Below are 561,834 nucleotides of genomic sequence, written 5' to 3' on the forward strand. Positions count from 1 at the left end.
TGGGGAATGGGGCAGGAGCAAACAGACAAGCAAAACCCCATAGCCTGACCACAGTCTGGGATCAGAAAACACAGGCTGGTGGTTCAGGAATCCTCTAAGGCAGGAATCACTGAAGGTGGGGAAGAATATCCCAGGGTAGTGGTGCTGTTATACAGGCTCTTCCTCTACACTTCCCAAGGCATTTCCTGTGGGCCACCACGAGAGAGCTCAGAGGCAATAGCTGAGCCAGGGTGACTCTTATGTCCTCAGCAATTTCCTCCTGTGTACAGTCATGCCAGGATTAAAACACAGACCAGCCTCTCACCCTCTCCCACAGCACCAAAACAGCCAGGAGACATCACCAATGCACCAGCACAACACCAACATTCAGCCCAGTTCCTGTGACAGGTGTCCCTGGGCCCTCGTTTGCCATAGCCCTAGGTTGTGCAGAGGTCAGGGAATCATTCCCTCTTTGGGAGGCACCTCCCCACCTCGCCCTCAGGAGAACCCTGAGCTTCCAAATCGATCCCATCCCCTGCACCAGGAAGGGAGGGAAGGGGCCATGTTTGTGAATAATTAACTGTGTCACACCATCCCTCCCTCTGACACTTAGCCCTGGCCCTGATCCCAGCCATGGGTGTTCCTGGTGCTGTTTCATCTGACCTGACCAAGAGGAATCCTGGGTGCTCATTTTGGGGAAAGCAATGAGGAAAGAATGGAAGTAAAGGACAGAATACCTGGGGTAACACTGGTGTCTATAGCTAGTGAAGATTTTAGATGGCAAACTACCCAGATAGTCATGAGCAGGTGACCATAAAGGCTGCAGCTGGCACAGCCATGTCAGAGGTGAGAGGAGGGACAGATCTGTCCCTGCTCATCCAGTTGTGCAATTCACTGTATGAGAAAGTGAAATCCATGCTAAGGAACTGGCAGCTCCTTCCCTTTGGAATGGGCTGCCCAGGGAAGTGGTGGATTCTCCGTCCCTGGAGGTTTTTAAAAAGAGACTGGATGTGGCATCAGTGCCATGGACTGGGAACCACAGCGGGGTTGGATCAAGGGTTGGACTTGATGATCTCAAAGGTCCCTTCCAACCCAGCTGATTCTGTGATTCTATGATTCTATTCCTGCTGTCAGCTGCTGCCAGCACACCCCCTCCCTTCACCAGCTCCCAGCCAATGCCCAAGACCAGCTCCAGATCCTGCACCTAGAATATAAAGTAATTAATAAAATCAATTATATTAGAGACAGAGTCATTCAGAGCCACAGAATAAAACCTGTCTCTGAGGAGCAAGGCCCCCACACTGCTGAGACACCTCCTGACCCAGCCTGGAATGGGCTGTGTAGGGCTGGTGGTCACAGGGTATGGCTTAAATCAGAGTAGGAAAACTCACTGCCAGTCCCCACCCTTGTCTGCCCTGTTCCTGTGTAGGAATTGTCCAGATTGGCATCTGGGTTGGGTTTTCTGGCCTCCATAAAGGAGGCATTTGGGAGGGAGTGTCTCTGCCTCGTGGGACAGTCAGAGGGGCCCTACACTTCTGGAAGAAGCCAAATCTAAAGGCAGGGTGAGCACACAGGACTGAGGATGGATGTGTGAAACGGAATGAATTTGCACTCAGAAGAGGAGGAGATGAACCCAGGTACTGAAATAATGAAGTCTTGGTGAAGCATTGTGCCCTCGGTGATGAAATCTGACTGTTTCACTCTCACTTTACACGTGCCCTCAGCAATCCTCCCACCCACACGAGTGTCCTGTGAGCTGGGGATGAGGAGGGGCCAGTGCCTTAGTCAGCACCTCACTAAGATCCATGCAGCACCCTGCCATTGCCAGTCTGAGTGCTGGGAAATGTGCACAGAAATCCCAGGTCAGCCCAAACCTGGCACAGACAGGTGGCTATAGCAGACAGGCACAGGGTTATGGCTGTCACATTTTCAGGACTTCACTGATAGAAGTGAATGTGCACACATTGTTTGTCCAGTGCTTCTGAGAAAGGACAGAAAGCAAGAGTTGCAGAGTTGCACATTCAAGGAAGTTTCATCCAAATTCCTGGAGAAGCCCCAGACCCACAGTGCAGCCACAGAGGCTGTAACACAGAGACACAGCACATCCAGCATTTTCTGAAGGTATCATATCCACTGAGCACATGGGTTGCAGCCAAAGTCTGTGCCCTGGGGCCATGACAGCATGACCAGGCACAGAGAAATCCTAGGGAAACATTAACACTTCTCATGCTGCATGTAGAACTGATCTCCAGCTGGAAAAAAGAATGCATTCAATTAATCTATGGTGGCCCCTTGGGCTTGACATTACTGTTTAGTCAGACTAAATCAAATGCATTTCCCAAGAAATGCATTTCTAGGTGTGCAACTCCACCAGCTTCTGTAGGACTGGAGGACTTCTTGTCAGTGCAGCAACTCTGGGAGGGCACACTGAGGGAAACTGAGGCACACTCAGCCCCAAGTGCCAACCGTGTGGTCCTGCTGCCATGATCCCCTTTAACAGAATCACAGAATCATGGAATCATTCAGGTTGGAAAACACCTCCAAGATCATCGAGTCCAACCTGTGACCAATCCCCATCTTGTCAACCAGCCCAGAGCACTGAGTGCCACATCCAGTCGTTCCTGGGACACCTCCTTGGACAGTGACTCCACCACCTCCCTGGGCAGTCCCTTCCAGTGCCTGACAACCCTTTCTGTGGAGAAATTCCTTCTGATGTCCATCCTGAACTTTCCCTGACACAGCTTGAGGCCGTGATGCCACACGAGACACCCACTGCACCCCAGGAGTGGAGCTGAGGCAGTGCCAGGACAGGCTGCAGCTGCCCAAGTGCCTCTGTGGAACAAAGTAACACCAAAACATGGTTTTCTCACTAAAGTCTGACAGATACTTGGTGCAGTGGAGTAGTCTCAGTAAATCCAGAGAAGCAGGATAACACTGTTTTCAGAGCTGAGGGACAGGTCAAAAATCCATTTCCCACTGGCTGTTAACACAAATCAGAGCAGGTAGTGAGTACAGCAGATAAACATGTGAAAACCTCAGCTGAAGCTGGACCAGGGCACACTGTAACACTGCAGCCCAGCCTAATCTCTGATTTTATTTGTCAGCTAAGTTGAGAAGAATGCTCACTGCACTCACAGAGTGATACCATCTGCACTTCTACTTTGGCAAGGGGTCTGACCCATCTCCTGTCATGGTGCTGTAACATTTCTAAAGGAGACTAAAATCTCACAGTGTGACTGTACCACTGGCAGTCCAGGGTTTGCCCCACTGCTGAACTGCACTGGCAGAATTGAAAGGACAGTTGGAGCAGTGTGAGTGTTATTTCAGGTCAGAGCATTTGAAAAGCATAAATCAAATCTTTCAAAGTCCTATAACTAGTTTAAAAATAATGAGATTTAAAAGAAAAAAATCCATGTGGGCACTTATTTTCCATGCATTATACAGCTTAGGTTAAACTTTGCTCACAGGTTGAAGACTTCCTTAGTAATTCACAACAACAGAACCAAATGTATTGTTTTGAATGAACACATGAAATTCTCACAGGTGTCCTGGTGCCTAGAATGGGAGGCTTTGAGAAAGAAGAAAAAGAGAACACTGAAATATTTGCAAGACAATAGCAACATGTGGAAGAATTAAATTCAGTTCGGCCTATTTCCTTTTTTAACCTACAGGAAGGGGATTCCCAAATCTGGGTTTGCAAAGATCCTGTCAGTCATGTGGTGCTGATATTTTTTTTCCAACTGAGAAAAGCACAGCAGGTGATAAAAAAAGGGGGGGAAAAGGATCATCTGACTGCCCTATTTTTCTCAAATAAAAAAGAACAAAAGAAACTAAAATATGGTAACTGTTTTCCTCTTTCATCTTTCATTAGTATTTACAGTGATGGCTCATGGTCACTGCAGCTGCAATCCCTCCAGTCTGGGCATGAACACCTACAGTGCCAGGACAAGGTGGGATGTTTTTAAACTAAAAGAGAAGAGATTTAGATTAGATGTTGGGAAGAAATTCTTCCCTGTGAGGGTGCTGAAGCCCTGGCACAGGCTGCCCAGAGAAGCTGTGGCTGCCCCATCCCTGGAAGTGTCCAAGACCAGGTTGGACGGGGCTTGGAGCAACCTGGGCTAGTGGAAGGTGTCCCCCCCATGGCAGGGGGGTGGAATGAGATGAGCTTTAAGGCCCCTTCCAACCCAAACCATTCCATGGTTCTATGCTTTTAGTTCTGTCTCAGACAACCAGGACTATCCTGGTCTTCTTTACAGAACTGCTCCACTAAGGAGATGGTCAGAGCTAAAGGCACTTTGCAGCCAAGGTCATGCCCCAGTGAAGTTAGGCCAAGCAACTAGTATAAAACAAATCAGGAAAAAAACCCAGAAAGATGAGTTCTGTCAGGTCTCAGAGCTGACTGAAGCACAGGGAGAGGTTAGCTGGAAGAGGCTGGGGGTTATTAGAAGTTGAATATTGATTGAATCCTTCAAATATGTACCAGCACTAAGCAAAGAGCTTGGGCTTGTTGAGGATTAGGTTACGAAAAAGCAGAGAAGACTTATCTTTCAAAAACCAATTGCACAGCTGTACACTCTCCCCTGATGTCCACCACCCAGCTCATGGGGCAAAAGCAGATTTGTTTCACACTCACAGTGCTTATTGAGGAGAATGAACTGGAGCCTGCTTATTCCTTGACACAGGTACTCATATGTGTGATCACTCCCTGGCTTGGGGACAGTTAAATACAGACAGTGTAGTGCTCTCTTATATCCCACACATTTTTGTCACTCATTACACTTGGCATTGTTCTTTTGGAAGAACAATTGTATCAATATTATCTGGGGGATTTTTCACCTTCCTCCACCTCTGTCCTTCTCTCTTGATCCTCTGATCCTTGCTTTCCAGAGTGTTTTTGCCCTTCTTTTCTTTCAGGGTGCACCCACGCAGGTTTCACTCCACACTCTGGGCTGAAATGATCACAGTGGGGTTGATAACAGCAGTAGAAGCATCCTCAGCAGGCATCAGTTCCCTGCCCTTTGGATCAGCCAGAGAGATGGGGTTCATCCCTTCCCACCACTAGTTCCAGCCAAGTACAGACCCAGCCTGACACAATTTCATCACACTCACATCAAAAGTATCACCTTTGGCCAGGCTGCTCTCAGGAGTGGAGATCCACACATGAAGAGAAAAAATGATCTACTTTGTTATTGTTTAAAATTGTTTCACATTCCTCTCAGGCCACAGAAGCTCAGCTCAGCAAGGGAAGAAGCAATTTCCTGGAAGGGATGCTGGTGCTGAGCCCCTGAAGGATGGACAGAACTCCAGGTACCAAAGATCAGACCCACACACGCAAAAGCTGCTTTTACCCAGGGAGTGGGTTTGGCAATCTCAGTAATATTTCTGTTAATATAACCATTAGGACATACTACAGAGGTTTTACACTTCCCACCTAAACACCCAACTTAAACTGGGGCATTTAAACGCCAAAGGCGATTTTAGTAGCCAAAGGTGATTTTAGTAGCATCTACGTGGCTCTCCAGATCTGGCCCTTTGTCTTTGAGTCTTTTCCACTGTGTGACTCTTAATCCCAGTGGCACTTGCCACAGGCACTGTTATGGAGCTGCCTCCAGGCTCCTCGTAGAGGGGTTTGCCCATATCTCACTCTTTCACCCCCAGAGACAGCACTGCAGGACCGGGGGCCTCTGGGTGCCCACCCAGCAGGGTTGGGGCTCTCAGGGTGTCTCCAGGCAACTTCTGGGCGTACGGACAGCGATCCCAGCCCGGGACAACCATTCCAGCCCAGGGACAGTGATTCCAGCCCCAGGACAGCGAACCCAGCTCAGGACAATGATCCCTGCTCACGGACAGCGATCCCAGCCCTAGAACAGTCGTCCCAGCCCGGGACAGCGATCCCAGCCCTAGGACAGTGATCCCACCTCAGGGACAGCCATTCCAGTCCAGGGACAGCCATTCCAGCTCAGGGACAGCGGTCCCACCTCGGGGACAGCGATCCCATCCTGGATTCGCGCGCGAGCCTGAGGAGGGTGGCTCCGGCCTTCGTTGGCGGGAAGACTAAACCCCGCCCCCTCCCCGCCCCTGGTTACGAATCCACCAATAGCTCTCGTAGAAAGATGACAGACACCCTTGCCACCCAATGGGGCCCAGCTGAGCGCACGCCGCGCTAATGAGCGCAGTGCAGACAGTCCATCGCCCCGCCCCGCCCTATATAACGGTGAGCCCGGGCAGGGCTCCCGCTGTCGCGGTGCTGCTCAGACACGTTGCGCGTCTGTCCCGGCGCTCCCGAGCCATGGTGAGCGCGGGGTGGGGGGCGCAGGGGGGTCCCGTGCGCTGCGGGAAAGAGGGGGAGGGGGGCGGGACGCGCGGGTCCGCCCTGGCGGCAGGGCGAAATGGGCTGGCGGGGTTGCCCCCGGCGGGCTCCGAGCCTTGTCTCGCCCCGGAATGTCGTTCCCGTGTCGCTCCCGCCGTCTCGTCCCAAAATGGTGGCGACCCCGCCGAGAACATGGCGGCCCGCGGGACCCTCAGCCCCGGGCACGGCCATCCCCCGTGGTCGCAGGTCCCTGCGGGAGCTGCCGGGGACCCGCTGGGTGTGACCACGGGGAAGCTCCGGGGAGACCCGCAGAGGAGCTCCTCTGTTCCCCGCCCCGGCTGTTCCCCAGGTGCCGCTCGCTGCCGGCGCCCGCTCTGGTGTGAGGCGTTGGGAGCGCCGGGAATGAGCTGGTGTGGAGAATTCCTGGAGGACTGGCGGGGGTGAATGACCTGGCAGGTTGTGGGTCACCTTGAAGGGGGATCGGGAAGGTGTTGACCAGACGTCCCACAGGACAAGGTTCAGGTGCTGAGCTGGGCAGCACGGCCGGAGTCCGGGGATGGGCGTGCGGCCCTTCCCCGTGGGGGTGTTGGCCTTCTACATCTCCCTGGAAAGAGACCGTCAGAAGGTTACATGAGCTTAAGAAAATGTAGCAAGACTGCTTCTGTAGGCTTGTGAATGCGTGGGAAATATGTATTGAACTGGAAATGGTTACAAGTTAGAGTATCGATGGGGTGTGTTGATGTCCTTGCCCTTGCACTTCCCTGGGGAGCTGTTTCTGGTCACGCTTTTTAAATAAAGTCAAACCAGGAGTCTGCATACAGCCCCTGGTCTCTGCCAAGGATACAGGTTCCCTGGAGTCCCATCCCAGGGAAACCACGTTCCTCTGTATGATGTGCTGTTGAGCTTGGTCTGAGCTGGCACCGCCTTTCTCAGGAAATCTGGCTTTCCATCAACCTCACACAGGTTGAGCTGGACCTTAAATACTCTGCTGGGGAGTGCAGGGGACCTACAGCCTGACCCAGTGGTGTGACGGAGGGAGCTGGGGGGCTTTAACCCAGCAATGAGTGCAGGGGGCTGGGTCTGCAGCTGCTGGAAGGGCAGTGACAGAGGACAGGACAGTGACCTTCAGCTGGAGCCACATCCCATAGGGAAAGGAGGCAGAGATAGGGACTGGGCTGGAGAAATTCTTCCTGAATTTTCACTGAAACTGTTTCTGTGCTTGCAAATAATGTATGTAAGTGTAGGGAGAGCATTACTTCAGTAAAAAAAAAAGCATTCTGTGTTATGGCTTGAATGCAGCACTTACCAGCACTGTCTGTAGTACACACTTAAACTGTACTAATTACAAAGCTCCCCTCAGTGATATGTGAAGGCCCTGAGCTGTAGTGGGTGTGACAGCTCTCTTGCCTGTCATTGCAACTTGGAGATGATATTTTCAAGGCTTGGATTTTGTTCTGTTTTTTAGTATTCTTGATGCTGAAAAGGCCATGCAGAGCAAAATGGGCAGAGGGTATTTTAGTGTCTGACAAAGATTTGTGTTTAATTAAATAGCTACATACTACTTAGAAGTCCTTGATAGAGTTGCAGGGAAGCAGTTGAAGGAACTCTTGAAGCAGGATGAACAGTAGCAGCAGGCCAGGCTTTGTGACTGACCTTGTCTAGACAAGTTTTGAAAACCTCCAAGGATGGAGCTCCCTTTCCACCTCTCTGGTGACCCGTTCCAGGGCCACACTGCTTGTGAGGCTTTTCCTAACATGAACCTAAACCTCACAGCAGCCTCTGAGCATCCAACCTGGACCCACCTGCAGTGCAGAGGGAAGGCTTCTCCTGCACTTCTCCTTTTATAGCCTGGCAAATGGTTTGCCTTACCATGATTTGAGGATGAGAATGCCCTGTGGGACATCCAGGCTGGTTTTTGTGGTGATCCCCAGGATCTTTGCAGCAGGGCTGATTCTCAGTTATTGCTGTTTGTACTGGTGCAGGGAATCACTGCCTCATGTGCTGAACTTTAAACCTTGGCATGTTTACTTTGACAAAGTACAATGTCCCATCTGTAGCACCTGGTCTGTGCCTGTGTTGCCAAGTTGTACTTTCAGACATGCATTTTCTTTGGAACACAAGTCATTGCTGTTGCTTTGTGTAGTCTTAATGTAGTGCTCGTTCCTGTGATGCTGGAAAGCTTGTGTGTAGTCTGACATTTACCTGGCTTGGGCATGCTAGTCACGGAATCATGGAATCCTCTGAGTTGGAAGGGACCCACAAGGGCCATTGAATCCAACCCCTGACACTGCACAGGAAACCCCAATAATCCCACCCTGTCCCTGAGAGTGTTGTTCAAACACTCCTTGAGCTCTGGCAGCCTTGGGGCCGTGCCCACTGCCCTGGGGAGCCTGTTCAGTGCCCAGCCACCCTCTGGGGGAAGAACCTTTTCCTAATATCCAACCTGACCCTCTCCTGACACAGCTTCATGCCATTCCCTTGGGTCCTGTCCCTGGTCAGCAGAGAACCCTCTGCTTCCTCTTATGAGGAAGATATAGACCATGATCAAATCTCTCCTCTTCTCCAGGCCAAACAAGCCAAGTGACCTCAGCTGCTCCTCATATCCTTCTCCTTTACACCCTTCACCATCTCCACCATCTCTGTGGTGTGGTGTAGTCCTTACACACCCTTTCAGTGACCTTCCCCAGCTGCTTAGGAGCTCCACCAGCAAGACTTAGGCCACTGGTAGGACCTCAGTCAAAAGAGGATCTGTGGTGGTCTATGTTCTCCTCCTCCTGTAGAAGAGTTTCAGGCTGTCCTGCTCTCCTGAAGGGATGATTCCTCATTCATTGCCATGGCCTGGCCTCTCTGTGGCACTGCAGCTGGTTTTCTTGTCACCTGTTTTACACTGTGTAGGTGGGCTGTGTGTCCTCTGCCATCACAGCACCTTACCAGCCCAGTGCTTCAGCCTGGGAGGTGATGGCCTCAAAGAGGAGTAATGTGGCAGCAGCTCTGAGTAAGGCTGGTCACAGAGAGGATGTGGACTGGATATCTGAATATACAGCTTGGATGGATGGGAGCTTAAAAACAGCAGTTCAGCTGTACAGTGCTGTGGTTGAGAACAGGTGATTTTTTTTTTTGTTTTGTTTTGCGAATACAGATTTTAATGTTGTGGGGTTCCCAATGAATTTGAAAGGACCATACTCCTGCTTTTCTGCATTAACTATGGATGTGGACTAGATCTCCCTGGAGCCTTCTATTCTCCAGGCTGAGCACCCCCAGCTTTCCCAGCCTGGCTCCAGAGCAGAGGGACTCCAGCCCTTGGAGCATCTCTGTGACCTTCTCTGGACTCGTTCCAGCAGCTCCACGTCCTTCTGATGTTGGCACCCCAGTGCTGGAGGCAGCTCTGCAGGGGGGTCTCACCTGAGGGGGCAGAATCCCACCCTCCCCTGCTGCCCCTGCTGTGGGATCACCCCAGGGCATGGGGGGTTTGTGGGTCCCAGCACACAGGGCTGGGGCATGTCCAGCCTGTTATCCACCAGCACCCCAAGTCCTTCCCCTCAGGGCTGCTCTCAGTCCATTCTCTGCCTGGCCTGTACTCCTGCTTATCCTGGAATTCCAGGGGACAAAACTGCCTTGCCCAGTCATAGGGTCTGAACATAACTTTGGGTAACAGTCACATTGAACTGCCCTATATGCAGGCTCTTCTAGAACATGTTCAACTGTCACTCAAAAACAGAAGTTGAATGTAAAATGCCCCAGATGGACCAGGAGTTTGGAGATGTTTCCAATGTGGTTTGTTTTTTACCATTCAAAGCCCTATGATGAACTATTAAAGAAGCTGGGATTATGCTCTGGACACCAAAGGGAACCTGGGGATCTGTAAATGGGTAGGAATAGATCCTCTTGCTGCCATGGCTTCCATGAGGTAATTTTGTGTGCTGTTAAGGAATTGAGCACTTTGTGTGCAGCAGTGTGGTGTGAGACCTGACAGTCTTTATTAGTGGAGGGGTTTGTTAGGCAAAGACTTTCTTACAGAGTGGCAAAGCTTCCTAAAGGGATCAGGAGAATATTGTTCTGATTTTATGTGCATTAAATGAGGTGACCCTGGATCTTGGGGAGAGTTTTGCTGCCTCTGGTGGCTGTGCTCCTGGGGCTGGAGTCTGGGCTGTGCTGTTCTGGACACTTAGGCCAGTGACAGGTGCAATCACCAGCTTTTCTGCATATTCAGTGGCTGAAGGATTTGAAAGAGTCGATCAGACTCTTCCTGTCTGATTGAAGAACAACAAGGAGGAACGAGCTTGTAAAAATGATAATGTCCAAAAATGATAATGTCCAAAAGGGTCTGTCTGGGTGGAGCTGTTGATGACTGAAGGGGGCTTTTGTGTTCTGTCGTGCTTTGTGCCAAATACCCCCCAACACCAAGACAATAAGGCCGATGTTTCAATGGCTTTGCAGGCTGGGAGTTGGGGGTGGGTGTGCAGGAGGTTTGCTAAACAAGGGCAGTGCTGTTTGTGCTGAGCGATGCGTTTCTGTCCCGCAGCGCGAGTGCATCTCCATCCACGTGGGCCAGGCGGGCGTGCAGATCGGCAATGCCTGCTGGGAGCTGTACTGCCTGGAGCACGGCATCCAGCCCGACGGCACCATGCCCAGCGACAAGACCATCGGAGGGGGGGGACGACTCCTTCAACACCTTCTTCAGCGAGACCGGCGCGGGGAAGCACGTCCCTCGGGCTGTGTTTGTGGACCTTGAACCTGCAGTCATAGGTAAGAGTGTCCTACAGTCCCTTGCACATCTTTTGACTAAGGAACTGTGTCCAGCTCTGGGCCCCTCAGCTCAGGAAGGACATTGAGGGGCTGGAGCAGGTCCAGAGGAGGGCAACGAGGCTGGTGAAGGGACTCAAGCACAAGTGCTGTGAGGAGAGGCTGAGGGAGCTGGGGCTGTTCAGCCTGGAGAAGAGGAGGCTCAGGGGAGACCTCCTCACTCTCTACAACTCCCTGACAGGAGGGGGGAGCCGGGGGGGGTTGGTCTCTTTTCCCAGGCAACGATCAGCAAGACAAGAGGGCTCGGTCTCAAGCTGTGCCAGGGGAGGTTTAGGTTGGATATTAGAAAGAATTTCTTTCCAGAGAGGGTAGTCAGCCATTGGAATGGGCTGCCCAGGGAAGTGGTGGATTCTCTGTCCCTGGAGATTTTTAAAAAGAGACTGGATGTGGCACTTAGTGCTATGGCCTAGTAACCACAGCAGGGTTGGATCAAGGGTTGGACTTGATGATCTCAGAGGTCCCTTCCAACCCAGCTGCTTCTATGATTCTATGAATTAATTTCTCTAGCCCTGAAAAAATGCTTTGGGGCTGCAAAATTTTTACTTGCCTGCACCTTCCTAGTGGTGGAAGAGGCTTGGCTTTGTGTCCATTGCGATGCAAATGTGCACTATGAGCTCTCAAGAATTTCAGTATTATCTTCTGCCAGGCTGTGGAGTTAAAAGGGTCTTGGGAACACGCTGCATACTTTTGCTATGGAACAGTATGGCATAATGTGTGCTGCAGAACCTCTTTAAAAGATGTGAAAGTATCGTTAAGCAGATTTCTTATTGTCCATGGTGCTTTCCCAAAGCAATCTTCTGCTCTTTGTACCTTTAGTAGAGCTTGCAGAAATGGGTCTTCATCACTAGCCTAAATTCAGGGACTTCTGAGTATGCACTTCAGCTTCCTATTACCTTATCCTTGAATAACAATCCACTCTTGAAAATCAGTTGTATTCCAAACTCTGACAACACTGGCTCTTGGTGTTCAGGTGTCATCCCACACATCAGCCACTGCCAGTCTCCCATCCTCGGGCAGTAGCTGCACTGCCAGCTCAATGTGAGCTTCCAGTTCACAAGACCCTTATTCCTTGGGTCACAAATCCTGGTTTTGCTCTTGCCAGTGTGTGCTGGAACTAATTCTGCTGGAGCTGGTTTATGGCTGCCTTGCCTAGAGTAACGACTTGAGGCTCTCATAGCAGGGATCTGTGTTGGCTGTGCTTGTGCAGTTGCTGTGTTTATCATTCTGCAATACAGAGTTGGGGGAAATGTGTGCATGTGCTCAGGCTGTTCCTGTGTACTCAAACTGTGGATCTCCTGTAGCTTCTGTTCAGTGTAACACACTGTGGCTAACACAGTAGAAGGAACCTGTGAGGGGAGCAGAGGGCTGTGGGGCTGGTCAAAGGTGGGAGTGCTAGGCTGGAACTTTGAAATGAGCCCAAGCACCCTCGGCTATACACTAATATTCCCAGGAGCTGTTGCCTTGTGGCTGTTGTCTCCTCTGCTGCTGGCCAGGTGGTGGCTCTGAGCAACCAGGAACAGCTGAGTCATGAGGTGAGGGAGGGCAGGTAGCAAAGCTCTCACCTGGCCTTGGGGGAAGGGGAGCTGGTGAGTCTTGGGACAAATTAAAGGTAGTGAGTGTTCAGTGCTTGTTAATGATGCAGGTGTAGTATGGGGAGAGGAACAAGAGGCTGCCTTAAAGCTTGGTAATACTCAAGGTTACATCATGTGCCTTTCTGGGGGGTAGCTGCCCTTCTTTATTCCTACCTGGCTAATGTGAAAATTACTGCTCCAGTTTCCTGGGCAGGGCTAGGATGAGACTCCCCATTCATGCAGCAAGTCCCTCTGCACTGAGTTTATGAAAACCCATCTCCTGTGCATGCAGCAGCTCTGCAGCTGCCACATGTGTGCACAAGGGATTTCTGTCCTCCCAGAGCAGTGTGCCTCTTGCAGAAAGCAGCAGGATGCTGGACATGTTCACCATCAAACTTTCCACCACAAAATAGGGCAGTGACATCTGGGAATTCAACACAAGTGTCCTGAAAAGTCTAACCCAGCTAGACTTAAAAAGATGAAGCACAGCATGTCTGGTTTAGCTGTTCCCTCAACTCCAAATTCTTTGTTCCAGCACACTTTCATAGTCCAGTGACTGATCCTCTGAACTCTACTAGTTTTGTTACTTCCCCAGGACCATCCTGACTCATACTGCACCTATCAGCTGCCTTTTTCTTTATTTCTATGTTTTCCCTTATTACCCATATTTATCCTTTATAATTTGGAATGGTAATGCAGGAAGTCCTGGACACATGAGTATTTGGGATGGTAAACTTCTCCAAATTGTTTGTTTTGATGCAGTCTTAGAAATACTTTAGAATATTGGATTGTAGACTGCAGTGGGAGCTGCTCAGCCTAAACTGGTTTGAATAGTATTTTTGCATCTTGAATTTTACTTATCTTTGTCTTGCTAGCTCTTTTTCAGATTAATGAATATAGGCAAACAGGCAACTTCAGCTGTAGTTCATAAAGCTCTCTGCTGTCCACCTGATTTTAATTAAAGGATGCAATACTGCATTAGCACATGACTCAAGAATGGCTTGAGCTAAACCAGAGACAAAGCTCTGCTGAGTGTCTTTGTACCTCTTAGGACAGAGCTTTAGCCTGCTAGATATAAGTGTGTATTTCTGGGACTAGTGGAGATGGTAACTCTGAATCAGTCTCCAAATGTGGAACTGCTGGGGGATGCTGTGTGTGCACCTGCACTGTTTCTTTAACAGAGCTGTGTGTGGTGGAGCTACAGCTCAGGGTTTGGATGATTGCAGAACTCTCCAAGATCATCTCCTGTTTCTTTTGAACCCTTCTCTACCTCTGGCAGAAAGTACAGTGAAGGGAAAGGAGAAGACAAGCAAGCAGTGTTGGCTCTGCCTGCCCACAGCTGCAGAAGCAACAAGGCAGCATCATGAAGAGCTTGGGAAGTGAGGGGGGAAAAGCAGGATTTCAGCTGCTGAGCTGCAAAATGGGCCTTGAGTTGTCTTAACTGGAAGAATGATTCTGCTGCCACAGTCCAGTTTTAAATTGCTCTGGCAGGCCAATTTAAACTCAGGTGTAAAATGGAACAGTTTCTTAAGGAGTAACTTAACTTTTCTTAGTGATTCAACATTCAGGCTGTAGAAAGTATTGTCACCTACTGATTGGTAGATATCAGGTTGCTTTTTATCTCTAAGGGTTTAGGTACCTTATTCTGGACACCCTCAGAAGTCTGAAAAACCTGGTGGACTTAGAAAATTAATTTTAAATAGTATTTCTATATTATGCAGTAATAATTATCTTGTCTCTCCCCAGATGAAGTTAGGAATGGGACATACAGGCAACTCTTTCATCCTGAACAACTGATATCTGGTAAAGAAGATGCTGCAAATAACTATGCTCGGGGTCATTACACAGTTGGGAAAGAGATAATCGATCTAGTTCTAGAGCGTATCAGGAAACTGGTAAGATTCTTCTTTACTGAAAGCTCTTAAACATCTTTTTTACCCTATTTTACAGGATTTGGAAATTAGGTTATTCAGTACATAGTTATTCAATACACAAGCTGTGCTTTATATTTTTTGTGGTAGGAGAATCTGTGGACTCAGTCTACATCTGGTTTTATTCTTAGCCAGCTGAGAGTGGCTGGATTATTTCTGTCAGATACAGCTTTCAAGTGGCCTAAAATGCTGATGAGGCACCTAAAACTTCATGTGTAGTTTCTTTTTCAACCTCAGAAAGCCAGGACAAAAATTACGATTCGCATAGTTCCTGCTGGAAAAGGGTTGGTCTCTGACTGTGGCTCTTTCAAGGAAGTTTAAATAGGAGTGTTTCCTTCCATGGTTTAGACTGTTTCCATTTCCTGCTGTTATGATTTCTGGGTTAATTTTATGGTAATAACAGTAGAAAAGAAACAAATATCAGTAAGTGGGGATGTTTCAGACTCCCCAGTACTTTGATCATGTGGCAGACTTAGGCAGATGGCAGCTTAGGAGGTCTGAGTTCCCTTTTTAGGGCTGCTAAGCATGTACATTACCCAATCTGTGTCACAAAGGTGGGAATTCTCATTGCACAAAACAACCCAGGTATACCTCTGGTGCTTTGATACGGAATGCTACGTGTGTCTTTGTGAAAAGTTCACCTTTTGCAGATCACAACTGGAATTATTCTCAGCACTTGGCTGCCACAGTCTCAAATTAAGGCAAAGATAAGTTTGCAGCAGGCTGTACTTTGACCTGAAAAACATGGTTGTAATTTCTTTTTACAAGCTGTTGGGAGTCCCTGTCAGTCCTGGGAATTGAGCTGAGCATCGTGTGGCACCTCTTTGTGAGGACAGAGCTGTCTCATTTTGTCATCTGCCAAGCCTGAACTGGGCTGGCTCTGTAATACACTGTGACAGCTCACTCCCCTGAAGAGATACATGCTTGGCACTTGTGCAGGTTTAGAACCAGGAGCTCTGGGATGGGGATTGCTCCACTTCTGTGCAGGTGGAGAATGTCAAATCAGTGTAAGGGGTAGATGGTGTGTAGGTCTTTCAACATTCTTGCTCTTCTTGGTTATTGTTAGTGGCCTTGGCTGAGAATTGGGAGTAAAGGGGATTTTGAGGTAGCAATTTGAAGAGGTTTAAAACAGCCAAGAATACAGTGTTTTTCATGGGTTACTTTCTCGATTATTGGTGGATAAATCAAATTCAGTACTTCTGAAGCTTGAACAGTTGGTATGTGTTAGAATTCAGAGCTGTCTTTCTTGAGCTTGATTTGGGATGCTTAATGTCCACACAGCGACTCGAACACCTGTATTTTCTCTTTCAGTCAGATCAGTGCACTGGCTTGCAGGGTTTCCTGATTTTCCACAGCTTTGGGGGAGGCACTGGATCTGGTTTCACCTCTCTGCTGATGGAGCGGCTCTCGGTTGACTATGGGAAAAAATCCAAACTGGAATTCGCCATCTACCCCGCACCTCAGGTCTCGACAGCTGTTGTGGAGCCGTACAACTCCATCCTGACCACCCACACCACGCTGGAACACTCCGACTGTGCCTTCATGGTTGACAATGAGGCCATTTATGACATTTGCCGTAGAAACCTGGACATTGAACGCCCAACCTACACCAATCTCAATCGCCTCATTGGTCAGATAGTGTCGTCCATCACTGCTTCCCTCAGGTTTGATGGTGCCTTAAATGTGGATCTTACTGAGTTTCAGACTAACTTGGTGCCTTACCCTCGGATCCACTTCCCGCTGGTGACGTACTCACCGATTATCTCAGCAGAGAAGGCCTATCACGAGCAGCTCTCTGTGTCAGAGATCACCAACGCCTGCTTTGAGCCCTCCAACCAGATGGTGAAGTGTGACCCCCGCCACGGCAAGTACATGGCCTGTTGCATGTTGTACCGCGGGGACGTCGTTCCCAAGGACGTCAACGCCGCCATCGCCGCCATCAAAACCAAGCGCACCATCCAGTTCGTGGACTGGTGTCCTACTGGTTTTAAGGCAAGTCTCAGTCCTGTCGTGGTTTTTCAGGCTTCTCATTCGCTGTCCCGGGCCCATGGAGTGTGTTTGCTCATTGAGCTGTTCTGTAGGTACCTGGGTTGTATTTTAGGAAATGGAGGTTTGGGCTCTCATACAGAGCAGCTTTGTGAGTGACGCATTTTATTCAGCTCTTGTTGTCTGACTTTGATTATAGTCTCTGTCAAACACCACAAAGAAACTCATGGTCTCTTCTGCATCTCCTGTAGGTTGGCATCAATTACCAGCCCCCTACAGTGGTTCCTGGGGGAGACCTGGCCAAAGTCCAGCGGGCAGTCTGCATGCTGAGCAACACCACGGCCATTGCCGAGGCCTGGGCTCGCCTGGACCACAAGTTTGACCTGATGTATGCCAAACGAGCCTTTGTCCACTGGTATGTTGGAGAAGGGATGGAGGAGGGGGAGTTCTCAGAGGCCCGGGAAGATTTGGCTGCTCTTGAGAAAGATTATGAAGAAGTGGGCACAGACTCGATGGATGGAGAAGATGCAGGTGAAGAGTATTAAATCCAACAGTGAATTGCAAGTCTTTGCCATTTTACTGCCTCTTTAGTAGCAATGTAAATCATGTCAACTGATTGGAATAAACTTCTTTAATCAAGAACTTTGGTAGTGTCCAAGCACTGTGTATACTCATTAACTGTATGCAGTCAGCAGTCCAGGAGATGGAATTTCTTTTTAAGGAAGGTAGCTGAATAAAATAACCATGCTGTAGTTCAATGAGTTCTTGTCCTTAAGACATTGCTATTTGAAGACATATTAGTGTCTTATCCTCCAGAATGAGACTAAAATGAGCTGGAGCTTTTGCTGGAAGATGGGTTAGATCAGTTAGTTCTGAGACTCCAAAGCTGGTGTCACAAGAGGCAACAGGTACTAACCTTGTTTTACCTGTAAAAAATGCAACACCTTCAAAACCAAAGGCTATTTGGGTTAGTTTTCTTCTATTTTTAGATTTAATGGGGGCCAGTAACTTAGAGATGCAGTAACCTGGATGGGGAGGAGATGCCCAGGAAAGATGTGCCATAGCATGGGGAACCTGGAAGGGAAAGATGCCCAGGAAGGGTGTGTCACAGCACGAGGAAAGTCCCACCTCAGCCAGAACCTGTGTGGTGGTTGCCCTTGTGTTGCTGTGCCCTCCCACAGAAGGAACTGGAATCCCTGTCTGCAGCTCTTAGGAATCAACTTTTGCCTGAAGCAAAGTCTCAGGGTTACCTGGCCAGGGTTAAACACTAGTTTTCCCTAAATCTGATTGTTTTGTAGAAGTAATTAGTCCACGGGTTCAGATATGAACGTTGCCATCCTTCTGTGTAAGCTGATGGAACAGGAGGGGATTTGGCTAATCAGGTTTATCTTCAGATGTGGACAGCTTCTGTCTGAAACCTTCTGCATGGACTGAGTGGGGGCCTGGGCACACAGGGAACCACAAACCAAAGAACTTCACTGCTGCAGAGTTGGATGACTGAGGAATCTCCCCCAAAGGTGGAATAGTCAAATGTCAAGATGATGATTGAATACTGAATGTGATTACAGGATACCAAAGATGAGATTTGGGCTGGAGAATTCCCTGCTGTCCTATTTCAACCTTATTTATATTGCTTCTGATTTAATAGCAGAATGTGATTGAAGCCAAGCCTTGCAGCATGTTAGCTGCAGATGTGCACACCTGCTTGGAGGGAGTCTCAGCTGGGGTATATGAAATTCCTGAACTCCCTTCTGCTTGGAAGCCTCAGTGCTCAGGTAATGCTGCAGTATCTGACATCTCCTCACAAAGTCCCTGGTCCCAGTTGGGTGGACTTGTTCTAGACCGGGGGTATCACCTCTAATTTAGAGTAACAGGCTGCTGCTGTTCATGGAACAGCCTGGTCTGTGAGGGCTGACCAGGAATTCCTTGGGCTGAAAACCTGTTGTCCTGTCTCTCTGTTGGTTTTTGCAGCCATTGGGTTGAGTCAATCTGATTTGAACTTCTTGGAACTGGAAGCTGCCAGTTTTACATAGATAGGGAGAGCAGTCTTAGGGCTCTGCCACTTCAGTGAGTGGCTCAGTGTCAGCCACATTCCTGTGCAGGATGTGTGTCAGTCATACCTCCTGCCATTCAGCACAGCTGAGTGTGGCCAATGTTTCAGCGAGTTTCTAGTTTTGCTTTTCCTTGTGGTTTTATGTTTCAGGGTAGAAATAACCATCAAGAATTTAAAGTCCTGTTGATTAACTTATTTTCCTGCTTACTGGTTGATTAAGCAAATGTTTGGCAGGGGACAAGCACATTCCTTCCAGTCAGAACAGCTCCATTTCAGCACACATTCAGGTTTTAGTGGGATGGCAGTGCCCATGAGAGGAGTGTGCAAAGGGCTGTTTCATGCCTTGCAGGTGTCAGGTTTTCACACTGAAGATCCTGTATGGCCAGCAGATGATGGAGAGGGCTCTGTGCCACAAGTGCCAGCACCATGATTTCCTCTGGAAGTTCAGTGTTTCAGGGTTGTGGATTTCTGAACTGGCCTTCATTGTAATCTCTTAGTAGTGATTTGGCTCTTCTGTGAGGAATTGGGTTTCACTGAGGCTTGGCCTGCTCTGTCTCCTGCAGAAGTGTCTGGGTTTTACTGCACATGTGGATTACCCATATTTAGGACACTGCCAATGCAGTGGGAATTGGCTTGTGGTGTGTCTGTGTGTTTTATCCAGGCATGGACAGTGATGAGTCTGTGCAGGGCAGGGCACTCAGCAGCTGTGTGAAACCCTTGTGCATATGGAATGCTGGGAATCTTGCTTTGTGTAGGCAGATGAGATGCATTATGCTTTTAATTTTTAAAAGTAACATGCAATGCTACTTAGAGAAGATGTAATCTGAAACACCACTGGAGAAGGTTTCACAAGAGATGCTTTGTCACATGGTAGCCATTGGACTGATGCTGCAAACATATTCTACATTTTCAGCCTATATCATGCTTGAAATTTCTTTATATTAGTATTAAGAAACACTGTTGCTTTAGCCAGTGGGCAGCTGATCTCAGTGTAGGCATGTGTATGCTGAGCTAAGATAAGATAGGGTTTTTCTCAGATATGAAGCCAAGAAAATTGCAGCAGGAAAATCCTGCTGAAACTGCTCTTGCTTCAGCGAGCTGCAGAAATCCTTAAACATGTTCTAATTACGGGCTCTGTGGTTGAATGAACAAATGTGTGGTTCATCTGTTTCCTGAAATGTAGAGGAGATCTTGCACTGAATTAAAATTTGAGTTTAAGAGTGTGTACCTGGGACTTGCAGAGGCTCATATCAGCTGCCCCTTTAAGGAAACTGCTTGCTTTGCACTCTGAAAGCCTTTCTCTAATTCTACCCTTTAAATGTTGTTTTCTTTGATAAGAAATGCCCACAGTCATGTGCCTGTTTGCACTGGCAGAACTGCAGGCATTATCTGGTGGTAACTAAATATATCTTTACCTGTGTGGTGACACAGCTTTCTCCAGTATTGAGATTGGCAATTAATAGCTCTCAGCTGATGGAATCACTTGTGTGAGTCATGAAGTGAAGGAGGAGGAAGTGGGCTGGAGCCCATGGGGGTCACTGTGAACTTTGTAAATTCTGGTGTTATCTGTAAGATCTGTTCTAGGACAGTTCTGGTGCCGTGCCAGGGGAATGCAATGCAGCAGAATCTGATTTCCACCTACTCTGCCCTCTGAAAAAGCAATCTGAGTCCCCTTTAATGTGCTAATATCTGTATTATATATATATATTTATGTACATTGATAATTTCTATAGTGAGCATGCCACAGTGTAATTGTAAGAAAAATCTCATTTGGGCAGCAGAGCCCACAGCTACACATGGTGACACCTCTTGTCTACAGAGCAAACTGTTCTCAAATAAAATCAGAAAGGGCTTCTGTGCCTCTGATAGGTCAAGTTCTGTCACACAGGCAACATTCACCCATTCAGCCTTTTGTTGCAAAGCAGCAACTTATCGAAGGGAGCTCTTTGGAGTTGGAATTGGTGAGATTTTAAAGTGAGTAAGTCCAGAAACAATAGGGTGACTCCAGTATTGCGCTGGGAAAAGGGAAGAGATTGCAAATGACACTGCTTTTGGCAGTGTTTTTGGAAAATATAAAGCATTATCTGAAAAAAATAGGTAGTGTAAGTTGGGAGTAAAGATTCTCTGGCTTTACCTTCTTCCTTTCTCCACAGGGCAATGGTGAAGAGTTGGACAATGATGGTTCCTGGGCAGTTTAGGGTGACTTCTTGAGGAACTGGTGGGAAAGCCAAGGGAATAGCAGTGTCAATCCATTACTTTCTGCTCACTTAGAGCAGCCATAGTTATGTTGCCATAGTTCTTGGCTGTCTTGTCCCAGGCATTCAGCCTTGCTAGGCCTGCTGTTGGCATCCTGCTCCCACTCTGGCAAATTCCCCAAGACAAGCCAGGCCAGCATCCTTCTGAGCTCACCTCTGCTTTTCAGTCAAATCTGTGTGAATGTTGTAACAGCAGAGACCTGGTGCTGCTGATGTGCTGCCCTGTGCCATTCACCTCTGTGTTCTGCCAAATAAACCTGTTTGCCTTTGCACCAGGCCATGGTTTCCTGTATGTAGGAGATGCTGCACAGAAGCAAAGCTGCAGTGGTCACTATTTATAGTGCAGAGCTATTTCAGTGTAACGGGGTGGATTTTTCACAGGCCTTGCTGAAGTTTTGTAGCAATGGAAGATTCCAGTTATTTTGCAGATTTTTGTCAATCACAGACTGTTTTGGGTTGGAAGGGACCTTAAAGCTCATCCAGTTCCACCCCCTCCCATAGGCAGGGACACCTCCCACTGTCCCAGGTTGCTCCAAGCCCCCTCCAGCCTGGCCTTGGACACTTCCAGGGATGGGGCAGCCACAGCTTCTCTGGGCAACCTGTGCCAGGGCCTCCCCACCTTCACAGTACCTTTGAAGTCACATTTCTTCTATAAGTCATAAAAGTTTAGGAAGAAAAATCAACCTGGTATTAAATGTGAAGATGCCATATCCTCTATAGAAGCTGTGAACTACCATGGCCAAGAAAGGACAGAGGCTTCTGTCAGGAAAAGGATAGTGCATTAGGTGACTCCTGATCTTAGTTTTGTCATGTTTATAAGGATTACTTAAAATAAAGCATTTTCATTTGAACTCTGAAAACAAGGACTGGGTTTATAAGCAAATTTAGCAGTAAAGACCTGAAGAACAATTTTCCATCATACTGCAGGACTCCCTGGAAGGGCTGTAGGGGTTTCTGTGTGTGTTGGGGAGGGGATAATGATTAATCCCTTCCTTCTATCTGGATCTGAACTGGAGGGAGGACTAACAGTGTTACTTCCAGGCTGTGCAAAGACTTTGATCTACAGATTTCTCCTAAAAGCTGGGCAAGCGGATTAAAGATGTGGCGTCTCAACTGGGGAGAGGAACTGAGAGCGTGATGAGGTGGGAGAAATTACATTGCTCTGAAGGTATTGTAGGTGTTGGCTGATGAGACACTGAGAAATACCAGGACACTAAATACAAAAATAAATTATAAAACCCAAACCCAAAAACAACAAAAAGAGGAAAAGGGCAAGAGTCACATGGGGAGTGGTGCCTCATGTGGAGCTTTTCAGTGAATTGAGTCTGTTAAACCCTGGTCTCCACCTTTCTTCCATATTCTTCTCCATCTTCTGCCATATCCCTGTTTCTTGGCTTTCTGCAGACTTTCCTTTGTGTGGCCAGCTTCATGTGGCATAAAACATGTCCAGTTGTTTATTCTCAGATCTTGTGATACTGCCCTGTTTCCTCAACCTTCCAGGCATCGTTCAGGAGCGTGTTTCCCACTTTCTCTGCGGCACAATTTTGGTTTCCCTGGTCTGTGTCAAGAGCTTGGAGTACTTGGGCACAAAAAAGTTATTCTTCTCCTCAAATGTTTACTAGAAAACAATAGCTGTAAATACTAAGTTTGAGGGCCTAGAAAACATCCCAGAAACACTTAGGAATTGCTTTTTTTCTAATACTGAACAGTTTATTAAAAATGCAGGGAGACTTGAGAAGTCTTAAGTGAATTGCTCTTTATGAGAAAGAAAGGAGGTGGATCTGACTCCCTGTAAAATGAAGTACTCCAGCAGACTGGATGTGCTCAACTTGGCTTTAAGAACTACTCCAGGTTTCTGTGTGACACCAGTAAGTGTGCAAGGGGTCTCAATTTTGGCCCAATATGTGCAGCTGTGATTGTGTTACATCAGCTGCAAAGCTGAGGGAGGAACAAGGGTTTAAACCTTTCTTTTGGGGGTTTCAAAAAAGTGGGAAGAGAGGCCTGATCTTAAGCAAGAATATTGAAATTCACTTTATAAGTTTGGGACTGGAGATCAGATGGTCAGGGAGAAATTGAAAAAAAAAAGTTCAAGCTGCCTTTACAGGCTGGGTTTGTGTCCATATGGATGTGATTGGTGCTCCAGAAAGGCTGCCCCAAATGTGTTGCATTAGGCTTTTCTCCCCCTTCAGCTCTGTTCCCTTTGGGAGGTGATGGGTGATGTTGAACTGCCATCACACTGTGGTGAGGGCCTGTTTGTGGCTTCCTCAAGAGCTGCAGTTCTTTTATCTCTAAATAGTTTAGGATTGAAATGGTGAGATGCTGTTGCTGGGCTCTGTCTGCAGATTTATCTCTGTCTGCTACTTGCACACCAGTCAGCTCTGCTACTCGGGCAGTTCATCAAACAGATCAGAGGAGGAGATATTTGGGCAGTCCATAACTCTCCCAAACTGTGCCTTATGTTTGGTGGGCAAGATTCACTTTTCCAAACATATCTGTTTAGTTACCTGTAGCCCGAGTGAGGTGTGCTGGCATCCTTTTGCAATATCAAGGGGATTAGGGGAAAGAAGATAAAGGGGAGCAGGGTTTTTTCTGTCCATTCTAAAGTTAGATTTTTCTAAGTGCCTGTTGAAAGCCAAATGTGTCAAGTCCAGAACTTGCATTTTACTCCAAAAGGCTTAAATTGGGACAAATTATTCTGTCCAAAATGGCTCAAACTTACTGAGACTTTGCTCAGGAGTGACTCAGGGAGCTGGGGGGTCTCAGCCTGGAGAAGAGGAGGCTCAGGGGGGACCTTTTTGCTCCTTCCAAATCCCTGACAGGAGGGTGGAGCCTGGGGGGGTCCAGCTCTGCTCCCAGGGAACAAGAGACAGGAAACAGCCTCAAGTTGCACCAGGGGAGATTTAAGCTGAATAGTAGGGAAAATTTATTAATGGAAAGGGTTGTCAAACACTGGAAGGGGCTGCTCAGGGCAGTGGTGGAGTCACCATTCCTGGAAGTGCTCAAAAAACACGTGGATGTGACTCTTGGGGACATGGTTTAGTCCTGGGAATGGTTGGACTCGATCTTAAAGGGCTTTTCCAACCTCAGTGATTGCGATTCTTACCCTGAGGTTTTTATCTGTCATTTCTGTGACTTTCTCAAGACAGTAACCTTTGAGGTTACTGGCTGTCAAGTGTTCCAGTTCCTGTTTCAGAGATGGCTGCAGTGAGGGGCTTGTTGCAGTGCTTCAGATTAGGGAGGAACTCTTCAAGAAGGCTGCCAAGACCTTCAGCATCTTCACGTTACTTTTCCTTTTGTTAGGGCTCTATGGCTGCAACTGTCAAAGGCATTTCATGGTCTTACATCACCACCACTTGCAAAAGCTGCACTTCAGTCATTCTGCTGATTGTGGGGATCTTTGTGGCTTTTCAGTTATTTCAAAACCCCTTTGTGGAACTTGGCCTGGGTGACTGCTGCTGGTGTGCAGTGTTTCCAAGAGATGCTGGTGTTCCATTTTGAGCCTGGTGGTGTTTCCCAGCAGTTCTATTGTTGATTCTGTGCAATTCTACACAAGTTGTCACAGGAGTGCCCCATGCTGAGTTTTATATCTGTATATATTATGTGTATATATATATTTTAGATCTTACCTGCTGACTATTGCTGTCCCTGTCCTCCCTCTTGTCTTGCCCATGCAATCATACTCTTACACTGCCTCTGGCACTAAGTTTTATGTTAAACTGGCAAAGAAAAAAATCTCTTTCTGCAAGAAGGGCACAGTTTTCTTTTGCTCTCATGAACTCTCTGTAAGATTAACTGGGTGCTGAGCAGGGAGGGAACTGTGGGATACCAGGGGTCAGCTACAGCTGCTGTGAAGCCATAGGCTCCACTGTTCTCTGCTGACTGGGACAGGGTGGTTTCTGCCTTTGTTCTTCACAACTTCCATGGTGTGTTTAAGTGGAAGGCAGAGCCTGTGCATGCATGGAAGTGTCCCAGTCACGTCGACAGTAAGTTATAGAACAGTTTCTGCCATTGTCCACAAATGCTTTTGAATCTGGTGTTAATGCTTTGCAGGGAGCACATATGGTACCCAGAGATGGAGGTTCCTGTTCCCTGACTTCCCTCATAATTCCAGCAAAAGTTACTGCCCCTTCCATGCAGAGTACTCCTGTTTCTGTGCAGAGTGCTCCTGTTTCTTGTTTTACTTTTTGCCGTGTTTAGTGTTTATCTTCCTCTCTCTGTTTTCAAGTTCTGTGCCTGTTTTTTTTGCTTGTTCACTGCTGTTGCAGATCCAACAGAGTGTTTTGGCTCCAGCTTTGTCTATTAGAGCATATGTGCACTGGCTTCCTTGTTATCACTGCCTCCAAGTATTTAATGTGTGGTGTGTGTGTTGAAGCTGCATGTGTTGGATCTGCCTGATGAGGCTGGGGGGGGGGGGCAGCTTGACCCCATATTAACTTAGACCATGTTTACTTTGGATTGGATGTATTAAACACTCATATGTGGTTAGTGCAGACACCTGTGTGCTGATACACCCTTTTTTTTTGCTAATTGTAGGTGGTGGCAGAACAAGAGCTTTCCTCACTGTTGTACTTGTGGTCACTAAAGGCTTTTCTTGTTTAGTCTTGCACTTCCTTGCGAAAGGTGCTCTGAAACATGTTGGAGACTTTGAAATTTTTACATCATCTTCCTCAGATGTGTGGGATTCCAGGTATGAAGGCAATAAGCCAGGCTTCCTTTGCCAAACTCCCTCAGAACCTGGTGCATTTGGAGGCCTGATTTTTTTGACTGTAGAGCTTCTGAACTCTTTCCGTTGCCAGGTTGTTTAATCCCATCCTTTCCCCTTTGAACGCCTTCCAGCTCCCCAGCTGGTTTTAGCCCATGTGCCATCTCCCTCATTCAGCATGTCTGCCTTGGTATGATTCATGCAGGTTCTTGCCACCTTTACTGACTTTGTCACCTTTGTCATCAGTATTGACTGAAATGTCTTCTCTGCCTTAATTCACGTTCGCCAGTGTACCTGAGTGATCTACAGCTATTTCTGCACCTTTAAATCCCTTTCAGAAGCAGTTTTTCTATGGTTCTTCACCAGTGAATGAGTGGTTTAAACCCTAAACTTATGTCCTGACTCCTTGTCAGCTTCAGACTGTAAATTTTTAGTGTATTTTAAGTGATCCACAGGGACTTAGATGGCTTTGTGTGTACTTGCTGTTTGAAACCAGGCTACTAGCTAGGTGGGAGAGTTTGAGAGTGTAAATCCCTCTGGAATGCAGGTGTCCAGGAACAAGGATGCCCCAAATCCTGTGCTGTTGCACAAGGTAATGAGGTCTCCTCACTGCCTTAGTAATGTCACCTTTGGTGTGTCTGGAAGCAAGTGAGTCCTGGAGCATGTCTGGGTAACCAAGGGGGATTTTTGGCTGTAGCAGAGGCAGGAAGCCTGACTAGGAACAAGATTTGCTAATTAAACACTTTCTGCAGAAACAGCTTCTTTCCTTGCCCAGGCCTAGGGGTGTCACAGCATCAAGGGAGAGGACAGGGGCTTATCTGAGGTGGCATAGTGTGGTGGCTCACGGTGACAGTGGGCTGTGCAGGGCTAGCACAGGGCACAGTCTCCTGGGTTGTGGGGGTTTTACTGCTGCCTCTGCTCTCTCTCTGCAGAAACCACAGCTGAGTTCAGATCCTGCTAGGAGACCAGTCATGATGGCACTTTTTGTTTCATTGCAGCCAAGGGGTTGGAGCAGAGAAGCTGTGTTCTCATGTCTGAAATGGTGTTTTTCTAAGAAAAAAGATAATGCTCTGTGGTTTTATGCATCGTGGCAAATTGTGTTTCCCAAGTTGCTCTGTTGTTGCCAGGGCTTCACTTTCTCAAGCATCAAGGCCTGAGGCTGAGCCAGTCACCCCAGGCTCCCTGTACAGTCAGTGCAGAGCAGCAAGGGGGGTTTAGGGTGAGGTTACTCTGACCTATTTTAGGCACCTGCCTTAAGATAATAAACTTCAAAGCCTTACCGTCACTGACTGTCAGTGCTCCATTGATGACAGGTCTGTTGTCAGCCTCCACACTTGGAGAAAATCCCACCCACTGCATGTCTTGCCTGGAAGCAGGTTTTGTCCCACACTGCTGCCACTTGCATGCTGAAGCACAGGAAGGTAAAACCCAAATTTGTTGAGTGTGAGTCAGCAGCTGCCCAAGAGTGAGGTGAGGCGTGTGAAACAGCACCTCAGCTCTGCCTTTTCCAGTGCTTCCCACAGCTGTGGTTTGCTTATCCTTGTTCTTAGGGTAGTCTGGGCAAGGATTTGGAGTAAGGCTTTACTTAGCTTTAATAGCAGCTAATGATAGGGTAAGGGACTTGTAGAATTTTATTAATAAAAGCAATGCCGAAGGCAGTTGCACAACTGCAGAGGAGTTTCATATTGGAGCAGAGGTATTTTATGCCTCCATGTGCTCACCAGCTGTTCTTACCTGGTGTTGACAGTCCCCCCTGGAGCTGTGTGCAGCTGGGGCGCTTCCGTCCTCGGCCGCTCTGTTCCAGCCCACAGCTCAGGTTTCCTGCCTGCCCCCTCAGCACGGCCCCTCCACAGGGCTTCCTGTGCCTGACATCTCTTGCCTCAGGAGTTCAGGGCTGGTGGGGCTTTTCAGGTCCCCCAGAGCGCAGAAGAGGTCACAGACAGGGAGCAGGGGCTGAGCCAGCACAGAGAGGGGCAGGGGCATGGAGTGCAGCTTCTAGAGGAAGGGCAGAAATATATTGAAACCAGAGGTTCTCTTCTAGCAAAGTTGCCAGCAGAGTACCTAATTCTCCATCAAATGCTGCTGCTGCTGAGACTCACTTCACCAAGGCACGGTGTGAGACAGGCAGTTCTGGTATGTGGCACCAGAGCGAGAGCCAGAGTGGTGTCTATGAGCTGGGAGATTTGCTATAAATGTCCATAGCCTGGTATATCCAGAATACTCCATAATTTTTACCAGGATCCTGAGATTTTTCAGTACCTTGACATTAATAGTCCTGTTTCTCAAGGACTGACACGCATCACCATCTCTGGAAGCAGCTGGAAAATGTAAAACCCTTCTCAAGCCTTGATGATGACACTTGGACTGCTTTGCAGGTTCATACAGGCTGCTGGTTTGCCCAGGAAAACTGGTTTGGTTTGATCTGTCAGAGATTCTGCTTACTAAATCTGTTTGTTCCCAGGAACCTATTTTCTTAAAGAGCAGAGAGGCTCAGCACATCTCCCTCCCTGCCCTGTGCTCCTCTAAACATGTAGTACTTTAATTAGGCCAAACTCTGCTGATGAAATGAGGGCTTTGGCTTCAGTAGAGTTTCAACTCCATATGTGGTGCTGATTGTCTCTGGACATGGCAGGATCTCCTCCAGCTTGGTTCTGGGTTATTCTGGAGTGCAGTTTGTGTAATATTAGCATGTTTCCCTAAGTTTTGTTCACTGGGGAGCCTGTGGGAGCTGCTTGCTTGGCTTGTGCAGTGACCAAAGTGGAGATATCTTCTGTCTGCTCAGAAGTCCAGGGTATGGTGTTTCCTAAAGCTCTTTTCAGTGTCCTGTTGTCCTAGGCCAATGGTACCAGCACTGCGTGGTTGCTGGAGGAACTGGCTGCAGTACATGTTTGTGCTGTGGTGCAGGATTAAACTGGACAGACCCAGGCTGCTGGGCTGGAAGGTGCTGGGTGAAGGGAGTGGTACCCAGCTGTTGTCTGAAGAGGAGAGGTGGTCTGGGATGGCAAGGGCAGGTATATAAAAGGGGAAAGATTAGTCTGCCCCTCTACTCTCCTCTTGTGGGACCCCACCTGCAGAGCTGCCTCCAGCTCTGGGATCCCCAGCACGTGAAGGACATGGACCTGTTGGAGGGAGTCCAAAGGACACCAATAAGCAGATTAGTGGGAAGGAGCTTCTCTGCTGTGAGGAAAGGCTGAGGGAACTGGGATTGTTCAATATGAAGAAGAAAAGCTCTGGGGAGACCTAAGTGTACCCTCCCAGTACCTGAGGGGAGCTGACAGGAAACATGGAGAGAGACTACTTACAAGGGATGGAGTGACAGGACAAGTGGGAATGGCTTCCCACTGACACACAGGGTGCCCAGAGAAGCTGTGGCTGCCCCACCTCTGGAAGTGTCCAAGGCCAGGTTGGATGGGGCTTGGAGCAACCTGGGCTAGTGGAAGGTGTCCCTGCCCATGGCAGGGATGGAATGAGATGATCTTTAAGGTCCCTTCCAACCCAAACCATTCCATGATTCTATGATCTTTTTTGCAGTGTCTAAGTCAGATACATAAATGCAAACAAGTCAGTATAGGCTGTGGGAATAATGTGCTCCAGGCAGGTGATGGCTGGTGCAGGAGAGTGAAGGGAAGGCTTACACTGGTAGGAAAGTTCACAGTATTGTTCCCATCCAAGAAAACACAAAATAAGTTTTATTAAATATCCCTACAGGCTGAGGGGACTTCCTGCACATAAACAGTGTGTGAGGAAAGCTGTGCTGCAACAGCATGTAAAGGGACACTGGGATGGGCAGGGTTCTCAATAGATGCTCTCTTTGGGGCTCACAGCTGGATGAGGATAGAGGAATTGCCAAGGAAAAATCCCTGATGTGGTGAAGTGTTTGGCTTCAGTTGTAAGCCTTGGCACTCCTCCCCTTGGGCAAACCCCTTTTGATGGCCTTTGGACTACGTGTTGGAATCCTGCTCCTTTATTTCTCGCTGTCTCTGCTCGGTCCCTGCTTGGTCCCTGCCAGCCCAGCAGCTGCTGTGTCTCCTGGGTTAACACTGAGCTGCAGCAAACGGGGAAGTTCTGCTCTGCTCATGGGGGACAAATGGAACAGGCCTGGAGAAAACCCATCTAATAAAAAGTGTTAATTAATGACAGTCAACTGAACCATGAAGAAGGAATGCCTGCGTTCTCATTCCAACAGAGGGAAATCTGCTTTCCTTCCTGCAGTTTGTGCCTCTGACACTTGGGGAATTGGGTTTCTAAGCCAGACAGTGCTGTGCCACACTAATCCCCTGAGCAGAGCAAACACTGCAGATGTCACAGCAGAGGGAAGACAGACAGAAGGCAGCATGCAAAAGTACGCATTGGTGGGGATGAAGTGTTTATGTTTGCAGATAGCAAGGTGGAAAGACAAGTAAGATGCCTCGTGGAATACACAGACCCTCCAGGGCTTCCTGCTTACCTTGAATCTCCATCTTATCCAGCCCTGAGCCACCTTGCCCTCCCTTCAAGGCAACTGCTTTTTATCCTTGGGTCATCCCTTGATCTCCCTGCTCTGCTCACCTTCAGATCTTTGTACCCAGCGCTTTTTCTCCTCCATCACAACTTCCCAGGAACAGCACTTGTGTTTGAGTGGTTTTTCATCACAGTCCCATGGGAGGCCTTTGGATGTGACAGGATTGGCAGAAACAATCCCACTGCACGTGGTCCTTCCAGCTCTGGCAAAAGGGGTCCTCAGGGAGTCATTGCAAAAAGGATTTACTTGCCAAACACCAGAACCCAATGGTGTTCAAGCATCCCTGATGCTCTTGGGGACCCTCAGACCTAAAGGCACAAAAGTAGTGTTCTCCTTCCTGCCAGAGCCCCTCGAGTTTGGGATGTGCTGTAGAGCAGCTGTTGGAAGGTGATGAACCAGCTAAGTTTTCTCTCCACATTGTGATATTTGGTGATTTATACTGGAGGATCCCTTGGTGTAAACTGAAGTACAAACAGATTATGGTGTGTTTTACATCTGGGGTCGAAACTTCCTGTGTTGTAAACCTGATACTCTTCTGTACAAGGAATGGGGTACAGAAACTTCAGTCAGATGTAGGTAAAATTCAGGGAAGAAAATGGCAGGAGCCCCCTGGAAAATGGACATGTTCCTGAGGGCTGAGGACCCTCCAGGGCTCCCAGAAGCTGAGCCTGCCTGGCACCATGAAGCCATGTCAGAGTGTGACTCTGGGCCCAACATGTCCCTGCAAGGGTGAGACTGTGAGAGCTCAGCTCCTACTGCTGGTGCTGCCCAGCTTGGGCAATGAGCTGTGGTGCACAGGGACCTGTGCTGCCAGGCTGGGAGCTGGTGCCTCGTCCCCTGTGCCCTTGGCAGCTTCTCTGAGCCCTGGCTGTGCAGGGAGGTGTCCGACTCCTCCCTATCCCGCGGGTGTGCAGCCAGGGAGGGACAGCTCCGAGTGGAGGATCCCTCCCTTTGCCATCGCCTCCACGAACGCTTTACAAAAGCTGTGTCCGTTTTCCTTCCTTCGTTTTTAAGCGAGGACAAGAATTAGGTTTGTCTTTAAAGTGGCCGTGAGTGCTCCGTGCAAATTTTTGTCCTCCTGCTCCCCTCTCCTGGGGATGTTCCTCTGCTGGGAAGGGCTGTGTGACACGGAGCTGATGGGCTGTGGGGAAACCGGACCCCGAATCCTGTGGCTGCCGCTGAGCCTGGAACTCACTGCGTGTTTGATTTTTTCCAGCCGCTGCACTAACAGTGAACGCTTTCTCCGAGTTTTAGCCGAAATTTGAAGCCAGCGAGCGAAGTCTCATTAAAAAACGACGCCCGGGAGCACCGTGCGCTCGCCTCAAAAAGTTGCCGTTTACTATTTGTTTAACCGCCGGTTGTTACAGCGGTGACCGTACAACCAGCGAGGCCGGGGCTTTGTTGCCCCGAGGGGCCGCGGGGGTCGCGGCCGGGGGTCCGGGCGGGGGTCGGGGGGGCGGTGCCGGGGGAGGGGCGGGATCGGGGCCCCCCAGCCCCCCCTCCCTCCGCACACGTGCGGTACGTGCGGCGCCTGCTGCGGCGGGGCCGCCCCTCCCCCGCCCGGCGCCGCCCCCTCCCATCCCCGGTACCGGGGTCGGGACCGCTCCGGGGGGGAGGGTGGGGAGGGGAGCCCCGGTAACCAGCGGTGCGGGGGGGGGAGGTCACCTCGGGAGCGGGGCAGCCCCTTATCCCCGCGCTCCCGCCGCCCGCGGGCAGGACAATGGCCCCGTTCTGGCCAAACCCCCCCCTACACACCCCCCCTCCCCCTAACAAAGGGGCCGGGCCGGGGCCGCGGGGGCTCCACGGCCGGGGCAGACAATGCGGCCGCGCGGACGCGCACAGCCCCGCCCCGCGCGGGTGACGCGGCCTCGGCGCGGCCAATGGCGGCGCGCGGAGAGGCTCTTTAAAAAAAGAAGCGCCGGCCGGGGCCCGCTGTCAGCTGTGCGGATCCCTCCGCGCATGTAAACACAGCGCCGGCGGCGCGGGGGGGGCGGCGCGGGACTCGCACCGGCCGCGGGGCTGCGGGAGCGCGGCCGAGGGGCCTCCCCGAACCAGCGGTGCTGGGGGGAGCGGCCACAGCGCGGCCGCAGCGCGGGGGCCACGCACAAAGGCGGCGGGAGGGGAAAGGGAAGGGAGCCGGGAGGGGGGGAGACGCGGATCTGCGGCCCGGCGGGGTGGGGGGCACCGGGCAGGATCCGCAGTGAGCGGCGCTCGGGGGGCCTCGCTGTCCGCCGGGCCCGGGTAGCGCGGGGGGTGAGATCGGCGGCGTGCGGGCCGCTCTGAGTTCCGCAGGATCCGCCGCCGGCTCTTCTCCCCCAACTCACCCCCCGCCACCTCCCCGGGGCCCTCCCCGGTCCGGCCCCGGCGCCCCCGCACAAAGGCGCGGGCGGGGCGGGGCGGCCGCGCCCCCTCCCCTGCCCGGGCCGGCGGACTTTTTTCCCAGCCCCGGCCCCCCCGCGGACGCGCACGGAGCGCGGCGGCCCCGGAGATTGTTCGGATCGCGGAGCGGAGCGGCCGCCCCGGCCGGGCCATGGCCGAGTTCCTGCCCCCGCCTGAGTGCCCCGTCTTCGAGCCCAGCTGGGAGGAGTTCGCCGACCCCTTCGCCTTCATCCACAAGATCCGGCCCATCGCCGAGCAGACCGGCATCTGCAAGGTGCGGCCGCCGCCGGTGAGTGCCCGCATGGCGCCGCCGGGAGCGGCCTTTGTGTGGGGCCCGGCCCCCCCGGCCCGCGGCCGCGCAGGTGACCCCGGGCAGGCGGGGCCGCCCCCGCCGCCGCCGCTCCGAAGTTTCACCGGGGCTGAGGGGACCGACGGGACCGACCGCTCCCCCCCCACCGCGAAGTGGCTCCCAAGTGCCGGGGGAGTCGGCGGAGCGGCCGCGGGGGGAGCGGGGAGCGGGGGGGCGGCTGCCCCGACCGGCCCGGCCTCCCTCCGGGCCTGCGGGGTTGTCGCCCGGAGCGGCCCCGCCGAGCCTCCGAGGAGGTGCCGGGGTGCTGCCCTCCATGTTGGCATTGTGGCCGTGAGGGGCCGGGGGGACCCGCTCCCCTTCGCCCCCGGCCCCGCCGCCGCCTCCCCCGGCCCCGCCGCGGCCACGGCTCAGTTTTAGCACGGGGAACTGTTCCTCAAGTTGGACAAGACCAAACTCCGCGGCCGTGAGTTTGGCTGGTGGCTCTGCGAGCTGAAGCCTAGACAGACATGGCCACCATTTTAGAATGCAATACACAGTGGGAAGAGTAATAAGCCTTCATCTTCATCATCATCATCTCGGCCGATGGTGTAGTGAGCTCAAAATTGGAGCGTGAATTCTGGTTTCCTTTTGTTGGTCGGCTCAATTTATTGAGAAGTACTGTGGCGATCCTAGAATCATAGTTCGTGTGGTCACAATTGTTAGTTTGTTTAAAGGGATGAACACTTGCGCTGGTGAGGAGAGGAGCTTCTCGGGGTAAAAATATAATTAAACGATGCGTGAATCATCCTTATTTTGAGTGAATTGCTCTTTCCCTAAGCTGAAAGGAGTGCGAGTCAGGGGTGGTGCAGCCGGTTTGAGACAGTTAACATGACGGCAAGAACTAGAATGTTGAACAGGCACTGAGTTCAAACCTCCTCCAGCAAGGGGGCAAACTGACAGAGAACAGTTCTGCAGAGTGAAGTTTTGCGAGGGAGACTTTGAGTTCAAAGAAATAATTTTCAGAAACACACACTCCTCACTTTGGTGTGTTAGTTGTTGCTGAGACTCCTGTTGGTGTCCATCCTTTTTCTTACGAATTAAAATAGTCGTAACTTGCTGAATTAGTGTCTGAGGTGGCAGAAATGTTTGTAGTGAATAATGTGATTCTCGCTGGAGAGAAAGGTGTTTCAGCCCTCTGGAGGAAGAGTCCTGGTTTGCAGTGTTAAGAGCACTCTTGAATTTGTGCCCCGGTAGAATGTGCCAGTGCCCCTTTTCATGCAGGCAGCCAGATGCTGACAGAATTAAGGGGAGAAGATGGTTTTTGTTACAGTCACCATTGAACTTCTGTAATATTTTTGAGTAGAATGATCTTTCTGGGTTGTACATTGTCAACAGCGTTTTAGCAACTGTGAGCAGAACAGAATTTTCTTTTGCTTTTTGGATATTTTTCTTTTTTATTGTTGGTTTTTTTCCCCTTTGTGATTGTTTAAAAAAAAAAAAAAAGACTTATCTAAAAAAATCTCATCTGTTTCTTGGCTGCTTGTGTAAAAAGCCAAAAGCTTATAAGAAAGCTTCTTGTAGGCTCTGTTATCTGTTGGAGATCATAAATCAACAGTCCTCCGAAGGACTAAATTACTTATTGCAGCTGCGTGTTCAGCCACTCTCCTCTTCTCTTCTTGAAGAGGCAGGTATTGCACCAGGTGTTGGACCTGCCTGGCTGCGTGATCAGCTCTTTCTCTGAGCCTATTTAGAAGCAGGATGAAAATAGTTGGAGCTGCTGAGGGCTGAGCACCCGGTAGTTGCGTGGAGTCTGGCGTTGGGAGAGCTGAGCTCCCATGGCTTTATCTCTACCCTGGATAATGCCTGGGATGACTGGTGAAGTGCGTGGTTGGTTCAGCGGCCTGGAGCATAGAGGGAGCTCTTCCAGAGCAACCAGAAAAGCCTTTAAGTTGACGTAGTTCCTGGCCTTCCTCCTGCAATCAGGAGCCGCAGTGAATATTCAGTTATTGTTCTTTTCAGTGCAGTCGAGGGGTCTGTAACCCCGTGAGCCCCAGACTGTACTGCACTTAGCACAACAGTACCTGTGTTCCCACCGGATGCCTTGTTTGGTGATGGCTGAGGTTTGGAATCTTCCTGCATCCGAGGGAATCTCTTGCCGGCGTGCTCAGTCCGGTTACGTGCCGGGGAGCAGGTAGGCAGCACCATGAGCTGTCAGGACCTGTGCTGAGAAAGGAACTGAAAATTTAAAGGCTGGGTTGGCATTATTTTAGTTTAAACTCTGCTGGGCCATTATCAGCAGATGAATTTGTGTTTCTCTGTCTGAGCTGCAATATGGAACAACGTTGTGTGAGACTGGTGGTGCCCAGCTGTAGCTTCCCCGTTTGCTCGTGGCCAAGTCCTTCCTCTGAGGCTGGCTTTGATGCTCCAGCACTGGAGCACACAGAGGAGAGTTCCCTGGGCTCCCAAGGACCGGGGGCAGTGCTTTCTCTGGTCCCTTTCTGCTGACATTACCTGGGCACCAGGTGAGCCTGGAGAAAGCCACAGCTGTGGTGGCTTGTCTTGTGTGGCAGTTTTCAAGGACAGTGAACTGTTTCATGAGGGGAGTATCGAGGCAGCTGATGTCCAGAAGATATCTGGGTGGAAGACAGAGGATTCTGGGTGTTCGTGAGATGAAAGAATATCCAGAAATATAACAGAATATAACAGAGGTGTAATTCCTCCATGGCAGTTTCCAGTTGAGAACTCAAGGAGGCTTTCTTCCTCTTCATTCCTGTTCAGTTTGTTTCAGTCATCACCAATGACTGGGTTTTGCTCTTATTTGGGGATGCTGAGATGCTGCAGTGGCTGTCTGGTGGAGGGTGCAGCAGTGACTGGATCCCTGGCACTGTTCTCCATGGGTTTTTGTCAGCGGTGTGGAGCACGAGAAGGCTCTGGCAGCAAAGTGCTGGGCTGAGATCTGGGGTTCTCCCAGCCGTGGTCACTCCTGGAAGTTAACGAGTAGAGATTTAAATTTGGATGGACCAGAGAGGGGAGCTGGATGCAGGAGGGTGGATGGGGTAAAACTTGCTTGCAGTCCATGACATGCTGTCCTGTAGTTAGAATTTTATTCTGTGAACTGAAAATCTCATTTATTAGGACTTCTTCCCTTAAACCCAGCAGAGTTTAAGCTAAAATAATGCCAACCCAGCCATCAAATTTCCAATTCCTTTCTTGGCACAGATCCTGACAGCTCGTGGTATTCTGGTAATTTGGAATAAACTCAAGTATATTCCAAAAACTTGTCATGTGATGGGGTGGCCTTTCCTTCTGGAAGCTTTTGATAGCTCTGCAAATCAGTGGGGGCATTTAGGGGAGGCAAATGAAGAATTGCTTCATTTCTTGACAATGGAGTACTTGTTTCAAGTAGGTAGTTAAGAGTAATTAATGGAAGCAAAGACTCTAACAAATGTGAAATTTAACTTCAAGAATAAAAGGTAAAATGTGGAGCAGGAATAGTATCAACTGCTCCAAGTCTTTCTTGAGGATGGGCTCTGCCTTCACTCCATTGTGTCATTGCTTTGCTACTTTGAAGAAATAACAAATAACAATTACTTAAGCCTTACTTACCATATTAATTCATTTCAGAATACACAATATTGTACAATATACTAGAAACATCTTAACTTTCCCAGGGCCAGGCATGAAAATTGAGAAAATTCAAGCTGAATTTCATTACTCTAAGTAATGTGAATATGAAGCAGTACTGTTAAGGCTTCCAAGTATCCCAAACCAGCTGGAATCTGGAAGGAATTGACACTGGAGTTATTGAAATTATTCACTGTCAGTTTTCAGTAAATCCTGGAATGCTGGGGTACTTTCAAGAGGACAGGGAGAATTAACTTCCTTAATGGTTTAAGTTCTTTATGGAGGCACAAGTTCACCCTATCTCACTCCAGGGTGGAAGAATGGCTGGAACAGTCCTGTATAATCCTGGAATTTGGAAGGTAATAGTATGGAATACAACTGTAGGAGCACTGGTGTGGTTGAATTACTTTCTTTGTTTTCCACGAGACCACGTATTTGGTTAATTCAGTTGTGTTGTCATGGTCTAGAAATTAATAGTGTTCAATATTTTAATTATAGAAATTGTTATTGTGCAAAATTAATATACTGGATCACAAATTATTTCAACTATTAATGAGTGTTTTTAATGAAGGATCCTTTTCTAATGGTCTCAGAACCCCAAGATAAGGGTATGTAATTTTCACTACCAGTCTAGAAGAAAAAAATACCTGATTCTGAATGGAGTGAGGAGTTGCTTTAGAGGGATCCCAAATGCCCAATAAACAATGGATAATATGAAACAGTAATCACTTAAGTAGGACTCAATGAAAGGGTTTACCTTTGGAACAAAGGAGCATAGAGCATCTTAGAGGAGGGAGGAGTGTAGAAAAACAACTGTGGATCCCTGTGGAAAGCAGTGCAAGGGTGGAATGGGAGCTCTGGATGAAGCAGTAAGTGCAGCTCTGGAGTGTCTTGGTGACAAATAAGGAGATTTTGCCTCTGTGGTAGCACGAGAGAAGAAAATTTTGCATTCAGGGTCCTGCACTTGTTGGGGGACTTCAAAAAGGTTTGTGACTGGAGAGGGTGCAGAAAAGTGTCAAGAAAGTTCTGCACATGAAATAATGAATTTTGAGAAATTTAACCTTAGCAAAGCCTAAATGGTGAAACTTCAAAGCCCAGGGCTTGAAAGAACTGGAGCTGCTGCTCCAGGGACGTGTTTTGAGGAGCAACATTGATTTAAATGTTGTTTAAACCTCTTTAAGTCTGTTCAAGCTGCTCATTCAGCTGCTTGCTTGATTTATTTTTATGAAGAAAAAGAAAACACAAAACAAAAAACCAATTCACTTTTGGAGCAGCTTGATTGAGAGTTCTGGCAATCTCCTGGTCTTGGAGCTGTGAAACAAACCACTGCTAAAACAGGAATTAATGCAGAGGATTGAGATACTTTTTGTCTGAAACAGGAAGCTGATGGTGATGATCCCTCAGATTTGATAATACACAGAGGCTCATCCAGTTGATTTTATCAAAAAGAAAACAGAAAGGTAACTCAGTTACAACACGTAAGTGAGCTCCTGGGGAGAAACCAGAGGTGCTGCCGTGTCTGCCAGTCCTGGTGAGCTGTGACTGAGCTGCAGGTCCTGCTCAGAGTGGGCCAGGCTCAGGTGAGTCAGGTCACAGGGCCTTTCTGACTGTGACAGAACCTGCTCTCAGGGGAAAATGAAGGATGGTGGTGGATTTGCCACTTCTGGCACTTTGGGATCAAGAATGGATGGGGTTCAGGGAGGAAGAGATGATTTGGTGCTGAGGTTCCTGTTCTAGTGCTGTCAAACTTGTGAAGAAAAACAGATTGGTCACTGGGAATTAGGAAATGTTGGCTTTAAATGAAGAACTTGTTACGTTCATCACAGGGGTCATACTGTGGAATTAGGTGAATTCAGAGTAGGTGATTTACTGATCTCTATATTTAGCAAGAAAACATGCAAAAGGAGTACTATTTTAATTTATTTTACTAATGGCAGGGGCTGTGTGCAGTGTTGCTGTGGTCACCATGGTGTGGTTTCTGCTCTTCAGAAACACTGAAACATTGGGGTGTGCTTAAAGGATGATGAGTTTCCCATCCTTGCCTCAGTCTCATTGAGGGATTCTCAACACTCACTCTGTTCAGCTCATTGAAAATTTTAAGATGAAACAATTTAGTCTGGAACTTTCCATATAGGGCAAGAATAACATAGATAGAATTTCTATAGGTTTTTGTTTAACTTGAGATAGTCAGCAAGCTAAAAGCTGGAATTGAAGTCTAAAACCAAGCACAGCTCCCCTCCCCAGCGTTGAAACCAAAGCTGCCAGTGGATGGAACCAACCCATGCCCATGTATCCTTTAGAATGTGCCTCCTCTCAAGCCCAAATGACTGAGTTATATCTGGGGTGTGCTGGGGGGGAATGCTACATTCGTGTCCAGGAGACCAGGTTGAGCATTTTCAAAAGTCAGGGAGAACTTGTGGGGTCTTACAGCCTGCTGCCCTCAGGAATGTCTGAGTGAATGGTCTTCACTGGGAGCAGGTGCTTTAGCAGGGACAATGGATCTGAGCAGCTGAAAGGGAGGGTGTTGTGGAGAGCCAGGGCAGTGGGTGGTGGGAATCCCTGGGCAGCCAAGGAGGCTCCACGGGTGAAGCTGGCAGAGTTGTCCGTAGCTGTTCTGCTTCTATTCCGGTGGCTGGGAAATTCAGGTCTCTCCTTAATCCAAGTTACGCTGGGAATAAAATCTAGGTTTGGAAGCTGCCAGTTACAGCTCTGGAGAGGGCACAGACCTTCTCCAAGGGCTGGGATGGGACAGCCCCAGGAACAGTCTGTGCTGTCCGTGCCGCTCACTCGTGCTCTAGGAGGGTACTGGGAGATCAGAACAAAGGTCTGTCCTTGGCAGACCTGTGCCTTGAGGGGAGGTGGCAGCAGCTCTTGGGGCCCGGTGTCCTTGGACACCCATGGCTGGGTCTGGCCCCAGTCCTGATGGATGCTCTGCTTCAAGGTCTGGGTCAGTGCTCTGAAGTCAGTCAGGGATGTGGGACCCCATCCATCCCCAGCTGTTCCTGCAGGGCTGCTCGTACATTACTTGGTGCTGCCGGAGCCTCTGTATCCGTTCCTTGTGTGCAGGTGCCTCCATGGAGCAGAGCCTGGCACCTCCTGTGTGTGAGCCTGGCCACCTGTTGTGTTTTGAGGTTCAAACCCTGTGTGTAGTTCCCGTCTCTCTCTGCCTTTAGGTCCCCGATGTTTGAGAATCCTCTCCAGCTCACCTGAGCCTTAATTTCTCTCCAAGGGTGGAGGTGGCACCAAAACACGGGGATCTGGAGAGGTGATTCCCACTGCACACTCGTCCTTGGCTGTGGTTCTTGGATGGGAAGGATTTGTGGCTATGGCTGTTCTCCCTTGCTAATCTGCAATATGTAACAGAGCCCAGTTTTGTCTCAAACAAGAAATACTCCACCAGGCTTGTTATTGGGGAGTTCTGTGTGTAGGTTGTGTTACTGCACCCACTGTCCCTCCTTGGCAAAGAGGAATTCAGGGATTTTGTTGGAAAGATCACCTCCACTCAGAATGGCCAATGGACTGCTCACCAAGGACTGTTCACCACAAACTGGGTTAGCTGATGATTGGAGTTCCCAACTAATGTTAGCCTTTAACAGGGTCAGAGAGGGATTAGTTCCCGTTAGATGGGAGCTTTATGGCTGACCCACTGCCAGGCAGTTAATGGGTTTGTGTGGATTCTGCCATCTGAGCTCCCAGTGTGTTTTTAATACAGTCATAAAACCAGGGGACTGAAAGGGACCTCCTGAGTCACCAAGCGTGCTCCCTCCCTCTTGGAGGCAGCAATCATGGGACACCTTTGCCAAGGCAAGATCATAGATGTGGGAACAAAGAATGTAGGTCAGGCTCTCAGGGTGGGCATCCCAGGAAGGGGGGAATCGCTGCAGTTTGCTGAATGAATGTGTTTCTGTGGCAAGAATTGCTAAGATATTCCTTTGGATCTTACTATGAGCTGCTGTCTGGCAAAATAATAAAAGGGATGTCTTTTTCTGTGTCTGACACGGGAGAGATTGCAAGTAAAACACTACTTGCAGTTTTCAAAAGATGTTGAAAAAATGTAAGACACTTCAGAAAAAGCCTGAGGAAAAAAAAATCTTTATTTGCAGGACTGGTAAGCTGGTTCTGTAAAGAGAAGCAAAAAGATATTTGTTTATTGAGAAATGTCTTGAAATGTTGCTCCCAGGAAGGGTTCAGGAATAGCTGCTCGGGCAGCCAGCAGACAAGGGATTTGGTTAAAAAGGAGATGAGGATAAGGGAGGAAGAAAAGCTGAAGCCAACTAACTTGTAGAGCAGCTTACCAGGGGCAGTGGTAATTCCTTGTTCCCTTGAATTCGCAGGGGTGGGAGTGGTTAAATTTTAATTAGTAAGTTTGGATGAGGTGCAGGGTTTGCCAGCTGAAATGCTCTGAAGCCTGACATCCCTGGAGCAGCTGAGCTGGGAGCAGGAATATGGAAATATCACAGAAATAGTTGTGTTGACCATTTGTAGTTTGCATTACCACTTGAAATACTAGTAAGATCCCTAAAGCATGCCTTCTGCAAAGCTGGATTTGTCCCTACAGTTTATAGAAAAGTTTGAAATTTTCTCATTTTTGCCCGGATTTGATGCCAGGTTTGTGACAAGTGCAGGCTAAGGTAGCACAGGATCTTGTTTGTCCCTTGGAGGCTTTTAACAGGCAGGGATGGACAGCACAACCCAATGGAGGAATTTCAAATGAAGAGTCTTGGGGAGGAGGTGTAAAAATTCTGACTTTTTAGGAAATCAGTGTTTTCTTGCTTTCTGTGTATACTTAACATTAGCACTCAGCATGGCTGTTGGAAGATACTTAAATTGAACTTTTTAAACATTTTGAAATTATTTTTTTAAAACAGGGAAATCCAGACCAGTTCCTTTGAGGAGCTGGATGAAAAGGGCGAGTCTCAGATTCCCAGGCATGAGGTTAAGGGACGTGGGCCTGGAGAGCTGGGGGGTGTGTGCCCTTCTCTTCCCCAGCAAAGCTCCTCTGCAGCTCAGCAGCTTTGCAAATGAGCCCTGCACCACAAAGCTCCCTCTCGTGGTGCTGCTGCCTTTCCAAGGTGCATAAAGGCATTTCTGTCACACTCAAATGTCCCTTAATGCTCCTTCGAGTGAGCATCACATTTGTCTTGGTAAGTTTTGCTTCAAAATGTGCCCAGGATTTTTGTTGAGTAAATAATACGCTTGTTAAAGAAGGGTTGAAAGCATCTTTGTTTAGGACTTGAGGAACTTGCCATACTGTGGAATAGAAAAAGATAAATGTTATCCTTATTGGTTGTATCAACTTTGAATAGTTTGGATACTCCAAAATAAACTGTTTGTGCCTTTAAAATTACTCTGTGACAGTCAGGATGGACTGTTTGCCACATGCTGTCATTTCTCCAGATGGTGAATGCCTGTGGGTCTGTGACAGTGTCATCTGACACAGTTTGTGTTCAAAGGGATGTGCTGTAGTGTGTTTGTAAAGTCAAAAGTAATAGTAATACTATTAGATTACTATAGTAATCTAATATGATGTTAGGGAATTAATAGCATTAATTTCCCTCAACTCTACCTGCACTGGTGCAGCCTCACCTCGAGCCCTGTGTGCAGTTTTAGGCACCACGATATAGAAAAGACATTAAGCTATTAGAGAGCATCCAAAGAAGGCCACGAGGATGGGGAAGGGTTTGGAGGGGAAACCTTATGAGGAGCAGTGAGGGCACTTGGCTTGTTCAGCCTGGAGGAGACTGAGAGGAGACCTCATTGGTGTCTTCAACACCCTCACAAGGGGCAGGTACCAATATCTTCACTCTCTTGACAGGACTCGAGGAAACAGCATGAAGCTGAGAGGGGAGGCTGAGGTTGGATATTAGGAAAAAGTTTTTCCCCCAGAGGGTGGTCGGGCACTGAACAGGCTCCCCAGGGCGGTGGTCACAGCCCCGAGTCTGCCAGAGCCCAAGGAGCATCTGGACAATCCTGTCAGGCACGTGGTGGGATTGTTGGGCTGTCCTGTGCGGGGCCAGGAGTTTGACTCGATGATCCCTGTGGGTCTCTTCCAGTTCAGCATTTTCTGTGGTTCTGTGATACCTCCTTAAAAACCTCAGAAGCCGGAGTCAATCCAGTGTTCCCTCTCGTTAAGCAAATTTACCATCTCACAGCAGAAGCTCTTGAAATGACTTGCTTCTTGCTACGAGTTAAACACTTTTAAGACTGTTAAATGTCTCTTTCTGGCTGATGAACCCATCTGCTTGATAGGCTGAAAAGTTACCTACTGAAAGTGCTATATTTAATAAAAGGAGTTCCCAAAGCTTATCTCTGGTAAACAGCTGACGAGCCATTGGGGCATCCTGGTGTGTGTGTGTGTGTTGGACATTCAATATCAGTAAACTTAAAAACTGCAGGTGTAGGAAATGCCTGTTGAGGCAGATTGTGTTATCTGGAGTCATGTTACTCTCTCCAGTGCAATAGGTAACTGGTGCTTTGCCAGCACCAGTGTGCTTGGCCAAACAGGAAAAAATGTCCCCAGACGTGCAGCAGTCAGTAATAAATAGGAGATCGTGGAGATAATCAGCTAATTCTGGAGCAGGTTGTTTTGGGTGCCGTGCTGTGAATGAGGTGTTTGTGTAAGATCATGCACATAAACTTCCTCATTTGCTTCCATAAGCAGAGGACCAGCCTGCTCCGTGCTGTCTGCCAGGGGCTGGGGCTGTGTCTGCCCTGGGCACCCTTGGAGCTGGATTTCTTCAGTCTTGAGCAGGAGCTGGAACCTGTAGGAACAGGTCGGGATCCTGTTCCTCCTGTTGTGCCCAGTGCCATGCAGACTTTCCTCTGGGCTCTGCCCAGAGCAGCAGCCTGTGCCAAGAGACATGTGGCCTGACCAGAAGAGTCGCCTGAGCTCTCCCCTCCCTTCCTGGGTTTTCCTGGTGTGCTGCCAGTGCAGTGACTGCAGGCGATGGCCCTGAAGCACAGCATGGGTCGGTGACGGTGTCATTGCCTACGTGAGCTCAGTTCTTGCTCCTGTTCACTTTATTCCTGTTTCTTGACCTCTGCAGAGCCTTTCTGGAGGACCTGGTTTAGAGTGATGGGTGGCCCACTGGGGACAGCCTTGGCTCATTGCTTAGCCAAGCAGTGAGGCAGCACAGCCCCCTTGGTTTCGTTTACTCTCAGCCTAAGCAAAGCTCTCAGGACCCCACAGTTCTCCTTTGGGCAATTTAATTTGATCCCCAGCATGTCTCCTACGTGTCATCACCACTGTGTCCCGTCCTGGGCTGGGTGCCTGTCTCCTGTCTCCCTCTTTTTGGTACAGAGCAAACTCCAGAGTTGTGACTAATGATATAACCAGTTGGTTCAGCTTGAGAGTCAGATTTGTCCTGTTGAAGTACAACACTTCAAATCCTGCCCAACTGTTCCCAGTTGTGCTTCTCATCTTACAGCTTGAGGGCCACGAATGATTCATCAAATAGCAGGATGTTAGAAAAGAATATCCAACATTCTCTTTGTCAGACTTGCCAGTTTCATTCCATTTGGTGTTCTGGCAAAGAAAATGGGCAGTAAAAGAAGAGTTAATGCCACTGGGTTGTTTAAGAACATTTTGTTGTTGGGCACCAGACTTAGTCTTAAGGTTAAAAGCAGGAAAATAATTGAGAAACATGTCCACTGGTCGAGGGTTGAGTGTCCTTTTGGTAATTTGCCATCCTGACCCCCTACCATTGTCGAAATTTCCGATTCAAATTTTAATTGCAACTGGCCTTGTCAAGTCTTGATGTGCTGCAAGTGCCTTGTAGGATCAGAAAGCTTTTATTACCAATTTTGAGATATGGATTAGTCAACTCAAGCTTGATAAAGCCTGTGGATTGGTGTCCATCTGCTCTTCAGGTTCTCCACACTCTTGGTGACTCTTGTGTCTTGTTTACTCTGTAAGATAATTGCTTTGCAAACTATTTATGGTTGGTTTTAATGCTGGTTTTCATATCCTCTGTGTCTGCTAAATTAACAAATATTGTGTTTATGATGCTGGTCTTACTTCAGTTGCTGCCAACACTGAGGAAAGGTAGTTTTTTTCCTGGTGCAAAGCTCTTGTCTTACACCACTATCAGTAGCTCTCTTGTGCATTATCTTCATTCTGTAATTAGTGATAATAAGATAAGTTTATATGCAATAAATTCCTGTCAAGTTTAAATGAAATCTAATTTGGTTTTGTGAAACCAAACCAAGCATGTGTGATAGATGTCAGAGATCTAAAAGATAAAATGGCTTTATAGTTGTGTTTATAAATAACACTGCCAGTTGCAGGTATTTTATCAAAGTAATAATAATAATTTATTTTTTTTAATTGATCATATTCTAGCTCTTCCTGAATATTTGCAGCCAAGGTATTTGTCAGGCACTGGCACAGGCTGCCCAGGGCAGTGGTGGAGTCACTGTCCCTGGAAGTGTTCAAAAGATGTGTGGATGTGGCACCTGGGGACATGGTTTAGTGGTGACCGTGGTGGTGCTGCTGCTTAAGGGTTGGACTCAGTGATCTTAAAGGGCTTCTCCAACCTTAACGATCCCAGGACTCTGTGGAGTCTCACAGTGCAGGGCAGGTCATTAGTTCCAAAATGTGATTGATTTTGTGGTTCCATTACCTGTTTTAAAGGCACAGGGAACTATTTTAAGGTGCAGACAATGACACTCACTTGATGTATCTCGCTTTTCCTGCTCTCTGGGCTTGTTCCCTGTGAAGGCACTCGGAGCCCGGAGCAGCCCCGGTTGGACGTGCAGCATGGGCCGTGCTGACGGGTTGGGGTCCAGCTGTCACACTCCCACCGTGTGCTGGAGGGGCTCCAGAGCCTTTGGAGGCTACAGGGGCCTGTTCCATGCTTCAGCTTCACCTGGCTTTTGATTGTCACAGAGAGAAATTTCCTTCCTTTTCCTGGTCTTTTGATGGAACGCTTCTGTTTTCCAGGACTGGCAGCCTCCCTTCGCCTGCGATGTTGACAAGCTTCACTTCACCCCAAGGATCCAGAGGCTCAATGAACTGGAGGTAAACTGGAAAGCTGGGCATTGCTTCTGCTCCTAAACGTGCCATTGTGTTCTTGAGAGGTGCTGTTTGCCAGAGGACTGGCCATGAGCTGACAGCACTCGGGACCTCTGAACAGCAGTTTTTAATTAGCACAGAAATTCCTCTGTTTCAGAACCTAGTTCAGAACATTCCGTGCATAAAAAGTGTAGCTAATGCTCATTAAAAGAACAGAATTCAGGCCTTTTCCACACAGAAGTGCTTCTAAGTGGTTAAACTCAAACTCTCCAGTGCCACAGATCTGTGTCTGCGTTTTGCACACATACAGCATCTTTCAAAAGGAGAAGAGATTAAACACTTGGAGTGCTTTAAAAATAACCAGCCTTTTGGAAGAAACAATTGCAAAATCTGGATTCAGTTGGTTGAAATTTGCTGTTCACAAGCACTTTCATTCACTGCTTCCATGAATTGAGACTAGAAAGGGAGCGTGAGGAGCCCTGGTTGGCTCGGTGCTGGTACCAGTTGGGATGGTGGTGACTCTGTGCTTGATTTTTCTCCTCATTCTTGCTTTCTGAAGTCCTGACTTGGTCATGTGAAATGTCAAGGAAAGGGCTCAGATTTGTGATGGTAAGAGAGGGATTTGTGTGACCACAAGCTGTTCAGAGCTCCCTGGAGTTTACAGACAAGCTACAGACAAACGTTGCTATTTTTTACCTTAAGAATAGAAAATGTGATGAAAATAAAATGTGTCAAAATTTAAGTTACTGCTATTTAACATAGCAGCAGCACAGTGATCTTACTGAGGGAATTGCTGTGCAACCAACAATTATTAATGCAATAAATGCAATAAATCCCAGCAATGCAGCTGATTAGGGAGTTTTTAGCGTTGCTTGGCTGTTCTCAGAAAGTACTTTTCTCAGTGCAGTAAGAAGTAACAAAAACTGACTTGAGAAAAGACACAATTTATTTTTCTTCAGATGACAAGAGGGAAAAATGCAAATGACCCTTGCAGAGGGCAAAGCCAGGCAGTTCACTTGTTTGTTTGTTTGTTTGCAGGCCCAAACTCGTGTAAAACTGAATTTTCTGGACCAGATTGCAAAGTTTTGGGAGCTTCAAGGATGCACGCTGAAAATTCCACATGTGGAGAGGAAGATCTTGGATTTATTTCAGCTTAATAGAGTAAGACTGTTAGGGAGAAACTCATGCTGAAAAGCTGCTGTGTTATCTCGGTTCCTGGGATGGTATCACAGCTGGTCAGGCGAGATTTTGGGGTGTATCTAAGCTGGAAAAAGTATTTCTTTGTTTCAGCTAACACAGCTAATGTGACAGTAAGAATACATTGTCATGGAAAGATAGTAAGTAATACACTATCATGGAAGTTCTCATGTGAGCTTGGAGATCATGTTAAATTTCCAGCTCTTCTTTAAAGTTGAACTTCGGTGTAAACAGGTCAAGAATAAGCTTAGGCTTAGCTGGAAAAAGTTCATGAAAAATGACAACAGGGAGAGAAAAAATTTTCCATTAGAAATATGCAAGGAAAAAAAATCCAATTACTTTTAGGATGAAACTTGTTAAACTTCTGTAGAAATTCATGTATTCTGATAGTAAGAGATGGGATTCTCTGACCCCAAAGGTATGTTCTCTCTCTTTTCTTTGTGTTTAGGGGAGTTTTTATTGTTTCTGAGCTTATTTCATAGCACTTATTCCAGTGAGAACTGAGTGTCCTGTGCTAGAAAGCTGGGTTGGGATACAAAGTGACAAATTGCAGCTAAAAAATTCTCAAGAGTGGGCTGAGTGACTGTTTGCACACGGAACACAGAAACTGACTTGTTTGTAATTCTTGAATAGGTTATGTGTTACACATTCCAGTTATTGCCTTAAAACAACTTTTATGTGTTGTGGGGCTTTTTTTAAAATCTACATTTTTCTGGTTTAAAATGTCAGTTGTGGTGTTGTCCCGCCTTTTTCCTTAAACGCTGATAATTTTATTATTGAATATATGAGCATTTTATTTTCACTTTTTAGCTAGTTGCAGAACAAGGAGGATTTGATGTAGTTTGCAAGGAGAGAAAATGGACCAAAATAGCCACGAGGATGGGATTTGCCCCTGGCAAAGCCGTGGGCTCTCACATCCGGGCGCACTACGAGCGAATCCTCTACCCCTACAACTTATTCCAGTCGGGAGCGAGTCTCTTGGTAAGCTACACTGAGTCCAGTTAATTTAACAGCCAGTCTGTCAGGGCTCTCTTAATTACTGGAGCATTTGTGAAGCTGCATTTCATGCTTAGTGTCATGCAGGTGACCATATGCATTGTGTGATGAAGGCAGTTCAGAAAGCCATGAGCAGACTTTTAATTAAAAGTGAAATTTTTAGCATTAGTCTTCAAGGTAAGCTCTTACTCCTGCTTTGAACACCACCTGTTTGTATTTTCTCTCTACAGTTTACAGAAGCTTCCTGATAACAGACTTTCAGGCTTCCTGTAGTAGTTTCTGTAATGCCAAGTACTGCTAATCCATGGAACATCCCAGGCCTGTCTCTCTGCCAGAAAAATGCTGTGGATCTGTGTCCCACACCCAGAGTGACCCAGGGACTGTGCAAACCATGGCAGTGTTGTGACAGTAACTCAGCTCACGTTCACCAGGGGTGACAAGTTGAAGAATGCATCCTGGCTGTTGCAGTGGGGCCGACAGTGTGGCTTGTGACTTTTTCCAAGCTTGATCCTTCCTGGATCAATCATCAGTCCTTGATTTGACCATTAAACCAAAACTCAGAGTTTGTTGAGAGTGGAGACCACGCAATCTCTAATGAAGAATAGGCCTTCTCTTTTAGAGCAGTAGTCATTTATTTGGAAAACCAAAATAGGTTGCAGTTGCCAACATCCATTTTTATTTCTTTGCAATATTCTTTCCATGATGATCTTTCAAAGACAGGAGTGTTGACCTTTTTTAAGCGATAAAAGCCCTAATCCTGTTACAAGCTTGTGTCTGTGTGCAGAAATCAACACAGGCCTTTACACAAAGCTGCAGAAATGAGAGAGGGATTTGATACACGTTCAGAGAGGTTAGAATTAGACTTTTTATTTGGACAGTGATGATCAATTCTCAGTGAAAAACAACTAAATTCTGCAGATCCTTCAGAAAGAGGGGTCTTTTGCAAACAGTGGATGAGAACAAAATAGAGTTGAATATAAAAATCTTTGAGCTAAGGAAACTGCTGGATCAAAAGTATTTTGGCTTCCCTCAAACACATTCTTGTTAAGCAGTGGAAAGCAGCACCATTTTCTGAAGACATTTCATTGAAAACTTGGCATTTTTATTAGGTCTGAAAACCGTGATTTCTCTTTGGGTTTTTTTGAGCTCATGTGTTTGTTACATCTGACGTTGTTGCTGTATTTTTGAGGTACAATTGCACAGGGAAAGATCTAATTAGAAGTTGTAGTGCAGTGAACGTGGTTCCACAGTACCCTGGAAACGGGGCTTCCCTGAGAGCGTCTGACACGCAATTAATACTCACATTCGTGGTTTGCTCAGTATTTTAAACCCTTTCAGAAAAGAAAAACCTTCTTAGATGAGGACATGCTTCTTTTTAAATGTTACTTTTCAAGCTCTGTCTTGCAATGGGCACCTGACATTTGTTCAAACTGATGTGGAGACAGTTCTGGATAAGTGATGCATGTAAGGGTAACTTATTTTTTTTACTTCCTCCACACCCCTGCCCCAAGCTGTTAAAATATTCCCCTTCTGTATGTGGCAGACACAGATTTTTGAATGACCTGAGAGAATCCATGGGAATATGTTGGACTTGGCTCAGTTTTCACTCTAATTTGACTTTTTTTTACTTTGTGACAACCTCGTCTTCCAAGTGAGTTTGTTTTGCAAAACATTTTTTGTGGAAGAATCTCAGATGAGATTCTTTTTGACTTCCTTCCACGGGTTCTCAGTAAGTGATGCTTTCTCAGATGCTTTTTGTGTAGGTGTCCATTATTGTGTGTCTGTTCAGTGTTTTGCTGGGAACCTAAGCACCTGAGTTGTGTTTTTGAAGAAGCTGGATGTGACAGCTGTCAGTTGGAGATGCTTCCTCCTCGTGATACTTCAACAGCCTTTTGAGAGAAGCCCTTCACGCAGCTTGAGTGATCATCCAGACAAGATTAGTGCTTGCATTCACTGATTCCTTTGATTTACTTTTTTCCTTTGTTTGTTAGTACTTGAAATATTCATTGGGGTTTTTTTTCCTGCAAAAGTGAAGAATAATGGACTGGTGTAGTTTCCACTGATGACTGTGCCATAACTTAAATCTAATCCAGATCTGAGCATAGCATTAACTGTTTGTATGGCTTAAATACAGGAGTTATTTTGACACATCCCAGTTGGAGATATTTCTATCTACATACTGAAATAGTGAAACTCTCTGGAGCTGTTCAGAGCGGGATGGACAGGAATAACATGTTTTTATTAAAGCTCTTGTTCAGTCCAAGAGCAAAAATTCCTTAAATCAGCCAGTTTCTAATACTCAAAGCAGCTCTCCACAGGGGGGGTGTTTATTTTCTTATCTTGAAACGTTGGATTAGACAGGCCTTGGGTGTTTTGTCTCCAGAGCAGTTGCAGTGAACTTGTCGATACTGGTTCTGTACCTCACATTCCTACCTGTAGTAACCATCTGTGATACTGCAGAGTCATACTCTGTGCCCAGAGGGATAAATGTTCCCCTGCCTGAACTGAGGTGGCTGGAATCTTCTGTCAGTGCATCTTCTGTGATGCATTGCCCAGATGTTTGATGATTTAAACAGTCATCTCCAGCTGCAGTTTGGGGGGCTCGAGATGGTCTTGCTCCTGTTTTTCAGTGAATCCAGCTGGTTCAGTAACTGTGGGTCTGGTCTCTTTTCCAAACTAAGGCTTTAGTGGCCTGAGTAGGATTTTGTATTTCCAAAGACTTATATGTGTGTGCCTCTAATAAAGATCTTTCAGTGTGAGATAGTTCTCTGGCACCCTTTATTGTTCTTGGAGAAAAATGAGCACCTCTGGAGCTTGATGGTTCTTACCCTCCATGGATAAGTAGTAGGGGTAGACCTGTTGTGTTCTGCAAGTACAGGGAACCTGACTGATTGGCTTATGTGTAAATTACTCTAATTTAATTACTACTAATAAACATCTAAACCTGGAGGAGATAAATTGCATCCGTTTTTTTTCCCCCATCTTTTGACATCCTGGAGGCCTTGTGACCATTCCTTCTGTGTCCTCTGTCTGCTAAAGGAGCTGCTCCTTTTTGGTTTCAGCTGATGGGCTTTCAACTTGCTGTCTGCCACCACTGGGAGTTCAAGGATCATATGTGCAGCCATCTTCTTGGAATATAACAAGATGATGATCACAGTGTATGGGATGAGCTTATGGTGAATTGTTGGTAGAAGTTCAGCCTTGCCAGAGGCTCACTGGGAGAGGGAAGGACTGGAGAGATGTCATCTGTGTCCTTGGTTGAAGACAGTTGATCTGGTCAGTGCAGGAGTAAAGGAGGTTCAGAGGAATTCTCATCCATAAGACAGGGCTTACACTTCTAGGTCTTCTCTAGGTACAGTTGAAATAGTAAATTAACAACCATTTCATGGCACTGCTTTGCCTCAGGTTATGGAGGCACTGGGAAATGTTTGTGCATAAATAGTTGGTGAAACCTCAGTATTTAGGAAATGTGCTCTGGTGTTTTTCAGTGAATGTTCATTTTTTGGTGGTGGTTTTTTTTCCTTGGCACTGAAGTGAGGCAAGTTACACTATCTGTTGGTTTTCCAGGTTTCCTTACCATTTTGATTAGGAAAAGTTGTTTGCTTTCTACATCTTTATTTTCAAGGATCATATGTCCTCTATTACCAGACAGAGTAGAAACTTTTTGTTTTTCTTTTGGTGAAAAATTTGGATTTCACTTGAGGACACAATTCAAGGAATCAGATTTTATGGAAGTTCTTGTCTTTCATTTTCATCATTTTTCTGCTCACTTGCTTTTTCTGCTTGTCCATTTTCTGTTCTGAGAAATTGTTATTTTTTTTACTTTCCTCCACTGACGCTGATGTGAAATAATTCCCATCATCTTTGGTAGATGCCTCATCCCTGGAAACATTCAAAGCCAGGTTGGATGGTGTTCAACCCGGTCTAGTGGAAGGTGTCCCTGCCCATGGCAGGGGCTTAGAACGAGGTGATCTTTAAAGTCCCTTCCAACCCAAACCACAGGATCCTGTGATCCTGTGATTCTTCTTCCAGTGTGAGCCTTAGGGGACAAACTCTTGTGAAGGGCCAGCTGCTCTGGGCTCCAGGTACCCACAACCTGCCCACCTTGGAGTGTCAGCCAGGACTCGCCGCTCGTGCGCGCGAGCTGCAAAGTTGAGTGTTTTTGTGTATTTAATGTGGAAATGAAGTCCCCCCTTTGCTTTCAGAGAATAAATCTAGAGCTTACAAAGTCCAGGACTAAAGGCAGTGTGAAAGAAAATAGCAGTCCTGGAGGTTTCTTTGGTCAGAGTTGTGGGCTGTCTGTGGGTGATGGTTAATCTCATCCTGCTGCCCATGACCGATACTGAAATTTTGTTAAATACATAATTCTTTCAGCACAGACTTGTCTTCTAAAATACCACTTTTTCCTCCTTTTCCATCCCTCCTTCTGGCTGTCATTTGTTCCTGAAAGTCTGATTTCTGTACTGTCCACAGAGTATCATCATCCTCACACCACTGCAGTGGTTCTTCACTGTTCTCTCTTGCTGAGAAAATGCTTCTGACAGGAGCAGGGGAAATGTGGATCCAGCAACTCCTGTGAATTACTTCCTGACAACACAAGACTTTTTCTTTCTGTAGGATTTGTTGTTTACTCATTAAAAACTGTTACATTTTGTCTGCTGTTACTGAGTGTTGTGTGGCTTGACAAACGGGGAGTTGTTATTAATTATTCAGTTTCTTGCCAAAAATGTGCACAGTTTTCAGCAATTAAATATGTTCATTCAGCAACTTGAAAGAACTAAAACTGGTTTTGCATCTTTTCCCTTCTGCTCTTAATTCATGGAGCAGTTGTCCTCTCCAAAACGTGGAAGAAGGTTGCTCCAGCGATGTCCATTGGACAAGGCTGTATTTCAGTTAGTACAAGGATGTTTGATAGGCTGTAATTTACTTTTATATTGTTGGCATCACAGCAATGCAACCTGAGGACACTGCAGCAGTTCCAGAGTGCTGGTGATCCAGTCTGAAAAAGCCCCATCTGCTAGAAGAGTTGAGGTTGGCATTTCACATAGAGAAATGTTCAGTGCTCATAACACTTAAAGGATGACTTCAGCTTGCTTTAAGACCCTTTATTATGGTTATTGCAGTCACTAAACGGGCAGGAAAAATTGAATTTGTAACTTGTTCAAATAGGTAATTCTACCATTGTCATACATGCTGTTTTATTAGCTCAGCACAGTAATTATCAGAGCCTTGTCTCTGTTCTTTCCCACGAGCCAGGAAATTGTTCTGCGCAGAATTTGTGTTGGAGGCGGAGGCAGAAAAAATGTAGTAACCAAATTGTGTCTCTTTTTAGTGCTTGCAGAAGCCGGATCTCAGCAGTGACACGAAGGACAAGGAGTACAAGCCCCACGACATCCCCCAGAGACAGTCGGTTCCGCCGTCGGAGACCTGCCCGCCCGCGCGCCGAGCCAAGCGCCTGACGGCCGAGGTGAGGGCTCAGCTCTGGGGGCACAGCCTGAGGGTTTGGAAAGGCATAAATCCTAAAAAAAATGGGCTAAGAATTGCGTGGTGCTCTAACAGTTGTGTTACCGAGGTTTGGAGTTCTGGGAGGCTCTGCTGTGGGAGCTGTTTAGGGGTGTGTACAGTAATGTTTTTAGCATGATAGTAAATACTGTGAGGCTCTTGGATTAAAATACAGGTGACAAGTTCTGAAAATGAAGCAGCTTTGATCTGTTGTTCTCAGCCAGTGAGCTGCAGTTATTCTTTAAATGTGCTGGGAGGTTTCTGTACATCTTTCATGAGCTGAAGCCAGCTGTTGGAGCAGGGAAGGTTTTGGTTGTAACATTAGCGTTGTTGAATTTCATTTTTCACTCCCGAATTCTATCAATTTCTGATAACTTACCCATGCAATGTGAGGGAAAAATGCATAACCTGAAGTCAATGTCGTTTTTTACAATCTTAAATGTGCTTAAGAAATAATATTTATTTGGATAAGCATAAAATGTATTGATCATATCTCAGTGTCTTCTGTGAAGACGCATTTTAGGAGATCATGATGTGTCTCCCTTATTGCTGGAAAACAGTAATACTGTGGCTCCAGCCTTTCCAGCCTGGTGATCCTGTCTCCAGAGAGTTCCTATTTCTTTTGTTGGAGTAGATGAAGAGAAGGGAAGGATGTTCCCAGGAGAGGGTCTGATTAGTGGTGACATCATGAGTTAGGAAGGTCACGGTTCGCTTCAGATTCTTGTTAACTCCCATTGTTCTAGTCTTGGTCTTTATTAGTACCAATAGTACAGCTTAGTTGTTGCAAATTCTGCCTGTAATTATGCTTAGTTAATGAGTTACAATTAAGGGTTTCCAAAGCTTTTCCACTCAAATACCTGGTTACAAGTGGATTTGTAATTCTGAGCAAACCTCGGTAGTTTGGGCTGAAGCTTTCCATTTGGAGTGTCTGCCTGTGGTTACAGGATGCTTGTTCTCATGGATCCCTTAAGGATTAACAGCAAGACAAATATACACTAAAATTCCAGCTGTTTCTCTGGCAGTGGTGTCAGATGGCACTAACAAAGAGGGTGCATTTTTATGATTTTGGTGGAAACCAGCTGCTCATCCTTAACTAAAAGGCAAGGCTGCCCTCTCAGCTCTTGCCCCAAGCACCACTGGTGTCATGCACCTAATTTTCGTGGAAAAAAAAATCCTTGATTGAGAATAGAATTGGAACACACAGTGCTAAGGCTCAGTTGAGCAGCAGGGACTGACTGGCTTAGCAAGGAGCTGCAGTGTTTTAAGACAATAATTTCCACAAGATTTGTTAATGTGAACATTTCCGTACCATTTCAGTGCAGTGAGCCACAGTGATTAAATCCGTTTTATTCAACACTGAAGCTCCAAGCAGCTGGCATTTGCACCCACCTCATTGCAAAGGAGTAATGCTTGTTCTTGTGTCCCAACTTTTTGAGATATGCAAGGATTTATCAGTGTCTTAAACTGTAAATCTTAAATTCATTCTCATGTTTGCCAGTTTGACGTTTCCTGCTTTTCAAAGGCTGCCCATAAACCTCTGAAAGAAGTGAACCACAGAGGAGTACTGCAAATTATTCTGTCCTGTAGGATAAGTGTTAGCTTGCAGTTGTAAGACACACACAGTTTTACCTGACCCTTTCTTACCTGCTGAGTAAACAGCCAGGAGAAAACGTTGATGAGAAAGGAAAAAGGCAGTGCCTATCATAGGCTGTGTTTGGAATGCAAAGGGTTTAGGTGCTTGATGTGGGAAAGTTTGGTGTGAAAAACTACAATAATGCTGGGGAGGTGACAGTGAGATGAGTTGATGTGATAAAAGGCTCAGGCCAAAAACAAGAGCTGCTCAGTGTTGGCTGTGGCACAGAATAAGACACAGAGAAGCTGGAGATGCAGAAGCTGGGGGTCTGTCTCTTCACTGCTGGAGGCTCAGGGCCCACTGGCCCTCAGGCAGAACTGCTGCATACAATGAACAGCTTCTTTTTTTGCATATCTTAAGCAGTGGGATTGATGCCTGGTCTGATGGAGACAAGGAGAACATGAAAAGTGATGGGGAAATAATGTCAAAACCAGCTCTGTAAAAATCCAGATCAAACAACCAAAGCCTACAAAAACCCCCAAAGTGAACAACAGCCCCTGCCCCTTGGAGTACCTGGGGCTGTGTTCAGTCCTGCCTTAGGCCTGTGCCACAGACCCCATTTTTGGGGGTTCAGGGAGTGGCTGATAGTGACTGACTTGTTGCATGACCTCATTCCTTAAGGAGTTAAGCTTAAAAAATACAGTGTTGGAGAAATCTCTCATAATGCTGAGGAATTTGAGAATTGTTCTTCCACAGTCTCAAAACTTCAGGGAAGAAATGTATAAATTAAATGGAAAAACATTATTTTGTGTTGAAAGCTCCCCAGTGCACCAACTAAGGTCCTTGCTGGAACATGTTCTGCTTCTCAAGAGCCCTAGAGAATCTGTGAAAGCCCAGAGTTCCTTGTTCCTTTGCTTCTTATTGGGTCCCACTGAAAGCAAACCCAAAGCCTGGTATCGTTATTGGCATGGACTTTTTGTAGGATTTGCTTTCAAATCTCCAGAGTTGTTCCCTGTATTATTTCTCTCTGAACTGTTCTAAGTAATTGAAGTGTTTCAGAACTTCATGTGTCTGTTTAGATTTGTTGTTTTGTAAGTATTAAATGTTTCTGAGTTTGATTAAAAAGCCTGAGTCCCTCTGTCTGATTTTTTTTTCCCTTTTTTTAAGGCAACCAATATTAAAACTGAGTCTGACCCTCCAGAAGCCAGAACTCACAATCTGAGACGCAGGATGGGATGTGCCCCTCCAAAGAGTGACAGTGGTAAGTGAAACACAACCTGAATGCAGCTTCTGTTACTTTGTACAAACATGTTTTAAGACCACAGTTAAATTCAGCAGTTGGAACTATTCAAAATATTTAAAAAAAACCAAAAACCCCCCAAAAAAACCAAAAACCAACTTTCTGTTAATTTAATTTTAAAACTGGATTTTATGGTAAAAGCTCTTTTAAGGGTTGGAAGTACTTTTTCTTTTTCTTGTAGAAGCTACTTCCAGTTGAGAAAAACCTACTTTTTCAAACTTGGGTGTCCCTTCCAGAGCAATTGGAAATGAGATTGGAGCCATATTTCTGTTTTGTGTTTTAAATAACATCAGTCCACGAGCTTTAAGTAGAGGAAACTCTTTTAAGAATGTATGAGATTTCAGACACTTTTGGCAAGGAATTTGGATTTGAAATCAGGAAATTAAACTCATGAAGGCAGAAGTTGATACTATGTTTTGGGCTTAATGATAAAGTTCCCACAATATGATGAAATTGCTGCTATCAACAGTCCTGAGTCTGTTGTTATCTGTCCTCAAGAAATAATCATTTCAGACTGAGAAGCAAAATTTAATGCCATCAGACAGAAGAATAAGCTCGTTGACAAATAATTCGGCCAAATAAATATAGGGACCATTTACAACTATGCAATAATTTAAATTACCTGAGCAGTCTGTAAGTCTCCTTTGTTCATTCAAAATCCTTTTTTCAAGAATTTGTTTAGATCGGAGTGTTTTGTAACTTGATTTTTTTTTTCTTCAAGGAGTCTGTAAACTTCCCCCCTCCCCAAGAGTAGAAGGAAAAAGCTCTTGACAGCATTTATTAACACCACATGGAAACAAAATCTTAGCTTATGAATCTGCTCATAATTTAATTTAAATTAATTGAAATGGGACTTAAACACTGTGGGCTCTGTTGTTAGTGCTGGCTCGTGGTGTTATGCTTGGGTTTTCAGGTAACACCAACTTTCTGGGGGCACTGCAGGTGTTCAAATCTTGCCTTACGTTCACTGAAACAAGGGGGGGGGATAACAAGTAATTCAGCAAATAACTTGGTGTGATGGAGTCTAACAAGTAATAAATAAAACAAACAATAACAATGAATGTTAAGCATTGAAATGTTTTGTAACATTCATTTTTTTTCCCGTTGCCCAGACAAGGAAATGCGCAGCCTGGTGAAACTCCCTGAGAAGAAAGAACTTTCTGGGGAGCCAGAGAAGGACAAATCCAAAGTCAGATCTAAAAAACCCACCAATGCTGTGAGTACCTGCTGGCTTCTTGCTGCCCTGTGTGGATTGCAGGTGTTTCTGGGTCTCTCTGGGGTGTGTAGCAAAACCTCCTGTCATCCCTGTCACACTGAGGACTCCTGTGTTCTTCCTAGAACCCTGTGGCTGAAGCATGCCTGTGCCTGCTGGTATATCCATACTGCTAAAGGTTCTGGCTTTACAAAGCTGGAAATGACAGGATGGTTAAGTTTCACCATCTATAACTAAAGTAACTTGTTTTCTGTCTCCAAGGTACAGTCTCAAAATAAGCATTTTGAAAGCCTAGTCCAGTGCAAGCGGTTCTTGGGTGACCCGATCTCTCCCCATTGCTCTTTAACTTCAGGGGAGCTCAGTGCAGGCTGTGGCACTTCCACACACCTGCCCCTAATTCCACAATTTCAGCACTAAACTGTAAGCTTTGTTATTGAAATGCATCTTAAAAAAAACACCCCTGTTCCTGCTCCAACTCTCCACACACCACCAACCCCCCTCCTCGAAACCCCAACCTGAAAGCACTGGTAGTTGTCTGACTTTTGAAAAGCCAGTGCCAAGATTCTTTCTGCCTGTACAACTACTTGAGTCCCTCCTAAAACAAACATCTTCTCATTTAATCCACACTTGTAGCTGAGAATGAAGAGGGCAAATACCAGAAGCCTGACACCACCATGCCCCACATGAAAAAGGCTTGTGGGGAGGAGCAGGAGATGAGGGTCTGCCTGTCCTCACAGCTCTGTTCTGTGTTTGGGAAGAGCTTTCCAGGCTGTTGCTGGTGAGAGTGGGATGTTGGACAGGCACCAGACAGCCCTACCAAGGTTGGAGTGCTTGTGCCTGTTCCTTGGGGCTCGGGAGCTGCTCCACCACAATTAACAGCTGCTCCCCTGCCCGAAGCTCTCCTGGCAGGTTGGTGCCTTCTCTGGGGGAAAAAGAGGAGGAACCTCTTTCTCTCTTCTGAGGCCACGTGGTCTCAGAGGGGAATGAAACACCTGAGCACACCAGGAGGAGAAGGTTTGTGAGCCCCCAGCAGGTGTTGGGTTATACCTGCTGAGGCCACAGTGCTGCTGATGTGCTGTCCTGGCACTGAGTCAAGTCTTCTGGCATTTGGAAAAAAAAAACACACGGAAGAGCTTGCAGCTCTTGTGGTCCTTCCTTAGATTACAGAGAGGATTATTTAAACTTTTACATGAGTATCTAGTGTTTGCTTGTCTCATTTCCATTGCAGAGATAAAGTGGAACAATAAACTTTGGGAAATGTGGCAGATGAGTTACCTTCAGTGCTCACATTCCCACTCTGGAATTTCGTGTTACAGGTGGATTTGTACGTGTGTCTCCTGTGTGGCAGTGGGAACGACGAGGACCGGCTCCTGCTGTGCGATGGCTGTGATGACAGTTACCACACCTTCTGTTTAATTCCACCCCTCCACGATGTTCCCAAAGGGGACTGGAGGTGTCCCCAGTGTCTGGCTCAGGTAATCTGATAAACTGTTACAGTTAGGCTGAAGGTTACTTTGTGGATTATTTTTAAGATCGATCATAGGAATTGAAAATACAATTTGTTGTTATTTAAGGTTGTGCAAACAAGGTGATAGAGGTACAGCTAAAATGAAGACTGGGTGTGCTTCAAATTGGAAAGCTGTCACTTAATGCTAAAAATTGGTGTGCCTTGGAAGAACATCTAATTGGCATCCTTTCCTCTGTGCCTAAAATTGGAGTCTCACTGGGTGCTTCAGTGTAGTGCTCTGTGGATCTTGTTCTGCACAGCTCTACAACAGTAAGGAGAAATTAGGCATATTAATTCATTAATGTTTATGCAGATTTATAAATAAATAAATATTGTGATTTGGTGAATCAAGCAGCGTTTCTTCTTCTGATCCCTGGGGCAGTGACTTCATCTCAGTGAGGTGTCCTGCCTTCTTCCTCCTCACATGCTGTTATAGTAGCCCATTTGTGTAAATTCTGAGCACAGTGTTGTGTTAATACAGAAACAATCACTTTTTCAATTGCAGGAGTGTAACAAGCCCCAAGAAGCCTTTGGATTTGAACAAGCAGCACGAGACTACACCCTGCGCACCTTTGGAGAAATGGCTGATGCATTCAAGTCAGACTATTTCAACATGCCAGTACATGTATGTTCCTGCCTTACCCTGATGCTGTCATGTAGAGTTCATTTAGCATGCTTAGTTAAAATAGATGTCTTTGGAGAGGGAGGGAAGAATCCTGATTTTGAAGGGGATGAAATTCCGAGTCAGACGTTCTCATTTACGCCAGCGAATCCCGATTCTTGCTGATGTCATGGTTTTTTTGTTCCACCAGCTGCTTGTGCTTTTGTTCGTTTCTTCCCACTTTTGAAGAAGTGTCTGTAGGGAGGAGATCTCTGATTGTCACCCATTCCTGAGAGAAGAGAGTAGCAGCATTTCCTGGAACCACGTTTCTGCTGCAGTTTTTTTCTCTTGTTGAAATAGTTCTGAAATGGGGAAAGGCTCCAAACTAATGGAGGTTCCTTCCTGAGACAGCTTTGATGCACATACTTCTCTACTGATTCCTCAGTACATACTCCTTTTTCTTCTTCTCATACCTAGATGGTCCCCACTGAACTGGTTGAAAAAGAATTCTGGAGACTTGTCAGTACCATTGAAGAGGATGTGACTGTGGAATATGGAGCTGACATTGCTTCTAAGGAGTTTGGCAGTGGCTTCCCAGTTAGGGGTGGGAAGTTTAAAGTTAGACCAGAAGAAGAGGTAGGTCTTGGAGTTCACTGGGAATGTTTTTATTGCAGTTTTTTGTTAAATAAGGCTCCTTGGTTCAAAGCACAGTAATGGAACTGGTTTGCAAAGTGTTTGTTTTGTGTATCTGGCAGAGTATTAGAAAAGGAGAGTTATATCAGGGTTTTGAATAAATAAAACTTGCTGTGATCAGACATCCAACACCACAGGTTTATCCTAGTAGTTAATAAATAGTTACTACTATTTATTAGTTAATAGGATAGTTACTACTATCCTAGTAGTATAATAAATAACTGCCAAACCGAATAAAACCAAATAAAAAAGGTCTCATTTTAACAAAGCAGGTCAGGTCAGGGTTGTGAAAGGGGCAAAGAAAATGAAGGATTTAGTCTTTCATTCATTGACCTGTTTCTTATATTCCTCAGTTGGAAAAGGTCCTTTTCTTCTATTGCTCTTCAGCAGTTTTATTTTCTTGGGCTTTTTACTTCCTGTTGTATAAACCTGCAACTGTTCTGTTCAATTTTCAGGAATACCTTGATAGTGGCTGGAATTTAAACAACATGCCTGTGATGGAGCAGTCTGTGCTTGCTCACATCACTGCAGACATCTGTGGGATGAAATTGCCCTGGCTGTATGTAGGAATGTGCTTTTCCTCTTTTTGTTGGCATATAGAAGACCATTGGAGCTATTCCATTAACTATCTGCATTGGTGAGTTTGAAGAATAAACCCAGCCTGGGAAACAAATCTCCCTTTCCTTTCCCCTTCTACTTCTTAATTAGTGGACTAAACTCAGCCAGAGTAACCATTGCTGTCCTGTCACAGCAGGATTAAATTTGCCAGTGTAATTCCTACATTGATTTGCTTTTGGACAAGAGGTCATATTTTGGAAAGAGACATCCATTCCCAGTTTTAAAAATCCATGAGAGATGCAGCAGATACTCCATCAAGTGTTTTATTATGCTCAATGTAAACTAAAAACCATGCGAGTTTTTTTTTTAAAAATCATCTTAACTTCAGCTAAGGACTCAGACCCGGCATGTTTTGTCTGTTAGATGGATCATGCTGTCATAAATCCTCTCATCAAGCCAACACTTGTCAGGTGTAATCAGGACAGATCTTTGCTATCTCTTTGATATTCTAAATAGATTGAACTTCTTGAACTTCTCACCTTACAACAGGTTTCCTAGAGTCTGGATTATTCTTGCCACTCTTCCTGAAACCTCTTTCCCTCAAGCTCTTTCCCTTTTCTTGTTCACATGAACAGTAAAACCACATCCCAGCTGCTGTTCAGAGGGTCCTGTTTTGGTTGGTTATTCAGTTGCTGCTCCTTGAAATAGCTGCTACTGTAGGGTGGCCCAAGAGCCAGTGACTTAATTCACTTGCCTTCATGGTACTTACTGTTACTAAAACAAATGTTTGAGTTGAGGGTAAGTAAAGGAGTGACAGGATTACATGGTAAAAAGGATCTTCCTTGTCATGTGTTGCTGCTTTTTTCCTCCCCTTTGTCTGGGTCTTCAGTCTAGCCAACAGCTGTGGGCAGGAGAGGAGTTTGTTTGCAGTACAACCTTCAATTCTTCGAGGAGAGCTTGACTCACTGTTGTTAGAATGGCTTTAAGCCCTCCATAATGTGCCCCAAATTGCATTAGTGTTTGCAGCAAGGCCAGAAAGATGCTTCAGTGTGCACACATGCATGTGCACACATATGTTCATTCAGATACACGTGAGATTTTCCTGACCTGCTTTCAATTAATTTATCCTCCAGCAGGAAAGTCCTTGACATCTGTTCATTGGAGGATATTCTTCTTTATTTCCCTTCAGTGTAGAGGTTTAAGTCTGGGGTTTTAGCCTGTTGGAGAGGAATGTGCAGTTGAGGTTAAAGCTGTTCTTGGCCAGAGCAGGTGATCTGAACAACCTGCTGCTGCAGAGGCAATGCTGCAAACTCTGAAGATTCCAGAAGTCAGGACTGGTTCCTGGCAAATCCTAGGGATGGTGTGTCCATCCTCAGTGTTCCCACATGCCGTGGAGGAGCTCCCACATGCCCATGTCCTGATGAAGCATTGGCAGCAGCTAATCCCAAGTGACCCAGGCTGCAGCAGCAGAACTTTCCCAGGGCTGAAGGCAATAGTCCTCTTGCAGGACTCTGAGTCCTGTGTTCGTTCTAGAAATGGTAAAAGGAGAAAAAAATCAAATCTTTGCTTCAGAGAGGCTTGGAAACTAATAAATAAGATGTCAGTTCTGGTCAGAGGAAGAATTATCATTGTTGCTGCTGGTATTTCTACAGGCAGGGAGTGGGGCAGTCAGGTAGCAGTGCAGAAGGAACTGTCACCTTCATCCACCTGCAATGTGCTGGTCCCCAGGGCTGGCACCTCAACACCTCCAGCAGAATAGTGTCTCTCTCTTACCTGTTCTCCTGAAGTCCAGAGACTGCCAGTTCCAGTATCCTGGTCCAAGTTTAGCACAGTTCATATCTGCTGTCTCTCATTCCTTGGTGCTGACACATATCAAGGAGCAGAACTAAGTCTTGACTAACCCAGTGTTGGGTCTGGACACAGGATGGTTTTTAGTTGCATCTGTCACTGGTCTTCATGAATCTCTAGAGTTGTTCTGGGACAATGCTCAGGTCCAAGGCTGCAGAGTTATTCCAGGATGGTGACCAGGTCCGAGGCTGCCTAGTGATTTAACACTGCATAACAACTGTGATACCAGTGTAAGTGCCCCCTCCACAGCCCATCCTGCTGGCTTTCCTCTTCCCCTGACACAGGGGCTGTGTGAATACAGGGGTAGGGATAGGCTTCTGCATTCACACTTCACTCTTTCCTTTTGGAATCCTCCCAATTGCATCTGATAACTGGAAAAAAAGAACACTGTTGGGTCAGTTTTACTCTGCCGGCTCCTCAGGAGTCTGGGATAAGGTGATTTGTCTGTTTTCCTTTCTAAAGACCTTTTCTAAACTCATTCTCTATAAGGCCCTGAAGGCATTTTCATCTCAGTGCTGCAGTGAGCCAGTGCTAGTGTAAGCCTGAAACAGTATCTGCTGGAACACATCTGCATCACCTTAATTCTCTCAGCTGGCTTGCTTTGGGTTAAGCTGGTGCTAAAAGTTCTTTTTTTCCTCCTCTGGATATGGATTTGTTTTTCCCCTTGAAGTCTTTTACATAATTCGGAAGTTTGATTTCTGCTTCCTGTGTGTTGCTTTTATGGCAGTTAAGCACAAGACAGAAAGAACTGGCTTTGGTTGCTAAACCCAAGAGGGAGTTTGTGTTCATGGGAAAAGACAAACAACTTATGTTTTGAAGTTGTGCTGAAATCAGCAGAACTTCAGTGAGAACTTCTTCAGACCATTTCCCCCGCCCCAGAATATTTGAAGTACCTGCTCAGAAGTGTAGGCAGTTAAAAAACAGATCTGGAGGAGAGGGACCTGTGTAAAATGTGAAGATTCAAGAAGGTACAGAACCTTTGCATTCCTTCCCGGTGATATGCCCTTCTTTTGACATGGTGTATTTTAAAGCAGAAGACTGAAAATGTAACTTAAAAGATTGCTTATATTTAACTTTTTTTAATAATCTTGCAGGGGGGAGCCTAAAACGTGGTATGGAGCCCCAGGGTACGCAGCTGAGCAGCTGGAGGATGTAATGAAGAAACTTGCTCCAGAGCTATTTGAGTCCCAGCCAGATCTCTTGCACCAACTTGTCACCATAATGAACCCGAACACTTTGATGGCCCACGGGGTGCCTGTATGTGTCGGACTCCTGTGCTACTCCCCAAACCCAACCCTCTTTGATTGGAACTCTACTTAAAGCTGATAATTGAAGCCACTTTTATTACAGAGATGGTGTGGTGGTTTCCATGTGTGCTGCATCTTCCTTATCCAGTGTAATGTGCCAGTGTGAGCAGATGGGCAGTGGAATCATTGCCTTTGGAAATGACTGGCAGACTCTTCTCTGGAGATCCATCTTGGATATTTCTGTTTCTGTGTCTCAGCTGGAAGGTTTAGGCTCAACCTTTGGAAAAATGGCAGGAGCTCTTGTATGTCTGTTCAATCAGACACCATTTTTTTTTTTTTGCATAGAGTTTCTGTCAAGGGCCCAAACCCCATTCTTCCTTTATTTGTCATCCACATCCTCTTATTTTTCCTGGATAAGTCCTTAGGTATTTAAAAAACATTTTTTTCATCAGTTTCCATCTTATTCCATACTAGATTATTCATGGGAATTATGTCCCTTTACAATTTAATTGGCTTTTGATGAGCTGACCTTGGGACTTAAAAGGAAAATCTGGAAAAAGCAACAAAATTTTTGGTGTCTCCTATGCTTTGGTAGCCTCCAAAATGGAAAGATGCAGGAAGACCTAACTGCTTGCATGCTGACTTGTATAACCCCAACAGTGTTAGATTTACAGCAGTATGAACTTTAAGGTTCCCAATTTCTCTTCCCCTTCAGCTGCACGTTGGAGAGAGCTGGATCTGTGCTAACCCCAACCCTGAGCACCTGCACAGAGGCAGTGAGGTGCACCAGGCCCAGGAAGCCAACTTAGAACTGTTCAGAGTGGGGGTGTGGCTGAATGGAACCCTTTGCTGTCTGGGGTTTTACATGGTCTGGTACCAAATGCCAGTTGTGATTCTTGGGCTTACGGTTTAAAACGCTTCAAAGTCCTCACAGAAGTTACTGGGAGTTGGAAATCCATGTTCTCCTTGCAGCTCCATTTAGGTGTGACCTAACACTGGTCTGTGTGTCCTCCAGGTGTACCGGACCAACCAGTGTGCTGGGGAGTTTGTGATCACCTTTCCCAGAGCTTATCACAGCGGCTTCAACCAGGGCTTCAACTTTGCTGAAGCTGTGAACTTCTGCACCGTCGACTGGGTACGTTCCAAACCAGTTTTTTCCCGAAGTGAGCAGTTCCAAACCTGCTCTTAGCTGCTGCACAACTCTGATTTACTGCTGATGCACAAATCTAGGCCACAGATCAGAAGAAGCCTGTTACTGGCAGTGTGATGTTGGCTGAAGGGGTTTCTGTCATGTGCTGAACTGTGGGTTTCCTCTGGTTCCAAAGATTTGGTTTGGAATTGTACATCAGGGCTGATGGAGCTTTTGCAGCAGGAGGGAAGCACAGCCCCATGCATGCCTGGAGGACGAGATACACCAGTAGTGCTGCTGGAGTCTGCTCCTTTTTGTGTTCCCAAATTCCTTTTCAAATCAAAAGCTGGAATGAAATGTCCCAGTTTATTGCACTGGGAATTTTCTAAGAGGTACTTTCTGCAGCTGGAAACCAAATTCAAGGTGGATATGTTTTCTGCTTTTAGCTTCTGTGATAAAATGAAGTGATACATGTAACGCACATTAAGAACAGTTAAAGACTTTGGTAGTCCTCTTGGGCAAAAAAATAGGAATTGCATCTCATGTGAGCACATCCTCTTGGATAGCAGAGGTGCTGTAGGTTTTTAGGGAAAAACATTCCAGTGAGAAGGGAGCAGAAAGTTCTCGGGTTCAAACAGAAAGTTTGCAGACCAGTACTTCATTTGCAGTAAGCTTCACTCAGCTCACTGAAACAGCAGAGATGGGCACACATTGCAGTTATTAGGTCACAGTTAGTGAATAAGTTCTTTGTCTTTAAAATATGCACAAATGGAGGAGAGTTGCTCCAAAGTTAGAAGTAACTTTTCCTTCCCAGCAGATGACTCAGACACACAGTGTTGTCTGATCTCAGAAAGATCCTTTGAAGCTTCTGATATTTCAAGTTGCTCTTCTCCTGATTTTTTTTTTCTCCCCCCCAAAAAGGTCTTGGCTATTTGTAAGTGTAGCCCAACTGAGAAGTTTGTTAGATTTAAAAAACATCACTTAGAAGAGGAAGATGACTTAATATTGCAAGAAAACTTTCTGCACTACAACTGTGCTCATGTGGCATTTGGTTTGGTTTGGTTTTTCTCTTGTCTTTCTATGAGTTTCATTCTGGACTTGCACATAACCTTATTGTTTCCTGAACATCACTATCTGCCTGACCTTAAAATAAAGCTGGGAGTGACCTGCCCAGCTCATGGTGAATTCTGTGCTCTGCCTGCAGCCAGTTAGGGACTTCAGTAGTGCATAGAGTCAGCAGTTTCTCCTGCTGCAGCACAGTTTATGTCCCCATAAACAAGCCATGTCAGGGAGAAGAAGGCCCAGCGTACCCTGCACCTGCCTGGGATGGGTCATCCCTCAAGTGGTGGGAGCAGGGCAGGTGCCTGTACTTGTCCTTCTGATGCTTCCCTGGCCTCTGTGTATTTTTATCTTGGGTATTCCTGAGCCCGCTGTGGTTTGGTGATTTAGTTGCCCCTAATTACAGCCTCTCCAGAGAGGACACCCCTCCAGCTACACAGCTCATACCCACAGAGGCCTCTGGCAAGAGCCGTGAGCATTCCCGGTGTGCACAACTTAGAATCACAGAATCAGCTGGGTTGGAAGGGACCTCTGAGATCATCAAGTCCAACCCTTGATCCAACCCCGCTGTGGTTCCCAGCCCATGGCACTGATGCCACATCCAGTCTCTTTTTAAAAATCTCCAGGGATGGAGAATCCACCACTTCCCTGGGCAGCCCATTCCAATGTCTGACCACCCTCTCTGTAAAGAAATTCTTCCTAATATCCAACCTAAACCTCCCCTGGCACAACTTGAGACTGAGCCCTCTTGTCTTGCTGATGGTTGCCTGGGAAAAGAGACCAACCCCCAGCTGGCTCCCCCCTCCTGTCAGGGAGTTGCAGAGAGTGAGGAGGTCTCCCCTGAGCCTCCTCTTCTCCGGGCTGAACAGCCCCAGCTCCCTCAGCCTCTCCTCACAACCCTTGTGCTCCAGTCCCTTCCCCAGCCTCGTTGCTCTCCTCTGGACCTGCTCCAGCCCCTCAATGTCCTTCCTGAGCTGAGGGCCCAGAACTGGACACAGCACTCCAGGGGTGGCCTCACCATCGCTGAGTCCAGGGGAAGAATCACTTCCTTGGACCTGTTGGCCACACTGTTCCTGAGCCAGACCAGGATCCATTGGCCTTCTTGGCCCCCTGGGCACACTCTGGCTCATGTTCAGCTTCTTGTCAATCCAAACTCCCAGGTCCCTCTCTGCCTGGCTGCTCTCCAACCACTCTGTCCCCACCCTGTAGCGCTGCATGGGGTTGTTGGGGCCAAAGTGCTGTCTTGATTTCTCTCGTTTTACACTGTGAAGTATGAACATTGCTGCAAGGAGGATTTGTCTTGGCCTTTCCCTGGGGTAGTTTTTGGTCAGTTGTGTGAAGAGTCAGCACCTTAATGTCACTGTCCAAATGAACCCCCCCAATACCCCCTCTGTCCCACAGCTGCCCCTGGGCCGCCAGTGCGTGGAGCATTACCGGCTGCTGAACCGCTACTGTGTGTTCTCCCACGATGAGATGATCTGTAAAATGGCTTCCAAAGCAGATGTCCTGGACGTTGTGGTGGCATCTACGGTCCAGAAAGACATGGCTATTATGATTGAAGAGGAGAAGAGGTTGCGTGAGAAGGTTGATAAACTGGTGAGTTGTTGGAAATAATAGTTTGGGTTGAAAGGAACCTAAAAGCTCATCTCATTCCGCCCTTCTGCCATGGACAAGGACACCTTCCACTAGACCAGGTTGCTCCAAGTCCTGTCCAACCTGGCCTTGAACACTGCCAGGGATGGGATTTATTATAATGAATGAAGGAACAGTTGAAACAGTGATGTGAAGACATGTTGGTATTTTTAGTGGGGAGTCAGTGGCTTAGAGGTACATAGTTCCTTCCTGTGTCATGAATTTCAGAGGACCTGGGTAAAGAATCATTTATTGTGCACCTTGTTTTAGCACCTGCCCTTTAATATTGTTCAAATGTTGCTTTTAAAGTAATATTTCTCCTTTCAGTAAGGTAGTCAGAAAAGCTGTTTTTTCATTACCAAAATTTCTATCTACCTGGGTTTAATATCTTATTTCTAAAAACATCATTATTCCTTTGATAAATTTACCTTCTGATGTTTTAGCTTGGAATAGTCACCTCTTTGTAACAGTCACCTCTTTGTTAGGCTTTGAAGTGATGTCACACTCTCTTGCAGGGAGTGACCGACTCAGAGAGGGTGACATTTGAGCTGTTCCCTGATGACGAGCGACAGTGTTTGAAGTGTAAAACCACCTGCTTCATGTCAGCAGTTTATTGTCCCTGTAAACCTGGATTGTTGGTGTGCTTGTACCATGTTGAGGACCTCTGCTCCTGTCCCACCTATAAATACAAAGTGGGGTAAGCTTGAGATAGCAACTAATACCATGATCTGAAGTTATTCTTGTCTGTGTAGGTACTGTGGTTTGGTAATCTGGTGCTTGCTTTGCTGTCAGTAGGGCTGGTTTCTGTTTCTGTTTCAGTCCTTTGCAAATCCAGTGCCCCTATAACAACAGGCCTATTTTGTGCTTGCACACAAAGCCTCTTTCTCTTCAGCATTCAGCTCTTCTTGCTCTGTAATGGCAAAAATTGCTGGCTAAGTTAGTTTGCATTTTTATTTATAGCAACAAGGTCATTGTCCCTTATATCCAGTCCTTGCCAGGACATATTGTTGTGCTTTTCAGAGCTTTCCTTCCTGTTGTCAGCTTTCCTTTGCTATTTGGTAGATCTTTGTCCTACGTGAATGGAGCTTTCTTTAAGACAGTTTCACAATTCCTTAACTGTCCTGCTGAAATCGCTTTTTGAAGTAATTGCAACTTTGAAATTGTCTCAGGGAGAACCACGGTGTGGTTGTAGGTCTTAATTTGGGTTCTGTGCTGCCTGCAGGTACCGCTACACCCTGGAGGAGCTGTACCCCATGATGAACGCGCTGAAGATGCGCGCGGAGTCCTACAACGAGTGGGCTTCCAACGTCAACGAGGCTCTGGAGGCAAAAATTAACAACAAAAAAAGTGAGCATCTTACCTGTTGTCTGCAGCACATAAAAAGGGCTATTTTTTCAGTTTTTTGGTAGCAGCTTTTTTCTTCTGTGACAGCCAAAAGAAATCATGTGTCATTTCATGTTTTAAAGTAAGTATTTCAGCTGTTACAGTCCCAGAAATGATGCTAAGCTGTCTCTGTGTGACGAGACTGTAAATCACTTTGACACAAAATAAAACTGGAGTAGAAATAGAAACACACTTAATGTGTTGTGTTTCTAAGCCTTACCGTGGAAATCCATGGCAGAGGGAGACTTCTTGACTTAATGTCTTTCCCAACAGGTCTCATCAGTTTTAAGGCTTTGATAGAAGAATCAGAAATGAAAAAGTTTCCAGACAACGACCTGCTGCGACACCTCCGGCTGGTGACGCAGGACGCGGACAAATGTGCCTCAGTGGCCCAGCAGCTGCTGAACGGCAAGAGACAAACCAGGTAAGTGTCACTGTGTGTCTGCAGCAGAATCGAGGCACCAGAGATGGATGGCAGTGGCCAGTGATGGACTCCAGTGCTCTGCAAGACTTAAAAATTGGAGGAATCTCTCAGTGTCCTCAAGAGAGCCGTCTTTGACAGGGAGATTCACCTTTACTCTGTGTAATAACTTAAACATTCTGAGCCTTCAAATCTCCTCTTGCTCCGTGTGTGACAGCTGGGCAGTAAATTTATTCCAGTGTTCCCTGAAAGGAAAAAATGGTGTGGTACAAAGACAAAGTCACAGCCAGCAAGATAAAGTCCACTTGTCTTTGTGCCACGGGGGCTGTAAATCTGTCCATAGTGCAGGTGTCATTGTATTCATTACTCTCTGTCTTGTGGAAAAATGAAGTGCCTTAACTCCCTGAGCTGCTGCTGGTGGGAACGTTGTGTGAAAACTCTGAAAAATACCTGCTCTTTATATTGAATCTTTTAGACAGGTTATTTGCTCAAGAGATTTGAAGGTAGGGCAGTGTTTGAGTAACATGTCCTTTGTGAACTGTCTGCCTGGTCCTGCTGGCACTTCCATGTCTGAAATAAGTTAAAAAGAGCCAGAAGAACAGAAGACCAAGGCCAGATCTCCTCTGGTTGTGCCTGTATTGATATAAGAGCCTTTCTCTCAGGATCCACAAGTTACCATCTTCTGCTGCACATTCTCCACCCACACACAGAATTCCAGACTGGTTTGGGGTTAGAAAGGACCTTAAAGATCATCTTGCTCCACCCCCTGCCGTGGGCAGGGACACCTTCCACTAGCCCAGGTTGCTCCAAGCCCCGTCCAACCTGGCCTTGGATACTTCCAGGATGGGGCAGCCACAACTTGTCTGGGCAACCTGTGCCAGGGCCTCACCACCCTCACAGGGAAGAATTTCTTCCCAATATCCCATCTAACTGTGCTCTCCTGCAGCTTAAAGCCCTTGGTCATGGCACCCACACTCACCATGGGCACATCGAGCCTCAGGGGACAGTGGTTTCTAAGAAAATGTTGTGTTTATGTATGTGGAGGACAGTATTGCTCATGTCCAACAGTCTAAAGTATGGAGTACTCCAGGAAAAATTGAGTCTCATTTGTTCCATCTGGACAACTTTCACCCATTTCTGTGATTTGAACAACGTGGTGTTTGTTGGAGCAGTTGTTTTTTGTGCTGGTGGAACTGCACGTGTGTGGTTCCTGCGTGTTACTCGCCTCAGCAGGAGCTGTGTAGCTTGTCACTCCTGTGTTCTTGCAGTACTTCAAAGACTGGCTTGGAAGGACTTCTGGAGTAGAATATTCTGCTGTCACATTTAGACATGATTCTTGTCTTCCTTCCTGGTGATCTCTGTGTAAGCCTTTGTAGCAGGGATTTGATAAAAATTCACCTTTGCTGTCTTGCACACATAAGAGGATGAAGCCCCTCTTCATACGTTGCTTTTATGTGTCATAGCAACATAAAAATATTGCAACTGGGAATGAGAAATTCAGCACTCCCACAGGCTTCGGCCACACAGGGAACTTCCAACCTGGACATTTGTGGCGCCATCATCAAAGGACTTGTTCACTCCTGATCTTCTCCTTCATATGGTGTTGAGCCATCTCTTCTCCTTCTGGCATCCCCTGTCTGAGTTCTCCCATCCCTGGTGTTTGCTCAGGTCTCCCGATGCTGAACTGGGAGCAGCAGCCAGGCCCTTCCCAGCTGCTCTATGCCAGATGGGTCCTTCCTGCTCTGAATGTGTCCCTGACTTTGCTTGGCCTGGGAAGTGCTGGGAGCAATTTTTATCTTCATCTCCTTGACTAGGTCTGTTCTCTTGTCACCATGAGAGGCTCTCAGCCTTCCTCACAGCTGGGCCTGCCAGCCCCTGGGGCATTATCCTGTGCTGCTCTGCACAGCGACAAGGCAGCACTTGGACTGAGGTTCTCATTTGCTCTAATAGAGGCTTTAGCCCTTCTCTCACCATTTCTACTTTGATCTTTTTTTGGCATGTTTCGGGGAGAAGTCCAGTTTCAGGTCTTCATAATTTTTAGGAGTTTTAAAAAACCACGGTACTTGATTATCTTTTTTCTTAAAAGATTGAAGAGGGGAGTGCTCATAACCTGTGAAGGAAGATATAAAGAAGAGAATTATCTGTTTAATTTCTTAGTAAGTGTTACATCAAATACAGATTCATCTGCCTGAAGCTGCAGGATGCTGGGCAGCCTTCATCGTGCTGAGTGCCAGGTGTTGGTTGGGAAGGATTGTGGATTCTGCTTAAAATTTGGTTCGTGCTTTTGGCAAACTTTCCATTATGGACTGAGCATTTTTGTCTGATCCCAAATTTGGAAGAGTCGTGCAGGAGACTTGGCTCCTCTGGGAAGGTTGTCCCTGTTAGTCATGGCAGTCAGTGACACGGGAGGATCTCCTCCAGTATAATAACCAACACAGGGGTTCCTGGGGAGAAGACCAGGAGAGATGATGATATTGTCTTAGACTAAATCCTGTCACTCTTGCTCACCAGTTTGTCTGCATTACCTGAAGAGTTGCAAATGGGCTGCACATCCCTATTTCCTCTGCTTCTCTCGGTGCTGGGGGATTAAACCTCCCCAGATACTGGTTGGAAGAAGTTCTGTGAACATCTAAATCGAGCCAGAGCACAGCGTGTTCCTCATTCTCCTGGCATGGAAAGGGGACAGTGTTTCTGACCTGCTGCCATAAAGGGATGTTCTCCCTGTCCATCCCCTTCCCTCTCTAGGCCTCGTGAAACTTGTTCTGCTCCTTAGTCTCCAAGAGTTTAGAGACCTTATACTTGGAGAACTTTGTGATTAAATAACCCTGGATGGACGTGGGATGGCTTCTGTCTGGCCTTTTCTTAGGCTCATGTATTTTCTGGTTGTCAAAAGTGTCTTGTGAGAGTCAGTTTTGCCATTTAGATATGTATATGTAAATAAATATTTATGTGTTTAAAAACCTGTACCTTTCCCTAGAAGATACAGTAGAGCTTCCACAGAAAACAGTAGAACAAAGCACACTGTAAGGAAACCTGTGTTGTACCTGAGGCTTTGAATTTATTTTATTGTTCAACTGACCATGGGGGTTTGAACTCCCAATGTGATCCTGTGTATCCTTTAAAAATACCTATTTTTAACCCAGAGTGGTAAATTAAAATTAATTTTATAGTGTTCACATTCCAGTCGTGCTGGCATATCCTGCTGGGCTGTTGTTCTCCTCTTTTGTGTAGATGACACACTGTGGATTCAGTTGGAGCCAGCATTGTAAGGGATCTCTTTCCTTTTCTGTCCAGGGTTCTCAGACCTCGTTAATAGTGGCTTGAGTTTAGAGAGGTTTTTAATATTGGCCAGTTTGTTAACACTTCTAAGCCACTCATTTGATACAAAGCTTTTAGATAAAAATAAAAGTGCTGATTTCAGCGTAGAGAGGATTTTTCAGAAGTGCCTACACGACCTGTCAATATAAAACCCATTCAGAATTGGGATTTGTTCTCTTTTGGTGTGGGCATGGGCAGAGCTGACTACAATAGCTATTGCAACATAACTGAATAGTTTATCCACAGTTGCTTTGTGTTCTGGAAAAAAGCCTAATTTTATTCCATAATAACCAGTGCCCTTCCCAGGCTGAGCAGTTGTTCCAGAATCCCATTTAATATGAGTGTTTCAACAATAGCTCGTTCTGCTGTGGCGGACTGAGGTTTCTCATGTATGTGAGCCCTGGGCTGCTTGGGTGCTTGTGAATATTCTGTTATTCCTCAGTAAGGCCTGACTGACAAGAAATCATGAGCGGATGTTAGGGAATCAAAAAAATCTAGGATGTTTGAGGTTGGAAGGAAGTTTAAAGCTCATCTTGTTCCACCCCCTGCTATGGGCAGGGACACCTTCTGTAGACCAGGTTGCTCCAAGCCCCGTCCAACCTGGCCTCGAAGTTCAGATATTTTATTTCTATTTTTTTTCAGTGGTAACCAGGAAAGCTGAACCGTGTCATTGCAGGTACCGCTCCGGAGGAGGGAAGTGTCAGAACCAGCTGACAGTGAACGAGCTCCGGCTGTTCGTGAGGCAGCTCTATGCCCTGCCCTGTGTCCTCAGCCAGACACCGCTGCTCAAGGTAACTTGGAGATCCTAGAGGAGAGAACGTGAGCGTTTGCAGGGATGGATTTGCCCTGCGTCCATCTCCTGTCTTGCTGTTTGCTCCAAGAACTAATACCTGTGCACAGGCAGGCTGGAGTGACTTGTGCACAGGGGATTCAGGAAGGGAGCTCTGACCTGCTGGAGGTCATGGGCAGCAGATTTTTATACTACACAGGCAAATCAAAGTGTTAGTGTTGTATAAAGGAGAGCAGGAGAAGCAGCAGGATGACCTGGGCAAGTACAGGTTAAAAGTTTGAGGTCAGTTAACTGGTCTGCTCTTGAGAGAAACCAGGTTAATGTGAGAACATTCAAACTGCGCAGTACTCTGAGGGAGCTCTCTCTTATCACCTTCATTCTTTGTTAGTCTGGAATCAGCTTTCTTTTAATCTTGTAATTAGATCCTTCCTCATGTTCTCTACCCACATTCCAGGAAACCCCACAGATAACTCCAGCCAAACCCAGCCCAGGCTGCCCAAATCTTTGCTCTAGCAGAGAACGTGCTGCTGTCAGGGAGTCAGGTCACTGTGTCCCCCACACAGCTGGTGCTGTTTCTGTGCTCCCCAGATGATCAGCCCTCAGAGGAGCTGAAAGTAATTCAAAATTTCGCTTCAGAATTTGCCAAAATGTTGCATATCACACCGAGGGGCAATTAAAAAAAAAGGAAAATAAAGTCTGGGCAGCTGCAATTCCTGTCTTAAAGGAGAGGGCTTTGCATATTTGTGACACCTGGAACCAGGACATGCTGTGTCCAGCTCCAGAACTGTCCCTTAAGTGTCCATCCAGCATTGAGAGACCAGACAGTGTTGTGTAACTGAATGGGAGTAGACCAGTTCAACTCAGCTTTGGCTGCTGCCTCGGAAGCTTTATCAGCCCTGCAGCGTGTGGATCAGATTTGATACAAACCTATTTACAGTTTTTTGTTTATAGCACTGGAGCTGTGAAGTTCTCTTGCTGGTTGAAAAGCAGAAGTTCGGAAATTCCAGACATGCAAACAGTTCCTCTCCATCTGGCATTCTTGAACAGGGAAATAGCAAACACATATGGTCAGGGTGTTCCTTTATATCATCCTCAACAAGCCTCAATTATATGGAGTCATGTAAATCATGCTGTTAATGTAAATGACCAACAGTAACTGGAGATGGGTTCCCAGTTTAATCTCTCTCTTATAAAGGCTTTATTCCATGCTGGGGGAGGCTGCCCACCCTGGGAAACAGTCTTGCTGGCAAGATGCCAAGGTGTCAGCTGTGAGGGAAGAACTTCCTGCAGGAACAGCATTTCAGGCAGTACTGGGAGCACTGGGCAGGATGCTCCATGCAGAATAATCCCAGCCTTGGCAGTGGGATTGCTCTGGGTGACTGTGCCTTAACCTGGGAAAAGTGCAAACAGCCCCAGAGGTACCTTTTAGGGTGATTAGCTGCAGAGTGTATGGAGAGAGGAAGAGTAGCAATGCATGAGAGAGTAAAATGCCTGTGGCTCATTGGCACTGTGGGGTGCAGCTCAGAAACCTTAACAGTGCAGCAGAAATGAATCCCAGAGCATCCCAGTGTTCTTCAAAGCCTTCATAATCCTCACTTTTCTCTTCCTCAGCTACCATTCTGAACCATTCCAGAACAAAGCCAGACAGCAGCACTTGTGGCACACTCAATTTCCCTTTAGGTTGTTTTTCCCAACCCTCTTTCTGACACCTGTCTCAGCTCACAGGAGTTGGGGGTGGAATTCCCTTGTTCTGGGATACTCAAGCTTGAGGCCACATTATGTATGAGGAGGTGCTGGTACTTACATTGTCTGTTGAAGACACAGTTGAAGTGTTCCAGACATTGGGATAATTTGCCCATGCACGGTGTGTGTGGCAGTGGGGTGTTTGCCAGGAGCCTGCACTCCATGGTTAACCTTGCACTTCCACAGTTAAGTGACTTGGCAGTGGATTTTTCTCTGATTTATTGTTGCATCTGTGTATTTCAGGACCTTCTTGACCGTGTGGAAGCTTTCCAACAGCAAAGCCAAAAACTCCTTTCTGAGGAAATGCCCAGTGCTGCGGAGCTGCAGGAGCTGCTGGACGTCAGCTTTGACTTTGACGTGGACCTGCCCCAGCTGGCCGAGCTGCGGACGCGCCTGGAGCAGGCCCGCTGGCTCGAGGACGTGCACTTGGCTTCCTCAGACCAAAACTCCCTCACTCTGGATGACATGAGGCGTCTCATAGACTCGGGGGTGGGACTCGCGCCCTACCCGGCGGTGGAGAAGGCGATGGCGAAGCTGCAGGAGCTCCTCACTGTGTCCGAGCACTGGGATGACAAAGCCAGGAACCTGATAAAGGCCAGGTAGAGCTAAATCTCAGTGTTGCATTTTGGAATTCCGTGAGCTGTTCCAGATGGAAGTGCCATGACTCCTGAAGAGGCTCCCCTTTGTTCATCCAGTTCACAGCAGGAAGGCAAAGCTTGTTCCAGCCAGAAGGGACAGGGCTGGAGAAGGAGAGTGAGGCATGGAGTCATTTTGGTTGCCTTGCCGTGTTTGTGGTGCTCTACCATCATTATGCAAATTCCTTTTACCACAAGAAAGGGGTTTAAGATGCTTCTTCCCTCTTTTCCACCTTCTTCTCCCACCCAGGATGCGAGTCCAGATGGAGCTTAGATATGTACCACCAATGGGTAAAATTTATAGTCCATGTAGGACTATTTCTAACTAACAAGGAGGAGACTTTTCCATATTAGTTGGTGCAGGGGAGAAAGAAATAGGCCAAATACATCCTTACTAAGAAAAATTTTCTTGCTTGTTGTTTTGACCTCCTGATTTCTAAAGAAAAATGGGGGTGCTGCAAACTTGTGTGCTGGGTTTTTCCCTTCAAGATTCTCGACTTTCTTCCTTTCTTCCTTTCTTCCTTTCTTCCTTTCTTCCTTTCTTCCTTTCTTCCTTTCTTCCTTTCTTCCTTTCTTCCTTTCTTCCTTTCTTCCTTTCTTCCTTTCTTCCTTTCTTCCTTTCTTCCTTTCTTCCTTTCTTCCTTTCTTCCTTTCTTCCTTTCTTCCTTTTCTCCTTTCCTTTTCTTTCTTTTTTTCCAATTTTGCCCCAGCCTCATACTTATGAAAGCATGGGACTATCTCTTACCCACTACTAACCACAGTGTTTTAAAATAACTTAATAGAGCACAGAGCTGACTAAACTTGGGTTTAACCTCCAGTATTGAGCTGTGTTGTGTTTGTACCTTTCTAAAACCACGAAATCAAACTGGGAAGTAGAGAAAAGCCAAATTTCAGCAGTTTAACCTTCTAAAGCAGAATCTTTCAGCTGCTACTGGTTGGGGGTTTGGTGAGTGTTTGAGGGTTCTGTCATTGAAAAGTTAATGAAAAGTAAATCTTCCTTGGGTGAGAATGTTTCTAGTAGGAGCCTGGAGCGAGCCAGCATTTCTAAAGCTCCCCTGCATTCCCGATGCCCAGGCTGTGCTGGGTGCAGCCCAGGGCTGGACATAACACCATTATTTGGTGTGACCCTCTGATTTTAATGGCCCTGGTGAGTAGAGGAGCCCCCTCTGTAATGCAGCATCTCACATCTGAGCTGTTGTGCTCCCCAGACCCCGACAGTCCCTGAGCAGCCTGGCAGCAGCAGTGAAGGAGCTGGAGGAGATCCCAGCCTACCTCCCCAACGGAGCGGCGCTGAAGGACGCAGTGCAGAAGGCCAAGGACTGGATACAGGAGGTGGAGGCTCTGCAGGTACATGAACTGTGCTCGTGGCTGCTGGGCAGGGACAGTGACCCTGCCCAGGTCACCAGAACCACCATCTGCACCCTGGCTGTGCTCTGGGGCTCCAGACCCCGGGTGTGCTCTGTGTTTCCCGTGTCTGTGCTGTCTGTTCCCTCGGACATGGTGCAGTTACACTCACTGCCCTGATTTTTGCTTGGTTCTGCACTTGATCTGTGCTCCTTCACCTTTGCAGCTAACTGCAATAAAATTTCTAAAGGAGCTGTTAGCAAAAATCTCAACTTAAAAAGATGCTGTATTATGGAACTTTACCTTAAGGTCAGTTTTGCTCAGTAACAATTCCCTGCTAATCACACTTTTGTACCTCACTGAGGTACAGTCTGGTGATACAGAAGTGGTTCCTGGCTCAGCCTTGCAAGTGCTTGAGCCCTGATTTCACATTTTAATATAAGTTGCCAAATATTTTTTTATATTTTTGTTTGTCCTCATGTTTTTTTCCATAAAGTGAACTCTGATCTGACTTAGGAGTATTTTCAAGCCTCTTTAGCCTAAACTGAGCTTTCTATAAAAACTTCTTTTGAGCTTTTATTTAAAAAGTAATTGTCCTGGGCTTAAATATTTTGAAGGAATAAAGTTCATGTTATACTAACTTTGAGGGCTTTCTTGAAAGGTCTTAAGTGAATTATTCTTGGCTTTTGAAAATTTCTTGGTCTGGACACTGAAATTTTGCCTCCTGAATATGGAAAAATGTGTCTGTCTGTATCAGGAATTTTTGCTTCAGTTTCTGTGAGGGTTTTGGTAAATGCCTGTGGTCACTGTGACGTACGTTCTTGGTATCAGGAGGTTGGTAGCTTGGATGTTGCTGCTAGAGGTGTTGGGGTTGCTTTGGGGGAGTAGTTTTCCAGTTCCACATGACTGCCCGTTCCAGAAATTACCTCTGGAATTAAATCTTGGTGCCACTTCACTTCTGGGTGTGTTGTACCTGCATGGCCCGAGGCTGCCGAGGGAATGGCCAGAGCTCGCTCCCGAATGGCACACGGGATACTGGAGATGGTTCTTGGCCTGGCATGGACTGGGTTGGACTTGACTTCTGGTGCTGTTGTTCCCTACATTACCTGACAGGAGGCTGGAGCCAGGTGGGGGTCAGGCTCTTCTCCCAGGCTACAGTTACAGGACGAGAGGAAATGGCCTCAAGTTGCACCAGGGGAGGTTCAGGTTGGATATTTGGAAAATTTCTTCCCTGCACAGGCTGCCCAGGGTTAGTGGAGTCACAGAGAGATTTAAAAGGTGTGTGGACGTGACACCTGAGGACATGGGTTAGTAGTGGCCTTGGAAGTGCTGGGTTAATGGCTGGACTTGATAATCTTGGAGGTCTTTTCCAACCTTAATGATTGTGATTCTATGATTTCAGAATATTTCCATTTTCTGCTGTGAATGCAGAGTGTGAGATTGTGAGGTTGCTTATTTTGCTGGCAGTCTCTGGGGGTTTTTTGGGGTTTTTTTGTCATTTGGGAAGTGTGTTCTTCCTTCCACCCCCCAGTGTGGTGTTAGTTTTGTTTGTGTAGTCTGACTCACACACAAGCAGCACAAATGTTGGAGGTGACTGAGGTGTTCGAGCAGTAAATTCATTTTTACAAACTTTACCTTCAGTTCACTGAGTGGCTGCTGGGACTCAGGGCAGTGCTCTGTCCTGTGTACATCGAGGATTTCCTAATTTACAACCCTGCAGGTTGGGGGACGTGTGCCCGTGCTGGACACGCTGGCGGAGCTTGTCACGAGAGGTCGATCCATCCCAGTGCACCTGGATTACCTGCCGAGGCTGGAGGCCCTGGTGTCCGAAGTGCAGGCATGGAAGGAATGTGCAGCCAACACATTCCTGTGCGAGAACTCTCCGTATTCCCTTCTGGAGGTAAGAGATCCCAGCTCTGGAGATCAGCCCTGACAGTCACAGCACAGAGACAGAGCTACAGTGTAGCCTCAGGAAGGAGCAGGAAATATTAAGTATATTTGCAGAATTGCTTTAGGAGTATATGAATAATTTTAGTATAATTTTCATTAGCGACCAATACTTTTAATGATAGTTTTAAAATTTTGATATGCTTAAGATTTAGGTATGCTTTCTCTATTCTTCTTAATCAGTAGCTAACAAGAGCAGGCAGTGCCAGTGTCTGACATCTTCCATATTAGTATGGGAATATTGACAGATCTGTGGCTCTGGATTTGCTCCAGTGTGTCAGGCCGAGCTGCAGGTGTGCAGTTCATACCTGCTCCATCCTGCTCAGGCTCGGTGTCAGGCTGTAGCTGCGTTCTCTGCCCCTCTGCATTTGGAGGGGGTGGTGTCACACCTGCAGTCCTTGAGCAATCCACACTCTGCCCTACACCGAGCCCCTCTGACCTCCCCAGTCCTCCTCTCCCATCAGGACAGATGGGAATGCAGGGCAGTCCCTGGAATCTCTGGTTTTTTCAGGGTTTGCAGTTTCAATCCCACAAAGGCTGTTTAGCGTCTCAGCTGTCTCTGTGTACCAGAAGTTTGGGTGAAATGCAGGGGTGTTTGGGTCTGGCCATTTTATAAAACTGAAGTTTCACCCTTCCAGCTGTCCCCACCTTCCAGATAACCTCATGCTAGTCTCTCAGATCTTGGATGGAATAAGTGCAGGGACTTCAGTTCTCACCAGTGGCCTGTGGCTGCGTCGGGGCAGGGTGGTGCATTAGGACACATTGTGACACTGCTGTTCTGTCCCTCAGGTGTTGTGTCCCTGGTGTGACATCGGAATGCTCAGTCTGAAGAGGAAGCAGAAGAAGCTGAAGGAGCCAGTGCCAAGTGGCAAGAAGAAAAGCACTAAGCTGGAAACGCTGAGTGACCTGGAGCGGGCGCTCTCTGAGAGCAAGGACACGGCGTCCGCGGTACGTGGCCCAGATATTTTCAAAATGGAGCTGCTTCTGAGTTCCTTCAATCCTTGTTTCTGTTTGTCCCCCATGCAGAAGTGTGGCTTTCACCCTATTCCTCCTCCTGTGCTGCTCTGCAGGACTTTTGGGACTGCACTTTTCTGTGCTTGCTTTAGACTTCCCAAAATTGCTTTCAGTGGAAACAACGTGTGTAGCTTTGTGCATGAAGCAGCCTCACAGTTTGCCAGGCAGTGCCTGTAGCTGAGCAAAGCACAGGAAAACAAAAAATAGAGACCTGTTTTCCCCCACCATATCTAAACCTTATTAAAGATGGGATAGAGTTTGCCCAGGTCTGATCCTTTCAAAGAACACCATAACCCAGCACCATTTATAATTAAAATAAACACTCTGAATAATTAAAGGAAAACCTCATGTATTATGGAGTCACTAAAACACTACTCTGGGTAGAGCAGACTCAGTCTGCTGGTGGGAAAGGGCATCCTCTCAGCAGACCTATTGCAGAGCCTCCCCTGTGGTCAGGTAATGAAGTCCTGTGGGTAACAAGCAGTGGGTTCAATGGATGGAGTTTGAATGTAATTGTCCCTTTAATGTGGAACATTTAAGTTTTGACCCATGGCAATTACTTAAAACCTGTACATGCATTGGTTTTGGCCTCCCTTGACTGAAGGCCAGAGTTGTAGCCAGCACTAGCTGGGACAGGCTGGGTCCCCAGTCCCACCTGTCCCTCTGCCACTCCATCACCTCTTGTTAAGGAGATCCAGGGCACTCACACAGGCTGCACCTAGGAAAGTGCAGTCATTCAGGGTGGCAGGGTTTCTTCTGACACACAAAGGGAACCAGAACCTTCCCACAGTGAGTTTTGGGCCCTCCTGGCCTGACTAAGCACTTGTGTGCATGTCACAATGTGCTGTGCCCTAGTCACATATCTGTCCAGGATGGACACAGCTGTCTCATTTTTCCAGGGCTGACTTTAGTCCAGGCCTCACACTTGAAAGCCATGATGTGGGAAATAACCATTTTGTATGTATTTATAAACCCTCCTCTTATGAGTTATGACCCATAATAAAATGCATAGAATTAATTAGTTGCAGCTGCTATGAACAGCCTTTATGGAACTGAAATATATTACTGTCTTTATAGTAACTAATGCTAAAGATTCTTGAAAAAAGGATCATGAGAAGGTGTAGAGAGAGCAAACAGCACATTCAGGGTACACCTGGACTTTGCTTGCTCTTCCCAACCCCCATAGCAAGTCCATAGGTCAGGGCATGGCCCTGAGCAGTGGGCAGTGTGTGCAGAGCAGGGGCTTGGAGGTGCATTTGTGTTTGTGAAACCTGCCCAGGCACCTTTTATGATTATCCAGAGTCTGACTAATGTTCACAGAGAAGTACCTGCAATCCAAACCTGCACTTCTTCAGAATTTGAGCTGCTTTAAGGCAGGCCATGTTTTTGTAGTACAAAACACAAAGGATTGGAACAGAGAGGGGGTTAGGAGCTGTATTATTACAAAGGAATAAGCTTTGTATCTCTGGGCCTTACGAGAAAATGGAAGGGAACTGAAGTCACACCACTACACATCCCCACTGCTGTCCCTCCATCCCCATCACTGCTCCTCCGTCTCCAGCAGTGCTGCAGTTCAGAGGTTGAGAGCTCTGGAGGCGTTACAGGGGTGTGAGGAGTGTTGTAACGGTCCGGGACAGTCGCTGGTGGTCTGGGACAGTTGCTGGCGTGTCTGAAGAGTGATGGAGCAGAGGGCACCCTGTTTGTAATGAGCAGTGTTTCTTTGGGTCCCTTTCAGATGGCCACGCTTGGAGAAGCCCGGCTGAGGGAGATGGAAGCGCTACGTGCCCTGCGAGCAGCGAACGAGGTGAAGGTGCTGTCGAGTGAGGAGGATGCCGAGCTGAAAGTGTGTCTGTGCCAGAAGGAGCCGGCTGCTCCCATGATCCAGTGTGAGCTCTGCAGAGGGTTCTTCCACACCGGCTGTGTTTCGGTGCCCAGCATCTTGCAGGGACCCCGGGTGTGGCTGTGTCCACACTGCCGCCGATCCGAAAAGCCGCCTCTAGAGAAGATCTTGCCGCTGTTGGCCTCCCTGCAGCGCATCCGGGTGAGGCTGCCTGAGGGGGACGCCCTGCGGTACATGATCGAGAGAACTGTGAACTGGCAGCACAGAGCACAACAAATGTTATATTCAGGGAATCTCAAACGCATCCAGGACAAAGTTGGCTCAGGATTACTGTACAGCCGGTGGCAGCCCTCGGCGGGCCAGCTGCCGGAGACAAACAAGGTGAGACTGGGCTGGGCTTCCTGGCGGTGGGAGCGTGGGGTCAGCAAGGACAGGCTGTAACACTGTTCTGGGTTTGGGTTCAGTGCAGCTCCCTGCAGATCCTGCTGAGGCAGAGGGTTTGTGTCCTGCTTACAGCTGTAGGGAGCTGGGTCCTGCTGTGCCCATTAGCCAGGATGTGTGTGTGTTCCAGCAGCAGCTTCGTGTCCCCTTCTGCTGATGTCCAGGAACAATTCCTCCCAAAGAGCCTGTTCCCCCCTCTCCTCCCCCAGTTTCTATGCTCTGCTGTGACACCACTAAGGACAGAGCTGCTGGAGCTGTTGTTTCTGGAGTGCTTATTATTCATTATTCAATTAGTCTTTATATTCTGTTCTTACAAGTATTCAAAGAGAGTTTTAAGTGTTGAGAATTACTAACAGAGGCACAAACTGTCCTGTGTGTTACCAGCTTGGCTCTCAGACAAGATTGTTTTTAACAAAGTGTCTTCATCCCTTACTGCTCCTCTTCCTTCTCACTTCCTCTAGCCCTCTCCCAAGCTGAATATTCTGCTCGTATTGCTGAGTTGAGCCACAGTAGCTGTTTCAGATGGAGTCATGAGGGAGTTTGTCTTCCTCCAGTAAAGATCTTTCAGCAAGAAGCACAGGGAAAGAGGGAAAGGGGTTAAACAGCTTTCCTGAGATAACAAATGCAGAAAAAAATCATAAATAAAAGCTCTATGCAGTATAAAGAACATGAAACACCTCAAAATGGAATGCACTCTGTTGCTTTTACTTTTTGATTGAAATACCTTAGTTTTGCTAGTCCAGCTCAGTTACAGTTAGGCTGGTTTTGTGTTTTCATGTTCAGTTACATTAAAGGACAAAACATGTCACATATGCCTGAGGGAGTGTTACAGCTGCTTCTCAGTCACCCAGCTGTATCAATGGCTTGTGGTGACCAAATTTTTCAAGCAAGCAAGCCTAGATTTAGAAATTAAAACTGTCTTTAGACAGCTGAGAGAATTTTTCAGGTCATTTAGGTCTGAAAGTATCTTTTTACTAGATCAACTATTGTAGCTAAAAAGGATAGGCCTGGAATTTGGGCATGTAAGTTGATGTTTGGGCCTGAAATGGAAATAGAGTTTAGTTCTATTAGCACACTGGTATTAGCTCAGCATGGAACCATGAGGTTCCTCCCACCTGAGAGCAGTGTAACCATTTTTGAGAGGTGTGGATCTCAAGTCATTTAACCTCCCAAATCTCTGGCAGAGCTAGTGGAGGTCCTTGTGACTGCATTTCCCAAATAGGAGGTCCCTGGGAAGCTCAGTAGAAGAGCATCTGACCGTGTGCATCAGCCTGGGTCCCTCTCTGTGCCTGAGCCAGGGACCCTTCTGGAGCCAGTGGTGCTGTGGCAGGACAGGAGAGGCCTCCAGAGCCACTTCAGCACAGGTGTGAGCTGAAATTTCAGTTTTGGTGGATTTGAGGTGGTCTTCTGGAGAATCCAGTATCTCAGCATGGCTGGCTGTCCTGTTCCAGTTCTGTTTTCCCTGTCATCTGGGGAATCTAATCCAACCCTCACTTCCCCAAGAGAAAGCTCTTCACAGTAACCACTGGACTTGGGCTGCTTTGGCACCGGCCAAACTGAGGAATGTGGAGCCTTTGGGTGAGTTTGAAAAATTCATTAGAAGGCAGCTGTGGGAATTGAAGAGACCCAGATTCTGCAAGGGGCCCAGGCACTTGGGTTGGTGAGGGAGAGAGTGTTGTGGAAGGCAGCTGGTGAGATGGCTCTGGCAGTGCCAGGGCAGCGCTGGCCCTGGCTCCGGGAGCACAGGGTTTGCTGTTGCCATGTCCATGCACAGGCAGAGCAGGGCTGATACCTGGTGTCTGGTCCCATCAGGACATCGAGATACAAGATTTCAGTAAGAGAAACAAGTGTTAGTTCTATCACAGTTATTCCAAACTTCAAACCACACATTTAGTGAAACGATGTGCGTTTTGTTTTCTAGGTGTCCCAGACAATTGGAGCAATGTCATTCTCCATGCCTCATGACTGGGATAACAGAACCATCTATTTGCATTCTCCATTCTCTACAGGACAGCACTGCATCCCACTTCATGGTTTGTAATCTTCACTTTGATTTGGGTTTTTTTTCCCACCTTTCTTTTTCTTTGTGTTTGGTGGAGGGGGCAGCATGTCCTGGTCACCAGGAAATGGCTGAGCAGGCAGCACATCTGATGGTTCCTCCGTCCCCTCACAGCTTGGGAGCTCAGTGTCCAGCTCTGGCAGAGGGGTGCATTGCTCAAGGATACAGATTTCCCACATGTAATGAAAAGATGTGGCACAATGGGGCAAGAGGTATGAGGAGAGCTGCCCCCTTCCCACCTGAACAGCTCACCACGGGCTGTGGCCCCAGCCAAGCTGCAGGAGGGAGAAAGGAGGGGACAGACCAGTGGACATGTAGGAGGTGGATGGGGGCAGCAGGGAGATGGTGCAGGAGGCCACGGGGTACTTGATCCACAGGACATGAGTCCATGTAAGCTTTGCTGCAGCACAACTGTCGCAGAGTCAGAGATTGGAGCTCCCTCGGCCGCTGTGGGGGCTGCTGTGCCAGGGTCACTCAGTGCAGGCTCTGCGCTCTCCCCACCTCAGACTCTGTGGGTTGGACTAAAACAGACAGGCATCATTTGATGACTGTAAAAGAAGTTATTAATAATTTCTTGCCTCCTGATGCATAATGCTCGAGGGACACAAGTCTTACCTTCAAGATTTTGAGTCAGTGCAGCTCAGTGTTACACAAGACATTTCAGTGCAATGTCACAGTTCACATCAAATAAGGCAGTTCTTGTGTCACCAGGTTTATTTTTCAGGCCATGTTTGAGTTGTACTGTATTAAAAAGCTGTTATTTACACTATCATTTTGACCTCCCCAGATGGGACTGGAGCTGGCAGCAGCAGTGAGTGGTGACTGTAGAGCAGGACTCAGTTGCCAGGCTCATGCTCTCAGCCTTCCTTCCTCTCCTGTCTTGGCTTCGCTGATGGATCTCAGGCAGTTTGTTCAGTAGTGAGGGGATCATCACACTCTTGTAGCTCCAGAAGCAGGAGAAGTTGCCAGGAATGATGGCAATGGCTTATCCTTGAACCAGCAGGAAATGGGAGCATGGCAGGGTGCTGAGCCACAGTGCAGGAACTTCTGTGCAAGCTTTTATCTTTCCTTTTGACCCTGCTGTTAAAAAGGAGCAGTCAAGGGGGAACAGATAAGAGCTGATTCATACAGTTTCAGATTTAAAGCCTCTCACCATCTTTTAATATGCTACCAGAGAATTTCCATTATCTGTGCAGTTCTCATCAGTGCTGGCACTGAAGAATCCCTGTTCTCTCTGTCTTTCACACCAGTCATTAGCACCGAGCTGGATGAGCTGATGATGGAGGCCCAGCTGCTGCAGGTTTCTTTGCCCGAAATCCAGGAGCTGTACCAGACCCTGTTCACAAAGCAGAGCCCTGCTCTGCAGCCGGAGCAGAGATCACCAGGGGCACCCACAAACGAAAAGGCAAGTGTCCAACAGCAGCACTGGGCTGGGTCACTATGGGGCAGGGGCTCTGCCCCTGAGCTTTACAGGGGTTTGTGGCTGCACTTCCATGAAAATACATTTTCCTTGTTCAAAAGGAATCAAGAAGTTGATAACAAATTGGTTACAAATTATTGAATATAATTTGTGGCCTGATATATTTTTGAAATTTGGATCTGGTTTTTATGGTCACTCTCTGTTCTTTAAATACATCTGTCCTGATTTCATAGAATTGTAGAATCCTAGACTGGTTTGGGTTGGAAGGGACCTTAAAGCTCATCTCATTCCACCCCCTGCCCTGGGCAGGGACACCTTCCACTAGACCAGGTTGCTCCAAGCCCCATCCTGGCCTTGAACACTTCACTCTTGTCCTGTGTGGAGGTTTTCCAAGGGAGCTGCTGTGGAAGTTGTTGGCTCAGAGGCAGGAAATGAGAGTCGTTTTCTCTCTAAGTTCTGTCCCTGGGACCTGACCCTGCGCTTGGCTCCTCTCAGGCTGCTGAAAAGGCAGCACTGTCAAACACTGCACTTAAGCCTATTCTGAAAATCAGGTATGGAATAAAAGGACAATGGGTGTTAGTTGCATACTTAGAACCTTGCCAAACTGTCTTTCCAATAGAATGAGTGTTGCCGAGGCAAGAAGGATGGGATGAGTTACATGGAGAGAAAACTGAAGCGGCGCTTTGAGAGAGAGACCTTCTGTGGGGAGAAGAGAGCGAGAGTAAAAAAGATGAGAACACCTAAAAAGAAGAAACTGAAACTGAGTCACTCAAAGGATCTGTGCAGTAACAAACTGGAGAGAGAGCGGGAGCGGCTCCTGGAGCTGCAGCGTTCCAGCGAAAGCCACTTGGTCCCCTCAGACATGTCGTTCTCCGAGCAGGAGGACTCTGAGGACGAGGATGCCATCTGCCCAGCCCTGAACTGCCTCCAGCCCGAGGGAGAGGAGGTCAGTACAGGCAGACCCACGGTGGTGTTCCAAGTGCTGGGATCTGGGACAAGGAGCTGCCCGAGAACCATTTGACAGCAGAAGCGCTGTTCATGAGGGTCACCCAGGGCCAGTCTCTGTGTGGCAAGACTGATCCCACCTGCCCCTGCTCCTGTGGCTGGGTTTGGTAGGACTGATCCCACGTCCCCTGGAGCAGCTGTGCCACATCAGAACATCTGCACGGAATGGGAAGGGGGAGGTGGGGCTGTGCAAACACCATGTCCATCTCTGCTCTTGGGATACAGGTGTGGGTGGGGGCAGTGCTTTGGGCTCTGCACAGCTCCTTCCCAGCTGGACATGAAGGAGAGGGACAGCCCCAGGTGTCTGGGAGGGCCATGGAGAAGTTGAGTCCGTGGTAGCTGGGCAAGCAGGAGGGGGGATAAGCAGGAGTGTGCCCTGCCCACATCTCCAGAGAGCAATGAGCAAGCGAATGCCCAGCACCAGGCAGCTGTGGAACAGGACATTTCTCACTCATTTACGTAGACCAGGAGCCCCAGAATGACCCACAGATGCTGGGGGGGTGTTGCCTGGTCCTGCTCTGAACCCCATGTCTGTTCTTCACCAGGTCGATTGGGTCCAGTGCGACGGCAGCTGCAACCAGTGGTTCCACCAGGTATGTGTGGGCATCTCGCCCGAAATGGCCGAGAAGGAGGATTATATCTGCACCAGCTGCACGGGGAAGGACTCACAGTATCGGAAGTAAAACTCCCATAAACCATTCAGGACTTGAGTAAAGAAGGTTCTCCCAGTTTTCCAGTTAAGCCACAGGGGCTGGTTTAAAAACCAGATTGCAAATGGTGCTACTTCTATCCTTATGGGATCATTTTCCAGAACTCAAAACAATTTTTGACACTTTTGTATTTTCCCTTGATCTGTTTGTGGTTGTTGAGGTTTGAGATGCTGACTGTTTGCAGGGGTTTCCACCGATTTGGAAGGCATTTGACACATGCACCTTTTACTGTACAGCATTCAGTTACCTCTCTGGGATTTACCGGCGTATTTAATTCAGCTTGGTTTGGGTGCAAAAAAAAAACAAAAACAAAACAAAAAAAAACCCTGCACCATGAATTTTCCAATAATCCTCTTTTGAGGAAATCCCTGTTTACTCTGTTAACTCTTTGGAGACTTTAGTTTTTTTCCACTTTGTTTTTCGTAGACTAGGTTTATTTATCTGAGCAATAACTTCTATGTCTGGTTTCAGTGACTGGAATGACAATTGAACAGCGTGTTGCTTCTAGCATTGGTTGGTGTACAGACAGCAAATGTTAGATCCTAGTGTCACTGAGGGCCCTGTGATGTAGAAGACAGGAAAAAAAAAAATCTGTAAAGTAATTGCCACAGCTGTATTTTGGCTTTCTCCTTTTTTGGGTAGCTTGTATCAAATGTTGCAGTTTATATTGTGGAATAAACCCCTGGTTATGTTATAAAATTAAATGTTGGTGTTTTTAGAGAGTTTGAAATGCAGTTTTATTTTCCTCTGGATCCACACTGGTTGCATCAATGGGTTCTCTTAGCCAACAGATTCATCTTCCAAAACAGCCATGCAGATGCCGTGGTGTTTCCTGACCTCCCTCCTCTGTTCAGATTTGGAAGGAGAAGGGAGGTCAAAATGTTGTTCACACCAAAAAGAAAAAAAACCTCAAGTTTTTTTACAAAGCTTTTCCAAAGCTGAAATTATTTACAGGTTGATTGAACAAAGGATTTGAAAGTACAGTTTGGGACTTGGCAGGGGTGGGAATGGGGGTTTCATGCAGGAGGCAAAGGTGTGGGGCAGCTCCTCCTGCCAGCCCTGTCCAGCTGGGTCGAAGCAGAGACCCTCTCCCACAGCCCAGACTGGTGGCCACAGAGCCCGGGCTGGTGGCCACACTGACCTTCCCTGTGGCCCAAGGTGAGCTGGCTCCGCACAGCCCAGGCTGTGGCTCCCTTCAGCTGCTTCTGCCTGCGTGTACCCTAAAAAACTGAGGAATAAGGACATTTCTGGAATGGTTCTGATTGTCCCAAAGGCTGTTCAGGTGTGGTGCCGCAGTGTTGCCGAGAGGACTGGACCCTTGAGCAGGAGAGGTTGGGTATTTAGGCCCACAAGGCAATTCACACATGGGGCTGCATCCAAAACCCTTTAGGGAGCAATCACTACTGCAGAGCACAGCTGGAAGTGGCCTGGTGACAGGAGTGTGGCTCCAAGGCCTGCCAGAGGTGGAACTTGTGGAGCCCTGGGAGATGGGAAGGCTGGAGATCTTTGTATTGTAGAGTTCACTCTCTGTGTGACATCCTGTCATCACCAGAACCCTGGTGGGGTTTGTGTCCCCTCTGCTCGTCACTGAGAGGAATTTGCTGGTAAGTTTTTTCCCCTCCTAGTTTTAGCCCTTTTCCCATGGGCAGGAGCACACGGAGTCACTGGGTGGGGCAGAGCCTTGGAGCATCTGTGGTTGATAATGATGTGATGGGTCTGTGGGTGGGATCAGAACTGTGCAGGAATTCGGTCCCCCCGGGGATTTGGTTGGTTTGTTTGTTTGTTTTTTTAAACATTGTTCATTTTTAACCATTAAAGGAATCTTCAGCCTGGCCCAGATGATCCATCTGAAAGCTTTGGGGTGGGGGAGACAACCTTAAGCCCATGTGCTTTAGTTGTGTCTATGCTTCCAGGGTGTGACTGGTTCTTTTTATTTAAGTACCAAAAGGATGTTTTCAGATTTGGGATTTTTTTTAGTTGGAAGAACCTTTGTGCAATGCTGAGATTAACAGTCCGAGCTGTGGAAAAACCTGCTCTGAAACAAACACTGTATCAAGCCTGGCACAGACTGGTCTGTGTGGCTGGGGGTCAGTGCAGCTCAGGGAATGGGGGCTTACAGCAGGGTTCAGCTGCAGGCAGGGCCCTGCCAGGCACAGGACACACCAACAAACAGCAACGATTGATGTTTCTGCCCGAGATGTGTCTGTGGGACACGACTACACCTGTCACACGGGATTCAGGAGGGGACCGTCCCCGGAATCCACACACAGCAGGAGCAACCTGGAAGCAACATGAAGGAGCTGGGATGGCTCTTCTGTGAGTCTGGAAATGAGTGTGCTGCTCTGAGAGAGAGGCTGTGGTACAGCCCTCCAAAATGGCATTACCCTTCCTCCAGAAGGGAACAAGCCGCATGCTGAGTTCTTCTCGAGGAGGTGAACACGTGAGTCCGTGAAGGAACAGCCCCTCACTGAGAGCAGCATCACTGGAAATAAAAGTCTTGTCTGGAAGAGGAGGTAAAGCAGCCACAGGAGAGTAATGGAACTGCAGGTTCAGCACTGTTAGAGACAGACAAAAATAGGATTGGAGGTTCCAGCAAAAAGGGACTTGGGTAGAAGGAGCAAATATTTCATGAAAAAAAGAAAAGTCTGCGTGCTGATGTGATATACTGATGTGATAATGCTGCTGGGTCCAAAATTCCACCTGCTGAGAGGCAGGTTTGCTGCAAGGTGGTTGAAAAGAAATAGTGACACACTCTAAATTCAGAGGTGCAGCTTCACGAAGGTTCCTTTTGCACCTCACTTCTTCAGGTTCTGAAAGTTTTGTTAATCCTGCTGCTTCCAGCAATGTTTTTAAAGGAATTTGGCTGTTTAATCACAATACTAAGCCAGATTTTATATATATATATATATGTGTGTGTGTGTGTGTGTATGTGTATATGCTTGCCCCTTGAAATCTGTGTGAGCTGCGCATCTAAAGGTGTAAGTAAAACCAGCAGGTCCCTGTCTCCAGAACATGGAATTCACTCAGAGAGTCACTCCATCATCCAGGGGTCATTGAAGATAAACCCCATGTTGGAGAGTGTTTGTTGGGTGTTTGGGCTGCTTCAGTGTCTGTTGGGATTGGGGGTTTCATGTTTTTGTTGCTGCCTGGAGTTAAGTTTTAACCAAGCAGGGAACAGGTCGGGCTAATGCCTTGTAACTCAGGCTGGTGCTTTGCCTGCTCCATGTGCTGCCCCAGTTTTTCTTGGGGGTTTTTTCTGGTCCCACCAGTCCCATGCCTGCTGCACATCTTCCTGTGGGTTTTTCTTTGGTGCAGGTCTGCAGGGGAGCTCAAAGCTCCTGTGCCTTGCCTATGAGCTGAAACAGCACAGGAGGAAACAAGGAGTTCATCATAAAATACCTTTTCATGCCAAGAATATCTTTTTGTGGTGACTGAACTGTCTTCCCTAAAGTGCATCAGAGGAGGTGAATGTCAGAACCATTCAGCTTGGAGGCAGACTGTGCAGTGTTTGATCAGGGAACTCTGTGTGCTGGCTTTCCCCACAGAAACCTGTGAAGAGCCTGTGCAATGTACAGTCTGGTGGGAATTCAAACCTGGAAAAGCCTGGAAGATTTAAATAAATGGAATTTCTACAACTATAGAAGGATGAGTTGGTGCATTCAGAGTGATTATTCAGTCACTTCAGCAAAAGGATGATGGGCTAGACAGGCATTGCTCTGGGATACCCTCCTCTCCCTGAAACGCAGCCTCGGTTTTCACAACATCTTTGTAAGGCAGAGAAAACAATTCCCATTGTGATCATTTTTGCCCCTTAACAAATACTTGCAGAGACGTGTCAGACCTGCTGTTGGCCAGGCAGCACTGAGTGCCAGTGATAGTCTGGTGTGATGGAATCAGAGAATCACAGAGTCATGAAGGTTGGAAAAGCCTTCTAAGATCAGAGTCCAACCATTAACTAACACAGCCACATTCACCACTAACCCACGTCTCCAAGTGCCACAGCCACAGACCTTTTGAACACTTCTAGGGATGGTGACTCCACCACTGCCCTGGGCAGCCTGGGCCAGTGCCTGACCACCCTTTCAGGGAAACAGTTTTCCCCAATATCCAACCTAAACCTCTCCTGGAGCAACTTGAGGCTATTTCCCCTTGTCTTGTCCCCTGTTCCCTGGAAGCAGAGACCTGGACCTCCTGCCTCACTGATTTTGGAGCAGCAGGAACTCACATTTTCCACTAAGCCAAAATCCTGGGACAGTGTAGAGATGAGAAATGACCCCGGGCTTGCAGAAGCCGTGCTTATATAAATTCATATTTATTCCTCCAGCAGAAGCAGCATTTTGGATTGGAAAGAAAAAGAGAGAAAAATACGTGATTCTGCCCCGCCAGCGTTTGGTGTCTCAGGCAAGAAGCCCACTTTGTGTATGTCAATACCGCTTTGTAATGATGGTAACGCTTTGTAAAATTGCTTATACTTCCTAAATAAAGAGCTGCAGAAAACACAGGTGGGCTCCTCAAAGGCTCACACTGGGTGGTCACCCCATCAGTGTGTGGGAAAAGGGGTGTGAGGGACTCAGTCTGGTCACGGTTCCTGCTCCAGAGGCCTCCCCCCTGTGACATCCCACCCTTAAGGGGAAGGGAGCACCCAAGATTCGCGAGTGACCGTGGTGGAAAGGAACGACAAAAAGTCAGAGGGTCTGCAAAAACTCAGGAAGCTTCATTAGGACATCGCACACTTGGCGTGGAAGTTGGTACGTGAGTCCCTGAGCTGCCATATGAGCACGTGACAGTGGGGTTTGGGTGAAGGGGTAGGGAGAAAGGGAAGAGAAAGGAGAGAGGAAGGTGGATTAAAGAGGGAGAGAGAAAAAGAAAGGAAGAGAGAAAAAGAGATCCCCAGCCCTGGTTCTGGCGCGTTGATCCAGCTGTGTCGATCCAACCGATGGGATGTCCAGAGTCCTGGGGGCACTGCCCTTCTCACGGGCAGGATTCCCTGCTCCAGGGGCAGGTTTCTCACTCTGCCTGCAGACGAGTTCTCACGCTCAGCCCATTCCTTGACCTTTCTGGAAGAGGGCTGGAGCCTTTGGGGTCTTGGGCGGTCTGGATGCCCCTGTACAGCCCATTTCCCTTCCCGGCCCCATTCCTGCCCCCGTGCCGTGCTATGCTGATCCCCAGGAACTACAAACAAGGATGTTTGTCTCGGAAAAAAAAAAAAAAGTCTCTGCACGGCCCCTTCTCCAGCCACGTCTTGTTCTTTCTCGCAGCTTGTTACCCCCACCAGCCCTCTGGCTGTTATAACCAACAGTTGTTACCCAGCCCTTGCTTTCCCTGTCCCCGTCTGGGACCCCCCGGCCCTCAGGGACTCCCCCCACCCCTCACGGCCAGCGCGGTCCTCCGCGCCGCCAGGGGGCGCTTCGCGCCGAGGCCCCCGCGGCCCCTCCTCCCCGCGCGCCCCGCGTTTGGCGCGCGCGGCCCGCGGAGGGGGCGGCGATGGCGGGAGGCGGCGGCGGGCCCGGAGCGGGGCCGGTGGCGCAGGGCTTGAAGGAGGCGCTGGTGGAGACGCTGACAGGGATCCTGTGCCCGGTGCAGGCGGTGCGAGCCGCTGCTGAGGAGCAGGTGAAGGTGCTGGAGGTGACAGAGGGTGAGTGAGGGCCGCGCTGAGGGGGCGGGGGGTCCCCAGGCCGCCGCCGCGGGTCCCGGTGCCGGCGCCTCGTGGCCGCGCCTTGGGCTCGGGCCGAACTTCGGCTTCGGAGCGGGCGGGGGGGTGTGGTGGTTTCCTGCCGGCTGGAGGTGCGTTCCCGGTGCCTCTCCGTCAGTCACGGGATGGTCAGGGCTGGAAGGGACCTCTGGGGGATCACCCAGTGCAACTCCGGTGTCACTTGCTCCGGGTGGGTTTGGGATGTCTCCAGACACGGAAACTCCGCACCCTCCCTGGGCAGCTGTTCCAGGGCTCTGCCACCTTCCATGGGAAGAAGTTCTGCCTCGTGTCGAGGTGGAACTTCGTGTGGTTTAGTTTAGGGCCATTGCTCCTCGTCCTGTCTCTGGGCAGCACCAAAAAGCGTCTGGAACCATCCTCTTGACTCCCATCTTGGAGATAACTCGTGTGGATTGATGAGATTCCCTCTCAGTCTTCTCTTCTCCAGTCTAGCCAAGTCCAGCTCCCACGGTCTGTTATCAGAGAGATACTCCAGACCCCTCACCATCTTTGTGGCATCCACTGAACCCTCTCCAATAGCTCCTTGTCTTTCTCTGGGGCGTGTTCTGCAGGTCGTCATCTGTGCATTGTGTGTTTGAGGCTGAGTGTGGTCGGGGTGTAGCCGTGCCCTCATCCAGTGTGAAACTCCAGTGACAGGGATCCGTTGTCTGCTGTGGGGAGCTGGGGACAGGCAAGACACCAGAGCTGGATGGCAACTGGCCTTTGCCTTCAGAAAGAGAGATCTTAAAAGAGCCAACACCCCAAATTCGGGCAGTGTCTTTAATCATTCCATTACTCCTCTGGACTTCTTATGGTGGCACTAGCCTGGTTCAGGTACTTGCTGCTTTTCCTGTGTGGAAGCTGAACATATAAACCTACCAACGCTAACATTTTGTTTTGCTTCAGCTTGAATTTTATGACCTGTCCCAAATGTCTGGAGTCTATAGAAATCCCTGGAAGATTTGCAGGTGCTCTGCTGTGACAGGAGCTGGGGAGTGCAACTCTGCAGCCCTGGGCCTGAAGTTATGCTCGTGGCCTGGCAGCTCGAGGGGCTGGTTGTTTGTGGACCCTCCTGGAAATTTTGTTTTACCTTTGTCTGATTGTGCCATTCTGAAGATGTTCTGTGAAGTGTTTTGTGAACTGTTTCTGCTCCTGAACTCCAGCTCAGAAATGTTACCAGGGGCAGTTAGTGGTACAAAGAAGGAAGGTATGAGGGCAAGACGGGGCCAAGAGAGGTGTTATGATTGGGCTGCTCTGGGAATGAATGAAGGCAGATTGTTTGATAAAATGGTTGTTGTTGTGCAGTCCCTCCGTGTGCTTGTACCACACTCACGTTGGCTCTTCCTTGAGGCGTTGTCAGGAGTTCTGTGTGTTGCCCCTGCAGCTCCTGGAGTTTGAATGAGTGATTTGATGGGGTCTGGAAGCACTGGGAGGTTCATTGACCATAGAGCCTTGGCCTTCACAGCCACTGCAGTCAGTGTGCTCCTCAGTGGCAACTTTTCCCCAAACAGTGAACCTTTCCACAATCTGGGTGACAGACTTCCAGAGAAGAACGTTTTCTGAGGGCTCTAGGTGATGGATGTCCCTGAGGTCCCTTTGAGAACCCAGGCATGCAGGGGAGTTGCATTTGGTGGATAACGTCAGGGTAAGAGGGATGGAGTTGTGTGCATGGCTATTTTGTCACAGTTTTACAAATATCCTGAAGTCTCCTAATATTTCCCTGTGGTTGTAGTCCCAGAACTCTCAGGGCTGATGCAGAACCTGTCCCTCTGACCTGGAGGAGGCTGCAGAACACTGCACAGGGCAGTTTGCAGGTGACACCAAACTAGAGGGGAGGTGGTTGATGTCCTGAGGGCAGGGCTGCCTCCAGAGGAACCCCCTGGAACAGGTGGCAGGTTGTGCTCCTGGGACAGGAGAACCCAGTGCAGGGATGCGAGTCAGACACTGCCTGGCTGGAGAGCAGCTTTGTGACAAAGGGCCAGGAAATTCCAGTGGCCTGAGAGCTGGACAGGGGCCAGCAGAGTGCCCTGGAGGCCTCCTGCACCCCGGGCTGTGTGAGCAGGACCAGGGGCAGTGATCAGCCCTCTCCAGTCAGTGTTTGTCAGACCACACCTGCAATACCTGTCCGGTTTTGCTTCCACACCCCAGGGCAAGACACACAACAACCAAGGGGAGTGGGTTCAGCAAAGGGGCATCGAGTGGGCTGGGGAACTGCAGCCCTCACCACAGGAGGAGTTTTCCAGTGTGGAAGCCGAGATGGTTTTGGGGATGGGTCTGAGAGCAGCTTCTGGTAACTATGATGAGGCTGCCAAGACACTGAGGGGTGGGAGAGGATGAAGGAGAATGAGCCAAATTGGAACAAGAGGCTCCAGCTGGATATAAGGAACTTTTAAGCAGATTGTCTGTAGAACCTGTGTTGTTTCCATCCTTGAGTATCTCCAAGACCTGTGTAGGAAATCTGATCATCTGATCTGATGCTGCAGATGCTGCTTTGATCATGGGGGTTGGACTGGAAACCTCCCGAGGTCTCTTTCAGGGAATTATTCTGTGCACCTCTGATTTCTCCTCTCTTGTCCTAGTCAAGCAGCATGGGAAGAATAAGCTATATTCTGCTTTTTGTGCTGTCTTTGGTATGAGGAAGCTTGCAAAAACCAAGAGGAGGAGCTAAAGGAATCCGCTGTGTGCCAGCACTGTATTATTGAGGTAAAGATATGTAGATCATGTGTGTCACAAGTACTTTAAAAGAACAAAAAATGTCGTATCATTGGACAGCATAAAGAAGATGCTGAAGGAAAACTGAGGGCAGTGACAAAGAGCACAAGTGTTGGCACTTCTAATGCAAAACAAACGAAGGTAGGGCAAAAAGGAGATGGAGGAAGAACTTGTTAAAGACATAAAAACTTTAAATGCTTTCAGATGTTGCAGAAGCAGAAGTGTTTCAGAGGTGTTCAAAGCCAGCAGGTGACTGAAGGTGCATTCAAGGAGTACAGAAGGACTGCAGAAGAGCCAAATTCCTTGTGCTGGTGTTGACTTTACTTGCAACATTGAGGGGACCTCTAAAGGAGATGCATTGGAGGATCCACATGGAAGCCCGAGGAGGAGCAGTTTCACTTACCAGTTTGTTTAAACAGCAAGTGCTACAGGATGGATCTCCCAGAGTTTAGAGGGACTGAAACATCCAATTGCTGTGCTATGAGTTGGGCCGTAAAACTTACCACTTAGGTCACTTGGGGACCAGCTAAGTGTAAGTTGTTAAGCTGGGGACAGCTTTAAGTCAGGACTCTTTAAGGTGAGGAGCAGTGGGGTGGATGCTGGGGCTGGTAGAGGTGAGTGGGCTTTGCCTGTAATGGTTAAAATTACATCAGCAGTTGGAATGAGGAGAGCCGGGTACATGAGATTCTTGTGGCAGAAGAACTGTTTGAAGGAATCCTGGAACTCCCAAAAAGCTTTCAGAAAATTCACTTGCTTAAACTTTTGGAAGAAACTAAACTGCTGAGCACGAGGACACAGTCCAGAGTCCCAGGTGAAGCTGGACTGCTCAGCACATCTGTAAATGATGTGGAACACAGTGAGTAGTGGTGTGACAAAATTACTGATAGTGCTGCTCAGGCTGGCCAGAGTGAGAATCGGTGGCACAAATTACAGGATGATTTCAGGAAGGGTGTGCTGAGGGAGGTGTAGGTCGGTGTTGGTCAGCAGAGTAGTGTTGGGGGAAGGGGAAACAGCCCAGACAATGCTGTAAAAAGTTATGGGTGGTCCTGACTATTGTCCCTGGGAGAAGAAATCCCATTGTCTGTGTGGAGAGTTCCCTGAAAATACCCATTCACTGCTCTGCCCGTGCTCCGAAAGCCAAATGGACCGTTAAGGAGGGAACAGAGAACAAAGCCCGACATAAATTCCTCATGCCAGTGCTGCATGAATTACTGGCCTGCTGCTCTCTGGAGGGATCAAGCAGGGCAGCAAAAATAAGCACAGAGACGCTCACAGAAATGTGGAAAAGCTTCTGTTCTCAGAAGGAGCGAATCCATTGACTCTTCTGCCTGGGAAAGGGTTAGCAGAGATGGAGGCCCTGAAATAATAAACTACAGAGAAGATGAGCGAGGAGGGATTGTTTGTGACTTCTCATAAAGCTGAGATCACGAATCATAGAATACCCTGGGCTGTCAGGGAAAATGAATCTGAAACAAGCAGAAGGAATTAGGCTGTTGTCCCCAGTGTGCAAACCATGGAACTCATTGCTGTTGGATGCTGGAGGTAGAAATGGTTTAAAAATGATTTAACATTCCTGAAGGAAAAAATTCATCAAGAACCATTAAACACAGTGGTCAGACATAACATCCACTTCAGGAAGTTCCTAATGCCAAAATTTCCTTGGGGGGTGTTGGGGCTGCCTTGCTCTGCCCCCACCTCTTTTCCTAAGCTGCTTGCTTAGGTTGGGTTGTGTAATGAGGTTAAGCCAATGCAGCAGTTGGCTCTCCTGTGTGGTGTGTCCTGCCCCATGTAGCTCCTGCTCTTTTCCAGGCAGGTCTTGCCAGGTCAGGATGGTTCAGGTGTTTTGGGGATGCAGTCAAGCTCCCTGAAGCAGGTTGATAGTGGATCTGGGCTGGTGCTTGTACAAGAGATGGGTAGCAATGCACAGTCAGAGCCTCTGGAACAGGCTGCACTATCCAAGGGAAGTATCCTGTCAGACTCCAAACAGATGTTCTGGAGGAATATTGGATTTCACCTCTGGATTAAGGACACAGTGGCAGCTTCTTCTTGTAATGTCACCCTTTGGCAACTGCCAGACACGCCCTCAGCAAAACTCAGTCTCTTACCTGCTTCTACATCTTCTGTCTGCTGAAATAACAGGCACCACTTGGCAGCTTGGGGATGGGAGAAGCATTACTGTGGGTCTCTGGAAAGGTGAAAGTTCACTTGGTGACCTTTGTTGTCTCTAGATTTTAATGGAACATAAGTAAAAGCAATCCCTGAGACTGTGCAGGAGGAAGGCAGAGAAATGAGAGCTCCAGGCTGTCAAGTGGTGCTGCTGTGCTCAACTTGGCTTGTTCCTGGTGAAGTGAGGTTGGTGTTTCTGTTCCTTTATCTGGTCCATCCAGGTAGCACCGTGTGCCTCCCCTGATGGTGTACATGTGTGCACTACCACCAGTGTTGTATGGCTTGAGGATAATTACCTAATGTGGAGAAATGATCTCTTCCTCTAGATCTTACTACAGTGGAGAATGTGTGGAGGCCAAGTCACCTCCAGGAATGTCAGAGCAGGGGCAGTGGCACTCTGAAGGAGGTGCTTGTCCAGCAGCAGGGATCCTACTTCACAGTATCACAGAATATTCTGTGAGGGGACCCACAAGGGTCATGGAGTCCAACTGTGAAGTGAACGGCTTCCACCCCATGGAGAGGAACAGTGTCTGTGACATATTCCTCTAAATTATGTAGATAAGGAGGTTTAATGTCAGTTGGGAAACACTGCTTCCTGCTTGCCTGGTTAGATAACAGGTTTGATGATCTCTGGTGACAGTATTGAGTCTCTGAGCTGTCGGCTCTTGTGCTCTGGAAACGTGGTGGTGAGAGATGAATGGCTCCAGGCTGGAGAATTGCCTTTCTTTTGCCTGCCTACATTATGTGCTTCTGTTTGCCCTTTTTGCAGGTAGAAAAGGCATTTATAAGGCTGCCTTCAGCGTGGCTTGTGTTGTGACATCTTGTGCATGGAAAAGCACCTTCAGCTCAGTCCTTTGCAAAGTCATTTGTTGTCAAGAGCTGAGATGTGCAGGTGACTGTGAGGATGGTGGCAGATTGACTCCTGGGTCAGTCTGGGCACGCTGACCCTCCTCATTCGTGTCCATCTTGTTTGAGACTGGTCCTGTGTAGGAGACAACAAATGCTTTGATTTGAATGTGATCTCAGATTGGCTTTATGGGTCTTGTAAATGTTCTTTCAGTGTCTCCTCTTCCAGAGCAGGTGGCTCAGCATGTTTAGTTTGATGCTTGAAAACTCATTAATTCTCTGATGATATTTTCATGATACAATTTGCTGTCTGTTTTTACCAGGAGAAGAGCTACAGGTACCACGATACCACAAAACTTGTAGCATCACTTGTGCTTCGCTGTTCCAACATGGTTTTGCCTGTGGTGGGCTCCTTCCCAACAGAACTGCTTTGATACATCTTCGAGAGGGATTTCAGTATTGCAGTGGGTGCTCTCTGAATACATGGTTTTATGCCATAAAACCAAATATGGTGTGAAAGGAGGAATTCTGGAGAATGTGCAGGCATGACCACAGCATGTGGTTGTGTGGTGCACTCTTGGTTGTACCTTGAATCGTAGTAGAGTGGGTGATGGGCAGAAACGAGTGGATGGATCAGTTGAGCTGAATTTTTAAAAGGAGTAAACTTTTAACATTGCACTGATTTTTAACAGGGAAACTGAAACAAGAAATGGCCACAGCGCAACACATGGTGTCTGCCTGTCAGGATGAAAGGTTGTTCACAGCAGGAAACGCTGCTGTTTGCACTGTGAAATGCTGCAGACACGTTGAGAAGTTGTGAAGGGGTTTCAAGGGAGATACCCAAAGCCAGCACGACTGCTGGGGAACTCCAACCTCAATCTTTCTGTCCTTTGCTGAGAAATGAGGAAAATACAGTTGCAGTTTTTAGAGATGTGCTGACAAAAAGAGTGCTTTTGGAGCAGTTCTTGAGGGTCATGATGGAGGCTGAAGAAGTTCCTCAAAGCAGCACATTTGCAGCATGTCAGAAGCCTGGCTAAGCATTAGATTCTTGCTCGGTGTTTCCTCCTGTGTGTCTGCAGACTGCCCAACAGGGAGGGCCCTGCTCTGCCCTGGTCCAGCCTTGTGACTGACCCTGCTTTGAGCAGGAGGTTGGACTGGGGGGCCTCCCGAGGCTCCTTTCAACCCGAGTTGCTTTAGGATGATGTTGTTGAAAGCCAGTCCTGTGGAGAACATCTGTGCCCCTGTGGCTGAAGGCTGTGATGGACAAGGGTGGGCATGTGTTGGGTAAAGGGAACTCGATTTCTGATGCTGCTGTGGCAGTGAGATCTGGCTTTTGCAGACCAAGTTTTGTTTTAGTTTGGAGTGTTGGTGGCCACAGGGCCACTTGGATTCACCTGGACTTGGCTGCAGCACCTGCCACAGCCCCTCCCTCCACCACTGCCTGTCTGCCCCCAGCAGAGACAACTGAAGGGCCCTGTAGCAGCTCTTGAACCAGCTCTCTGTGGACATTCTGAGCTGGACTTGATGAGTGCTGACCCAGTTCAACAGGGCAGGAAATCGCAGTGATTCAGTAGAAGGTCCTGCTCATTCGTTCCTTCCTGCTTGTTTAATACAAAATTTTGGGTTGATCTGGCTTAGTCTCTCCAAAAGGTTGGGGGGGAAGAGGTTACATAAATCGGTTACATGATAGATAGAGCTTGGTTGTGAAGCAGGAGAGTTTCATTTTACTAATATTGAGGTTAATGAGAGGAGAAACAGAGCTGAGAGGAAATGTGTTTGCCAAGTGTTCTCTATGCCAGGCCCTTCATTAAAAGCTTCTCATCTTTGGGGTTTACAGACTTTATCTTGAGGAGAAGACTTTGATGTTTCTGATATCTCAAATCGCCAAAATATAGGTGGAGGAAGTGCTTATCAAGGTGCATTTGAACTGAAGCTACTCATGATAAAGATAGAAAGTTCCCAGCCATCTGAGAAAAAACCCAATAATAAACCAAGTCTTTGAGAAAAGAGGAGCCAGTGAGCTGTAGAAGGATCAGTGTAATTTCAGTCCTTGGAAGGATTCTTGGAGCAGCTCATTAAACAGCTTGCCAGTGTTTATAACATAATAGGATAAATAGTTGCTACACAACTAATACTGTTTTATATGATCTGTTCTCAATAAATCCATCTAATTTTGGTTTGGTGGGAAAGCTGACTCCTTGCTGGGTATGAACAATCCAAGTTCAGTGGGATTCCTGATAGGAATTTGCCAGGATGGTCATTTATCAGTTAAGAAGGTACAGTTTTGTAATATTTTTAAGCAGTGCATTGGGCTGAAAACCTGTGTGTAGAGGGGTTTTCAGTGACTTATTGTCAGTCACAAGGGGATTTTACAACAGAGCCTTTGGTCATGCAGCAGTGAGAACACGTCTGGTGTCCCACTGCAATCTGCTTGGGGAGCAGTAAGGAGATGTTGGAAAGCTGCAGAAACTAAATACTGTAAGTCAGGTGCAGAGCACCATATCTGAAGGGGATAAATCAAATGCATATGTGCAAACAAATTAAAGATTGTGAAATAGGATAGTAAGTTGTAGCTGTGTGAAGCTGTTGCAGTTACTCTGGCTTCCTTTACACCCATTTATACCCTTCATACCCTTCCATTTATACCTTTTTACCCTTCCATTTACCCTTTAAAGATGGGGCTGAAATGCAATGCCACACTCAAGTGTGGGAGTCACAGACAGCACACAGAATAATTACTGCTCCAGTTAAGAGAATTATTATGTTAAGTACATCTCGGGATGAGGCTCCCTGCTTTTGCAGCTGGGATAAGAAGGTTATTTTCCTCTTTTTTAAATGCATGATCTGTGAAGAAAGGGTGAAGGAACTGGACATGGTCAGTGTGAGCTTGGGAAAGTGAGAGGCAATTATCTCCTAAGGCAGAAAAGCCTCTTAGCAGTGAGGTGGGTATTAGGAGGCACTGGGATGTGAAGCACTCAGAAGTTGCAGAACTCCTTTTGAGCAGAATTTTCAGTCCATTTTTTCAGGGATGCTGTCAGCACATTCAGCCTGTCTGCAGGTTGTGCTGGTGGGACCTCAGGCCTTACCTTCTGCTCCACAGTTTCTAAGAACTAAAATGCCACAAATGCGATTCTTAAGCAGACTAGTGAAATTAAATGAGGTATTTAGGACAGTTATCAGCTGCCTGGAACTTAAAATTGCAATTTTAAGCAGATGTATTGAGGCCTGTGGATTTACCATACCAGAACAGCTGCTCTTCCTGGCTTTTATTTCCTGTGCTCAGTTATTGACAGGATTGTTACAAGCGTTGGAATTTTGCCTTTGTCACAGAGCTTGCTTGGCAATTGCAAGAAGCTCTCGCTTTTCCTCGACAAATTCCTTGCTGGAATAGGTCCCACAGCCCAAAGGATTGTCCAGGCACTCCTGGTGTCACTGTGCTGGGACAGGTTTGCTCAGGAAGGCATTTGGTGTGTCCTGGGCTGTCTGGGGGTGTGGGTTGGGACAGCTGGAGTGATGTCTCCAGATCACTCTCTGGATGAACCCAGGTTGTCCAAAAGAGACTGCTGCTTGCCAACCTGCTGTCTTACTCCATCCTGGATCTTTTCCATGCATCCCTCATGTAGGAACTTGAGTAATGATTTTGCAGCGTACATAAGATTTTTATATATACTTTTAAAGTTTTAAATAATTTGCTGTTATTAGCCTGCATTGCAAAATTTTTTGCCCATGAGAGAAGGAAATAAGATGCCGAGACAATAAATGAAGTTTTTGTGGAGAGCACAGGGGAGAATTAATGCTCATAATTCATTTGAGTAACTGTGCTTTGGAATCGTCTTCTCCTTCCCACATATGAGTCATTCAGTTGGTATGATGTCTTTCTCTAAAAATCTTGACGACTTTTGCTGTGTGGGAATAAAAGTTATGATACCAACATTTGGGGTTTTTTTTCCTTGTAGAGTTTGGTGTTCATTTAGCAGAACTGACTGTGGATCCCCAGGGAGCTCTGGCCATCCGGCAGGTGAGTTTGCCAGGAACTGTAGAAAGAATTTTGATGGTAATTTCCTTGGGTTTTAAAATATTCCTTCGTGTTTCCAGATGACAAATTAGCTTTCTGTTACTGTTTCTCCATTTTCTTTTAAATTTTTCCAGAATCTTTCTCTTTCAGCATTACTCGGGTGTTACACTCTTACAGTTTTTTGAAAATAGTGCTTTCTTAACTTAATAAACCTGGTGCTGAAACAATACTGTACTGGGAGTGGACACAGCTTAGGAGGTGGGTGGTAGACATCAGCAAGCAAAGATGTGGCTTGTCTTTGCAGAAGCTTTTCCTGTAGGTGATTTCCTCCTTGAAAAAGACGTTTTGGTTCTGTATTTCTTTACTTACCATGTGACCCCTATCTCGAGCTGCTGCCTTAGGTCAGTGCTGTGCAGGCCATTGCTGCCCAGTGGATGCCCAGCAGTAGTTTTTTTGGTCCATTTCACGGATTTTTTTGCATTTTTGGTAAGCCCTGATGCCCCTCTAAAAGCAGCATGGTGGGATGGGAGGCTGAGCAAACAGGTTGGGGTGATCCTTGCCCTGGTTACATGATTTATTCCTGATCTGTGCCCTCTCTTCTGATCCAGCTGGCATCTGTCATTCTGAAACAGTATGTGGAAACTCACTGGTGTTCCCAGTCTGAAAAGTTTAGACCTCCAGAGACCACAGAAAGGGTAAGACTTGGTTTCATGTTATCATTTGAGGCACGTTATCCATAAAGAATATTAATTTTGTGGGCGGTTTAAAAAGTGTCAGTGCCCTTGTGTATTTTGAGGATTAATGGCTTCAGTTAAGGGGGTTTGACGTTTTCCACTTCAAAAACCTGTTTTCAGTTGCTTAAAACAACACTGGGCTTGAGAAGCTTGGGCTGATTCCTGTAGGGAAAGTTCAGCCATAATGCTTCTGGTGCTCTCAGAGCAAGACTAGAAGAAAAGTTGTTTTCTAAGTTTCACAAATACTGATTCTGGCAATCCTTTTTTGGAGATTTGCTAAATCTTTTGTTTTTCAGCTTGGGACTTAAAGGCTATTTTCCCATGACAAATTCTAGTTTAAAGCTCTTCTGGGTTTCATTAAAAAGCTGTTCAGCAGGAGTATTTAACAGCTAAAATGGCCAGAGATTCCAGCCCCTTCTACTCTGGCTATTAACTGGAGCATCTTTCACATCTAGGATATGATTCATCCCATTCAGAGATAATTGCTCGATTATGTCCCAGAAGTGGCTTTTATTTTTTCCTGTCCCTTCAGGGTTAGGTGACTGTTCTTGTTTACTGAAATCTTCCAGAGTAAGCAAACATAGTCCCTGACACTGGAGCTGGGATTTATCTCAGCTGCCTCTGGATGTCTTCCATGTAGATATGTACATCCTGTGTAGTTGCAGCTGTGAGCTGTTTGCTCTGTGCTTGTCTGATGCTCTGTGTGAGAAGGTGCTATGTGAAAACACACTATGCAGTTTTCCATAAAAAAATTGTGGGATGTAGTGTGCAGGGGGGGTTTTGTCTCCTGGATGTTCATTTTGTAAAATCAGTGTTGAATCGATATCAGGATACAGTCACAGGTATAATTTTATTTTTTTTTTTGTTACTGAGTTGTTTCATGGCTGTGGATCTGTTTTTTCTAAACACTGTTGTTCTCTACAGGCAAAAGTTGCAATTAGGGAACTGCTCCCCAACGGGCTGAGGGAGTCCATCAGCAAGGTGCGCTCGAGCGTGGCTTACGCCGTGTCTGCCATCGCCCACTGGGACTGGCCCGAAGCCTGGCCCGAGCTCTTCAACCTCCTGATGGAGATGCTGGTCAGTGGGGACCTGAACGCAGTGCACGGAGCCATGAGGGTGCTCACAGGTACGTGGGGGCCAGGGCGGGGCAAGGCTGATGGAGGAGGCGGTTTAGGCTTTTCCCTGAGCCAGTGTTCTGTCACGTTTCACCCCAAATTGAACACGTTGGAATTTGCTTCTTTTCTTCAGGACAAGAGGGCATGGTCTCAAGTTGTGCCAGGGGAGGTTTAGGTTAGATATTAGAAAGAATTTCTTTACAGAGAGGATAATTAGACATTGGAATGGGCTGCTCAGGGAAGTGGTGGATTCTCTGTCCCTGGAGGTTTTTAAAAAGAGACTGGATGTGGCATCAGTGCCATGGGCTGGGAACCACAGCGGGGTTGGATCAAGGGTTGGACTTGATGATCTCAGAGGTCCCTTCCAACCCAGCTGATTCTGTGATTCTATGATTCTCTTCTCCTGGGCCTGATGCCTGTTGCTCACTGTGGAATCATGTGCTCAGCAGGTGCCATGAGAGCTGAGGAAGGAGGTTCTGTGCTGCAGGTTATAGTTCAGCAAGGACTTTGATTGTAACACCCTGTTTTCCAGATACCTGCAGTTTTTAGTGTGGTATTTTTCTACTTGCCTTGGAGGATTGTCTTGGGCAGGCCAGATGACCCTGGTCTAGTCAAGAACAAATCAACATGTTTCCAGTACACTTACACTTTCCCAATGATTCTGTTGTTGCTGTTGCTTACAAATTGGATTTCTTATAAGAACTTCCTTTTGTTTTCCATTTTTTAGAGTTTACCCGGGAAGTGACAGACATACAGATGCCTCTTGTTGCTCCAGTTATTCTTCCAGAGATGTACAAAATTTTCACAATGGCAGAGGTATGGTCTTCATAGTGAGGTCGGTACTGGATGGAATTAGTGGGAATGTTTCTTGGAGCAGAGAAAGTCCAGATTCAATGGTTAAGCTGTACTGTAGTATGAGTTAGGCTTAAAGAATTTTCTTGATGATGTGATAGTGGATGGCAGCTAATGTTTCAACAGAAATGTTGGAGCTAGTGATAAAATAGGAGAATCAAGCTAAAGCAAAAATAAATAGAATTAAATGAGAATTAAAGGAAGTATCATGTGTAAAAAGAATCATGTGTTCCTGTGTTTGATATAAACTTTTTTCCAGGTGTATGGGATTCGCACAAGGTCTCGTGCAGTGGAGATTTTTACCACGTGTGCCCACATGATATGTAACATGGAGGAACTGGAAAAGGCAAGAGTTTAACTTGACATACAAGATACTTTGAATTCAAACTGAGTGAGGTTCTGAATGATTGTTAATATGGAAATGAAAGGCTGGAAAATTATGTACTGTGTCAGCTGGAATTCTGGGGAAGAGGGTGTAATTTAATACATGTAAAGTGGCTGATACCCTGCTTTATATGCATGCCTTGATACTGGGACTTGGGTTCCATAATTAAGTTTAATTTTTAACTTACCAGCAGACATGCTTGTGGCAGCTCAGAGAAAAGGGAGTCAGCATGGGGAAGAGAGAGTGTGTCATCCCTTTGTTTGGAAATCCCTGGCTTAGCTTCCAGTCTGAACCTTGTATCCTGATGATCTGCCAGGCCTTGGCCACCTGGGTTATGCTGGGCAGTTTCCTGGCCCTTGGACAAGGCTTTGGTTCCCCATGTCTTCAGGAGGCATCTTGTCCTTGTGTTCCTGAAGGAGTGTGAGGGAAGCCAAACCCAACCCAGGTTTGGAAGAATAGCTGTTAAGAAACAAACACTCTGCAGTTAAGCAGCTTTATACAGGAGTCTCCCGTCTGGCTCTAACTGAGCACACCTGCATTTCATATGGCCTTTGACCAGTGGGTTCTCCAGCACTCCTAGACAATAAATGCTACTTTCTAACTTTTTGGGGGGTGAGGATAGGGAAGGGTGACTCTCAGTCTAGTGGCTGGTCATTGCTGAGTGGCTCTGTGTGCTGTTCCCTGCTGTTTGCACAGAGAACAATCCACTGCAGACTTTTGGGAAGTTCTGACAATTGCACCATATCTGTACTGCACTGATATATTGTGCAACTGGTACCAGTATCCAAAAGATAGTAGTAGATCCCCACTGTCTTATTCTGCAGGAGGGCAGAAAGTGTCCTTTACTTTTTCTATTGAAATTTGACTTAAAAAAAAAAAGGGGAGGAATCTTTTTATGAGTAGTCGATTTAAACATGCAGCTTTGCTCTCCTGGCTATTGAGTTATGGAGAATAATCTCAATAAAATTATTTTGGTCCAATTTTACTTGCTCTGCTAAGAACTACTTATGGAATGCTTTGACATCTGGAAAAATACTTGCTGCATTTTCCTAGGAAGAGTCATCCTGTTAATCTTCAGGCCAGCTGTTGATACTCAGCTCACAAAGAGCTTGTTTGGTGTGGGGGAGGGTGGCTCTGGAGGGACAGAAATGCCAGCCCAGGGTGCAGGGTAATTGTGTGTGTGATGGAGTCACCCCAGTTTGTTTTGTAGCCTGAGGACGTCTGGGTGGCGCAGGGCAGGATTCAGCTCATCAAATAAAATACCTCCTTAGAAGGATGAGCACTGCTCCTGAGACTCTCCAGACTGGATTGTCTGGATCTCTCTTTAGACTCAGAATGATGAGTTAAATGTAGGTGTGTGTTTTGTGGCAGCCCGTGCTGTGGGGTTTTGAAGGGTGGGATTGAGATGAGCTTAGTTCCCAGCACGAGGAGAGAGCCCAAGTGATGTCTGAATCAAGTTTGTCATGCTTTTGCAATACTCTGGAGTTTCCATGAGTCCCTCTTTCATTTTGTAGCAGGAAAGTACAACTTCTGTTGCTTCTGGTCAGACATGGGGGTTCTGTATCTGGTATTAACCTGTGCTTGCTTTGTTTGTAACCAGGGTGCAGCCAAGGTCCTGATTTTTCCTGTGGTGCAGCAGTTCACAGAAGCCTTTGTTCAGGCCCTGCAGATGCCTGATGGACCAACATCAGACAGCGGGTTTAAGATGGAAGTCTTAAAGGTGAGTCACTCGAGACTGCTAAAGTGAAGAAAGAATTGAATACCTGCACTCAATCACATGTGCTGGAAAACAGAAACTCGAGAGCATGGCACATCTCCTGCTGTTGCTCATGGTATGAGCAGTGAAGTTATTTGGCTCCCAGCACCATTGAAATAAATTGTTCTGCCTGCACTGAAGATACCTATGGTGAGATCCGTGGGGATCTGTCCATAAAATGATCCACAGGGATCCAATCCATGGGACCATCTGTCCTTGTCATTCGCTGACCTAAGGTGCCATGGATGTGTCTTGAGCACCATACTCAGTAGTTAAATATCAGTCTTTTCTAAAGGTGCTACAGAGTTCTGCTGCAGTGAAGTTTTAAAAGCATGTTATGTGCAGGTGCTTTTCTAGAACTTGCCTGCTCTTTAGTCTCTGAGAAAGAGAGATGGGGAAAATCTTTGTATTCTCCTGGTTTCCTGGAGAAATAAGGTTGGATTGGAGAGCTCTGTGTGCATGGGGATGAGGGCCAGTGAAGGCATGAAGACCCCTTTAACAGCTGGGAAAGCACTGGAGTTGTAGGATGTGCTGCCTGCAACATGGCAGAACAAAGAGGAGCCAAAAGCACAAGTTGCAGGATCAAATCCAATCTTTAGTTTCCTTGCCTGTGTGCTGGGGTGAGCAAGACTCAGATCAGTGAACAGGTGTCTGAGGATGGACACTGAAGCCCAATCAGCCACCTTCCCTGAAGAAAACAATAAGGAAGTTATTGAAGACAAGCATCAAAAGCTTTTCATAATGACCAGCTCTGTGCTGAAGTAATGAAAATAAATGCTGGGAGGGTGCCCTCGTGTTACACAAACCAGCAGCTACTGAGCTCTGTGTCGTGGGACTTGTCTCAGTCCTGTTTGAGGCAGCAGTACCTGGTCAGGGCATCCTGTGGCTTCTCCCTGCGGGGCTGCAGGTACCATACTCTTAGAACAGCTGGAACTGTTCTTGCTGTGCAGCACCAATGGGAGGGAGATTGGGGCAGGATGTTGACAGGTTTTATTGAGAGTGTCTCTTGTGGGGTGTTTTTCACTTTCTATTGGCTGTGCACTGGGATTCCTGAGACAGTGATATACAGGAACACCAACATGAAGGGAACATTCTGCAGGGTGTCATCTCGATTCAAACAGTCAAGAATGTCTGAATCTCTGACTCCAGATACTCACATTTGGGTGGTTAACAAGAAGAAGGAGTTTTCAGCCTCCACAGAAAGTACTTGTAACTGATGGTGTCACTCTAACCAGAGGCCAGTTCTGTTCTTGGTACATCCATCCATTCTGCAGCATTTTTGTTATTTTCATAACACTGGCATTGGGGCTGCTTGTACTGGTGTGTCAGCACTGATCTCACCAGCAGGCTCTTGAACAATGTGACAGGCTGGGAAAGTGCCTGAGGAAATGTCACCGAGTTCTTACTCTGTTCCTTAACTGTGTGAGGGCCTCTGCTTTTGGCCTCTGCAGGGGAGGTACAACACAAGAGGATTTGGGTCTGAATACACTGCTGTATGTCAGGTGGCATCCATGGCAGCAGAGAATCAGTGTGGATTTAAACAGTGAATTCAGGAGATCTGCTGCTGGCAAGTGCTTTGTAGGAGGCTCTTTGTGAAGAGATGAGTGTTCTAGCTGTTGACTTAAGGCAATTCATGGTTTTGTCACTTAGGTTTTCTAAGCTGATGATACCAATTTTCTAAGGGAAAAGGGATTCAGGTGAAAGACCCATAAATTGCCTTCACTTCCAGAGAAGTGGATTTTATAGTCATTGTAATGCAGAAGTAAGAAACCTCAGGGGATTAGTTAAGCCAGCTCTACAGATGAGACCCCCTTGAAAAGCTGATGCAGTGGAGGAGGGAATTGAGAATTTTTTATAGCACATTTTCAACCAGATGCAAACTCAATCCTATCTTTTTTTCCCTAATGAAGTGTTATGCAGCAAATGACAGGAAGATTTTTTTTTGCCTTCCCTGTCTCTTGAGAGCTTTGTACTCCAAAGTTCATGGAGTTCCTGATGGAAATCAGAGGCAGCCCTGACCTAAACTGTTGTGCTGTCCATGTCAGAATGTTCTGCAGGACAGTGTTGAAGGCTTTAGGGAATCCCACTCTGCAGTGTGCAGATCAGCCTGATCCTCTGGGACAGTTATGGACAGTTATCCTGGTTGGGAGAGGGAGTAGATTGGATCACAAACCACTGATGGTTAATGTGTCCCCAGTTGCTCCCAGTACAGTTACAAGTTTACAAGCAGTTAGCAGCAGGAAAGTCAGGACCTTTAATCCTTGGAGGAGATGGGAGGTTTGGCCACAACAAAAATATCCACTGTGGGAATTAGAAGGAAATGCCCATGGTGTAATTTATTGCTGTATTGTTTGATAGTTCAGCATGAATTAACTCGGTGTCTCTGAGGATGAATGAGCTGCAACTGTGCAATTCTTGAATCCTAATTCCAGTGTTGAACATGCCACTATTGATTGTTTTGAGAGGAACAGAGTGATTAAACGTGACAGGTGAGAAATTTAAGGCAAATTTCACAACAGTGGAATACAGATATGATGTACTTAGTGTGCAGTAATATATCAGGAACACCAGTTAACCAACAGTCTGAAGGATCTTACAGTCTTGCTGTTGTGCTTCTTTGCTTGTGCTTAGAAGCTTTTCAACACCTGTAGGTCAGAGAAGTTATGCTTACATTTTTCCTGCTGTTGGAAGAAATAATTACAAAAAATAATTAGTCATGCCCTCTTTGTTCTTGGAAGGAAGATGAGCTGGTAGCCATGTCACCTGTCCCTGCTTCAGTCTGACTGACAGTTCACTTTATTATGTTCTCTGGTGTGTGTATTAAGGTTTTTATCCAAAGATTTGGGGATTCCTTTTCTGTTTAAAGACACAGGTAGGAAGCAAAGCGGGGTTCAGGAGCTGTGGGGTGAGCAGGGGTTCAGGGGCTGTCATTTGCTCTCCCAGTGGTGCTTTTGGGGTGTCTGTGTGTGACTCAGGTGTGGATGCAGTGCCTGACCTGGCCATTAAACATCTGAGGAGCAGCGTGCCTTTGCTCTGAAGAGACAAGGATAAGGGTTTTCTTGGAGGATTTAATAGGTGGTGGAGCAATATGTGGGGATTGGCAGAGGAGGAGGAGGAGACGTGTGTAGCAGTTCTTTGAGTTCAGATAAGCAGTGGGAATTGGCAGAATGAGAGGCCAGGGGTTGAAATACAACATCTGACAGGAGAGTGCTCTGTTTTTTAATGACTTGCTCTGCAGGGCTGTGGCAACCTTGCAAATGTAGCCTTCTATTGTTACAACTGCAGAGCCATTGAATTGAAAAACTGTCTTAGCACTCCAGCAGTGCTTCCTGCAAGATTGGCTGGGCATAGAGCTTAGAAACATTTACATAGGGTTCATAAACACTGGCATATGGAACAAACCTTTTTAGATGCTCTGGTGGCCCTAGGTAGGGTGTTGAGTTTGCAGCAGTCCTGCAGATCAGGTTCATGTCCTCTGTCAGCATCTGCATAAATTTTTTCCCCGGAGGCTTCAGCAGACCTTTTTTGTAATGCTTCCTCCCAGCACCTGCCAGACTCATTCCCAAACTCACATATCTGGGTTATCTCTGCTGCCAGGTCATCTCTAATACTGATACTAAACGGCTGTTGTTTTTCTGGAAGGTGAATTCATATCTTTTTAATTTCTCTTAATGTATCCAGTGCTGCAAACAAACAAACAAACTACACAAAGTGCTTTGTATTGGGTAAGCAGAAACCAAGTGACACCCATGTGTCTTGGAGCAGCCAAGGCAGTTTGTCGGGGGCTGATCCATAACCATTTAATGTAGCTGGAGCTGTGCCCCTGTAGGGGGAGATGATGGAGTGAGAGCTCCCAGTCTCCTGGAGGATCCTAAAAGGGTTTTGGCAAGGTCTCACCTAAGTCAGGGTGATAAGCTTCTTGAAAGTCCAGGCACAATCCCCTGTGGAGCTGCTAAGCTGCTCCCAGAGCAGCCCCTGTGCTGAGTGGGCAGAGCCACTGGTGTCTGCAGCCAAATGGGAAGAGAATTGATCTGGGTGAGTGTTTGCTCCTGCAGCTGCTCCCTGGGTGTGCAAACCGATGTGTTGCTTACATGAGTGTGGGAATAGGCAGTGATCTGGTTTTGCATGACATTGGAGTTCATTTTCTGGGACAAAACAGCTTCCAGGTGGGAATTGTATCCAGACAATGCTGTACAGTGATGTGCTTTGGATTGGAGTCGTTACCTTATCACCGGATTATGGCCTTGTCTTCGCTGCAGTGGTGCATCTTGTGTCATCCCTTTGCTTCCCTGCAAAAGAGGAGACACAAAGAGTGTTGGTCAGTGTTCGTGCAAGAGAAGGGATTGTGTGGTCAGGAGTGAGAGGAGGAGACCTTGGTGGCAGGAAGACTTTGGATGATGTCAGTTGTTAGTGAAACAGCAACCTGTGATTTGAGTATTGACGGTTTTCCCAGTTTTGCTTCTGACCGATGTTCTTTTTGGTTCCAGGCTGTGACAGCACTTGTGAAAAACTACCCCAAGCACATGATTTCGTCAATGCAGCAGATCCTGCCCATTGTCTGGAACACCCTTACGGAAAGTGCTGCTTTATATCCTTGGGAGTGAAGGGATTTAACTGGAGTCCAACAAGACAAACTCAGTCTCATAAACAGTAACGACCTGAATGCTGTTGAGGAGCAGGATGCATGGAGTGGTCTGCCCTGCCAGACAGAACAGGATATTTCTGTTACTTCAGGAGGCCCCATTGTTTCATTTAGGTTAAAAGAGGGATTGGAACTAGATGGTCTTTAAGGTTTCTTCCAACACAAACCATTCATTGAATTTGTGAAAGTACAAGGAGCTGTTTGTTGGCTTTTTGATAGTGTGTTTCTCCCTCTCCTGTCCTAACTCCCACTGCAGTCCTGCTGCCACGTGAGCTGACAGAATAGGCTTTGTTTTGCAAAAGGGGAGAGTCTTGTTCTTCCTTCCCTTGTGTTTGCTGTCGCACTTGTTGGACCTTCAGTTCACCATCTGCAAACAAAGCTCCTTCCTCTCTATGCCCAGGTTAGTCTTCTGCCATTTCCCAGGGCTTGAGGCTTGTGGAGAGGCCTGGTAGGGAGCAGAGCCAACCCAAGGTAGGATGTGGGAGCGTGGGCAGCAGTGCATTGTTGAATTGGCTCATGTCCTCTGGAAGGAGTGAGTCTGAGGGGTTCTGTTCTCACAAAGTTTTAACATAAATGAAGTTTTGGGTTACCTTGATGGGTTTGGTCTAAGTTAATCAAAGGATGTGAAGGATGTGAAGTGATGTGCGAGTGGTCTGTGAAAGTGGTCTTTGAACTTGGGCAATGCACAAAGTGAGGAGCTCCTGGGGCTTGTCTTCTCTGTGAAACACAGGATTCTGCATAAAATCAAAGGGGTTTTTTTAAGGAAGAAACCTTCCCTACTTATCAGGATTTTAAGATAGGAACACATTAATTCCAAAATAGATGAGGTTCTTTAGAAACTTGCATTGACTTAACTCCATCCAACTTATGTGCGAACAGAAGTAAATTACACAGAAGAGGTGGAGGACCCTGTGGATTCTGATGGTAAGAGCTTGCACTGCACTTCTGCCTTCTCTTTTGCAGAGAAATGGGGTTACCTAAATATTGCTGTCAAAAGAGTGACTGAAACACTGTGGGAGACTGTGCTTAAAGGTGCACTTATGGTGTTAGTACAGTGCCCATCACTTCTTTGCAAGTTTCTTGTGATTGTCATCAAGAAAGCTGCACAAGTTAAGTTTTCTAATGGCTCTAAGGGCTGAGTTCTGCAACAATTTCAAGGTAAAAGTAATGGGACAAAAGGAAACCAAACGGGTTTAAGGTTGAGCTTGATGGTTTTTAAGAGGGGTGTGTGGTGGGAAGAGGGCAGAAAGTGATGAGGTCAGAAATCCTCCTGGGGCTGCTGCTGTACTTGATAATCAGGGAGAACAAATAAACATCTGGTCAGACAAGGTAACAGTTTGTAATTATTTTGACATCCATTTGTACCTTTCTGTATGTTGGCATTTTCAGTGTTGGGTTTTTTTCCCCTTTGTTCAGGTGAAGTGCTGGGCTTTGAAAATCTGGTGTTCAGCATATTTGAATTTGTTCACGCGTTGTTGGAAAACAACAAATTTAAGAGCACGGTGAAGAAGGCTTTGCCAGAGCTGATCTATTACATCCTTCTTTACATGCAGATCACAGAGGAGCAGGTGAGCATGTTTGTTGTGTAGGAAGCAAAAAAAAATGAGAGATTTAAACCAGCAAGTGTCCTGGGAAGAGTTTCAGTGCATGGAAACTGCTGTAGTCTAATAGGCTGTTCTGTCACTTTGCTTTGGCAAATAGGGGCAATAACATCTAAAGGTTTCAAAATGGTATAAGGTAGACAGTAAATCACAGATTACAGAAGGGTTTGGGTCAGAAGGGACCTTAAAGACCATCTCATTCCAACCCCCTGCCATGGACCAGGACACCTCCCACTAGCCCAGGTTGCTCCAAACTCTGTCCCACCTGGCCTTGGATACTTTCAGTGATGAAACATTCATAAGGTCTCTGGGCAACTTATCCAGTGTCTCAGCATCCTCTTAGTAATGAATTTCTTCTGTATATTCAATCTAAACCTACCATCTGTCAGTTTAAAAGTGTTCCCCCTTGTCCTGGGGCTCTGGTAAAAAGGCTTCATCTTTAAGGCAACAATAAGGTCTCCCTGGAACCTTCTCCAGGCTGAACAACTCCAGCTCTCTCAGGCTTACTTCCTTCATGAAGTACTATGATGATGTGAAAATGAAAGTGATAAAGAGGTTTCTCTGAGAGCAAAAATATTGTGCTCGTAGGGGGAAATAATTTGTACTGAAATTCTGCATGGCTCCTGGCCTCCCAAGCCTGACAGCCATCATCTTTTAGTTTAGGTAGACATGCATAAAAACAGGCACTCTGTTAAAAAATTCATCTGCTTCTTCCATTCCTCATCTATAAATAAAGCTGTGTAGCACTGATTCCAGGTCAGTCATTAGTTCTGTCAAACTCTGATCTCCAATGAGGAGCAGAAGAGCAAGATGAGCTCTTGAGAATGATAGAATTTCTTTTTCTGAAAGGTTTTCTCCAATGGAATAGAAGAAAAATCAGTTGAGGATGAAGACTTCTTATGGCAGAGAAAAATTCTGAAAGTAGTTTTGCAAAACAGGTTGCTGGGAACAGCAAAGCTGCCTTTTACCCATGGTGTCATGAATCCTCAGCTGCCCTGTTCTTGTTTCCTTTAGATAAAAGTTTGGACTGCGAATCCCCAGCAGTTTGTGGAGGATGAAGATGATGATACGTTTTCCTACACAGTGAGGATTGCTGCACAGGATCTGCTGCTGGTATGAAATGTGCTCCACGTTTAGATGCAGCTGGAATAGCAACAACAAATAACAAAACCCGGCCAACTTTCACCAGTCCGTACAAACGAGTGTTACCATTTCCTTCTGCACAGGCTGTGGCTGCTGATTTCCAGAACGAGAGTGCAACTGCCCTGGCTGCAGCAGCTACCAGGCATTTGCAGGAAGCTGAGCAGGCTAAAAACAGCGGCGCTGAGCACTGGTGAGGGGCTGGAGCGGGAGGGCACGGCACTGGTGTGAGTGTGGAGCTCTTTTGCAGCATCATTTAATCCCATGTTATTCAGGACGCTGCTCCTGATGGAATCTGAGAGCTCTGAGTAGAAGAAGCCAAAGGAAGTACAGCAGTTCTCGAGCCAGATGACGAAATCTTAATGTGGAATACTTCAGGGAATTCCCAGCACGAGCAAGCTGTGCCCAGGCTCCCTCCCTCCAAAGCATCTCACAGGAAACAATAATTAGTTTTACAAAATCAGAGGAGAAATAGGCAATGCTTTCACTTTGCGTTCGGTTAATTGAGTTCAAAATTTCAGGAATACATATAAATATATATTAATTTCTTTTTTTTTACTTGATATCGAGAAGTGAGATAGGTGCTGCATGCAGATAAGTGTGTTCAATTTTAGAACTTCAGAGTTGCAGTTTTTAATGTTATTTGGAGATAGAAGAAGAAAACTCCATTGCAGGAGTACCTGGTTGCTGGTCTGTAACGATTCTCTCCTGGTTTTACGGTGCACTGGTTCAGTGTTTGTGTTTAGTTTGAATATTAAAGTCAGAGTAGCCACTCTGAGCAGCAGCTGAGTGTCCATGAAATCAGACATGAAGTCCCTGTCTGCCTTAAATGTGAGAAGTTGTAAAGTAGGTTCTTGGCTTCATAAATAAAACCAAAGAGAAGTGATATTTGCACATAACTATTTCATTATAATTAACAAAATGCTAATGCAAAATTAGACATTTTTAAACTTTTAATGTACTGAGTATCCCAGTGCTCCTGCACATAATTAATCAAGGCATAGCTGGAACACAAGCCTTCATGGAAGAGGCTCATCTCTTATTTATTATGAGAACAAAACTGGTACAGGTAGCAACTATTCAACCAATATTTTAGGAAGTGACTGAGAATGCTGCCTATCCTGAGGGAGTTTCCAAGCCCTCATCCTGCAGGGTTTTTTGAGTGTTCATTTCTTTAAGGACTTTTTTAAATTCTCTTTTGGGATCAAGAAAATTACTCATGGCTTCACTTCAGAATGTGTTCTTCTTGAGGTGATGATGGAGGAAAAGTGTAAAGGCATCTGAACTCTTTTGCAGGTGGAAAATACACGAAGCCTGTATGTTGGCACTGGGCTCAGTCAAGTCTATAATTACAGACAGTGTGAAGAATGGGAGAATACACTTTGATATGCATGGCTTCCTGACAAATGTGGTCCTGGCAGACCTCAACCTTTCAGGTAGGTAGGACCCTGCATCCCTGGGAGTAACTGCTGAGTGCCAAACATAGGGAGTCTCCGAGAATCAAATCAGGTTGCTGTATGCGTGTGGTGCTGGGAAATGCAGTTGTGCACCTTGTTCCTGTGAGAAAAATAAATCATGTGAGTTCATATGTGCTCCCAGTTCTAATATAAGTCCTTTATATGTGGGACTGCTTTCAGTTGGAACTCATTGCTGGCTGGATGTTTGAGCCTGTAGGGTTTGGGGAGCTTGGTGAAAAAAACTGTTCTGTTGTCTTGTGTCTGTTCCTGGGAAAGACACCAGCAGTGTTTAACCGCCTTCAGAATTCCTGCAGCACCATATCATCCCTTTTTTTTTTATGCTGAGGCTGACAGTAGTTGTAGCACATGAATTCAAATAATTCTTCTGGCTAAATGGGATTCTGTTATTGGGAACTCAGCAGGCTTCTGCTCTCTGTGTTATCTCACATCAGTGTGCAAGAAAGTAAAAAGAATTGTTGAAAGTCAGACCTCAAAAGTCCTTGCAAATTAAAATTTTAGGACTTTAGAGCTATGTGAGAGTGAGTCCACACTGATTTGCATCAGTGCAAATGGGTGCTTTTATTAAAGAAACATTTATTTAGCCCATTACTAAGAGGGTTTTTTGACTGAAGAAATAGCGTGCAATGCATGTAAAAAACCAACCTCAGCAATTAACACATATTTACATACATTTACATCTGTGCCATTGGGTTGTAAATGAGCTATTGTGCTCTAGGAAGGGCTCCTGGAGTCAGTGTGGAGATGATTCTCCAGGATATCCATTTAATGGTACAGACAAACAAATCAGGGTACTGACTTAGATAACCAAGATACACTTGCTGTACATCTTGCACACAGTGTTCTGTGTCCTCATCTTAAAATTAGTACTTGCAGAAGCATAAGTAATGTCAGTAAAGATGATGAGAAACAGAGAGCATCTCCTGTTTGAAGGTAGCCCAGATAAGTAAGGAGACTAAGCCTGAAAAGGTAGCAGGGTAAAGTGTGAAAAGACACATCATACCTTGGTGAGTGTAAGCAGGTGAGTAGATAATGAGTGTCCAGTGCTTCTGTGGTACTGGTGAACGTTCTGTTCTGTAACTGCAAGGTGATGGCTCCAAACTGGAAAAGTGATCTGTGAAATACTCCTGGGTATGTGCTTTGTTACTCTGATTCTTCTCCCTAAGCTGCTGCTGTTTGCTACAGTTGGGGACAGAATATTGAGCTGGATGAACGGGAATTACTGGAAGAGCCTCTGTTTTCTTCCTTTGCTTTTGTTCACTGATGAACAAATTCAAGTGTAGTTTTCAAGTACTTGAAATGAGGAGGGTCTTTTACAAACAAATGAGAAATTATTCTTTGAAATAACTAAGAATATTAAACTGGCTTCTGCTGATGAACAAAAAAATTCTTTCTATGCCTGCATACTTGTCTTGTGTGCCACTTCTCAGTGTTTTCCTACTGGGATGACACGATTTTAAATAATGGATGGAAGCAGCTGTAATTTTAAACTCATAAAGCTTATTCTAAAACTGTGGGGGTTTTTTTGTTTTGCTTCAGTGTCTCCTTTCCTCCTGGGCCGGGCTCTGTGGGCTGCCAGCCGTTTCACTGTGGCCATGTCTCCAGAGCTCATCCAGCAGTTCCTGCAAGCCACTGTCAGTGGGTTACATGAAACCCAACCTCCCTCTGTCCGGATCTCTGCAGTCAGAGCCATCTGGGGGTAAGTAAACCCTGAGGTATTCCCCAGTCCCAGGGACAGAGGGTATAAATCACACTGATAAAACCAGTTTGTTCAAATAATAATAACATTTCTGTTTGGGCTTCTGTGGAAGGTTTTGCTTTGAATGAAGTAGATGGCAGCTTAACAAGTGTAAGCCTGCAAGTTCAAAATAGAATAATTCTCATGGAGTTCCAGGCTGGGTGCAGTGAAATGTAATGGATACAGTCACAAGGAGAAGCAGCACTAGGTTGTGATGGAAAGCATGAGAATGAAACCCAGATTGCTCCTGTTCAATCACAAAGATGACTGACACCACACAGGCTTATGGAGCCAATCACAGCAACAGGAAGTGTTTGGGGTTTGATTCTCTTACCCCATTTTTGTCAGAAGGAAGCTCTGCTGTACCGATTCTAAAGTGAAAAGTGAACGTACTTGTAAAATCAAAAAAACAACCAATCACAAAAAATCTGCAGAAACACTGCTGTTCCCCACTCTATTCCCGCCAAAAAACCACCTTGTCTCTTTATTGCCCTGAAATGTTAATGAATAAATAAAGGCAGAGACTTATAACTTAGTTATTCCTGAAATTGCTTTATCATCCCCCAGCTCATGCATAGAACATGGTAACGAAACACTTTGTAAGCAGGGAATGTCTGTCTTGGACTTCTTCCCTTTTCTCCATCCATGAGCAGTTCTTAGGAGAGGTCTGTCACAGAGAGGCAGTGGAAGCTTCCAACATCACATGGCTCAATTCTGCTTGTGTGAACATCATGGATGGAATGAGGAGGGGAGATTCCTGATGAGAGCTTTCCTCCTCATTCCCACTGAGCTGCTGGGAGATCAAGCAGTACTGAACTGAAGGGGAGAACTTGCAGAGGAGAGAACTTAAGGAATAAGAACGGATAGGATGAAATAACCCCTTATATATCATCTAGAGTTAAATAAATAAGTTACTTCAATATATTATGAATGTATTTTTATATAACAAATTTCTTGTCTAGCTACTGTGACCAGCTGAAGATCTCCGAGAGCACCCATGTGTTGCAGCCGTTCCTTCCCAGCATTCTGGATGGCCTGATCCACTTGGCAACTCAGTTCAGCTCAGAGGTGCTGAACCTGGTGATGGAAACACTGTGCATTGTCTGCACGGTGGACCCAGCGTTTACAGCCAGCATGGAGAACAAGATCTGCCCCTTCACCATTGCAATATTCCTGAAGTACAGTAACGGTAGGCATTCCGGTTACGTTCCCAAAGGACACTTGGTTTTGCTGTTGAATCTTGCTACTGGAAACTTAATCAATGATAATTGAATGAACATTGATTCCTGTGGTAAAGGTAGAGGGGAAGCTTGCTGCTTTGCCTAGTCAAAAGAGTGGTGGCAAAAATTGAGAGGGATGTGTGTGTATGTTTTAGTAAATGGTACTTTCTCTCTCCAGATCCCGTTGTTGCTTCTCTTGCCCAGGATATTTTTAAGGAGTTAGCTCAGATAGAAGCCTGCCAGGGTCCAATGCAGATGAGGCTGATACCAACCCTTGTCAGCATCATGCAGGCCCCTGCTGACAAGATCCCTGCAGGGCTTTGTGCAGTAAGTGCTTCAGTGGGGCATGACCTGGGCTGGAGATGTTCCCTGTGCTGTAACGGGATGGCTGCTCTGCAAAGAGCAGAAAGGCTGCTTTGGACATGCTTTGGAGCAATGGCTTCAGTCACTGGGAGAGGTTTCTCTGTGGAGAGAAGGCAAACTGCAGCTGGGGGGAGATGCTTCCAGAAGTTCACTTTAAACTGCTCCTTTGGCCTTCTTCCAGTCTCTGCAGTGTATCCCCAGTCATTTTGCTTTGACTTTGTCATCTTTCAGCAGGAACAGTCTCCCATCATTGGTGGAATGTTCTGCAGCAGGCTACATGATTATTCCTTGCACTGCTTCCTAAGGCTTTTTCTGATTTATACATCACACATGTATAAATTGGAGCTAAATTATACAAGTGCCCTAATAAAAGATTAAGCATTGACTGTGCCAAATGATTGTGTGGGATTAAACCCATAAACATCCTTATTAATATGCTTGTAATCTGCCTATTAATTGGTATGACTGTAACAATTGCTTATGGGTAATTAAAATGAATTTAAATCAATATAACCAAAATGGAACAAGTCAGCTAGAACAGTTCTCTGGCTGTTCTGATTAACATGCATCTGTTTGCCATGTTTAAGTGGTGACACTGCTTTTAATGTCTTGGGAACTTTCACAGCTCACACCAGTGATGTTTGGGTGCATGACTCCAGGGGTTTCAGTTTTACAAATTGTTCTAGACTAAATTCAGGGTGTGATTGCAGCAGTGGCCACACCCCTGCATTTCACACCTTTGATGTTTGCAGCAGGGATGGGTAGTGCTGACTTCTCGTACTGTGGCTGCTGCTGTGACAGTGCTTTGGTTTGTGCTTTCCTTTCAGACTTCTATTGATATACTGACCACAGTTGTGAGGAATACAAAACCCCCTCTGTCCCAGCTCCTCATCTGCCAGGCATTCCCTGCAGTGGCACAGTGCAGCCTCAACACAGATGACAATGCAACTATGCAGGTAACACTGTGGGGAGGGTGAGGGAGGTGGCACTGTGGGGAGGGGAAGGCAGGTACCCCTCTGAGGAGGGTGAGGATTGCAGGGCTGTGCAAGTCCAAGAAAGGTGACACAGCCTTTGAGGGAGCCCAGGCTGTGCTTGCCAGTTGCTGTTGTTGACCCTCTCAGGAGTCTCTCCCACCTCCAGTTTGCCAGGAAATTACTGTTGTTCAGGGCCTGCAGTGGCTTTTCCTGATCATTCCTGAGTGTGGAGGACTGGAGTAGTAAAGCAGCATCCTGGATGTTTTTCGTTTTAATGCACTGGAGCATGTTAAACACACAAACAAACAAAACTCAACAGAAAAACTGAACAACACAAAAAAATCCCAAAGAAACAAATCCATATTGCTTTTCTTCCCCCATAATAACATTCATCACACCTAGTGGAAGGGCTTTCTTCAGGGACACATACAGGCATAGGGCAGCAAAAGACCTCCTAGCCCTCTTCCTTGCAGCTTTCTGCTGTACTCATTTAAGTGGGAAGAGGAAGGCAGACTTGTTTGTGACTGAGCCAGGTGTGGGATGGAGGGAAAGTAGGGAATCCTCTCCAGCATCAGTACTGCCTCAGTTGTGCTTGCTGGCAGGCTTGGCTATGGCCTGATGTCTTTGGAGTATTTAAGCAAGAAAGGAAAAGCATCAGAGGTTAGAAGTGCAGGGAGCCTTTTCATTCCAGCTACTAGCCAGTGTCTGAATAACAAAGCTGGTTTAATTCCTTGCTTATTAAGAAGTTCCATAGTGGCAACTGCCCTTTGCCATGTGAATACAGATCATGGAAATAGCTTCCCCTAAAGAACAGACCAGTAAGAATAAGCTAGAGCAAGAAGAGGTTCCAGACCTGCATGCTGGTTACTTTCTGGATCTTTGTGCTGAGAAGAACTCTGAAGGACTGCAGCTCAGCTCTGGGTTGGGTTTCATTCATGCCACACTTCTTTGTCTTCATCTCTCACTTGTTAGAACCTCCTTGAACTTCTCTGTGTAACAAGATTGGCACAAAACTGCAGCTGCTTGTTGCTGTATTTACTGGTTGACCCTCCTGATCGCTGCCTGGGCAGTGAGGAGTGTCGTTCTTGATAACGAACCGAAAAGTCTGTAGAAACTACTTGTAAATCTTCTGCAGGTGCCAGCAGTTTGCCCACTGTTTCCATCTTGGTTCAGGGTTGTTTTGGGGTGGTGGTGCCCGGCCATTTCCTTTGCTAACAGTGAAGTCGTGATTGCGCTGGTTGTCTCGTGCAGAACGGCGGCGAGTGCCTGCGCGCGTACGTGTCGGTGGCGCTGGAGCAGATCGCGCAGTGGCACGACGAGCAGGGCCACAACGGGCTGTGGTACGTGATGCAGGTGGTGAGCCAGCTCCTGGACCCCCGGACCTCAGAGTTCACCGCCGCCTTTGTGGGCAGGCTGGTCTCCACTTTAATTTCGAAAGCGGGAAGTGAGCTGGGAGAGAATCTGGACCAGATCCTCAGAGCTATCCTGAGCAAAATGCAACAGGCAGAGACACTCAGTGTGATGCAGGTGAGCAGGGTGGGCACCCAGGAGAGTGAGTAGAAGCACCGGGAAAAGAAATTTTCATAATTTGGTTTCATTTTGTGCTTGATTATTTGTGGCTTGTGCAATTGGAGGGTCTGTGTATCTCTTGGAGTAGCCAGGAAGATGCCTGCTCTGATCATAGAATTGTGCAATATCCTGAGTTGGAAGGGACCCAGAAGGAACAAGTGCAGCCCGTGGCCCTGCACAAGACACTCCAACAATCCCACCCTGTCCCTTAGAGCATTGTCTAAACATTCCTTGAGTTCTGTTAGGCTTGGGGCTGTGACCACTGGGGAGCCTGTTCCAGTGCCCAACCACCCTCTGGGGGAAGAATCTTTTCCTAATATCAAACCTAAACTTCCCCTAACACAGCTTCGTGCTGTTCCCTCAGGTCCTAAACCTTTTGTTGTCAGATTACATGGTAAGACAGGCTCTTGGGAGGAAGCTTTAATGCTCCTTGAATAGTGCACCATGCCCATTTAATGCACCATGCCCATTCGATGCACCATGCCCTTGTGCTTGTGAGCAGTAAACTTTTGTAGTGATAGGGGTTGTCTCAGTAGGGATGTTATGGCAAAGGCAGCACGGGGTTTTGAGTGAATTTGTGCTGTATTCCAAGGATAAATCCCTGGGAGTTGAGAGAAGGGGAGCTTTTGGTGGATGGAAGGTGTAGGTGGCCTCCATCAAGTGAGAAACCAGAGCATCACGATCTCTTCTAGCCTTGACCTACCTGTAGTGGCACGGTTTTATAGAGTGATTTTTGTTCCTGTGGTCTTCATTCTCTCTCCTGTCTTTCTTGTGTGTGCCCTCAGTGTAAAACAGCTCATAATGGCTGCCCTGGTTCCTCAGCAGCACCTGGGGCAAGCTTTTTGCTGGCACTGCTGAGCAAGATCCTGCCCACTGCCCACAGTGCAGCACTGGGCTGAGGCTCACTCTGCTCTAACCCTGTTACCTTATTTCTCTGATTTTTGAATGTGCATTTTCAGCCAGCACATGGTGTGTCATCAAGGCCATTTGAATGTCAGCAGAGATCTCATCTGCTTTAAGATTTTTTTTTTCCCTCTGGATACACTGCTGATCATTAGCTGGAATGGCTCTCACTTTGCTTATTTTTGGATTTAAAAGATATAGAAGCTTAATCTAAAGCACTCCCATGCAGCCCCTGTAGCCAAGGGAAAAGAGCCTTTCACGATGCTGGATTTCTTCCCTGTGTTAGCCTGGAAGATGGGCCTCTGGAGTTGGGCAGCCTTTCCCTGAGGAAAAGAGTTGCCCTCAGACTGGGAAACACATTTAGACAGACACAGCAAATGAATTCTGCCTCTGGTCTTTAGGAGTTAGACTGCAAAACTGCATCTTGTAAAGAAACCTTTCCAAAACTTGCAATTCTTTCCCTAAAAGTATGTGTTCAAAGTGCACTTAGAATTGGGAAGGTGCTGCTGAGTGATGATGTGAGGGTACGGGAGAAGTGTGAAGATGATGGTGGGAAATCCCTGGAGTGGAAGGGGAAGAGAATGTGGGTTCTGGCTGTGGACCAGTAACTGTTCTTTGACCTGAGGATGTGACACGTGCAGATTCCAAGCTCTATGCAGAGCCACCTCTGCAGCTTCTGCTCATGGAGCAAACTGGGCATTTGCAGTGTGAGTGTTGCCATACCATATTTTTGCTGGTCAAAAGTCAACTGCAACCAACCTCTGATATTTTTTTAAATAGCTTTTTAATCTTCACTTTAGGGATGTTTGTTAGTTTGGGCATAGGCATGAGGAGATTTATTCCTGCTGGGTGTTTTGGGGGTGATTGAACACTGCTGTTGACTGTAGTAGTTTAATGCCTGTGTTTGTAGCACAGCGTCTTGCAGCTGGTTGTACTTTCCCTTCTTCCTGGAGTTGGTAAGCCCAGCTTCCATTCCTGCAGGGAACCCAGTTCCTTAAATATTTGATAAAACATTTTCAGCTATTAAATTATGTACAGCTAACATTGCCTTTCTCCTCCTGCAGTCCCTGATCATGGTGTTTGCTCACTTGGTTCACTCACAACTGGAGCCACTCCTGGAATTCCTGTGTAGCCTCCCTGGCCCCACTGGCAAGCCCGCCCTGGAGTTCGTGATGGCTGAGTGGATGAGCAGGCAGCACCTGTTCTACGGGCAGTATGAAGGCAAAGTCAGGTGGGATCCACAGCTCCAGTTGTGTGAGCTGCCATCATCCCATTGCCATTCAGTGCTGGGGGTAGGGAGAGGGGGAGCTGCTTTAGACTTGGATCCCTGTGTGCCAGTGTTGGGCAGAATTGGTTTTCCCTGCGCTGTCAGTTCAGCTCAGGAGAGCCCTGGTAACTGGAGCAAGCTCTGATCCTCCTCTTCAGTGCTCCTCCTGCTGCCTGGTGTTCCTGTGCTGGAACAGGTAGACAGGAGGGGGAAAGGGGTGTCTCCTGCAAGTTTTGGGATTGAACTTCTTTGAATGGGATGAGAATAACTTCCAGATGTGAAATCACCTTCGTGGACTACTGTGGAGTTTTGGGATGTTGTAGGGGGTTTTGTAAGAGAATCTGGTGATTTCTTATTGATTTGTTAATCTATTTAAAGTCAATAAAGAAATCAGCTGCAACAGTTTTCTCTCCCTTTTGCTGTGGAGCACATTTGTGTTCCAGTGGAGTCTGAGTGCCGTATTCCAAAGCATGGAATGCTCTTTATTCATTTAAATTTTGCTACAGCTGCTGTCTTTGATCTTTCTGGGAACGTGAAGCCTCATAGACCACTCTGAGGGGTCTCACCAGCTGTTAACTCACTTCATAGTGTGTGTTGTTATGTTATTGTTATGAGCAGTCAGCCTGTGAAATAAATAATGAGAAAAAGCAGGTTCAAAATGGAAGTTAATAAATAATCGTGCAGGACAAGAGACAGGTTTGGGGATCTCGTGCTCTTTTTGGTCACACTTGATCTTTTTCATCCCTAAGCCCGGTGGTTTATCCCCATTTTGACAGTGCAGGGCTGTCTGCAGGATCCCCTGAGGCTGTTTATGGCACAGGGAGAAGCCAAGGCTGACACTGATGGGGAGAACAAGGTTAAAGGCGGTTGTTCAGAGCTGTCTCCTTGTTGTCCAAGATGGGAGTTGTTTGTGTACAGGTGATGTGATAGGGCTCCATCCTGTAATAAACATTTGGATTTGGGTTGTTTGGGGTGCCACTTACCATGCTTTAGAAAATGCTTGGTGTTTCTGTGTCCTGAGGAAAAGCAGGGACTGCTCTGAGGAGCCTCTTGTTCAGGGACCCTGAGAGCATCCAACACCTTCTGTGTGCAGCAGTCCCCACCTGGTGAGGGCAGGTTGAAGAAGTGGCTGTTTGGTCTTGAGTCACCTGATGAAAGGATGGGAAAACTTTGGGCAGCTCAGGGTGGCTGGTAAGATCTGGGTCCAGACCAGCAGAACTCAGAGCCATAGTGGGGGAGAGAGAGAGAGGGCAAGAAGTGAAAGCACAAAACAAGTTGAGTTCACAGAGCTCCAAAACTTCAGCTTGAGATTTGTGGAGCCTGGAGAGAAGTTTGGGAGTGCCAAGTACAGATGGTTGGCCTTGACCTGTAGTCAGCATCATCCTCTGTGTGACTTGAAAACAGCCTGGAACTGGAGAAGGTTTGAAAGTGTGGGGTAGAAATCTGAGCAGAAGAGATGGAAAGAGCTCATGAAGGTCTGAGTGTAGCAGAGCCACAAAGGACCAGAGGTGAAAACAAGCATTGAGGCTGAAGAAAGGGAGCAGATCTTGGCTGCACATCAGCTGAATTACTACTTTCTTGCCACTGCTTTCCTCTTAATTCTGTCTTCATCTGCACGTGGTGCTTCAGGGATGTGTTTAACATTTGTGACCCTTCTGAACTGGACAAACCTTTCATATATGTGTGTATGGGTGTACTGTTGATGGTGTTTAATCCAAAGCTTGGCCAGTTTTTGGCTGCTGTGCAGGTCAGGAGCTCAGTCCAGTTTTGGATGCTGACATAAAGCAGGAGAAATGGGAAAATTCTGTAGTGCTTGCTCTTGGCAAAAGTGTAGAAGATGGGGCATCTGGGTGTCTGCTCTGTGTTGTTCCCTGTTAGCAGGGCACTCTGAAAGCCAGACAGTTTGGGGAAATTCCCATCTGTAATTTTCCTATTCCCTGCTCCCCAGCTCTGTAGCATTGTGTAAACTCCTTCAGTATGGCATCAACACAGATGACAAGCGACTTCAGGACATCAGGGTGAAGGGAGAAGAAATATTTAATATGGATGAGGGAATTCGGACACGATCCAAGTCGGCCAAAAGTAAGTAATCATTTTTCTGTTTTTAACAGGGTTTTTTTCTGTAAGTAGATGCTGTGAAAGGCCTTAAATAGGTCTGACAGATCACACAGAGGTGTGGGAGATAGTTCCTGCAGAAGGTATATGTTGGTTTTTAGAGCTAATCCATACATCATGTACTTAATGTATCTGTTATTTGCCTTAATTCTGCCAAAGACTGATTTGGAAGACTCCTGATATCTGATTTAATATAACTGGATGAGGTGATTATGGGATGGAGAGTTATTCACTGCTGTTTTGCATCATGAGACAGAATTGATAATTCCCTGATACCTGAGAGGAAAGTGGTTTTAGTGCATGCAGAGATTTCAAAACAAAGGGGTGTTATTTTCAATGAGACACACAAATATCAGCAGGAATTCAACAAGTTAGAGATGCTTTTAAGGAAAGCTTTGGCCAGTCTCCTGCATGAGACTTGTCTTATTTTCAGTTGGCTGAACCCAGAGTCTTCAACTGGAGATTACTGTTGAGAGATTCATCTTTTAAATCAGAGAGGGCAGAGCTCTGGGCAGTTCTTGCTGAGGACCGAGCTCCAGAGGGAGGACACTGGGGAGCTGCTGTCCTCAGCCATCTGTCAGACCTTGGTCCTGCCATGTGGTGTGATACCAGTTGTGGGATGGGATGTGGTGGCTGTACAGATCCAAACTGGGAGCCTGTTGAGGCTCCTTGAGTTTTCAGCTGCCACGGGCTTGGGATTTGGAGCGAGGCAGGGCCAGGGAAGGACTATGGTGACAACTGAAGAGATAAATAGGGGGAAGCTCTAGGAGTATAAGAGGTAAGTGATGGTCACAAAGCACTTGCTGCCTAATTATTCTTGGCTTAAGAAACCCCAAACCAACTGGTCTGGTCAGACTGAAGAATGGTAACTGCTGGCATTTGAGTTAAACAAAGATTAATGCTAATACCAGTAAGGGCTACAACTGGTGCTCCCAGTTTCTTTATTTGACAGGAACTTTACTTCTGTAATTAAGGGCAAATGCACTGTCTAGCTGTCCCTATGGAATAGTTAAGCCCTGCAGGAATGCCAGTGAGGAAAAGATGGAGCTGACAGTGGCTCAGATGGGGCAGAGCCACACCTGGCATTGCTGCACTGCTCATTTACATGAAAGCACTGGTGGATGTGTAAAAGTACTTCAGGAAAGCAAGGCTGTTCCAGATGACTGCATTAAGCAGCCTGGAGGAGTAGAGTCACACATTCATTCAGCTGTGAAGGCTTTCCCCCTGCCCTCTCTGCACTCAGAATATGCAAGATTGATGTTGTGGTTAAGATCTTTGGGAATGTAGCTCTGAGGGTGTATGGAAAGAATGCTTGGAGGGTATGTGTCAGTTGTTTTTAGTTCCCAACCTCCCAAACAAGTTAAAACCAACTCCAACAAAAAAAAAGGTGTGTTTTTTACAACATTTTATTAAAAGCAGCATGAATATTTTTTTTTCTTATAGATCCTGAGCGCTGGACAAACATTCCTTTGTTAGTAAAAATCTTAAAATTAATAATAAATGAACTCTCTAATGCAATGGAAGCAAATGCATCTAGACAGACAACTGCAGATTGGAGCCAAGGTAAAATACTGGGTTTGCTTTTTCTCTTTCCATGGCTTACATCTACTTTGTCTTTTCTTGAGAAGCATTCTATAATAAGAAGAAATTCACAGCAGTAAATCGTGCACCTGTAATTACATAGGCTTGAATAGTGATCCAAAGGGTAAGCTCATAGAATCACAGAATCCCCGGCTGGTTTGGGTTGGAAGGGACCTTAAAGCCCATCTCATCCCACCCCCTGCCATGGGCAGGGACCCCTTCCACTAGCCCAGGTTGCTCCAAGCCCTGTCCAACCTGGCCTTGGACACTTCCAGGGATGGGGCAGCCACAGTTCTCTGGGCAGCCTGTCCCAGGGCTTCACCATCCTCCTAGGGAAGAATTTCTTCCCAGTATCCCACCTAATCCTGTCCTCTGTCAGTGTGAAGCCATTCTCCCTTGTCCTGTCACTCCATCCCTTGCCCAGAGTCCCTCTCCAGCTCTCTTGTCTTGTTGTACAGATTATCATTAGCAACTTCCAGCACAACAGCTCTTCCTTCCCTGTGCCATATTTTAAGTGCTATCAGTCTCTTCCAGGTAAAAATAAATAAAATGGAAGAATAAGACCAGTCAGTGTTGTGTATCCTTAGACCTGTAAATTATATTGGGCTAGTTTGGAAGATGGGATCTGACCATGTGCCAGTAAAATTATCCTTTCGTGGTGTGTCTGGTTTGCCTTTCTTCCTCCCTGACTCAAGCATCCATTCTTGCTGCTGCTCTTTGCTTGGCTCCAGTTCTGGAATCATTCCAAAGGAAGAGGGAACTTTGCAGGTGTTTCCCTTTGTCGACTCACACACACAGGGATATTTTTACCTACAGACTCCAGTCCCCTGTAGAGTGATCACAGACTGGACCTCTTGGAATTTGCATTATTTCTAGAATATTGTTTTTTCTAAACAGATGATTCAAATGATATGTGGGAGGATCAGGAAGAGGACGAGGATGAAGATGAAGGCTTAGCAGGACAGTTCCTATCAGATATTCTTTCCACAAACAAGTATGGTGAGTAACAGCTTTAAAGTCCTTACTCAGAGCAAAAGTGGAGTAGGTGACACCCTAGTCAAAGTTTTCTTCCCTTGTCAGCAGCAAAACAGAGGCTGCAGGCACGGAGAAGGAATTCTGTTCTGGGATTGTGAATAAGGACCTTCTGGAGAGGGCCATGGCTTTGAGTGATTAAATCACTGCATAATAAATAACATCACCTGGGGGTTCACAGGCTTCAGAGGTTTCTGTCACGTGACCTAAAGGAGTGAATATTCTGGATAGAATTTTTTTTTCCCCCTAGCAGTGCTGAAACGATTTACTGTTGGATCCTTGGGTTTCAGTTGTCTAATAAGAAACTTCCTGAGATGTTTTGCTTTGTTTGATGTTAAAACCTGCTGATTTGCCTCTGACAGATGAGGATTACTATGAAGATGATGAAGAGGACGATCCAGATGCATTAAAGGACCCTCTTTACCAAATAGATCTCCAGGTGATGCTCTAGAATGAGGGGTTTGATCAGATTCTAATTATTCTTTATAAACTTTAATTTTTTTTAATGTTGTGTTTTAACAAATCTGTAAGCACTGGAAACATCAGCTATTGATTGTTATCCCAAAGGGATGCAGTTAATTGAAATTTTTTTTGGAAGAGCTGAGTGTTCCAAAAATTTCTGGAGCTATTTTTCCATATGATCAGTATCTATTAACCTGGAAATGTAAATGGACAAAACTCTTTGAACAGAGAGAGATAAGACTTTTCTACCCATGAGCTGCACAGCTACTTGCAGAAGTCAGGAGTAGACTGAACAGTGAACATGACAGAATTTCATACTCCACTTGGAGGTGCTCCCACCCACTCAGCCCCTGTGTGACACTTTGCTCCTGCTTTTCCCACCACCTGCAGTGGGAAATAAGGGCTGTTGATGAGCCCTTCCCTCTGCTCCACCCTTCCCTCTGCTTCCACTCCTCCTCCTGCATCGCTCCTCTTCCTTTCAATCCCAGGGTCTTACTTGGTGTACATCTCCCTTGACACATGGAAGCAGCAGGATTTCCAAGAAGAGTTGGTGCTGACCAGGTGTTTTCTGTCCCTTCCAGGCCTATCTCACCGAATTCCTGTGCCAGTTTGCCCAGCAGCCCTGCTATGCCATGTTCTCCGACCACCTCAACGACAACGAGAAGCGAGTGCTTCAGGCCATTGGGATATAGACCCACTCCAGAGACCAGACCCATCATATCTGAACAACAGGTTGTCTTTGGCTAATTCCACGTTTTATGATTGAACATAAAACATTTTCCAGTGTCTGCCTGCCTGTTCCAGGTGGACCATGGCCTCGTTGCGATGTATTGAGCCTCATCTTAACAGGAGTCTGCTGAGGGAGGGAATCCCGAGAAAGCAGCAAGGACATTGCACATCGGTCTCACCATGGGAGCACTTTCATTTTCCACAGTAACTTTCCAGGAATTTCGTAAAGATTAAAAAAAAAAGGTGTCCTTAATATTTTTAAAAGCAAACTGTCTCTGCCTGTGAAGAGGCACTTGACTGAGTTTCCCACAGCACAGCTGGACAGAGAAAGGAACTGGGTCACTTACGGATTGCTTGGATGTACCTTGAGAAATGGGAAGGTTGTTCCTCTTGGCACTCACGTAACACAGGGTAAAAATCTTGATCCTACAACGTGACTTCTTTTATAGAACCACAGACTCTTATCAGAGCTGCCTGGATGGGATGGAGCCTATTCATGGGAGTTTGGAGGGGAAGCTGAGATAATAAACCCGAGTGCATATCTTCTCTCCTGGTGTGGATGGGGCTCTGTCGCTCACATCTGCTGACCACTCCCACGGGAGCAGTTCTGTGCTAACACTTGTGTGTGCACATACTCAGAGGAAGCCACCACTTAAATTTCTGTTCCTGTGGCATGTGGCTACAAAAGACTGATTTTTTGGAACACAGGGAGCCACGATTTTTAGGGGGAAAAAAAACCTGATTGTATTTAACATATTTGCTCCATGACAGCCACTCTGAACTCCTCTGCTTCTTTCACACTCCTGTGTGTATTCTTATAGAGTGGTAAAAATAACATTTGCAAATTGATTTCCCCATGAGAACAGCGTGATGTATCTCACAACACCTCTCTGCCTTTGGTTCCCTTTTGGGGGAAAGTGAAAATAAAACTATTAAAATGTACATTGGTATCCTTCTTATAAAACAGATTTAAAAGGAACTTGCGCTTGTTTCCTGAAGTCACTTTTTAAAGACATATTTCTCCTTAGGACACTTTCTGTACATGTTGCCTGGAGGACGTTAGGAGTCACCTGAACACAAAGGGAGTCCTGTGCTGGATACATCTAAAACAACAAGCTGAGCCATTGTAGAGTTTCCTTTCTTAAGAAAGGCACTTGCTGTTCCTTTGTGGAATAATTTGCTTCGACGTCGTATCAAACCTCCATGAGCTGGAGTCATTCTGTATCTTGCTGGTCTCATGTTATGGCTGAGAACGGGCAGAGCTGGGGCAATCCCCCATCCCCTGGAGACTCCTCTGAGCCGTCCTCAAGTTCTCAGTATTTTGTGTGCCTGACTAACTCTATGAGAAGCAGAGTTTGAAGCCTGATTTTTATGTGTCTAATAAGGTACCAGCTCTTTCCATGAAGTTGTGTCGCAGTGTCTTTCTTCCTTGTGGATTCTCTGGTCTATAAGAATATCTAATTAAACTTGGTGCCCTGGCCCTCCTGTCGTACTAATAGGAGTCTGTTAGGAGTTTTGTTCTTGGGCCTTTGTCTCTTTCAGCTTTCACTGAAAAGGGAAAAAAATTAAACTGAACAGTGCAGTCTCTCTTGGAAGCCCTCTGAGAAGCCGATGGCTGCAGGGGTGTGTCCTGATAGCTGTGCAGGAAGGGTCAGGAGTGTCCTCAGAGGGACCAGTAGCAGGACCAGCTATTTTTGCCCTGTGTGTTGGCAGCAAAGGCTCAAAACCAGCCATCCATACTTGGAGGTAAGTGAATGCCAGACATCTGGAAGCATCAAAGTGTGTTTCGGGGTCTCAGGAGTAAAGAGCACATTGAAGGCTGGTTTGCTCTGGTGGGGGCTGGAGCTGAAGCTGGAGCTGGCTGGACTGTGCCTCAGAGGGGTTTTAGGCAGGTCAGAGAGTGGGTTTAAACAAGACCATGAAGAATGAGACTGACTCAGTGGTACTGACACTGAACGGAGACATCCAGGGGTGTCTGTGTGATTGTAAGGTCCAAAAGGTGGCTGGGCCAGTGTCATGTTCCTGCTGGACTCAGTGTGTTGGGCGAAGCTGCTTTGATGTGCAGCTATCAGTGGTTTTTCCAGGAGAGTGAGAAGGGATCAGTGGCTTTTGGGGACCACTGCTCTGCATTCTTCTGCCTACAGCCTCAGCTCGGGTGCAGCCTGGGCTGGTTGGGCACAGTGCAGGAGCTGGAATTTGGGACCAGCCCTGGAGCTGGTCCCATCCCCAGGATGGGCACAGGGACAGTGTGGTCCTGCAGCAGCTATTGCCAGTGAACTCACCCTGTGCTGGGTTTCTTGGCAAGAAATACTCTGACTCAAGCATTCCCCTAGAAGAGGCAGGATAGAATTCGGGAGACAGTGCATGAGGGAGATGGTTTGAGGGAACTCATCAAGGTCCTGCTCGTGCTCATGACTTTGTTGCTTTTTGGCCTTCTAACTGTCCTCCTTGCTAGCAGAATTCCAGGTGCTCCATGATGTGCCTTTAAACAAGGATTGTGTTTGCTGCAGGAATTCTGCCAAGACAACTCTGACCAGTAATGAGGTGATTGCTCGGGCTGGAAGCTGCTGGGCTCCATGGAGCTGTGTCTGTGGTCTGGTTTTGAGGTGCAGCACCCCTCGCGTTGTCTGCTGTTGGGAAGAAGCTTAAGTAATAGTCACGGAGGTGGCTGACACCATGTTAGGAAATACAAACTAAACGAAAACCGAAGGGTGGGCGACTGCACAACCCTGGGCACGTGCCACTGCTGTGTCGGTGCCTGGCACCCTCGTGCCCTGCTCGGGGCTGTCCGTGGGGATGAAGCGGACTGTGTTTGCTGGGTGTTCTCCTGGGAGCAGCGCGAAACCCCGACCTAAGCTCCGAGCCTGCCGCGTTTAACCAGCCAACAGCCCAGCTCGGACCCTGGAATGAGACTTAATGCATATGCATTAGTATTGCTCCTGCTTTGTTTGGGGGTTTTTCTATTAACGAATAAAACTCTTTTAACGTATAATCCCGCCTGGATCCCCGTCCTTGTCGGGGCCACCGCGGATCTCCGCGAGCACCGCGGGCCTCGAACCGGGGACCTTCAGCGCCTCAGCACCGCCCCTTGGAGCGGTGCATGCTGGGGGCTGTAGTCCAGGGTTGGGTAGGGGCAGGCCAAAGCCCTCAGCCGCGGGGCACGCCGGGAGTTGTAGTCCGGGAGGAGGTGACCGGCGCACCGGAAGCCGCGCGCGCGGGGCACGCCGGGAGCTGTAGTCCCACGGGGGCAGGCGCGGGCCATGGCGGCGGCCACAGCCCCGGCGGGCGGCGCGGGGCGCTCGAAAGTGGCGCCGAGTGTGGACTTCGATCACAGCTGCTCGGACAGCGTCGAGTACCTCACCCTCAACTTCGGGCCCTTCGAGACCGTGCACCGCTGGCGCCGCCTCCCGCCCTGCGACGAGTTCGTGGGGGCCCGGTGAGCGGGGGAGCGGGAGGGATGACGGGGAGGGAGGGGGGTCCCGGCGCCGCTGACCCGTCCGTGCCGCCCGCAGGCGCAGCAAACACACCGTGGTGGCTTATCGGGATGCGATCTACGTGTTCGGCGGGGACAACGGGTAAGGGGAGCCGGGAACGGGGAGAGCGAGTGCGGGGGGAGCACGGCCGGGGCTGGGCAGAGGGCCGTGAGAGTGGCGGGGTGGGAGGGGAACGGGGTGCGAAGGGAGAGGGGTGTCAGGGGAGAGGGGTGCGAGGGGAACGGGGTGCGAGGGGAGATGGGTGTGAGGGGAGCGGGGCTGAGGGTCTGTGGCCATCCCTGTCCGACCCCTGGCCCGGCTCAGCCGCCTCTCCCGTCCCTCCCCTCAGGAAAACGATGCTGAACGACCTGCTGCGCTTCGACGTGAAGGACTGCTCGTGGTGCAGGTGGGCAGCGCAGCCCCTCGCCCACCCCCGGGCGCCGGCAGGGCTGGGACACACGGCGTCTTTTCTCAGCACCTCCAGTCCGGGTGTAAAAGTTTGTGGCTCTACCAGAGCATCTGAGGGAAGTGTCACCCCCAGCCAGCGCTGTCACAGCTGATCCCTGCCAGCCGGGGTCACCTCTGTTCCTGCAGCCTGTGGGAGGGCAGAGGGACCCGGCTGCTGCACCCCTTGGGGCAGGGAAGGTGCTGAGGGAGGCTCATACCTGTCTTGCCTCCTTTCCTCTGGACTGTGCAGTCTGTCTTGTCTCACCTGTGCCCCACTTTCCAGCTCTGCCAAACAGATTTCAGCAGCAGCGTGTTTGTAACCATTTATGCTGCAGCACTGTGTCATAAAATCGTAGTGTAGTCAAGAATCCAAAACTGGTGAAACACTCAGGAACAGTAGAATAAATTCTAACAACTGGGGGGGTTTTTTTGAATCTGAACAGTAGCTTTGAGTGCCTGAAGCACGACCAGGGTGTTTGACTGCTGCTGTTCTAACTTGTGCAGGGCTTTCACGACGGGGACCCCGCCGGCACCGCGGTACCACCACTCTGCCGTGGTCTACGGGAGCAGCATGTTTGTGTTTGGTAAGGCAGCAGCAGGTTACAATTGTGGTTGGAGTGGTAAATGTGCTGCTGCGTTGGTTTGGAAAAAGAACAGGAGATTTTTATGAAGTGTCAAAAGATCTCATTCAGTAGTAAATCCAGTATTTTTCACGCGATTTCAATTTTAGCTTGGAAATACTTTTGCTGTTTTGTTTAAAGTAAAGAAGACTTGAAACTCATTACCACAGTGATTCTGTAGGAGATGATGTGGAGGAAAAGTCTCTCACCTGTAGTAGTTAGATACCAGATACCTGCTTTTTGTGCAATCTAGAGTTTCTCCTAATACAATGCCCTGGAGTGTGTATGCTCCACTGCCTTAGAGTCTAATGAAATTCTTATTACCCAGGTGGTTACACTGGAGACATTTATTCCAATTCCAACCTGAAGAATAAAAACGATCTCTTTGAATATAAGTTTGCAACTGGACAGTGGACAGAGTGGAAGACTGAGGGAAGGTAAGAGCTGGTGTCGTTGCCCGTTGCTTCCAGGAACTCAGCCCTGTTTCACGTGGCACAGTCAGAATTAGTGGCAGCACTCATGTTAGGGCTGCAAGATGATCGCTGCTCTGGTTTCTCAATTAAGTTTCCTGAAAATTATCTTTGGTTCTAGAAGACTTTTTTTGCAAGGCCTCCACTCCAGAGTGCACTGTAGTGGAAATTTGCCCAAAATCCGCTCTTCATGTTTCATGTCTGTGGCAGGAGGGATGGGAGCAAAGGAAGCTGGGAGCAATTTTCTTTTGAATTGTTTCAGTTTCAAGGATAGCATGGAATTTGTTGATCCCTCTTGATCCTGAGCTTTTAGCATTTCACGAAAAATGAAAATCAGTAACACATTACTTCCTAAAGTCGACTCATTTCAGAATGCCATTCCTGACACTGACTGTGATCCAGCTACTTAGGGTATTTTTGCAGTGGCCTGCAATGACAGGACAATGGGGAATGGCTTCCCACTGCCAGAAGGCAGGGTTAGGTGGGATGTTGGGGAGAAATTCTTCCCTGTGACGGTGATGAGGCCCTGACACAGTGTATCAGGGGTTAATTACACTGATACTTTTGGTCTGGGTTCGGCCCAGCCACCTGTGAAAGTTTTGTTCTTTCCCTGCCAAATTATGAGAAAAAAAGCACTGATAAAACGGGAACTTTGTCCTTGAAGGGAGTTTTTTGGTGTTCTGTGGTTGGCTAATCGTTCTCCAAGGAGAAATTGAAGACTGTAGTGATGAAAGACACCCCCAGACTCATTTGGGAAAGACCCCCGAGTGCAGTACACAGGGAAAAGCCACTCGTGTGCAGAAGAGATGCCCTTACATAACCAAGGGCGTGGGACTGAGAACCTCTGGCAGGGCAGTACTGGCCACACCAGCCTAGGCAGGCGTAATCAGTGAATTGTATAAAAAAGGAGATAGCTCCTTTTTGGGGAGCTAGCTTCACATCAAGAACAATGTTGCCTTTGCTGATTTGTGAATCTACTGACTTTCCAGGGATGCAGCTTCTGCTGTTGGTAATTATAGGCATTCTAGGCCAGTGAGATAACTTTATGGGCAACAGCTGGGTGACTGGGGGAGGTTGTGCTGGGGGCTTATTTCTCTCCTCCTTCCTCTCTTTTGGGTTTGTTCGTTTTGTTGGCCACCTCTTGGTAATAAATATCAGTTTTGTTGAGCTTGCAGTGGTGTCATGGTTTCAAGATTTCAGTATGCTCAAATCCTCCCTAGTACACACGGGTTGCCCAAGAAGCTGTGGCTGCCCCATCCCTGGAAGTGTCCAAGGCCGGGTTGGATGGGGCTTGGAGTAACCTGGGCTAGTGGAAGGGGTCCCTGCCCATGGCAGGGGGTGGAATGAGATGAGCTTAAATGTCCTTTTCTGCCCAAACCGTTTTATATTTCTGTGTTTACCACTCCCCAGTATGGGCCATACAGTGTCTTTACCTGCAGTCCTTTACATATTTGAAGTTTCTGAAAAGCAGATTTTAGTGAGCAGGGTGAAGGGAACATTTGCAATTGTGATTTGTGGGGAGGGTTGAGGAATGTACAGTGCATTCTTACATTACTGTTGCTCACCTCTGATGAGCTCATGTTATGTTTTAGAACATAGACCACATTAGTGTTTTCTCTTTTGGTTATCCTAACAACTTGGGAAATCTTGGAGATTAATTCTTACTCACAGTTTACAAACTCAGATGTCCCTGTCCTTCCCCACAGTTACAGTGTTCATACTGCACAGTGACCTCAGACAAGCCAACAGGTGCCTTGTGGCATCTCAAGTTTGTTCAGCCTGGCTAATTTAGTAAAAACAACAAAGATTGTGGAAGAGAAATCGTAGGTTTGATCTTTCATTGTGAGCACTGTATCAGGAACAGCCTTGAATGATCCCAAACCAGAATCCTGAGCTGTGTCCTGGTCTCATTTCCGTGTTCCACCTGCTTAGCGTGTGGGAATACATGTAGGGATTGCCACCCTCCTGTACCAAGGGTGCTATGAATTGTCCAATTATTTAACTACTTTCCATAAGATACTCTTAAGAGTATTTGAGTCCTGACAAGAAATTGATTGGAATATTTTTGTTTATAAGGTGGTTTCTCTCCAGTGAAGGCAGCAGAGTGCAAGACTAACACGTGCCCCTCAGAGGCTGGGTGTTTGGAGGGTGGATGGCAGAAGCAATTTTATGTAGGGGACTTCCTTCTTCTTACATTTGCATTGTAGCTGTGACACAGATCCCTCTACAGCCCCCCTGCAGCTGACATAACATTTTTTTTCTGCATTTTCTCCCTTTGCAGGTTGCCAGTGGCCAGGTCAGCTCACGGTGCAACAGTGTACAGTGACAAGCTGTGGATCTTTGCTGGATATGATGGCAATGCACGGTATGGGTGGGACCACCCTCTCCCTGAGTGCTTTTGTGAAACCCCAGCCCTTCAGTTTCCACCTCTGTAGAGGCATTTCCTTATCCCAAGGGGTTTAAACACGCAACTGGAGCTTTGCAAACCCAGCCTGTTGTTGGGCATCACACTTTTGCAATTGACCATCTCACATTCAGATAAGTATGTGCTTAAAATCTAAAAATCCGGTCACTCAGAGTGGCTGTGGCTGTGTAATTTTACAGCCTGCTTGGTTGTAAGGATGCAAAATGGTCTCTGAAATTTGGCACATGTGCATTTCTCAAAAGATCCCCTGCACAGGCTGGCTGATGTTGCTGAAGACTTAGAGAGCAAAGCTGGATTTGCTGTGAAGTCATCTGACAGAACTAAGAGCAATGTGTCAGCTTTTTCTCTGAAAATCTGTGATATTTAGGTTGAAAGGAGGTGGGATTTCAGATGGGAAAAGACTGGAAATGAGTGTTACCAAGAAGTTAAAGAGAACCTGGTGCTTTGTCTCACAGCAGTTCTTTGAGTTTGCTATTGGTCTGTCAGGGAAAAGTCAATTCTGAACATTAATATTTTTTTGTCTTGATGAGCTTGAGGAGTAATTTATGGTTTGTTGATGTACAGTATTTGCATTGTGAGAGCACACAGAGATTGTCACAAATGAGGACCTGGATTGCCTCCTCTTCTGAGGAGAATCTGCAGAAGAGTTTCCAGTTCCTCAAAGTCTCCAGAAGAACTGCTGTTAATTGGGAAAACAGATGGGATCTCTTTGTTATTTCTGGAGGAGGAATTGGTGTAGGATGCATGACTGTGGGATTGTTCAGTGCCAGGTTAGGGAGTCCCCTGAGGGCCTTGGGGAGCTGGAAGGAGGGAGTGGGTGAGAGGAGCTGTTTAATTTATGTTAGATGTGTCTAATTGTGGTAAAAAATGTCTTTTTGTGGAACATGAACCTCCAGGCAGATTTGAACAAAGGAAATGTCTGTAGTTACAGAGTAACTTGTCCTGGGAACAGCACAGTCAGAGATGTGTCAGCTTACCTGCTTTGTCCTTCTTGTATTTAAGGAAGGATTCAGCCCCATAAATAATTGCTGGGGTCAGTCTCAGCAGTTAGCAGGGATGAGCAGAAGGATACAGGGTAATAAAGGGTATTTCTGTAAAAATCCTGAAGATTAAATAGCTCAAATGCTTAAGCTCCAGACTGAGTTACTGTGTGTAACTGTTAACTTCAGTGTACTCGTAAGCAGCAAGATGCTAAAGCAAGCTGGGGTGAGGCTGTCAAATTTAGGTATAGGGAAAAAAGTTGTTTTTCTGTCAGTGGAAGTAGGAGATTCTTCCTGTGCAGTGGGAATTTTGATGAAATAGGGTTTTTGTCCTTTCAGTGTCATTACTGAAAATGAACTGTTTCAAATCAAGCATTTTTGTGTTATGGCACAGATTAAATGACATGTGGACAATTGGCCTGCAGGACAGAGAGCTGACCTGCTGGGAAGAGGTAAGAAGCTTTAGTTTCAAGTAACACATGTTTTTTGGTTTTCTTACACAGTTATTTAAAATTTCCTACACTGGACTGCACTGCTCGCTCTCCAGAATGTACTTTTGGCCCACATTGAAAAGAAACAGTTAAAATTTGATTTGGAAAACCAAGTGTATATGAAAGGGTGATTTTTGCTTGTGAATCCATGAGCTGAACCTGGACTGCCCACGTGGATTCGCTGTGCCCCCTGTGAACAGCACTGCATTCCCACTCTGCCCACAGCATTCCCATTCAGACCATTGCCATGGACTGAGAGCTTGGCTGATCGGAGTCCTGATCCTTCCAGTACTAGGAGCTTTAGGAATGTGTCCTCCCAACCTTTTTGTCCATGGAAAATCAGTCTGTGCAGACACGTGAGCACAGCACGAGTTGATTACCTGCCGCCGGCTTTCCAGGGCACAGTGTCTGCACACGGAGCTGCTGTGTGCTTGGTCTGCCTGAGCCTCCTCAGTGTGTGGAGTTGTGCCCTGAAATAATGCTTTTCTAATTTTGAACTTCATTATCTTTCAGATTGAACAAAGTGGTGAAATTCCTCCCTCATGCTGTAATTTTCCTGTGGCGGTTTGCAAAGATAAGATGTTTGTTTTCTCTGGCCAGAGCGGAGCAAAGATTACCAATAATCTCTTCCAGTTTGAATTCAAGGAAAAGATGTAAGTGTAGACAGTTAAGTCGTGCAAAATCCACATAATCCTTGACTGCTTGAGTTGAGAAATGCAAATACTTAAGGGTATTGAGGAAGGATGCTGCATCTCCTGACGAAGAAGAGTAGATAAGAAAAAATATGGACTGTTTTCACAAGACTTTGTCATTTGCCATGTGTGTCAGATTGGTCTTTTTCAACAGCTGAACAGAAAATTCAGTAGATTCACTTTAAATGGGAAGTGTGAATCTCAGTGTGCTCAGAATGGGATGCCAGATATTACCTTCCTAGGAGTTGTTGTGTGATTACCTGGTTAAAACCAGAGGCCCTGTGAAATACCAATTCATACTGGAGCCACTGGGAAATGTAAAATGCCAAGTGTTTGTGAAAATCTGAGTATTTAGTTTGAGACATTTGGTGTGACTTGCTCTGAAAATATGGCCTGATGGGATAAAAATGCCAAAAAGTGGGAATACAGATGCACCAGTGTGTTCTGACAGCCTGATCTGGCTGGTTTGTGGCTGAAGTGGAACCATAACTGAAACAGCAGCTGATGGCCTTCAGCCCATGGCTGAAGTCATACTGTCAAAGTGAATGATTCCTTCTCCAAGTGGGACATGGCATCAGAATGGTGCCCTAGGAAGGGTTAGTTCCTAAAATGTGTGAGAATAGATCACCTATTCCTGCCCAGGTTGTGTTCTTTGAGCTGCTGGGATTCACACGAACACATTGGGGATCACATGAACACGTTGGGGTTCACATGAACACATTGGGGATCACATAAACACATTGGGGATCACATGAACTCATTGAACAGCTGGGGTTCACATTAACACATTGGGGTTCACATAAACTGCATTGGCTTTATCATGTTCTTGGAAGTTCAGCAAGGTGGAGCTGGTGCAGGTCTCAGCAACCTGTGGCGTGTCACCTGTTCTCACGCGGGTTCAGCGAGTGCTGCAACAGAGCTCCTCTGTGCTTACGATCTGAGAGTTAGAAAATTTAAAAGAGTTGTAAAAAAAAATCCCCTGTTTCCTGTTGACTGTCCCAGCTGGACACGGATTCCCACAGAGCACCTGCTGCGGGGGTCCCCCCCCCCTCCCCAGCGGCGATACGGGCACACGATGGTCGCGTTCGACCGGCACCTCTACGTGTTTGGGGGGGCCGCAGACAACACGCTGCCCAACGAGCTCCACTGCTACGACGTGGACTCCCAGACCTGGGAGGTCATCCAGCCCAGCCCAGACAGTGAGGTAAAACCTTCCTTTTTGTGCGTTTTCTTTTTATGTTTTGTCTTTTTTGACTCGTTTTTGCTCTGGACATTTTTTTTTGACGAGGACGTTGACTTTTCGCTTAAATCGTAACGACTTCTTCCCACAGATGGTTAATCAGCTCAAATATTGTGGGCAACAGTCCTTAAAAATTAGTCAGTGTTGACACATTTAAAACTTTGCTTTACACTGTTTAAAGAAATACCATGAAACACTTGTAATTCGAGCTCTGAGTCAGTCATTATTTGGGAAAATTTTATTATGAATTCACTGCATAGCAGTGGTTCTGTGATTGGCTGTGCGATGCTCTTGAAGCAGAATTCAAAGCTAGACAAAGTTTGATTGTGTCACTGTAATAATGCCCAAGCATGTAAAATCTTATAAATTCTGATTATACCGAATAGCATTTCCCTTCTAGGTCAAGTGTAAAGTGTTTGCTTATAAAGGTGTGGCTGGAAAATAGTAATAGGGCTCAGAAAGGGCTTTTTTGAACATACTTGCATTAATAAGAGATATAAATTTTAAAATGTCAGTTTTTTACATGGACATCAAAAGGCTGTAGACCACCAAGGGCCAAGGCAACACCCTAAATGAGAAAAAATTAAAAAAAAAGGTAAGATGACTAACATCTTTTGGGCTACTCATTCCAAGGCAGTGATTTTGTGATAAATTGCCAGTTTTTTCTCATAGTGCACCTACAGATCCTGTGTGGGATCAGCTGGTATTCCAGGTGGAAGTGGTGAGGGCTTGCCTGGCTTCAGTGCACATTTCAGTGCACGTTCCAGTAAATGTGGTTCCAGTGGCCTCTGATCATTTCATCCCAGACTGCACAAGCAGTTGGTTCCCTGGAGCCCGTACTGAAGTGTGAGGTTCCTGGCTTTGGAATGGAGACGTTCGCTGCCTTTTTAATTTGAACAGATTTTACCTTGAGCCGCAGTAAAATACCACAGCTGATGTGGCAGCAGGTTGGGATTGTCCAGCTGCTGTGCAGGGGATGCTGTGTGTGCTGTACATGGGAACTGCAGAGACTGAGAGAGCTGAGTATTGCAGGGATTAGTCAAGTGCAGAGTTACTAATTTAACCAGTATTGGTGTGACAGCGCTCACCCTCTGAGTGCTGTGCTCTGGGGGTGGTGTGTTTTAATGTGTTTGGTGTGTTTTAGTGTGTTTTAGTGTGTTTAGTGTGTTTTAGTGTGTTTAGTGTGTTTTAGTGTGTTTGGTGTGTTTTAGTGTGTTTAGTGTGTTTTAGTGTGTTTAGTGTGTTTTAGTGTGTTTGGTGTGTTTGATGTGTTTAGTGTGTTTTAGTGTGTTTTAGTGTGTTTAGTATGTTTGGTGTGTTTAGTGTGTTTAGTGTGTTTTAGTGTGTTTGGTGTGTTTGGTGTGTTTTAGTGTGTTTGGTGTGTTTTAGTGTGTTTAGTGTGTTTGGTGTGTTTAGTGTGTTTAGTGTGTTTTAGTGTGTTTGGTGTGTTTGGTGTGTTTTAGTGTGTTTTAGTGTGTTTAGTGTGTTTTAGTGTGTTTAGTGTGTTTAGTGTGTTTTAGTGTGTTTTAGTGTGTTTAGTGTGTTTTAGTGTGTTTAGTGTGTTTTAGTGTGTTTTAGTGTGTTTAGTGTGTTTTAGTGTGTTTTAGTGTGTTTTAGTGTGTTTTAGTGTGTTTTAGTGTGTTTTAGTGTGTTTGGTGTGTTTGCACACATGTCACAACATTGGATGAGTCAGAGAATCCCAGGCACACACTGCCCTTAATTAACTGTGCATGTGGGCCTTGTTGGGAACAGTTATTTGACCAAAGTATTTCACAGTAGTCTAATCAGTGCTTTACAAAGCTGATTTATTGCCACATGAAATTAATAAAACTGCTTCTCTAACTTTCTAAAGCCACAGTTGCCTTCAGGACTGTAGATCCTGTTCTGCTCCTGCCAGTGTTGCTGTTGGATGTGTGAGGCTTGGTTCTTTGGGACACAATTGATTATTGCTTCCAGGATCAGAACTGCTCCTGGCAGTGTTGTAAACCAGCATTATTCCCTGAGTTATCCCCTACTAAAACTTCATTTCAGATATCAGAGCTCTTTTGTTGGGCTGTCAGTAGTCCTGGACATGGGTCTGTCTGTTAGTTGCTTGTGTTGTATTTTGAAGTTTCCTTCTGTCTTACAGCATCTAGAGACTGATTTGGTAGAAATGGGAGGAGAGATTGAAGTGCTGGTGAAACACTGATAGTAAATTTTCCTAAAAGACTGATTAACTGCAAAATCTGAAAGACTTCTGTCATTTTAAGTTTTAAACGATTTTGTGTCTTCTGGAGGGGTAACTAGATAATTTCTCAGAATCGTTTTCCTAAAGTTTCTATGAGCTTTTGGCAAAGACTTCTAATGGTGGCAATGAATCTCTAATACCATACTGTTCCCAGGACACTCTGAACTGGGATTTTCCCTGTTTATCTGTCTCTGTGAACAAAGTTATTCACATTAAGTTGAAACAAAATAGGAGTCGATAAGTGCAGTGCTGTCTCAGCACTTGAGGGTTTCCACTGGGTTTGAAGTGATGGTGACCTCTGTTATTGTGCAGCAGAATGATCTGTCTTCACTTTTAGAATTGGTGTTTTCCCCTCTTTCCAATGGATGTATTGTAGAATTTATGTTCTGTTTGTTCTGTATTATGTGATGTGATCTTAGAAATGCTGCATTATGACTTTGCCTAACTGCACTATAGCAGGGTTACTTTCTTACTTATGGTCATGTGATGCATATCCTTAATTCTTTCTTCTTTTGGACGTTTAGCATGGAGTGGGTAAAGCCTCTGGAGTCCAAAATAAGAAGGTTTGGTGCTGACTGAACTATAATTCAGTGGTGACTTTCATAGTGCTTTGCAAAAGAGATTTCTTGCGCTGAAGGAGAGTGATTGCTGCCATTCCAGTCTTGTTCTCTGAACAGAGCCAGCCTTGAGGGGCTTTTTAGAGTGATCCAGGGAGTGATTTGGACTTTGCAGACCTACACATGCCAGTAACAGGAATAGGCTGTCAGGTGGAAGTGATATTTCCCCTGCTACCCTGTTATGGGCAACATGGAAGGTGCCAAGTCACATGAGACTGAAGAATCTTGAGGTTGTTACCTGGAGAAGGGGGCACGATTTGGGCATTAATCACAGCAAAGCAGGGTAAGTTCCAGGAAGGGTCTAGAAGCAGTTCTGGAGCACAGGCAGGAATCATGTGTCAGGTGCTGCAGGTGCCCTGAGACAGTCTGGCATTTTCCACATTTTGGGTAAACAGGTAGAACAAAGCTGGGAACAGATCTGGCAAAATTGGCCTGTCCTAATTCTCTGCCCAGGGCTCTCAGAATTCTTGACAGTGCCTTGCTGTGAGATGGGGGCTTAAATGGGTAGAAGAGGAGAAATGGAAATGAAACAGGTCAGTCCTTCAAAAATAAACCAGGAACTACCATTTTATGCCTTTAGGGTGTCTCCAAAATGAGTATCAAGATGTCCTTGCTGAGCTGCACAATTGCAGTCTGTAGGTCCTCAGACCTATATATATGTACATCTATATTTTACAGAGCACACAGAGCTCTTCTCCATCTTCACTGTTAGATGATCTTCACAGCTGGGGGTTTTACTTTTCTAAGGCAGCCACAAGAATATCTTCTCTGAGTCCTTGCCTGCCTGTGTAACACTGCCAAAGCTTCCTGGAGTGCTGGATTTTCTTTATACAGGGCTATCAGAAGATTTCAAAAATAAGAAATAGATTTTTTTACTTGCCTCAAGTTTTCCCATTGAACTCGAAATATCCTTGACTTTCTGAAGAAGGTTGGAGCAGCATAAAAAATAGGCAGGCAGTAACAGGGAGAATGCTCCATGTTGCACAGCTGACAGACAGGGTGTTATATCAGGAGGAAGAAAATTCTCCTTCCTCACAGTTCTCTTCATCTCTCTGTGGCTGCAGGGGCTGGTGAGCCATCCTGAGTTACGAGGGAAATCTCTAAAACTTGACCTGTGAAACATTTCAGTCTCACAATTGGGTCTTTCAAAGCCAAGTGCAGTAAAAAATTTCTGACTTTCAAAGCTCTTAATTTTTCTTTTAGTAAGCCCAAAGGGAGGTTAATGTGCTGGTAACCTTCTTGGGCTTACTTGGAGGCTCAGCTCTGGAGTTTTTCAAGTGGATTATGGTGACGTGGCTTGTGGGCAGCTGAGGAAGAGTAAAAGGACTTACTCATCTTCCTGTGGATGAGTCTGCCCCAGTCTCCCTGTGCAGAGATCAGTTACCCCTGCTGAGGTATCCTTATGCAAAAAAAAAAGGGGTTGTGTGCACAAACCCCCAGATTCCTGTAGCAAGGCCCCTGACAGGATCTGCCTCACAGGTGGGCAGGGAAGTTTTCTGCTGGGAGAGATAAAACTGAGCATTTCACAGTCCAGAGAGAGGACTGATACTTTTGGTGTTTATAGATAATATGTAGTGTTTGAGCTTGCATCCTCTTTAGAAAACCTTTTATAAAAATGTAGGAGCTTCATACCAAGTGCCCTTTGCAGGTCTGTGCTCAGTGAGCTGGAGAGAGACAGCTCGAAAATGTTATTATTTAAAAGAACCCCGGTACCAGAGTAACTGTAGCATTGAGAGTAACTAACATTGTTACACAGCTCAATTTCTGTTTGTCAATTTTACGTTCGTATCCTTTCTGAGAGGTGTTTTTTACATACTTTTATAGGATCCTCCCAGAGAAAGCAGAATATTAATGATGTAGATGATAGGCAGAAGGAGTATTTCTGTAGCTCACTCACCAGTAAGGAGTTGGAACAGCACAAACTGAACATGGCTCATGTTAAAGGGGTATGAAATTGGGTAATGGAAAGATTTGAAAAATGGTTTTGAATGAGGAGCAGTTACTCTGTATAAACTTTTGTCAACAACCTTGGAAGGCAACAGAAAATCATGGCTTTCCCCTAATATCTAATTGTCCAGAGTTTTGCCAATTACTGATTACAATAACAGTCCACTCAGGGATTTGGATTTCTTCTCAAGGGGGGCACAAACAGTCCATGTTTCAGTCTGGCTGGAGGGTACATCTAGAACAGGGTTTGTGGTCTGGGCTTCATGGTTTCCCTTACAGCATCCCTGGAAACAGTGACTTAAATTCCCAGCTCTTGTGGGGAGCTGAGATGAGCTCCCTGTGGTGTGAAATGGATGGAAGTGCTGTGATATTCTTGGCTACAGAAGCTGACACAGCGTAGTGTCAGTAAGTAACATAAATACATGATCCTTGTGTTTATTAAATAAATCTTCCAGTATAACATCTCTCCATGTTGTGTTCACAAATCAAGGAGGTTATTCAGAGAAGAAATCAGAAAATGACTGAAGATGGGAAGCCCAGTGACCAGCTGTGAAGAGAGGTTTTGTTTTAGCTGTAGGAAATTAATTTTTCCCTGGCTTATCTGGGGAACAGAGTTTTTTTAATATGTTGGTAAAAGATAAAGCAAGATCCAGTGGCTTCAAGTTGAAAATAGAGATATCCAGACTGAAAAAGAAAAGGAAGTAAAAGTTTGCAAATTGTAAAGAATGAGGGTAATGATTCATTGGAACATTTTATTGGAGTTTTTTGGTACGTCTTCATTATGTTTAAGCCAGGATTTGATATATTTTCTAAAAAGAAAGTTTTCCTCAAAGAAAGGCTCCACTTCAGTACCTCTTCGAGGAAGTCTGGTAGGCTGGTTTATACAGGAAGTCAGATTAAGATACTTAAAGTACTATTGTGGTTATTGGATTTTTGAATCCACACCATGTGCCAAAGAGAAGCAAATGGTTGGTCACTGGATTCTCATCAGCTCTTGTCAGATTTCAGTGTATGATCTTTTGTGACATGTTCATTGGATTTGGCAATACTTGCTCTTCAAACTGTACCTCATGATCTCTGATGAATTATGCATTAAACATTGCTTTTTAAATTTGCAACTGATATACTGAAACGATTTTAAATGAAATAGCATTGACTGTTGTTACAGCTGTAAATAGGTTACAGACAGCCTCAAACTCTGGCCTTTGCAGTTATACTGGCACGTGTTTGGATGTCACTGTTAGTGAATTGACCTTCCTGTTTCCATTCCCTGTTCTCCAGTGGATGCCAGATGGGAAAATCTCATCCTCAGTGCAGAGCACAATCGCAAATGGTGTCACCATGGCATCCCCTGTCACTGTAACCAACAAGCTTTTGTTACTGTGACTTCTGGATCTGGTGATTTAACCCAGACCCCCCCTGCCCCCGTGTGCTGGGCTCATCCCACAGCGTGGGCAGCAGGTGAGGGGGGGATTCTGCCACGTTTGTTTTCAAAACAGCCAGTCCCCAGCCTGTAGCATTGCAAGAAACTACTCTGACCCAGGGCCAGGACTTGGCAGAACTTCCCGAGATGCCCATCGGCCCATTTTTCCAGCCTGGATAAGTCCTTTGGAATATCAGCCTCCAGCATTTCAGCTGCTCCAGACAATTTGATATCAAGCACAGACTCCCTGAGAACACAGTGCCCTCCTATAACCCAGGAAGTATTTGGAAGGGGACGATCAGGTTAGTCAGGAAAAGTTTGCCCTTGGTAAATCCTTGCTGACTGGTCCCAGTCACCTCCTTCATGTGGTGGAAGTAGCTTTGAGGAGGATTTACTTGGTAACTTTCTTGGGATGGTGGTGCAGTTGCCTGGCTCATGGTTAGCTGGGTGCTCCTCCTTACAGGTGACAGAAGCCTGTGCCCGAGCTGTGTTCCCAGGTCCATACCAGGCCAGATTTTTAAAATTAATAGTTGGGCACTTTGTTTATTCTTTGGTACCTGCCGCAATAAACTGGGATAGAAGAGTCCATTGCCATCTGAAAGGAATGAGAGCCTACAGAAAGGCCCAATAAAGGAATAACAGCCTAAGGAAAGACCTAATAAAGGAATGACAGCCTAAGGAAAAGCCCAGTAAAAACCTTCAGCATTTGCCTGCTCCTCTTTATTCATAGAGCTGCATGTCTTGAAGTTCACTCTAATATGTGTCTGTTCCAATTTTGTCTGAAAGCAGAGATTGTCTGCACCAAGCATGGGAAAACATTTTAAATCCTTAAACCTCCTTGAACTTAAAGACTATCCAAAGCTCTGTCTGCCCATCTGTTTGAGTTTGATGCTGTTACCTGGTGTGACAGTGTGGAAACATCTTGAGCATCAACAGCTCCCAGTAGTGACAGCTCATTTCGACCTGTTGTAGCTGATTTTCTTCAGTTTCAGAGAAAAACAGATACTTTTTTAAACTTTTAATATATTTGGGTTCACCAGGTTGGTTTGTTGATGGCTTTTGGTATTTTTATTTCGTTTTAGCTTTGAATTTTTAGTGATCCTGAAGGATGGAGAGGCTCACTGATGTTCCTGAGTTGGGAAAGAGATTTGAGCACATTGTTACTGGCTTTGGAGTTCAGTGCAACAGTCAGCCTCCATAATACCTGCTCGTTTATAGCTGAGTGTGAGGAGAGTTAACGTTTGCACAGTTATAAATCTGTTCTGTAAATGTAGCAAAGCTTCTGAGAAGCTGAGAGTGACAAAGAAGAGCCTTGAAACAGCTGCAGAGGATTTGATTTTAGCCGTTTCCTAGTATTGCCCATATTGTTGAAGTTTCAGTGAAAAAAGCACAGAAACATGTTAAAATGGTTTGAGAAAGGAGTCAGAGAGAGAAGAGAAGCACTGCAACAGCACAAGCACTCACAGCCTGCGGTAATAGCATAGCTAATGCTTTCCTCACAGCCAAGAGGATGCATCTCACTACAAGAAAGTTACATTTTTTCCCTGTCCCCGTTGTGCCAGTGGTACAGAAGAGCTGGGCTGGGCCATGGGCAGGGCTGGGAGTGCTGCCCTGCTGGGGCCTGTGAGCTCAAAAAGGTTTTACTTTATCCTCTTCCAGTGTGTTGGTCAGCTTTGGAATAAAGCACAGGTTGTCACTTTGGAGTGATCCATCTGCCCTGTTTTTTCATCAAGCCAAAATGTGAGAAGGCTGTCTCAGGCTGTGGGAACAACGGAGGGATATTTCCTCTTCACCATCTTTGTGATCTGTGTTCTGCCTACTTGCAGTGAGCAAACCCCTCAGCTTCTCATCTCATCCCTGGAAGTGTTCAAGGCCACGTTGGACAGGGCTTGGAGCAATGTGGTCTAGTGGAAGGTGTCCCTGCCCATGGCAGGGGGTGGAACGAGAGCTTTAAGGTCCCTTCCAACCCAAACCCATCTGCCATTCTGTGATTCATGAAGAGCCACGGGAGGAAGAAGGCAGACAACAAGCAATTAGTGTGAAGGATTTTGTTGCTGTGTACCTCTGTCACTGCACAGACCAGAAGAAAAGTATGTGACTAATTTGTGAAATGGTTCAATCACAGTCATGGGCTCCAAACAAGACCATGGAGCTTTCTCTGGACTGACCCTGAGTGTCAGGGATCATCTTCTGGAGCTGCAGCTGCAAGGCAATCCTGCTCCATGTCTGGTCTCCCCTGCCTCCCATCTCTACTTGTACACACTGTTGTTTTGAAATCTTGTAACCAGGTGTCCAACCCAGCAGTGTTTGAGACTATCTGCCTCAGGGGAAGCTCCCTCCCTGCCCTCTGGAGAACAGGGTTTAAAAAAACCTTGGGATGTATTTGCTTTACATTTCAGCATAACAACAGTTAAACAAGCACCTACAGCAGACTTAGAGGTAAATAAAGAAACACCTGGAAGTGAAAAAGACTTCAAAAGTGGAAATTAAATTTATTCCAGGAGAAGAGAGAAATTTCAGCCTTGTATATGGCTTTACTTCTCTGCTCCTTTTTTCCCCTTGCAATTTAGTTTCAGCTATTTTAGCTTAAGCTATAATCCAAGAACCATTTAAGCCTTGACTCTGCACATGCAAGTTCTAAATTGCATAGAGTGGACTAATATTGACCCTGGAGTGGAAATGATTAATTTTACTTTTTTAACTATTTAATTTTACTTTTACATTGCTTCAACTTAATTTATTAAGGACTTTAAATGAAGCTAAATGTGTTCCTGGTGAGGTCAAAATTTAAATCAGTGAGTTTATGTAGGGGTTTACACAGATTTAACTGAGTTTATTTTAAAGTATGTGTGCTCAGTCCCAAAGCTGATGCTCAGGGCTGTAATCAAGGCAATTTGAATGATTGCTGGGTGCTCTGGCACAGGGAGAGGCAACACTAATGCACAGCTTTGGGAGTCAAATCAGAACCCTGATGAGCAGCACAGGGTAAACTCCATTTGAGCTGCCTAGACAGGGTCCAGGGTGAGTCTGAGCACAAGAAATGAGGAAGAGAAAAAGACTTGTGATATACTTGTATTTTGAAAATGATGGCTGGAGTCATCCTGGCAGTGTGGAGGGGGGTACTGAAGGGGAAGCAAAGGTGACTAATGAGGTCTGCTTTTGAAAGCAAAGATTCCAGCTTGGGAAGAGCCTCAGATGCAAATCTCATTAACCTTAAATAGAGAAACCACTCCAACAGATGAAACAGAGTAGTGTAGCTCAGAGAGGGGTGCCAGCCCCCATCACTGGAGGTGTCAGGATGGAATCCAGAATTCCTTTTGTCAGGCACTGCTAATAAAGTAAGGAGATCATGTTGGTAGAGTGGTAAATACAAGATCTAGAGCTGACAAATGCATTCAGATTGGCAGTGCCTTTTAGTCTGTGATTTTTAGCATTCCTGTATGCACTGGGAATGAGAAGGACCAATCCTTTTGGATACACACACGACCATCTGGAGTTGTGCCAGCAGATGGAATTAAATCATAGAATTATAGAATCATTACAGTTGGAAAAGACTTTTAAGATCATCAAGACCAACCATCCACCCAGCACTGTCATATTCACCACTAACCCGTGTCCCCAAGTGCCACATCCACCCACCTTCTGAACACTTGCAGGGATGGTGACTCCACCACTGCCTGTGCAGCCTGTTCCAATGCTTACAGCCCTTTCTGGGAGAAAATGTTTCCTAATGTCCAAACTAAACCTCCCCTGCTGCATCTTGAGGCTGTTTCCTCTCATCCTTTCTGACCATCCTGGGTAGCAAAATAGATGGTATTTTGTAGCTGTTCCTTATAAACTCTACCTGAGTTGAGTGTATTCAGCAGCTGGATTTGGCAGCCTGGGAGGTCTCCCAGTAAAAAAATCAAGATAGGGCAGGTTCTGGATGTCTGGAATTGGTGGTTGAGGAATGTGGGGACCAGCATGTCTCTCCAGCTGTTTATGTTTCTCCAGATGTTTGTGCTCCTGAGCTCTATTAACCTTTTTTTTTCCTGAATATTTCCTTGAGGACCCAGCTCCCCTGGTTTGCACTGGGACAAAGTTTTCCTCTGGCCAAATCCTTGGTCCTGGGAGAGCTGAGTGTTGCTCCCCACACGGGTGGCATCAGAATGTGACCACTTGTCATCTCCCCGTGGGGGATTTGTGCTGGCCTGAATTCTGCTGTTCTGATTCAGCAAAACAAACACCCTGAAACCCTCAGCTGCACAATGTTTTGGTGAACTGGACATGACCTTCCTTGTTCCGGGCTGTCCTTCCATATTTTACATTTCTCTCTTTAAAAAATGTGGTCGGTGTATTTAGAAAGTGGAGTTGTTTGATTGCTTAAGTTATTAGTAAGTGCAGAGCTCTGGTTCCTTGGCCAGTAGCAGCCATTACAAATGAAAAATAATTGTCACAACGTCCCATTCAGATAATTGGAGTTGAACAGGATGTGACTGGCAGCTGTGGTCTTACTTTGTTAAATATTCAAGTGGTTTGTGTTTGTTTTCTGGCACCAGTTGTTGCAAAGCTGTAAGGCTTTTTGATTGAAAATAAGGTAGTTGTTAAATACAATGGCAGCTTTTAAAAACCAAATACTAGAGAATTTTGAGAATTATTTTAATTAAATTCAAAGCTAAAATATTATTTATTAAAAAAAAAAAAAAAAGACATGGAAAATGACCTGAATAAGTCTAAAGCAGGTGAGCTGCATTTGAGCTCTGATAGAATGGTTCTGTTTTGTTTGGTTTTAGTGGCAGTTAGTTGGGAGAAAGATGTTACAGTACAGCTAATACCTGCCTGCCTAGTTGTGTGGGAGTAGGTCTGGGCAAGCAAATTTCATGTTTTGGGATAAGGCTGGAGCTCCAGTTGATAAAGGTGACAGATGTATTTTTAACCCACTGTAATATGGTTGATTATTTCAATCAGTACATCTTATTTAGTTAATGAGATTACTGCAATAACGAGCAGAGGCCATAGAAAACAGATGATATTTGACAGGGATCTCATCCTCTTTCGAAGAGGTATCGAACAGGGGCCAGGCAGGAATGGACTAAGAGATCAATGTTGTTCCATAATCCTCCCATCACAGTATTTATTAGCACCAGCTCTGAAGTTTCTTTGATAAAGTATCCATGAAACATGCTGGAGACAGAAGGCATCTTGTTCACCCAGAGGAATCCAGATGGTTTGTTTAAATGGGCAAATGTGCTTTTTAAGGTGAGCAAATCTGTGGTTTGTACATCTGAGAAAAACACCCTGGTCCTAGTTACTGGCTGGGGGGTTGTCTCCTTAAAAGCTGTAGTTTGAGGAAAAGAACAAGTCATGGAAAGTGTGGTGAGTAACAGGCTAAATGAGGCCGTTGTGTGATGCTGTGGTGAGAGGGGTGAGTTGGTGGGAATGGGAACTGCCAGTCAGCATGGTTTCCTGGAAAATCTGCCTCTCCAGATAAACATAATCTTGTTTCATGTCTGAGTTTACTTGAGTGGTGTCTATAAATACGTACAAGAAGCAAAGATTTCTTATACCAGAGGGCTTTTTATTTTGTTGGCAAAGATTTAATCAGATTTACTGCCTGGAAGACAAAACAAGCCTGATCAAACTAAGGGGGGAAAAAGAAGTTTCTCTCAGCACTTGCAGCCTTTCTGTGAGCTCTCAGTGAGATGTGCTGATGTGATCACATACCTTTGTGTAACCTCAGAAGTGGGTAGAAATGCTGTGGTCTGTCCTCTGCAGGAGGGTCATGGTGGCTTCAGCTTGCAGCAACTCTTCCCGTGTCAAAAAATCATTCCATGCTGCAGGGTGGGGTATGTTGCAGGGATGGTGCCATCCCTCAGCCCTATAAATAGCTGCAGTGTGGGGGGCTTTACTTTCCGTGGAGCTGGCAGGATGGAGATGTGGCCGTGGCTCTGAGGTGCCAGCTCTGCCAACAGCTCCAAGCTTGGGCTCCTGTTCGGAATTGGGCTTTGCTGGGAAGCCTGAGCCAGATGGTTCAGCCCTTCAAGCTGTGGGGGAGGCAGGCACTCACAGGCCTGGGATTCAGTCCTGCTGAGGTAGATGATCATTTACCTTTCAGGTTCCTGACAATGTTTGGAGTAAGCTCCGAGTTCACACAGTAATCACATTTGCAGAATCTGCTCATTTCTGGAAGCACGTTTTACTTTTTTATGTGAAAGTTGACATTGAGTTTAATTTTGTAAATGATGTATTTTGTAACTGTCACAATACGTAGAGCACTATGCAGGTACTGTTGTGGTTAGAAGGTGCAGGGAATGGGTGTTCTTCAGTGTGACTGGAAGGTATGTTCTAGACACACTAGGCAGCAGTCCTGAAATATAATAGATGTGAATCTCAGGGTGCAAGTGTGTGTATGACCTCAGACTACATCAGTTTGGTGAGAACATGCTGCTGATAACACCATGGTTTGATCCCTGTATGAGCCATTCACTTAAGAGTTGGACTCCATGATCCTAGTGGGTGCCTTCCAACTCAGAATATTCTGTGATTCTCTGATTTTCCCTTCTCACTGCTGATCTGTTAAAAGCAGATCCTTTTTCTTGGAACAGGCTATGATTTATTCCCCCACCTATTTTGCCCTTTTCTTTTTGTTTATGCCCTGTTTTCTCTCCCCAGTTACCCAGTGGCAGACTCTTCCATGCAGCAGCTGTTATCTCAGATGCCATGTACATCTTTGGCGGCACAGTGGACAATAACATCAGAAGTGGAGAGATGTACAGGTTCCAGGTAATTCTCTGAGAAACATACTCACATCCACACCAATTCCATGGGAATCCTTCTGGCTTTGGCTCTGGCTCTGGCTGTGGAGTGTCTGGTTTGGCTCACTGTGAGCTCCATGGCTTTTGTTCCATGTCCCTCCTGCTGGCAGCCTCTACATTTCAGATTCAGCTGCCAAAGGTCAATATGTGACTTTAAAATCTTTTGAGAAATGTTATCCGGACAGACATTTTGGTAAGGCCAAGCTCTCCAGTGCTTTCTAAAGTCCTAAAGAGATCAGGACAACTTAATTTGACAAATCATTGGAAAGTGTAGCAGATGGGATTTGCCAGGTTGTTTCTTTGAGAATTGACTGTTCCTCTCCATATTCTGTCCTGTTCAGAGCTCTGGAGCAGAGCATTTTGTACTGAGGTTTTATCTCCATTCAGTACTCCCACTCCCAGCCCCCAGGAACCATGGGAATAGAAAATTTTAAATTCAAGGTAGTCACACCAGGTCAAATCCCACCTACACTGAAGTTTATTTTTATCACTTAGACAAGTCTTGAGAGCAGGAGAGACTCCCAACCTCCAAATCCTCATATCAGGAAGTTGCGATGAGACAGGGTTCTTCCATGTTCCCCTTTGTTATCTGTCCTCGCCCTCACCGTGAATCCTTGCATGTGTTTGGTTTGCTTGTTACATTCTACTTTATGTACTACACTGGGGTTGGGTTAATAAGAAAATCCAGTTATAGTAGATGAAACATGGGCACTTTTGGTTATAGAATCTTGGAATCTCCTGAGCTGGAAGGGACCCATGATGATCATCGAGTCCAACCCCTGGCCCTGCACTGACACCCCAACCGTCCCACCATGTCCCTGAGTGTTGTCCAAACACCCCTTGAGCTCTGTCAGCCTTGGGGCTGTGCCCACTGCCCTGGGGAGCCTGTGCACCCTCTGGGGGAAGAGTCTTTTCCTGATATCCAGCCTAACCCTCCCCTGACACAGCTCCAGCTGTTCCTTCGGGTCCTGTCACTGGTCACAGAGAGCAGAGATCAGAGCTGCCCCTCTGCTGCCCCTCCTGAGAAAGCTGCAGACCCCTCTGAGGTCTGACCTCAGGCTCCTCTTCTCCAGGGTGATTTGAGATTGGAAGTTCATATAGCCATTGAAATTAATTCTGTCTTCTGTGGGGTTTTATTTTTTTCAGTTTTCTTGTTACCCTAAATGCACTCTCCATGAAGACTATGGAAGGCTCTGGGAAAACAGGCAGTTCAGTGACTTGGAGTTTGTTTTGGGAGAGGTGAGTAGAATTTATTGGAAAGGTGCCAATGGGGGTGTTACTGTGTGTGTAGTGTTTGCTGGGAAAAAGCAAATTGTGCAATGATTGTGCCAGAAACCCTGGGAATGAAGTTTTAAAGAGCAGCATCACTGGTGAACTGTCTGCCTGGTTTAGTAAGTTGCACTAATCCAAATAAATTTTTAAAGCTGCAAAGGAGAAGAAACTTTTAAACTGAGAAGGTCTTTGGGTCACTGACTTAACCTGAATTTATCAGAGCATGTCATATAGAGTTGCAATATGAAAATACACCAGTGACCTCTGTACTCCCAGGTCCCAGTTGCCTCCTGGGGAGAGCAGGTCAGTGGTTTGCAGAACCATTATAATTTCAAGAGCCATGAAACAAAATAGAATGAGAAAAAGCCGCACAGGGGAATGATTCTCTAGTAATGAAAACAGTCTAAAAATTTTACAAAGAACAGGTTTCCTGAAGAAAAACATGAGAAATTTGAACTTACCTGCATTCCTTTTGGAAAAAAAAAAAGGTTGGAAAAAGCTTTGCAGAGCTCAGAGAACAGATCCCCAACATCAGGGGAAGTAGATTATGAAGAACAGTAGCAAAAACCAGACTGTTATTTTGAAAAGGGAAAATTAAATTAAACTGAAAATCAGATGCAAGAATAAGAAGCTGTATCTGTGACACTGAACCTACACAACAGCTTCCACTCAGTGAACGTTGCACAGGCTCTTCCCAAATGGTGTTTCCCATCAGCCTTTGGGGAAGTAAGTGTTGAATTTCATCTGTATGTGCAGAGCAGATGCAAGGCTGCCTTTGATTCTAACTTTAAATGTGTTGTAACCTGGGGTTCAGCCCAGGTTTCTACAACCTCTGCCATCTGCCACCACCATGTGATTTGGGGATAAAAGTTTCATGTGTTTTCTGCCTTTGCCTTTGGCAGAAGGAGGAGCGAGTCCGAGGGCACACCGCGATCGTTACCGCTCGCTGCAAGTGGCTGAAAAAGAAAATCATACAGGCCAGGGAGAGGCTGAAACAGGTGAGTATTTTGGAAGTGCAACCTTGTGGCAAGGTAAGGCTTATTCTGCCCAGGTTTGGGAATAAGGTTATCAGAGAAAGGTTATCTGCTGAGACAGCTGTAGGACCAGAGCAGCATCTGATGCCAAGGTGCTCTTGAGCAAGTCAAATAAAGAGGATCATTAGTATTAATGGAGACTACTGGATGTGTGTCAGGAGTGTAATATGGAGGAGCCAGAGTTAATCCAGTTATCTGGATTTGGCAGTGTGGTTCTTGGAAGCTCTCGTAGCTGTCTGAGGTCTAATCTTGTGGAATACCCCAGGGAGGTGTGTGTGCCCTTCCCTCTGGGGAGGTAAGAGCTGCGTGTCAGGGGGATGGCCCACAAGATCAGACAGATTAGAGAGAAGGAAGGCAGTGCTAAGGGTTTGAGCTGCCTCTGTTCCCTTTAACCTTCATATTTCCTGACTTGTTCCAGAGCTGAACGTCTGGTGCCTCTGATCATTGTCCATTAATTTTAGCTACTTCCAACTTTTCAGCAGCAAACATTTAATGGCTCTTGAGGAGGTCATGGCACACAAGCAGTAGTAAGACATTTGGATGCCTCACTGCCCCTTAGTTAATTGTTTTACAACCAGAAAGGCTGTAGGGAAGGGCTGCCAAAGTGAAACTTAAAGTAACAGAGTGGTTTAAAATACTTTTGTGCAGCATTTTGAGCTCTGATTTTGCGAGACAGGGTCTGCTCCCACCTCTCCCTTCTCCACAGAGCGATGCTGTTCCTGCTGTGGGCAGAAATGTGAGCTCAGTGCACTTCATGCCTCCCTTGCTTTTGAGCTGTATCCAGGAGCTCACTTGTGTTCTGATCCATGTGTGTCACAGGATATGGAACAGCAAGTCTAAGACATGAATTCCTTGTTACCTTGAAGATAATCCTAAAGCTAAAGAGACCCTGGGTCTTGAAGAATGTGGAGTCAGGAGAAAGATCCTCTGGTTTGATGGTGACGTGTGTGAGCTGGCACAGCCTTGTGCCATGTTTGAGTGGTCTTTCTCTGTCATCAGAAATCAAAGCAAGACATTGAAGACGAGGGACACACGACGTGCCAGAAGGATGGGATTGGTGGGAATGTCAAGCTGTGCCGCCTGCAGCCGCTGCTGGAAGTGCCCATCCGAGAGGCTGAGGCCCAGCCCTTCGAGGTGCTCATGCAGTTCCTGTACACAGATAAAATAAAGTACCCCCGCAAAGGTAGGGGCAGCAGGGTCAGGGCAAAGTAACACGGGCACCCAGGGGCAAACATTTGTTTTGAGACAGCAGGATCATTTGCAGATGACCAGTCCCGTTCTGAGCGCTCAGTTACTGATCTGAGATAAAAAAAAAGCACTTTTCTATCAGAGCATACTAATCATGGGGGTTTTTTTCCCTAATTATTTTTAAATATTAAGGAAAAACAGGTTCTTGATCATTCCAAAAGGTGTAAGAAACCCCAAACAAACAAACAAACAGAAATATTGTGGTGTTTTGAATATCACAGTATTCTGCCTGGAAGAACCATGTATTGTGGCTTGGCTTATTTCCTTTTTCTGCTATTCTTTTGATCCATTGCAAACTGAGCCCACACAGAAAGGCAGAGCAAGTCAGTATTTATCACCTCTTCAAAATGCCAACCCAAAGAAATGCCTCAAGAAAGGAAAAATCCATTCGATGCATTAATTGAAGTTCTTGGAGTTAAAAACGCTTGTGGGCTGTGAAGTAACAGCCAGAGATCTCTCAGTGCCCACACAGGAAATCCAGATCCTGACTGTGTGAGTGATGAGGGCTGTGGGGCCATGGGAGTGGGGCTGGATACCATTGGATACACCGGGAAAACTTCAGCTGCTGGGGCTGGGGAAGCTGCAGAAGGGCACAGTGAGGTGCAGCTGTCCTAGCACTGAGCTTTGCTTCAGCTTCTCTCCAGGATCTTTCATTTCTGTAAAGGTGATTCTCAGAAAAGGAATGATTTCTGTGCAGTTGTGCCAAGGCTTTCCTGCAAGGAGGCCTGTCTGAGAATGATCCCAGTGAGTGGGGATGAGGGAACCTGCTCTTTGGTTTCTGCTGACGTTGCCAGGTCCCTCTCTCTGCTGTTTGCTGACCCTCAGCACCCCTCACCTGGGGACAGACTCAGACCAAGGGAAGGCTTGTACCCTTGAGCTCTTTCCATTGTTACAGGCTTCCCAGGCAGCCTGCTCCCCTTCCCCCAGCTCATCAGAGATTCTTGCTGGCACTTCCCTTTCTTCTGGGATCCTCCAGTGGCCTTGCCCTGCCCATTTTTATTCCTAGTTGCTCCTCTCAGTTCAGAGAGCAGCACCTTGGGGAGCCATCCAGAGGCTGAGCTAATGGAATTGGGCATGCTTATCAAATGGGATTTTCCAATTAGACACAGGGAAGGCACGAGACATGCAAGAGGGCTTTTCTCTATTAAGACGTAGTTAGAGCAGATGGGCAGAGATCTCCTGTGAGGAAAGCAAAGACTGTGGGGGATTATTCCTTGAGTTGGTGTGCCAGTAGCCCCACTGCAGTGGCCTATGAGAGTCCCCACTGCCCCTCTCTCACCTGAGCCCTCTCTTCTAGACCAGCTGCGGATCTGTGCACACACAAGCACAGGGTGATAGCACAGAGTGCCTTCACCAGGGCCTGTCAGAATCAGGGAGCTGGTTGCTAATACTGTGTAAAACCCAAGGGCTCTGGCAGGGCTGTTGGCAGCTGGGCACTGTGGGAAATTGGGCTGCAAGCTCCGGAGCTTGTCAGGGATTTTAGAGACTTCACTTTCTTTTGAGGGTTTTAAAAAACTGCGGTCCAGATTGTCACAAAATCTTTGTCCAAAAATCCTTCAGGGTGGCTGTCAAGTGCCTCAATTTTGAAACTCCTTTTTTTCAGATTTTATCTAACCAGGAGTGGAATCTTTTCTCTATAAAAATACTCCAGTTGCTGACCATTCTTACCATTCCATCTGCGCAGGTTGACGTAAAAAGAAATAATTTTGGAAGGGCTCCTCTTTTTGTCCTGTGAGCTCTCCAGCAGTTTTGTCTCTTGCAATTTCAGGGCACGTGCAGGATGTGTTACTCATTATGGATGTGTACAAACTGGCCTTAAACTTCAAGCTCTCTCGACTGGAACAGCTCTGCCTTCAGTATATCGAAGCATCCGTAGATCTGCAGAACGTGCTCATCGTGTGTGAGAATGCTAACAAGCTTCAGTTGGATCAGCTAAAGGTAATCACATTCTGCATACAAAGTAACTGATAAGAAATTTTTAAAAATAAAATTTATGTAATTAATGTTTTGCCAGAGCTATCAGCTTTTGCAAATTCATCCTTCCTATAATTACCATTGCTTGAGTATATTTAGTGCGGGTTGTCCTGCAGTGGCTCATGATATTTTGTAGGTTTTTTTCACTAAGTGCTCAATATTTTTCCATATCTGCTTTGTAGGATGTCAAGGGCAGAGTGACTTTGGCTCTTCGTCAGTTCACTCTCGCTGCAGCAAGATGGAACCAGTGCATTTCCTGGTCCCGCTGTGTTATAAATACAGAGTCTGGAGGCAGGTTCTTTCCCCTGGGCTGGTGAAAAAACTGAATTCTGTTCTTGGGCCTTTGATCTGAAAAACAAAATGTGCCTGTGATTCTCCATCTCTGTGTGGTGGGTCAGGGGCTTTTGGGTGTTTGCTGACAGTCAGGGTAGAGTTGATTCCCCCGGCTGCAGCCCAGGGTGTGCTGGGCTGGGCTGATCCCACCACAGTGCCCAGAATCGATTCTGCTGAAGCTGCAGGGAAGCAGCTCCTGCCCCCAGTCCAAGGGCCAGAGCAGGGCCATGCAGTGCCTGTTTGATGATATTCAGGCTGTGCATGCCAGTGACTGTATTGCTGGCAGCTGACAGCACAGTGAGGCTGGAGAAACCAGTATGCACCAGCACTTCCTCAGGCACTTTGCCTGCACTGAATCTGGGGGAGGAAAGCCATCCAGGAGGACAGCAGCAGAGTCAGCATCAAGTATGTAAATGCTGGCACAGCCTTTGGTGCAGGGCACCATGGTGCATTGCTGCCCAGAAGCACAAGCATTGGTGGTAATAATCTCAGGTCAGCCAGGTGCCCCCACGTGCCCTGGCTGCCTGTGGGGTGACAGGGGCTCTTCCACACAGCTCCAGTCAGTTGGGATCACCCTGAACTGGTATACTGTCTGCTCAGGTGTGTCTGCTCATCCTGACAGATCCATTTGGATCCCAGGTGAAATAACCTGGCAGAAAACAGATAGTAGTAACTATTCTTTGGGTGAATTTGTACCCACCTTATGGTGAGCTGGTGTAGATTGTATTTATTGCTTATGAAAGTGTGCTGAGGGAAAGCCTTGGTTCACACTGGCAAATGAAGTGCCCTTTTTTTGTCTCTAGCTGTTCAGCATTAGGTCTGGTTCATTTGTCACCTTTCCACCACACTGATTTTTGTAAGAAGTTTATAACACAAGAGCCTGCCAGAGCTCTCGAACTGTTTGCTGCCTTTATGTAAAAGGTTCAGGCAAAACTCACACAAAGAATCCTTTAGGCTCTTTGGACCCTGAATGGATAGTGTCAAGAGTTAAGATCTCTTCACCCTTCTAATTAACTTCTGGTATCTAATTATGTTAAGAATTATTATGAGATAGCAACCAATCTTCGTTAGCTCTGTGAGGTTTTTGGTGTCTCCTGAGATTCCTGTTTTAGAAAGCTTTGGAGCACCTACATGGGAAACAATTAAGTTCTTCCTTGTTAGTATTTCTAGTCCAGTTTTTCTAGGTGCTTAGAACTGTCCTGATTTCCATGTTCAAGTGGGACCCTAAATGGTCACATAGGAAGGATAAGGATATAATGGTTTGATAGTTCCAGCTGCAGGATCCACATGGAGGGTCCTAAGGAAAGGATGGCTGATGGCACATGTAACATGGTCACGTTTATGGGATACTTTAAGATGACTTCAAACAATAAACCATAACATTTTTAATTATTATTGGTGTGCTTTTAAGGAACATTGCCTGAACTTTGTGGTGAAGGAGTCCCATTTTAATCAAGTCATAATGATGAAGGAGTTTGAGCATCTCTCTTCATCCCTCATCGTGGAGATTGTCCGGAGAAAGCAGCAGCCTCCTGTCCGAACACATTCTGACCAGCCGCTCGACATCGGTAACTCCCATGCTTTATGGAGTAATTATTTGGGCTGGTTTGGCATTGCTAATGGTTTATTTAGCCTGAGAAGCAACCTGGAAAGCAGCCCACTGCAGGCCACCAGTTCCCAGTTGGGATAACTGTGCTCAGGCTCTTTCCCAGACCGAGACAGGGTGCGACAGTTCTTTTTTCATTTAGTTTCAGTCAGAACAGTGTCCCATCAAAGCACATGAGAGGCCACGGGAAATATAGTCATGTTTTTGCAATAATCCATCCTGATCCTGTTTAGAGAGATGAGAGAAGGAGCAGAAGGGTGTAAAGAATGACCCAAAAAAAGGCAGTGGACAGTCAGTGTAAGTGGCTGGAGGGTGACAAAGGTGGGTGGAGAACCGACCTGCTCATAAGTGTTCACCAAGGAGGACCAGGAGGGAGGAGGAAGATCTTGTGAGTAAGGCACTGCTCTGTGTGTGTGTGTGTGTGTATGTGCATGTGTGTGTGAAAGGAACAAGAAATAAGGAGAAGACAAAGATTTGATTTACAATTCTATCATGGAATTCATCAAGGACTGATTTGGGGCTAGTTCTTACTCAACATTTTAACATTCTGACATACAAAGCAAGGAATGTAAAAATGAAATTTTCTGGGGCCGCAAAGTTCAGAGGCATTGGCAGTATTGGTTTCGAATACTGCAAAAAATAATTGGGAACTGGAGAGAAAGAGGAGGAAGCCAGTCCTTGAAGGTTGGGTAGAAAGGCTTTGGTTGGCATTTGTCCCAGGCACGAGAGAGGCACCAGTGTGGGAGGTGGCACAGTCACTTCCTGTGTCCAGAGCTGAAATGGTGTGAGATCCAAATATCAAAAATTGAAAGATGAATTTTGAAAATATGAGTGAGTTGGAATCAGACTTGAACGTGCTCTGTTTCTCAGTTATTGTGTATTTTCAAAGATTGATTAAAATATTGGATAAAAGAAACCTTTATTGCTGATTTGGGATTTTTCATTAAGATACAAAATTTTATATTCCTCATGGTTGGAAATAATGAAAAGGGAGGGGGAAAATCAGATTTTGTATCTACGGAGAGCACCTCTCACTGTGGCCATGACTGGTGTTTGCTGTCAGCAACAGAGGGCAGAGCTGACAGGTTTGGTTCTAGGATGGGCAGTAGGGAATGGGTTGTGATGGGGGAGGATGAAGCTCATATTGCTCTAAAATTATGAAGAAGGGCTTAACTGAAACTCAGCCCAAGGGTGCCAAAGGAAAGAGGGTCTGGAGCTATGGCTTGGCCATGTATTAGTTCAGCAGTGCCTGGTCACTTGGAACTGTCACGTCTTTATTTCCTCACGTTCAATTTCAGGAACATCCTTGATCCAGGACATGAAGGCTTACCTGGAAGGAGCTGGGACTGAATTCTGTGATATCATCCTGCTTTTAGATGGGCACCCAAGGCCAGCCCACAAGGCCATCCTGGCAGCCCGCTCCAGGTGAGCCCTGGTCCTAAAGCTGGAACAAACACTGTATGAGTACAGTGCCATGCTGGGTAGTCTGGGCTCAGCTGGATTGTTTCAGGAGACAGGGAGGAACTTATATATCTGCAAGAAGTGTAAGATGCAGCTTTGCTCAATGAGTGTAATAAGCCTTTAAGCTATAGTGATTAACTTTTTTTTTCCATTTGATACCCAGCAGGGAAAGATAGGAGGAAATTAAAACTGCAGAGATTCTCCAGAGGATGTGTGAGAAGCTGCACTGTGAGACAAAGAATCTGTAAAATCACAGGAAGGGAACAAGAGTAGAAAACATAAGGTGGTTTCGGTGAAGTGGAAAGCAACAAATGTCCACTGAGGTCAGAAGGAGCCTTCTGACAGTGAACATTCATATTGAATCATGTGGAACTTGAATTTCTTTCTCTTACTGATATTTAAGACCAGTTATGAATAAACAACAAAAAGTGGTGCATAACAGAGTAGATTGTTCCCATACTTTATGCAGAGACAAGGAGTTCACCCTGCTGAAGGTGAGACTGTTCTCCCTCCTCAGGACGTGGGTGAAGTGGCTTTGTCCTGCACTTGTGTGTTCTGTGGACCTGCACCTTACATTCTGCCAAGCATTAAGTGTTCTCATAAAATCTCTATTTCAAATACTGTCGCAATTTTTTTCCAGTCCCAGTAACAATATTCGGTATTAGTTACTGTGGTGTTTTACCAGAAGCATTTTACAGCTCTTAAACCAGCCCTGATGATTGGCAGCCTGTAGATACCGAGGAAATTCATAATACTTTAAGCTCTCTGCTGGGTCTTATGCAAAGTAGACAAAAATCAAAGCACCACGTGTCCTAGTTTTCAAGAAACAGATGAATTTCAGGTAGTGCTGATGGTAATTAAGGGGATTATATTCGGAGTTTTCACTGGCAGACATATATGAAAAAATAATTTAGCAGTGTTTTTGCCCAGGTTGTCAACTGAATTTTCTGCTCTGGGAGCTGTAGTTGTGAACTGCAGCCTTTGAACAATACTGGCTAAAACCATCTGTCTGCAGAATGTGTTACATCAGTTTTATTTTCCTTTCCAGTTACTTCGAAGCCATGTTCCGCTCCTTCATGCCAGAGGATGGGCAAGTGAACATTTCTATAGGCGAAATGGTTCCCAGCAAGCAAGCATTCGAGTCCATGCTTAGATACATCTACTATGGAGAAGTGAACATGCCTCCTGAAGACTCCCTGTATCCTTAAATCTGAAGGAACTGAAGGATCTGTCCGAGTGCATGTCCAGCAGGTCACCTTCCTTTTGCTTTGGATTGCCTGGCACAGTGTGAGAGGATGGTCTGTCAGGGTGGCACTAACAGGCTCTGCACTGTCACTCCTGACAGGGATTTGTGTTTGCCATCAGTGCTCTTACCTTTGCTTTATGGTTTATTCCTCAATGGGATGAACAGGTACCTCTTTGCTGCACCTTACTACTACGGCTTCTCCAACAACAGACTCCAAGCCTACTGTAAGCAGAACCTGGAAATGAATGTCACAGTGGAGAATGTGCTCCAGGTAATTGTCCCCAAGCACTTTAAGTAGTCACTTGTTTTAGAGGAAAGCCAAGGGGTCTGGTCAAGTGGGTACCCCCAGTGCCAAGTCACTGAGACTGCCGAGACCCTTCCAGTGGCAGTGGCACGTGTGTGAGAGCCCAGCCTTCAGCAGCATTGTTCCTTACCTGATTTTTGTGTCACTTCTGCTCCTGTGCTGTGCTAAAGGGTTCAGCAGGTACTGCTCACCTGGCTCCTGCTGAGTTCCTCATTCCCCGTTGCAGAACTGTGTTTCTAAAGGCCTTCTTAAGATTCACCGTAAGCTCAGCGCTGAGCTGCAAACCCTGTCTGGCAGACATTTCTACCAGGGCAAGTGGTGATGTGCAGGTGACATTAGTCTTGTTTTATCAGTGATGCTGACAGGATCTGAGAGTGGAGTTTGAGCTGACAAAAGATAATGTGTGGTAAGAAAGCCCCCAGTGCCAATGCCAGCTCCTGAACCCTCTGCAGCACGAACAGAAGCAATTCCTGCTTATTAACTCCTGAGGACTCCATACATTTTAAATCCAGGGCTTATTTTTGAATAGTTCAGAAAAGATTCAGTTTGTAATGCAAAATGGAGATGTTTCCCTGGCTCAGAGGAGTTTCCTGCTCTGCATCAGGACACTGTTTGTGCACCTGAGCTGTGCAGAAGGGAAATCACATCGTTGCTTCTGCTCTAGATTTTAGAGGCAGCTGACAAGACCCAGGCCCTGGACATGAAGAGGCACTGCCTGCACATCATCGTCCACCAGTTCACCAAGGTTGGTTGCATCTTTTCTGTGGCTTTTGAGAGGTGCTGTCCTCTGTCACTGCCTTGGTTAAAGACACATTAATATAGGAATCAGTTTAATTCTTCCTCATGTGAGACAGCTGAGAGCTGGCTGCATGTTACTGACACTCGCTGACAGGACTGCTGGGCACACTTCCCACCCCAAAAATAAATGAAAGACTAGAACAGCCTAGTCTGGAAATGTGAAGACCTTCAAAACCAGTTGTTACACAAAATTGCTTCCATTTCCAGCTGTTAATTTTGTGCCTTGCCCTCGTTGGGTTGGTATGTAACAGGATAAGTTTGTTGTATACTGAGGGCACAAATCTCTCCCTACTAGCAGTTATCAGTGTGCTGTTTATATTTCTCTTGAAGTGTTCTCTGTCATACATGTTATATTGTCATGTGCTCTAAAGTAAATTACCATGTCCTGGCTGAGCTTTCTGTAGTTTCCATGTTCAGCAGTTGGACTCGGTGGTCTTAGAGGTCTTTTCCAACCTTAATGGTTCTGTGATTCTGTTTTGATATGCAGGATGATGCATTAGTGGCAGGAAAGGTCAAGAGCCTGATGTGCTGATACTCCTGTCCTCACTTGAGAGAATAATGATGTTGTCATTTAGTTGTTCCTGTAAAATGTGATCCCTCCGTGAGAGTTCCCCAGCATGTCACCAGTTCATTGCACAACTCATTAGCATTGTTGAAATGGGTAGGTGAATCATAGAATAGGGATTTCTGGATGCTACACACTTACTGATAATGATTCCTTAGTTAATATTCAAGTTGCTTGCTCTCCTTTGTATATTTAAACTCACAATCCTCCTCTGGGGGAAGGAGAGCTCTGCTACATCCTGTTAGTGTCTGGAGAGGAGACAGGGAGGTGTTCAGGCTCTTCATTAAATGCCAAAGTTGCTGGAGCATGACACATTTTACATTCAGAAGTAACTGAAAATGCATAAAAAGCATTGAGAGTGGAGCCAGCATGCAGAAATCACTCCCAGAGGAGAGTTACAGCTCCTGTCTTCCTCTTACCTGTTTTCTTCTGGCTTCATGAGTCCTTTGGAGCAGCCCAGTTCAGCAGGGATGGGGAACAGTCACTGTGAGGTACGGGACATCCCTTGGGTTTGGGTTCACTGCCTTGCAGCCCCTGAGGGCTGAAATCTCAGTCTCACTTCCCTGTGAAGGCCACAGGAAGACAAACAGGTTGGTGTGATTGTCCCCAGAACATACTGGGGGGAATGGACATTGCGACACTCAGAGACCAGCAGTTGGAGCTTGAGGCTTTTCCTCAGCTGTACTTCCTCACCAGAATGTGGGGAAGTGTTTTGTATTTAAACTGTTGACTGGTAGAACAGTTTTTCATCAAAACGTGGCTGGAAGAGTGTCAAGCAGATGTGCACGAAGAAATCTCAATTATGCAATGTTTTCCCTGGGCCTGAGAGGCCTCAGTGTGTGATTTTTGGCCTGGGCTGGGTGACTCGGTGTGGCTGGGCACGGACACTCGATGCTGTGCTCTGGGCCAGCCACGGGCTCTGAGGGGGATTTGTTCTCATGCACAAGCCTGATGGGTCACCGGGGCTCAGGCAGGCTGGGGTCTGTGGCTGTGGGATCTCCTGTTCTTCCAGCTTATTTAACGCTGTTCTGGATTTGGCCTGTTCAGGAGCTTTCCCCACAGCAGGAACATTACTGAAGAGCTGTTCCCAGAGGTTTGCTGCTTTGGGTGATGTGTTTTGAGGCTCTTGTGTGTCAGTGTTGTACAAAAGCCCTAATAAATCTGCTGTTGTGATGTGTTTGTAGTGACACCCTGATCTGTTCCACAGTGCGTGCCTGGGGGCAGGGGCAGGATTCCCAGCAGTGCTAAGGGGGTTCTCTCTCCCTCCCAGTCTTGGCAGACCCTTGGTTTGAGGATATTACCACAAGCACGTGTCCTGAGCTCTTTCTGAAAGCACCCACGGCCATTTCCTTCCCTCAAAAGATGCACGTGATGTCTTTATCACAGTCCAGCTCCCCAGAGCCAAGGTGATAATCACAGCTCAAGTAATTTGGGCTGGGTGAGTGGATGGAGGTAATAATCTGAGCTCAGGTAAGGCAGGCTGGGCTCTGGGCACAGTCTGCCCTGTGTGTGTGTGAATGCCTCTAGACCGAGGGGTTACTGGCTTCTTACCATGAGGTTGTGGAGAAGGAAGGAATGTGTAGAGCTCCTTTTTGCTAACAGTTGAGCTTCTGAACAGTCTAAAAGCATGAAGTTTGTTGTAGATTCTCATCAGTCTGATGTGGTGAGGTTTTTGTTGGCGAGTGCTCCAGTGACCTGCTTTGACTGCAGGAGGAATGCCAGCAGAACCAGCATGGACACTGAAAGCAGCCTCTCCTCAGGAGCACAGGAGTGAAGAGATCAGGCCCTGAGTCTTGTTCTCAGTGGAAACCCAGAGACCTTAGGACTCAGGCTGTGCTGGTGCCCGGTGTTGCTGTCAGGAGAGTGCTCAGTTGGTGACCAGCACTGGGTCTGTCAGTACCAGCAGAGGGGCAGTGCTGGGGGTAGGTTCCACCTGCTCTCCATTCCCAACCCTCCACACAGCAGGCTGAATTTGGTTCTAAACCCTAACTGGGCCCTGCTGTCTGTTCCCTGCAGCCCAGCCCCATGACGGATCTCACACCACCCATGCCCAGCCTGACTCGCTGACCTTCCCATGGGTGTTCCAGGGGTAAAAGGCTGATACATCAGCTGTGATTTGGGGAGGGTTTTAATTTCTTCCTGTTTTTTTTCTGTTCTGTTTTCCTTGAAGGTCTCCAAGTTGCCAAATCTCCGCTCGCTCAGTCAGCTCCTCCTCCTTGACATCATAGACTCCTTAGCTACCCACATCTCAGACAAGCAGTGTGCGGAGCTGAGCGCAGACATATGACATGCCTCGGTAATCCAGCTTCTCGTTTGCTCCTCAGAAACACTGGCACTTTTGAGCTACCTCTGGTTTGCCATTCTGTACTGAGCTGCTCGTTGCCTGCACACTTAGAGCAGCTCGGAGCAGCAGGGACAGCCGAGGTGCTCTCCGGGGATCTGCTGCGTTTTTATCTTTGCGCAGGGTTTGGGCTTTGTTACATTTGTTACTCAAATGTAGAACTGAAACCATTGCAGAAATGAATTAGTTCCACGTGGTTTGGGGAGTTACTAAGTTCATAATCAAGCCCATTATTACTTTCATACTGTAAAATCGAGCAGTCATGAGAGTCACTAATCCTTTGAAACACAATATTTAAAGAATACTATTTAAAGAGCTTCAGCTGACCCAGCCGGGGGCTGTAAGGGGAAGTCAGATGGAACAGAACTGGGAACAGAGCACGTGGTGTTCGCAGGGGGACTGGCCCTCAGACCAGAATGTAGTGACTTTTCAGAGACTCCGTGGTGTGGATTAACAGATAAGCCCCTGTGCAACTGCCTGGATTGGTGGGCTGTGGGAATCCAGACCTGTGCTCCACAGCAAGTCAGACTGGCAGATTACAGCAGTCCTTTCTGACCATCAAATCCATTAATCCTGTCTCGCTAAGCCTTTCTAAATCTATTTATTAATAAAGAATTAACATCTCCTCCTGGCATTTCATGGTTGACTTGGCTTTCATTTTGGAAAAAATTAGGCAAAAAATGTTCCGAGCTTGATGAAGGTTACGTTGTTAAAAATAAGTGTGTTACATCTTGTTACTAATTTTATATTGAAGTGTCTCCGTGAGCCGCTGCCTTTGCAGGAAGGTGAGTGAAGGCAGAGTGCCCTTCCCAGCCCATGCAGGAGCAGCTGGAGTTGCTTCCCATGCTGCAGAGCAGAGAGGAGAGGAGCTTCACCTCTCCCCACTGCTGGATGATGTTGGTTGGGGAACACCAGAGAGCTGGTGTTGGTGAAGTGTCCGCTGGTGGAACTGTCCTAGCCCTGCCCAGAGCTCCCGGGGCAGCCCCGGGAGGGAGCAACAAGCTGGAAATCAAGACCTTGTCCTGCCTCCAGCTGCACAAGGGGGCTGCTCTCTGCTTGGCTGGTGGGAATGGCTGGAGCACTGGAGGATCCCTTCCAAGTTGTGCAGCTCCCAACCCCCGCATTCCCACCCTTGCAGCCAAGATTTTCATTCAGTGAAGCAGTACCAGTTGTGAGCTCCTCTTCAGCATCCCATAACAGGCCTGTGTGTGCTCCAGCGTGCTGAGGGCATTGCAGTCAGTGAGTGGAGAACATGTCACTTATTTAATCCAAGGGAAGTGCTTTAGGGACCACCCAGTTTGTCTCACTGGTGGCTTGTTCAGGTGAGACAGACCAGGTGCTTTTGAGAGCCAAGGGCACCTTTTAAACCAGAGGGATTGTTTCCAGATGCCTCATAGGTAGTGAAGTCTCTTTTCCGAGGTCATGTTAATTGTATCAACAGGCTCTGTGTTCCCTGGGAAACCAGATCTGCAGCTGGAGAAAGGTTCTCCACTGCGACTTCTAAAAATGGTCCAAGTCATTCCCAGCAATGCTGATCCACTAGAGGACACCCATTGCCCAGGAAAACCTCATTCTCTCAGGCCAAACAGGCTGGTTTCAACCATGCCCCCTTGACTCCAGTTTCTCAAACTGTTTGGGCTTTGGAGCTCCCTCCTGAGCCAACCTGTGAGGAAAAGTGCATGGGCACTGCGGGTGTCTTGGTTTTGGGTTTGGGCTGAGTCTTGGCTCTAGAGACCACAGTGGGGTCAGAGATTTAGTGTGTGAAAACTTGTGGCCTGTTGTGATTTGCTCCTGGGCTGCTGTTGTGCAGGGTGCTGAGATTGTGCACACACACCCCCAAGAGGATACCCCGAGTTTCTTAAGGGATTGCAGGATGGGAGGTGTTGTAGGGGTCAGCACACACTGTGGGGGTCATGTGAGCTTTCCAGGGCAGTTGGGTGTTCTTGTTATTGCCACCTCAGGGGCTTTTATGGCCAGCAGACTCCCTGGTGTTCATGCAGCCTTGGGCAGTTTTGTACTGGAATTTTGGGGAGAGTGCTCATATCCCTATGTTTGATAAGGAATAAGGAACAGTGTGGCTGTCCAACTTTGTCTATTCCCACAGCCTCCACAATATGTAGGCCACACTGGCTCTATAACCCTTCAGGGGACAGCTGGGAGAAGAGCAGAAGCACCCCCTTTCCCCCATCCCACCGTGAGCCCCACGTGCTGGGGTGGGGGGCAGGTGCCATGGCAGGTGAAGAGCAAGGAGGAGAAGCAATCCCCAGCTCCTGCTCTGCCTTTGCAGCACCCCAGAGCACTGGAGCCAGCAGGTCCCAGTTTTGCCACCCTGTGCCAGGTCCCCGTGTCCCCACTGCCATGCAGAACCTGCAACAGCTTGGCAGGAACTCAGAAAGGATTGGTGTGGATCAGGGCCATGGGCTCCTCCAGCCCTGCAGGCAACAAGGCCAGGCCTGTCCCTCCAGTGCCAGCACTGGGAGAAGCCAGCAGTGTCCCAGGGTGCCCTGCACAGTCCAGAGCAGGGCTGGCAGGGTCCACTCCTTGGGCACCAGCCTGGAGCCCAGGAAGAGGAGCAGAGAGTCACGCTAAGGAAGCCCATGGCTCGTGGGGAACAGGAAAAACACAAACAGAGAAAAAAATGACACATTTTAATAAGGAAATGTGCAGTGAGGGGGAGGCACTGAGGTCCTGCCACTGGGAACACGGGCAGAGGGAGCAGAGCCCAGGCTGCCTTAGGCCTCTGCCACCTGCAAGCCCAAGATCTTCTTCACATAGTTTTGGACGTTGACGTGGAGCTGGGGGGCCGTGGCAGAGAAGGTCTCCATGGCCAGGGCCCGCGTGGCCTCCGAGCCGCCCCACATGGCCCGGTACAGGGGCAGTGTGTACTTCTGCTTTCCCTGTGGAGACAGAGGGGGGTTACACCCCAAACTCCTCCCTGGATCCAGGGGGATGAAGCCCCAGGAGCCCCGAATCCCCCCTGCCCCCAGCACAATGCCTCCAGCATCGCCCCACTCCTGGCCAGGGAGAGAGCACACAGGAATAGCAACAAGGCTCTGTGTTTGATCCCCCTATGGGCCATTCACTTAAGAGCTGGACTCAATGATCCTTGTGGGTCCCTTCCAACTCAGAATAGTCTGCAAAATATCTGTGAATGCAGTGGAACTGCATCCAGCTCTGGGGTCTCCAGCACAGGACACGCATGGACCTGTCAGAGCAGGTCCAGAGGAGGCCACAGAGATGCTCCAAGGGCTGGAGCCCCTCTGCTCTGGAGCCAGGCTGGGAGAGCTGGGGGGGTTCACCTGGAGAAGAGAAGGCTCCAGGGAGACCTTAGAGCCCCTTCCAGTGCCTAAAGGAGCTCCAGGAGAGCTGGAGAGGGACCTGGGACAAGGGATGGAGGGACAGGACAAGGGGGAATGGCTTCCCACTGCCAGAGGGCAGGGTTAGATGGGATATTGGGAAGAAATTCTTCCCTGTGGGGGTGGTTAGGGCCTGTCACAGGTTGCCCAGAAAAGCTTGGCTGCCCCATCCCTGGAAGTGTCCAAGGCCAGGTTGGATGGAGCTTGGAGCTAAACCTGGTCTAGTGGAAGGTGTCCCTGCCCATGGCAGGGGGTGGAAGGAGATGAGTTTTGAGATCCCTCCCAACCCAAACCATCCTGTGGGACTATCATGAGCAAGAGCCAAACCCTGGCCCTCTGACACCCTGTGCCCCGTGCCCATCTCTCCCCACTGGCCCACTGCTGGGCACAGGCACCACTGCCCAGGGACAAACCTGGCTGTGCAGGAAGTCCTTGACTTTGCTGTACTCGGCCTCCAGGTTGTTCTTGAGGACGATCTGACACCAGCGCAGTCGCAGTTCAGCGTTCTGGGCCTTGGAGATCTTGGGGTACATCTTGCTCAGCCTTTCCACGTTGCCTGTGAGAGGGGAGTGCTCACCATCCCCATGGGGCTCTGTCCCAGCTCCCCGCCCTGCTCCCAGGGAACCCTGTGAGCCCATCCCAGCTGTACTGAAAATCCTCTGGAATCCTCCCAGCCTTGGTCAATCCTGGACTCTCCTGAGGCCTCCACACCCCCAGCTCTGGAGAACCCCACGCACTTGCTGGCTCTGGGCAGGAGGGTGCCCATGTTGGGCCTCCCAGGCCGTGCAGCTCTGCAGAGCCACGTGCCAGTGGCTTGAGAGGCCAGCAAGAAGTGGGGGGAGATCCCTCAGCAAAGAGGTGACATGGGGAGGTGACAGCACAGCCGAGCCAGCCTGGGGACAGCAGGGTTCCTTCCTGCCACTGCATATGTCCCCATACATCCAGGGACACACTTCCCCGGGCTCTCCATCCCCCACCACTCCGACCGAGGATTCCCTGACACCAGGACCCACACAGCAATCGGAGATGGGCTGATGGCCACACATTCATGTGGCCCACTGACATGTCCTCATGTCCCCAGCCATGAGGCTTCACTGGGGCTTGTCACCCTGGGTCCCCTTTGGCCAGCTGGCCCTCACCTTCGGGCAAGGGGGATTTCTGCAGGACCTGATCCAGGAAATAGACCAGCTGGTACGTCCTCCAGCCCATGATGTCCACGGCTTCAATGGCCTCCATGTTCAAGCCGTCGGCTGCCCAGAGCTCTGCCAGCTCCTCTGCCGGCTTCATCAGCTGCTGCCCTGGCGACAGGTCAGGCAGGTAGGGCGGCCAGCCCGGCGTGTTCAGCCAGTGGTCAAACTCAAACCCTGCACCAAGGTGGGAGGGAGAGCTGGGAGCAGTTCCCTGAGCCCGACGCCAGGTGCTGCTGCCCAAACCCCTCACTGCCTTCTCCCAGGGCGTCCCCAGCACCACCAAACTTGCCCAAGGACAGTGACCACCAGAGACTAACGGGGTGAGGCTGTTCAACCACCCCGGGCTCAGGGTGTGCTTGTGGTTATCAGCCCTGTTGCTGCTGGCAGGATGAGCTGGCCCCAGCATGAAAAGCTCCTGCCAAGCCTGGATCCCCAGCAAGGCTGGGCTGAGCCCAGGGCGGTGGCTGGGCCTGATCCCAGGGCTCACCAGACTCACCAGGCTGAGTCATGGAAACCCCATGAAACAGCACTGGAGCGCAGAGCAGGGTCTGGCTTTGGATGGAAAAAGAATCAGGCTGAGCTGGCACATGCTCAAGCCTGGGCTAGTGCCTGATCCTAGCTGGCCAGTGCCCTGCCTTCTCTGTCAGAGCCAGGGCCAGCAGCATCTCCAGTAAAACACACAAAGGGACGTGCACAGGGTCTGCAGGGACACGGGTGGGTCTGACACCTGCAGGTGCTGGTCTGCAAAGTGGCAACCCCAGTTCTCTGGCCAGGACAGCACTGCACTGACCTGGGATGGAGTCCACACCCTTCTTCTTCAGCTCTGGGAAGTACTCCAGGAAGAACGCGAGGGTGTCATCTGCGGTGATGCTCTGGAACTTGAACCGGTTCACGTAGGCCTGCAGAGACGGACAGGGGTGATGCCAGACACACTCACCCTGGCACTGCTGCCCAGCCCTCCCTTGCTCCATCTCATCGAGGAGCCCATTCGAACCCCCATTCCTCACAGGGGCTGCCCAGCCCTTGGGATACCCTTGAGCATTCTCAGCACCTGCTGCCAGCACAAGGCCAAGCTGTTTTCACCTCATTCCCCTGTTAACATTTCTGTTTCCCTCCTCCTCTTCCTCTCCCCAGCCACCCTGCTCAGCCTGCCCTTCCCAGGGTCCTGCTGTGCCCTGGCTTCCTGCTGTTTTGGAGGACTTTGCACCTCCACCTAGTACCTCATCACACCCACCTGGAGGAAGGCATCGAACTTGCTCTGGTCGCCCACCAGATGGGCCAAGTAGCTGACAAAGCAGTACCCCTTCTCGTAGGGCGTCTCGTTGTACGTATCATCTGGATTGATACCTAGGAAAAGGCAAAAACCCCTCAGAAACCCTCTGCCCACCTGCAAAACCACGCAGCCCTGGTGTGCACCAAGATTCCCCCTTCTGAGCTGGGTGCAGCCCGTCCCATCCCACCTCACCCGGGTCCCACCACCCACACCAGTTTTATTGCCAGCCATGGAACACCCCAGCAGGGCACCCTCACCCCAGCCCTCGCTGTCCCCCTCCCCTGGCAGCAGCGGGGACGCCCCACACACCTGGTTCAATCACCACACACCTGCCCCACACACCTGGTTCAATCACCACACACCTGCCCCACACACCTGGTTCAATCACCACACACCTGCCCCACACACCTGGTTCAATCACCACACACCTGCCCCACACACCTGGTTCAATCACCACACACCTGCCCCACACACCTGGCTCAATCACCACCCGCAGCTTGTTGAGCGGATGGTCCTCCCCTGTGGCGTCCATGTGCTGGCGCAAGAGGGCCCTTCCCGTGGCAGCCTCCAGGCAGGTGTAGGGCAAACCTGGGCAGAGACAAGCAGGAGGCGTTCAGGGACCCCGACCAGACCCCTGTGCACTGTGATCACAGTGGGTGCTATGACAGGAGAGAAACAGCATCAGTGTATGAGCTGGGAGAGGAGGAAACCAATAAAATACGGCATTGGGACAGCAGGGCTGCAGAGAAGCATGGGGCAAGCCAGGCCAGGTCACTGAGAGGTTTTTAGAGCCACTTAAATTCACCTGGATGCAGTAAATGGTGCTGGGACACTCGAGCTGCTGGACAGGACTGTGAGTCCAGGGGGGAGCTCGGGGAGCTGGTATCAGCTCCATGAGGGAGCTGAGGGAGGAAGAGGAAGGGGAGGCTGGGCAAGGACACAGTGTCCACATCCCTGGCAGGGGCTGAGAGGATCTGTCATCTCTTAGTGAAGGCAATTCTGCTGCCAGCAGAAATCATACAATGGTTTGGGTTGGAAGGGACCTTAAAGCCCACCTCATTCTACCCCCTGCCATAGGCAGGGACACTTTCCTCTAGACCAGGTGGCTCCAAGCCCCATCCAACCTGGCCTTGAACACTTCCAGGGGTTGGGCAGCCAAGCTTCTCTCAGCAACCCATTCCAGTGCCTCACTACCCTCAGAGCCAAGAATTTCTTCCCAATATCTAATCTAAACCTACTCTTTTTCAATTTACAGAAAGCTCCATGGCATTTGCAGCTGCTGCCCTTCCCCTCTTTCAAGATGCAGCAATCGGAGGGATGCCCTGAGCCCCGAGGGCACAGACCCCAGACCCACACAGGTCTCAGCACCCATGCAAGGGCTCAGCACCCCTCGGCCAGGCACGGCCACGCACCGTAGACCTCGGTGGAGATGCGCCTCTGGGCGTACATGGTGAAGCCCTCGTTCAGCCAGAACTCGCCCCACGAGGCGTTGGTGACCAGGTTGCCGAACCAGCTGTGGGAGATCTCGTGGATGATGACGTCCACCAGCGAGCGGTCCCCGGCCAGCAGGCAGGGCGTGACGAAGGTGAGGCAGGGGTTCTCCATCCCACCGAAGGGGAAGGAGGGTGGCATGAACAGGATGTCGTACCTGCCGGGGAAGGCTTGGCTCAGACCTCCCCCCTCCTCCTGAGGGCAGGGCTGGGGATGGAGGGACACTCCCTCCCCAGCCCTGGGGAACCAGGTCCTTCAGGTACTTTCCAGCCATACCTGCCCCAAACATAAGGTCCAAAGAGTTTCTCTCCAACCACCAGGAACTCCTCAATCACCCCATCATACTCCTTCTTGGCAGCCTCGATCAGGCAGGGCTCGGCCCAGACACGGCTCCTGGCCAAGCGTGGAGAAGAGGAAGTTTAACCATTAGGGGACTTTCACCCTGTTGCTTCATCAGACAGAAACTGCACAAGTTTATTCCACAGAAAAATATAAACCTGCTGATAAAGGCAGCGAAAGAGGCTGACAGTGCAAACTGCTGTGAATTTCTTTCCTTGTCTGAATGTCAAAGGGCTTTCATATGGCTGCAGTGGCAGGTGAGAACTTGAAAAAGCAGCAGCCTTGTGAGGAGATGAGGACTCTCTGTGCATGGGGACCCACTGCCCTCATTTACATGTGGGATGAGATGAGCAGAGCCAGAGATACCCCCGAAGATGAGGGGACATGGCACCAAGGCTTCTCCTCACTCTCCAGAGTGAGAAGGACCCTCACCCTCAGACCCACAGTCTGGTGACACAGACAGGGACTGACCGGGTCATGCTCATGGCTGGTGTCTCTGCACTCCAGAGCCCCACGGAGCAGGGAGAAGCAGAAGTGCCTGCCATGGGAGCTCCACCATGCAGCTCCCACAGCCAGGGATAGCACTGGGGTCTCCTCTTGAGCCCCTTACCTTGGGCCAACGTCAGCAGACACAATGTCTCCGACAACCAGAGCGATCAGGTAGGAGGGGATCGGCTGGGACATCTTGAAGACAAAGGTATTATCCTTCTGCTTCTCCCAGCTCGTGGCACTCATCACAGCCGTGAAGCCCTCGGGGACCTGGACACGTGGATAAAAACATCCACAAGATCCATAATGTACAGAGTGGGAGGTCAGCTAACCCAGTGGGGACACGTCTGATGGCAAAGGTGTCCCAGCACTGAAGGTGCCAGGTCCATGGGCACTGCAGCTTTTGCGGAGCAGAGCAGGAAGGCCCCCAGCTCCCACCTGGGATCCTGGCTACATCCCTGCAACAAGCATCACTCAGCTGAGTGCAACACCAGGACACCTGAAGCTGCCCCACGAGGTGCCAGGAGATAAGGAAACGCTGAAGTTGCAGGTGTGGAAGGGCAGAGGATGCAGATCCCAGAGCTGCAGGCTCCCCTCCCGGTTCTTGCACAACAACTCGTTTTTCCTGTTCCCAAGCCAGCACAGAACCCGTGGCCGATCTACTGGCCTGGGCTGAGCCCAGGGTAACTGATTCAGTGGCCCCCATCCCAAAAAGGGGGTGAGCTACACAGTGAATAAAGTTTTTTTGGTACAGAGCATCACGCTGGGGCTCTGTGACAGCCCAGCCCCATGCTCAGCCTGTGGGGTGCAGGGGTTCTGCCAAAGTTTTAAGGAGAGAAATTAGAGCAAGAGGCAAAATAAATCAATTCCAGCATTGCCAGCTGATGCCACCCCATGCCATTGGCACTGGATTGGCATCACACAGCAGCTTCCCTGGCCCACAGCAGGCTGGCACACCAGAGTGGCCCAGTGCTGGTGTCACCACGTGCCCACCCACAGGCAAGGAGGGAATCTGGATTATTTAGTCCTTTGGGGACCAGCAGCTGCTCCTTCCATCCTGAAAGTCTGGCAGCCCCAGCACCACCACCAGGATCCAGCATAGCCCAGCATCACTGCCCTCCTCCAGCTGTGTCCCCCAACTTGGCTCGTCCCAGTCACACTCCTGCTGCTACAAATGCCAGGAGTGGGAATCCCACCAGCCTTGGGCTGCTGTGGGGCAAAATTAGGGGTTCTGTGATAATGAGAGAAATTTCTTAGGGAAATGTAGCAGTATGAGGAGAGCAGAGAGGTTAAACAGTGAGTTGATCCCAACAACTCAGTGATATTTTGGCAGCAAGCATCGAGTATTTTGGTCAACTCCCAGTCACCACACACTGTGGAGCCCAGCAGTGCGGCTGGGGAGAGGCAGGAGTACCCCTGGGCTCTAAGGTCTCCCTGAAGCCTTCTTTTCTCCAGGCTGAACAGCTCCAGCCCTCCCAGCTCGTGCCCAGAGCAGAGGTGTTCCTGCCCTCAGAACAGCTGGGTCAGCTCCCAGGGCTCCCCTTACCTTCACGGTGGCTGAGTAGGTGAACTTGACCGAGGGGGTGTCGAAGCAGGGGAAGAAGGACCTGTTGAGGACGGCCTGGCCCTGTGTGTACATGTAGGGCTTCTGCTTCCCTGCTGTCTGCTCGGGGGCCAGCCAGCACACCTGGGTAGGGACAGAGACCCCGCTGAGGGGCTGCTCCCTTCAGAGGGAGCTGGGAAGGGACTTCTCACCGGGGGGAGCTCTGCCCACCCCAGGCCTGGTGTCCCCTGGGTCCTCCTGCAGTTCCCCCGGGGTCTGGTGGCCCCCAGTCCACACCCGGTGTCCTCCCCCTCCCCCTGCACCCAGTGTCCCCTCCATCCCCCTGTCACTCCTTGGGTCCGGTGTCTCCTCCCCCCGGGGCCGGTGTCCCCCTGCTCACCCTGGACGCAGTGTAACCCGCTGTCCCACCCTCTCCTCGGCCCCCCCATTCACTCTGGACTCAGTGTCCCCGCTGTCCCCCCTTCTCACCGGGCCCAGTGTCTCCCCCCTTCCCCCGGCCCTGTGTCCCCCCGGTGTCCCCCCCTTCCCCGGGGGCCCGGTATCCCGCGGTGTCCCCCCGCTCACCCCGGGCCCCTCGCCCGCCTCGTAGTCGATGAGGAGGGTGAGCAGCTGCCCGGCGCGGGGGGGCTGGGGCAGGGTGATGTGCAGGGCGCTGCCGTAGCTGGCGAAGGGCCGGCTCTCCACGGGCAGCGCCTGCCCGGCGGGGTCCCCGGGCCCCCCGGGGGGCGGCAGGAGCGCGGCGCGGCTCACGGACAGCGTGGGGTGCGCGTCCAGCCGCAGCTCCGCGCCCGCCCCGTCCCGCTCGCAGCGCAGCTCCAGCCGCGCGCGGCCCCGCACCCGCCCCGCGCCCGCGGCCGCGAAGGACACGCGCAGCTCCAGGTGCAGGTGCCGCAGCGACCACGGGCCCGCGCTGCTCGCCGAGGCCGCGTCCCGCACCGGGGCCGCCATCGCCGCGCCGGGAGGGCGGGACCCGCCCGCGGGCGGGACAGAGCGGCCGGGGGCGGGGATGCGGGGAAGGGCGGGGATACGAGGATGGGGGGGTCTGTGGGGGGATCCATGGGTGGGGGATGGAGGGGAATCCATGGGGGGAATCCATGGCAAATCCATGGCAGGGGGATCCGTGGCGGGGGGATGGAGGGGGATCCGGGGGGGGATCCATGGGTGGGGGATCTATGGCGGGCAGATGTGGGGGGATCTCCGAGGGACCCGTGGGGGATCCATGCGGGATCCATTGGTGGGGGATCTATGGCAGGCAGATATGGGGGGATCTAGGAGGGACTATGGGGGATCCATGCGGGATCCATGGGTGGGGGATCTATGGCGGGCAGATGTGGGGGGATCTCCGAGGGACCTATGGGGGATCCGGTGGGAATCTGGGAGGAGCAGGGAGTCCATGGGTTGGGCTGACCCAAGCTGGAATTCTTTGGGGCGAGGGATCTAGGAGGATCTATGGGTGGAGAGCCATGGGGGATAGGGGGGGAGGATCCAGAGGCTGGAAATCTATGGGTCAAGGGAATTCGTGGTGGGGCATCCTCGGATAGGAGGGTCCAAATGGGATCCATTAGAGGGTCCATATTGGGATCCATGGGGAGGGGCTGGGAGCATGGGAACCCCTTGGGGTGTCCGTGGGGATATAGAGAGGGATCCACTGTGTGTGGGAGTGTGTCCAGAGGTCGGGGATCCATAGGGGATCCATAGGTAATCTGTGGGGGATCCAGGAGTGGTCCGAGGGAGGGACCATGTCGAGATTCATGGGGAGGGGATCCAGGGCCAGGGGTCGCGTGGAGCAGAGGAATCATGGAGGGTCATAAGGAGGGAACTATGGGGGAAATCTGGGGGGAGTTATGGGTCTGGAGTCCATAAGAAATCCGCAGGGGTCCATGGGGAAACCGGGGAGAGAGTCCATGATGGGGACAGTGTCAGGATCCATGGGGAGGGGATCGAAGGATAACCCTGCGGAGGAATTCATGGGGAGATACGGGTAGGATCGAGGAGCCAATGCCTCTGGGCGTCCATATAGGATCCATAGGGAATCCGGGAGGGGTGGTCCGCGGGGGATCCGGGGGTGGGTCTATGGGTTTCCCCGGCTCAGGCTCTGCCGCCGGATCCAGGCGCCGCGTCTTGGCAGCCGAGCGGCATCGGGGCACCGGGGACAGGGCAAGGCCGCCCCGAGGGACCGAGTGGGGCAGGGGCGGCCCCGCACCCGCCTCTCTGGGCTGGGGGACCGGGGGTCAAGGGTCTGGGGACCGGGGGCCGGGGCAGGCACCCCCGGGCGGCCGGAGCGGCGGGGCCGGGCTCGGGCCTGCGCGACTCCTCCCCCGCTCGCCCGGCCCGGCCCGCGCGGGTCCCCGGCCCCGCTGTCACTGCGCGACCGACGGCGGCTCCGGGCGCTGCCCGCGGGGCCGCGGCGGGACGGGGCGAGCGAGCGGTGAGCGGGGCACCGGGACCGGGGCCGGGGAGGATGTGCTCCGGGGAGACACGGAGGACACCCCACTGGGAGTGGGGAGACACGGGGGACACCGCGCCGGGGACAGGGGGTGGTGGGGGCCGTCCTGTGTGGCCCTGGAAGGCACGAGGGACACCCCGGTGGAGACCGGCCCTGATAGGGAACACCTCGACGGGGACCGTCGATGACACTGGGGACATCCCGGTGGGGTCGGAGTGATGTGGGACATACTGCTGGGACCGGCGTTCACAGAAGGGGGAACGGGTGGGGATTAGCGGTGGTGGGGAACGCCCCGTCAGGGACGGGGTGACAAGGGGAGCGCACAGCTGCGGCAGCAGATGATGGGAAGCAACCCGTTGGGGACGAGGAGATGTGGTCGTGCTGCGGGGACGAGTAGTGACTTGGGGGACGTGCTTACAGGGACCGGGAGGGGACAGGCAGCTGCTGTAGGAGCTGGTACTGCCTGGAACTAGTGGCAGCCCCCCATGTCCCCTCTCCTGCGACCCCCAATGTTCCCGCCTCTCCGCGGGGGTCCTGTTTCAGCAGTGGGAGCTGCAGCGTGTCTAGGCTGGCAAATTCCTGTGTCCCGGTGTGCCCTGGACACCCTCAATCCCCATTCCCGGCAGAGGGGGGCTGCAGGAAAACATCGCGGTGCCAAAAGCAGGTGTGTCCCCTGTCCAGCCCCCGAGGAGCGCAGAATGACCAACAGAGGGTGACAGGGAAACTGAGGCACAGACACTGCTGAAACGGGTGATGGGGGAAACCATGGGGCTGTCAAAAAAGCGTGTTGTGCTGCCCCACATCTTCTCTCCTCAGGCAGAGCAGGTCAGCGCCGGCAGATCCCGGTCTCTGCCCTCCCTTTTCGACAGGGGAAGGTGGTGCCGGGCTGTAGGTACCCATGGGTGCTTCCCATGGGTATCCTCCACCACCCCAGGTGGAGCACCACTGCACCACCTGGGGTGATGGGGCATCCCCAGGCTCCTTGGAGCCGGGAATGTTGCAGCCAAACCGGGATGGCATAGGACAGAGGGAAAACTTTGAGCTGACTTCATCCCGGGCCGTGTCCCCATGGGACATGGAGGTGCCATCACCCCGCGGCAGGGAAGCGGTGAAGACTCAGCGCGTGTGTGTGCCGGCGCGACTCTTTTCCTGGATTTCACCTAGGAAAAAAACAACTGGGAGGAGAGCCAGGGAGTCTGGGTGTGCCGGGATGCCGGGCCCGCAGCCGGCTCTGCCGGATACCCCCTGCTGCCCAGAGCGGGCAAGCACGTACCCCAACGCAGGCAGGGGTTACCCGTGGGTTTTTGGGGTGCTGCCCGCGCTTCCCAAGGCTTTGCCGTAGCGGCTTGTGCCGTCATCCCCAGTGCCAGAGAGTGTCCGGGTATTCCCGGGGGGTCCCAGGGATGGGGGAGCCCCTGTGCCCCCCCAGCAGGGTGTGTTGGTGTCTGTGTGGTTGGAAGGAGGGGTTGGATCCCGCCACTTTCACAGCCGGGGAAGCTGAGTCAGGAAATCCCGGCTGCCCCGGCCGGATCCTGGCTGAGTCATTTCACTGAGTAAGTGACCGTGCCGGGGGGTGCAGGGCTCCTGCGCCTCTCTGGGGGGCAGGGGCTGCCCTCCCATGCCCCGGCCGTGCCCATGACCCTGTCCTCAGGCACTCTTCGCACTGCCAGCCCCGTGCCTCAGTTTCTCCACAACATTTTCCTGGGACTGGACGACACAGAAGGCTCCCGGGACATGGATACAGGCTGGATCCAGCCCTACCCCACGTTCCAGCACAGGGAGCCAGCTCTGAGGGGTCAGAATGGGTCTAAAGAGGGGAGACAGAGTGGGATGGGGAATGTGGGGCTGGATGAGATCTGACGCTCACTGGGAAAAGAATGGTGACCTCAAGGCGGAATTTGGGATCCTCCTGTTAAAGGGAGTCTCCAGTCTTGGTGTGTGGGGAGGGGGTGGTGTCAAGGAGAAGAATGGGGGTGGGAATGGGATGGGGATGTTAACTGGGTTGGGAACTAAGATGGGAACGGGGATAGGGATGGGGATAAGGAAGGGATGGGGATGAGATGGGATGGGTTAGGGATGAGATGAGGATAGGAATAGGAATGGAGATACAGAAAGGATGGGATGGGATGGGGTTGAGGGCAAGAATAGGATGGGGACAGGGATGAGGCTGAAGGGGCTGGAGCAGAGCTTGGGGTGCATGTAGGGACGTGGAGGGGGATCAGGCTGGCCCTGCTGGCAGCAGGATATAAATAACCTACCGGGACACGAGGTTTTTTCCTGCCGCCTCCCCCACGCTGCAGCCCCACGGACAGGAAAAAGGTGTTTCCGGCTGTGGATGGGAGCGGGGCCCCAGGCTTGGAGCGGGATGTGGGGCCTGGGCCACGGGCATGGGGATCAGGTGACCCTTCCCGGTCTGGTGCTTGGGGTGCAGCCACTGAGCCTGGGGCTGGTGGGAGCCCTGACCGCAGTGGGGACACTGCAGCCCCCGGGGTCCTGGCAGAGCTGGTAGTGGGAACCCCTGGCACAGGCTGGAGCTGATGTGGGGACAGGACACGGTGTCACCAGGCTGGAGCACCCCGTCCTGTCCTCAGTGCCTCCAGGCTGGGGCACCCACCAGGCCGGAACCCAGAGGACGTGTTCCTGCTTCCTGGCTGGAGTGGGATCCGTGTGGAGCTGGGGGAGCTGGAGCGGGAGCTGTGGGAGGATGGTGCCTCCCTGTGCCCGTGACCCTGGCAGAGCCACTTCTGCTCCCTGATCCAGAGGGATGTTCCCTCATCTGCACATGCTCCCTGGGGAGGTTTGACAAGCTCCAGCACCTACAAAGTGCCAGGGGGAATTCAGCCTGTGGTGGGGACACCAGTATGGGATGGAAGTCCTCTGTTCCCACCATGTGACCCCCCTCTGCTCTGCTGCTGGCAAATGGGTGACAGTCTCCCATCACCTGTCTGGGGTCCTTTTGGTGGTAGCCGGGGACAGCACACTCCATCCTCCCACAGCCCTTTGTACCCTCTGCAGGGGAAAAACAGCAGTGACAGGGATGGGGCAGCTGGGACCATGCTGGCTCTGCCCACTGCCCTGTGTGTCCCCAGGGAAAGTCTGTTTTGGCTAGACAGAATCAATCCCCAAGCTCTAACTAAGCTCAGAGGAGTGCCAGCTCCAGGAACACACTCTTGGGAGCCAGGACCTGTCAGGGCAGTCAGTGGCACAGGTGGTGACAAGGCTCGTGGCAGCACATGGGGAAACTGAGGCACAGGCTGCAGGCAGGTGACACATTGCCAGCACCTGTGGAAACCCTCAAATGCTTCCAGGTGGCACATCAGTCACCAACCTGTCCCAGCAGGCTCTGGTGCATTTGCCAGCACAGTTGGAGCCCTGTTCATTAGTAAGTGACCTCTAATGAGCTTTGTCAGGTTGTGCTGTGGGGTCTGGACGTTGGGCACTGCTGTGGATTGACTGCCTGGATTGATGAATGCTCGTGGGGAGAGGGGCTGGAGGAGCCCCTGGCACTCAGCACACATCACTGCCATCATGGGAAGGGACAATAATTGGGGAAAGCAGGATTTTCTTTAACTGGAGGGGGGGAGGTCCTGGCTGAGCAGCTCAGGGGGGGTTTACAGCTCTGCTCTGTCCCAGGGAATCAGTGGGGATGTGGGGGGCAGGAACTGGGGTGAAGTTGTCTCTGGCTGTGGATTTTGGTCCCCCCGCTCTATTCTGAGCTTGTCTGGTCAATGCCCCATAAATGGGGGTGGGGCTGGGATGGGGATGATAACTGAACTACCTGTGGTATCGTCCCTGCCCCTGGGACCCTTATGAGAGGCTCTGGGTCACCATATCTCGGTGCTGGGTTCCCATGAGTTTCACTGCAGGGTCACATCCTGCAAGTTCTCTTCTGCCAAGGCTCAGCAGTAGGTCCTGGTGCCACCTTGGGTCCTGCCCTGCTGCCACCCATCGTGGGGATGAAGCCAGGAGCTCAGGGCCTGCCCTGCAGACAATGGGTTGGGATGTCCCAAGGCATTGCATGGGGAGGGAACAGGTGGGGACAAACACCCATGCCCGGGGCTGGTTGGGGCAGTGAGACTGGTGTCCTGGCATCCTCTCCCCACTGGGATGGGGGAATTAGGCTCCAAAGGTCTTGGCTGTGCTGTGGGGAGTGGGTTTGGGGTGGGAGCCAGTGCTCAAGTTACTGCCTCCCAGTAGTTGCGTGCGTTCCCTGGATTGCCCTGCTCTCACGGAGGAGTGGAGGTGGAAGCTGGGGGAGCTGGGTTTGTGCTCGTTCCCCCATCCTCATCCTCGCTCCCACTCGAGGCCCGTGCGGATGTGACTGGGCGGCGTCACCTCCGGCAGAGGAAACTCCCCCTGAGCGGGGCCAGGCCATAAGTCACATCTTCTCCTCCACCTCTTCCCTCTCCCCTCCCCCTCACCCCACTGCTCTGTGCCCCCTCCTCGCTCCCTGCTGGGGTGTCCATCCCAGGAGATGTTCACTGTAGGGTGGGCGAGGGAAGGCAGGAGCGCTGCCATCCTCACACAGGCTGCTCGCTGCAGGCAGGAGGGATGCTCAAGGGATACTTGAGGCATGTTCAAGGGATAATTGAGGGATACTGAAGGGATGCTTGTGCTCCCCTCTGGGAAAGCCAGGCATCCTCTGGGTGTGATGTCCCCATGGTGGCTCCATCAGCTGCATCCCATGGAGGTGGGAGGTTTAATTTCGGGTGGAAGAGGGTGGTGGGGTTGGTGGGGGATACTGAGGCTGGGGGCCCACCTCTTCCAGCCACATGGATTAAGTGACAGTGGGGACATTGGCATCAGGAACACAATCTTGAGGTTGTTCTGATAAACCCTGGGAATGTGAATCCCTCTGGAGTGGGGGCTGTCGCAACCCCCTGCCCCCTCCTCCAGACCCAGCAGGGAGGTGTTTGCCAGCAATGACTTCGGATTTACAGCTCACTGGAAAATCCACTCATCCCATTAAGGGCTCCTAATGGATTTTGCTTTCCATTGTAAATTCCTGGTTGTCCCCTCTGGGTGCCAGTGGGTGTCTGGGGCTCTTGGGGCAAACCCCTTGGGAAGGGTCCCGGCTGCAAGAACAGTGGATTCGCTTTATTATACGAGGGATTAGGGGAGACTCATCTGGCTTGGCCAGGTAAGACCAGACAGGGAATTTTAACTCCTCGTGGGAATGGTCTGTGATGGGAATGGTCCGTGCTGCAGGGAGGAGATTGGGGGGGGTCAGTTGAGAATTGGATCCATGAGTTGACTTTCACTCAGTCCATCACCTGAAGTAGATTCAGTATCTAAAAATGCCCCAATTTAGAGCTCAGTGATGGCACATCTCTCGGGTTAAAGCTCCCACTTTTGGACCATGTTGTTGTGTTCCCAGTGTTATTCACCCCATACTTCCAACAGCGTTTTTAAATCCTTAACCTGCTTTGGGGGGAAAAATACCTTTTTTGTGCCTGCTCTGCCTGTTGTGGGCTGTGAGAGCTGGGCACTGAAAGGAGCAGACAGGCAGTGAGGATCTTGCCTGGGAGCACAGGGGGTGCCGGAGATGCACTGCCTGTGCTGGGATGGGGGGGCAAACCCAGCTGCCCCCTGACCATCCCGACCATCCCAGTGCACACGTACGCGTGTGAAGGCGGCAGCATCTGCTGAGTTAATGTGTTTCACAGCCCCGCCATGCAGCTGCCTCTCCCCACTGCCTCGGCAGCCAAGCCAAAATCCATCAGGGGCTTCCAGGTTTCACGGGTCGAGGACCGGGGGGGGCCGTTTCCGCGCAGCGGCGGCGAATGCAGACACTGCGACATCTGCTCTTGCTCAAAATTCTCAGGAGCAAAGGGCAGGTCTGTGATGCTGCGGGAACACGGGGCTAAATAAATGATGCAACCAGCTCCACGGAGTTTTGGCCCAGAAAAGGGTTCAGCCGAATGTCACCGGAGCTGCAGGACGGCTCCTGGCCCAGGGCTTGATCTGGCACTGGGGGATCCCTGGCCCCTGAGGTTCAGGGAGGAGGTTGGGGAGGTTTTGAAGCCCTCAGGACATGCAATAGGAGATGTTGCATTTTGACCACGGTGCTGGATGTTGAAGGGATCCTGGGCTCTGCAATGCCCGGTGATGGTCCGTGTGCCAGTCGTGGGGCTGCCAACCACTCCAAGGTTCTTCTTAGCACAGGGGGACTGGGGAGTCTGAGGAGTGTGGGAGATCGCCAGGAACAACTCAAACCCTTCCAGACTGCAGGGGCACCTGGAGAGGGTTCAGCAGAGTGTCACCTCACGGAAGGACAACCTTGGTCCCTGTGGGTGCTGGGGACACCGGGACATGACAGGCAACGCTGCTGGAGGACAGATGGCACCAGGCACTGGACAGATGGCTCCGTCCCAGACAGGCAGCAGAGGGGTCGGGAGGCCTGGGCCCTGGGCTGGTCCCCGGGGACTCGCTCCACTGGCCCCGGGCTGGCGGCGGTGGCCCGAGGGGGACAGGCACCATCGGCCATGGGCGGTGCTGCCAATGCCGGGCCAGGGGACATCGGGATGGCAGGGGACGGACACGGGCTCCAGGGGGTGACACCGGTTCCGGAGGGGGATGCGCCGGCTGGGGGAGGCGGCACCGGGCCGAGGGGGAGACACCGGTCCCGGGGGTGGTACCCGGCGGAGGGGAGGGTGACACCGGCCTCGGGGACGTGACACCGACTAGGGATGCAGTACCGGGCGGGGTGGAGGTGACACCGGTCGGGGCCGGGGGTGACACCGGCCGGGGGGCGGTACCGGGGGGGCGGTGCCCCGGGCGGAGCTGTCCAGCACCCGCGCCTCCTGAACGTCCCTAGCGCCGGGGGCCGGGGGTGTCCCCATGCCCCTCCGCTCCAGCCTCTGCCGGGCAGCCCGAATATCCGCCCCCGGGGGGTCCTTCCCGGCGGGGAGGACACCCCCGCCCCGGTGTCCAGTTGCTCCGGCCCAGGGCGTGTCGGACCCGCCGGCAGGAACCGCCTCAGGGAGAGACCCGAGGGGTGGGGAAGGGCTGGGGGGACGCGGGGAACCGTGGGGCAGTGGGTACTGTGTGGCCCGAGCCACTGGGACCCGGGATATCCCCGGGGAGAAGCCTTCGACGTCGAGGACCCCTGCACAGCCCCTCCCACAGACTCTCACGCAGTCCCTTGCACAGACCCCCGCACAGGTCCCGGGGTCTGTCCCAGCCCCAGAGCATCCAGCCTCATCCCACAGAGGGATTTGTGCCGGGCACAGCCCAGCCCAGAGCTCGGTCTCCAGGCCGTACCCGGGGGTCGGTGGCAGCGGCTGCTACAGCAGATCCAGCTTCGAGCTCAGCTTTGCTCAGAGTAGGTTCTATTGAAGTGGGTTAAGTGGCTAATGGGATTGCTGTGGAGGGGCTAAATCAGGGATTAGTGCTATGGCTACGAGCTGGGCATCCCTGGAAGTGTTCAAAAAACGTGTGGATCTGGCACTTGGGGATATGGTTTTGTGGTGGACATGGCAGTGCTGGGTTAGCAGTTGGACTTGATGATCTCGGAGGACTTTTCCAACCTGAACAATTCTGTGACTTTTTTAATGATCTCTGCTCAGACAACAGCCGGTTCCTGTCCTTCACCTCCTCCCAGGGCACAGCCCATCTCCCAACAGCTCCCAGAGCCCTCAGCATCGTGCTGAGGGGAACAGCCAACCAGGACAGGAAGAGCTGGGTCTGCCCAGCCTCCCCTCCCTCCCAGCTGCCCATCCACTGACTGCACCCAGGAGAACCACCTGCCTGCACCCAGCCTGGCGAGTGCACCCTCTACCCTGGCATTGCCCTCTGGAGGGGCAGGGAGAGGGGAGCAGTGAGACCTCCCTGAGGAAGGACCCAGCCTGGTTCCCTGGCGATGTGGATGGTGGCAATGTCCCAGGCAGTGACACCGGTGGTGGGCAGGCCAGCTCCCGGCCAGGGCACAGGGGCTGGAGGGCTGGGGTTGGTGGCTGAATCAGTAGTTTGTTCTCCTCTGAAGGCCCCTTTCTGCCCTGGCTCCCTTTGTTTCTCTTAGGAAAGTTTTATGTCTCTTGTGTCACAAGGAGCCTTTTCTTTGTCACCCTTCCCGAGCGTGCCAGGGAGGAGGCTGTGCTGGAGCACTGCCAACCCTGACAGAAGCTCGAAGCTGGATCCTGCACAGGGCTGCGAGGTACAGGGAGCAGCTTTGGGGAGTAGCTGTGTCACGGCACCAGGACTCTTGGTGGGGCTCACCTCCTCAGGCCACTCACAGCCTGGGGTTCACCCCTCCACCCGCACCCTTAAAAATGTAGGATGCTTTGCAGCCCCTGGGCATCTCCCCAGGGACACCCAACATGTCCAGGTCTGCTGCAGCTCCTGGCGTTCCTGTGCTGCCAGTCCCAAGAGTGTCTCAAGGATGGTTCCCAATTTATGGAGCTGCTCTTCAGCCCAGGACACCCAGGGAAGGATCCATCCTCCTTTATTGCTATTTCTCAGCCTGGTTTCAGCTCCTTCACCCCTTGCAGAGGCCATGTCAGAGTGGGGAAACTGAGGCATGGAGTGGCAGCAATTTGTCAGCAGAGGCTGAGGGGTTGAACACCTTTTCCATCACTCAGTGTCCATGCTCAGACTCCTTCCACAGTTACCCCTATGGAGCAGCATTTCATCCCTGACAGGGATTTCAGCTGTGAGAGATAAGAGAGAAGAGAATTTTATCTGGTTTATAAAAGTCATCCCCAAAATACAGAGCAAAACACTTCCAGAGCTGTTAGCTGTTCTCTTGGGACCATGGGAGAGACAGAGATTGGCTCCCTCCAAGGCATTGTGGGGGATCTGGGGGCTTCAGCTCTTTGGTGTAGCCCCTGCAGTGTCATAGACTGTTCCCAGCTTGGCTCAGGTGATGGATGGCTCCAAAATGGATCTGCTTCAATGCTGAGGATGCTCCAGTGACCCCTCTGGGTTATGGAAATGGGGACATGAAATGAGACCAGGCTCCAGGTCCCTGTTCATTTCTGGCTGCTAAAATCGCACGTGTGAGATGGATTTGGACACGGGGCCGAGGAAGCAGCTTAAGCTCCGGGCACAACAGATGCCTCTTTGAGGAAGATGCCTTCAGGGATGTGCTGGCTTGTGTTTGTCCTGGGATGAAGGACACAGCTTGTCCAAGGGCTGTGTCATTTCCCTTCAATGTGAACACCCGCATCTCTGTGAATGGCATCATCTGAAGGGATCAGAAACAACCTTGCCTCTGGGATTAAAGGTCTTTAACTCAGGGAAAACTCAAGTTCCACCTCAAGACCTGAGCTCTGGAGACAGCTGGGATGAGCATCCTCCCCTTGGCTGGGAGGTGAACACCTCTGGCTGCCCAGGAGGCTCAGCCCTGGCACTCACACAGGAGTCTGCTGCCCACAGCACTGCTGCAGCTGCTCCAAAATATCCCCTGGTGCTAAAATACCTCATGTGCACCTGCTGTTTTCCACTACCATGGGACCCAATGATCCTAAGCTGGTACCTGGGGAAGTGACGGGGCCAAAAGCTCACCCAGCAGGTGAAAGTCCCCAAATTAAAGCATCAGGTGCAAGTTCCTGGTGCTCATGTTACCTGGAGGGTGAGCAGCAGCTGGTTCCCGAGAGCTGTTCCTGGGTTGCATTGAAGGAGAAAGTTGTTTCCCTTTTGAGCTAATTGCAAAGGAGCTACTGGGTGTAACTGGGTCAAGCCATGACCTGCTTTAGCTGGGCAGAGAGGTGGCAGGATGCCAGCGTGACACAGCATGATGGGGGGCTCACCTGCTCCCCTGCCATGGTGACACATGGGGCACACACCAGGGGCACTCAGTTCTGGGGGCAGAGCTTAAATGGGGTAAAATCACTCCGGAGGGAAAGGAAGAATTATTTGGGAAGAAGAATGGGCTGAATCTTGCCCAGGAATGGTTTTAGTTTGTGCTGGTTGGGGATGGATGAGCAGGGGGCAGTGGCTCCTCCTGGGGCTGCTGGCAGAAATAGGGACTTGGTGGGAGTCACTTTAATTTATCCCTTTGGTGGCATCCCTGGGTGTGGGACCCCAGTCCCAGGCTCCAGCTGGTGACACAGTGTAGGGAAGTGGGACTGCATCCACATTTCCCCTCAGCCATCCCCCAGGAAGCCCCTGGCATCTCCAGAGCAGGGTGAAGCCCGAGGAGGGCTCAACCATGCTCAGCTGGAGGCAGCGGAGTGATGGGTGCCCTTGGAGATACCCAAGGTGTCTGTGGTGGGAAAAGGACTGCTCCAAGCCTGGTTCCCAGCAGGAACTGGTATCTCCTGAGAAACCTCAATCCTGAGAGCACAAGAGGAGGATTGATTTTCTTGTGGCCAGTGTGGCAGCTTTGGCTTCTTCTGCAGGTTGTGGCATCACTGGTGGGCTCTGAGGGGAGAAATGGAAAGTTGTGTTCACAAGAGAGAAATTCAAAGTGGAAAAAAAATCTGCAAAATCTGGTTACAGCCCTGATGCCACGTGCCCAGGGCAGGGCAGGAGGGGTGCTGCATGCTGGTGGTGCTCAGTGGGTGCCAGGGAAAGTAAGGTTGTAGCATGAAACTAGATGAATTTTTTTTCACTCTGAGTAGGTTAAGGAGGATCTTGGGACAGGTTTTATGGAGTCAGGGCAGATGATCTCCCACTGTGTTAGGAGAAAACACACCAGCAGCAGCCCCTGGGGCGGGAGATATTTGTGTGAGGGACCTTGGGGTGAAATGGGTGAGTTGGGACTGATGGTTTCACCACTCATGTCCATAAGGCTGGAGCTTCGCTGGCTCTTCACCCCATCCTGGGCATCCTCTTGTCTGTGAGGAGGAAGGTCCTCTTATCCCTAGAAGTGTTCAAGGCCAGGTTGGATAGGGCTTGGAGCAACCTGGTCTAGTGGAAGGTGTCCCTGCCCATGGCAGGGGGTTGGAATGAGATGCTTTGTAAGGTCCCTTCCAGGCCAAACCATTCCATGGTTCTATGAAGGTCAACCCTGTTTGTGTTTGCATGAGGTATTTTGCTCAAGGCTTCAAACTGCTCTGCCCCCAGGCACAGCACTCCTGGGGCACAGGGCTGCCTTAAGGAGAGGGGAAAAATGTGCAGAATTGGGGTTTGTAAGCATGGATTGTGGGACACAGACCAGGAACAGGCTGAGGGGTGTATGGAAGCTGGTTGCTGCTGATATTCACAACTGGATTGGGAGCACTGTGCCCCTGGGAATGAGCTGGTCTTCAGCTGGGTGCTGAGCTCTGGCCACTGCACTCCCAGGAGTGACCTTTGGCACAGGGAGAGGCTGGCCTGGCTCCTGCTGCCCACCTTGCAGTACCCTTGGGTGTGGGCTGGTGCCAGCACAGGGCCCCACACTGGGGACTGTGGTTGCCCCCCCAGCTGGATACAGATCTATGCGCCCCCATGGGAGTGGCAGAGCCCCCATGCCTGCCTCCATCCCACACCTTGCAGTGACTCAAGGATGGATCTGTCCCAGAGACCCCCAAGAGCCTGTCCCAGTGCTGCCTCCACCCACTGGTGCCGTGGCCTGGGGCCATGACCACGGTGAGCAGAGGCAGAGACAGCTCAGTTGGCAAATGGGGAGAGAGAAAAAGCTCCTGGGTGTTTCAAAAGCTTCAGTGAGGGCAAGCCCGGGGTATCAGTTCCCTCTGCCCCTTAATCAAAACTGCCTTGGAAAGACCTTTGTAGCTCCTGGCTGGTGCTGGAGACAGCGCTGTGATTCCTTGATCTCATCTGCTGCATCAGCCCTTCTCCCCGTGACCCATGGCTCCCTGATCAAGTGATTCAGCTCATGTGGGTCTGGAGAAAGGGAATTTGAGTTCGTTCATCCCAGCACTGCCTGCGGCAGGGATGTGGCCACTCCTGCTGGGGGGAGAATGTGGGGCATGGCTTGGTCCTTTCAGACCCCCAAAAGCCTGGGGGGAGCAGGGCTCAGGGCACCTTGCGGGGGGGAAGAGGCTAAACAGGGTGGTTTGGGACATTTTTGGACTTTGTTCATCCCCTCCTCCGGGAGATGCAATGGGTGCAGGGCTGAGGCTGGGTGCTGTTCCCATCAGGGTGCTCCTGCACCTCAGGGCTTACCAAGAAACCTTTCCAGCTCTGGAGAAGCCCCATCTCAGCCAGGTGGTTTGGCAGAGTGGGTGTGTGTGGGTGTACCTGGGCAGCTGCATTCTCCAGTCTGCCAGGAACAGCCTTGGTGGGCTCCGGCACAGCCCCAAATGCACTCGCTGGACCCTCCTGTGCTCACTGCACTCACCCAACACTAAAGCAGCTCGGGGCAGAGCAACCCCCACCATGGGTGGCCAACCTGGAGCGGATGGTCCTCCCTAGAATGGCCAGGAATCCCAAAAAACATCTGCTCCACTCCCCAGAGGTTTTCCTTCAAGGACGCTGAACAAAACCATGCTGGAGCAACATGCAAAATGTGTGTCCCGGGAGATTTGTGGCACCTGGTGCCTGTGGGGCCACAGCTCCCTGTCTTTTCTAGAGATCACTCCATCTCCTGAAGAAAACCTTTCTCTTTGAGTTTTGAGGCTTTTCCTGAAGAGCTGCAGGTGGGAGGTGGTTGGAGACAGAGTTTTCTCCATGTTTGATTTCCTGGCTGAGCTCTGCTCTGCCAGCCCAGGCAAACCCTGTGAGAGTGATGAGCTCCTCCACTCACTGTGACCATGCCAACATCCCCATCACCAGTGGTGGCAAAGATGGCTCTGCCTGACCCTGGATGCTTTGGATGGGATGAGGGGGTTGCTGAGACCCCATTCTCATCACATGGAGCAAGACGCCAAGGCAAGGGGACACAGAGCACTGTCTGAAGGGTGGTGCCAGGAAGGGTCAAGATGAGAATGGGAGCATGGAGAGATGGGGCAGGTGGCACTGTGTGGGGGGATGCTGGGGAGGTGGAGGGCACTCCACTGTGGGGGTGGGACACAGACACCAGTAGATGGGGGCACAGAGCTGGTCCTCTGCCACTACAAGGTGCCACAGGAGATGGTCTCAGGTGACAAGAAGTTGGTCTTCGGTGGCCAGGAGACAGTCTTGGATGACCAGGAGGTGGTCCTAGGTGGCCAGGAGGTGGCCTCAGATGTCTGGGAGATGGGCTTGGGTGGTCAGGGGACAGTCTTGTTTGATCAGGAGGTGGTTTTGGGGACCAGGATAAGGTTTTGAGTGGCCAAGAGGGGCCCGTCCTGCCTGTGGTGCAGCTTGACCTGGTGAGGGTCTGTGCCCATACGTCGTTACTGAAGAGACCTGCCACAGGGACCTGGGGATGTAGGGATGGGCTGCATAGCCTCCCTCGGGGAGGACATCACATATGCCCTGGCCCTGTTGGAGGACATTATGTGTGTCCTCACCCTGGAGGTTGGGATGCAGTGTCCTCCTCCTGGGGTGGGGACAGGGAGCACCCACAGCCAGTGCGGACCATGACCAGGGTCTGGTGTGGCCCCCCCCATGCTGTGCTGGGCAGTGACCAACCCTCCTCTCCCTCCACAGCCTTGCCAGCAGCTGCCTCGCCAGGACGAACAGGATGGCCAACGTCAACTCCAGTGGCCGCAGCCACTACCCCTCCGCCATCCCAGTGCCCCATGCCATAACCCATGGCAAGCTGCACACAGCAGCCCCCCCGAGCACCCCAGGGTCCCCCATCCCCCACAGGGCTCTGTCCCCCTGGCCAGGGACAGTGCCAGCCCCCAAGACCCTCAAGCCCAAAGGCACTGGCAGAGCTGCCAGCCGTGAGCCAGCCAAGGGCAGGGAGGGAAGCCCCAGTGTCCCCCTTCGTGGCAGGCAGAAAGCCCTGGCGAGACCCCTGGTGTCCCCTGGGAAGCGTCCAGAGGCAGTGGGCAGCGGGAGGAGAGGGGCAGGCAGGGTGGGGGAGCCCACGGAGCTGCCCAAAGCTCCATCAGCACAGGGCAGGGCTGGGGGACGGCTGGAGGGGTCCTCTGGGAAGGGCAGCGGAGCGGCCGTGGCAGGGACAGGGGATGAGTCCCATGGTGGCTCACAGGGGAGGGGCCCTGTATTTGGGTCAGGGGCCATCACCTTCTCCTCGGGCCCCCTACACAGCCACCCTGTCACTGCCACCGTGGCACCCTTCCACTACCGGTGAGTGCTTGGAGATGGGGAGGTATGGGGGCAGGGATACATGGGGGGGGGGGCATGGGGACAGGGAATGGGGGACTGTGGGGGAGCATGGGGGCAGGGGGACACAGTGGCAGGGGATGGTGGGGCTGTGGGGGGGCCTGGGGACAGGGGGACATGGGGCTGGGGGGGTATGGGGACACGGGGAGGCTGGTAGGTATGGTGGGTGTGGTCACGGGAAATGGAGGGGTTGGGTCTGGGGACTCTGAACCAAAAGGTGAGTTCCCATTGGACTTGGGGTGCTGGGGGTTCCTGGGGCACCCGTGGGAGCTGGTGAGGGGCAGGGGAAGGACTCAGTGGGGAACGGGGTGCCCTGGGGCCCCACTATTATGAGACCAGTGTCCCCAGACCCTGGCAGAGCCCATGGCATCGTGTTCCCATCTCTTGGGGGTTCCCAGCTGGCTGCACGCCGTGATGCGCCCCTGCTTCCCCACTCTCATTCCCCTCTGCCCCCAGGCTGCAGGAGAACCACGTCCAGGAGAGAGCCACGTCCTCGGGTGAAGAGTGTCCTGGTCCTGTAGAGCAACCTGGCTGGGACCCCAAACCCAGAGGCCTGAGTGAGTCCAGGGGTTTCCCGGGAATTGCGGGGAGGTCCTGCCGGTGCCAGAGGGCGGAGGCTCGTGCTGGACCGGAGTCAGGACTGGAGGTCGGTGGGGCGGTGGGAGGAACCCCCACACTGGAGGTGCCCCAACTCCCCTGGGAAGGGCTCGGCTGCAGTTCCCGCATCCTGTGTAGGCCAAAACCCTACACAGCGGGGGGCACAGGGGACTGAATCCTGCTGGGACGACGCCGGGACATCACCCCGCTTGGCTCCTTTCCCTTCTCTTCCCAGTTTCCCAGCGAGCTCCAGGAATGACCCATTTCTAAGGAGCCGGTGCGGGGGCGGGTGCCGCGGCACTGCTGGCTCCTCACACCCACCGCCGGATCACCTCCTTTCCCGAGGGCTGAATACGAGCTCCCCGCTGCAATGTTGGGGACACCCCAGTCCCCTCCGGCTCTTGCTTCGGGGGGAGATTTTGGGGCGGTTCCTGGAGGGATGCTGGGGCGGCGGTTGCCAGGGCAGCGGCAGCGGAGGATGGCGGGATGCTCCAGGGATGTGCAGGGACGGGGAAAAAAGAGAGCCAGGAGCTTCGCCGGGTGATTTGAAGGGACAGAAGTCGGTCAGAGAGGAGGTGGCTCCAGACAGAGCCCGTCTTTGACGCGGGGGCCCGGCACGGCAACCAGAGGATAAGGGGGTTCAGCGCTGAGCCCCGATTTGGGAAGCGCTGAAACCGGGGGCGAGCGGGAGGGTGTTCCGGGAGGAAGCAGGAGGGAGTAAGCGGGGCTGGCATGCGCCCAGCGCAGCTGCCTGAAGACCTTGGGGAGGTTTTGGGATGAGGCCGAGCGGGTCTGGCGCTGGAGAAGGGGCCGGCTCCTTTCCTTCCCTCCAGTCACCCCGGCCCGCGGCACCTCCCGGGGCTCCGTCGGACCCAGCCAGAGGGTATACGGGACATTGGGAGGCCCCAAGGATCACCTCCTCAGCCTCAAAATGACACAACACCCGCAGATTTGCCCCCCACAGAGGGCCCTTCGGGATGCAGTTTGTGCAACCATCCTGCCCCAGCAGCACCTTTTGGTGCAAAACGCTGGTTTTTTTGGGCACCCATTACCGTCCCATTCATGCTGCGTTATTTTGGGGACTCCTCAGCCCACGGGCTGAACCCCGGAACACCCTCCCGGGGGTGGGCGGGGGGGGCACGCACCGCCCCCGGCCCTCCCGTCCTTATCTCGGCAGCAGTGATGGGCTCTAATGCAATATTTCCCGGCGGTTGCCATGGCAGCCCGCGTGAGGTCACCAAATAGACTTAATTCACCCCTTCCGAGGGACGGGTAATTAATGAAAAATGATGATAACCAGATCCCACTCCCCCTCTTCCCCCCCCTCCCCCTTAGTTCTCCTGGATCACTGAAGAGAACCCACTGTGTTTGGGGACCACGGTGTCCCTCGGGGGGCTCCCAGGGGAGAGTGAGCCCAGGCTCTTCCCGCACCATTTGGGGTGAAATGGGGACGTTTTTCCCCCCCTGGGGATGGGTGTGCAGTGTTAGCCTGGATGTGGGGTCCATGTCAGGCGGGACAGAGGGTTCTTCAATACAGGGCGCTGGGGCGTGGGACCCCATCCCTCTGGCTTCACACCTCTGCCATCGGGCACCCGGCACATCCCTGCCTGCGAGGAGCTGCGGGACGGGCTCGGTGAGGGGGGCAGCCCCCCACGGCACCCATGGGTGCCCCCAGCACCGCGCCTGCCAGCTTCAAACCTCGCCCCCGGGGTTCCTGGGTCACCCTAGGGACCCGCACAGATCCGGTGCTCCAGGGGGTCCCACCCGGTCCCTCCGCCCCCGGGGTCCCGCTGTCCCCGGGGTCCCGCACTGTCCCGCGGGTCCCGCTCCCTCCCGGGGGTCCCGCTCCCTCCCGGGGGTCCCGCACTGTCCCGGGGGTCCCGCTCCCTCCCGGGGGTCCCGCTCCCTCCCCAGGGTCCCGCACTGTCCCGGGGGTCCCGCTCCCTCCCGGGGGTCCCGTCCGGCTCCCGCCGCCCCGGGGGGTCCTTCCCGCCCCTCCCACCCCAGCGCGCGCCCCCGCCCGGCCCCGCCCCTCGGCGCGCGCCCCCTCCGCTCCCTCCCTGCTCGCGCCGCGGCCCCGCCCCCCCGTCCGCGCCAGAGGAGGGCGGGCCCTTTTTGTTCGCCCCTGACATTCCGCTGGTTCGCAGTGTCCTGCCGGCGGCGGAGCGGCGAGGTGGGGTCGCGCCGCTCACCCGCCCCCCACTCCCCTCCCGGCCCGCGCCATCCCCGCCCTGCTCCGCCTCGGCCGGTGGGGCGGGCGCTGACGGCGCCTCTCCCTCTTGTCTCGCCCGGTGTGTCCTCGGTGCCGCAGCGGCAGCAGCAGCGCCCGGCGGGTTAAATGGTTGCAGCGCGGGGATGCTGGGGAGCAACCTCAAGAGCCTTCCCGACGTGGAGCTGGGCGAGGAGGAGCGCGGCTACCGGCGGGGCCCCGACGGCGGCGCCGTGATGCCGAAGCGGGCGAAGGCGGCGGCGGCCGCGGGGCCGCGGGGCGCGGAGCTGCGCGTCTTCAAGGCGAGCAGCGCGGAGGGGCGGCTGCCGGCCGGCTCCAACCTGCGCAAGCAGAAGTCGCTCACTAACCTCGCCTTCCTCACCGACGCCGAGAAGAAGCGGCAGCTCTACGAGCCCCGCTGGAGCGACGACATGGCCAAGGCGGCGGCGCCGGGGGCGGCGGCGGCGGGGGGCGGCGGGCGCGGCGGCCCCCGCGGGCGGGACGCGCCCGCCATGTCGCGGAGCCTGTCCCGCTCCGAGCACTCGCTGCTGTCGCCGCGCCCCGCCGGCCCTGCCAAGCCGCCCCCCGCCGGGAAGCCGAGCCGCATCCCCCGCGGGCCCTACGCCGAGGTGAAGCCCCTCAGCAAGGCCCCCGAGGCGGGCGGCGGAGGTGGCGGCGGCGGCAAATGCGACGACGAGCTGCTGGGCGGGAAGGGGCCGGCGGTGGCGGCGGGCACCGAGGAGAAGCCGTACCTGAAGGTGGACCCCGAGCTGGTGGTGACGGTGCTGGGCGACCTGGAGCAGCTGCTCTTCAGCCAGATGCTGGGTGAGTGCAGCCGCCGGGCTCGACGTCGGCGTGGGAGGGAGGTGATGGAGGCGGCGGCCGGAGGCGTCGGGGCTCCTGACACCCCGTGGGGGACCCGCCAGTGGCCACCTCGGTGTCCTCAGCGAAGGGATGCTGAGGGGGAAGGACTCATCGGTCTCGGTGACCCCAGTCAGTCTTTGAATTACAGAATGGTTTGGATTGCAAGGGACTTGAGAGCTCATCTCGTTCCACTCTACCGTTGCCAGGGACACTTTCCGCTATCCCAGGTTGCTCCAAGCCCTGTCCAACCTGGCCTTGGACACTTCCAGGGATGGAGCAGCCAAGCTTCTCTGGGCAACCTGTGACAGGGCCTCCCCACCCTCCCAGGGAAGAATTTCTTCCCAATACCCCATCTAATCCTATCCTCTGTCAGTGTGAAGCCATTCCCCCTTGTCCTGTCACTCCATCCCTTGTCCAAGTCCTTCTCCAGCTCTCTTGGAGCTCCTTTAGGCACTGGAAGGAGCTGTAAAGTCTCCCAGGAGCCTTCTCTTCTCCAGGCTGAACACCCCCAGCTCTCCTAGCCTGTCTTCATAGCAAGAGGGGCTCCAGCCCTTGGAGCATCTTCCAGGCCTGCCAAGGGGGAAGGTGCTATCAGGGTCTGCACAGCCACCTCTTGCCTTGGAGGAATGGCAGTTCCTCCTCATGAGGAGCAGTGGCAGGTGGTGGTGGAGCTCGTCCTCCCCCACGTGTCTTGTTGGCTGCCCCTTGTCTCGACACCCCCAAATCCGATGGAGGTTGCCCGGCTGGGTGCCACAGCTGCTCCCCACCATCGGGGTGGGTCACCCCAGGGGTGACCTTGGGAGGCTGCTGGCGGAGGTGCCGTACGAAGGGTCTGCGCTGCTGCCGTGCTTTGGGCAGATCCAGAGCTCCTCTGAGGTCTGGGGCTCTGGCAGAGGAGGGTCCTCCAAGGATGCTGCTGCAGGGTTTGTGTGAGCCGGTTTCAGCCTGTGGCTGCCTATGCCTTGCTGTCCTGGCACGTTTGATCCCTCAGCTTGTTGGTTTCCATGAGAACAGCGAGCGTTGGCCATGCCCCTGACCTTGGGAGCACAGTGGGCTGCAGTGCTGGGTCTCGGCGGGGCTGAGCCCAGCCCTTGCCTTTACCTCATGGCTGTGTGCTGATCTCTGGTAACCGCGGCCACCTCGGGAGCCCTCTGCCTCCCCCTGGCACCCTCTCCTCCTTGCGTCCTGACCATCAGTGCTGTGGGCTCAGCTGGACAAGGACCATGGCTCCCAAGAGCTCTATTTGGTCTGGCAAACTGGGGTGAGAAGGTGGCAAAGGAGCCCTGCACAGCCATTGTGGTGCCCAGCTGTGGTGCCCAGCCTGGTGCCCAGCTGTAAAGCCCTGGTGGTTAGTGATGGGGGGAGCAGCAGTACAGACAGGGCTGGTCTGTCCAGTCCCTTGATGTTCCCTGCCTGGGACCCCCTTATAGGAAGCCAGGAGCTTCTCTGGCACTTGAGCTGGCTTGAGATGCCTTCTTCTCACTGCATAGTGAATAGACCTCTGCTTTGGGAAGAAAGGAGGGAGATTTACTCCAGCTGGGGCTTGGGGGGGCGGTTTGGAGATGTGGAGTGAGCGGAGGAAGTGCTGGAGCCAGGGACCTGTAAAGCTGCTCTTGCTGAGTCTGGTTCCCTGCAAACCCCTGACTGCTGCGTGAGCCTTCGGGGTATTACAGCCCCTGCTCCAGTGCAGAGCACAGAGCACAGAGCTCTGGCACAGCAGGCACTGGCATGTGCTGACACACAGGCATGGAACCTCCCAGCCCATCAACCTCGGCCCCCTGGCTGTGCCCAGCCATGGGAGCAGCAGTGGTGGTGGGCACCCTGCCCATTCCCTGCCTGGCAGGGTCTGTCCCAGCTGCTGGAGCATCCCAGGGCTTGCAACTGGAAAGCCACAGAGTGAGCTTGAGGTGTGGGCAGGCAGACCATGGGGATGAGCAGGTGGGACATGGGAGGTCAGCCTGGCTGCCCTGGTGGTTCCACAGCTGGGCTCACAGACATCCATCCCTAGCCCTAATGCCACGGGAGCACCAGATGCCGTGGGAGCAGGGCAGGATTGCGGGAGGATTTGTCACTTATGGGACTAAGAGATTGCCCCTCACTGGTGTTGGGATGCCTGGGAGAATCTCACTGTCCCCTCCTGTGACACTCTGCTCTTAGGTGGGGGTTTCCTCAGCACCCCCAAAAAAAAGTCTTGCAGGACTGCCCTATGTGGGAGTAACTCCTGGTTTGTGGCAGTTGCGGGAGTACCAGAGGTCCACGACAGGGACTTGTGCACATGCTGAGGAAGACCATGGGTTGTGGAAGTGCCTCCAGCACCCACTTTGGTTTCTGGGCTGTTGCCTGTGTCATTCAGGGCTGCCCTTGACCTTTGGAGGTGTTGAACATCCATTTGGACTGCACTTACCACCTGAAGGCTTGGTTGGCTGGCCTGTGAGGGCCAGAGTCTGACAAATCTGTCTTCTGAATCCCCTGCTCTGTCTATTTGCCAAAATAGATCATTTTACAAGACTGCCAGGCTTCCTGCAGGGGGGACTGAGGGCTGTGTCCAGTGTTGGGTGGGGGCAGAGCCTGGGGTAGGCAGAGCAGGAGCTTCAGTCTGCTGAAACGTCACTTCCCTTTAGTGGGGCTGTACTTCCCACGTTCATGGGAGTTGTGATGTTGAGTCACACCTACTTACCTAAAGCTGTGACTGCCTGTATGGTGGGGATGCCAACAGGAGCTTGGGGATGCGGAGAGAAGGGAGCAGTGTGACAGTGGTGATGGCTACTCCATCACTTTGTATGTGCTGGTGGCACAACCATGACTGAGGATGCCCGAGCATGGACACGTGCTGAGCCTCCAGTCCTGACCCCTTTGCTTTGTCTGGTGCAATCCAGGAGGATGAAACCTTCTCTGGGGGCAATAGTACCTTCCACAATCTAACTTTTTTGGGGAGAGGTAGTTCCTGTGGTGTAGATAGACCCACAAAGAATGGGATCCCAGGAGAGTGGGCATCATGCCCTGTGTGGGCTGGTGAGGAGGGCCAGGAGAGGAGCTTTCTCCTGATTGCTAGAAGGTGCTTGGGAAGGAGGGAAGGAAGGTCTCTCTACTGTTTCCATCAATCCCTTTGGCAAGAGAAACTTCAACCTGAGCTGTTTGGTCATGTCTGCTGGAGGGCACCCTGTCCAGAGTGGCACAGGAAAACTCACAAGCTCAGTTTGTGCTGAGAAGAGAGACAGGAATTGCAGGGATTTCCAGCCTCGACAGATCTGTTTGTCCTTGAACTACTGACCTGTATTGAGAAGCCTATGCTGCCTCTGAGCTCCTGGCCTCACCAGCCAAGGTGGCTTCCAGAGACCTTCCGTGTCTTTAGTCTCCACACCTGAGTTCTCATCTCCACCTCACGCTCCTCCTGCCAGAAGCACTCCACTACCAAGCCTCTCTTGGCCAAAAATACAGTTTATTCAGTAGCGGCCAAGTGTTACCTCTCTTTTAGTCACCGCCACTCCTCATCTGTTTGATGGCACCGAAGCCTTTGTAGCTGAACCGCGTTTAAAGCAGAGCAGCCTGCGCAAGCCAGGAGAGGTCACCGGGATGCAGCGACCACATGTGCTTTGTAGAGGCTATTTCCATCCTCCAAATTACACATTTCGCTTCAACCAAAGACCGAGGCTTCTCATAAAAGCTGGCTGGCAGCTGGGGTTGCTAATTACACCAGCGCCCAACCACAGGATGAAGGGGGTGGAGGACGCGTGGCTAGCATGGTGGCAGAGCTGGCTGTGCAGAGCTGGCCGTGCCCGTCTCTGTGTGCGATGGACAGGAGTGTGCAAGGGCACGTCCGGGCTGTGTGTGCGGTGCCCAGCGTGATGGGCACTTACCTAGAGCTCCCCAGAGCACCTCCGAGAGCCTGCAGCTGCTTTCTGCAGCTATTTCCTTGTCCATCTCCTGCTGGATGTGGTGCCTCTTAAGTGGCTGCTAATTCGCATCAGCGAATTAAGAGGTCGGTGTTGCGTGGGCCGGAGCCCAGGCGGACACACGTGATCCCGGGGGAGATGGTGTTCCCCGAAATGCTCGCTGCAGGAGTCTGCAGCCCTGCCAAAGTCTGCAGGTGCAGCTATAACCCATCTCAGTCCTGCAGCCCTTGGGTGGGCCATGCCACCCTTCCCCAGGTGGCACAGCAGGGATGTCCTCGCTGGGCAGCACATGCCTGTGGGGACCTGGTACCCCTTTGGTGCCGACATGCAGACAGGACAGCACCCAACTGTGCTTGTACTGGTGCTGGCTGGGCAGGTGGGTGGTGGGGAGGAGAGCCAAGGGCTGGGACAGGCAGGTGAGCTCCATGGCAGGCAGGAGCTTCACATCTTGCTGTGGTCAGTTTAAAAAAATACCGCAGCACAGGAAAGACACTTGGCTGGTGTCTGACACATCCTGCATGAGGATGTTCCTGACCCCGGTGAAGATGGTTACCCAGGTATTCCTTCTTGATACCCTCCCATCCTTGCTGGGAGGCGCATGGTGTGGGGTTAAAGGAGCACCTCTGCCCCACTGTGTTCCTCCCTCTGCCCCATGGTGTTCCTGACAGTTTAATTAAGCACTAATGGACCTGTGGCAGTGCTGTGCAGCAGTAGCCAGGCTCCCTGGCAGGAGACCATGCGGAGATCAGAGACCAAGTAGCTCTTCGCAGTGATGGGAGTGGGTTATTGCCTCATAAAGTGCTGTAGCTGCCCTGGTACCACTAATGCTGTTCCTCTCTTGCGACCCCTGTGTGACAGTGTTTGTGTGATGAGGTCGTTGGGATGGGGATTGATTTCCTTCTGCCCACAGAGCTGGACTCCTGCCTTCGGGGTAGGGGTAAGGAGAAAGGGGAGAGATACGTGGTCATGTTGCTGCTTCCAGCCTGCTCCCAGGAGCTGGCAGTGAGTAGCAGATATCTCCTCTCTCCAGCTGAGATGGCTGCAGTTACTGGAGAGGTCTGGAAATGTGACCTGAGGGTCCCAGAGCTTCTGCTGAAGCTGCTTGGGATGTGCCACATTCCTAGTGATTACAGCAGTGTGGAAAAAGGGCTGGGGAAAAAAGTAAATCCAGATTTGTCTTTCAAAATTTCCCATGGAAAGAGAGCAGAACAAACACTTGAAGGCAAAGGTATTTGGGGATGCACTGCTGAAATGAAATCCTCCCAAAAAAGCCTGAAAATCCCTGTTCAAATGGGGCTTTCCCAGTGACTGCCTGTATCTCGCCCCCAAATCCAACACTTGTCCCGTAAGAAAATATGTAAATGAATGGAAAATTATGTGCAATTCTGGAAGTGCTATTTGGACTCTGTTGGTGGGAGGTTACCACAGTGGGACCTGGGCCATGTCCGCTCAAGGCTTTGCGGTCCCCTCGGGGTGAGTGCTGAGGCTCCTGGGATGGACCCAGCCCAGCTGGTCCTGCCTGGTCCTGGTGCCTCGTGAGCCGGTGGCAGTTCTGGGTCCTTCTGGAGAGCCCCTTGCTCATGCCCCCTGTCCCCAAATTTGTGTATTTGGCTTCTCAGGCTGTGACATATATCTCCATGCCCACAGCCCCCCCTCGTCACAAGTCCCCCCACCATCAATCACCCTGTTGTGTCTATTTAGGTTCCCAGCTCCTTGCCTTCCTGTGCATCTTCTTCTCATGGTACCAGACAACAATGTCCCTGGTCACCCCTGCCCACAGTCCCTGCTGCCCGCTCTCACTCGAGCATCTGAGGACAGCACTTGGCTGGTGCTTATGTCCACTGCATGGGGGAGGATTCATTCCAGCTCTGTGCAGAGCCAGAGCCTGCACCCTCTGAGGTGTGCAACCTGTGAGTGATGCCAATGTCCAGTGCCAGCCCGTCTGCCATGGCCAGCGTGTCCTCCCTGCTTCCCTGGCTCAGCCATTGCCCTGCCCGGTGGTGATCGGGTAGTTGCTATAGGATTGCAGTCTTGGGGTCAAGACCACCTGGCTCTCAGTGCCAGGTGGACTCACTGGCACATCCTCTGAATCGGTCACTTGTCTGGTCCAGAGTGTCTTTTGTGGCACTGTGTATGTGACATTTGGTGCCCTGCATGTGTAGTGGCAGTGGCGTCCTGGGCTCCTTGTGTGTGTTTGGTGTCCCTGGACAGTGTGTGTGTGTGTATGTGTGTGCAGTGTTCCTGGTACCAGTGTCAGCAGTGTCCTAGGGCCGTGTGTATGTTTGGTGTTCCTGGTACTGCTGACAGTGGTGTCTCTGGGCTGTGTGTGTGTGGTGTTCCTGGTACCGGTGACAGTGGTGAAGCTGCCGAGCCTGGATCCACTCGCTGGGTGGAGCGGGGATGGCTCCGTCCTTCTGTGGCATCTGAGTGCTTGTTCTCTCTCCAGGCTTCGCACCTTGAGGGTGTCTCACGCAGAGCTGTGGGGATGCAGGAGGGCAGATATGGTGCTGTTCTACTGTATCCCCCACCCTGCAAAGTCACGTCCTCCTCCGGGCACATGAGGCAGCTCTCCCGAGGGGAGCCAGGGGAGGGGTTGCTGGTTCTCCGACTGGGAAGCGGTGAGCTCGGGAAGGCAGAGGATGTTCGAGGCTAGGAGCTCAACCGGGAGGCTCAGCACTACCCTGTGGTGGGGTGGAGGGGCAGAAGGGGGAGTGGGGCTTTCCTACACTGCTGCATTGCAGCGAGGAGCGAGGAGCTGAGCGGGAGGGGAGCTGGGAAGGCAGGGATGCTTCAGCCGGGAAGCTGGAAAGGCAGGGGATGCTGCATTGCAGGGCTGAGATTAGAAGCTGTGCAAATGGAGATGTGCCTCTCAGGGTGGGTGTGATACTGAGGAGTGGTGCCCAGCGCCCGCCAATCTGCTGGTCCCTCCTCTAATCCATTTCTTCCACATTTTGTTTCACTCCAGCTTTTCTCTCGTTCCTTGTGCTCATATTTGTCTTGTTCAATTGAGGCGGTAATGTATTTTTTATTAATTCAGGAGAAGGGCTGAGATTCATCTCCCACTGGAAGGAGCTGCTGGAATCCACGTAGGGAAGCTGAGTAGAAGCTCAGCGCAGCTGGGCAGGACGTTTTCCTCGATCCTAAGAGCAGCCTTGGATAAGGGAGGTGGCTCCAGAGCCTTGTGGTCCTGGCGCAGGGGCCAGTGCAGCATGTGAGCTCCCTGGAGGGAGGACTTGGGCAGACCACGGGCACACACATGCCCCTGTGCTGCCCAGTGAAATGCAGGTGTGTCCTGCAGCTGGGACATGTGCCTCCACCTCCGTGAACATGTGAGCCGGCCAGTGCACTGGGAGCACGGGCTTTTCCACCTGGAGTAGGCATCAGTAGTGCTTACTCACTCCACATCCTTCCAGTGTCCTGTCAGCCTTGTCTCTTTCCTGAGCTCTCCTGCTCATCCAGAGGTGGGTGCTTTGCAGCCCTCCCCTGCCCACATAGCTGTGAGGGTCTGGCCTCAAGCATCTCCCTGAAATTACAGAAGGAATTTATGGCAAATCCAGGAATCAGTATCTGAAGACGTAAAGGCAGGCCTGCTCTGCCTTTCCCTCAGGCTGGATCTTGCCCGGTGGGTAGGGAGGGGATGGTGAGCTGGCTAGGAGGGACCCAGGAGCTGCCTTTCAGTGAGGAACTGAAATTGAGGGTTCGAGCCCCGCTTACGAAGCCTCGGTTCCCTCGGCAGGTTGTGAGCCTGACTCACAGCCGCAGGTGACGCAGCGGGAGGGCTGGGCCCTGTGCCAGCTCCCTTGGCTCACCAGCCGGTCGACTGGCTTCGGCTGTGGGATGGGAACCTCTCTTGCTCGGTGAGCTGGAAGAATGGCTCATGGCTGAGATCCTTGGTGGAGCTGCTGGAGGTTGTGTCGTTTTCATGCAACCCTGGAAAGTGGGCAGAGCTGTGCTATGGGTGCTGTAGCCTGTGCTTTGTGGGCTGGAGGGGAAAATCACAGAACTATAGAAAGATTTGTGTTAAACCATTAAAGATCATCTTGTTCCAGACTCCCTCCATGGGCAGGGAGACCTTCCACTCTCCCAGGTTGCTCCAAGCCCCGTCCAGCATGGTCTTGAGCACTTCCAGGGATGGGGCAGCCACAGCTTCTCTGGGCAACCAGTGCCAGGGCTTTATCACCCTCATGGGGAAGAATTTCTTCCTAATCTCTAATCTAAGCCTATTCCATTCAATTTAAAGCTGTTCCCCCTAACTGCAGCTTGACAGAGCAGCAGTGCCGTGCCTTTAGCACCAGGGAAAGGTGGAACCACCTTTATTTCTCATGCCAACCCTGCTGGGTGCCAGCCTGTGTGGTTGATATCTGGGGGTGCTGCATGTCTCACCTCTGTGCATCTCGTGTAGGGTTGTGTCACCAAGAGTGACAAAGCTGGCAGTGAGACCCTGCATCCAGACAAGCTTCTTCAATAGCACCCAGTCCTGGCCAAACCCAGCCCTTACTGGCTCTACTGGGAGCCCAGACTGGCTGAAGCTTTACATCTCTGTGCTTTGTCATGGTCCTGAAGCATCCCCAGGGCCGGCTCTGCCCCAGCCTGGCTCTCCTAGTTCCACGAGCTGCTGTGAAGCACACTCAGAGCTGCAGCGCAGGTACAGCTCTGTTGCAGGCTATTTTTAGCATGTGAGCTTTCGGCATCGCTGTGCACTGAGAATAACTCACTGAGGAGACACCTCTCAAAATCACGTGTCCGCCCCCCATGTGCAGCATCGCCGTCGTCTCAGGCTTCCCACGTGTCAGCGTGGAGTCTGTCTTGGTCTTGTGCCAGCCCAGATCAACACAAAACCAGGTTTACCCCGGTGTTTTTTCTGGCCTGGGGGTTCAGCTGGTTTGGCATGGCAGGGCCGTGTGGCCCCATCCTCGGCAGGATCCGCCTTTTGCGGGGAGCACAGTGGGGAGCAATTTGGGCTCCATAAAACCCACCCCACGGAGAGCAGCCCTTTTGTGGCCCAGCATGTGAGATGTGGGTGCTGGCAGGGAGGGATGTGCTTGGGGAGCACAGGAACCTGCTCTTCGGGCTGGAGCCTGTGATGGTGAAACTCATCAGCTGAATGAACCCCTCGGGCTGGAAGCGTTAGGGCTGCCGGGGTATTTCCAGTTCACTTTATCTCTGGCTTGGTGTTATATTTCCAAGCAGATGCAAACAAGTGGAAGGAGAGATAGTGGCTAATTCATATTGATCCTTATGATGCGGGAGCTCACCGAGGTGAGCTGGGGCTGGCAGAAAACACGCTGTGGGCCATTGGATGGGGCCACTGCATCCCTTTCTGGCCTGTTCCTAGTGTGGTGCTGCAGGGCATCCACGTTTTCAGCCTCGTGGATGCCTGCTCCCACATCCTGAGGTTTATCCCAGCTTTGGTGGTTCAGAAGCTGGAGGCAGCTTTGCCAGGGTGGGTACAGAGTCATGGGCTGACCCAGCAGTGGTGAAGCTGGGCAAGGCAGGGTTGTTTTTGCAGGCTCCAAGGTGGGGGCAGTGCTTTGCGGGAGGAGGGACAACTGGGTTCCCCCCATGTTAAAAGCAGGAGGAAAGGCATTTGACAGATTGTGGCTGGGACCTGGGACTGTCCTGCTCTGGCAGGGCAGGACCTATGTGGAGCCGCATGTACTGTGTCTGCCGTGGATGCAGGACCCTCGGCCACTCAGCTGTGGCCCTTTGCAGCCTTTAGCCTCCAGACTGCACCAAGGGAGTGATGAGGAGATGGCTCCAAACTCCCAATAGGCAGAGCAGAAGCAAGGGAAATAATGAAATTCAACTTCTTTCCATCCCAGAAGGGAGAACGGACAGATGATGTCCTGGAAATGTTGCTACCATGAGCCTGGAGAAGCATGTGCTGAATCCCAAGGAGCTGACCTCTCACATCAGCTGAAGCTTTGTGGGGCTTGGTGTGGCTGCAGACCTAAGGGTGGGAGTAAGTTGAGTCTGCCTGTGTTGGTGCTTGATGTGGGGCTTTCTGTCAGAGCAGAGCAGGGCAGGGCTGCTGGAGGGAAGTGGCTATGAGACACTGATGGGGACAGCCCCTGGGCTTCTCTCTGGTGCTACTTCAGCCACTGGGCATGGTGGAAGGTGGCTGCCCTGCACTCCTGCCTCTCCTGGATGCAAGGTTTGTTTAAAAGTGTAACAAAAACCCTTCCAGGTAATTGGGGTCACCCTGGACATGCATTGCACCTCAAAGTGGACAACGAAGAGGAGTCCTGGGAGCAGAGGTACCAGTGCACAAGGGACCTCTTGGCTCCTCTCAGTGGTAGTTTCTCTCCCAGATAACACACATGTAGACTTGGCGTGGGGTTAAAATCCTGCTTGGGCTCGAGGACGTGTTGTGTGATCACTGGCCAAGGGGAAGCACCGGCATTTGCCTGACTCCCAGCCGCAGACCTGAGTCTTCTCTGCCTCAGGCTGTGCGTAGCCTGGAGCTCACAGATCATCACTGCGTGGTCCTTTGTCAAATTCCATTTTGATGTCTCACCCCGGGTGGTTTGAGGCTGGATTTATCACTGTCTGGACCTCCTGTCTCCCAGTGTGGGGCGGTTAAATGCATCAAAAGCCAGCTGTGTCCTGACCCTGCAGGGAGGAGCAGCACCCAGAACCAACCCCAGGGCTCCTGCTCCTCGGCCCTGTGCTCTCAGTGACACAGGCACAGGGGATGGGACAGCGAGGGGCCTGCCCTGCATGGTGCCTCATCCTTCTCCCCAGGACTCATCCCTGTTTCAGGGATGCAGGAGGGACAAAGCTGGTGTCCTTCAATACTCCAGACTGAGCACAGCAGCCATTTGGGGGCTGATTTACCAGCAGATCGAGACCCTCCCTCCTTACAGGCCAGAACATCTGGAGGAGGGCAGGCACTCCAGCAGCAGCACCTCCAGCCATATCATTTCCATTTCCCTGAACCCTTTTAGCTGTGCTTTCATTGTACTGTGCCAAACAACATCCCAGTGCTGCTGGAGCACTAATATCCATCATCTGGCTGCAGTCTGTAGAGCGCTCAGAAATTTGGTGCTATTTTCAGTGGAGTTTTCCAAGTTGAGCTTATTGGCTCATTGGCATCTGCTCCCAGATGTGGCTGGTTCCTGTGAGGGGAGGGGAACAGCCCCGCTCATAAAGCAGCATGGGGAATGAGTGAGGGAATCTCATCCTGGAGCCTGGGAGAAGCTTTTGGGGCTGTGCAGAGCAGGGCCTGGAGCCTGGGATTTTAAAGCTGCTCCAAAACCCCTCTGCAAGCAGAATTTGCAGTGGGAGGTCGCCTGTCAGATATTAGTGGTGGGGAAAGTACAGTAACCTGAGGGCAGGATTCGATCTCAGCTCGCCTGCTGTTTGCACCACCAGGCACTTCCCACCCTGCTCACTTTCGAAAGGGAACAGCAGGTAATAAATTTTCTGGGGTGATTTCCTTGGCAAACAGTCATTGCGCTGAAATGGGTGAAACTCTTGGGATTCCTGCAAACCTCCCTGCCTGGAAGCGAGGCACGAGCGCTGGCAAAACGGAACACAAACCCTGAGCTCCAAATCAAAAGTAAATTTACAAAACAGCTTTTCCTGCCTTGCATTCCCAAGTGGAGCACGGTAATGTGTGCAGTGCTGCTTTTCAGACCTGGCTGCTCTGTGCTGCAGCGTTGAGCAGCGGGGCGAAGCCGCGCTCCCTTTGCTCTGCTCCCCGTTTGTCCATCGCTACGTTCCGGGGGCAGAGGGGCTGGTTTGTTTTGTGACTGACATCCTCATTCCTTTTGTGGGAATAAAGCAAACTGTGTTTGGTTGAGATTCTCTATAGCTTCAAAGTCAAATCAAATTCGGGTTGCCAGCTTCTTTTTGTGTTGCAGGAGATGCCTGTTTTCCATCCCAAACCATCCATGTTTTGCAGCTCAATAGCACATCCCAGACAATGGCTTTAGAAATCAGACGCCTGCATTTTGGACCCACAGTGCTGAGGCAATGCCAAGTGGTGCATAGGGTGCCAGAATTCATGCACATGGGGAGAGAGAAGGAGGAGGAAGAAAAACTTGCTCCAATGGGATGTTTCCAAGGAGATCATGGTAATGATCTTCCATTTCCATATAGGTTTTCATCCACTGGCAGAGTGTGCTCGCTTGTAAGCCGACGTTACACATGTCCTGTGTGCAGAGTGCAGCAGCTGTCCTCAAAATGCACACCATGGTGGGGAAGCTCTGGAGCAGCAGAGTGGGATCAGCCTGGGGTGATAGTAGCCCGTATAAAACTACAGGGATGTTCAGGGATGCAGGAGGGGATATTAGGAAGAAATTCTTTCCTATCAGAGTGGTGAGGTTGCCCAGGTTGCCCAGAGAGAAGCTGTGGCTGCCCCATCCCTGAAAGTGTTCAGGGCTGGGTTGGATGGGGCTTGGAGCAACCTAGTCTAGTGGAAGTTGTTAGATCAAGATGGTTTTTCAGGTCCCTTCCAACCCAAACCATTCTATGATGTTTCTGTGTCCCTGCCCCGCAGGGTATGGGAGCGACCTTGGCTCTGCATAACGTCATCTGGGCACCTCTTAGTCCTCCCCCAAATCAATGTCGTATGTGGGATGTGCCTCACATCAGCCAGTGTCCAGCTCAGAGCTGTGTCGTGGCCAGACATGCTCTGGCACTTGGCTCTCTGGAGCGAGAGCCCTGTCAGGAGCTGTGCAGGTCTCTGGGAGCAGGGTGTCCGATCACTGCTGGAGTGGGCTATGTCCTTGCCTCATTCATCCTTTTTTCCCCTGGCTGCCATGCTGGAGGAGCTGTGTTAGGCCAAGGAGGATCTCAGGACTCTGAGGAGGGTCAGTGAGGCTGCGTCCACTGCTGGAGTGTTCAGGAGGTTGGTTAATATACGATATTCCCTTGTCCTTCCAAGTGCCTCACGCTTTCCAAGAGCAGGAAGGCGAGTCTGGAGCTCTGCTTCTCCCCTGTGCTGAGATGGGTTTGCAAAAGCTACAATTTCTTCTGCTTTTTTTTTCTTCCCTCTTTTCCTGCCCCAACGTTTTTCCCTGGCCTGATGAATTTTTAAACAAAAACATAGTGAGGAGAGAACAGGAGAGAGGGGAGAAAACTCAGGAGATGACATGGGGAAAAAGTCGGTTGTCCAAACCAGAGTGATTTCGAGTGGAAGTGAAAGTTTAGGCTGTGTTTTTAATTTGAAAATTCCCACTAATTTTAAGTCACTTTATTGACAGGAGAAAATACCTTTCCTAATGCTTTTTTTAATAAACCCCAGTTTTACAAGTAGAAGTGTTAGTAGTTATTTGAAAAATACAGTGGAATTATGGAAGTAAAAGGCAACTGCTGTGCTCTGTAATTCCCCCTGGCTGTGTCAGGGGTCGGTGCTCCCTGGAGACGGGGGCTGAGGCTGGAGGAGAGGGACAGATCCCCTGCAGATGCCTCTGGGTGTTTGTCCCTCTGTTCACAGGGGATCGCAGCCACGTGCTGGCTTTGCACGAGGACAGATGTGGTTCCTTTCCTGTTGGTGGAGGGCAGGGAGCAGAGGCAGGACTTTGGGTGCAGTGGGTCAGAATTTGGTCTGAATCGGAGCCCTCCAGCTGGAGAACTGGCTGCTTAGCACTGGAGAAAGTGGAGGAATCAAGAAGGAACATGAGGATGGAGAGGGGGGTGGAGGCAGGCGAGGGGGCTGGCTCCCAGTGCTGAGAATCACCAGGGATTCGCCCACGTCCTACCAGCAGGAGGGCTCGCCTTGCTCCATAAGCTGGGCTCTGACCTGGGCTCTGATGAAAGTCATCTGGAGAGTTTGGATTGCTGATGAAGTCGTGCTGTGTCCCACCAATGCCGAGGCCAGAGCCGAGCGCTGGGACCAGCCGCTCCTGCTGCCCTCCCTCGGGCCGGGCTGGTTTCCCAGGGCCATCACCTTGGCAGGTAGATTGAATGTTGTTGGAAAACCAGCTTAAATCCATCTCTGTCACATAGTGCAGAGCAAAGAGAGCTCCTTGCAGATCTCATTGTATGTCAGGCTGGAACAGAAAAAGAAACATTTTATGGTAATTTTTCAATGACTTTCCAATTTTTTTTTCTTGGTAAGCTGTCTGCAATCACTTACAGTGTTCCTGAAGGGATTAATTACTCACTGGAGCTCATTGTGCATATTTCATATTCTGAGCCGTTGGATGTGATGCCTGCCTTGGATCAAGCGAGGGGTCACATGGCATTTCTTTTTCCATCCTTTCTCCCCTGTTCTGTTGTATCTGTCAGGCTCCTGGTGCGAGCGCTCCCTGTTGCTGCTGCGGTGGGTGCTCAGTCAGAGCGCTGCACGTGATCCTGATTTCCCTGCTCCACGCTCCTTTTTCAGGGGACCACAGCCAGAAGAAGACAAATCACTTCCTTGTTTGAGTGACTTTTGGCTGATGCTTTCCCCCAGGCTGTAGTGTTGGCTCGGCTTCTCCCGCAGCGGTCGTGGCTCTGGTCTGTGCATCGTCAGTGCTTGGATAGGCCCCCGGAGCAAATCTGGGGAGAAGAGCTCAAGGCACATTGCAGAGCTGCTTCCCACGGCGAAGAGGAGTTGTGCCATGCAGGCAGCCATTGCTTGGAGCTGAGATGTCTTAGAGGGGATAAATCCCAGCAGTGCTGTAGCCATCCTCAGGAGCATGGCATTCCCGGGAGGGTCTGCCTGTGGGACAGCACGTGCTGGCACTTTGGCAGTGCAGGGAATGGCATTGTCTCCAGCTTGGCTGGGGATCCCAAACTGTCCAAGCTGGGGTGTAACTCGGCGTGGTCTCAGCTTGAACGGATCCCGCAGCCTGCAGGGGATGGGGCTTGTCGGTGTGCGGGAGGTGGAGGCGAGCGGCCGCTCTCCCATTCTGCCCAGAGGCTCATGGCTGCTGTCACCACATGTCACTCAGCCCTTGGTGTTGGCAGTGCATAATGAGGGCGGCCACAGGAGCTGGCACATGGTGGAGAGTCCAGAGGCTCCACTGAAATCTGTCCTAATGGTGCCAATGCCTGTTTCGGAGCGTTTTCTGCCCTACCCTTCTCTGGCACTGCCAAGCCCCCACTAAAACTTGGACTTGCAGGTGGAACAGCAGCTCTTTGCTTTGAATAGTAAAGTGTGCCACAGAATCACAGAATATGCTGAGTTAAAAGGGACCCACAAGGATCATGGAGTCCAGCCCTTAGCCTGGCACAGGACCATCCTCAAGAGTCACACCATGTGCCTGAGAGGATCATCAACGTCCCTCCCCTCACCATAGTGCAGGTGATGGATTGGAAGTGATGAACACACTTCTTTCATGCTGCCCCCCAGCCCCCTGGGGTGCCTGGGCAGGGACTGAGTGGTGGCTCCCATGGGGTGACCAAAGAGCTTTCTGGTCCTAAGCATACCCTTCCTTCCCACGGCACACCCAGATTTCCTGAAGGAGACAGGATGTTCCTTCTCTGCAAATCACCTTTAGTGAGAAAAGTGCAACTGCTGCTCAAGAAAACCTTTTCCTGGTGGTGGGGACCCTCCAAGGACACTCTGAGGGGAGCAGCCAGTCTGGAAGCAGCCAGAGGACAGTGCAGGTCTGCCGAGCCCTCGTCCCTGTGCTCCTCTCCCTGCGGTGGGGAACCATCAGCACTAAGAATAGATCGTTTATTCATCCACATCCCTCTCCCTCTGAAGAGTGCTCGAGGCACTGCGCAGCAATTAACACAAGTTTGTAATAGATCTGGCAGATCGGCAGCGTGGCCTTTGCTGCCGGTGGTTCTGAGGATGGATGGGGGACTCTGGTGCTGCTGAGCTCCCTGGCAGACACCTGGTACCTCTCTGGCACCTCCCTGGCATGGGGGCGTGGGGCAGTGCCGTGATGTGGCAGGATGGATGCTGGGTGTGGAGCTACAGGATGGGAAGAGGCATGTGGAGCTGGTGCTAGCGGGGAGGGGAGCAAGCTGTGGAGTGAAGCAGGGCACAGTGCCCTGTACCCATGACTGCAGCGGGGGTGGCTCTTGGGAGCTGGCACAGCAGGCAGGGGAGGTCACCTGCACTGATTCGTGCCACCCTGGGCTCTCTGCTGAGTTATCAGGACGTCTCATCCCGCTTCTGGGCTCGGGGCATGGGGGACCTCGGGGACAGAGGATTGTTGTTGTCATTGTGTTGCTGTCAGACCCACGGTGCCCTCTTTAAGCAAACCTCCTGCCACTCACCATGCACAGCTTCATCTTTGGGAGAGCTGGGGGGTTTGCTTTGTGGTGGACATGAGCTGGGCAGCTGATGGGGCAGACTGAAGGAACCCCATAATCTGTGATGTGCATGTTGGTCCTCATCCCTGCCTGGGCCACTATGGCAGATGCTGCTGCGATTTTCAGGAGGGTGAAACTTGCCTCAGTGCCTGGTAGGACCAGCACCCTCAGGCACCCCAGCAGTGCTTGCCCACCCCACTGCCAGGGGACCACAGGTGCAGGGAGACCCCGAGCCTTGCGGGATCCTGCTGATCATATGTGCATATTGTTTCCGGCTCCCTGCAGGCTGCTACGCCTGGTGCCAGAGTGAATTTGGCACCTGGCCCTCCTGCGAGGCTGGGGAGGGGAGAAGAAAAGCTGAGTCCTCCTTGCTTTAGGCAGGAGATTCAGTTTCCCCCGGGCGTGCACAAAGGCCGTTTATCTCCGGAGCAAAGCCCTGGTAACCAGAGGGCAGAGCGTGAAGGGCTGATTAGGGGCTGCGTGAGGAGGGGCGCGGAGGTCGCGTGCAGGCACTTCCCTTCCCATTTCCAGGACTTTCCGTGGTCATGGCTCCTATTCTCCGTTGTTAGGACGTCACTCACACGCAGCTCAAACGACATCTGTCAAAACATGTCCCCCCTGTCCTTGGCGCTCCCAGAGAAGAGGGATCCGTTTGCCCCCTAATGAGCCTGACATCAATTAATCATCAGCCTTAAAAATTAGCATTGTGGCAGTACACGTTGGAGGAAAATGATTCCCTAGATGGAAGCAAAAATAGCCTGGGTTATCTCCCTCCTCCCGCGGGAGGTGGCAACAATAGATCCACTAACGAGCCTAGAACTCATTAAACTGGGTTTGCCCCCTGAGGTGCTCTGCCTCCTGCCCCAGCCCTTCTCTTGAGGGGCTCTTGGGGGACTCTCTCGTGCAATGGCTGATGACCTTCCATGGGGTCTGGTCCTGCCACAGCTGGATCCTTGTGGCTGGTGTCCCCTGGGCTTTGCAGAGAGTCCAGGGTGAGCTTGAACTGCTGAGCCCCTTCCCGAAGCTGAGGGTTTGGAGGGGAGCAGCACTGCTGGGGTGTTGTTCTTCTGGAGTGAAGGATGCTCCTTCCCAGCTGGTGCTGCTGGGCTGAGACTGGGCTTCAGCCACAAGGACATATCCCACTCAGGGTGGGTTGTCCCTTGTCCCTGTCCAGAGTGATAGCTCTGAGCAGCACTGGTGCCAGTAAGTGCCAGCAGCTTAGTAAGTACCAGCTCCAATATTCAGGAGCTCAGCAGTGGGTTGGAGGTCTCCAGAGACTCCCTGTCTGTGGGGTGACGGGGGCAAACTTCCCTGGAGGCTCATGATGAGCTACTCTTTGTGCCCATGCCATGCTGGGATTTTCCATGCTTGGAGCTGCTCTTCCTTGCTCCCAGGCGAACTGTAACCCCAGGAAGCAGCTCTGCCACCCATAGCCTCCTGCCCTTCCACGTAACCACCCCTGGTACTTGGGAGGTGGCTGCGTTTTGGGTCCGTTTGGGTGGCTCTGATTGCTCGGTGCAGAGCAGCCCCACAGGCTGCAGCTGGCAGGGAAGCCAGGGAAGACATTTTGCATTCCTGCTGGAGACACATGAGGACTCTTTGGCTGATCCGGTGATGGACAGACAGACCAAGTGTCTACCAGAGCCCAGCTGAGGCCAGGGAGAATTGTGTTTGCAACGCATTGCTCTGCACAAAGCTCGCAGTCACAAGGCGAGGGGGACAAAAGGCTCCCTGTTTGCGCCGTCCCAGTGGGTGCAATTCCAACAGTTAAAAAGCAAATGTGAGTTGTTTGTCTCCATGAATATAAAACTTCCCCAAGCATGGCCGTATTCTGGCTGGGAATGGGGAGTTTGGCTCCGCTAATGACTGTTCTCCTGCAAAACGGAGCCAACTCAAGCCAAGAGCTGCCCGGCTGGGCCCTTCCCCGCCAGCCCTGGTGCAGGGACATGGGTTGGGGTGGGGACAGGCTCTGAGGTCTGATAAACGCCCTTTCAGCCAGGCCTGGGTGCCCAGCAGGGAGCAGTGGGCAGGGGTGGGTGTGGGGACCTTGGCCTTTTGTACCCGGAGGTGACTGCCACCTGTGAGCACCCTGCCAGCAGCTGGGACCTTCTCCCGTGTCCTCAGCAACAGGGAACCCCAGGCAGGGGAGCATCAGATCTGCTGATTTGGGGTGTCTGACTGTGAGTCCAAGGGCTGCTGTCACAGGTTGGGACCTTGAGTCATGTCTCCATACCTGGGCTTGGGTGCTGCCCTGCTCATAGGAAAGCCTGTGAATCCCCACGGCCCTGGGTTTTCACCAGAGTTTTTATTCCCAGACCAATTGGAGAAGGGAGGGGATGGGTGTGCATGGCTGGAGGTGCAGTGGTACAGGACAGAGTGCCAGTGATGTGCCTGGTCCTGATCTGCCTGGTTGTGCTGGGGTGGGGACAGGCTGTTGTGAAGCTGCTGTGGGGCCTGGGATGAAAATGGGTCTGGGAGGAACGACACTGGGGCTTGAGGCATGGACACATCCACACCCTCTCCGTGGATGATCCCCAGCAGTGATGCAGCTGTTGAGATGTCACCAGTGCCAATGTGGAACGAGGACTGTGGACAGCTGCCTGTGGCTCCCTTGAGGGCCTGTGGTGCTTGACCCCTGTGTCCATGGCAGCCAAGCTGAGCTGAGCACAGCCCATGGGCATCTCCACCCTTGCCCAAGGGTCTTCTCTTCCCCGGCTGCTCCTGCATTTGCCCCATCCTCCCCTTGTCTCTCTAGGCTGTGGGGACTTTGGAGAAGGGCTGTGCACAGCGAGGGAGGGTTGTTATGGGGGAAGGACATGGCTGTGACCAGCACAGGCCTTGTGCCCTCCCTTCTCTACAGGGCAGTCAGCTTGGTCCTTCAGATGCCGTCAGCAGTGGGTGCAGGATTCCCCCTGCTCCCACATTCCCCTCCTCCACCAGGCAAAGCTTGGAGTGGGAGCTGGCGACGTCCCCAGATGTAGGGCACATCTGGAGGGCACCGAAGCAGTTAAATGAAGGGATGATTTGTGCTATAGAAACCCGCAGTTCCTTCCTTTGATCCTCTGAATCAGCCCATTGCCTCCTTCATATAAAGCCCCATTTAGCTCCGCTTTTCCCAGTAAGTTTGAAGGCGGTCGCGGCTCGTGGCTCCTCGGCAGCAGAGAGGAGCCCGGCTTTCTCTTCTGCTGAAGCAGAATCAGGTGAAATCTCTATGGCAACTGGCAGATGACAGGGAGTCTTGTTGCCTTGGAAATGAGGCAAGGCAAAAAAAAAAAATAAAACAACCACCCAAAAAGAGCCATCTGGAATTTTGAATTTCCACAATGTCCAACCTGCGTCTGGTGATGTGTGGGGAGCGTGAACCCGCTGCCGCCGGCTGTTCCGGGGCCCCCGTGCTGGGGCCTGACTGTGCCTTCTGCCTCACCCTGGGGGTTTGGTTTTTTTTTCCCTCTCTCCCCCACTCTCTGGCTTTTTTTTGTTTTGTACAGGGTCTGCAGCATTGCCCTGAACGTCTGCTGGTGGCTGTGGCAAAGGTGTCATATGTGGAGCATTGAAGGTGCTGAAACCCCCAGGCTGGACACAGCTGTGCCATGTTGGGGGTCAGCATGGTGCTGGCACACCCTGATAATGCAGAACCCTGAGGAGGACAGGAAGCTCTTGGGGGAAACTGAGGCACAGAGCGCTGCATGACCCGTCTGACCCCGCTCTGTCAGCCTAACCCAGACCCCAGGTGCAGTGACCGCTGGTGATGCTGTCTCCATGTGCCCGAGGCCATGGGGCTGTCAGCAGGGAGTTAATGTCACCGTGTGTGTGGCTGCTGCTGTGTGTGCTGCTGTCCAGAGGCTCATGGGCACCCCTCGGAGCATGAATCCAGTCCACCTGCCATCCCTCTCCTTCCCAAGCTGCACAGGCACTTCCATGGGTTATTTTAAAGACCCACAGTGCTGGGAAGGGGGGTATTGGGATACTCCCAGCTCCTTCAACGTTGCTTTGGAGGCAGCTGTGGCACTGGGATGTGCAGTGCCATGCGCAGGAGCAGGGTCTGTCCCAGCACAGGGGATTTTGGACTCCTGGCTCATCAGTGCAGGGGAACAGAGGGCAGCACGGAGGTGGGATGCACAGACACAGAGCAGCTAGAGGCTTTGGAGCTGGAAAAGGAACTGTGGTTTGGACGTGCAGGTGGGGTGGTTTGGGGCCAAGTGCAGCATCCATTGAAAGAATAACCCGCAAATGGGCTGGAGGCCCGGCCTGGATCTCTCCAGCGGGTTCACTTGGAAACTTGTGTATGGGAGAGACCCAATTAAGTAGATTTATGGCTGCTCTAGCCTGAGAAAGTCTGAATCCCTTTTAAAAGCTTGGCTCACTGGAGCCAGACAGGGTCCAGACTCCAGGTCTTCCAGCCCTGCCCTTGTTACGAGCAGCAATTCACAAGGCTTAGCAGCCGTGATTGCCCCCAAAGTGCTGATTCGGCCGAAGTCCCGGCCTGTCACTGCTGCACTGCTGCTTATTGTCTGCTCTCACCTGCCAGCGGGGCTCCCTCCCACAGCGTGGGGCTGCCCCAGCCTGCACTGGTGACAGTGGTGGGGATGGTGGTGGTGGGGGGGGTGGTGTGACGATGGAGATGGTGTGGTGACAGGGAAGGTGGCAGTGATGGGGATGGGGGGGATGGTGGCAGTGATGATGACTGCAGTGATGGGGATCGTGTGGGGATGGGGATGGGGATGGTGGCAGTGATGATGACTGCAGTGATGGGGATGGGGATGGGGATGGGGATGGTGGCAGTGATGATGACTGCAGTGATGGGGATGGGGATGGGGATGGTGGCAGTGATGATGACTGCAGTGATGTGGACAGCGAGTGCAGGCAGGGGAATTGGCTTCCTCACCTGCTGCAGCCACCCCTGGAGCCTCCGGTAGAGATGTTGTTTTGCAGAAAGGTCCATCCAGCGAGGTGTGACACGTGGGGTGGCCATGCCAAAGTGGGGTCTTGTCACCATTCCTCCTCTGGCTGTGTTCTTGAAGGGGCTCCTTGGGGGACTCAGGTCCTGCAGGGCACATGCTGTCCCCACAGCCCTGCCCACTGTAACCCCCTTGCCTCCTCCAATGGTTGCTACCTGGCCTCTCCTCCCTTGACCAAGGGCAAGCACAGGATATCCTGGGCTGTGTAAAATCTCCTCCCTCAGCCTCGCAAAGCTACGTATGGGGCAGCACCATGTGCAGAGCTTGACCTGCCCTGGTGGAGTCATGGATGGGGACCTCAGGTACCTGCAGCATCCTCTGCATGTCCCCCCTCCCCGATGGCAGAAGGCTGTTCCTCCGTGTCCCCGGGTAACAGCATCTCTGGCTCCTCCAGGCTGGGGACTGCTGCCTTCATCCAGGGAATGGTGTCCATGCTTTTCCCCGTCGGTCCCCACCCAGCCCAGGGTGGTTCAGAGGCACCAATCAGCTGTTTGGGTACCTCAGTACCCTGTTACCAGAGTGCTGGATGGCACAGGGCTTCCAGCCCTGTCCCTGCCCCTCAGGGAGCAGGACCCTCTTCTGGCACTGCTGCGGGGGATGTGGGGCTGGCAGCCAGCCCTGGGCTCACACCAATGAAAGCAATTAAACCAGGAGTGCTAATGAACTGTCTGCCTTCTGGGTGGGGCAGCAGGTTTGCAGGAAAGGGGGAGATGCACGCCCAGGGTGAGTGAGGTTGGAAGATGTGCTCTGCCAGCCTGAGTGCCCTGGGACATCTTCTGAAACAGCAAAATGCTGTCTGGGCTGATTCATTCATAAATGGGGCTGGGAGCCTGGGCTGGGGCAGATGGAGGGAGCAGCGTGTGTCTGCACGAGGGTTCGTGGACCTGGGGAGTGTGGCTGGGCTGGAGGAGGCTCATGGCCTGCGAGAATGGGTTTTATTGCAGAGTTTATTAGTGGATTTTTCAATGCGCTGGAAGGAATTGAGCAACCAGTTAAAAATGTTTCTGGGCCTGGGGAAATTCGTTGCAGCTACTGTGGAATAGGGGCCCACCAGAATGACTCAGGAACACCATAAGGCCTTTCCCAGTGAGTTCCTGCTTGCTGCTGAAATCTTTGCTGGGTCAACAGGAGTCCTTTCTCATTTGGATCTTCTGAAATGAGACCAGTTGGGTCGTGGGGGGAAAGAAAGCACATGTGAGTGCCACGCTCACGCTGAATGTATGAACACAGGCGCAGACAGTGCATCTGTGCAAACCTGGCACCCTTGTGCCAGTTTGGTGTCACATCCTGCTGTCCCCCTGCCTGCATACGTGGGCACTGGTGTAGGTGACACACATGCACACCCCCACACCCCCACACCCCCACACTTTTCTGTGGGCTTTTGCTGCCATGTGGCCCACACATGAACATATGCATGATGCAAACACACACGCGCGGGTTCCTGTGCCAAGGCACATGGGCCACACGTGTGCTATGGACGCAGCCCTGCCTAGCCCCAGTGGGAGCTGGTGGCCACATGCTCCTTTGAAATGAGCTGTCAGAGCTGTTTGGAGTTGATGATTTCCTCATTCCTTGGTGTACTTGGCCACGTCGGCAGAGCCCGTCTGCAGGACATGGCTGTGCCCCAAGATGAGGAGAGAGGAGCTGCTGCCACTCCCTCTGGGGGTGGTGGGAAGGGCTGGACATGAGTACAACCTGGGGCTCCCCGACCTTATCCAGCCATGGTTCTGCACTACCTGTCACAGTCAGACTCACAGCACATAGCACCATGCCCTGAGCCAGCCCTTCACAGCACAGCTCTCTCCTTCCTCCCTCTCCTCTTCTTCTTCCTCCTTGGCTGCCTCCAGCACTGCATCCCACCTTGCAGATGCTCCTGCTGGCAGTGGTACCTGCTGCTGCCCCAGCTGTGCTGGGCAGGAGATGGGGGCGATGGGCAGCACGTGGGTTGGGGCACCAAGGTACACAGTGTGTGTAACGTGGTGGTTCGTGCTGAAGGCCGTGCCAGGGAGTGCTGCAGGCACTGGGGTGGACAAGGTGTGCTGGTTCTTCCTGCCTCAGTTTCCTCATGTTCCAAGTGGAACCGTATCATGTTTGCTGATGTTTAGGTGAGTGCTGAGAGAGCTCTGTTTAGAAAGGAGCAGCTGGGGAGGCCAAGGAGTCCGGGAGAGCTGCCCAAGGACAGCAGAGGGCATGGGCAAGGGTGACCCAGCCTGGCACGGGGCAAGTGACTTGGGCAGTGGGGCTTGGTGGCCCCAGTGTGGGGCTCGGGGACAGTGGCTGCATCTCGGGGTGCCCTCTGCATGGTTGGAATGAGGCACCCCCTTTCCTCTGTAACAGCAGGATGGACAGAGCCTGTGAGAGCAGTGGGAGCTGCTGAGGATCTGCAGGCTGGGCCAGAGCTGGGGCGGGAGAGACACCAGTCCCTGAGCCTGCAGCCCCGGTGGAGAGGGGAACGCTGTGGGACACATCCCAGCCGTAGCTGCCTGGCCGAGACTGGGTGTCCAACTGACCCCGCCACAGCACAGGCTGAGCCTTCTCTGCTGCTCCACGTTTCAGCAGCTGGAAACATCTGGCTATGCAAGCTTGCTAAATCAATGCAGGGAGGAATCCAGCGTGCTCCTGCTGTTCCCACACTCCAGCCTCTCCCAGCAGCTTCGGTTTCCACTCAGCTTCCGCATGTGGTGACTTGGCCAGCCCTGAGCCAGCCCCCAGCCCCCTGCTGTCCCTGGGGAACAGGCTGCAGAGACCTGGAGTCACTGCCTGGCCAGCACTGCGGGGACAGACAGTGGCACTTCAGTGCTGGCAGCGGGATGTGTGCCAGAGGTGGGTGAGCAGCTCCTCCAGTCCCGGTTTGGCCCTTTCCTGCGTGAGAGCTGCTGCTTTTCCTGGAGTCCAGAGTGACCTGGACTGTCACCCGAAAACTGGGGTGGTGTCATCCAGGCATGGATGGCCAGTGGTGTCATAGGGTGAAGCTGGGGATGCAGGTCAGTGCCACTGCCCTGAAACACCTGTCCCTGAGCCCTGGGATGCTGTTGCTCCCCGTGAGTGCCCCAGCTGCAGAGCGGTGCAGAGGAGGTGGCACCCCTGTGCTGGCCCCTCAGTCGGGGCAGCTGGGGACACAGCACAGGCTCGCCCCACTGCTCCTTGGATGGGGACGTCTGTAGCAGCCCCGCTGGCAGCGGCGCCCGGGGAGGAGGCAGCGCCAGGCCCCAGCGCTGGCTCAGTGCCTGGGGGAATGGCTGCGGGTGGCCATGGGGGAGGCAGTCGGGCTTTTGGGAGGGAGCCATGCCTGGGAGGAGCACACTGTCGAGCTGGCAGGGGGTGAGAGCCACTGCTGGCGCCAGGGGACAGCAGTGGCTCTTCATCCCATCACAGTCTGTCCTACCCTGGCTCTCAGGGCCACGGCTCTGCTGGGGTGTGCTTGCTGCCTTCTCTGGCTGCAGAGGCTGGGCTCTGGGTGACAGCACCCACCAAATGGGGCCAGGGGGAAGGAGCTAAGGGTGCTGAGTCCTTCCCTGGGGACACTGGTGATTCTTTTATTGCTTTTCCTTGAGGTTCACATGTGTGTCCCCTCCCAAATCTCCCACTGCCCTACAGACTGCAGTGTGACGGCTGTGGACTTGGATGCAGGCTCCTGCCCTGCCATTTCAAGCCTGAAAATCCATCTTTCCAGGCAACCCAGGCAGGGTCTGACAGCTTTGAGGTGCCAACATGACCTTTTCTGCCTGCCCCACCAGAGTGGCACAGTGTCACCTTGTCCTTAGCTGCAGAGTGGGGTGGGTGCTGCCTCCAGCACTGAGGGCCCCTTGAGCCTCCCCTGTGCCCTGGCTCCATGTGTGCAGCCACCTCAGCTCCATCATTCTGCCCAGACTGCCTGTGCATCCCCATCCTGTGGCTCTGGGGACCAGTTGGAACCTCCGTGCCTTTGATTAACTCCTCCAATGTGCATGGGCCACAGTGGAGATTTAGTAATGAGTTAATAATGAGTAATGTCCTGCTGAGCCTGGTTCTGGGAGCTGGACTGGGGTGATCAGACACACCAGGGCTGGGTGTCCTTAAATGATGGAGTGTGCCACACTGGGTGCCCTGTGGGCTCACCAGCCCTTTTACCTCTTCCACAACTGGCTTTAACCTGCTTGATTGAACCCGTCTCATCAGGGCTGTTCCTGCTTGTCACACCCTTCCAGGCTCATGTGTATATTGGAGCCGCTTCACTGCTCTGAGGTGCTCCTGCCCAGGCCAGTGGGTGACTGAGCCCGGGGGTGGGGCAGCATCACCCATGGGCACTGCCTGTGGCATGGCTGGTGTGTGATGAGGACAAGGGACATGAGCCCTGCTTGAGCACTACTGTGTGGCTGTGCCATTGTGGGGAGCTGCCAGGGTGTCCCTCTGTGTGCCATCGGTGTCCCCCATCCCCGTGTCCCTGCAGCCAAGGGGTGTGCCATCGATGTCCCCTGTCCCTGTGTCTCTGCAGCCGGAGTGTGTGCCATCGGTGTTCCCTGTTCCTGTCAGCCAGGATGTGTGCCAGCAGTGTCCCCTGTCCCTGTGTCCCTGCAGCCAGGATGTGTGCCAGTGGTGTTCCCTGTCCCTGCCCTGTGTCTGGGGTGTGTGCCGGCAGTGTCCCCAGTCCTTGTGTCGCTGCAGCTCATACGGTACCGTTGCAAATCCCGAAGCACTGGTTGCCACGTTACATTAGGAGGAGCCACATCCCGTGTCCCTGGCGCCCACTGTCACTGCGGATCCATGGCAGGCTGCAGCTGAAAGGCCTGAAATCGGGGATCAAAGCCGCAGTGGCATGGCTGTTAGTGCCCAGGGTGCACGTGGGTCGGGCGGGCGTGTGGGACTGGAGCCATGGCCCTGAGCCCACTGCCAGGGCGGTGCCAGGAGTGACCCCCCTCCTCTGTGCGGGTGTCTGTGTTCACACACACCTGTGCAGGTGTCTCTGGGAGACACACACATGCTTGTGTGTGCAGGTGTGTATGCACATGTATGTGGGTGTGCCTGTGTGTATCTCCACGTGTGTGCACAAGTGGTTGTGATGCAGGTACGTGCGTGTGCACGTGTATTTTGGGGGGTGTGTATGTGTGCACACCTGTGCTGTGGGTCTGCACACCTGGAGAAGCTCCAGGGCAGCCAGAGCTAGGGGGTTCCCAGCCCTGGGCTGTGCCCATGGGGGGCTCAGTCCCACCGGCTGCCCCAGCCCCCTGCAGAAGCAGCCACCCCTCTGTGAGTGAGGCCCTGTGTCCTCCACTCCCCTTGGTCCTGCTGTACCCATGTCCCCAGACTGGAGCACCCCCATCACCTGGGTGACAGTTTTGGGGACATTTCTTTCAAGACTGTTGCTCCTGCGTGGCCCCATGGAGCAGGGTCACAGTGATTCAGGGTCATCTGGCTGTAGTTGGCCTCCTGTCACCTCTGTGGGTCCTGTGGCTCCACTTGGTCTCCACCAGCTTGTCCTTTCCAGACTGGACATCCCCATCCCAGCTGCACACTTGGGAGTAGCCTTTTGGGGTGGTGCAGCTCCAGTCCAGTGCCAACCTTGCCCTGTTCCCTCCTGGTGGACAGAGCCAGGGCCGATGGGCATGGCCATGGGCAAAAGCCATCTGTCTGTCTGTCCATCCATCCATCCATCCATCCCTCCTTCCCTTTAAAGCCATCACCTTCTCTGTCCACAGACCCCGAGTCCCAGAGGAAGAGGACAGTGCAGAATGTGCTGGACCTTCGGCAGAACCTGGAGGAGACCATGTCCAGCTTGAGGGGCTCTCAGGTGTCTCACAGGTGAGGCTCCAACACTGGACTCCCACCACCCCTTTCCCTATAATCAGTGTCCTTCCCAGGGCAACCAGGAAGCAGTTCTGCTCCTGGTGAGGGCCATGTGGATGGGAGGGAATCAACTGTGCCCTGTGTCCTGCAGACCCTGTACATGGAGGCTTGGAGAGAAGCCCCTAAATCCATGGGGTGTGTCAGAGCCCTGTCCCTGACACTGCTCTGGGACATTGGGAATTGGGCGGGTGGCAATGAGCAGAGCTGACAGGGCAGAGAGAGGTAGGTGTGTTCCCAGTGGTTGGGTAACCCCAAGTGGACCACCAGAGGTAAGGTGCCCACCCAGGTTTGGACCAGAGGCTCCATCCCCATCCCTGACTTGGTTTCTCTGCACTGTGTAGGGTGATGATGGAGGAACCCTCAGCCAGAGCCCAGGAGCAGAGGTGGGATACCCTGGGGTGCCCTACCCAGACTGGGACCAGGGGATGGCAGTGCTGGGGACAGAGTGAGCAGTGTGTGGGGAACCAGAGCACAGTGTGTGTGCTCAGGGTTCTCTGACCACACCCGGGACTGCCTGTGTCCCCCCGGGTCTCTCGCTTAAGCCCCGCAGGGTTTCTGCTCCTCTCTGGATTTGCAGAGGCTGTGTGGGTGGCAGACAGTTGGGAAAGTGAGGATGTGGGAACATCCTTCTCCTAGAGTGTGTTGCCACCTCGTGGTCTCCCTCGATCCTGAATTTTGTCTTGGGAGGGACAAAAAGCTGCAGCTTCCTCCCACCCTTCAGCCCCTGCTCACCATTACAGACCTTTCTGTGTCGCCCCTCAAACAACCTGGCCCAGGATGAAGCAGCCCCTTCATCTCCCTTTTCATCACCCAAAATTTCTGGATCTTTGTTCATCCTTGCTGCACTTCCCAGATCTTTTCTGAGCCAGGAGCAGCAGAGCACTGGAGTGGTGGGATTTGCATGGGGCCGTAACAATATTCCCTGAGCTGGCCATTTGCTGGGATCGTCCATTACAGCTCTGCCATCCCTTTGCTTGGCACAGGAGCTGGGTCAGAGCCTGGCACTGCCCACACTGAGCCAGGCCTGCGTCGTGTTCACTTCACCTTCATCGGTTTCAAACCTCACCCCCCTCCTCGCCCCAGCGCTCGGCTCCTCTGGAAATCCTTCATCAGCTCGGGTCTTAGGGAAATAGGGCAAGGATATTAAGGGTGATTAAATTAGCATTGCTGGTGGGATTTGACTCTTCACTCTCACTTCCTTTCCTTGATGAGCTCCGAATACATCACATGGTGGAGGCCTCAGCTGCATCCCTGCCACAGACTAAAATGGGTATGAATAGCCCAGGGATCCCTACCCCTGCACTCTGTCCCTTTCAGCAGGACTTAAATATGTGAGGATCTTCCCTCTTATCCCATGGTGGCTGAATTTATTTGGAAGCTTTATTTTATTCCAGTAGCCCATAGCAGGCTCGGCAGCTCCCTGCATTCCTCCAGGAGCTTCTCCGTGGCTGTGAGCCAGACTTTCCTTTCCTAAAACTGTGTCAGCTCTTCCCTGGTACGTTGTAATTACACACATACCCACTCATTCTGCTCTTGAGAACACTTCCTACAAGTCTGTCCAATACAGATGTCATCTGCCATCCTCTGGATGTGCCTGCATCACCAGTGTGCTGTAGCCACTTTGGGCTCTCTCTTTATTCCTTCCACAAACTATTCCTCAAATTTCTCTTGTTCTCCTCACTGTGTTCTTCCATCCAGTGGTTTTGCTCTTCCCTCGCTAGGATGCAAGTTGATTCCTGAAAGACGTCACTGTGTTCCTGGCAGTCTTTGCACCCAGCTGCAGGGCTGTGTGAGCTTCTCAGAGGCTTAGAGAATCATGGAATCACAGGATCATTTTGGTTGGAAAAGGCCTCTAAGACCGTCGAGTCCAGCTGTTCCCCTAGCACTGCCATGTTTGCCATTAAACCATGTCCCCAAGTGCAACATCCACACGTGTTTTGAACACTTCCAGGAATGGTGACTCCACCACTGCCCTGGGCAGCCTGTGCCAGGGCCTGACCAGCCTTTCTGTGAAGAAATTTTCCCGGTTTCCAACCTGAACCTCCCCTGGCATAACTTGAGGCTGTTTTCTCTCATCCTGTCCCTTGTTCCCTGGAAGCAGAACCCAACCCTCACCTGGCTCCACCCTCGTGTCAGGGAGTTGCAGAGAGCGAGAAGATCCCCCTTGAGCCTCCTTTTCTCCAGGCTGAGCCCCCCCAGCTCCCTCAGCTGCTCCTGCTGCTCCAGCCCCTTCCCCAGCTCAGTTGCCCTTTGCTGGACACACTCCAGCCCCTCAATATCTTTCTTTGTCATGAGGGGTCCAGAACTGAACCCAGGATTTGAGGTGAGGCTTCTGTTCCTCCTGCTCAGAGATGTGGTTGGCATCTGCTCTGAGCTGCCGGCAGCACATTCTTTGTGCTACCAACAAAAACAAACCCCTTTTAGCTGCCCCTTTTAGTTCCACTTTAACAAACTTCCTAATTTTTTTCTGTAGTTCCCTGTTTTAGATTCAATGCTGCAGCCAGGGTTTGGCTTTGGGTGCTCCTGCAGGAACGTTTAATCCAAGCTAGGGAATAATTTGCTGATAGTAGCGTTTGGAGCCAATGTGAGGGCTGTGGGTTCCCAAGAAGCTGCTCCAAGAAGTAATCATTTTTGCTGCCTAAATTTAGTCTCAGCATCACTGTTTGCCCAAAATATATCCCGAAGGGTGTGGGGAGTGATGAAACTCCCTGTTCCTGAAGCACTCATGGGCTCTGGGATGGCTGAAGAGCACTACGCTTGTGGGCAGCCCCTGGGGCCGGGCAGTCCCATCTTGGGGAGTCCCCTCCGACCCAAATGTGGTGGTTCACTCTCCATAGGTTCAGTGTGAAACACTGCTGCAGGGACCTGGTCCTTGGTTTGTCCCTCGGCAACCTTCTGCTCACAGTCTCTGCTCCCTGGCATGTCCTGCTGCCGCATCCCCTGGGATTGCTGCTGCCACCCCAACTCATCCTGTCCTGTGGGTCTGGAGTGATATTTGGATGCAGATGTTGAAGTGCTGGGAGGGAAGTGGCCGAGGAGGAGCAGCCCAGGCACAGGGAAGCATGTCTGGGCTTTCCACTGAAGGTGTCCTATTATTGGGGTTCAGCACAGATGGGGTTCAGGGCCAGGGCTGGTCTCTGGGATGCTGACCCCTCTCCCAGGTGTGTTTGCTGCCAGCCCTGGTGGCACCCCTGGCCCTGCTCCGAAGTGGGTGGGCAGAGCCGTGGTGGAGCATTGTCTTTGTGGGGTGATTGGGGCTGTGGGGAGGCACAAAGCCCCCATCACACCTCATATCCTGCTCCACTGTCCCTGGGGAGACAAGGGAACCACTAGACACTGGTGCTGTGGATGTCCCAGTGGGTCTTGAACTGGGGGACACTGGGCTGGCACCAGGCAGGCTAGGAGGGGACCAGCTGAGATGAAGGGGCCCAGGCCAGTGTCCCTGTACCCACACTGCTGGCCTTGCCTGGCTGCCTCAAAGTGGGCAGTTTTGGTTTCTGAGCACTTGCAGCTCCAGTTTGGGGGGGATGAGGCAGGGCACAGAGCTCCATTTCCCCCCATGCCCTGCCCTAACACCCCACCCCCCCATCCTCACAGCTCCCTGGAGATGACCTGCTACGACAGCGACGAAGCCAACCCCCGGAGCGTCTCCAGCCTCTCCAGCCGCTCCTCCCCGCTGTCCTGGCGCTATGGGCAGTCGAGCCCGCGCCTGCAGGCGGGGGACGCGCCGTCGGTCGGGGGGACGTGCCGCTCCGAGGGCACCCCCAGCTGGTACATGCACGGGGAGCGGGCGCACTACTCGCACACCATGCCCATGCGCAGCCCGAGCAAGCTGAGCCACATCTCCCGCCTGGAGCTGGTCGAGGCACTGGACACCGACGACGTGGAGCTGAAGTCGGGGTACATGAGCGACAGCGATCTCATGGGGAAGACGCTGACGGAGGATGACGACATCACCACAGGGTAAGTGCCTGCGTGGGGGTCGTGCCTGGGTTGGGGCTCTCCAGGAGGTTTCCCAGGTGGTGGGGATGGCACAGTGGGGGTGGGTGGAGGAGCAGACAGATCACAGCCAGTCTGGCTGAGTGGACCGTGTCCCCACATCCCAGGAGATGTCTTCCCACTGCCACTGCTGCTGTTGCTGGGGCAACTGGGACTTCTTGGGGCTGATGCCCCTCTGAGCTGGGATGAGCTGATCTCCCAACATATGAGAAGTGTCTGGCTTGATCTGGATGTTACCAGAACAGGAGGCTGAGAAAAGCACATGGTCTGTGGCTGCAGGACCCTTGAGCCAAAGGCCTGCTGGGGTGAATGTTGCTGCTTTCGGAAATGCTCTCACCAGTGAGTCAGAGCTGCTTCCTGCGACCCTGGCACTGTGGGGATGCCCTGTGGCTGGGAGTGCTGGTGGCCTGTGGTGGGACAGGCTGGGTCAGTTCTCAGCACCCCAGGGAGAAGTGAGCACTGAGGTGTCACTGCTGATGGGTGGCACTATGTGGAGCAGGGTGTGCTGCTGAGCAGGGTCCCCTCCTTCTGGGACCCTCGTCGGCCTCCATCCCTCCACCCACGGGGCCCGGGGCATCTTCTGCCAGATGGGCACAACACAGCACACCCAGGGCTCACATTTTCTTTCCAGATGTGTCCAGCTCCTGCTGCGCTGTTGAGGTTTCCCTGACTCTGGCAAGGGTCCAGGGTTTGAGCATGTTGGAGGTTTCCTGTTTCAGCACAGGAGATAAATAACTCAGGCGTTTGAGCTGTCCCAGAGCAGGAGGAGGTATTTGGCCTCCTGACAGTGCTGCTCTGGCCCTCCTGGGGTGCCTGTAGTCACGTCAGCTTGGTGCAGAATAGATCACAGCCCCTGGCTGCACACATCCTGGGGTCAGCACTCCCCAGATATGGCCTGGAGGCACGTGTTGCAGTTGTGGAGGGAACAAGCTGTTTCTGCTGGCCTCTGCCCCTGCCATGCTCCAGCTCAGGGGTGAGAGCGTCTGTAGCACCGTGGGTGTCAGACCCGTCCTTCCCATAGGCATGTGGGGTTACCTTGGGGGCTGCCGTGGGCTTGTGAACAGGGAAGCTTTGTGCTGGCTCAACGTGGACTCTTTTGGAGATTGTAACCCATTGCCAGAGGTGGCACATGGCACATGTTGCCTTTTGCTGCTGGCCACTGGTCCGCTGGGTATGATGGGCAGTGAGGTGGATTTGGGCTGCCCTGGAGGGCTGGGTTCTCATCAGGGGATGAGGGGCTCCACCACTCCCCATCTCCCCTCTTGTCTCATCTTGGTGCTGCTCATGCAGGCAGATGACCTTGGGGGTGCCCTTGGCTTCAGAGGCACTGCCGGGAGGGGTGACCAGAGCATCATTTTGTCTCCATCAGCCCCTGAGCAGGTGGAATGTGGGCAGGGGGAGGGACCCACGGTGGCTCAGCCCTGCACTACTCCAGGCAGGATTTACTTCTCCTCTGGGAAGGGACAAGCTCTGGGGATGGAGCCCTGCATGGCTGAGCCTCTGAGAGGCCCTGGCAGCACCACAGTGCCCTGGTGTGGGTGAGGCTGTCAGTGGTGCTGTGTGCCACAACCCTTGTTCCTGCACAGAGTCCCCAGCATGATGCTCTGGATATGCCCCAAGTTCCCTGCTGTGCCGTGCCAGAGAGAGACTGGGTGCTCTGTGCTGGCTGCTCTGTGCTGGGTACCCCTCCCCAGGGTGGTAGCACAGGACCCCCTAATCCACAGGGACATGTCCTGGGCATGAGCTATTTTGCTGGGATGTTGTGGGCGTGCAGGGCTGTGTAGTGATCTAGTCACACCTCCATCCCCTATGGCCCCACAGCAGGACTTGGGGGGGATCCTCAGAGTGGGCAGCATGGCAGGTCCTCTGTCCCCAGGGCATGGGTGCCAGGGGACACCAGAGTGCCTTGTCCAGGTGTCTGGGCAGTGGGTGCAGAGCCAGGGCAGGAGAGCAGGGGCATCCCCTCCTATCCAGAGCCAGGTGGGACAAGGAGCTGCCTTGCTGGCCAGGAGCACTCACCCTTCACAGCCCCTCATCCATCCCCCCCTTCAGCCAGCACATCCCCTCACTCAGTGCATCTCCTCAGCCAGTACATCCCCTCACCCAGCGCAGCCCCTCATCCATCCTCCCCTCACCCAACGCATCCCCTCACCCAGTACAGCCTATCATCCATCCTCCCCTCACCCAACGCATCCCCTCACCCAGTACAGCCCCTCATCCATCCTCCCCTCACCCAGTGCATCCCCTCACACAGTACAGCCCCTCATCCATCCTCCCCTCACCCAGTGCATCCCCTCACACAGTGCATCCCCTCATCCATCCTCCCCTCACCCAGCACAGCCCCTTATTTGTCCTCCCTTCATCCAGCGCAGCCCCTCACCCAGCACAGCCCCTCATCCAGCTTCCTCAGTGGCTCTGACCTAGAAAGCCACCACCGCCCCAGGCCCCATCTCCCGGTGCCGCTAATGCACTGGGCAGGAGCCGCGTGCTGCAGATGGGGCCGTCACCCCCAGCCCGGGCCGCGGGGCAGCGTCCCCTGCACGGCACCGGCGCACGCCCGGGCTTGTAGGGCAGTAGGTCAGAGACGGCTCAGAGGACACGGTGACACGTCCCTGTTGGAGACGTGGGGCTGTGGGATACAACAGAGCATCCCCATGGCTCGGCAGGGAAGCAGGCTGGAAGGAGCGAGGGCTGAGGTAGGTGAGGCACTGCCGGGGCAGGGGCGCTGCCTGTGGGGTGTTGGGGTGGATTCAGCTGGGTGGAGATTGGGGTGAGCCCAGCCAAGGAGGCAGTGGGGGACCTGGGGCCCAGCTCAGAAAGGGAGTGGGATAGTCAGGTTTGAGCAGGGATTGGCTGGGGACATCCAAGACCCCAGCATCATTCCTGTGTCAGCCAAATGTGCCGGCATCCTGGCTCCTTGTCCAGCCATACCTGCGTCCATCAGCCTGACGTTTCTTCCAGCAGCAACCTGCAGCTGATTTCAGGGAGTGGAAAACTCTGGCTTTGCCCCCCCAGTTTGGCAGCACATCCCTTCTTTTGTCCCTGGTGTCACCATATCCTCCTTGTGCTTCACCTGGCACAGGGAATGGTCACCAGGATGCACCTCGGGGTGTCAGAATGGATGGAAGGAATGATGCTGCTCTTCTGCCCTGTCCTGTCTCTCCTTGGGGCCTGGACAGGGCATGGGCAGAGACAGCACCCAGCCCTGGGCTGTTTCTCCAGCAGTGAAACATCTTTGCTCCCTTTCTTGGTCAACTCTGATTCCCACTTGCCACCACTCAGTGGCTGCTTGCTGTTCCTTGCCCAATGCCTGTTCCAGGAGGGGTGTGGTGCCACCAGTGACACTTTCCCATCTAGGCTGAGGATGTTTTTTGGACACTGGAGGTCACCCCACCAATGTCACCCCACTGGGAGGTCCCCGAGGGATCTTTCTGTCTGCATGGCCACAGTGTGGGGGCTGCAGTGCTGCAGCATGGGCACCTTTCTGTGCAGACCTGCACATGAACTGGGCAGTGGTGAGGAGCAGGAGCAGGGATGTGCAAGCCAGGTTTACCCTGGTTTTGCTCTGGCCATGCCCTGCATGTCTGAGCAGTGCCACCACAGAGTGGCTGCACATTGGTGTGTCTCTCCTTGTGCTGTGTGTGCTCAGGACCTGACCTGTCCTGGGTGCTGGTGCAGCAGCACCCCCAGGTGTTCCCTGGGTCCAGTTGGGTCACAGTGGGGAGTGAGTGGGATGCTGTGAGGCTTTGCTGCAGTTGGAGCTCGTGGGGTGCAGAGGGAGTGAGTGGAGCTGGCTGCTGAGTCAGCTCCTTCTGTTGCGGTGGCTGCGGGAGCAGTGATGGTCTTGTGTGTGCTGCAGGGGCTGCAGGGCTGCGGCGTGGGGGCATCACTCCAGAACCGGTCCCTGGGGCTGTGCGTGTCCCCTGGGGCTTCCAGAGCCCTGAGGGGGGAGTCTTTGTGTGGGACCAGTGTGATTTGAGGATGTCCTTTTGACCTTGTTAGAGGTGGATCCCACCACAGCTATGGCAGCAACTGGTTAGCCAGGTACTGCCCTGACTCTGCTTGTGGGCATGAAATGGAGCTGAGGCAGCAGGTTTTGGCATTGGGACCGTGGGGCATGTATGTCCAGCTCATGGCACACCTCATGGCACTGTCCAAAGCCACCGTGGTGGTGCTGCTGGCAGCCGGGTGCTGCAGGGCCTGTGGTCCCCTCCAGCAGGGCTGGGGGCTGCCAGCAGCATCCTCCTTGGAGGGATGCTCTGGAGCTGACACCCGCTGTGCTCGGGCTGGCCTGACTCTGGCTTCCTCACAGCTCCTCGGGCTTGGCGCAGCCCGGAGGCGGGAGCAGATGTTTGGCTTGGCTCCCCAAGAGCAGCGGGGGAGTGGCCGCCCTCCTCTCCTGCTCCGAGCAGGATTGGCGCTGGTGCCTGTTCCCTTCCCTTAAACGCCCCTCGCTCAGCTTTGGCCGGTCTGGGATGACCCCTCGCCCTGTCCCAGCGAGCCTGTGAAGTCATTTCTCGTCGGGGACATCCCATGGGGCACGTCTGTGGCCTTGCACGTGGCCTGGCGTGTGTGTGGGGCCCCGGCCTGGCCAGCTGGGGAGGGATGTTGGATAAATATTTGCTGGGCTGTGCCGTGTGCCAGGCTTGGCGGGTTCCTCCCATCTGGGGATGGGGGATGTTCCCAGAAGGGGGCCCCAGGACCCTGCTGGGCACCACCACCATTCCAGTGCCTTCCTCTGCCCTGTTCTTCAGTGGCTCTGTACCCTGGGGTTTGGGTCCAGGTCTCCAGTGCTAAACCCTGACCCCTTGGGTCTGTGGCAACGGCTGCACGAGGCATGTTTTGGGAAAGGGATTCTGGGCTTGTGGGACTTGGGGATGCAGGGCACCTGGGGGTCAGCACACGCCCAGGATGTGGGAAGCTGCTGGCTCCTGTGACTAGTTGGTGGGGCTGGATGGAGATACGGAGGTGCCGAGCCCGGGGCTTGACCTTGCACACTCACATGCCCTGGGGAGAGCTGCTTGGGGGAATCTGCCCCCCAAACCCACCTGCCTGTCTGCTTGCTGCCTGGGGACCTCAAGACCTGGCTTTGCCACGTGCCACGTGCCACCCTACTGCCTGTGGAGGGGTCTTGCTGTTGTGAGCTGAGGTGTCTGAGGTCACTGGCTTGTCCAGACAACAGGGAAAAATAGGAATTTCGCAAGCGGGCTGAGTCACACCGCTCCCCACCCCGGCACTTCCCTGGGACTCTCCGAGCACCACACGCAGCTGCTGCAGCCCCCACGTCCACGGTGGCCCTGACTGAGGCTTTGTGTGCCACTGTAACTGCCAGTGGAGATCCCCACACCGGGACACGCTTCCTCTGGGGTTTCCACCACTTGGGTGGGTTACAGGGGTGACCCCTCATTGTCCTCCACAGTGGGGCCAGTTGAGCTCGCACTGCACTGACACGGCGGCCAGGAGAGTGGTTGGGGCCCGTGGCTAATGTCACTGCAACGGGCAGTGAGTGCTGGCTGACCCCCCATGGCCTCAGCCTCGCTGCCACGGGGAAATCAGAACCCACTATGACTGTGGTTGGCAGTGCAGAGCTGGGATGGAGGCACAGCCTGGCTGCGGTCCCCCTGTGCAGGGACCACGCACACTCAGGATTCCCCTGGGGGGAGTGCTCAGGACTCCTCAGGGCCCTGGGGGGCCAGGGACCAGATGCTGTGCTGCCTGGAGAACGAGGTGCTGGATCAACTGCAGGATGTGATGTGCTGATCCTCTTCTGCTGGGTGAGCTCAGGCAAGTCAGATCCCCCTTCCCTACCTCAGTTTCCACATCTGGCAGGTCTCTGCAGCCCCCTGTTCCTTTGAGCATGGCTTCAGTGAAAGGTGCCAGATGCCAGTACCCAAAATCCAATCAGAAAACACCCAGGGTCAGGGTAACCTGGCTCTCTGCAGGGGTTGGCACTATATGAGAGGGTACCTGGGGGTCTGGGAGGGGTTTAGGGGGCTGTGGGGATCCTAAGAGAGTCAGGGAGGAAGTGATGAGTGTTGTGATGCCCTGAGGTCGTTTCTGATGTGGATGTGAGGGGGAAGCAGAGCCCCCCTTGCCTGTGCCCATGGGGAGCCCCCAACCCTCCCAGAGGGATTTATGCAGCTAATTGGTTTTTCTGCCCCATTAAGTGGAGGAGAGGGGGAGGGTGGGAAGAGTCCCGGCTGTGCCTGTGCTTTCCTCACTGCTCCTGCCTCAAGTCACAGCATAAGGCTGGGGCTGGGGGCACCGGTGCCACAGAGCCCCCTTGGTGCCAGTGAGCTGCTGATGTGGGGTGTGGGACCCCCTGGTGCAGGCCCTGTGACAGGAGGAAAGGGCCAGGGCAGACCAGGAGGGACTCACTTTCATCCAGGGTGGGCTTCAGGCAGGCGGTTGGGATCCGGCAGGACCAGCCTGGCAGGGACACGGGTGTCAGGAGCCCCCACTGGTTCCAGCGGGTCTGTCTGGTGCACGGGCAGGTGTCTCTGCCAGTGTGAGACAGGTGAAACGGGGAGAGTTTGAACCTTGGGCCACAACAGCAACCTCTGCTGAGAAATGGGCTGGGGATGCTCCTCTGCATGGGGTCAGTGCCAGTGTTGGTGCCAGTGGGGCTGCTGTGATCAGCAGTGATTCTCTGCTGTCGTCTCACAGTGGGCCCATGGCTCTGGCAGGGTCAAAGCTGCCTGTCCCGGGGGCCATTGTGCTGGGCTGTGCTGGACTGTGCTGGGCTATGCCAGGCTGTCTCCCCTTGCCACCCTGGATGTCCCTAGCCCAGATTTGGGCCCAGTTGAAGCTCCTCTGACACTGCCCGAGCTGGCCGTGGCAGGGCTGAGGCAGCTGGCCAGCAGAAGAGGAGGGAAAGGACGGTGTCTGGCATCGTGCCAGGCTGGAGGGACCATGGGGATGCAGTGCCGGGTGGGCTGTGCTGCCCCGTTGGCACACGTGGCTGTGGAGCTGACACCCCACTGCAGGGCTGGCTGCCTGCAGGAGGTATTGGGGACCTCACCATGAGCTCTGGCCAGGGGCTGGTGGGTGCGAGCAGGAGCTGATCAGTAGGGATGGTCGGGTACCCCTGGCCAGCCACAGGCACTGTGCAGCGAGTGATAGGGCAGCGAGGAAGGAGCCAAGAGGCGTTGCCGTTGCTTCAAGGAAGGAATTACTTATTTCCCAGCCTGCAGGGACTGAGTCTGTCTTGCCAAGGCTGCAGTTAACTCTCTCTGCCCACTATGGCCGGGCTGGTGAAGGTGTCCCAGTTGTCACCATTCTGGTGAGGACCCTGCCCTGCAGCGTGGTTCCTGCTCTGATGTGAGAGAGAGAAAAAGGACAAAAATAGGGATTTTGGTTGATGAAGGGCAGAGCAGGGTGGGCGTGGGTGTCCTTACTGGGGGTGTGTACTGGGATTGCTGGGAGCAGCTGTCCCAGCACCCCAGAGTGGGACCCACAGTGGGAGGTGGTTCCTTTGGGGAGGGAGAACAGGGTGGCTTGGGGGGCACTGGGACCAGTCTGAGGGATGGCCTTGGTGTCACATTGTGGGCTGGACTGGGGGGCACTGGTGCTGCCTTCGGGTGTGTGAGTGATGGCCTGAGGGCTCCGGGGGCAGCTGGGGGGACGCTGGGCTGAGGTTGGGGGACACCAGGGACCGGGCTGGGGGGCAGGATGTGCAGACACGGCCGCGGGGCAGGAGGCTGGGGCGGGCGGGGCTGAGAGCCGGGACCCCGAGCCCGTCCCGGCGGGGTCGAGGCGGGGCTGGGGGACGGCGGAGGGGGCCCCGGTGCCGCTGCCGCTTTAAGGCGCGGGCAGCGGGGCGGTCCCGCCGCCCCCCGCCCCTCTCGCCCGCCCGGCGGGGCCGCGCCGCACCGCACCGCGGGCAGCACGATGCTGCGGGCGGGGAGGCCGCGCCGCGCCCCGCGCCTCGCCAGCAGGTACCGCGCGGGCACGGGGACGGGCACCGCACCGGCACCGGGCGGGCGGGGGCGCGGCCGGAGCGCGGCCCCGGCAGACAAAGCCCCGCGCCCCGGGGCCGCTCCGCGGGCGGTGCTTTGTCTCGGCCGCGCTGCGAAGGGGGGAGAAAGGGGGGTCGGGGCAGCGCGGCCGCGCCCGGGACCGCGACATCGGGGCCATCGGGGGGGCTCCCCTGGGCACCTCAATCCTCCGCCCCGGCCCCCGCCCCGCACCTGCAGCGCGGCTGGGCCGAGCCCCCGTAGGGCTCCCGCGACTCCGGTGCCCCCGGCCGCGCTGACCCCGGGGCTGCCGAGCGGGGCGCTCCGAGCCGGGGCGCGGCCGGGGTGGAGCGCGGCGGAGCATCCCCGCGCACCGCGCCGTGGGGCAGGTCCATCCCCCCCTCCCTGCCGGTGCAGCCGCCTCTCCGGGCCGGGGATGGGGCCGGGATCTGCATCCCCGGGGCCGTGCCGGGGCCATCCTGTCCCCGGTGGATCCCATCCTGCCCCCGATGGGTCCCGCCCACCCGCCAGCGCCGCCGAGCGCGGCAGGACGGACACGTTGCCCTTGAGCATCCGCGTCCTCGGGAGCTGTAGCGGGGCTGCCTGCGAGTGGGTTCGGTGCGGGGCCGGCTGCGGGAACTCGGAATGGTTCTGGGTAGGATGGAGAGGACGGAGCACAAAGCAGGGGGTGCGACATGGCTGCACCCCGTTTGGGGGTTCAGGGGGGCACTCGAGGTGCCAAGACTTGGCTTTGCTCCAGGACTTTGGGCTCGCCGAGGAGCCAGTGGTGCTGTGGTTGAGGCTTTTACTGCTGTGCTGCCTGTGGCATACACGTGCCAGTTTGGGGGATCCCTCAGTGTGCCAGCCATGTGTCTCATGAGAGAGTCAGAGTCACTCCCACAGAATGCATCTGGCTCCCTGGCCTCACCCCAGGCTTTGAGTGTTTTTGGGATGTCAACCTGTGACCTTCCATGTTGTCCTTCCTTGGCACTGGGTTGCCAAGGAGGATCTGGGGTCACTTCCTGCCCCAGCTCAGCCCCGACCCAGTGCCCCTTTCCCTGTTGCTCTCTGGGTGCCTGGGGTCAGGGCAGCAAGGATATGCCATATGTGGCTGGAAGAGTATTTGGGGTTTCTCTGCCAGGTCCCAGAGGCCAAGCTGAGACACTCGACACTCCGTGTAGCCCCAGCCAGGTCCTTGCAGGATGTGGCTCTCCTGAAGCCTGGTCTCACTCCCAGCGCTGCCCACTGGGAGAGGAGCTTTGCTGTGGGCTCTGGGGTGGGAATTTCTGTCCCGGTGGGAAGTCACCCCCAGCACAGGGCTGTTGGTGGGAGATGCTTGGAGTTGAGCAGCTCAGCAGTACATCCCAGGCAGATGGTCCTAGTGAAATCCCTTCCTGGGCAGCAGCACCTGTGGGTTCTATCCAGGAAGTTGATGTGGGGATGTAGAGAGCTGTGTCCATCCTGGCTCTGGCCGGTCTCTGATGAACTCTTTCCTGACGGAAAGAGCAGGACACACAGTGCTGGTCATAGGATGGAGCTGCCTGTGTTGCTCCCTCTTGGGCTTTGGGGCATCCTGGAAGGGATGGTGATGACTGTTGCTTGTGCCCTGGCACTGCAGTTGGCACAGGTGCCCTTTCCTCTGCCTGGCCATGCTACCCTGTCCCCAGAGTCAGAGTGTCACCTGAATGACATGAAATGGCTTTACCAGTTGCTGGGGCTCTGGTGTTCACTGGGCTTCTCCTGCACCTCTCTGGCCCCAGTGTAGAGAAACAGGCATCTCAAGCAGGGACTGGGGCTGGCTGCAACCTCCCAGCTCTGCTCCTGCACTGCAGCTTGTTACAGAATCATGGCATGATTTGTGTTGGAAGGGACCTTAAAGCTGATCTTGTTCTACCCCCTGCCATGGGCAGGGACACCTTCCACTAGACCAGATTGCTCCAAACCCTGTCCAGCGTGGCCTTGAACAATTCCAGGGGTGGGGCAGCCACATCTTTTCTGGGCAACCTGCTTCCAGTGTTGTCTCCCCCAGCCTCCCCCAGCCCCTTGGAGGCTGCGGGGCCTTGCTGACCTACTCAGCTGCTGACCTGAAAGGGGCCATGCTCATCCTGCTGGAAGGTGCACCGTGCCCGTCTGTGCCGGATCGCCGTGGGCACAGCCCTGCGCTGCGGGGCCGGCTGGGCCCGTGGGGCGCCTGGGCAGCTGCTGCCCCAGCACGGCGCTGACTGACGGCCCTGCAGATGGGGTCGTGCGTGCTCAGCTGAGCCCGAGCGCGGAGCAGCTGCCTCGACATAGCAGCGGTGCCCAGACCTGCTGCCTGTGGCTGCTGGGCGCTGGAGTGGGGGAGGTGGGTGGAGTGGGTGGGGGCCACCCAAGGAAGGGTGGATGCTTTGGGACGGCTGGTTTGTTTATTCCAGTGGCCCTACCCTTCCCGACAATCCCAGCCCTCTCAGTGGGTTGTGTCGCCGGGGGTTTGGTGCCAGCTGTGGTGCTGCCAGCCCTGTGGTGTGGGTGCTGACCTCCCTGCCCTGCGCAGGTACCCTCTATCCCCCCCAAAGCCCCCACAGGGCCTTAGTGGGGAGATGTAGGGTCACCGGGCCTTGTGTGCCAGTGGTACACTGACGCCATCCCGGGCTGACTGGAGACAGCTGTGGCCCCTTCTTACCTTGTTCCTGCCATGGGCACTACCAGGAGCTGGTTTTTGCCTCAGCAGCCCCTGGAGCAGGGAGGCTCCTGCAGGTGGTGGGACCCACTGGGCTGGGCAGGGGTCTGATGCTGTCTGTCCCTTGCAGCTGGGATGAGAGCAGCTCCATCAGTAGCGGCCTCAGCGATGCCTCTGACAACCTCAGCTCAGAGGAGTTCAACGCCAGCTCCTCGCTCAACTCCCTGCCCTCCACCCCCACCACCTCACGCAGGAACTCGGCCATAGCGGTAGGTGCCAGCAGCACCCAGACCGTTCCCGGCACTGGTTCTGACCTGGTGCCACTGCCTCGGCAGGAAAGAGGGGATGGAGTATGCCAGTTTTGGGAAACAGGCATGGCACAGGGTGTCTGGTGCATCCTTCTCCCAGCTGGCTTTCTGGGGATGGGTTTGGGGTGGGTGCCAGGAGCACCCCTGACTCTGCTCTGCCCACAGCTGCGCACAGACTCGGAGAAGCGCTCGCTGGTGGAGAGTGGGCTGAGCTGGTACGGTGAGGGTGAGGAGAAGGTGCCCAAGAAGCTGGACTACGACAGCAGTAGCCTCAAGATGGAGCATGGCTCCTCCAAGTGGCGGCGGGAGCCCTCGGATGGCGGTGAGGAGGGGCCCAAGGGCGGTGAGCTGAAGAAGCCTGTCAGTCTGGGCACCCCGGGCTCCCTCAAGAAGGGCAAGACCCCTCCAGTGGCTGTGACCTCCCCCATCACCCATACAGCCCAGAGCACCCTCAAAGTGGCAGGTGAGACCCAGTTTGGGCAGCGTCCCTCTTCTCCAACCGGGAGAGGGTTAGGTGATGTCTTTGTGCACCTTCCAGAGCACATCAGCCATGGGATGCCCTGTGGCTGTGCTCAGTCCCAGGAGCTGGGCATGGCTGGAGGGGGGTACAGGGCTGTGTGTCCCTGCAGGCAGGCTTGGGGTCTGTGCCTGCTCCATGGCCTCGAGTCCACATGCCAGGCTGGGGGCTCACTGGGTGCACCAGGTACCTGGCATGTCTGTTCTTCTCCATCACATCCCTACATCTGTGATGCACGTGTCCTGTCTGGGCTAGTTCACTCCCAAATGTCCCCAAAGCCTCCTGGGACACTAACCTGTCCTTCCCTGCCACTAGGCAAGCCTGAGACCAAAGCCACTGACAAGAGCAAGCTGTCTGTGAAGAGCACGGGCCTGCAACGCTCCTCCTCCGATGCCGGCCGTGACCGCACCGCTGATGCCAAGAAACCCCCGTCGGGACTCGCGCGCCCCTCGTCCTCCAGCTCCTTTGGCTACAAGAAACCAGCCCCTGCCACCGGCACTGCCACTGTCATGCAGGCTGGGGGCTCAGCCACACTCGGCAAGATCCAGAAGAGCTCTGGCATCCCTGTCAAGCCAGTCAATGGGAGGAAAACAAGCCTGGATGTCTCCAACGCAGCTGAGCCTGGGTTCCTGGCCCCAGGGGCTCGCACTAACATCCAGTACCGCAGCCTGCCCCGGCCCGCCAAGTCCAGCTCCATGAGCGTGACTGGTGGCCGCAGCGCAGCCCGGCCGGTCAGCAGCAGCATAGACCCCAGCATGCTGAGCACCAAGCAGGGCAGCATCTCGGTGTCACGGCTCAAGGAGCCGTCCAAGATCAGCACCGGCCGTGGGACACCGGCCCCTGTGAACCAGACGGACCGCGAGAAGGAGAAGGCCAAGGCCAAGGCAGTGGCACTTGACTCTGAGTGCGGGACACTGAAGAGTGTCAGCTCACCTGAGAGCACTCCGAAAGCCCAGGCCAACCTCCCGCCAGTGGCCAAGGTGGCTGAGCTGCCCTCCACACCTCTCAGGTATGGTCCTTCCACACCTGCGGGCAGCAGGTGCCTGGCATGGCTGTGCTCAGCACCAGCACCTGAGTCTCACCTGTTTCCTTACCCATTTTCCCCCTTCAGAACGGCTGCCAAGACCTATGCGAAGCCTCCCACCCTAGCCAACTTGGACAAAGTTAACTCCAACAGCCTAGACTTGCCCTCCTCCAGCGAGCTGCACCCCCCTCACACTGCCAAGCTCCAGGACCTGCACCCAGCCGGCGGGCACCTGGCACCCTGCTTCAGCCCCAGCCCTGCCCCCATCCTCAACATCAACTCAGCCAGCTTCTCTCAGGGCCTGGAGCTCATGGGCAGCTTCAGCGTCCCCAAGGAGGGCAGGATGTACCCCAAGCTCTCTGGCCTACACCGCAGCATGGAGTCCCTGCAGATGCCCATGAGCCTGCCCAGTGCCTTTTCAGGGGGCAGCACCACCACCACCACCCCTGCTGCTGCACCCCCTGCCAGCACGGAGGAGGAGGAGGAGGAGGAAGAGGCAGGGGAGCTGGGCTGGAGCGGAAGCCCCCGGCTCACGCATCTGGACAGGTATGGCTGGAGAAAGGGTTGGGTCTCTGGGGCACCTCCACGGGCTCAGATCCATCCCTGCTCTTCTGCCATGACCTTTGCCTGCTTCAGAGCCTCTTCCTGCTACATTTCTGGGGAAAAGCCCCCTGTCTCTGCAGCTCAATCCCCATGGCTCCTTCCCTCATCTCTGCAGGGATGTCATTCAGTTTTTCCTTCCCTTCCAGTGTCAACCGCGACAGGAACACCCTGCCCAAGAAAGGGTTGAGGTAAAAGAGCCAAAATCACTTTTGGATGGTGCTGGGGAGAGAGAGAGGGCATGTGGAGCTTTCCAGGGCAGTGCCCCTGAGCTGAGGAGTCTGGGCTACAGCACACTGGGCAGGATCTGGGACGGTCCTCGTCGGTCTCACCGTGTCTGTCTGTGGCTCCTCAGGTACCAGCTGCACTCCCAGGAGGAGGCCAAGGAGCGACGCCACTCTCACGCCATCAGCGGGCTCCCAGAGTCGGACGAGCAGCAGGACCTGCCCTCGCCCCCTGCCCTCCCCATGGCGCTGGTTGGGAAAGGTCCACTCACCAGCATTGGTCAGTGCCCTCCGCTGCCGGTCCCCAGCCCCCTTCCTTCCTTCTCCTTGTGTTCCCCTGGTGCCTCCCTGGGTGCTGCTTTTCTCCTTGCCCACGCTCAACACCCAGCACCTGGTGCTTTTGGTGCTAGGTTGGGACCAGGGACGTCCATCACCTCTGCTTCAGGGCATCTCATCCACCTTCGGGGCTCAGTCCGTGGTCCCTGCTCCTCCGAGTGTGCCCAGTGGGGCAAGGGGTGAGCCCTGCCCTGCTCTCACCAGGAGCTGCATGTTCCTGGCAGGTTTGGGGAGTCCAGACGGACAGGTTGGGGCAGCAGGCTGGAGTCCTGCAGCTGCAGGTGATGGTCTCTAGTGTGGTGGTGCCCACTTGGCCCTGGAGTGATGGATTTGTTCCTCAGCCCAGTGGTTACCTTGGTGCTAGTGTCCAGGTCTTCCCAGCATCAACCTGCCTTTTAGCTTTCCCCCAGCCCCTCTCTGCTTTGGGACCACGATCCATGCTTCCTTGCTGCATTCCAGTTCTTGTGGATCGCTCCCAGCCCTGCTTCCCCATCCCGATCCCAAGTCCCCAGTGTGACTCTGAGCCTGCTCCCTCCCTGCTTTCTCCTTGCAGTGAGCCCCACTGCCACCGCAGCCCCGCGGATCACCCGCTCCAACAGCATCCCCACCCACGACTCCACCTTCGAGCTGTACAGCACCTCCCAGATGGGCAGCACCCTCTCCCTGGCCGACAAGCCCAAAGGCATGATCCGCTCGGGCTCTTTCCGGGACCCTGTGGACGATGGTGAGAGTGTGCTACGCTCCTGCCCAGGCAGAGGAGGCTCCAAGGGTGGTGGTGGGTCTCCCTGCACACTTGTCTCTTCCTACTGGTGCTACAGCACTATCAGATGAGTCAGTGCATCTCATCCTTGACATCAGAAAAGGGATAGCAGTCCTGAGGGGCCTGGTGGACTCCTCTGTGCTGGCATCTGCCCCGGGCCACAGCCCACTCTGACCCCCCTGGGTGTCCAGTGTCCCTGGGTTGGCCCCAGGGTGCTGTGGCACTGGGGAGGAGGGGACCCAAGCAGCCAGGGAGGGTGGCAGAGCCCCCGAGCTCAGTCAGAGAGGAGGGTACAGGTGGAGGGTTGTGTTCCCTGCCACGTGCCCAGGGAGTTCAGCAGCCACGCACCAAGAAATGGACAGTGCTGAGCAGCTGCTATCCTACCCTGTGCCTTCCCCAGGCCTCTCAGAGCCCCCCACCACTGAGAGCGCTGTCCCCTGCGCCCTGCTGTGCCCTGACCTGCGGCCCCTGGGGTGCCACTGTCCAAGGCACCCTGACACCCTGGATTTTCCTCTGTTGCAGTTCACGGATCCGTGCTGTCCCTGGCCTCCAGCGCATCCTCCACTTACTCCTCCGTAAGAGCTGCCTCTGTGCTGCGCTGCTTTGTGCATGGCTGGGGGGTGTGGGTGGGATCGGGGGGGGCTCTGTGCATGCCTCTGCCTGATGCTGAGCCTGTCTGTGCCTCGCTGCCCCCCTGACTGCCTACCTCTGTCTGCCTCTCTCTGCTCTCATGCTGCCAGGCTGAGGAGAAGATGCAGTCTGAGGTGAGCCCACACCCTCTGCTCGTGCCCACTCCTGCCCCTGGTGAGGGCAAGCACCCAGCCCCCTCATCCCTCCACTGTCTCCCCACAGCAAATCCGGAAGCTGCGCCGTGAGCTGGAGTCCTCGCAGGAGAAGGTGGCCACGCTGACGTCCCAGCTGTCTGCTAACGTGAGTCCCCATGGGAGCCGCTGCAGGACACAAACACTCTGTCCCTGCAGGGCACAGGGCTTGTGCTGGATGTGCCCATGGGAGCCCTGATTTCCCCCTTCAGCCTCTTGTATCCCACGCCTGGCAGTGGGTGCTGACCCAGCTGTGGGTGTTGACCCCAGCTGTGGGTGTTCACCCGTTTCTCCACTTCTCCCAGGCCAACCTGGTAGCGGCCTTTGAGCAGAGCCTGGTTAGCATGACATCCCGCCTGCGGCACCTGGCTGAGACTGCTGAGGAGAAGGTGGGTGCTGTCGGGATGCTGAGCAGGCACTGGTGGGGCTCATGGGGTGGGGGGTGCTGGACTTGGGTGATGCTACAGCAATGTCTGTCCCAAGGGTGCTCTTGGGGTGGGCCCTACACCTTTGGGATGCACTCCATGGCTCCCGGCTCTGTTCCCCCAGGACACGGAGCTGTTGGACCTGCGAGAGACCATTGACTTCCTGAAGAAGAAGAACTCGGAGGCCCAAGCTGTGATCCAGGGTGCCCTGAATGGCACTGATGTCACCCCCAAAGGTAAGGCATGATGCTGCAGCTCCCCACACAGGGATGCAGCCCTTCCTGAGCTGGGCTGCTCCTGCTGGGGCTGGCACAGGGCCCCAGGGCACGCTCACTCATAGGGGGAGCTCCCATGGCAGCAGGGTTCCCTGGGCAGCAACTCTTTCACACATGTGACCTCTGAGCATCTGAAGCCAGGGTTGGACAACCAGAGCTGTCACCACAGCAGGTCTTGATGCTCGTGTGTAGGAGAATGAGGTGGTCATCCTCCCCGGGACACGTCCTTGCCAGGCCCTTTGCTGACAGCCAATTTTGGCTGCTGATCTTGCCTTTGTTCCCATAAATGCTGTTTCAAGCCCCGAAACCCCAGTGTGGGTGCAAGGTGCTGGCAGGGAGGTTGACTGGGACAGCAGCAGGATGATGTGTGCTCTGGGCATCTCTCTGGGATTTGAGGCAGTGCCCATGTGGTATCTGAGCCCCACGTCATCGTTACAAAGAGAGCTCAGAGAAGGTGTTGGGTGGGAGGAGGGACGGGGTGCAGAGAGGGGAGTGCAGGATGCTCTGGTACTGGGGCAGTTGCAGTGGCTGATCCCTCCTTTCCCAATCTCTCCTGCTTCCCTGACTGACCCCAGAGCTCCGCATCAAGCGGCAGAACTCCTCCGACAGCATCTCCAGTCTCAACAGCATCACCAGCCACTCCAGCATCGGCAGCAGCAAGGATGCCGACGCCAAGAAGAAGAAGAAGAAGAGCTGGGTGGGTTGGATGGGGCGTTTGGCATGAGCGTGGGGCTTGGGGAGCCACTGGCAGGGTCTGCTCAGGGTCAGCCACACAAACCAGCTGCTCTCAGTCTACCTTGGCCTCATGGTGTTGGTCTCCTTTGTCCCCTGGGGGCGGCAGTGATGAGGAGTGTGTAGCCACCATGGACACATTGGCTGGGACTTCTCCCGTCCCTCTGGGAGTTTCCCAGCCCTGGCTCTGCATGCCTGCTTCCTTGTGTTTTCCCCTGTCACCCTCCTGCCTGCAGGCTCTGGCAGTGTGGGGGGCCGTACACCTCAGCCAGGCAGCCCCTTCCCAGCACCAGGCAGCTCTGGATGTGTGATTAAGTCTTGCTTTGTTTTGTTTCTCTCCCCCTATGCTGACCTCAACCCTTTTTTTCCAGGTTTATGAGGTAAGTCCCATGCCATCCCCTCCACCACATGCTGTGCCCGGCCAGGGCCCTTGCTCCATTTCATGGGATGGTGCTCATACACTCCCCATCCCATCCATCCACTGGCCCAAACCCCAGCACAGGCCATCCTGGATCCCCAGCCAGGTTGTGCCCACCTTGGCTGCTTCCTTGGATGCTAAGGCGAAACAGGCACCCACAAGAAGGGTTTTAACTGCCCAGAGGCAGCAGGAAGGGCTCGGATGGGACTTGTCTCCTGGATGGGAACAATCCCCTTCTTGCCCAGGGAAGGCAGGTGCTCTCCTGACTCCCTGTAACTGGATATTTTGGGATGGGGATCCCCCTGCCGCCCTGCCTGTGGCACTGGGGGCACTGCCCATCTCTGCATCTCCAGGGCTACCTGATGTGGCCCCAAGTGCCTCTGTCCCTTCCAGTACCCATGTGGGTCCCAGCACTCCCCTGCTCCCACCATCAGCAGAGCTGGATACCCGCTTTTTTTACACTGAAATGCAACAATTTTGATTTTTGGGACACCCCAGAGCAGCCTGCCAGGTGCCTGTGGGGATTGGGATTGATCCTGTGTGTTCTCCATCCCTTCTTCCTCCCATCTCCCCTCAAAGCAGGCCCTGGTGCTCACAGTGCGAGCTTGGGATACCTGTCCTAGTGCTCTTCCACAGGCTGATGGAACCCAGATCCAGTTTGGTCCCTGTGCAGTGTCCATTGTCCTCCCTGGCCTCAGCCCACCTCTCACCCACCCTCTGCTCTGTGTGTGCTGTGTGCATGCTGCATGCCCAGCCGGGACCCCCACGGAGGGCTGGCTGCCCTGGCTGCCCCTCTGCGCCTCCAGCAGGGCCCGTGTTGCAGAGGGAGGTGTGGGGCAGGACCCAGCTCTGCAGTGGCTGGAGCGAGGGACGTCCCCCTAAACACTGCTTGCTGGGATGACTGTGGTGGGGTGAATGTGAGCATGGATCAGCCTGTTCCAATGAACTGGGGTGCTGGTGCTGTGCCTGGACATTCCAGTGTAGGTGCTGGTGGGGAGCAGGGTCAGGAGATGTTATGACCAGGATGTAGGTCCCACTCTTTGGGTCTCTGGTGTCATCCAGGCTGGGGTGAGTGTTCCCCAAAGGGCTGTGCACCCCATCCTTCTGCTGTGCCAGCAGAGTAGGGTTGGGCTGGAGCCCAGCATGGTGGTGGGGCACAGTGCTACCTCGGTGGTGGGTGTGGTGACACTGGTCCAAGCTCAGACTGTGGGTTCTGGGCAGATGGGGCAGAACCAGGCCAGGTCTCTGCTTGCAAGGCTGGACTGTCAGGCTGTCTCTAACAAGAACATTTCCCTCTCCTGTAGCTACGCAGCTCCTTCAACAAGGCTTTCAGCATCAAAAAGGGCCCCAAATCAGCCTCATCCTACTCAGACATCGAGGAGATCGCCACGCCAGACTCGTCGGCCCCCTCCTCCCCCAAGCTGCAGCATGGCTCTACAGAGACTGCCTCGCCCTCCATCAAATCCTCCACCTCCTCCTCTGTGGGCATCGATACAGCTGAGTATGTGGGGCCAGGGAGAGCCAGTCTTGGGGGCTGCAGGCTCCTGCCCTGGACATGAGCAAGATGTGGTGTTTCCCTTGGCCCAGGCTCTTCCAGGCCCACAATGAGGGCGAGCCAGAGAAGAAGGAGGTGTCTGAGCTGCGGTCAGAGCTGTGGGAGAAGGAGATGAAGCTGACAGACATCCGCCTGGAAGCCCTCAACTCGGCCCACCAGCTGGAGCAGCTGCGAGAGACCATGCACAACATGCAGGTGAGGACCCCTGCCAGGAGCCTGGCTGCTCTCAGTACCTGGGTGCCCACAGTCCCTGCACCCCCACAGCCATGCTGCCCCCCAGGGGCAGCTGGCATCCAGCTCCTCACCCTGTGCCCTGCCTGCTTCTCCCACAGCTGGAGGTGGATCTCCTGAAGGCTGAGAACGACCGTCTCAAGGTGGCCCCAGGGCCCTCAGCAGTGCCAGGCTCTGTTCCCAGCCATATCACGAGCACATCAACCTCCTCTTCACCGCGGCGCTCCCTGGGTCTCACCCTTGGCCATGCCTTCAGCCCCAGCCTGGCTGATGCAGGTAGAGGTGACAGAGCTGCTGGCAGACAGGGAAGGGCTGGGACAGGGAGGTGTGTGTGGTGGGAATGTGCTGCTGCTCACCTGGAGTGTGCAGGGGATCTGTTGTGCTGCTGATGCCACCATCGGCCACAGCAGGATTTGGCTCTGGCTGGGCAATGGCCAGGCTCGGTGGCTGGGCTCTCCTTGCCAGCACAGCCTCACTGCTCTGTCCCCAGATGTGTCCCCCATGGACGCTGTCAGCGCTGGCACCCAGAAGGACGAGCTGACGCTGCGGATTGTGGTGCGCATGCCGCCCCAGCACATCATCAAGGGGGTAAGTGTGGGCTCTGTGGGGACCCTGACCTGTCCCTGTGTCATGGCTCTGGTCAAGGGCCCTCTCGGGGGTTGGACGTGGTGCTCCAATGCTGCATACCTCTGCTTTGGCTCCTAGGACCTCAAGCAGCAGGAGTTTTTCCTGGGCTGGACCAAGGTGAGCGGGAAGGTGGACTGGAAGATGCTGGATGAGGCTGTTTGCCAGGTCTTCAAGGTAGGAGCATGAAGAGTCCTCTTGGAGAGCCATCCTTTGATACTGCTCCACCATGCCTGATGTTCCCTGGCCCAGGTCCTTCTCAGCTGTCTTGGAGCTGCTCTCCTACAGCCCTCAGGGGCACTGACAGCTCTGTCCTTCTCCACGTAGGATTACATCACCAAGATGGATCCTGCATCCACACTGGGGCTCAGCACCGAGTCTGTCTATGGTTACAGCATCAGCCACATCAAGCGGGTGCTGGACACAGAGCCGCCAGAGCTGCCACTGTGCCGCCGGGGCCTGACCAGCGTCGTGGTGACACTCAAAGGTCAGTGTGGCAGAGGGGCTCTGTTGCTGTGCCATGTCCGTGCTCTCTCACGGTGTCACAGGGTGTGAGCAGGACCCTCAGCCCTCCCCTGCCTGCAGGCTTGAAGGAGAAGTGTGTGGACAGCCTGGTGTTCGAGACACTTATCCCCAAGCCCATGATGCAGCACTACATCAGCCTCCTGCTGAAGCACCGCCGCCTCATCCTCTCGGGACCCAGTGGCACCGGCAAGACCTACCTGACCAACCGCCTGGCTGAGTACCTGGTGGAGCGCTCAGGTCGGGATGTCACCGAGGGCATCGTCAGCACCTTCAACATGCACCAGCAGTCCTGCAAGGTGAGGGCAGCAGTGTCCCTGTTGACGCTGCTGCCGTGGTCCCTGTGGCCATCGTGCCGTGGCCCCACACCTGACACCCGACCCGTTCATTGCAGGACCTGCAGCTGTACCTGTCCAACCTGGCCAACCAGATCGACCGGGAGACGGGCACGGCGGATGTGCCGCTGGTGATCCTCCTGGACGACCTCAGCGAGGCGGGCTCCATCAGCGAGCTGGTCAACGGCGCACTCACCTGCAAGTACCACAAATGGTGAGAGCCCCCTGCACCCTTCCAGCGCAGCCCCCCAGGCACACACGTGCTCCCCGCTGCTCCTGGTGACATCCCTGGGCTGTGGGAATGAAACTGCACGTGTCTGCTGTGTCCAGATCAGCTCTGCCGCAGGCAGGGGTGACATGGAGGCTTTTTCTCATGGATTTTGTCTATCACTCACTCAGCCCATACATCATCGGGACCACCAACCAGCCTGTGAAGATGACCCCCAACCACGGCCTCCATCTCAGCTTCAGGTGGGAATTGTACATCCCTGGTGACCAACCCTGTGGAGTTGTGGAGGACAGAAGCCGTTACTGACCACTGGGCAGTTCTGGGTCACGTCCTCTGTCTGGGGGCCATTATGAGGACTGAGCCCCAGGCCTGTCCCTGCCACCCCAGCGGGCCCTGAATCCCCAGCCTCGGGCGCATGCAGGGTTGGGGGGTGTGAGGACATCCCCTGAGGGTGCTGGGGAGTAGGGCAGCTTGCGTGGAGACCCAGCCCTGACCACCCAAGTCCTTCCCCCAGGATGCTGACCTTCTCCAACAATGTGGAGCCAGCCAATGGCTTCCTGGTGCGCTACCTGCGGCGGAAGCTGCTGGAGTCAGACACAGACATCAACGCCAACAAGGAGGAGCTGCTGCGGGTGCTGGACTGGGTGCCCAAACTCTGGTACCACTTGCACACCTTCCTGGAGAAACACAGCACGTCTGATTTCCTCATTGGTATGGCCTTACCTCACCTCCCTCCTTTGCCATGCACTGTGGGGAGCCCCCAGGGACTGGGGCCAAACCCTCCCAGGGGAGCTTGGGGGTCTGACGTGCTCCCTGTGTCCCCCAGTCCCACACAACCACAGCTGGTGGGTGATGCACAGAAGCATTGCTCTTCCCTGGGTGGCCTTTGTTCCTGTGGGAGCTGTCACTGGGGTGTTAGCTGGGGCTGCCTGTTCTCCCACCACCCTGGGAGCAGAGTAGCATGGAGGTACTATGTTTTTCTGGGTGGATCCCCCATGCCTCACCGTACTTTTGGGGATAGATTGAACTTGGAAACACCATTCCTTGCCTGGGAGATATCTGCCCACTGTGCCAGGTGGATGCTGCCCAGACACTGCTCCCAGGGCACCCTGCCAGCCAAGGTGTGCCCACCTTGGTGCTGTGAGCCATGGGGCCAGTGACTGGAGCAGGGAGACCCAGCTCTCATTTCCACTGTCTGCCTTCCCCCTGCAGGTCCCTGCTTCTTTCTGTCCTGCCCCGTTGGAATTGAGGATTTCCGGACCTGGTTCATCGACCTGTGGAACAACTCCATCATCCCTTACCTGCAGGAGGGGGCAAAAGATGGCCTCAAGGTACCCAGTGCTGCTGGCACATGGGAACACGAACCAGTGCAGGGACATGCTGGTGCAGCCGTGGTGGGGAAAGGGGAGGTACTGGTATTGTGGGTGCAGGTGACATCTCTGTCAGTCCCTGCTGTGTGGCTGCTGTGGGACATGGCACTGTCCTGGGGGGCTCAGGGTGCCACATCACTGGCTCTGGCATGTGCTGAGGAGTCAGCTATGACTTGCTCCCTGCCGCAGGTTCATGGGCAGAAGGCGGCCTGGGAGGACCCCGTGGAGTGGGTGCGGGACACCCTGCCCTGGCCATCAGCACAGCAGGACCAGTCCAAGCTGTACCACCTGCCCCCACCCACCATCGGGCCCCACAGCGCCGTGTCCCCCCCTGAGGAGCGCACTGTCAAGGACACGACGCCCAGCTCCCTGGACTCGGACCCACTGGTATGCCGGGCACTGTGGGTGGGCTTGGAGGGGCTGGTGGAGGGGACAGAACAGGGTGGAGCTTTGCTTTCTCAGTTAATTTTCAGTGTAAAAAGCCCAGTCTGGGGATGCAAAAGCACTTTGCGCTCCCGGGAGGAGCACGGGGTGCAGGGTGGTGGTACTGGCAGGTGGGCTGCACACCAGGACACCTAGTGATGTGCCAGTGAATGGGCATGTTGTGACACTCCACAAGGCATTGTGTCCACGTGCAGAGCCACACACAGGCACACATGTGCTCATATATGTCCTGGCGTGTCACCCGGAGAGGCTGCTGGCTGACTGGCTGCCACAGGTGATACCTGGTGGTGATGCTGTGGCACACTGAGCCTGGAGCATCCCAGCCAGGATCCTGGTGCAAGGGAGGGATTTTGCAGCATCCTGGGATTTGCTTTACCCTTTAAGGAGCTTCCCAGGATGGGTGGTTTGTCCAGGAGGGCAAGGAGGGCCAAGTGACCTTCCCAGGCCCCCGTGGGCCTCCCATCCCCTTCATGCTCATGCCACACTCCTGTCCCCACAGATGGCCATGCTGCTCAAGCTCCAGGAAGCCGCCAACTACATCGAGTCTCCAGACCGTGAGACCATGGTGGACCCTGACCTGCAGTCGACTCTGTGAGGCCCGGACATGCCAGCCCAGGCAGAGGGGAGCTGCCACCCACTGCTCCTGCTGGGCTGCTCTTCTTTTCCTTTGGCATCAAGGAGCGCAGGGCTGGCGAGCGAGCAGAAAGGAGCAGGGCTCCGGTGTGTCCTGGCGGAGCGTGGGGAAACTCGGCTCATCCACGGGAGAGCACGAGGTGCCATCTCCCCTCCCGACTCTGGGGGTAGGAGAATCCTGGTTTCTCTTCATGGTTTTTTCTGTCTCTATTATAAACTCTCGGGCTTTGGGACCAAGGTGACCGCTGCGGCCGAGCCCCTGCTCCTGGGAGCCGCAGGAAGGCCCTGAGTGGGGCAGGGACCCTGCAGGAGCCACCTGGGCTGAAGCTGGGGGGCACAGGAGTGTGTGGCTGCAGGATGAGAGCGCAGGCACGAGGGGCTCTGGCTCCCTCTGCACCCACTGGGCAAAGCCAAGGGAGCTGCCGCTGTGGGAGCTCCTGCCTCACGCCGGCCGAGGGGAGTGCGGCTCTCACTGCTGCCTGTACGTTCCCGTTTCACCCACGTGGCAGCCCCTGCGCCCAGGACAGCCCAATAAACCGTGCTTCGGTTATTTTATTTTGTTTCCCCCTTCCCCTTTTCCTTTGGCCAAGTCCAGACTTTGCTTTGGTCCCTTTTTTGTTCTGGTTCTTCGCTCTCCTGGCCTGGAGCTTGTGGCCTGGTGCCCTCCGCTTCCCTGGCAGCAGCGCCCTTCCCCTTTGGTTTCTTTTGCAGCTGTTGGTTTCACCACTCAAACCACCTCTGTTACAAAACTGGTGCTCACTGGATGATCTCCAGTCCCTGAACCCACCTCCTGGGGCCGCACAGCTTGGCTGAGGTGGGACTTGGAGGCTGGTGGCAGTGGGATGCTCCCAGAGCAGCCCCTCACTGGGCCACTCCCCTCTCCCCAAAAGCACAGGGCAAGGAGACAGGGTTTCTGCCAGGGGCATCTCCTCCCTGAGGTACCAGGGCAGGGGGAGGCTGCTGCTGCCCTATCCCTGGGCAGCCGGATGCCGTCCCTGCCCGCTTGGTGCTGAGGAGCACAACCTGCCCCCCATCCCCTCGGTGCTGCCAGGCCTGGGGGTGTGGATTGATGAGCCTGGGGTTGCTGCCCGTGCTGCCTGCTCCTCCCAGCCCTGTGCCCTCCTGCAGCCTGGCAGGGTCCTGCTGTGCCCCATGTTGGTGCTCTGGGGACACCTGGGACTGCCATGTGTCCCTCTGGCCTTACCCAGCAGTGTCACAGGCTAGGCTGCTGCACGGAGCAGCCCTGGTGCTGCTGTGGTGCCTTAATCCCTGGCCATGCGGAAAAGGGGCACGTGGAGCTTGGGATAGTGCTGTCACAGCCTGCTCCAGCTCCAGTGTCCTCTGTCCCCAAAGCCAGCTTGGCTAGGATGGGACAGGGGTGCTGGCACTCACCAAGCTGCTGGCTTGTCCCCAGCCATGGTGTGGGGTGCCCCGTGGATCAGCACCCCCCTCCTGTGCCCACCTAGCCTATGGGGGCCTCCTCCTTCCCTCCAGCTCAGCCCCCACCATCAGCCGGGGCCCTGGAGGGACATTTAGGGAAAGGTGACCCCAGGGCCAGGTCTACCAAGCCTACCCAGTCCCCAAACCCTGCCAGGCTGGGGACTGGGCAACCTCGGCCCCCTGTGCCGCGGCTGGTGGGGCCTTCAGGGACGCCTCACACCCCTCTGGAACGGCCGCCTCCCGCAGTGCCGTCAGAGGCAGCCGCCACCTCTGCCCTCGGTGCTCTCGGGGCTCTGGCCGGTGCTTTCCGCCGCCCCATGGTGCTCACTTCTCCGTCTGTCCCACAGCCTCCCGCTGCCGCCGTGGCCGGCCAGCCCGGCCCCTTCCCACGGGGATCTCCCGGGATCCCCTCCCCACGCTGGCTTGGGCATTAGGGCTTTCTGTTCGCCTTCTCTTGTGTTGCCGCTGTCGGCCGAGGACTCACTGTACATAGATCTGTCGTGGAACGCCCTGTGTGGGTTGGGGGGGCCCGGCCCTGTGCCTCGTCCCTGGTTTTGGGTTTCTTTTGTACTCTGTGATGACTGTGCTGTGCTGACTTCTTTTCTGATTGTACGAGACACTGGCTCAGCAGCCGCTCGAGGCCGGCAGTGGGGACCTGTCTGCCCCCTCCAACCCCTCGCGCCCTCCTCAGGGCTCTGGTGCCCGGGGTGGGAAGGACACGATGCACCTTTGGGGGCTGCCCAGGTGCCCTGAGGAGTCCCATGGGAGAAGGGGCAGCCTCGCCTGGGCTTGCTTTCTTTTCTGACACCCCCAGGGAGCCACCAAAACATTGACTAGTCTGTCCTCCCCCCAGCTGCTCGTTGTCCCCCAGCCTGTGTCCTGCAGGTTTGCCCTGTCCCTCCCCAGGTCAGGGCTGCCCCTGATCCTGTCACCTCAGCCTGGGCAGTTGGAGGTGAGTGGCAAGTGGGAGTGTGATCCAGGAGGAGTCTCCAAGGGAAGGGAAGCAGGCGGGCCCTGGGATGGGCATGGGCTGGGGGAACCAGGCCCTGATGGATTCCTCCTGGCTTACACCAAACACCTCGTGTCCCCAAGCCTGGCAGCTGCCTGGGGACCATCCCCTGGCTGTGGGCTGAGCCCCTCTGTCCCCAGGGAATTGTCCAAGGATTGCACTAACTCATCCCCCTGCCACCTCCAAGGGTGTCCATCACCCTCAAAGGAGCTTGTCACCCCCCAAGGGTGCCCGTTGTTCCCAAAGGTGGTGCCTGCTGCCCCCAGTGGTGCCTGTCACCCCCAAAGGAGCTGGTCACCCCCAAAGGTGCCTGTTGTCCCCAAAGATGCCTGCTGCCCCCAAGGGTGCCCGTCACCCCCCAAGGGTGCCTGCCACCTGCAAAGCTGCAGGTTGCCCCCAAAGTTGCCCGTCACCCCCCAAGGGTACCTCTCATCTCCAAAGGTGCCAGTTGCCCCCAAAGGTGCCCATGGCCCCTGGGAAGCCCCCCTGAGGGGCTGGAGGTGGGTGACACCAGCGCCTCACCCTCCTGCCCCCTCGAGCTGCTGCTGCCCGGTGGCCTGAACCTTACAATTTTAGCTTTTTTCTATTAAACACAAACAACCTTTTTTTAATTAAATAAAAGATAAAATGGACAAATTCCTGTTTTAGATGATCTGTGTAATTGACTGGGTTTTGTGTTTCTTAACTGCATGATATTCCTGCCAAGGGGTTTTATAGCACTTTTTAAATTTCTCTTTAAGATTTTGGTCCAGATTTCTACTGCTGTTGCCTGTCTGTCTTTGCTTTTTCCTTGCACCCTCCACGTTTGTAAACTCGCTCCATTTTATACCTGATGTTGAGACCCAGCCCCACGTTGTACATAGCTGCGGGAACAATCATAGGGAACAAACAAACACCATCTGGACTCTTTCCACGATTAGTTGTTTTTACTTCAAAGAAATTTTAAAAGAAGCATAAAAGGAAGCCAGGAAGAGGCTTGAGGATATTCCGAAAAGACAGAAACAATTCCAGCCCTGCACCAAGTCAGCTCCTGCTGCCCACGCCGCCCGCACCAACTGGCATGTCTCTTCTCGGTCATCTGTCTAACACCATTGGATTCAATAAAGTGATCTCATGTACCCCTGGCTCCTGGTCCTGTGTCCGTGGGTCTGTCCCTGCGCGGGAGAGGTGAGGGCAGTTGTGCCGCTGCATATCATGGAATCATGGAATGTTTGGGTGAGAAGGGACCTTAAAGCTCATCTCATTACACCCTCCTGCCCTGGGGAGGGGACAGTTTCCACTAGTTGGTTGCTCCAAGTCCCATCCAACCTGGCCTTGGACACTTCCAGGGATGGGGCAGCCACAGCTCCTCTGGGCAACCTGTGCCAGGGCCTCACCACCCTCACAGGAAAAGATATTAAATTGAATGTTCTTCCCAATATCCCATCTAACCCTGCCTTCTGGCAGTGGGAAGCCATTCCCCCTTGTCCTGTCACTCCATCCCTTGTCCAAATCCATCTCCATCTCTCTTTAGGCACTGGAAGGGACTCTAAGGTCTCCCTGGAGCCTTTTCCTCTTCGGGCTGAACACCCCCAGCTTTCCCATAGCAGAGGAGCTCTGCCATGTCTTCACAGCAGAGGGGCTCCAGCCCTCGGAGCATCTCCCCCTGTCCTTGGTAGTCACCTTCCTGCAAAACCTGGGAAGTGGGGCTTGGTAGAAATGCTCCTGGGTTGAAACCTTGGCTGTTTTGCAGGATGCTGGGAGCAGTTTTAGGGATTGGGGACCCTCTTCCAAGGTCACACTCCTGTAAAGTCTGGGGTGGGCAGAAATACTCCTGGTTTGGAATCCTGGCAGTTCTGCAGGACGTGGAAAGCAGAAGGTCCCTCTCCTGGGACAGGAGGGACAGGTTGTACTTGAGATAAGTAGGGGGGGAAGATGGCCTCGAGGTGGGTGGGCATCCCGTGGGCCCCTTTTGCCTCACCAGGTCTGATCCCTATGAAAGAATACAGCAGTAACAGATGCCACATCAGCACGGGGGGACAGAGTTAGGATAGTGTCCCTTGTGCAGTGACAGTTCCCCTGCCTTGCAGCAGGGCACATGGGGAGGATGAAGGGGGCAGGGAGAGCCCGGTCTTCCCGCGGCATCTCTAAATTTGTTTTCCCCTCCGGAAAGCGATGCTGGAGCGGGGACAGATGCTTCAAGAGCCGTTAATTAATGACAGGGTGGTGATGAGCTGTAAGAGGCTGCAGTGGCGGACTCAGGGCCAGGAGAGGGCTCTTCCCGTCGGCTGCTGCTTCCGCAGGGCGAGTTCACACGAGTTCGTTACGGTGCGATCCCGAACGCGGAGAGCGGAACTGGTTTTGGGGCGCCCCGGCCCCTCATCCGCAGAGACGTGTCCTGTGCGTGCATCCCAACCTGTGCTGGCTCCGGGCCCTGTGCGGGCAGAGAGCAGGCAGGAGAAGAGAGCAGGCAGGAGAGGGGGCAGGAGAGCAGCAGAAGGGTCCCACTCATCGCGACTTCACGGGAATTGCCACGGCGCAGAGCCAGTGAGCCAGAGGAATCTGTCTCCAGGCACGGGGGAGGACGCAGAAGGACCACAGGGGGATGATGATGATACTTCAATTCCAGACAGGCACCTGCATTTGGGAAAACTCAGCCACGTGTTTCAAGGGTGATGGGCAGGGGAGGGGCCCTTCGTTTAGGCAACCAGCACTCATGAGTGCTGTAGTGGGGATGTGATCCCCATGCAAGTCCCTTCCCCTGCTCTCAGTATCTACCGGGAGCTCGTGGGTATCTCTGTGATTTGGGGGGGGGGACTGCTGCAGGGCTGCGAGGGCTGAGAAGGGGAGTTGCAGGGCACAGGGATCCCAGCAGCACCTGGACATGTTTGGTGCATCCAACGTGAACTTACAGCACCCAGCGTGTTCAGTAGCACCTGCCAGGTACTGACTGTGTGTGTGACAGGGCCAGGTGTGCAGCCACAGCCACTGGGCACCTCATCCATTGGGCACCTCATCCCTTGGGCACAGCATCCCTTGGGCACAGCTCCCAGCACATGCAGCAGCACCCAGGGGCTACAACACCCAGTCCAGGTACAGCAGCACCCAGTGTAGGTACAGCAGCACTCAGCAGCTCCCGCCAAGGTGACCCACAGCCTGTGTGCCAACACCACCTCCCTCCTCAGGGACATGCAACCCTTCCTGTACAGACCCACAGAACAGTTTGGGTTGGAAGGGATGTTAAAGATCATCCAATTCCACCCCCTGCCATGGGCAGGGACACCTTCCACTAGCCCAGGTTGCTCCAAGCCCTGTCCAGCCTGGCCTTAAACACTTCCAGGATGGGGCAGCCACAGCTTCTCTGGGCAACCTGTGCCAGGGCCTCCCCACCATTACAGGGAAGAATTTCTTCCCAATATCCCATCTAACCCTGCCCTCTGGCAGTGGGAAGCCAGGTGCTGCCAGAACAGAGGTGTGGGACTGCCAGCCGGGGTGGTTTTGGCTGAACCCACAGGGTCCCTGGCCCTGGCTCATCTGTGGGGAGTAAGGGGTGTCCAAGGGTCCCCCTCCCCACTGAAGACCCCACTGATGGGAAGGGCACCCCACTGCAGGGGCAAACTGCCCCACCGCCGCCCTCCTCTCCCCACCTCGGCTGCTTGCTGGAATCCCATCAGCTTTTTCCTGCTGTTTTGGCCCCTAAGATGGATTACCAGGAATCCTCTGGATGTGGGGGAGGTACGGTGAGGGTACCACCATCACCCCTCCCTCCTGTGGCCACAGCAGGGACCTGATTGGGGTGACATGTCCCTGTGGTGGCCGTGGCAGTGGTGGATGACCAGTGGGTGGTGATCTGGGCAAGGTCACTGGTGAGAGGGGACCAGTGTGGTGTGACCAGTGTGAGGTGACTGGTATGAAGTGATTGATAAGGGGTGCCCAGTCTGAGGTGGCAGGTGTGAGGTCACCCCAGTGAGTGGTGTTGGGTGCTGGTGCCCAGTATTAGTGCCTGGTATGAGGTGTCTGACCTGAGGTGCCTGATGTGAAGTGCCCTGGTGTGGCGCTGGTGCCCTGACCCCAATGAGGGATGCCCGGTGCCTCATGTGCAGTGCTGGTGCACAGTGTGAGGTGTCCCCGAGGAAGGGTGCCCGGTGCCTGTGCACGGTGTGAGGTGCCAAGTGGCAGTCCCTGGTGTCAGGACCTGATGTCGGTGCTGGTGCTGCGTGTGAGGTGACCTCGATAAGGCGTGCCCGGTGCTGAGTGACCCCAGTGAGGGGTGCCCGGTGTGAGGTGCCTGATGTCGGTGCCCGCTGCTGGTGCCTGGTATGAGGTGCCCGGTGCGAGGTGACCCCGATGTGAAGGTACCCGGTGCCGGGAGCCCCACGGGCGGTGCCGCTCCCCCCCGACCCCCGATCCGCCCCCCCGGGGGGTGTGTGGGTGTGTGGGCGGGGCGCGGGCGGGGCCTTCAGGGGCGGGCGGAGCTTCGCGGAGCCGCCGCACGCGAGCCCGGGGGGGCCGGAGCTGCCGCAGCGCCGCGCAGGTCCCGCCGCCCGCCCCGCACCGACCGCTCCTGTCCCCTCCCGCTCCGACCGCTCCTGTCCCCTCCCGCTCCGACCGCACCGACCGCTCCTGTCCCCTCCCGCCCGCACCGCACCGACCGCAGACACCGCACCGCTCCCGCCCCGCCGCCCCGGCTGGTAAGTGCCCGCCCGCACTCCCGCCGAAGTTTCTCCCGGTGCCGCAGCGGCGCGGGCTCTGCAGGACGGGGCCGCCCCGGCTCCCGCCGAGCCCCTGCCGGCGCCGCCGCCCGAGGTGCGATCGTCCCCCGGTGGGGTGGGATGGAGTGCGCGCGGGTGACCCGCCGAGTCCCGGTGCCAGGTGCGGGGCGGGGAACGGCTCTTCCCCCGGGAAACCCTCCGGGGACACGGGTCCCAGCGCTGCCCGGCGCCCCTGGGGCTGCCCGTGGGGAGCTGCATCCCGGAGGCGGCTGGAGACACAGCCTGGTGGGATGAAGAGGGGGGCGACCGGTGGTGCACGGGGCTGCGGAACTGGAAGGGGGGCACTCAGGGGCGTGGGACCCTCCCGAGGACGTGGGATCCTCGGGGGTGCCGCGCCGAGCTCTCAGCCGGGTCAAAAGTGCCCTCTGGGTGCTGCGGGATGCTCCAGCTTCGCATCCCTGCGGTTGCCCGACCGTGGGTGCCCTTGGGGTGCTGGCCCCGGGGGGTGGCGGGGGGCGCAGGGCTGTCCCCGCTGCATTGCAGGGAACCACCCTGATGCTGGGAACTCGTGGGAGCGGCGTGGCCCCAGCCATGGGCGGCCGCAAGCCCCACTGCACTGGCGGCTTCTCCGTAGCGGCCTGGCCGGGAGCCAGCTCCAGCCAGACCCTTCTCCGGCTGGATTCCCCCGCCATGGCTACACCAAGCTCCGGGATCCTCCTGCCCTCCCGCGCTGTCTGGGTGCCGTCGGGGTGCAGTGGTGTGGAGGGGCTCAGTCCAGAACCGGGGGTGTCACACTGGGGTGCCGCAGCCCTTGCTGTGCTCAGCACCTCGCTGCTCCCCTCAGCCTAGTTTTAAAGAGTGATCCCGAAGGAGCTCTCTCTGCAAATTGCGCAGGGGACAGGCAGCCTTGCAAGGTGACTGTGGCATGGGAAGAGGGGGACACGCGTCTGTGTCACCCATCGCTTCATGGTCCCCAACTGTACCAATCCCTCTGAGTGTCTCTTCACGGTCGCTCCTCGGTGCTCTCCTGTTCTCCGGGTGAGAGTGGCCGGGATGCTGTTGTCACCCACCGCGGGATGTCCCCCAGTGTGTGCTGTCACCCACTGCAGGGTGTCCGGCAGCCCAACCCTCCTGCGCTGTGGAGCTGCAGGGTGCTGCAGGACTCCCCGCCGGCTCCTCTGCTGCAGCAAAACTTCAGTCCTGAGCGAGGGCTGGTGCGTGAGGTGCTGCTGCAGCGATGTTACTCCCGCCGAGCGGCAGCGCAGCCACCGGCAGGAGTCTCCAGCCTGCTGCATTATTCCTCGCTTGCACACTGCTTCGGCCGTAGGCTGCCGGGGGCTGCCGGACTCCCGGGGCACCTGGGGGCACCCCCGGGGCATCCCCGGGGCTCTGAGACTTTGCTGCGCTTGGCTCCTTTTGGCCGCATGGTTTTGGTGGGAGGAAGCGTGGCTGGCGGTGGTCTGTGTGCCAGGGGAGTGAGGGGCACCGGGGAGGTGATGCACCCAAGGTCACTGAGGCCAGCAGTGGCAGCGGGACATCACCTGTACTGCGCGGGAACAGCACAATCCAGCAAAACACCCCACTGTCCCTAAACCCCAAATGCCTTTTGGTGCGATGCCCTGTCCCCTTCTTGCATCTGGTGTAGTGCAGGAAGGGGTCTGACCTTGCTCGATCCTCTGGCATCTTGCTCGGGCTCCCGTGGTGAGCGCCACTGCCCCGCTTGCCGGGAGTCGGCCCGAAGCCCCGGTGCCCCCGATTCAGCAGGGCGAGGACGCGTCCCTCGCTACCTGTCGGCCCGGCGATGGCAGCGGCAGTGAGCCAGCACGGGCTGCACTGCATCGCCTCGGGCAACCCGCTCTGCAGCCCGCTGCCCTCAGCGCCCGGGGCCACGGAGGAGGGAGGACACACAAATATATTCATATAAACCCTTATATGATACATGGATATATATTATATGGATTTGGTCGAGGAGGGGGCTTCCAAAAGGGCGTTGCTCACCCGCAGCCGTGCCCGTGGGCAGTGGAATGGCACAGCCGTGGCATTTGTTGCCAACTGCTCCTGCAGGAGCTGCCTCCTGCTCCGTGAGCCCTGGGGATGGCTCAAACTAAAGGCCGTCCAAGTGAGTTGGGACTCCCGCTCACTCCGAGGGGTGGGAGCAGGTCCTTTCTCCAGCTCGCCATGGTTTTGGCAAAGCCCCAGCTCCAGGAGCCGGATGACTGCGGCTTCTCCTTATGACTGGAGTTTCTCCTTCCCTGGGCTGCGCAGAGAGCTGTGAGCTGGCAGCCGTGATGTCGACCAGCAGGATCAATGCCCAAGCATACAGACGGCACCCAGTGTCCACTGGTTTTCAGATCCTCTGTTTTTAATTTCCTATCCCCAGCAGTGCAGCTCGGCACTGTGCCTGGCCACGCTCCTCCTCAGCCGGGTGGCCACCGGCGCCTTCCCTGTGCCAATATCTGGAGCTGCTGGTAAGTGCAATTGGCAAAATGCTTTTGCCCTTGGCTGTGGTTGGCCTTTCCCTCCTGGATGAAGACCCGTCTGTTCCCCAGTTTGTCCCCCCTCTGCGGCTGCCCTCGGCTCAGCTCCTGCCAGAGCCCACATTCCCCAAAATGCCCTTTGATTATTAGCTCTAATAATTGTGTTATCGCATCGACTGAAGTGTTTCAGATGCCAAAGCTAATTTCGCTTTTCACGCCTTCCTTCATCAGTAATGGGATTTTGATAACATCACGCATCCAAAAATATTGGATAAAGTCAGCATAATTCCCAATTTATTAATTAAACTGTAAATCAGGCAGCGTGCGGCTGTAATCTTGAATGCCCCGAACAGGTGTGATCCTGCAGCTGGGGATGGTGCTGGCCCATCCCTGACAGCCCTGGGGTGTGGGATCCTGGTGTCTCCCCCTGAGTTTGGGGGCTGTCACATCCCAGTGGGGCCACCCACTCCATTGTTCCCTGTGTGATGGAAGTCAAGGGATGTTTCATCAGCTCTGGTGTTTGGAGGAGGAACTGTGGTGCCTCTGAATTTTACTGCTGGTCAGACAGTGGGGTGGGGGTGGGCAAAGCTCCCTGTCCCCCCAGGGTGGCTCTGGTCATGCTTGGTGCTTTGGGAGGGGTGACTGCAGCCGGCTCTGGCAGCGCATGTGGCAAATTCCTGCTGTCCAGATCTGCTCCCAGTCTCCTGCCCAGGCAGTTGTCTGACTGTTGCACCAAACCCACCAGCCTGGAAGGGGCTCCCGGCACTGCCGGGGGTTCTTCTACTTGTGCATCTTAAGGAAATCTGGTGTGTTTTAATTAATCTGGGTGTTTTATGCTCCCCAGCTCTTCTCAGCCCTGCATGGGTGCATCAGATGTGGGCTCTGGGCTGGTGCATCCCTGGGGATGTGAGGAGGCTGGGAGCAAAGCGGGTGATTGTGGCATGGGTGAGTGCTGGGGGCTATGCTGGGGCACATCCAAACGCTGAGCCCACCTGAGCCTGTGCTGAACTGGAGAACTGGAGGTGGGCTGGGGGGGACTGTCCTGCTGCCAGGGACCTGGGGAGCTGCTCCAGGGCCAGGCTGAAGCCACAGAGATGCATGGATGTCTGTGGGTAGCAGGATGCCCAAAATATGCCAGAATAGTTTGGGGTCAGCAGAGCTGATTCAGCAGCCGATGCTCCAGCAGTGCTTCTGTGGGCTGAGGAATCCCTGAGCCCCGTGAGCCTCACGTGGAGCCTTGGAACAATTCCACCAAAACACCACAGAGCTGGGACCAGCCTCTGAACTGCTCAGCACCAACCCAGGGAGGCACCTCCCACTTTCTCCTGCAGGACACAGGGTATCCCCAGGGCCTCACTGGGATGGAGGGCTGCTGGGACTGGGGATCCCCAAGTGGCACCACAGTTCCCATCAGCCTCGAGCACTGGATTCAAGGAGGAAAGCAACCCCAAATTTCAGTGCTGTGCATGGATTTACGAGCACATGGATTCCCTGTGGGCTCTGTTGCTGTCTTGCTCTGCTCCCAGGGGGGTCCCAGGGTTTTCTCCTGGGACCGAGGCGTGGCAGGGCAGGGTTAGTGCCTGGGGTGAAGGTGCCAATGTGTGCCCACTGCTGTCCACACACCAGCCTGGTGCCACTAGCAGTAGCCTGGCACAGCCCCTGCTCGATGCTGCAGTGTGTGGCTGTGACAGCTCAGCCACAGCTCTGTGCTATGGGAGAGCCTGACAGAGACCTTCCTGTGGGGTAGGGTGGGCCTGGCCATGGGGGTGGAAGGAGTGGTGGCTACCAACACCAGTTCAGGAACCGGGATGCTTTGCAGCTGGGCTCTCCAGGTTATTCTAGGGGAGAAACAGCCTTCCCTAGGATGTGCCAGTGGAGCAGCTCCTCTGTGCAGCCCTGAAAGTGTGTGCCATTGTGCCTGTGCCTCCAAAACACTTGGAAGGATGCATAGGGATGCAGCTCGGAGGGGCTGGGGAGGCCAGCCCCTGGAGGACCCTGCCATGGTGTCTAGGGGCTGTGCCCATCACCCTGGCTGGGCTCCTGGCTCTCCTGCTGGAATCTGCACAAAGTTTATTCATGGGAGTCAGTCCTGTGTTCTGGCCTTGGTGGGACTTCATGCCATAACAAAATGCCCTTGCCTGGAGTGGTTCTGTGTCCCCTATGATCCCGTCACTGTCCCTCCTCCATCCCCTTTTTCACCCCCAATGCCACACGAGTGGGTGGTCCCAGGAACACAGAGCTGTACTCTGCCTCTGGGGCTCTCCTGCCTTGGAGCTGGGCAAGCAGCACCAGCATTGCTCCCACAGGCAGCCAGTCCCTGGAGACTGAGCCCAGGCTGGCAGGGAGGAGGGGGATCCTGGGTGATGAGCATCGCTGGGGGCTCCCCAGGGCTGGGAGCTGGTTTTCTGGATTCTAACATCATCCCATCACCACCTCATGCTTGGCTGGGTGCTGTGGAGATCTTCCTGGAGCCTCCCCACTGGAAATGGCCCCTCGTGGCTCGTGTCTGCTCATTTGGCCCCGTCTGTTGAGCTGGGGAGCAGCGCAGTGTTTGTGAGCTCCCTCACTCCCGTCTCCGATTGATCCACTGTGTCTCGGCTCTCACGTAGAGCTGCTCCTGGCTCTTCCCCAGGAGCTGACCTGGCTCATCTTCACTCCCCCTGTGCCGATCGGGAACCATCACTGTGGCACAGGGCCATGGCCGGGAGAGCCAGCAATGGGGCCGCGGTGCCGGTGCCCACCCGAGCAGGCAGGACTCGGTGCTCTTGGCCGTGTGGTGCCTTCAAAGTGCCAGGACAGCTCAGCCCATCACCATCTGGTGCCCTATTTAGCTGCACTGGTGTTGCTGTTGGAGCAAGGCATGGCTGCCGTGGCATCGCGGTGCTGGGCTGGGTGCTGGCAGTGCCCTACATCTATTTTCTGGGAGGTTTTTTTGGCCATTCGCAGCTCTGTGTGCCAGGGGTGGGCTGTCTGTGCTGGCTGGGGTTGGGGGGAGCCTGGTGGTTTGCTGTGGCAGTGGCCAGTGCCCTGGGGGATGTTCCATATGGAATGCTCTGGTGTCCTTGGGAACAGCTGTTTCCCCACAGCTCGGGGGACCAGAAACCCCAGCTGCCTTTTCTCTGGGTGCCATGGTGGCACATGGCACGTGCCGAAACCCTCTGGATGAAGTGCTAGTTTTGAGTGGTGCCTGCAGCCCCTGCAGGATCTCTGTGGGATGCCTCTGGTGGAGTCTTGGAGCAGTGCAGCTGCACTGGGAGACAATGGGAACCTGAAGCCGTAGTGAGGAGGGGAACAAGGTGCTCACTGGCCCCTTCGCTGTTGGCACCAAAGTGTTGGTTGGCAGTGGATGTCGCAGCACCTGCCCCAGCTCCTGCAGGAGCCCCGGTACTGGTCCCAGCTCAGCTTTCTCCCGTCCTTCCTTCACTCCTGGGCCAGCAGCAGTGCTGGAGGCTGGGGATAGCCAGGGCCTGATCCAGCTAGGATCCAGTGGGCTTGGGGGGAGAGCACCCCTAGGTGCCAGGCAGGGCTCTGAGTGCTCAGAGCTGGGTCCCCCTCTCTCCTAATGTGGGCCCTGGTGTTGCTGCCGCTGGCCTTGCCCCCTTGTTTTACCTCAGTGCTGTTCTAATTTTAGAGGCAAAGGTGCAGAAAATCCCTGAGCTGCCTGTCTGGGCACCCTGGCACCGGTGGGTGCCAGCACTGGTACCCATGCAGGGAAGTGTCCCTGGGTAGGGGCAAACCTGGTGTCTCCCTGAGTCACAATTCTCTGGGGGGGCACCTGCCATTGCTGAGAGGGACCCTGGTACCTGGTGGGTGCCAGGCTGGGGTGATGCTGTGTAGGGGGAGATGCTCAGGAGAGAGCAGGGCAGGGTGGGATCACCCCTTCCCCAGCCCTGTTGACCTTTATGTGTCCATCCAGTGAGAGTCATGGCAGTGCTCAGCACAGTCTTCCAGTAGCAGGCGCTGGTGGTTTGGCTTGGGAGCACCAGAAGGCATCAGTTTGGATCTCAAATGATGGATGAAGGCCTCCTTTAAGGCTACATTTACTGTTAGACCTCGCTTGGTTTTGCTGTGAGCAATGCAGGTCCTCCCTCACAGGCAAGTGCTGGCTTCAAAACCACCATTATTTTATAATTTTTTATTTTACAAGCTCTCCCCTGTGAGCCCGGGGCTGGATCTCCTTCCTTGAGGCTGGGGGCTTTGTGGTGAGGAGCCCAGATTCTGGCCTGTGGGGCAGTGAGGCAGGAGCTCATCCCAGGCTGTGCAGTGTCCATCCCCTGTGCATCCCGGTCAGGGTGAGGGTGGGGACTCTGGCTGTGACCCTGTGGGGACATTCAGGGAGACACACTTGCCATCAGCTGGGCAGCTCATCCAGTTTTTACAGGAACTGTGTCATTCTCTGTCACAGTGCTCCCCTGGAATTACCCATCTCCCAGGGCAGGGATGGTGGTTGGGGCTGCCAAGCCCCAGCATGTTGTTATTTTTACTTGGCTGAGCCAGGTGCTGGTGGGTGATGGGGCCATGAGCAGAGCCTGCCGTGGCAGGGAGGGAGATTGTGGCTGACTCTAGTCCCATCTGGAGATGCTACTGGAGTCTGCAGGATGGGGAGTGGTGCTGAGGGTCCCAGCAAGGTCTGGTGGCTATCACTGGCCCAGGCAGCAGCAGGGTCTGAGCAGGGGGAATGCTGAGCTTCAGCCCTGCCTAGGGGGTTCCTCCCTCAGGGTGCTACTCCCCATGCTGTGCCTCAGTTTCCCTCAGTGGGCAGAGGGATCCGTGCCTCAATTTCCCTTGGTGGGCAGGGGGGGTCTGGCCAGCAGCACCTGCTGGTACTTGGGTTTGGGGACAGGAGAACATGTCCCTGTGTGGGCCGTGTCTCAGCAGCTCAGGTCCCGTGATGCCATGTGCCACTAGAGCATCTTTGCTCCATCACACTCCTTGCTGTGCTGCAGCACCTCCCCTTCCCAGCCCAGTAGGCATACTCTCCCATGAGAAGTATGGAGCTGGGGGAGCAGAGACTTCCCTTGCCCTCAGCAGAGTGAATCAGGATGGGATTGTGGGGAGATCCCAGGGGAGAGTGCTCCCCAAGCTCTGGGGGCTGCCACAGCATCCTGGGGAGCTGTGGATGGAGAGTCTGATCTGGCACCACTGATGCAGCTGCTGTGGGGTCATGTCGGGGCTGGAGAAGGGGAACAAGGATGAGATGTGGGGGTTGGCTGGGCTGGGTTGTTGCAGAGCCCCTTTGCACCAAGGTCCTGCAGTGTCTCCCCCCCTAGTGCCCCCTACACTCCCTCCTCCCTGATCCCTCAGTCTCCCCATGCCTCCACACATCCCTTGCCTGGAATTCTCTTTAATTAAATGACCATTAGAAGCCAAATCATGTTTTCGCCTTAATTAGAGTCTCCTGTCTCACTGCTGTGAGCTGAAGCTCTGGCCCAGCATGTCCCCTCCGTGACTGACATCGGATGCGATGGGAGCGCTGGGGGGTCAGTGCCCCCATGAAAGGCCAGAGGGATGCCCTGGCATCGTGCCAGTGGGTCCGGCAGAGATGGGATCTCCTCCTCCAGCCGTTGTCCTGCTGACCCCAGCTCCAAAACACCCGCTGGCATCAAGATCCAGCTGGGGCACTGCCAAATATCTCAGCTGTACCTCGAAATCTCCACTTGCCCCGGGGCTGCACTGCAGGGTCCGGCTCCATAGTTCCCAGACTTCCCACCGGCATTGGAATGGGAGGGGGCTCACCTTGGGACCTGTTTGGGATTTTCATTCTCAGTCATCCAAGCCCATGGCCTGGCACAGGGCAGTGCAGGTTTTGGGATCAGCTCCCTCAGCTGACATTCACGGAGGTCTGGAGGGTCCCCCCCGCCCCGCCCCGTCTCCATCTCAGCAGGACAACTCAGCGCCGGCTTTGCCATCCCGTAGTGAGCGATAACTCCTCTCTCCGGGCCCACGGTGGCAGCCGCCCTTCATTATCTAACGAACTTCCCCCAGATCGGGGTGTCTCTGGCACAATTCAACACTTTGGGCGGGGGGACGGGGGTTGGGCCCCCCCGCACCCGTCTGATCGAGCCCAGCCCATGCTCTGTCAGCGCCGGCTGCTGCTAATTGCTGCCTCAGCCTCATTAATCTTCATTTGTTACTGTTTCTACCCTCCGTCATCTCCATCGCCTTCCCGGAGGGGAGAGGTTCCAGCTGCCCCACGGGGAGCAGGGGGCGTTTTCAGCAGCTGGATTCCCCAAAATCCCCCACCCTGCCGCTGAGCTCGCTTGGTGCTGCCGTGTCCGAGCACATCCTGATCCTTCTGTGCACCCCCAAATTCTCATCCTGGGTCTGGTCCTTCGCTGATGAGGGTGAACCCTGTCGATTCCCCCGCACATCTCGCTTCTCCCTGCGTGGTCCTCAAAGCCCCCCACCCCAACGGGTGAATCCACCCCTCTCCATCCATTCCCATCCCACCCGGACAGGGAGCTGATGCTGGGGCAGGGGGTACCCATGATGGGACCATTACTGGGGAAAGCCCAAATCCCCCTTGTTTGGCTTTTCGGATGTGCCGGGTGCTGCGGCAGCATAGGCGGGGGAGTCTCTGGAATTGAGCCTTTGCGGGAGGAGGAGGAGGAATGAGGGCTTGGGAAGGGGATTTTCCGGCGTCTAAACTGCTTTTCTGCTTACGGGGAATGCCCTGGGGATGGAGGGGGAAGGGATCGCCGGCTCCAGCCTGGGGTTTCCAGGTCCCGCCAGACCTTGGGGTGCTGCCGGCAAATGGAATGTGGCAAATGGAATGTGTAAATGGGAGGGGGACCCGCCCACCCCCCAACCTCCATCCCCCCCTGCTCCAGGTGTAAATCAGCGGTGTAGCCAGGGGAGTTTACACCAGGAAGGGGCCAGAGACCCCACGGGGCTGGTCTGGGCCTCAGTGCAGTTTCTCGGGGTTCAGTATCAGCTTTAACAAAGCTGGGGGGAGTTTGGGGGCTGAGCCTGGAGGGTGGTTCGCTGGATACAGTCCCTGGGGGCTCCTTCAAGGCCAGATGTTTGCAGCTTAGGGCACTGCCTGAAGGGGTACAGGGTAACACACCATGGGGTGCAGGGGAGTGTTGGGGTTTTAGGGGCAGTGCAGTGTCAGGACTATGCCTGGAGGGGGCTGAGGTGTTGTGTTAGGGGGTCTGGGAAGCTACAGGGTGGGGCATAGGGTAATGTCCCATGGGATTTGGGGGGTGCTGCACTGAGGGGTGCAGGATGACGCACTGGGGGATGCAGGGGTGTGTATTGGGGGGGAAATGCACTGTGGGGGAGATGGGTTTGGCAGGTTCAGTGTAATGCACTGTGGGGTGCAGGGGCCACATGCTGGGGGGCCCAGAGCAAAGAGGAGCAGGATAAAGCTCTGGGGGAAGTGAGGTGGTACCTGGGGGCTGAAGGGTGGAGTGTAATATGGGTGCATGGGTGATGTGCCATGAGGAACTCTGCCCACCCTCTGCCCTGTGGGGTCTCCTCAGTGGCTGCCTGGGTGAAGCCCACCCTGTTCTGCTCCATGAGGAGCTCCCAGCAGTTTTGTAGAGGGGTGTGGGGTGGGTCCTACCATTCTCATCAGCATCCCCCATGAGTGCTGCACCCCAGGAAAGAGCTGGGGGGTCTGCAGGGGTCAGCAAGGTGGGACGGGGTCCTTCCCAGCCAGTATTTTTTCTTGAAGCCTTAACCCACGTTCGTTCCAGGGCCAAGGGCCCTGGTTAATTATAACCCTCATATTTTATTTATGTTCTTAAGACTGAGATCTTGGCCAGGGGAGAGGCAGGGAGCAGTGGGGAGTGACGAGGGGCAGCTCCAAACCAGAGAGGAATAAAGAGAAAACGTGAAGCACCGGAGGAACCGCAGCGAACATCCCCGGTGGGGGCGGCCGAGAGGGGTTTGAGGACACAGTGGGGATTTCGGGGGGCCGAGCTCCCTTCCCACGCCCACCGCCGGCCGCTCGGCCCCTTGCCAGCAGCTGCCGCAACTTGCAGAGGGGAAGGGGAAAAAAAAAAAAAAAGAAAAATTGCAAAAGGAATAAAAAAAAAAAAAAAAGGCAGCGCAGCCAGAGCAGGACTGCAATGCAGTGCCGCAGCCCAGCCACTGCACAGCCCTCCCGCAGCACGGGGGGCCCGGCAGGGACAGGGGGCTGGGACAGGGAGGAGAGGCTGCGACGGGCCCCCCGCCCGGGAATCTGCGGCGTGGGGCTGGGAGCAGCTCTGCACCTGCAGCCGAGGGCTTGGGCTGCCCTGGTGGGGATGGGGGTTGCGACCAAGGACACCCAGTGAAGCGGTGGCACAGTGGGGTCTGGGACCTGGAGTTGAGGGGATGTGCCCAAGGACACACTACTCCACTGCCTGTCCCCTCTGCTCCACTGCCTGCCCTCCCACCCAGCGATGGCACCCTGGCTACCCCCGACCCGCCTGGGCTGACCCATGGCACTGCCCACACTGCCCAGCCTGGCCCCCATGCAGGAGGGGGATCAAAGCTTGGCTCCCTCGCTTGGAGGGAGAGGATCAGCCCCCTGGCCCCATGGCAAGGGCTGTAGGGTCCCAGAGGATTGTAGGGTACTGAGTTGGAGGGGGGGGGGTGGCAACATGGTCTCCATGGGCTTGCTCCCCCAGGCCTCTCCTGTGCCTCAGTTTCTCCCAGTCCTCAGCTCTGCCAGCACCCGGTAAGCACCACAAGGGAGCAATTAGCGATGCTAATTAGCTGCCCAGCTCAAAAACAGCCCCTGCACTGAGGCCTGATGCTGCCTGCAGCCTCCCGAGCCCTGGCCAGCACTGCAAAGCCCTCCAAGCCCCCAAAGCAGCACTTCCCTGGTCAAGTGCCTGCACTGCATCTCTGCCCCCAGAGCCCCGTCCCCTCACGGTTCCCACACGCACAGAGGCACACAGAGGGGGTGTGTGTGTGGGTGTGTGTGTGTGTGTGTTTGTGTGTGTGCAAGCCCTTGCACAGGCTGTGGGCAGTGCCACCCACACGTGAGGAGGTGCAGCCCCACGTGCAGGAGCTGGTGGAGCTGGCGACACGAGTGCTGCACGTCCACACAAGCGTTTGCACCCAGACACATCCCTGGGCAGATGTGCTCACACGTGTGTGCGTGACCACACGCACTGCCTGTGCACCAGCTTTTACACACACACACACACACACACACACACACACACACACACGCACAGGCACATGCCCCATGCACAAGCACTTGCACACCCTGTGCACATTTACACACACCCACGTGCACTCACCCCTCTGTGCACACACACTGGCACACGTGCATACCTTCACGTGCATTTGAATATCCCGTGCACACACGCATGGACATGCTTGCACATACATTTACACACATGCACAGACGTGCACACACACACCCCATGCCCATGCACTGGCCCTTGCACCTCCATGCCCACACCTACAGGCTCGCACAGGCACACGGACAGACACACAGAGCCCTGCACAGGCACACAGACAGACACACAGAGCCCTGCACAGGTGCACAGACAGACACACAGAGCCCTGCACAGGCACACAGACAGACACACAGAGCCCTGCACAGGCACACAGACAGACACACAGAGCCCTGCACAGGCACACAGACAGACACACAGAGCCCTGCACAGGTGCACAGACAGACACACAGAGCCCTGCACAGGTGCACAGACAGACACACAGAGCCCTGCACAGGCACACAGACACACAGAGCCCTGCACAGGCACACAGACAGACACACAGAGCCCTGCACAGGTGCACAGACAGACACACAGAGCCCTGCACAGGCGCACAGACAGACACACAGAGCCCTGCACAGGCACACAGACACACAGAGCCCTGCACAGGTGCACAGACAGACACACAGAGCCCTGCACAGGCGCACAGACAGACACACAGAGCCCTGCTCACATCCCTTGCCGTGCACACGAGTGTGCACACACGTGGGCTGCAGCACGTACCCGGCTGCGGGTGCTGAGCAGGCCTGGCTGTGCCCGTCCTGGCTGTGCCCGTCCCCGGGGACAGCGGCTCTGTGCAGTGGGATGTGAGTGGCATCGGGATCGTTGCAGTGTCAGGATTGCAGCGGGGCTGCCGCAGCCCCCCCTGTGCTCAGGGAGCTCCCACCCCCCCCGGGCAGTGCTGGGCTGGGCGCCCAAGGATTGTGGTACTGGAGGGGGGTCAGTTCATCTGGACACCACCTCTGAGTGCTGCCCACCTTGTCCAGTGTGTGTGGGGGCAGAGGGGGTGCCCTGGGGTGTGTTGTGGTGGGGTACACCCCTGGGGTCCCTCATCCCGTACTCGCTGGGGGGCTTGCAGGGTTTCTGTGACCTGGACCCCCTGCCCTTCGTCCGTGGGTGCAGGGCAGAGCCAGGACCTCCTGCCCCAGACCGGGGGGCAGGATCCAGCACTGGGGGGCTGCCTCCAGCAGCACTGGGCCTCTACATCCCATCTCTCCTCCCACTGACCCTGGTGCACCTGGGCAGTCATGGGGACAAACCCCTTGTGTTTGATGGGGACAAACCTGGACATGTGTCCGTGTCCTCAGCTGCTGGAAGATTTGGGGAGCTCTCGTAGCCCTCAGCATCAAATAACCCTCAGTCAGGTGGGGGTTAAATGCAGCAGCTCCTGGTTCAATCTGGGATGTGGGGGATGTGGGGCACCTCCAGCCCTCTGCTCCAGCCCCCCAGTGCTGAATTTCAGGGAGCTGCAGCTGCATCGGGGCCAGGTGATGTGATGTGATGTGATGTGGGTGTCTGCAGCAGTGGCAGCCCCTCCACAGGGAGTGAAGATGGTCATGGCTGAGACATGGGGTGGCAAAGCCTGTGTTTGTGGCAGGGACCTTGTCTGGGTGGGAGTCATATAATCAGCTTGTTTTGTCATGTGAAGGGCTGTCTCTCCTTTGTGGGGGATCCCCCCAGACCGTCACACCATATTCTCTGCAGGAGTAGCAGTGCAGAAAGAAGGTGTCTGGGTATGGAGATGCTGGATAAATCAGTGCTTGATTCACCTGAGAGGTGGCTGACTACACATGGTAGCACCGATTTGAGGTAGAAACACTCCCAGGTCTCTCTGGCTGACTTTTTGAGGTGAGAATGCTCCTTTTCCACTGCTGTAGGAAGGGCAGAGGAGCAGCAAGACCTGGGGGACAGTGCTCTGGGCAAGGAGCCTTCACCGAGTGGGAAGAAGAGATGCAGGGAGTGGGATGTCCCCCATCCCAGAGCTCACCTGCCCCCAGAAACTCTTTCCTGGTTTATCTTCAATCCTGCTGGCTCTTTGCTTACTCCCCTGGAGAGCCTGGTATCCTCCTTAACCCCACCAGCACCACTTACTCTCTGGGATTCTTCCTACTCTGGTCTTCCCTTTGGAAGCTGCTTGAGTTGTGGAGGAATTCTGTGACTGGATCTGGGTTGTGGAGGCACTTTGATTCTATAGCTGGGGTTGTGGATCCACTTTGGGGTTGAAGCTGGGTTATGGAGGTCAGTCGTGGAGACATTTTGGGGCTGGAGCTTGGTCAGGGAGGCATGTTGTACCAGGTTTACTTGCAGAAGTCAAAGCCACATTTGCAAGACCATGGGATGGGTGTCCCCATGCTTGGGGACATGCTGGGTTGGGGAGGGGATGCTCAGCACGTTGGGCTATGCTGCAGCTCTGGCAGTGAACTGAGCACCTTCTCTGGCCCCATGGGGGAGGGGGCTGCCTGAGAGAGCTCTGCAGGGTTGGGAGCTGGGCAGGAGCCTTGAACCACCCAGGGCATGGTACCTGTGACATCGTGAAAGGGTCGACCCATTGACCTGCACCCTGAGCCTTCCATGGCTGTGTAGAGCCAGCCCTTCCCTGCTTCCATCCGTCCTCAAGATGTGCCCTGCCAAAGCTCCCTGGGGCTGGAAGAAGAGCAGTGTGCTGCTCCTCTCCTGCTCCCAGATTTGGAAGTTCCCACAGGGCCAGAAGCAAGTCCTGAGGGTCCCTCACCAGTGCTGGGTGCCCCATGCCTGGGACCCAGCCTAAAAGGAGGGGCTGGCTTTGTTCAGACTGACCTCATTCACCTCTTCTGGGATGTTACATTCCTCTCCTCATCCTATGGGGTCTCATCAGGTGAACATCCCCCCAGGAGTGTCCCTGATGTCCCTGGGAAGCTCTGAGCTGGCACCATCACTGGTACAATGCTGGGTGATGCTCCTGGTGGCTTTGGAGATGTCAAGGGCCAGGAAACTCAGGGGTCCACTGGACTTCTTATCACTTGTGAGGGATACAGGTGTCTGATCTCTCACAGCCATGGGGTCTGTGCCCCTCCAGCAGAGGATGAGGTGTCCTGCTGCAGCCCTGCTCTCCATGCTGATCCCAGTGCTACTGGGGGCGCTGCCAGGGCACAGGGAGGAGCAGGGGCAGCAGGAACTGTGTGACCACCGAGGTGATGTTGTGTTTCAGGGAGCCCCTGACCCACCATGACGTTCAAACAAGCATCTATGATGGCTCCAGAGGCCACGGCCACCACGATGCCCATGAGCACGATGGAGAACTCCACCGAGGCCGCGGGGCCAGGCGAGAGCAAGGAGGACATGTTCACCAAGCTGAGGGACAAGTTCATGAACGAGCTCAACAAGATCCCCCGTGAGTAGCTGCTCCTTTCCCAGGTGCTGCCCTCCTGCTGGCCCTCGGGCAACGTCGGACAAGATTTTGGGGTGGTTGGGCCGGAGCTGCAGGGCTGACCACAACACTGGCTTTTGCCTGCAGTTCCACCCTGGGCCCTCATCGCCATCGCAGTGGTAGCCGGACTCCTCATCCTCACCTGCTGCTTCTGCATCTGCAAGAAGTGCTGCTGCAAGAAGAAGAAGAACAAGAAAGAGAAGGGCAAAGGCATGAAGAATGCCATGAACATGAAGGACATGAAGTCAGGCAACCAGGTGACGTCCTTCTGGGCTGCTTGGCCAACAATCCCTCCGGATAAGCTATGAACTGTGCTGGGGCACCCATAGATCAGGCAGCAGACTGGGATGGAGTCACCAGGATATCTGAAGCCAGGACATGGAGCCACCAGCCACTGGGATGGGACAGTGCAGACAGGAGCCAGGACCTGACAGCAGCACTGTCCTCTTTCAGTGCCCACTGGCCCAGATGGGACCAGGCTCGAGCTGTCCTGGACCTGCCAGTGCTTCACATGAATCAGAAAATGTTAAATTAATCCCTTTCGTCTTCCTGTGCCCTCTGGGTTACCCTCATTTCACTGAGCCTTTAGCCAAGAGGGGAGGGCCACCAGGGCAAAACACCTGCCAGTCTGGGGTAGAGAGGCAGGTGCTGGAGCAGACCTGGGGCTGTCTCCCCATCCTTGGGGTCAGCCTGAGGTGGGCTTTGGTATCTGCAGGCTTGGGGCCACCCCAGCCATTTCCATGGCCTTGACCCAGGGCCATTTAGAGGGGGTGAGAGATTTTGGGTGCCTGTTCCTGCTCTTCAGAGCTGTGTGGGCACCATGAACATGCAGGCAGGGCTGGAGCAGGAGCGGTAGGAGATGTGGGGTGGGATTCCCCAGCAGAGAGCAGGGGCTGTATCCCCTGGGACTCCACAGGGTCATACAAACCCTGACACCCCCCCCCCCCCTCAGTGCTCTGTGTAATGTGTCTGTCTTCCCTTGTGGTGCCCTTGCCTCCTTCCACCCTGCTGCCCTGGCTGCCTGGTCCCTCCCCATCCTGGGACACCCTCCACGGTAAGTGTCACCATGAGCCTCCTTCTCCATCATCTGCTTCCAGGGTGGGTTGGGGGACCTGGAGACATGTCAGAGAGGAGATAAGGAGCCAAGACTCCCACCCTACGGACCATGGCTTGGAGAGGCAGGAAGAGGGGTGGCTTTTCCTGGGGACAATTAGGGTGTATCTCTGTTTCTGAGTCTACAAAGCACTGGCTGTGCTTCCCCAAGCACAGGCTGGGGGGTACAGGACCCACCACCTGCAAGCACCAAACCTCACTCCACAGGAGCCAACCCCTTGTTCTGGTGGTCCGAGGAAGCCCCTCATGCCACCTGGTCTGGACCAGCACCGGGGACTCCCTGGCAGCCACTTGGCTGTGGCAGAGCCAATGCCACCCCCAGACTGCTCTATTAGTGCTTTGTGTCCCCAGCACAGGGGTCTCCTTTCCTCTGATGGGGAGAACCTGGGTGTTGAGATGCCAGTAGGGTTGGGGTGCTGAGGTTCCCAGCGGTGTGGGGACGGGGACGCTGGGCTGTGACCGTGCTGCTGAGCTGGGCACTGTGGCTGCCACTGCAGGACCAACAGGACGACGATGATGCAGAGACGGGTCTGACGGAGGGGGAAGGTGAGGAGGAGGAGAAGGAGCCAGAGAACCTGGGCAAGCTGCAGTTCTCACTGGACTACGATTTCCAGGCCAATCAGGTGATGGAGGGGCTGGGGCTCAGCTGAGGAGTGGGGTTTGCCCAGGGGGATTTTTGAGGGGACAAGTCTCCCTGTTGGACCCGGGTGGCATGGGAGGGAAGGAGGAGCTGGGTGCTGTGCCACAGGAAGTCCTGCCTTGGGCTGGAGATGAGTGGAGATCTGCAGAGTGTAGCTGGGCTGTCCTAATGAGGACACCCCTCTGCCTCCTCCAGCTGACGGTGGGAATCCTCCAAGCCGCTGAACTGCCAGCTTTGGACATGGGGGGCACCTCAGACCCCTATGTCAAGGTGTTCCTGCTGCCTGACAAGAAGAAAAAGTATGAGACCAAAGTGCAGAAGAAGACGCTCAACCCTGCCTTCAATGAGACCTTCACCTTCAAGGTGAGACCCTTCACCCACAACACAAGACCTTGCCTCCCACTCCCGTCCTTCTCACTGACTGCACTGGTCCCATACACTGACCCTCACTGCTGGGAGCAGGTGGTCCTGGCTCGGGGTCCTCTGAGCCCGTTGTCAGCCTGGTTGCTGTCCCTGTTTGTGCAGGTGCCCTACCAAGAACTGGGTGGGAAGACGCTGGTGATGGCCATCTACGACTTTGACCGCTTCTCCAAGCACGACATCATCGGGGAGGTGAAGGTGCCCATGAACACAGTGGACCTGGGCCAGCCCATCGAGGAGTGGCGGGACCTGCAGAGCGGCGAGAAGGAGGAGGTGAGAGCCAGCCCTCAGCCAGCTGAACCTCCTGGTTGGGGGATTTAGATGGGGGTGGCCACGGGGTGAGCTCTGCTTTTGGGACCATCCCACAGTGCTCAGGGTGATGATCATGTGGGGTCCCAGTGGGGTGGGACTCATGCCTGTCCTGGCTGTGAGTTCTGGGCAGGATCTGCCACCTTGTTCCTCTGCGTAAAAACCTTTTTGTCACAAAAAATGAAGAGTATAAAACATCTTGAGTGCTGTGCTGGGCCTGACCAGCTCCAGACCCAGCAATCAAACCCTTGTGCTGGTGCATGGGGTGCCAGCTTGTGCCTGTATCGAAGGCTGAGCAGGGTTTGGGGGGACCTGCATGTGGGACCATGTCCAAACAGTGCGGTCTGATGCGCTGGGAATGCTTTGGTATCCACTCCCTGCTTTCCATGGCAGCCAGAGAAGCTGGGAGACATCTGCATCTCTCTCCGGTACGTGCCCACGGCCGGGAAACTCACTGTCTGCATCCTGGAGGCCAAGAACCTGAAGAAGATGGATGTTGGGGGTCTCTCAGGTGAGTGTCACTCAAGGGGCAGCCTCCTCCTGCCCCACTGGGGGCTCTCAGCACCTTTTGTCAGGAAGGACACTGGGGCCATCAGTCTGGCTGGACTTGGGGAAGCCCCCCCAGTGCCTCCTCCTGCATTGGGGGCAGCCCAAGGTCTGGCTGGAGGGCAAAGGAAGATGGGCATGAGATGAATCCTCCACCCTTAGGAAGGACATTTTGAATTTGGTCTCACACTGTGTCCAGGACCAGGATGCTGCAGGACCTGGGTGGTGAAAATTCTCCTCTGCCATTTTCTCCTGGTCCTGCTCCTCCTTGACTTGTTCCAGGGATCTCAGCTGATGGAATGTTTTTGCTCAAAGAGTCTTCCCAACCCCATCGTGGGGCTGAGCTCTGTGCCCAGGGGTCTTCAACTCTTTCCAGACCTGCCTTAACCATGGGAAGAGCAGTCCCTGCATGGCTGGAAGGGTTCAGCTTTTTTGTGGGGTGTCCTACTCCAAAAACATGGGTGACAGATGCCACCTGACAGGCCAGCTGTCACTCCACTGTCCCCAGTCCTCCTACAAGAGGACCTTCAGCACAGAATCACAGAATTAATGTTGGAAAAGACCTCCAAAATCATTGGGTCCAACCTGTGACCAATCCCCGATTTTTCAACCAGCCCAGAGCACTGAGTGCCATGTCCAGTTGTTCCTTGGACACCTCCTTGGACGGTGACTCCACCACCTCTTTGGGCAGTCCATGCCAATGCTTGACAACCTTTTCAGTGAAGAAATTCTTCCTGATGTCCAACCTGAACCTCCCCTGTCGCAGCTAGAGGCCATTTCTCCCTGGCTAGTTACCTGGGAGCAGAACCCCCCCGCTCCCCCCTCCTGTCAGGGAGTTGTAGAGAGCAAAAGTGTCCCCCTTGAGCCTCCTTTTCTCCAGGCTGAACCTCCCCAGCTCTCTCAGCCTTATCTGACTGACTTTCCAGACCCTTCCCCAGCTCTGTTGCATGCAGAAATGTTCCATCCCTCGTCCAGTTGCTCCCACAAATCCTCTCCAGCCCAGCTATTTTGACTTTGGTCCCCATCAACAAACCCCAGAGCTCATGGACATCTCTACCTCATCCTGGGCTGAGATGCCTCTTGGCTGATGGTGCTCCCTGGGCATCTCATCCCTGGCTGATGCACCCTCCTGACCCCCAGATCCCTATGTGAAGATCCACCTGCTGCAGAATGGCAAGAGGTTGAAGAAGAAGAAGACCACAGTCAAGAAGAAGACCCTGAACCCTTACTTCAATGAGTCCTTCAGCTTTGAGATCCCCTTCGAGCAGATACAGGTTTGTCTGATGACTCCCCTGGGAGGCAGAAAAGGGGGAGGGTGATGGGAGATGTCCTGCAGCTGCCTGAACCCATTTCCCAGCATTCTCACCAACCTGAGTGGCTCCTGCTGAGCTCCTGGTCCCTGAGATAGACCCAGTCCCACCCTGGGCCTGGACTGATGCTGAGAGCAGCTGGTGCAGGGGCAGAGTTGGGAGGCTGGGCAGCACCTATGGGAGATGCAACCCCAACAGAGACAACAGGTGGAACAGGGCTTTCCTCTGCTCCTGCTCCTACAGTGCTCACCCCAGGCATAACAAGGACCCCCAGGAGTCCTAAAGGCATTTTGGACCACTGGCCAGTGCCTTCTGCCCCTCCATGTCCTGCCCAAGTCCCTGCACTTGCCCCTTGCCCTGGCCCAGTAGCCCACAACTCTTACCCAGCTCCTTCACCACACCTTGGTGACCTTTCCCAGGTGAGCTAGGTCAGGATGAGCTGGGTCCCCACTGTGGCTCTGCAGCCCTGGGCTCCTCGGGAATGATGTGCAGGAAGCACAGAGGGGGCCCTGCCCCAGAATGGGCCACGGCAGGGCTCAGCCTTGGGGGATCCCTGCAGCACCCCGAGACCACAGAGCCATCACGGTGCTGTGCCTTTCCACCCTCTAAAGAAGGTTTTTCCTCCTGTAGAAAGTGCAAGTGGTAATCACGGTGCTGGACTATGACAAGCTGGGGAAGAATGAAGCCATTGGCAAGATCTTCACAGGCTGCAACTCCACCGGCACAGAGCTGCGGCACTGGTCCGACATGCTGGCCAACCCCCGGCGGCCCATCGCCCAGTGGCACTCGCTGAAGCCAGAGGAAGAAGTAGATGCAGCTCTCGGGAAGAACAAATAGGCGGCTCCGGCGGCCGGCGCGGCACTCGGACAGTCGACGCGGCCCAGAGCTACTGATACCTCGGTTCTGCAACCTCCCGTCTTGGTTTTTTTGTTCTGTTTTAAGCTGAAATGCCCTTTGATGGCTCTGGAAGGGTTTCCAGGCAGTCCCAATAGCTTCCAGGGGAAGAGGTTAAAGACACGGATGGTTCTTTTCGTTCTTCAGCATCGCTCCCTTTGTGCTGCATGTCCCGCCGCCTCCACTCACCATCCCTTCCCAGTGCAAAGCCACCGGCGTGCCTGGGACCTTCCCCGGCAGCCACGTCACCAGCCTGCAGCACTGCTGCTGTCATCCTTCCCTTGGGATCACGTGGGGAACCATGGAAAGTTGCATGGAGGTGATACCGGAGACTGACGGTGTGGAATGACTAGACCCACTGTGCTTGCTCGGGTCATGGTCAGCTGTAGGACAGCAAAACAGTGGAGAAGACCCTCTGGAAAGATCCAGGTGCCTCCCCCTGGTCTTCCTCAGGGATGGCCAAATGCCTTTGGTCAGCTCCAGGTTTGGCTTCTCTGGGGAGAGGTTTGCAGGGGATCCTCTCTGTGGCTGGTGTGGTGGTGGGGTGCTGAGCCCTTGGTGTTGCAACTGGAGCTGTGGGGGCCTGTCTGAGCCCCGGGAGCTGCGGGGGGGCTGCTCTGAGGAGACATGTGGATGTGGATGCACCATCAGTGCATCAATCACCACCATCGCCACCATCTCCATTGTGTCCCCAGAGGCCAACCAAGGGCAGTGCTGGGTGAAATCTGTGGGTCAAGATGCTTCCACAAGGCAGGTTTATGCTGAGAGGTCTCCAAATGTGGCGAGGGCAGCCCCCCAGAGCAGTGCCAGGTACCTCCCCAAAGCCCATCCATTGTGTGTTGCCAGGGCTCAGACCCACCGTGGGCACCCCGGCACAGCCTGGGGGCAGCTGGGGGGGCCGTGGGGAGCTCCAGCCCCACCACTGCAGCCCACCTGATGTAGACGATGAGAGCGAGCCCAGGGCCAAAAAGGGACCAAAGCCTCTGACCCCCACAAGCTGCTACTCCCTACCAGGCCACTGGCTGCCAAATCTACTCCATCCTGCTCCCTTCAGGGTGTTTAAGCCATATCCATGTCCCTGACGGTAGGCAAGAGCTTCTCCGGACCACCTCTCCCACTGTCAGACCAAGCCTCTGAGCTGGAAAGCCAACACTGTTCCCCGCAGCTGGGAGAGGATCCAGCAGCCCTGCCCAATTCAGCCCAGTCTGTACTGGAGCTCTGACAAGAGCCGGTGTCCCCATCCCAGCTTGACTCCCCGTCAGCCTCACACTCACAGCTCCGCTTGGCTTCCCTGGACTCGGTTTTGGGGGTTCTGCCACAGTGCAGCAGTGAAGGGCGTTGCTGCAATGGAGCTGAGCCCTGGGGATACCCCAGCACTGGGGCCGCTGCTCTGGGGGTCCAATGTCTGGGCTGGGACCTTGGTGCAGTGTGTCCTGAGTCTGGGGACAAAGTGCCAAAACTGAGCTCAGCCCAGCGGTGTTGGAGGCTTCAGCAGCTCCCACAGCTCCCGGTTCCGAAAGGGTATCCTGGCCCTGGCTGGAGGTGAGGAGATGATGGGAAATTTGGTGGCAGCCACATCTCAGGGGTTTCAGATGGACACAGGGATCAGCCCTTGCCCCTAGAGGGACGTGCAGCTCTGGGACAGTTCCCCAGGGAAGGATGGCTCCATCCTTAGGAGCTTTGGGCTCAGGTAACCAAGCTGCATGGGGGGGGTGTTGGATGGTGATCCACCACCATGGCTGCGCTTGGCTCATGCCCTGGTGAAAGTGGCACTAGGGTCACACCAGGTTTGAAGGGGTCATCAAGAAAGTGGTCCCACAAGGCCATCTCCAGCTTTAATAAGTCCCTTTTCCTAATCAATGTGTCAGCGTCAGCAAATGGGTCTTGCCCTGCTCCTGTAGCCAAAGACAGAAAAAGTCTCGGGATGCTTTTAATTAAAGGGGGAGTTGAGAGGGTGAGGATGCCCCATGGCGAGGAGCACTAGCTGGATTCAGTCTCACTTTGGGGTCCATCCAGCCACTGGTCGGGGCGCGGGTTTGCCTTACACGGAAATGGGTTAAAAAAGAAGAAATTGGAAAGAGCACTGAAATCCTCCTGTTGGCAGTCAGAGAGAGTGCACAGCCCTGCAGCCTCCCCTGGGGAACAGGTGGGGTTGTGCACACCTGTACACGTGCACACCTATACACCTGCACAGCTGTACACAGCTGTACACACCTGTACCCCTGCACCCCCTCCTGTGCACCCCCATCCACACCCTTCCACCCTCACACCCCACCCACACCCCCAGACCTGCCAGGGTCTCACCAGGAGTGGAGATCCCACCTGGCTGGTTTCCATTCAGACTCTCTAAGCCTTGGGGGGTGGGAGGGGGAAGACTGTGACTTTAATACATAATTTAATTTTTTTTTTAATAAAAAGGGGAAAACCAACCAACGTATTGAAGCCATCTGCGCTGCCTCTGACCCCCCCTCTCCCCCCCCCACCTTAGCTATGTGTAGGTAAAATATATGGAGACATAGCTGTAAATACCACGAGCAGTGCATGTGATGCAGCCACGTAGCAGTAGCAGCATGGCCCCAGCCCGGCGCTGCCACCGCCCCCGGCACCGCCGACCCCACCTCGGCCTTCAGCAAGGGAGGACACGGCGACCAAGGAAACTCGTCGCTCGAGAGCTCTCCACCGCCCTGGTTATTTTTCCCCCCTCAATAAAACGAAAACCCCCAATAAAATCATGTAAAAGAAGAAAAATAATGCCAAGAAGCAAAAGCATGCCAAGCCCGGCCCGCCAGCGGAGCCGTCACCGACGCAGCCTGTGACATCCATGTGTGTCTTGTTCCTGTACCTCGTCGCGTTTGTCCCATGGCCGGGTAGCGGCAACATCGTGGCTTCCGTGTCCTGTGTCGCGTTGGTTCATTTCACAGTCAGAGCAACTTTAGAAGCCATATAAGAGCACGGTGCGCGGGGGCGGCCCGCGGTGAGCCGTGACCTCCTTCCCCCCATGTGTCCACCGTCCCCCTGGTTTCGTGGGGCTCAGGCTGCCAGGGCGAGCATCGGCCACTGCCTCGGTGGCCGCAGATGCCGCTGCCACACCGGGCGAGGGAACGGGGCAGCGCTGGGCACGGACGCGGGGCCGACCTGCCGGGGGCATTTCTGTGATGGAAAACTGGTGGTGAAAATGCTTTTCGGAGCAATTTGGGTTATATCTGCCACGTCCAGTCAGGTGGTTCCCGTTTTTGGGGATGAGAGCTGGCATTCCCCTCTCCTGGCTGCCCCGCGGAGCAAACCCAGCTGTGCCACAGAGATGCTCCCGGGGTTAAAAGGAAGAGAAGCCGCGAGTCTTGGCAACAGGCTCTGCTTTCTTTTCCTTTTCCCCCTCAAACTGGAAGGGAGGAGCCAGCTCCTTTGGGAGTCGCAGGCTCGGCCATTCCCGACCCCCCAGTGCCGGCCCCGCTCTGCCCCGTCCCGGCCCCGCAGCGCTCGGCTCCGGCGGAAGCTGCTTTTAACGCCCCTTCCCTCGTGTGGACTGTGTCGTTCCGTCTCTGATCGTTCGATGGTTATTTTGTAATGATCTCTGTCTCCTTAAAAGAAACGAGCTGAAAGGAGCTGGTTCCCTTCTGGTTTGCTGCTGGGGCTGGCGGGGCACCCACGGAGAGGGGCAGGTCCCAGGGTAGGGACCCCAGGGACAGTGGAGGGAAGGGGGTGTGAGGGGAACCCCATGAGTGCCCAGGTCCCCTGAAATATGGAATCACTGAGGTTGGAAAAGCCCTCTAAGATCATTGAGTCCAACCACTCCCCCCAGCACTGCCATGTTCACCACTAACCATGTCCCCAAGTGTTACATCCACATGTTTTCTGAACACTTCCAGGGATGGTGACTCCACTACCCTGGGCAGCTGTGCCAGGGCCCAAACAGCCTTTCAGTGAAGACATTTTTCCCAATATCCAACCTAAACCTCCCTGGCACAGCTTGAGGCCATTTCCTCTGTCCTGCCCCTTGTTCCCTGGGAGCAGAGCCTGACCACTCCAGCTCCCCCCCTGTCAGGAGTTGCAGAGAGTGAGAAGGTCCCCCCTGACCCTCCTTTTCTCCAGGCTGAGCTCCACCAGCTCCCTGTGACTTGTTCTCAGCCTTGAGCCCTGGCCCTTGGCTGAGTGTGGCTGGCCCAGACATTGGGCACAGGTGGTCCCCACCAAATTCTTCCCCCCCGGCAGAGTCTGGTCCCTACAGTCATGTTTAGGTCCTGCCCTGCTTTGCAGAAGCACCGGACACCCCCAGATCCCAAGGGAAGAGCTCAACCTGCTCCAACCACCTCTGAAGTCTGGAACACATGCAGGTTTCCAGCAGCCTCACCTGGGACAGAGGGTCCCAGATGTGACACCATCACCTGCTTGTGTCTTTGCCACACGTTGTCCTGGCCAAACTCCTGAGAAGAGCAAACACAGGACTTGGCAGAATGGGGGAGATGGTCCTGACCCCCAGTGTGGTTCCAAGGAGCAGATGGGACCCTCTCCCTTTTGCCTTCCCACTGGTGAGAGGCTTTCAGGGATATGCATCCCAGTTCCTTCATTTCAGCTTCCCCTGAACAGGCACCTGTGTTGTAGCTGCTGCTGTAGCATTTGTGCTTTTATGGATGATGGACACTGTTATGCCACGAGAATTTTGGGAGAAACACGGAATTTTAGTCCAAATAACTTATAATTCCAGAAAGACGGAAGCAAGGTCAAAGCTTCTATTTTATCAACTCTTATTTTATTCATTTATAAATACTGTTGTGTTTACAAGCATCATAGCTGTGAATATTATTCCCAAACTTTCAAACACACTTATAATACTATATAACAACAACCAGTAAAACAAATCATTCATCTCAGGGTTTGAAAGGCCACTCAAAAGTTGCATAAAAATACATTCTCTCCCCATCTCGTCAGCCAGTCCTGCTTCTCCAAGGAGTTTATTTACAAAGAGCCATCATAAAACTTGCAGCCACAACAGGCGGGTTCACCCCAAGCAATAAAAATGAATTCACCCCAAGCAACTGCTTAGAAAAAAAAAACAACTCGTGTTCCCTAAGGGAAACCACTTCTCACAAATGCTCTGGTTCCAAGAGGGATCAGTTTTAAAACCTGCTCGCTCTGCACCCTGTCCCACACGCAGGGCTCAAGGTGTCCTGTGTGTCACCTCCTCAGTGCACTGGTTATGTCAGGCATGAAGTGAGACCAAAAAAAAATGAATTCTCAAGAATTTGGTTTGCAATTGCACCGTCACTGGGGAACGCTCACAGCTTTGGCTGATCAGGGACACTGAGCTGTGGGGGCCCTCCCCCCTGGCTGGGGCTCAGGGGGGAATCCAGTGCTAAGCAGACACTTCAGCTAAAGCAGTCTGGCTTTGCAAGGTGCCAGTCAGAGGAACGAGCCTCCCACAGCCTTCCCATATTGTTCCTTAGGAAAAAACCACAGTGAGTGTCCTGCTAGGAAGGGGCAAAGCATCAGTGTGGGATGGGTTTGCCAGATTGGGTTGAACCCTCTCCCTAAAACAGACACCAGGCTTCTTCCTGCTGCCAGGAACCCGCCCTGTGAGAAGAACAGGATCTTTAGTGTGAACTCTCATCCTCACCATCAGCTGGTGAGCATCTTCTCCTCCGCACGGCACACAAGGGACTGGGCTCCTGATCTCCTGATCAGAGCCAAGAGCCCGAGGCTGGAGTGAGGAGCAGGTCACCAAGAGAGAAAAACATCAAGAACGGCAGAAGTACTCACATAAAGAGTGCACCAAGAGGGAATGGCGTGCAGGGGAAGCGTTGACCGGATCTCAAGGCTTAAAGCTGTTAAATAGAGCAGGGTTAAAATCAAGGAATATAAAAAGGACGCCTGGCTTAGGCAGTGCTCTGCAGAAACCCTGATGCCTTTACCAGCTTTGGTCTCTTCCTCCCAAAGCTCAGCAGCAGAGGAAGGGCCTCAGTGTACCAGGAGAAACGGCACCTAACGCCATGCAAACGGCTCCACCGGCTGAAGAGGAACCTCTGGCCAGAGCTGCCTGGGGACAGATGGCAGCTCTAGGAAGAGCAAGAGAGGTGGAAACAGGCAGGACAGGGAGGGGAAGGGGGAAAGATGGAGAACTGGGTGGGGGGGAACCCAAACAGAAAAAAACCCAAGGGAGAGAAAAATAAAGATGCTTTCTGAGGCAATAACCAGCAAAAGGTTCCAAAAAGCCCAGGATTGCCTGATAAATTTTACCCTGTTGAGCAAGCTCAAGTATTCTGCTCAAGTATCTCATCTCTCTCTCCCATAGCAGAGCTGCCTGGGAACGTGGGCAGAGCTGCTTCATGGCCACCTCCAGGTTCAGTGACTGAGACTGAACCCTTGGCCAGATGGAGCTGGGAGTCCAAGGACAAAGGGAATAAAAGGACAAATATGGAAGGATGTAGATGGGAGAGTGGTTTGGATACAGCAAGATGTCTCTGAGAGGGAAGGTATTGTTCCAGAGGAGTCAGTTAAGGGGAAGCTGAACAGACCTGATGACAGGTCCCACAGCATGGACAGAGGAGCCAATGCCCATGGGGAGAACAATTCCAAGCTGTTCTGAGTGCATGTAAGATTAAAGAGGGGTATTTTTAGAGGTTTCCTTCAAGGTCAAGGCTTATCACAAGCTTTTGACAGGTTAGGAGACTTTCATCACAGTGATTCAGTCACCAGCAGCTCCTTGTCTGTCTGACACCGACGCACCCTCACCTTTCCAAGGTGTGTGGGAGGACAAGTGATCACCGCTCCATGGTCCTCTGCCTCGGAATCCAGCTGTGCCAAGCTGCTTCACCAACAGAAGGGTGGGTGGGAACAGGACTCTGGCATTTCCCCTCTCTACAAATTCTGCTGCAAATCCAAGTGAGGCACCCAAAATACCAGACCAGACTCCACTACAGGGCTCTGCCTTCATGGAGACAGCAGAACGTCCCAGATGGCTGTTAGGACAGGGAGGCTGGTTTCTGGTGTGGGCACAGCTCCCTGTGAGGGTGGGTAAAAGCAGCAGAGGGTCTCTAAGGGTTCAAGCTTGTCCTTCAGAAAGCTCAGAAGATACCTCCTGTCCCAAGGAGCAAGAGTCCAGGTGCAACTGGGTGCTACTAATTACAGACAGGAGCCCTGGAAGAACAGAAGGTGACATGGAATCACCCAGGCTGGGTGAAAGGGAGGGTGAGGGATAAGGGTCTGATGCCAAGTGTCAGTGCTGATGTTAACGAACAGGTTCAAAATCTTAAATAAAGGACTGGGTCTACTGGGGCAAGAGGAGGAGAAAGTCTCTGTGCAAAGCAGCCTGTGACAGACATGAGCCCAGGAGGCTTTCACAGCATCACATTTAGCCAGTCCCACATCTCAGTGGGTTGATGTGCATCCTCAGAGTCCCAGCCTGGGTTCACATTTCCCACCTGTACAGGGCTTGGATGTGCTGGATTAGTTTTTGAGGTGTCACTTTTTACAGCAGGAGCTTCCCACTCCAGGTCAGAGTCCGACACCAAATACTGGGCTTCTGGCAGAAGTTTTGGCAGCTCAAACCCAGTCCTCACATTTCTCCTTGAATAAAATGTCCGAGATACCACAACATGCTTAAATTAAAAATATAAAATGGCAGGGGTGTGTTGGAGGAAAATAGGGGTAGAAAGGGAATGTACAGCAAAGGGCAGGGCAAGGCAGTGTGACATTGATCCCATGGCTGAAACACTTGCTGTACATGACAGATGGGAAAGTGGGGGGGAGGGCTTGTGGTGGGGTTGGCAGCTGGTGTAGGGCCCCTCCTCATCCTGCCTTTGCTCAGGATTCCTATTTGGAGAGTTTGCTGATGACACGAATGAGGGCTCCATTCTCATCCTTCAGCCTTTGGTTGTCCGACTTCAGCTCTGTCAAAATCTGCAGAGAGCAAAGACAAGGTGGGATCAGAGCTCAGCTCAGATGGACCAGAGGGGACGTTGCATCCCCTCCACCCAGCACAGTTCCATTTCTCTGGAGCATTTCCAGAGCTTTTACAAGCTGGCTGCCAGGCGTGGAGGGGTGAGAGGGGACTCGAGCACAGCAGAGCCAGGGGGCCCTGAGCCTGGAAGTCCATGGTGCAAAGCAATGCCACGGCCCCAGCAGCAGGTCAGCACCAGGCTGGGAGGGCAGGAACCACTTCTGAGCTGTTTCACCCCAAACCTGTGCCCAGAGGCTAATTAGAGCTCAGCACAAAATGATAAAGCTGGTTTTCCTGCTTTGGTTTTTTCCATTTTGCCAGGACTAGAGAGGAAAACAAAGGTCTGAAATTCTCACTTAGGACTGGACCCTGCAAAATCTCTTTAGAATACCCCCAAATCTCCTTGGGACCCCGCAGGTGTGTAACACGTGCTGAGGCCAGAGGACTGGTAGAACACACTGACACTGGAGGTACCTCCTGGGAGCTCAACCAAGGGTTACAACACAGACAAAAGGCTGAGCACTTTGGAAATAGAGAAGAAATAACTCCAACAAGACCCTTCCAGCATTTCTAATTGGCATAAACCCTCCAACTTCCCATGCTCCCCATGCTGCAGGCGGGTGACCTTCAGTGGACTGTTCCTGGCCATCGGGGCACCAGGAGGAGACTCCCTACCCCCGTCCTGGTGTGACAGACAAGGGGGCACTCCCACCACAGGTGCCAGCAGACCACAGGGTGACCTGCTGGAGCACACTGGGGGACAGCAGGGTCACACACAGGCATGAACAGCACCAGTATAAGCTCAGCCATGACTTCTCTCTGCCAAGGTGAATCTTGGAGGAATTCCCCCAAACCCCAAATCTGCACTAAATCTTCTCCTTCCTCCTAAGCTGGAGTTTCAGCTCTGACCACAACTCCTGCTCCCCTCCACCTGCAGCCCCTCCACAACCACTGGCACAGAGTGCAGGCAGTTCCTGGGACAGTGCTGGAGCAATTCCCTCCTTTCACAGTCAGGCCAAGCCATGGTGGCCCCAATACTCCCAACCCCATCCCTGTGGGTGCTGGTGGTGGATGCTCCAGGCAGGAGGTTTTGTAGAGAGGGAAGAGGGGAATGGTACCACATGGTGGGATAGTGGGGAAAGGGTAAACTGATGTGCTGGGCTGGCCAGAGCTCCAGCTAGTGACGCTGGAAGTGTCTCCCTGGACCCAGTGGTGGTGTGACGTGCATCACCACAGCTGGGCTGTCACCAGAACAGCACTTATGGCTCCTTACAACATTTCTCATGGCTGAAGGAGAGGCATTGCCATCATCAAGTGCTCAGGAGCTCAGAGACAGGGCAGAGCCCTTGCTGTCTCTGCACCTTTCTGCTTCCTCCTGAGCTTCACCCAGGGCTCAGGCCGGTGCCTCCCAGTGCCCTGCGACAGCTCAACCACCCACTGGAGTCTGTGGATGGACAGTCCTTGTCCTCCCCTGCCTGGAGTGGCCAAGTGCCCATCGCTGTGATAAGGGGGGTATGAAGTCCTGCCACACACTTTGGTAGAGAGAATCTGTCACAGGATCCAAGAAACAACTGCAGAGAGACCCACCTGGTCCACAGCTCACCGGGAGCTCTGGCAGCAGCTGTACCTCACGCACGGGCTCCAGGCAACTTCAGTGATTATTTAAAAATGAAGAAGTAGAAGTGCATGTAAAATAAGTGTCTCTGAAAAAGTTTCCTGGTTGTATCCTACTCCATCAGTGTCCAGTGAGCCTTTCTGAAAGTGACACAACCCTACACAATTTCACCCTTCCTGAGCCAAGGGTTGTCCTCCCTTTGCAGCTGAGTGGCCTCAAGTTGGGTAAAATAAACAACATGTGAACGGGCTGGGGCTGGAAACTACAGCTTTATAGGTGTCTCAGGTGAGGTGAGGAGGGATGTGGCCTAGCCCCAGGGGATGGCAGGGCTGACAGTGATGCAGGATTGGTGTAAAGTCAGTTTTGGGCTGGAGGATGGTCTGAGCAGCAGGGCTCTGTGTTACCTGTGATACTGGAGAAGGTGGCTCCTCAGAAATTATGTGGGTTTGGGAAAATGGGGTTCTTTGAAAAGCACTGCTGCTACCAGGGTATGGTGAATATGAAACAGGTGGCATCATGCACAGCTGTGATGTCCACAGACACCTCTGAGCCAGGGTTTACATGTGCGAGCAACAGCCTGTGTTAGACCTACTAAAAGAGTTGAAATAAATCAGTGGAGCAGCACATGGCTCTTCCCCAGCTTGAGCACTGCAGGGAATAGCAAACCTGAGTGAGGAGGGAAGGATGAGCCCGGCCACAGCTCAGCCAGACAGGTCACCCCTGAGCAGGGGGATGGAAGGGAAGTGATAACTTCCCGGGAGGAGAAGAGTGACTTGCAGGTGGTGAAACATCAGTTCTCTGTGTCTGGAAATGGTTTTGCCCAGTTTTCCCTCTCAGATCTCAAAGTATGTGGGGAAGAAGAATGACTCATGGCTTGTGAGAAGGAATGAGACAGGGATGGGTTGGAGAATACTTTTGCAGATTTAAAACAGAAAGGCAGTGAGATCATTGCACCTGACCATCTGCACAATCCAGGGCACACAGCACGACACTCGACTCTCCCAGCCCCTGGGACACACATGTGGGCTTGAGCTGAGACTCCTGGAAAGGGGAAGCCACAATTCCCCTGGTTAGTTTGTTTCTATGGCTAATCAGCCTTGATATAATTTGTGTGCTAAGAATAGATTTTTTTATACCGTGGTGCCACTTCCAGCCCACAGGAGCACAGTGCTTCTGTGTCTGAAGGGATCTGAATATCCCTACTAACCTGCAAAGGACAGGCAGGGCCCCGAGAAAGGAGCAGTTACAGCTTTATTTTAGCACAGAGCCAATGAAGTAGCAGGAAGGGATGTAATTTAGCTGCGTGATGTGCTAGGGCAAAGCTTAGGAAAGGGTCATCTTTGGGTTTCAAACACTAATTGCCCTGCACTGGATTTAAAGCAGCAGATGGAAACACAAAGCACTCCTGGTCCAGCTCCTGCTGGGTCCTCCATCCTGCACCAGCCCACAGGAGGCAGGGGGGATGTTGAACCTGTTGGCTCAGACTCAAAAATCTCCATTTAAAATGAGGGAAGGAGCTTGTCCTCTTTGCTCAAGTGACCAAGAAAAACTGCTGAGGACAGCTCAGTTTGTAGTTTTTCTAAAAATCCCCTTTCTGTCTAAAATGTGCACTTTTCACAACATCCCTGCCAATTTATGACACTGTTCTTCCTGAATTTGGATTATCTGATTTCCTGAGTGCCAGCTTCTCCCTGAACTAAGTCCAATTAAAAAAGAATTCTATTATGAGCCGACATATAGCATAAACCCTCTATTTTCAGATGTCCAGGGTCCAGGTTGGATGGGGCTTGGAGCAATCTGGTCTAGTGGAAGATCTCCCTGCCCATGGCAGGGGGCTGGAATGAGATGAGCTTTAAGGTCCCTTCCAATCCAAACGAGTCTGGGGGTCTATCTCGAGGCAGGGTACTGGGCATAGGGCTGCTGGCACTGCCAAGCCACCCCAAAGCCATTTCCCAGTGCTAAGCTGGCGAGGTTGGCAGCACTGCCAAGCAGAGCGAGAGCCAGTGGGATGAGCAGAGCCTCCAGCAAAGCTCTGCCATGGCAGCAGCACCATGCTTTTGGAATTCTGAGGATTCTTTGCCACAAGCTTTTGAGCCACAAGCTTCACCAGACACCCTGGACAGCAGGGAGGCGAGGGAACAGCCCGGCCAGGGAGCGGAGACCTGCCTGGAAGAGTGGAACAGGGAGGCGAGATGAGCCGGAGGGAAAGCAGCTACAGCTCCTCTGATTCTGAGGGCTTGGTGGGCAGAGAAAGTCTGGCTACGACCCGGGTCAGAGCCCTGTTCTCAGCCAGCAGTTGCTCATTCATCTGCCTCAGGGTGTGAATCTGTTTGAGCTGGTGGAGATTCTGCAGAGAGTGAGAGGAGTGGATAGAGAAATACAGAGAGAACACCACGGAGACAAACGGGCACAGAAACGTGAATTTAGTCCACAGAGAGTGAAAGGAAAAAAGAGAGTAAAAGAAAAATTAGTAGCAGTGAGTGCTGGATAGGGAAAACCTGTCAACACACTGAGAATGTTTTGAGAACCCTCCCTTTCTCCAGGGGCTCCCAAAGCCTTAAAAAAGGTCAAATGAAGTGATTTTCCACCAAAAAGCAGGATTATATTCTAGTTTACCCAGACAGTCCCGGGACTTGGGAACTGCTGTGAAACCTATCACCATTGACTTACCACCTACACAGGCTCTGAAAGCACTGCTGGGAACTGAGAATTTCTTTAAAACTTCTTTTCTTCATGTTTCTCTAAAAGTTAAAGCAGCTGTGTAGAGCAATGAGTGATCAGAGCTCCATGGGAGATTCTAAAGGTACAGACTTGAAGCATCTGCAAGTGTCACTGTCCCACAGCAGATCACTGAGACAGGTACTGTGCCTGCTTGTGTCCCACGTTCCTGAGTGATGCTCCTGGGTCTGCCAAGGCTCAGTTCCGTCAAAATGTTTGAGGTTTGGGGAGGTTTTTCACCCCTGCCCAAATTCAGCTCTTCTCTGGGGCTCAATTTATCTCTGATCTCCAGAGGTGGCAAGTCTGAACCTTAAGTCTCTCATTTTAGCTGGAGGAGTCTGAATGAGAGCATCTCCCACAGGAGGGATGTACCAGCCTGGCATTCCTGGTGACAAAGGCAATGGTAAGCACAGGACAGTGCAGAGATTGAGCCCCACGCTGGGGCTTGCAGAGGTACAAACTGGGCACAGATACAAACTGGACACAGGTACAAACTGGGTCTTGCACAGGTATAGAGGCAATGGGAGGCAGGGAACAGAAAAGCCATGAGGGGAGCAGAATGTGGAAATGGTACAAGCCAAGCAGACATCCCAGTGCCACACAGATGACACTGTTGCCAGTGATGCAAAAGCTAATCCATGTGCTGGACATTTACACCAACGTGGGTGCCAGCAGATGTCAGGGCTATGGAGCTGCTTCCTGAACCATGGCCTGACCCTTCTTCCTACTCAGAACTCATCAGGCAGAAGGGCCATGAGAACAAGAACCCCTGCTGAACAAGAACCCCTCCTGCATGGTGGGGGGAGCCCCAACATGGGACAAGGGAAAGGCAAGAAGGGAAATATCGAAGAGTTGTAAGTTCAAGTGACAAAATCCCAGCTCTGAACCAAAGTAGCTCCACAAAGCACCATGCTCCTCCCCATGTCCTCTGACTTCTGAGCTCGCAGCAGCAGGAGGAAATGGAGGGAAAGGTCTCTGGAGAAGGGGATTCCTTTTTGCCATTTTGTTAGCAGAAAGCGCTCCAAGGGAGGTCACTGTTTGTCCTGAACCAGGAGCTGCACAAATAAATCTACTGCATCACAAAGAAGCTGCAATGACCACCCACCCAACCTGCACGTCTTAGGTTGCCCACAGAAGCTGTGGCTGCTCCATCCCTGGAAGTGTCCAAGGCCAGGCTGGACTGGGCTTGGAGCAACCTGGGCTAGTGGAAGGTGTCCCTGCCCATGGCAGAGGCTGCAACAAGATTAGCTCTGAGATCCCTTCCAACCCAAACCAGACTGGGATTCCATGATGACCAAGAGCTGGCTGCAGCTGGCAAGGAACCTGCTGCATCCCAGGACATTTTGTCCAAGGGCTCATTCCTGTACAAAACAGAAGTACTTTGTGTATGCCCCATCCCTCAGCTCCATTCTTAGCTGCCCAAAAGCACTACCTCTGCTCCTCATGAAGGAATCAAAACACCCTGTTGAAATGCTTTGCAAAACCAACAGAAGCAAGGTGGGGAGTGCAGGGAGCCAGCAAAGTATGGGGCTTGAGCCCCCTGAGATCATCAAACTGACAAAGCAGCTCCTTGGACACACCAATGCAATTCTGACAGTGGATAAATCAACAGGTCCTGAGACAGAGCTACGGTCAACAAACTGCAGGAGAACTGCAGGGACGCTTCAGCAGTGAGATCTGTGCTCACCACATCCATCCCCATCCATCCATCCATCCATCCATCCATCCATCCATCCATCCATCCATCCATATATCCATCCATCCCTTCACCCGCCCGAGCTGTGCTGGCTGCCTGTGCACCAGAAGCTGCCAGAGGATGGTTGTACTGGAAGAGTTACTTCTTTTGGTGGTACCAAAGGCAGCTGAGGTCACTTGGTCTGTTCAGACTGGAGAAGAGAAGCCTGAGATTAGACCTCATTGGGGTTTGCAGCTTCCTCATGAGGGGCAGTGGAGGGGCAACTCCGATCTCTGCTCTCTCTGAGCAGTGACAGGACCCGAGGGAACGGCTGGAGCTGTGTCAGGGAGGTTTAGGTTGGATATCAGGAAAAGGTTCTTCTCCCACAGGGTGGTTGGGCACTGGAATAGGCTCCCTCAGGCAGTGGTTACGGCCTCAAACCTGCCAGAGCTCAAGGAGTATCTGGACAATGCTCTCAGGTACATGGTGTGACTCTTGGGGTCCTGTGCAGGGCTAAGGGTTGGACTGATGATCTCTGTGGGTCCCTTCCAGCTCAAGAGATTCCATGATTCTATGATACCACGGACAATAGGCATCCTCTGTTTTACCACAGGGCTCACAGCTGGCAGAAAACATCCAACATATGTAAAATGAGGTGTTGTGCTACACGAGGTGGAAAGGATTGTGATTGTTTCAGAGACCACCTTTGTTTTTCCACACCAACATAGCACGAAACCTCAGCATGGTCCCATCAGCCGCAACTCAGCCTCAGCACGCTGCACAGCCCACAGGAAGGATCATTTATGTAAAAATGTACGTGTGCTGCAGGTAGGCCAGGCTCCTATTTATCCAAGAAACTCAGCAAAGGCTGGGAAGCTGGGACCGAAGCCAAGAGTGAAGACCAGGATCTGGATGATACTGCTGTGATTGCTTATCACTCTGCTTGATACTTGGCTTAGCCAAAGCAGGTCTCTCAGTTCAGCTGTACTTGCCTTCAGTTAAAGGATTTTGTGCCTGCAACACTGGGGGAGACAAAAACGCCCGGAGCGTGCACGATGGCCAAGGCCAGGAGCTGCTATGGAATAAAGAAGCTTCTGTGACCTTCAAGAAAAATTGCTCTGTTCAGTTGGGACCTTGGGCACTTGGCACTGAATTCAGCTCAGTGCAAATGTTAATTTTCTTTCTCCTGTCTCAGCCAAGGTTCTGGATCTCCAGTTAAATTCTGCAGTCGCTCAGGGAAATGCTGCACCACTCTGTCACCTTCGCAAGAGCAGGTCTGAGGAGCAGCTCTGCCACCAAGGTTCTTGAGATTGCTGAGCCCGTCCCACTCCTCTGCACTTCTCGATGGCTTTGTTAGCAGGGGTTACACTCAGGACAGGAACAAAGTTCATTGCCTCAAGCACAGCCTGAAGTACAAAGCATTTCTGTCACCTGTGCCTCCTCTTCCTCACAAGGAGAAGAGAATCCTGGCCAGGACATCTGGTGTGTGGAACTGGATATACACTACCCGGGATCAAGTAGCTGGATGTGAACCTTGCTGGGTCTGTTTGATTCAAAGACTAGTGGAAAGAATCCCCCAACCAACCTGAGACCTTATCATCTGGCAAGTTTGGTTGTTTCCAACTTCTGAATAACCTTCCATGTTCAGGGAAACTGGTGGATTTGCTTACTCCTTTCCAATCCCTTGTTTATTCCTTCTGACTCTGCTTGACAGCTACTCAGGCAGGTATGAAAGTCCAACCAGAACAAACAGATTTTTTTCCTGGCTCAATTCCCACACTGGGAACTAACAGGGATGCTCTGTGGAGGTTATCTCACTGCAGGCAAACACAGCAGGGCTGACTCTCCTGCTTCAAGGCACGATGAGAGTGGACACAAAAGTGCTTTTCATATGCACAGGTCCAATTCAATACTTCTCTCTTCAGAAATCTTATACTCCTTTTTATTGAGTGGCTGTCAAAAAAGACGTCACCGTGTCCACGTGCTGAAGGTTTTGCAAACACTACTGAAAATGCGACAGTGCCTCAGAAGAGAGATGTTACAATTTCTTATGTATTTATTCCACTAAGAAAAGACCACTTTGGTTATTTGATGCAGCAAGAACAGTGCAGAGAGCAGAGTCAGCACCACTCTGAGGACCTGAAGCTCATTTTTAGCTGGACCACAGACTCCTTCAGCCAACACCTCTTGGGGCAGTGTGAGAACATGTGCAACCTCTGGGAGTGCTTCTCCTTCTGCACCACCTTGGCTTCCATCACTCTGCAGCTCTGGATTATCCAAACCAGAGGTGTTCTGGCTGTGTCCAACAGTCTCTACAGGCACCTTCCTTCATTAATTGCTCTCCAAACCATTATCAATGTTCCCAAACAGAGAAGCCACTAGAGGACACCACCTTGTCTTCTTACTCCATGGGCTGAGCTGGTTTGCAGTGATCTGGAGAGCTGAAGGACCAATACAAACTGCTCCTGCCTGTGTTTCTCTTGAAGGCCACAATTCTGTAATTACAGGAAGGTCTCACTGCAGATAAAGGTCGTTACCTGCTCACTGAATAAAGAGGTTGGAACTTAGGCATATCAAATCCTTTCTTCTCCCCCTCCTGGCTTGAACATCCACACTTATTTTCTCCTCTGTGAGGGAACAAGAGCCTTTACAGAAGACTCCACCACATCATTCTGCTACTAATCACAGCAGAAGATGCAGTACAAGCCACTGATCCTTTCAAAGCTTCAAATAGAAACACAAAGTTGGAACCTCCTCCAGAATGGCAGGAACTCATTTCCACCAGCGAACCGGGAGAGCTCTCAGGTGGGTTCTTCTGAAAGCAGCTTAGTCCCACCTGGGTCATGCTCAAAGAGAACAGAAGCATGGGCACAGAGCAAAGGGGACATTCATTCTGTGAACATGAGCGTTAAAACACAGCGTAACACGACGTGATGCTGCAAAACCAGTGTGAAATTTTAGGTGCACAAAGGCAGCAAGATGCTGCCTCCAGCTCTGCAGTGCTCAGCCCCTGCTCCCAGGGCAGGAGAGAACCATCCTCGAAGCAGGACCACGAGAGAGAGAACACGATGGTGGCGATGGCTTGTGACACTAAGCCATGCTGCACATCCCACCAGGAAGCAAATTCATCTTTGCTGAAATTATCACAGGCCTCCACAGCCTCCCAGTGACATGCTTTGGGGACACAATCACTCTGTGTTTTGTCCTGGCCAGTGTGCGTGAGCTCAAAAGCCAGCTTTGTCTTCTTACCCATCCGGAGAGAACTTCAGCGGCTTAACTTGGGCTGCAGACTAGTCAGAGCACAGGGGGTCAGCACACTGGAACTCAGCGATGCCACAAAAGGTTAGTTTGGGAGGGCATTTAAGGAGAACAGCTTTCACCATTCTCAGACCAAACAGCAGAACAAATCAAACATAGGAGCAATCAGATGAATGAGAACAGGACAGTTTATTAGCATTTCAGGTTTGGAGAACAGGGCCGCTGAAGCCTGACTGCAGAAAGGAATGCGGGTCCCCTCCCATGGACACCTTTAATATCCTCCTCCTGGGCGACAATCCCAAAAGACATGAATACAAAATGGAATAGACACAGTGAAGATTATTTCTTACCTTCATCTCCTCCTCCATTTCAGAGAGTTTCCGCTCCAGGGCTCGCTTCTCCTGTTTACAAGGATTCATAACAAAGAGGGTCACAAGATTTGAGAAGTAAAATTTACAGTATATTTTCTTTTAAAGAAAAATAAGGGTCTTGTATTTCTGTAGGAGCATTCACTGAAGAGCACCCCAAAGCAAGGCAGAGGCTGCAAAGCTGTAAAGCTGACTGCCTTAGGTGTATTGTGGAAAATGAGGATTACACAAGTAGGCTCTGCCATGTGAGTGCTGGTGGTGCCCTCAGCTAGAGCCTGTGCCAGAGTGCAGATCTGATGCCTCCAATGATTTACCCAAAATGAGGGGGCTCACAACACCCCAGGGATGTGCCCTGAGAAGGGAGAAATAGGAAATGTGGGTCAGGAACAGGATTTACACTCTCTGCCCTGCTCCTTTGCCCTCTGCAAAGAGACATAAGGTCAGGACAGTGAGGAAAATGCAACTGCTGGATATGGCTGTGCATGATGAGTTTTGGGTCACTTTTTGTCCCCTGCATACTTTGTCCAGGGATTCATCAATGCAAAATGCATGAGCCATCCTGGAAACAGCTAATGCCATCTTCACTGAGAACAGCTGGGCTCTTTTTTACTCTCTAACTCTCAGAAAGCTGTATTTGTGGCTGTTGTGACCCTAATTCAACAAAAATCAAGCTGGATGTTGCCATAACTTCAACAAGACCAAGTGGAAGGTCCTGCCCCTGGGTTGGCAACCCCTGGTATCAACCCAGGCTGGGGGATGAAGAGATTGAGAGAAGCCCTTCAGGCTTTTGCTTTGTTCCCCCACCACGCCAAACCAGTCTTTATTTATAAAGGATCAAGAATATTCTAAAGCATAATGGACCAACAGTCTCTTAGTGTGATACAATCCGTTGGTCTGCAGTTTCCTATAACGAAAGAGAGAAATCAGAATGAAGCTGATGTGCAAAGAAGAGCAGCAGAGTCTCAGGCCCTGAAAAGGTCAGAACACAATTATCACTGCGAGCTGGCAAAAATACAACTTATCTTTTAATTAACGCTTTCCTTCTAGAAATGACTCTGCCCTGCACAGCAACACGAGGCAACGACTGCGACTCAGAAGAAAGCAGAGACACGTACCCTCTTCTCCATCTCCAGCATGCTGGACCGGTCAGAAGTTTTCTCCTGTTTCTGCTATGGAAATTAAAAATAGAAAGTGATTAAATCCGAGAGCACTCACAGGGTGCGGCACAAAGGCTGAGACAGCCCACAGATGCTCCTGCCCAGGGAGGCAGCAAGTCTTTACAGAATCACTCACTTATTTCTGTGAAAAACAACAGTCTCTTCCATAGCACCTTCCCTCCCAAGAGCATCCTTCCAGGAGCTCCCCCCTCCTTTTCCCATCCTGGAACAAGTGTTGGTTCATCATGGGCAGTATTCAGTTCCTCCAGTCAGGACCTGGATTTCCCCTTACCTGGGCTGCTTTTTCCAACTTTGCTTTGATGTCAGCCAGCTCAAGCTGGGCTTCTTGCAGCTTTGACTTCAGCTTTTGATTTTCAGACAGAGCGCTCTCGTACAACTGAAACACAAAACAAGAGCTCAATTACCCAGGTTGCTCCTGGTTAATTAACCCTGTCCTGCTGTGCTGCTCTGAGCAGACATGTGCCCTCAGCACTGAGCTGTGGGGTTGCATTTGCTCCCCCACATCAGGAGATGAGAATAAGGGCAAACAGAACCAGTCTGGATGCTTTACTCGTGTTTTTGCATGAAATAAGAAAATAGCTGTTGAATTTTGTAGGTAGTTTAAACACAGCCAAGAGACAAAGAAAAGGGATGTTTTTAGTTTAGGTAATTCTTTACTCAGAGGGTGGTGAGGCTGCCCCAAGAAGCAGTGGCTGCCCCATCCTTGGAAGTGTTCAAAGCCAGGTTGGACGGGGCTTGGAGCAACCTGGGCTAGTGGAAAGTGTCCCTGCCCATGGCAGGGGGTGGAACGAGATGAGCTTTAAGGTCTCTTCCAACCTAAATCATTCTGTGATTCCATGAAACAGATAAAATGAAAATGAACTTTGTCTTCCCACAGACTCTCAGGGCAGGTTTCCGCAGCAACGGGCAGGTTCTGTGGTGTGTGTGATGACAGTAATACATTTAAAAAGTCCTACTTTTTTATAGTCCCTGTTACTCTCCTCCTCCGCGCGGCTGCTGAGGGCAGCGAGCCGGTTCTCCCGCCGGCTGTAGGCACTGGAGCGGCTGGAGGCACGGTCGCTGTAGGACGAGTCACTGGTGCTGGGGTTCGTAGCTGCTTCCAACCTGGAACAGGATGAAGATCCAGCACCGTGGAGCTGCTGTAACTTGGAACAGCCAGCATGGACCCAACTGGTTGGGACTGGAGGCTGTGGCAGTCCCGGCTGAGCCGGGGCTCTGGGATGGGTGGGAGCATCTCCATCTGCTGCTGGGACCCACAGTCACCACCCAATAACAACAGGAAAACATCCCCTGGGCACCAGCCCAGCCCCCATGGAGAGTGATTTCCCATGGACCTCTTATCTCCTAGTGGGAAAAGGCTCCATTTCTAACAGGCCACTGATGGTTTTTCGTCTCTGCAGTTAAATAATTTAGGGAGCAGAGGACAGAAGCAAACTGGCCCCACAGCTGAGCTCAGGAAAGAACCCAAATGGCCTGTACCAGACCAGATGTGCACTCCCCCGTGCTTCAGGGGACAGGGTTTGGCTTCAAAGCCATTCAAAAACATGCTGTCAATAAATATTACATAGGAAAAAATAAAGAAAAAAAGAAAATTCTTACCTGGAAAGTCTTTCATGCTGAAGGGGGAAAGAAAAAGGAAAGAAAAAGGGAATTATAATGAGGAGAATTAAAGGTTCAGTTCAACAACTGCAGAGATGCAAGGCAGCAGCAATTTCCCACCTCTGATACCAGCACCCAGCTCACACCAGGCTACTCAGAGATTTCCCAGTAGAAACTAAGAATCTCCAATCCCTGCCTGAATCTTCATCTGCCTCAGTTCCTCTGAAGCATTTCAAGATTTACTTTCTTTTGCTCCCCTAAGAAATCCTGAACCTTGCTCTTCAATTCCTCATTTCCACAACTGAAATCCTTTCCTTTGAACCCAAACTTATCTACTGCTTCCCTTTTTCAATGAAGTTATTCTTCCTGCCTTTCATCCCTGTCCTGTGTGTGGTGTGCATGAGGGGGATTAACAGACACAGGGAGCCCCCAGCATGTTTGTGTTGAAATTCAGGAAATCACAAACACTGTTTTTCTCTCCATGGGCAAGTACTCCTTGGAGTAAAGCTTCACCACAGCATGGACAGACACAACAGCAGCTGCAGGAGGGAGGAAGAAGACTCTTGAACCAGGTGGACATGTTGGCTGAAGCCTGTGGTACATTCTTCTTTCTCTATCAACATCCAAACCTCTCCAATGCCTTTGGACATTGAGGGGCTGGAGTGTGTCCAGAGAAGGGAATGGAGCTGGGGAAGGGGCTGGAGCAGCAGGAACAGCTGAGGGAGCTGGGGGGGCTCAGCCTGGAGAAAAGGAGGCTTGGGGGGGACCTTCTGGCTCTGCAACTCCTTGACAGGAGGGTGGAGCCAGCGGGGGTCAGGCTCTGCTCCCAGGGAACAAGGGACAGGACAAGAGGAAACAGCCTCAAGTTGTGGTAGGGGAGGTTTAGATTGGATATTGGGAAAAATTTCTTCATGAAGAGGGTGCTCAGGCCCTGGCACAGGCTGTCCAGGACAGCAGTGGATGCCCTGGAATTGTTCAAAAAAAGATGTGATGTGGCACTTGTGACATGGGTTAGTGGCAAACATGGGGAATGGTTGGGCTTGATGATCTTAGAGGGCTTTTCCAACCTTAATAATTCCATGATTCTATGAATATCCTACAGCGGCTGGTTGTGGCAAACCACTGTTTTAATACAGTTTTCTGGATCAGACAATTCTTTCCCACAATTGCAGAAATCCAGTGGTGATGGCATTGCTGTCCTGCAGGACAGTCACCTCCTCCATGAGGTTTCTCTCTATCTGACAGATATTTACTCAAATTCCAGGTGCATTCCAATTCTTTATAGTCCCTTGAACCAGAAATTGAGCCCAATATTCCTCTGCTGATTTATCAGCAGCATCATTGCTCTGACAAACCTCCCACAGACACTTCCAGCCATTTCCCTATGTCCTTTCTAATAAAGTCAACACAAAGGAACCACAGAGCAGACGAGGGGTCAGGCTTTTAGTGCCCAGACATTCTGGTGCTGGAGCTTGCTCTCCCAGCTACACCAGTAAATCCTGTGCTAATGCCTTGCTGGGGGGCAGACTTGCTGCCTGTCTGGCACCTCAGGGCTTGAACACTTCAGACCTCCTGCTCCAACCCGGCACTGCTGCCTCTGATCCTGGGCACGGATCTGGGAGCACATGCCATGGAGAGAGGAATTAACTCACCCCATTATATGGAGGAGAAGGGACCCGGTCAAATCTCCACTCAAAGCCAGAGGAGCATGGGGGCAAGTCCCTGTCACTGCCTGTCAGGATATGGGGACCAGCTACTTATTACTTGTACCTGGTTACTAAGTTTTCAATCCATTCCATACTAAATGTAACTCTCATCTTGGATCTGATTCAAGACAGGAGTGTCCCCAGGGAACCTGCACTCCCTGGGCTCTGCAGCACAGCCTCTGACACGCGACACGGGAGCTGCCCAGGGCCAAAGGAATTAAATGAAGGGACCTGGCACGAGTGAACCTTGTGGATGGACAACACACTCAGCAAAGCTCCTGTGTGCAAAGCTCAAAAGGACAAGCAAGCCCTGCTATGGATCAACACGTTCTCCCTTGAGCTGTGCCCTTAGGGCCACCCTCAGCCGGGCTCTTGGGTGGGTACAGTGCCAGCCCCACCCTGTAGACACTGTCACTAAAACCCTGAGTTCGTCCCAGCCCAGGATTATTTTATTTGCTCTGACCCTCTCTCTTCTTTGCATCTTACAGGTGAAAAAACCTCCCAAGGAAGACAGCAGATGACCTTCCACCACGGCTAAGCTGCACTGCACCTCCACAAGCCACGTCAGATTCTGTCTGGGAAGCATCTCAGGGGACTCAGTGCCTGGCAACTGCCTCATGTCGTGACAGGGACATGGGAGTGCTTGTCCCAACAGTCATGGCTTGGGCCACGCTCTGGATGAAGCTCAGAGGCAGCAAGTTGGGACACAGTTTCTGTACAGTTGGTCTCCAGCACGGGGCTGTTGTTACAAAGACAGACCATAAATCCAACCACATCCTGGGCTCATTCCACAGTGTGGGCAGAAGGAGAGGGGGGGATTCTGCCCCTCTGCCCTGCTGAGGTGAGACCCCACCTGCAGAGCTGCCTCCAGCTCTGGGATCCCAATAGAAGAAAGATGTGGAGCTGTTGGAGCAAGTCCAGAGATACTCTGAGAGTGGAAGCCCCTCTGCTCTGGAGCCAGGCTGGGAGAGCTGAGGGTGTACTGGCCATGGAAGAGAAGGCTTCAAGGAGACCTTAGAGCCCCTTTCAGTGCCTAAAGGGACTCCAGGAGAGCTGGAGAAGGACTTTGGACAAGGGATGGAGTGACAGGACAAGGGTGAATGGATTCCCACTGCCAGAGGGCAGGGTTAGATGGGATACTGGGAAGAAATTCTTCCCTGTGAGGGTGGGGAGGCCCTGGCACAGGTTGCCCAGAGAAGCTGTGGCTGCCCCATCCCTGGAAGTGTCCAAGGCCAGGTTGGACAAGGTTTGGAGCAACCTGGGATAGTGGAACTCCATGGTAGGGGAATAGAATGAGATGAACTTTAAGGTCCCTTCCAACCCAAACCAGTCTGGGTTCTACGAAAAGATTTCCTGTTTTCAGCCATGCACACGCTGATCTTACCATGGTGCTTTATTAGCTGAGCTTTCAACATTTGCTTCTTAAACCCCTCAGCAGCCTGACAGCTCCTTTTGAATTCTGGCCCAATGACCCAACCTTCCCTGAAGACTGGGAGAAGGGAATTAGGCAGTGATTAACGAGCCTCTTGTTGAAAGTTATTTGTGCACTTTATGCTAATCCCCTTCAATGGTGACTTTTGTTAGGATGACAAATGGCTGGGTAAGTAATCCACTCCATAGCAAGCCTGAATTTATTTCAACAAACACACCTGCCAATGGATTTGAACAGTGCTGGAAATCCCCACGTGGCTGAGCAAGGCCACGTGGAAACCAGGCACTGAACCCGAGCAGGTGCCCTCACCAGCCTGGCCACTTGCAGCACAAGGAAAAACCACTTTTGTTCCGTTTTTTCCTCCAAAGAAACTAAAATTTCCATAGGCAGGGGAGCAGGGTGGGATTCTGCAAAGGAATCAAGAAAGGAATCACTTTAAACATATACAGCAAAAAGGGGACAAACCCAGGATTACTGTATTTACAACCTTCCTGTGATGGTTACTGAGATGGACTTGTTCAGACTGGGACTGTCTCTACGTGTCTAAAGGGAAGCAAAGTGCCAGATGAGAGGGGAGGACCCGCATCATTCCTGTGCTGCTTCCAGCATTGAGCAGAGCCACCCTGCAGTGACCTGGAAACATGGAATCACAGCATCACTCAGGTTGGAAAAGCCCTCTTGGATCACTGAGTCCAATCCTGTTCCCAGGTGTCACATCCACTTGCTTTCTGAACACATCCAGGGATGGTAACTCCACCACTGCCCCGGGCAGCCTGTGCCAGGGCCTGACCATCCTTTCAGGGAAGAAATTTTCCAAAATATCCAATCTAAACCTCACCTGGTGCAACTTCATGCCATTTCCTCTTGTCCTGTCCCTTGTTCCCTGGGAGCACAGCATCCCCATCTGGCTCCCCCCTCCTGTCAGGGACTTGCAGAGAGTAAGAAGGTCTCCCCTGAGCCTCCTTTTCTCCAGGCTGAGCCCCCCCAGCTCCCTCAGCTGCTCCTGCTGCTCCAGCCCCTTCCCCAGCTCTGTTCCCTTCTCTGGACATGCTCCAGCCCCTGTAGTCACACTGGGGCAGCTCCAAACAAAACCTGGGTGTTCCTTAGTGCTCAGGGATTTCTCTCCCTATGACTTTATCTCCCTTTAAGCTCATCTCTGCCAACAAACGACTCCAGTGCCTTCCAGAAACAGCAAGGAACCACGGGAATTGATGTGATCGCAGCCGTTGGGGAAACTGGTGTCCATCGCTCACCTTTCAGCTTTTGGGCCTCTCTCCCTGTTATTTCAGTTAAAAGTGGCATTTTTGAGAAAAAGATGATTAAGTTTGAGAGACTGAGGTGTGGAAGGCAGAGCCTGAGGGGATGTGACAGCAGCTGCTGGCGTGCCCCTACCATAATGGAAGCTGCAGAAGAGTTTTCATCAGCAGATCCTTCTTCCACTTGCTGCTGCCTTCAGGGAAGGAGGTACGATTTATTTATTTTGTTTTAAATTGGTTTCGGGATCAAGATTTTTCTGGGTTTTGCAAAAATGCCAGTGTTTGTGCTGGTATTTCAAAGAGCAGCTTACTCAGGTGGTTTGGGGGCTTTTTAAAATAATGATGGAGGAGAGATGCTGAATGAAAAATACAGGCTCCATTCTGCATCTTCTAAAAAAGGTCCCAGCTAAAAGAGGTGATGTGGAAAGCAGCAGTTCTCAGCACAAAGAGAGGCTCTGAAGCGTGAGGAAATGAGTTAAACAGAATGACAACTAAAATCTCCTGCTCCTGAGGGTGGCAGGAGGAGTCCGAGAGGAAAAGTGTGAGGCCTACGTGCAAAAAACTACAAGTCAGCATGTGCCCAGGTGGGCAAGAAGGCCAGTGACACCTGGCTTGTACCATCACTGGTGTGGCAGCACAACCAGGGCAGTGCCCCATGACGGGCACTGCTGAGGACCCATCTCAAATCCTGGGGTCAGTTCTGGGCCCCTCATGACCAGAAAGACATTGAGGGGCTGGAGCAGGTCCAGAGAAGGGAAGGGGGCTGGGGAAGGGGCTGGAGCACCAGGAGTGGCTGAGGGAGCTGGGGGGGCTCAGCCTGGAGAAAAGGAGGCTCAGGGGGACCTTCTGACTCTCTGCAACTCCCTGACAGGAGGGGGGAGCTGGGCAGGAGTCAGGCTCTGCTCCCAGGGAACAAGGGATGGGACAAGAGGAAATGGCCTCAAGTTGCACCAGGGGAGGTTCAGGTTGGATATTAGGGAAAATTTCTTTTCTGAAAGAGTGGTCAGGCACAGGCCTGACCTACACCTATACCAGGGAAGAGGTGGAGTCACCATCCCTGGAATTGCTCAAAAAAAATGTGGACGTGGCATTTGGGGACATGGTTTAGTGGCGAACACAGTGGTGGTGAGACAACAGTTGGACTCGATGATCTTAGAGGGCTTTTCCAACCTCAATGATTCTGTGATTCCACGATTCTCTGAAACACTGACGAGGTGCTTAACTGAGACATCCCTGCCATTTGCTCAGAGACACAAATCTGCAGAGGCCACAGGGATGTCACACTGGAGACATATTTTGAGCAACAAACAGCTTCTTTCCCGCTCAGTTCTGCCCTGTGTTTGGCCATAGAACCCTTGGAAAACCTCACCATGTGCTTCCAACCACACCTGCACTGTCAGCACAGCCACCATCACTCCTCCCTGCACTGCCCCATCCGAAAACATCCATGAAATATTCATTCAAACTCTGGCAGCGTTGGCTCCCTGTGGAATTGATGAAGGAGGTTGTGTTTGCTTGGACGTGCTATCCCAGAGCTAGAAATTCTGAGATCAGAGTGAGAAGGCGAAGGATAGAACTCTCCCCCTTCATTGCTGGGAAGAGAAGTTGGGGCTGAACAGAGGGAATGAAGAGCTGAGGCACCACATGTGCACTTGACTAAGCTGGTGCAAGAAAGGGCTCTTCCTTTGTGATTTTTTCTTGTCAAGGTTAAAAAGGGGATGCTGAGTAACTGCTGTATCCACTGCAGTCATCATCAAATCATCATCAACAAATACCTTGGGTTTTCTTTCTTCCCCTGGCAAATTTGGAGCAGCACTGTCAGTTTTGCCCAGACTCCTTCATTTCCCTTGGGATCAAAATCTGACTAGAAACATTAAGAGTCAGGGAAGCGTCGGGTTGTGAAATTATCCTTCCACAATCTAAACAGGGTCAGAGCACTGCAGGGTTTGGGGTGGGGGGGAGGACCCCAGGGAACACACAGTGCTGGAGGTGGATGTCCTGATTCGGAAACCAGCATGGCAGCTGGCGCTGAGCCCCCGGCGCTCCTCCGAGACACCCAAGGGGATGACTTTTAGAGGAAGACTAAAAAGCACAGAGCACTTGCAGGCAGGCTCACAAGCTTCTGATAATCCTTGGCTCTTAGAGCTCTCACTGGAGAGATTCCACCACCTTCTCTCCCATCCATCTCATGGTGGGCAGCAGGTCTGGGTAGTGCTGGGGTGGTGGGGAACATCGAAGGGGTGTCACTCATTTTGCCAGCTCACAAATGATTCAACCCAGGTGGGCTGGCAGAACATCTGGGTCTGAGATGGGACCCAAGAAAAAGGGCAAAGAGCACCACAGAATAATGGAATCACAGGATGGTTTGGGTTGGAAGAGACCTTAAAGCTCATCTTGTTCCACCCCCTGCCATGGGCAGGGACACCTTCCAGGTGCTCCAAGCCCCATCCAACCTGGCCTTGAACATTTCCAGGAATTTTCAGGGTGCTGACATAGGTCAGTCCCAGGGAAAAGGCACAGCTGGGCACTGGCCACGCCTCCACTTGCCTGAAGCACCAGGATGCTGCCCAGTGCCAGAAAAGCCATCCGGGACTGATTTTAAAAATGTGCTCGGATTGTGGAGGGCAGGAGCCTTCCCTAAGAAACTCAGAAACTTTTGCAGCTGCTTGGGAGCTCAGTGAAGGATAATTAAAACCAAATTCCTCCCGGAAGGTTTCGATAAAATGCAGCCCTGAACTGCAGTGCCAAAAGTGGGATCGGCCACTGCTCCTGCCAATGCACAAACTGCCCTAATTGCTTCCAATTGCATTCTACGTCTGAGATTGGAGCCAGTGAAGGCACAAACCCCCACTATTTACATTTTTAAAGAAAATATTTAAAAATGAGAAAAAATTAGATGCTTTGGGAACATTTTTGGCTTCTTTATCTCCAACTGGCCAATCTCAGGACAGTGTGCACTATTTTAGGGGAATTGTTGAGGAATTAATTCTGGTGTGTTTTGCCTCAGAGACCCTGATCAATGCCTACGATTAATTAACCACCATGTAATGATATCGTGGGGCACAGCTCCAACCCTGCCCTCCCTTAAGCATGAGGGGAAGTTTTAGGAAGCCCTCAAATTTTATTCTTGTGCTGGCAAATATCCTCCTGGTGAGTTCTGTTTATTTTAGAAATTAGATGTAAAATAAAGCCAGCTGGTTTGAGGTTCCTTCCCTCTATATGGAAAGTTATGTAGCTCCTACACCTCCACAAGCTCCAGTGCTGGGCCTGGCTGATGCACAGTGAGTCTGAAAGGACAACCTTCCTGAGCTGGAAGGGATCCACAAGGATCAAGTCCAACTCCTGGCCCTTCACAGACATCCCAAAAAGCCCACCATGTGCCTGAGAGCATTGTCCAAACACCCCTTGAGCTCCTTGGCAGGTTTGGGAGTGTGACCACTGCCCTGGGAAGCCTGCTCAGTGCCCAACCTCCCCCTGGGAGAAGAATATTTTCCTGATTTCCAGCCTAACCCTCCCCTGACACAGTTCCAGCTGTTCCCTCAGGTCCTGTCACTGCTCACACAGAGCAGAGATCAGAGCTGTCCCTCTGCTGCCCCTCCTGAGGAAGCTGCAGATCCTGAGGAGGTCTGACCTCAGGCTCCTCCAGGCTGAACAGACCAAGTGACCTCCTCGTATGGCCCCTCTAGACCCTTCCCCATCCCTGTGTCCCACCTTTGGACACTCTCCAGTAGCTCCAGATCCATCTTACATTGAGGTGCCCAAAACTGCCCTCAGGACTCAAGGTGAGGCTGTACCAGCACAGAGCAGAGCACTGCTGAGGGCAGGAATCCTCATGGAGCTGGCACAGCCAGAGCCAAGCTGGGAGGAGGAAAAGACAGGAGAAAGGCTGTCTGGGACACCTTGGACCATCCCCAGTGGGTACAACTCAGGCCAGTGTTCATCTCCAGCCGCATTTGTCAGAACAGTCAGGGATGGCTGGGGTCAAGTTTGGTTTTCTAGTGGGTGCAGAATAATTTGAAGGTCTGGCTGAACTCTGCTTTTGAGAACTATTTCGAGGTTGTTGCCTCCCTCAGAAAGCTGCTCCTCTGACCTGAGAGCTGTGGTTTGTGCAGCATCCCCTCAGCTCCACTGTGATGAATGTGCTGCTTCCAGCTCAAGCTTGCAATTGTGCAAATGCAAGGATTCCAAAATCCTGTAGATACGATTAATAATCCAGTCCAGCCAAACCACCTCCATGTAACCTCCAACTCCCCAAAGCCTGATGCAAAACATGTTTTCTTGAACTATAAATCAATCAGCTTTGCTTAAGAAAAACTGCTGTTACTGAAGCATAACATTAAAAGCTTCTCCAAAATGGAACAGTGGTTCTGGCAGCTGCTGCCACAGATCCCATAGTTTTCAGTACGAATAGCACTGATTTATTCAGAAACAAACATCCAGGGCTCTGAGGGACTGAGGGCCACATTTACTGCCCTCCCAAACACGCTGAGTTGGATGCTGGTCTGTGCCATTTGTGCCACAGCCAGCCTGTGCCTTGGTGCCCCAAACCCCTCCCGTGGCCCACAGGCTCTCCAGCAGCTGCAGTTTATTCCCACTGTCCCTTGGGGATGAAACTTGCCACGTAAAACTTCAGGCTGGAGCGGATTTTAATTTAGGAAAGGCCACGATGCTGAAACCCAGGGTTTGTTGCTCTGATTTTTTTTTCCTTCTTTTCTAAGGGATCAAATTTTATTGGTGAGAAATTTAATTTTGCAAAGCGATGTGATCTTAGACAAAACTCTCCAGACACGAGGAAATAAAAACTGAATGGCCAACTGACACGAGAGGAGGAGATTTCTGCTCCTAAATTTCTTCCAGATGAGAATGCCACATGTCTGCAGGAACCCCTTCTCTGCCCTGCAAACACTCTGGTGGGATGTTCTCAGGTGTTTCATCAGGGATTTAAATACCTGTCACCAGCCAGGGTTCAACAGCCAACTTGGCCACTTTCTGGTGTGATGTCCACTCCAAAACCCTGCAAACACTTCCTGATCCAGCAGCCACACACATCCCACAACAGCACTATGGGCACAGGCAGAGTGATTGGAATAATGGAATCACAGAACTGCTAAGGTTGGAAAAGCCCCCTAAGATCATCAAGTCCAACTGTTCCCCCAGCACAGCCAAGGCTGCCACTAACCCATGTCCCAAGTGCCACATCCACATGGCTTTTAACTCTCTCCCAGGGATGGCAACTCCATCACTGCCCTGGGCAGCCTCTGCCTGACCACCCTTTCCATGCAGAAATTTTCCCTAATATCCAACCTAAACCCACCCTGGTGCAACTTGAGGATGTTTCCTCTCATCTTGCTGTTACATACCTGGGAGAAGAGCCCGACCCCTACTCAGCAGTCCTGGGTTAATAGTGGACTGGGCTCTTGTGTGTCTTCTAGCCCTGTTTTTGATGGGTTTGTGGTCATTTTATGATAAACAAACTCTGATGGGCTCCTGCCAGGGAAGCAGACACTGGTTTCCAGCTCAGCAGGATGAAGTGGTTTGCTGCCCACAGAGGTTCCACCCACTCTCCCCATCACTTCTGTGGCTGCTCATTCCCATCCCGCAGTACCTCCCCGTCTCTGTGTCCCTGGTTTTGTGGCTGTACCATGAGCAGACCCAAATTAAACGTACCTTCTTTCTCCTCCTCCCTTCACCCCCTCTACAGTCCTGACTGATTCCCTGGTCTGGGGCAACCTCAAGTTGCTCCCTGACCTTCTGACCCCCCTGCCCTGCAGGGGTTTCAAGGCTGATCTGTCCCAAGGGATTGCCCTCCAGCTGCTTAACCAGCTTCTCCAAAGACACCACCACTGACCAGGCAGCTGAGGGTCAGAGAGGCATTTTAAAGGAGGCTGTAGCATTACATCAGGTCCTTTCCAAATCATCCATGACCATTCAGAGCCTTAAGTAGTTAACAGACTCCCGGCTCCACCTTTGGCTTGGATCAATTCTGCTGCCTGGGAGCGAGGAGAGCTGAAGGAAGTTCAGAGGCAGGGACAGAAGACGCTCACCCCACGGGTCACAGCACGTGCCCTGACCCATCTTGTTTACGCATCCAAATGCAGGAGCATCGTCTGGCTACTGAGTCACATCAGGGAACATCTCACGGGTGGTGCCCTGAGAACGACCAGAAGTTCCCAATGTACTTCCAGATATGGACATTTACAGTGGAAGACTCAAAAAAACCCAAGAACAAACAGAACGCAGAAGGATTTCATCCTGATACTCATCCGAGAACGTGATGCTCGAGGAACAACCAGGGATAAACAAAGCAGGATGCTGGAGAACACAGACTAAGGTTAATCGCCTTAAAGTTCAAGTTTTAGTATCCCATGTTTTTTGTGGGTTGCTGGGAGAGGAGGGAATCATTTTCACAAACTGTGTAACTAGTCAGCAATCCAGAAATTAGACAGAAAGTGTCATGAGACAATTTATTTGACTCCGTTTCAATTTATACAGCATCATTTTTATCACAACCAGACAAGTCCAAGCCACTAAATGGAAACCCAGGAAGATAAAGTTTCCTGGAGAAATATTTTCATAACACTTTCTATTCTCTAATGCACTTGCAGCAGAATTAAATGATTCACGGAGGAAAACTCCATGTGAGAACAAACCTGTGATCAGGAATATCTGAAACAGGATGGAACCTGTTGCAAAAATACCACGGAGCAAAAGGTGACTGTCTGGCACAAATACATTCCAAAGTCTAGGAAGGCCATAATCCAACTAGGTGTTTCTAGAGACCTCTCAGCACTCCAGGACAGCGACTTTTTACATGAGCAAGAGACAGGAAAAGTGGGGGGACAGTTTTAAGCTAAAAGAGGAGAAATTTAGATTGAATGTTGGGAACAAATCCTCTCCTGTGAGCGTAGAGAGGCCCTGGCACAGGTTGCCCAGAGAAGCTGTGGCTGCCCCATCCCTGGAAGTGTCCAAGGCCAGGTTGGACAGGGCTTGGAGCAACCTGGGCTAGTGGAAGGTGTCCCTGCCCATGGCAGGGGGTGGAACGAGATGAACTTTAAGGTCCTTTTTCCAACCCAAACCATCCTGGGCTTCTCTGTGATCACTTATTCATTAATACTCAGCCCTTTTTTCATGATTTGTGTGCTGAGCACGTGCAGCTCAGCCCCTCACATTTTTGCACATTAGCTTTTCTTTTTCCTTTAAGATTTGCTTTGTATTCTACACATACATGTTCACAGCACCGTACCCAGACTGGGTGCATTTGCTGCCATGGTAATCACTGCTCCGAGCACCACGGGCTCCATGTGGAGGTTCATTAACAGAGACAGCGATTTGGGAACTGCTGCTTTTTCCACTCAAGCACTACTATCAAGTGACTCGGTGAAAACACACGGCCCATAAAAGGTGATGCTCCTGCATCCCATATTCCACCCAGCGCGGCTCCTTCAGACACTCAGATGAGAGGCAGAATAAAATCAATCAGGGCAGACCACTGAGTACACTTAGAGCTTTATTGCTGAGCCCTTCCTGACAAAAATTCAGCTGGAAAGCTCAGGTTATAGGCACTGAGGGGGGCTTAACGAGGGAGTGACTAACACCAGAGGGAAAGAGCCTTGTAGTGAAACCGTGAATATGGACAGAACAAGAAGAATTATGTAAAGCCTCTTGAGGAGCAAGTAAGAACCATCAAGTGGCTACTTGACAACCAGGCTGGGCAGAGAATGGACTGAGAGCAGCCCTGAGGGGAAGGACTTGGGGGTGTTGCTGGATGAGAAGCTCAGCATGCCCCAGCTGTGTGTGCCTGGACCCAGAAACCTCCCCTGCCCTGGGCTGATCCCACAGCAGGGGAGGGGGGGATTCTGCCCCTCTGCCCTGCTGAGGTGAGACCCCCCTGCAGAGCTGCCTCCAGCTCTGGGGTCCCAGCATCAGAAGGATGTGGAGCTGCTGGAGAGAGTCCAGAGGAGGCCATGGAGATGCTCCAAGGGCTGAAGCCCCTCTGCTCTGGAGCCAGGCTGGGAGAGCTGGGGGGGTTCACCTGGAGAAGAGAAGGCTCCAGGGAGACCTCAGAGTCCCTTGCAGGGCCTAAAGGGGCTCCAGGAGAGCTGGAGAGGGACTTGGACAAGGGATGGAGAGACAGGACAAGCGATTCCCACTGCTAGAGGGCAGATGGGATATTGGGAAGAAATTGTTCCCTGTGAGGGTGGGGAGGTCCTGGCACAGGTTGCCCAGAGAAGCTGTGGCTGCCCCATCCCTGGAAGTGTCCAAGGCCAGGCTGGATGGATGTTGGAGCAACCTGGACTAGTGGAAGGTCTCCCTGCCCGTGGCAGGGAGTGGGACTGGATGAGCTTTAAGGTCCCTTCCAATCCAAACCAGTCTGGGATTCTAAGCTGGGCAGCCACACAAATACAGCTGCTATTGAACCAGCAGCCCCCACACACCAACAAAGGGTTTCAGCTTTGATGCTCTCTTTTACAGCAAACAATATTGGATGACAAATCAAGAAGGAGTAGTTTATAAAAGAAGGGAAGGTATAGTGACAAAGAGTTGGGAAACAACTGAAAAGCTGCAACTGCAGTCTGGGCCGAAAGTTGGGAATGTGCATTCTCCTTAGGTTTTCCCATCTGACTGATTATCCTATGGAGAAGCACAAGGCTTATAAAGTACCAGAATAAACAGATGGATGAGAGCAAACTCAAACTACAGGGTATTTCCTATGCAAAAAATAACTGGCCCAGCACAAATAAGAATAATAAAAAAATATTCAGTTCTTGCCTTCCAATCCTGCCATTTATTTGCTTAATTGCTCACCACAGGTTTCATACCATCAGTTGCCTATTGCACCCTTGGAACTGACTATGGGAAGAATACTTTTTTGAGGAAGAGAAACCTCAAGCTAAAGCAGCATGGGGCAAAATGTAATGAAAAGGTCCCCACTGCCAAAAACCTGAAGCTTGTGCCAAATAATGGGACGATCTGAATTGATTTCAAAGGGGTTTGACTTTCCTCTTCTGAGCAACATCCTCATTAAAGCAACATTTACCCTGGGGCATTCAACAGGATCTGCTGGGCTGTTTCTGTATGGTGACTACAATTCTGGGCTGTTCTGCTGTGACACAAGGAGTTAGGTATTTTACCTCGTGAAGGTTCCAGGGCAATGGGACAGTTCTGGCCTGGTACAGAGTGGGGGTCACACACCAACAACCTGCTCTCACCACAGTCTCCTGTGCAGGGATATTCCTTCTCTTATGATTTGTATGAGTTCACTGCAAAGTGCTCCCCCTCCTCAGTGGTGCATCTGGGGAGATTCCACCAATTAAAGGTGGAAAGCCCCCAGGCAGTATTATCCTAACTCCTAAGCAGGAGCATTCCAAGCAGCAGTGCAAGTGTAGAGGGAATGCCATAGGAAACTGCTTGGCAAATGACATTTAATGCAGCTGTTTGGCACCGACACCTCGATAAATCAAACCTCCTTTGCTCTGTCTAGTTCTCCAAGAGATTTTTCCCCTGTCTGCACCATGTGTGAGGCTCCTGCCTGCTCATGTGTTCTCGCACCCCTGCTCAGCTGGGAACATTTAGAGGCCCACAGCTCTCTGCTGTATCAATCTTGACTGAATGGAAAGATAAAGATTCCGAAGATACCACATTCCTACTCATTTTATAAAGGCTGGTGGGTCCCTGCAGCACAGACCTGTTACTGGTGGGCAGGGGGTGAGTAAGTGGGGGAGAATAAACACGTGGGACAAATCCCATAGAAACCACACCTCTGTTATTGCTCTTGCTCTTGGCAAAATTATGTTGTCTTGGAGAAAGAGTTAACACAGATCTCTGTTTTAGCCTGAAGTCAATCCTTCCCTAATTAGCCTTTTAAGGCATGGGCTATTCCATAACCCAGATAGCACCAGGGCCGTTTCCTACACCAACTCTGAGTCAATGCTGCTGCATTTCCCACCATGGTTTCTCCCCGTGGATGCTCTGGAGTCCAGCTGGCATTGCCATTACCACTGCAAGAATCACAAAGATTTCTGTGCTCAGGTGCTGGCTTTCATCAAAACCACCACTGTCACAAGAAGCTCTACTCCATGCACTCCCACTCCCCCTGGACCTTTTTGTACCCACCTGAGAGCTGCCACCACCTTCTCCAACACCCACGAACCCCCAGGAGCCTGGGATCCCCCATGGCTGTGCACAGAGAAACCAGCACCTCCCATCAGTCTGCTCTGGACACATGGTGGTCACAGCTCCTGGGAGATGTTTGTCACCCCTTCACATGCCCAGATGCATAAGGGGGGGGAAATGAGTTAGTCTGTGTTCACTGAACATGACTGATCTTAAAAACTTGTGTTTCGAAAAAAATTAAACCATTTTCAGCACACTTGGAAGGTTCTCCACCTGTCACCGGGCTGGTGATCAACACTGTGGCCGTTTAGTGAGGAATGGTAAGCACAGTGGTGGTGAGGAAAGTCCATCCAAGCACACAGGATAGTTTTAGATGATCTAAATCCCCTCAGAGACACTCCAATGGTGTGCAGGTGGAAGAAAACACAGACCCTGCTCCCGCGTTACAGAAAACAGCCCAGGACAACCAGCAGCCACAGAAGCCTCAAGGCTGAAGTTCCTGAGGTCAGGAACTGCTTTCATTAGTGCCATGGCAGAGGGTTAAAAACCCTTTGTACATATTCAGGCAATGCTTCTTCCAGACCAAGATCTGTCCCTGCCAATGGAGCAGACAATGCATATCTGATTTGAGCAAACACCAGTGCCGGGATTAATTTAATGCTCCCATCTAAAATTAGCCTGGCTGTTAAAAAATAATTCCTCCAGGCTTTGACTCCGGCATGATAATATTTCTTGATGGCAAAGAGGCTGCCCATACAATGATACGGACCTGGAGGGTTTGGGACCACCTCTCCCATGACTCTGGAGCTATTATACTGTTAGGAAGTGTTCCCAACTTGTCCACCACCTTGGGAGACAGGGACAGCAGCTCTGGTTTGTGGAGGAAAGGTAACTACCTTGACTTGCCTCCTACAGATGGTTTTATTCACTTTTTGGTGTTTGTTGAAATTACTAAACCACAGCACAGGCCAGTTCAGCCCCAGGGGCGAAAGCTGACACAAACCTCGTTTCACCAGCGGTATACAAAGTGTTTATGGAAAAAGTGCAGCTTAACAAACTGGTCAGTTCTGCCTCATTTTCACCGGGGAGGTTTTTTATCCAGCAACAGCCGACCAGGAGAGCCATGTTCCAGGACAGGAGGAAACCACCACCCCAGCAACTCCCTACCCACTAACACAGCTAATCCCAGGGCAGGGACTCTGGCAGATGCTTAAAACCTGTTGCTGCAGAGGCACCTTCCCAAGTTTCATTTCAAACCATCCTCTTTCCAAGGAAACCACAGCCGCAGGTCTCCAAGGGGTAAGACAACAAACCACCACCGCCAGGCTCCACTCGGAGCACGTGCTGAGCTGATAATACAGAAAGGAAAAAGCTGCTTACTCTGAGTGTCTTCAGCGATCGGGGAAGGAGAGGACGGGGGAGAGTCTGACTGAGTCCTTCCTGCTCCGAGTGTATTCCTTACTCCTGGTGTACAGGGACGACATGGCCTCGCGGGCTGGGTGTCTTTGAGGAGCAACACCAGTTCTTGCTCTCCTGTCGCTCTACGGCGCTGGGCAGGTCCTTCTTCCAAGGTCAGAACAAACTAATTAAACTATTCACAGCTCTGGTAATTAAACCCTGCTGTTTAGGGTGTATAATTTTAGGCATTAATCTGCTGCAGGGAGAGCTGAGGCTCCACAATGTTTCTCGTCCGAGCAGAAGAAGAGAAGGTGTCAAGGACTCGCTGTGCTCCGGCGCCAGGTGCTGCTCCGTGCCAGCCTCACCGCCCGGACCCCGTCCCAACTTCTCCGCAAAAGGACATTTCCCCTTGTCCAGAGCGTGCCACAGTACCAGGGGGATCTATCTCTCCCCAGAACTGCAGGAGGCAAAAACTCCCGGCTCAAGAAGAGAGCTGGAAAACCGGCTGGGTTTCTCTAGACATGAAACTTCTGCCAAAAAAAAAAAAGCAAAAAAACGGGAAAGGAAAAGCAAAGCCTGGATTTACCCAGAGCGCGGCCGCGAGCTCTGCCCTCGCTGCGCAGAGCTGCACGCTCTGAGTGAAACACAAAAGCATAAATCAGGAACAAACGCTGGTTTGGAAAGGGCAGCCAGCTGAAGTTGGTTTTGTTTCCATCCTCCTCCTCCACCTCCTCCTCCTCCTCCCGGCGCCGTTACCCCGCACAGGCTTCTCCGTCCTCCCGCCGCTGCCTTCTGAGCATTCCAGATCCTGACTCGCTCCGTGAGGAATGCTGGAGGGCAGCCAGAAGCAGCGATTCACTTTCAGCTTGGGATTTGGCTGCCAAATTGGGTTTGGGATTGGGTTTGGGATTTGGGCAGGGAAAAAAAAAAAAAGGAGAATTGGGGAAAAGAGAATCCCTCCCAAGCTCCCAAGGCTGTTGGCTGCAGTGGGATGTCGAGGTGAACCGGACCTTTGCAAAGCCTGAATTCCAGGAGGGCTGCGACAAAGGGACATGATTTAAAGTCCATAGAGCAGCTCATGCCATGAAAGGGAGGACACACTCTGGCAGCACAACAGGATTTTTGTTGTTTGCTCACAAGCCTGTTTGAGCTGTGACAGGGCGTCACAGAGCTTGTGTAATGTACACTGGTTCAAGGGAGTGTTCGGGATCAAGGAGGAGGGAGAGGAGCTTGGAGGAAAGGAGAGAGGGTGTGGAGAGCACGTACCTCTCCCAAGCTCTCAGCTCTCTGCCAAGCTCTGCTGCTGCACAAGCTCACTGGAAAGTGGCAGGACTGCTCTATTCAAAGGCAAGTGCGTGTCCCTCATGTCCCATTGAAATAAGCCCATGGGACATTTGAAAAATGCCCTCAAATCACCATGAGTGATTTAGAAGCTCACAGAATTATACAGAATCACACAAATCCACAGACTGTTTGGGGTTGGAAGAAACCTTGAGATCATCCACTCCAACAACCCTGTCAAGGCAGGGTCACCTGGAGCAGGTGACACAGGAATGCATCCAGCTCTTACACACGAAGTCTATCTTGGAGTCATAAGGTTGAAAACCTATGATTTTTGTTGCTGGAAAGGCATCAGCCCAGTTATCTGCACTGGACCAGTTCCAGTAAGGCTCAGCTGGACTCATTCACACCCACTTGATCTGGCCACTGACTGAGTCACTGGCAGCCTGGGGTCATCCCATCCATGTCCTGATCCACCTCACAGGCTGCTTAACATCAAACAATTCCTACCAAGGCCAGGTTGGATGGGGTTTGGAACACCCTGGTCTAGTGGAAGGTGTTCCTGCCCATGGCAGGGGGGTGGAGCAAGATGAGCTTTTAAGGTCCTGTCCAACCCAAACCATTCTGCAAAGTGCAGAATAATATCTGTACAAAAATATTTTAAGAGTATTACCCCACTCTCATTGCTCTGAAGTATTGTCCCTTTCTGCACCCTGCTTGGCACCCTGGTGATTTCACTGGCACATAGCTGGGGAAGGGGTTTGGAACAGCAGCTGCAGTAATTTCTCCTGCCACCCAGTACCTTCACTCTCCGGGGCAATGCAGCATTGCTGAGCAACCAGGGAGAGCGGGAGACAGGGCTGCTGGATTGTCCTGCACTAAGAAAGTCACAGTGAGATCAGGTTTCTACTTGATATTCATCATGAGGAAGGAGGGGACTTGTCATCCACCGACTGCAGCAGGGGGGAGAAAGGTTTGAAGAGGTCCAATTCTGCCTGGTAATACCTCTGCATTCCTGTTTAAAGGTATGGAAATGAAGTCCACGCACACAAGAAGGCAGTGACAGGCACCAGGCTGCTCCAGGAGTCTGGGGCAGGACCTTGATCTTTCCAGCCTCCATCTGTTGCTCTCATCACCCACCTCTCCCCACGTGTGGAGCCCAACTCTGCTGTACAAGGTAATTCAGACATTTTAAATGCATATTTATAGACCCTGCACACAGGTGTGATCCTTTCACACCAGTTCTCAGTTTCTGGGGTTTCAAAACAGTGTAAGTGAAACTGGGCAAACCCGTGTGGCCAGCACTGCACTGGGGTGTCCTGGTCCCAGCTCCCAGGCTGCCAGAGCCCAGCTTAGTCACCAAGGTGGAGTTACACAGCACAGAATTGCAGGGCTTGGCTTCCCCTCCCATCCAGTCCCAAACAATCTGTTGTCACATCCCTCCACGGTCATGCTTCTGCTGAGGAGTGGCCAGAAAGCTCCAAAATCAACATTTTGGTACAGAACTCACAGCCCAAAACCAAAACACAGCCTGAGCTATTCCCTACTAATTAAAAGTTAATTAGTCATCCAGTGCAGATCTCTCACAGATTGAGTGGACAGTAACTCATTCTAGAGAGCAGGGAAGGTCTGATTAGCCAGGAGACAGAAAGCAGCATGAGATGCAATATGGCAAAACACGATGGTTTTCATCATTATTCCAACAAATGCCTGATTTAGGGGTTATTCCTGCCGTTTTGTACAGTTGTCCCCTGTGCAAGATGAAACACAATGCTCCTTTGCTGCTGTTCCTCACAGCCCGAGCTTTGTCATGTTCAAGGTTGTGGTTTAGATCTGACTGTTCCTGTCTGTTCATGAGATTCCTCAGTAGGAGCCAGGCTGGTCCTGCTCTAGCTGTGGTGCTGTGTACTTTGCTAAGGGATATTTATACAGCCTCCAGAAAGACACACAAAAAAATCACCTTCTGTGAGCATTTTCACAAGCACAGCACACAAACCCCTAAGACTGCCCGGACCTTCACTTTATGCTGTGGCTGATTTCTGGGCAAAATCACCTTAGAGTTTCTCATCATCTTGGACTATGGCAGCACAACTGTACTACAGTATAATGTCTCTCCTATATTTATATGAAATAGTTTATTCCTGTAGTTAGAGCTGTGGTCTTGGCTATGATCACTCTTCAGACACCCTCACCCAGAAAGTGGTCAGGTTCTTCCTTCGGAGGGTGGTCGGGCACTGGACAGGCTCCCCAGGGCAGTGGGCACAGCACCAAGGCTGACAGAGCTCAAGGAGTGTTTGGACAATGCTCTCAGGGACAGGGTGGGATTGTTGGGGTGTTCTGAGCGGGGCCAGGAGATGGACTCAATGGTCCTTGTGGGTCCTTTCCAACTCAGGAGATTCCATGATCTTTCCTTGTCTGTTCAGATGTCTGTCCTCTCCCTTTCTTTGGTGATGACACCTGTGTTTGTACCCCATTTTTAAAACTACTTAAGACAGGAGAACCCATAACCAAGAAAATGACATACCAGAAATAGGATGAAGCCCTAAGCTAAATATTTGAGAGGAACACACAAACACCCCTTTTATCTGTGCTGAAAATCTTCACCTACAGAACATGATGCTGGTAAAATAAATGTCAGCATCACTGTAACATTCCAACCTGCAGCAGACAAAACTGGGAAACAAAGGTGGGAAGTTGAAGCCAGAGCTGCAGTGATGCTCAGGGTGATGTGAACCCACAGCACGTTCTCTGAGAGTGCAGAGGAGGAGAAGCCCTCCTGGGAGACCAGAATTCTAATAAAACTTGAAGAATGAGAGTAGTTGGTATTTTTGGAACAAATTATCCCGAAACTATATCTTTAATGTCCTAGCTGTCATTTTCCACACCAGGTTTAACACACTGCCTTGTACCTCACTGAATTACTTCCCATCCAGCTGATTTCTTTCATCCACAGCCAAACCTCCTCTATGTCCCAGCACAGCCACATCCTGGAGAGCACGTTGGCGTCTCCAGCTACACAGGGCTCAGCTGGGGTAGGAGACACAAACTGGGCCCACACAGCTCCAGGCCATTCTTCACACTGTGACCTTCCCTCAGGGCTTCCCACAGCCAGGGACCATCCCTGTTCCACCACACAACCCTGCAGACCACAAATCAGGGGGAAGGTGGCATCCAACGCTCCTCCAGGTACAACTCACAGGGACCAATCCCAACAGGCAGCTTGGACACAGCTACCCCGATCTGGAGCGTGAGAGGATTCAGCCACAGGGATGATGCCTCAATGCTGGGGAACAGTTTGAGTTGGGACTATGACACTCAGCCTTTGAGGGAAGGGATGGGGTCTCAGCGGTGGCATAGCCCTTGCTGAGACCCTCTCCTGTGCTGGGCCAAGTAATGCAAGAACACAGAGCTGCAGTGCTACATGTGAATTCCAACCCAACTGGATGAGCAGCAAGAGGATGAGGCAAGAAAGAGGTTCACAGAATCACAGAATTGTTAACGGTTTGAAAAGCCCTCTAAGGTCATCAAGTCCAACAGCTGAACACTTCCAGGGATGGTGACTCCACCACTGCCCTGGGCAGCCTGGGCCAGGGTTTGACCACCCTTTTGGGGAAGAAATTTTCCCAGTATCCAACCTAAACCTCTCGTGGTGCAACTTGAGGCTGTTTCCTGTCATCCTGCCCCTTGTTCCCTGGGAGCAGAGCCCAACCCCCACCAGGCTCCACCCTCCTGTCCAGGACCTGGAGAGAGTGAGAGGGTTCCCCCTGAGCCTCCTCTTCTCCAGGCTCCCCAGCCTATTGCTGAGGCCATTTTGCTCACTTTAAGAAGCAGAGAACCCCCCAACTGCTTCCTGCAACCCCAGACACCTCAGGTACCTGAGGGTACCCCTTTCTACATAGTTCAGCTGTTTGCTATTCAATTAAACAAATCTTCCCAACCCTCCCTTCTGGATTTCCCACCTGCACAGTTTGTCTGTTGAGTCATGTCCTGGTCCAGGAAAACACTGAAATCTGTAATTTTATGCAATACTTAAATCAACTCTAAAGCTGCATTTATTCTCATGACACTTCTCCAGAGAAACAGAGTGAAATAACCAGTGCTGTTATTCACAAGAACCAGGCTACAAAAACACTACGTGCCCAGAAAACAATTTTTCTGGGTATAAAGCAGTTCTGTAAAAAATTCAGAGAACTAGAGAATCCCAGATGATTTGGGTTGGAAGGGAACTTAAAGCTCATCTTGTTCCACGTCCTGCCACAGGCAGGGTACACCTTCCACCACCCACCACCAGGTTGCTCCAAGCCCTGTCCAGTCTGGCCTTGAACACTTCCAGGGATGGGGCAGCCACAGCTTCTCTGGGCAACCTGTGCCAGAAACTCAGTTTAAACGTGAAAAACCTATTAACCATCAACCATTGTCATGGGTTATAGAGAACACAGTCAGGATTAGATTTCCCACTGCTTTTATGTCACTGGACTGCCCACAAAACTGAAATCCATAGTGCCACAGTCCTGCAACCTCCCTTTTGTAATTACATTTATAGTGAGGACAAAGTTTAATAAATCCTGTGATTCATTCACCTCAGAATGTCCTATACTTGTGACTATTCCATGCCAAAATAACATCCATTCCTTGTGCATCCTAAATGGTACCAGTGCTCTGGCCCTGGAAGAGGATCCAGCCTCACCACCTGTCTCCCACTAACATCTGAATTGGCCCAAGTGTTGTTATTGCAAAGGAAAAGCCCATGATCTGTTGGGTCGGGTTGGGTCTGACACAGGAACAGTTTGGTTACACACAAAGGGCTCCACAGCCAGAGGAAGGGTTACAGTCCCTGGTCACTACACCAGGGTACCAGTCACTGCTGCTTCTCACACGGGATCCTGCAGTAAAAAGTCTCTAGAATAGTACCAAAAATTTTGGAAAAGATTCACCTGGAAACAAAAGGCGAGCTTTGTTAACCCTCCTGGCTCTAAATCCCTGTATTGACTGTACCCACTGCTCTCTGTGCAACGAAATTCTGCTGGTTCTGGAGAAAATCTGCTCAGTTCAGTGCATAATGAGTGAATTTGGAACTAGCAGCACCCTCACTTAACTCAGGGGATGTGACCAAAAGTGATCACAGAACCAGAGAATCATCGTGTCATTAAGACTGAAAAGACTTTTAAGACCATTGACCCTATTCCATAGGGTGGTGTCTGTTTGTTTTTCCCTCTGACAAGGCTGTTCTGCTTAGCTACAGAGATGCTGCCCAGAGCAGGAAAAGGAATGAGCTGCAGCTCAGGGTTAGTGGCATTTGTTGTTGGTTGTTTTTTTTGTGTTTAATTGGTCTTTTTAAATCTAAAATTTAGTGAGTCAGCTCCACTCTTACTCTCTGCATTGGTTATTAACAGTCAGGTTCTCATGACACTGTACGTAACCTGAGCAGGTAATTTTGGCTGAGTATGTCATTGTACAGCGAGAGAGCTAAAAACTGGCTCCAAAATACAGATTATTACCCCTGGGGCATAGTCATAAGGAGCTGAGGGGCTGCTGGATTACAGCAACAAATGTGCTGAACAGCAGCTACAGCCAAGGAACTGTGTGCATAGAACAGCCAAGGAACTGTCTGTATATGGCTGGATAAACACTTAAATATACGTATGAATTTCTTTAGCAGCAACAAGACCAAGAGCTATTGCATTTAAAATAAGTTGTTAAAACGTTACTCGTACTCTAGCCTACAATCTGTACTTCTGGGGATTTGATTCAGCTTATTTAATGGAACTTTGTACCTCAAGATTCAGTAATTCAAATAAATAATAGATAATAATAATAATAATAAACAATAATAATAATAGCTCCTCTACAGCAACTGTACATGATACATAAAGCCACCTGCAAATAAATGACTTATAAAGTAAAAGCAGCTCTACGGGTCAATTACAGCTCTGCAGGGTTTATTTAGCTCTGCAAAAGACACTCGGTTATGTTGGGCACAGAATGCTGGAGGGCTGGAGCAAAGCAACGTCAGGGCAGTGGCTGTGCTGTAATTGGGATGTGCAGGCACTGCTGCAGTTTCCCATAAATGAATCCAAACTGAGGAGGGAACACGCTTCCACCCGCAGAGGACCAGGATTCCCAGGAGCAGATCTCCCTTGCAGATAGGGAAGCAGAAGGAAAGTGATCTTCCTACTCCTCCCAGACCACACATGCAGAGCTGACAGCCTATAATTGCATGTAATACCATCATCCTTCCCCCAATTTTATTCCCATCACCAATTTATCATAATAAGGCTTGAAGTGCCACCCCCTTAGACATACCTGGATTAGCACTGAGCAGCACAACAGATCATTTTAGTGTGGGCTGAGAATGGCACATTTTAAATACACAATTTCAGAATCCTTTGCTTTTTCCTTTCTTATAAATAGATTCAATAAAAAGCAGGGGTGAAGAGAGTTCAAAAAGCACCATTCTTCAGCAGGGAAACATCATTTTAGCAGCGGCAAGTGCCCCAATTCTGCCTGCAGGAGAAATGTCTTCCAGCAGTTCTGTGAGCAGAGTTGGGTTTTTGGAAGAACAGGTGGGTGCCTTGGACACTCAAATCCAGCAGGTACAGCAGGATGGGAAGCTGGAGTGTTCACCAGCCCCTCTGGGGACATCCCTAACTTCAGAGGGGGGGAAATGAATTTAAAGAGGAGGCTGCAGAGAGGGTTTCACTGTCTTGAGTTCATCATCATTCGAGGATAAAGCTCAGGACAAGCCAGTAAACGAAACCAGACCTGCACTTCCAGAGCAAAGGAAACAGGGAACCCAGGAGAGGGACCTGCAGGAGGTAGGACAAACCTACAGTGGAGAGTATCAAAACCAGAAATGTTTCTGAGAGTTCATAAAGTTCATGTTCCCTCTCTGAATGTGCTATTACACTATATTTCATAGAATCATGGAATCTCCTGAGCTGGAAGGAACCCTCAAAGATCATTGAGTTCAACTCCTGGCTCTGCAACAAACACCCCAACAATCCCACCCTGTCCCTGAGAGTGTTGTCCAAACACTCCCTGAGCTCTGGCAGGGCCATGGCCACTGCCCTGGGGAGCCTGTTCAGTGCCCAACCACCCTCTGGGGGAAGAACCTTTCCTGATATCCAGCCTAACCCTCCCCTGACACAGGTTGATGGCAGAGGTTACAGAAATGGATGGCAACAGTGGCAATAATCAGCAACAACAAACCAACACAGCAGCAACAGGTTCCTGTTGGAGGGGACAAATGGGGCAGTTTTGCCAAAAATAAATGTCTCAGAGGCTACAGAATTGATTCCATTCAAGGCTGTAAATGCAGCCTGGGGTGACTGTGGCACTGCCTTTGTCCTGCCATAATCCTCCCCAGGTCTGTACACCAGCAGGACTGGTGTCCTATGGAGAACTTGCTTCATGTTCACCCAAAACCCAGCTCTGCCTGTTCACAGTGGGGCTTCTTTCCTCAACTCAATACCATGTTCTGTTCAAAAAAAAAAGCAGGATGATAAATCATAGAATCATAGAATCAGGATTGTTAAGGTTGGAAAAGAACTTTTGAGTCTAACCCTTCCCCCAGCACTGCCATATTCACCACTAAACCATATCCCCAAGTGCCACATCCACACATTTTGGACACTTCCATGGATGGTGACTCCACCACTGCCCTGGGCAGCCTGGGCCAGGGCCTGACCAGCCTTTCTGTGAAGAAATTTTCCCAGTAGCCAACCTGAACCTCCTGTGGTACAACTTGAGGCCGTTTCCTCTTGTCCTGTCCCTTGTTCCCCGGAGTAGAGCCTGACCACCCCCCTGGCTCCAAACTCCTGTCAGGGAGTTGGAGAGAGCAAAAAGGTCCCCCCTGAGCCTCCTTTTCTCCAGGCTGAGCCCCCCCAGCACCTTCAGCTGCTGCTGGTGCTCCAGACCCTTCCCCAGCTCTGTTGCCTTCTCGGGACACGCTCCAGCAAACCAGAGTGATGCTTTGCTCACAAGTCAGTTTGAGCATTGCTTACAACCAAAATCAAGTGATTTCACCCAGTTACAGACATTAAAGATAAAGTAGTGTTGGAACATAATATTTTCCAGTGGAAGCTGCTCTGTGGTTGCACTCAGTAAATGTTTCCTCACAGGTTCTTACAAGGATGAAGCACAAACATGCCAAGTTACAGAGGAGGAACGTGGCAGCAATTTGTCAGGAATGAACAGGCCATGTCAGAAAGCTGAGAAAGCAAACAGCAGTACAAGAACCAGATGGAAACAGCTATTTCAAGCTAAGGGACTTTCCAAATATGACATAGAGAAATAGAAATGTTGGGGCACTCACAATAGTCATGATCAATTCTGTTCTTCATCCACATTCATCACACTCTCCATACCCACCCCAGCCACTCCACGGCTGCATAGCCTGTCTGTCTAACTGTGCTTCAAGCCTATTTCTGGTGTTCCTTCACCAGCAGCAGGTTGTGGTGCAGAAGGCTATGTTCACTCCCAAGGATGAAATCTAAGAGCAATGAAAAGTCTACATATATGGTAAACACCCACTCAACAACAGTGCCCAGTGTTGAGTACATGGCAGGTATCTACTACAGAATCAGAATGGTCTGGGTTGGAAGGGATCTTAAAGCCCATCCAGTTACATCTCCCTGCCATGGGCAGGGACACCTTCCACTAGAGCAGGTTGCTCCAAGCCCCATCCAACCTGGCCTTGGACACTTCCAGGGATGGGGCAGCCACAGCTTCTCTGGGTAACCTGTGCCAGGGCCTCACCACCCCCACAGGGAGGAATTTTTTCCTAATATCTGATCTCAAGCTACCCTCTGTCAGTTTGAATCCATTCCTCTTGTCCTGTCACTACATGCTCTGTAAAAAGTCCCTCTCCACCGTCCTTGTAGGCTCCCAATACCGAATAAAGAAGTGCGAATTAAAGCAGAGCAGGTGGAAAATTCCTGCCAGGAAGCAATTTTGCAGTTAAGGATTCAACATCTTGACATACAAATAATGAAGCAGCTTCTGCCAACAATTTTACTTCTCATAAGGAAACTCCATGTCCAAGAGCAAAAAACTGATGAAGACTTTCCAACATGAGGCTTTTTCTGAAGAGAAGCATGTGGAGGATACAAACTCTGAAACAAAAAGTGACCTTTTAAAGACAAGGGGGACAACAGCATCATCACACTTGCATCACTGCAACACACAATTTTTCCTATAGTAGTTGTTTCCAAGGATATTTTATTGCCAGAGAATTTAACTTCCGTTTTCCAAACAAATTCAGATTACTCCTCAGTTCTCTCTTAGCCATGTGGCAATACAGCTTCTGCTTTTCACTCCTTCTGGACATAAATAATTTACTACTTAAATGTGGGACTGCACCAGCCTGCACAGGAGGCCACGGCCATGAGATAAGGATGACTGACTTCATGGTGGCTTTGCCATGGAGAAGCATTCATGGAATCCTGGAATCACTGAATGGTTTGGGTTGGAAGGGACTTTAAAGACCATCTCATTTCACCCCCCTGCCATGGGCAGGGACACCTTCTACCAGACCACATTGCTCCAAGCTCTGTCTAACCTGTCTTGGACACTTCCAGGGATGGGGCAGCCACAGCTTCTCTGGGCAACCTGTGCCAGGGCCTCACCACCCTCACAGTATTCCATCTAACCCTGCCCTCTGGCAGTGGGAAGCCATTCTCCCTTGTCCTGTCCCTCCATCCCTTGTCCAAAGTCCCTCTCCAGCTCTCCTGGAGCCCCTTTAGGCCCTGCAAGGGGCTCCAAGGTCTCCCTGGAGCCTTCCCTTCTCCAGGTGAGCACCCCCAGCTCTCCCAGCCTGGCTCCAGAGCAGAGGGGCTCCAGCCCTCGGAGCATCTCCGGGGCCTCCTCTGGACTCTCTCCAGCAGCTCCATGTTCTTCTGATGCTGGGGCCCCACAGTTGGATGCAGAACTCCAAGTGGGGATTCTCCAGCATCCCAGGGAGAAGGGCCAGGAAACAAGCCCCAAGCATGGCACATCCCAGCTCCAGCCCTCTCCCACCATACCCCCAGCCCCCCTTTCTCCAAGGCAGATACTGTGTCACCGTGGCATGGCCACTGAGGCGTACCCAGGCATCTACTGCTGTAGGCAGGAATTTCAACCTACAGCATCAGATTTTTTGGAGGATAACTTCAGCCACATCAGGAGAGACATCCTCCCCAGCCTGCTCAATGATTGACACCAAGGTACAATCACCAGCTCCCAGAGGGGCTCAGAACCTGCTCAAAGTAGTTCAGCAGTCAGATACTTCTCCTTTCCATAATTTTGAGCTTGTCATGAGGAGAGTTTGACAGTTTCCCACAAAAAGTGACACGATACTCCATTACATATATAACCACAAACATATGCTGTTAACTTTTAAAAAGCCAAAAATTATAAACACAATTAGACATAAAATGATAGATAGATTTATTCTGTCTTTGGGATGTGGTCCAGGAGCAATGCTGCTGCTCAGGGCAGCAGGTCTGGGCCAACAGCCACACTGAACAGAGTGGTTCTGACTCCTGGAGTGGCCGTGCTGTGTCCACGCTGCACTGGGGAGATGCACACACACATGGATCCTGCTGTCACCCTATCCATAACACTGCTCCCAGCCCCTTCTGGAAAAAAGCAAAAGAATCCCAGGACCCTTGTGCAATAGCTGCCATGTAGGCAAGTAATGAACTGGGATCATCTGAACTAACAGCAGTGCCAGCAGAGGCCAAGGGAGCTGTGGGTGGGTGCTGCAGTGCCAACCTCGGCTCCACGGCTGCAGGGGGAAGGACTTGCTGACAACTGAGAAAGATCAGTCAGCTCAGACTACACCAAAATTCTGTCAGTAATCTACTAAACAAGATGCTAAAGCATAAAGTTACCCTAAATAGTTATGAGTCTGTGACCTTGGAAATCATTCCTGGAGGACTCACTGCTTTGCTTCATCTTCCCGGGACTCAGAGATAGGATTTTAGCTGGTTTTGTGTTACTCATCCCCATCCCCATCACAGCCACTGCTTCACATTACACCTTCCTAATTCAGCAACCTGGTGAATTAGAGGAATTCACCTGAAGGCATTTAGCTGTAACCCTGTAGTGCACATAACCCACTTGGATCACTTGGCTTTAGGCACAAACAATATGTTTTCCCAGAGCTGTAAACAGGAGCTCAGAGCCAGGCTGAGGAGTAAAGTGCTGCATCAACAGGGAGAGCAGCCAGCCAGGCTGATGCCCTTCTCCACACATTAAGGTTAGGAAAAACCAACACAAGCATGTCAGGCTGGAGAACTCATGAGGCAAATCCTCTCTGCAGATGTGAATGATTTGTACAGAAATACTTGCGGAATGAATTTTGATTTCACTGTTGTCTGTGCCCTCCACCTCCCAGAGAAGCCAGGGCACTCTGAGGCTGTTCTTCACCGCGTTCAGGCTCTGTGGCACAGCATCAGCTCATGCTCCTGCAGCACTTTGCTGCTATTTTCTGTTGCTGTTCACACATATTAAAGATCTTTCCTCGCAGCATACACAGCCCATTAGAGCATTTGGTTTATAAACAGGACTAACCAGAGCCCATCTCTCCCAGCTTTACGCTACCCAGAATTAAATGCTCTCTGATTTAACTACACCACGCGAGTGACGCACAGTGCCACCTACGTGCCCTTGGACTGGAGCCAGATGGTTTCCCTCCCACGTCACACCACATCCCTGCTAGAAGTAAACATTCAAGGGTAAAACCAGGGGAAAATACTTGTATCTTTAATTCCCAGAAGGGAACCTGGGCCAGCAGCAATGAGGCACAGCATGAACACCACCGTCTAGCGCTGTCTGGATTAAAGGATTTTAGTTTCTTATCGGCCAGCCAGAAGTTCACCTATTTTGTTCCCTTTTACTGGTCAACTTTCCCTTGTATCCCAGCAAAACAGTGCAGCCCATGCAGACATACCTTACCATATTAGGCAATGTAAGTCCCGAAAGTGGAGGACTCGGAGCCTTCCCTGGCTTCCAAACACAGTCCTCAGGCACAGGGTCAGCCTGCACAGCACTGGGAAAGGGGGCAATAACTCCTGGGGACTCCCAGTACACCCAGTCTGGCTACGACAGGCAAGTCACAAAACACTTAACAAAAGCTATTCCCGGTCTTCCAGTCATTCATCAAACCCATCTTTTACAAAAAGGCAAACAGCACGATGATAAAAGCTAAACTGAAGCCTCCATCGAAGGATAAAATGGCACTAAAAGCAAAAATATAGGTGAGAAATAGGACACACCAAAATCAGGACTCCCAAATCATAGCTCTGAATCAGCAATAACATCAAGACATTTAGTTTGTATAAGGAATTTTCCAGTTCATTGGTCTTCCCTCAGAACTCATGGCATCAAGCTTAGAAATTCAGCCCTTCAAAGGCAGAGATTTAGTTTATATTGGTGTCCAGTTGCATCTGGTGATTTCATGGTAACAGTACAATTAGGCAGAACACTTATTTACAAACCAGAGTGGGCCTGAGTGGTGCTCTGCAGAATGTAAAACACTCATTCCATAAATCAAAGCACAGAGAGACAGGAATGGAGCCTATTTAATCGACTTACTGCGATCGTAATCCATAATCAAGCGGTTCAGTGTTATTCTTGCATAAAAGTTAATTCCATTAACATGTCTGGGGTTTATACTGGGCTATACAGACTGTCTTGGAGGCAGTTCATGACCACAGACATTTTCTTTGACACTTTTACTGCCCATAAACTGTTATTTTACCAACACAACACTCGGTGTCTTCCCCCGAATTTGAAGCTTTCCTTTGACAAAGTCCCTCTGGATGAGGCATGTCTGTAATGCCCCTGCAGAGAACTGCAAGGAGATAAAATCCTTCAAATGATTACCAACATTTTCTATTTGTTCTGCATGGTCTGTCATCTAAAATATACTTTTCTTCCAAATTTGTTCCCAATTCTCCTGTTGTACAATAGCAATGGCAGAAGTTGCCCAGAGAAGCTGTGGCTGCCCCATCCCTGGAAGTGTTCCAGGCCAAGCTGGATGGGGCTTGGAGCAACCTGGGCTAGTGGAAGGTGTCCCTGCCTATGGCAGGGAGATGTAATGGGATGAGCTTTAAGGTCCCTTCCAACCCAAGCCAGTCTGTAATAGATTCCATCATTCTAGGTCAGGGTCAAGTCAAAGCCAGGAGAGCTGGGGATAAGGAAACACCAGCTCTGAACCAGAACACTGGACCATTCTCTTTAGTCTTCATCGTCATTCTCCAACTGCTGCATCCTAAGCTGGAGCCACTGATCCCTATTTGCACTGACTCTATTGTATTTGTCCTCACTGGCCTCACCAAGATGGAATTCCTGCAGTCACTAGCTTGAGGGATCAGGGAAGCTTTCCCAACACCAGTCTCTCCCCCTGGCTCAGTCTGGGTCTAACAGGACCTCTCAGACTCTCCCAGTTTTTACTTTCTGAAAAACAGAGACAAGACTGTGGCCAAACTTTTCTTTGAGCTGAGGTCTCCCCAGACTGCACAAAAACTTTTTCTTTCACAGCACCTTCCCAGTGGAACCATGCAAAAACCTCTCCTAAAGCTGCTTCCCCAGAGGCTTTTTCCAGCTGAAGTCCTTGTGCCCTTGAACATTTATTCCACAATAAAACTTTGTCTGCTCTTCCAACTTTCCACAGTGCATCCAGGCAGTCTGCATCCTGGGGAGAGAGGCAGGGTGGGAGCAGAACACATGGAGGATTCTGACACTTCCCATTACAAGACAACTCAGTTGCCTAAAGCTCAGCCAGAGTGTCTGGGCTGGTTTCCCACGCTGGTGCTCATGAGCTCAGCCAAAAGAATTCCTCCACTTCTGAGAATCAGCACAACATGTATTTGCTCCTTCTTTTTCCAAAACTGCCTCTACCTTTCCTTTGCTATTCTCCAGCACTGCAGAGCTTGCAGGAGGGATTTCAAGTAGGGCCTTTTTTTGGCTTCCATGAAAATACTCCCAATATCAGCCAAGACATAAACACTGGAGGAAAAATACAACTGCTCCCATAAAATCAGAGAGTTTTTGGGGATCTGCAACTAAAATGGGACACTCCAGTGTGTTCAAGTTCACATCCTGGTGACATGGTGGCAACTCCCATTCTAGAATTATTACTATTGATTATTAATGATTATTAATTGTACTTTTTCCTTGGCACTAGAACTGAAAGAAAGGAGCTGCTCTGTGATTCCTGCCAAAGTGATGGCCAGTTAGGACAGAAACCTCTGATTTGGATCTAAAACAAGCCAGGGAAGACTGACCAAGTGACATGATGCTGGAGGCATGCAGCGAAGAAAATGAACTGGAAACTGGATAAAAACAAGATGACTGGGAAAATGGAAAAAACAGGTCTGGCACAGTGGGAGGAGAGTCTAACCCAGGTCTAATGTATGTGGGGTGTGTAAGAAAACAGGGTGCTGGTGCCCCAAAGCACCTGCACAAAGGGGCTGAGGGAACTGAAGGGAAGGTGCTCTGCTGTTAGATGGGAACCCACAAGAAAACCACAGGAGGTACAAGAAAAGGAATCCTTGCTGTTAATTTGGAGAAAACCAGCAGTAGCTGTAAGAGATTGGGTGACCTTGAATTTTTGGGCAGGTGGGTTGTCCCAAAGTGCAGCTAATCCATTGACATGAGCAGTGAGGACTGTACTCAATTAAATCTTCAGCAATTTTAGGACTAGACTGCAGCAAGCCTTCAAACCTGCAGCCTCAGACACTCTTTTGTCTTAATTTAGCTAGTCTGGGACAACTTCCACGAAGAACAAGTCATTCCCAGCAAGTCCAAAACATTCCTGCGGGAAACAAGGTGTCCCTATTACGATTATTACTTTTTTACACATTACAGAACTCCCCTCCTCCAACCCTACCGTGAGACAGCAGAAATGTCAAACCAATTGTAACGATGATAAATGGCCAAATCTTTCCTGCAGGGCTCAGTGAGGATTTCACGAAGCTCTGCTCTGTGATGAGCAGAAACTCCTGTGGGAAGGGCTGGGCTCCTCAAAGCAGGTGATGCTTCTGGGAGCAGGAATATCCCACATTTCACACTGCAAAGTAAGCACTGGGGAAAGCAATGCCTGGCATGGAAAGATAAGCACATGCTAAAAGCCATCTCAGCACCACCTGAGTCTCTGGTCCCAGCAAGGCTCGCCGTGACTTTGCCGCATTCTGACCAACTATTGCGAGAAGAAAAACAAAAATAAGAGTCTGCAGAGTGTTACTGCCAATTTTCAGCAGTGAACCAGGTAATTCCAACTAAATGATGCTTCAATCACTCTACTCCATCACAAACCATAGGGAAAGGCTATGAACCCCAAGTTCAATGTTTTCCAGCAAAAATGAAACATCACACGAGCAGGCTGACCCCTACACAACCTTGCATTTGCTGCTTCTCCCGAGTCTTGCACATTGTGTTTTAATAGTCCGGAAATGCATTTAGCTCTGACATTGTCACAGTCAGTCATGTTGTCAGGCTCAAATGTGTTTCAGACAGAGACAGACAAACCAAAGGAAACCAAGGCAATTCAGAAAGACTCAGTAATTATTAAAAAGGAAAGTAAGGGCCTCGAAGGATGAGACTATTGCAAGAACAACCTCTGACATGCTGCTTGTGAAGACAATTTCCCACAAGAAATCAAATCTGTGAGGAGACAGGAGAGCAGATTTCAGAAATATAAAACATACTGTCCAAAATAACAATGTCAGGGTGATTCTGATCCAAGGTCACAGGTCTTGCCCAGGACACTTGATGGCCACGCTCTGCCAGCACCGTGGCCCAACAGCTTCGTGAGGCTCTTGCTCAGCCCTGCCCTTCTGCACTCCCTCCAGGCTCCAGAAATGCCCTTGCAGCTCTCCAAGAGCCAACTCTGAACTTAGGCCAGTTCTGCAGATATTCTTTATCTTTCAGGAGAGAAATCAATAAAGAATTTGCTACTTGGAGGTGTCTCCCTGTTCATACTCAGCTACTGAGTAGAGCCTAAACCTCTCATATGGACAAGAGTAAAGCCATAGAAGATTTCTCGCCATGAACACCCAGGACTGAAACACCCATGATTTAGATATATGGTCTCACTTACCCGAGTCTCCTTCACATCCTCGTTTCCATCAACTTCATCATCGTCCTAGGATGAAAAGCAAACAATGTAATTAGGCAGCTTTGGAGACAACAAAACTTTATCACAGGGTGATAATTTTATTGTTTATAAAACCACAGAATTGTTAAGGTTGGAAAAGGCCTCCAAGATCATCAGGTCCAACCTTTGACATCATGTCAACTAAACCATATCACAAATTGCCACGTCTACTTGTGTTTTGAACCCTTCCAGGAATGGTGACTCCACCACTGCTCTGGGCAGCCTGTGCCAGTATCTGACCACCCTTCCACTGAAGAAATGATTTGATGTTAAAGCTAAGAAGAAAACTCAAAACAAATGCCTGTCCAGATGTTTTTGGCTGATTATCAGATCAGGTTTGGTGACCTAATGACCACTTAGAAGATCTTGGTACTGAGAACAGAATGACTCTCTCTGATGGCTCCTGCCATTCAAATGCTCCTGAAGAGTCAGGAGGAACAACAACAACTCCTTAATACACTCAGGGAACAAACATGACACTTGGGAAGACTGCTCATCTGAAATACTGACATAATACTGACTTTCAAAGAACATCTCCACTTCAATTAGACCCCAGGAGGAGAGACTCATCATCCCAGACATCCTGCACTTGTGCAGCCTCTCAATTAGCCACTGCCTCTTTGTAACAGCTTTGGGATTTCATGGAGCAATGGGAAACTACCACAGCATCCCAGCTGACTCCAGACTAAACTCATTAACCATGACTTCATAATTCTGACTCTCTCTTAAATTTTCCTACCTGAGGCTCTAACCAAAGTTTGGAGGGTTAGATTTCTTCCCTCAGACTGAAGAAATCCTCTGAAACCAGGACTAAAAGAAATGACCATGACACAGACAGTTCTCCTGCACTTATGCTGTGAGTGTTCCCTGCTGCTGGGAGGGGACCCAGACACTGGTTTTACTCCTCACTGTCTTCCTTTCATGGGGCCTAAAGAGCAGACAAATTTGAGCTCAGAGGAATTTGAAAATACTTCAAGTGGCTTGTGACCTTCTTCTTCCAAAGGAATTAAAGACTTCTAATTTCTCCTCTCCCATGTGGGCCCTTTCACAGTCCTGCAGGGTTTCCACTGATTGGTGGCTCAGGAACAGGCTGTGCAGAGCCTGCTGCTGGGTGTGACATGGGCCAAGGGATGCACCACTTCAGATGTGCCAGTCTGAAACAGAGCTGGAGAGGGAAGGACTAATGGAAAATCCACTGACTGGGAAAAAAATCTGAGGCTTGGTATTGGAAGAAAATTCATCCTGGATATTACAGAATGAGTTTCTCTTTCTAAGGAACTCGAACTTACATCTTTTGTCGAGAAAATGATGCCGGTGCCTCTCCGTCTCTCTTTCGGCCGCCGCCGCTCCCGGATCGACTGTTTGTTCAGGGATCTGTCGTCTGAATCCTGATCTTCACACTCTGGCCAAGCAAAGAAAGACTGCTTTGGTTTCAGTGATTTACATCTGTGCTTTTTGCTAAGGTTCTGGGGTGCTTTTCAAGCTGATCAAGGTCATCTTGGCTTGTGTTATATTACGAAGGAGTTATTAAACCAAATGTGTCCTCCTACAGCTGATACTCACACTCCTTCCCTCATCAGAGACAGAGGTTACCCCAGCTAGCAGCTCTACCAGGTCATCCCGACTTTTCTGAGGACAAGCTGTACTAGAGAAACTCTTCCCTCAGCTCTAATATATAAATGCTCCATGGATCACTGTTTCATTATTATCCAAAGTGGAAAACATCCTTTTATCCCTCTGTGCAAGCAACAGGGATTGTTTAACTCCATTTAAACAAATACATTGTTTTGTGATGTGGCATCTCCCCCTCAGAGTAACAAGTAAACTTGTTCTCTCTGTCTGTACACACTGAAAGCTCTAAAACACACAAAACCCCCTGAGCTTTGCCTGCTCCTCACTCTCCTGGTACGTACCATTTTCTCCATCTCTGTGGCTGCCCTCTGAAGTCTGCTGGGTTTACAGAGTCCAGACCTAGATATTTATTTGTTCGAGTCAGGTATGAACTTGTATAGAGTAGAGGTGCTGCCGTTGAAGGAGACACAGGTGTCGTGGTTTGTCGGGCTGTGCTGGGCACCTCAGTCGCCGATAGACTGACTACAAACACAGAGCCATGACACAAAGTCAGTAGAATGAAGAGGAACCAGCAGATCTGGGATTTCAGGGAATGTAGTAACCTTTCAGAGTGCAATGTTTTCTTTCCTGCTGCTGGAAGTGATCATCTGCATCTGCCAGATCAAGTTTATTCCATCAGATAGGGATGAATGTTAAAATAAATCATTGTACAGCTACAGTGTGAGAGTACTGTCCATGGCTGGGAGATCTGGGATCAACCCCTTTGTCCCTACAGCCAATGGCAGGATAAACAAGTTATCTAACAGAAATAAAATGATTCAGAGTGAAAAACCAGACATGATGGCAGGGGAAGAGAACTGGTCTCTCCAGTTTTCCATTAAACATGGAATATTTGTTGAAAAATGTGAACACAAATCCTCAGCCCAGACTGCACAGTGAGGATGGATCCAGGCCACATTTCTATCATTAGCCTTCTCATTCCACTTTCTGGGATTTACAGAGTCTTACTTTCTGGCAAGAGACAGAAAGGTGAAATTCCCAGTGGAGAGCAAAGGCATAGCTAAGCTCCAGCACCTCCAGATCCACCTCCCTCGTGCAGGTGCTGCTCCTCAGCATTGCTTCTTCCCAGCAAGTCTGTCCCCCCTTAAAATGAAAAGATACCCCCGGGAGAATTCCCCCCGATCTCAGCTATCCTAAATGGTTTCATTAGCTCTGAAGCAATGAGCACTGAGGCAAAAGGATCACCTCCTCATCCGTACTCCTGCTCCACCGTGCCCGGCTCTCCTGCCTCTCGCTGCCCTCCTCAGGCTCGGTGCTCTCGGCTCTCTCGCTCTGCTGCTCCTGGGCCTGGCGCTCCGCCCGCGACCGGCTGAAGGTCCGCTCGGCCTCCTGAAGGTCTGTCAGGGTCACACCCTGCACAGAAAGTAAAGGAGAATTCCTAAATTTGTGCATCGAATCCAGACTGGTTTGGGTTGGATCTCAAAGCCCATCTCATTCCACCCCCCTTCTATGGGCAGGGACACTCTCCTCTAGCCCAGGTTGCTCCAAGCCCCATCCAACCTGGTCTTGAGCACTTCCAGGGATGGGGCAGCCACGCTTCTCTGGGCACCTATGCCAGGGCCTCACCACCCTCACAGGGAAGAATTCCTTCCCAATATCCCATCTAAACCTGCCTCTGGCAGTGGGAAGCCATTCCCCCTTGTCTTGTCACTCCATCCCTTGTCCCAAGTCCCTCTCCAGCTCTCTTGAAGCCCGTTTAGGCACTGGAAGGGGCTCTAAGGTCTCCCCAGAGCTTCTCTTTTCCAGGCTGAAATTAGATTTCAAGTCTTCCAGGTCAGTTCAAATGCTGCAGGCTCCCACCTGGCCAGGCTCAAGTTCATCCGTAATGGTAAGAGAAAGAGAAGAATTCTCTTGCCTTTAATGTATTTCTCAGTGTACTGACATATCACTGACTCAAAGCAATCCAAATATATGTGATCACACTGCAAACTAAAAGGCAGGTACAGTGCAGAAAGGAAGGCTTGGAAATCTAACTCGTGTATGTTTGGGGGAGGCTTTTGTATTAACTGTCTGCAGGAACTTTGGCCAGAACCTCTTCAAAACAGTGTGAGTGCAGACAAGCTCGTGTCCTAAGAAATAAAGTAAGAGAAGAATAAAATCCTGCCTCTTTATAGAATCCCAGAGTGGTTTGGGTTGGAAGGGACCTTAAAGCTCATCTCATTCCTCCCCCTGCCATGGGCAGGGACACCTTCCACTAGACCACGTTGCTCCAAGCCCTGTCCAACCTGGCCTTGAACACTTCCAGGGATCCAGAGGCAGCCACAGCTTCTCTGGGGAAACCAATTCATCAGCTCTCTTCATCCAACACACAAATGTGAGTATTTCCATTCCTTACCTGGGTAGACCTGCGAGTCTGCCGGGCCTGCCTGGACCGTGCCTTCCTCAGTGATTCCGCTTCCTCATCCCGCACCGGAGTCAGATATGACCTGGAAAAAGAAAAGGGGGGGCAGAAGAGGTTAAAGTAAAATCAGATGCTCTGCTTTCTTCTCCCTTCAGACTCCTGAGATATTATTCTCTTTCTTATGTACAAAACAATTTAGCTCCATCTACTACTGCTGCTGCTTTGGGACAACTCCCCCATGAGCACAAGACACACATGCTCACAGCTCCTTCTCCCCAGAGCTCCTACATAAACCCTTGACAGTGCTGGACATGCTCTGTTAAAAAAACTGCACCTTTTAGAACATTATTTGCTCCATTCCATGTCGTTGCAACATTACAGAAAACAACTCCCCCCCTACCCCCTCTCACTCAGATAAAGATCTCAGAACAGAAATCCTGCACTGGCACATTCCTCAGACCCTCCTTCCTGTCATTATAGTCCTGATCATATTCCTGCAATCTGCTGGCTTCATCAATATGAAACCCATCACACCAGGAACTGGCTGAACTGCAGGCAAAAACCTTGGAAAAAGCCATGGAATTAAAGAAATGACCTTCACACTCTGTGTAAACTGAGCTCCTTAACACTGAAAACCCCATGGTTAAAACACAGAGCTGGGCACCACTGGATTTCATCAAACCTGGGAGAATTTGAGAGAATTATTCACATGAAAATACACAGACTGTACTCTCTGCCCTGGCATTCTCTGGGAGGAACTGGTGAGGAATTGGGCAGTGCTCCCACAATCAGGGAGTGCATAGCAGTGATTTCCATAATGGAGTAGAGGCTTCAGTCTTAGGAACGATTAATTAAATTGGGCTCCTCAGCCTGGTTAATAGGGAATGATTATTCACACTGTCCCACTGTACAGGGATAAGGGTGCTGGAATGTTCTTTGCAGTTCTATCACTGCCAGGGTTAACAGTGTACAGAGACCTGGATGTGTTCAAAGGGCAATGGGCCAAGTGAGGGATGAAGGTTTATCATAGAATAGGCTGACTTTGTCCTTGGACTCTTCCTGGTTCTCCACTAAGACCACCTTCACGGAAAGATAATGGGCTGGAGAGGATTTGCATATGATCCAGTATGTTAAGACATTTATTAGGAAGTTCACTAAGCTGCTGCACTGTGACAAAACCACAGAGAATCAGGAAGTTTGGATCATTCTAAAATCATCTGCCACAGGGGGTTTTATCCACCCACAGGACCCGTGTTCAGGGCCAGTTCAGCTGTGCAGCAAATGTAGCCTGACCTCTGACCTTCAAGGGGGCTTCCTCAGCTTTTGGGGGGTACATCCATGGGAGCCAGTCATCCCACACTCCTTCTAGTGCCGTGGGGCACATGTGAGAGTCTTCTCACCTGAAACTGGTGTAAGGATTTGACCTAATAAATTATGCCCTGAACATCCCTGATCTCCAGAGGCCAGGAGAAGTGCACAGGATTGAATGGTCTGTGCTGGGGGTGAGGCACTGCAGATTCCTAGAGGGGCAGGCACTGATTTCTGCTCTCTGTGACCAGTGACAGGACCCGAGGGAAGGGCTGGAGCTGTGTCAGGGCAGGTTTAAGCTGGATTTTAAGAAAAGGTTCTTCCCCAGAGGGTAGCATTGGAACAGGATCCAAAGCTGCCAGAGCTCAAGGAGCATTTGGACAATGCCCTCAGGGACAGGGTGGAATTATTGGGGTGTCCGGTGCAGGACCAGGGGTTGGACTTGATGATCCTTGTGGGTCCCTTCCAGCTCAGGAGATTCCATGATTCTATGAACCCTGTCCTGGCAGCTGCCTGCAGCAGAGATGTCCCTGGCTGAGCTCGCAGAGCTGCACTCCCAGGGTGTGATTTATCACCTTCAGAGGAGCCTCCAGCACAGCCCATGTGGATGCACTGCAGAGGAGCTCATTTCTTCCCATTGATTATCCAGACAGACACACGAGCTGTGATGGATATGCCAACATGGGAAGCGCCTACACTTCAGAGGGATGATTGCCTCCCAAGAATTTGCTGTTTCATGAACAAAAAAAGCTGCTGTTTGATGAATGAAAGCTGTGCAACTCCTAATTTTGCAGAGCAGGAGTTCTGTTCTCCCTGCTGCAGTGTGTGCACTGCCCAGGTAATGGCACATTAAGGAAACAATAAGCATTTTCTGCAGCTTTTGACACAAGCAGAATCGCTGCTGTTTGCCCAGCAGCCAGAAGCAATAAGCCACCTACAGGAAGAAGGTATTTGCAAAATATACTGCAGATGAAGTTCAGAGCTGTAGTGAAAAAAAATAAATTCCTGAAACATATAAACCCGGTAAATTTGTAGCTCAGTATGGTATAAGGTGAGCAGTTTACTGCAATGGCTTTGAATCAGTGGAATTTAAATCAGTGGAATTTACTCTGCCATGAGGACACAGGTATGTAGGAGCTGTGTCCACACATGGAAACAGGAAGAGGAAGGTGAGCTCTGCCTTTGCCCGAGGAGGAGTTTGGCTCACACAGGCAGGTCTGCAGCAGGCACACTGTGCTTGTCCCAGGATGTGGGAGCAACACCAGGCCACTTTCTAGAGGCTGAATGCTTTTGCACACAAAAGGAAACAATACTGAGCTCCTGCCACGGATGTGGGAGAGGACAAAAAAGGTTTTCAAAGGAGCTTTCAGAAAAGATTTGGCAAATCCGTGGGGAACACGTCAGCCCCAGGCATGGGGAGGGCTCTGCAGCAGGGGCAGCCCAGGCAGGAGGCTGCAGGATTTCCCTCAGTTCAGTGTTCAGCTGCAGCTTTGCTGTGGTTACAGCAAGAGAAAAACCATTTTGGGTCTGTTACCCCATCATCCTCCCAGGCTTTTTCCCTCTGCTCTCCCAGAATTTATACAAAAATGCAAATATGTCACAGCATTATTAACAAATTTGGGAATCCAACCTGTAACAGAGACTTCAGCCGAGCACATTTTGCCGGTCAGAGCGGCTCAGCCGGGGCTGCAGCCATTATCAATCACCAACTTTTGGGTTCTTTCCATTTACACAATTCATCACTTCCTGGAGCTCACCCAAAGCCATTTACAGCGTGAAATAACCAAATTTTCTGAGGCAAGTCAGAAGAGCCACTGTACAGTCACTGAGCTGGTTTCTCTGAGGGAGCAGCTCCCGCCTGTTCCAGGTGCTGAAGGTGCCTGTGCTGTCAGTGTCTCAAACACACACAGCAGCCCCGTCCCTGCTGGCAGTGCAGGCCCAGGAGGACTCTGCTCAGGGCTTTGTGTGCTTTGTTTTCTTCTGTGGGGGGAAGGGAGGGAAGTGCCAGATTTTACAATTTTACAATGCGTTGCTTTGCTTACAAACTGAATCTTGAGAGACCCAAGTGTGCTAAATGAGCTGGAAGAGAGAGAGAGAACAAATGCACTGGAAGGAGATGGAGAGTCAGCTGCAGCTCAGAGCTGGGCTGGGCTGGATGGCACAGGCAGAGCAGCAACATGCTGCTCTCCAAAGCAGAACCACTGCAGAGCACAGCAAGCTGAAGGGCACAGGCACCAAAGGCGGCCTGGAAACAATCCACAGCATTTTTAATTATGTTTTCAAGGAACACACTGCTTGCTCAAGTGCAGTGCCTTGTCATCCTATTAATTCAAGCAAATATCCCAGGATCCAAGTAGATCTTCAAAGGAATGCCCCTATGCGCTGTGTTTCCTTGCAATGAGTTTTCTCTGAGAAATGGATGAAATAAGAGCAGCCATCACGTCAAGCTCAAGGCACGTATAAAGCAGAACAGATTTTTACCAGAGTTTTGGCTGCAAGTTCAAGGAGCAGAACTGAAATTGTGCGAGATGTGTACGTGAGAGTCAGCAAAACCACTGCAGAGGTTTACAGCTTCCAGAGACAGAGAAAAGTGTGTCCTGTTGCCATGAGAGAGCTACAGGCTCTTGGCTGGTGTATTAGCTATGAAAAAAACAGATAACTAAATGATGAACCCGCCTCCCACTTAATTCTGCCTATTTTCAAGAAAACACCTATTTTTCTCTGTCAACTCTTTCAATCAGGACAGTGCAACACAAAGGTGGATCTCAAATACTGCCACCATCTCAAGGCAAAAGGAGCATCAATAAAATACTAATAGAGGGGAAGATTCAAACCAGGGCTGGATATACAGGCTGGTAAGCCAGGAACATAAGAGCAAATCTGTTAGAGAACCTTGGCCAGAGGAAAAGAAAAGAACATATTGTACAGAGAAACTTCTCCCAAGAAAGGGTGAATGATGCAGATAAGGAAGTTACAATCCCCTGTTTGTTGGTGCACAGGTAACAAGAACAGAAGATGAACTTCTCTAAGAAACACACAACCTTCTGACAGTCCTTTCACAATGCTGGTCTCCTTTCCTGCCATCCTGAACTCTTTCAGGTACTCAGAGATTGAAGTGCTTGTGGCAAACACCATCCACCAGCATGGAGTCCTTTGGCAGAACATCACCCAGTCCCAGAGAGAACAGTGAGAGCATGCAAAACTTGGGAGTTTTACATCACCCATGTGTCAGAGCAGCTGTGGCTGCCCCATCCCTAGAAGTGTTCCAGGCTGGGTTGGATGGGTTAGGAGTAACCTGGTCTAGTGGAAGGTGTCTCTGCCCATGGCAGGGAGATGTAACTAGATGGACTTTAAGGTCCCTTCCAACCCAAACCATTCTGGGATTCTGTGAAAACTTTGCAACAAATCTGGATGCTAAACATTCACCAGGTGCTACAGCTTCCCTCTTCTCAAAGTGGGTTCAAAGTATTTCACTTTGCTGTCAGGACCAAAAATTGAGATACACCCTCGACGAACTGTAATGGGCCACAACAGGTTCCCTCTGTCCCCATCAGGTCCTTCTCCAATAAATCCAAGTCCCATAGGCAGCACAGTAAGAACATGAGTTGCATACAGTAATTCCAGGGTGCCCAGTCTCTGGGAAATGGGACTCTGCTTGCTGTGAACTGGGGCTGGGCTTGAAGGGGCTCTGCTGGAGGATGGTTTGTCCTGGACCCTCTCCGACTCCTTGTCTCAGCCCAAATTCTCTTTCTAGCCTAGGAGTGACTCTGAACAACACCCACTAGACTAGAAACAACACTGACAGTTTCCTTGGAAGCCAGGCCAGACTTTTGGTTCTTCCACATCTGGGTAACACAGACAAGGGGAGCGAGGCACAGGTTTGGCTTCCTGTGCACAAGGAGGCACATTCAGCATATGAAAACCCATGTAGATATTCCCTCTAAAAAGTCTGAATTTGCTGTTCTTAAGAAGAGTACAATACACAATACACTACTCCAAAGACTACAGTGATTTAAAAAGTCTTTGTCACACATATATCTATCTCTCACATATATACCTATATATATATATATATATATATATATAAAACCTCATGTAAACCCGGAAAAATGAAGAAAATAAAAAAAAGCTCAGTAAAAGCTTCAAATACAGATACTGTTCCCATGAAAACAACTGGAAAAGTACAGCATCCCAGTAATGCATTCCTACAAACTGGACAGTTGCCATTAGCAAATAACTATCTATAAGCTGGGGGAGGTAGGAGAAGCAAGTGCAAGTTTTGCAGGCAACAATGCTGACAGCAGTTCCCAAAATACAATTCCTTAAGTCAGATAATGAACTACGGCCCAAGCAGCAAGTCAATCATTGGCAGCTACATGGAAACAGTCAGAAAAAGAAACTTTCCTGCTCTCAGATGCAAGCAACAGGTTTCAGTTGTTCCCTGAATTTATCCCTGTGCTAACACATTCTGCCCATCAGTCCACTGAAAACAGTAGTTAGGGTGACTGCCAGAACCCCAACCCTTCACCAGGCAGGAGAAGGATGACACATCAGACTCTGCGAGTGTTGGAGCTGGGAATGAGGGGGAGACAGCCTGACAATGCAGAGTTATTTAATAAGCTGAGGACAGAGGGATAACAGGATCATGCTCCTAAAGCCTTTCACAGCTGGCTTGAAAAGGCTCAGCTAAGCATTCCCTGTTTTCAGGCCTTTGCTGTTGGAAGCTGTTGTGTTTCAGTCTGGACTGTGAATTCTCAACCTGTGCAAGTTTCAGTGTCGGAATTTCAGCCCTCTGGTTACAGTAAGATTAGCAGGTTCACTAGCAGTAGATTAAATTCTTTATTTGCCACAGCTTTGCTTTGCTCAACGTGCTCAGGTGCTGATCTGAGAGATTAAGAGGCTTGTGATCTTTGTCACTTGTTAATCAAAACAATGAGCCCCCTTTATCCTCATAGAACTGTTTCCATGGATGTTACAATGGGGTGAGGTTACACATACGGCAGCTGATGCTCCAACAGCACTTCCCATCATAGGGTTTTGGATGATTTTGCCTGTCCTTTCCCATGCCCCATCCCTGGAAATGTCCAAGGTGAGGTTGGACCGGGCTTGGAGCAACTTGGCCTAGTGGAAGGTGTCCCTGCCCATGACAGGGGGTAGCATGAGATGGGCTTTAAGGTCTCAACAAACCTTCCAACCCAAACCATTCAGGTTCCATGTTCAGCTCTCGTTGTGTCCTTCAGACAGCAGAGCTGCTCCTCCTGTGCTGTGTCCCCACGGCAGCTCCTCGTGCCTCCTCGGCAGCCTGGGCTGCTCCCAGCAAAGGTGAGGAGTGCTCCGATTGCAGATCCAGCTGGGAACACAGCCCTGCATTTCCTCTGCCAGTGGAATAAAAGACAGCATTGGTACCTCAAGAGAGCTCACAAAGTTTGGGGCTGGGGAGTGAACACATAGATCAGAAGCTTTTAATGATCCCTTCGCACTAATTAATGTCAGTCAGCACTGTGGTTAAAAGGCAACAAACACCACAATGATCACATTCCCTTAAACTGGCTGCCTCGACTGTTACTGTGAACCCAGACCTTTAAAGTTGTGCCAGAAGAAGAGAAAATGTAGTTGTTAAAAAAAAAAAAAGAAAATCCAGGATTTTTTTCTGCAAAGAGGAAAGCCAAGAGTGCTGCAAACCAAAAGCAGAGGCAGTGGGCACCACCTATCCCTACAAACTGCCCCTGAGACACCGAATGCATCAGCTGAGACCAACACAAGTGCAAAGCTTTTCAGGCTGGAATATTTTGGAACAGTTTGTGTTCAGCACAGGACATCAGGTGTCAATACAGAGCACTGAGTGGGTTGTCACTGTGACAGGGAACAACGTGCACTGTCTGCAGTCCTCAGGGGCTGGATCCTCACATTAAAAATCTGCGGCATGAACCGCAGAAGGATGGAACTCCACCTCCTACCACTGATGGAGGAAATGAAGGTGGAGATGCAAGTGTCCTGTCTCTGTAAGCATCTCTTTCATTTTCAACCGAGCCAACACAATCTGACATTTTAAACAACCTCAAGCAGACCTGTTACAGCTTTCCCAAAAGCTGATTTACACAGTCTAAACCAGGAAATTTTTCAGGGCAGAAAATCCCTGGGGGTAAAAAAAAATTAACTTGGCAAAATTCTGACTATTTGGGAAATTGTCTTTTGCAACTAAAAAATAAAATAAACCTCAAAACTTGATGGTGATAAAGAAGGTTCAGCCCCTGAACTAGATAAGCCCAAGGAGCGATGCTCGCCTGGCCAGTGCATCCCAGCAGCCTTCCACTGCCACCTCGTGGGAGCAGCTGCCCAGGAGACACCTGAGCAGCTCCAAGGAACAGGATCACAGATCAGCCCCAGCTGAATTACAGAAAATATCACTGAGTATTAATAATGTATCAAAGATTTACATTTCCCACTGAGCTCAGAATGCAATTTTCTTAGAGTGTGGTTTTGGTTCAATTTCCAGTGTCCACTGTTCCCAGAGACAGAAGATTAATTAAGTTTGCACAAAAGCTTTTCTGATAGAAGTTCCAGGGAGGCAATATGGCTTCCTTGGCTCCTCCACCTGTCACATCCACAGGTCGGTGCTGTGGAGCAAAGAATTTAATGGAGTAGCTGAGTTAGTGCTGAATTAGCTCTCAGCTGTACGGATCTTCACAGAGATTTCCAGTACATTCTTTACTTTAATGGCCATTTTGGACACAGAGAAGTATCTGAACATGTCCAAGTTAGTAAAGCCCAGCCCCTGAACGTCCAGGCAGTGGCACCTGGACAGCACCAGAGCCAGAATGTGCTGTGACTCAGATGTGCTGCCAGACTGGAGGGGAAGCGCGTGCAGCAGGCCAGGAGTTCCCATTAGTAAGCCAAGAGGAATTGCACACAAACTCGGCATGGACAGGGATGGGGAAGACAGTTTTACCTTCTGCTTGCTCCACGCTGCCAAGCTGCTGTTCTTTTACAATGCTTAGCTCAAGTGGTCCCTGCTTCCTTTCCTTGACCATTCCTGAAGGATCCTGCATACACTCCTGCTTTTGTTAGCAGGCCAACCTACAGCCTGGGCTCCTCCGCCCAAAGCAAATGCCAAAATATCCACCCCCTTCCCCTGAGCACTGGGGGATGGAGCCTCAGCAGTTGAGCAGAGCACACACCTGCTCACCGCCCTTATAGGAAACTGGCTCAGCTGCACTGACCCCGGCCCACAACTCGACCTTATTTCAAATAAAAATGCAGCCTGATTTCTGATCCAGCAGGAGCAACCTCGACTCTTCCCAACATGGACAATCCCATGGCCAGCAGAATTCCTGCCCTCCCACGTCATCTGCACTGGCAGCCTTTTAAAAAAGGGACAACTTTATCTGAAAGCAATTAACTGCAGAGGCAGTGGCAGAGAAATGCTGTCACAGCAGGTGCCAGACGATCGGTCAGTTCTTCACAAGAGAGAAACCTCTTAACTTCTTGTTGTACACAGTGTAGTGTGGACAGGAATCTGTGCCTTGCCCTGCAGCTCTTTTCATAAGTATCCCCACTGTTCTGCTTCCCCAGGGACCTTTCCCAGGAGATTAAGACCACTCAGCTTTAGATCAGTCAGCGACAAGGATTACAGAGTCAAATGTTATTAAAAAAAGGTGGCAGCGAGCTAATGCTCACAGCTTTTTCTACCAGTTCAGCTCAAGTGACATTTAAATACCCCTTGAATGCAATCTCATAGTTTAACTTGCACAGAGATCAGAGGGGTTTATTTTAATTGTGAGATAATAAGGGTTAAAGGACATATGGGATATCTGTGCTCATCCTAGAGGAGACACACTCTGAATCTGGACAGGACAAGAATCACGAGGTAAAAGGACTTGCCAAAAATTGTTCATCTAATAGAACTGGTGGAGGAGAATTCAGTTATTAATATATTATTAATATATGCTACCATAATTAGCAGCTGGGTCCTTAGAATGAAGAATGAAAAATAAATTCCTCCTGGGAATTAAGCAGGAAATAGAAATGTTTGCCAGATACATTTACCTGGCACATCAGTGAACTTCCTTCATCTGAAAAAAATTTCTAGGGGACAATTTAGAGGGCAAGAAGGCTGAGCAAACCTGCCAGCCCCAAAGCTCCCAGAAAACAAGCCCACCTCGCTCCTGTTCTGGATTTATCACGGAATCACAGAATGGTTTGGGTTGGAAAAGACCATAAAGCTCATCTTGTTCCACCCCCTGCAGGGATACCTTCAACTAGCTCAGGTTGCTCCAAGTCCTTGTCCAACCTGGCCTTGAACACTTCAGGGATGGCGCAGTTATGTGAGAAACTGGTTAGAATACATTAAAATAAGGAAGAGAGAGATGAGTTTCCTGTCTGTAAGAGTGTGCCTGATGGCAAGTGCTGGAACCACCTTGCTGGAACCTTCCTGAGGAACAGGAAGAACATACACAATTGCACAATTCAGTTGTATAAACACAGTGGCTGGGGAGAAAAAACTGAGGAAGGTCAAATTAAAATCCTAATTCTTACCAAACTAGGAGAGACTTCAAATTCAAGAGTCCTTTCAAACTGGTCACACAACCAAAAGCACAGATTTGCCTTTCAGAAGTTCTCAGGTAAAGTGTGTCTCACCCCAGTGCCAGCTGTGGCTGCTCGGTCACCTTTCCAGCTGTTCTGGGAACCAAAGTTTCCACAGAGTACAAAAAGGGTCAGTCAAATCCCCCAGACCTTCCTTTCAGCACAGATATCTCATGGCACGAGTGACATTTCAGTGTGGCAGGATGCCCTGCAGCCCCTTTCCACACCCAGGGCACACAGCTCTGAGCAGCCCAGACCTGCAACACCAGGACTCTTGGGAGAAGCTCTTCAGAGCCTAGCATTGAACCTGCACAGGCAAGGGTCCAGATGAACTTTGGGAAGGAGCTTCTGGCACTAGAGGCCGCTGTCACCCTGGATGAAGGCAGATAATCCAGCTATGGGCTTCAACCAACAGGTCCCCCCCATTCCCCACCACCTGGTCACAGCCAATGGAAACCATAAGGCTGCTAGTCCTGCACAGGGTCTGTGTGGGACATTGCAGGCACAACATCCCCATGGCTGAAATCCACCCTGTTTGAGTTCAGCTGGACAAACACGTTTTCAATGGGAGACAATCTGAACCTAGCAGGGGATCATCCGAACAGCCAGACAGCCCCGTTCATCAGCAGCTCCAAAATTCCCAGCAAAATGGCAGAAGTACAAACCCTGCCTTGTGGGAGATGGCACGTTTCCAGGCTCCCAGCATCAGCACACTGCAGTGCCACAGCAGAGTGCTGGGAGGCTGGACATGGATACATGGAATACACATGGCAGCAGCTGGGCTGAATGTCCAGGACGTCTGGCCCAACACCAGCACTGACCTGCCATGGTCTGGCCAGGCACCCACATGGCACCACACACCTCCAACTGATCCCTCCTCTGCTGCCCCTCTGCTGTTTGTTTTCCTCCCCTTTGTAATTTACACTATTTTCCAGCTACCAGAATGTTTCCTGAACAATTCAGCTGGAAAACAAGGAACGGGTGAACCACTATGGGTCAAATGCTACAGTGGGGCAGGGTGAGGCTTGTTGGCCACCACAGGATGCAAACCAGCACTCCAGAGCTCTCCACCAATCATCCCTCCTCAGCCCTAAGCAGCCTCTTCTACTTTAACCTTTTGGCTTCACACAGATAATTTTAAGGCCACACGTTCAGAGACATCCCCATGATCTAATATTAGATGATCAGCTTGTTTATGTTTTTGTTGCTAAGAGCAAGCTGGAGCTTTGGAAACATGAAAGCAGCCCAAACACTTCTGTGACAGCTGCCACTGGGAACTGAAATCCATGCAGCACTGCCCTGACAACTGTTTGGCATTCGTCTTTTTATTTTATTTTACTGGAATTGGTCTCCTTCCCAAATAAGCTTTTCCGATTTTGGTGACCTCTCCTGTCTCTCTGGGTCTGTGTTTCCAAGGTCCAGTGTGCAGGCAGCTCCCAGTCACTGTATCCTGCTGTGAGGATGTACATCCATCAGTAAGGTTTCCTCCCACTCGAGCACAATGCATCTTTGCTGGGCTTTTTTCCTCTCAGTAGTTTCAAAGCATCATTAAAGGTGGGAGGAATTTTCTCGTGGTTTCTCTTTACATTACCATAAATCACAGGAGATCGTTCTCTAATAAAAATGCAGGAGACAAACAGATCTTCTGTATTATTTATAGAAACAGATTTGGCAATAAATGCCAATGCAGTAATATTAAAGGATGCTTTTTTGGGCATCTACAAGTAACTATTTCAGTCTAGTTCCCTGTCTGCAAGCAGTGCCAAAGGTCTGGGAGGGGGTTTGTGCAGCCCACTTCTCCAAGGAAAACTCTGCTTCCGCAACTTGATTCAAGGTTTGCCAAAATTCAGAGACTGTTATGAAAGGTCTGAAGTGTGAATTGAAAGCACAATACTCACTCTGTCCTCTTGCACAACCTCACTGGGCACTGGCATTATCTTATGGTAGCTCATCTCCGTTCAATAGCAAAGGACCCCAAGCCAAGTGACCTCCAGCAAAGTAACAGCAGCACACAGAGGCACTCCCAGTGTTCTCACACCAAAGATACTCTGCAGTAGCTCCTACAAACTGGCACTGCACACAGAGCTGATGAATGTGGCTCGTCCAGAATGCCTGTCATACCTTCCAAGCACTCCCTGTGCTAGCTCTAGAATGAAAAAAAAAAAGCCCAAACAGGATTAAAAGTTTGAGTATTTTCCAGTAGCACAGCCCACCTTGCTTGGATGTGCTGCAGGTGAAGCGGAGCAGCCCACCCTCTGTGGGACACTGCAGCTCAGCCCCACCACCTTCAGCTTTCTAGGCTGATAATTCTCATTATTGCTCTTCCCAACCCTTGGCCTCAGGCCATTTAAAATGTGTCAGAGCGCTATCTCCACTCAGGAAGGGCTGCATTTCAATAAATCACTATTTTAGTCTTGAAGAATATAATCACTATACACTCTGCATGAACTGGTTGCTGATGAGAAACACACAGTTCATCACTGCATTTTATTTATTACCATTTGCTTTCGTCGATGCCATCAGGAGAGACAGATTTTGGAAAAGTTATCCTGCTTGCAGGAAGAAACACAGATCATTTGATATTCTGTACTTAATGCACAGGATAAAGTTCCTTTGAAAAGAGCGCTGGCTCCCCAGGTTTGCATTTCCCCAGTCTTAAAATAACATCATGTGATAAGAAAGAGATACCACCAGCTAGATCCAGAGTCATTCCCAAGGCTGCTGCTGCTGGAATGGCCTCGGTTGCACATGGCAGACTCCTACCTCTGGCCTTTACAGTCAATCAAAACAGTGCCTGCTGCTGAAGTCCATCTCCTCCTGTGTCACACACCTACACAACCCAGGAAGGTTTGTTTTCCCCACTAACTGCAGAGGGAATCTGGGGGTCCTGTGCAGTGCAGATGTCTCCATCAGGGCATAAGCAAACTCAGCTGAGCAGAATCAGAGGGACAGATATTATCTGAATGAGTCTCAGTCCAATGCTCTTTTTAGGATGGGATTAATTTTACAGAACCTACTGTGAGTGGCTGCTCTGCTGCCTGTCCCTGAATACCCACAGGCTGGAGGGGTTGAGATTAGGAGCTGAGATTAGTACTGAAGACAAACGTTCAGATGCTGAAGAGACAAGCAGAAAATTACAAGACTAAATTTAACCGACAAGCCAGAGATCACTCAGTTCAACACCTTCAGACAGAGCAGGGGCAGCAGCCGGGAAATTCCACGGAGCACCTAAAAATCAGTCCCTACACCCCCACCATCACCACCACGTGAGAGCTGCCCACGGAGCATCAGAGCCCACTGCTCACTGACCTTCTGCGCTCCCTGGCCTCCTCAGCCGAGAGGTCCTTCCCCGGGGCGGAGGCAGCCCCGGTGTTCGCGGTGCCGTTGGCAGCGCCGAGCACAGCCCGGTTTGTGATTACACCTAGAGGGGTAACACAGCTGCCCTCTGGGCTTTTCTCTACAGCAGAATCAGTTTGTTGCCTGAAAGGGGCTCTGAAATAGAGAAGACATATGGAAAGCAAAGCAAATGAACTCAAGTGCTGACCAAGCCCAGTCTCCTCGAGGGGAGCGCGGACAGATCATCCTCCTTGCTCTGCACTCGTGTGTTCATGGAGAACAGCCACAGTAAAATGAGTTTTACAAAACTTGGAGAAGAATAAGCAGGAGGAACTAATAGTCTTCATATCCCTGTTTGTAACAAAAAGGATTAGAAAAATGTATCTGGGGAATAAGTAGAAGGAAGGAACTCCAAGAACTTGTACATCGAGCGCCCGAGGGCGGCCTGAGCACGGGCTGAGTCAAGGAACAAGAGGGACCACTCCAGGGAGCTACAGTCACACCCTGGCTGTTCCCAGCCTGCCAGCACATACCCACTGCTGGAACTGCCCAACATCACCATTTTGGGACTGCTTATCATTCTGGGATTGCTTATCGACACTTCCCAGGCAGAAGCACACCTCCAATCCACACTCCACTCCAGAACTCAGACCTTCCAACCCAAATGCTGACTTGTGGCAGCGCTCTCTCCGCCGGGAGCTGTTACCTGGTGTAGTGGTGGGCTGATGCAGGAGTGTTCACACCGAGAGATGTGGGACAGGAAGAGACAGGTTGCCACGGGGAGCCCGGGGAGGTAGATGAGCCAATGGCAGTGGGTGAGGTAGCTAGAGATGGACTGCGACTGGCTGAAATGTAGGGACTGCCCAGGTCACTACTTCTACCAAATGAAGCACTGTAAAACATCACAAAATCACGTCCTTCAGAGCACAGTACACATTCAACAGCACATCCCGCAGCTGGGCCCACAGCTGGGGAGGGAGCAGGTACCACATCGTAGCAAAACGTGTGCAAGGAGATCAGAGGCCGTCAGAGCTGCCACAGGTCGCCCATGCCAGTGCCAGCAGAGCCCTGCTTAGCTAAGCCCAGCTCAGTGTCAGCGAGAGAATAATGGCATGGGGGTGATTCAGGGAGGATCAGGGAAGGGAAAAGCCCTGCTGCAGTGAAAGCAGGGAGCACAGGGAGCACCCCTGTGCACTGGGGAAAGGTGGGAACAAAGAGCAAGGATGAGGACGCTTAAAGCAGGGAAGGAGAGAGTGACATAAGCGGGTCTGGCTGCATCCCACCCTAAGGACGTCCAGGACTTCCAGTTTTAAGAACTTGTTTGCAGTGGCTTAAAGCTTTGGCAAAGATGATCAGTTTGGGCTTCAATTTTCTCTAAGGTATGTTTGGCACAAACTCTGTATTTCTGGAAAACAGCTATCACAACTGCCCAAAAATATTCAAGAATGAGCAAGGGAAATACATATTTTGCCAGTTTAAGACAAACCCTGAAAACCAACCTCACGGAAAATCTGCAAGTGTTTAAATGCTCATACTTTGGAGAAGAGACAGGAGGAAAGGAGAAGAGCTCTGATATGAGGATGGACCGTTTTGTTTTTTCAAAGAAAATCCAGCCTAATTGGGAGATAAAATCCACTCTAATGGGAGAGAAAATCCACTCTAGAGGGAGAAGTTGCATATCTCTGAAAATGGACTTGATGAAATCTGGTAAAATCTCCTTCTTGCACGTGCCAGAGCCCTGTACTCAGGCTGCTCACTGCCTGCACACAGAAACCCAGCAGGATCCAGGGCCCTGCCACACCTTTCCCAGCAGCTGGAATGTGTGGTTGCTACTGCTCAGACTGGGTTGTCCACAGGATCAAAGGCCAGGAAGGCTGGAAGGCTGGCTTGGACCTCCTGCAGCCTAAGGACTCCCATAGCACAGCACAGGGAGGAAAGTGGTTGCACCAGGAATAAAAGCTGACCTAGAGGAAAGCAGCAGGCTAGGACAGAGCTGCAGTTTTTTGGGAAGGCCAGGGACAATGGAGTGAAACTGGAAGTCAGCTCTGGAGTAAGAGTCAGAGAGAGCAGCCCCAGGCTGAAACAACACTGGGAAGGGGCAGGATCATAGCCAAGGACAGAAGGCTGGAGGAAGGACCCAGACCAGTTCACTCAGGAACCCAATTTACAAACCAGTTTTACATGCCAAGGCCCCCAGCCAGCCCAGCACAAGCAGCTGGTCCCACGGGAGCCAAAGGGGACAATGGGGCATCCTGGAAGGCCTCCACAGGGAGGAACCTCCCATTTGGGTTTCTCAGTTGATGGCTGCCTGCCATATCCAGGTCACACAGGAACAAGCGAGTTATTGTCATGAGGTAGCAACCTCCACCCGACCCTAAACAAAGCTTCCTCTGGAATGCTGGCCCCTGCCTGGAGCACAGGGGAGCAGGAAGTCCTGTTGGAAGCAAGTGCCTCCCTTCTTGGCTCTCTGCTCCAGAGGGAAAGGCCAAGCCCCGGAGATGGGCTGGGCAGAGGGTGGGAGCAGAGAGAGAAGCCTGGCTGGGGTGTATGTGCAGAGCAAGCAGCCTTGGAGTCACATAAATGAGGGTTCTGAGGAGATGATGGCAGGGGAGAATGTGCCAGGGGAAGGAACGAGAGGATGGGCAGGGGAGAAGGTGGTGGCAACCCTGGGGGCAGCAGGGTTGATGTGACACCATCTTGGGAGAGCCCAAGGCAGAGGTTGGGGCATGAGGGTGGCTGCAAGAGAGAGCAGGAACTTGGTGAGGGAGGGAGGATGCAGGAGGGTTATCAAGTAAGCCCTGGCAAGGATTGTCTTCCAATCCAAACCTTCCCCAAGAAGGGAAAGGTAGTGGGTGAGGAGTATGGAAGCAGCACCAGGTGCCTGGAAGAGCAGAGATGTGGAGGAAGGAGGAGGAGGAATGCAGGAAAAGGGCCTGGCGGTGGCGTTGTGCCAGCTCCAACACGCACACGGCCAGAAAAACGTGGTGCTGGGGCATCAGGCACACACTGCTGCTCCCAGGGGAGCCATGGCACTGCCAGCTCCATGAGAATCCACCTCCCAGCCTGGCCCTGTGCATGGGTGGCACTCCACAGCGTGAGGAGCACTCCAAGGCATTTCCTCCATTGTTCGCATTTGATCTGAACAGGACCAGAAAACTGCAATAAAAAGGTTAGCCAGGAAATCCTATTAATTAACAGCTGTGTCCATAGGAATCTGTGAAAGGGAGGATTATGAATTTATTTAGAAATAGAAAAAGGCACTGACACACTGCTCCTCATTCTCTAACATTATCACCACAACAGAACCATCTGGGAATGAGCAATGAAATGCAAAGCAACATTTCAAAGCAATAAAAAGAAATACTTCTGAGAACAGCTAAGGCGTTAAAAACCTTAACTTAAAAACCTTCAAACCCTTAAAAAGCTTCCACATGTGCTAATAAAAATGGTTTGCACAAAGCACATAACTACTTTTTTTAAAACACACTGCCATGGGGAATTGCAGAGATCAAACTAGGCTCTGGGTATGGATGTTGGCCACTGTGGTGGCCATTAAGAACAATGGTTAAGTGTAACCCCTGGCTCCTAAATTCCTGATTGCTGGAAGCAAGGAGAACGTGGGAGGTGGAAGATTGCTCTGAAGCTTTCCTGGCTTCTGCAACTTGTCCTTCAAAACCAGCTGGTGTCAGAAACAGAGTCTGGGCTGCAGGGACTGTTGGCCTGACTCGCTGCAATGGTTTTTATGTGAATAGAACCAGTAAGGAGACATTTGCATAAAAGTGAAATGAAGGAGAAACTAACTGTGTGGATAAAGGATTTCGTTCTGGTGTGTGAGCCCTTCCTGGGAGGCAGGATGCTACGTTAATCCAACCTGCTATGCCAGTTTTCCTCCAAACCCTTTAATATACAGGCAAAGTGACCTGGATGTTCGGAGGCATTACATGGAGACCAGGCTGGCAGAGCAGGGTACTGTGGATTTTTGGGCTAGTGGTGCAACCATAAAGTGGGAGAAGTACCAGTACCATTACAGAGAGAGCTTCAATATCTGCTTCAGCTAAAGCTGAAGAACATTTGCAGCATTGCTGCAAGTTATTTTGTTCCCTTTTATACAAAAAAAGCCATTTTCCACATCTTAAGATGATCTGCTATGTTATTCACTCTGTGTTTGGGGGTTGTAGAACACAACTAGGGTTAGATGGGATATTGGGAAGAAATTCTTCTCTGTGAGGGTGGTGAGGCCCTGGCACAGGTTGCCCAGAGAAACTGTGGCTGCCCCATCCCTGGAAGTGTCCAAGGCCAGGTTGGATGGGGCTTGGAGCAACCTGGGCTAGTGGAAGGTGTCCCTGACCATGGCAGAGGACGGAACGAGATCCCTTCCAACCCAAACCAGTCTGTGATCTTTATGGAGATTAGTCAAATGCTGAGGCAGAGGGGAACTGCAGACGTATGGAGTCATCCTCTCAGTGACATCCAAGCATGTCATGTTCCTTCTAATTCTTTCTCTCTCAGAACGAGCTTTTATCTTCTGGAGTTGTGTTCAGAGTTTTGCTAACACTTGAAAATGATAAAAAGCTTATGTTTAACAGGCAACTAGGTTCCCTTCCTCATCTTAGGGGCTGATGCACAAGGCTGGAGAAGTCAGAGGTTCAATAAGATTATATTTAATTTCTCTGTGCTCTCCAACAGAAAACCATATGGGATAAAGGTCAAATTGATCACGATGCTGTTGTATGCATATACAATGCAAAACCATTGATCTCTCTTTCAAAAGCACATTTATTCCTACTTGGCAAATCTCTTCTCTGTAACTGCTTGTAAACCAACACCCTCCTACAAAAGGCCAGAATTCAGCCTTTGTGACAGGAACTCGGTATTAGTGACAGCCCACGGCAGCCTAAACCTCCCCCACTCTCTGTCCAGTTTAACCAAGGAAATACAGCACAGCTTTGTGAGGGAAACACTGAATGTGGTGCTGGCTTAGGTGGGATAAACAGGCAGTGTTTGTGAGACTGCAGTGGGCAGCCCGTGGGTGACTGGGCTGGCCCTCAGAGCAGGGAGCAGCAAGACCTGCCAGCTGCAAGGGGAAAAGGCTTTCCAAGGGAATCAGCTGTGGTCTGTCAGACCAGCTTTGGAGAGAGACAAGCTACGGAGGCTGGGCTGCCACCATGTCCCAGGATAGCTGTGAAATCAGAGCAGTGGATCAGCAGAGCAGATGGCTTCTGCTGGAAGGGGCTGCTTCACCTTTTGTGGCAATGGGCCTATGTGTGCTCAGCAATCGGCCACACGCCCCCTCGAGCACCACTCACCTCTGCCACCTTAAGTACTGAAACTCAGAATCACTTCTTCCCAAGTATCTCAAGCAGCCTTTAAAAATACCATTTAGCATGACAAATGCCAGAAAACCTTAATTTTTATTTTCTGCTCTCAGCAGAAGAGGGTTTCAAGGCCAGTTCCATCTTCAGGACAGATATTTAGTTCAGGGTCTAGAATTTGGTGAAACTCAATCTAAAACCTTGAACTGTTGCTGCTGCTTTCCTTCAGCAGAGACCCAACAGCTTTGCAGCGTGACATGCTTATCACAGGCTGGTTTGATGGTCTCCAGTATTAGCTGAAATAAAGGTGAGGAGCTGGCACTGCACCTGTGTGAAGGGCTGATCCTCCTGCTCACAACTGAGGTGAAAACCCAGCAATGCAATATCTGCCTCACCAGAGCAGGGCATTCCTTCAGCTCACTCAGAGAGAGCCGTCAGCTGGTACCTCGAGGACACTGAGGCTCTGCCTCTCAAAGGGATACAGGAACAGGACACTGCAGTTACAGGAGTTCTGCCTGGAATTGCCTTCCTGCCTCTGCCTGGCTCCTTCACCAACATTCAGCCTCTACAACTTCTCACACACTGCACAAACCACTTCTTTGCTGCCACAAGACAATGGTTGGAAGCATCAGTCTTACTCCTAACAAGTGCTTGTGTGTCACACACAGGATCACTGCCACTTTCTTATAATGACGCCATAAACGTGGACTAATATAAACCAAAATAAGAGGATATAAGCTACAACTTACCTGCCAATAGCTATCTGAACAATGCTTTCAGATTCTGATTACTTTAATCTTTTTTTATGATCAATTTTGATTTTATACTCTAACCATAACACCAGCGATAAATGGAGAAAACACTTTGCATTTGAATAATGTGAACAAGAGTATTTAAATTTAGTTCAGCAATTTAGAAATTAGCAAAAATTACAGCCTTTAAAAATACCATTTAGCATGACAAATGCCAGAAAACCTTAATTTTTATTTTCTGCTCTCAGCAGAAGAGTGTTTCAAGGCCAGTTACAAGATGGAGTAGGCAGCAAGCAGGAGGCTGAGGTCTGAGAGGCACATTAAGAGTGGAACTGGCTGCTTGGGAACCCACATGAGACAGAACTGGATGTACCTTTTCAAGTAGGTGGATACATAGGTGGTGGGTGCACCAGAATGGGGAGCTTCGTTTCCCTTTGGCTCGTCCCTCCAGGGCTGCCGGCTGTAGGAGCCGCTCCTCACCAGGTTCACAGCTGATTCCCTAATGCAGGACAGAGCACAGGGCTGGGTTACAAAAACCTCTGGAGTCTACTTTTGGCTCCTTTACAGTTCCACAACACAAATCCTTCCCTTACATCCACATGCACCGATGCTCACAGGTGACACAGCTCAGAGAAACATCTGTTCTGGCCTTACTGATGCTGCTACTGCCAGATCCCTTCAGAACCACAGACCATGTAATGTTTTGCATAAAGAGGAACAAAACCCTTTTTAGTCAGAAAACTTGCAAATGAAATTTAGATCGTCCATAAAAGTAATTTAACATATTAAATAGTGTCATTTGATATTTCCTCTGCCATCTTGTATCAAATAACATGGTATAAATGGGTAGATATTGGAACTGCTGGGAAGTTTTTATTCTCCAAAGTATCCAGGTAAGGACAAAAGCAATCCAGCCCAGCAAATCCTTTCATAGAATTGCTAAAGTTGGAAAAGCCCTCTAGGATCATCAAGTCCAACCATTAACACACCACTGCCGGGTCCACCACTAAACCATGCAGCAGAAAACAACATACAAAACATTTGCAATATCTCAAACTACTTGACAAGTTATCAATAAATTCCTAGCAGCCCTATTTATCCTGGTTATGTGAAATCAGGGCTCTTTCCCTTTGGTGGTGTATCCTGCTCTCCTCTGGTCCTGGACAGGACCTGGAGCTTGCAGTGCAGTGCAAATCCACTCCCCCATCAGCCTGCAATTATTTTCTATTTCCAATTGCTGTGCCCGTGCTGACACCCTCTCAGACACCTGTGGGTTCTGGGAAGTCAAACTCAGCTGCTTTTAAAGGAAAGAATATTTGGAAAATCTACTCCCCAGCAGGCCAGTTCTCCTTGGGCCCCACTCACCCAGCAAAGGACACCTGTCAGCACTCACTGGATGTGCCACTCGATAGCAGCCTCTGCCAAATTCTGAGATTCTCTGAATCTCAGAGACTGGCTGAGAGTGAGCAAGAACACAGCAGGGAGGTTCCAGCAAAAGATCAGCAAAGAATCTCAAGCTGTGCTGAAATGCTCTCAGGGTGTTGTCTGCCACAGCTCCTGCCCAACAATTACAGTTCACAGCTGCTTCTAGCATGTACCTTTCTTCCTCCATTGGGGAAGTGCTGGAAATGAGGTTAAGCTCAAATTTTACTCCTTCTAGCACAAATTGAATCATAGAATGGCTTGAGTTGGAAGGGACCTTAAAGATCATCTTGTTCCACCCCCCTGCCGTGGGCAGGGACACCTTCCACTAGCCCAGGTTGCTCCAAGCCCCATCCAACCTGGCCTTGGACACTTCCAGGGATGGGGCAGCCACAGCTTCTCTGGGCAACCTGTACCAGGGCCTCAGCACCCTCACAGGGAAGAATTTTTTCCTAATATCAAATTTAAACCTACACTCTGTCAGTTTGAAGCCATTGCCCTTTCTCCTGTCACTCCAGGCCCTTGTAAATAGTCTCTCCCCATCTTCCTTGTAGGCTCCCTTCAGATACTGCTGAAGAAGCTGTTTATAGAGATTAGCTCCTCAAATATATCTGGAGATACTGGATATGTAAATATCTGATTTATACTGTGGTTCTGTCCAGGGGCAACTACACACATTGACTGCAAAAACAACCCTGCAATGAAACAGTTCCTACATGGCAGAGTTCACAGGCTAAAGTGAATCACAAGTGACAGATGTGTGAACAAAGGGACTGCAGGTGACTGCTGAGCAAGTGACAAGTGCAAGTGCAGGTGCCAGCTACAAAATGAGGCACTTGCATATAAAAGGAACAAGGATGCATAAACCTAGTTCCCTGGATGGAGCTCGTGTCTGTGTGAGCACCGGGGTGGAGGAACCAGCCTGCTGCCCTGCTCACCTAAATGAAAAGCACCGCAGCAGAACTTTACAGACCAGAGCTGGCTCTCGATGTTGTGAATTCCCGTGTCCTTGGGACTGCTGAGAAAATACATGGAGCATGACTACAGAAAAACGGAACTGCTGACAGGATGGAAGCTGAGCATTAACTTTAGCCAGTCTCACCTGTTTTCTTTTTCTTCTACATCGCTCGTACTGCTCAGTCTTCTGGGGGCTATGGTGGCAAGATAGCTCTTGTTGTCTTTATCCTGGTGAAGCAAAACAGTGACTTCAGCTGCACATCTCTTACCCTTCCAGCATGTTCAGTAGCAATTAAATGCATGTTCAAATTTTTTCAACTAAGCAAGCATTCTCCTATCTAAGGACAGCTGGTTTAAGGCATTTTCTTGGGCAACAGATACCACAGCATGGAAGTATCAGTTCTGAGAGATTTCCTGAGGAACATGCTGGTGAATAAAAGCATCTTCTAACTTACAGAATTAGTTATAAATCACAGGATCAGAGAATGGCTTGGGTTGGAAGGGACCTTTGGAGGTCATCTAGTCCAGCGCCCTGCCATGGGCAGGGACACCTTCCACTACACCAGGTTGCTCCAAGCCCCATCCAACCTGGCCTGAACATTTCCAGGGATGGGGCATCTACCTATAGGGCAGTTACAGTTAGTGAATATGTGGGGTGGGAGTCACAAATACAGCTGGTGGATACAGGAGGAATCCCTACAGACAACAGGGAAGAAGAATTTCCACTGCAGGTATGTGCTACTGTCTGGATTTGGTATTTTCTCGTAAAGAATGGGCCACATCAGACTGGCAGCCCCTGTTCAGGGACAACCCAGTCCAAACTGAGCACGAATTAGGTCAAAGGGGCAACAAATTCCAGTTCTGGAGGAACAACTGATAGGAGAGGAATAATTTTCAAAGGAAAAGAAACAAAGAACGAAGTTATGGATACAAAACTCAGCAATAACTCAAAGGGAAAGGGCCTTAAACACGTGAGGTGAAGTGGGACGCACTAATGCATCCGTGCTGAAAGCCAAACCTTTTCCTTGTTGTCTAACAGTGCAGATATCCGAGGACTGGACGAGGAACGATAGATAGAAGCAGCCTTATCTCTCTGTGCCTCACGAGTGGCAGCCACTTCACTCAGCATGTTGTGGCTGCCCGTCTTCCTCAGCCCCAGCCGCCACGACGACGGTGACTCATCCTTCTGCTCCTCCGACCTGCTGAGCCAACTGAACTGCAGAGGAGAAACACGGACACAGGGAAGAAGTGAGAGCACTGCAAGGCACACTCTAAGTTCTGAAAGCGTCTCAACAAGGCCCAGTTTTAGCTGGGCTACACTTGTAACATGGAGTGACTTTGATTTCCTGCTTTGCTTTAATTACAGGACAGAGCTCAAGGTGAAATCACAGGGATGGAAACTGATGTAGTGCCTCATCCCCAAGGACACACAGTGAAAGGAATCTTGTGTCATTGGGCAGCTCTTTGCCTACACAGTGCCCTCCTCCAGCTTTGAGGAAAGAATACAAGGAACAATGAAGCTTTTACTAGCACCCTTTTAGGAAGGGGGAATTATTCAGTAAAGGCAGAAACCAAAAACAAGTACTCAAGTCTTTTGGGACTGGCTGCAAATAAACCCCTCACACCAATCAAACTGGAGGGAGTCCAGGTGAATCCACTAAGATCATCAGGGAGCTGGAGCCAGCGACACACTAAGGGGAAGACTGAGGAAACCTGGATTGTTTAGCATGGCAAAGAAAGGATTTAGTTGCTCTGCTACTTCAGGATGGGTTTACAGAGGACATGGAACCAGACTTGTCTACAGTCTACAGTGAAAAGAGAACAGACAAGCTTCAACATGGGAAATCCCTGCTGACATGGAGACACACCACCTGGTAGGAGTGATGCTGCACTGCGACAGGGGGTAAGGAAGAGGAGCATCTCCATCCCCAGAGACCTTTTAATACTCAGCTGAGCTCAGGTACATCAAAGCATCATGTCAGGGCTTGAAGTCAGCCCTGCTTCAAGCAGGAGGTTGGGCTGCAGCCTCGCAGAGGCCTCTCCTAGTGCAACCTTTTCTGTGGGCAGGTAACTGCAGACTCTGTACAGAGCACAGAACAGGTCCTCGTGCTTTTTGCTACATGAGGCACTTCTGACCAGCATTTATAATTCCTTAAAGATACAATTGCTTAAATGCACAACTTCAGCTACAGTTATCAAGTCTTACAAAAAGCTGCCTACTGCCATCAAGAATGAGGCCTGAGCATCACAAGAGATACTTGTACAGGGGCTCAACACTAAGCTGTAAAGGAAATAAAGCAAACAAATTATTAGCAATTATTGGAAAAGTACAGAATACACAACACAGCACCATTACAGCTCTATGTTACTGCAGGGTACAATCACATCTTTGGTCTCATGCACAGCTCAGCATTAGACGAGAAGGGAAGAGATTCAGAGAAAGGCAACAAGAATGAGCAGAGCAAGAGAGGTTTTGTATGAAGAGATACTCAATATATTAGGAATCTCCAGGCTGAGATATGTACCAAGGTACATGAAACCCTAAGTGGCACACAGAAGAGTGAATAAGGATCCCTTGGTCCTTCCCATAAAGGAACAATGGGCAGCAAACAAATCTGGCGTGTGGCAGGTTAATGGAACAGGGGCAGGGAGCTCTGTAGGGTTTGTAATTAAGCTGAAGGGCCCTTTGCCCCTGGACATTAGAGGATTCCAATCAAAAAGTGACTGCACAAATTCACAGAGGAAAAGTCCAACAGGGGCTACTGAAGACAAAAAGTACCCCAGGTTCAGCAACTCCCTGAAATGTCAATTGCTGGAAGGTGGGACAGAAGTCCTGCAAGATTCTGTCTTCTCTATTATCTTCTGATGGTCTCTGTGAGGGGCAGGACACTGGGCAGACAAGGCTTTCAGTCAGAGATGATCTAAGCATTATTACACCATATTCTACATGATGTAAACCATCCAGAATAAATGGAGTTACTGTGGAGCTCTGCCCTCAGCCTCAAGACTGCAAAGCTCAAATTACGCCTGCAGTATTTGAGCAATGTTTTCAGCTTATGTCATTTTAATGCAAATGCAAAGAGTTAATCTCTACTGCACCATTTCTAGCACTTCCAGCCTACTGACCTACACAGCTCTAACACTTTAACGTAGTTTTGATGCTTTCCTCAGAGAAAGCTCAAATCCACAACAAAAGCTGCTGCCTGTAAATTCTGAACAACACAGCATGTCCTAATAACTCCCCAAATGGAGGGCAACAGAAGCACTTGTATTTTCTCATCCAAAGCCCAGTCTGTCAGGGAGAGTTACATAAAAATCAAACAGGTAAGAGAAGGTAAAGTAACTGATCTTAAGTGACTAAAGTCAAATCAATAACTGCTCTCCACACAGGCCACCTTCCATACCCTAACAGCCTTATTCTGGGTTAAACATCTCAAAGGAGTGAGACCAAACCTCTGCAGCTGGGAAAAGGTTAACTGAAGTGCTCTCACTTCCCAGTATCCTTCTACCTCTAACAGTTCCACTGCCAAGCCAGCCTGAGTTGAACAATGCCCAGAGGAGCTCTGTTTCATTTGATCTGGATGAGAAATTTCACTGAGTAGTATGTGAAAGATACAAAAAATACAAAACTGTGACTAAGCAAGAAATATTTCCCTCTGACATGCACCCAGTGCTTCAGCCTGGGGCCAGGTGCCTGCATGGCTATTCTCCATGGTCTGGTGCTAAAAGAAACCAGCAGCAGAGGATACCAGTGCTGGGCAGAACAGGGTCTCCTGGTGCCATCTAGCTGAGTGATGTGAGAGCTGGAGGAGTCAGGTAAGATTGCAGTAACTGCTTCACCTTTCAAAGTTATTATAGTCCAGCTGACCTGTCAGATGTAAACCTCTGCTTGCTGGGCTGTAACATCACTGAGTTAACAGGGTTTGGCATGTCTAGGGAACTTGTGATGACACTGCCAAATTCACCACTGATACACCAGCAGGAATCAGTTCTGATGAAAGATCTCCTGGGAAGAGATTGGCAGCAGCCACCTCGGAACTGATGGCACACAGAGCACGTGCTGTAGGCTGGGTTTCTTGTGAACAGCACAATTTGCTTTGGAGGGTCAGAGATTCAAGAGGAACCTCATGGTACCAACACCCTCCTCGGGGCCAGTCCTACACTGGTGTTAACACAGAGATTTAACAGGCTTGCCTAATATCATCCTTTCCTAAATTCAAGTCTTAAACTGCTCTGAAAATTGGTTTCAGAGCATCCATCTCCCAGTAACACCTCCTGCTTCTGAGTCCCCATTGATTCCAAATCCACTTACTCTTCTGGCAGACGCAGTGAAGGAGTTGGGCTCGGGTGGTGGCATTTGCTCAGTGATGCTGGGCCTGGATTCACGGCTGGAGTGGTTGGCAAAGGGCTCTTCCTTCCTCTCTAAAATTTTAAACAAGAAGAGAAACCAAATGTTTCAGTATTGCTCTTCCAAGGCCCATCTTTACACAGAGTGTGCTCTACACTCCAGTTCAGTGCCGTGTGACCTCAGACCCCACAGGTCACAAGGCTAAGCCAGGCTTTCTGCAAAGAGCTTTCCACTTCCTAAAGAATAGGATGGATACATTTGGCAGACAAAGCTTTAGAACTTGATCCCCACAGACAAGCAAAATCTTAGCAGAAAGGAGGACAAACAGACTCTTTGTTTTTCACAATTTTGTTCCCTATCTGGAATGTCCTTCCCTTGCAAAATCTGGGATGAAAAGCAGCACGTGCTGTTCCTGCTGGAGCACATGTGTGTGTTACAGCCCACGGCCCCAAGTGCCTGGTGTGGGTTTCACTGCACAGGTCTCTGCAGTTGCTTGTGCTGCTGGGCAGAATTTCTGGTCTTCTGCAGCAAAATCCATCTTTCTACAGGAAGCCAGGACTGCTGCTCAACAAAAGCCCTTACCAGGGCTCCAAGCAAGCCAAATAATCCCTGTCCAGGCTCACAACTGGCTCCCTGCTGGTCAGACAAGTGCAGCTGTCCAGCATTACATTTATTTTTGTATCTATGCACCAAGCTGGACAGAAGAACATCCACCAGACACTACTGGGGGAGAGGAAGCAGAAAGTGTGTCTCAGGTAACAGGTTCAGTTGACAGGAGTGCAAAGGGCTGGAAGATAGACTATTTACCAAAAACTTAGACACATGCAACGTGCCTGAGAAATGATGTACCTACACTAAACAAAATGTTTTCCTGAGAGCTGCGAGTGCTCACACAAACATGGGTTTGAAAACATAAAGTAATTTTAAGCATAAGCACCCAAACAGTCTTAGCAAATGAGATATGTGCAGGGAATAAAGATGTGCTGTTCCACACTTGGAGCAGTTTGGGGTGGAGCATCTGGGAGGACAGCACCTTGGAGCATGAGGATCAGTCTTTCTGAAACAAATGTTCTCAGTTCTACAAAAAAAAAGGATTCAAAGGACATGGAAAACAGAAAAGAGCAAGCCAAGAGAAACATTTAAAAATAACAGGCAGTGAGCAGGACTGACAGATCCTGAATTAAAGTGGCAAAGACAGAATCATGGAATCTGAGTAGGAAAGGACCCACAAGGATTATCAAGTCCAATTCCTGGTCCTGTACAGAACATCCCAACAATCCCACCCTGGCCCTGAGAGCATTGTCCAAACACTCCTTGAGCTCTGGCAGCCTTGGGGCCATGACCTGGGGAGCCTGTTCAGTGCCCAACCACCCTCTGGGGGAAGAACCTTTTCCTAATATCCAACCTGATCCTCTCCTGACACAACTCCAGCCACTCCCTTGGCTACGTGTGAGACTGAAATCTCAGCCACTTTCCCTCTCCCTGTTGTCTCAGAACTTCCATCCAAGTCATCTCAGAAGAGGATTCCAGTTCTGGAGCCAAACACTCAGGTGCACTGTCACACAGCCCTTTGGGAAAGGGGCCATGGATCACCCATTCCTCCTCACAGGCCTGGCTTGGCACACTTGGCATTCGTGTCCATGGAAATGCACACGGACAAGGAATAACACTCTGCCATGTGCTGACAACTTGAGCCTGAGGCCTGTAAACCAGAGGCACTGTAGGAAGGGAAGGCTGCACCAGGCTCTGCAGGCTGGGTGGTGGGGACTGGGAGCCTGCTCTGGAAGTATATAGTGCAGAGGTCGCTTTCAAGGTCAAGCCTAATTAGAAGGGCACAGGCTTAAGTGGTAATGACAGGTTGGGAAGAGCTCTGACTATGAGCAATGTGACTGAAGGGAGCTGACTGCAGAAGTAGGACAGGCTGAAGGACCCTGTGCTGGCAGCAGGAGATGGCACAGTCATGGGCAGCATTGGCTTCGGGGCAGGGTCCCACACTTTATTTTACTGACATTTCAGCAATAAACATGACAAATTCCAATCAAGGGAAACTGCTGAGGATTAGTTCAATCTCCCCCCAAAAATTTGGTGAGAGTAATAAGTTTTCTAATTCCTTTCTCTTAAGGAATGTCTAATTCCTTTCTCTTAGAGTTTTTGTTTGGTTGGTTTTTAAACAAAACAACACTGAAAGTTTCCCTGGCCTGCTTTAATTCCCAATAATTACATATTGTAATAGTTCCCAGCACAGATAATGACCACAGAATTTTATACTGATCTTTCTCTTGTTTATATACAACCCAATTCCAAACTAATTGTCCTCAAGATGAATAAAGTGGCATTAATGTTCTTTGTTTGAAGGACAGAAACTTCTTACAGATTGTCAGAAATGCTACTCGGAAGCCTTCCAGCAACTTCACTGCTTCCCTCATCCAATTTCTTCCTCCCACAGTCCCTGTGAATTCAACAAATTGATCGCAACCTGAGACTCTTCAAAACACACCTCAAACTAAACTTGTGTTACACTGCTGGCCTCGACATGTCCTGCTTTATGCTGAGTTACGAAGGAGGTGGAATTTTTGGGTTCAAAAAGATCACTCAGAATATTTTTATTTTTCCTTCACCTGGACTTTGAACACTTCAGAACAACTGTCATCACCAGTGTGTTCAGCACTGCTCAGAATGACACAGCTATGGGGATATTAAAGGAAATGCAGAGGAATAAGGAAATAATTTCCGTGTTTTCATACCCATGTCTTCTTTACCATCCAAGCATTTAAAATGTTGAGTAGATAATCCTGGAACCACAGAATATCAGAATGGTTTGGGTTGAAAGGGACCTTAAAGTTCATCTTGTTCTGCCCTCTGCCATGGGCAGGGACACCTTCCACCAGCCCAGGTTGCTCCAAGCCCTGTCCAACCTGGCCTTGGACACTTCCAGGGATGGGGCAGCCACAGCTTCTCTGGGCAACCTGTGCCAGGGCCTCCCCACCCTCACAGGGAAGGATTTCTTCCCAGTATCCCATCCAACCCTGCCCTCTGGCAGTGGGGAGACACTCCTCTTGTCCTGTCACTCCAGGCCCTTGTAAATAGTCTCTCTCCATCTTTCCTCTAAGTTCCCTTCAGGTCCTGGAAAGCAGCAATTAGGTCTCCCCAGAGCTTCTCTTCTCCACACTGAACAATCCCGGTTCTCTCAGCCTTTCCTCACAGCAGGGCTGCTCCATCCCTCTAATCAGCTTGGTGGCCTCCTCTGGACTTGCTCCAGCAGCTCCATGTCCTTCCTCTGCAGGGTCCCCAGAGCTGGAGGCAGCTCTGCAGGTGGGGTCTCACCTGAGTGGGGCAGAAGGGCAGAATTTCCCCCTCCCCTGCTGCCCCCGCTGTGGGATCAGCCCAGCACACAGCTGTCTGTCCTTGAAACCAGTAACACATTGACATTTTTAATTTTCATTATCAAAAGCTATAACTGACAACCGTGTCTCCATCCAGCTGGGCAAGTCCGTGTTCATTCTGTCAGAGATTTGAGAAGTTTACAAGGTGGGGTTTCAGTTCTGATGGAACTGTCTCAAAGGAGCCATTAATCTCTCCAGGAAAGTAGAGCACAGGTAACAAAGCCTGAAGCCTGAAGTTTAATCATTACCTGAGTGCTTTTTGTCTTCCATTTGTATTGGCTTGAGTGGTTTGACATAGATTCCTATAATGTGCTTTGCTCAGTGAATTAATGCAATAAAAAGACCTGTTCTGGCTTTACACAAAATTTAATGGTGACTGCTGTGGATCTTTCCTTGCTGAAGGATCTTAGGCTGTTCCTGACTCAGTTAAACCCCACGCAGCTCCAGGTCTTACAGGGGTCTGTACATTTGAGGTGTTTTGGTCGAACTCCCATCATGTTTAAAGGATTACAAGGTTTGGCACACAACTACAAAGCTATAATTTATACAGATATAATTTATATATGTAGAAATAAATATATATGTTAAAAAATAATACATATATATAATCAGGGAAAACCCCTGATTTATGGAGCAAATAATATATGATTTCTACTGTGTGTCTGTTTCTACCACTGACTTCTCCACTAGATCTGCTTGATTTAAAAGCCAAAAGATTACTTCCCTGTGCTACTGTCATGCCCACATGTTCCTGTCATGGTGTAACACCAGCTCTGGGAGGAGCAGCCAGGATTCTTCACCCCTCTCACCCTGCCATAGCAACATTAATGACACAATCAGAACACAGGTGAAAATTTCACTGGCACAGAAGTAGGACAAAACTTTAAACTGCACTTCTCTGCAAGGACTTATGTATTAGGATATTGGGATATAGACCAAGTAAGCTGATGTTAAAAGTAATTTAACCATTAAACACATCACAGACCAAGATCCGTGTTTGCAGAATATTAAGTAGAAGTAAGTCTCAGCTTACTGTAAAATTAAGTATCTTTATTTAAACTTTCTGTGCTGCACATAAACACTTTTTAAAGTAATTAAGGAAGCCACAGAAATGATGGAAAAGGAATGGGAGTAAGATGCCAGCAATATGTTATAATGTAAAGGCTAATGTGACTATATTCACTTAATCTTTATTTTCCACTATGTTTTGAAACTATTATACATCACACTCAGGAAAAAAAAAGTTCCTCATCTATAATTACCCAGAACAGCTTCAGCCCTTTGTTTCATGTCTGTAATCCAAACACAACAGGTTATTGCTTTCCTACCCCTTCATTTGCTTTCCTACCATCCTGCAGTACCTGAAGGGTTTATCTTGAACTGGGCCAAAAAGAAAAAACCCTCCTGTTTAAGAACAAACTATGAACAATGTGTTATCTCAAGCAGAAATTGAATAGGATGTGCAGGATTTTTGTTTTAAAAAAATTATGCTGACCTGGGAGTCAGCATTTGGATCAGCTATTTTAGCACACGAGCTACTGATTCCTCCATATTCTGTACACATACATTGGAATGCTAATTATTAAATCCAAGAGATTATTAAATCTGTCTTACCTGACTCCTTTTCAGCATCCGATTCTGAAACTTCATCTTCAGCTTCTTCCTCCTCTTCAGAACTAGAACTACTTGAGTCCTTGTTCTCTTCCTCCATTTCCATGGACTTCAGCGTGTCTTCCTCATAAAGAATCTTCTCTTTGCTGCAAAATATAGAAATTTTAAGGCCTACCCCAGGCGAGTGAGTTAGAATTCTGAGTTCTACTTCTCAGGAACACACAGACATGATTTACTACATATAGAACAAGCATAGGACAAAAAATCCATCTACAGATTCAACACCCCAGCATTTCCAGCACGGGCCATTTGCCATGCATTCCACTGCCAGTCTCACATTTTGTAAATCTGCAAGCATTTTTCCATCAAAAAAAAATGTGGTCTCTCTTTTCCTAGAGCCACCCAACCCAGCAGCTGCAGGGCTCTGTGCAACAGAAGGTGCAGCTCTCAGCTCAAAGCTCTAACTGATCCTCAGCCAGAGCAGGAGAACCAAGCACCAGCCCAACCCCTTGTTCCACCACTCAGTGGGTGTGTTAGGAAACAACTAAAATTGTATTTGAGAGAGCTCAAATTTAAAAAAAAAAAAAAAAAACCCACGAAATGAACAGCAGTGAACTGTTTTTGACCCAGCTGAGGCCAGCTGGCTGTGACAGATGAAGCTGCTCTCCCATTACTCCCTGGCAGCTCCTTTTCAAATAAGAGGGAGAGACTTACTTGGTGAAGAGTCTGCTTTGAGGCTTCCCGTTCATGTCAGCTTCAATCAGCTTATTCCTCGTCTCCTTCTCACTTCGCAACTGTCAAAAAGCCCAGGAAGATTGGAGGAGGAATGAGAGAAGAGACATGTTAACCAGCCACCTCAGCACAATCCAATAATCACCACAGCACAAGGTCAGCCCAGCCTCATTAGCCCAAAAATACTGTGGATTTGTTTAACAAGCCAATTCAACAGCAGCACATCTGCAAGGGCACTGTGAGCTTTGGACTCGAGTTCTGTCAGAGCATGGCCACACACCCAGTAGGTCCTCACAGTGCAACATGAACCCTTCAAAGACACCTGTAAGAGTCCCTGCCCAGACCCAGAGACAAACCCTGACTGCTGCCCAGAAAGCTGTGGGCTCCCTGTCCCTGGAAGTGTTCCAGGCCAGGCTGGATGGGACTTGGAACAACCTGGTCTAGTGGAAGGTGTCCCTGCCCATGGCAGAGGGTGGAACTAGAAGAGCTTCAAAGTCCCTTCCAACCCAAACCATTCTGTGATTGTGCTGGAGGTCTGCCCACACGTGTGTGTGCCCATGAAATCAGGCTGGATTCAGTTAAGAATTTGCTGCCTTTGTAGCTATTATTGACTTGTTCTCAGAGGAAAACATTCAAGTCAGGATGGGTCACTTCTTAAATCTCTCAAATACATGAAGTCATTGCACAAGAACACCTGGGATCACCACAGCAATGGAAACATTTTGTCCAGAGAGTAGCAATATTAATTTTGCCACCATTAATGGACAAAATAGTTCCCAAAAATCATTTTAGTACCTTCCAGAAGCCCAGACGTAGCTGAGACAGAAGAAGAGATGGCAGAGGCTAAATTTAAGGCTAGCTCTGTTTTGTTGTGGCTCACAAAGTTATTCTTTCTCTTCTGACAGGAGTTGATGACACCAGACACAGGAAGCAAAAGCTCTGCAAATTCTGAATCACAGAATCTCAGAATTCTTTGGGTTGGAAGGGACCTTAAAAATCACCCAGTTCTACCCCCTGCCACGGGCAGGGACACCTTCCACCAGCCCAGGTTGCTCCAAGCCCTGTCCAACCTGGCCTTGGACACTTCCAGGGATGGGGCAGCCACAGCTTCTCTGGGCAACCTGTGAAGTAGGAAAAGCTACACGGATTCCAGCAAAGAGCCAAAATTTGGAGTACAGCACATTGTTAAACAGACCAAATTGCTGGAGCACAGCAAAGTGCAGGAAACAGCCCACTCCATTCATAGGGACGGGGAGAAAAATCCAAACCCAACCCAAAATATTGCTTCCAGCAAACAAAAATCCCCTCTGCTCTCCAATAACAGCAGCACATCTTTAAGCAAGGAGGGCACAGTGTTCTGCCTCAGGCTTCAGAGTAAAAAAATATCTGATTTGAGAGCCATTTTCAAAGTGAAATAATGACTTAGAGCAATGTCATGGAATTGCCTGTTTCGTCCTTAACAAATATGAGTTTTCTATTTTTAAATGATAAAAATGGCATATGATAAATGCACATGATAAAATGGCATTTCCATTAAAAAATCATATCCACTAAAAAAAAGAAGTGGGATACAATCTGGATTCTTCTGCCCAATTCTAACACTGAATGAATAAATGGAAAAGGCCCTTATATAGTGCTGCTGTATAGAGAACAGAGGGTTTGTAGCCCCTGCAAAACAGCCCTAAAAATGGGTGAGCACCCAACCAAAAAATTCTTATTGTTGTCTTTCTTTTTCTTTGCTTTCTTAAAGGAGAGCAGTTATCTGCAGAATCCTGGGGTAGTGAGAGAGGAGAGAATCAAAAATACAACCCTGATAGTATTTATCATTTAGGGAGAAGGTGATTAATTTTTAAGAAGTTCCTGTGAATGTTAAGGCTGCTATTTGAGGATGGCAGCAGCTGTGTTGTGATCAGAGCTGGAGTTCTAACCACCCACATTGTCAGTTCCTCAAAATACTTTCCTGGGGTTTATCAGCACTGTTCTCATTCTGTCTGTTTCTGAATCCAACCTTTTAAATAATAAAAAAAATTAATTTCTTTTAAAGAAGCTTGGCTTGTTTTGTGGAATCATCCAAATGAGAGAATTGAGTAGATCAAATAAAATAGGAAAAAATCCAATCCAAACCCAACTTTCTGGCTTGACAACTGGCCTTATGTTGGTCAAGATATATTTTTGTTTTCCTTTTTTTATGGCAACTTGTGGCTTATAACCCCCTCCAGCATCTCCACTGCACTATGAAATGGCAGTTTCGAATAATATGGCTTTGAAATCTCCCATTTTTCCAGAGTTCCCTGAAGTTTATAATTTGTTCTCCCTCAATCCAAAGCCTCTCTATTGTAAGAGAGGCAGACATGGTAACAGAACCTTCTCAATGCTGACAGTGTATTTCCTTGGATGCAAACACAAAGTAGACTTGGGAAATCACTCATTAGGAACAGAGCAGTTTGATGCTAGAGAGGGTTTGATGCCAGCAAACTGCAGGATAATAACGATCCCAAAGGTGAACTGTACGAGTTCACATAACTCTGCATGCCAGCACACTACTGACCTTCTTGCTGCAGTCTGGATTTCCAGCTATTAAAAATATTGCTGTGATTAAACATTGCAAACGACTAACAAAAAAAAATAGGGCCTCAGCTTCCTGCATCTGTTGGCACCATATGTTTTGGAGAACACCTGTGTGTGGAAAGGTAATCGGAGAGGTGGAAAATGATCTCCAGAAACTCACCACAGTCTGTTTCTTCTGCAACATTTCTAAATGCTCCACGAGTCCCTCATCAGCCACGTCGAAGGGTGTCTGGCCCTGGTGCAGTGAGAGAACACAAGAGGGTATCTGATATGGCATGGTGGGAATAGTCAAAAAAAGCACTATTTACCAGTGAACATACATCACATCCTCCCTCCCCAGAAGGTGAGGGACACTCAGTCCAGAGCAGGGAAACCCATGTGACAGCGACCACAGATCACAGAAGATCATGTTCACACCTAAGATCATGTTTGGTGAGCAACCCTTCACATGGCAGGGCAGCTCCCTGGTTGCTGCTGCTCGAATCCAACAGCTCGGACTTAAATAGTTTAGTTTCCAGGTTTCCAAAAAGGATGCTCTTGTACTGAGAAAGAATATGATCAACGTGTTCGTAGGCTGGATATCAGGAAAAGATTATTCCCCTCAAGGGTGGTGGGGCACTCAACAGGCTCCCCAGGGCAGTGCTCATGACCCCAAACCTGCCAAGGAGCTCAAGGAGTGTTTGGATAAAGCTCTCAGGGTGGGATTTTGGGGTGTCTTGTGCAGGGCCAGAAGTTGGACTCGATGATCCTTGTGGGTCCCTTCCAGCTCAGGAGATTCCATGATTCTATGTTACTGTATCATCATGTATTTAAACCTCCTGAGAGGCTGCCAGCCAACAGCCAGCCAAAAAATCTGGGATCCACTTGCACATCTATGGGCATTTATAAACTAAAACAAACCAGAAAAATTACTCTGGGGCAACAAACCAAGAAATCAGTTACATTTTCAACATAACTAAAGCTCTAATAGCCATTTAATTACCAGCACGCAATGAAACCTGATGGCCAGGGATCAAAGAAATGCAGGGAGCCTTGGCCACCTGACCCAGCAAGGAGACAATCTTGGTTTGGAAGGACAAAGTAATGCAGCAAATACAACTGTGTCTGTTTCTTTTCAAGTCTGGCACGATAAAAACCCCCCACACATCCTAAACACTTTGGAAAAGCACCTGGTGGCATTTAAAACAGAAAATATTCCCTGTATTTTGGGTGCCAAAGAGCTCACCAGGATAAAATGGCTCCTCAGAGAGGCATTTTGATTCCAGTAGTCTCCAACACAGGCAGATGCCCCCAAACACACAGGGCTATGTTTCTCTTACCACGTTCTCCCACCTGCCTTCAGCCCCCGGGGCTGTTCCAAGCACATCCAACCTCCTCTCCTCCCCCAGGAGCTGCCATGGCACACCTGACCCTGCTCCAGGGGGAAGCAGCTCAAAGACCAACGTGGACACTCCAGCAAGGAGGGGAACACCAAGACCAGCCCTGGACAAGCTCTTGAAAACCCAAAGGCTCTTCAAGGAGAAACATGTAACTATTAGGATGGAAGAGGAATGGTTCTTCTTTTCTTTTCTTCCATCTTATTTTTCTTTACTAATTTCTTACAAATCTGAATCAATTTTTCAATTTCCTCTGTTATGAACAATGTATAGAACAGGCTCACTTGTTTTCAGTGCCCTATACCTTAATATTAATATACTATATTGCACTCCAAGACTGATTTTTTGTTGCTGTTTAATTGGCCAGGGTTACACGAAACCAGGATGACAACCTTGGTCCTAAATTTTAATTACAGATCTCTTCCTATAATATTTCAAATATCTTCTCCCTTCCTCCAGTCAAGATCCTCTATTTTCTGATGTTTTTAAATGCCCCAGTGCACAGGCCAGAAGAACTGCTCACTGTGTGTAACTTCGTCATGATGTTGGATCTCCATGAGACCTCACCTCAAGCACTGTGTTCAGCTCTGGGGCCCCCAAATCAAGAAGGACATGGACCTGTTGAAATGTGTCCAGAAGAGGCCACTAAATTGACCACAGAGCTGGAGTCCCTCTGCTCTGGAGCCAGGCTTGGAGAGCTGGGGCTGCTCAGCCTAGAGAAGTCTCTGAGGAGACCTGAGAGCCCCTTCCAGTGCCTAAACGGGCTCCAAGAGAGCTGGAGAGGGACTTTGGACAAGGGCCCAGAGTGACAGGATAAGGGGGAATGGATTCCTACTGACAGAGAACAGGGTTAGATGGAATATTGGGAAGAAATGCTTCCCTGGGAGGGTGGTGAGAGCCTGGTACAGGTTGCCCAGAGAAGCTGTGGCTGCCCCTGGATCCCTGGAAGTGTCCAAGGCCAGGTTGGACAGGGCTTGGAGCAACCTGGGCTGGTGGAAGGTGTCCTTGCCCATGGCAGGGGGTGGAATGATACGGGCTTTAAGGTCTTTCCCAACCCAAATCAGTCTGTGATTCCATGATCAAGCATCAGGCAATAAAGCTGTTGTTAATCTGGCTATAAAATACACTGCATTAGTCCTGCACTCACCAGCTTGTTCCTGATGTCCATGTCACACAGAGCCTCGGCCAGGATGGAACACGCTTCCTTCACTCCCCAGTGCGCGGCAGCGTGGAGGGGAGTCCAGCCATCATTGTCCTGGACGTTCAGATTAAACCCAGCCTGGATCAGAAGCCTGGGAAAAGAAGCAGTACTGATCTCAGCTCATCCAAGAACAGCTTCATGACTGAGCAGAGTTCCCCCGTGAGGCACGGAGCAGCCCAGCTCACCAACAGGAGCTTCTGTGCTTTATTTCCCCAAGCAACACCTCACTCCATGTGCTCCAAACTGTGATGGAAAAGGGCAGTAAATGAAAAGTGACTGATGTAAAATCTGCTGGAACATGTCAAATTGAAGTTTCCTTTCAGCATGCCATAAATTTGGAGAACACCTTAGTTTCTCATCTGGCATTGGTGACCCAGCCTGAGCTGTTGCTCGAGTGGAGGAGACAGCCTGGCCTGGCTCAGGCACTGAGTACACAAACAGCATCTCTGCAACTGCATCCCCACAACAGGGAGCCAAGCACAGCACCTGCCATGAGAGGGAAGTTTGGGAAATGGAGCTGGGGCTTGGTTCTACCAGAACATGAGGCCACAGTGTGAGATGGTCCATAAGGAGACCAGCAGGACTGCCAGGTAAGCACCAGTGACATTACTGTGATTGACAGGGGTGAAATTCATATGTTAAATAATCCACATTTGGGTTAAACAACCCAAAATGCATTTTTTCACACTTGCATAGTTCAAGTAAATCTTTCCCAAGTGAAGCTGCCTGGGAACTCCCAGGCACTCACTGCTGTGCCCCTTCCAGCCCTCCCTTCTCCATCAGACCAGAGTGCTGGTGTTTCACAGCATCTGGAGCTTGAATATTTAACACCAAAACAAACACAAGAGGGTCAGTGTAGTCTGAGGCTCCAGAGCCAGGTGCACACCTCTGTGGCAGTGATCAGGTGAGAGCACTGAGCAGCATGTCCATCAAAACTATTATCCAAGTTCCTTAAATACTGAAGATCATCCCAGGGGAATTCTGTAAATCTGGTAAAACTGCTACTGAAAATTTCCATCACGGGAATTTCCACCATCCAGAGCCACCTTTGTGCAGCATGAGCAAAATCCAGCACGACCCCAGAATGGCATCAACAGCTTGGAAACTCCTGTAGCTTTACATCGATGTGCCACTGCGCTAAATAAAACATAGTGACAGTAAAGCAGCTGTGGGCTTCTCTGTGAAAGAAATTTTAAATTAGGTGCTGACTTTCTGTTGGTTTTCCAGCTGGCAGAAGGGAGGAATAGAGCTGCTAAGAGTCTCAAGGTCACAGACAAATTCCATGTCCCATTTAGAGTGAGCTGGATCCTGGCTGTCAGCCCCTTTGGTTTAAGCCACTGAAGACTTTTATTTGAACTTACAGCATGGCCATAATATACACAAGAGAGAAACAATGTCAGTCTGCCCTGATATCTGTTTATCATTACCACAATTAATGCCAAGGAGTTGTTGTTCAGAGCAAAGTGACCCTGCACACACAGTGAACTTCATCAAGGAGCACTGGATACACAACCCTCCTCTGACAGTCCACGGGACCAACACCTCAAATGCAGGAGATATTACATTTCTATTCACATGAGCTGTGTTAGATTCCTGTTCTCAGGCATGGTACAGGCACAGACAGCTCATAACTCAATTATATGCTCTAATGACTGAATACAAGTTAGAAACACGGAGAATAATAAAATTGCTTGAGCTTGAGATGAAACAGCTCTTATGCATGTCACTTAAAATTATGAAATTGAGAATCAAGACAGATGAACACTTCCAGAACAGATTCTAATGTGGACAATAGAGTAACCTTGGAAAGACTATTTACAAGCACATGTAGTGACAAAAAAAGGGAGAATGGCTTCCCACTGCCAGAGGGCAGGGTTAGATTACATATTAGGTAAAAATTCTTCCCTGTGAGGATGGTGAGACCCTGGCACAGGTTGCCCACAGAAGCTGTGGCTGCCCCATCCCTGGAAGTGTTCAAGGCCAGGTTGGACAGGGCTTGGAGCAACCCAGGATAGTGGAAGGTGTCCCTGCCCATGGCAGGGGGTGGAATGAAATGAGCTTTAAGGTTCCTTCCAACCCAACCATTCTATGGATTCTATAGAATCCATATTTATGGATTCTGTGACTCCATGTTTATGGCAGTTCCACCCACAAAGAGCAGAGAAGAAAGCTCTATTTTGGAAACCTTAATGTGACCTTACCTGCAAAAATATTAATGCTTTATTGCCAGGAAACCCTAAATTGGGCAAGCTGATGTTCATAATAGTCTTGTTAGTGCCAGGGCAGCAGAACTGTCAGGTGCTGGAATACCTCTGTCACTGCAGGAGCAGTAGCACTAAGAGGCAGAGGACAGTGAGACAGAGGTGGACACTGGGTTTTCCCATTAGACTGGTCAAGTAAACTTTTGGGGTGTTTGTGACTGTCATGCATTGTGTGTTGTCACTTTGTAGGCCAAAATTATACTTTCATCCCCTAATACTGTTTAACTTGCTAGTCCTAAAACTATTACTCTAATAGTGAAAATGAGACCTCCTATGCCTTGCTCTTTGAAAAGCTTTCCTCACTTCAAAGGCCTGGAGGAATGAACTCCAGTCCCTCTGTATTTCTGTGTGAACCACTGTGGCTGGGCACATAAAACCACAGAGCCTTTTGAGAAACAGCAGCCTGAAAATCTCAGTACAGAACAAATTTCTCTCAACTGTAAAGCCAGATGTGCTCTTTACAAAAACCAGCCCTAATTCAACACATCAGCCCTGGGGAGGAGCTCCTACCTCATGACTTCAGAATAGCCCTTGGCTGCAGCAACATGAAGGGCTGTGGCTCCTGTCCGAGGCTGCTTCACATCCTCAATTCTCCCACTGTTCAGCCACTGCCGGGCATCCTGGAGCATTTGCTGCTCCTCTTCTTTCCTTGACAGGTCTAGGTCTACACCTAAGAGGGTGAAGCACAGAAGAAGAGATGAACAAGGGAAAGCTCTTGAGTACTTGTTAAACTTACCCCACGCTTCATTTGCTGTACAATATTAGTAAACTATCTGTAATCTTCCACAAAACAATCAGCAGAAGCACCTTCTATGAGCTGGGAGAGCTCCTGTGTCATTGACAGAGGCTTCAAAAACAGTCTGACTTAAAAAATCTGAAAGCTGGGCCAGTGGTTGCAACCCTCCTCAAGGAACTACAAGCTTAGAAGTACACTAAGGGTGGAAGGATTAAATTATAGATATGCCAGATTGAAACAACATTCTACATATGCCTATGTGTCCCAGACTGAAACAAAAAAGTCATGAACAGCATCCTAACCAACTGAATTGCACTGTAATGAGAGTGTAATCTAAAGTGAAGGTCCAAAGACTTGATTCTTAGGCATCTCCTGCAAGAGCAATGTCAGCCCAGCTCTGTGCACACTCAGAATTCAGGACAACCTGCAAGTGACACACAGAGTGATCTGTACTGCTCCAGAGCCATTCCTGCCAGGCACGCTGAGAGTTATCCCACTGAGCAGCAAACCCCTGATTCTGACAAAACACAACTCTAAATCATTTGGGGATGAGAAGGCCAAAAAAAATCTACTCTGGTGGCTGTCACTGCTTCAGTTGAAGTCAGATCAGGTAAGTTCATCGATACACACATCTGGAATAGCAGACACATGGACTGTGAGGCTCTGTGACAACAAGAGGGACGAGTCTCCCACCTTAGGAAATGACTGCTATGGTGTAGAAAGGCAGGTGGATGATTGGAGAGGCAAGTGGGTCTGGGTGACAGACTGTGTCAATTCTTACTAAACCAACAAGAGGCAAAACTAACGTAGACTTGTTTTCCTAAGTGAAGTTTTCACAATAATGAGGTCATGGAAGGTTGATGTATCAATCACAAGTATGATACAGCTCCACACAAGATTAATCAGCTCAGAGCTTGCTGACTCAGGACAAAATACAAAGGAGAAGATGACAAATCTCAAAAATCAAGAAGGGTGTTGAAGAGCAAGTGTCCCCACAGATTAATTCTTTCAGTTTGAGGATGGCATGATTCCAAATTAAATTATGGGGTATTAGGCTTAAAATGGCACCAAAGAAAACACTTGGAGTCTGACCTGTGAGACTCACTGCTGCAGGATGTGGCAAAGATCAGAAACACAACTGTCTGCAGAACAAGGATCAGACAAGTTTGTAATTATTACTCATAATGCTGGAGATGCTGGATCTCCCAAGGAGCGCTGCACAAGCTCATGAAACAGAAAATCATGGAGGACTCATGAGTACACAGAAAGCCCATCTTGCTCAGGAATTCCTGGAGGCACAGTGGCTGGAGACTGGGAAAATGTCTGGGAGGGGAATTTTACACGCTTGTGCTGTTGTTCCAGTTTGCAGCAGGCATCTGTTTCCAGTCACTGCTGAGGACAGGCCACTGTGCAGGACAAAGCTTATTTAAAGTTCAACCCCATTTCCTCCAGCAGTTATGAGCCTTTAAACTGTGTTGATAGGAAGCTTCTCAGCGGAGACAGATGGTTGTTTCAAGGGCATCTTAGCAGGATGCAGCTAATGTGGTGAAGCAATGCAAGCAGAATCCCAAAAAGTGTCAGGCAAAATACCTGCAGCTGAAGCAGGATCGTTGCCTTGATGTCTTGTAAGGTTCAAGACCATCTAAGGATGCTGAAGGTGCACAAGTCCATGGGACCTGATGAGATGCATCCAAGGATCCCAAGAGAGATGGCAACAGAAGTGCCTAAGTCACTCTCCATCATATTTGAGAAGTTGTCTCAGTACGGCGAAGTTCCCACAGACTGGAAAAAGGGAAATATAATCCTCATTTTTAAACAGGGAAAAGAAGACCTGGGGCACTACAGGCCAATCAGTCTCTCCTCTATGCCCAGCAAGATCATGAAGCAGATCCTCCTAGAAACTATGCTAAGGCAGATGCAAAATAAGGAGGTGATTGCTGACAACCAACCTGTCTTCTCTGAGGGGCAAATTGTGCCTGACACAGCCCTGTCTGACAGGGTGACAGCGCTGGTGGACGAGGAAAGAGTGACTGACACTATCCACCTGGACTGGTGCACAGCATGTGACACTGTCCCACATGACACTTATCTCTAAACTGGAGAGATGTGGATTTGGTGGATGGAGTACTCAGTGGATGAGGAACGGGCTGGATGGTGACACTCAGAGTTGTGGCCCATGGCTCAATGTGCACGTGGTGCCCAGTGCCACCCTCAGGGGTCGGTGTGGGGATTGGTGCAGTTTAACCTTTGGTGGTGTCATGGACAGTGGGACTGATGCACCCTCACCAAGGTGCTGATGGCACCGAGCTGTGTGGTGGGGTCACACAGGGAAGGGATGGGACACCCAAAGGGACCTGGACAGGCAGGAGAGGAGGGACCATGCAAACCTCATGAAGTTCAATGAGATCAAGCACAAGATCCTGCCCCCGAGCTGGAGCAACTCCAGGCACAAATCCAGGCTGGGAGATGAATGGATTGAGAGCAGCCCTGGAGAGAAGGACCTGGGGGTGCTGGGGAATGAGAAGCTCAACACACCCCGGCTGTGTGCAGGGACACCCAGTGTGCTGGGCTGAACCCACAGGCTCCAGAGAGCTGGGAGTGTTCAGCCTGGAGAAGAGAAGGCTTCAGGGAGACCTTAGAGCCCCTTCCAGTGCCTAAAGGGCCTCCAGGAGAGATGGAGAGGGACTTTGGACAAGGGATGGAGTGACAGGACAAGGGGGAATGGCTTCCCACTGCCAGAGGGCAGGGTTGGATGGGATATTGGGAAGAAATCCTTCCCTGTGAGGGTGGGGAGGCCCTGGCACAGGTTGTCCAGAGAAGCTGTGGCTGCCCCATCCCTGGAAGTGTTCAAGGCCCCTTGTCTATGGCAGAGAGTGAAATGAGATGGTCTTTAAGGTCCCTTCCAACCAAAATCATTCTCTGATTCTGTGTACAGCTCTTGATACCCACTTTAAAGACCCAAGTTACACTGAGGTAAAAGGATCTCTGTCTTTCTGGGCATTCAATAAAGCCTGAATGCCAATAGGAAAAAGGCATGGCTTGGATAGCCCAGTAAAACAAAGGGGAATGCAGACACAAATCTTTTTTTTTAAATACATGAGCAGAGTAAATATAAGGGAGAAGAGCTATTTAACCTTATTTTAAAGGGGATGGTAAAGGGGAACAAAATAAGAATAACCTTATCACAAATATCCCTGGACTAAAAAGTGAAAAGTTTTTGTTTAGAAGGAACATGATCCTGGATCAATTTTCCAAGAGGAGCACTACAGTAAATAACAACCAGCTCTCAGATGAACAGCTACAAACTCACCTGTGGAACAGTAACATGGGTGACAAAGTACCACGGGACTGACCTCTTCCCTAACTAAACCTGAAAGGAGCTTCAAAAACAAAGTAACCACTGTATGTCAGAATATATTTGACAGAGGACTGGATTTAATCCAGCATGCAAACAACCCCCCCATCAACCTGAAGGCATAAATAATCCACACTGAAAATAATCTTTGGGGATCTCTAGCCCAAATCCCTGCTCAAAGGAGGGTAACTTCAAACCCAGATCAAATAGCTCAGAGCTGAATGCAGCTGAGCTTTGATTACATCCAATGATGGGAGTTCCAGAAATTCCTTGGTTCCCTGTTCCATCACTGCATCCTTCAAAAACATTCTTGATGAACTTCATAGACAGGATTTAAACTTCTCACCCACGTGTACATACATTTAATGACTCAAAGATGAATTCCATGGGTATGAAGAAAATGTCACACTAATAAAGCGTTTCTTAATTATAACATCAGCTACACAGTCCAAGATGATTCTTCTGCTGGGAATGTTTGTGCAGGGACAGTCTGGAGAGCAACCCCTCAGCCAGGCACACCTGATGAGAAAGGGAGCATGGCAGATGGGCTGCAGAACTCTGGGGAAGGATCAGGACAAAGCAGGTCACTCCAGGCCTGGAATACTCACATCCTGTTTCCTCCTCTTGGCAGTGCTGTAAATCTCACCTCTGTTTTATCAAGTCTTAGTGAAATGAGACCTTTTAATGATACCAGAGGTCAGAATTAAATCTCACTTTAAAAGCAAACAGATCTAATGATTCAGATTTCAGTACTGTGGTGTCTTGCCTTGAAGAATCCCAAGGACAGAGACCACACACCACAAACCTCCTGCCTCTGCACCACTGTCCTGACAGCAAAATAAAATCTGTCTGCTGTCTCCTGAGCCAGATTTTAGATCTTTTCACTTACAGACAGCAAGGTAGTAGAGTTCTCTTATGGACATTTTTAGGCTCTAACTCTCCCACATTCAATCCCACACCTGATTTACCTTGCTTCTTTACTTGTTCCAGCAGCAGGTCCTTCATGGCTGCTTCCTCTGCGATGTCAGATGGGACCTCCCCTTCGCTGTTCACAGCAGCCACGTTGGCTCCATGGCTAATCAGGTACCTACATGAATGAGACCCAGACCAGCACATCAGACCTTGTCTGAAGGCTGCAGAGCAAACACAGTACAGCAGGTAGCCCGACAACAGATTTGCATTCTCATTCAAGTTCAATTACCAAATGAGTACTGTGTTCTTAGCCAATTTCTAGACTGAAAATGTTCACTGTAAATGCAAGGTCCCTGCTTGGGGGCTCATAGTTTTCTTTTTTCTATAGTTATTTAAATACCCCAGGTTCTTGCACTAATCTGGTTGATCATCCCCTAAAAAGAAAAGAAATTTAAAAAAAGGGCAAGCCAAGCCATCATCAATTTTTAAATTTGTCTTCTATACCAAAGAGATATACAAATGTATATACAGTATCCATCACCTGTGTACCTGCTCCGATGAGAAAGGCACAGGAAGTGTTATAAATACCCAGAATAGCCTGAAACTCACTCACTCTGCTATGTTCAGATAGCCACAGGATGCCACTGCATGGAGAGGGGTCCAGCCCTCGTTGTCTTGCTGGTTCACATTGGCTCCATTTTCTACCAGAAACTTCACCATGTCCAGGTTTTCATCAATACAGGCCTGAGGGAGGAGAGAAGGGGAACATCGAGGGAGGAGGGGAGGTGAACATGCAGGGAGGGAAGGATTGAAGAGAAAGGGAAGGGGGAAAAAAACAAGGTGTTGGTATGAAATCAAGCATACAACCCCCACCTGCAGTTTATTGGCAGCAGGTAATTCCTGGGCTGAACTACCCACACTGTGGGCAAGTACACCTTAAAGCTTAGGGTAGCATCAATTTGTGAACTGAAACAAATCAGTTTCAGAACTTTCAAAAAGTAATTGTAACTCAGATTCCCCAGGTGGACAACTTCTGAATTTGCTCAAGCTTTACCTCTCACCACTGAATTGTTTCATTCCTCGCTCCCCCACTGTTACCTCACCACAGCTGGGATGCTGAAATGATGGATCTCTGTTAGTTTTAGGTATGGCATCAAATCCCTCTAAGCAAGGCAAGCTGTGTACTCATTTAGATTACATTGTTCCTCAAAATGTCAATGAAAAGAAGTCATAATAGAGAACAAAATGAGGCCTCACTAGTGGCAGGGATGAGCAGGGAAAGCAGGAGCTGAAGAAGCCTGACCAAAGCAGCCCACCTATGTACAGGTCACCTTTTACCAGGGCAAAAGCAGGGTTTTAGAGAACTTAATAACTTCTTCATTCAGCAGTATCTCTCAGTTTTCCTGAGTATAACACAGTACAACTTTCCCTGTTTGCTCTACAGTCCTGTGAGCTGCTGAAGTGAACGACAGCCCTTGATGAGCCGCTGCAGTCATTCCTGAGCTGCTTTGAACTTGTCAGAAGAAAACCCAGCTTGATTTTCAAGTCTCAGCAGTTCTGTTGGGTGGAATTCCTCCTTCCTCAAATTCCTGGCTCTAGCACATTCTGTGTTGCATTTACAGCTCACTGGAAGCTACTATTTAAGGATGAGCTGGCAATTTAATCCATACCTCCGAATGCGTTTGCCTCCGCTGGGAAGCACTGGGCACGACCAGGAGGGGCAAGGACTGGCTTTTACTGCGTGTCCATCCACAGGCAGAAACCCAGTTCCTCATTACTAGAGAGGGAAACAGTCAGAATTGCTCCAGAATCTCCGCACTCGATCCCTCTGCACAGCTCAGTGTGGGCACATCTATCCCTTATGGCAGTCAGGTGATTCCCAGATGATCTGTCTATAAAGAGCAGCACTGACTATCCACTCCTGTCCCAGCAAGGAATGAAAATGAGGAATCCTCTCTAACCAACATCCCCATACACACCAAAAAGAGACAATCCTGTATTATCTAACATGTTCATCTCTGCTGCACTGCTCATGTCAAAGGAGAGGCACATCCTGCACCAGGACATCCAGCTCTTTCTACTTCTGTTGCAAGTAGAGTTGGACTTGATGATTCTTGTAGGACTTTTCTAACTCAAGATACTCCATGATTCCAAGTACAATCCCAAACTAGCTGCTTAGGCTGCAAACATGAGTTGTTCCTCATTTGGCTGGTTCACAAAGAGCCATGCACAAGCCTAGCTTTGAAATCTCCAAGGAGGCACATTCTGAATTAACTAACTCCTGGTGCAGGTACTGGGCAAACGTGAGACAACACAGGGGACAGATGTCCCAGGAGCAGGCTCAATTCCAACTGGAGCCTATGCTGAAGGGTCAGTGTGTTTCCTGGCCCTGTTTTAGATTGGTTTACCTGAACCTTGGTCAGGAAAGCACAAGCATAACTCTAGAAGTCATTTATTTCAGGAGCTGCTCCAAATCCAGAATGGCTGAGCCTGACCTGGGCAGGCTCCATTCACCCTGCTCAGTCCATCAACACTGTCCCAGCCTCAAGCACAAAACAGTTTTTTCCTGCAAACCCAGCTCTGAGGGGCTTTCCTTAGATTATTTCAGGCAGTAGAACTGGGGAAAAAAAATAAAACCCCAAACCGAAAATCTTGGGGACTGAAAAGCATCACCCTGAGGCTGGAGGAGCTCTGGGTCAAAGCACGATGGAGTAAGACATGGTTTAGGTCTGAGCAATGTGGATGCAAACCAGGTTCTACCACCAGGAGCAAGGGGTTTGTCTTCTTTTATTTAGATCCCCTGGTCTGACCCCCTGCTCAAAACAGGGCTAAATCTGTGTGAGATCAAGTTGCCCAGGCCTGCTCCAGCCAGTTTTTACTGTCTGCTGGGATGGAGACTCCAGGCCTGGTCTGGTCCCTGCCCCAGTGTTTTACCCTCCTCTCTGTGGGTAATTTTTCTAATCTGGATTTTTTTCTTGCTGCAACAAGTTCCTCCTGCTCCAGCAGCACAGATTTAGCCTCCAAGTGTCAGCAGGTGATGAGGGCAGGAAACACAAGCCCAATATTCCTACTGTACAGGGGAACTTATATGCCCAGTATGCACACAGTTAAGACACACTCTAAGAAGGATAAACTCATGATTTCCATAATCCTGCCAACTGCACAAACCAAACTGTCAGTGTCTTATGTCTGTACCAACACACTGAAACACAGCAAGAAGGTGAAGGATGTGATGCACACAGAGGTGGACATGGACACACAGAGGAACCCAGTAATCCCTTTTCAGTTCAAGGAGCAATTCTTTGGGAATTCAAGTCTGAGCCTGCAAAACTCACAGCTCATCTCTTTTTATTGCCACCCATATTTATTGTGATATACTTTGAGTTTCCCCCTAACACACCTCATATAAATTACACTTCCTGATGAGTTATTTACATTTCGACCTCGGAACACCACCAGTACCAATCACTTCTTAAATAAAGCTGACTTTATCTAAAAGCATACTGCTCCAAGAATAGCTAAGAAAAGTTCGCCCACGCAGTGGTTTCTTTTGGGTACAATCCCTCCTGGCTGCCCACAGAACCAGAGCCTCATTACAGAGGAATTTTATCAGCAGGGTTCTGCCAAAGCAGAGAAGCGAACGGTTCCTGCTCTGCTGGGTTTGTTTAAGTGTTACCTGCAGCTTGAGTGGGAATCTAAATTTAGACTGAAGAATGTCTCTATAGCATGAGCTTTGTGTGTATTTCATAGAGAATTATATTTACATTGTTCATCAAACACACCTACTTCATCTGCACAGCCTGGGAATCAGCCAAGGGAAAAGCCCGGTTCTCGCTCAAGTCACTGCACTCTAAAGTGAAATATCTGTTTAAATGCATAAACAAGCCCCTCTCACTCTTTTAAATTTCTGCCTGTTGTTGCCTCACTGTTCTGCTGGTCCCATCCCGTGTGGTTCCAATGGAATGCATGCTCGAACCAGCAGGGATAATGGGATCAACCCCCACCTGTTCCCACACCGAAATCTGCAGTAATTCGACTCTCCTGGCTCCTGCAGGGAGAAAATGATGACAAAGTGCCAGGGCTCCGTGGGTGCTGACAGCAGCAGGCACTTGCTCGCTCCCCAAGGGAGCCATGGCCATTCCATGCCTGCTGCCTGCATTTACCACCAGGAGAAAGCCAAGTGCAAAGGGGGAGTAAGGCCTCAATGGGGCAGCAACATATTCTTTAATATCGAAGAAAAATAACCTTCACTCCACCCTTGTACAGCTCATGAAAAGGGGCTCTTCAAGGCATGTGGTCAAGGAAAAGCTGCTGCTCAAGGAGTGTGATCCAGCCAGGGGATGCTGCTTGGCAAATACTGATTTTAATGTGAGCTAACAGGAATAGAACTGAGCTCAGGGCAGAGTAACACAAACAGTTTCCTAAGTGACAGGTACGATTCCTTGCCTGCCTCAAATACCAAAATGTAAGAACTTTTTGCATTGTTGTATCATTACATACTACTAATTACACTGAGAGTTGAAAAAGTGAGGTGGAAAAGGAGTTTCCAAACATGGCATTTGATAAATAGAGGTACTGAGTAACCCCTGCTCAGCTCTGAAAAATCTCATCGTGGTCTTACGTAAGAAACCATCAGGCAAAGAATTATGTACATCACTTTTTAGTCAGACACCCTAAAAGAACACACTGCTTGTATCTTAACATACTATGACATATTTAACACATCTCAGAGCAAGAATTATGAGGCCAACAAGGTGGATAATGAATTGGTAATTTCTACAGATCTGAATGTTAAAAAGCCTTTATAAAGGTTATAACAGATTAAATGGCAGCTTTTAGGGGTTTCAATGTATTTCTGTGTGTCTTTTTAAGGTATCAACTGAATAAGACTAATATTTTACCAGGGAATTCATACTTGCACACACAGTAATGGTATTAATAGTTTCATACATTTTACCAAGACACAAATTAAGGAACAGAAATTCTCTCTGTTTAAAAGTACTCAGGGCACACACTCGCCCACCTAAAATTTTTGAGAGCCCTGAGTGCTGATATCTCTCCACCAAATTTCTGCTGCATGTTTTCTTGTGCATATCTGCCAAAATAAGGCACTGTGAATGAACCACCCCATAAGAAAAACACTTTCACTGGGATTCGGGGGGCAAAGCTCCCCTTCACGCTGAGCCAGTTCGGTTACCTGAGGTTACTGGGGGAAGGAGAAGAGGACAAAGAGGAAGTAAAAGGGTAGATATGTCCTCCTTTAAGTACTATTAATCCTCCAACCTTAAATTTAGGAGAGTGAATAAGTTTAGTAACCCGAGAGGATCTATTGCTATGCAGAGGTCTCCTCTCTTATTTGATACAGTGTCCCTTGGGAACAGGATAAGAACCACGACTTCGGAGAACAGAGTCACAAAGCAGATTCCTGCTCTCCAGCCCCAAAGGGAGGGGCCAAAGTCAAAAAGAGTTGGTTCAAGAAGTAATGTTGCCATTTTGGTGGGTAGTTACTTCATGTGAGGAAACACTCCCTCTCCTAAACCATCCATGAAATCAGGTATAAAGAAAAATACAGGGATAAGCTTAATTCTTTCAGTTTTAGGTCCTGCTAACCCCCAGCTGCTTGGTTCACACGTAGGAGAGGCTAAAAGCAAGGTTAACTGCAGAGCACAGCAATTTTGTCTTTAAATTTATAATTCCTTTTTTATCTTCTCTCTCTGTACAAGCTCTAACATAACACCTTCAGGGTGATGTGACAGGGTGGGAGTGCAGGGTGAGTGTCTTTCCCTCTCATCGTGGATCTTCAGCAGGATAATCTCTTGCCATCCCCGTATTTTTCTTGGCAGTTGATGAGCTCCAAGTGCTTCTGGAACAGCACTAATGCATTACAGTTTTAGCAGTCTTTGATGCAAACTGCATCCAGTGCCCAGAATTACCCACTCACCACCCAAAGAAAGTTGGCTCACAGGATTTAAATCCCAGGCATTGTTGGGCAAGTCTCCATCCCCAGCTCATGGTGTTCCTCCAGCTCCTGGCAGGAGCCCAGCATTTAGCAGTTTTTCCATAGGGAGGAAGTGCTCAGTTTCTAAAATTTGCAGATACGGCAGATTAGCTTCCCCCTCTCAGCTAACAGGTGGAGCCCTTTCCAGCCATGGACACTCGCTGCAGGCCTGAGTTTTGCCAGGAGCTGTTGCCAAGGCATTCTTCTCCGGAGCATGAAGTTTACATTACAGTAACGAAACGGGGACACCGGGAAACGAGTCACAGCAACTCTGCACAGCTCGGCTCATCTGGCAAGGCTTGTCCAGCAACCAGACAAAATCTGATCGTTATCTCGAATGAAACCTCAGTATTATCATCCCGTTGTTGTGTTTGCTCCTTCCTTGGAGCACCCAGAGCGCACAAGCACCGCTGAACTCCTGATGAGTATCAGCAACCCAACAGCACCTGCTGCCTGCCAAAGGTTGGGTTTGCTTATCTCCTGGGCATCCCCTGGGACAGAGACTGGAGGATCAGGGAGGAAAAGCAGCCAGATGGGATGAGACTGAAGGGTTCAGAGGACCGGGAATTGAGCTCCAGGAAGGTGTGAACAGTGTGACACTGCTCACCTTCTAGGGGTGCATCACACTTAGCAAAGCCGCAGCCTAGGACTGGTGTTACATTCCCACTGCACACTGAATACACACAGGATAGCAGCGAAGAGAGCAACTAAACCACCTGAGAAATTCCTAAGAAATTGCTCGGGATCAGCTGAGAGATAAGGAGAAAGTTGGTTACAAACACAGAAGCTATGGCAATAACTGCACATCCACAGTGCTGTCACAGGCACATGAAGGCACCTGTTTTCTCCACAACTTACCCAGTACTAAGTAGCTTAACATAAATACATAAACAACATTCATGTCACAGTGCAGCTGTTTGCAGGAAGGGCAGTTCTTGACAGGATATCAGCAGAGCTGCTCAGCAGCACAGGCACATCCCCTGCCCTGGGCCTGCATGAGGTGCTCACCGTGTGTACAACCCCCATAAGAAGGGTGAACCCACAACAAGAAGGGTGAACCCAGCTGCGAGCGCGTGGCATCGCTCCCTGAAGCCCCACTGAGTCAACATTTGGTTTACAAACAGCATGTCACATCCCCCAGTGTCATAGGATCATGGAATAAAGCAGCAGCAGCAGCATGCAAGAGCTGGGACTCAGTCAGCCAGGAAACCTGTAATTACTGCTGTGGGTTAATTTTGGCTGTATTTAATTCCCTGGTGCTCCCTCTGTGGTTGTTGGGATTTCTGAGGGAGAATCCATGCGTTTGTTCAAGGCAGAAGGAAGATGCAAGAAGGGGAAAGCAGAAAGGGCTGCGTGCTTGGCTGCTGTTACGTGTTTCTACTATGAATACACCAGTCTTGTGACAGAACCCAATTTCAGTGCCTTCTCTGTGCACAAGAGTGAAAATCTCCTAATCCTACCGCGTCGGATCCTTGGGTAGCTATCCCCATGGTTCCCACATGGAAATCATACTTGGCAGTTCCACTTGTCACACATAAATGCAACACATAAACTGGCTGGTCAGGCACATGTTGGCTTTTTAAATGGAGTATGAGAGATGCCAGGCCAGGAGAGGCCTTTGCTTCAGCTCTTCTTCATTACTCCAGTAAATACTTGTCTCTGGAACCTCCTACAACTATGGTACCTCTTGGTCTGTGCAAAATGCTACTCTTAAATCGGATTGCTCCTGAAACCCCTATTATTAATTCTTTTACCAGACTCTCCTCCAGTCCAGAAATCAAGTGTTGAACCATCTTCAAAGCTCTTTACACATCCAGCCCTCCCCATGGTTTGCTTCCCTCCCTGATCCCAATTTCTGCAACTCTTGAGTATTGAGTATTAACAAACACCTCTGAGATGCTTCCATACAATCCTACATCCATCATTCCTGCACTGATCTTCAGGACCCATATGTCAGTGTGCCCAGAAAGCCACTCCATTCTTGCATATGGTGAAACAGTTTATAATTTAGATGTTGAGATGCTCAGAGCAGGGACCATCTGCTATTGCTTAAAGAGGAGCCAGCTCTCAACACACCCCAGTGCCAGTCAGGGACAGAATAACAACAGATACATCATGGAATCACTGCAGTTGAAAAGGACCTCAGGAGACTCCTAATCTAGTGCCTCTAGCACAAGGCAGGGTCTGCAGTGAATTCTCCCCACCATTCCAGGCTGTGGATTTGTGTGTGTACCATAATATGCATGTGCATATATGTTCATACATACAAGCACAGCCACTTATATTTATTGTTTGAAAATCCAGGGAAGTCTTAAATTGTGGGAAAGGACTAGAAGACACAGATTTGTGTCCTGAGTCTACAGCTGTTCTGATCCAGACCTGACTCACCTCCACAGCTTTGATGCTTTACGTGCCTAAGCCTCTGGCTTTCTCCTCCTAAATGATGTCCTCATGCTGGAAACCTGATGTAGACTCATTTGGGTGGCACAGGCTGCACCACCCATCAGCTACACAAATTTCTGCATCAGGTATGTGGCGAAAAAAGTGGGGTTTGTTCATACAAACCAAGGGGTGACATCACGCTCACACGGACTGAAAGGTTTTCTCTGTGCTAAATGAAGAGCCAGAGTGAGTACAGGCCATAAAAAGCACTAATCTCAAAGCAAGATGGTTTCTGAGTGCATGCAAGTGCAGCTCAAATTCATTCTGAGACCCCTACAAGAGCTCGAGCAGGTTTAAGCCCAGCTTGCTGCCATGTGCTCCCACACCTTGCTTTGCAAAAGATTAAGTTTCATCCACATTTTCAAAGTGTAAAGAGATAGAGATACCCAGGGCATTCCCTGTCCAAGCTGGGTGGATGCACCACTCCCACAGTACCTGTCCTTTCCCCCTGCCTGCAGACCAGCAGAGATCCACTGACACCAGGGTGAGAGGAATCCCACCCTCCATGAGTGACCAGCAGTCACAAGAGAACCCTCCAAGAGCCGAGATCTATGAGGTCACTACTCAACCTGAGCTTTGAGAGGGTTTTCTTTACCACAACCTTTTCCTATAAGATTGGTGTAACTACAACACTTTGAGGAGTTTTGGAAATGGTTATAGAGTTGCTGCAAATCAGAGGCTGACACTGACACCAGCAGCACCATTAGCTGCTGGAAGCACTGGCAGGGCAGTTCAGTCATCCAGTCATGACAGAGTGTCAAAGGGATTAAATGACAAGACTCACTTCTCTACTGTTCTCCTGTCATAAGTCTAAAATATATGGTACAAGGTTGGCTAGGAGATGGAGGGGGCCAATCCTCCACTGAATGCAAAGCAAGAGTAAATACGTGATGTCAACATACACCTCAAACCCACAAACGAAGGCAAGGCCGATGACAGCTGAACAGCAGCGGGGTTAAATCTGGGAGCACAGAGAGAGGAGTTCACAGAAAACAAAGAGAAAAGCCTCCCAAAATAGCCTGGCAACTGTCACCACTCGGCCTGTCGGCACTGGAAGGTATGACATTGCCATGGTGTCCCATGATCACAGCTCTGCTCTTAAGGGGCTTCTGTCAGAACCAGCACTACCAAAAATTCCACCTCCAAGTAATCCTGTATCTCTGGCAGCGTAGATTACACTTGCCAGTGATTTGGGGAACAACAAATAGCTCATACTGCTGCTCCTACAACACCACAGAGCTTCTGCACCTGCCCTTCTCAGTCCTCAGCCCCAGCTTCTGTGTGTCCTCTGCCTCAACACCCTGCACGGGCACTTCTGTACCACGAGCCCAGTTCTAAAATCTTTATGCTTTAAAACCCTTGAGCAAATCTAATCCTGAAACAGTCAGAAGAAAGAGGTAAATTCTGCTTTAAAGAGAGCAGGGGAAAAGGAAGCAAAATGAGATAAAAAGGTTCATTTTCTAGTCTGATTAATTAGCTATGGAGCTTCATTTTTTTTAACAGCGGTTGAGTCATACTTCTCATGTAAGCAGGAAGAGAGATATGGATTATGTCAGATTTTTCCATTGGAAAAAAACCTCACAACAACTAGAAGTACTCAGCAGTATCCATGCCAGTCATCAAAAGAAACCAACAACAAATCTCTTACAATGATTAGCACAACAAAAAACGCAGCAGAGCACAAGGGAAGAGAGAAAGACATGCAAAGGCATAATTATGTCATGAACGTAGCATTTCCAAGATGAAATAGCAGCACAAAATGTCAGGTGGAGAAGTGCTTTGAATAGAAGCCACATTTTAAAACTCCCCACGCCTTCATATGTGCACTGGGGCAATCAGCTTATTTACAAGGAGGTGGATGTAAATACCTGATGCATTAAACCAGAGATGGCTTGGCTAAATGTCTGTGGAATTCTTTAAACTACCAGGATCCTGCGTGAGCTGCAGCAATGGTGCTGCCAGTGAGTGCTGAGGCACCACACTTCACTTCCCCGTGGCTGGACAGGAGCTGTGCTCACCAAGGCAGCCCTTGGCATGCCAGAGCTTCCAGCTCGGCTTCTGTGGGAGAAGGAGCCACTGCTGGAAGGAAAGAGAAGGTCAGCTGGACACTCACAATCTGTGTTACTGAAATGGGAGGGAAAGGGGAAGAAAGCTAATTTGCCCTGCTTTTACTCCTGCTAGGACACCAGGCTTAGGCTCATGCAGGATTGTCAGCTTTTGGCCCTCATTTAACCTTTCTAATCAAACAGCATTTTGGCAAGGCTAGAAAGCCCAGCACATACCACAGACAGGGAATTCACTATGCAAAGAGCCACAGGGACCAACCCTTGTGCACAACCTTGGTGCTGTGAGCAGGGCAGTGACCCTGCCAGAGCTCAAGGAGTGTTTGGACAATGCTCTCCGGCACAGGGTAGGATTGCTGGGGTGTCCTGTGCAGGGCCAGGAGTTGGACTTGATGATCCCTGCGGGTCCCTTCCAGCTCAGGACATTTTATGATCCTGTGAACCTCCTTGAGCCTCAGAGTATTTGTGCCTCCATGTGTCTAACAACCTGCCTGAATTCACCTCCCATCCAAACCAGGCCCTGATTTCCCAGTGACTTCCACTTCCATAGTTCTCTTCCTCTGCAGCCGATGGACTGGTTTGCCATTTGCACTCACAGACCAGAACGCAGCCCCAAACCAGTGCCAGGCCACGTGGGACTGACTTCAAAATCCAATCTAGATCATCATCTTACTCCCTTCCTTTTCATCATCTTCATCCCACTAATTCCAACATGATTTTTAATACCCATTATTTCAACAGCAGTCGGAGGCTAATGCTTTGTACTATCTGAGAAGAGTTTGAAATGAGTCCAGTACATGATCAAGTGCCAACACTAAAAATAAAGCCTTTCTGTCGCTAAAAAGCAGGGACTGTCAGTTTTCTAATGGTGTGGAGCAGGACTGGCTTTTCAAGTCTCACCAGTTTAGTCATTCTGACCACTAAGTATGTAATTTCTCTCCCACTTAGCCAGCACTCCCTGGCACTGGATCAAGACAGTCTACATAAAATCTTGCCCTTAAATTACTGAAATTTTTGTTCCTGCCTGAAATAACTCTACATTTCATAATTAGAAAGCTCACAAGCATTTCACTCCTGTGTGGAAAATGGAAATTCGGCTACTGCAGGTTTGCTTAGCAAAGAAATGTTCTACTAACAACACCTTTGCCCTTGCAAGTGCTCCATCAGGGGTTACACTGCACTATTTAGTGCAGTTCCTAAAGGCACTTCTACAGCACAAGCAAATATAGATGTGTTTTCTGCCATCAGCTGTATTACATAAACATATTCTAAACTTCCAAGATGCAGCCTTAGATCAGTTGCAGCCAAACCAACAAGGTCTCCTGCAGCCCAGGGCTGACATTCGTCCTGCTGCCTTGCAGTGGCAGAGCAGTGCAGAACAGCCAAGGCTAAATGGAAACTCACCTTGTCAATAATGGGGGTAAAAATGTAAAATCACTTTGCAGCCCACTTGGCAAGGTGGCTCCACTCACCCCACACCCGTTGGAAGGGCAAGGTGGGGTGGGAAGACAAGGCAGGGCCCCTCTGCTCCAGCACTCAATCCTCTATGGGAAGAGTCTTTCCAGGTCTTCTCTTACCTGGTCAGAGACAGGTAAAACAGCTGCAAATGGGTTTAGCTCCAACTTGGCAAACTGAAGGTGAGATTTGTGTTGCCTAACGAGAGACCTCAAAGGCAGATAGAGAAATCTCTGCCGGTCACTCCAGGCTTTCTTTAGCCTCTCCCATGGCAGGGTCTTGTAGCAAGCTCTGCTGAAGCCAGGGCTGCCCTCACCCTGCCCAGCCTTACACCCTGCCAGCAGAGCCTCTGCCCCACCAAGGTCACTGATAACTCATTTGATACTCCACTGAACAGATCCAGGAGCTAAACTGGCTCACAATGGGACCAGACAAGCCCTGGCACTGGTATGAAAGGCACACGACAGGAGCAGCAGGAAGGGCAGGACAGAGATAGCCTTAAGCTGCCACATAACATCTTGTTCATGTCAAGACAGACAGTTCACACTGACCTTGGCCCAGGGAAAGATGGATTTGTCAACAGAGAAAGCACCCAAGTCCCTCCAGAACCAGTACTGCTTTCACAGAAACCAACTCTAACTTACAGACACCAAAGCTCATGTAGAAGTTGTTCCATGAGCTCCTGTGAATGCCAAGAGCACCCAGTTAGCACTAAGGGCAAAGATGATGAAACCAGTGGCTGAGTACAGAAATACCCCTTGTCCTGTCATTCCAGGCCCTTGTCCAAAGTCCCTCTTCAGCTCTCTTGGAGCCCCTTTAGGCACTTTAGGCCCCTTTAAGCTCTAAGGTCTCCCTGGAGCCTTCTCTTCTCCAGGCTGAGCACCCACAGCTTTCTTAGCCTGTCTCCAGAGCAGAGGTAAAAAAATCCCTTCAAGAATTCCCAATACTGGAAAAGATCTATGTTTGAGAATCTGATTTCCATTAGTTTTCAAATGTCAACTACACTTTCAGGCAAAGTTCATTAGAACTTGCCTTTATCCACAGGAGAAAAAAAGAGAAGAAAAAAGTCAATTGACACTATCAGGGCTGCTCAGTCCACAGGAAAGTGTCTTTGAGGTTTTTTAATCCTGTGGGAAACAAAAAAAAGCAAATCTCAGCCTGGCCACCAGTAACAAAATCCTTCACTGCTGGTTTCTAAGCACAGCCCCCTCCTGCTGCCAGCAGCAGTGCAAAGAGAGGGCAGGGGGTCCATCCTGCCCATGGAAAAGAGAGGTAGTGGCAAATATGGTACAGAGAACACTGAGCTATTAAGGAAAATGACCTGTGGGATGAAGACACTGCAGAGGGACAAGAGGTGCTTGAATGCCAGTTCCCTGCGAGACCCTCACACAGGGGTCACACTGAGCACTGTGCACATGAAGGATGAGGCCGTGCACCGACCCTTGTCAGAGCACGACACCAGATATCCTGATAGTTTGAAAGATGGACACAACTAAAGTGTCACCTTTCCCTGGTGGCATGAATGACATTTTGAGTCTAATGAACTGTGGTCTCTGTGATCAAAGAAATACAGACCTGATACAAACTTTTATGTTTTCCTAGGAGTAACATAAACCCAGTTATTGCCCCGACGCCGTACACATGCCCTGCAGGGCTCAGATCCTGGCAGCCCCTGTGACCTCTGACTGAGTGCCCTATCAGGACTTCCACAGTGTCACACAGCCCTGGCTGGCAGAGCCAAAAAAAGGTCGTAGCCAGAAATGGTGAGAGCAATGAACATGTCCAGCAAAGGGAGGGGTGGCAGGGAGAGCAAACTCTGCATCCCTGCAACCACCAGGAGCAGCAGCCAGGCAGCTGCCTGGGCTCACCGGGGAACTACAGCACTTACTCATCCCTGAATTAAAGCTGGTGGAAGTCCAGCTGGAGGATGGGGAATTCCCTCTTTATTTCCCTGTATCACCTGAGCAAGAGTCTGCCCTGCAGGTCGGTGGCACAGGCAATCCTCAGGAACAGCACATTCCAACCTGGATGGTGAATAGGAGAAATTTAGGAGAGGGCAAGGTTTGCTGACAAAACCGAGCTGCCAGAGCCACTTCTGAGCGGATCACCCCAGTCCAGAGGAGGCCACCGACTTGATCAGAGGGATGGAGCACCTCTGCTATAAGGAAAGGCTGAGGGAATTGGGATTGTCCAGCCTGGAAAGAGAAGGCTTCAGGGTGACCTAATTGTGGCTTCACAGTACCTGAAGGGAACTTACAGGAAAGATGGAGAGAAACTATTTACAAGACTCTGGAGTGACAGGACAAGGGGGAATGGGTTCAAATTTTAGAAGAATAGATTTAGATTGGACATTAGGAAAAAATTCTTTACTGTGAGGGTGGTGAGGCACTGGAACAGGTTCCTCAGGGAAATTTTGGCTGCCCCATCCCTGGAAGTGTTCAAGACCAGGTTGGATGGGGTTTGGAACAATCTGGGGTAGTGGAAGGTGTACCTGCCCACGGCAAGGGTGTTGGAACTAGATGATCTTCAAGGAATCCTTCCAACCCAAACCGTTCTATGATTGTATGATTTCTGCTGAAGAGGAAAGAGATGCAAAGAGTATTATGCAAGAGGACTTGCAGAGGGATCCCACTGCAGTCCCATCTCTGTGCCAGCTGTGAAGGAAGAGCTCCCAGGAGGAAGCAGTGAGCTGATGCTTGGGAGAGCAACTCTGGGTCTGTCTCACTGGGAATATGACTACAGGTCCCCAAGACCATGGATGCACCCCTGAGTTCCCAGCTTGAAGCAAGAGCAAGGCACATGGATGGATGGACGGACGGACGGATGGACGATGATGGCAAAGAGAAGATGGATGGACTGAGAGGCTCCAGAAACACAACAGCTCAGATTAGGAGCTGGACAGCAGGACTGCTTGGGCAGCCTTTTGGAAATCATGTCAAGGCCATGTGTATCATAGAATCATGGAATGTCCTGAGTTGGGAGGCAGCCACAGGGATCATGGAGCCTTGCACAGGACATCTCAACAATCCCACCATGTCCCTGAGAGCATTGTCCAAATGTTCCTTGAGAGCACTGTCCAAATGTTCCTTGAGCTTTGGCAGGTTTGAAGCTGTGACCACTTCCCTGAGAAGCCTGTTCCAGTGCTCAACCACCTTCTGGGGGAAGAACCTTTTCCTAATATCCAACCTAAACCTCCCCTGGTGTAGCACCAGACAAATGGACAAGTGTCAAGTGTCTCAGTGTATGGTTTAGAAGATGGAAAGAAGGAGTCAGTGGGATGTGAGGAAACTCCTGGAATAGAAGGGAGAGATCTCATCAAAGCCAAGAAGAACCAAGCTGCTGGGGTTACATCAGCCAATGACACAATACTGAAGAGTCCATGGGAAATTGTGCTATGTTGGAAAAGATCCACCGAGGCTTTCACAGAGGGAAGTCTTGTGACAGAAAGGCACTGGAGTCTTTTGAAGGGCAAATAAGCACAAAGGGAAGGAAGATCCAGGTGCTACAAGACATTCACCTCACATACATGGTGTGATTATTTGGGTTGTCCCGTGCAGAGTCAGGGTGTGGACTTGATGAGCCTTATGGGTCCCTTCCAGCTCAGGAGATCCCATGATTCTATCCACAAAGACCTCTAAAGGTTTCTCACCAGGCCCCTCTCTGAGACTCCTAAAGCCAGTGAGTTGCCTGGGTAAGAGGGACCCTTCTGGCAAAACTAAACATATTTTCATGATGGGGAGACCAGAATATGTGATAGATCCTTCCTGGGGATCTCTGCAGAAAGCTCTCCCAAGGTCTGTGCCACCAAATGTATTACATAAAGACATTTGAGGAGGTGAGGTGATGAAGAAGAAGAGGTGTTTAGTGAGGCAAAGTTTGCTGATGAAACTATTCAAGAGGGTAAAGAAAATGATGAACTTGAAGAATCTTACAGTACTGAGCAAGTGCAGATGAAATGCAGTGAGATCACTGCAGAGTGAATCACAGGCACAAAATACACCTAACGTCACGTAACAAAATGAAAGGCTCTGAGCTTATTACTGTGTTCAGGAAAAAGCTCTTAGGATTATAACAAATAGCTGTAGGAAAACATCAGCTCCAAGCTCAGAAATCAAAGCAAATTCTAGAAATTACGTGGATAGGAACAAAACAAATCAGAAAATATCATTAGGCCCCTATGCAATGCAGCAGATTTACCGTATTACTAGAAATTCTAGTCTCCACAACTAAGAAAGATGTGGTAGACATGAATGGGAAAAAGCTTAACTTAAAAAAAATGCAAAATATCCCAAAACAAGAAACAAAAAAACCCTGCAAAACCAAGAAGCCCAAACAACTTCCCCATTTCCCAAAAGCATTTCTTATGGATTTCTGTGCTATCACAAATACGGTTTATGCTATTTGTAGGGTACCCCAGAAATAAACTGCTAAAGAAGATTTCAGAAAGATAAGAAGAGAACAAGTTCTAAAAGGTTTGGGGAGAGCAGGATGCCCACTCCACATCCACTCTCCACTGCTGTCACCCCAACCCACTGCAGCTGCACAGCAGGGATGGGGCTGTGCAGGGGAGCCCAGGATCCCAGAGCCTGCAGTTCCCTGTGCCTCTGAAACACTTGTGGGAAGGACTCATCAGAACAGACTAATGAGGACCAGCTCTGTCCCTCCTGTTCAGCAAAAATAAGAACCAGGGATCATGTTTTACTGGTGTGGGATGAAACCAAAGCGGAGAAGGCAGAGAACTGCGGGGAGCAGAGCCCAGCCTCAAAGTGTCCCTGACAAATGTTCTTGCAACAAAGCAAAATACGAACATTCCTACATCTAAGTGGGAGACTCTAGAGGCAGAACAAGGACAAAAAGGATACAGCACCAGAGAAAATCACTGACTAGGTGAGAGCAGCACCAGCCCTGCTGTGCCACAGATCTCACACTGGCCTCGAGAGCCCCAGACTGCTTCCTTGGGATCTTCATCCTTCAAAACAGCATTTACTCATATGTTGTTACAGCATCAATGACTGAGACTATCACTTTGAATTTTGCATTACCACCCCCACTGGGAAATTGGGGGCTGGCTGGGGAGACTTTATGGTACCTTCCAGTGCCTAAAGGGGCTCCAGGAGAGCTGGAGAGGGACTTTGGACAAGGGATGGAGGGATAGGACAAGGGGGAATGGATTCACAGTGCCAGAGGACAGGGTTAGATGGGATATTGGGAAAGAATTCTTCTCTGTGAGGGTGGTGAGGCCCTGGCACAGGTTGCCCAGAGAAGCTGTGGCTGCCCCATCCCTGGAAGTGTCCAAGGCCAGGCTGGATGGGGCTTGGAGCAACCTTGGCTAGTGGAAGGTGTCCCTGCCCATGGGAGGGAGGTGGAAAAAGATGAGCTTAAAGGTCCCTTCCAACCCAAGCCACTCTGGAATTCCATGATTCTAACTGCTCAGCTTGCCAGGCCCTGGAGCAGGCTTCCAAGGGAGGTGCAGACAAGCTCTCTGCGAAGATGTTTAGGAAGGGATTAGATAACTCTTTTGGAAAGAGCTCTGATAAACCTGGTCATGCCTTAGTGCAGAGGACTGGCTCAGAAGGGCTTCTGTGACCTGTTCCAGCCACATGTCTGGAACTCTCCAAGTGCAGCTGCCTGTCCCCACCACCAAGACAGCCCAGACTGGTCTGTGGGCAAACGACAACAGGCTGAACAAATGGCAGCAGAAGAGATGCAGCTTTCAGCATCACACCACAGAAGGAGAACTACCCAAGCACAGCTACAAGAAGCCAAAGCATCAGGAAAATGGCTTAGACAGACTGGAGAAGGGGTGAGTGGTTAGAGACTGATATCAGGCCAGAGCAACACATCAGCAGGATGGGGGTCAGGCTCTTCTCCCAGGTAACAAGGGACAGGACAAGAGGAAACAGCCTCAAGCTGCACCAAAGGAGGTTCAGGTTGGACATCAGGAAGACTATTTTTAAAAAAAGGGTCATTAAGCATTGGAAGGGGCTACCCAGGGAGGTGGTGGAGTCACCATCCCTGGAGGTGTTCAAGAAATAACTGGATGTGGCACTTATATGCGATGGTCTAGTTGACAAGGTGGTGTTTGGTCAAAGGTTGGACTTGATGATCTTGGAGGTCTTTTCCAACATTAATGATTCCCTCATTCTATGATTAAAATAAATAAATTATATATTAAAAAAAAGCTGGTAGCTTTGTCAACAACAGGTTGATCTCCAAATCTCCAAGACTGTGAGGGTTTGTTTCATCACCACAACACTGTAATTTAGAAGGTAATCCTGGAATCAGATTACATTAAAATGCCTTATTTTCCCCTAATGCAGCAGTTCTCGTTTAGGCCAGGGCTTGAACTGAAGTCCCGAGCACAATCTGCAGGAAGCTGGGCAAGCTGTCAGCACACGGATCCCCTCCCAAGGGTTACAATCAATTCTTTGTTCCTTGCTCACTTTCTGCAATGTTGAACAATTTTCTTTCAGATTAACAGCACCTAAACTAAATGGAAAAGAATGGATCCTGTGGACTGAGTTGTAGGCTGAGGAGAAGCAAGGAGAAGCCAATACCCGGAATCCTTATAAGACACAGGGCCATAACCACGGGGCTCCTTCTATAGCAGCTATTAATAAGGGATCAAAAATAACTTGTGCAATATGCTCTGAAGTTCAAACCCTGGCTCTGTTGCCATACAGGTTGGTATGGCCCCGAAGTCTCTCATCGAGAGAGAGACACAGTTACCACTTATCTTATTCAGCACGAGGGAATGCTTGTTCAGAACAACCCAAGTGATATCCATTTAAAAGACAAACCATTTAGGGCTGCGAAGGTCAAATTCTGTTTGTCAGCCATCCCAGAGAGAGAAGAAAATCCGGTGCAAACCACAAAGATGAAATCCATTCCTTGCACGAACACCTCGACGCTGGGATCAGTCAGATGTATCAGCTCAGGCTACGGAGAGCCAGGAATAGAAAAATGCTCCAAACCCTCCTGGATTAGCAAGGTGACATCCTACATATACACATATGCTTTCTTCTGGTTTAGAGCACGCTATGAAATATAATCTTCATGTCACTGCAGTAACAATATTCAATAAAATTCCACTAAATACAAAGCAGAATTGCCCACTGTTTCTGCAGGGTGGTATTACTGAGCCTCCTAAAAAGCACTGGATATTCATTTTAAAACCATTGCTTTAACGTTTGAGAAGGTATTTGGCCTTATTAATTCTCCCCATCTTACTTTCTCTTCTTGACTCTCACCTGTAGCAACCAATGCTTTTTTAATTGTTCTTTATATCATTCACCCATCCCAGAGCCTGGTGATCTGGAGCTTAACTTAGAGTTAGAACCTGCACCCATCATGCCAATTCTGAACACACCGAAGCTTTTGGTATGAGCTATGTCCTAAAGCAATTAGTTCCACAGCTGAATTTTACACAGAATGAAAAAAAAAATGTTTTAAAACGCTGATGTTCTTTAATTCTTCCTTGTGGGAAAAAATAAACGTTCCTAATCCCATTTTACATAAAATTTTGGATCCCTCAATCTGTGCTTGTGGCTTTCCATCAGTCAGAAAGAATCACAGACAGTTTTGATCTTTCCTGGTATAGAAACCATTCAATGACTTTCATCTTCTTGCTGTTATTTCCCATCTCTTTCTCTTAACTACATTTTTTTTGAGACAGTAGAAAGAGGAATGCGCATACTAATAATCTATACAGAGGCACAACTTAATGCTGCCTTTATAATATCTGCTTTATTTATTCCTTTCTTAATAGTTCCTAACGGTTGATTTGTTTTTTCAGCCACTGCATGTAATTCCATGCTACTACATTAAATCCCCAGAAAACCTTTTCCAGCCTGTAACAGCTGCACTGGAAGCCACTGTTTCCCCATAAACATTACTCCCCCTTTATGGACCAAATTTTGCCAGCCACTTTAGCAGCAAATTGGCCAATATTGTAACACTCTTCACTGCCAGCTCTTACTTCATTATCCTGACTGTGCAGGACCCTTGGCAAACTGTGTCCTCGCTCTATATTCTCTTTTCTGTCTCACCTAAGGGTGTGCAGAGCAGCACACACTCCAGGGGAGATGCACAGGATAACTCACCTTCCTCCTGCAAACTGATCTTTTGTTTTCTCTCTTTCAGGCAGTAATTAATCAAAGATAAGATCTCTTTTTATTTCACAACAGCTTTATTTCTTAGGGCTTCCATTGAGGGGTGTTGTGAAAAGCATTTTGGAAATCCAAACATACCACCTCCACCACATTTCTCCAATCCACATGCTTTTTGCCTCCTTTGGGACCATCATTTTCCAGTTCTTCTTAGAGTCCCTTATGGAAATTGGCACCACATGGAGAACTGTCACTTCCCACTGACATTCCATGGTAGCGGCTTAAGTGTTTTAAGATATACTAAACACAACGGATTATAGCTCAGTGACTGCATGTGCCAGTTTCTCATGAAAAAATACCAGCTGGTGCTGAAGACCCAACACTTTTAATTTGCTGAGCAGTTCTGGAACCTCTTCTGTCAATACTGCAGCTTGGGAAAGCTCAGAAAACTGAATTTTTTGTTTTTATTTCAAGAGATCTTTGTACAGGAAAGACTGAAGGCAATGCAGCCCTGGTATTGCTGAGAAACACTACAAAACTGTTCATCACACAATGGCAACACTGGGACAGATTTGTCATTTGAAACTATTCCGTTGAGCCGTATCCAAGACTCAGACTCTCTCAATACTCTCCAGAAAAAAACCCTCAGGATTCTGTGTGCTCCCTGAATAGAGCCTGTACCTACTACAGTGATTTAAGATACAGAGAACACACACAGGCCATGACATATAAAAGATTATACGTCACAAGGAACAATATATCATTCTTTCCAGTCTGAAATAATTAGGATTTAAATTCCACTAAATCACCACTTTTTAATTTTCCTTATTGGAAGTCCCCCTGTTCCACCAATCCAATATGCAGAAGTTTGCAGAAGTTCTATTTGTCTCCTCTCCACGCACACCTCACCTTCTGCATCCATGTGTGAGGGAACAGGGAAGGGGTGCAGCCCCAGGGGAAGAGGTGTGGGTGATCTTACCTGACACTTGGAAGGCTCATGCACTGAGCCTTTCCACAGAGGATAACACACCAGCATCTGAGTACCTCTGTCTATACCAGCATCTAAGGTGCAGCTCATCTCCCACTGAGGATACAGAACCTCAGAATGGGTCACTTTAGAAGGGACCACAGTGGGGCATTCGGTGCCACCCCCCTCCTCAAGCAGGGCCATCCCAGTGCACATGACACGGGATTGTGTCCAGATGGTTCTGGAACATCTACAATGAGGGAGACTCCACAGCCTCTTTGGGGAATCTGTTCCAGTGCTCGGTCACACAACACAGTGAAGTTCTTCCTCATGTTCAGTTTCTGCCCATTGCCTCTCATGCTATTGCTGGGCTCCACAGAGCAGAGCCTGGTCCATCCCCTGACCCTCCCTGCAGACAATGACTGACATTGATGAGGTCTCCTCTCAGCATCTCTTCTCGAGGCTGAAGAGGCCCAGTTCCCTCAGGTCTTCCTCATAAGAGAAATGCTCCAGTCCCTTCATCATCTCTGTATCCTCTGCTGGGATCTGCTCCAGGAGCTCCATGTCTCTCTTGTGCTGAGGAGCCCAGAACTGGACACAGCACTCCAGAAGTGCCTCACCTGGGCTGAGGAGAGGGGGAGGATCACCTCCCTGATGTGCTGGAAATGCTCTTCCTAATGCACCTCAGGATCCCATTGGCCTTCTTGGCCCCCAGGGCACCTGGATGAAAAGTGCAGCCCCTGAGGAGCTGCAGGGGACTCTATTGCCTTTCAGCTTCCCCCACATGAATTAGACTGAGAAGTGATATGACAGAGAGTCTGGGAAACAATGGCAGTGGGTAGGCAAGTGACACAGGGACTGGAGACAAAGCTCAACAGCTCCAGGGCAGTCAGGACCTCTGGAGCAGCACTTTGGTCCAGAAAGCATCTGGGCAGCCCTGGAGCAGCACACACACCTGGGAATGTAGAGCACTCAGCACATGGTGGACTGCCCAGGAACAGCAAACAAACAAGAGTCACTTCCTACCCAGGACTATTGAAAGGAACACAGAGCCACAGGCTGTTAAACAGGGATCTTTTCCCCACGGCTTCCTTCCCCTCCAAGCCAGAGGCAATTCCACCTGGTCCAAGGCAGGGATTGCAGCTGCCAAGCCCTGCTGTCCCCTCACTGCCCCACTTGCAGAAAGGTTGGATCTCCAAGCCACAGGAGCTGCTCACTCCTACCTACTAGCTAGGTTTCCCCACCCACTGGCAGGAGCAGGGCTTTGCTTGCACCAAAGTTTGGCACTCAAGGCTACTCCTTAAACCCAGCTCCCCGAGGCAGCACATCCATCAGCTGGGCATAGGTTGGACACAGCCCTGGAACAGCCCTGTCTGAATTGTCACGAGTCAGTGGGGTGCTGAGGTTAAGCAAAGTGGGACCCTAAATCATGTTTTTTTCAAGGGCCAAGCTGAGCCTGCTGGCTCACAGCTGTTCACTCTTCCAGTTGATCCACAGGGAAGAAGCATCCACCACTCAGGGCCTATTCATCCTCTGCCAGAGCCTAATCCCTACCTGGTGCCTCCTGCACCCCCTTTCCATATCAGATGGCACCGAGCAACAGTTAATATCTGAAGTGAAGGAGTGATTAAATTGGTAGCTGGACTGAAAGTAAAATGGGCTCCACTAAAGTGGGCTCACAAGCCAAAAATGTCCACTCAGCTTTATAGCATTTCCTCCAGTGTCAGCACATGGGAGCAGGGAGAAGCATTCTCAGCAACTGGAAGGAATTGCTAAGCCCATTAGTAAAATTAAAGCAGCCAAGTTTGATAGTAGAATACCCCAGCCTTAAGAGCCACTGATGTCTGTGCTGCAGGATGGGGAAGAAGCATTTACCAAAGGGGTAGTAGGAAACAGAAATCCACTGTCATCATCTCCCCTGGGAGATACTGCCCAGCAGCACTTCTGACTGTGTTTGCTCCCGAAGGAAAGGGGTCATGACCTGCCTTAAAACTGAATGGGTGTTGACAGACAAGCAGTTTGGAATCATTAGTGATGTCGTGCAGGTTTACACCAAAAAGTAGAGAAGGTACCACATGAGACAACAGGAATTGCTCACTGGCCATATTCCTGCAGGACTGAATGCTGAAGCACTAAGAGACAAGTCAAGTAGAAAGAACCTCTTCTATTTCCCTCCTGGCAGGGACTTCACCGTAAAATTCGAATTTTTAGAAAGGGGAAAAAAAAATAAATCAGAGAGACAAGAAAACCAGGAAAATGCCCTAGGAATGGTTAGTCTGCTGTGCACAGGACTGTCCCAACCCTGCCAGCATTCAAGGCCGGGTTGGAGAGGGTTTTGAGCAATCTGGTCTAGTGGAAACTGTCCCTGCCATGGTTGGAGTGAGATGATCTTTAAGGTCCCCTCTGACCCAAACCATTCTGTCGTTCTGTGGTTCTAGGAGCATGTGACAGTCACTGCAAAGAGCCAGAGGCAAGTAAGACTGAAGCTTCTTGCAGCCCACAGCTACAGCAGCGCTGCATCTGACAGCCCTGGACACACACTGGAGGGAATGGACAGTTCCCAGGAAATACAGACTAGTCCTGTTAGCTCCACTGGGCAGCACCAGAGCCTCAGCCCAGGGGATGAAGGGGAAGGAATGATCATGGATCACTTTTGGGACCACGTGGGATACTCACATGGCTTAGGAGGGAGCTGGCTGATGTTACTGCAAATCACTGTCATCTTTCAAAGGTCTTGGTGACAAAGGGAGGTCTGATGACATGCAAACATCACCCCATCGTGTAAGAAGGATCCAGGGAACTACAGGCCTGTCAGTCCCAACGCAGTCCCTGGAAGGGCTGTGTAGTAAATCCTCCTGATGGCCATTTCCAGCAGGAGGTGGTGGTGACTGGGAACTGCCAGCTTGGATTTACCAGTGGTAAATCTTGCCTAACTTGATTGCCCTCCATGAGGTGGCTGTGGGGAGGACAGGAGAGCGAGCGTGGGACACCTTTGACACTGTCACTGACAGTGTTCTCAGCAGGCAGGAACTGGACTGCAGGAGCAGATGATAAGGTGATGGAAAATTGCCTGGGATACCAGGCTCAAAAGGTGATCAGCTGCACAAAGTTCAGCTGGCAGCTGATTACCAGCAGCATCCCTCAGGGCTGGTATTGAGGCCAATACAAATCCATGTCTTCATTAACAAACTTGATTAACATTAATTACGGGACAGAGAGCACTCTCAAGAAGTTTGTAGACGATATCAAACTGCTGGTGTGGCTGGGGCAGGAGGTCCTTCTCAGAGGGACCTACACAGGCCAGAGAAGGGGTCTGATGGAGGGTTTGTGAGGGAGGGATAACCAAGGCAAACAGAGTCTCCTTCCTCTGGGACAGAATAACCCCTTGCACCAGCACAGACTGGGACAACTGGCTGTACAGCAGCTCTGCACCAAATGACCTGCCAAGCTCTCAGGGAGGCTGAGCAGCCAGAGGACAGACAGTCACAGCAAGTGCTTTATGGACTATCACTACAACTGTCTGGAAGAGACTCTGCAACACAACAGTGACTTTCTGCTTCTCCAGAGTCTTTGAAACAGTCATTTTGAACACAAGTTCTACCTTTCAAAGCCTATGCAGGGCACACAGGTTCCCCTAAAAGGGAATGATGAGAACATCAGCCCACAGTAAGTGGAGCTGGCTGGAGCATGGAGTGGATCAGTCGGCTTCCTGAGAACACAGGGAAGGAGCACGAAGCCAGGGAAGAACTGAAAACCAGGATCAAGTGATGAAACCAGTTTTGAAGGTTTAACTCATTAGGAAGTAAGTCAGCAGATCTTTCTTTGCTACCTGTTCTAGAGAGCTATTTCAGCTCAGAATTCCTAATTCTGCCTGAAAGATGATGATGTGGTAATAGGCTAGAACATAGCATTTCACATGTGCCATCAAGCTGCTTTGAAAGCATCTTTGCCAGAGAAATGGTTAAATTATTGCAATGTGTCAGTCATATGGACATCAGTGATGGTCAGTAAAAGACCCAAACAAGGGTCTGTGGTTCTCTAGCACAGGAACTGCTACTGGCATTATCATATCCCTTTAAAAAAAAAAAAAATTAAATCAGACACTTGGCAAGTGTGTGGCGTTTGTGTGGCTGCCCAGTGCAGGCTCAGGATGTGCACCTCTTCCTGGACAGGTGTCAGCTCTGCTAATGCAATCAGTTAGCTCAGATTTGGTCTTATCCACATAAACACCAAACCTGTCCATGCTGAGAGTGTGTCATCTCATTTACAGAAACCAGAGAATAAATGGAGTAGAAAAAGTGGCTTGTTAGAGAAAAATTCAGAACATTTCACCCTCCAATACCACAACAGTATTGAAAATAAATATTCTGATGACTTCTGTTGGACAGGCAGAGCCTCTGTTAATGATGTAACTCAGAGCAATGATACAAAATAAATATATGTAGATACAAAGACATATAGATACATAGATATATAGATATAGATATCTGGCTCTACCAAAACAATTAAAGCAAGCCCCATCACTCAAAGGTCCGTGTTCACCTCCACCAGCAATCTTCCAAGGGAGAAATCCTGAAATCCCTATTGACATGTCTTGCATGAAGTATAAAAGTGTAATAGGTCACAAAATCCCAACCTGGTTTGAGTTGGAAGGGATCTTAAAGCTCACCTCATTCCACCCCCTGCCATGGTCAGGGACACCTTCCACTATCCTGGGTTGCTCCCAGCCCCGTCCAACCTGGCCTTGGACACTTCCAGGGATCCAGGGGCAGCCACAGCTTCTCTGGGCAACCTGTGCCAGGGCCTCCCCACCCTCACAGGGAAGAATTTCTTCCCAACATCTCTTTACTTTTATCTTAAAACCATTCCCCCCTTGTCCTATCACTATCTCCCCATGCAAAAAGTTGCTTTCCCCCTTTTTTATAATTGTCACTCCAATACTTGTTTTTGGGTAAGGCTGACAATCCAGATGAATTAAAATTCCTGGCAGATGAAAGAGGAACTGCACCTCGTACTTTGACTTCAGAATGAAACCATGGCAGCAGCACTTCAAGAAACTCCAACTGGAGCACAAAACCCGTGTGGTGAATCAGGCACAGCTCCCTGTGCGGGCCCTACCAGCTTCAAGCTGGTTTACATCCCCCTGGGTAATGGTCTTATATTTACAAGTGCAAACTAAACAGACATAAGCCAGGTTTGGGCAGAGCCCATACACAGTCCCCTCAGTTCCCTAAATCCCTGCTAGAGTCCCCTCACTAAGGCAGCACTTGTGTTTAGACAAGCTGGGCCAGGAGTTGCTGCTATCACATGATTTCAGATGTAAAAAAGCATCAGGGTTTGTAACGAAATTGCATTAACTAAGACAGCGAGGAAAGACAAATTATAAATAGGAGGTGGCTTCAGAGAGATTCCAGAAATGGACGGTGAGCAATCACTGTGGCAAATCAATGCTCTGGCTCAGGGGATCGGAGAGGGGCCAGGTTTAGTTTTACCCTGAAAAGGCAGTGACACATAAAAAGCTGATGGCAGGTGGTCACTCTGCATTCTGTACATCTCACAAAGATTTATGAGCAAGGCTGAATGCTGGAAAAGCAATGCTGAAGCTGCTTGTGTGCCTCTGCAAGGTCAGCTTATTGTATTATGGAAACATTTCCAGTGAGACTGCTACAAGTTGAGGCTGTCTTATTTTGCCCAGCTACAAGAAACAAGCTACTAAATAAAAGCAGCATTAAAAAGAAGAAGAAAAAAAAAAATCACACCATTTACTCTTAAACAGTGAATTTTCACTGGTTTTGGTTGTCTTCAGATGAGCAAAGCCTATATTTAAGCTAAAAGTTTAAAGCTGGAAGGAGCTTTCCAAAATTTGTTTAACAGGAAAATATTTAACAAGAAAGCACATGGATGTATTTTCTAAATTACTAATCACTTGTAAGTACAGCACATTGTAATTATTATGAATGAAAACTGTCATGAGAAATTGTGTAGGTGTCTAAATCAAGAATTTTGACATTCATTATTGTCAATAGCTTAGTGTGGAATGGAAGGCCTGACTCCCAGCATGTGGCTGTGGGATATCATTCTCACTAGTGAATCTAGTGAATCTAGTCTGTGAATCTAGAAAAACAAAGTTCCTCTGAAAAACATCTTAAGTATTTAAGAATGGTCCTGTTCCACTACAGTAAGAGGTGGGACATCTCTGGAGTGAAGAGAGGAAATAAAATTTGGCTCCTGGAAGCTGTGCAGGTTGGAGCCCCACCTCACAGCCGTGCTCTGGATCCCATCACCTGCATCTTCAACAAGTTCACAGCAGCTCAAAACATCTCTGCACAGGCCTGTACAGAGTAAATTCACCATGAGCTTGTTCTTAAATCCATTCATGCTGAAGTGACCCCCCAGGAAAACAGGCACCTAAATCCCCACCAGATCATTCCTCCATAGAATCATCGAATGGTTCGGGTTGGAAGGGACCTTAAAGCTCATCCCATTCCACCCCCTGCCATGGGCAGGGACACCTTCCCCTAGACCAGGTTGCTCCAAGCCCCATCCAGCCTGATCTCAACACTTTTAGCAAGTGAAGTTTTCCTGCTAAGGCCTAAGACACAAGGCCCAGCTCCTCCTGCACCTTTCCTCCCCACTCAGATCATTTTGCTGCAGCCCAAGAAAGGAGATGGCAGGGACAGCTGTGGCACCTCCCTTCAGAAGGACAGCTGAAAATAAACTGCAGACTCAGATCCCAGGATTTATACTGGGCACCTTCCCTGTGCTGGGGCCATACCACTATCACTAGGTCAAACAGTTCACTCAGTGGAAAGCTTGTCACTGGAGAGTGGGGGCTGCCATTCCCCTGAAGGGCCCTGGGCTTCTCTTTCCTTCATTTTTTTTACCCCAGCCTTGTGCACAAACACAATTTTTTAAAAACCAAATCAGATGTTTCAGAGTTTTTAATGTTCCACCTGCCTTCATTTGTATTCAAAAGTCAGAAAGAATGAAATATCAATTTATACAACTACTTATATAATATTCCCCTCTCCCAAACTTCTTAAAACAGATTGCTCTAATATGCACAGTCTGACAGGCCTGTTTGACTTATGGTATATAATAATCCTCAATTGGAAGCCAGCATACCAACTGAGAAGTCTTATATTTTAATATTAGGCAGTTATTATCTCAGTATATTACAAGACACACCACTTGAGATGTCTCACAAGCCCCACAGTACTTAATGTGAATTCTAAATCTCTAAACCGCTTTGAAACAGAAACAGCTCCCAGCCCCTAACACTCACCGATAAAAAGAGCAAGAGGCATTATAAATTCCAAAAAATAATACCAGGATGACAGCAATTTCATCTAGGCTAGAGCTGAGAGTTCTGCACAGATATGTACTGACTGTTTGAGCAGGTTCCAGCCACGCCAACAGGAGCTGCAGGACCCCTCACTGCTGGAGCAGGGACCATCCCACTGCATTCACTGCTCATTTCTGCATTTTTGCTGAGCTGGCTTTCAATCTTATCAAACCATGTTGATTCAGACAAGTACACAGCCCTAAAGACTTGTCTCCACCTCTAATGCAGGCTCAAGAATTTCATTTGCAGAAGCCAGAAAGCTTTCAGTATACATTAGGCACAACAAGCTTTCCCTAAAAGCTTCCTAAAGGAGCTTTCCATGTGGGGCCAGAGATGTGGACTGCCCAGCAGCTGCAGTGGAGATGAGAACCTTTCCACAGGCAGCACTGAAGGACCAGGTTCAGCACTTCCAGCTGCTGCCATGAAGGAAGCTGGAGCTGAAAATCCCATGAGCTCCCTTGCTCCCTGTTTCTGGGGAGCAGCAGAGCCTGATGCATGGAATCACAAGTAGGATAAACAGAGGCTGAGGAAAGAAGCAACGAAGATGCACATTTCCCCTCCCAAATACCCATCTACTTACTAAAACACAGGGTGTTTCCTCCCAGCATCCAGTACTGAGTGAATACTGTGGTTGGCTTCAGTTTCCAGAAGCCAAACCAACCAGTCGAGAAAGTGCCCCAAACCACACCAGGGGAGGGTTTCCTCCCCTTCGCCAAGAGCAGCAGCTCTCCCAGGCTCCAACTCACTGCAGCTCAAGGTTAGTGTAGTCTAGACTTATTTCTGCCCACTTAGGAGACTGTTCAGAAATAGAGATGCAAGGGACAGACAAATGAACCCACAGGGACAAAACATCAAGCCAGAAAAGGGACTGAGTCAGCCAAAGGGAAGAAAATAAAAGCATGAGGTTGATAAAACAGCGATTTGGATCTTAACTATTTTGTCTAATAAATTCCTGGTGTATTGTAGGCAACTTCCAAGCTCTCTCACTTTATTCAGAGTACTATGGGATGGTACATGCTACTGCATTCCCATTTTTAATTGAAACCCAAAAACTCTCTTTCCCTAGCGATAAACCCTATTTTTGACAGTGCCATATTTCAGTTTGATGAGCAGTGTTAAATGCAGCACAAACAGCTTGCAACTTCTATTTTCCCTGGCAGAGGCCTTTGGAAAGGAACTCTGCACAGGGCACTGGGAAAGGTATGACTCTCCCTAGATAACCTTCTCTTCTGAGGATGAATGTATTTTTAGGCAATGCAGCCACCCAATCTTAAAAAATGCAGCCTGATTTATGACACTATCGTCACCACTTAAAGATCAGAAGCTGAACTACCTTAAAGCACAGCTGTGATGCCCCAAAGATGGGGTACCTGAACATTCATTCAAGAGTTTTCATGCCACTGTACACTGTGTCATCTCCTCACTTTTCAGGGCACAAACTGGTTGTTACCTTTTGGTGGTTAAGAAGTTCTGTGTCCAGGGAAAGTAAATGATGCTGGGGAAGAGTCTGGAGCACAAGTCTGATAAGGAGCAGCTGAGGGAGCTGGGGGGGCCCAGCCTGGACAAAAGGAGGCTCAGAGGGGACCTTCTCACTCTCTCCAGCTCCCTGACAGGAGGCTGGAGCCTGGTGGGGGTCAGGCTCTGCTCCCAGGGAAGAAGGGACAGGACAAAAGGAAACAGCCTCAAGTTGTACCAGGGGAGGTTTAGGTTGAATATTGGGAAAATTTCCTCCCTGAAAGGCACTGGACCAGGCTGCTCAGGCAGCAGTAGAGTCACCATCTCTGGAAGTGTTCAAAAGACGTGGATGTGACACCTGGGGACATGGTTTAGTGGTGAACATGGCAGTGCTGGGTTCACTGTTGGACTCAGTGATTTTAGAGGGCTTTTCCAACCTTAACAATTCCTTGATGTCATTCCATGATTCTCCCAGAAGCTGTGGCTGTAGGAGTACAGCACTTTACTGCGTGGGTTGGATCTACCTCAGTTATCCTATAAAACAAACCCAGGCTGCTTCAGGCACTATTGCAGTGCCAACCCTTTGCTCCATGCTCTCCAGCAGTGATGTCCTAGCTAGGCAAAGTATCAATCCACACACTAATCCTCTCTTTCTTCCCCTCAGTCTCCAGATTTTGTTCCAGTGTTGGGACCTCAATGATTCTTCCAAGAGTCTCCAGACTGCTGTGACCAGAGTGCTCTGTAACATATTCCCCTGGATGGTTTTAGGACTGTTCAAAAATTTTGCTGCCTCCTGCTTTGGTACGACTGTACACAACCTTCAGAAGGGAGGAAAGGGCAAATTTGCTGAGCAGTAACTGAAAAGTTCCCAACCCTTTTGACACATTGCTCTTCTGAGCTTTATAAAGCAGCATCCAAGACATACTTGCAATTTTACAGCTGTGGCTCAGAAGGAAAAATAACTTAAACCAGGATCTCCTGGAAAGGTTCCAGCCTCCACCTAACCCAGAGACACCACACAAAGTACCTGACTTTTTAGGAAGCAGCTTCTGAATAAGCACAAGTGCCCAGCACCCGAAAACAAGTAAACAGCATGTGCCAAGGTACTTGCAGAGTACTGTAAATGACATGAACTGGGGAGTTATTTCATGAGCAACTCACTTCTCCTTGGAACAGGCCAAAGGGAAAGAGGGTAAATCATCAAAGGGCAGACAGAGGATAAACAATCTTTGCTGTTATCCTTTGTGAACCGTCCTTGAAGACAAACAAGCACTACTATTATTATATTTGGAGATGCTTTCCCAACTAGAAGCAGCAGACTTCTTCCCCTTAAGACTCAATTTTCATACAAGTTTACTCTTCCATTGGCTCTGTCACTCAGGAGACAGGGAGCAGTTCATGCCCATTTCCCACCGCTTGCAAACACTAGAGAAGTTCAACAGCCACCAACAGTTCACTTCATCAACTGGAAGCAGCTTTCTCGATGATTTCTAAATGTTCACTCACATTTAAGTAATATCTCCCCTTTCCATTCTGCATTTGACACAAAACCATTGCCAAAAATAATTCACTGAATACAGTCTAAGTTAATAACTGAAAATAGGGGACTGATGTTCATCCAGCAGCAATCTGCAGGCACTGAGGGAGATAAAGTATAGCTGAAGTCACCACCCAGGTGATTTCACACCAGACACTGGCTGTGGTGCAGGTCTGTGCTGCACCCGGTGCCTCCAAAGAGGACGATGACACAGGCTGGAGGCTCAGGAATACCACTTGTAATTTAAAAGGTTATTTTCAAAATACAGCTTCGTGGCTATAAATAGCAAAAGCAGCTTCTCACCCAGCAAGCACACAATGGGTCTTAGTCACAGTGGCCCAGATACCAGAGAAAGTGTAATTTTAGCTTTGTGAACAACACACAACATTTGGGGCCACGTTGTGTTTCAAGTAAACTAACCCAATTTGTAAGACTGGTCTTAGGTTTTGTGGAAGCAGCTGCCACCTCTGACAAATTAAGTCAATTGACATTGTTAACCCTTCCATTATCTAAAAAGACCTGTTTGCTTGTCCAGAGCAAGTCTCACTTAATATTAAGTTCTTTAATAAAAAAAAAAATTTACTTGATTTTTCTTTCAACAAAGCCAGCTCTTTTTAACATGTAGGATTTCCTTCCTTATTATGTGGCCCTTTGGTTTCACATGTATCAAATGAGAGCAGAGGGTCACCACCATCTGCCCTATAATGTAACATTGTGATTCTAACACTGAGAGAAGTTACTGAAATATCCTCACGGGTACTACATCATTCCATTTCTCAACCACAGCTCTGGGGACCCCCAACCTCACTGGTCTCGGCTGACACTTTACCATAAGGCAGTATTATTCTCCAAGTAATATGAAAACAAACATATTTTGGCCAGGTTCACTGATAAGGAACTCGTAACAACCTCCCCAACCACGCCAGTAAACATTTTCATCTGATACAGATTTACAGACTCGGGATACACATGTACAACACAACCTCTAACAAAACAGCCTTTGTTCCATTTGGGTGTGCAAGAACATCTCGTCACTGCTCAGCAAAAATGTTAATGCATCCATGGGACATTGGAACAAAGTTTTTATTCCAGTCACAGTAAGGTCACCCTCCCTTCCTGTCAAGTTAGTGAAGAAACCCTTCACGTAAGCAGCTGGCTGGCACTGCCAGCATCTGCTCCACCGCTCGCTCATCCAAAGGCTCTTCCAAGTATCAAGCCCTTGGTGTTACTGGTCGGTGTCACCCGATACTGTGATCCTAAGACACATAATAACACAATTCTGTACCCTTGACATAGGCAGAATTAAATGTGCAGCCTGCCTGTCACTACACGGCCCCATGGGCTCCAGCAGCATGACCTTGCTGAGCTCATCGCCCGTTGCTGGACAAGTCCAGTGCACTTCACCAGACACCTCTGGCCAAAGGTCACATTACCTCCATCAGCAAGGACCTGGGCAGTTCTGAGGAGATCACAACCAATCCTGGCTGGAAAGCCCTCATGAAGTAATCCCAACTCTACCATGCTTCTATCCACCTTAAATTCAGCCTTCTTGGTTGTCAAAATGCATTTCAGTAACTGGCTCTTACCAGCATCTCTAGGACTACTTATTTATCTGCTAATAAATGGACAAATGCCAGACTGGAGAGTACTTGTGCAGTGTAACTTATTTGCTACCGCTATACCAAAACCCACAGCCAACCAAAAGAAAGCTGAGCCATCACAAAGTTCACTGCTTTACCAGCTGAAGTCTTATTCAACCTGAGGATCTGTGAGCTCTCACGCTCTTTGCTTCATAACTTATTTTTGGAAGTCCAGAATAAAATGTATCAATCTCCTCTCCCCTTGTTCCCTGACAGCCAGGAGCCAGTGAGCTCCTGAACCGGCTGACACTCGTCCCAAATGCTTCAGTAACACCAGCCCAGCGAAGAACAAATCCTGATCAGCCCAGCGACTGTCCTGCTATTTGTGCTATTAACATGTTATTCTTTACAAACATTATTTCCAGATGTTATTCCTGATGGTGCTTCTTTCCCAGTCCTGTCGCTACACTACATTCTTAATCTACAAGATCTTGAGGTAAGAAAATTTTCTTCCTGAGGCTGGCCTGGATCCAAACCGGATTCATTTCACTGACCAGATGCACCAATGTGGGACATTGATTTCACATGCTAAATTCTCTGTCAGTCTTAGATAGCAACAGGTTTCCCAATATTCTGGGATGGTTCCTCGCATTCCTGCTCATTTACACAAGGACAGCAAAGGCTAGGGATGAAACACAGCACACGTTTCTCAACAGTCAAGCCTTTACCACTCCATAGCCAATTCCTGGGACCACTTTGTACTATCTTCAGCACATTTGGCTGAATATTAATAGAATCTATGTCGCTTATCGGTGATGAGGGCACTCTCTGCTCCCTGCCAAAGGAGCAGTTTGAGGAGTTTCAAGGCAACTCTGATAAAACACAACACAGGGGCCGACCAGACACTCCTGACCTTGCAAAATCCACATTCCCCTGGGGAAATTTTCCCAGCATCGCTGCTATTTCAGCAGACCCCAAAAGCACAAAGGCAGAAGTTTTCCAAAAACTAACAAACTGGCCAGCTGGCCAGCAGCCCTGACAGCCCCTCGATCTTTATTCTGCTAATTAAGCTCCTTAATAACCTCGCGAAAGCCCGGCACATCACGCTGCCCGACTGGAACAGGCCACCCGGGGCTGTGCCGTGGCAGCGGCTGAGCGGGGCTCGGCTCGCAGCGCCCTGTCACCCTTTGTTTACCGACAGCCCCAGCGCGGGCTCCGCGGAGCCCCCGGCCCCGGTACCTGGTGCAGGGCTGTCAGCCCGTCCACGTTGGTCGTGTTGATGCGGGCGCCGCGGCCCAGCAGCCGCTTCACCTCCTCAGTGTCCCCGCTGGAGCAGGCGGCCAGGAACACGGCGCCCTCCTCGAAGCGGACGCGGGATCCCCCCGCGCCGCGGTGCCGGCCGCGGCCGCCCCCCGCCGCCACCGGCTCCTGCTCGGTGAGGGAGCCCTTCCAGCGCCGCAGCTGCTCGGCCCGCCGCAGCCGCGCCGACTCGGCCCGCTTGCCGCCCAGGTGCTCCGGCTCGGACATCGCCGCCGCCGCTCTGAAGGGCCGCGCGGGGGCCGCGCCGCGTTCAGCCCGGAGCGGGGCGCAGCGTCCCCGCCGCCATCTTCGCTACGCCCCCCCCCCCGCCGCCACAGCCGCCGCCACGCCCCCGCCCCGAGGCACCCCGGGACATGTAGTTCGAGGGGGGCGGTGCCGCACCTGCCCCCCGGGGCGGCCGCGGCTTCCCGGCGGCCTCCGCGCGCCGCCGCACCTGGGCGCGACCGGGACTACAACTCCCGGCGGCCCCCGCGCGCACGGGGCGGGGCGGGGCCGGGCCGGAGCCGGGCCGGAGCCGGGCAGGAGCCGGGCAGGGCGCCATCGCTGCGCCCTCACACGGGTCCCCCTGCCCGCCGCCGAGTGACGGAATGCCGGAATCCAGGAATCACTGAGGTTGGAAAAGACCGCCGGGACCAGCGAGCGCAACCTGTGACCGATCCCCGCCTTTTCAAACGGAGCAGAGCACTGAGTGCCACATCCGGTCGTTACTTGGACACCTCCAGGGTGCCAAAACCTGACAAGGCTTTTCATGAAGAAATTCCTCCTGATGTCCAACCTGAACCTCCCGTGGTGCAGTTTAAGAATATGTCGTCTTGACCTGTCCCCTTGTTCCCTGAGAGCAGAGCCGGACTTCCCTCCTGGTTCCCCCCTCCTGTCAGGGAGTTGCAGAGAGCCAGAAGGTCCCCCCTGAGCCTCCTTTTCTCCAGGATGAGCCTCCCCAGCTCCCTCAGCCGCTCCTGCTGCTCCAGACCCTTCCCAGCTCTGGTCCTTTCCCGGCACTCGCGGTGTGGAGCTCCTGGAGCAGCAGGTCCGGCAGCTGCAGCTCCAGTCAGACACCAGTGGGTTCATGGAGGAGCTGCCAGAACCTGTAAAGTTCCAAGTAAGGACTAAGCAATAATCATCAGTAGGGCTGTAAGAGCTCTGGCACCCTGGCACAAGGAACTTTAAAAACAAAATAAAAAATCAAAATCACGGTGATGGGAAAGTTCCCTGAAAACAAAGTCATCCTCCTTGGAAAACCTCAGAAGGCAAGAAGGTTTCTCAGAACTTCAGGCAACTCTTCCACCACATCAATACAAGACGCGTGCACGGTTAGAGGCATTAGAGAAGAAATATTATGAGAACCTTTGCTTCTTTGGGCATTTAAAGGTGTATTTAAAGAAGCCCTGGGAAAAAATACTTGTGGACAAATGCATGCGATAGAAGAAATTCAGTATTTCAGTTCCTGGTCTCCCCCGGTTCACCCGAGCCCGACCGTGGCCCAGGAGGCGAGTGGGGTTGGAGCAGAGACCCCCCGGGACACGGGTCTCCCTCCGGCACAGCCCCCCGGCTGCTCCCTTGCAGCTCCACCTGCTGCAGCGGGGAAGCTTTGGGATGAGATGTTTGCATTGGCTTCGTTGCGCCTTCCCCGAGCCCCCTCTCGTGGCTGTGCGTCCGTCCCGTCCCGCTGAGCGCCCTGCGGCGCTGGCTCTGCTGGGGGGGTGCTGAGCACCACTCCCGGCTCTCAGCCACGCTGGGTTCTGAGCCGAGGGGCTGCTCCTCCTCTGCAGGTTATCCTCGAGTACTCAGCTGCCAAAACGGAGGATTTGCCTCAAACTGTTCATTGGAGGAATCTCAGTTACGGCCATGCTGCCAAATGATCAGTGGCAAATCCCCCGGGCCAGGGGGCGTTTGCTCATCAGCCTTAAAACAACTCCAGGAGTTTTCAGCAGAGTTCCAGGAAAACCCCCAGGAACTGTTTGGCTTTGGCATTCCATCCCTGACTGCCATAGGAACTCCCAGGAAAAGAGACAAACACACCCAGTCAGCTTTCATGGAACTTTTAATCAAAATAACTTTTATCAATAAACATATTACAAAATCACAGAGGAAAATTTTAAATCCTACATTCTACAACTCAACATTATGAATATTTAAACATATTTCCAAACAGTCTAAAAGCAGAACAATGGGAACTTTTTATCAAAATAACCTTTATCAATAAACATATTATGAAATCACAGAGGAAAATTTTAAATCCTAAATTTTACAACTCAACATTGTGCATATTTAAACATATTTAGAAACAGTCTAAAAACAGAACAATGTGAACTTTTTATCAAAATAACCCTTATCAATAAACGTATTATAAAATCACAGAGGAACAGTCTAAATCCTAAATTTTACAACTCAACATTGTGAATATTTAAACATATTTAGAAACAGTCTAAAACCAGAACAATGTGAACTTTTTATCAAAATAACATTTATCAATAAACGTATTATGAAATCACAGAGGAAAATTTTAAATCCTAAATTTTACAACTCAACATTGTGAATATTTAAACATATTTAGAAACAGCCTAAAACCAGAACAATGTGAACTTTTTATCAAAATAACCTTTATCAATAAACGTATTATAAAATCACAGAGGAAAATTTTAAATCCTAAATTCTAAAACTCAACATTGTGAATATTTAAACATATTTCCAAACAGTCTAAAAGCAGAACAATGTGAACTTTTTATCAAAATAACCTTTATCAATAAACATATTATAAAATCACAGAGGAAAATTTTAAATCCTAAATTTTACAACTCAACATTGTGCATATTTAAACATATTTCCAAACAGTCTAAAACCAGAACAATGTGAACTTTTTATCAAAATAACATTTATCAATAAACGTATTATGAAATCACAGAGGAAAATTTTAAATCCTAAATTTTACAACTCAACACTGTGAATATTTAAACATATTTCCAAACAGTCTAAAACCAGAACAATGGGAACTTGAATACAAAACAAACTTCTTATCTTTTACGTAACAAACTCTACTTAAGTAACAAAACCTATGGCAGCCTATCTTCCACGAAACAATAGCTACAATTAAAACTAACTCCAAAAATTTAACACTCAACACTTGAAGAACTGGAGCGATAATTCGTCTTCCAAACTTTGTGTTTCCTTCATCAACGCTTACGTGGTCTTTTCCTTTTAACTGTGTTAGACTGATCTTCGTGATCAGTGTAATCCTCCCGTAGACGTCTCTGCCAATTAGAAAAAGGAAATCCTCACTTTGAAACAATACCCACCAATGTGCAATTTTAGTACACACCCCCAGCCAACCTGTCGGGACACCCAAGGCAGCAGCAGCAGGAGATCCTGGGATCTGGGAGATCCTTCGGCATTCCAAGACCCTTGGTCTGGAGAGTGCTTTTGAACCTCAAGCTGCAAAAGGTACTGGAGGTTCCTTGCTCCTCTGGCTGTGGCCTCACAGTTGTTTCAAAATCCCTTTGGAAGCTCCCAGCTGGACAGGCACAAACTCTGACGTGCCCCCTGAGATCCCTTTGGCTGCTCAGCCTTAGGGGTGGGCAATCAAATTCCTGCCACACTTCTCTGGAGCTGCTCAGGAGCTCAGGGGCTGGAGATTCCCATAGTGCACGACTGTGTCAGACACTACAGAGGTGTCACTGACTGCCTTCGTCTGCTTAAAAACACTTAGTAATTCCCCAGCTAGGGGGCACTGACACAGTTCCCCAAAATCCTAATCCCATCTGTACCTCACACACAGCAGCACCTGGGCAGGGACAGAGCCAAGGAGTGGCACCAGTTAAATGACGCAGAAGATGCGAGATCAGACTGTGCCACCAGATCACCAACAGACTCCGGCCCCACCCAGTCTTTCCTTAACCCTTCCCCCGCAGCAGCCGGGGTTTCCCTAAGCAGGTCTGGGGTGAGTTTCTCCCTCCCTCAGCCCCCTGCCTGTCACACCCGGGACAGCCCCGCGAGGCAGCTCCTGTCCCACGCCAGGACAGCACCTCGCACCAGTTCTCCCACCTTGAGGGCCGCCACCGCTGGCCTCGGGGTCGCCGCCTTTGAAGAGGAGCCACAGCATGGGACACTGTAAGAGAGACAGGACAAGTGATTCCAGCTTTGCTGCTGTTTCAGACTCAGCCAGGATCAGAAATGCCTTGCATAGCTTTGGAGGGAACTGGGCACACTTGAGAAGGCAATCCAACTCCACCCCCAGTTCTGCCCTCACCATAAGACTCACTAGCACCCCATCTGACACTGAGGCAGACTGAATCCTAACTCCGGGGACAGAGCAAGAAGTTTTCATCAAGAATGAAACCCAACCCCAGTCCCAGCCACCTGCTCCTGCTGCCCTCTGGGAAACTAAAAATCAAGGACCAGCCCTGCAGAATGGCAGTCCCTGGCAGGCTCAGGACACACGAACTGAGGCCTACCTGTTCACTGTCTGCTCTTGTTGGTGCTTTTCCTTCTCATATTTGGGCTTCAGTCCAAAAGTCTGAACGTAGTCGATAGTTCCAAGTGCCTGACAGAAGTTGTCCACTAGATGTCCAATAAGGGACTTGCCATCTTCCTGCAGAAGAACAAACTGGGGTTTCAGTCTCAAATGGTCACAGGCAGAAGTTCAGAAACCTTTGCGTTTAATTTGGAAAGGAACTGATTCCTTGGCCAGAGCCAAAACACTATTGTAAAGAAAAGCTGTGAAGCAACTGGATTTACCCTTAATAGAAAAGCTGAAATCTAGAAATAATTATGAAGCTTTGCATGGAAATGGACAACAAACTCAGCAGTGTCCCAGTGCTATTTGTGACACTGCCATTAAACCAGGATGGTGCAATCTGGGAGAGCTGCATTTTGCCTTTTGCCCTGAGAGGCCCCAGACATGTCAGAGCTGAAGCTGCTGCTGAACTCACCAGTTTGATGAGTTCCAACAGCTCAATCACAGATGAGGTGAGCAGATGATACACAGCTCCATTTTCCAACAGAGCAAGTAAAAATGGTTCAAGGAGATTTCCCTGGGCGATGTAACAGTTATAGAGCTCATCTCTCAGGCCAATTATCTTCTTTATAAACTGAAAAGCACCTGTATGAAGAGAGAAATTCAAGCATTTAATAGCATGCCCGGGCTCCAGTCCAGAAATTCATTCCCATGAATTCTGAGTCCACGTGTCCACTGACACTGGAACACCCTCAACACAGGACACATGAAGCCTCAAAGAAGGAAATCACCACAGTTTTATACTCACTCAAGGCCAGAAATGTGTGTTTGGAATTCATCAAGACCAGGACTCTTCTTAGCAAATCCCTGCTGATAATGTAATGCCTCATGTGCTCCTTATGCCATTCCACACAAAAAGTGAGGAGCTTCAAAATTAAGGCAAGCAGTTTTGCCACTTGATAGTTATCTACAAGAAAAATTAATGCCTTCAATTAAGCAAACAAACCAAATAATGTATTGTCATGCACACCAAGGTCAGTTCCTGTTATAGTTCCTGGCATGTTTTTAGTGGACTTTTGCTTCAGGAAGCGGAATGTTGGGTCAGAACAAAACACAACTGTGGCTTTTTTGCCCTTACAGCAAATATTCTTTAAAATTATATAAGTCAAACTGGTACACCATTAACACCACACATCAAGGAGGTGCATCTTTTCCGAAGAACAGCATCAAGCTCTGTCAACATTCAGAGCTGCAAGAAAGGGCTGAAAACTGCTGCCCACAAGAACTCCTGTCCCCGGAGGAGCAGCAGCTTTCCCCAAGTGTATTTCCAGCTGCCCTCACAAGCTGATTGCTGGGACCAGCACTGTCAGTCACTGATAAACATTAAAAGCCTAAAAGGGGGGGGAAAATAAAACTTCTCATTACCTATTTCACATGTACCTTCCATTGCATTGGCCGAAAGTGGAGCAGTCAGAACAGGAATACAGCAGGTGTAGAAGAAATTGAGAAATTCGAATACTTGTGAAGCCTAAGACAGAGAATCATTTCCTTAAACACTGGCCTTCACACACACCTTTTAAATAAGAAAGGACAGTAACAGCAGAAACAGCCTACAAAGAATTCTCTTGGCTCCTTCAGCTCTGCCTGGATCTCTCTGGCTGGGCCTGCAGCATTGTCTGCACTCAACAAAGATCCACTTCTTTCTTTGGGGAAAATCTGAGAGACATCCAGCCAACCTCACTGTCACCAGGAGGGTCCCCACCATGGGTGCAAATATATCCTGGAAACCCATCAATGACCCCAAGTGCTTGACAAAGTGTCCTTAAACCATTCTCAAGTGCAGGAATTATGTCATGACAACCTGCAAACCTTTTCATAGCTATTCCTGCACATTCCAATGGATTAAAACATGGATTGGGTTTCTCAGGGACTCTCCTGGATTCTGTTCTTTCTAGATTTCTCCCCCAGCCAGCAGGAGCTCTGCCCATACAGGGCTGTGTCACTGAAACCCAGCGCTGCTTGGCTTAATCCCAACCCTGTGCCCCACACACACCTTTCCTGAGCAAAGGGAGTGGGAACTTCAGCTTGTTTTATAGTTTCTTTAAATTCAGTATCAGACCACACACAACACCCAAGAAATCACCCAAAAATGAAAACTCTTTTTTATCCTCTGCCCACAAAATCAGCAATAGAGGATCTCAGGGGTTTAACTTTGCTGAGACAGTGATGTGTCCTCAGCCCTTCGTATTTTCTTACCTCAGCTGCACGCAGCAGATTCCCTGGATCGAGCAGAGTGCACAGCACATCCATCAGCTGCTCAGCTCCTCCAGACTCGGGATCAGAATGGCAGATCAGCTGCTCAATGACTAAACTGATCAGGTCAGTATCCTGCAAAAAAACCCAAACAAAGAATAATTAGATACAAAAGTGGAATGAGTTCCCTTGTTTTTATCGGGTTTGTTTGTTTGTTTTAATAAAAATTACAATGAAATAGAAAAATGGAGATTTTGTTTGGCTGGTTTGTTTCCTGTTTGCCCTAAGACTGGTATATTCAACAAAGTCCAAACCACTTTTACTTACAGGGTCACTCTGCTGGGCCTCTTTCATTACAAATTCTTGGACCATGAATGGACAAAAGTCTGCTAGATCAGACAAGATGTCTGTGGCAGCAGCTCTAACTTGCAGATCATCCATTCCCTAACAAAAAAGAAATTAATTTGCCAGGGCAAATCAAGTTTGGGATTTATTATCAGGTAAAGCTGCAAAGAAAAGGGAGTTAAAAGGTTTGGGAACGTTTCATTACAAAGTTTCTATGAGAAACATGTATATGTAACTATATTGCAGAAAAACAACAGTAAACCAACAACATCTTTTCCCCACTCTTTCCCTCCTTTAGAAAGGACACAAAGCTTTCTGTGAGCCTAATGGTCCTAATTTAGGCAGGAAACATTCCCATTGTGCCACTGGCTCCAGTATCTGAGACACTGATCTTCTGTACATGTTCTCCACAATTTATTCATATTGTACTCAAGGACCAACTGTACAAATCAATTGGTCCAAAAGTTTCTGTGCTTATTTTCAGGCAACAAGAAAGAATAATTTTCCTTAAGGGCTGTGATTTTCTCTGAGAGCAGCACAACTTCTGAGCCCAACACAGCAATGCCCCAGGCCACATTTGGACTGGTCTGGCCCTCACAAAGAATAGTAAGATTAAGCCTTGTCTGATCCTTGAACATCTACAGCACTTCAGTGTTTTCCCAGCAGTCCTTGTCCCTTGGTCAGTTCACAGGTTGTTACTCCAGGATAGAAACCCCCTGGAATTTTGTGGTTTTGAGGAACAGCAGCACTGACACATGGATTGCAATGGTCAGACAGCAACAGCTGCTTCAGCCAAAGGAGTTAAAAAATTACATTTTCCCACAGCTGATTAGGACATATTAATCTGCTAACAACAGGATTCCATGATCTTTTGGGTAGGAACCAGCTGATAGTTCAAGATTGTCTAAAAATCCTTCTTTGGCCCTGCTCCAACAACAACCTCAATGGCAACAGTAAAAATCACCAGAGCACTCAAGTCGGGGCCTTCAGAGAGCTGTGGGCAGCTTTTGGGTTCTGAACGTTCCAAGCAACTTCCACCCTCAGCAGACCCAAGCTGTCCCAGCAAACTGACACAGGAGTGCTCAGCAGACTGAAAACCTGCTTCAATGGCCATGGGATTTTCTAGTTTGATTAAAATCAGCTCAAAGTTTTCACTTACTATTAGAATTTCAAGAGTTGGAAGAATTCCCAACTTGGCCGATCTTTGTAGAAATTTCTCTCTCCTCTGATAGTATATGAGGGAACAGGCACAGAGTTCCTTGAGAAAGTTAACCTGTTGCATAGGAAAAAATAATTTCAGGAGTATTTGAGTCAGAAAACTCTCTGAAAAGGAGGAAACGGTTCCAATTTGTAGCAGAGTTTGAGTCCTGGTTGGGATGGACTTCCCAGAAAATGGTATTGTTTTAGTTCTGTCTCCTCCAACATTTACCAACATCAATAAAGGAAAGCAAAACAAAGTAAACACACAGAGAAAGAATAAATGAAGATGCTGGGCTTGAGCTCAGAAAGAAAGAGTGTCACCTTGTAGCTTTTTTATCACCCTGGCTTAGGAAGGATTGATTCTCCAGCCAGGCCTGAAGGAAAAAAGCCTTCCTTGCTGAAAGTGAGCTTTGAACAGGGAGTTTAAGCGGCTAAATGTGTTCAAGGATAAATACAGTTTGGAATATATATATATATATAAGAACAATCCTCAGTCACAGGACTTTGAAGATCTTTCTGAATCAATAAAGCACAGTGAACAAAGCAATGCTGATATGACTGGAAGTCAGTGATCTGGGATGCTGAAGGGTACTGGGAGGAAAGGAGAGATTGGAGTCAAGGATGTCAGCTCAGTGCTAGTCCCTTCTGCACAATAAAATCATTATTTACCACAAATAAATCAGAGCTTATATTGCCAGAAAGATTTTTCTAGCGAGTAGAAGACTGAGCTCCCCTGGAAGTGGTTCCAGGGTTCTGGAAATACTTCAGCGGCTGCAGGAGACCTCAAAGAACTCATGGAACAATTTCACTTTTCCTACTTCATCTCTCTAATTTTCAAGCATTCGAGAAACCACTGAGAGCACAGACTTACCAATTCCAATCGTTCGTCCTCAGCCGTAGCTTCATTTGTTAATTGGACAAAAACATCAGACAAAAATTCCTCGTCTTTCTGCGTAACACACAAAAGGAACACAACTCACACAGTGCCTCTGGAAAGGCTAAACTTCCTTCTTTATAGGATCCCACATTGCCCAAAGTCCAGCTCTCCACACCTCTATTCATTTTATCCCCAAAAAGGCAAATGCCAGCGTACACATCCGGCAGGATCATTTTCCAGGTCATTGTTTCAGCATTCCCTCCATGTAGCAGAAGCAGGTCCAGGAGACCACAGCCACAGGTTAAGCTGAGCTAAAACTGCAACTACAAAGAGCCAACCAAGACACAACTTCTCCCTCGCTGCACCTGCTGCTCACACTCCACTGGGAACATCCCACCGGGATCCCTCTCCCTCTTTGGGATCTGCAGCCCTGCAAAGCATCTTTTCAGGCCACTGGGCCAGGGTGACCAGATTCACAAGTTCCCCGTTTCCCTGTTAACCTTCCTTGCAATCAAACCAGCTCCCTGACTTACAGACACTCTGCTTTGCACCTCTGGATTATTATTGGCTTTTTTTCATTCCTTCCCATGGAAGGCAGCTGTGGCATTCTCTTTGAGCAGGCTCTTTGGAATCATGGGTTCGGAATTTGTTACACACACATCACAAATTTCCCCGATCCAGAATACCAAAAGTTGCTCGTTCCCTACACACCTGTACAAACCAGCTCAAAAGGAGGATGCTGCTTAGGAATCAAAGAGAAGAACTTTAAACCCTTTACAATCCATTAAAAAATATTTAGATATTCACCTGAAATCTTCTGTTTCTAAAATACAGAATCAAAGATATGAGAAAGAAGGGGAAACATTCCCAACATTGTGCAAATGAAAGTACATGGGATTAACTGTGATCCATTGGAAATTACAGCTCCAGGCCCCAACCCTTTTAGACCAGATCAAACCCACTTACCTCCAACACTCTGAATATCTCCTCTTTCTTGCGGCGGATGAAGGAAGCAAGGATAGGAAGATAATTCTCTCCAAAATCAGGATTTGGCAAGAAGTTAGCCTGAATATACTGTGCCTGGTACATCTGGTGGAATTTTTTCTGGATTTTGGAGTCTCTGATGGGAACAATCTTCTTAAGATTGGCTCTTTTAGCTGCAAACTGCCGGTGGTGTTTGGGCTGAGCCAGCGAAGGATCATACTCCAGGCATCCGATGACATCCATAATACACTCCTTGGAGAACATCACTTCAAACAGACTTGATTTACCGAGGTGCAAAATCCCTCTCATAATTCCATGTAACTGGTGTAAGGCTTCGGTGGCCTCTGACCGCTCGCAGTCTTGGAAAAGCTCTAATAGTTTTGGAATAAAGCCTTTCCTCTTCATGGCCAGTGCCAGCTTCTCTCTGCGGCTGCATGAGGAGAGGGCAGAGGTGACTAGATCGGCGATGTCTCCAAGCCTGTTGGTCTCACAGGGAGGAAGGTCGATCAAACGCCTCCTTGCAGGCATTTCTTGCAGATGTTCCTCTTCTGACGCTGAAAGACACTGGGTGACTTCCACAGAGTGTCAAAATCCAAACACGGAGCAAGAGGGAAGCCAGAGGGAAGCTCACGCTGCGCTTGCCCCCTGTTGCTCTGCCCCTGAAGCTTCCACAGGGTTCCGTTGCCTGCAACCTCTATGATGTCACCTGCCCTCAGCTCCTGCCCTCAGGGTTCCCAAGGTTCTACATTCTAGAATGTCTTGACCAACCTACTTCTGAAACTTGAGAACTTCTAGAGCTGAGAGGAGATGTTCCAGCAGCCTTCTAGTACAGGAAGGCTGGACAGACTTTTGCCCAGGACAAGGGGCAATGGCCTTAAGCTGAGGGAGGGCAGGTTTAAATCACGTATTAGGAAGAAATTCTTTACTCTAAGGGTGGTAAGGCCCTGGCACAAGTTGCCCAGAGAGGCTGGCAGGCCTGGAAATGTGTAGTGGGTTGGCCCTGGCACCCACCAAAGCTGCTCTGCCCTCCAGAAATGGACAGGGGAGAGAAAATAGAAGAAAGGGTTCATGGGTTGAAATAAAGAAAGGGAGAGATTCCTCACCATATACCATTATGGCCAAAACAGATTTGAATTTGGGATATTAACTGAATTTATTACTAAAAAAATCATATGGGGCTGTTAAAGGGTCCTGCTGGTCACTCCCTTACTCTCCAGCTCATGGATGGGAGCCATGGATCTCAGCTGGTGTGATATTGCTGTCGCTGCACTGTTCTGGTGGCAATTGGCACTTGCTGGTCTTCAACTTGCAGCGATCCCATGATGAAGGGATCTTCTGATAGGCCAGGCAGGGTAGATAATTTTTTGATCTTCTCTGTATTCACAGTAGCTACACCAAAAGCCCATCGAAGCTCCTTTGGATCCTTGAAGCGCCCTCTCCTGAGGCAGTCAATGCCAAGGAGACACAGGGCTTCTGGGGCAGACACAATGAGGTGCTTTTCCCACTTGTTCCCTGTTAAACTCACCTCAGCCTCTAATACAGACAACTCCTGGCATCCCCCAGTCATTCCAGGGATCCAGATGGGTTCTGCTCTCCTCTGCCTCGATGGCATCAGTGTGCACTGTTCACCAGGATCTACTTTACACCTCTCTGGATCCAATATGCCAGGCCACTGAATCCACATCGTCCTGTATGCCTGGTTATCCCTTTCCTCCTCCTGGCTGAAGGCAGGGACCCTCTGTTCCTGTTCTTGGTCACAGTATTCACTGTCTGACCTTTACGATGCCAGACCAGAAGTCCTCTGTGTGCCGGGAGTGGTGCTCAGCACCCCCCCAGCAGAGCCAGCGCCGCAGGGCGCTCAGCGGGACGGGACGGACGCACAGCCACGAGAGGGGGCTCGGGGAAGGCGCAACGAAGCCAATGCAAACATCTCATCCCAAAGCTTCCCCGCTGCAGCAGGTGGAGCTGCAAGGGAGCAGCCGGGGGGCTGTGCCGGAGGGAGACCCGTGTCCCGGGGGGTCTCTGCTCCAACCCCACTCGCCTCCTGGGCCACGGTCGGGCTCGGGTGAACCGGGGGAGACCAGGAACTGAAATACTGAATTTCTTCTATCGCATGCATTTGTCCACAAGTATTTTTTCCCAGGGCTTCTTTAAATACACCTTTAAATGCCCAAAGAAGCAAAGGTTCTCATAATATTTCTTCTCTAATGCCTCTAACCGTGCACGCGTCTTGTATTGATGTGGTGGAAAAGTTGCCTGAAGTTCTGAGAAACCTTCTTGCCTTCTGAGGTTTTCCAAGGAGGATGACTTTGTTTTCAGGAAACTTTCCCATCACTGTGATTTTTATTTTTTATTTTGTTTTTAAAGTTCCTTGTGCCAGGGTGCCAGAGCTCTTACAGCCCTACTGATGATTATTGCTTAGTCCTTACTTGGAACTTTACAGGTTCTGGCAGCTCCTCCATGAACCCACTGGTGTCTGACTGGAGCTGCAGCTGCCGGACCTGCTGCTCCAGGAGCTCCACACCACGAGTGCCGGGAAAGGACCAGAGCTGGGAAGGGTCTGGAGCAGCAGGAGCGGCTGAGGGAGCTGGGGGGGCTCAGCCTGGAGAAAAGGAGGCTCAGGGGGGACCTTCTGGCTCTCTGACAGGAGGTTGCAGCCAGGTGGGATCAGGCTCTTCTCCCAAGTAAGAAGCAACAGGACAAGAGGAAATGGCCTCAAGTTGCACCAGGAATTTCTTAACCGAGAGTTCAGGGCAAAATTACTGTTGAATCTAATGGCAAGTTTTCCAGGTCCAAAGGAAGTACCTCCCTGCTGCCCTCCCAGTCCTCCTCCCTTCCTTCCAGTTTCAGGAACACACACCCAGCAGCTGGAGCAGTCTGGGCTCCTCAGCTCCTGCCAGTGAACTGTCTTCCCTTGATTAGCCATGGTGGCTCAGAAGAGGAGAGTGAGTGCGAAGAGTCCTGTGAGCTCCACAGAGCAGCAGCCTCTTCCTGCCAGATATCTGTTCTTTAATGGCTACTTACATTTTTCGAGTAGAAAAAGGCCAGCCCAGGCAAGAGATATTAAAAAGGGGCCTTTGCCAACTGCATCCTGGCCTGGCTTGACAATCCTGTCCAAGGGCACAGTGATCAGAAGCACTGGAGCATCCAGCTTCTCTCCATTCTCACCTACTCCAGGGGCTGGAAGATCCTCATGAAGCACAGATGAGCCTCGGGGGCTCCCAGGGCAGCAGCTCAGGGTGGGAAGCAGTTTATCCACCAGCAAAATCTCTTCCCTTCTCCTGACTTCCCCTCATGGAGCAACCTGTGGAGCTGCTCCTGAAGTGGCTGCCTTTTGCTGGTCTCCAGGTCCAGGGAACAGAACATCGATGGACTGAATCTTCTTTGGATCTTCCAGGACACCAAAAATGCCTAAGAATGGAAAGTTCCTTTCTCTGTCCAGGTTCCTGTCCCTGTGTGGGGTTTGCTGGGATCGGGGAGGGTGTCCCACTCCCCTCCTTGCCCTTCTCCATGGGTAGAGGGGGAGTGCCAGAGGGGGGTGGATTCAGGGGAATGTTTCCCAAGGGCATGGAGAATGGGAACTTGTACCCCAACAAGCTGCAAATCAGGCAGGGATGAGCAGACAAGGGAACACCCAAACTCAGACTGGGATGTGGAATCCTGATGGGGGGTCTGAGCATGGAGCCGCAACCAGGGTTGGACAGACAATTCAGTGCTGGGTCAGGCTGCAGGGCCTACAAATGGACCACCCTCAGCTTTTCACGGTGTAAATAGCATTACCTGGAGCCTTGGGATTGTTTTTCACATGGTCCTGGGCCTTCCTGGGCCTCTGTGTTGCCCTGGCATAGAAACACACAGGAAAAAGGGAAAGAGCACCTTTGCAGCCCTGCAGCCACACTTTCTGTAGGCTGCTCTGGGAATGTGTGGGCTTGGAGGGCACTGCTGTGTGTGGGGGGGTACAGAGGGTCCATGGACAGCAGGGAGGTGTGGGCAGTGTCTCTGCTCCTGCAGAGGCTGCATGGTGCCTGCAGTGCTTTGGCCTCTTCACTTCTCAGAGCTCTCCCTTCCCAGGAAGACACCTGTCATCCAGCTGTGCTGGGAGTGTTTTCCCAGCGCTCCTGCAGCCTTTCCCTCACAGTTTGGTGCTGTGCTTATTTCTCCTCCCCATGTGCCTGCCCCCACAGCAGCACTGTTGTGGGTTCCCATGGGAGTCATCGCCAGAGAGTCGCTCCTCACTCCCCTGCTCTCTACAATTTCTCATGAGAGAGTCATAATCCCAGAATGGTTTGGGTTGGAAGGGACCTTTGAAGCCCACCTCATTCCACCCCCTGCCACGGGCAGGGACACCTTCTACTAGACCAGGTTACTCCAAGCCCCATCCAACCTGGCCTGGAACACTTCCAGCCCTTGGAGCATCTCCTTGGCCTCCTCTGGACTCGCTCCATCAGCTCCACGTCCTTCTTTTGTTGGGACCCCAGAGCTGGAGGCAGCTCTGCAGGAGGCAGATTCCCCCCCCCCCTCCCCTGCTGGCCACGCTGTGGGATCAGCCCAGGGCACGGGGGTTTCTGGGTCCCAGCACACACGGCTGGGGCGTGTTGAGCGTTCACCAACACCCCCAAGTCCTTCCCCTTCAGGGCTGCTCTCAGTCCATTCTCCGATCTTGCAACTCTTATTTAAATTTAGAGGAAAACGTCCAGTACAACAAAACACCGACCTAAACATCTGGTAGGTGCCACCGACGGCAACATCCGCTTGGGAACAACCCGGCCTGAGGTTTTTAGGGACCCGCCGCGGAGAGGGGTCCCGGGGCCGGTGGCGGAGGGTCCCGGGGCCGGTGGCGGGGGTTCCCCGGGCCGGTGGACGGGCCGGCCCGCCCGTGCCCTCCTCCGCTGGGTCCCGTGACATCAGTCCCGGACGTCTCCGAGAGCCACCGCCCCGCGACCCGCCCTCCCCCGCCGCCAACAAAAGCCCCGAGCGGCCGCCGGCCACAGCCCCGCTCCCGACACCGACACCGGCACCGGCACCGGCACGGACAGCGAAGCGACACCGGCCCGGCCGCAGGTGGGTGCGGGGCGGGGGTGGCCCCCGGGTCCCGCCGAGCGCAGCGGAGCTGCCCCCCCACCCGCGGCCCCGCTCCCCGGGGCTGCCGCTGCCTCCATCCCTCCCTCCCTCCTTCCATCCATCCCTCCCTCCGTCCCCTCGCGCTGCTCCATCCCCGCTGCCCGCCCCCTCCCACCCCCCAAGCCCGTCGGACCCCATCGGGGTGAGATGCGGGGCTGGAGAGCGACACAGCCCCGCCGTGTGCCCGTGGGGTGGGTTCGCGGCCGTGGGACCCCCTGAGGCACGAACGCCGGGACAGCCGCGCACATGGTGGGATGCGGAAGCCAAAGCTGTTGCATCAGATCGGGTGAACTTTGCTGACCCGGCCGCGAGTGGACCTTGATCCACGCGTGGTCACTTCCCACCTGGGTGCCAGACTTCCTGGTCATCGGAACCCTCCGCTCAGTGTTTCCCTTTGCAAAGGGAAGTCTCAGGGTGGTGGTCTCGGGCTGGGCTGTGAGCAGAGTCCTTGCACCCTGTCCCCTCGCCAAAACTTGGGGTCTGCTGTCCCTGCACTTTGCAGTCTCAGTAAAGCTCATTCCCAGGGAGGCTGAGGCAGCTCAGCCCTCGCTGCTGCGGTGAACTCAGGTCACTTCACAGAGATTTGCGTCGCTGGGGACCCGGCTGGGCACACACGCGCTTGAGCACAGCTCCAGGTGCTGCTTTCCAAATCTCAGAGCCACCAGTACGTGGGAGAGGGTTAATGGGCACTTGGCAAAAGGACTTGGAGCAAGAGCACCGGATGTATCAGATCTAGGGGGGGCTGGACTGGGTGAGAAGGTGACAGCGCTAAATAGCGTTTGGTGGGAGACTGACTTCGGGTGTTGCTCCTCCTGGCTCTAGAGCCTGGTGAAGCGGGTAGAGGAGAAGCCTTACAAGGAGCAACTGTGGTTATTTGGTCTGTTCATCCTCGAAAAGAGGGGCCTGAGGTCAGAGCTCAGAGGGGTCTGCAGCTTCCTCCCGAAGGGCAGCTGAGGGGCAGCTCCGATCTCTGCTCTCTGTGACCAGTGACAGGACCCAAGGGAATGGCAGTGTCTGTCTGTCCTGTGCTGAGACCCTCCGGGCATCCAGGAGCTGTGGCCAGGCTAGAGCAGGGCCAGTGTGTCAGCCCTGACCCCTGCCTGCCCTGCCTGCTCTCATAACCAGGCTGAGATTCATTTCCCTGTTTTATTGCCTGACAAAATACTCTTATAAGGGGGAGAGGACCTGAGGGAACAGCTGGAGCTGTGTCACGGAAGGTTTAGGCTGGATATTAGGAAAAGGTTCCTCCCCCAGAGGGTGGTTGGGCACTGAACAGACTCCTCAGGGCAGTGGTCACAGCCCCAAGGCTGCCAGAGCTCAAGGGGTGTTTGGACAACACTCTCAGGCACATTGTGGTATTTTGGGGTTGTCCTGTGGACAGGAGCTGGACTGGGTGATCCTTGTGGATCCCTTCCAGCTCAGGAGATTCCGTGATTCTTCTGGTGGTGAGGCTGGAAAGGTGTGGTGGTGTGAGTGAGCACTCAGCTCTGGGGAGGATTCACCCCCTAACAAGGAGCTCGGTGCCAGTGCTGAACAGGCAACATGGTGCCATCCCTGCCCCTGCAGTTCAGTGAGCAATGTCTCTCCAGCCTTGGGATCTCTCCTGTCTCCTGGACTGGGGCCTCTCCAGCCAGGATGTCGGTGTCTGAATGCTGCCTTGGAGTGGCTGAGCTTGGCTCCCTGCTCCTGGGAGGCAGCACAAAGGCACAAGGATGTGACTGACTGAGGCAAATAAGAGCTTTGCAAAAGCTTAAGTGAGCTTGGTCAGGTTATGGATCTTGATCCCTTCAGGAGTCAGTAGCTTTTCTTAGCACACCTGAAAACGCTTTGGCTTTTGTTCTGGATAAAGTTGGGATTTTCCTTGAGGAACCCAGTTGTGTTAGGAAACTTCCAAGTAGCCTCTGTAACCCAAGCTTGGGAGCAGTGTGTCCGTGGGCGATGGTGGTTGCTCCATAGACACGTGGCTGTGAGAGTTGTGCCTGGCCAGTGGCATGGGGCAGTGCTGGCTTCACATGGGCCCTGCCCTGGCACAGCCAACATGGGGCTGCCTTGGCAGCAGAAGTCCTGGCTGATTGCTTTGGGAGCTATAGAGTACATGAGCCGTGTGTGAGCATCATTCTGGACCTCAGACCTTCCTGACTTCCTCCCCTGATCTGATCCAGCTGCATCTCCTGGGTCAGTGCTCTGATTTCCCATGGTGATGCCCAGTGTTTTGCCATGTCCCTGAGCTCACCAACCTCAGGACCCCCTTCTCTTGCTCACCAGTTCGACATCACTGTGTCACACATGACCTTCATTTATCCTTGTTTACACTGTTGGTAGCCCAGAGTCCCCTTTAGGTCACTGTTACATATATCCCTGTGAGCTGGTTCCTCTGCTCTGTCCACACACCTCATCTGTCTGGGTGACTCCTGCTTCAAATCTCTGCCCATTTCATGGCCATGCCAGCTGCTCTCTAAACTGGAAGGCACTAATCACATCCTGGGGTTTGGGGCTCCTGCCATGGCTTCCTCCCCTTTGACTCGTCCCTTTGCCAGGCCATGTAATAATCCTGTGTGGGCTGTTGTGAACATCCTTAGAGTGAATTTAGTGCAGCACTGACTCTTCTGTCATTCACTTGCATTAATGCTCTCATTGGAAAAAAAAACCAACCCTTTTACGTGTGCCAGTGTGAGTGTCCTGTTCCTCAGTGATCTCCAAGCACAAAGTGATTGCTCTGCAATTAATTACTGTAGGATTTTAGTAGGGCACATTCTTAGGAAAGGTTTTCCAGCTATTGCAGAAGGTCAAAGGGTTGGGTTGGCATCCAGGGGGCTGCAGGGATGCTCCTGCCCTGCTCTGGGTGCTCCTGTGGCCATGGAGCTGTGTCCACATGGCAATGGGTGCTCCTTCAGCTCCAGCAGTTACAAAGCAGCTGTGTGCAGGTAGGCAGGATGGAGGTTTTCAGCTTGGATGTGAGTGACCAGCGAATACTGGTCTTTCAACCCATTCTAAGGAGAGGGTGACTGTGTTCCTGCTGCCTGATGGCTTGGCTGCATCTGCTCACTGCTTCCCCTTACAGCCCAGGTTCAGAGGACATCCGAAGGCACCAGGACATACTGGTTCCTTATTGGTTTATGTCTGGTTGTTCAGTGTAGCTTAGACTGCCTCCCAAACTGGTGCAACCCTGAAACGGGTGAGTCTGTAGCTCTCATTTCATAGAAACACAGAATGGTTTGGGTTGGAAGGAAACCTCAAAGATTATCCAGTTCCATTCCCCCGCCACAGGAACCTTCCACTAGACCAGGTTGCTCCAAGCCCTGTCCTACTTGGCCTTGTTGTGGAGAGCTGAACTGCAGCAACATCAGCCATCAGACACTGGAGTTGGAGTTAATCTCCAACAAGTGTGAGCCTTGTGTGGTTCTGCACAAGCCTCCCCTGTGTCTGTGCTCCTCAGGGGCTTTTGGGGCCCCTTCCCTTACCATGAGTGGATGATGGAGTGGCTCTGGGGCTGAGCCTCCCTTGGCACTGAGGATGGTGTCTGTAGGGCTCTGGATGTATTTGTTAGGAGTTGTGCTCCATGGGCTGTGGAGATGAAGGAGGAAGGAAAATAATCTTGGTTTTTGACAGCCCTGTGTGTCTCTTGCCTGTGCTCAGGGAGGCCGTTGGCTGCAGGACCTCCTGTTCCTCATTCTGCACGGGGCTCCTGGTGACTTGGAGAAGTGCAAGTGAGGTCACTAAGTGCTGCAATTGGGAAAAATATGCAATGTACTCTGAGAAAAATGCTGAAAGGATTGAGAACACTCCAACGTGTCTTAAAGTGGTCATTATGTAGGGAATTAGGATGATGGGTCTGTCTGGATGGGTGTTGTAAGGACTTTGATTTTGAGGGGGCTGATACGGGTCCCAGGCTCCATGAGCAGGGTGCTCCTATTCCTTTTTTTCTGTTGATACTGACCTGGAGCATAAACTGCTTTTTGGTCTCTGTGTGGCCTGCCAAGCTCTCAGAGTGTGGTGTGGGTGTTGTGGAGTAAGAGGGAATTCCCAGCAACTTCAGTCTTTTCTTGGGCTTTCTCTGTGCCCAGCTGTGAGCTCTCACATGGATCCCCAGGGAAAACTAATTTCCATGGTCTCTCCCCTCAGAAAATCCATCCTGGTGTGTTCCAGGAGGTCTTGATGGGATGTGGCTTTGCCAGGGCTTCATCTGTGCTTCATGGTGAGAGTCATCTGTCTAAATCCCCAGGGTGTTGTTTAAACTGTGTGGAGGCACCTGCTACCTTCCCATGGTGGATGGAGGAGAATAAGCAGCAAAAGGGCTTGGACTCCTCGTGTGGCAGATGAGCTTCTCCCAGCAGCACCTTTTTCACCTCCAGCAGACTTACAGGCAGCTCAGGGGAAGGTGTCCCCTGCACTGAGGTCTTGGTTTGGGCAGATGAGCCCTGATGTTCAGCACAAACCTTTTCCTTCACTGCTGCTGTTGCTGTAAAGGAAGAAAAAATGTGTCATGGAGGCAAAGGGGAGCAGCTGGTTCCAAACCATGGAGTATGCTTGAGGATGCCCTGGCTGTGGAGCAGGGAGTGCTGGGAAGAGGCTTCCCTTCAAAATCAGGCCTGGGGATTCCTAGAGATAGGGTCTGTCAGCTGTTGTGTTTGGAAAGGGATGGAGGATCCAGAGGAGGTGTAAGCCTTCCTGAGGTGGGATCTGACACAGGTGGGCACAGGGGCAAAAGGGGCTGGGGGGCTCCCACATCGTGCAGGGTTCAGGGGCTGGCAGGGAGGTGCTGCTGGATGTTTCTGCCCTCCAAGGTCAAGCCCTCTTCCTGGTGCAGGCGAAAAAAACAGGCTTTGGAGAGAAACAATCTGTGCCCTTTTAAGGCAATCCAAAGGCTGGGACTGGAAGGACCGGGATGGAAGGGAGGGATTTGGCACAGTGGGAAGCCCAGTCTTCAGGGCCTTTGAAAAAGAGACTTACAGGCTGCTGTTATCACACCCCAAACACAGCTCTTGGCATCTCTGGAGCCAGCACAGCCTCTCCAGCCCCTGCCTGTGGCACTCCCCCTCCACAGCTCCGTCTGTCTGTCCCACTCTGAGACCCTCTGGGCATCCAGGAGCTGAGGCTGGGCTAGAGCAGGGCCCTGACCCCTGCCCTGCCTGCCCTGAAAACCAGGCTGAGATCCATTTCCCTGTTCTATTGCCTGACAAATGCTCTTACACAGGGAAGAGGATCCGAGGGAACAGCTGGAAATGTGTCAGGGAGGTTTTGGTTGGAGATCAGAAAAAGGTTCTTCCCCCAGAGGCTGGTTGGGCACTGAACAGGCTCCCTGGGGCAGTGGTCATGGCCCCAAGGCTGCCAGAGCTCAAGGAGTGTTTGGACAATGCTCTCAGGGACAGGGTGGGATTTTGGGGGTTTCCTGTGGACAGGAGCTGGACTGGGTGATCCTTGTGGATCCCTTCCAGCTCAGGAGATTCTGTGAAGAGCTCAGTTTTCCCGTATCCCTGTGCCTTTGAGCAGAGGGTTTGTGGAGCTTTGTGCTCCCCCATCTCTCTGCCTGATGTTTATACAGCCCCCACTCCTGGTGTGTTTGGCACCCACCACCCCAGTTGGGAGAGCCTCTGGGTGGGTAACTGGAGACCCAGGGATGGAGCATCAGCTGCCCAAGGTGACCCAGGGGTTTGGGTCTGCTGCAGGAAGAGGGCTTGAAGGCTCCCAGTGTGCTCCAGCAGACCCACGTCCCCTTCCTCATGACCACACAGCCGAGCCAGGGGAGCTGATGAGATCCTGGACACGTGGTGGGCTGGCACGTGGTGTACTGGGAGAATGGTGTTTGGTTTTGGGGACATTTTCCTGCTGCTTTAGCTGTTCAGGAGTCAGGAAGCACATGGCTGTGGGAAGGTGACTTCTGCTGCTTGTCCTCACATGGGAACAGGATGGAGAATTACAGAGGTGTAATTACATGGAGAGAGGCCCCTGAAAACCTCCCAAGCTGCAGCTTGTGCCCTTTGACCTTTTGTGCATCATTGGGCTCCACCAAAAAGTGTTTTATTGTCTTTGTAGCAGTCTCAGGTTGCTGTTAGATCCTCTTTAGCTTCCTGGTTTTGGGGGTTATCTGCAAATTTGCAGCTCAAGGGGCCTCTTGGTCGTGTCTCATCAGACACAGTTCAGGAAAGAGGAGAGAGAAACAGAAGCATTTATATCCTGCCGAGGAGCTGGATGGTAGCTGAGGCTGGTGCTCAAGTCTTTGCACCTGTGCTGTGTCCCTGATTTCTGATTTTCCAGCCTCTGTGACTGTGCCTGCAGCCCTGGAGGAGGCTGAGCTGTCCAAGCCCCCTGTTTGGTGGTGTCAGGGGTCAGCCCCTCCTATCTGGGCAACACTGACTGTACCCCTGCCATGTGGTGGCTGAGATGGAAGAGTTTGGTCAGGGAGGAGAGGCTGGCACTGTTTCCAGAGGGGCTGACAGCTCTCACTCTCCAGCACCAAGGCTCAGTCCCGTGGCCATGGCTGAGGGGTGACAGCAGGGCTGGGATCTGAGGAGGTGTCGGGGCCGTGAGTACCCCTGTAAGTGCTGTGTCCCATCATTGTTCCACTTCCTCCCTTTCCCTGGCACTGAAAGGAGCTGTGAGGTCCCACAGCTTCCAGGACAAAAGAATTTCTGCTGCTCCTGGCTGGCAGGACCAGTGGTCCCTGGGGGGCAGCTGGGTGCTGTAGTGATGGGTCCCGTGGGCATCCTGAGTTCTGCTAATTCTGCAGAACCGTGAGCCTGTGCACACCCCAAACATCTGTGGGGGATCTCTGCACATGTCAGTGTGGCAAAGCTGCTGGAGCTCCAGCTGGGGGGTGCCTGCTCAGAGTGCCCCATCCCTGCTCCTGCCTGACCTCCCACCCTGACCCTGTTCCTGCCTGTGCTTTCCCTGCAGGATGCCAAACTGGGGAGGAGGAAAGAAGTGTGGGGTCTGCCAGAAGGCCGTGTACTTTGCTGAGGAGGTGCAATGTGAAGGCAACAGCTTCCACAAGTCCTGCTTCTTGTGCAGTGAGTACCAGCCCCTTCTCTCACCCCCCACTGCTCCCTTTCCTGGCTCCCAGCCGGCTGGGAGTCCTGTCATGTCCTGTTTATGGGCTGGGTAAGTGCTCCTTAGGATTTCTCTGCAAACAGACATGCTGTGGGAGCCGTGTGGCAGGGCCTCCCCTTCCCTCCAGACTTGGAAGTTCCTTCTGCTGATCATCCCAGGACACCACAGGCTGTCCAAGCCGTCAGGGCTGACCTCTGCCAGCACCCACGCAAAGATTTAGGCTGTCCCTACCCCAGGGAAAGGCCAGGCTGGGTCCTCTAGTCTGTCTCCAGATGTTAAAGATTAGAGCATGAGACAGGGACTCTCCCAACAGTGGTGGCAGGATGTGATGCTGGCTTTAGTCTTCTAAGTGGCCTTTGCCACACCAAAAAGGTGGTTGAGCCTTGGGACCTGGTTTGGGATCTTTACCTGTGTCCCAGGAGATGATGGGAAGGAGATGTGATCCTATCCTGCTGATGGACAGCCTCCTGAGAAGTGTCAAAGCATCACCCCCAGCCTGCCTGCAAATCTGCTATTGCTGAGGGTGTCTCTGTTGTATGTTTGGACCCAAGTGTCACCTCCAGGAAAGTGCAGAGGAACAGGATCTGGCTGTGGGTGACTCAGTGCTGAGCTCCCTTCCTCCTGTGCTCTTTGGGATCCTACAAGTACTGCTGGTTTCCTGCTGCAATCCCCCAGACACCCTTCCCTTCCCTTTGGGGATACCAAGGCCAGTAGTGTTACAGTGCAGCTTCATAAACCTGGGGCATTTGCATCCAGAGGGGCTGCAGGACCTTTGAATGGAAAGATGAGCACTGTCCTCAGCCTGTGTTACCAGATTTCTGCCCCCTGCCCTTGAAGAGTATCACATACCAGAACTAGTGATTCTCCTGTGCTCACATGAGATGGGGCTTGGAGCAACCAGCTCTAGTGGAAAGTGTCCCTGCCCATGGCAGGGGTTGGAAGTAGATGAGCTTTAAGGTCCCTTCCAACCCAAACCATTCTGTGATTCTATGGGCAGGAGCACACACGTTGCCTGTGTCCACTGATGGCTCCTCAGCACATTTCACCTGCCACAGAACAGCAGAAGTGCATCTTCAGAGCTGCCCTTGCAGCAGATCCTCACTCAGGTGTAACGTTTTCTCAGCTGGTCCCAGTACCCTGGTCCCACTCTCACCATTCTGTCACAGCAGGGAGAACAGACAGGATCTTTTCCTTGTGGGCAGCAGGCAGAGCTGGGATCTGTAAACAGGCCCACTCTAGGACCAGCCTCAGTGGAGCTGCTGCACAGGGAAATACCAGTGCCCTCATGGGATGATTGATCCCTGCCATGATCCTGTGTCCACCTGGCCCAGCTCCTGGTTACTTCTTGGCCATCCTGCCTGGAATGTAGCACACACAGCTGAATCCAGATGTGAGAGAGAGAGAGGCTGTCGCTGTGTCTCTGCTCCCTGCACAGTGTGGAGGGCGGCCAGTGCTGGCTGGCAGCTCTCAGATGTGGGAGTTTCCAGGCTGGAAATTTACTTTGGCTGGGAGGACTGAGCAGGGGAGTCATGGAGAGGTTTTCCCTGGCAGGGAGGCGGTGGCAGCTGAGTCCTTATTGCAGCTGTTCTGCAGAAGGAAGTCCTGTTTCTTCGGAAAGAAGATAAGGAGGGTGGGCAATGTTACCCTCACCCCCTGTGCTCACAGCTGGTTTGCCAGGGAAAGCTGCTGCCATGAGATGCTGGCATCCAGAGAGCAGGGCAGGCCTCCAAGAGCCATGAAATGAGGCTAAAGGCATTGCTTGTTTCCCTACATGGCCAAAGTAGGGAAAAAGGTCATCCAATATCTGCTCCTAGAAGCAAGTCCCCAGGGAGTGGTCCTGAGCTCAGGGCTCCTGTCCCTGTGTTTTGCAGATGTACATAATCACACTCCACATGTGCCCAGCAGCTCTGCCTGTCCTGGCTGTGGCTCAGGCCATGGCTCATGTGCCAGCCCACCCGTGCCAGCCCACCGTGGTGCCCACTGTTCCACAGGCTCTGGGTGGTGCCCCCGAGCTCCTGCATTCCCAGCCTGTTCCCCAGTGCTGCATTTGGGCCTCATCAAATGGGAGCTCAAAACATTGGCTTTAGGGGAAAATAACAGATACTTTGACCCAAGCTGCCAAAAAAAATCATCAAAAAGGAGCCAAACCTACCACAGTGCATTAGAGCTGGAGATGGGCTCAGGGAGTGACTTGGTGATTGACTCCTGGCCTCGATCCAGCTGACGGGGTAGTACAGCAGAAATGTGCTGTAATGAGCCTGCTTGGCCTTGGAAAGCAGAGGCAGCTCGTTTAATTGTTTTGTGGAGCGACTCAGCTACTCTTAGAAAAACAAAGGGTCCTTAACTCCATGAGTGCAGCTCACTGGAATTTCTGCAATGCAGAAACCTGGGAGCTGGGGAAAGAATTTTTCTGCTGCCCCTCAAAGCTCTGTGATGAGTACAGATGAGGAACTGTGAAAGCTTAGGTTGGAGCTCCAGATCCACTGAGATGTCACTGAGATCATTCACTGCCACCCCGGGACAAAGCTCCCAACAAAGCTCTTTGAATGTGCCAGTGAAAGTTCCCAAATTCCTCTCCTGAGGGTCTGCCTGGACACAGTTTAGCTCCAGGGTAACGCAGAAACCCCAACAGCAGCCCAGTAGCTTGGCAGCAGTGGGAGCTGCTTAACCAGGGCTGGTCTTTCCCAACAGGGATGCTGGATCCATCCAGCTCCTGCTGTGGTGGGAGCGCATTGCCAGGAGAGGATCCAGCCAGATCCTCCTTAGATGGCAGGAGATGGTTCCCTGTCCACCTCCCTCTCCCAGCACAGCTCCCGGGGCCCTGGAGGAGAAGCACCATATTTAGTCATGGGGCCGAGGAAGGGCCGGGCAGCCCCGTGTTCAGTGCTGTGCTTTGTGCTGCTCCAAGGGCGGAGCTCCTCTGTGTTTGCATTCCTGCGATAGTGGTTAAGGCAAAGAAAGTGTTCTGCTGGCCAAGAGGCTGCTGGAAGCAGCTGGAAGATGTGTGGCAGCTGCAACTGGATCTGTTTGGGGCTGGCTGCCAGCGCTGTGGACTCTGCCCCGGGTGTTGGGATCCCGCATGGGGCATGGAAACACTGGAGATCACTTGGAGTTTGGGTGCTGCTCACCCCCAGCTCCTTCCTGTGTTCCAGGAAGGGTTTGGAAGCAACACAGGAAGGGTTTGGAAGCTGACGTGGCAGCTGTGATCAGAGCTGGGACAGGAGTTGGTACTTCCAGTACCTGAAGGGGGCTTGAAAAAACAGGCAGAGTGACTTTTTCCACAGGCAGATAGTGATAGGCCAGGGAAAGATGGTTTTGAACTGAAAGAGGAGAGATTTAGATCAGATATAAGGGAGAAATTGTTTCCTGTGAGTGTGGGAAGGCCCTGGCACAGGTTGTCCAGGGAAGCTGTGGCTGTTCCATCCCTGGAAGTGTTCAAGGCCAGGTTGGACAGAGCTTGGAGCAACCTGTTCTAGTGGAAGGTGTCCCTGCCCATGGCAGGGGTTTGGAATTGGATACTCTGGGTCCCTTCTGACCCAAACTGTTCTGTGATTCTATGATTCTAAAAATCAGGAGAAGGCCTGAGCCCAGTACCAAGCTGAAACTCTGGATAGGCTTAGCAGTGACCCTGAGCCTGGCTGCTTTCTCCTCCTGTCCCATCTGACATCCCACATTGACCCCCAGGGCTCCAGCACCCAGCTGAGTTAGTGTTCATTCCCTGAGACCACCCTACACACCCCCTCAAACCAGGGCACAGTCCAGGGGTGACGTCTTGCACAAGCCCTTCCATCGTCTCGGGGTCTGGAGAGGTGACTGTGCACAAGGTGCAAAGCCCCTTACAGTTCCTTGGGTGTGGTGGTGGCCACAGGCCTGCTGTTAGTCCCTCTGAACATCAGGAAAAATGCATTTGCTAACATTTCTTTGCCCTGAGTGCTTCTTGCTGTGTATTTGCAGTGGACGAGCTGTGGGGCCAGAATATCCATCCCTGGGCTTGGGAATCCTGCAGTGATTTGTAGGGAAAATTCAGAAGACCAGCATCAAAAGGGTTAACAGAGCTCTCTCTTGGTATCAACCTCTTGGCTTTGGTGGTTGCTTCCTTTTAAAGCCAGACAATGTTCTTGTTGTGATCCTTATCTCTGGTGGTTTACATTCACTCCCTGGATCCTGTCTAGGGTTTCCTTGCTCCTTGAAAGCTTAGCTGTGCTATCCCTGTGAGGACTTGTTTTGCCCAGCTAATTAGTGAGCTCTGGATAAGCAGGCTGATGGCACACCCTCCTCTCTTTTCTAGTGGTCTGTAAGAAGAACTTGGACAGCACCACTGTTGCTGTGCATGGAGAGGAGATCTACTGCAAGTCCTGCTATGGGAAGAAGTATGGCCCCAAGGGCTATGGATACGGGATGGGAGCAGGGACCCTGAGCACTGACAAGGGCGAGTCTCTGGGAATCAAATATGAAGAGTGAGTTTGAGTCTTGTTTTTGAAACTGGGGCTGTCGTGGGCACCTTCTTCCCCGTGTCTGTGCTGTGCTGCTTGGCTGTGCAGCCCATGCTGAGCTCCCAGCAGTATCCAGCTGGAGCTGTGGGCTGCCCTGCCTTTCTGCTCCTCAGGGGAAATCCACTGAACCCTGTTTGCCAGGTGAGATGGGGCTTGACAGGACACGTCCCAGTTGCCTGAGCACGCTGCCCACCCCCTCCCAGCACACAGCCCTCAGGCTGAACTTTCCATGGCGCTCAACACATTGTGCATAAAAGCTCCAGGCCCTTCAAAACTGGGCTGGGATTTGGGATCCCATAGCTCTTCCCTCTCCATCCTGCCTATGCATCCCTAACCATGAGCTTCCTCCCATCAACAGGGGCCAGCCCCACCGACCCCCCAACCCCAACGCAGCCAGGATGGCCCAGAAGGTGGGAGGATCTGATGGGTGCCCTCGCTGTGGCCAAGCTGTGTATGCAGCCGAGAAGGTGATTGGAGCTGGGAAGGTAAGATGGGGGATGGAGTGGATGTGGCACAAGTTGCCGTGTGGCAGGGAGACCTTCAGAGAGGGTCTTGACCTGACCCACAGGCTGCTGCCAGCTGGGCTGCCAGAGCCTCTGGCCAGGGCTGACTTTGGGGTCTGGTGGCCACACTCACCTGGAAGCCTGGCACCAAAAGGAGATCTTGACATGTCTGGACACCAGGTTCCCCAGGTTGTAGTGCTCTCACAGACTTGTAGATGGGAGAGAAATAAATTCAGTATTAAATTCGGAGCCCTCCTCAGCAGAGGTCACTGTGGATGTCCCTGCTGTAGATGTGCTGGGAGGATGAGCAGTGATGTGGGCCATGGCCACTGCCACCACTAACTGAAGAAGTGCATCATCCAGTGACCCTTCTCCACCCTCTGCCCCAGGCTGGGATGCTGCAGCCTGAGTTCAGGGCAGGGAGTAAATTCTCGTGGTCAGTGCTGCCCATAGGCAGGGTGGTTGGAGATGTGGGCATGGGCTCGGGGCATCTCCCTTGGGCCGCTCTGGTGGTGGACTGGGTCAGCTCAGCCTCGGATGTGAAGGACACTGTAACAGCTCTGGTACTTCCTTTGTCAAATTCATCACTTCATCAGGGTCCTTTGCATCCTGAGCTGTGGCCTTGTCACATCACTGGTGGGTGATCCTGCTGTGCTCTGTCCTCCTGGGGCCTCTGTGCTTGTCCTCTGTCCCCAGAGCAAGGAGAGGAGGCATCTGGTCACAGAAGGGGCCTCCCAGCATCATCATCGCCCAGCTGGCAGTGCAGGGACCTGTGATGGATGTGTTGAGGGTCAGTCCAGGGTCAGAAGCCAAACTTACCCTTAAAACAATGATCTGGGCTTCCTGGTCAGCTTCTGGCCTCAATGTTTATTGGGAACCAAAGTTGGTGAAGCAATTAGACTCAAGCAAACCCAGAGAGGATTCCAGAGCATGTATTTCATGTGCTAATGTTTGCTAGATGACTCCATCTGCTACCTCCTCCTCCTCCAGCCCCCTAATTTCACATTTTTTTCCAAAAAAGGTTTCATGTTTTCCAGAGTGTTTATTTAAATTCCTCCGTGAGCAGCTCTGGCTACTCAAGGGCCTGCCCGAAGACTGTGAGCTAATTTATCTCCAGGGGACTGCTGGAACTGTGTGTGGGGGGTTATTTTTAAACACTGTCTGTTTTTTGCATTCTTCCTGTCCGTTTGCTGCCTTCCTTGGAGCTGTGGTTGTGTGGGGGCAGGTTTCCCAACCCTGCTGCCACCCCCAGGCTAACGTCCAGCAGCCATGGCTCTCAGCTGGATAACAGGGGGGGAATTATCATGCTGGTTGAAGAGGACAATCCCCAAAGGGGGGGGATTGCTCCTTAAAAATTATTGTACAAATTATTGTACAAATTACTTCTGTGAGTGGAGGAAAAAGGTCTCCAAAACCAGATCAACACGGGACCCTGGTGTTTCCTCTCTGTATCTTCCCATTGGGGCTGGGAGGTCAGAGCTTTCCAGAGAAAAGCTTTTATCCCATTGAGAGCTCTTTGCCAGCAACTTCGGGTCAGAAATAGAGAAGTGAGCCCATTGGTAGCCAAAGCCTGCTGCCCTGTCCCTGGGTGTTGTCTGACCAGGCTCTGCTCCTGTCCCACAGTCCTGGCACAAGTCCTGCTTCCGCTGTGCCAAATGTGGCAAAAGCCTGGAGTCCACTACCCTGGCAGACAAAGATGGGGAGATCTATTGTAAAGGTGAGTCCCACCTTTTTCGCTGGCTTGCCCTGGGCTCTGAAGGGCAGTGGCAGGGGGTGAAAACCCCTGTGCAGGGACCCAGGATGGGATGGAAGCTGGGGAGGTTGTGGCCCTGGCAGCTGCATATGGGGACTGGCTGTGCTGACTGGCCACGGAGCCAGGGAATTTCCTGCTGGGCCTGTGGCCTCCCTGTTTGCCCAACAAATATGGCAAACCCTGTCCTGTTTAGGCAGTGCCTGCTCCGGGAGGAGGACCTGCTCATGTGCCAGCCTTACCTGTCTCTCCCTTCCGTCCTCTGCAGGTTGTTACGCCAAGAACTTCGGTCCCAAGGGCTTTGGCTTTGGGCAGGGCGCCGGGGCACTCGTCCACTCGCAGTGAGGCACCAGGAGCCGGCTCTATGCTCGCTCAGGGCTTGTCCAAACCAGTCTGTGCTGCCCGACCTTTCCCACGCCCACCGTGAGCATCCATCCTCACCGTCATCCAGAGCCACCCGCTGCTTCTCCCTGCCCGCCCCGACCCAGCACACCCTGGAGCCAGGGCAGTCCCAGCACTGTCCCCACCGGGTCCTGCTGGGCCGGGGGCTGGGCCGGGGGCTGCTCACCCCCACCTCAGCGAGGCCCCTGTGCCCGAAAGGTTCTGCTCCGTGTGTCCCATCAAGGGATGTGTGCTCGTCCTGCCGGGATGAGCGCTCAGCTGCACTGTGCCGCGTCACCAAGCAAGCAATAAACATCCAGAACATCAAAGCTGACCCAGGCCTGACCGTGCCAGAGAGTTTTTTTCCTCTCTGGGGCTGAGGAGGTGCACTGGGTGCCCAGAGCTGGAGGTCAGGAGGTGAAAGGAGGAGGGGAAGTGTTGGCACTTGTGGTTTGGCAGGAATGTGCTGAGTTCTGCAGGTCGGCTTAGCTGGGCTCTCCCCCTGCTCCCACTATGGATCATCACAGAGTGGTTTGGATTGGAGGAGACATTAAAGCCTGTCTCGTTCCAACCCCTGCCGTGGGCAGGGACACCTCTCACTAGCCCAGGTTGCTCCAAGCCCTGTCCAGCCTGACCTTCAACATTTCCAGGGATGGGGATAACAATTCCAAAAGCAGTGGTTGATGCTGGGAGGCCCAGGTCAGCCTTTCTGGGGTGTGTCAGTAGCACAACATGTGTGCTCACCCTATCAAAACCCTTATCAGTGCTTTTAGGTGGCACCTCTCCAAACAGGCATACGCAGCAGTGCCAAATAATTAACAGCTTTTCACCTACTCCCTGGATTTTTAGCAGCTTGAGGATCATTAAGCCTCCAGTTTGGCAGCTGCCCAGGTTTAATTCATTTTCATCTAAACTCTTTACTCCCTTTCTGTGATTCTCTTGTTGGACCGGTGTGACATACCCACAGCTCAGCTTCAGTACAGCTCACAATCAGGAACTCCACAGGGAATTTAATTCTGGGGTTTTTTAAAGTTATAGACATTGTGGTTGAGTAAATGAGGTGGGTAGCGTTCTGAGAAGCACAACAGAGGTAGAAATCCTTTGGTGGGGCAGGACCTGGGCTCCTTTATCAACTCAAACACTTTCTGCTGTTCATTGAACCCTCATGTTTTTGAACACCCATGGTGTTTTTGAAGTTGAGATGGGGAGTAAGCTCTTTAACACCTCCAAAAATTCCCCCCTCCCTCCAGATTTCCCAGCCTGGGACCCAGAATCTAGCATGTCCCTTTGCTCTGGGGTGTGTGGTTGGGTTTGATGGTGACATTTGACATGTGGAGCAGCAGCCCAGGTGCAGGGATGTGGTGGGGTCGGGAGCTGCAGCACGGAGGGCTCATGTACTTCCCTCAGTGTGGAGACAGAAACCTGGTTCATTCACTTGGCAGAGGCCCTGCTTCCCCATGGAGGCATGAGGGGGGGTCAGGAAGCTGCTGCCTTCTCCAGGAGCATATGGGGGATGTTGAGCTGCTGCAGCATGTCAGCTGGATGTGCCACAGACTGGATCATGCTCAAGCAATGCTAGTTAGTCAATAAAACCACAACAAGTCAGTCTTTAATCCCTTCTGCCCATAGCTGTAGAGGTTCTGTCAGAGAGGGGAGGAGTGGGAACCCCTCTGCTCTGGAGACAGGCTGGGAGAGATTAGATGTGTGTTTTGGACATCCCCTGCCCTGCAGTGGGACAGCTCCAACCATCTGCTGGTCACTGAGCACGGCAGGGCCCCGGCCCCGGGGGTGTCCAGCTCCCTTTAGAGGCAGCAGGCCCTGGCTGTGTCCAACAGTTTGCACCCCTCGGGGGCCTGCCAGCCTTGGAAAGGGGCTGTGGGACCCAAACCTGCCCCTGAAGAGATGAACCAGAGGGTCAGCTCGTGGCCAAGGACCTTGGAGCCTGGTGGTGATGACACCACTTCAAGGGTCAGACTGGAGCCTCTGAGCCCCATGGCCAGTGGCCCTTGTGGCAGGGGATGTCACAGTGCCACTGTACTTTGTGGGGATGTCACCTCAGGGCAGGACTGAGCCCCGTTACCTGCCCTGAGGGCTCTGTGTGGACGGGATGAGCGTGGGGACCGTGGGTGGCCCACGGAGCAGCCTGGCACAGCGAGTCCTGTTGGCTTTGCTGGAGAGCAGGAGCTGCAAGGTCATCCCCCAGGCAGCCCAGCAGGATGGGCCTCCTGCCCTGTGGATCTGGGAACAGACAGACAGGGAGAGGGGAGCGGGAAGGACCTTGTCAAAGCTCCTTCACACCCACAGCTGTGGGCCTATCACCTTCCCTTGGTGGCTGGAGTCCAGAAAGGCAGAGAGCACAGTAAGCAGCAGAGCTGGTGTCTTGGGCAGAGTTTGGCAGCCCTTGGCTCTCCCTTGTGCTGTGAGGATGGAGCTTGAGCTGGATGCTGAGACAAAACTGCCCACAGCCATCCCAGCTTACCAGAGCAGCACTGGGAGCAACCGACCCAAAACTACTCACCCCCAAGCTTCCAGGGCTCAGCATCCCCAGAGCTGAGCTTTACCTGTGCGTGGGAAAACAGCCTGTGGAAGGGAACCCACACATCTGCTCCTCCTGGAGGTGCTGGGGTGCTCAGGCGACCTTCGGGGAGGCACTGGCCCCCCGACTGTGGGGGTGGTGAGGGCCGCAGGGGAGCCGGGGCCACCTGACGTCAGGAACCCGGGTCTCCTGGGACACCCGGGATCTCTGCCAGCGTGGTGAGGTTGGCCCCAGGGAGCACGAACCAGTTCCTGGCTCCGACAGCCGCCCTGCCCTCTTAATGAGGGATAATGAGGTGCATCTCATCACCGCTGCAGACTTGCCCCCTGGCCACGCCAGCTGCAAGCAAAGCCCCCGGGAAGGACCAGGAAGGAAGGATGGAGGGACTGGGGGAAGAGGGGCTCCAGCCGGTGGCTCTGTGGGGTTGTGATCTGCAGGGGCACGGGCAGGGCGATCCAGGAGGTGAGTGCTGGGGCAGTGGATGAGTGCCAAGGAGCCATGGGCTGATCAGAGGCCTCCAGCCCCAATCGATGACCCTGGCACATCTCCGGGGGAAACTTTTTCCCATTCCAGACCTCACCTGGGTGAAGGAACCACACCCTCAACATCTGTGGGGGCACATCCAGTAGCCCAGGAGGCTGTGACCGGCACCCTGTCCGGCAGCCCACGGCCAGCACAAGTCCCCAGCTGTCCCCCTGGCAGCCTGGCACGGCACCATGAACCCCTCGGTGCCAGGTGCTGGCACGGGAACAGACGGAGCTGCAGTGGCCGGGAACGAGACGGGCTGGAAAGGAGACTGGTGTTTTGCTGCAGGGGAGGGAGGACTCAGGCGGGACTGGGCTGTGCTGTGCTGTCCCAGCCCCGCTCTGACAGCTCATCCCCCCTGCACAGGTCACACGAGGCTGGGGGATGCTGGTCCTTGCTGTGGGACAGCCTGGAGACTTCAAATCCCTGTCCCAGCAGATTTGGGGCATGGGAGCTCTGTGTGCTGAGGGGTGGCCCAGCACCCCTGGGCGCGTGGCTGGGTGGGTGGTGGGTGTCAAGGGTTGTTCCCATTGCTACTGTCTGCTCTCTGCTTTTGACTCCCCTCTTGGACTGCACTCAGTGGTCCCCACAGCCCCTGCCTGGCTGGTGCTGCACCCACAGGCCTCTTTTGCAGCTGGCACAACACCACATAACCCCCTGCCCTGGCTGTCAGTGCAGCTCATAACCCCATGCTCTGGCTTGCACTGAACCCCATAGCCCCCTGCCCCTGCTGGCACTGCACCCTGTAACCCCTTGCTCTGGCACTGCACCCCCTTGTGTCTTCTTTGCTGGCACTGCACTGCACAGCCCCCCAGCCCTGATGGCACTGCACTCTGTAACCCTTTCCTGGCTGGCATTTTATGCAGGGTCCCCTGTCCAGCTGGTACTGCACCCCACAGCCAACTGTGCCCACTGGCACTGCACCCTATAGCCCTGTGCCAGTGGGGCTGCACCCCACAACAGCTGGTGCTGTACCCTCAACATCTGGAACTGCACCCCCAGCAGCTGGCCCTGCACTCCAGGCCTGGGCTGCCGTGCAGAAGTCCTCGAGCCCTGCCCTGGCACTGTGCCGTGCAGACCCATCCCACACCCTGCCTGTTCACACAAGGACCGTGGGGCAGCACCTGCCTGCGGGCACCCCAAAAGCACCTCCTGGGTGAAGTGGGGCCTGGCCGGGCTTCGCCTGGGCGTGAAGGGAGCCTGAGCGCAGGAGGGGCCAGGCGAGGCGGGAGGAATGCGAGTGGGAGAGCGGCCGGGCATGTAGCGACAGCTCCTGGGGCACGCGGCGCCGGGATCCCACACGCTGCACGGGGCAGGGAGCAGAGCCCCAGCAACAGGGCTGGGGTCGGCATGGGGCACCCCATTGCTCACCCTTTCTGAGAGGTGGGAGCGCAGGGCAGGGAGAACCCCGAGGAGGGCAGCACGGCCACCGTGGGGGTCCCGGCCCCGGGAAGCTCAGCTCTGACGTGAAGGGGCTGGAAATCCCCCAGCGGGTGATGCCTGGCTGAGCCCACACGAGGTGCCGCGGATCCCGGGGGCCGAGGGGCCGCTATGACCCCCGAGAAGGTGCTGAGGGAGGGGGTGCTGGAGAAGCGGAGCGGGGGGCTGCTGCAGCTCTGGAAGAAGAAGCGGTGCCTGCTGACAGAGAAGGGGCTGCAGCTCTTCGAGCCCAAGGGCTCGCGGCGCAAGGAGCTGAGCTTCGCCCGCATGAAGGCGGTGGAGTGCGTGGAGTGGAAGGAGCGGCACATCTACTTCACAGTGGTGATGGACGACAGCCACGAGATTGACTTCCGCTGCGCCCAGGAGGACCCAGGCTGGAACGCCGAGATCACCATGGGCCTCGTCCGCTTCAAGAACCAGCAGGCGATCCAGGTCGTCCGCGCCCGGCACAGCTGCCGAGCAGGTACCAGACCCGCCGCTGCACCGCGGGTTGGGGTGCAGGACCCACTGGGGGAGGAGGTCCCTGGCCACCAGGTCCCATCTCTGAGGGGTTTGGCTTCCCCAAGGGAATCACAGAGGTCCCATGGATTCGGGTGGTCTGCAAGGGTGGTAGTCCTGTGTCCCCCTGCACTGGCTGGGACGCCCCCATAGGTTTTTATCCCCCCACATCTCTGGAGAGGGACTTTCTATCATCCTCCCTCTGTCTGCGGTGACCTGAGGGTCATGGGACCCTTTGCCATCTTGCACGTGGGGTGGGGTGGGGATGGTGGCTGGCTCTGGACCCCAGTCCCCTCAGGGCTGGGCCCTGCCCCGTGTCCCAGCACTGGCCAGGTGGGTGACAGGCGCCTTCTCTCTGCAGTGGTGCAGTTCGACACAGCCCCAGTGGGACAGCCCATGGACACGCAGCATCCAAGGAGTCGGATGGAGATGGCTCTCGGCTCGGCAGGAGGTGGGGAGAATGGGATCCCAGCGGGCAAGTGAGGCCACCACTGTGCAGCCCAAGGACAAGGACGGTGGCCCCGCAGAGGCCAGTGCGGGCACTGGCTCCCCCTGCCCTGGGGCAGGACAGAGGCACTGCAGGGGCTGGCCTGGCACGGCAGCAGGGGCCAAGCCACATCCCCTTGGCACGAAGGGGCAGAGGACACAGCCACGGCTACCATCTGGGGCTCTGGACACGGCAGGAGGTGACATCCTTGTCCAGGGGCCCACCACCCTTCAGCTGACATGTGCAGGACCTTGGTGCACTGATGGGGACCCCTGGGCCTCTCCTGCGGGACAGGGGATGGATGAGGCTGTGCCCGAAGGAAGCAGTGGAACAGGGAGCTCTGCCTGTGTGACAGTGACACTGGGACAGATGGATGTGGCTGGGGACACAGCTCCCCCTGACCCCCCATGTTGAGAAGGGGGTGGACTTTGTCCTACCCTTTGTCCTACCCTGAGATGATGGGGAATGCTGGGAGGGCACTGGGGACCCCCACTCCTTGTACCAAAAGTGTCCCCAAACAGGACCTTCTGCTTCTTACCCTGGTGTGGCTTTGATTTGTGGGACCCTGCAGTGCAGAGGAGAGCACAAATCCTGTACAGAGCTTTGCCGATTGTTGGCATCCCCCTAAACCAGCATCCCACGGTCGGGCTCCAAAGCCCCCCCACTGCCGCCCCGAGCCTCTCTGGTCACCCATCCCACTGCTCCCGTGTCCCCAGGGATTCCCACGGTGGTTTGTGGGCAGGCGACGCGGGAGCAGCGCTCCGGCTCTGCGGGCAGGGGAAGGGACGGCCCTGCCCCGACAGGCAGCGCAGACACCAGCGCCTGGAGCCACCGAGCTCCGCAAGCCGGAGCCTGAGCCCCAGCCCCGCGGCTGCTGCAGATCCTGCCGGAGATTGCCCGGCCGCGTGGGAACCGGGGAGAGCAGTGTCCTGTCCCCTCGGGCTGTGGCTGCTGGCCCCAGCCTGCACACCAGCCACCTCTGCCAGACCCCGTGGGGCCCACGGGGTCCTGTCCCCGTGCCAGGGCAGAGCCAAGGTGGCTCCGGGGAGGGATGGTGGCGTGGCTGGAGCCTGCTCACCGTGCAGGGCCAGGCTTGTGCTGGCTCGGTGCTGGAACAGGCATTTGGGTGTTTTTCCACCCAAGGAAGCCTCCTTGGCCACCTGGTTCTCAGAGCTGTGTTTACTGAGAGCCCGCTGGCTTGTGAGTGGAGAGAAGCTGGGGGGGGGAAGTTGGGGGGGCACGTAGATGAAGCTGGACCCAAACACAGTGCAGATGGAGTTTTGCACCATCCCATTGCTATGGCAGGAACATGGTGGGCTCCAGGGATGGTGGGACCTGGTCCCCCATCCACAGGAGATGTTCTAGGTGTGGAGCCTTGTGTGGACCAGCCCCCAAAACAGAACCCCACACACATTTTGGAAGAAAATGGGGCTGTCAGGAAGGTGCTGGTGCTCACACAGCATTTCCATGGCAAGGATCTCTCTCCTGAGGTTTTTCTTAAATCTCCAGCTCCCTGAGTCAGGGCATTCAGGGAGGCTCATTCAAAGCCCTGTGTGCATCCCGAGCCTGTGCTGTGGAGGGTACCAGGGGTGGGGAGAACCCAGTGCAAGGGGGGTTTCCAAAGTTGCCAGTTTTGGGCAGTGTGACTCCCCATTTTTGGCTTTTCTGCTCTCTTGCTCACCATAAATAGCTATTTTCTCTTTTCCAACTGCCAGCAACAAACTGGGGGAGAAAATGGTCAAGATGTGTGTGGCTGTAGGTGCCAGCCCTGGCTGTGGCACATCAGCTGTGTATGGATGGGTGAGGCAGCAGAGAGACCACAGTACCCATGAGCTGGGGAGAAACGTGGGCAGTTAACAGAGGGAGAGGAAGAGAAAGAGAAGCCAAATTGCTATGTCAGCATTTTGGGCCCAGGCATGAGGACAGCCAAGCTTTTCCATCCCCACCCTGAGCCCCCCATCGCTCTGCTGACCAACCCAAAGCCAGAGCCCCTGGACCATGTATCCTCCAGGGCCTGCACTGCTCCCCAAACCCCCCAGGTCTGGGAGTTCCTTGTGTGCAGACACACACATCTGCCCAATCCATCCTCTCGGGGCAGATTCCTGACCCTGGGAGCTGAGGCTGGGGGTGAGAGCAGAGGGGGTGCCATGCAGGTGGGAGGTGGGACAGCTTCACCCACTGCCTGTGAGGGCTGAATTACTCATGCAGAGGAAAAGGTCACCCAGAGGCTGAAAAACAAATAAATAGCCAAGTGACTCGGCCAGGGAGCAGAGCAGGAACAGGGCTGGCAGCTGGTGTGTCCCCCAGCACCAGGGATGTGGTGCCAGCACACTCCCAGCCAGCCTTAAAAGCAGGGAGAGGACCATGGGAAGTGTTTCTAATGCCTCCAGGGGTGGGGAAACTGAGGCAAAACACGGGGTTGGTAGGTATGTGGCCTAGCAGCCCCTCCAGCACATGGGCTCCTGCTTCAATGAGGCCAGGGGACCCCAGTGCCAGGGCCCCCAAGTAGAGCTGGGGCTCAGTGCAGAGCCCCAAAATGCAGCAAGGTGCCCTGGAGCTGCGGGACTTCAAAGGCAGGAGCCTGAAAATCTGGCTTTTCTGCTCCCAGCCCCACAGTGCCCCCGCTCCATCAGCCCTCCCTGCACTTCTCCAAAGATGCCCCAGTGCTGGGGCTGCTCTGCCCGGGCTGGGGGCTGCCCTGTGCCTCAGCTTGGGGCAGGGGCTCTGCCAGCACCCAGGGGGGCAGGGACTGGCACCCTCCTTGCAGCACCCTGGGGGTGTGGTAAGTGCAGGAGAGGGGGAAGGAGGAGCTTCAGGGCCCTTTTTTTCCACCTGATGAAATCCAAGCTCTGGGTTTGGGGTCAGTTTGGGGCTGGCTGGATCCCCCCAAGTGCCAGGGAGGGCAGTGGGGGTGATGGTGCCAATGCTTTTGGCAGGTGAGACCATGTGTACCTCCTCCACCACCGTGTGCCCTGTGGAGAGGCTGGCACTGCCTCACTTCTCCTGTGACCACCCCTGACTTTGTGGGTGGTCTTTCCTCACACAAAAGTGAAAAGAAAAGGAAATCACAGCCATAGCAAGCAGTGTTCTGGTTTTTTTAGCTTTGGGTCATGTGTCTGACTTCCTTCAGATGCTCCTAAAGTTATTTCATTGTTGACCATCCTCAGCTACAGTTCCTAAATCACCGGATTTTGGTTTGGAAGCCAACACCTGCCCACTGCCCGGCTGGAAAACTTCCCAGAGCCCTGTGATGTCTGTGTGCCCACACTCCAGGGGAGCAGAGGGCCAGGATCTCCACATCACTGCTGGGGGGGGGCTTGGCCACCTCCACTGAAGTCCTCTTGGATTTGGGTGTAGGAAGAAATGCTGTTGTCAAAACATGGAGCTTGGGATGCTGAGGGGGCCCAGGCAGGGATTGCAGGGATTGCAGTGGGGGTTCCACAGTGTCCTTCCTGGTGGTGTGTCTTGGAGAGGGGGGGGCCCAGGCAGGGATTGCAGGGATTGCAATGGGGGTTCCACAGTGTCCTTCCTGGTGGTGTGTCTTGGAGAGGGTGTCCCAGGGAGGTTGAGGAGTGTGGCTGTGACCACCACCCACCAGTGGACTGGGGCTATGGGAGCCAGTGGGAGGGTTGAAGCTCATCAGAAAGAAACAAAAATAGGGACCACACATTGCTGGAACTGCAGACAGACCAACCAGCACATCCCAGCATCCATCTGTCACCCACCACCCCTGAGCAGGACTCACTGGGCTGCTCTGGGAGTGGGGGTGACCTGTTCCAGCCAAAAGGGGATGCTGAGATGCATCAAGTGTCTCAGAGGCAGGTGGGAGGGCCTGGAAATACCCTGAAAATGTCCAAAAGTATATCAGGGTTCCTGCCTGGGCCGGAAATTTTGGATTATTTGGAATAGTCTTTTATTTTTCCTGTGGAATATTTTGCCTCAGGCTGAAAAGCAGCCTGGATTTTGGGATATTCAAACTGACATTGCTGTTGAACCGTGGCCACCCACTGACACAGAACAGCCAGTATCTTCCTCCTGGTTATAGGAGCTGACAAGATCAACATTAGGAAGGTTTCATGTGTCACTTGGTAAAACCATGGAAAGCTTTAAGTCTTCAGTGGGTGGCTCAGCTCCATTTCAATAATGTCTTCCCACTATGCCAAAGTAGATAATTCCTCCTTATTTAGTAAAGATGTTTCTATGTGCCAGTGGCACCAGGCAGGAGCATGTGCTGTTCACAAAGGGCCTGCTGGCTTTCCAAGAACCCTCCTCAGCTTTGACACCTTCTGCAAACATTTCACATCTCCCCAGAGTACCCAAGATGAGAAAAACAAATTGTCCCACAACATTTCTAGGAGTGGAAGGTGTTTCTCACATTTTAGGGAAATTGTCCAGCTTTTGGATGCAGCCCCACAGCTGCTTCCACATGGATTTGCTGCCTGCAGCCAAGTGGGAAGAATCAGTGTCATGCCCATGGATGAAGGGGCTGTCACAGGCACCATCCCCAGCTGCACCACGTACAAGAGGATATCCAGTCAGGTTGAGGTTCTGAGAACAGGGGCTGTGGCTGGAGAAGATGGGGCTCTCCAGCTGCAGGATCAGCTGTGTTCGCCCTGGGAGACCAGGACAAGGAGCAGCAGATCCCAAAGGGATGAGAAGCATCTGCCCTGCTGGGCAGCAGCAGATGTGGGTGTCCAGATGTGATCCTGGGGTTCATGCAAAGGGGTGGAGATCCCTGAGCTGGCAGAGATGTCTCAGCCCTGTGGGGCATGTTTGGGGTCTGGCCTGGGGCTGTGCTGGTTGCCAGGCTGGGCTGTGATGATTATCCAAATTCTGGTGCACTTTCCATCTCCATGGCTGTCCCCACTGCCTGCTCTGCTTCGGTGCCTCGGGGCATTGCCCAGGTCTGGTGGGACTCATTCACAGATGCAGCAGAGTGAGGGAATCCTTCCCAGGGCTGCAGAAAGCATCAGCTGTTGGAGAACATTCTGGAGGTTTTCACCCCTGCTGTCACCAATCCATGGAGCAGGTGGGACTCGATGGATCCTTCCAGCAGCTCGTGAGGGGTGAGAGCTGCCAGATGATCTGTAGGAGAAACACCCAGGTGGAACCATTCATCAAGAGCAACGAGGCTGGGGAAGGGACTGGAGCACAAGTGCTGTGAGGAGAGGGCTGAGGGAGCTGGGGCTGTTCAGCCTGGAGAAGAGGAGGCTCAGGGGAGACCTCCTCACTCTCTGCAACTCCCTGACAGGAGGGGGGAGCCAGGGGGGGGTTGGTCTCTTTTCCCAGGCAGCCATCAGTAAGACAAGAGGGCTCGGGCTTCAGCTGTGCCAGGGGAGGTTTAGGTTGGATATTAGGAAGAAATTCTTTACAGAGAGGGTGCTCAACCATTGGAATGGGCTGCCCAGGGAAGTGGTGGATTCTCTGTCCCTGGAGGTTTTTAAAAAGAGACTGGATGTGGCATCAGTGCCATGGGCTGGGAACCACAGCAGTAGTGGATCAAGGGTTGGACTTGATGATCTCAGATGTCCTTTCCAACCCAGCTGATTCTATGATTCTGTGATCAGGACAAGTCCCATGGACCCTCATGATTTCACTGCAACATGACCCTGCAGCCTTGCAGTCACCTTGCTTGGAGGAGGTGACCTCAATGTCCCCTTGTCTCTGAGCTGTCTCACAGAGGGAAAATCTTCTCCTACCCCCATGGTGAGTCTGTGAGGCATCCTCTGTCCCTGAGGCAGCCAGGGGTCTCCTGCCCTCTGCCTGGCACGGGGGGCTGGCTCTGAGACTGGCAGCTGAGGGTTGGGATGGACTTGTTTGGAGGTTGGGTCGCAAAGGACACCAGAGGCTCAGCTGTTGTTTCTAAGTCTGTCCTGGATGCCCTGGGGAGTCTGTTGTCTTTGCAAATTCCACCAGGGTTGTCAAAACTAGGACGGTGCTTGGAAGAGGGCAAGGATGGGATGGATGGGAAGGCTCCAGAGAGGGAAAGAGATTGCTGCAAGTCCATTTCTTCAGGCAGATTGGCTTCATGTGGGACAACTAAACTGCTCACAGGGGTCAGATGCCTCTGAATTTGGAGTCCCAAGACCCTGAGGAGCCAGAGACCATTGTGGTTTTCCCAAAGTCAGAGGGCAGACGTGGAAGCCCCTGCCACATTTGTGAGGCTGATGTCCAAGGATGAGGAATCACCAACACCCTCCAGGGACATGGTATGTCCAGAGGGAGAGAGAAACTGCCCCATCCATCTAAACACATGCCAAGGGTGTTTGGTCTCTTACACACTCGTAAGAGACCAAACACAGGTGACCTGTAGGTCACGGGGACATTTAGGGACAAACAGCTGTCCCTGGGGACTTGGTCCTGGGTGGGTCTGACCTCCCCATACAGCTCTCTGGGAATTTTCTGTTGACATCCATCCCTCGGTGGCAGCCCATGGGGACCCTTCACTTCAATCAGTGGCTCTCAGTAATAGGGATATTACTTTGCTTTGAATCTGGCCTCAGCACTGCTCTGCCCCATAGATCCTGATCCTTCCTACCCCCCAGAAGCTCAGAGTGATGCACAACCTCAGGTGGTACCTGATAAAACAGGCCCTCACCTTGAGGCAGCTCACTGTGGTTTGTGAGCTGGGGTTGGAGACGGAGACCTGAAACATCCCCATCATGTCAGCTGGGGAGGAGGGATGGGAGATCCCAGGCTTCTGCCACTTCTCCTGCTGCAGTCCCCCCCGGCAGTGCTGGAGCTTTGAAACCGATGGGGAAGCCCCAAGTCGAGGGGTCCCACTACCCCATCCCTTGCCTGCCCTTTCCTCCTCCTCACTCCTGGTCCCAGCAGAGGATGAAACCTGAGCCTGGAGCAAATGGCATCTGAAGCAGCCCCCATCCCATCCCTGGGCAGCGGGAGCTGTGGGAATGCAGTGCCTTTGTCACAGGCTAATTTTGGCTCCTCTTTGCTCCGAAAACAATCCCAAGGCAGCTGGGAGGAAAGATGCTGGAGGCCTGGCCCCATGGGGCTTTTGCCTTATAAAGGTCTAACGGGGTGATTTAAATCCTCCTCCTCTTCTGGAGCCTGGAGCAGATCTGCTGCACTGGCTCTTGGAGCCAGGGAAGGGGAGAGGTCCTTGGAGGGGTCCCCGAGGTGGGTGGGCACAGGGGGGTTTCCCCCTGCCCACTGGGATTTGTTTAGTGCAATTCACACAAGGATGGCACTGCCACTGTCACCATCACCGATCTCCCACCAGGTGTCAGGGCAGGGGGAAGGAGGCTCTATGGGATGGGGGGGCTGTCTTTGCCCCCCACCACAGGACCTGCCCCACACGCAGCTGTGTGTCCCTCCGTGACCATAATAGCCCCAGGATTAACATGCCGGGCATTGTCCCTGCTGGGCCCCACGCTGGGAATTGTTTGCTCCTAAATTTGTCCCTAAAAATATCACAGGGAACAGGTGTTGCTTGCCCTGTGATTCTCTGCCATGCAAAGCCTCCTTCCACAGGGGCACTGGGCAAGGGGCTTTGTAGGGTGCAGGGGGGTGAGACAGCAGCTTTTTCTCTGCTTTTCAGGAATTTCATTGGGAAAACTTCAGGGCTTGTGAGAGGCTCAAAGTTGCTTGAGCATCCCAACCCACTGGGCTGTACTGAGGGAGACTGGATGGTCCTTCTCCCCAAAGGGGGACAGCTCCTTGGTCCCAAATCCATGTTTTAGCCCATCACCCCTCAGCAACCTGACTGAGGGGGTTTATCCTCTTCTCTGGTGGCTCTGGTGGCTCCCAGGAAGTCCCTTGGCCAGTGCTGCTCTGCTGTTCTGTGTATGTCCCATCATGCAGGGGGGTCAACACTGCAGCATCTCCCCAGGCTCACAACCCCCCACCCCCAACCCAGCACAGACCTACTGAAAGCAAAAAATAAAAGAAATAAAAGGAAAAAAAAAACAGAACAAAAAGAAAAGAAAAATCAAGAGATTTTCTGCAAAGGAAAAGCACTGCAGTGTTTCAGCTCATAGGTTCTGTCTCCCCCAGAAAGACTCAGGGGTTTTGCAGCATCTCTGGTGCTGTTTCACATCAGAGAGGAGCAAGGCAGAGGTGCCACGAGGATACACCTCATCCACATGGGCATCACTATCACAGCCTGGTCAGCCTGAGCTGGTACCTCTGCAGTTCCTGCTGTATAAGGGGACTCTTGAGGCCTCCAGCTTCACTCCTTGGTCTGTGCCCAGCCCTGGCACTGCCAGAGGGTTGGGGGTCTGCCAAGGGACCGTGGTCATTCAAGGGCCAGAGCTGTCCAAGAGCTCAGCCAGAAAGGATCATAATGCAATTGGGATTGTTCAGCCTGGAGAAGAGAAGGATCTGGGGAGACTTAGAATCCCTTCCAGTGCCTAAAGGGGCTCCAGGAGAGCCAGAGAGGGACTTTGGACAAGGGATGGAGTGACGAGACAAGGGAGAATGGCTTCACACTGCCAGAGGGCAGGGTTAGATGGGATACTGGGAAGAAATCCTTCCCTGTGAGGGTGGGGAGGCCCTGGCACAGGTTGCCCAGAGAAGCTGTGGCTGCCCCATCCCTGGAAGTGTCCAAGTCCAGGCTGGACAAGGCTTGGAGCGACCTGAGAGAGAGGAAGGTATCTCTGCCCATGGTAGGGGGGTACAACAAGATGAGTTTTAAGGTCTGTTCTAACCCAAACCTTTCTGGGATGATCCACATGCAAACAGCCCCGGAATTCACCAAGTCAAGGGGTGCTCATGGGGGGCCCTGAGACACGTGGGCACTAACACAGGGGTGCTGTGTGTGTCACCCCGTGTCCCAGCCAGTGCCCCAGGTGTGTGCAGCACGTCACAGCATGCTGGGACTCGCAGCAAACGCCTGCAGCAGCAGGAGGGGATTTGTGCTATTTTTACTGACCACTTACAGGCAGGGCTGCGATTCAATACTCCCCCTCGGCTGCTGGCCCCCTGCACTGTGTGGCTCTCCGGGGGCCAGGCATCACCTCCCTCCTGCACAGCCCCAGGTAAGGCACTGCCCCGGTGTCCCCCTGCCCGAGGCCCCTTGGGTGTGCTGGGGGTGGCACAGGTGAGACCCGTGGCACTCGCACGTGGTGCCAGGGAAGGGAGGGATGTGAATTTGTCTGAATGCCTCCCCCTCTCTGAGGTGGATCAGACATTCCCTCTGCTCTTGGAGAGAGGATTGGTGAAGGTGCAATGGGGAGAAATATTTTGGAGCTGATATATTTGATTGGGTTTTTTTTCGGAAAACTGGCAAACAGGACTGCTTTGGGGAGCATTTCCCTGTGTGTCCCAGTCTAGCTGCTCACTGGTGTGAGGTTCAAGGGCAGGGGCAGAGTGTGGCATCGTGTTAACTGGGAGTGTGCTTGTGGTTTGTCTCCAGCCTCCTGGGATGGGGAAGGATGTCAGGATTGACTGTGTTTGACTCACAGCTGGGTGAGTGCAAACAGTGCAGGATTGGCTTGTCCAGATCCTCTCATCCCCATCAAAGTCTCTTGTGGATGCTCCAGACCCAGCTGGATCCCAAAAGTCCTGGCACAGCTGAGTCTTGGCTGTCCTCTGGGAGGGCAATTGGGAACTATTTGGCCCTAAAAATTGACTGACCTTGGTAGAGGTCATCAGCCTGAGGTGCTGTGTGGGTCCCACCTCGTTGGGACACTGGGCTTTGCTCCAACGGGGAACACTGGGGACATTGAGAGGCTTCACTCAGCCCCTGTCACCTCCAGAGAGACAAAGGCTCTTCTGCCACCCCTGAAATGAACCAGGGGGGAGCAGCTGGGACCCGACCTGCTCAGTGCACCAGTGCTGACTTGTTTCCTTTGGGATGTTTGTCACGGCACCAAAAACCTCCCAAAAGGCATGAAACAGGTGGCTCTGACTGATGTGGCTTTGAGGACAAAAAAACCTCCTGTTCTTGGGATTTTTCCTTGTAAATCCAGGGATCTGGGAGGCTCTGGGAGAGATTCTTTCTGGGATTTTATGGCATTTCACACCCCCCCCCCCCAAGCTCCATTCCTTCAGGACACAGCTCTGGCCGGGATGCAGGGAATGCAGGGAGGGGACAGGGACAAGTGGACAGAGACAGGAGGTGCCCTGAGACTTGCTTGGCACAGGCTGCATGCACACCTGGCAGCAGCATTTTGAGACCAGAATTCTTCCATTTTCTTTCCCCCAACAGGAATCTTTGGGTTTAAACCACTTTCCAAATTTAGGGGGACGCAAAATGATCAGGGGAAAAAAAATCCCAGTGTGGCCATTTCACTTCTAAGGAAAAGGACTAAAAAGACCCCTGGAAAATACTGGTTTTTTCTAAAATATGGCATCAGGTTGCCACTGTTGTTGGAAAGAGAAAAAGAGTAAAAAATGATTGGCATTTTGCCACGTATTTTTCTGTTACTGGGGCTCACATGGTGCCCCAGTTCCTTGGCAAGTGAGGGCAGTGCCAGTGGCGGGGCAGGGGGAGTGAGGGAGGCAGCACAGTCTGGAGCAGCTGCCAAGGCATGAGATTACCAAGCAAATATAAAATATGAAACCCTGAGTGTTTCACCAGGGATGGGGCTGCTAAAGGAACCTCCTCAACTGTGGGCTGTGACTTACTGAATCCCAGAATGGTTTGGGTTGGGAGGGACCTCAAAGCTCATCCCATTCCACCCCCTGCCATGGGCAGGGACACCTTCCACCAGCCCAGGTTGCTTCAAGCCCCGTCCAACCTGGCCTTGGACACTTCCAGGGATGGGGCAGCCACAGCTTCTCTGGGCAACCTGTGCCAGGGCCTCCCCACCCTCACAGCCAGGAATTCCTTCCCAATATCCCATCTAACCCTGCCCTCTGGCAGTGTGAAGCCATTCCTCCTTGTCCTGTCACTCCGTCCCTTGTCCAAGTCCCTCCCCAGCTCTCTTGGAGCCCCTTTAGGCACTGGAAGGAGCTGTAAGGTCTCCCAGGAGCCTTCTCTTCTCCAGGCTCAGCACTCCCAGCTTTGCCAGCCTGGCTCCATGGCAGAGGTGGTGCCCCTTGCTCCATCACTCCCTAGATGAATTTTGGCTCCCCCATCCCTGCCGTTGCCCTCAAGGAACTGCAGGACAGGACTCCCAGAGCCGACACAGTGCGGGGAGCCCCAAGGCACCCCATTTCTCCCGAGATTTCCAGCCACACTCCCCTCCATCCCCTTGCTCCGGGCTGGGGCGGGTGATGCAGCCGGCGGGAGAACAGCTCCGTGCTTGGGAAAACCCCCGAGGATCAGGAGCCCGAGTCCTGCGGGGCCGGCTGGCGGCAGGTTGGAACTTGCCCGAAATGAAATCAGGTTTCCCCGGAGCCAGGCGGCTCGTCCCGGTGTTTCAGAGCGCTGTGGAGGCCGCGGAGCCGCTTCCCTCGGCCGACAGCGCGGGGCAGCACCGGACCTCGGGATCGTTCTGTCGCTGCTTTCTGGCTTTGTGTGGGTTTGGGATTTGCACGTTTGTTTCAGCTTCTTCCCTCTTTTTTTTTTTTTTTTTTTTCGGCAGGCGAAGAGCAACAGCACATCGCCGCAATGCCAGAGCCGTAAGTAGCACGAGGTCCCCTGGGATTCACTAAACCCTCTCCTGGCTGCTCGTGCAGTCTGAGCTTGGAGGGGTTCAACTGGGAGCCTGGCCCCAGCTGAAGACTACTGTGGGATTCCCCTTGCAAAAAACTATCTTTAAATAACACTTATTAGTGATTTCGGTGTCACAATTCAAACCTTTAAGCTTTCCTGCATCCCAGAATGTGGATCTGAGGTGGGCAGCAACTCACTTGATTTGCTGTGAGGCTCCTCATGGCACATTGTACAAATAGAACATGTTCTCTGGTGTGCAGAGAAGGGAGAAACCTCCCTTCAAAGCCCCAGCCCTTCAAACCTGAGCAGGATCCAAACATCCCTGGCTGCTCAGGGAGAGGGTGGATGAGAGTGTTGTGGCCCGACCTGCAGGGACTGAGCTGGGATTGGCAGATTGGGCACCCTGTGGGCTCACCTGAGGCATCTGAGTGGCATTTTGGCTTTCCAAGCAGTGGCTCTGAGCTCCCACTGCATTTCCAGCGAGCACCATCTCAGACCTGGCTCACATGCTGGTGGCAACCATTAGATACAGAAATAAGGAACCAACTGCAGTCACACAAGATGCTTTCCTTAACTGTTCCCTCTTTTTTTTTTACTCTCACTGATGCCCCGTTTTCTTCTCTTGTTTTTTATTGTTCCTTCCTGGCTGCTCACCTGCCTGCAGGGAGGTAAGTGCCTTTCCCTTCAGGAGTGATCTCGATGCTGCTCTGCGTTTGTTGTGAGTTTGTTTTCAAAGGGTGTTTTCTTTTTCCTCCCCTTTCCCCTAGAGAAAATCCAAGATCACAGCCTCACGCAAACTCTTGTTGAAGGTGAGTCCTGAGGGTTGGAAACTCCCTGGGATTTGTGTTGCTGGGGGAAAGGAGCTGGGGTTGGAGTGCGTGGTTGGTGGGACAGTGATGAGGAATGGCACAAATATGGGCCGTGGGGAGCAGCTCCTATCCCACCACTTGTCTTCTCACTCATGTGGGCTTTGTGGTCCAAGCACCAAACAAACCTCCCCTCCCCTCCCCTTCACTAAGGTGGGGAGAGGCTCTGACACCTTCAACTCTGAAGCCACAGCCCCTGTGTTGGTGCTCCAGCAGCTCTGCAGCATAAGCCTGGGATGTGGCTTGGGATAAACATTTAATGCCCAAGCAGAGCAAAGAGAGTGCCAACGTCAGCACCCATCGGCACCGCAGCCCCGGGTGCTTCTGCTGCTCCCTCTGCCTTTGGGGTCCCCACACAAAAGGGGTAGGGAAGTTTTGATGTGTGTTTGGGGCACAGCTATAGCAGGGAGGAGGTTTGGCAGACGGGACCGTCCCATCCTACAGATGTTGAACAAGTAGGCTCGGGGGGGAACAGAGGAGCCTGTTCACACTTCTGCCATTGCCTTGTGCTCATAGAGTTTGATGCTGGCAAAAGCGAAGGAGGAGTGGGATCAGGAGATCGTGGACAAGCAGTCAGAAAAGGAAAGATACCTGTCGGAGCGGATTACACCCCTGCACACCAGTGGGCTTTCCTTGAGCCAGCTCCAGGTATTTCTCAGGTCTAGGGGTCGAGCGAGCTCCCTGGGAGCATGGAGGGGCCTCACTCACTGCTCTCTTGTTGTGCTTGGCCCCCAGGACCTGTGCAGGGAGCTGCACGAGAAGGTTGAGATCGTGGATGAAGAGAGATACGACATTGAGGCGAAGTGCAACCATAACACCCGGGAGGTAGGAGGCAGGATGGGCTGTTTGCCTCTGCAGAAACTCCCTCCTAGCTCTGGCCTCCATGGGGGTCTGAGAGGGACTGGATTGAGCTCAGATGTGGGACATCCACCAGGGTTATCTAAGGGCTGGTGTTTGCTCTGCAAGGCACCACTCAGCACAAGGTTCATCTCTGCCCAAGGGAACTCAAACTGTCCACGGGGTCCACAGGCAACCTCCTCGCTCTCCTGGTCACGCTGTGTGGGTCTGAGAGTTTCCTGTGGTACAGCTGCCATCTGAGCCAGCTGGGATGAGGCCATGACAGCAGCTCTGTGCTTGGGTGGACAGTGCCTTGGTGAGGATGGTCCTCGTGGCTGCAGGAGAGGCGCAGATCCTTCTGGGGCTCAGTGTCAGCAGAGACTCCTGCTTCACACACCTTTTCGTGCAAAGCAGCCACGCAGTGACCTCCCACTCACTCTCCTTCCCTCAACCTGCAGATTAAAGATCTGAAAATCAAAGTTCTCGATCTCCGAGGGAAGTTCAAGCGGCCCCCCCTGCGGCGAGTCCGTGTGTCCGCCGATGCCATGCTGAGGGCTCTGCTGGGCTCCAAGCACAAGGTGTCCATGGATCTCAGAGCTAACCTGAAGTCTGTCAAGAAGGAGGACACGGAGAAGGTGGGTGACTCTTCTGGAGGCTGGAGATGGAGATACTTCCTAGGAATGCCCTTGCCCTTCTCCAGGGTGCCCTTGTCATCCCTTGTCAGCCTCAGAAAGAGCCTTGTGAGGCACTGCCCATTGTGGGATGTCATAGGATCACGTAGGAGCAGTTTGGCCAGGCCAGGTGGATGGTAACAAGTGAGATTTGGGGCTGTGTCCACGGTGCTCTTCCTTCCTAGAGCACATGGGTGTCTTTCATTTGGGCCCCCTTGGCACGACTGTTGAGCTGCATGTGCAGAGAGTTTGGTCTTTGATTTTCCAGGGAACCAGGAGAGCTCCTGTTGGGAGCAACAACATCCAGAAAACTCCCAGGGACTTCCCAGACCCAGATTAGATAAAACAAAGCAGCCCAGCAAGCACACTTGACCTGAGATAAACGGCTGAGTTCCCACCAGCTTGGCAGAGGTGTGAGAGGGAAAAGTCTCAATACCAGTGATCAAGAGGGTTGCCCAAACCTGCCTGAGGTGTGCAGGTGCCCCAACAGCAAGAGTTGTGCTGCTTTCCTAGGGGCCCTCCCCAGAGGGCTTTTACCCTTTGGTCTCAGCTCAGCAGACTGGATGAGATCTCAATTTTCAACTACTTTTCCTTTTTCCTCCTGTTGCTAGTCTAGTACTTTTCCAGTCCTTTGGATAGAAAAGTGTGCTTACAGCCCTTAGCACCAGGTGGTGAATGGATCTGGGTTTATTTTAGATGTCATGAGACGATGTCGGGGCACAGCTTGTAATCTATGAATGCTGTGGATTGGCAGAGCAGACACCTGCACGTGGTCCCAGAGCTGCCATCACCTCCCCTGTCTGCTCTAGAAGTGGCTGCCAGGCTCTCACTGCCACAGCAGCAATCCCAGTCCCCTCTGAAAGCTTGGAGAAGGTGGAGATGGGTTTTATGGGAGCTGGAAAGTTGAGGCAGGAAGTTTGTTCACCTCTGCCCCAGTGTGTTGGTGTCGATCCAAAGTCCCAAGTGCTGGTTTTCAACTCCTAAAGAAATTTTTCTGGGACTTCTGTGCCTTCTAGTGCATGAATGCAATCTAGCCAGGCTTTGAGGGAGGAGTATCCACATGAATCCAGATATCTCCATGGAGATCAGACCTTCCCAGTCAGCTCCACATGCAGGGACACACGCAGAGCTGGATCTGCAGTAGAGGGTCTTTGCAACAGGGCAGCTGCCTCCCCCAGCTCCTTGTGCTCCAGGGTCGAGGGCTCTGTGCAAGGGGTAGGGACAGCGTGGGGCTGCTGCTCCCCCCATCCCACAGCCCCTGCATCCCTGCATCCCTCCCGGCAGGAACGCCCCGTGGAAGTGGGCGACTGGCGCAAGAACGTGGAGGCCATGTCGGGGATGGAGGGGAGAAAGAAGATGTTCGACGCTGCCAAGTCCCCCACGGGGCAGTGAGAGGTAGGGCCCTGCTCCTCCTTTCCCCTGTGCTCCCTGCAGCATCCTGGTCTGTGCTTATGGCCAGGGAAATGGAGAAACCAACTCCATCCTTACAGGAAAAGAAAGGTATCACATCCCTGTCCCACCCCACACTTGGGACAAGTATCTGTCCCGCACATCCCTGCCATGGGGACCCTGCCAGAAGCTGTTCTCTCTCAGCTTGTCCATGCTGCCCATGTCACACTCCTCCTGTGCATCATGGGCATCGCTGACACTGACTTCAGGCTGCTGATAGCAGCCCAAAACCTCCTCTTCTGCCCCACTGCTCTGTTTCTTTCCCACAGGAGCATCGGGAAGAAGAGCTGCCCCATCCCTGCTGCCTGCCTCCCTTTCCCTCACTGCCCCTCCATGCTCTTTCCACCCTTACCCTGAATTCACCACTGAGCTGAAACGTGGACAACTGTGTGGGAAGGAGACCTGAGCTTCTTTCTTTCAGCACTGCCATCAGCCCTGCTCCTGCTCAGCCCTGGCACAGCAGCTCCCCGGTATCCCCTGCACAGGCCATGCTGTCTCAAGGGCCCACTGGCCATCCCTCCCCTCCCACCACTGCAGAGAGGCCTCAGAGACGGCTCCTGCTCCTCCTCCTCCCCCATCCTCTGGCAGGTGCAGCCTGAGATGTCCCTGTGTGGCTGCACATGTATTAAAGGATGGTGTCCCAGGCAGAGCATCGCGTGGGCTCATCACTGGGGACACTGGCCGGGGGCAGGGGCTGCTCCACAGCCTGGTGGGGAGGACACCCTGGTCCTTTCCTGACCCCCTGCACTGTCCCCGTGCTGGCCCCCAGGCCAGCAGCACATGCTGGGCTCAGATTGGCTTTGGGCTCATCTCTTCCAGCCCCCAGGCTGCTCCCTCGTGTCCCACCATCCCTGCTGAGCCCCCCTGGGCCTGTGCATGGGCCACCCTTGCTGGGCTCCAGCAATGCCCCAACCTGCCAACCACCAACTGGGGGGGCTGTGAAAGAGCTACCCCCAAACCCCCCTTTCCTCTGGTTTTAGAAAAGCCTTCAGAGCTTGCTCCCCAAGACACCAACTCTCCCACCAGCTGCCCCATCACAGATCTGGGAGCTGTGGGAATTGGGGCAGCCCCATTCCAAGGCTTCATTCAAGCAGTGTTTCAGGAGAGCACGAGACAAATCCACCTTTCAGGCCAAAAATCTCATGCTCCCCCCCCAGCCCCATAATTTCCTGTATCACAACTCCCCAGACTGCATCTGGTTGAGTGAAAGCAGCTGGGAATGTGCCAGCTCATCCCCAGAGCAGGGCAGAAGGAGTGAATTAGTGAGCATTCACACCATATTGGGTATTCTGGCTGGTTGCAGTGCAGGAGATGCTCAGGCCCCACAGAGTGCTGGTTTTGGTGTGTGTAGCGGTGCCTTGTCCATGTTCCCAACGTATCCAGAGGAATTACAGCATCCATGGTTTCAAACCCACACCACACTGTGGGTGTGTTGCAGCACACCCCATCCCTTTGTAGTGAGCTTGTAAAGTGCAGAAAATGTAATAAATTGGGAGCAAAGTACAGGTCTCTAGATGGCTGGAGGGAAATAGCATCACAAAATTTGTGGCTTCCAAGGAACTCAGTCTTCCCAGGAAAACATTAAATTCCTTAGGGATAGAAAAGGGTGCCCCCATGCAGATGGCTCCTGCAGGACTCTCCACAGCAGACTAGTGGATGACAGTGCAAGCAAGGAAAGGTGGGTTTTGGTTTGGAAGCTGGATTGCTCTGGGCATCACATCCCCTCCTTTGGCCAATTCAGGGATACTGAGCTGAACTGCTCACTTTTGTCCCCAGACAAAGAAGGTAAGGGTAGGTGGTCACTGATGGGAACCTTTCTTTCTAGCATGGTCATTGGCACTTGGGCTGCCACAACACCCAGCAGCTCCTTCACAGAGGATTTAAAACCCATATGAAAACTCATCCCAAAATCAGGGTTAGATCAGAGGTGGCTGCCAGCTGGAAAATGCATATTTGTTCCATTAGCAAACACTGATGCATGATCTTTGTCATTCCACCTGACCCCTCCAGGCCTCTGCATCCTCCTGCACGACTGGAGCAGTTGCATGGCACACAGAGCCTTTTCCACCCATTTTTTTCCTATTCAAGCTTGATTTGGCCAAGCAGCTGCAGCCTGGCACGGCTCCAGGACTCACTGACCCCTTGTCCTCACCCCACACATCCCAGGACAGGCTCTGGGCAGGCACAGCTCTGGGAATTGAGTCTGTGTCTTGGCCAACCCAAGCGACTCCTCTCTCAGAGGTGATCAGATATCATTCACGGTGAGATCCCAGGACCTGCCATGGCCCAACCTGTCCCACCACTGGAGGCAAAAGGTTTTTTGGCTACGATCTCACCCCTCCGAGCTCAGTGCCCAAGCGGGAACTGTGCCCAGGCAGCGTCCTGGGATCCCACCGTGTGCACTCTCCCCAGAGGGAACTCACACACTCGGCAGCGATCCTGGCACAGGAAGAAAGATGTGCAGGGAGAGGTAATAACTGTTACCTGACCAACTGGTAGAGCTGGAAAATGCAAGAGAGGATTCATGGAAACGAAGCCTTCTTCAGACCTGGAACATAAGCAGAAAATGGCACACCAAGGGTTGAGAACAGTTGCTCTGAGCTTAGTGCAATTATGCTAATTTGGTAATTAAAAAAAAAAAACCCAACAAAAAATGGGGTGGTGTTTCTGGGGTGGGGAGGGATGGAAGACATTACAGGTGATGGGTGCTGTGGGACCAGGCCCCAGTTGATGCAGCCAAACCGTGCCAGCTCACTGTCAGATCCTGCACACCAAGAGACCCAAAATTGCTGCAGAGGAAAACCTCAGGGCTCCCCAGTGTGACTCTGCAGCCACTGTGAGGGCCAGGCTGGGTGTGCTCAGCAAGGTCCCGGGGCCCACATGCACTCAGTGTCAGCTGAGTGTGGCTGCCTCGTGTTTTAGATCAAGGGGGAGAGAAAAACCCAACCCCAAAGCTCTTTGCTCTCCAGGTTCCCCTACTTTTCCAACATATGATGCTCCCCAGTCACCGTGTCCCATTTTCATCCCTCTCTGGTGGAAAACCACGCTGACTGTCATGGGAAAACAAAGGTTTATGGATTTCAGTTTTATTAGGAACATGGAAAAAACATGGGGGAAAAAAAACCTCTTCAGTGGGATTGAATCTCAAGGTGAAGATGCCACTGTCTGCTCTGAGCATTAGGTTTTGGATCAGGGGACTGGGAGCCAAGTCTTCTTCACCTCTGGAGCTGCTTCTGTGGCTTTGGGCCAGCTGGGAGCCCAGCTCTCCCCTTAGCAAAGGGAGAAGGTGGAGCCTTTCATCCCTGGATGCCCCTGGCTTCCCTCACGCCAGGCCAGCTCTGCAGTCCCACGGTTATTTCCCTCCCAGATGACAATAATCTCAATAATCTCAATTTCTTCTCACTGAATTAGAAGGCAACCCTACAATAATCCCCTTTTACTGAAAATTCTGCCCAAATAGGGGATTTACAAGGCTTTTCTTAGGGAGAGAGTCTGATGCTGGAGGAGTCACTATTTCATAATGGTGTTTCTTTCAGTAGAACTGGAGGTCAGTCCTGTTTCCTTGAGCTGAGGAACTGTCCCACAGTTTGCTCCATTGCAGCCAAAAGCCCATAAAGCAAAGCAAAGCAAAGCACTGGAAAGTTAGAACCGCACAAATTTCAAATGAAATTGGACAGTAGAAAAAAAAGCATTGATCAAGCCAATGATTTTCTACTGGAAAAGTTTTGCCAGGAGAACTGCAATGAGGGAGATGCAAGCAGCTTGGTCCAATGAGGACCTTCCAAAATATCCCTCCTGGTCAGTTGTAAAATGGTCCTTTCCTCTCCTACAATGCTCTTGCTGACCAGCCACGCTTAGAGACATCTGAACTGTGCCCAAATATTTCCCTGAGTGTATTTGCAGCTCAGCTGGAGGCTGGACCTGTCGAGGCAGGATGGGGAGGAAGGTTAGTGGTGATGGGCAACCTCTAGGTGGAAAGGGGTAAAGTTTATCCCACGGCCTCTGACTATGGCTGTGGCACCCTGCACTGCACAGGACTGACACCAGGCTGCAGTCCCCTGTGGTAAAGGTTAAACAGTACCCCTGCAACCTCTGTGGCCTCTGTGGTGCAGGATTAAACCCCATGGCTGAATCAGCAGGTCTTGGCACAACCCTGGGACTTGTCCCATGGCACAACCATCTTGTCGCCCTGGGCACTGCAGCCTCCACCCCAAGGACAGGCTGGTCCTGTGTGTTCTCCGTGGTATTAAAAGGGGAAAAACGGGTTTCTTCACCCCCATTTTCACCTGAAGCCTCCCAGGCTGGGGTGCTGCAGCCCCTGGGAAAAGCAGGGCTGGGTTGGGGTACACTGTGAGCGGGGTGCATCTGTCTTGTCCATCTTCCCTTGCTGTGGCCTGAGCCCTCTCACTCCCTGCTCAGAGATTTTTCACGAATTGCAACTAATTCAGTGGTGCCCAGTGACAGGACGAAGAGTGATGGCCATAAAATAAACTGCAAGAAGTTCCACTTCAACATGAGGAGGAACTTCTTCCCATGGAAGGTGGCAGAGCCCTGGAACAGCTGCCCAGGGAGAGTGTGGAGTCTCCCTCTGTGGAGACATTCCAATCCCACCTGGATGTGTTTTCCTGTGTCACCTGCTCCAGGTGACCCTTCTTTGGCAGGAGGGTTGGACTGGGTGATCTCCAGGGGTCCCTTCCAGCCCCAACCATCCCGTGATTCTGTGATTCCCTGGGCTCTGAGGGGCACAGTCTGAAGGCAGCTGCTGGCAGTGAGCCAGGCTGGTTCTGTCCTTGACCCGAAAAGTTTACACTGACGTCACTTTTGGGGGATGCCCATTGTTTGTCATTGTTGGATCTGGGGAATCACAGGGGTGGCATCTGCCGAGAAGGACAATCTGCAGGGAATGGAGTGGGAACCTGAAGGATAATTTAGCACCTGTGAGGCACCATGGTGGAATTTCTGAACCAAGAGTTGTCTTTTTTTTTTTTTTTTTTTTTTTAAATGAAGTAATAGATAGAAAAAGGCCCTTTGTGAGGTGGGTGTGAGGCACTTTGGACAATGGTTATTCCTTTCCTGCAGGAAAGGCTATGGTCGGTTTTTGTCCAGTTTCTGAGCAAGCATGCACCAATTTCAGGCACTCCCTGCCTTTCCTCTCACAGCAGAAGTATCCCTGTACCATCAGTGCATGGCACACCTCTCTCCAAAAGCTGAAGGGATTATAGTGGAAGAAGGAGAGCCCTGGACCATCCCAGTGCTGCAGAGCACCAGCACAGGGATACAAGGAGAGCAGAGGTTTTTGAAGCTGGTGGGACCTTTGGGAGCTGTGGCACCACTGCAGAGATGGGATGGAGCTGAGCAAGGGTGAAAACCCCTTTTCATGGCCATCGAGTCCAGTGGGGAAGCCTGGGCAGATGATGCTCCTCCACCACAGCAGCACAGCAGGTATGAGCCTGAGGAGCTGAGGGAGGAGCTGAGCCATGGATAATGCTGAGGGACTGGCACAGCACAGAGGGTGGAGGTGGAAGGTTCACTGCTGGGCCCCAGGAGAGGCTGAGGAATGTCCTAATTACAGCACAGTTGTGGAAACTGGAAGCTCTCCACTGCCCTGTAGCCAAAGAAACAGGATCTGCATCGGGATGAGACACAGGACACTGTTCCCAAGAGAGAAATACCCTCTGTTGAATCTGATCTAGCTCCTAAGTGGGTATAAATGAGTGTCTTCTGCTGATCTGCATCAGGTGAAGGTCTGGCCTCCCTGAGGCAGATGCAGGTCCCCTGGGCAGAGTGAGTATGAAGTGGTTTGGCCCCAGAGCTTTCCTGCTCACAGCACAGTCCTGTGGTACCCAGAGCACAGAGCTTTCCTCTGCAGGCTGTGGATCTGGAACAGCAGATACAACACTCTGGTGCATGGAGTGGATCAGGATGAACATCAGACTGATCCCCCTGAGTATCCCTTCCCCCACAGACTCACCCCTCTGCCTTCATTTCATCACCTTCAGCTCTGGGGACCTGCAGGTTGGGCTGGGCTTGGGTGGTGAGCTCAGGGCAACCAAAATAGCTTTGTTAAGGGAAATCCGGTTCCACAAACAGACTGGTGTTTGTTGAAGGCATCAATGAGCTTGTGGACAAGGTAGACAAGAGTTTTCCTGAATTTCCAGAAGCAAAGACCTTTAGGTCAGACACAGCTAAGAGGGAAAGTCCAAGCAAAGCTAAATAATCAACCAGCAGATAGGAAACAGTAGTGAGATAACAAACTGCTGCTGATAATTCCTGTGGACTCAGCGCAGCAGAGGTGAAGACTGGTGACACACTTCAGAAGGATATGGCAGGACTTGGAGTTTGGGGATAAAATGGCAGAGGATGTTTGGAGGAGTATAAAGTAACACATAGAGGGAAAAATCCAACAGGGCTTCATATATGAGACGACAGACTTGGGGCTGGCTCTTGCCTGCTTGGGATGGGTATCTTGGGAGTGTGGTGGGCATGAAAACACCTGAGGAACATCAGGGCAAACATGAGCTCCATGGTAGCAAAAATCCCTAACCACGAGAGATCAATGCTTTGTGCTGTTGAACAGCTCAGCAGGACTCATCCAAGTTAAAGGAGGAGTTTTTTCCAGCAGTGAGGAACAGACCTTGGGAACTTCTCGCTGAAGGATATTTTCTGTATGGAAATTTTTCCTGGGTTTGAGTGAAACTGGGCAAATCCACAGAGGAGAAACCCACTGAGAAATCTCAAAGAGTAAACTGCATTCAGCTCAGAAGGTTTCTGAGCTGAAAATAAAATCTGGGGGAGTGTGAGGGGTGAGTGTCATAGAGGCTCATCCTCTGCCTAATCCCCAGACACTAAATGTCCATCTAGAATTGCTCCATCTTATTAATATGGGGAATCACAAACTGTGTTTTATATTCCTTTGCTGTGTAGATCCTGGCTGGGGGTGTTCTTTCACTGCCACATTCAGTCTAATCCTTTTGAAAATCCTGCTAAGTCCTGTGCTCCAGTGCTATCCTTTGGCAATGAGTTTTGCAAGCGCAGTGCTTGCCATGCATTAATCAGAAAACTTTATTGCCTTATAGTAGCTCAGTGATGCTCCACTGCTATATATAGTTTGTTAGCAATTAGCAGGATGCTTGCGAGGTCATTTAAGTAATTTTTTTTCCCTTTATGCCACAACCCATGGAATTTTCTGTACATATGAAAACATTTGAAAGACAAGCAGTTACTGCAAGAAGAAAGAAAGACAGAGAGCAAGCCCTGCTCGGAGTGGATGGCTCATTTGACAGGGTTATCTTTTAGAAATGGGATTTTAATCAGGAACCTTTGATTAAAATAGTTGCTCAGGCCACGGGCACACCCCTGTGGGCTGGAGGCGTGCAGGGCAAGCCCAGCCTTACAACCAGTTCCTCGGGCTGGCAAAGAGATGGATCTCCCTGGGTTTAGAGACTGAAGATGTTCTCAGGGGGTCCTGGATGACATTTCCTACAGCAGTGGGAGCACAGGGTCGTGGCCATGCTGTGTGCTTGGGTTGGACCCTGGTAAAAACCAGGCTGGGACCTGCCTCTGCTGTGCCTGGACCCCCTGTCACCCCAATAAGTCAATCACCCCATCCCCCCAATAGGACAGTCCCCTGTTGCCTTCACCCCTGCCCTTGGAAGGTGAGTGTTGCCCTGTGTAAGTGTGGGGTGATGGGGGTCTCAGGGCAAGTCCAGAGGGGATGATGGGTGTGGCGGGCTGGGTCCAAGCATGAGATGAGCCTGGGCACACAGCTCCTCTCTGGCACAGGGCTTTAGCACCCAAAAATTTGATCCCCCCGTGCTTCAGCCCCTTCCTCTGAGACTTTGTGAGTGTTCTCTACTGCAGGAGAGCTCCTAACAGCGGGGAGGCCATGACAGCTCGATCCAAGATATCTGGAAAAAGGGCTGGAAGGAGCAGGGAACCCTCCCATGCTCTTTGGAAAGCGCTGGGCTGCACCCAGCCAGAGGTGTTTTAATGACTGTTTTGGATCCCTGGGAGCCAGCCTCCTCCCACTCAGCCCAGGGTAATTCACCTCCTCCACCGGGGCTGGAGGAGTTGTTGACTGGTGGAGGGTGGCTGGTAGAACAGGTTCTCCGCAGGGAGTTGTCTCCGAAACCCTGGGAGACCTGGATGGATCGAGCCCCGAGCGGGGATCTGTGCTCGGGGCCTGGCACGGCAGGAAGCGAGGAGGGAGCTGTTTTTTGCGTGGCACTTCTGGGCAGGGCGTCTTTCGCTCCGCGCCGCTGGTAGACAAATTACAGCCTTGCCTCCGTCAAGGTAGATAAGGAACCATGTGATGCAGCGTGGTGTAAACTGGTGGCAGGCAGGGTAAAGGTGCACAGGGAAATAACCTTGCGAGGGAGTTCTTCCCTCCCTCCTCAGGGGGCAGAGTCTGATCAAACGGCACCTTGGCCTCGATGCGTGCGCAAGTTTTGGGGGCTCTCTGAAATTCCCGGGAAGCAGGAATGTCTTTTAGCAGGAGGAATTGGTCTGATCTCTCCAGGTAGGTGCTGTGGTTTAATGCTTAACCCTTCCCACGGGTGGGAGGCAGGGGGTGAGGGTGGGCTGCTGCACGGCCAGCTGGACAAAGGGGTGTTGGGGAGGATGGGAAGAGGGGCAGCCACCCTGGCGCTGTTGTTTGCAGAGGTGTTGCCAGCCCCATGGAGAGCTCAGCACTGCTGGGGTTCCTTGTGGGTGGGCAAGATCAGAGGCATTTTTGTTTCTGCTGCTGGGGGAAGCTGAGCATTGCATAGGAAAATTACCCTCGAAACGCATTTTCACTCCGTGTGGGATATATTTTTGGTCTGATTTGCCTTTCTTTGGGGCACAGTCTGGCTGGGCTGTGCCTCCAGGCTTGTTCTGAAGATGGTTGGGGGGTTTTACACTCAGCCCATGCCCATACAGCCCCTGGGTGTGTGTCCTGGCTCTGCCCTGCCCATCTGGTGCTGAGCAAGCCCTGATTCAGCGGCAGTCGCTGAGCCATCCTTGCAGCCTTTCCTAAGGAGAGATTCTTGGCTCCAATAGGAGCCGGGGTGAGTGAGACTCCTGGGGTGAGTCAGGGGCTCACATGAAGCTGGGGATCACTCCTGACCTCCTGCAGACCCCAGGGCAGCACTGCCAGCCAAGTGCAGGTGGAGTGATGGAGACTCAAACACAAAAATCTCTCACAAATCAGAGAAGAAATCCTGGTTTAAGTTGATGTGATGGCTCTGAGACTTAATTGCAAACTCCGGTAGTTTGTGTAAGAAAGGGGAATCCCAACTGGTTTGGGTTGGAAGGGACTCAAAACTCATCTTGTTCCACCCCCTGCCATGGGCAGGGACACTAGACACTAGACCAGGTTTCTCCAAGCCCCATCCAACATGTTCTTGGACACTTCCAGGGATGGGGCAGCCACAGCTTTCTCTGTGCCAGGGCTTCACCATCCTCATTGTGAAAAATGTCCTTATATCTAATTGAGACACCCCCTGCTCAGAGGTTGCCAGCTCACACCCTGCCCTTTCATGAATGGGATGGATCCAGAGGGCATTCCAGCCCCATCCAGATCCACCTCCTCTGAGCCACAGACCTGCCCAGCCACAAGCCCAGTGGGGTCCTGCACCCTGCATGTTTCACAACCCAGAAGGCAGTTCCTGTGCTCTCATTAGATGAGGCAGCACTGAAACAGCAGAAATGTCAGAAATCTCTGCGCTAATGATTAACAGGAGAGGACAAGGCAGGGACACTTGCCAAATTTTTTACTCATCTCTTTGAGATTAAAAAAGGTAAGACAGCGAAAAATAAATTCCCCTTTGAAAAGAGGAGGGAAAGGTTGGCGAAGCAAATCCATCGCCTAATGGGTGGATTGCTTAATTAGAAATAACGAGAAGCTGCATGTGGAGGTTACGTGTTGCCTCAGAAAGAGTCAAGGAGGGAAGAGCCAAGGCAGGAAAATCCATTTTCATTTTGAAGGAGCCTGTCTGTGCGTAAAAACAAAGAAGTAACTGGCTGTCATGTGGATTTGAACCGACATTGGTGCTCTGTGCTGTCACTGCTTGAGGGACTGGAGTGCTGAGCAGAGGCACTGGCACCTGTGTGTGCCCGTGTACCTGCCAGCCTTTCCAGGTGGGAATGTGTGTGCAGGGATTGCTGCACTGGGACAGCAAACACGGCTGTGCTGCCTTCCCAGCCCCTCAGCTGTGCACTCAGGGTCAGGGTCAGGGTCAGCCCAGGGAGGGGAGCACAAAGGAGGTGTCCCCACCTGGAGATGCTCATCAGCTCCCCAAGAGCACATCCCAGCCTTTTCCATCCCTGTCTCTCCCGATGCCAAGCTTGACATTAGGGACCACCTGGAGCTCCCTAGCAGTGACTCTGATTGCTGTTGTGGTGTGCAGGGTGTTTGGGAGTGTAGGGAGTGATGGGCGCAGTGGGAGGGAAGGGCATCACCCCCCCAGCATTGCAGAATCACAGAATCTGCCGAGTTGGAAGGGCCCACAAGAATCCAACCCTTAGCCCTGCACAGGATCATCCCCAAGAGTCACACCCTGTCCCTGAGAGTACTGTCCAAAAGCTTCCTGAGCTCTGTCAGCCTTGGTGCTGTGACCACTGCCCTGGGGAGCCTGTTCAGTGCCCAACCACCCTCTGAGGGAAAAACCTTTTCCTAAGATCCAACCTGAACCTGCCCTGACACAACTCCAGGCTGTTCTCATTGCCCTGTCCCCAGCCAGGACCTGCCCCTCCTTGCTCTCCGTTCCGCTTTGCTGGCCCTGCCGAGCTCCCCCGCCCGCCTTGACTGGGAAGAACAGAAGCCACAAATAGTTGCGGGGGGCAAAATGGTTTAATTTATGACCCAGCTTTGATTACACAGTAACTCGTAACCACGCTGAGAGTCACCCTGTTCACAGCGGGCTCGCCGTGGTGTGGGCGTGGATGCTGCTGACTTTCACCTTCTTAAAAGTCAAATTCACGGTGCACCCTGAGCCTGGATGACACTGGAATGCCAGGGACAGAGGTGGGATGAGGTTCTGGGATGGACCCTGTGCAGAGAGGGCTCTGCCCCAGCAGGCTGTTGGCGTGCTGGGAGCTCCATGGTGTTCCCTGCATCTCTTTGAGGCTGATTGAGGTGCTTGAGGTGAATGAACACTGTTGTGAAAAGCTCAATCTAGCCAATAAAAATATTTTCCAACACAGTTCATGCACTGGCACAGAGGGTGGGAAGGTTTAGCACAGAGAAAAGACAGGAAAGGTGGTGTTTTCCAGACGCCTTTTTATTCAGGATGACATGTTATAAACCCACACGCATTTGGCTTTTGCAATATAAAATGTTCAAAGATGATTATAAACCATGTCTTTTTGGTACAATTTGTGATTATAAACAATACCCAGTTCAGCCACATGCAGGGAGGAAGAGGAGTTCCTGCCAGCCCTGTTCCCAGGCACAGCATCTCAGCGGTTGCCTTCAGCATTTGTGCTTTTGCATCTGAGGCTTTTTGCTCTATAAAAATTAAATTGCCATCACTACAACTTGCTTTTGGGCTAAAATCTTCTGCCACTAGTGGCTACCCTTCCAGTTCATGTGGTTGGGGTCTGTGTGGTGGCTCTAGGGTTCAGGTCTTGCTTCCTCCAGAAGGTTGCTTAATGTAGGGATTCCTTTTGAATGAGTGTTCCCTCCAGCAGGAAAAATTAGGAGTTGTAAAGTCAAGTGCTTGTGGTGGGAAATGACTGCATGAGCCTGGTGGAGTGAGAGCACTTTGCTACACTTGGTTCTCGTTGGCCTCCCTCTCCTCCAGCCCTGTCCAGGGCAACTTCTCTCATCCCCTGGGCCTTGCCCAGCGTGTTTCAGTTTCCTTTCTGGTGTGGCACCAGGGCTGCAGGCTCCTCATGCAGGACACAGCCTCGCTACCTCCTTATGTTTCATCCTAAACAGCCTGGCCAGGCAGAGGACCCTCGAGGATGAAGAGGAGCAGCAAAGAGAGCGCCGGCGAAGGCACCGGAACCTGCTGTCCTCCACATCGACGGATGAAGAGCCTCCCAGCCCTGGGAAAGACCCCAGTCCAGCTTCCAGCAGGTGTGTGGGGTCCTGCTGGCATCAGTCTTGCTCCTGATGCTGATGGCTCACGTCTTGCCAACTTGTTTTTCTCAACCTGCTGCTGCAGCTGGTGCGAATCTCTCCTGGATGAGGGTGGGCTGAGCCGTGGGATGAGCTGGAGTCCTTTGGGCAGAAGGATGGACTCCACAGGAGGAGTAAAGAGGGGGAGATCTCTGGTGGGCTCAGTCATGGGCCTCAACGTGTCCCATGGCACAGGGAGCTGGTGTGCTGTGGTGAGGGCTGGGGCTAAGGCAAGGCTCAGGTGGATGCTGGCCCTTCCCTGGTGGGGCAGGCTCCCACTTCTGCAGAGCAGGTGAGCAGAGCATCAGAGCTTGTGTGTCCTCCTTCTCTGAACCTTGCAGTTCACACAACAGTGTGACCTTTGCTGGCGTGGGGAGGTGACCCAAGGGCTTTCCAGAGGTGCTCCCAAAGTCCCTGGATGCAAGGAGGTGCCCTGGGACCAGGCTGTCCTTACACAACATGACAAATGCTCTGAATTGAACCTGGAAATGTCCAATACTTAGATGGGTTTTGTCCACAGAGGCTCATGCTCCAGAGTGTTTCTCTGTGTTTCAGACAGGATGGAGTTGGGGTGTTTGGGTTGGATCTGGGTTGGATAGGGGCTGGACGTGACTAATATGAACCAGGTGGGTAGGACAAGTCCCCCTTCCCTGGTACTGGCACAGTCTGCCCACGTGGTGATTGCAATTCAGGAGGAGGGCAATTATTATCCCATCTCCTTCCCAAGCCCTTGTGGATACCATCTCCATGGCCCTGGCCAGGTGTCCTTCTGCCTCTTCCCAGACCTTGGGCCTCTTTGCTGGTTTGTGAAGGAGGGGAAACAGCTGTTTCACAGCTTGTGTTGGGACTGTGGTTGGACCCTGCCAGACCAGATTGACTTCCAACCAACTCTTCACGCTTAAACATACTGGGATATTTTTCCCAGTCCAGTGAGGAGCTGCTGACACACTTCTCATCCATCAGCAGACCCAGTACAGTGCCCTGAGCCTACACCTCCTTGGCACAGGACTTGGTGGATGCTGGTGTCCTGTGATGAGGCTGCAGAAATGCTTAATCTCTGACACAAAGAGGGGGAAAGAAAAAAAGACTTTCAATCCAATCTTGTTCTTGGAGAGCCGGGCTGGGGTGCTGGGGATGAGTGTGGCTGCAAGACCTGGTCTGATTGGGGGACTCCGGGATGTTGGTGGGACTTTTATGTCCCCCCCTCAGAGCCTTTTGCCTCACTGCCAGCATAAAAACCATCCCTCTGGCCCCAGGGTGTTGAGGTTTGCCTCCCAATTTTGTCTCTGCCTCTAGACCTCAGTCCCTGGTGAAACCAGCGTCTCCAGAGGACGGGGAAGAGCGGAAGCTCTCGGAGGTGCTGAAGACACAACAAGGGAGACGGACAAGGTGCCTGCCACCTGTCTCTGAAAAACTGAAGCAGAAGAAAGAGCAAAAGGAGCCAGGGCTGGGAGAAAGCCACACGGAGGCAGGGACACAGCCATGCGTGAGGCAGGAGAGCGTCTGGGCGGGAGAGCGGGATCAGGATGCAGCCAAGGGCAGAGGGGACCCACCAGGAGACCAGCACCTGGAGCCTGTCTCAGAGACGAAGGCAGTGGTGAGGGGACGGCTCCGTGACAAAGAAGAACAAGGTGTGGGGACTCCTCGGGGGGAGCAGAGGAAGGAGCTGAGGGAGCTGCAGCAGCCGCCGGAGGTGGGGGGCTGCCGGCTCCGGGAGGTGAAGATCCTGACCAGGCAGGGAAGCCGCAGCACGGAGGAGAAAACAACCTTGGTGGTGACCTCACCTCTGGAGCAGCAGGTGAGCAGGAATGGACAAAGCACTGAGCCTTGGGGTGTGGGGTCCTGGGTGCGGGAAGGGCAGCAGAGAGAGGGAGAGCCCAAAAGTACCAGGAGGGAAATGGGACCTGAGGGATTTTGGGGAAAGTTTTTCTGAGAGCTGCAAACCACGAGGTGGTGGACAGGGTCCCATCACCTCCTGCCCTCCCTTGCCTGCACTGTTCTGATCAACGTCTCCAGCAAGCCCCTGCTGACATCACGGTTTCACTGAAGAGATGTTTGGGGCTTTGCATATCCAAGTGAGGCAGCCAGAGTTTGCAGGATTTAAATCTCAAACTCCTGCCTCCAAACCAGTTCCCACCATGGCTGTTCCCTGCACCTCAGCCTTCTCTGCAGACTCTGCAGGGACGCATCTGATGTCTGCTTTTTCCTCAGCAGCCATCCAGGAATCCCTCAAAGCAGGTTATACAACTGTCTCCCACACAAGATGAACCTGCAGAAAAGCCAGACCCTTCTCCAACTCATGTCACCTACAGCAGCTCCATCAGACGAACCAGCCCAAGAACTGTCTCCTTTCGAGTAAGAGCTGAAGCAAGTGGTGAAAGAACCTCATTGAAGCAGTGGAGGATGGGAGGGAGGAAGGAAGGGTTGCTTTGGCCTCTGGATTATGTTGGCAGAGCCTGTTCCCAAAAGTGTGTTCAAAATCCACTCTTGGGCTGGGCATTGCAGTTCTGCTTCAGTCTTCCCTTCATTTCTATTCTCCATGTCTAACCAAAGGCCTGTGATGATGAACATGCCCATGTTCATATGCTTTGTGCTGGCCAGAAAATTTGTGGGAAGTGATGAGAAAACAGGGAGCTCATTGTCCTCAGAATTTCCTGAGTCACAGGAATTACCATCCACCTTCTGGCCTTTCTAGTCTTATCTGAAAGCACAGGATAAGAATAAAATCCATCTCCCTTCTCGTCCCTTGTTACAACTCTGAGAATGTATTCAGTTTCTGCCCTCCAAAAAAGATCTGTGGAATAAAGTGGTTGGAGAGGCTGGGAAAACCCAAGAACTGTTGAGGCCCTCCCTGCTGTGGATCAGGGCTGTCTGGCTGTGCTTAATTGACTTTCATGTGGCTTTATTGGGAATAAAACTGTTATCGCTACAAAGCATCTTTAGTCTGGGGAGCTTTGAGATAGGAGATAAGCTCTGGTGTGGGTGCAAATGGAGCTTGCTTGGAACTGGGGGAGATAGCAGAGATAGTTTGTCCCATGTGTCTCTCTGATAACCAAAGCTGGCTCTGGTGTCTCCTCTCCTTGTGTCTTCCAGATCATCTCAAGAAAGCAGAAAGAAGAAAGCCAAAGCCCTCTCACAAGGAGGTCAGCACCTCCACCATGACAAGGGGGTCATGTTACTTTGGTCTTGCTGGGCAGGAATTGTCCTCCTCTGTTTTCCAAGGGAGGAGGAGGAGGTGATGGGACCTGGGAGTTAGTGAGTGCCCTCACACAGGTCTGGGGTGCCTGGCTGACCAGGCAGAGGACAGGACAATGTCCAGTGTGCAGCTTGCATCTGTACAAGATCACGGAATCACAGACTGCTTTAGGTTGGAAGGGACCTTAAAGATCTAGTTCTAAACCCCTTCCATGGTAGGGATATCCTCCACTAGCCCAGGTTTCTTCAACTTCCCCCCAGCAAGGCCCTGCTGTCTCTTGGGTATTGTAGTTTCATGTCATTGCTCATGTCTGCACAGGAGTGGTTGTGTTGAGTGGTGCAGCACCACAGCAGGGTCCCATCCATGGGGATATCAAAACACCCCTGCAGGTCCATGAGAAACATGACCTGGCTTTGGTGGACAGACCAAGGCATCTTCCACATCTCCATGGGAAGGTTTGGCCAGGTGGCTTAAAAACTCGAGGAACCAAGAGCCCAAGAACACAGGGAGCTGATAGGATGCCCTCTCCTGAATGCAGGGCAGGGGAGTGGGTTTATGGACACCTGGGCTTGCTCCTGTGTTGTAGGCCAACCCATACTGGTATCAGGGAGGATGCAGTTCAGAGCTGGCAGTGGTCTATTCAGGGATGCAGAGCTCAGAGATGCATTTCAATGTACAGTGTGGCCCAAGTAAGACAGTGAGACCCAGAGATCTTGGCCACCAGCAGGGAATGAGTTGCCTGGGTTCACTTGGCAGATGGATGCAGGAGTGCCTGGGTGGGATGGGGTCTTCTCCTGCCAAGTGCAGTCCCCCAGGACCATGAGCTGAGTCCAGGAGATCCTGAGGGGGCCATGTTCAAATCTTCCCTCTTCTTCACCAGTGCGAGTCTGAGGATCCCAGCAAGCAGCAGCACCATTGGGGAGAAGCTGGAAAAGTACAACTCAGCCGTGCAGGTATCAAAACCACTGGGCATAGCCAGGCTGGGGTGGGAGGGATGTGCAGGAAGAGAGAGAGGGGTGGCCTGTAGCTGAGTGAGGAGGGGAGGGACTGAGCTACACTGAACACCAGGGCTAATGGGGTTGAAGAAGATGGTCCCGGGCAGAAAAAGGAATTGGCCTCAGGGTTTAGGAGCAGAGTGGTTTGAACTGATAGAACCACAGAATGGTTTGAGTGGGAGGGGACCTTAAGAATCATCTCGTTCCAACCCCCAGCCGTGGGCAGGGACACCTCCCACTAGACCAGGTTGCTGCTTGCCTTGGGAAGGGTCTGCACAGTCCTGCTGGGGGGAGGCAGTGGGGCGAGTCTGTGAGCTGGTGACGAAGGGAAGGAGCAGACCCCCAGGGGCTCAGGGTGTGAGCCAGAAGCAGGACGTCGCTTTTTACCCCCTGGGGTGCAGCACGGCCCCGCTGACGCCCCTCTCTCTCTTCCCAGCGCTCGGAGGGGGTGAAATCCTCCGTACCTGTCCAGAAGAGCCGCCTGCTGTCCTCGGACGGGGTGGCCAGCAAGCGCAGCTTCTTCGAGGCGAGCGCTCCCAGCAAGGCGGAGCCTCTGGCCGTCAGGAAGGTAAGGGAAGGAGCTGCCCCGAGCCAGGACCTCCCAGCAGCGCCCTGTGCCAGGGCAGGCGCTAGCCTTTTGGGTAAATTTTCCTCTTTGCATACCAACGCACAGCCTGGCAGGCTGCTGCCAGGACGCGGTTTGGTGGGAGTTGGGTGCCTGTTGGATGGTGCCAGGCAGGGCTGGGCTTGGGCACCGAAACTCCTCTGTCAGTGTGTGGGTTCCTGTCGATGTGCTGGTATTTGAGGAGCTGGGATAGAGCCAGCATGTGGGCTGGTCTCTGCCTGTTGCAGCTTTGCCCAGTCTCCCCATGCCCTGGGGACTGTCCTGGGTTACATTCGTGCAGTGGGAGAGCTGGTGCTGTAACCCTGGTGTCCCTTTCTATGCTGTAGGACAACCTGAAGATCCCAGGATCAGTGACATCTCGCATTAATCTGTGGATCAGCCGAGCTCAGGAGCCTGCCAAGGAGGACAATAGCAAGGTAGCTTGTGCCAGCTCCTCGGGTGAGAGCCCTGAGGCCAGGCAGCCTGGCAGGACAAGGTCCTGCATCTGGGGTGGTGGGGCTTGAAGGGTTGATAAAGTCTTGGCTGAACCCATTAAAGGGTTTGAGAGGAGTTTAGCCAGGTTTGGAGGTCTGAGTGCTGCAAGGCCACAACGATGAGGTATCGAGGCTCTAATTGTTGCTGTGCCCTGGCCCCAAGCCCCAAATGCCTGAGACAGCTGATTCCAGCCTTTGGTGAGGTGAGGAGGGAGCAGGTGCCAGCTGGGTGTGCATCCCAGGACATATAGGGGTACCTGCCCCTGTCACCTGTGAAAGAAATCACCCCAGCATGATCCCATCTCTACTAGTGTCTGGAGGACTAGCTCTGATCCAGGGGCCACTGGGAGTTGAGCTGTGTGCTCAGTCCTTTTGTGCTGGGCTCTGAGGGGCTTGGACACCTGTGTGTGCTCTGAGAGTCCTGATGCATGTGTGATCTGGGGTCATCTGCACCCCCATGTGTATCCCAGTCTCCCAAAACAGTCTCCTTGTAGCTGTGGGGGCTCAATGCCCAGCTAAGGGGCCTCAGAGGTCATCACTTTGCCCCTGTGGCTGCTCCATGGATATGGATGCACCAGAGACAGACAGGAGAGTCTTTGGCCTCGGAATGGTTTTACTGTTCTTGGAAAGGCTCAGCAAGTCCTGGGCAGGTATCACTGCTTGCAGCAATGGGGTGTTTGTAGCAGTCTCCTACACCCACTGGGGTACAGGACCAGGAGGGGCAGCTCCAGCCCAGCCCCACAGCCAGGGAAGGCAAGCCTGGGCACCCCCAGTGCTGAGCTGCAGAGATCAGCTCTGCCCAAACGTGTCTGTACCGGGTGACTGTGCTGGCTCAGTGTCTGCCAGGAAAGGGTTTGCTCCTGGGGTCACTCCTGGGCAAAGCTTGGGGCTCCTGGATCAGTTTTCCTGTGAAAACACCTGCTTCCTCTCTGTGGGCTGGAACTACACTTGGTTTTGAGGGTCTACCAACATCTCAGAGCTGGCTGGTTTTACCTGAACAGTGTGTGCTTCAGGGTTTGGTTGAAGTCAGACCAAGGCAACACTGCAGCTGATACATGGAGAAAACCTTCCTGTGGCACTTATGACTCTCCTGTTTGCAGGAAATCAGGAAAATCAACAGCCTGCCAAAGCGTGATGTCTGGATAAAGCAGCCTGGAGCCACCCCTGGGGACACCAAGGTAGACACAGAACTGTTCTGGTGCTTCCTCTTGAGCCAGGGGCAGAGCCAGGCCCTGCCTGCTGGTGCCTCACCCATAGGGCAGGAAAAAAACAGGCTATAGGGGGAGAGGGAACATGAGGGTCATCAGGACCCCAGGACTCGGGGGAGTCAGCAGGAGGAGACAACTGGAGGCATCTGTAAGGGTGAGAAGGAGTCTGGTCTGGGAGAAGAAGGGAAGTGGTAGGATATAGGGATGCCTGCCTGCCCCATCCCCTCTCAGGTCCTGGTTAAAGCAGCTGCCTTTGGGGGCTTTGCAGCCTCAGGCCCAGCCTCACTGGTTCTCACTTTCTTTTCCAGTTGCAATAATACCAGTTGTAATATCAGATGATCTGGGAAAAACTGGTTTGCTCTGAAGAACAAAGCCCAGCCCTACCCAACCGTCCAACAGCTCACTGCCATGAGTCCCCCATGCCATGTGGACCACCGGGCTCCTCTGCTTGTGGGATGGGAAGGAAGAAGGCTGGAGGAGTCTCCCTGTGCTCCTGGTCCTCATTCACTGCCTACCTGGGGTTGTCCAGGTCTGGAGGCTCCTTGCAATGCTGAAGGCAGACTCTTGTCTTGTTTTCCCACAGCATTTTGGTGTTCTGCTCCTGATCTCTGCCTGTGCCCCATAACTGCCCTTGCGAAGGGCATCAGCCCACATGTGTCCCTTGCAGCTGGAAGATGCCAGCGGGGCAAGAAACTGCCTGGCCAAGGGAGTTTCAGCTGCACATCCATGGACACGTCCATCCCTTCTGCCTGGCCCGTGTGGGATGAGGTGGGGCAGGCAGATGTCCCCCCCATCCCAGGATGTCACTGCCAGAGGGACCCAGCCAAAGGCAAATAGTGTTTGCAAAGTCACATGAGTGCTGGTGTTGCTCAGAGATGCCTCATGGAAGAAGGGTGGACCCGGTTGCCCCGGTGCTTCCCTCCAGTACTTTTGCAGCTGAACCAGAGACTTGTCCTTCTCCCTACCTCCCCTGCCCCTACAAGCAGTGACCCCTCTCATTTAGTGACACAGGGAGGGTGGGCTGGCCCTAGCCTTGGCCATGGCCCTGTTTTGGGGGTTGTATGGAGCTGAGCACCCTGTGCTGGGCCCCATTTACCTCTCGTCCTTCCCCCCGAGCCCTTTGCCCAGTGTTATGCAGGCCCTGATCCTGCTCTGGGAGCTCACCCAGCAGGGATGCAGGATGCTCTCTCAAGGCTGGCTTTAGGGTGCCATGGGCAAAGGGCTCAAATACTTGTGCTGGGGCCATTGTATGAGCTTGGGCTGGGCCTTGAGCAACCACTGCGGTGACGAATGTGGTGTGGGACTCTGCTGCTGCCCCTGGATCTGAGCTTGCTTTTTGGGCTTTGGAAAGGACTTGGTTTTCTCTGTGCATTTTTTTTTTTTCTAATAAAAGTTGCTCTTTCTAAAACACTCCTGGTCACCTGTCCTCCTGGGCTGGGATGGAGAACTGCTCACTTCCCTTCTCCTGACAAGGGGAAAATCGGGAAAAACCTGAAACGAAAGTGTCCTGAGAGGGTAAAAGCAGCCTAAGAGTCTTCCCTTCTCATTAGAGCATCTCGAGCTCAGTGCAGGGGCTGAGTGAGCCGGGGCCGGGGGTTCCAAGGAGGGTCTGCTCCTCCACTTGTGGCAGCGCTGCCTTATCAGCATCCCCGGCCCGGGGTGACAGCTGGGCTGGCTTGTGTCAGCCCCTCGGGCACTCACGTATCTCGGTACGGAGGGTTTAAAATAGCAAATCTCTGAGGCCACACAATAGCTTGGGCTTATATGGGCTCCTGGGGAGGAAGGGGGAGCGGCGGAGGGGGCCGGGGCCGCGGCTGCCGAAATAGCAGCTCACAAGTGTTGCATTCCTCGCTGGGCGCCGGGCACATTCCTCCCGGCGCTGCCCGCCCCGGGGTGGGCGCTGGAGCCCCCTTAAAGCCTCCTGCCCCCCAAGAGCATTTCCCAGACACCCGCCGGCTTCCCCTCGGCTCCCTGGGACCTCCCGCGGCACAGGTAAGGCTGGGGCAGCCCGCTCCTGGTGTGGATGCTCAGTGGAAGGCAGCACTTACAGACCCACAAGTGATTCGGCTCGGGGTTCACGATCCTCCCCAGCCCCTTGCTCCGGGCTGTGTTTTTGCCATGAAGGCATTCCCATGGAAAAAGCATCAGGACCATCTCCAGCCCGCTGTATCTGCAGTTTGTCCAATGCCTTTTGAACCACCCTGATGTGTGCCAAGGTGGCTGAGATGGATCTCGGCTGCCCTGGTTCTGGGGGAATCTCACAGATCCCTGATCCCTGTGTCTCTGGAGAGAACAGAAGGGATGTGATGCCTGTGGGAGGGTTAGGCCAGCCTGGCCCTGGCTTGCTGGCAGCCCGTGGGGTGGGATAGGGGTGGGATGCTCCTGGATATGGTCTGACCCTGCCAGGCAGGACTGGAGCAGTGACGTGACCCACAGTGGAGAAACGGTGGGAAATGGGAGCTCCATGTCTGGGCAGCCTGGAGGAAGGGAGAGACTGTGAACCACGGATTAACTCAGCCCCACAGGTGTGACCAGCCAGCCCTGAGCTGAAGGAGAGGGTGATTTTAAGAAGTGGAAGGAATATCTGGGTTGTTTAATACACAGCAAATGATATGAGATTTTTTGCAGTCAATAATATGTGCAATGTTTCCTCTTTAACTCTGTACTATATCTGCTGGTTCTCCTAATTCTATCAAAATAGAATTTTAAGCTTTAATGGAAAAGTTTATCTGTTTCTGTGCAGAGGATGGATAAATACTCCCCAGAGCCACTTTTTTCTTGTATATCCCCTTAACAGTCCTGGGTTTGGTGCTGTTCCCTCTGCTCTGTGGGATCTAGTGATGTATGAGATAGGAGGGGAATGGAAATGTAGGAATAAACTTTCACATGTTTGCACTGTCATGACCAGGAGGGGCCCTCCACTCCTGTGTCATGAGAGGATGACATGAAGCCTTGTGCTTAGGGGCCACATAAAAGATTTGGCCAAACCTGAGGTTTCAGAACCATGCTGAGCCTGGGGGAAAAGCAGGGCCACGCACTGATATTTGAGGGGAAGTGGAAATTGAGGGGATGGTGCTGGAGGGGGTGCTGAGGGCCAGGCCCCACATCCATCAGAAGAAAGAGAAGAGCAACGTCAGAAGCAGGAGGTGATCCTGAGGCAGACAGGGCCGACTTGGAGTCCTGACTTCGTGTGTCTCCAAAAGCCCCTTGTGAGTCATCGCCCAGAAGTGAGATTTGACAACCCCTGGAGCTGTGGGTGCGCCCAAACACCCCTCCTGTAATGCCTTTCCCATGCCTGAGGAATCCAACTCTGGATTCAGCATCTTGAATAAGCAATCCTGAAGCCTGTCCTACCCATCCTGGGTAATAAAATGCTCAACAGATGCAGCCAGGACCAGTTGTTCCCAGAGTCCGGGCAGCAGGAGAAGTGAAGCGTTGTTGCTCTGGGAACAGGTGGTTTAGCACATGAAAGTTATTTCTAGAGCTGCTTTGCGTTGTCCTGAGGCATCTCAGCTCTGCTGAGGTCTGGCACGATCATAAGCAGTGCACAGGCTGGGCAGGGGATGGGGCTGATGCCCTGGACCGCTCCAGGATGCCCAGGGATGCGGCTGGTCAGTGCAGACCTCCCAGTGGAGTGCTGGGTGAAGGTTAGATGAGGTGGGACGATGAGCAAAGTCCTCCTCACCACAGCTGGGAACATAAGCATGGCCATTGCTGCAGAGTTTTTAGCCCTGTTGCTAAACCAGACTGTGAATTATCCCTTTTAGCTGACCTCAGGCCCAGAGCCAGCATCAGGAGAGAAATGCTCCTGCTGAGCCCAGGTTGCCTCTTTCCAGAGCACTTGGAGGGCTGGGCTGGGAGATCTCTCTGAGGGCTTGTGCTGTGCCTTGTGCAGGGCTGTAAACCCAAGACAACAGGTCGTCCCTGAAAGCTTCAACTGAGCTAATAGGAAGCAAAACAAGCTGATCATTATAGTGGGGTGATTTTCCTGCCCCCTGAGCAAACACAGCCCCCTGAGAGGGCTGAGGAGAGGGGAGCTGTGCCCTGGACATGGCTCCTGACAGAGTTATCAGTGCTGCATGAGGCTGTGTCTAATCTCCTATTTGAGGCGAGCTGTGATCCTGGGACAGCAGGGGAGGGGGGAGCCTTATCTCTGCTAAGATAACCCTGTCACAGCCCAGCTGGGGACAGCTCCAAGCTCCAAGTCCTTTGGAGAGATGCAACATCTCTGTGCCCCTGTCCCGGCGCTGGAGGACGGGCTGTGCTTGTCCTTATCTCAGCTCCTAACCCTCACTTTTTCCAATCTGCCTTGAACTCTGCCAGATAACCAGGCATGTCGGACACTGAAGAGGCCACTGAAGAATATGAGCAGTAAGTGGTGTGTTTTTAAACACACTTTCTTTCCCCCTATTCCCACTTCCCCAGAGTTGTAGTGTTGCTCAGAGGTGCCATTCAGAGGGCACTGGCTCTTGTCATTACCCCAGCACCCAGCATGAAACCCCCCAACCTGTGCCCATCTACACCACTGCCCTGGCAGTGCCAGACCCCCAGCAGTGAGGAGTTTTGGTTAGGAACTGTATCCACACACATGGATGGGACAAGGGATGGTTCATATATTAAAAAGGCTGCAGTGTAAATCAGTGAGACAGAGCTGGGAAAACCTGATGCCAGCAGTCTGTTGCTGATGGGATCCTCCTGCCACACCCAGACCATCAATCCCCAAGGCCCAAATTTGAGAGGAATTTTTGCTGGTGAGAGTTCCTGGGCCATGAGGCGTGTTCTGGAGAGATGGGGCTCAACATCTGCACTACACAGTTACAGGGATCAGTGTGAACACAGCTCCTGCTTCTCATCCACCAGCTGAAAAAGCAGATTTGCATCCTTCTCTTGTGTTTCAATGCCATGACAAACTCTCATGTGTCAGCAACCTGCCCCTTGGGTACACTTGAGGACAGGCTGTGCATCTTCTCCAAGGTCAGAGAAGGACTTTGGGGCAAAGGTGGGATGTGAGATGACTGTTTCTGGGATTACAGGCCATGGTCACTCAGTCTTCTCAAGCTGCAAACTGGTGGTGTGCTCTGACCACTGCCAAAGTGTCAGTCCTGCTGTCCACAGCGTGCAGAGTGACCTGGGTCTTGTCCCTGTCCCCACTGCCACCTTAAAGCCACCCACACAACAGTCCTTGCCCATTGCTATGAGAAAGGGGAGGCATCCTTGAGGAAATTCCAAGTTCCCCTCCCGATGGATGCACGTGCCCCGTTACAGCAGACTGGTGTAACTCCAGATATTTGTGTTGTGCTTTGCAGGGAGCAGGAAGGTAAGAGGACACGGAGCATCTGCAGCTGCACCTGGAGCACCTGCAGCTGCCCTGAGGCCAAAAAGTGATCAGAGAAACTTCAATAACCTGCGTCTTCTTTCTCTTCTCTCTCTCCCGTGCCTGTGTGTGCTCTGTGAAGAGGAGTACGTAGAAGAAGGTAGGTGTTTACCTGCAAGGACCAAGAGACAAGTGCTGTGGGTTCAACGTTTTGCTTAGGGGGCTGTGGGGGTCAACTCCTTGGCTGCAACGGCCAAATCATGCCCAGGAAAGGCATGTTCGAGATTTCTCCACCTGAAACATCAGTAGGATCAAAACCAGACTGAACTTTCCCAGGATCTCTTTTGTCAGAGCGAACCCTTGACTAAAAACAGGGGTGGAAACGCTGGACACGGGTATTGGCAGAGGTGTGAGCCCAGTAACCCAACGGGAGCTGGAACTTCAGCTGGATGTGTGTCAGTGATGCTCAAGCACAAACCTCCATCTGCCTCAGCTCGATGAAGACACAAACTGCCCTGTGCATGGAGCTGCTCTGGGGCACAGCTGAGCTGGGCTTTTGGGCTGGGCTGGGGAGCTGGGCTCTGCTGAGCCTCTTGCTGCTTCAGGGCACTGCCAGGCAAAACATCCTGAGCACTAAGAGCAAAGAGAGGCACAAAGGGGAAACCACTGCAGTGTTTTAGTCCTTGTCTAATGCACACCAGAGCTCCACAGCTTCATGGCCTCCAACTAACTCTGTGCTTATTCCTTTCCCTCCTCCCTGGCCCAGAAGAGGAAGAATGGATAGAGGAAGAAGACGGTAGTTATTGCACCTTTCTTTATTTCATCTCTCCATTGCTGCTGTGAATATGTCGTGGGTCATGTGTCTTTTGCCTCTCCCTGGCTAGGAAATGGTTTTCTTTCATTCTTCCACTTCTCTCTCTTGCTCCTTGCACTCACCTCTCCTGCTGTGCTGTGCTGTGTGTGGATCTGCTCCTGTGTCTGTGGCTTCTCTCTTACATCTGCCGATCAAATGCACTCACAGTGTGCTCCCTTTACTATCTTCTTTCTCTTTTCTTCTGTCTTGCTGTGGGACCACAAGTCTTCCCAAGACCTGCGGGCCCCAGCATTGCTCTGACTCCAATGGAAGACTCTTGTGGGGACACTGCTCCCTCCAGTGGAAAAATACTCCAACAGTGTCACAAATAAGATTGTTTTCTAGTGCCAGCCAACCCTGGGCTTCACTGGCTGGAGGAGAGTGATAGAAATCACTGCCCCCTTCCTGGGGTGTAAGGGAATGACAGCATGAGAGGGAAGGAGGGACAAGACAGGAAGTGGCTATAAATCCTTTAATTTCATTAATTTATTTTTTTTTCCCTGCCTGAGGATAGAGCAGCCCTTGGGTAAAGGTTAGAGCAAAATCTTTTGCTTTCTGAGCCTCTGTTTCTCTCTCTCGTGGCTGTGTCTCCTCTGGTCTCTCTCAGTCGGGTCCGTGGCACAGTTGTCCTGACAGCAGGATGTGCAGGGAGCCAGAGGGAACGGTGCTGTTGGCCTCACACTGCCCTTTATCCCACAGGTCAGGAAGAACAGGCAGAGGAGGTGGAGGAGACGACCAGTGAAACCAAGGCAGAAGGTGAGTGGTGGCTTTGCCAGTGAGCTCCCATGGACTGGCAGGAGCCAGGCTCTGCTCCAGTGCAGTGCCAAGCAGGGTCTGAGATGTCCCAGCACGGCCTGTGACAGGGGTCAGTAGAACAGAGGGGCAGCTCTCCCCCAGATCTGTGGTGTCCAGTAAGGGGAGTATCAAAGCTGAGATGCCCTTTCCTGATCTGCCTTGGCCCTGCAAGCATGAAGATGTTTGTGTTTTCTGCTGGTTGCTGATCAGTTTGTGTCCAGCCCTCTGAAATAATGCCAAAAATGAGTCAAGCCTGTTCCATCCTGGGGTCCCCACAGGTGGGGTTTCCAGAGCAGGGGTCATGCTCTGATTTCTCTCACCATCTAAAGAGCACTGGTGTTCATGGGACAGCTTTGGAACATTTGGGGTGGCCTGATGTGTGACCCCATGCTGTTACAGCTGGTTGAGGGGCTCAGATCTCAGCTATGTCCCCTCAGGTTTGAGTGCTGGGACCCCTCTGTGGTTGTCCTAATTCACATTCTCCCCATTTCTTTTAAAACAGAGCAAGAAGATGAAACAAAGGCATCAGGAGAAGGTAAAGTAGGAGCAGAGGAGAGATGGTTTTGGCCATTTCAGTCTTGACCTCAGTCCCTCAAGACACTGGGCCCTTGGAACAGTATTTTTGGTGTTGAATTCATTTTCTGCTGAAGGGAGAGAATCTGTGGTAAACAGGGCAGAGCTGCCCTGGCCTTGTCCTGCAGCAGGGCAGGGGCAGCAGGAGGGGTGGCTGTGTGCTCCCTAGAAAGAAATTCACCCAAAATCAGAGAATCAGAGAATCACAAAATTACTTGGGTTGGAAAAGACCTTAAAGACCATCCTGTTCCAATTCCTGCCCTGGGCAGGGACACCTTCCACTAGACCAGGCTGCTCCAAACCCTGTCCTACCTGGCCATGAACACTTCCAGGGATGGGGCAGCCACAGCTTCTCTGGGCATCCTAGAAGGATTGAAGTACAATTTTGAAGTACAAAATACAAAAGGAGAGGGTGGCACTGCTGTTTTTTGGACAGTGCTCTCAGGGACATGGTGGGATTGTTGGGGTGTCCTGTGCAGGGCCAGGAGTTGGACTCGATGATCCCGATAGCTCCCTTCCAGCTCAACATATTCTATGATTCTATGACTCTGTGTTTTCCACAGGTGGAGAGGGGGACAGAGAGCAGGAGCCTGGGGAAGGTGAAGTATCACCCTCATTCCTTTCACCTGTGTAAGGAGGTAGCAAAAACTGCTCTGCCCAGCCAGGAGCACCAAAGTATGTCTCGGGTTTTTGCACATGGATGGACACCTCATTGATGGAGGATGATCCACAGTGCAGCCTGTGCTGCTGGGAGAGAGGGGGAGCTCGGCTCAGGGTGGTGGGTTTGGGTCAATGTGTGAAGGAAATACCTCTGAGACCCTGACCTTGTCTTTCTGTCCTGCTCCTGGGGACCTGCAGGGGAATCGAAGCCAAAACCCAAGTAAGTGTCAGAGTGTTTTTTCTGGGGAAAGGTCTGAGCTGGGAGCTGTGCCAGGGCAGAGGCTCCATGTGATGGGCTTAGCACCCTGATCCATAAAGGGCATGGGACAGTGAGGCCTCCAGAGCATGGAAACACAGTGGGACTGGGAGATGGAGAGAAAAAGGGAGAGAAACAGACAGGTAAACATGGAGCATGAGGGGATCCTGAGAACGGAGTCTTTAGGCAGTTTTGAAGCATTTCGTGTGCTCCCTGGGAGAAGTTCAGCTGCCCTGTGGCCCTGTAGCTGGAAAAAAATCTGTGCACCCCAGCCTGGGATAGAGAGTCCATGGCACAGCCAGGGTCTGGCTTCTGCAGTGTGCTCCCGGCCACAGCATGAGTGCCAGCATTCCAGGGACAGAGCCCCTGCCCAAAGGAGCGGGGCTGTAAACCACAGCCAGGAACCTGTGAGTCCTCATGGAGCCCCAGAATGCTGTGGTGTAGGAGGCAGATCTGTCCTCAGCCATCATCTCTTCATCCCTTCGTGTCTCTGCGTGCCCCTACTGAGCATCTCCTGCCCTCCCTCAAGCCCACAGAGAGGATGGTCTCCATCTCCCTGTGCCAGGTCACACTGGAGCATGTGGTTCCTCTGTGCCCTTTTGGGTGAGCAGTGGGTTGGCTGCCAGCCCCAGGGTGCTGGCAAAGGGTCGTGGCCACATTGTCTGCAGCTTGCACAGTTATTCCAGCCATGCAGGCGCCTTGGAGCGCTTCCCGGGAATGCCACAGGTCTTCCTCTGAGGCTGCCCAGCTGGCAACTTCCAGCTTCCCTGACCCACAACTGTGCTCACTCTTCACCCCTGGGGACTGCAAGGCTCAGGGAGGAGGGCTGGGTGGATGATACCTGCTGTAGGCCCACCATCCTCCTGCTCACCTTCCACTGCAGGGTCTTCATGCCAAACCTGGTGCCTCCCAAAATCCCAGATGGCGAGAGGCTGGATTTTGACGTAAGTTGTGCCCTCAATTCCCATTCCCACGGGGTGATCCTCTCACGTTGCTCCCCTCACAGTGCCCAGCAGCTCCCCAGCTCCTGGAGGCTCCTCTCATGGGCGTGTTCCTGTTTCTATCCCGTGCAGGACATTCACCGCAAGCGCATGGAGAAGGACCTGAACGAACTGCAGGCCCTCATTGAAGCCCACTTTGAGAGCAGGAAGAAGGAGGAAGAGGAGCTCCTGTCCCTCAAGGACAGGATTGTACGTCTTCAGCCTTCCCCCTCCACCACTATAGCCACCCCCTCCCCTGTGGGCACATGGCCACCATCCTGTCCTCATAGTCCTGACAGGAGATCCCTGCAGGACAGAGCCTGAGATTTGAGCCAGATTTTGTACCTCAGTGCCAGCAATTATAGAATCATAGAATCTCCTGAGCTGGAAGACACCTACAACAACTGTTGAAGTCGAACCCCTGGCCCTGCACAGGACACCTCAACAATCCCACCCTGTCCCTAAGAGCGTTGCCCAAATGCTCCTTGAGCTCTGGCAGCCTTGGGACCGTGACTACTGACCTGGGGAGCCTGTTCAGTGCCCGGCCAGCCTCTGGGGGAAGAACCTTTTTCTGAGATACAACCTAAACCCCCCTGACACACCTCTCAGGTCCTGTCACTGGGACTGCTGCGGTCTGCGGTGCCTAACGACGATGCACCTTGCTTGTGGTCACTGTCCACACATTCCCTTGGGAGATGTGGGAGCAGCAGATCCACCCTTGGGGCTCTCAGGGCTGTGAGAATCAGGGATCTGTCCACAGGGACAAAGAGGATGCAGGTTCCCCGGGGTGTCCAAGCCAATGTCCTCTCCTTCTGCAGGAAAAGCGGCGAGCGGAGAGGGCGGAGCAGCAGCGGATCCGCAGTGAGAGGGAGAAGGAGCGCCAGGCCCGGATGGCCGTGAGTGTCTCTTGGGAACGGGGGGCTCGGGATGGGCTGGGGGGGGTCTGGGAGCACGAGCTGTGTGCTGGGTGCAAGACAGCCCGTGATGTGTCCTTCCACCTGCTCCTGACCCACTCCTGACCTTGGCAGGAAGAAAGAGCCCGCAAAGAGGAAGAGGAGGCTCGGAAGAGGGCTGAGGAGGAGGATAGGAAGAAGAAAGCGCTCTCCAACATGCTGCATTTTGGAGGCTACATGCAGAAGGTGTGTAATCCTACCCCAGGCGGTGCCAATGAAGCTGCTGGTGCTCCTGGGAAAGGCTTCACCACGGGCTGACCTCACCCAGTATTGACAGACTGTGGCTTCTAAAAGCAGAAGTCAGGTCACCGTTTTTGGGTCACAGCAGAGGTTACGGGGTCAAAGTGAGCTCAGAGCTGCTGTGAGCTCAGCTTTGCTGTGCAGATGCTGGTCAGGGCAGCTCCAGCCTTGCCTCAGGGACAGGGACAGGGATGGGGATGGAAACAGAGGTGTCTTGTCCACTATTGCCAAAATTTCCTTAAAGACTTCATGTGCTTCTGGAACCCCAAAAGCTGAGGGTCTTGGTGGCAGAACTTTGGATGGAGTAGAGCAAAGGCTGGGCAGATTTCCTTCCCTCCAATAAACTGATGGTTTCCTCAGTCAGAGAAAAAGGGTGGGAAGAAACAAACAGAGCGGGAAAAGAAGAAGAAGATTCTCAGTGAACGGCGGAAGCCCCTGAACATCGACCACCTCAGTGAGGACAAGCTGAGGTGAGCACAGGCTGCAGGAGAGATGTCCAGAGCAGGAGCTCGGTGTTGGGTCTCACCTCCTGGGGCAGGATCCTGGGCTGGAGAGGGATGTCTGTAGCACGATCCTGGCTGTGAAGGGATGCCTGTGGCAGGATCCCCAACTGGGAAGGGATGTCTGGGGCTGGATCCCATTCTTGGAAGGAATGTCTGGGGCTTGCAGCCCAGGCAAGAGGGTGATGGCACAGATGGAGATGGGCTCTGACACCCCTCTGGGGACATGGTTCCATGGCTCTGCCGGGCCACCACAGCCAGGCTGCGGCTGGTGGCACCAACCATCAGAGGGAGCCAGGCTCACACACATGGGACATGTGTGTCCCAAGGGAGCCAGGCTCACATGGGTGGGACATATGTCCTGAGGGACCCACTCTCACATGTGTGTGACCTGCATGTCCCCCTGTGCACCGACCTTCACTGTGGCTCTGGTCCACGTGTGGGACTGGCATCACCACCTGGGTAACACATTCCTGTCTGGACAAGCAGCCTCCAGAGCAGGGGAGGTGTTGGCATCACTCCCCATTCCCTGGGAGCCATGTCCCTTTCCTGCACTGTCATCAGCTGGCTCTTCCCATAGGGAGAAGGCCAAGGAGCTATGGCAAAATATCCGTGACCTGGAGGCTGAGAAATTTGACCTGCAGGAAAAGTTCAAGCGGCAGAAATATGAGGTGAGCTGCCAGGTCCTCTGTGACCTGTTCACCCTCCGTGTTCCTGGCTGCTCCTTCTGCTCCCCAGCTGGGAGATGAGGTGGGTTGTCCAACTGGCCTCCCAGCTCCTGCTTGGCACTGCAAGAGGCTTCCTGCTCTGCTGCACAGCACAGCCCCGTTCAAGGCCAGGCTGGACGGGGCTTGGAGCAACCTGGTCTAGTAGAAGATGTCCCTGCCCACGGCAGGGCATGGGATGGGATGAGCTTTAAGGTTCCTTCCAACTCAAACCATTCTGGGATTCTGTTATTCTAAACCCCACACAAGAACTGCTGGGAAAAAGAAAGCAGTGATGCATCTTCAGCTCGACCCTTGTCCCCAGCCAGGCGTGGGGCCTCTTGCCAGACCTCATCACCCACCTGCATTTTTTCTTGCAGATCAACGTCCTCCGAAACCGTGTCAGTGACCACCAGAAAGTGTAAGTCCCTGGGCAGGCTATACCTCCCTTTTCAACATCTCCTGTCCTCCCAGCTCCCTGCAGTCCTGTCCTTCTCTATCTCCCCGCTCTCTTGCACCCTCGCTGAGCCACCTTCTCCTCCTCCCACCCCTGCCTCTCGTCCTACTGGTGCCTGGTGTTCACAGACCTGCAGGTCTGGCCCAGAGATATCAGTCTCTGCTCTTCAGCTCCCATTGACAGACCCCCATGACTTACTACCACCACCAGCTTCCCCCTGTCCCAGAGACCCTGGTTGGGGATGGACTCTGGGGAGACCCCACCTCTGTATGGGGAGCCTTGTGTCCTGTGAGGTCTTTCCAGCAACTCCCATCCCTGCAAGGGCTCTGCTCAGCATCCCAGGAAAGTGTTGGAGATCCCAGCTTGTCTAGGAGGGGAAATCCCACGGGCTATGGGAGCTGTGCATCCCTGCAAGGGCAGGGGAGCCTGCCCCCATATCCATGTTCCCTGCACGTGACTGAGGGACCCTTTGTAGGAGGGTGGAAGAGGGTGTTTAACCCCCACTCTCAGGAGCACCATGCTGCTCTCACATCCCCATCCCAACCCTTCCATCTCACATGGGAGATGCTCAGCCCACCCTGTGTCAGACGCAGCATCTCCCACCCACTGACACCAGCTCTCTCTTCTCTTCTGCCCCAACACGGCCTGTTCCTGCAGCAAAGGGTGAGTACAGGTGTTTCTGAGCGTTGTGTGTCTCCCACTGCACGTGTGCTGCAGGGACACTGGGACATCAGGGAAGCAGCAGGGCTGAGGGACAAGGCAATGCCAAGAATTGGCAGCCAAAGCCAGAAATGCCCTTCACTTTCCACCCAAGCCTCCTCCTCCTCCTCCTCCTCTCTGCTGACTTGTGCCCAAAGCAGTGCCTGTCCCCCTAAGCTGGTTAAGGAGAGTGATGTGGTGGGTCCTGAAGGATTCTGCAGATGTTTTTATCCCTCTGCAGCCAGAGATCCAACTCATCAATTCTTCTCCGAAGGATCCTTAGATGGGGAGAAACATAGGAAGGGAATTGGGGCTCCTTAGAAATGCCTGGCAAATGCATGAGCTTGTTCCTACAGAGCCCCAAAACACTTGACTCAGGCCCCAGGGTTTTACCTGAGGCCTCTGAAGACCTTCATCCCCATAGGGCAGTGAACATCAATGGGAGGTATCTCACTCCTTTGCAGGACTGCTGAGAGCACCCACCTCACCCCTCCTGTCATGATCACTAATGCCTTACTGCACGTGCTCTTCTGCTTCCCTTCCAGGTCAAAGGGTGCCCGTGGGAAGACCATGGTGGGCGGCAGGTGGAAATAGCTGACTCAGGAGGCACAAGAGGCTGAGCCACAGGGAGGGGCATTGCCTCAGGGCTGCACCACGTGCCCACCCGCCCTTCCACTGCATGGGGCCCTGGCTGCGGGCACAGGGCGGGCTGGGGGGGCAGATGCTTCTCCAGGTGCCGTTTCTTGTCTCCACACCCCCAGCTGGTGTTGTGTCTGTAAATAAAGAGAGCGGTGAGGGGGTGTGGGTGTTGTCTCTGTCCCGACGCTCTGAGCCCAGAGGGAACAGGCACAGGACAGTCTCAGCAGAGCTCGACATAACCAGCACGGCTGCACACCTGCTCCAACCACCCAGGACCTCCTGAATAACATTACCACAGAATATTCTGAGTTGGAAGGACCCACAAGGATCATCAAGTCCAACTCTTAAGTGAATGACCCATATGGGGATCTAATCCACAATCCTGGAGTTATTAGCACTTTAGTTCCTGCTTTTGCTGTACCCGTGCTCCTCTCTGGTCATCTCTCTCTCCCACAGTGCCTTGTGGGGCACTGCTCCCAAGTCTCTTGGTCCATGGAGTAGTCACAAACTCACCCTCCAGGCCATTCTTATTCCTATTTCCACCACTTGTTACAGGGCCCAGACCAACTGGGTTTGACTCCTCTGCATGTTTCTGACAACATCCAGTGAAGCCTTGAGATAAGTCACTGTGGAGAGGCCATTTATCTGTGCCTTAGGGGTGTAGATCTCTTCCATCTGGCTGTGGGCATCTCTGTAGCATGTTCACACGTGCAGTGCCCGAAGTGGCACATATCTGGATAACCCCAAGTGCTCCTGGTGGATCTGGACTGTAAGCCAGCTGAAGACACCAGCCTTGCCTGCCCATTTCACAGGGCAAACTGCCCATGGTGTTGATAAACAGTATCCATTAAGCATTTCCCAGAGCAGTGAGGAAGGGAGGGATGCACAGGGTGGTGGATCTTCAAAGGCTTCTTGTCCCTCAGCAAGATATTTTGTCTCCCCCTTTGCTGAGGCTGCCTGTCCTCCCCTTCCCCTCTCCAGTGATGTGGGGCTATCCTGCAGGTTGAGCTCCTGTTGGAGGATGATTTATTTTGCCTAATTCAACACAACCATCAGGTTTTGGGGAACAAGGCTCTGGGAGGCCTCACACTCAGTGAGGCAGCAAACGGAGAACAACCATCTCCCTGTTGCCCACTTCCTCAAAAATGGGGTGTGAAGGGCTGAACGTGATCCCTTACTGGGACAAAAGGGGAGAGCTGGGGAGGGTGGCAGTGCTGGGACATGAAATGTCCGGGGAGTGGCTGAGTGACGGCCCAGCAAGTGACATTTCCACCCTGCCTGACACGTGGCAACAGGAGAGAGGAGCACTCCGGACAGACAGCGGTGTCTGGTTTGGAAAGAAAACATCCCATTTTCCCAGGCTCGGAAGGTCCATTCCCCAAACTTTTCCGGCAGGTAAAGGCTGGTGCCGGTGCCCGGTGCCGCACAGCGGCACTGCAGCCGCTCTGCCCGTCCCTGCGGGGCTGGCAGCGCCCAGGGCGGGGGTACCCGGGCACTCCCTGCTTCCCACAGCGCTGCCTGTCTCGGCAGCTCCTGGCTCCTCTCCAGCCCTGCTCCCTGCGCGCCGGGGCCGAAACCTGCGCGCTCCCTCCACGCCCGGCACCTCCCGCGCCCGGTGCGCGGTGGCACAGCCGTGCCAGCGCCTGAGTCAGCGCCCAGCCCTGCCACAGACCTTCCCCTGCGCCCCCTCCCTCCCGGAGCGGGCACGGCACAGTGCGGGCAGGGCGCAGCGATCCTCTGGGACGTGGCAGAGCACGCCGGGGGCTTCCCCGGGGTCTTCCAGGTGCTGGCATCACCCCAAGCGTCGCGTGGGCTGTGCCACGATGGCAGCGGTGCAGTGCCGGGGATCGCTGGAGCGTGGCTCAGGTGCCGTGTGCTGGTGAGCAGCTCTGCTTTGTCACCCCTCCTCGGGGTCTGCAGCTTTCTCCCGAGCAGCACCGGTCTCTGCTCTCTGTGATCAGCGACAGGACCCGAGGGAACGGCCGAAGCCGTGTTAGGGGAGGGTTAGGCTGGATATTAGAAAAATTCTTCCCTCAGAGGTTGGTTGGGCACAGAACAGGCTCCCCAGGTCAGTGGTCACAGCACCAAGGCTGCCAGAGCTCAAGAAGTGTTTGGACAATGCTCTCAGGCACGTGGTGAGATTGTTGAGGTGTCCTGTGCAGAGCCAGGAATTGGACTCAATGATCCCTGTGGGTCCCTTCCGACTCAGGATACTCTGTGATTTTATGATCCTGTGATCTAGTCCAACCTGCCTGGTTGGCAGGGTCCCCATGTCATGTTGGAGCATTGCTTCCCCCACAGGCACAACACTCCCCACTGCAGGATGGGGGACCTGAGTCCTTTAGGGCTGGAGAGGGGGTGCAGCACAGGATAGTGCATCCCCCAACTCCTGAGCCCATGGTGGATCGTGGGTGGCACACAGGGTCCCCCACTGCCCAGGCACAGCCCACCATGGGGTCTGTGTTTTGGGTGACATCCAGGGTGTCCAGGGCAGCACAGCTCTGTGGAGCACAGAGTGGGTGGTACTGGATGCCATCCCTGTGGGCACTGCCCATCCTTGGAAGTGTGCTGTGGGATTCACCACTCCCACCATCCATGAACTCAGACACATGGTGGCCACACCACACTGATCCACTGTCCCCAGGTAAAGTAGGGGGTGCTCAGCCTCCAGCTCAAGATAAGGCCAAACACCAGCAAAACAATTGCAGAAAATGAAGCAGTACAACCCCTGATTTTGTGCAGGTCAGGGCCAACAACAACCTGTAGTTTAAAAGACTGAAAAAGGATGTAAATGCTGAATTTTGAAACACCTTCCAGACGTGGAGCTCTCACCTTCAGAGTTCCCAGCCATCATGCTGCTGTGCCATGGCCCTCCCCAGCACACTCCCTGCAGGGCAGGCCCATTTGTGCAAGTACCTGACGTTTGCAAGTTTCTTATGATTATTTTTAAATGCCTTATAAAACATCAAGTTTCGTGGAATGTCTTAGCCCTGTAAAGCACTGCCCATAGCAACTCATTCATAGGTATCAATTAATGGCCTTTAATTGGTTAAAGTCAGCCATGGTTTCTGCTGATTCCACAGCTGTGTTAAGTCATCAATGAAGTCTTTAATGCACTGCAAATATGGTTTAACATCCACACAATGACCCACGTCCATGAGACAAGTCCCGCTGACACAGCATCCAACGATGATCTGGGACGGAAAGGAAGAGGCTTTGGCTGCTGTCTGGAAGCAGCATTTTACTGGCACTTAGTGGAAGGAAAAGAAGCTTCCTGGTGCTGTCTGAATCACTGTGTTTGCATGTGCTCTCATGCCTCAGTTTCAGTGCAAGGCCTAAGTGTAAACTCTGCTCCTTGGCGCAGTGGTGGAGCAGGAGCTGGGATCTGCCCTCTGCCCAGCACTGGATCCATAAGGTACATGACTGGTAGAGGTGGTGCCTGCCCTGATGTGGTGCTGAGCACCAAAGCTGCAGTGATGCTGCAGAGGTGGCTCTGGCAGTCCCAGGCCAAGAGACAGCACAGATCTAGGGAGGTTTGGAGCACTGGAGGGAATTGGTCCCCAGTTGCACAGATCCTGACCCATCTCCCCTCCTGAAGGCACTTGGAGACCAGACTCACCCCAGTTTAGTTGCAGCAAAGAGTGAGCTGTGAGAAAAGAGCCAGAGCCTTTAGCAGCATCTCTCTTGGTATCACCTCTGACAAACCCCTCAGAGCCAGGTCTCAGAGCCCACGTTCACAGTTCTGAGGCCAAGTGTCACCAGAGCATTCCTGCCTCTGCTGCTGCCTGACACAGCCCTGCTTCCCAGAGAGGAAGGGGCTGGGAGCTCCCTTGCATACACACACATGTGCAGAGTCCCAGACACATGTGCACAAGCACAGACAGCCACAGGTACCTCCATGCACACCCACACAGAGCTCCCAGTGCCAGACACCCCCAGAGGAGGTGGAACAGCAGCGGTGGGTACAGGGCAGTTGTGCCCCTGGCACCCCCAAGGCACTGCTGGTGGGTGGGCTGTCCCAGGACAGGGGCACCCAGGGACAGGGGATGGGTTTTAGGGTGTCATTCATTTACAGTCACCTGAGTCTGTGCTGGGCAGGGGAAGCTGATGGCTGGGGAGCTGTGCTGAGCTGGCCCAGGGGAGCACTGGGCAAGATGTGTCAGAGATGCAGGTAGGGGAGGCTGGTATGAAGGGGATGTGGATGCAGTGCTGAGTGTCAGTTTTATTCCCTCTGATCCTCTCAGGTTCCAAGCCTGTTGATGGCCAAAGACCCCTCCATGAGTACATTTAACGAAGGATGTGATTTGGTTCACAAAGCGCTGTCACCTCTGCCAAGAGCAATGTCCTGCATGCTGTACTCTGCCTCCATGAACCCCCACACAGTGTGTGCCCTGTTCCACATGAGCTCCAATTTGGGTCTGTTGGAATCTGGAAGAGATGGAAATGCCCAGGTGTGAACTCTCAGGCTTTGCCTTTAGACCTGGCATGACCCAAGCCTGGAAAAATCCTCATTACCCCTCAAGTCCCTTTGTATTTCCCGTGGGAAATAAATATACAAGAAGTTGGGCTGCTGCAGATGACTGAAGTGCATCAGCAGACCCAGGAGTGCCTGACCCGTGCCCTGAGATGCCACCATACCTCCCTCATCCCTGCCTGCTCTCTGCTCCTGTTGCTGCAGCCTGACCCTGCTGAGCAGCTCAGCACTTGCACAAACTAGAGGGAGGTTTTGTCCAGTTTGCCTAAAGAGGCTGAGCCTTAAACAATAAACAGGGAAGGAGGGAAAAGCAGCAGAGGAAGGCAGTGCATCTCTTATCTAACAGCTCAGAGGTTACAGCACCTGCTGGTGAGGTGGAAGATTCAAGTTCCTGTCCTTGTCTGATACGAGCAAGGCTTTGAGGTCTGGGTTTTTAACCCCTGCTGAGCTGCAGCACTGAGTCCTGCCTTTGTGTGATGCTGGTTTACCAGAGAATCCCAGAATGGTTTGGGTGGGAAGGGACCTTAAAGTTCATCCAGTCCCACCCCCTGCTTTGGTCAGGGACACCTTCAACCAGCCCAGGTTGCTCCAAACCCTGTCCAACCTGGCCTTGGACACTTCCAGGGATGGGGCAGCCACAGCTTCTCTGGGCAACCTGTGCCAGGGCCTCCCCATCCTCACAGGGAAGGATTTCTTCCTAACACCCAACCTAAATCTCTCCTCTTTTAGCTCCAAGCTGTTCCCCCTTGTCCTGTCACTATCTGCCCACGTAAAAAGTAGCTCATCCTCTCTTTTATAAGCCCCCTTGAAGTATCAGAAGATCACAGCGAGGTCTCCCCTTTGTATCTCAAGTTTATAAAGCTACACAGCCACGTTAGACTGTGGCACAGGCAATACTGAAATGGCTTTGTGGCCCGTGCTCTCCTGGTTTCAGAAGGGCTGAGAGCCACTCACACCTTTTATCTGCACCTGTAAACAAACACAGTTGTGGCTTGGCAGAGTACCTCTGATATCATGACAAAGAGGGAACACTTTGATCCGGGGAAACACTTTGATCTCTCACTGTGAATCAGATGCTGTTGATTAGCTGCAAAATTTCGGGTAGCAATTACCAGAAGTTTTCCTGTGGCGTGGCACTGCCTGTGCCACATGGCCTGTCCTGTATTAGCTGTGTGCCAGGCCACACCTCAAAAGAAAATTGACAGGACATGAAATTCAAGTGATATGAAATTCGATTGAATATAAAATTCAACTAAGTTATGCCATTCTGGAATTCTCAACATTTTGGACCAATATATTCTGGAAAAAGAACATTTGGCTTCGAGAGGTTTTCCGCCTCAGGGTTTTCATCTGGTCCACTGTTTCAAGCACTTTAATGTGATTACAATCAGCAGCATCCTGGAAAAGACTAGGAAGCATTTCTGAGTGCTGGAAGAGGTGCTTAAAAGCCCTCGAGGAGGACAGGTCTCCTCCCCTGGGCTGAGCATCTCAGGGATCTCCCCATCACCTCCTGGCTGCCTAGAGCTCATCCTCCAGAGCTGACAAGTTGAGTTGGCTGCACCAAGGTCTCCACGGGGAAGAAGGCACAGCATGGAGGTCTCACCATTACTCCAGATCTTCCCACAGGATCCCTGGATACCATCAGCTCAAGACCTGCCACCTCTCCAGACGCATGGAGTAAATCAGGCACAGTAGGTCCAGATTCATCCCAGCTCCCAGTGACTCTTAGCAGATGGCCTGATTTCAATTCCAGATCTCTCCTGGGTAGAGATAAATATCTCCAGAGCGTGGTTCAGTGTTGTGTGACGTGGCAGGGCAGAACCAGGATGGGGTCCTGGCTGGAAGGAGCACACCGAGGTAGGATGAGAACCAGCTCTGGTTATTTGCCCGATGGGGCAATTAGCTCTGTATGTTCCTAAGCCCTGTGATTAACTGCAGCCATCCAAACACCTTCACTGGGAAGGATGAGCAACTGAAAGATTCTGGAAATTGTTGGCATTTCTTGGTGGCTGCAGAAAGGTCCCAACTGCAGCTCGAAGGCCCTTGGGCTATGGGCAGGACAACCTAGAGATAAACAACTCAGAAGGAAGAACTTCTCTTTTAGGAAGAGGGAAAAGTGACGCAAAAGTCCCCAGAGCTTCTGCTCATGAACCAGGTGAGGAACCAATTGGGAGGGATCATTGTCTGCTCCAAGTCCCAGCTGTGGGTGGCTCCATGCAGGTGGGATACAACACAAATACCATCCCGGGATGGTTCACGAAGAATCAGGCCCTCAGAGGCACAAAACTCCTCCACAGATTCCAGACCCCAGTGTCCTGAGATGGATATTTTGGCAATCTGGCCCTGTGCTCTATGGAAAAGCATTTGGCCCAGAAGATCTGCCTCAAGATATGAGGTTTACAGCTACAGAAAAGTTCCTCTGAGGCACCCGAATCTTCAGTGGAAGTTGCAGCTTTGAACTGGGCTTTCTAACACTGTAGACACCAGAGAGGAGCAGCAAGTGCTTCATGGCAGGGTCCTCAGCAGCCTGCACACTGGGTGGGATGGATGCCCATGCTCCAGCCACGAGGTTCTGCCTTGAAATACAGCCCCTCTGGGACTGAGGTGTTGTGAGATGGGGCCTGGCATCCCTGAAGGGTGTCCTGGAATTTGGCACCTGCCCTTGAAGAAGCCCCATGGTTGCATTTCCTCCCCAGCAGTCCCATTTCCTCCCCAGCAGTCCCATTTCCTCCCCAGCAGTCCCCCACCACCTGAAATTTGCTGAGGATCTGGGAAAACTGGGTTTAATATGGGCTGTCATTTAGAGGTTCTTCCTCAGAGGCAGTCCAGGGATGTTTCCTGCAGTTAGGTAGGACTGTTCCAGACAAAATTATTGGCCTGAAATCCCTAAATTCTTCTGAAGGGCTGGGTCTCTGACTTCATTTACCCATAGAAAAAATCCCAATGTTCCCATCTCTATTTTGACCAAGTAAATGTGACCTATATTCCCCAAAAGAAAGGACCTGCAAGAGAAGTAACATTCTTGTGGAAGCTCAAGAATTTGCCCGAAGCAAGGAACAAGAGAGCTGGGACTTCAACACAGCTCCTCAAGCTGGAGACACAGCTCCAAGGCCAGGTTCACAGCACCTACAGTTATGGTAAAGGAAAGTTAATCCTCCACTAAAGGACACTGGTAAAGTGTTTTCATTCTGAATTAATGGTTTTGGGAAAAGGCTGTTTGCAAACAAAGCCTTCCCATGTGGGGCGGGATGAGCCCAGGCTTCGTGGAGCTGTGCAGGGACTGTTAATTCAGCAGTTTCATACTGCCTGCAAATTAAAAGAAGGAAGCCACACAGTTGGTTTTGGGGCATTCCTGTCAAGGTGTTGCTCTTTTGAAATTGGTGGGGCTTCTCCTGGGCTGGGTCCATCCATCCGTGCTGCTCATCCCCCTGGAACGTGGATTGGGGCGACCAGTCGGGCCAGTAAACAGACCTTCCTCCAAAATGAGTTTTTACTGAAAACTTGCAAAGAGCTGTTGCAAGCACATTGACTCACATGGTTTCTCAGCTCTTAGTCATGAGCTTCTGCTCTGGACAGTTAATTACTTTGTTCTTGTGGAGCTCTTTGAAGATGCAAAGCAGGCTGGGAAGTGAAATGTCATTAGCTCATTACCTGCAATCTTTTTTTTTTTATTATTTTTGTCACAGAGCAGTGACGTCCAGGCTCAGCCTAAGATGCTTCACAGCACTAAAAACCCAGCTGTCCACATGCCCAGCTCTGTCCTTATTTCAGCACAGCTCTGTGCCAGGGCTCAGTGACTCTTTAGACTAAAGCTCCCCAACAGCAGCCAGGCAGAACAGGATGGTTTAGCATCACTGCCCAGGTACTCAGCAGCAACTCCAGGATTTAGCCTTACCCTGACAGAACTACTGAAAATTTGGAATTTGGACGATTAATTTCAACCTTCTTCCTACTTGTTTTCACTTGGATGCAAAAAGGGAGAATGAAGCTAGTAGATTTTTTTCATAATTTATACCCTGATGTGCTGATGGCAGAGAGTATTTGGGGTCACGTTCAGCATCTGAGAAGTTAAATCTTTACAGAGGAGTAAAATCAAGCAGCTCAGAAAATTATAAATGAGATGAATTAGCATCTGTCTGCACAAAGCAGCTCATGTGTGTGTGCTGACATTCAAAGAGAAGAAGCAATATTAACAGTATTATTGTTGTGTCTGCAAAGGGAAGCTGTGGAGCACAGCAGCTCCAACAGCTCCATCTGCATAACTGGTCACTAATGGTGCATCAGGAAATTTGGTAATCTCACCACAGGCACTTCCAAAGCCAGAGGGATGTGGGGCTGCTGGAAGGAAATGTGTCCTCACAACTGGGGGCTTCAACTCTTCTCACCCAGTTTCAAACGCCTCCCACGCAAAACTGAGCCTCTTGTTGAATTCTAGACCACCCCTGAGCATAATATCCACCTGTTTCTTAGGGAAAGATGGCATGTGGGCTGCCCTGGTCAGCCTGCAGACCTCCAGCTTGAGCCTCCAGCTTGACCTGAACGTGCTCCAGCAAAGCCACAAGCACTAATCCTGTGGGAAAAGGCCGGGCTGAGCCATGAGTATCATCCTTCAGGCACGTGGAAGTACCTGAACACACACACACACACAGAGGGGAGAGAAGATCTTCCATGACACAAATGTAAATTAAATACCTAACTGCTTCACTTCCAGACTGCAGGTTTCACCTGATAACATCTCCCCAACCAGACTTCCAGTGCTCACCTTCTCCAAGTGTCTGTGTTATGAGTTGTGTTTCCTTGTGTTGCTGGAGCAGAGGAGACTGAGGGGAGACCTCACTGCAGGTACAACTTCTCAGGAGGAGCAGAGGAGGGGCAGGGACTGAGCTCTGCTCTGGGGGACCAGGGACAGCACCCAAGGAATGGCTGGAGCTGTGTCAGGGCAGGTTTAGGTTGGATCTCAGGAAAAGGTTCTTCCCCCAGAGGCTGGTTGGGCACCAAATAGGCTGCCAGAGCTCAAGGGGTGTTTGGATGATCCTCTCAGGAACATGGTGTGACTCTTGGGGATGGGCCTGTGCAGGGCTGAGGGTTGGACTCAATGATCCTTGTGGGTCCCTTCCAACTCAGCATATCCTGGGATTCTGTGACACAAATGATGAATTCATATTATCCCTTGATACCATAATGAATTCATGGTATTCCTTGTTTGGGGAATAAGATGTCTCATTTTCATTGCCTTTTGTGGCTACTGGCACCACTGATACAATTTCCAGCTCTCATTTCACTGCTGGGTCACAGCACCACCAAACAAGGCTGCACAAACAGGTGAAGCTTCCTTTGCCACCCAACCCTTCTCTGCCTTGCTGTATGTCTGACCAGAGACAGTGAAAGCAGCCACAAATTGCAAAGAAAATCCAGTTAGAAGGGTTTCCATCCAAAGATGAGCACAATGAGCCACACTCAGAACATGAGTCACAGCACCCAGCTATTTACAGTGAAGTCCTCTTAATCCTCTCCATAAAGATACATCACCCTCCAGCACATGGGCGGTGCTGAGCATGTCAAGCTTCTCTCTGAAGGCTTTTGCCTGCAAATAAAAGAAAGCAAATGTCCTGGGTAGCTTAATGACTCCAGGAAGAGGGTTTTTCGGAGAAGTGGTGATGTCAAGACAAAGGTTGGCAGCTCTGTACTGGTGGGTGCCCCTCAGGCACAGCAAGAAGCTGCAGGAGCATTGCAAAGCTGCTGTGGTTTCACCTTCTTTGTTGGTCTGCCACCAGTTTCATGCTATGTCAGAAGGATATGTGTTGTTTGCTATCCCGTTCTGCCAGGGTAGAGCTGCTCTGACATCCTGGGAAGGAGATTGTTCAGCACGGTGTTAGATTGGGTGTTGCTGTGTCTGTGCTCTCCCAAAAGATGAAGGGTGAGGCCCAGGCCACCCAGCTACACCTGAGCACCACCTGTCTTAATCTGCACTTCCTTAATCAGCAGTGGAAATAGAAAACTATTAATTTTCCCCTCCTTCCACCTTTGCTTGACGATGGGGTGAACCTCGTGCTGGGCCGACTGTTCCTTTCCACCAGCCAGGCAGGGAACCCAGAGCAACTATCTTAGACTTCAGTCTCTAATTTTAAGCTGCCCAAGTGAAAATCAATTGATTCTTAGAGATTCCTTCTAACAGGGAAGGAGAAATAAAGGCCAGGGAGGTAGGAAAAGCTTTTTAGATGTGGTTATTTAGGTCAGTTTATGGAGAGCTGGTATTGGCAGCGAGGAAGTTGTTCTGCCAGCCCTGCAAAGCCCTGCAGAGGGGAAGGCAGGTACTTGTGTGCAAATGCCCATGGCCAGAGGGGAGGGGGTGGTAGATCCTTTCCCTCCACGCTGCTGGCAGCCCTGGCACAGCTGCCCTTCACTGCACCACCACTGCTACCACTGCTGGCAGATTTATTATCCTTGGAGACCCCCAAGACAGCTTTAAAAACATAGGATCATAGACTGGCTTGGCTTGGGTTGGGTTGGAAGGGACCTTTAAGATCAACCAGTTCCAACCCCCTGCCATGGGCAGGGACACCTTCCAGCAGACCAGGTTGCTGCAGGCAGGTATCTGGGGGTATCACAGAGCACCTGAAGATACATGAGAAGTTTTCTGCCAGGATTTTTGGGAAGAACAATGAGCTCTCAGGAAGCTGCTCAGGACCCAGGCAGGCATCCCATGCTAATGGCCTGGGACACTCTCAAAACCAGCAGAAGGGCCAAAATATGCACTTATAAGTGAGATAAACTCACTCCTTGCTGAGCTAAAATGTTGAAGGAGAAGATGAGGAGGTAGAGAGACCACGAAGGATGGAGCCTTAGACAAAGACCATCATGGTGCCAGCACTGGTGTCTCTCTTGCACCCTGCTTCTCTGCCTTCTGTGGTCCCAGAGGAGGGTGACAGGGTGGTGGAAACAGCCTGGACAGTGGAACCTCACACTCCTGGTCATCCTGGGAAGGAGGAGCAGCCCAGTGGCACATCCATAAACATGGACAGAAATAGCTGCAGTGCTCTCGCATGGGGATTGTCCCTGCAGCATCTTCCCAAATGAAACCTGAAGACACCAACTATTTTGGCCTGGCTCCTCCTCAAGGTTTGGCTTCAGGTTGTGCCACACTGGTGCTCCTGTGGTGAGCAGTCCAGCTTTGCACTGGAGGGCATGGAGGTGCTGCCCTTGAATCACTCCCAGGAAGGCTGTATTCCCCTTTGGATAGTTTATGGAAGGTGCCTGTGGCTCTGCTGCTGCCAGATCACACTCATAATTCCATCCTTGGCACAGCCATGGGGCTGCATGACCCTGCACATGTCCCCCTGCCATGACTTGCTCCTGTCTGCCCAGCTCAGGTGTAGGTGAAAATGGTCCATCCCTCTTCCAAACTCCAGGAGATGTGTGGGACAAAGCCCCAGCCTTGTTTTCTGGGGATTGCACAGCCTGTTGGTGCTGGCATTTCCCCCTGCAGGGATGTGGTCCATGGCATGAGGACACAGCTGGTGGAGACTCATCGAGAAGATATTCCCCATCCCATGCTCTTGGCTCTTTCAACACTGGGCTCTGTTTGACCCGTCCCAGGGCAATGCCAAGCAGTCAGCTCCCTGCCCATGAGTATTCTCATGCTCATCCCATCCCTTTCCTGCCTGCTGGAGCCCTGACAGTCACTGTCAGTCTGTCCCTGTCTCAATTGTTGGAGGAAAAGCTCCTCCATCCACCCTCCTCACCCACCATCTGCCCCGTCGGCTAATTTGGGGCACAGCCTCATCCCTGGTTTAACTGCAGTGCCTGGGGATGGGTCTGGGGGCCCCGTGGGTAGGAACCACCCTCTCATGTTCTGCCTTTTCCTGGATGCCTCTCCACGGGCTCAGGTTCCTCCTGTTGCCAGCAAGGTGGGGCTCTGACTCACCTGCAGCTGGGTCTGGCCGTGCGCAGGACGTGCCGCGGCTCCGCTGCTGTTCCCACGGTGGCTGAGCCCTGCAGTGATGTTGCTGCTTCACCCAGGAGCTTGTGGCTGGAAGGCTTCAGGGGCAGGAAGGCCATGGGTGTGGAATTTGCTCCGTGTACCAAGGGAGTCATCACTTCCAATGGCATAAACACTCCTGGAGCCATCTCCTCCTTCTCCCCTTTCTCCCAGCTCCTTAACCTCTCTCCTTCGGTGCATCCTGCAGGAAATAATTCCTGTGTTGCTTCTGGGCTACCCTTGGGAAAAAAAAAATATTTGGGATAGGCACAGCCAGTTTCTCATTGCACAGACAAGAATGAGAGAAGCCATTTAGGAGATGTGCCTCTGCCTGGGAAATCCAGAGTCTGGCTGAAATCCTGCCAGTGACCCTGCCCCGATCCTTTCCAAAGTCTTCCCCCCTCCTGAATGTGTCTCCTCCCATGAGAAGAAACGAGAATCAGTTTTCATCCTGGGTAAAACATGCTAAAGAAAAGCTAAGGGTGGAACTCAAAGGTGGAACTCAGATAATCTCCAATTTTTTCCTTTACATTTTTTGAACGATTCTTTCAGCCTTGCTGACATGAGATGATTTTCCTGTTCTGCCAGGAGAGACCCTTGTTGACTGAAGCAGGAGTTACATGAACTGTGAGATAAAGAAGCTTCCTGGGGAAAGAATAGAAAACATAAGGAAGAAAGCAATAAGATGCACAAAGCAAATCTCTGGTACCCTTCATTGTACAGCACCAGTCTGGGGCATCTCCCAGACTGAAACTTGGCCTCGGGACCCAAAAGCAGTTACAGTTATTGCCTGAGCTCAGATCTGTTGGGAAAGATCCTGCAGTGCACTTGTAAGGCTTTTTGTGCAGAGAAGTGCCAGGCAAAGGCAGAAGGAACTCTTGTTCTCAGGGAAACTATTTGGGTTTTGCAGTGCCAGGAATTTCCAACAGATTTATGACCTTCAAAAATTTCTACCTGCCTTTTTTCCCATTGCATTCCCTTGGGAAGCCAGACACGTGTCTGCAATGAGGGGATTATTCACTGCTGCCCAGGCTGGGGGTATTTTGGCTGTTTTTCTCCTCATTTGCAGAAGTGCAGCCAAGGCAGGTCTCCTGCAGGCTCTGTACCTATGTATGACAGGGTCAAGGTCTGGAGAAGCAGCAGCAGTGCTCAGATCTGGCCATCTCTCAGCTTTGGGACACCTGAGATCTCACCCAAGACCTGAAATATTGACCAGAGCGTTAACTGGGACCAGATCTGCTACCTAGAAATGACTGTCAGCAATCCCACTCTCCCAATGACACTCCCTAGCACCCTGCAAAGTTTCCTGCAGTGCTCTTCCTTGTGCTGAAACTCTTTCTTGGTCGTCAGCTGGGATGAGGAGGCTGGGAACACCAGGGATCTCATTCCTGCAGCAGGGATCTCATTTCGGCAGCAGGGATCTCATTTCTGCAGCAGGGATCTCATTCCTACCACCACGGAGGGTGGTGCACGAGGGGGGCAGCGGGGAGGGAATGACATGAAAACCTCTTGTCAAAGCCTTTTCTGCATGAAATTATCAAGTTGCAGAGAGCTGTGATGGGAGTTGGAGCTAAAAAAGCACTCGTGGGGCTCAGCTGGGGCTCAGCAGTGGGTGCCACATCCTGACAAACTGCACACAGTTTACTTTATCTGAGAAATGTTGCTCTGTTTGTCACGATTCCATTCATCCTAATGGAGAAGATGCTGTCAAGGCTCAGGTAGAGCTGCAACGTTTTCCTGCATCCCAGCAGTGCAAAGTGGACACCTCCTGGTGTTGGATGAAAGGGATATGGTCCTGCTCTTGGGATGCCTCATGGGTGTCCCTCAAAAGGCTTTCCTGAGACAAAGCCAAGCTTAGAAAGCACCAAGAAAGGGGCCAAGTCCAAGCTTGGATATGTAACAACTTCCCTGCTCGGGGAGATTCAATCTGCAAGGATTGTAACTGTGGGGAAGATAAAAATGAGGGTTGTATGATAGAGGAGCACAAAGCCCTGCACATTCCAGGGCAGGTAACGAGGGAATGAGTCACTGTGCCTCACACGGGACTCATCCTGACCAGGCCCCTGGGGCAGAGGTGCCCTGGGGTGTGGGTTCATGAGAGCTGGGGCAGCTCTGGGCTGTGGGTGCCATGTACATCCCAGAATCCCAGAATATGCTGAGTTGGAAGGGACCCACAAGGATCATTGAGTCCAACCCTCAGCCCTGCACAGGCCCAGCCCCAAGAGTCACCCCCTGTGCCTCAGAGGATCATCCAAACCCTCCTGGAGCTCTGGCAGCCTTGGGGCTGTGCCCACTGCCCTGGGGAGCCTGGGCAGTGCCCAACCAGCCTCTGGGGGAAGAACCTTTGCCTGAGATCCAACCTGAGCCTGCCCTGACACAGCTCCAGCCATTCCCTGGCTGCTGTCCCTGGTCCCCCCAGAGCAGAGCTCAGTCCCTGCCCCTCCTCTGCCCCTGCCCAGGCAGTTGGAACTGCACTGAGGTCTCCCCTCAGTCTCCTCTTCTCCAGCTGAACACACCAAGTGCCCTCAGCCCGTCAAGGCCCTGCACCACCTTCGTTGCCCTCCTTTGGACACTCTCTAAATGCCAAAGCTCTTGTGCACATGCCTTGCTGTTTGGGGCAGGGCTGTCTGGGCTGGGCTGCCACACATCTCCCAGCAGTGCCTGTGTGGGATCGTGGCACTCCCATGTTGTCTGGGATGCCACAGTGGTGCCTCTGTTTGGGGTGATCCCACCCAGCACGTGGCAACCCTCTATCTCAGGACAGAGGGACTTGGTTGAGCGAAATATGTCCCAGCAGGGGCTTTGTGTGTCCCACTGGGAGATGTTGGTACTGTGGGGTTGTTGGTGCTGTGGTGTGTGGCTTGGGATCGGTGTTTCCTACAAATGCCCTGAGCAGTGCAATGTGATCTCTGTGTCATGAAACTGGGAACTGCTCTTGGTTGAGAGCTGGTGATCCTCTGGGATGTGGCCCAGGGAAGGCAGGAATTTCCGAGCATGGCTGGGATCTGGGGTGAAGGTATCCCATGAGCATGAAAATGGAGAGTGGGGTCTGCTCTGAAATCTGCTTTATCACGGGCAGTGATAAAGGACTCAAAAGTTGTGCTGTGGGATGGGAGAGGGGCCATGCTGGGACTGTTTGCCTGGTAGGATAAGGCTTTGCTGGTGGAGTCCTGTGCATTATTTGAGATCCCATGAGCTGTAGGACCTGTAAGCTTTCCAAGGACGTAGTGCTTGCCCTATTTGGGACAAGGAGTGCTCTGGGGATATTCTGCACCCTGCAACACCCATTGTCTTCCCTTGAATCCTGCTGCCACACCAATCCCATTTGAGCCAAGTCAGTGCATCCACGACTGTCTGACCCAGGCTCTAGAAGTGATCCATTTTTCCTCACATTTGAATCACTGAGGAGCACCTTGGTTGACTTTTCCTTGCAACCTGTCCTGTGGTCTCTGTGTGTGTCTGCAGACCACCTTGTCCAAAAATGGGCTTTTCTTATGCATTCAAAATAAAAAGACATACTGATTTCTTGGTATTCATTTTTCCACGCTTTAAATAGAGTCATAGATTCATAGATTCAAAGAATCATAGAACAGCCTGGGTTGGAAGGGACCTTAAAGATTGTCTTTGCCATGGGCAGGGACACCTTCCACCAGACCAGGTTGCTCCAATCCCCTTCCAGCCTGGCCTTGGACACTTGCAGGGATGGGGCAGCCACAGCTTCTCTGGGCAACCTGTGCCAGGGCCTCACCACCACTCTCGAAGTAAAAGCTTTTTTCCTAATACCCAATCTTAATCTAATCTCTGTCAGTGTGAAGCTGTTCCCCCTTGTCCTGTCACTCCAGGCTCTTGTAAACAGCCTCTCTCCATCTTGTCAGCTCCCTTCAGGTACTGGAAGGCTGCAATTGGGTCATCCCGAAGCTTCTCTTTTCCAGGCTGAACAATTTTAACTCCCTCAGCCTTTCCTCACAGCAGAGGTGCTCCCTCTGGGGGCTTTTCCCTGCAACAAGCTTTGGATTCTTACAGCAGGGACACAAATGATGTTACAGATAATGAATTATTTTCAGGGATTGAAGTGATGGTTGTAAAAGTTCGTGGGAGAGAAACCCACTGAGGATGAAATCATAGAATCTCAGAAGATCCTGACCTGGAACAGACCCACAAGGATCATCCAGTCCCACTCCTGGCCCTGCACAGACACACAGACACAGAGAACAATCCCGCCCTGTCCTGAGAGCGTTGTCCAAATGCTCCTTGAGCTCTGGCAGCCTTGAGGCTGTGACCATTGCCCTGCAGAGCCTGTTCCAGTGTCAGGCTGGAGGAAATGGGATTTCCAGCTTCCTTACTCATATTGGATAAGGCAGAGCAGTCCAGACTACTCACTGCTGCAGTATAACAGGTTTTTTCAGACCTTTCAACCAGATGCTTAATTCTTTCCCAACATTGGCAAGACAACCAAAATAAAACCATCCAAAAATAGGAAGCTTGAAGAAATTCCAGCAATTTTTATTGATTTTAGCTTTTCCAATGAAGCAAATACATACAGTACAGCCAAAACAAAACTCTGATATATTATTCTCACATACCTCTATCTTACAGAATACACTGTATAGCTATGGACCTGTAGGCTGAGTTGGTCTCAAACTGGTGTGTGTTCAGAGAGGAAGAAAACTGCCTACTGCCTTCTACTCGTCCATGAGGCTTCTGAAATGCTGGGGTGGGTTGGATTGTACAGACACAAAACAGACAAAGCATTTATCAGAAAATAGACCAAAAAAGCTCTGTTACGCCCAGGACAAACAAGTGTGGTATTTATTTACATGGTTGTGTGTCCTGTGCACAAATCAGGCCCCAACTGCTCTTATTTCTGCTGCTAGCAGAGCTAATGGTGCTGCTGGTTGTGGTCCTTCCCTCCTCAGAAATTCTCCATCTCTACATCCCAGAGCCTCAGACCTGCTGGTGTCCCTGTCATTGGGAGTGTGCCCCACCTTGGTTCTTAAAGAAGCAAGAAACAGCAAGCCAGCTCATCAAAGAGGATGTCACAGTTAAAAATATGCTTTTAAGAAGGAATACCCCCCTGGAATGAAAAAAAAATAAAATCTTAGAGGTGAAAACAGCATTAATTTATGATGGAAGGAACCTCACTGAGCTCCCAAAAGTGCTGGTTATGAACTTCTAGTAAGTCTGATTTTCCTTCCTCTTCACTGACTTGGGTGGAGTCTGTAGTCCAGATTTTAAACAGAGAGACTGGAAAGAAAATAGAGTTGAGTATTCATTTCTAGAGAATTTTTTGGGGAAGAAATACCTGCAAAGCAGCCCTGGGATGGCAGAGCAGTTACAGTTCATGCAGCCAACTGCTCTCTTGAGTTAGCTCTGTTTTGAGGTATGAAAGCAGTAAAAAACAGCATCATAAAAGTAATTCCATTGGAAGAAACCTCTCTGGTCTGCCCAGCTCAAGGGATAACGTCGAGGCCAGGTGAGATTGCTCAGGGCTGTGCCCAGTCACGTTTTGAAGATCTCTGAGGATGGAGACAGATTTTATTTCTATCATTTTATTAGCTTTGGAAAAACAACTGTAATAAGAACAACTGCAATAATTTTTCTTAAATAAAATTTACGTGAATGACGTATCTGTCTCTTGAAGTCTAAGACTTCCTAATGAAATCTCCAGTACTTGTAAATTTAATTGTGAGCTGATGATTGTATAGCTACGGCTCCTTGTGCCTTATACAGTGATTCAGGAACTGCATCACGAGTGAAAGCAGCAGCAGTGTTTTAAAATAAAGCCTAAACAACAGCCAATTAGAAAGAATTTCCTCCAGATTCCATCGTTTCATTTTGTAGTCAGGTTCCCCCAATCAGTTTTACAGAGAAAACCATTAGCTCCCAGGACTCCTGTTGAACATGTAATTACAGGAACAAATCTGAATGCAAAATTGCACCCAACATACTTTTACACCAAAGCTGAAACAATCCTGGGGATGCTGCAACTACTTTTGGACATCTGGAGTCTCGGGTTCTGCCGAAAACATTTGGAACTGTGCATCTGGGAATGCACATCCAGTGAGGGAACTGCTGGCAAGGGCCTGCCCACGGGCTGGGGCTCCTGAGTTGCTATTTAAACGCTCCTGAAACTGTCCTACCAGATTCTCCTGGTTCTCACTCTCCACTTCAAAGGTGCTTTTTTCCCTTTCTCATTTGGCTGCAAGCTCGGCGCAGAAAGCTCTCGACTGAACGTGGGTGAAGGCAGGCAAAGAGCTGCTGCTCATTAAAGTGCACTAGATTAAGCCACCCTTTGTAGTCCAAGAGGAAAACCAACTGGTAGATAGTCTCCCTCTGTGTACATGAGCTCCCTGTGCTCTGGAGGGGGGACCAACAAGTGCCACCCTGTCTCTTAGCTCTGGAGCTGTGCCAGAGCAAATCCGAACCTCATGGATGGTTCTTCAGTTGGCACAAATCACCCCGTGGATGTGAACAGGGACAGGATGATTCCCACTGATTTAGGAGTCTGACACCTGCAAAAAATGAGACCATTTTTCCATTTCTAGGCTAATAATCCATCCATCCCAAAGCACATCCTGAACCCCTGATGTTTGAAAAGTGGGGTCCTGAGCCCCTGCACAGTTTGAAGAAGAATAACCATCACAATAACCACATGTGCGGGACAGCCAGCAAATGCATCTTCAGCTGGTCCACTCCCTGTGGGTCTGAGCTGTGTTCCCTCCAGGGACACGTAGAGGATGTTTTTCTCCTGGAGGGACACAATCATAAAAACTGAGTTGCCCTAAAATGAACTCAGCAGTCCCCTATCACAGCCTCAGCATCACAGGGAGATTCATGCAATTAAAGATCCCAAGAAATAAAATATTTCCAAACCTGACGTCACACAAATGCTTACATTCCTTTGCATATTAATACTACTTTACATTGATCATTAAAACCAAAATGTGATTAAAAAATCCCTCATTTTTCGTTCTTGTATGGCAGTCAGTGATCCTGGGGGAAAAACCACTTTGCCTGTCCTGCTCAGCTTCTCAAATGCCACGTTTGTCCAGGTACAGTCACGAGATTGAGTTGTTCTGGTGCTCAGAGTGGATCAGGACCCAGGAATACTCCTGCTCTGCAGATGTGTTGCAACTGTCCCCTCATATTCAGCTTCAGAGAAGGGTTACTGAGACCCGGGAGAGTATTTGCAGGTGTCAATTTGCTTCTTGAGACAAAGAGTTCATGTGACAGGAAAGAAAAATACTAAATAACTATCAGAGAAAAAAAATGCTAAGCGGAGAAGAAACCCATGTTCATAAACGTTGGGAATAACCAGCCTTGGAAAGAAGAGCATCGATGTGTGTGTGTCTGTTGATAACAGCCATGAGCAACGGGGGAACTCGGCCTAAAACTGACATTTTTTTGTATTTGTGGATAAAAATGGGTTGCGACAGATTCGTAGTGTGGCAGTATTTGGTGCATGGATTGGGTGGAATTGGAATAAAAGTCTGCAAGGGGGTTAAACTGCACAATTTTGGGAGGAGGACGGGGGACTAAGCCTGTAGGAAGATCCTACTCACGGCACGTGCCCGTGTGCTGCCTGCACACACATGCACAGCACAGACTTACACAGACACACTCTCGGCAAAAAAAATAATTATTGACCTCAAGAAAGTATATAAAAGTCCCTTCTCCCGCTAAAAAGAAGAAAATGCTTAAAAATATCAGTATCATCCACATGAAATCCACATGTTTAGTTTGCTTTACAGTTGAGTTAAACTCAGAAACATTCTACATCTTTAACTTCCTAAGTAATCGTGGAAGGGTTGTCTTCTTGGACATGAACCAATTCCAAATTCTGAAACGGAAACAAAAAACCATACAAAGAAAACTGAAACCCCAGATAATTAAAGCATCCAATAAATCTTTTCATTACCCGAAACCCCAACTTTTAATCTTTTTTCTTAGCCTGTACCCAGTTTCTTGGCTGCCCATAGCTTTTCACCCTGGACTTCCATGCTCCTGAGAGCCTCAGTGGGAACAAAACCACAGAATCACAGAATGTGATGAGTTGGAAAGGACCCACAAGGATCATCGAGTCCAACTCTACATCCCAACAGAGCAAGAAGTGAAATCTGTACGTGGGCAGAGGGAAGAAATGGGCTTTGGTACCATTTTCTCTTACACCAGGACTGTGCTTAGTTTGTTCACAAGGAGCATGTTGGGGAAGGGAGCAAATAATTAATTCCTGGATAATCTCATCCACCACCATAGAGACATCCGGTATTTGCAAAGTGCTTAAAGCTTTTCTCTCCAGTGGGAATTATGAGTGAGAAGTGCCTTAGGGGTTCAGTCCTCATTTCACACTGAATGTAAAGCCACAATGATGCCCTAAAAATTCGGCCCATGATTCCTCTACTGTGGTTCCTCTATTGGGGTTTTTCAGTTGACAGCACATAGTTCTCAACTTTGCCATGAGGCTTACAGGTGGATTAAGGGCTCAAATAATCCCTAAAGCCATAGCACAGGCTGGAATTAATTGCACATTACTGACATTATCTGGATAACACCATTCATAGGTCAGGAACGAGAGCACTGACAAGGAGAATCCTGAGAAGAGCCTCTCCTGAGAAGACTTGGAAAAATGCAATAAATCAGTTACTGCTTGGCAAAGTAAGTGAGAGGCACAGCCACGTCCAGCAGCTTTGTCTGTCCTGTGACATCTGTGCAGAGCATCTCTGAAATGCACAGCTGGGCAACATCTGCCCTGATCCCAGGGACAGCACAGCTCCTGCCCTTCCATTGACACAAATGCTTTGCAAACTGGGCTGAGAAATTTGGGATGAAAATCCCCCAAACCTACTTTAGGGGTGATTAAAAGTAGCAAAAACTCATAGGACTCCTCTGCCCCAAATCCACCCGTGAGGGCCCTGTTCTCACCTTCAGCCTGAACGTGCATGGAGAGGCTCCTAAAATCTGGAAGAGAGGGTCCTGAAGGTCGTTCCAGCTAAAGATCCCATCATGTTCTTATCAAACCCTTGCTGAAAAAGCAGATGCATATGAAGTGCAGTGAGTGCATATCAATTTCCAGAATCCTATAAATATATCTATATATCTACATACCTATGTATCTATATACAACAGACATCTACTGCCTCCTGCCCAACCTCAGCACCTGTCCTCCCCTTACAAAGTGTGCTTCCTTCTCAACCAACCTCCACTGTCAGCCCTCTGTGTGCCTTTGCCATGTCAGCATTATGGAAGGACTTCACAGAATCATTGAATCATGGAATTGTTTGGGTTGGAAGGCACCTTAAAGCTCATCTCATTCCAAGCCCCTGCCATGGGCAGGGACATCTTCCACTAGACCAAGTAGCTCTTCCTTGCATTGCTTCCCATTGACCAAGAGCTGGATTTCTCCAGTTGTTTTTTTTTTTTAAGGAAACCTTTATTTAATCGTTCTTTGAGTATGATTCAGGTTTGTTCCTCATCCTGAAAAAGCAGCACAAGTTGATGCATGATGCATGTTCCCCTTGCAGATTCCCATCCTTCTCATCTCATGTTTACCCACGCAGTGAACATCTGTGTGAACACCAGAGTGGTTCAGTCACATCACAATGAGCTGGCACAGGCTGCTGAGCACAGCCTGGCACAAAGCTGCACCAGCTGCTGTGCAGAAAGTCCCTAATTGTTAATATGAGAACCATGTTTGGATGCTCTCTCCCTTCCTGCCCCCAGGTAGCCCCCTTTGGAGATGTTGATCCTTCTCTTTAATTTGGCCCTTTACTCTCTGCAGGTGCTGCTCCTCTTGAGTTGGAAAAGCCCAGCTTATTCAAAGCAAGCCACTGGGAGCTGGGAACTCAGCCCCCATCTGGCTCTGCACTTTCACAGCTTCTGTTGCAGGGAGCAAAACAAATCCTAAAATACTCCTCCTCTCTGTTTAAAAGCTTCCCCTGACTGTGGGGTGATGTAACCACAGGGTAGGGTTATGGACACACTAGAAAATGGGCGGAAAGAGGGAAGGAACCTTGCCAGGGATCTGCTGGGACATGCTGATCCTACACGATGGGCTGCGATGAAGGGAATCTCCTAAACTACTGTGAAATGTCCAGAGCTGTCCCGACCCAGAGCAGTGCTGTGCACACACACCCCCCAACCCCAGGAGAGAGGTGGCAGAGCCCACCTAAACCAGCATCAGCCCCAGGGAGGAAGGTGCCCAACACAGGCACACCACTGTCTGCTTAGCCCCTGAAATCAGCTGTGACTCACTCTTCCTGCTTGGATCTCAGGTGGTGCCAAAGTGCTGGGAGCATCGTGGTCCTCCCACCACCCTGGGCTCCTCCCAGCCCCTGCCGAATCATGGCCTCTGCAAACTCACCAGCTTCAGCAAATGAGTCAAGACAGGGTTGTTCCTGTCTCCCAAAAGCACAAGTGTTCTCCTTACCTGCTTGAGCACACTCTGGAGCTCCCTGTTGGACCAGAGATCTGTCAGGAGGAGGCGAGCAGCTTCGGCCGCCTTTGGACAGGAGCTGGGAACATGAAAGCAACCCCAGTGACTTATGGCAAGCCACAGAACAGCAACCTACAGCCTCTGCTAGCAGCCCATCTCCAGCTGGAGCCTGGCTAGACACGACGGAACACTGTCAATAAAACCCTCCCTGCTCTCTCAGCAATATTATGGGACAACAACCTCCGGGAGCAGAACGGGACAAATGAAAAAGAGGGGAGGATCTGAGGGGGGAAATGAGCACTAAATTGAGCTGAAGGGGTGTTTCTGAGTGTGGAATTTGAGAGAGTGAAAGAGAAGGGAAATGGTGCCAACCCTTCCCTGGAGTCTGCAGGGACAGCGTGGGTGGATCTGCTGGGAGGGCTCAGAGGAGAGGGCTCCGTCTTCCTGGGGAGGACGAAGGAGATGGGAGCATTTGTAATAACAACATCTGCAACCATAAGTCCTTACTCAGCACAAGTTAATAGATACTTGCTCATGTAACAGCTCCGAAACCGTGAGTCATAGCAGTGCCTTTTATAATTTTGGAGCATTTCATACAACCACCCAGATCTAAACCTCCTTGCTGGCTCCTATCACCACTCCTCATCTCCTGGACCTCGTCCTGTCTGTGGGAGACTCTGATCTGGGCTCAGTGCAACAGCCCCAGCCTGTCTCAGCCAGGGGGATGGAGAGGTGCAAGTCCAGGCTCAGGACCCTGCCTGTTATGATACAGCTTCACAAAACCAGTTTGTCCCCTAAACATCCTCACCAGGCTACGAGAAATGGGACCGTGCTCGTCAAGAACCTGGGACCTCGAGCACCATACTTGGAGTGGGAGAGGACAGCAATGTAACCACATCCAGCAAATTTTGGGGCTTTTCTCTAACATGCACAGCAGCAGTTACCAAAGAAATGATTAAGTGTGACTTGATCATAAACTTCAAATGGGTTGTGTAGCTCGTGGTGATGTGTAGAGGGCTTGGGGCACAACCAGAAATCCTTGAGCAGTGCTTTGGGACAAATAAAACCAGGTTTTATTGCAAAATCTGTTCTCTGGTTATAACCATCCTATGCTCTGTCACCAGAATGACTATGTTTTAAAACATTTTTTGGCTGAAATATTGTTTGTGGCCAAAAAGCTATTAAAGCCCAAAAAACCCAGGGGTTCCTGTGATTAAATGGTCAGTGCATGTCCTGGACACCCTCTTTCAAGAATATGTTGTTTCACGTAGTTTCTCTCTTTCTAAGGCAGAGTAATTTTCATTTATTTTTTAAATAATTTACTTCTAATGATGCTAAATAAATCCTTCTTGCCATTGTGTCTCCAGAGTAGCCCTCAAAAGTCTTTTAGTTTTCAAACCAAAATTACCAACATCTGGTGCCTGAGCCATTTAAAAATTTAGGCACAAGAATCTCTAAACACTTAATTTGAAGGACTGCTGCTGACTGTTTCATACAGCATCTACTCTACACTTTAGGTATAAAGAGATTAACCATGAGCTGCTGGAGCTGTAATGACAACTTCAGTATATAAATAGTATCTCCTAAACAAAAGTGCTGGGAATAGTGTGATTATAGCAGTGGAAAACATGGAGCAGAGTATCAGGGACAGCTGATTTGGGGGAAAAAATTATTAATAACAAGTTGCCTGAAAATCAAAGTTGATTTTAAGGACAGACTGTTTTTTTAAAAAGAGAATTATTCATTAAAAAATGTGGAAAGAAAACAGGGAAGGCGTTCACTGGTGGCAGTGGCAGGAGTCATCCAAAAAACAAAGCACAAGCAGGAGCCTAATCAGGAGGAGATGGTGGGGACTGGGGGGAAAACATAAAGGGGGCAAAAAAAGACAAGAATTTTGTATATAAATATCAACTGACGGGGGAAAACAATTCTTCCTCAAAGGACAAAAGTACAAAGAACCTCACGTATGTCACAGAACATGCCAAGGAATCCCCAGAATAAGGATTTCTCCAGGATGTCATAAGTTTATAAAATTTATATCAAGGTGAAATCTCTGGAAGAAACTGGAAACTGGAGATGAGTGGATGAGAACTCTTTTCCACAGGAAAGAATCAAGGGAAGACCTGAGTGTCTTGAAAGATTAATTTGGGTAAAATGCTGTGGAATTAAAATCTAAAATAAAATTTTGCAATAGAAAAGGGGTGAAAAGTGAAGGAACAAAGAGAAACAGAAATAAATCTGTGATAAAGGGACTGTGAGGTGAAAAATCTGCAAATCTGATGCTCTAAAGTACAGGGAGAGATTTTGGAGAAAAGCTTTGACTGCAGCCAGCAGAATTATTGAGAAAAATTGTAATTTTATTAGTGAAAAAAAGTTGCTTAATAATGATCAGAAAAATGCTTTTCAGATAGTTGGAGAAGAAAGGTGCAAAGGAAATCAGACATCACAATAAATCAGGTACAGTAGCTTGATTTTTAGAAACAACAACAACAAAAAGTAAAAAATATTCAGTATTTTGGCAACTTGGTTTAAAAATAACGAAGAGTGAATAAGCACCATCGTGACCATGAACCCCAAGTCATAAATGAGAGTAACTGCAGAAGACAGAGACAATTATTTAATTGGGATGCTCAGGAAGGAGAAGAAACCACATCTATCAGATAAACTGCTGAACCATTTATGTCTTTCACTCAGAAACCAGCTACAAGAACCATGAAGAGAAAGAAACTTGGGAAGAGAGAATAACATGGGAAAGGCAAAGATCTGTAACTTATTTGTTTAGGAATGGACAAATCCGAACCAAATTTTTCTTGTTGATCTTCACAGGCTACACAAGACTGGGGAAATATAGAATACAGCTCCCTTGTGAACTAGCAAGTGTCCAAGGGCTCTTTCACATCTGCTCTATGGGAGCAATCTCAAATAACATGGCTTGAAGAAGTAAGATTAGTCCTGGGTTTGATTTTTTTTTTTTTTAAGAATTGAACAGCATGAAAATATTTGGGGACAAAAAAAAAAACCCCGAATAATGGAGGAAAAGGAACAACTGGAGTTTTGGATATTTTAAGAACTGGGGAGTTTCTCGGGAGGAATTTGTGATACAGACAGGAGGGACATGCTGAAGATATCTCAAGAGTTTAGTAACTCCTCACAGTTTAGTGAGTCACTGCAAACAAAGCTCATCACACCAAGCAGTGAAGACAATTAAGGTGAGGACAAGTTGGGCAACGTGGAGCTGAATTAGTAAATTAGCTGACAACTGGTCTGAGGCCTCCAAAGCGGGACTTTAGGCACGAGTAAATACCATTCAAAACAAGGAAGACTTAGAAGAGGGCTGGGTTTCATGTTAATTGGGCTTGTTGTAGAGTGGAAGCCCATAAAAGCAGCAAATAGACCAGTGCTCGTTGGCCCAGGCCCAAACTAAACAAGGAGGCCATGTCTAATGACTGAGAGCCTCCCTGCTGCCATGGAACAAGTGGTAGATTGGAAGTGGTTTATCAAAGGATGATGAAGGCATGCAAATGTCTTTTCACAGCAGAAAACAAAAGGTTCTCGTATAAGGTATTTTAAAACAAAGGCAGATAGATGGTAGGAGAGATGAAAGTCCAGGAAGGAGAATACATGGTCAAAGCTAATGCAAGTCTAACACCAGTTTGGCCAGAAATGAACATGGAGCTTGGCAAGGCTTGACAAGCCTGTGCACAGGCTGTAGAGAATATGGATAACAAACAGGACAGAATTGCTACCACCAAAACCCAAACCAAGTCCTAGAATAGAAAGTGGCAAAATACGTTGTGATGGCTCAGTTGTTGTAAAATATTTGAGCAGACCAGGGGAAGTACTCATAACAATTCATACACACCTACCCTCCCAGGTACATCTTGAGGAAGATGTTCCAGCAGAAAGATGAACAGATCTGAACGTAAAAGTTAAGCACAATCCTTTCATTCCTGCAGAGTTGAACATCAGACCTGACCTTCATGGTAGGGTTTGCAGGAAGCCAAGAGCAGGAAGCCCAGGAGCCAGGAAATCACTGACATCCCCTGTTCTGAGGACTGGGATTTTTCATAGATCAGAAAAGTACAGGATGGTCTGGGTTGGAAAGGACCTTAAAGCTCACCTTGTTCCACCCCCTGCCATGGGCAGAGACACCTTCCACTAGCCCAGGTTGCTCCAAGCCTTGTCCAGCCTGGCCTTGGACACTTCCAGGGATGGGGCAGCCACAGCTTCTCTGGGCAACCTGTGCCAGGGCCTCACCACCCTCACAGGGAAGAATTTCTTCCTAATATGCAGTATAACTCTCTCCTCTGTCAGTCTGAAACCATCCCCCCTTGTCCTATCACTGTCAGCTCATGTAAAAATTCACTTTCCCTCCTTTTTATCAGCTTTATAAGTACTTTTTAAAAAGCTTTTAAAATGTTGGTGCTTCAGCTCTTTTTAGAATTTCCTAAAATTCAATCAGAAAATTTCCTGAGGCTCCCCTTTACAAATCCCTCCCTGGATGGCTCCTGCCTGGGGTTCCAAGAAACCAGTGCTGAGGATTCCTGCCTACCAAAATGCAGGGTATATTTTAGTCTCATTTTACAAGCCCAGGGAAAGAATGATGCTCTACTACAGCTCCAAAGGGTGTTGGGAAGGCTCTGGGGTTAAGCTGGCTTTGCACAGAGTGTGGGGGCTCAAAAGCATCTGCCCCTGATCTTTTCCATGCCTCCTGCCCCAAACTCACCCACTTCGGCACAGGCTCACTACATTATTGAGCATGTTGCTTGACAAGTAAGACTTTCCCAGGTGGGGGTTGGACATGATGAGGTTCCTCAGAGTGTAACAAGCTGATGTCATGATCTCTCCATAGCTGCTGGTGTTTCCAGACTGGAATGACAGGAGACGTGATACATCTGGGAGCACCTGGTGAGCTAAAGAGGTGGAGGGAGGAATGTTCCAATCAACAATTACATCAAACCTCACACAAGTGAACAATACTATTTGTGTTAACACTATTCAACACCAGAATGCCGTGCTGTCTCTGGGAGGAGGCACTGATGATGTTGGACAGCAATGGCATAATATTCATCACTTGATTTTTCCAGGACAATATGGGGGGGCCTTTGGAAGGGCAATGTTGGTGGCCATGGGCAGTCAAGTCCAACTCAGTTCCTAAAACAGTGCCACCCTCATGATACTGCAGATTTATCACCGCCTATGAAATACACCCAGAGAACCTGAGATGGCACATTCCCTTAACTCAGCCTGCAGGTACCACTGATCCTTCTTCTGGTCCTTTGGGCCTGAAGAAATGACGCCACTTCAGCCAATTTGGGAGCTTGTCTGAGTCATCTCATGGGGTTTACTAAGTGAGATGGGCAGATATCACACAGCTAGAAACTGGGCATTGTCCTGGAACCCACCGTGGTGGAAGTGACTTACCCATGGTTTTGTGGAGAACAGGATGCCGGGACATGTTGCTCAGCAAAGAGGCCCCGGACCGGACAACTTCGGAGCTGTTGGACTGGAGGAGCCGTGCGATGCGGGGCAATCCCTTCTCCTTCAAGCCAATCAACTGGCTCATTGCATTGGACATCTGGGAGAGAAAACAGAGATGTCTCAGGACTCCGCATGCCAGGAGGACACAACTGGAATGATGTGCAGGGCCGGAGAAACATGACTGTACTATAAAATAGGCACCTGTATAGAACTTTCTCCTGCTGCCATAACCCCACTTTCTTTGTCGTTTGCCTCTCTTCTCCACAGTTATGTAAGCCTGGAGAAAAGGAGGCTCAGGGGGGACCTTCTCACTCTCTACAACTCCCTGACAGGAGGGTGGAGCTGGGGGGGGTGTCAGGCTCTGCTCCCAGGGAACAAGGGACAGGTCAAAAAGAAACAGCTTCAAGTTGCGCCAGGGCAGGTTTCAAGTGGATATTAGGGAAAATTTCTTTACCAAAGCAGTTGTTAGGCCCTGGCACAGGCTGCCTAGGGCAGTGGTGGTGTCACCGTGCCTGGAAGCGTTCGAAAAACTTGTAGATGTGGCACTTGGGGACATGGGTTAGTGGTGAACATGGCAGTGCTGGGTTCACACTTATTCTCAGAGGGCTTTTCCAACTTTAATGACTCCACGACTCCATGACATTTGAAAAGTCAGCCTCATCTTCTGTGATACAACTGGTACTCTTTCTGGACCCCGAGTGGGAACAGTTGATCGCCCAGCTGATACTCCCAAACCTGGAGAAGTTTTACCTTCATGTCCACGTTGCCTTTGCCCTTCACAAGACTCCTGCAGCTCCCTGCCATGTCTCAAGTAACAGGCTGTGGTGTAGTAGGAACAACTAATGGTTACCCTTAAAAAGGAAGTCTGATGAACAAAAATACTCATCTTAGATCCTGATCTTGTGCTTGCTTATGTAAACCTAGAAGATCTCAGGATGCAGCCAATGCAGATGAGTTGAAGCACATACCCTGAGTAAATTGCCCTCCTACTGACAGGGTTTAAACTGAACTTCTCAGCCATTCCCCCATCAGAAAGGCTGCTAGAGAGTGTTGCACCACCAGTGACACATGTCCATCAACAGTAACATGAGAATGGAGAGAATAGGCTGGAAAACAACCCTCTTCCAGTGGGCTGAGATCCAGTTTTCTTCCCATGCTTCAGGAGGCACTTGTGCCCTGCTACAGTTACACACCAGCAGGACTGGGATGTGTAAAGCAGAGTTGAAAGCGATTCAGAGCCATCCTCAACAAGCTAAAGGATCACAGCAAACTTTGCGAGCTTATCCCCAGCTTCCCTTTCCATCAAGAAACAGCAAACCCAGCAATTCACCCCAACTCCAGCTCTGAGCTCCCTTAAAGGGAGGAGCCAGTTTGTCACATCCAGACAAATTTCAGCCATTCCATTCCAGAAGGCTGAATTAAGTTGCTTCAGCACTGTCAGAGCAGGGTTTTGTTTGTTTGTTTGTTTTCTTCCCCCATGCCCAAGAGATATCCTTGTGCAATGATGTCAGTTGTTGAAAGGCTTTTCATTTCCATGGAGCACAGAACTCCAGCTCCACTTCCCTGATCAGCTCTACCCAGTCTGGGACAGCCTCTCTCCACCTTCTGGTTAGTGGCACTGCTGAGTTAAACTGCAAAAAATCAAGGTTCCCAAAGTATTTCACATAGAACTGCTTGTAACAAAAGCTCCCAGGAGACTGGAGCTGGCAGGTCAGGGCTGTCCCAGCAGTGAAGGCTCCTCCCGTGAGTCACCCCGTGTTTCTGGGTGGAACACTTCACACACGTGACACACCTCTCCTACGTATGAAATCATTATCTCCTTATCTCCCCCATCCATCTTATTTAAATTGGAATTGATGAAGTTCGGCACAAACAGACAAGTCAAGATTTGTCCACGTGAAGGCAGCCTGCGAGGTCATGCCCATGGCAGCGATATTGGGCACAGCAGAGCTGCTGTCGTGACGCATCCCTCGCTCCTGCAACGTCCCTGGCATCAAACAGCCCATGTCACCTCCACACTGCCATGCCCACGGGTTAGGACATCTGTCAGAGCTACTTTACGAGCAGCTCTGATGTGAGGACAAGCCACAATCCACAGAACAACCCACCCTTTAATTAGAGCCACCTCCCACTTGGAGAACACTCACTGGCAGTGGCACACACACAGCCCTTCTCACTCCTTCAGTGGCATCTGTCCACATGTGCACATCTGGGCACATCCTCACTGGTGCCCTGGGGGGAGGGTGTCAACACCAGCAGATGCTGGTAGAATGACCAACAGACTGGGGAAACCTGGAAAACAAGTGTATGGACCTGGGGTAGACTCTTGGGGTACTGATTATAGCTGCCCACAAGACTCCATTTTTGGAATTAATAAACATCCCCCTGGAGCATTCCCTGGCCATGGTGCCCTGAGGTTTAAGGAGGGCATTTTCCTTTTTGGTGGCTGTAAAGTGATGACGATGTAAAGTGATCTTAGAGGTCTTTTCCAACTTTACTATTCTTTGACTCCACGCTGACACATTTGGCTGCACACGTGCAGAGGACAGAGAGGTGCTCACCAGTCCTCGGCTCGCAGTGAGGTTCTGCAGAGCTCCAGCACAAGCTTCCAGGGTCGCATCCTTCTTGCTCTGATCCATCAGGGACAGGTAGGTGCGGATGGCATCGGAGTGGTAGAGCCAGCTGGGTCCTTTGGGTTTAAAATCCTCCTCGGGAAGGGGGACACCGTACTCGTCATTCTACAAAGAGAGGAGAAACCGGAAGCTCAGATGCTGTTCTTCACTTGCAGCCCCTGCCTGGGGCTGAACATCACATTCCCAATCCCTCTGTGGCACATCTTACCTCCATTTTCCCACTCCTGCTGTTGAAACAACCTGTGAGAGTTTTGTCCATGTAAACGCTCCGGGCCATGTGGTTGAGCTGGGTGTATTTGTTGGGAACCTCGGCATCCAGGCGGTAGGAGAGGTTGTGCAGGATGCAGATGCAGTTCTCCACAGACTGAATCACCCCCAGAATAAAAAATGCAAACATCACATTAGGCAGAAAAATATGGAGCAGCACCTGCTATAGCTCCAGAGAGGACACGTCCCACGCCATAATCGGCTTTTTTAGCTGTTGTGCCATATACGCTCCTGATCCTGCTTTGAGAAGTGGTGGATGGAAAGGAAGAAGGAGGTGGAGTGGACATGAAGAAAGACCACATAGCCCAGATGCTGCAGTGTGGATCTCAGTGAGGTGACTGACTCAGTGAACCTTGGTAGGTCTCACTGCCACAGGCAAGTTGGCAGCAGGAAAGGAGAGTGTGAGGGTGGTTACCTGGAACTATGAAATGCCAAATCTTCCAAGCCCTCCTCTCGCCACAGTCAGCTTTCAATTACTTTATCCAAGTCACAGCTACAGATCAGGTGACACTTTTTACCAAGAACACACTTTTAAGCCTCCTTTACCTGATGTCAGAGTGGCCAATGGAAATAGAATTTTGACTGGATACCCGTAACCAACACCAAAACATGTGGTTCCATTTCCAAAGGGCTGTGTCCTGCATATGCTGATGAAACCGGCCTTGAAAAGGCCATCCCCAAAAGAGGATTTGCTCAATCCTGAAATAATTCAAAGTAATTTTGGCACTTTCATAGACATTGAGGACTTCAGGGTGCTGAACTCCTGAAAATGTGGCTATAAATGCCATTTTATCAGGGTCTGGCAGAAAGATGCCAGTTCCTGACTTCTTGTTGAACATGATGATAATCTAGGGATTATCCACTCGAGTCCTGCTGGATGAAGAGATGCTGTGATGGGAAGAGCAAGAGATGGAGATTAGGATGCTGGAAGGATCCCAACGTGGGAAGGGAGTAAAGCATATTGGGGGCTCAGTATTTTGGTTTGTCTTTGTGTTTGGGAATGGAATATTGTAAAACCTAGTTCTACTTCAGTCCCAGATCCCAGAGGACTTGTAAGCCTACAACAGATCCCACTGGGGCTCAGAAGTACAAAAGCAGCCACAGAGAGTCCAGTCCCCTCTTGTGTTTGTTTGAAAGGGATTTTGAGATATTCCCAAAGTTGCAATTATTAACCACGGGGCTGAACTCCAGCAAACAGCTTGGGGTGAGTATCTGGTACCTTATCATCAGGTCGGTTGGAAGCCACACAGTTCTGGGCATAAGTCATGACAGAATCAATCAAACCAGGGTAATTCCTCATGGTCTGGCGCCCCATGTCTGCAGAACTCAGGTTTCTGAAGGAAAGCCATCGAGGAGCATGTCAGGAGAGAAAGGAGAGAGGGTTAGTTGGGCTCTGTTCTGGCTGTGGCTGTCGCTGAATTCAGGAATTTTTTTGTGGATTCAGCAGGGCTGATCTACTGCTCTCATTTTGGAGGCCTTCTGTAGGACTGTGCTGGTGCACAGCTCTCCTGTTGCTCTTTAGGACTGATTTAACCTGGGGAAATGTCCTGTTAAGGAGAAGACACTCTCCTAGTGAGAGTAACCAGCAGGATGTTACCTTAGAGGCCATGCCTGTGCCATCACACCTCATTGCCTCCTGCCAAAGGGAAGGTTGGCTAAAGACCATCTGGGATTATTGTGATCACTAGGAAGGTACAAATGGTTGTAAGCTCAGAGCTACCAGGGCCAACAGCAGTGTCTGATTCTGACACAGGGCAGAGGTGCTGGAGAGCAGCAGTAGCTCTGACCAGAGGGACTGACTAGTTTGTGAAGTTGTAATGGATTCCTGGGCACTGGTGGCTGCCTGGAGAAGGGAGTTTTTCCAGTAACAGGAAATGTTTTTTTGTTGTTTTGTTGTGGTTTTTTTCCTTCCCTGTTTTATTGCCTTGTAGCTTGCAAACGAAAAACAAAGAGAGGCTGGCAGTCCTTGTGAGATATTCACTCTAGGCGTTCCAGAACTGGATTTGAGTTCACTGTGATTTGCAGCCTCCTCATTAACATGAATTCATCTGCAATCCAGAAATGCTTGAGCAGCAATGGCTCGAGCCCAGGGCAAACCCAAGGCTGTTCTCATCTGTTTTATGATGTGGCAGGGCAGTGAGTCACAGCAATCCTGGCTCACCCCTCAGAGCGGGGGCTCCAGACTCAAGTGCCCAGCTTTCCTCACTCTCCTTGCTCCCCAGTCCTGCTCCCTTTGGCCTTTTGAACTCCCTCTCTGACCTGCATCTGCCAGTCTTCATCAGGGGGTTGGACACTGCTGCCACAGGCTCTGGTAAACCTCTGCAGACACAGCCTGCCTTGAGTTGAACTCCACAGAAAGCCCCTTTTACAAGCTGTCACCACACTCTTTCCCTCATTTTAATGGAATGTTTCATGGCATTGGTGACTTGACATGGTCTTGAAGTTGAGCACCTCACACACAACGCACCCCACACGTCCCCATGTGCAGCTGCACGGGGATGGTGCCCTCCACGACAGGGAAGGGACCAGCACCCACTGTCTGTCAGGGAACAGCACCCACTGTCTGTCAGACACGGTTCTCAGCCACAGAAGACGATGGTATCACGTCTCCAGAGGCCCCTGCTGCATTCACCCAGTTCGTTTCACAAGCAAATACAGCTCCTGCAAGCTGCATGTCTGGGAAGGGCGCGGCCAGCACTGCGCTCCCTCGGGGAGAGCTTCCCTTGATGAAAGTACCTAATTATGCAGGGAAGGTTCTTTTTCCCCACTTGTTCCCATTGAGACAAGGAGCTCCCATCCAAGTGGAGGAGGGTGGTAGGAGAAACAGCAAGTCAGGGCAAAGATCCTCTACAAACAGGCTCTGGCTTTCCCCGTGAAAAAAATAAACTACTCTGGGCTCAACCTGTGCCTCGTGTTTTGTAGTTGAGCTGCCTGATGAAAAGAGACAGGAGAAGTCCAGGGTGTTGGGACTGATCTGTGCTAAAACAGTTATTAAAATAAGTGGGAAAACGCTTGTTTTCCCCACACAGAAGATTCCGTCTTTTTGTCACTTAATGCCCAAACCGGTTTGTTTTCTAGCGAGTAAAATTTTCTCTGGAAGCCTCAAAAATCTAAAGGTAAAATGTGCCCAGTTTCCTGGTCTGAGCTGAACACAGACGGGTTTCAGTACTGCACAAAGCAACTTGCATTTTTTCTGAGAAAAGTCTTATCAAGAACAAAACTCTTTTTTTAAAAAATAAATTAAATAAAGAAAGCTACTCCAAAAGTATTTTACATGTAATTTTTTTTTTCCGCCTCCTCTGAGGAAAACTTTCTCAAGGAGAATTTCTAATTAACACAATTGCAGCGGGCATGTCTTCAGCTCATTGTTAGAGGATTTAGATGGCTTCAGCTTTTGCCAACAGACATAAGCTGCAGTAAGGCCCTGCTTGGTGACTCACCTCAAACACCCTGTGGCATTGAAGAACACCTCTGGGTCAATAATTTCTCTTGTCCTGTTGCAGCTGCTGTCAGACCAGCCAGAAAAAGGGATGATAACACAGTCTGTCAGGACAGGGAGGGCCTCCTGTATCAATTCTTCTTTTAATTCATCAGTGGAGGAGAGGTTCCAGAGCAATCCTAGGATGGAGGTGGGAGACAAGCTCAAGCAGAGGGTCACCAGGCATTAGGAACTGTCTTTCAGTCAGAGTGAATTCCAGCACCAAAAGCCTTCCTCACTTCACCCCTCTTTGAGCTAAGGGTGCTGAGGCTGCCTTAAACCCAGTCTCTGCATCCCTATGGGAGACAGACAGGATAGGCCCCATGTGGAGATGGGCATCCAAGCACCCTCCCTCCTCCCAAAATTGGTGTTTATTGCCATTAGGTTGCAGGGGGAGGGCATCTCTCTCAGGATCTCATAAAGGCTTGCACGTAAGACCTCAGACACAGCTGAGTGTGATCTGCACCAAAAAAACTCACATCAACCCCTCCAGGAAAGGTGAGACATGAGTTAGAGAACCTGCCCAACCATACTGGGGTTTCCAGCACCCTTTAGTCCTCCTGGGAACATCACAGTGGCCTGGGGTGCAGGAAGGCATGAGGGTGGCAGGGTGACCACAACTGTAGGGAAAACCTGGGGCAGGTGCTTCCCCAAGGGGCACTTCTGAAGTGAGGAACCCTTATGGGACATCAAAGGGCCAGGACCTCCTTTTCCTTCTGATTTAGGTCACCATTTGGTGCAACAGGAACATAAACCACCCCTTTTGTAGTATGGCAGCCCCATGGCTACGGGGCCTTTGTGTGCTGGAGCAACACGGGCCCCAGGCTGTGGGGAGCACTGTCCTGCTGAGGGCTGGGCAGTTGTACCTGTCAGCTGCTTCTGGATTTCGGTGTTCCCTGTCCTCCGGAGGAGGCTCACGCACTCCCTTATCCCGTTCTGCCGCCGGGTTTCAATCTTGTTGGTTGGATTCTTGAAGACCAGGTTCCGGAGGGCCCCGGCTGCCGCCCGCTGAACGTTCTGGTTGGTGCTGCGGAGCAGCTCCACGAGCTTGGCGATGCCCCCCAGCCGATAGACCTGCACCAGGAGAGACAGGCTGCCATCAGCTCAGGGGGCTGGGACAGGGACACCTGGGACTGCCATGGCAATGCTGGGAGGCACAGCGCACTTCCTGTACTCCTCGTACTCAGGGGAGCTGGAGGAGCAGATGTGGCCAGGAAGGATGGCCAGAAATGGCATGTCACAGAATCACATACTCACAAAATTACACTCACAGAATCCCAGGATATGCTGAGTTGGAAGGGACCCACGAGGATCATCAAGTCCAAATCCTAGTCCTGCACAGGTCCATCCCCAAGAGTCACACCATGTGCCCCAGAGGATCATCCTTCAGATCTGTCAGCTTTGGTGCTGTGCCCACTGTCCTGGGGAGCCTGGTCAGTGCCCAACCACCCTCTGGGGGAAGAACCTTTCCCTGAGATCCAACCTGAGCCTGCCCTGACACAGCTCCAGCCATTCCCTGGGTGCTGTCCCTGGTCCCCCAGAGCAGAGCTCAGTCCCTGCCTCTCCTCTGCCCCTGCCCAGCAATTGGAACTGCACTGAGGTCTCCCCTCAGTCTCCTCTTCTCCAGCTGAACACACCAAGTGCCCTCAGTGTCCTCACATGGCTTCAAATCAAGGCCCCACACCATCTCCACTGCCCTCCTTCGGACACTCTGTAATGGCTTTAGATCTTCCTTATGTTGCAGTGCCCCAAACTGCCCCAATATTGCAGGTGAGGCTGTGCCAGGTCAGAGCAGAGCGGGACAATCCCCTCCCTGGCCTGGCTGGGGATGCTGGGCCTGATGCCCCCCGGGACACACAGTTCAGGCCATAGGTCATGACCACAAAGCTGATGGCCTGGAGGTTGGAGCTTAAAGCTTAAGCTCTGTAAGTAGATGTCTCTGAGTAATGGCCATGGACCGAGTCCTTTGCTGATGTAAATGTGCTCTCACAAACTTTCACCAACCTCCAGCTTGCATCAGATGAAAATGTTGCTCTGCCCATCTGAAGAGGCCATCTATAGCCATGTAATGACATGCTGTGGTAATTTGTCTGCATCCTGGAATCACGGGCTGAGCTTAGAGGGATGGTCATGGCACAGTGTCACCACCCTCGAGCTCAGCCTCTCCAGCTGCTCCAGCACCGGGAAGGGGGTGAGCCCAGACCTGCAGGACACCACACACGTGACAGAGAGGTTTGGAGGCAAATTCCTCCAGCTGAGCTCTCCAAAATGATGACTATTCCTGCTGTAGGAATAATGTCCTCTGTACCAGGACATGATCCTGCCTGGAGCCCCTCCTAGCACAAACCAATCCCATTGACAATAGACAATGAATCACCTTTCAGAAAACAAGTGTGTGCTCAGGCAACTCACAGACCTACTCTAACACATCTTTTCTGGGAGGCCACCAGGCAGGCCAGTGCTCAGAAAGTGTTTTCAAGGGTAAATGAAGGGTGTGGCCACCCCCACAATTAGCCCTGTTAAGGTGGGCTGGGGGACCTGTGCTTGATTCAGACACAGCAAAGGCACAGGGGCACAGCCCCACATATGCCAGCACGGCCCCACATATGCCAGCACATCCAGCTCCACTGTTGGGCCAGGAACTGGAAAGCCACCTCTGTAGGGCTGGCATTTTGATCAACCCATGTTTGCATGACTGCAAACACACCGGGGTGGGGATAAATTTTGGTAGCAGATCCATCCTTCAGGCTGCCTCCCTTAATGGATTTTGGCAAAGTAATTGAAGAGCAAGAGCATAAGAAAAATAACCTGTGCTGTAAGAAGGGCATCTGTTTGAACAAATATCATAGAATGATGGAATGGTTTGGGTTGGAAGGGACCTTAAAGCTCATCTCATTTCACTCCCTGCCGTGAGCACCTCCCACTGTCCCAGGTTGCTCCAAGCCCCATCCAACCTGGCCTTGGACACTTCCAGGGATGGGGCAGCCACCACTGTGGATGTGCAAAATCTTTGTACACAATCACCAATTAATCCATTGGCTCAGGTGGCTGAAAAAGGCTGGGAAATGGCTGCAGAGTCACTGGGAATGCCCACTGAAAATCACAGTGGGCCTTGGGGCAACTTTGTCTGACCCTGACACTGCAGCTCTGAGACAGCAAAAGATTTATGTGGAACTGGGAGCAATTGCACCCAGAAGAGGACACTGGATGGCTGCTTCCATCTTGCCAGACCCCATCAACCTGTGCCACAGCAGCTTATGGTGATAAGGTGAACACAGTCCTCTGTGTTAAAATCCTGACTAACTGCTGTTGTCAGAAAGTGGCCACTAATAGTTGAAAAGTTAAAAAACCCCACCTAATTAATTCCTGAGCATGACTAGTGAGGTATAAGGCTCCCTGTGGGTCCCTTCTAGCTCAGATTCTGTAATTCATGAAAATTAAGGATCCTTGGTAGTGGGAAAAACCAGCTCCATCCATCTCTTGTGCTGTCATACCCCGCATGCCAGCAGAGCTCAGAAGGGGTTTGCTCACCTCTTGCTTGGCAGACTCATCCTGGAAGCAGGTGTGCTGGAGGTAGTAAGCACCCATGGCCTGGTATTTGTCATCAGAGGAGCACAGGAGCTGTATGGCTTTCTGGATGGTCATTGTCCCGGCATCTATCTCATCACCACAGATTCTGTGTCAAAGAGAAACATGGCACTGGTTGAGTGCTCAGCTAGAAGAGCTACAGCAGTACTTTGCATTATTGGGAAGGAATCAATGATAAAATGTAAAATATTATCACATTCCCACATAAAGCACACACAGTGCTCCCCTAGAGAATTTCTCTGTCTCAAAAAAAAAGAAATGGTAAAAAGTGGAAAATACACAGTGGAGGGCACTGAGGCTAATAAATTACAGATCCAGTCTATCCAGAAGCAAAGGAGACAGAAAATGAAAGCTCACTTGTGGTGCTAGATGTCTAATCATGTCTCAAATGGAAGGTTTAATGAACAGAGAACCAGTCTTCACTGTTCCTCAATAAAAGAATGAGTGGACAAGAGTGAAACCATCCTCCAGGTTATTAGGACAATGCAACGTAGGCAGATGATTTTCCCACAGTGTGTGATCCTTTGATGTGAGATGTGGTGGAAGCAAAAATGTGAGAGCAGCTGATGGTCTCAGGAGGCCTGAGCAGATCCCTGAGGAAAAGGCAACAGGCACGTCTGGAGTGATGGGGTGGACAAATATTGAGTTTATTAAATACTAATAACAGCACTGAGACATCCTGCTCCTGAGGTATGTTCACTTTGGTGATCTCCATGCTCTCCATAAAAGTTGACCACTGTCCCCATTCCCTATTAGGTAAAGAATGTGCCTAGAGACTCCAGAGGAGGGATGTGATACCACTGGCTTGGGGCAGGACTGGAACCTTGGGAGAAAATACAAACACTGGAATGTTTGTCCACTTGTTTAGAAATATGAAGGTCCTGCTCTTTTTGGCTTGTACTTATTTAGCATCACCTGTGATGTTTTAACCACACAAAATTGGAAAAGGGTCCAAACTTTCAGACTGATGAAGAGGGTCTGAACTGCAAAGCTTGTCTATGCTTCCAGTTATAGGAATTAATCTAATTAAAAGTTGCCCTCTACTCTCAGCTGCAGCAGGATCTGCGCTCATTGCAGCAGTGTCTGAGTTAATTTTCATCACAACAACAGCCCTGGAAAGTTCAGGACTGAGAAGAGTGAAAACCCAAACCTCCTGTTTGGTTGTTACTGCCAGCAGTGACAGGGCACAAATGGGAAATGCTTCATTAACAGTGGACGAAATCCAAAAGTGTGAGGGCTTTGCTAGGCCAGCTGGGCCTGACTGATGTTATTCCCTGTGCGGGACCCAGCTGGGACTGATGGTGAGTTAGTTTTACCTGGAAATCAGGAAACCAGTTCCTGTTTGAGCCGCATTTATTTATATATATTTTTACTCCGTGTCATACCTGTGAGTGACTGCGTAGGGGGGATGATCGTACACGTGGCTGATCCTCTTCAGACAACCCAGTAGAGTAACAAAACATAGTGATTCTGAATAAGTTCTTCAAATGAGCCTATTACATTTGAAGTATTAAATACCACTACAATAGAGTAGCACTCCTAGGCATGGGATGTAGAGTCATTTTGACTGTGCCAAAGAAATGTTAGGAATAAAGGTCTAGAAAGGACGCCCTCGCAGCTCACAGTGAGATAAAATATTGTATTCTTAAAAATCAAAAGGTTCCCTTCCTCACAGTACAGAGCAGTGAATAATATCCACAGTTGTATGGCAAATTTCATACAAAATATCAAAAGCTGTGACATGGGAAGGCAGCATGAAGGACTCTTGTCTCCACTACCTTCACTGGCATTAAGTTGCACACAGTTTACGTTACTCTTTTAAGCACCTGTGGTGCCAATGGAGAGAAATAGGTGCTTCCAAAAACCTTTTTTCCTAAGACAGGAAGGCCTGTCCTCTGGAGATATCTTTTCCTCTCTTGGAATGAAGGAATGACAGACAACAGCCTTGGATTGGACCTTAAGCATTCAGTGTCTAAGGCTGGATGAACCTCATTCCACTTCTATTTCTACACTGACAATAAAACATCACTTCATTATATTACTTTTCATCAGTTTGAATCTTCATGAAAACTTGGCACCAAGAAACTTCCCTTAAACTTGCAACAAGGAAACACAAAACTGGAGAGACAAAGTTTAAACTAGAAATTAAGGAGCCTTAGAAAGCTTTGGTTTGACCCAGGATGTTGGGATTTTCACTTCAGTTCTTTTCATGCTCCTGAGACACGATAGAGCTGAGACACTGATGGATCCTGTACCAGAGGAACTTCTTTGAGAACTGGGACCTGGGCTGGCAGTGTGGGGAGGGAGGCAGATTAGTAAAAATATCAGGTCAGTGACCATGTAAATCATGGTGATTTTTTTTCCTTTATAATTTTTAGATCAAACGCACTTTTTCTGAGAAACAAGGATCTCCACTTGATCCAGCTACTCAAGGAAGGCAATTTTCTTCCCACCCACTCTATGAGAGGGCCAAACCCTTCTTCAGCAGGGAAAAACTTGGGATTCAGGTGTGAGAAAAGATGGAGAAGGTTCCTTTTTCCCTCCTGGCTCATCAGGAGGACAAGCTCCAGTGGGTAAGCAGCCAGGCTCAGAGATTTCTCCTTGCTAGGAGTGTAATGACCCTGGCAAAACCCAGCTAAAAGGAGATTGTTCATCAGCCAGTCAGGGATATGCCTGACCAGATCTACACTATGGGAAAAACATCCTGCTCTGAGACAAACTCTTGAAAAGTGGCCATTTCCAGCCTGGGCCAGTGTGCCTGGTAGGAAGAGCTCCAAAGCTTGTTCCTCTTCCACAGGAAAGAAGCAATCAAAATAGGAAGTGATTTAATGGAGGTAAATGGAAGTTATTCAGTGGAGACAAAAAAGATGATCACACTCAGGGATAGAAGGGAAACAAATACTGAAGAGGATCGGTATCACAGAAGGGCAAATTCCCTTACATTGTGTTAATCAAATCTAAGTCTCTATCCTGGTTGTTGGGGCTACAAATCCCAGGAGAGGAGGAAGCCAGAAAACTCTTATCAAATTCCATTGTTCATTAATAGCATCAGAGTGAAAACGCTCAAACCAGAGTATTCAGCACATCCAAGCCTTTCAAAATAAAGCTGCACTGGAGCAAACCCGACAGCCAGGCCCATGCCAAGCAGCCACGTCCATCTCTGGGACATGGCACCGAGGTTTTGACACTGCTGAAAGCTCAGCTGGAGCTTCCCCTCAGGCTTTGCTCCATGGGGAGACACCAGGGGAGATGGGCACAGAGTGACACTGGGCCGGCTGATGGGGGATCCTCCCCCTGAGCAGTGGTGGGAACCCTGGCAGGACAGAATCACAAACAGCTCCTCAGCACCTGTGCTGGATGCAAACACACAGCTCGGACAAGTTCACGTCACAGGGAGCCAGACTGTGAAATGGTCATTTTCAGAGGTATTTTGTCCCAAATAAGAACAAACCAAAATGAAGGTGCCTTTCATTGTACACGGTTCTGCTTTCATGAAGTGGCACAGCCCTGGAGAATTAATGTTTTGATATTGATCACCTTTGTTTATCCCAAAAGACTGGAGGTAGATCAGAAAACACCCTCAGTACCTTTTCTGACTGTTTCAAGAACCTCGGTATGTTTTCACTGTTTATGGAATGTCCAGGGAGGCTGAGCTCAGCCAGGGAGTGAATGGTTGTGGGAAACTCAGTTACTGTCTCTGAACTTCACTCACAGAGTGAGGCTGATGCAGCTCAGCTGGGGCCAAATCAGTGTCACCATAGACAAATATGAACCCAAAAACAACCCAAAGGGTTGCCCCAGCCTTTACTGTCTTATCCAGCAGCCAAGGTATCCAAGACCTTTAACAGAGCAGCAACAAGATATTACATATTTCCAGGTGCCTTGAGGGTCACTTGCTTTCACATGATCTCTAATGAGGTGTTTTAGTCTCTCTCATACACAGAGAACTCCAAAGGGAAATGTATCCATGTCTTAAAAGGAGGCCAAAGGTGCATGTGGGATTGTAGGTGTCCATTAATGGCTCCTGATGTGTATCAGCAACCCTTAACCTGGGGAGTGCCTGCAGACACCCTAGCTCACCTCTTCATCTCCCCAAACGAGAACACCCTGAGTCCTTCACCAGGGCTGGGATTAATCTGGTCTCTCAGTAACGTCTCCAGCTCAGACACCTGGGGTTCCCCTGGAGTCAACAAGGGCACTGAGTGTGTTAGGGGGGTAACTCAGTGACTGAGCTCCAAATTCAGCTTCCCTGGCCACTGCCTGAATCTCTGCAAGGGCACCAGGGGCCCTCAGCTCAGATACAGGCATGTCCTAAAGCGCTGGAACCAGATGACCAACCGGCCCAGGGCTGGTCAGTCCCATGAGGCACCTGAAGCACAGAGTGCAACACGTCTACAAACAGAACCAACATAATGTCAGCTGGTGGTAGACATGGGGATTTTTGTACCTCAGGTTCCAGCTGAAGCAGGACAAAGGCTCAAAAGTTTCTAGGAGGCGTTAAACATCACCTCCTTTATTCCTCTTCTTGTTATCAGTAGCTAATGACCAAGCAAGATGTAGAAACTTTTTTCCTGACCGGGCATAAATGACATAAATAATATTGCAAGATGTTATTTAGCTAAAAGCTGCCGAGCTCAGGGTGACACCCTGTCACTTGGAGCATGTTGCAAGTACCACCCATTAGAGGAAGTGATTTAAAGTGAGCAAATATGGGTGATCTTCACCAGCTGCTGAAATCACTGTTGCCGGGAGTTTCCAGATCTGAGGGATGTCACAAGAAAGGAGAAGGGTTCTGGGGGGATGAGGGAGCCCTGGACACCAAGAAGACTGTCTCCAGCTCCATCAGGTACCTGGACTCACTTCAGAGGGCTGTATTTTGGCAACATCCGAGCGCTGTTCATTGAAAACTGCCACCAGAGTAACCCGTGGGCATCTGAGCCCAGGACAGATGTACTGAGCTTGGAAATGTAGATCCAGATATGACATAATGCTTACAAAGGCTTAAGTCCCTGAGTGGTTACAGAGAAGTATGTCTGGAATCACAGAATCATTTAGGGTGGAAAAGACCTCCAAGATCATCGAGTCCCCCCTGTGCCTGATCCCCACCTTGTCCCCCAGCCCAGAGCACTGAGGGCCACGTTCAGTCCTTCCTTGGACACCTCCAGGGATGAGGACTCCACCATCTCCCTGGGCAGCCCCTTCCAATGTTTAACAAACCTTTCCATGAAGAAATTCTTCATGGAAGAAAGGAAGGGGCATCAGAAGGAGCATCCTGCTCAGTGAGGCAGGATCATAACAACAGGGCCAGTGGAAGAGAATAGACTTCAAGAGGAGTTTTCTCCAAGCAAGTCACTACTGTTCAACCTCCTGATCTGGCAAACAGTGCAAAACTCAGATTTCATCACCAGAACCAATGCTATGGGGTGAGTAAATGACTATGTCATGGTTTAGTTTATCAGAGAATCAGAGAATGGCTTTTCCTGAAAAACATTTAGGTGTTAAACTACTCATCAGTGAGCTGGAGGAAAGGTGCCTTCATCAGAGTTGCTGTTGTAAGAGGAAGGACTCTCTGAGAGATAGTTATCAAAGAAACAACTCTTCCATGTCTCACACAGCCAAAGCCAGCTCAATAAAAGGCAGCAATCACACAATCAAGAACAGTTCCAGAAATGAAATAACTTTGTGACCAAATGCAGAGGGACTGTTCAGTACAGTATTTGACACTCAGTCAAATACTTATTGCACACTCACTATTTTGATATCTCCACACCATTCTCACTACCTGAGAACACCCAGTCACCCATTTTTCATCTCACACCATCCAAGGAGATCAGATCCATAGCAGAGGACATCTTAGAAGCACCAATTTTGAGCCAGCAATGACACTGTCCACAGCCATTGTATTATAGAGGAATTTTGTGTGGCAAACAGACCCAGTGGATCACAGGTCCCACTGCAATCACTCTCACAGCAATGGAAATCACTACATGGATCACCTTGGAAAGCATGGAAAGCATCCAGCCCTTCCCTGGCTCATGCAGGTGGTTTGCAAAACTGCAGACAAGACATCCACCCACACAGGAGATTTACAGCACAAAAACCCAACACAAAATTATCCCTGTTACAAAGGCACAAACTCCGCCTGGAGAACGACTAGAGGAGAAGGACAGAGCCCCAAACTGGGCAGTGCAGCAGCTGTGACCCAGCTGAGCCCTGTCCTGCATGCACAGGTTAATAATGGCATAACTACAGGCAAACCTCTCCCTACCCAAAGATCAGGTGACCCAAATGAATACTGAGATCTCCAAGGGGAGAATCCTCCAAACACAACAATCCTACACAGCAAGGAGAGCCCAGACATGGTCCTAACCCACCCAAAGCACACTGCAGAACAAGGCTAACAGTGACTGCCAGATACTTTCTAGGGGCCAATAGTCCTCCAAACAAGTAATTTTTCCAAAGAGGAAAACTCCTTCCTGTGCTTCCAAAGCTTTAAGGACAACTGCTGCCGACCTCATCTCCTTTGAGCAGAATTCCTTGCACCAGCTGCCCTCAGCAGCAGTCCAGCTCTGCAGTCTCAGGTGGAGCAGGGGGTGTGCCCCAGCCAGATCAGATTTACTCAGGGGACACAGCCCCAGCTGAGCCTACGACTCGGAGCCGACATTTCCACATCAGAACCGGTTCTGCCAGATGGGCCATGCCCCAAGCCAGGAGAAGTGTATAAATGGAGCCACTCCCTAACCAAGGGGCATCCAGCACTGGAGAAGGTTCCTCTCACAACAGCATTTCTCCTCCTCAGAAAATGCCATCATTCTTCAAGTGACCTTTTCAAAGCAATGACCAAGCCCATAACCACGAGCACTGCGCAGAGCAGGGCTTGGCTTGGTCAGAGCCTGCCTGGGATAACTTCTCAAAAGCAGTGTTCTCCCCAGAAGAAGGCAGCTGCAGCCACATGTTTAGTCATCCTGCCATCCCTCCCACTACACTTGTATGCTCTTTAGTCAGAAATTCCCTAGAACAAGTTATTCCCAGCTAACGTAACATGTTTCCTCTTCCAGAGGATTTACAAAGCTGCTGACAGCAGCAAGGCATTGCCACCAGTGGTCTGGGTTGGCCAGGGCTAATTTTGCATGTGTTAAACAAGAAGTAACTGAGCACATGGATAGCCAAGGTTTCACGATAACATGCTGATGGGTGAGTGATGTTTCTTGGCATACATGCTCTGGGACACACTCCTACTCAATACAAAACCAGGGAGGCTTGGCCAGAGAAATCTGGAACATTCAGATGTGAAAAGGGGCCTGATTTGACTCACAAACTGCTAACTGTGAGGGGGTTTTCTCAATATCTACATCATTCCTTGGGGCAATGGCTCAACAGTTTCTGGCCTTTGGTGGGAGTTATGACAAAGTCTATGAGCCCTTTTAAATAGTGTCACTCTTGTGCTGCAGTTGTGCAAATTCTCTTTGGGACCAGGGAACACCAGGAATGTGCTTGGGAGCTTCTAGGGTTTGTGTGACAAGCTGTCACATCTGTCTGGGAGTTGTGAGAACTTCTGGGTGGGTGCAGAGCAAGCCATGTATGATGGTGGTGCAGCAGAAGTAGTGCAGTAGCCCCTGGAAAACGCTTGTGAAAGCTGCAGACCCTCCTCCAGCCCATTAGAACAGTGTTTTGCAGCTCAAAACATGGAAACCACAGTCTTCCAAGACTTCCAAGTCTTCCAAGACCATGACTTGTGCAGACCAAGTCTACTCCAAGGCTGCAGCAGAACATGGTTGCTGCTGCAGAGCTGGAGGCAGCTCGGCCTATTGGGGCAGCTTTCAACCAACACCCCAGTAACACCACCCAAACAAGGCTGATTTTTGGTGGGAGCTCTGCTGCATTGCCCAGTTACGTTCTTGGGAGTGTCTGAGCTCCCTGGGGTGATTTGTCTGCCCTGTTGCTGTTGGCAGCTTCTACAAGAAAGTATCTGATGCTGACATATGGTGGACCATCCTCCACCCTTACGTATTTCCTAACCCAAATGGGACTGGGTGCTCTGGGCAGCAAGGAATTAACAGCTTCCACTGATTCTTCTTTCCTGACTAGACAAATTATTCCAATTAGGGTATTTATTTCAATTTTGGACTCAATTTTTTCCTGGAACCCAAATCAGGCCTTTTGGGCAGATGAAGCACAGGCAGGGTGGAAAGAAAAGAGATAAATGCCATCACTCAGCAGGTTCTCAGCTCTGCTCTGAGTCAGACCCTCAGGAACCAACTCCTTCAAAGACGGTGGTTGTTTTTTTTTTCAGGTGTGTTTTCTGCCAAACTGAAGCAGCCTGACAGCCAGGAGAGGCACCCAGACTGCACACCAGGCTTTCTGCTCTTCTCCTCCCCACCCTCATCCTGCAAAGGTGCTGTCAGTTAATGCCACCACAGAGACTGAGGCATCATCTTGCCCAACACCACACAGCTACAGCAGAGATATCTACACCGAGCCAGTCCTATTGGTTTCTCAGTCACAGTGGTTTCTCTCCATAGCCCAGGAAGAGAAATAAACCCCTCAAGAGCGTGACTCATCTGACCCACTTTGCTGCGGGACGCGATGGAGCGCGGGGTGCACTGGGAAGAGATCTCCAGTGGCTGTGAAGCAGCTCAGGTGACCGGCTCGGATGGACGGGCCTCCCCCACACGTCTACGCTCACTCAGATCACAGCGAACTTACTTGGAGCTGGACTGAGCCTGCCCATAAACCGCGTCCTGCTTGCAGCTCATCATAGGCTGGGCATAGACCACGTCGGGCTTGTTGCTGGAGGGGCAAGAGAGGGCCCGTGCTGGCATTTTTTTACTTGTCCTGGTAGTTCCTTGCTGGGTGCTGCAGCTGCTGTAGATGCTCTGGCGGTTCAGGGTCGTCTTGCGCTCTGCCCGGCCCCCGACCTGGCTCTTCCTGAGGGTGCCCCGGGGGGGTTCGCAGTACAGGTCGGGCTCGCTGCGGCTGCTCTTGATGTTCTGCACGAAGCAGTAGTCGCTGCCGGCCCGGGGGCTGCACACGGCCTTGCCGTAGTGTTTGTTGCCCCAGCCCTCCATCTGGCTGTAGGAGCTGTAGCGCCTGTTCTCCACGTCCCGCTTCAGGGTCCCGTTGTACAGCTGGACAACGACAAAACAGGGCACAAAGCTGTTAGGAAGGAGCTGCAGACCCGTGTGGCCAAGCCCGCTCCTGTGCGGGCGTGACGGCTACTGAATCCCTGGGGCTCTTAGGTGTTTTTGTGGCCCCAAATCTGTGGGAGGTTGTCCCACCTGCAGCCCTTACAAAGGTACCAAACCCTGCCTTGATATTTCACAGGATCCCAGGACATGCTGAGTTGGAAGGGACCCACAAGGATCACCGAGTCCAACCCTCAGCCCTGCACAGGACCATCCCCAAGAGTCACACCACGTTCCTGAGAGGATCATCTTGAGCTCTGTCAGCCTTGGTGCTGTGCCCACTGCCCTGGGGAGCCTGTTTCAGTGCCCAACCACCCTCTGGGGGAAGAACCTCTTTCTAATAGATAACTTAAATTTGGGACACTAACCTGATTTGGGACACTTACTGATCAGGATGTGGCATCCAGGAGCTTTAAAGCAGAACTGAAAGCTCAAATATGACCCTGACAACAGAGAAAATGCCTTATTGCCAACACACACAGGGTCTAAGGAGCTCACAGCACATCTCTTGTCGTCACAATTGATGCCACCTTCTCACCTTCCAACAGTGCCTGCATTTATTTTTAATTTCCTAATGCTATTGTCTTCCCCTCCCATCTAGTTGTTCCTTAGGAAGGGAGTAAAGGGAGTGAAAAATGAGTAAGAAGTGATTCTTGAATCAAACTGTGCCAAGAAACAAGTGGAGACAATGAATATCTGCTTATGAGTTACAAGGTGTGTAGCATCAGCTCACATAATGGGATGCTCTGGGAACAATGCGGGATGTGCAATAAAAAGTGAGGTGACTAAGCCAGGAAATAAAAAAGAAAAGATAAAAGATGGTAAAATAAATCATCTGCAATTAACAAAACAAAAAATGGCTTTAGCTGTTCAGCTGTCAGTTCAAAATCACTGCACCACTTCACCAGAATTCCTTCAGATTTACATCGTTTGCCACTCCAAGGATGAATTCAATATTCTTTTGCAATATTAAACTTTCTGGATGTCAGTGCTGGCATCTAGAAGCTTACAGGGTTGTATCCAAACAAGAGACAAGTCACTAAAGTGTGTACTCCACAAAGGAAAATAAATACAGCTATTTTATTGCTGTTTGCCCCATAATACTGAGTTTGTGCTCTGCACCCCCTCTGCACTCTGGGAAGCAGATCTCCAAGACATGCAGCAAACAGGGATAAAAAGAACTAAAGAATAAAACTGCCTGCCCCATCCCCCTTTGGTTTGTCTGGGGAAAGCTCATCTGTGGTCCCTCGTTGGGTCAAGGTGGTTTTTTCCTATCTAACTCTAAGCAGTGGTACTTCAGGTGCCTCTTTCTGCTGAGGCCACCCAAGGGTCTCTTTGGCTGGGAGACAAAAGTCAACACTGGCACCTCACTATTTCCATGGAGACGTGAAGAGCCTGTGCCTGGTGTAATAGTTCATGTCACTGCAAAAAAATTCATATTTCCTAATCTAGAAACACCACATGACAGAGAAATGGGAGTTCTCTGCAGGTGATCCCCAAACAACTGGTGATGTGCTGGGCAGCTGTTTCTGGGGGCATCTAAACAGCTGAATTGTTGGAAGGGGAGGAAAGGGGAGCAAATTCTCTTTACCTTTACTGCAGAGGACACAGAAACAAACCTGCTGGTGCTGCAGCACCGTGGGTCCAGGTTTGGTGCCACGGGTTTGGGAGAACAATATGGATGTGATCAGAAGAGCAAGGATGAGGCACATGTGATGGGTCTCGGGGGCTCCCTGGCAGTGGAGCAAGTCCTCTGGAATCTATGAGGAGCAGCTGAGGGCACTTGGTGTGTTCAGCTGGAGAAGAGGAGACAGGGGAGACCTCACTGCAGTTACAACTTCCTCAGGAGGGGCCGAGGAGGAGCAGGGACTGAGTTCTGCTCTGGGGGGACCAGGGACAGGACCCCAGGGAATGGTCTGGAGTTTTGTCAGGGGAGGTTTAGGTTGGATCTCAGGGAAAGGTTCTTCCCCCAGAGGGTGGTTGGGCACTGACCAGGCTCCCCAGGGCAGTGGGCACAGCATCAAGGCTGCCAGAGCTCCAGGAGCGTTTGGATGCTTCACAGACACATGATGTGACTCTTAGGGATGGTTCTGTGCAGGGCCAGGAGTTGGACTCAGTGATCCTTGTGGATCCCTTCCAACTCAGCATTATTCTGTGATTCAGTGGAATGTCCAGGATGGACATGCACACAGGTTCTCTCCATCCCAGTTTTGCTTGGGATGCAGCACATGCAACAACAGCAAAGTGACCTTTCATGAAGTCATGATGTACTGTGTATGCCCTTCTAAAGTGACATCATCCTCATTTTTAATTCATTTTCCCATGTTTATAAACCCTTAGGACAGTGAGGGATGGGACAGGGCTGCAGTGGGAAGGTGCAGGGTGGACTCTACTGCCTGGTGGAGCAGGGAACCCACTCCCAGGGCTCGCCACTGGCAGCTGCCCCAGGACAGACACCAGCTTATTAGACGTGAGCCCTGTTGGTTTTCTTTATGAGTCAGTTTAAGCTGGGTTTATTTTGTAGGGCTGTCAGAAGCTTGGCAGAGCTGTGGAGCCCCTGGGCATCTGCTGAAACTGATTCAGCCAACCCTGGAAGAGTAACCTGTTTATCTAAGGCTTTTGTTTGCTCTGCAGAGCTCTCACACTGTGGCAGGGCGGGTGAGGGAAGGTGTGAGTGTGTCTCTGTTTATTGGTACAGAATTATCAATTCTAGATTTCCTGCTGGGTTTTTCAGTGGCCGATTGAATTGTTCTCTTCCTTGCCAGCCCTGGGATGGGTGAAGCAAAGCCACTGCCTGTTTGGAAAGACACCTTTCTGCAACACAGGGAGCCCTGAGTGGCAAGTCAGTGCAGGTCCTGGAAGGGCGGGGAAGCCTTTTGCAAACTCATGGGAAAATAGTTGCCGTGTGATGTGAAGCTCATTACCAAAGTCAGTGCATGACTTTTATTGCTGATTCTACCAGATGCTTGGCTGAGCCCATTTTAATCTCTTTCAAGTGGCATGGACCTAATTGGTATCTTAGAATTCCTCTTTGCAGCAGGAGCCTGATCCAAGGCCTCCAAATCGATGAGGGGTGTCCTGCCAGCTTCAGTGGATTTCAGACCTGTTTGCCAAAGAGTCCCTATGAATCCTTGCAGAGACTGAGCTGAACCCTTCTTGATCTCAGCAAAGTGCCGTGTCTGTGCCTTCAGAGCAGCTTTCTCAGACTAAAACCTCTCTCCCCATTTTGGATGCTGACCCAGCTAAGTCAGAGACTGTCCCTGGAGCAATGATGGGAAAGGCAATGGAATTCCCAGTGCTGTGATCTCTTCCCTGGCTGCAGCGATCCCTGAGATAGGAAGCACGGCAAAGGAGTGAGGCAGTGTCTGGAAAGATGACATCTCTGAAGGTGAAGGTGATCCTATTACACAGTCTGTGGTTTAAGGAGCCACCTGACAACCATCTCACAGCTTTTGCTGATGCCATTCTGCATGTAGGGTGAGCTTTCCCTGTGAAGAGCAGCACTAGTGAAAGGAAATAATCAATCTCTGGCCTTCAAACCTCGTACGCTGCCGAGGTTTCCTAATAGCCTGAATTGCATCTGCCCACTGCTTGTGGGTGTTTGCCTGGTGTGCCAGGTCCACACCTCCACCCTTCAGGAGTGGGGAGAAATGCTGGAAAAGGTGAGGAAGTCCCTCAGAGTGGGGTGGGGACAGAAAGCAGTGATTCCCTCTGCACTGCAAGATCTGGAAACAGTTTTGGAGGGCACAGGCTGTCAGCAAGACTTCTCCCCATGGGAAGTGATAAGTCAGGGCAGTTTGGTAGGTCTCTCCTTCCAGCACACAGTTCCTGTGGTAATGTGAGTTTGCAACTCAGAAAGCCAGTGGTGTCCTGGGCTCATCCCACAGCGTGGGCAGGAGGAGAGTGAGATGATTGTCCCCCTCTACTCTGCTAAGGTGAGACCCCACCTGGAGTACTGCCTCCAGTTCTGGTGTCCCCAACATAAGGACTTGGAGCTGTTGGAGCAAGTTCAGAGGAGGCCACAAAGATGATGAGGGGACCAGAGCACCTCCCCTATGGAGACAGGCTGGGAGAGCTGGGGCTGTTCAGCCTGGAGAGGAGAAGATGGTGTGGAGACCTCACAGCACCTTCCAGTATCTGAAGGGGCTACAGGGAAGCTGGAGAAGGACTGTTCATCAGGAATTGGAGTGACAGGACAAGGGGGAATGGCTTCACACTGATGTAGAGTAGGTTTAGATTAGATATTACGAAGAAATCCTTCCCTGTGAGGGTGGGGAGGCCCTGGCACAGGTTGCCCAGAGAAGCTGTGGCTGCCCCATCCCTGAAAGTGTCCAAGGCCAGGTTGGACGGGGCTTGGAGCAACCTGGGCTAGTGGAAGATGTCCCTGCCCATGGCAGGGGGTGGAATGAGATGAGCTTTACAGTCCCCACTACCCAAACCATCCCATGATTCTGTGATTCCAGCCATTCCACCTCGCACTGTCTTGTAAGGATTCAGGAGGACGCTCATGTGCAGCCAGGCAACCCAACATCCTGAATTTTAGCCTGAACTTCTCCTCCCTACTGTGAACTGAGTCTGTATGTTTGAGGCCAGGCCTTGGCAAATGTTCATTCATATTGAAACAAGGAAGGGAGGGACAGGAGGAAAGGCAGCACTGGGAGCAGTAAGTGCCTCCCTGCACTGGCAGCAGCACAGGCCTGCCTGTAAATTAATAAGCATTTGTGGATCACCAGTTCTCAGCCTGCAATATGTTTCAGGAACAACAGTTGGAATATCCAGCGGTCTCACAAAACAGGTGAATAAACATCTTCAGCCTTTTATTTCAGCTGGAACACAACTGGTTCTAAAGAGAAAGTCAAAATGCCACTGTCCCAATCACCGGTCGTGAGTCCTTTTCTCTCTTATTCTTCCATAAACTCCTTTGCTTGTCAGGAAAAGTCCCTCCCCTCCTGCTGCTTTTCAGAGAAGCAGAAGCACAGAGCAAGGTGCACCGGCCCTGGGAATGCTGCTCTGATGCCAGCTCTGCCTTTCCCTGGGTGTTTCTGCCTCCTGCATCTGAGGACGCGATCAGTTCATTACCTGGCTCTCATTTTTTTTCCCCCTTGCAATTTGTTTGTTTCTAGAGCAGCAGACAGAGAGAAGTGAAGGGCTCCGTATAAACACGTCAGGAGCAGGTTTCTCCCAGGCTGGAGGGCAAAGCACAGGCGGTGCAATATGACAGGTCCCACCCTGAGTGATGGGTGGGGAAAACTCCTGGTGCTGCTTGCGAAACGCTCCAGCTGCTGCCTCCTGCACTCTCCATGGCAGGGAGAAAAATTGCAAAACCAGCAAATACATTGTTTATCTATTTCTGAAATGCTCTTTCCCACCTCTCCTGGGTGCTGCCTTTCGCTATGATTTTTCATTTGTTGTTGTTTTTTTGGTTTTTTTTTTTTGTAATGCAGCTGAGATTTAGGTCTCAGTTGTTCAGTTTGTTCTGTCCAGGGAAGGCAATGTCCAACTTGCTACTCCAAAGTGAGACGCGTCTTGCAAAACCTCACAGGGACACCAGGATCTGACCAAGCAACGAAGTGCAATGACTCTAAATCTTGGTTTTCTTTGACAAGATTGCCCAAACCACTCTATTTTGGGGTTTTTTAAACTTGAATGTCATCACAGGAAATGACACATTTGGATTTGAAATCCCAATGGAACAAAGCTCCCACTGACAATGGGAGATGTTTGTCCATGGAAGCAAAGCCAGGTAGGGATAGCAGGAATCGGTCCTGCCCCACAGTGACAACGCACATGCAGATAAAGCACTTGGGAGAGAAAGCTGTGCAACCTTCTCCCACAGAGGCCATTTGGTTAAGAATTTTCATAGTCTCTAGAGCAGAGGGATCACCAAAGTGTGTGTTTTTCATTAGTGCCATAACTGACATAATTGCTACAGGGACCCAGCTGGGTGGACCAGGGCAGGACAGAGCCTGAGGCTCCAGCAGTGGGGCCTGAGGGAAGCAGTGGTGAGCACGGGTGGACCAGTAGCCACTGGTCCCCACCTGTTCTGTGCCAAGATCCAGCTCAGTTAACTGCTTTAACTGGAGCACCATTAGCCTGACAAATATTCCTTGGTCTGGGAGCAGGGCTGCTCTCAGAGACATTACTCACTGAAGTAACATCTGAGCCCCTCATGACAAGAAAGACATTAAGGGGCTGGAGCATGTCCACAGAATGGAACAGAGATGGGGAAGGGCTGGAGCAGCAGGAGCAGCTGAGGGAGCTGGGGGGGCTCAGCCTGGAGCAAAGGAGGCTCAGGGGGGACCTTCTGGCTCTGCAGCCCCCTGACAGGAGGGGGGAGGTGAGGGGGATCGGTCTCTGCTCCCAGGAAACAAGGGACAGGATGAGAGGAAACGGCCTCAAGTTGTGCCAGGGGAGGTCCAGGTTGGACATCAGGAGGGATATCTTCCTGGAAAGGGTGGTCAGGCATTGGAAGGGAAGTGGTGGAGTCCCCATCCCTAGAGGTGTCCAAGGAAGGAGTGGACGTGGCACCCAATGCTCTGGGCTGCATGGCAAGGCAGGATTGGGCACAGGCTGGACTCGATGATCTTGCAGGTCTTTTCCAGCCTTAACAGTTCTGTGATTCTGTGAGAGCTCCAGGCTGAGGTCAGCTCTGTGGGGATGAGGGTCTGCTCACCCTGTTGAAGGCAGAGCATCCCAACATCCAAGATTTCCAATCCAGGACACCAAGGGCTCATTTGCCCCTTGTTTGGGGCAGTCCTGGGGGGACTTATACCCACATCAGGCCAGTGTGTTTCCTTCTCGTGGAAGCAGCAGCACAGGGAGCCCGTGTGGGTTTCTGCACCTTGTCCTGGTACTGCCTCATCTTGATCGTGCCAGGACAGACATGGGACTTGGGAATGCCCCTGACTCTCTTTCAGGGATGGACTTGCCGATCCAGCAGACCCAGGCAAGTGCAGGGTGGCAGTTGAACTCAGAGGGTCTTTGCTGATGGCACTCCACATTCTGCCTTCTGTGGTGTTTGGGGTTTTGCACCACACATGCTGCAACTCAGGGACCACCAGGCTGTGCCCTTGGCTTTGAGCCCACTCCTTGAACAGACCCTATTGAAGGGGTGGTATTGAGGTGTCAGAGTCAAGGGGGCAGCTCATGCTGGGACTTCTCCTGCCGTGACTGCACCACTCTGGGTGCCCTAGTTCAGCTTCCTTAAACCTCCCTCAGGTTTGTCTGTGTAAATCGTGGTGGTGACCACTGAACCTCCTGTGGGACCTGTGCCATTGCACAGGACACAGCACACACAGCTCCTGCTGGGTGGCTTTGGAAACTGGTGGCCACTCGTAACTCACACGGTCAGTAGGGTGACAAATGTCTCTAGGGGCCTTCAGGGCCCTTCAGCACCTGGACTGGAACATCACCTAACCTATCAGTGCACCCCAGGATGGTCCCTCTGCAAAGGAACCTTCTCGAAGGTCAAACATCCCTGAAGATTGAACATCCCTGAAGGCTGAGCCAACCCCTGGCACATGAGCCAAGAAATGCTGCAGATAAGTGCAAACCTCTGCTGTCCAAGTGCCTGTTTCTGCAGTGGCACTGATTCCAGTGTTGTCTGCTACTACTACTACTACTACTAGTACTACTACTACTACTAGTACTACTACTACTACTACTATTAGTACTACTTGAGCAGTTACTCACTGCAGTGCCAGGTACAATAATGCTGCAAGCAAGGCACTCTACAAGAGGAATAAACAGAAAGTAATCTTTAATAAAGGGTAAATCAAAGGTTTTAGTCAGCAGTGTTAGAATAGAAATATTAAGTCTATGGTTTTTCCACAGAATTGGAAAAGCCCTCTAAGATCATCAAGTGGAACCATTCCCCCAGCGCTGCCACAGTCACCACTAAACTGTATCCCCAAGTGCCATATCCACACATTTTTTGCTCTGCCACTGCCCTGAGCAGCCAAGCTGACTGATCCAGAGAGAGCTCCTCCTCCAGATCTATCATTTCTTTTGCTCTAATATTTTAACATCAGTATCGTAAGGTTGGGAAGAAAACACAGAAGCAAAAAGGAAGACACATTTTCAGGAAGACACAAGCCAAGACAAAAGGAGGAAGCCAGGGATAACAGCTTTTAAAAGCTGTGGGTGAGACAGGAAACCTCCTGTCGTTTAACATCACCATCTAAGGCAATGTCTTGGATTAAGGCAATTTAAGGGCAGTGTCTCAGTTGCAGGTGCTGTGGAGCAACAACATGGACATGGAGTGCCTGCTACACCTTTTTAGCTCCAGGGGCATTAAGAGTAAGCAATTTTCCTCAATACAAAACTAGGTCATTTCCCCGAAGTATCTGAATTTGCCTCTGCACCTCAAAGACTCTGCTACTTCTGAGGCACATTCGCAGCTCCAGGTCCAGCTGGAAGGAAGTCCAGCAATTTCATTCTTCAAAAATAGATTCACCTTATCTTTGTTTTCATGCCTTACAACCTGGGGATTGCAAACAGGAAACGTTTTTTAGAAAGCCTAGAACCTACACAGACTCCAAACAGGTCTGTAGACCAAAGCTCAAGTTAACCCAAGCTGGAGGCCGCTGATGGAGCTGTGTAAACCTTTAATATTTTCTGGAAAGAAGCAAAATGGAGGAGGTTCCTCAGTGTGGTTGGGGAGTATGATGTCTGTTAAGCTTGTTAAGCAGATTTAGGCTTGAGGTTATATTTTCCAATGTGCCAATGGCACTTGAGACTCATCGCCCCGAACTGCAGCCTGTTATGTGACTGTTCCCATCCAGCTCCCAGTGGCAGGAGATAGGAATCCAGAGGGGCTGATTCATCCTGACCTGACAGATCTCCAAGATACAGGAGATGAATCACCTCCTCATACTTCTCTCTTAGTTGGCCAGGGGAGGAGGCCAGACGACTTGTTGGGACTAAATGGCTGATTTTCAGATAGACACAGTTAGGTAAGACAGATTTTACTGTGAATCCTTCACAAGTCCCAGTCCTGAACAGTAGCCCAGGTCCTGAAGACCTTTACCAAAATTTTCTAAAACAAAAGGCTTGTAAGAGACTTAAGTTTGGAGAGAGACCTTCTCTCATCAATAACAACAGAAGAGACCTTCAGAAAACACCCAGAGTCCATGGTGAACCACAAGTGACTGAAATTCTGTGTCCATGGGACTCTGGTGTCTAATGGAGGCCCTGATCTTCATCATCACCTTCCAAGCTGTTCACCAGAATGCCACCATTGCTGGCTGAAATCCCCAGTGGCATTTCTGCCTACCTAGAATTTGTCCAGATGTCACAATATTTGGGAAGAAGATCAGGAATTAACAAAATTAAACAATAATCCTCACACCAGCAACACTGACTGCAGTACCATGTTCCCAGCATGAACATGAGCATGAACTCAAAGGGCTGTTACAGAGCTGGGCTGAGCTTCTTCTCTCTTTAACAAGAAATCCATCCAGAAACTATTGAAATGGCTGAAACAGAGCATTTTTGCTTACACAAAGCATAACAAACTCCATTCAGGAATCACAACAGACAACAGCAATATATCATCAAAACAAAACATCACAATCATTTCACTTATGAGGCTCGGAGACTCCACCTCTGCCTCAGGAGGTGCCTCAGCTGCAAATTTCTGGTGGCCACAAAACCCCTGCCAGTTTACCATGCCCAGACCCTTCTGCAGGGCCCCACCACTGCCTTAGGGATGGAGAGAGGACAGTTAAATGGATGGACCTTTGCTCTGACCCGTCACAGAACCCCAGACTGGTTTGGGTTGGAAGGGACGGTAAAGCTCATCTTGTTCCACCCCCTGCCCTGGGCAGGGACACCTTCCACTAGCCCAGGTTGCTCCAAGCCCCATCCAACCTGGCTTTGGACACTTCCAGGGGTGGGGCAGCCACAGCTTCTCTGGGCAGCCAGGGCCTCCCCACCCTCACAGGGAAGAATTCCTCCCCAATATCCCATCTGACCCTGCCCTCTGGCAGTTTGAAGCCATTCCCCCTTGTCACTCCAGTCACTTGTAAACAGTTTCTCTTTATGTTTCCCGTGGGCTCCCTTAAGGTCCTGGAAGGCCACAATTAGGTCACCCCAAGGCCTTCTCTTCTCCAGGATGAACAGTTCCAATTGTCCCAGCCTTTCCTCACAGCAGAGCTGCTCCATCCCCTCAGTCAACTTGGTGGCCTCCTCTGGACTTGCTTTTCCAGTCAGAGTCACTATAGTCACCCTTTTGGTGGTAGAAACCCCTCTGTCTGGGATTTAAGCAGTGCAGGAAAAGGCATTGAAACAAGACAACAGACAAGCTGTAAATAAAAATTTCAAAGAGACTCCAGTGCTCCCAGTTTTCCTGATGAACATGCAGCAAACCTAATGATGCAAACCCAGCAAGAGACATCACTGCCTTGAAGCAAGTGTGCTACACCAAGGCCATTGGGAATGACACAGGAATCCTTCTGAAGCTGAGGAATGCTGATGCTGTGAACAGGCAGAGGATCCAGCAACTACCAGGAAAAGCTGCAACCCTCTGTCTGTGTGCTTGAAGCCAACAAAAGCACCTTTCCTGGTTCAAGCCTTTGATAGTTGACTCAGAGCTGCTTTGCAGTCCCAGAGTTGTTGAAAGAAGCCCTTTCCTTTTCTCATATTCAAATCCCAGAGCTGAATTGTTCCTTTCTACTTCAGAGCTGATGAAAAGCAAGTCAAAAACAGAACAGAGGTCTGAGGTGGAACATGAGCACAAGTTGTGCCAGTAGACTGTGGAGTGGTTTGGAGTGATTCCTTGTGTACCAAGAGTCTGTCACCAAGGACAGGACCAGGACTCTGTGGGATGTCCTGCACAAAGACAAGGATTATCTGTGCTTTTTCTGGCAATCTGTAACAATTTTTTTGGAAATCACTGCAGGAGAACTGGATAATGTTTTTTTTCCCAAGAACAGAGAATATCTAGCAAGGGTCTGCACTAGCATGAGATTGGGAATAGCAACACAGTTTTAATGCAGATCCCCCGGTCACCACCCCTCAACCACATTAATGTTATTCAAAGGGACATTTTGGTGCACAGAAACAAAAGTGGAAACTGCTCCAGGTGAGCAATGGATGTGCTCCAAACTTGAACTGAGCTTTAAGAGTCTGAACCCAACACTGATCCTTCAGACAGCTTCAAACCCCTTTCATGTCGATATTAATCCACAAAACCAAACTAAATCTTGTCCACACTGAAGTCCCCAAGCACATAAGACATAGATGGAGGGTCCTCAATCATCCTCCTCCGTTGCACTGAATCACTTTCTAAGAGAACATAGTGATGCATAATCTCTCTTGGGCAAGTTTCTGAAGCACTGTGACCTTCCTACAAGACTGAGGGGGTTCTTTCTGTACAGGTACCTCAGAGCAAGCCACAGTTCCCAGATCAAAGAGTATCTTACCGGGTATCCCCAGTTGCTGTTCCCTGTTTGGGTTTTGGTGTAGTAGCTGCCCCGGGATGTCCCGTAGCCATAACCATCAGCTAAACCATCATACATGGAACCTGTAAAGGGAAAAAAAATGTGTTCAGCAGGAGAAAGTATGCCCACTGGACACCTTTCAGAGCACAGGGCTCTTTTTTTTCCAGCAAGTTTAGAATAGTAACAGAGTTATAAATCTCAACAGGAACATAGAAAATACAGGCTGTAAGTTGAGCCCTTGCCATTGCAGGCAACTCATAGCAGATGTTTATTCCAGGAGAGCTCTTGGAAACTCCAGCTCTCAGACCACAGGTGACACCCTAAGGTTTTCAGCACAAAAGACCCGGTGCCATAAAATCTACAGCAGACAAGCAGAAAGGGTCAGAGACCAGGCCAGTGTCTTAGGTCAGAGAATCACAGAATCATGTCATGGTTTGGGTTGGAAGGGACCTTAAAGCCCATCCAGTTCCATCCCCTGCCATGGGCAGGGACACCTTCCACTAGAGCAGGTTGCTCCAAGCCCCATCCAACCTGGCCTTGGACACTTCCAGGGATGGGGCAGCCACAGCTTCTCTGGGCAACCTGTGCCAGGGCCTCACCACCATCATGGCAAAGAATTTTTTTCTAATAGATAATATAAACCTACTCTCTGTCAGTGTGAAGCCATTCCACCTTGTCCTGTCACTCCAGGCCCTTGTAAATAGTCTTTCTCCATGTTTCTTGTCAGCTCCCTTCAGGTACTGAAAGGTCACAATTAGGTCACCCTGAAGCTTCTCTTCTCCAGGCTGAACAATCCCAGTTCCCTCAGCCTTTCCTCACAGCAGAGCTGCTCCATCCCTCTGATCAGCTTGGTGGCCTCCTCTTTGCTATATGAGAGGAACTTGATGATATTTTGTGCTGCACAGCCTGGAATGTCTGACCCTGGAACACACTTCCCTTGTTCCGACTTGGAGATAAATACAAATTCCCTCTCTGGAGGAAAAACCCATCCCTGACCCTTTCCCTGGTCTGCCTTTCTGTGTCTGAATCCCAACAACCACATCAACACAAGCAGCCTGAGTAAGGCTTGCTAAAATCAATAAATAGCCAATAACAAACACAATGGGTAAAGGATGATCAAATCTATTAAACACATGGGGATCTAAAATAGTCAAACACTAAAAAGCCTAATTTCACTGCCTTAAATTTTAATGTCATCTCTAAAAGATCACTTGGGGTGTTTGCACTTTCTTTTCCTGAACATGTATCAAGCTCCATCATTATTTTTGGGATGATGGCGAGATAAGTGAGTCTAGATCTCAGATATGCTTTTTAAACATCTTGGATCGGGAGGGACCCATCAGCCACTTCTACTATTCCTCAGTGCTTTAACCAGGGTGTTTGGATTTACCTATCCCAGCCCTTCCAAAAGCTGTCTCTCCCCAGTAGCCTTTGGCAGTGCAAACCTTGGATCTGTCCCAAAAATATTCTACTCAACTTCATCACTACAGGGAAAAATGAGGCAAGTCATTCTCTTTCCACAGTGAAATTTCCTTAACCCCCTTCAGGTGGTCCAAAAGAGTCTGAGGTCATTTAAGTTTCATTTTCAAAAGTGCTCAAGAATTGTGGCATCCCAGGTCCCGTTATGAGGAAATGCAAACCCTACACTCCAATTAACTTCCAGGGGAAGCTCTGAATGTCTAACAAAGTACAAAATCAGGACATACCTGTCTCAGCTTATGCACCTAAACTGGGGGGTAATGTCAGAAATATCCTAATCTTTGTGATTGTTTGATAAGACTCATCCCTTAGATAAACTGGATAAGCTCAACCGCAAAGGCCCCGAAGCCACTCCAGTCTTCTACAGCCACTGATCCTTGGAATAAACCTGATTTATTGCCTTGCCTGAGGCTCCCAGAACCTGTTATGATGATTTGGTTTGTGGCTAAAAATTCTTGCATTTTCTCAGGAAGATGATTCCTGTGGATAATAATGAGATTTGCTTTCTGTTGTCAACAAGAGAGGAGTGAGTCTGTAGGGATGGGAGCACCTGGAGAACATCACCCACTGCAGAATAGGCAATAGTGAGGTATTTTCACCTGTGCAGGAAACCACAGGACCTCATTTTCCATAGGCCAGAGCCTTGGTGGGCATTGCTCCTTATGGACATCTCTCTAGCCCTGATTGTTTTAGGTATATAAAGCTGCACAGAACTTGCTGATAAATCATGGAAATGGCCATGGACATGCAATGGGACATTCAGCCATGTCCTTCACCTTGTGCTCCCTCACCTCTCTGGGATTCCCAGATCAGGAATTAGTGTTGGGCCTCAGCAGCAGAAAGGCAGGGATGGAAATGGGAAGTTTGGGCCAGAGTTACCTAATAACCATAATTCTGAGCACAAAGATAAAGCCATCCCATGATAATTTCCTGGGAATTCCTTCTTTGAATTGACCTCTTGTTCTCTGTAAACATCATGTAACTGCAGGAGGGAGGACCAGCGAGCATTTTGCTGACACAATGAGGGAGCAGGTGCAAGAAAGGGTTTTTGGGCATGACTCGCAGGTCCATCTGACCAGTCCTCCCTGGGGACCAGGCTTTTCCTTTCAGGATCTGTTCTTGCCATGCACTGCTCTCAAGACTCAAGGACTTTGGATTTGAGCAAGGAGACACCAGAAAATGAACCAGTTTAGGCACATCTCTGATTTTCTTGGATAAATTCACCGCTACGTGGCTGAATTCAGGGGATTGGGCAGTTCATGCAAGTTTATGTCCTTCAGTTGTGGAAGAGTTGCCTTCACCTCGAAGAACTTGTATATAAGAGCTTATAAATACATAATTATATAGAACCTCAAATGTTCAAGGCATTTTGAAGTCACCTTGCTGGTTGGAGAAGATGCTTCTTCTGCCACCACACAACTGTGATTTTATTGCTTGGAGAGCTCAGTCTGAAGGGCAGGAAGGACCTGGGAATTTTCTGATGGAGGTGGCTAAAGAAAACATCATCTTTGTTTGTTTCTGAAAGTTTAGACACTTCTTTGCCAGGTTCATCTTGAGAACCAGCTTGGAGGTGTCATCAGCCCTCAGGGAGAGGAAGGACACTCCTCTTTTCAACCACCTCAAGGGTAAAGACTGTACAAGCTGGTCACAGGTCCTCAGAATCTGGAATAAAACCAGACAATCTCAAAAAACCCCATATTTTTGCAGGGTGTGGAAATGCTCTTTGGGGGAGGTGACTCCCTGGTGCTTTTTTCTAGCTATGTCCATGTACCTGTGTCCCATTTGTTGTCATCCGAGCAGCTGGTTGGGTCTCTGAAGTGCCCACGTGCACTTGAACAAACACAGAGCCAATTAAAGCCACAATATTCGTAGCAGATAACAGAGAATCACAGAATCATTCAGGCTGGAAAAGCCCTCTAAGGTCACTGAGTCCCACCATCAACCCAGTACTGCCATGGTCACCACTAACCCATGTCCCCAAGTGCCACATCCACGGGCCTTTTGAACACTTGGTGACTCCACCACTGCCCTGGGCAGCCTGGACCAGCACTGACTATCCTTTCCAGGAAGAAATTCCTCCCAAATATCCAAGCTAAACCTCCCCTGGCACAACTTGGGGCTGTTTCCTCTTGTCCTGTCACTTGTTCCCTGGGAGCAGAGCCCGACGCCCACCTGGCTCCACCCTCCTATGAGGGAGTTGCAGAGAGCCAGAACGTCCCCCCTGAGCCTCCTTTTCTCCAGGCTGAGCCCCCCTCAGCTCCCTCAGCTGCTCCTCATAACAAAGGACCACTCAACAGATGGAACAGAGGCAGAAAAGACATGGTTCAAATCCCTCAGATGAAGCTCAGCCTCCCAGAGACCACACTGTGGACAGGACATCCCCCTGAGGGCTGCTCAGGCTCTCCCTCTCCCCAGGTTATCATTCCCCCAAGACATTTCCTTCCAAACTTGGTCAATTTAAAATCTCATTGACCTTCAGTGGGAGAATCCACGAAGGTAAAATCTAATTAAAATGGGTAAGAATTGCAATGTCTTGCACTTTGCACCCCTGTGGGCCCCCACTACATTCTCCCCTTGCCCTTATCCTCCTCTGTATCCCTATTATGGATCATTGCAGAGCAAACTGAGACTTCCCCCTAACCCAATATGCCTATTCTTGGTGAGTTCTTTGCTTTCTTCAAAGGCAGCTTTCCTCTCTTGAAGCTGAGAGCTGATGGCAAGGAGAAGAATTGGGTTCAAAGTGCCATTTTCCAGCAGGACAGCAAAGGCTTCAACTGGACACACAAAGCCAACATGGAGCATTGTGGAAAAGGATGCATGTTAATAAATATTAATCTGTGGCAGGGAAAGGCAAGACAAGAACCTGGCACTCGTAGTGCAGGCTAGACAAGTTAAATCATAAACTATGCACGGCTTTCAAACAATAAGGATGATTAAACATAGGAAAAA

General features: G+C 50.9%; 15 protein-coding genes and 1 long non-coding RNA gene across 21 annotated transcripts in view; 11 read left to right on the forward strand and 5 right to left on the reverse strand.

Moving 5' to 3' along the window:
* Positions 1-6,190: 6,190 nt before the first annotated feature.
* Positions 6,191-17,222, forward strand: LOC116798344 (tubulin alpha-8 chain-like). Its single transcript, XM_032710703.1, is given in 6 exon segments — positions 6,191-6,271; positions 10,812-10,937; positions 10,939-11,035; positions 14,410-14,558; positions 15,906-16,586; positions 16,832-17,222. Coding segments are annotated over 6 exon segments (1,350 nt in total). The 5' UTR covers positions 6,191-6,268; the 3' UTR covers positions 17,126-17,222.
* Positions 17,223-32,555: 15,333 nt separating this feature from the next.
* Positions 32,556-88,239, forward strand: KDM5B (lysine demethylase 5B). Its single transcript, XM_032710411.1, has 27 exons — positions 32,556-32,759; positions 45,325-45,402; positions 46,435-46,557; positions 47,404-47,574; positions 52,922-53,056; positions 55,832-55,925; positions 57,077-57,180; positions 58,494-58,652; positions 59,190-59,309; positions 59,763-59,921; positions 60,434-60,615; positions 63,479-63,641; positions 64,647-64,766; positions 67,221-67,415; positions 67,967-68,148; positions 68,674-68,798; positions 69,108-69,258; positions 73,250-73,364; positions 75,350-75,705; positions 76,950-77,088; positions 78,806-78,985; positions 79,822-79,980; positions 81,782-82,267; positions 84,249-84,360; positions 85,637-85,791; positions 86,426-86,752; positions 87,357-88,239. The coding sequence occupies exons 1-27, from the start codon at positions 32,622-32,624 to the stop codon at positions 87,492-87,494; spliced, it is 4,566 nt and encodes a 1,521-aa protein (XP_032566302.1). The 5' UTR covers positions 32,556-32,621; the 3' UTR covers positions 87,495-88,239.
* A 4,756-nt stretch (positions 88,240-92,995) lies between these two features.
* IPO9 (importin 9) lies at positions 92,996-131,581 on the forward strand. The gene is made up of 24 exons (XM_032710412.1): positions 92,996-93,156; positions 102,891-102,952; positions 103,558-103,644; positions 104,608-104,809; positions 105,526-105,614; positions 105,910-105,996; positions 107,636-107,755; positions 112,279-112,379; positions 113,299-113,357; positions 113,850-114,001; positions 115,049-115,147; positions 115,261-115,367; positions 116,471-116,610; positions 118,189-118,348; positions 119,350-119,576; positions 119,786-119,934; positions 120,798-120,926; positions 122,196-122,471; positions 124,481-124,647; positions 126,632-126,765; positions 128,242-128,361; positions 129,277-129,378; positions 129,774-129,850; positions 130,455-131,581. Exons 1-24 carry the CDS (start codon positions 93,006-93,008, stop codon positions 130,563-130,565), a joined length of 3,108 nt encoding a protein of 1,035 aa, XP_032566303.1. The 5' UTR covers positions 92,996-93,005; the 3' UTR covers positions 130,566-131,581.
* Positions 131,582-133,853: 2,272 nt separating this feature from the next.
* Positions 133,854-169,264, forward strand: LZTR1 (leucine zipper like transcription regulator 1). 2 transcript variants are annotated; one of them, XM_032710608.1, is made up of 20 exons: positions 133,854-134,038; positions 134,115-134,177; positions 134,425-134,481; positions 135,027-135,106; positions 135,471-135,579; positions 137,894-137,977; positions 139,412-139,469; positions 140,022-140,161; positions 141,203-141,404; positions 154,306-154,416; positions 155,595-155,687; positions 156,623-156,718; positions 157,754-157,937; positions 159,771-159,940; positions 161,721-161,877; positions 163,214-163,340; positions 164,425-164,574; positions 164,788-164,893; positions 165,591-165,671; positions 168,460-169,264. In XM_032710608.1, exons 1-20 carry the CDS (start codon positions 133,863-133,865, stop codon positions 168,574-168,576), a joined length of 2,361 nt encoding a protein of 786 aa, XP_032566499.1. In that variant the 5' UTR covers positions 133,854-133,862; the 3' UTR covers positions 168,577-169,264. The 2 variants fall into 2 exon arrangements, with proteins under 2 accessions (XP_032566499.1, XP_032566501.1); XM_032710610.1 differs by lacking the exons at positions 164,425-164,574; positions 164,788-164,893; positions 165,591-165,671; positions 168,460-169,264 and adding an exon at positions 163,540-164,418.
* A 1,995-nt stretch (positions 169,265-171,259) lies between these two features.
* On the reverse strand, positions 171,260-179,280 carry RNPEP (arginyl aminopeptidase). The gene is made up of 11 exons (XM_032710364.1): positions 178,897-179,280; positions 178,315-178,455; positions 176,890-177,038; positions 176,217-176,333; positions 175,862-176,097; positions 174,924-175,037; positions 174,411-174,523; positions 173,967-174,075; positions 173,126-173,350; positions 172,400-172,542; positions 171,260-171,527 (listed from the first exon to the last, which is right to left on the reverse strand). Exons 1-11 carry the CDS (start codon positions 179,278-179,280, stop codon positions 171,363-171,365), a joined length of 1,896 nt encoding a protein of 631 aa, XP_032566255.1. The 3' UTR covers positions 171,260-171,362.
* Positions 179,281-193,649: 14,369 nt separating this feature from the next.
* NAV1 (neuron navigator 1) lies at positions 193,650-255,986 on the forward strand. 2 transcript variants are annotated; one of them, XM_032710659.1, is made up of 32 exons: positions 193,650-194,839; positions 195,332-195,432; positions 197,784-198,506; positions 225,270-225,372; positions 229,015-229,380; positions 240,161-240,299; positions 240,504-240,801; positions 241,171-241,864; positions 241,967-242,425; positions 242,629-242,670; positions 242,835-242,983; positions 243,593-243,763; positions 244,322-244,374; positions 244,540-244,563; positions 244,652-244,729; positions 244,926-245,009; positions 245,170-245,281; positions 245,896-246,017; positions 246,424-246,432; positions 247,775-247,971; positions 248,058-248,220; positions 248,358-248,532; positions 248,747-248,844; positions 248,962-249,057; positions 249,208-249,367; positions 249,466-249,701; positions 249,797-249,951; positions 250,137-250,208; positions 250,481-250,677; positions 251,179-251,297; positions 251,526-251,723; positions 252,280-255,986. In XM_032710659.1, exons 1-32 carry the CDS (start codon positions 194,268-194,270, stop codon positions 252,373-252,375), a joined length of 6,261 nt encoding a protein of 2,086 aa, XP_032566550.1. In that variant the 5' UTR covers positions 193,650-194,267; the 3' UTR covers positions 252,376-255,986. The 2 variants fall into 2 exon arrangements, with proteins under 2 accessions (XP_032566550.1, XP_032566551.1); XM_032710660.1 differs by lacking the exons at positions 193,650-194,839; positions 195,332-195,432; positions 246,424-246,432 and having other exon boundaries at positions 198,194-198,506.
* Positions 255,987-259,337: 3,351 nt separating this feature from the next.
* On the forward strand, positions 259,338-283,488 carry SYT2 (synaptotagmin 2). Of its 2 annotated transcripts, none has more exons than XM_032710892.1 (9): positions 259,338-259,532; positions 274,436-274,618; positions 274,742-274,911; positions 276,274-276,390; positions 276,603-276,770; positions 276,933-277,100; positions 277,530-277,647; positions 278,823-278,956; positions 279,623-283,488. In XM_032710892.1, exons 2-9 carry the CDS (start codon positions 274,453-274,455, stop codon positions 279,827-279,829), a joined length of 1,248 nt encoding a protein of 415 aa, XP_032566783.1. In that variant the 5' UTR covers positions 259,338-259,532; positions 274,436-274,452; the 3' UTR covers positions 279,830-283,488. The 2 variants fall into 2 exon arrangements, with proteins under 2 accessions (XP_032566783.1, XP_032566784.1); XM_032710893.1 differs by lacking the exon at positions 259,338-259,532 and adding an exon at positions 274,086-274,102 and having other exon boundaries at positions 279,623-279,829.
* A 1,123-nt stretch (positions 283,489-284,611) lies between these two features.
* Positions 284,612-416,218, reverse strand: PPP1R12B (protein phosphatase 1 regulatory subunit 12B). The gene is given in 26 exon segments (XM_032710404.1): positions 284,612-287,779; positions 297,436-297,486; positions 298,569-298,622; positions 298,903-299,007; positions 299,588-299,735; positions 300,231-300,247; positions 333,501-333,545; positions 334,847-335,031; positions 335,529-335,606; positions 335,609-335,651; positions 336,375-336,542; positions 337,525-337,615; positions 350,731-350,913; positions 351,464-351,649; positions 357,195-357,320; positions 359,346-359,428; positions 360,219-360,416; positions 363,513-363,622; positions 368,546-368,688; positions 369,257-369,336; positions 372,003-372,077; positions 374,366-374,510; positions 377,191-377,350; positions 381,740-381,858; positions 382,297-382,427; positions 415,873-416,218. Coding segments are annotated over 26 exon segments (3,099 nt in total). The 5' UTR covers positions 416,161-416,218; the 3' UTR covers positions 284,612-287,692.
* On the reverse strand, positions 314,594-320,780 carry LOC116798209. The gene is made up of 3 exons (XR_004360842.1): positions 320,339-320,780; positions 318,637-318,646; positions 314,594-314,604 (listed from the first exon to the last, which is right to left on the reverse strand). It is a non-coding gene; the product is annotated as an uncharacterized LOC116798209 (long non-coding RNA).
* A 2,445-nt stretch (positions 416,219-418,663) lies between the features above and the next one.
* On the reverse strand, positions 418,664-426,709 carry LOC116798473 (serine/threonine-protein phosphatase 4 regulatory subunit 3B-like). The gene is made up of 11 exons (XM_032710962.1): positions 426,045-426,709; positions 425,073-425,150; positions 424,161-424,274; positions 422,984-423,100; positions 422,660-422,791; positions 421,829-421,931; positions 421,212-421,370; positions 420,879-421,048; positions 420,402-420,538; positions 419,992-420,055; positions 418,664-419,201 (listed from the first exon to the last, which is right to left on the reverse strand). The coding sequence occupies exons 1-11, from the start codon at positions 426,588-426,590 to the stop codon at positions 419,124-419,126; spliced, it is 1,698 nt and encodes a 565-aa protein (XP_032566853.1). The 5' UTR covers positions 426,591-426,709; the 3' UTR covers positions 418,664-419,123.
* Positions 426,710-431,011: 4,302 nt separating this feature from the next.
* CSRP1 (cysteine and glycine rich protein 1) lies at positions 431,012-445,691 on the forward strand. The gene is made up of 6 exons (XM_032710895.1): positions 431,012-431,123; positions 438,078-438,190; positions 442,519-442,687; positions 443,082-443,208; positions 444,850-444,943; positions 445,245-445,691. Exons 2-6 carry the CDS (start codon positions 438,079-438,081, stop codon positions 445,319-445,321), a joined length of 579 nt encoding a protein of 192 aa, XP_032566786.1. The 5' UTR covers positions 431,012-431,123; position 438,078; the 3' UTR covers positions 445,322-445,691.
* A 3,720-nt stretch (positions 445,692-449,411) lies between these two features.
* Positions 449,412-451,380, forward strand: PHLDA3 (pleckstrin homology like domain family A member 3). The gene is made up of 2 exons (XM_032710896.1): positions 449,412-450,321; positions 450,718-451,380. The coding sequence occupies exons 1-2, from the start codon at positions 449,970-449,972 to the stop codon at positions 450,837-450,839; spliced, it is 474 nt and encodes a 157-aa protein (XP_032566787.1). The 5' UTR covers positions 449,412-449,969; the 3' UTR covers positions 450,840-451,380.
* Positions 451,381-462,308: 10,928 nt separating this feature from the next.
* On the forward strand, positions 462,309-466,875 carry TNNI1 (troponin I1, slow skeletal type). Its single transcript, XM_032710632.1, has 7 exons — positions 462,309-462,373; positions 463,171-463,212; positions 463,786-463,917; positions 464,005-464,094; positions 464,565-464,741; positions 466,062-466,172; positions 466,496-466,875. The coding sequence occupies exons 3-6, from the start codon at positions 463,792-463,794 to the stop codon at positions 466,167-466,169; spliced, it is 501 nt and encodes a 166-aa protein (XP_032566523.1). The 5' UTR covers positions 462,309-462,373; positions 463,171-463,212; positions 463,786-463,791; the 3' UTR covers positions 466,170-466,172; positions 466,496-466,875.
* A 7,665-nt stretch (positions 466,876-474,540) lies between these two features.
* LAD1 (ladinin 1) lies at positions 474,541-486,236 on the forward strand. Of its 2 annotated transcripts, none has more exons than XM_032710881.1 (10): positions 474,541-474,744; positions 478,147-478,287; positions 479,626-480,127; positions 480,541-480,684; positions 481,423-481,472; positions 482,406-482,478; positions 482,957-483,088; positions 483,472-483,561; positions 484,719-484,796; positions 485,135-486,236. In XM_032710881.1, exons 1-10 carry the CDS (start codon positions 474,707-474,709, stop codon positions 485,141-485,143), a joined length of 1,257 nt encoding a protein of 418 aa, XP_032566772.1. In that variant the 5' UTR covers positions 474,541-474,706; the 3' UTR covers positions 485,144-486,236. The 2 variants fall into 2 exon arrangements, with proteins under 2 accessions (XP_032566772.1, XP_032566773.1); XM_032710882.1 differs by having other exon boundaries at positions 480,544-480,684.
* A 501-nt stretch (positions 486,237-486,737) lies between these two features.
* On the forward strand, positions 486,738-498,437 carry TNNT2 (troponin T2, cardiac type). 2 transcript variants are annotated; one of them, XM_032710885.1, is made up of 18 exons: positions 486,738-486,818; positions 489,150-489,197; positions 490,133-490,143; positions 490,283-490,300; positions 490,907-490,936; positions 491,693-491,749; positions 492,291-492,323; positions 492,925-492,960; positions 493,220-493,241; positions 494,161-494,221; positions 494,351-494,467; positions 495,076-495,153; positions 495,286-495,396; positions 495,811-495,920; positions 496,531-496,621; positions 497,035-497,075; positions 497,769-497,774; positions 498,356-498,437. In XM_032710885.1, the coding sequence occupies exons 2-18, from the start codon at positions 489,160-489,162 to the stop codon at positions 498,402-498,404; spliced, it is 909 nt and encodes a 302-aa protein (XP_032566776.1). In that variant the 5' UTR covers positions 486,738-486,818; positions 489,150-489,159; the 3' UTR covers positions 498,405-498,437. The 2 variants fall into 2 exon arrangements, with proteins under 2 accessions (XP_032566776.1, XP_032566774.1); XM_032710883.1 differs by lacking the exon at positions 490,907-490,936.
* A 19,917-nt stretch (positions 498,438-518,354) lies between these two features.
* The window catches only part of PKP1 (plakophilin 1), a 47,197-nt gene continuing 3,717 nt past the window's right edge, over positions 518,355-561,834 (reverse strand). The window contains exons 2-14 of the mRNA XM_032710637.1: positions 557,389-557,489; positions 545,487-545,908; positions 536,724-536,868; positions 534,059-534,266; positions 533,155-533,332; positions 530,934-531,048; positions 529,656-529,811; positions 529,376-529,552; positions 526,758-526,911; positions 526,060-526,246; positions 521,328-521,412; positions 519,824-519,924; positions 518,355-518,741 (exon numbers count right to left, since the gene is read on the reverse strand). Coding sequence (XP_032566528.1) covers positions 519,853-519,924; positions 521,328-521,412; positions 526,060-526,246; positions 526,758-526,911; positions 529,376-529,552; positions 529,656-529,811; positions 530,934-531,048; positions 533,155-533,332; positions 534,059-534,266; positions 536,724-536,868; positions 545,487-545,908; positions 557,389-557,489 — 2,000 coding nt within the window. The 3' untranslated portion in view covers positions 518,355-518,741; positions 519,824-519,852. The remainder of the gene's footprint in view (positions 518,742-519,823; positions 519,925-521,327; positions 521,413-526,059; positions 526,247-526,757; positions 526,912-529,375; positions 529,553-529,655; positions 529,812-530,933; positions 531,049-533,154; positions 533,333-534,058; positions 534,267-536,723; positions 536,869-545,486; positions 545,909-557,388; positions 557,490-561,834) is intronic.

This window comes from Chiroxiphia lanceolata, chromosome 25 (assembly GCF_009829145.1).
Source record: "Chiroxiphia lanceolata isolate bChiLan1 chromosome 25, bChiLan1.pri, whole genome shotgun sequence".
NCBI lineage: Eukaryota > Metazoa > Chordata > Aves > Passeriformes > Pipridae > Chiroxiphia > Chiroxiphia lanceolata.

What these genes read in the sequence shown, in the direction of transcription:
- KDM5B (XM_032710411.1), top strand. Translation starts at nt 32,622, where the DNA reads ATGGCCGAGTTCCTGCCCCCGCCTGAGTGCCCCGTCTTCGAGCCCAGC. An exon ending in ACCTATAAATACAAAGTGGG is followed by an intron (nt 68,149 to 68,673) that starts GTAAGCTTGAGA and finishes TGCTGCCTGCAG; the next exon opens with GTACCGCTACACCCTGGAGG. An exon ending in AGGAGGTGGAGGCTCTGCAG is followed by an intron (nt 77,089 to 78,805) that starts GTACATGAACTG and finishes ACAACCCTGCAG; the next exon opens with GTTGGGGGACGTGTGCCCGT.
- IPO9 (XM_032710412.1), top strand. Translation starts at nt 93,006, where the DNA reads ATGGCGGGAGGCGGCGGCGGGCCCGGAGCGGGGCCGGTGGCGCAGGGC. An exon ending in GGTGCTGGAGGTGACAGAGG is followed by an intron (nt 93,157 to 102,890) that starts GTGAGTGAGGGC and finishes TTTTCCTTGTAG; the next exon opens with AGTTTGGTGTTCATTTAGCA. An exon ending in GGCAGACCTCAACCTTTCAG is followed by an intron (nt 116,611 to 118,188) that starts GTAGGTAGGACC and finishes GTTTTGCTTCAG; the next exon opens with TGTCTCCTTTCCTCCTGGGC.
- LZTR1 (XM_032710608.1), top strand. Translation starts at nt 133,863, where the DNA reads ATGGCGGCGGCCACAGCCCCGGCGGGCGGCGCGGGGCGCTCGAAAGTG. An exon ending in AGCCCAGCCCAGACAGTGAG is followed by an intron (nt 141,405 to 154,305) that starts GTAAAACCTTCC and finishes TTCTCTCCCCAG; the next exon opens with TTACCCAGTGGCAGACTCTT. An exon ending in ATCCTGGCAGCCCGCTCCAG is followed by an intron (nt 163,341 to 164,424) that starts GTGAGCCCTGGT and finishes TTTCCTTTCCAG; the next exon opens with TTACTTCGAAGCCATGTTCC.
- RNPEP (XM_032710364.1), bottom strand. Translation starts at nt 179,280, where the DNA reads ATGGCGGCCCCGGTGCGGGACGCGGCCTCGGCGAGCAGCGCGGGCCCG. An exon ending in AGGCGGGCGAGGGGCCCGGG is followed by an intron (nt 178,456 to 178,896) that starts GTGAGCGGGGGG and finishes GTCCCTACCCAG; the next exon opens with GTGTGCTGGCTGGCCCCCGA. An exon ending in CCTACTCAGCCACCGTGAAG is followed by an intron (nt 177,039 to 178,314) that starts GTAAGGGGAGCC and finishes CCACGTGTCCAG; the next exon opens with GTCCCCGAGGGCTTCACGGC.
- NAV1 (XM_032710659.1), top strand. Translation starts at nt 194,268, where the DNA reads ATGGCCAACGTCAACTCCAGTGGCCGCAGCCACTACCCCTCCGCCATC. An exon ending in GATGACGACATCACCACAGG is followed by an intron (nt 229,381 to 240,160) that starts GTAAGTGCCTGC and finishes TGTCCCTTGCAG; the next exon opens with CTGGGATGAGAGCAGCTCCA. An exon ending in GGGCAAAAGATGGCCTCAAG is followed by an intron (nt 251,298 to 251,525) that starts GTACCCAGTGCT and finishes TCCCTGCCGCAG; the next exon opens with GTTCATGGGCAGAAGGCGGC.
- SYT2 (XM_032710892.1), top strand. Translation starts at nt 274,453, where the DNA reads ATGACGTTCAAACAAGCATCTATGATGGCTCCAGAGGCCACGGCCACC. An exon ending in ACATGAAGTCAGGCAACCAG is followed by an intron (nt 274,912 to 276,273) that starts GTGACGTCCTTC and finishes CAGGACCAACAG; the next exon opens with GACGACGATGATGCAGAGAC. An exon ending in ATGAGACCTTCACCTTCAAG is followed by an intron (nt 276,771 to 276,932) that starts GTGAGACCCTTC and finishes CTGTTTGTGCAG; the next exon opens with GTGCCCTACCAAGAACTGGG.
- LOC116798473 (XM_032710962.1), bottom strand. Translation starts at nt 426,590, where the DNA reads ATGCCTGCAAGGAGGCGTTTGATCGACCTTCCTCCCTGTGAGACCAAC. An exon ending in TGTTGGAACTCATCAAACTG is followed by an intron (nt 420,539 to 420,878) that starts GTGAGTTCAGCA and finishes GTTCTTCTGCAG; the next exon opens with GAAGATGGCAAGTCCCTTAT. An exon ending in CAGCGGTGGCGGCCCTCAAG is followed by an intron (nt 419,202 to 419,991) that starts GTGGGAGAACTG and finishes TCTAATTGGCAG; the next exon opens with AGACGTCTACGGGAGGATTA.
- CSRP1 (XM_032710895.1), top strand. Translation starts at nt 438,079, where the DNA reads ATGCCAAACTGGGGAGGAGGAAAGAAGTGTGGGGTCTGCCAGAAGGCC. An exon ending in AGGTGATTGGAGCTGGGAAG is followed by an intron (nt 443,209 to 444,849) that starts GTAAGATGGGGG and finishes CCTGTCCCACAG; the next exon opens with TCCTGGCACAAGTCCTGCTT. An exon ending in TGGGGAGATCTATTGTAAAG is followed by an intron (nt 444,944 to 445,244) that starts GTGAGTCCCACC and finishes CGTCCTCTGCAG; the next exon opens with GTTGTTACGCCAAGAACTTC.
- PHLDA3 (XM_032710896.1), top strand. Translation starts at nt 449,970, where the DNA reads ATGACCCCCGAGAAGGTGCTGAGGGAGGGGGTGCTGGAGAAGCGGAGC. An exon ending in CCGGCACAGCTGCCGAGCAG is followed by an intron (nt 450,322 to 450,717) that starts GTACCAGACCCG and finishes TTCTCTCTGCAG; the next exon opens with TGGTGCAGTTCGACACAGCC.
- TNNI1 (XM_032710632.1), top strand. Translation starts at nt 463,792, where the DNA reads ATGCTGGCAAAAGCGAAGGAGGAGTGGGATCAGGAGATCGTGGACAAG. An exon ending in TTTCCTTGAGCCAGCTCCAG is followed by an intron (nt 463,918 to 464,004) that starts GTATTTCTCAGG and finishes CTTGGCCCCCAG; the next exon opens with GACCTGTGCAGGGAGCTGCA. An exon ending in AGAAGGAGGACACGGAGAAG is followed by an intron (nt 464,742 to 466,061) that starts GTGGGTGACTCT and finishes CCCTCCCGGCAG; the next exon opens with GAACGCCCCGTGGAAGTGGG.
- LAD1 (XM_032710881.1), top strand. Translation starts at nt 474,707, where the DNA reads ATGTCTTTTAGCAGGAGGAATTGGTCTGATCTCTCCAG. An exon ending in CAAAGCCCTCTCACAAGGAG is followed by an intron (nt 481,473 to 482,405) that starts GTCAGCACCTCC and finishes CTTCTTCACCAG; the next exon opens with TGCGAGTCTGAGGATCCCAG. An exon ending in CCAAGGAGGACAATAGCAAG is followed by an intron (nt 483,562 to 484,718) that starts GTAGCTTGTGCC and finishes TCCTGTTTGCAG; the next exon opens with GAAATCAGGAAAATCAACAG.
- TNNT2 (XM_032710885.1), top strand. Translation starts at nt 489,160, where the DNA reads ATGTCGGACACTGAAGAGGCCACTGAAGAATATGAGCA. An exon ending in CTCAGTGAGGACAAGCTGAG is followed by an intron (nt 495,921 to 496,530) that starts GTGAGCACAGGC and finishes CTCTTCCCATAG; the next exon opens with GGAGAAGGCCAAGGAGCTAT. An exon ending in TCAAGCGGCAGAAATATGAG is followed by an intron (nt 496,622 to 497,034) that starts GTGAGCTGCCAG and finishes TTTTTCTTGCAG; the next exon opens with ATCAACGTCCTCCGAAACCG.